The sequence below is a fragment of the Somniosus microcephalus genome, chromosome 7, assembly GCF_052327205.1.
Source record: "Somniosus microcephalus isolate GS21.2 chromosome 7, FLI_Smic_1.0, whole genome shotgun sequence".
NCBI lineage: Eukaryota > Metazoa > Chordata > Chondrichthyes > Squaliformes > Somniosidae > Somniosus > Somniosus microcephalus.
Window position 1 is genome coordinate 266,366,834 of NC_140993.1, and position 424,779 is coordinate 266,791,612.

At 47.4% G+C, this 424,779-nt stretch overlaps 3 protein-coding genes across 3 annotated transcripts; 2 read left to right on the forward strand and 1 right to left on the reverse strand.

Annotated features, from left to right (window-relative positions):
- Positions 1 to 10,071: 10,071 nt before the first annotated feature.
- On the reverse strand, positions 10,072 to 125,421 carry nudcd1 (NudC domain containing 1). The gene is made up of 10 exons (XM_085993724.1): positions 125,270 to 125,421; positions 91,848 to 92,002; positions 74,855 to 75,040; positions 64,442 to 64,622; positions 61,144 to 61,332; positions 53,949 to 54,153; positions 38,592 to 38,736; positions 37,552 to 37,677; positions 13,966 to 14,122; positions 10,072 to 11,164 (listed from the first exon to the last, which is right to left on the reverse strand). Exons 1-10 carry the CDS (start codon positions 125,382 to 125,384, stop codon positions 10,866 to 10,868), a joined length of 1,758 nt encoding a protein of 585 aa, XP_085849850.1. The 5' UTR covers positions 125,385 to 125,421; the 3' UTR covers positions 10,072 to 10,865.
- Positions 125,422 to 125,796: 375 nt separating this feature from the next.
- Positions 125,797 to 143,264, forward strand: eny2 (ENY2 transcription and export complex 2 subunit). Its single transcript, XM_085993725.1, has 5 exons — positions 125,797 to 125,903; positions 130,724 to 130,800; positions 130,895 to 130,965; positions 132,684 to 132,758; positions 142,925 to 143,264. The coding sequence occupies exons 2-5, from the start codon at positions 130,733 to 130,735 to the stop codon at positions 142,999 to 143,001; spliced, it is 291 nt and encodes a 96-aa protein (XP_085849851.1). The 5' UTR covers positions 125,797 to 125,903; positions 130,724 to 130,732; the 3' UTR covers positions 143,002 to 143,264.
- A 28,467-nt stretch (positions 143,265 to 171,731) lies between these two features.
- Positions 171,732 to 420,128, forward strand: pkhd1l1.1 (PKHD1 like 1, tandem duplicate 1). Its single transcript, XM_085993995.1, has 80 exons — positions 171,732 to 171,806; positions 173,486 to 173,583; positions 176,136 to 176,222; positions 176,309 to 176,453; positions 176,970 to 177,051; positions 177,590 to 177,647; positions 180,153 to 180,246; positions 183,416 to 183,469; positions 184,232 to 184,305; positions 184,398 to 184,440; positions 186,974 to 187,044; positions 194,420 to 194,530; positions 195,469 to 195,558; positions 203,374 to 203,630; positions 205,196 to 205,266; positions 208,528 to 208,687; positions 209,021 to 209,156; positions 217,642 to 217,785; positions 218,716 to 218,873; positions 219,676 to 219,789; positions 223,050 to 223,184; positions 224,810 to 224,931; positions 226,777 to 226,943; positions 229,515 to 229,687; positions 232,938 to 233,085; positions 234,434 to 234,588; positions 235,224 to 235,346; positions 236,584 to 236,689; positions 237,773 to 237,892; positions 238,850 to 239,014; positions 246,417 to 246,538; positions 248,730 to 248,862; positions 250,328 to 250,502; positions 253,475 to 253,617; positions 253,861 to 253,965; positions 254,742 to 254,930; positions 258,576 to 258,746; positions 262,452 to 262,681; positions 267,138 to 268,125; positions 273,168 to 273,420; positions 275,357 to 275,502; positions 277,959 to 278,133; positions 285,272 to 285,428; positions 286,227 to 286,383; positions 288,749 to 288,828; positions 289,984 to 290,113; positions 292,473 to 292,602; positions 293,566 to 293,807; positions 294,746 to 294,882; positions 298,072 to 299,101; positions 301,664 to 301,855; positions 303,568 to 303,719; positions 306,115 to 306,277; positions 307,020 to 307,158; positions 307,656 to 307,744; positions 308,465 to 308,616; positions 309,950 to 310,079; positions 310,583 to 310,701; positions 311,403 to 311,532; positions 314,463 to 314,636; positions 318,817 to 318,920; positions 320,289 to 320,415; positions 321,404 to 321,492; positions 324,894 to 324,984; positions 330,706 to 330,854; positions 334,578 to 334,700; positions 337,999 to 338,101; positions 349,672 to 349,788; positions 352,190 to 352,355; positions 366,742 to 366,974; positions 368,382 to 368,549; positions 371,403 to 371,560; positions 373,372 to 373,507; positions 386,550 to 386,918; positions 390,565 to 390,716; positions 396,055 to 396,201; positions 399,671 to 399,824; positions 406,587 to 406,796; positions 407,641 to 407,777; positions 410,721 to 420,128. The coding sequence occupies exons 2-79, from the start codon at positions 173,526 to 173,528 to the stop codon at positions 407,754 to 407,756; spliced, it is 12,666 nt and encodes a 4,221-aa protein (XP_085850121.1). The 5' UTR covers positions 171,732 to 171,806; positions 173,486 to 173,525; the 3' UTR covers positions 407,757 to 407,777; positions 410,721 to 420,128.
- The last annotated feature ends 4,651 nt before the right edge of the window (positions 420,129 to 424,779 follow it).

The window sequence follows — 424,779 nt, forward strand, 5'->3', positions numbered from 1 at the left end:
ATAGTGGCGTCGTTCAGGCGTCGGTAGTCATCGCATGGCCGCCAGCCGCCGCCCGGTTTTGGAACAATGTGGAGAGGTGAAGACCAGGGACTATTCGACCGCCGAATAATCCCCAGCCGCTCCATCGTGTCGAACTCCGCTTTCGCAGCCGCGAGCTTGCCGGGTTCAAGCCTTCTAGCCCGTGCATAAACCGGGGAGCCAGTAGTGGTGATGTGATGCTCTTTCAAAACTGAGATGAGGAGGAACTACGTCACTCAGAGGGTGGTAGGTCCATGGAATATGCTGCCCCAAAAAGCTGTAGAAGCTACATCATTACATAAATTTAAAACAGAAATAGACAGTTTCCTAGAAGTAAAGGGAATTAAGGGTTACGGGGAGCGGGCAGGAATTTGGACATGAGTCTAGGTTTGGATCGGATATGGCCCTGTGGGTAGCGGAGCGGGCCCAGGGGCCGTGTAGCCTGATCCTGCTCCTATTTCGTGTGTCTAATTCTGTTAGATTCAGGAGATGGTTCTGTGATAGTAGATTGGCGGTTAGGATCAGATCAGCCATGATCTTATTGAATGGCGGAGCAGGCTCAAGGGGCCGATTGGCCTACTCCTGCTCCTATTTCTTATGTTCTTAACACCATGCTTCGTGGCAGAGGAGGAGAAAGTGGGCCTGGTCAGCTCCGGGAACTCTCCGAGGAGCCGAGTGAAGTCATCCGGAGATGGGAACACGCAGGCGATAGAGCGCGACACGGCGGTACCGTGATGGCACGGAATCGAGTGGAAGGTGGCCGCGTTGATCAACCGGCGGTGCCGGACATCGACGAGGTGGCCGTTGGCACACAGAAAATCCGCCCCTAGGATGGCCTGCGAGACTGTGGCCGTGACGAATTCCCAATGGAAGCACTGACCGCCGAAACATACTTGGACCCGCCGCTTTCGGAAAGTTCGAATGGCTGCGCCATTAGCCGCCGCGAGGGAAAAGCCGTGGTCCCCAGCTTGCATATCGAGATTCGACGCAGGTAGGATGCTACACTGCGCCCCGGCGTCAAAAAGGAAACGTCGACCCGATAGGGAATCGGTGAGGTAAAGAAGTTTCCCCAAAGATCCGATGGCCATCGCAGCCGCGGAGCGCCCGTTAGACTCGGTCCTCCTTCGCCAGGAACGCTGCAGGAGCTTTGTTTTTTTGGGGGACGAAAAGCTGCAGGGAGAACGGCAGCGTCGTGCTTTCATGCCAAAACGGGCGTGGTAGGGGCACCAGCCCGCTGAAAGAGGAGCTGGAGCCGCGTCTGTGGGGGATGGGTGTCTCGTGGCAGCGCAGCGCTGCTGGGTTACTGTGAAAATCTTATCTGCTTCGGCAGCAAGCTCGGCACAGTCTGTGACCTCGGACCTGGCTAGGGCAGCCTGCACCTGCTCCGGCAGTTGGCAGAGGAATAGCTCCCGGAAGAGGAAGCATTCCGGTTCGGCACCGAAGAGCGTGAGCATTTGGCTCATGAGCTCGGACGGTTTGGAGTCCCCGAGGCCGGGCATAGCGAGGAGCCGGCGAGAGCGTTCTGACTTCGAGAGCCCGAAGACTTGTAGCAACCGCGCCTTTAACGTATCATACTTGCGGTCAGTAGGAGGACTACTGAGGAGGCTGATGATCCACGAGGCAGTGGCGCTATTGAGGGCGGAGACCACGTAATAATAACGGGTCTGATCCGCGACGATGTTCCTTATGGCGAACTGGGCTTCAGCCTGGATAAACCACGCAGCTGGTTGTTGCTCCCAGAACTGTGGCAGTTTCAGAGTTACGGCGTTCGTTTCCATGCTGAAGATCTTCCGTGAAAACCGTTCGCGAAAGTCGGGGTCACCAATGTAGGAACGTGGGTTCCTAACTAAAAGACTGAGTTCTACTCAGGCGATCAAACAAAACGAACTTTAATGAAACAAACAGGTTTTAACAAGAAACTGCAGGATAACATCGAATGTAGGTCTGCTCTCTTTGGAGGCTCCATGAGGACTGCCTCTGCAGTCCCGTGGCTGACGTCATGACGTCATCACGTTTTCCCGCCAGTGGGGAATCACGTGATGAACGGCGTGACGTCATCACGTTTTAGCCGCGCTGTTAAAGTAACCACGCTCTGTACAGTTAAACAGCATAAATAAAGATACAGACTCAGGCTGTAGCTAACATGTTGTTAAAGGAATTATATACAAACGATCTGAGTCCTTTGGTGGCTCCGCCCCAAGAGCTTACATTCTGGTAAATGGGGTCCACCAATATGCTCTATAATTGTAACGTCAACAGAAAGTGTTGGATATTTTCCAGTGGCTGCCTTCAGTGCATCCCCTCCCAGGTGCAGCTATGATGTCACAACTCCTTATTCAGTTTATTCTTTGTTTGCATGATGGACTGTCACTTAAATTTGCACAGCAGGGCCACAGTAATCAGTCAGGCTAGATTATGATGGTCCTATGTAGGGATCCTGAATCACTACCAGCTCTTTTGGTGCTAAGTGAGGAAAAAAAAAAACTGCAAATACTGGAAATCTGAAATACAAGCAGAAAGTTTCGGAATAATGCAGCATCTTGATCAGCTTCTGAGAAGAGAAAGGTTAGGCTAGTGTTTTGGGTAGAAACTCTGTCAAAATTTGATAAAGGTTCTCTGCCCGATACATTAACCAACGGTTTCTCTCTCCAAACGCGGATTGCTGTACCATGTATTTCCAACATTTTCGGTTACAACTGGTTCAGTGACGTCCTTTAGGGAAGGAAACCTGCCGTCCTTACCCAGTCTAGTGCTATATGTGACTTTCAGTCCTACACCAATAGGGTTGACTCTGAAATGCCCTCTGAAGTGGCCTAGCGAGCCACTCTGTTGTTTCATTTCAAAACCATTACAAAGAATATGGACTGCAACAGTTCAATATGGTCCATCATCACTGTCTCAGGGCAATAAGTGCTGGCCTTGCCAACAACAGCACGGTGGCATAGTGGTTAGCACTGTTGCTTCACAGCGCCAGGGACCCGGGTTCGAATCCGGCCTCGGGTGACCGTCTGTGTGGAGTTTGCACATTCTCCCCGTGTTTGCGTGGGTTTCCTCCCACAGTCCAAAGATGTGCGGGTTAGGTTGATTGGCCATGATAAAAAAAATTGGCCCTTAGTGTTAGGGGGGATTAAATACGTGGGGTTACGGGGATAGGGCTTGGATGGGATGGCTGTCAGTGTAGGGACCGGGTGCTAGGGTTTGGATGATCAGCCATGATCTCGTTGAATGGCGGAGCAGGCTCGAATGGCCTACTCCTAGTTTCTATCCTGAGAATAAATTAAAATAATATACACGGGGAGGAGAAAGAGTAGATAATAAATTAAAATCGAAATATGTTTTAAAGTGAGAAAGCCGGATGTCATGACTGGGATTTGTATTTACAGAAGCTGCCATAGGGTACTTGATAGGGTAGACAGAGAGAAACTATTTCCTCTGGTGGGGGGTGTCCAGAACAAGGGGGTATAACCTTAAAATTAGAGCCAGGCCGTTCAAGGGTGATGTCAGGAAGCAATTCTTCACACACAAATAGTGAAAATCTGGAACTCTCTGCCCCGGAAGGTTGTTGAGGCTGGGGAGGTCAATTGAAAATTTCAAAACTGAGATTTGTGCTGGGCAAGGGTATTAGGGGTTACGGGAAGGCGGCGGGTGGATGGAGTTAACATGCAGATCAGCCATGATCCAATAGAATGGTGGAACAGGCTCGAGGGGCTGAATGGCCTCCTCCTGTTCCTATTGGTCGCAGACTGCGACCTACATATGATGTGTGGCTGGCAGGCCCAAGGTATAGCACTGGCTGCGGGTTGTAATGAGCTCAGAAATAAGGAAGCGCGAGCGAGCATTTGCAAAGCTCTATTCCCTGGGCAGCCATTTTTTATTTAATGATCTGCGAATCAAAAGTTGGTTTATGAAGTTCCCAGAAGGTGCCACCGACTGCCTCATCATGTTTTAAGATGTGGCTTTGTTGCCAGGCTGGAATTATATACCTGGTGCAAAGTCCAAGTGATGTGAGACTGCCTACTAGAGGTGGTCTTACAACTCCTGGCTTCAGTGGGCTTGAGAGTCTGATTACTAGCCTGGATCCTAAGGTACACTGCCACTGTCATATTGGTGTGTACTCAAAACCACTTTGCATCAATCTGTGATCCAAACGCACACGGCAGTAGGAAAGGGGGAGGCCAGAAGAATTGTTTTCACATATTGGTTAAAAAGGAATTGGGCATGTTTTTGAAAAGGATACAGCAAAATGGGTTTAGAATAGATTAGAACTAACAACAGCACAGGTACAATGAGTCAAACGGTCTCCCTCTGTATTACATGGCATTTACAGCACAGTAACAGGCCATTCGGCCCAACTGGTCTATGCCGGTGTTTATGCTCCACCTGAGCTTCCACTCACCATACTTCATCTCACCCTATTAGCTTTTCCTTCTATTCCTTTCTCCCTCATGTACTTATATCACTTCCTCTTAAATGTCTCTACGCTCTTCGCCTCCCTGTGGCAGCGAGTTCCACATTCTCACCACTCTCTGGGTAAAGAAGTTTCTCCTGAACTCCTTATTGGATTTATTAGTGACTATCTTACATTTATGGCCCCTAGTTTTAAACTCCCCCCACGAGTGTGATTTATGTATCTGTACCCCTAGATCCGGAGAAGTGTGAGGTAATGCATTTGGGGAGGGCTAACAAGGCAAGGGAATACACTATAAATGGTAGGACACTGAGAAGTGCAGAGGATCAGAGGGACCTTGGAGTGCAGGTCCACAGATCCCTGAAGGTAGGACAGGTAGATAAGGTGGTTAAGAAGGCATACGGGATACTTTCCTTTATTAGCCGAGGCTTAGAATATAAAGAGCAGGGAGGTTATGCTTGAACTGTATAAAACACTAGTTAGGCCACAGCTAGAATACTGCGTGCAGTTCTGGTCACCACATTACAGGAAAGATGTGATTGCACTAGAGAGGGTACAGAGGAGATTTACAAGGATGTTGCCTGGGCTGGGGAATTTTAGCTATGAGAAAAGATTGGATAGGCTGGGGTTGTTTTCTTTGGAACAGAGGAGGCTGAGGGGAGACCTAATTGAGATGTACAAAATTATGAGGGGCCTGGATAGAGTGGATAGGAAGGACCAATTTCCATTAGCAGAGAGGTCAATAACCAGGGGACATAGATTTAAAGTAATTGGTAGGAGGATTAGAGGGGAGTTGAGGAGAAATCTCTTCACCCACAGGGTGGTGGGGGTCTGGAACTCACTGCCTGAAAGGGTGGTAGAGGCAGAAACCCTCATCACTTTTAAAAAGTACTTGGATATTCACCGAAGTGCCATAACCTACAAGGCTATAACCTACAAGGCTACAGACCAAGAGCTGGAAAGTGGGGTTAGGCTGGATAGCTCTTTGTCGGCCGGCACGGACAAGATGGGGCGAATGGCCTCCTTCTGTGCTGTAAATTTCTATGACCCCTTTGCAATTCTAGCCCATTTAGATTGTATGCCCTGTAGTATATTTGATTATCACCATATAGCAGCAGCCTGGGCCTTGTAATTTAAAAGATTGTCAGAGCTCCAGCTTTTTCAAGCAGTATCGTTCATGATTTTATCGAGTGTTTGCAAACACAGATGTAATCGAATTTGTTGTGGTGTGAAAGAATGGTAACTGAAGGAGCTGATGGATGGGTCTGAGTGACAGCGGTATTTCCATTGATTAAAAGCAGCTCACAACGTGATGAATGCAAATGAATAGCAACTTGTAAGGGACTGCTGCAAACTTTGGAGCAGCTGGACTGGAACACGAGTCAGGAGAAAGATGATGGATTGCACATCTGGCTCATCTGTGTCGAACCATTCCAATAACCTCTGGGTATTTCTGGCCCGATGGAGAGGCCCGAGAGATCTCAAACTTGGCTCTGATGTTTCACCTGGGCACGGAAGCAGCTGGCTTGCATGACTGGAGGTCAAGAAACTCTGCCTCACCGGTTTTACTTATATTCTTACTTTGGAAAATACAAGATCATGGACGCTGCCCACATTCAGGGAGGCTGCAGTGTGCAGAGAAACCTCGACGCCGCTGACAACATTCCCTATTTTGTTTTATTCATTCTGGGGATGTGGGCATCGCTGTCAAGGCTAGCATTTATTGCCCATTCCTATTTGCCCTAACTGAATGGCTTGCTGGGCCACTTCAGAGAGCAGTTAAGAGTCAACAATGTTGGCGAGGGACTGGAGTCAGGTATAGGCCCACACCAGGTAAGGATGGCAGGTTTCCTTCCCTATAGGACAGCAGTCAACCAGTTGGGTTTTTATGACAATCAACTCATTTGGCACCCACCCAGGGGTGATTCATGCTGGGATATAGTTGCACAGGTGAGATTAAGAACTAGTTAGCAATGAGTTGAAAATCCAATTAATCTGTTTTTGGGAATATTGATTGAACACAGAATATTGGCCAGGGCTCCACAGAGCTCTAAGCTGTTATTCAAATAGTGCCCTGGGATCTTTCGTGTCCATTTAAGGTACTGGAATAGGCAGATAAGACCTTGGTTTAATAGCTCATCCAAAAGGACAATACTTCCAACCATTCAGCACTGCCCCACGAGGATAAACCTAGACTATGAGCTTAAACCTTGCAACCTACAACCTTTGGCTTCGAGGTAACAATGGAGTTAATTTTGCTGAAACCAGAAATTCAATGTACGAGTAATTGAAACTCCGTCTCATCTGTGTCATAAAAGATCTAGACACTTTCACGTTGGGTTAAATTGCACTACATTCTGTTCACGTGGTATTTGCATACATAGAACATTAGAAATAGGAGCAGGAATGGGCCATTCGAGCCTGCTCCGCCATTCAATAAGATCATGGCTGTTCATCTACCGCAACTCCACCTTCCCACACTATCCCCATCTCCCTTGGTTCCCTTAGTATCCAAAAAACTATCACACAGGATTACATTGGATAGAGCACAGAAACAGGCCATTCGGCCCAACCAGTCCATGCCGGCATTTAAGCTCTACTCGAGCCTCCTCCTGTCATTCCTCATCTAACTATCGGCATAACCCTCTATTCCCTTCTCTCTCGTATGCTTATCTAGCCTTCCCTTAAAGGCATCTATATTATTTGCCTCAACCACTCCCTGTGGTAGCGAGTTCCACATTCTCACCACTCTCTGGGTAAAGAAGTTTCTTCTGAATTCCCTATTGGATTTCTTGGCGACTATATGATATTGATGGCCTCTAGTTTTGCTCTTCCCCACAAGTGGAAACACTCTCTATCTACTCTATCAAAACCTTTCATAATTTTAAAGACCTCTATTAGGTTGCCCCTCAGCCTTCTCTTTTCAAGAGAAAAGAGAGACAGCTTGTTCATCCTTTACTGATATGTATACCCTCATTTCTGCTATCATCCTTGTAAATCTATTTTTGCACCCTCTCCAGTGCCTCTATATCCTTTTTATAATATGGCGACCAGAATTGTACACCGTACTCCAAGTGTGGTCTAACCAAGGTTCGATACAAGTTTAGCATAACTTCTATACTTTTCAATTCTATCCCTCTAGAAATAAACTCTAAAAATAGCTTGGTTTGCTATTTTTATGGCCTTATTAACCTGTGTCACGACTTTGTGAATTATGCATTTGTATTCTGAGATCCCTTTACTCTTCTATCCCATTTAGATGAGTATTTTCCAAGTAATATGTGACCTCTGTATTTTTCTTACCAAAATGTAATACCTCACATTTATGTGTTGAAATTCATTTGCCAATTATATGCCCGTTCTGCAAGTTTATTAATGTCTTCTTGTAATTTGTTGCAGTCCTCCTCGATATTGACTATCCCCCCCCACCCCACACACAATTTGGTGACATCCGCAAATTTTGAAATTGTGTTTTTTATTCCAAAGTCTAAATTGTTAATATAAATTGTGAACAACATTGGTCCCAGCAGTGATCCTTCTGGAACACCACTTCCCACCTTACGCCACTCTGAATAGCTACCCTTTACACCTACTCTCTGCTTTCTGTCTTGAAGCCAGCTAGCTATCCATTCTGTTACTTGTCCCCTAACTCCGCATTCTATGACCTCATTCATTAGTCTATTATGTGGCACCTTATCGAAGGCCTTTTGGAAATCTAGATAAATTACATCTACTGCATTACCCTTGTCTACTCTCTCTGTTACCTCTTCAAAAAATTCAATGAGGTTGGTCAAGCAAGACTTTCCCCTTTGAAATCCATGCTATTCATTATATTTTTGGTTTCTAGATGTTTTTCTATTTTCTACTTTAGCAAGGATTCCATTATTTTTCCTACCACCAATGTTAAGCTGACTGGTCTATAGTTTCCTGGACCTGTTCTATCTCCCTTCTTAAATATAGGTATTACGTTAGCTATCCACCAATCCTCTGACACTACACCCTTTTCTACCGAATTATTAAATGTGTGTAGTAGTGCCTCTGTTATCTCTTCCCTAAATTATTTAAAAATGCACGGATGTAATCTGTCCAGACCAGGGATTTTGTCCTCTGAGTTTGATTAGTTTATTTAATATTTGATTTTAAATGGGGTTCTCTCATTTCTAATCTCATCATGAGGTGTCATGTCCAGCTGATCTGTCTCCCTGGTAAATACTGAAGCAAAGTAATTATTTAATATTTGTCATTTCTCTAGCGCTGTGATTTTATCCTGTCCATCCCATTGTGGCCCCAGTCCCATCCAGGCTTTTCCTTTTTTTTATTTATGTGCCTGTAAAATATTTTACTATTTTGTTTTATGTTCCTTGATAATTGCTTTTCATAGTTCCTATCTGCCTTCCTAATTACTTTTTCGATTTCTCTCCTAATCGCTTCATATTCTCCCTTGTCATGCTCTCCCCTGCTGTCCATGTACTTACTGTATGCCTCTTTCCTTACCCTCAATTTTTCCCTCATGTCTTTTTCATCCATGGTGTCTCATTAGTGTTTATCTTGTTCTGGTTTTTTAGTGGAATATATTTTTCTTGGACTCTGTTGAACGACGTTTTAAATGCTTCCTATTTCTCTTCTACATAATTGTTTGCAAGTACTGTTGTCCGTTTTATTTTCCCAGGTTCCATTCTCAGCCCCTCAAAATCAGCTTTTCTCCAATCTATTACCCTGGTCTTCGTCATACTTATGTCCTTCTCAATTATTATCTTAAAGCGTATTATATTATGGTCACTATTGCCTAGGCGGTCCCCTACTTTTACTTCTCTTATCTGCTCTGGTTTATACCCCATTACTAGATTCAGTAGTGAATCCTCCCTTGTCGGGCTTTTTACATATTGGGTTAGAAAGGAGTCCTGTACACATTGTAGGAACTCCATTCCCTTATCCACTTTACCTACCTCTTCTGGCCAATTAATATTGGGGTAGTTGAAATCCCCCATGATTATTCTTCTATTTTTTTTACTCATTTCCCTAATTTGTTTGCATATTTCTTCCTCCACTTCCCTTCCACTATTAGGTGGTCTGTAGACTACCCCTATTACTGTGATAAATCCTTTAATATCTTTTACCTCTATCCACAGAGATTCTATTTCTGTCTTACTGATAGCTGCATCACTTTTTTCTACTTCCACTGTTATCCCCAAGTAGTACAGCTCCTCCACCTCCCGTGTCGATCTGTCTGGAATGTACTCAACAGCTGAGCATCCACAGCCCTCTGGGGTAGAGAATTACATATGTAATGATGCGTTCAGTTTGTTGAGGTACAGTCCCCACCACGTAAATCATCCATGTTTAAAAGGGGCAGTCCCTTATACCGGCCAAAAAGCAATAACCATTATCCATTTGCATTAACCTCAATTTCAAAGTTGCTGGTTACAGCGTCTTAAGAGCTGTTTATTTCGGGCAGAAACAGCTACGCTTACGCATTAGTTCGCACCTCATTAAGGTGCACTGAATCAAGAACAAACATAAGTAAGTAACACCTCGTTAATGTTCAGTTACCTTTTGTGTACTTAAGGCCTTCTAATCCCCTCTCAGTGGTGTGTGGTTACAGTTTGTACTAAGCACTGACTGCAGTTTAAATAAAGCTAGTTGCATTGCATGCAGTCTTGCTTAGTTTATTTGTGATCGACAACATTATTGTTATATAGAGTACAGTCTTAACACTACCGCATTATACCGACCATCACGTATAGCGGGCAAATCATGGTTGCACGAACACCCCACTATAAATGGTGGGGAGTGTACTTGCCCATATGTAACAAGCATTCTCCGGGGGGGGAGGGGGGGGGGGCGTGATTTATTAATTAAGGCTCGGGGCAGGGTGGGGTACAGGGGGGGCAGTGAGGTAACAGCATCCTGTTTGCCACTGTCCTTCACAGAGCAAGGAATGCTGTGCTGTTCTGTCTCGTTGCTCCTAATCATCTTTTGTGCAGAATCGAGGTCCCCAGGATGTGTGTCATATGGTGAGGAGCTCCAAGGAGGAGCCTGGTAAGTCTCCAGGTCCAGATGGAGGCTGCACAGCACATGTCTAGATCGGCACCTACCCCACTGGTGCCTTACCCTTGTCTATTGGTGGGAGGAAGCTGTGCTTTAACACAGCAGGGTCGCACACAGAGTTTTGATGCACAAATTGAGACATTAAGCTTGGATTCCAAAGTGTGAAGCCATTTTTAATTATGCATCGACAAGATGTGCCATTTATGTAGCACAATCTGCCACATCTGTGCACAGAGCTGCTCAAAGAAATAAAAATTCTGGGATAACTAGAGCTATATGAACAGATATCATTGTGTTTTGTATCTCTTATGATGGGAAGCTAAACTAAACTAAAACTGTAATAAACTGCTTTACATGGCATCCTGAATCCCTCCGGAATATCGCACTGATTTTACTGAGAGTTGTCTGCATTCACTTTAATTACAAACAAGTTTTTTGTTGTTAAAACAAATAGCCTCTCATTTGTAGCTTGAAAGCCCAACACGGGATCATTGGTTTCCAGGCTGGCAACCTGCTGCTTGGCAACCTGCCCTACATGCCTTGCTTCTTTTCGGTTGTAAAGTACAGTCTGAACAGGCGTGGGTTGGCGGTAAATGAAGACTCGACGGAAGCACTCACATAGAGCAGCGTAGGAGTAGTTTGGAGCACATGTCGAAAACTTCTTCTCGCGTTTAGACGCTTGAACATAGCCTGGAACAAGAGAAGGTTTCAACTTTATTAGACAGTATACTGAAAAGACTTGCATTTATATAGCGGCTTGCACTACCTCAAGACGAAATCCAGGACCACCATTCAGTCTCCTGCTCCAACGCGTTCTTTCCCAGAACCGAGACACTGTGGAACTTCTTACCTCCCTCCTATAAACCCAAGCTTGGCATCATGTAATCGCCACTGCCAGACTTCCTTTACTCATTCCTGTGGGCCTTCGCTCTTCCCCATGGTTTCTCAACTCAAAAAATGTAAACCATGTCATTCTTGTATAAGGTTGTGGGTTCAAGTCCCACTCTAGAGACTTGAGCACATAATCCAGGCTGACACTTCAGTGCAGTGCTGTGGGAGTGCCAAAGCGCTTTACAGCTAATGAAGTACTTTTTTTTGAAGTGTTGTCACTGTTGAAACGTAGTAAACCTCGCAGCCAATTTGCACACAGCAAGCTCCCAGAAACAGCATGGAGATAAATGACCAGATAATCTGTATTTCACTAATGTTTGTTGAGGGACAAATATTGGCCAGGACACACAGAAAAATAGGAGTCGTCGTCGGCCATTCGGCCCTTCGAGCCTGCTCCGCCATTCAATATCATGGCTGATCCTCTCAATACCATAGTCCCGCTCTCTCCCCATACCCCTTGATGCCTTTTGTGTCTAGAAATCTATCTAGCTCCTTCTTAAATATATTCAGTGACTTGGCCTCCACAGCCTTCTGTGGTAGAGAATTCCACAGGTTCACCACCCTCTGAGTGAAGACATTTCTTCTCATCTCAGTCCTAAATGTCCTACCCCGTATCCTGAGACTGTGACCCCTCGTTCTAGACCCCCCAGCCAGGGGAAACATCCTCCCTACATCCAGTCTGTCTAGCCCTGTCAGAATTTTATATGTTTCAATGAGATCCCCTCTCATTCTACTAAACTCTAGTGAATACAGGCCTAGTCAACCCAATCTCTCCTCATATGACAGTCCTGCCATCCCAGGAATCAGTCTGGTGAACCTTCGTTGCACTCCCTCTATGGCAAGTATATCCTTTCTTAGGTAAGGAGACCAAAACGGCACACAGTACTCCAGGTGTGGTCTCACCGAGGCCCTGTATAACTGTAGTAAGACATCCTTGCTCCTATACTCAAATCCTCTTGCAATGAAGGCCAACATACCATTTGCCTTCCTAACTGTTTGCTGCACCTGCATGTTTTCTTTCAGTGACTGGTGTACAAGGACACCCAGGATAACTCCCCTGCTCTTCTTCAAAATAATACCATGGGATCTTTTACGTCCGCTTGAGAGTCTCAACCAAAAGATGGCACCTCTGACAGTGCAGCACTCCCTCAGTACAGCACTGAAGTGTCAGCCTAGATTATGTGCTCAAGTCTCTAGAGTAGGACTTGAACCCACAGGCTTATACAAGATTGACATGGTTTGCATTTTTTGGACGTTTTACTACGTTAAAGGCGCTAAATAAATGCAAGTTGTCGTTGTTGGATATTCGACAAGAGGCAAATATGAGATAGTGAGCACAAGAACCCGGCAGTGAGGAAACAGATACAATGCAAGAGTTAGGACCAAAGGTGTGCAAAACGTCTAAATGATTAGCTGAATTACAGGGCCAGTAAAGGGTACGAATAGGTTTGAGGTTATTCAGGAAAGCAAAGGACTAAATATCTTTGCCAGCCTGATGAGGCAAAGAAACGTACGGCCATTGTTCAAACACTGAAGCCTCCAAAGGCGGAGATTTCAGCTGAGGGCGAAGTTCAAGTTCAGATAAAAGAAACTGAAAAGTTCTAGAGAGTTGTCAAGCTTAGGGCAGTAATCGAAATAGCAGTCGAATTTGGTGAGATGAAGTAGCGAGACTTGCAGCCACAGGAAATCCAAGTCCGGTGATTCAAAGGAGTACCTATATGATGTGCCCATGTCAATCTTTCAAGTCTGAGCCTTCGACTAGCTGGAAGATAGACCTTTAAAACTGATTTTTAGGTAAGGACCGTTTTAAAAAACAAAATTTGTTCCCACCTCCAAAATGCATGGTGGGAACCAGGAGAAAGAAGAAACAAGGCAAGTAAAAGGTTAAAAACTATTTTAAGGGGGAAATTGATAGGATAGCTGGACTATGTAAAAAAAAATAAAGTAAAATTTAAAAATAGGACAGCAAATGAAAAAGGTAAAATGTTAGAAATAAAAATGGCAGGGTGAGCAGAATTTAAAAAGTGTTCAGTTCTATTTTATTTTTGCATTAAAATTGTTTAAAGTGTATATTTTAGCCCTGTAAGCTTGGTGTTATAGTAATAGCACTACCCTGACATGAAGCTGTAATTGTCGTGTTTATTTCAGTGTCAAAGTGCTCGAGTTGAAAACAAACACAAGCACTAGCCCAGGGAGTAAGAATTTTCCGTGGACTGGTTACCAATCCAAGGGTTAATGCTAAACAGATATGTTATCTAGCACAATCACCCTCCCTTTCTTTAGGCTTTCCAATAAAGTCTGACTTCTGATGTGTCACACCATTGAATTGGCTCCCTCATTGATAGCTAACCAATCTGAAATACCCCATTATACATGTTATGTGGATGGCTACCAAACACAGCCGTACTAAATTTACTACTTTTGCCCTGATGGCAACCTAGAACCTGCAAAAATAACTTAACAGAGAAACCTAAAAAAACCACAAAAAAAGCTGTTAATCACAACTTATTAAAAAGTGTGAAGCATTCATGAAACACGAGGCTGTCCAACAAACTGACCGTAAAAGGGCTCATGTAGCACGCTGACAGTTCTTGTCCTACCTAAAGCATTGAATGTCCCAATGTGCTCCCACATGTTCTCTTGTTTTGGGTGTGGTTGCCACAGAAGTGCATCAACATCATGGCGTAGACACAAGCATGGCATCTCAGCCGGATCCACCACAGCTGTGAACAGATACTGGTGACTGCCCAGGTTAACCTGAAACCAAAAATGAAAGACACGTTCAAGCATTTATACATCGTGAGTGGGAAGGGAGAGGTGGCTGCAGTAGCCAAGTGTTCCAGTGATGATGTTTACAAGATTGTATTTATTGTAAGGCATAGGAGTATCCATACCTTATGTAAATAACTGTTACCTCATTGATCTTTTTTGGGGGGGGGGGGGGCAGTGCTGATGTTTTACACTGATATCTGAATTCAGATATCCATATTGGTATTAGAATAGCCTCGACTCAACAAGCATTTGAATATATTTTTCATGGGCTTAGGAACTTACTAATTACAGCAAATTATCATGCTTTAAATGCAAGGCTCCTCCATGCAACAGCTTCCATAGCTAGCAATACAAGTGGCCCAAACAATTTTCACCAACCTATACATGCTCTCTCTCAAAATAACACTTACATCGAACACCATGGCATCTTAATTCTACAATGGCTGATGGCTCTCGCTTCACTACCGAGCAGGTCGGGACGGGAATTGGTGGAGGTTGATGGCCTTCACTCAGAGAATAAAACATATGTTAATGTTGACTAGTGTAGTAATAAGGGCCGTTTCAGCTCAGACTGCAGAAGCAAAATTTCACAATAAGAGGGACCAGTTCCCCAAGGCCTTTTGACGATTCCAACTTTTGTACATAACTAAGTTTCAGGCCCTAGATGAACAGTTGAGACTCTTCCTTTAACAACCATTCCAGTTGTTTAAAGGAAGGGTCATTGACCTGAAACGATAACTTTGTTTCTCTCTACAGATGCTGCCTGACCTGCTGAGTATTTCCAGCATTTTCTGTTTTTATTTCAGATTTCCAGCATCCGCAGCATTTTGCTTTTGTATTCCGGTTAACCAATGTTTTAAACATTCTGCTAAACATGTTCAAAGTCCTTGTTTGGAAAGAGACTGCTCTGGGCTGTATTTTCCAAATAACAATCTATTCTATTCTACATTTAGTTTAATCTAGCTGGCAGTACAACAACCAGAAGTGGAGAGTTTTGAAAAATTTCCAATTGCTAATGGGTAATGCTACTGCTGAATCTCGCAGATGATGTTAAACTAGGGGTGGCAAACAAACCTGCCAGGAACGTACAAAAGGAGTTAAATGAAATCTGCAATGAAATCAATCAACGGTAGATGAAATTCAATACCGGTTAAATGCAAGGTGCTACACACTGGCAGGAAAAACGAATGACACGAAGGGCACAGATAGACATGTGGAAGTATGGTATCGTAGCTATTACTGAAACATGGCTGAAAGGAGGGCAGGAATGGCAGCTCAACATTCCTGGTTGCAGGGTTTTCAAATGGGATAGAGGGAGGGGGGATAAAAAAAGGAGTTGGGGTCGCAATATTGGTTGAAGAAACAATTACAGCTGTGAGGAGGGATGATATGTTAGAAGGATCATCAAAAGGAGGTTGTATGGGTTGAACTGAAGAACAAAAATGGGGTAATCACACTGCTGGGAGTGTACTATAGACCCTCAAATAGTCAGAGAGAGATAGAAGAACAAATATTTAGGCAAATTTCAGAGAAGTGCAAGAACGATAGGGCAGTAATAAGAGGATTTCAACTACCCTAATATTAACTGGGGTAGAATCAGAGTAAAAGGTATAAAGGGTGCAGAGTTCTTAAAATGCATTCAGGATAACTTTTTTAGCCAGTACGTAGCAAGCCCAACAAGTGAGGGGGTGGTTCTTTACTTGGTTTTAGGGAATGAAGCTGGGCAGGTGAAAGGGGTATCAGTGGGAGAGCATTTTGGTGTTAGTGATCATAATTCAGTTAGAGTTAGCGTAGTTATGTAAAAGGACAAAAAGCTAGACCAGGAGTAAAAGTTCTCAATTGGAGAAAGGCCAATTTTACTAAGCTGAGCTGTGATTTAGTAAAAGTGGACTGGAAACAGCTACTTTAAGGTAAATCAGTGTCAGAGCAGTGGGAGCCATTCAAGGAGGAGAGTGAGGGGGTCAGAACAAATATGTTCTCACAAAGAAAATGGGTGGGACTCCCAAATCTAAAGCATCCTGGATGTCAAGGGGCATACAGGGTAGGATAAGGCAAAAAAAGGGAAGCTTATGTCAGATCCTGAGAGCTAAATACTGCAGAAAGCCTAGAGAAGTATAGAAAGTGCAGGGGTGAAATTAAAAAGGAAATTAGGAATGTAAAGAGAGGGCATAAAAAAATATTTGCAACTAAAATCAAGGAAAACGCAAAGATGTTTTATAAATACATAGAGCAAGAGGATAACTAAAGAAAGAGTGGGGCCTATTAGAGACCAAAAAGGTAGCCTGTGTGTTGAGGTGTAAGACATGGGTATGGTTCTTAATGAATACTTTGCGTCTATCTTCACAAAAGAGAGGCACGATGCATACATTGTAATTAAGGAGTAGTGTAAAATATTAGATGAGATAAACATAGCGAGAGAGGAAGTATTAAGAAGTTTAGCATCTTTGAAAGCAGATAAATCATTAGGCCCGGATGAAATGTATTTCAGGCTGTTAAGAGAAGCAAGGGTGGAAATAGCGGAGGCTCTGACCATCATTTTCCAATCCTCTCTGGCTACAGGAGGACTGCTAATGTTGTACCGTTGTTTGAAAAGGGATAGACAGAGTAATTACAGGCCAAGCAGCCTAACCTTGGTGGTGGGCAAATTATTGGAAAAAAATTGAGGGACAGGATAAATCTTCATTTAGAAAGGCACGGAATAATCAAGGACAGTCAGCATGGATTTGTTAAGGGAAGGTCGTGCCTCACTAATTTGATGGAATTTTTTGAGGAGATAACAAGGAGGGTCGATGAGGCTAGCGCGTTTGATGTAGTCTACGTGGATTTTACTAAGGCTTTTGACAAGGTTCCACATGGCAGACTGGTCAGAAAAGTAAAAGTCCATGGGAGCTAAGGGAAAGTGGCGAGTTGGATCCAAAATTGGCTTAGCGGCAGGAAGCAAAGGGTAATGGCCGACGGGTGCTTTTGTGACTGGAAAGCTGTTTCCAGTGGGGTCCCGCAGGGCTCAGTCCTCAGTCCCTTGCTTTTTGTGGTATATGTCAGTGATTTAGACTTCAATGTAGGGGGCATGATTAAGTAGTTTCCAGATGATACAAAAATTGGCCGTGTGGTTGATAGTGAGGAAGAAGGCTGTAGACTGTAGGAAGATATTAATGGACTGGTCAGGTGGGTAGAAAAGTGGCTAATGGAATTCAATTCGGTGAAGTGAGAGGTAATGCATTTGGGGAGGGCTAACAAGGCAAGGGAATACACGATAAATAGTAGGATACGGAGAAGTGTAGAGAAACAGGGGGACCCTGGAGTGCATGTCCACAGATCCCAGAAGGTAGCAGGACAGGTAGATAAATTGGTTAAGAAGGCATACGGAATATTTTCCTTTATTAGTCAAGGCATAGAATATAAGAGCAGGGAGGTTAAGCTTGAAGTGTATAAAGCACTAGTTAGGCTACAGTTAAGAGTACTGCGTACAGTTCTGGTCATCATATTACAGGAAAAATGTGATTATACTAGAGAGGGTGCAGAGGAGATTTACAAGGCTGTTGCCAGGACTGGAGAATTTTAGCTATAAGGAAAGATTGGATAGGCTGGGGTTGTTTTCTTTGGAACAGAAGAGGCTGAGGGGAGACTTAATGAAGGTGTATAAAATTATGAGGGACTAGATAGAGTAGATAGGAAGGACCTAAGCAGAGAGATTAATAACCAGGGGCAAAAATGTAACGTAATTGATAGAAGGAATAGAGGGGAGTTGAGGAGAACTTTTTTCACCCAGAGGGTGGTGGGAGTTTGGAACTCACTGCCTGAAAGGGTGGTAGAGGCAGAGACCCTCATCAGATTTAAAAAGTACTTGGATATGCACTTGTAGTGCCGTAACCTACAGGGCCACGGATCAAGAGCTGGAAGGTGGGATTAGGCTGGAGAGCTCTTTTTTGGCCGGCACAGACACAATGGGCCGAATGGCCTTCCTCTGTGCTGTAAATGTCTATGATGATATGAAGTATACTATAGATAGTGTCGGTGAAGCAGAAAGGGATCAGAAAATGCTGGAAATACTCAGCAGGTTAGGCAGCATCTGTGGAGAGAGAAACAATGGCCAGGATATTCCTTACCTTGGCAGGTCCAGTGCGGGTGAAGTTGGTGGTGGGTCGCGGACCCACTGCTGGCTCCATCCCGCTCTGGAAAATGAATTTACATTGATGGGGCTTGTTAAGCCCGCCCAGCGTGTTTCCTGGTCCAATTAGAGGAAGCGGGTCTGGTGACGTCATCAGCCGGTTTCCTTAAAGGCCACCTTATTTTGACATTTGTGCTGCCAGTATTCTACAGTATTGAAATACTGCAAACACTGACAAGCACTGCAGAGCTGCACCCAGGCTCTCCCATGACTCCCTCCATATGCATATGGAGGGAGTCAGAGCACGCAGGGGAGGTTCTCTTCCCTTCCGATGGGTGGAAGAGGCCTTTCCAGGAGAACAGAACAAAACAGCCTGGTTGCACTTTGCACAGGAGGACACAAGCAGGGATGTCGACGAGGACCAGGCTGCAGTGGTGCAATCCTTTCAATGATCTCAGTAGATTACGAAACGTTAGTACAAAGCTACACTCAACCTCTCATCACATCACATCACCATCACTCTGCCTTCCCTACCCTACTCCTGCACATCCTTACTCACACCAACTTACCTTGCACCTCCACCCATCCCTCTCTATCTACATTATCACATCCTCATCTCACTAGCCACCCCTCACACTCACCCTCATCCGAGTGCAATCATACCAACTAACATCACACAAGGGTAGCCATTTGGCTGTTTTATGCAATGTTCATGTAAAGTTTCTGTTAAGGCGCGGTCAAACATTGAAACCTTTATTTTCAACATCTTCCATTCTTGGACAGATTTATGTGCACTTTTGGAAGTGGCTTAGTGAGTTGCAGTAATGGTAAGACATAACGGTACCCTCCACAATGGTGGCGAGTGTGAAAGGAATGGCTTGGACATTGTACGGATGCTTTATAGTGTTGGTGTGGTGCCAACCTGGTGCATCATGTGGCAGCCAGTGTCAAGTGAAATAAATCTGGCCATGGTGAGGCCATCACTGGCCTACTGGGCAGCAATGTGATCGGGTGCTGATGCCCAATGTCCTGTGCAGCATCAGGTGATTGCGGAGAAGGTTGGTGGTGTTGTTGGTGCTGCTGGTGTTGGGGCTGATCGTGGTCGGATTCTGAGGACCAAGGTGAGAGAGTATAAAGGGCACCCATGTTGATGGAATTGATGGCAGGTGAAGTAGAGATGACAGAAGCATTCTGTCAATGGTGAGAGAGTTCTTCCAATGAGGTGAGAGTGGAAAGTCTGCAGAATCTGTGCTGGAAATGGGCTGAGAAATAGCTTGTGGCTGAGGAAAGTGATGATGTCAGGTGGGAGCTTTTACTGTACATTTGAAGCTGTCAAGTAATCAGCTGGAGCAATGGCCACTGAACTCCCGCCTCAGGTTCACAGACATGGTCCCCGAGCAGCGTGGACCCTGTGGGCGAGCAGTTAAAGTTAAAAGGCAAGGTTAAAAGCATTATTAAGGGTCTGTCAACAACCCAATAATTGGTTTAATTGGGTCGCCTGCCTCTGCAGGTTGGGTCAGAGATCACACACATTTCTGTGGGAAAGGCGCATTGCGGCAGGGTCAAAAAAAATCAAATTTCCTACCCGACCCGCCACCGATCCCACCCGCTGAGCCCCCAGAAAATTCCGGCCAGAGTTACCGTTTCAAGTCGATGACCTTTCGTCAAAACTGGAAAAACACATCTTCCCGTCCTCTTTCAGCATTCCGAAGGGACCGTTCCCGCCGCGACACCCTGGTCCATTCCTCAATCACCCCCAACACCCCTCCCCTTCCCATGCAAGTGCAGGAGATGCAAAACCTGCCCTTTTACCTCCCCCCTTCCCACCGTCCAAGTCTCCTTTACATTGGGGAGACCAAACGCAGATTGGTTGACCACTTTGCGTTCAGTCTGCAAGCATGAACCTGAGCTTCTGGTCGCCTGTCACTTTAATGCTCCACTTCACTTCCACTCAGGCTCCTGAGGAAGGACGTTCTTGCCATGGAGGGAGTGCAGCGAAGATTCACCAGGCTGATACCTGGGATGGCAGGAATGACGTATGAGGAGAGATTGTGTCGATTGGGCTTATACTCACTGGAGTTTAGAAGATTGAGAGGGGATCTCATCGAAACCTATACAATTCTGTCAGGTCTGGACAGACTAGATGCAGGAAGGATGTTCCCGATGGCCGGGGAGTCCAGAACCAGGGGTCACAGTCTAAGGATAAGGGGTAAGCTATTTAGGACTGAAATGAGGAGGAATTTCTTCACCCAGAGAGTGGTGAACCTGTGGAATTCTCTGCCACAGAGGGCGGTGGAGGCCAGTTCATTAAATATATTCAAGAAAGAGTTGGATATATTTCTTGAGCTAAAGGGATCAAGGGATATGGGGAGAAGGCAGGGACAGGGTACTGAATTTGGATGATCAGCCATGATCTCATTGAATGGCGGAGCAGGCTCGAAGGGCTGAATGGCCTACTCCTGCTCCTATCTTCTATGTAACATCGAGTTCAACAATTTCAGATCATAACCACTGCCCCCATTTTTTCCCCCAGACAGCAGCTATTGATGATTCTGCTGACCTCTTCTAGGCCCATCTTTTGTTTCTTTACTTGTCCCATTATCATCTCCTTTTGCTTTGTACAATCACACCTTTTGTCATTTAATCTCCTGCCTTCCACCCTATCAGATGTTCCCTTTTGTTCTTTCCTCCCCTCCCCCCTTTCCCCATCTCTGCACTTGCTTAAATCCTGTTAAATCTCGAACTTTCTGTTCTGATGAAAGGTCTGGGAGGTTGTGGAAGGGAACAATGGGGTCAGGAACAGTAGGCAGAGAAGACTAGGACTGGGAGAAGCGGTTAGATCGTGAGCATGCAGACTATGGGTTTCTTTGACAGCACCTCCCAAACCCGCGATCTCTACCAACTAGAAGGACAAGGGCAGCAGGCACATGGGAACACCACCACCTCCAAGTTCCCCTTCCAAGTCACACACCATCCCGACTTGGAAATATATCGGCTGTTCCTTCATCATCGCTGGGTCAAAATCCTGGAACTCCCTCCGTAACAGCACTGTGGGAGTACCTTCACCACACGGACTGCAGCGGTTCAAGAAGGCAGCTCAGCACCACCTTCTCAAGGGCAATTAGGGATGGGCAATAAATGCTGACCTTGCCAGTAATGCCCATATCCCGTGAATGAATTTTAAAAATGACATTGATAGCTGCACATACACATTAGGAAAATTAGCCCACAAAACATCAGTTATAGTACAGCACGGAAGGTAGATTCCCACCTTAGGCTTCTCAATCACAAACACCTATCTCAGTAAAAAACATTAATGAATGCACTCAAGATACACTTTCAGCACTACGCATTTCAGTTACTGCAAAAACAAGTATGAAAATTAAAAAGTAATTGCATGTGAATCAATTATGAAATCTGAATGAGCCAATCAACTGAAATAAATTTGCAATCAGTACAGTTGTGACAAATTTGCCTGGGATCCCTATGATAATGAAATGCCACACGAAAGTATGAAGCAGGAAAGTGTGATGGACGGGAAATGCATCACCCACAGCGCTCACGCTAAGTCGGTGTTGTTTTACAAGGACAGCAATATGCTTTGTAAAACAGTGCATTATTCTGCTGCTAGGCGTAAGTTAGTCCAGTTGCATTCCAGAGACTTAAGCACAAAATCTAAAAAGACTTGCATTTCTATAGCACCTTTCACAAACTCAGGATGTCCCAAAGCGCTTTAAAGTCAATGAAGTACTTTTGAAATGTAGTCACTGTTGTAATATAGGAAACGCGCTGGAGCTCAAAGCACTGGAGAGGTGCCACCGGCGCTGGCTCCACAAGATCCTGCCAATCTATTGGCAGGATAGGCGCACCAATGTCAGTGTTCTTACTCAGGCCAACATCCCCAGCATCAAAGCTCTGACCACGCTCAATCAGCTCCGATGGACGGGTCACATTGTCCGCATGCCCGATACAAGACTCCCAAAGCAAGCGCTCTGCTCGGAGCTCCGGCACAGCAAGAGAGCCCCAGGTGGGCAGAGGAAACGCTTCAAGGACACCCTCAAAGCCTCCTTGAAAAAGTGCAACATCCCCACCGACACCTGGGAATCCCTGGCCCAAGACCGCACAAAGTGGTGGAGAAGCATCCGGGAAGGCACCAAACAACCTAGAGTCTCTTCGCTGGGAGCAAGCGGAAGCCAAGTGCAGCCAGCGCAAGGAGCGCACGTCAACCCAAGCACCCCACCCACCCGCCCCTTCAACCACCGTCTGCCCCACCTGTGACAGAGACTGTAGGTCCCGCATTGGACTCATCAGTCACCTGCAAACTCATTTTTAATGTGGAAGCAAGTCATCCTCGGTTCCGAGGGACTGCCTAAGAAGAGATAGGAAACGCGGCAGCCAATTTTCACACAGCAAGCTCCCACAAACAGCAATGAGATAAATGATCAGATAGTCTGTTTTAGTGATGTTGTTTGAGGGATAAAGATTGGCCAGGACACCGGGAAGAACACCCCTTGTTCTTCTTCAAAATTGTGCCATGGGATCTTTTACGTCCACCTGAGGGGTTTAAAAGTCTCATCTGAATTACGGCACCTCCGACAGTGCCGCACTCCCTCAGTACTGCACTGGGACTGTCGGCATGGATTTTGTTCTCAAGTCTCTGGAGTGGGACTTGAACCATGACCTAAACCAACTTGCATCTTCCTTCTCTACTAAATATCTCTGCAACGGTTCTGAACGTCAGCAATAAGGTTCTGCTTAAACCTTCTATTGAGACACAGCCTCCTTATTATCTCTATATGTGATTCAGGAAAGCATTTATTGATGGGGCAAATAATTCACAAGCATAATAAAAGGAACTAGGTTATAAAACAAGCAATTTGGAAGAAATCCTTCCATTAAGTAATAAATGAATGAAGGATTCATGGTTTTGTACCATTAAAACCTCACATCATTTAATGTCTAGGATGAGACATATTTTCTAAACATTAGAAAGGTTTTGAGAGAATGGATGTGACTGAGTGAAGGGAAACTGAAAACAGCCAAACACACAGACCAAAGACCAGTGGTGTCTGAAGCACCACAGATCAATGTTTTAAAGATATATTTCAGTCTGAGGCCATATTAAGCATTTTCATCTTCAGAGTGACAGTTTGATTTTTTTTTAAATTTAAGACAAAATACATCAATATAGATTTTAAACATAAACGTAGCAAATCAGGATTTCTTCGACAAGGTAGAGGGCAGCACAATGTTTTGATTCTTGGCTGGTATGTTCTTTATTTGTGCTTTACCTTGGGTTTAAATGTTCTTTTTCCTCGACTGTCTAAAGTCATCCAGTGGAACCTTCAAGGTTCTGTCCTACAAGGCTGAGGATAGTGGCCAACTTTGCTGGGGGCAGGGGGTACACAGGTTAAACTCAAGCGTCTAATGCATGTGTAAGTAGGTCATAATCCATAATGAGATATTTCAGATATAAAGCAAGCAAGAGGACAAAAAGTGCCACGCGGGTGACACACCCACTGAGGGGTGTGGGGAATAGATCACCCCAACTGGAAGCAAAGCAACAGACAGACAGTCAACAACTTGCATTTATATAGCAACTTTAATGTGGAAAAACACCCCCAAATGCTTCAAATACTCAGGACAAAAAAAGAGGAACCTAATAAATAAGCTTTCTTTTTACTAGGTACTGACTCTTTATGAACAGACTACATTTTTCTTCTTTTAAAAAGCTCGAATATCATACTGGAGGCACCTTTCATTCCAAAAAGAGTGCTCGCAAATGATTCCTGAGCAGCAGCTTTACAGCACGAAACATGGGAGAGGGAAGCCACGACTAACACCAGTAACTAGATATCTCGAACGTTTTCGATTCTCCTTAATTCAGTTGTGTGGATGGAAAATTTAATGGATGGAGAATAGCCTCAGAACACTATACTTCATGTGCTATTAAAAAAAAAAGAGCATTCCATACAGGCACAATTCTTTATAGAGTTAAGTCCATTATCTGTCTTTCACAGATTAAATTATAAATTGCCCTCTGAACACGTCATCAGCAGACTGTATTTGTTGTGCCCGAATTGAACACAAAATTAAATTGGGCTTAAACTTCATTCGGCTTCCCAGCAATAGTTGACAAACTAGATATTTTTAAAATAAGACATATGGGTGCTTCCAGAAGGGAAAATCAGATGAGAGTTAACGTGACAGGTTTATTAACTCACAGGTACAAGAAATATCAATCTAACTGTGAACTTAAAAACAGAAAAAGTACTGCCATTTTTCAGAATAGTCTACATTTAATGCAATGTGCAAACTACTGAATGATCACAAAACACTAATATTTCTGTATACCCCCCAGTTCAGTTACTGGGGTAATTTTTTGTCATTAGCACTCTACATGCATAGCTTCGTGAACCAGGAGTGGCTGATTATCCATTAATATTAATGGGGTAGAAATTGGTACGCGTTCATAGAATCAGCAACCCCAGCGTCTCTAGTCTCTCTACAGAACTGAATTCCCTCATCCCATGTACATTGTACCTGCATGTTGGGTGCAAAGAATATCAATTTAACAGGGGGAGGGCCTGCGACCAATCTGTGCAGGCATTAGTCCCACTGCTGAATTTACATAGAAACATAGAAGATAGGGGCAGGAGTAGGCCATTCGGCCCCTCGAGCCTGCTCCGCCATTCAATGAGATCATGGCTGATCATCCAAACTCAGTACCCAGTCCCTGCCTTCTCCCCATATCCCTTGATCCCTTTAGCCTTAAGATATATATTTAACTCCTTCTTGAATATATTTAATGAATTGGCCTCTACTGCCTTCTGTGGTAGAGAATTCCACAGGTTCACCACTCTCTGGGTGAAGAAATTCCTCCTCATCTCAGTCCTAAATGGCTTACCCCTTATCCTTAGACTGTGAACCCTGGTTCTGGACTCCCCTGCCATCGGGAACATCCTTCCTGCATCTAGTCTGTCTAGTCCTGTTAGAATTTTATAAGTTTCAATGAGATCCCCTCTCATTCTTCTAAACTCCAGCGAATATAAGCCCAATCGACCCAATCTCTCCTCATACGTCATTCCTGCCATCCCAGGTATTTGTGGGGCCTTTTCTTCAGGCATTCTTTCAGCAGCAAATGGGCTGAGGCAAGGACGGAGATGGGCACTGTTACAGGCATCTTTGTGATGGAGAGGATATGGAGTAGGAAACTCAGCTTGGGGGTCAAATAAGACGCGAGGTTGCAACATGATCTTTGAAATTCTTCCTCATGACAATGCTGGATGACGCAACACAAGGCCTAGGTGTGGATGCAAGCTTCCAGACAGCTGGGAAGCTCTTCAACATGACTTATTGTGAGCTTCGACAAAGGATTCCAGATGAGGTCATTTGCAAGCTTTTCTTTGTAGATGTCTGTGCTCCACGGGTGAGCACTCAGAAGGATCTGCAGTTCATCACTGATGGGTTAACCACAGCAGTAAACAAGTACGAGTCCTACGACTCTTTCAGAAGACTGAAAAAAAACAGTATGTATTAGCAGCCCCAGAGAAGCATTACAATAAACCAACAATCACCAATAATAATACTAAACTGAATGCCGTCAACCAGTTCATGTATCTGGGTAGCACACTGCCAAATAATACACTCATAGATCTTCTTAGGCAGATAATGAAATGATCACTTGCATCAGAAAAGTCAGCTCTGTATTTGAAAGGCTTGAAATGTGTGTCTGGAACCAACATCAGTCCAAACTCACAACAAAACTGAAAGTGTGCAGGCACTATTGCCATTACTACTCTTCTATATGGATGCAAGTATTCACTGCATTCACTAGAGTTTAGAAGAATGAGAGGGGATCTCATTGAAACATAAAATTCTGACAGGGCTAGGCAGACTGGATGCAGGGAGGAGGTTTCCCCTGGCTGGGGGGTCTAGAACGAGGGGTCACAGTCTCAGGATACGGGCTAGGACATTTAGGACTGAGATGAGGAGAAATTTCTTCACTCAGGGTGGTGAACCTGTGGAATTCTCTACCACAGAAGGCTGCGGAGGCCAAGTCACTGAATATATTTAAGGAGATAGATAGATTTCTAGACACAAAAGGCATCAAGGGGTATGGGGAGAGAGTAGGAATATGGTATCGAGATAGAGGGTCAGCCATGATCATTTTTTGAATGGCGGAGCAGGCTTGAAGGGCCGAATGGCCTCCTCCTGCTCCTATTTTTCTACGTTACTAAGTCCCGAATGTGTGGGTGCCATTACATTCGGCAACTTGAGAAGTTTTACCTGTAGATACCAGAGGTCCGTTATGCACATAAAGTAACAGGATGGAATTACCAACCGCAAGATCCATGAGCAAAGCAAGTACACCGGCTGGCGTTGAGACCGGGCTGATGAGGGCACAGTTTACAGAATTCAGAATGCACCCGTGTAGCAACAGGAGCAGAGCAAGCCAAGCAGCATAAAAAATGCAAAGGTATGGTCAAACACGACCTCAATCTATGCAACACTAATCTCCATAGCTGGGCTAATCTTATGGCTGATTGCACGAGCTGTTTTTTTTTAAAATTCATTCACGGGATGTGGACGTCGCTGGCAAGGCCTGCATTTATTGCCCTCGAGAAGGTGGTGGTGAATCTTCTTCTGGAACGGCTGCAGTCCCACAGTGCTGTTAGGGCGTTCCAGGATTTCGACCCAGCGACGATGAAGGAACGGCCGATATATTTCCAAGTCAGGATGGTGTGTGACTTGGAGGGGAACTTGGAGGCGGCGGTGTTCCCATGTGCCCGCTGCCTTTGTCCTTCTACAACGATATGGGATGGATTAGCCAGTGCAAGCAGTGTGCAGATCTCCTGAAGGAGAAACAGCAACGGAGGAACCGTGGACAGCTGGGGCCCGTCCACCTCAGACAGGCTGTGTGGGTTTGTGAAACACGCAGGAGCGCTCGTCTCTCATGTTGGCTGTAAATAGACTCAGAGCCCTCATCAAGGCTGGGGCTCTTCCCAACAAGGGTCATCAAGTATGCAGGACTACCACTAAATGTTACTTTTTCGTTATATGCTGTCTGAACAAGAAAAATAGCAAATGCAGTTTGAAAAAATATCACCTAATTTGATAAATTAATTTTAAGGGTAGTTACTGATTCCAGCATGCACAGCTTGAAAACTAGCTGCCTGACTTGACTGGGTAGTTCTGTGCAGGGTCCTTGTTCCCACTTAGTAGTTTTACCATTCACTAGCTGTTCAGGTACATGAACAAATCAGCACAAACTGAACAGACCCTATTATTTAAAATAAACATTAAAGTGCAAGGGACAGTGTACACATTTAAGGTGTGGTGCATGCTACAGCAAAACCAAATATAAATAGTTCTGACGAAAGCTCATCGACCTGAAACGTTAACTCTGTTTCTCTCTTCACAGATGCTGCCTGACCCGAGGAGTATCTCCAGCATTTTCTGTTTTTATTTAATATAAATAGATATTGATGCATGTTTTTTTGGGGGGGAAATTACCATGAAAGCCAATCTATTGCAAAAAATAATTCAATTTAGACCCAAGAATGTTCTTCAAATGGCAATGCAGTACTAGGTTTATGGTGGACTTCATAATGCGCCTCCTGAAAACTAGTTCATTTTCAAATAGCACTTTAAGCTATTATAAAACAAAACAAAATAAATGGCACTTTAAAACTCAGATAAACAAAATGATGATGAACAGTACCACTTTAGGCAATTGATTTGTATCCAACAAGGTACAAGTATTCAGATAAACCACTTTAATTCATCAGAATTCTGAAAAGTTTCAGCTACTGCACCATTTTGATATCACATGCATTTAAAAGGTGCTTCACTGAAGTAGTGAATGTTAATGAACCGGAAAGGAAATCTAGTTGAACAACTGAATCACTACATTTCATCAACGTATAAATATTCAATTCTGCATATTCTTTTTCCTCTGCGAGACAAGGCATTAACAGTTTGGTCGCACTGCTTCCAAAAGGCACTCTTAATATGCATGATATGATCATTTTTCAATTTCTATATGGTGATATTTCTGTGAAATGTGGCTTCACTGTGCTCCATCATACGAACCCTCATAACTGGCAGCAAAAGTGATTAGCTTCCTTACAACATAATGCTACTACATGCACATATTGATTAGCTCCCAAGAACAGCTATATGCCAGGCTAATCTGAACAGGTTGATAAATAATGGCATTTGACATCGCAAGGCAAAAAGAATAAAATAAAGTTTACAGTTTTCAACCTTCATTATTTCCAGCACACTAATTTAGGTGTTCCATGGCATACTTCAGTTAACTGCATGTTGGCTACAAACTCATCTTCTCACCGGTGCAACGCATTAGGTGTAGGTTCACCCCTTTAAAGAGAAGCCACTTCAACAGTCTAAACACACAGCATTCCTGAAGGTGCTGCTTAACATGCTGGTGCCAACATTAGATCAAGTATTTCCCCGCACAAATTAGGTAGAATATATTTTTCTGCTAAATCTTGTTAGCAAAACATTTCCAATATGCTCAAGGCCATATAGGATTTTAAAACGCAATATTGGTCATTACAAACACACTTCCCTAATCCTACCGTCGGGGGATTTCAATAACATTGGCTCTGCTTAAAAAGATTCTGTCAGTTCCCAAATTACAAAAACGGTTTCAGATGGAAAATAAGCAAATCTCACAGCCTCTTCTGGCTACAGTTACACACAATGGGCTAAAAATTCAGTTAGGGGCGCCCAGCTCGCCTGGGCGCCGGAATTACCGCTGCGCGCGGAGCCACTTGCGCCATCGGGATATTCAGTTTCAGCGCCCCAAGTGGAAGCCGGCCGCTAAACAAGGGTTTCGGCGCCCCGCTTGGGGCGCTGAAACTGAATATCGGCGCGCAAAGTGCCGCAGCGCCACCCGCTGCGGCACGGCAGCCTGCGGTACTGCAGGCCTTCCTCCCACTCTTAAGGGGGAGGTGCCTGCAACAGCGCGATCCCCGCTCGCGAGTGCCGGCAAATGAGCCCGGCACCAAGGAGAAGTGCCGGGCTCTCGGGAAACAGCCGGCAATGCCGCGGGGGGGGGGGGACGTAGGAGGCCGGGGACGGAGGTGCGGGCAGGCGGCCGCCGAAAAAGCGGCCGGCCGCACCTCCACCTTAACTCGCCCCACTACCGCCACAGGTAGGCCCTTGTGTACCGGTCGCTGTTTACGGCCGGCGCGGAGGAGGCGGCAGCGACCAAATATGGCCAGCGGGGCGCTGCGCACACCGATGACGTCATCGGTGGCGGCGCAGCGCTACAGGCTAACGCCGCCATTAGCGCCCCGCTAAATATCGCGGTAGGTGTGGCCAGTGGCGCAAAAGCCCTCTTTGGGGGCAAACTGGTGGCGCAGGCCACTGAATTTCTAGGCCAATGTGTATAACAAAACTGTTAATATAACCATTATCACCACATCTGTCCTCTTTATACTGCGGGTCAGGTTCAGCACTAAAAAGTGACTGCATACGGGAGATTCCTGCATGTACAATCGGTCCAAAATTCTGAACCAACCTCAAAGCAACGATGAATGGGAAAATCACTTGCTTGTCAGGCTAGTGCAATGCCAAGCTTGCAGTATTACCAATCTGGCTGTGACTCTTGCTGATGGGCATTGCTACCTGCTTTGGGCATTGCAAGAGGTCAGCCCAGTTGCAGCTGAACTGAAAGTGGTAGACCCTGCTTAAGTGCTGTCTGTCGCAGCTGCTTAAAATTGCCTTCAGCAGGACCCGGGGTTACATAGAAACATAGAAGATAGGAGCAGGAGTAGGCCATTCGGCCCCTCAAGCCCGCTCTGCCATTTAATGAGATCATGGCTGATCATCCAAATTCAGTACCCTGTCCCTGCCTTCTCCCCATATCCCTTTAGCCTTAAGAAATATATCCAACTCCTTCTTGAATATATTTAATGAATTGGCCTCAACTGCCCTGTTAAGCAGAGAATTCCACAGGTTCACCACTCTCTGGGTGAAGAAATTCCTCCTCATCTCGGTCCTAAATGGCTTACCCCTTATCCTTAGACTGTGACCCCTGGTTCTGGACTCCCCCGCCATCGGGAACATCCTTCCTGCATCTAGTCTGTCTAGTCCTGTTAGAATTTTATAAGTTTCAATGAGATCCCCTCTCATTCTTCTAAACTCTAGCAAATAAGCCTAATCGACCCAATCTCTCCTCATACGTCATTCCTGCCATCCCAGGTATCAGTCTGGTGAATCTTCGCTGCACTCCCTCCATGGCAAGAACATCCTTCCTCAGATAAGGCGACCAAAACTGCACACAGTACTCAAGGTGCGGTCTCACCAAGGCCCTGTACAACAGCAGCAAGGCTTCCTTGCTCCTGTACTCAAATCCTCTCGCTATGAAGGCCAACATACCATTTGCCTTCTTAACCGCCTGCTGCACCTGCATGCTTACCTTCAGCGACTGGTGCAAAAGGACACCCAGGTCTCATTGCACTTCCCCTTTTCCCAATCTATTGCCGTTCAGATAATAATCTGTCTTCCTGTTTTTGCCACCAAAGTGGATAACCTCGCATTTATCCACATTTACCATACATCTGCCCAATCACCCAACCTGTCCAAATCGTACTGGAGTTTCTCTGCATCCTCCTCACAGCACACATGCCCACCCAGCTTTGTGTCGTCTGCAAACTTGGAGATATTACATCTAGTTCCCTCGTCTAGAACATTTATATATATTGTGAATAGCTGGGGTCCTAGCACCGATCCCTGCGGTACCCCACTAGTCACTGCCTGCCACTCGGAAAAAGACCCATTTATTCCAACTCTTTGCTTCCTGTCTGCCAACCAGTTCTCTATCCAAGACAGTACCTTACCCCCAATCCCATGTGCCTTAACTTTACACGCTAATCTCTTATGCGGGACCTTGTCGAAAGCCTTCTGAAAGTCCAAATACACCACATTCCCTGGTTCTCCCTTATCTATTCTACCAGTTACATCCTCAAAAAATTCCAGTAGATTAGTCAAGCATGATTTACCTTTTGTAAATCCATGTTGACTTTGTCCGATCCTGTCACTGTTTTCCAAGTGCGCTGCTATTACATCTTTTATAATGGACTATAGCATTTTCCCCACTACCGATGTCAGGCTTACCATTTTCTCTCTACCATCCTTCTTAAATAGTGGGGTTACATTAGCTATCCTCCAATCCATGGGAACTGTTCCAGATTCTATAGAATTTTGGAAGATGACCAGCAATGCATCTACTATTTCTAGGGCCACTTCCTTAAGTACCCTAGGATGTAGATTATCAGGCCCTGGGGATTTATCAGACTTCAATCCCGTCAATTTCCCTAACACCATTTCCCTACAAATACTGATTTCATTCAGTTCCTCCCTCTCATTAGACCCTATGTTCCCCGGCATCTCTGGGAGGTTATTTGTGTCATCCTTTGTGAAGACAGAACCAAAGTATGTATTTAATTGGTCTGCCATTTCTTTGTTCCCCATTATAAATTCCCCTAATTCTGACTGCAAGGGACCTACACTTGACTTCACCAATCTTTTTCTCTTCACATATCTATAGAACATTTTACAGTCAGTTTTTATGTTCCCTGCAAGCTTACTCTCAATCTATTTTCCCCCTCTTAAATTAATCATTTTGTCCTCCTTTGCTGAATCCTAAACTGCTCCCAATCCTCAGGTTTGCTGCTTTTTCTGGCCAAATTATATGTCCTCTCCTTGGATCTTATGCTATCTCTAATTTGCCTTGTTAGCCACGGTTGAGTCACCTTTTTTGTTTTATTTTTATGCCAAACAGGGATGAACAAATTCTGTAGTTCATCCATGGGATCTTTAAATGTTTGCCATTACCTATCCACCGTCAACCCTTTAAGTAACGTTCCTCACTCCATCCTAGCCAACTTGTGCCTCATACCATCGTAGTTTCCTTTATTTAAATTCAGGACCCTAGTCTCCGAGTCAACTACTTCACTCTCCATTTTAATGAAGAATTCTATCATACTTTGATCACTCCTCCCCAAGGGGCCTCGCACAACAAGATTGCTAATTAATCCTCTCATATTACATAATACCCAGTCTAAGATGGCCTGATCTCTAGTTGGTTCCTCGACATATTGGTCCAGGAAACCATCCCGTATACACTCTAGGAATTCCTCCTCCACAGTATTGTTACTAATTTGGTTAGCCCAATCTATATGTAGATTAAAGTCACCCATGATAACTGCTGTGCCCTTATTGCACCCGTCTCTAATTTCCCATTTTATGCCACCCCCAACCTCAGCATTACTGTTTGGGGGTCTGTATACAACTCCCACTAACGTTTTCTGCCCCTTGGTATTTCTCAGCTCTGCCCATGCAGATTCCACATCATCAGAGCTAATATCCTTCCTTACTATTGTGTTAATCTCCTCTTTAACCAGCAATGCTACCCCACCTCCTTTTCCTTTTTTCCTGTCCTTCCTGAATATTGAATACCCCTGGATGTTGAATTCCCAGCCTTGGTCACCCTGGAGCCATGTCTCCGTAATCCCAATTATATCATATCTGTTGGGGGTGGGTGGGAGGAAGCGGTGTGGGAGTCATTCAAACTTCTTCCAAAAAGGGACTTTGTGGGCACCTCAGATTGTATGGGCATGGTTCCGTTTACTTTGCAGGGCTGTCTCTGGCATGGCGCTTGCAGTCCGATGAAAAACATTTAAACTAAATGGGGTATGAGATCCCAAAGAATATCATCTAAACGTGCGGAAGAGCATTTTGAGTGGCAGTTAGTAGCTCCAACTCCTGGCAATGGCAGCAGTAAGAGAGGCACGACACGCTATGTTGAAATTTGCTGCCGATACAAAAGCAAAGAGGACTGTAACAAATGTGCAACAGGGATCACTTAAAGCAGAGAAGTGCACATTTTGGGAGAAACAATAAGGAATGGGAGTATACACTTAATGAAAAGACACTGAAGGGGGTGGATGAACAGAAAGACCAAATGTATAATTCGCTGAAAGTGAGTGCGCAGGCAGATAAAGCCGTTAAAAAAAAGGCCACCAGCATTTTGGGTTTTATAAAAAAGGGCAGAGTACAAGAGTAAAGAAGTGATGATAAACTTGTACAAAAAACATTGGTTAGGCCACACAGTTAGAGTACTGTGGGCAGAATTAGGCACCCAATTATAGAAAGGACATTAAAGTCATAGAGAGCGCACAGTGTAGATTCACCAGGATGATGCCAGGGATGAGAAACGATAGTTATGAGGAGAGACTTGAGATACTGGGACAACATCCACTGAAGTAAAGGAGGAGGTTTAATAAAGCTTTTTTAAACTATTAAGTGTTTTGATGAAGTGAATAAGGAAAGACCATTTCTTCTGGTTGAGGAGTCAGTGGCAATGGGTCATTAATTTAAAATGTTCAATAACAGAATATGTAGAGGTGTTAGCAGAATATTTTTTACTCAGGTGGTTATTGGAGCATGGAATGTTTTGACACAGGGAATAGTTGAGGCAGAGGCCACTGCACTATTTCTTTTAAAAGGGAAAAAAAAAGATAAAATTTGAAGCAGCGGGATTAGTTTTGGATTAGACTAGCAAAGAGCTGGCACAGACTGAATCACCTCCCTTTGTGTTGTAAACTTCTATGGTCAGTTACTGGCAAAAAAAATAATTGGAAGATTAAAATAAATCAACTTGACCGATGACGTAACAAGGTAAATGCTTGACTTGCATTTCAAAAGCCTGGAATATTTATATGTTCCATCACAATACTTCAAACAAAACCCTTTTGCAATGTTAAAATGTAGGTAATACTTCCAGCTTAGAACTATGTTGATGTGCTAGGTCGTCAGTATTTTTTTTGCTCCATCCCTGACACAAATCACATCTCCGGTTTTGTCTGTTACTTGTTATCTGGTTGCTTTGACCCAGGTAATGGGTAAGTATGTTTTCCACTGCTTCTTCAATGAGGCTCCATGATCTGCCTTCAAGTCTTCTTTCACACAGCAACAGCGTGGGTTTGAATCGACCTTTATCTATCAATTGATGTCTGAAATCACACACGCGTCTCCTCTCCCGACAAGACATTACTCACGAGCTATTGATAGCAGGTTATTGGGCTGAATTTTCTGGTCTCCTGTCCGGCGCATACAGAAACGGTAGCGCCCTGAAAATGGTGGGCAATGACCTACCGCCCTATTCCCGGGGGCTCTGTGGCTCCAGCAATGAGTCAGATGGTGGAACCATTTAAAATGCTAATTGGGGTCCTGGGATGTACATTGCACGTTCATTTCCATTTTTGGACTGAACAGGGCAGAGTGTGCGCCATGCCTGGGCTTCTTCCGGCCCACCTGATACAAGGACAGCCCAGAGTAATGTCAGCAGTGGCTCAGTGGGCAGCACTCTCGCCCGAGTCAGAATGCTGTGGGTTCAAGTCCCACTCCAGAGAATAGAGCACAAAAATCTAGGCTGACTCTCCCAATGCAGTGCTGAGGGAGTGCTACTTTTGGAGAAACAGGTGAAAGGCAAAGTTAGAACTTATGCCCGAAATGAGTTGTAAACAGGAGGAAATGGATTTCCAGGTAAGGTAGTGGGAGCAAAAGCCTGGAATCAATTAAGAAATAGTTGAATCTGTGCAGGGGGACTGTTGGTTCTTTCTGCATCAATAAGTGAGGATGGGCCAAATGGTCATCTTCTCAATATTTATATTGGTTTTGCATAGTCTCAGGTGGACGTAAACGATCCCAAGGCACTATTTCGAAGACGAGCAGGGGAGTTCTCCCCAGTGTCCTGGCCAATATTTATCCCTCAATCAACATCACTAAAACAGATGATCTCGTCATTATCACATTGCTGTTTGTGGGAGCTTGCTGTGCGCAAAATGGCTGCTGCATTTTCCCTACCTTACAAGTGACTACACTTCAAAAGGTACTTCATCAGCTGTAAAGCGCTTTGGGACGGCCTGAAGTTGTGAAAGGCGCTATATAAATGCAAGTCTTTCTTTTTTCCAGAGCTGGTTGGCTGCCTCGGGTTTTTCGATCACTGGACGCAGCCCGCCATCCCATGCTGATGTGGCCCGACCTTCATAGAAACATAGAGGATAGGAGCAGGAGTAGGCCATTCGGCCCCTCGAGCCTGCTCTGCCATTTAATGAGATCATGGCTGATCATCCAAACTCAGTACCCTGTCCCTGCTTTCTCCCCATATCCCTTGATCCCTTTAGCCTTAAGAAATATATCTAACTCCTTCTTGAATATATTTAATGAACTAACCTCAACTGCCTTCTGTGGGAATTCCACAGGTTCACCACTCTCTGGGTGAAGAAATTCCCCCTCATCTCAGTCCTAAATGGCCTACCCCTTATCCTTAGGCTGTGACCCCTGGTTCTGGACTTCGATAAAGACCAAGCCTTCCCGCCAGGAATCATCAGTCAGTCGCCCAAAATCCACTCGCCAGAAAAATCAACCAGAGGTGATTTTCTAAAGCTATAATTAGGTTGCACATCGGGAGATTACTCATCGAACTCAGCTGCAAACTTACTCCAAGTGTACTCCGGGGAACATAGCCCAGCAGGAGCCAGTGAATGTCTGGGAACAGGAACAAAGATGCTCATCTGGAGCAGAATTCTGAGAGGCTGAAAATCTGCAACATCAGTGATGAGGATTTCATCAATCACTCAAAAAAAGCAACAAGAATGACACCAAGTGTAAAAGGGATGAGCTACAGGAAGGATTAGAGAAGTTTAAGCTTCGCAGTCTCGAAAGGGACTGAGTAAGGGAGGATATCAAAGTATATAAAATATTAAACAGTACAGATAAAGTAATCTCAGATCATTACTTCAAAGCTAAGAAAGTAGGAACAGAGGACATGTAGAAATCGATTAGTTAGCTGGAATAATTCCTTTACTCAAACAGTGATAAGTGTTCGGAATAATTTGTAAGGCAGGGTATTGGAGGCAGCGACAAGGAAGTTGTTCAGGATACAGTTGGATTTTTAATATTTCTCTCATCAGTTTTTGAAGAAGGGTTTCAACCCGAAACGTCAACTCAAATTTCTCTCCACGGATGTTGCCTGACCTGCTGAATTTTTGCAGCATTCTCTGTTGTTATTTTAGAACAAAATCCCACCTGCTAAATCCTACCCCACTTTCTTTCTGTCTCCATTGTCCATTCTGGAGCTGAAGGAGAATGGCAAAGCCTTTCGGAGAAGGAGCAGGGAATGGCACTGGAGCTGGGCCTGGCACATGGTCTGAAAGGTCTCCTCCTGTTCCGAAATTTCTGACCACGATGGGTTCTGTTTTGGGTTTCATTGATATTTCATATACGACTTATAAATGACTAGCTGGGGAGCCCGGCGTTGCCGGGGCTGTTTTGGGGCAGGCGGTTTAAATCGAGTGCCAGGCTTTGGGGCCCTGTCTGTGTCTCTTTGTGAATCTGGTGCTGGGCAACATTTTAAATCGAGTGGCAGGCTTTAGGGCCCTGTGTGTGTCCCTGTATGTCTACCTTTTAAAAGGTTAAAAAATGAAAGTGAAACTACTTATGGCTTTGGGGCCCTGTCTGTGTCCCTTTGTGAATCTGGTGCTGGGCAACATTTTAAATCGAGTGGGAGGCTTAGGGCCCTGTCTGTGTCCCTGTATGTCTACCTTTTAAAAGGTTGAAAAATGAAAGTGAAAGTACTTATAAAACGTTTTTGGTAAGTCTTATGTTATTTTTAAAAGAGAAACTAACTTTGAAAGTCGTTTTAGCTGGAAGGTGAAGTCATTTGAGCTGGAAGCTGGTAGTCAAACAATTGCTGGCAGCTCCCCGAGATGAAAATGAATAGTCCCGCCCACACACACACCGATTGGCCATCAGGGGACCGTACTGTAGGATTGGTCAATCGTGACGGAACAGGATTGGTGGAACCTTGATGTCAGTCAATCAATGCTAGCAGATAACGAGTTTAATTTTGAAGGTTTTTTGCATAAGGCGCGAACAATTTTTGTCCGACCGAAAAGTAAATACGCTTAAAACCATCTCTGAAGCGTAAGCTTTCTTTGGAGGTAACGCGCGCATAGGTACGCCCTGTAACTTTCGAGTGCATACCCGTAAGGCGCACAGGAAATGACAGACAGAAGTACCGCTTTATATATATAGAGAAGATAATTCCACAGACCCCACGAAACAGATGCTTATTTGTAAAAATACTCATGGTGGGTCAACAACTGCGACAACCGATTCAGTGGTTAGTGTGAAACAAAAGCCATCAAGGCGGCTACAACACTTTCCAGTAATTCTACCGTTTGTTTAACCAAGCAGCGCCTCTTACCACGTGAGTAGCTTTCAACGTGTTGCTATCGAATCGAGTTAAACTGGCGGTGTCCTCGGGGAAGCGGTCACACTCTTCCAGCTCATTAGCATTGCAGGGGGGCTTGTCTTTTTCAGGGTCTGCGTTCTGAGAAGGGCATGGGAGAAAACAATGCAAAGCATTTTCGGCATCAGGGCCATTTTGTGCGACTACATAATCCCGTACGGTTTTTATTTTCTCCCTCCTCTCCCGATGGTGCCGACTCATGTTGGGTACAAATTCTGCAAGTAGTGCAGCCAGTCTTCATGTGTGAACCCATGCAGTGAGTATTAGTAGGCTATTCAACCATGGGAGGCAGCACAGCCCTACTATATCCTCAGCAAAGGCCCACACGCATGCACTTTCCAGCAGGGATAGCTGGACAGTGATCAGGAGCTAGAAGCACAGTCCATTTCTTTTCTCTCTAATGGCAAGAGTCGAAATTAAAGGCAGCAGAGATCTTACTTTAAAAGCACTGTTCTCAATAGCACCAGTTCAGAAGGACGCCCTTCCTCCCAGAGAGACGGGGGTCATTTTATTATATTAACTTTTTTTATTCAGTCATGGGATGTGGGCGTCACTGGCAAAGCCAGCATTTATTGCCCACCCCGAATTGCCCTCGAGAAGGTGGTGGTGAGCCACTTTATACAAGTGAGGGTCTCGCTAGGCCATTTCAGAGGGCAGTAAAGAGTCAACCATATTACTGTGGGTCTGGAGTCACATATAGGCCAGACCGGGTAAGGGCAGCAGATTTCCTTCCCTAAAGGACATGAGTAAACCAGATGGGTTTTTACGACAATCACGGTCACCATTACTGATACTAGCTTTGTATTCCAGATTTAATGAATTAACTGAATTGCAATTCCCCAGCTGTCATGGTAGAATTTGAACTCATGTACTCCAGATGATTAGTCCAGGCCTCTGGATTACCAGTTCAGTATCACCACTATGCTACTGTAACCCATAATAACTTGGCCATTCGCAGGGGAATTGCAAAAACCTTTTTGCAGAGTTATACTTACCAGTTCTTCAGAGGTTAAGTTTAGCAAACGTTCATTTATTTGAGAAGCCTGATCGGGGTTCATGATGAATTCACCTCTTCTGTCACCAATGACGAGTTCTGGCCACATCGCTCCTTTATCCTTCTTTAACAAGAAAATCTCCAAGCTAGCGGGATTAAATAAATATATAACAATTCTAATATACCCTTTCTGAATTGAAATAAAGTCATTAATCAGAACAGAGTGAGCACCAGCATATGAGACCAAAATTAATTATAAAATGCACAATGTATGTTTGAACTTCCTGGTGACAGCAAAATAAATGAAGTATACGGTTCACAGTATATCAGGAATAGTGATTAGCAAGCGAAATCAAAACAAGTATGTACAAGCCAAATGCAAAATAAATTTACAGACGATAAAACTTTGAACTAAAAGCCTAATCACTGACAAGCAAAGTAATAAATTATGTAAAAGATATTGTTCACAAATCACTACACAGCCTATAAATGGAAAGTTATCTATTTATAATTGAGAGCAGGCAAGGTAATAAGGTGCAGTGCCGAATAAATCAAAGTTTTTTTTTGCGGTCATCTTAGTTTCTCCGATTTAAGCTTACTCCAGAGGGAAAGGCCCAAGATTTTCAAACATTTCATATCTGTACGCTAATAAGTAGTGACCATTGCTCACTGCAAAAACCTTAAAATTGAAATGAATTCTCTGCAGAAACTTGCTCCAATTTGGCTACGGCAGTGAGCACTTCCACTTCTGCCTTTTAAGTGATCAGCAGCTCCACTCGCCCAAACGGCTACTGTTTTGCTACCATTCTTGAAGGTATTAGCTAAAATGTGTACTGGAGATGTATTTTTGTTTTAAATATTGTACTACAGGAAACTCGCTTTTTTACCGGCACCTAAATAACCGGAAATCTCTCTTAACTGGCAAAATTCAGGAGTAGGTTCAGGTAAGTTTTACTTCATATTAGTGGCTGTGTAACTGGGGTTCCTGCACCTGTTGCCATGCAACAGGGACGCCTGGATCTGTGGCCGTGTACGGGGCTCTCGTACCTTAGTAAGTATACCTCTCTGTAATCCGGACTTTTTGATCAACCGGCAGCACGCCGGTCCCGGATAAAAAAAGTTTCCTGTACTAGTTTTTTTTTTACTGCTCCTGTGTATTATCTTACTTGTAAGTAAATCTAACTGTGTTTCAGACTAAACACAATTGCCTGACAATGAGGTACTTAACGCAGTTAAAGACAGGAGAACTTGGTGGACATCTCAATCTCTGGCTTGTTATAATTGCCCTGTTCCTGGGACTAGGGACAGAGTCACTGGCAAGGCTTGGAAGCTAAGCAGAGCCAGGCCTGGTTAGTACCTGGAGGGGTGACCATCAGGGAAGACCAGGTGCAGAAGGTCACGGAAGGAGCCCCAAGGAGGGGTGGTTGGTGAGAAGGTCACGGAAGGAGGAGCGGCTGGTGAGCAGGCCCGGGTGTTGGGCTGAAGATTGTCGGACAGGAGGAATGGTGGAAATAGAATGGCGGCGCGCACCGACGCAGCGGCTTTGCTTCTCCCAGTCATGGGAGCTGCAAGATCACATTTCGTTGTTCATGTACTTGTGCAATGACAATAAAGTTGAATTATTATTAATTATTGTTAGTCCTGTGGCATGCTATCCCACTCACACGTGTGTTAAAGATAGAGGTTTTGGATTGCTTGTGGAAAATGTAAGCACAAGTTGGAAAGTGATGCCAGAAAGCCCGAACTAACTATAACACTGCGTGATAAACGTGAAAAGACTTTTTTCTGTTAAGAAAAGGCCCTTCAATTTATCAAAACCATTGCTTGCCCTAATCACAGACAATCTGCACTATAATGGACTCCTGCCAACTTATTGAACCTCAGGGAGGAAACGAACCACCGGCAGAACTTCCAACAAAATTTCTGCTTGATCTACCTCCAGCAAGCTAATGCAACTCCAGATCATCAATCTAACATCACAATCTAGATCATTCAAGCCAGATCAGTTACATGTCCCATCAGTGCATCAACCATCACATTCCATTAAGTGTTTGATCATCCTTACAACCCTCCTTCACCTTAAACTAAATATTCTCTTATGTACTACTTTGTAGAAAAGAATATTGTTTAATCTCACCCAAGACATTTTTTTTTACTTCATATTCTCTGGTTCTCAAATCATAAGTTTAAGTTCAATAATCTGCATTGAAATGCAGAAAGGCACAAAGACCAAAAATGTCAGCACCCAATTGTGTTTAGTAAACAAAAATAAATTTGGATCTAGTTGCATGTTTGATTTGTTTCTCCCTTTGCAGAAGGCTCATGTTTAAGATCTCCACGCACACACTTGGTAAGTCAGAGATGATAACCATCAGCAAGTGGCTCGAATGGAAAACCCCCGAAACTGGTGCCAGGTCTTGACCAGCTGTCAAAATCCAGTACTGGTCCAGTACACAAGAGTACCCCAGCCAGCAGAATCAACACGCAGCACCAGTGCTAATCTAAGCGATATAGGGTGAAACGGTTTGCTTGCGGTTCCAACCACTTTGGGCACTGAATCACCCCCCCCAAGCTATACGGAATGACCTGGGCTACAGGGTCGCTGGGAGAAGAACAGGAAGATACAATCAACCTTACAAATAGATTCCTTTATAATTGTGTACTTCTCTCAATAGTTAGCTTCACTTGCAACAGCTAGTTAACTCTCTCAAATGTCAGTGCTCTTAATTTAGCTCGAACTTCATATTTTGAGAGTTACATTCCAGTTTTGTACCATATATAGTTTTGGTGCTAGAAACTGAAATATTACAGAATGAATATTTTAATGTGTTACATGTGCAGTGACTTAGAGGACTGTTTTTAGTAGCTGAGCCCAAAATAATCTATGAAGTTAGTTGTTCATAATGGTTTATATTCTCTGTGCATTATTAATGTGCATTTTATGGTTATAATCCTCCTTTAAAATCTGGGGCTCTACTGTGTACATACGGACAAATGTTATACAAGTCCAACATGGCTCTGGGATATGCTCCAGTATAAAATGCAACAGAATTCATACGTAAAGGCAACTCCTCGTGGGAGTAAACAAAAACTCATAGCTGCTGGGATTAAATTGGCCAAGCGTTGATAGCCATATGCCAAGACACGAAAACTATTGCTTTTCTCACCAGAATTCACTGAAATTACATTCAGCTGTTGAAACAGAAAAGGAACAGGAAATAACTTTTATTAAAGCTGTCAGAGATTTCAGCAAGGACATAAAGATTTGATCAGATGATCAATTTATACAAAACTTGCCAAAAGGTTCAGATGGTTTATGTTGTCATGAAGGATTTGAAAGTGGAAATGTGCTGGAAAAAAAATAAATCTATGGAACAATTGAATAGAAGCGTTTGAATGACAAGAGTTCATCCTTTCAAACATTATTTCATAATTTAATTCATCTTTTCATGAAACATGAAGTTATCCCAAAGCCAAAACACAGCAAAATTCTTCAGCAATGAATGTCATCGGGTAACTAACATCACGAGCTGCTGCTAAATCAGGACATCACATGTTGTACATCACACCAAATATTTGTATTTATAACTGCATATTTTACCGAGTAAAGGGTGATACTACATTTTAAATATTATCAAGAGCCAACATAATTCATAATTTAAAAAGGACAGGATCCTTTTTGGCTAAATAATGAAGATGTTTATAATTCCCTCCTTAAACCACTCCGACTCTCTCTCCTCCTTTAAGATGCACCTGAAAGCCTACCTCCCTGTCCTAATATCTCCTTATATGGCTCGGTCAAATTTTGTTCGATAACGTTCCTGTGAAGCGTTTTACTACGTTAAAGGTGCTATATAAATGTAAGTTGTTGGTATACAATAAAATAAAATTGATCTAAAACAAACACTCTCTTTGTCTCAACATAATTAGATATTAATTTACATAACATATGGTTAGGAAAAGCTGTCACAGGCCACAATCTTTAATTTTTGATACAAGAGTCTGTGGCTCATTGTACAAAAACTGTGCACTAAACAGGTAACTGCTTTAGATGTTCTTAAAATGCAGATTAAGGAAAACAAATTCGGGCGTAATTAAGTGGGAACAGAGGGTGCTGGACCCTTGACAGAAGAACCATTCGTATATAATCCCCCCATCCGTGTTAGGGGGATTAAATACGTGGGGATAGGGTGGGACATGTGTTGGTGTAGGGGTTACGGGGATCGGGTGGGATATGTGTAATTAAGTGGGAACAGAGGATGCTGGACCCTTGACAGAAGAACCATTCGTATATAATCCCCCCATCCGTGTTAGGGGGATTAAATACGTGGGGATAGGGTGGGACATGTGTTGGTGTGGGGGTTACGGGGATCGGGTGGGATATGTGTCGGTGCAGGCTCGATGGGCCGAAATGGCCTCTATCTGCACTGTGGGGTTTCTGTGATTTCTGTGATAATACCACTGGTTTGCTTAGAACCGAACAATTTATTGCAAACATTTTTTAAAAAGCACTTCAATATAAAATGTGATATTGCTGCTGAATACTGATTGATTGCTTTCCACACTTGCCCAGTACGCTGTCTGACGATCTGTTTCTGGCCTCCTTGGATTGTTGACTCCCAACATCAAGTAAATCAAAGCAATAAATTTACCCATTGTCAGATTCAGAGTGCGTGCACTTTGAAGCCCTATCTCTGAAGTTTCAATCTCCTGCAAGGCTTTAAAGACAGCCTTCCTTTGAACAGAATCATGTACTCAACAACAGAATATTCTCAGATTGGAGATGATATTCCACAAATTTTGAAAGAGGCTGCAATCCGTAGAAGGTATTTTTAGTAGCTGTATGTGTGACGTTGGGGCTCGAAAAAACTGATTAAATTTTCCAAAGTCTTGCTTGGGAAAACAACCTACAGATGTTTGGGATGTTGGTGAGCTAACAGTTTAAAAGACAATTTTTAGATGATATAAAACGTCAGCCTCTGATTTCGCCCCACACCAAATCACATCCATTCAGGAAAGTCTCACGCTGCATGATCAAGAACTGAATCGAGATGGCAAAAACTCATTTAAATTGAATTCTTAGCATCCTCAACAACGTGCATTTATACAGCACCTTTAACGCAGTCAAATGGCCCAAGGCGCTTCACAGGAGTGTTACCAAACAAAATATAACACCAAATCACATGGAGAGATTTGGACAGCTAATCAAAAGCTTGGTCAAAGAGGTCGGTTTTAAGGAGCATCTTAAAAGAAGAGAGAGATGGAGAGACGGAGAGGTTTTAGGAGGAAATTCCAGAGCTTAGGGCCTTGGCAGCTGAAGGCATGGCCGTCAATGGCGGGGCATTGAAAATCGAGGATGTGCAAGAGGCCAGAATTGAAGGAACGCAGAGATCTTGGAGGGTTGTAGGGCTGGAGAAAATTACAGAGATAGGGAGGGGGGGCGAGGCCATGAAGGGATTTGAACACGGATGAAAATTTTAAAAATCGAGGCGTTGCCAGACTGGGAGCCAATATAGGTCAGCAAGCACAGGGGTGATGGGCGAACGGGACTTGCCGCAAGTTAGGACACAGGCAGCAGAGTTTTGGATCAGCTGACCTATTAACAGAGACAATTACTGTTAAACTGAACAAAAGGGGTTGTGACCGATATTAACAAACATAATTCCCTTGCAGACCGTTAGGTGGGCTTTCTCTGAACCTGGATTTCAGAGGCTTCAAAACAGTATACTGAGGCACATCTGCCTCATCCAGATCCCAGTCACCAATGGTGACGCTTTTTACAAAACTGATTACCTCTATTTACAGAATTTGTTTTACTTAAGGATGCTTATGCTCTTATTTAAGATTATATCATGTTAACCAAACTGCAAACCTGCAGATTTTAGTAACGTACAGTATAATTCCTGTATTTAAATGTACTACCATTCAGTCACTTTGCATTACGTAAACAGCTTTGGGCTTAGAAGCCTTTCACAACCATACCTCAATTTTAATTTTCTGGGCAAGTTTTTACATTTCTCTGCCAATGTAATTTTCCAATAGACTTTAAAAATCTAATTATATATTAGTTCTACTGATTTATTGGAGATATCAACTGGTGCCAGCTAGTGGTAATTAAAATGTGACCAAATGTTTGCTTTTGTTAACACTGAAAGGAAACAGTGCTTGACTCTTGATGCAAGAGCATTTGATAATAGTTTAAACTTACCAAAAAAAGTTTTAAAAATTTGTTCTCCATTTGGAAAGACACTAGAACACAGAAATCCTGTTACACAAGGAGGAAACAGCCCTGCACTTTGGGCCGAGAGAATCCTACTGACAGGTGCTGGAAAACTGTGCTCATTATTCATCTCCCTTCAGCCGATAGCTACGGGAAAATATGAACTTCACCCCGAGGCTCTTGGCAGAAATGGATGCCTTTGAGTAAAACATAAACTTAATGAAGGTAATCAAAGGCACACAAGAATTTTATGAGAGTTTAATCGTGTTGTGAAATACGTAGTTTAAAAATGTTTTTGTGTTACAAAGAGCCCTTAGTTTACAGGCTAAGGGGGAAAATATTGGCTGAAAAATTGCAAGTATTTTCAGTGATTTGTCTGAATACGTCTGTTCTTATTGGTAGACTTTGCAAATTCATGATTGATTTGCTCTTGCATAAAATGCTTAGTTCATAATTGGCTCACTTAGTTCTGATTTTTGATTGGTTAGTTGCAAAGCTATTGAATCATGATTTACTAAATGGGAAAATAAGTGCAGTGTGACAAGGTAGTGTGATGCCTGAAGTGTGACAGAGGAAATGCAGTGCGACAGGCAGGATGTAGGTGCTAAAATATGATTATATTTTGCGGTATTAATAGATTCAGAGTTCAAGCATTAAAATATGTAAAAGCAGAATAGCTTGAAAATGCACAAAGTTAATCACATTTTAATAGAGAGTGCAAAATGTTCTACGTGTGACACGAAGAAGAATGGGCTAGAGCCAGGGCTGCCTTCACCTCTGAAACCATACGCCAGGAGGAACTAGCACTCTCAGAAGAGGCGGGGGTGTGAAGAGGCACAACAGCTAATCTGACAGGAGCTGTCAAACAATTCTTTTTCTTTTACAGTTGTGTCAAACAAAGCTTCAAAACATTTCAATACAGAATCACAATCTAAAGGATTCGAGTTAAAATGCATTCAGAAAAGGTTAATATTTTCTTTTTGTTTGTATCGATTTGTCCAACCCTCACTTAAAAAAAAAACCAAAACACTTCTTAGCAATAAAATGTTGGAGAAAATGGAGGCGTGCACTCGTACGCAGATTGCAGGCATTTGGCTCCCACGAGATGACGCCTGTATTCAGACTGCACGTCCCCTGGTAGAGTGGGGAGGAAAGAATGAATGATCAGGTGCAGAGATAAAGTTCATGACTTCCCTTCAGCACATCGTCAACCCAAGTGTGATTCATGCCAAGGAAATGTGTGACAGAAGCCAAGGAAATGACATAATGGGAGATCTCCCGGCAACCATTATAAGATGCAGAGTAACACACCTCAACTACGGCAACTGAGCTCAGTCGAGTAATTTTATCGTGCATTAACATTCAATTTCTTAGTTAACAGATTTTTTTTTTTTTAATTACTAATTAAAGAACAGTATAATGATTTACAACCCCATCCTAATGTGTTAGCTTGTTTGCTATCTTCTGCCAAGTGATCTTGTGAGCAAACTAGAGAGCCATTATCATTTAGAACTAATGTTTTCTGGATATATTTATAAATAGATGCCTAATGCAACAAAAAACATTGAACCAGGGTGATAAACTAATGAGAAAATCCACCAAAAGATAAATGTCTTAATATCTGAAATGGGATTTTGTTATTTCTTTCTTAAATTTATTCCATATGCTTAGTTGGCTTCATGACCTATTCATCCGAAACTAAAAATTAAAGTTCAAGATGTTTTAAAAGAAATTTATCTGCATTCATTCCCCCCCCCCCTCAATTGTATGGAGAATGTTCAACTGGATACAGCAAAATCAGGAGTTAAAACTCCAAATTAATCTTAAATGCCTTGGAGCTGTGAAATTACTTTGTTTAGTGCACTGTGAAATATATGGCTAAGGAAAACCCATTATCTGGCATCTATCTCCTTGTCACAACTCATAAAAGTGATATTTTCTACGTAAGTTTTTCCCTTTTTTTTAGATGTACTAGTCCATCTCCCGTGGCAGTGTGCACATAAAGGGAATACAAATTTTAGTCTTGGTGGATTGGGGGTTGAGGGCAGGGGATATTAGTGCGAGGTGTGCAGACCCAAGATTTTTAATAAGATATAAAGGTATTAGATAATTACTTCCCCTTTCTGGTGTTGCATTACATTGCCTATTTTAAATAATTACCTCACTGCTTTGAGCCCAGTATAGATTATTAGACAATTATCATACCTCTTTGACCCAGTAGTGAATTGCACTCTACCCTATATTATGATTACCTCAGCTCTCTAACCCAAGTAATGAAGTGCTATCAATATGTTAGAGAATCACCTCAGGTCTAAGTCCAGTAATGAATTCCATTCCATGCATTACAAATTGCCCCATTTTTCTGGTGCTCACGATTCCAAGATCCACGATTTTAAGATTTCACAATCTTGGAGAAACAGGCCATCCAACGACTAAGAGGTCAGGAAGGGTGGGGTGGGGTGGGGAGTAGTCATGGCTAAGGATGGGCATGGGAATGGGAAAGACAGACCATCGAGCAACTAATAGCCCACGGTGAGGGGTATTCGGGACTGAGAATTGGACACCAAAGTTGCTCTAGACATTGGGGGGGGAGAAAGAGGGATGTCTAGCCGTGGAAAGGCTAATCAGAGAGCTGGGATTAACAGCGGCAGCCAGGAAATAGGCCGCTGAAGTGCCAACTAGCGAAGGAAGTGGCCGAGAACAAGAATTGAACTTTAAAAAAAATTTTAAACACTAATCTTCAAAATGCTGAATAAAATTAAAATGAAACATTAAGTGGTGCCTGTCTCAAGGCGTGGGGGCTGAATGTGGGAGGCTAGCTGGAGGCACTACTCAGAAGGCCTGAGAATAATATTTATTTTGGGGTGGGGGGGGGATGAAGAGAAATATTAAATGGAGGGGAAAATGGCAAACGCTTTTCAGTTAAAAATACAAATAGTTAAAATTTAACAAAACTAAAAATCTCACCCGTTTACTCATCTCCAATGGCAGGAATCCAAAATGGCAGAAACTTGGAACCAACTCCAGTACTTCACAGTGTGGCCCAGCGGCCAGAACATGGAACTAAAGCAGTTCTTAAAGTAATCGGACGTCATAGTCCATCACATTAATGGGGGAAAACCGTGTTAAAAATGTGACGGGAAGAGGCGAACCCAGAAGTGGACACAATTAAAATGGAAAAAGCTATAGGATTTCTCACTCAAGAGCAGGAACACAGATCTGTTCCTGGGAAAGGAAGAGCCTGATCTGAGGCTTCCTACCATCCAAGGAGTTGGTATTTCAGGTGGGAAATGAGAGGCTAGGCTTTTGGGAGGAACTTCTTTGATGGGGCTGCATCTGAGGCAGGTTGAGGATGTTGGCCAGTGTTGATCCATTTTGAGATTCCTAACCATCAACTGCATCGACAGGGCATTTATAGTATTATCTGTGTTTTAACTGTATTAAAATGATGTAGTGAAGGTTTTACTGATTTAATTTTCAAAAATATATTCTCTTCAACAGTTTATATCTACATATTAAAAAATAAAATTTCCTTCAAAAATGGCTTTTTCCATATTAATTATGTCCACTCCTGCCTGTTCCTGTCATTAGAAAACAGCGAATCCTTCAGCTTATTGTGAGCAAAGCTACTAGAAATCTTGATTCCCATTGTTAATAAATAGTGACAGGGCTTTATTCATATTTCCACTTTCTACTGTCAAGCCAATCTCCAACCCAACTTTCCAATCTGTCCTATGTATAAAACTTGAATTTTGATCTGAATGCTTTAACATTTAAACCCAATTGCAGAAAGCACCAAGAAGAAAATTGTGCACATAATGTCTGGTCTGGTCAGGTTTCTAAGTTGAATGTGTATCGTATCACACTGAACCAGTGGGGTAATCCCATTTATACAGGAGAATGCAGGTATTGCAACAGCATTTTCACAATTCAATATATGTGGTATGTGAATAGAATAGACAGATACGTCACGCTAAGCAAGCTGGTAACCAGGTTAAGTAAATAATTAGGTGTGAAGTGGCTATGAGAGGTCAGAGTCATAACGGCACAGAAGGAGGCCATTAGGCCCATCGAGTCCATGCCGGCTCTCTATAGAGCAAACCAGTCAGTCCCATTTCCCCGCTCTATCCCCGTAGCCCTGCAAGTTTATTTCCCTCAAGTGCATATCCAGTCTCCCCTTGAAAACACTGAGTGTCTCCGCTTCCACCACTTCCGTCGGCAGCGAGTTCCATGTCATCACCACTCGCTGCGTAAAAAAGTTTTTCCTCACGTCCCCCCCGTATCTCTTGCCAAAACGTTAAATCTGTGCCCCCTAGTCCTTGTACCATCAACTAGTGGGAACAGCCTTTCCCCGTCTAGCCTATCCAAACCCGTCATTAGCTTGTACACCTCTATCAAATCACCCCTCAACCTCCTTTGCTCTAATAAAAACAAGTCCAGCTTCTCCAACCTGTCCTTGTAGCTAAGATCCCCCATCCCCAGAACCATTCTGGTAAATCTCCTCTGCACCCTCTCAATGGCCTTCACATCACATCCTTCATAAAGTGTGGTCACCAGGACTGGACACAATACTACAGTTGTGGCCTAACCAGTGCTTTATAAAGGTTCAGCATATCTTCTCTACTTTTGTACTCAATACCTCTATTTATGAAACCCAAGATCCCATATGCTTTGTTAACCACTCTCTCAATACTTTATGTTCTGCCACCTTCAGGGACCTATGCACATTAGCTCTCAGGTCTCTCTGTCCCTGCACACTCTTTAAAACTGTGCCATTAAGTGTATATTACCTCTCCCTGTTCCTTCTGCCAAAATGCATCACCTCACACTTCTCTGTATTAAATTCCATCTGCCACTTGTCTGCCCATTCTGCTAGCCTTTCTATGTCCTGTTGTCTGCCCATTCTGCTAGCCTTTCTATGTCCTGTTGCAGTCGATTGGTATCACCATCACTGTTTGCCACACCCCCAAGTTTGAGGTCATCGGCAAATTTAGCTTGCTTCTACTTTTTCCACTTCTACCGATATTTTGTCAGCATCCACCTCCTTAGTAAACACCGATACAAAGTACTCATTGTATTCTAGCCTTGCCCTGCGCCTCTAAGCATATATCCCCTTCTTTGTCTCCAATAGGGCCCACCCCGCCTCTTACTACCCGCTTACTGTTTACATGCCAGATGATTATTTTTGGGTTCCTTTTTGTTAACCGCCATTCTACTCTCATATTCTCTCTTTACCAATCTTATTTTCATCTTCTCATCCCCTCTCAACTTACTGTATTTGGTCTGGTTCTCCCTTGAAGAATTCACCTGACATGCATCATACACCCTCTTTTTTTGTTTCATCATCGTCTCTATCTCCCTCGTCATCCAAGGAGCCCTTGCTTTGGTTCCCTTACCCTTCCCTCTTGTTGGAATGTACCTAGCCTGTACTTGGAACATCTCCTCCTTAAAGATCACCCATTGTTCCATTACAGTTTTTCCCATCAGTTTTTTGGTTCCATTTTACCCTGGTTAGATCCTTTCGCATCCCATTGAAGTTAGCCCTATTCCAATTTAGAAGTTCCACTCTAGATTGTTCCTTGCTCCTCTCCATTGCGAATCTAAATCTTATGATACGATGATCACTCGTACCCAAGTGTTCTCCCATAGACACTTGGTCGACCTGGCCCACCTCATTCCCCAGCACCAGATCCAGCAATGCCTCCTTCCTAGTTGGGCCAAGAACATACTGGTCAAGGAAATTCTCCTGAACACATTTCAGAAATTCCTCCCCTCCTTTCCCTTTACCCTAGCATTATCCCAATCGATATTTGGGTAATTAAAGTCCCCCAGTATCACCACTCTATAGTTCTTGCAGATCTCTGCGATTTCCCTGCAGATTTGCTCTTCTACTTCCCTCTCGCTATTTAGAGGCCTATAGAATACCCCCAATAGCGTGATCATACCCTTTGTGCTCCTCAGCTCTAACCAAATGGATTCTGTCCTTGTCCCCTCAAGAACATCCTCCCTTTCCAACATTACAATGTGTGGGAAGTAAAAAGAGGGGGAAATGAATTCAGAAGCAGAAGATTTAGAGTCAAAGTTAGAAGAGGAAGGACAGGCAGAAAATACAAAAGATTTTTTAAAACTTGAAATAAACAAAAAAAAAGTGTAACTACCAATTAACACAAAAGAATGAACACTTCTCTGACTAAAATTAAGATCAAGAATAAATGCTATGCAGTAGTCAGACACAGAAGGAATTCATGGGACACCTGAAATCTCAAGACAGCACCTCTTGGATAAAAAACATGATATTGGCTCAGAAGATCAAGATGTAGAATCAGTTTGGGTAGAGATAAGAAATAATAAGGGAAAGAAGTCACTGGTGGGAATAGTCTATAAGCCCCCTAACAGTAGCTACACTGTAGGACAGAGTATAAATCAAGAAATAATGGAGGCTTGTAAGAAAGGTACTGCAATAATCATGGGCGATTTTAATCTTCATATAGATTGGACAAATCAAATTGGCAAAAGTAGCCTTGAGGAAGCGTTCATAAGAGTGTATTTGGGATGATTTCTTAGAACAATACATTGTGGAACCAACCAGGGAGCAGGTTATTTTAGATCTGGTAATGTGTAATGAGATAGGATTAATTAATGATCTCATAGTAAAGGATCCTCTAGGGAAGAGTGATCATAGCATGTTGGAATTTCAAATTCAGTTTGCAGGTGAGAAACTTGGGTCTGAAACTAGTGTCCTAAACTTAAATAAAGACAATTACAAGGGTATGAAGACAGAGTTGGCTAAAGTGGACTGGGAAAATAGATTAAAGGGTAAGACAGTAGATAAGCAGTGGCAGACATTTAAGGAGATATTTCATAACTCTCAGCAAAGATATATTCCAGTGAGAAAGAAAGACTCCAGGAGAAGAATGAACCATCCGTGGCTAACTAAGGAAGTTAAGGATGGTATCAAATTGAAAAGAAAGGCATACTATGATGCAAAGATTCGTGGTAGGCCAGAGGATTGGGAAATTTTTAGAAACCTGCAAAGGACGGCTAAAAAAAAAGATAGATTATGAGAGTAAACGAGCAAGAAATATAAAAACAGGCAGTAAGAGCTTCTACAAGTATATAAAAAGGAGAGTAACTAAAGTAAACGTTGGTCCCTTAGAGGGTGAGACTGGGGAATTAGTTAATGGGAAACAGGGAAATGGCAGAGACTTTGAACAAATATTTTGTATCGGTCTTCACGGTAGAAGACACTAAAAGCATCCCAATAATAATAATAATCAAGGGGCTATAGGAAGGGGGGAACTTAAAACAATCACAAGAGAAAAAGTACTAGGCAAACTTATGGGACTAAAAGGTGGACAAGTCCCCTGGACCTGATGGGCTGCATCCTAGGGTCTTAAAAGAAGTGGCTGCAGAGATAGGGGATGCATTGGTTGTAATCTACCAAAATTCCCTAGACTCTGGAAATGTCCCATGGTCTACATAGGTGTATTCTATGGAGCTCAAGGCCATAATATAAAATTTACAACCATGTCCCCAATAACTTGCATAGACCTTGAGTTGCTGATATCAATAGATCCTGAATCATGATGCTCTGATCAAGAAATAGCAGAGCTGAAACAGCTCTCTCCAAACCTTCATGCCCACAACATTCCAGCAGACCAGCAAATAGGAGAGAGAGAGAGTTCAAGGCTTTGGACTGGGGTCACAACTTGGGAAATCCTGCTCTAGTGCATCAAAACTCCTTTCATCACTGGGAACATATGTCAAAACGACACACAGATATATCTACAAGAGCGAGCAGAATGTCCAATTGCTAGCCTGAAAATGTGTTTGGGGCACCTCTATTGGGTATCTCTGTATGTAATGGTATCTGTGCAATTCTACTGCCCAACCCATCAGGTACAACCTTTAGAGTTTTACTTCATACTTGCAGATAATATTTTGTGCCCTTGGTTCCTTCTGTGGAGGCATGTGGTGCATGGGAAGCGACCTGTAATCACATACTATAAAAGATGTCCTGTGAAATACTCTGCTCCAATCAGATAATTGGACTTTTGTTTCTTATTGCTTGATAGCTAAACATAAAATTACACAACTAAATATAATCATACAGCACAGAAAGAGGCCATTCAGCTCATCGTGCCTGTGCCAGCTCTCTGAAAGAGCTATGCAATTAGTCCCACTCCCCCACTCTTTCCCCATTCCCCAGTACAAAGAAGGTTCACTCGGTTAATCCCGGGGATGAGGGGATGGACATATGAGAGGTTGAGTAGATTGGGACTCTACTCATTGGAGTTCAGAAGAATGAGAGGCGATCTTATTGAAACATGTAAGATTGTGAAGGGGTTGGATCGGGTGGATGCGGGGAGGATGTTCCCGATGATGGGTGAAACTAGAACTAGGGGGGCATAGTCTTAGAATAAGGGGCTGCTCTTTCAAAACTGAGATGAGGAGGAACTACGTCACTCAGAGGGTGGTAGGTCCATGGAATATGCTGCCCCAAAAAGCTGTAGAAGCTACATCATTACATAAATTTAAAACAGAAATAGACAGTTTCCTAGAAGTAAAGGGAATTAAGGGTTACGGGGAGCGGGCAGGAATTTGGACATGAGTCTAGGTTCGGATCGGACATGGCCCTGTGGGTAGTAGAGCGGGCCCAGGGGCCATGTAGCCTGATCCTGCTCCTATTTCGTGTGTCTAATTCTGTTAGATTCAGGAGATGGTTCAGTGATAGTAGATTGGCGGTTAGGATCAGATCAGCCATGATCTTATTGAATGGCGGAGCAGGCTCGAGGGGCCGATTGGCCTACTCCTGCTCCTATTTCTTATGTTATGTTCTTTGCCCTGCAATTTTTTTTCTTTTCAAGTATTTATCCAATTCCCTTTTGAAAGTTACGATTGGATCTGCTTCCGCCCTTTCAGGCAGCGCATTCCAGATCACAACAACTTGCTGCATAAAAAACAAAATTCTCCTCATCTCGCCCGTCTATTTTGTCAATTATCTTAAATCTGTGACCTCTTGGTTAGCGGAAACATTTTCTCGGAGCTATTCTATGAAAACCCCTCTCGGTCCACTTGTTACGGTTTCTGTCCCATTATGTTGTAAGTATGAAGAACGAGAGTGGGGAAAGTACTTGCCTATTGTCATTCATTGTCCAAGTGCCAAGGCCATGGTCAACTGAAGAGTACAACTGGCCGTCTACGAAAGCGGCTTGTCCTTTCACTCCAACTCGCAAGTGATCCGGCGACAACTGGAAGTCTATGCTCTGTTTTGTTGTGTTATCTGGTAGTTGCACGTTTACAGTTAGATCTTCATCCGTCTGCTGCCAATAATATACTGGTTCTGTGAAATTAAAATCCAATTTCTCACCATTACTGAACAAGACAAAGCATCACCAGCTATCCCACTAACCTCCCCTACCCTGCCAATTTTGTTAAATTTTATTTCCTAGACCACTATTGGGGAAAAATAAAAAGTAGCAAGTGCTTCGTGAATGCACTATTGCAAAATATCAGAGTGCCAGTCTGCTGTGCAGTGCTCCATCCGAAGGCTCCTGAACACTGCACACACAGATTACATGCATTTGCTCAGAGCTTTTCTCCAATTATACAGGATACTCGAGGGGAAGTTGCTGAATTTTGAATTTATACGAGTTGTGTCGGCCCAAATTATGACTGAAATAAATGAGATAATACTTTTTTTATATGTTAAGATTACGAACTACAAATAGATTCACTAGTACCTGTTAAGAATGCCCTGCGCAAGCTGGGCCCGTGCCCGAGTATTTATACTTTCCCTGGACAGCGCCACCCGCAGGCCGCTCAGTATTATTTCATAAGTCTTTCATGAATGACTGATTCATGTCAGATGGTATGAATGGCTCCAGCACGCCTGAGTTAAAGGGTTAAGGAGAGGGAAATAGTCAGCGATCTCATTCGAATCACTATTCAGCAACCCCCGCTGTAATGGTATCCTTGTCGTCCAGGTAGCATTTGACCAGAGTATGGTACCAAGGAGCCCCAATAAAACTGAGGTCAATGGGGGTGGGGGGGGGCACTCTCCACTAGCTGCAGTCATACCTAGCACAAAAGAAGATGGTTGTGGTTGTTGGAGGCCAATCATCTCAGCCCCAGGACATCGCTGCAGGAGTTCCTCAGGGCAGCGTTGCGCTACACAAGTGCCAGTCAATGACCATCTCCAACAAGAGAGAGTCTAAACATCTCCCCATGACATTCAATGGCATTACTATCACCAAATCCCCCATCCTGGGTGGCACCATTGATCAGAAACTCAACTGGACCAGCCTCATAAATGCTGTAGCTACTAGAGCAGGTCAAGATTTTTTTTTTAATTCATTCTTGGGATATGGGCATCGCTAACGAGACTGGCATTTATTGCCCATCCCTAGTTGCCCTGAGAAGTCCTTGAAGTCTTGAACTGCTGCAGTCTGTGTGGTGAAAGTGCTCCCACAGTGCTGTTATGCAGGGAGTTCCGGGATTTTGATCCAGCGACAAGGAAGGAACGGCGATATATTTGTCCAAGTCAGGATGGCGTGTGACTTGGAGGTGGTGGTGTTCCCATGCGCCTGTTGCCCTTGTCCTTCTAGATGGTGGAGGTTGCGGGTTTGGGAGGTGCTGCCGAAGAAGCCTTGGCGAGTTGCTGCAGTGCAATTGACCACCATCCAGTGACTGACTGACTGAAAAGTACATGCGGGATGTCGGATGGATACAATTGGGCTAAGTTTCGATGTTCTTCACACACACCCCCTCAGTTGAATACCCTGTCAACATAGACGCTTTGTATAACCTCGGCAATCTGAAAAATGGTTACTTGGGCAAGTGTATGGAAACCGTTCCATGGCATGAGTCAGTAGCTTCCGGAGAAAGGGGCAAAATGCATTGCTACAAGCGCTAGCTGCTTGACGTACATTTCATGGACTGAAACTTACTGGTCCGAGGTCCACGACCTGCTGCTTTGCACCTGGGCCTACAGCAAAGTGTCAGAGGTATAGGGATCTCTCTCTCTCTCTAGTTCAGGATACGAAAGCTCAAGGATCAAGCGAGATACTGTAGTTATTTTCTAACACTGAAGAATTTTATTTGACACTCAGACACAACAGTTTTTAAACCAGAAAGTATAGCTTCTGCTACAACCTTTCTAGCGAGCGCAACTTGAGAACAGAGGAATAATTAAGTCCCTTCTCTTGGGAGATAAGAAGGTTCCTCTCCTACGCCGTCTTGTTCTAACGTTGCATGTGTTTCTCCTAACAACCTTTGCAGAATGGCTGTTTTTAGATCTTTCTCTCCTTCAGGTTTCCTAATGCTATATTTGCGTACGTTTTCCATTCCAACAGTCCAAGAACTTGCTGCTGTGCAGAACAGGCTGGTGCTTACGACTGTTTCTCACAGATCAGCAAAGCGGCTGCCCTTTATTATTCTCCGCTAATCAGTCCCTTGTCCTTGCCTACAGGCAAAACAGGACAAGTCTTTCCCCAAGGCATCATGGATAATAAGCAAAGATCATCATGCACTCTGATTTTAGCCAAGCTGACAGTTGTGTGTTCTTTCCTTTACTGTTAACCAATTTCTGTTCCCTTAGAATCATAGAATAGTACAGCACAGAAGGAGGCCATTTGGCCCATCGAGTCTGCGCCGGTTCTTTCGAAGAGCAATCCAGTTAGTCCCACTCCCTCGCTCTTTCCCCATTTTTTTTTCCTTCAGGTATTTATTCAATTCCCTTTTGTAGACTACTACTGAATCTGTATCTACCACCCTATCTGGCAGTGCATTCCAAATCCTAACCACTCGCTGCGTAAAAAAGTTTTTCCTCACGTCACCTCTGGTTCTTACCAAGTCCATTTTTTTCTTTCTTAAAGCAGGCACTGAAAGTCCATATCGAAAACTCCAAAATCCTTTAGAGGAAAGCTATATGATGCAGATCAACGGCAGAAATAATTACAACTGCATCTGAACTTATTGGCTTTAGCACATGCTCTCCAAAACTTCAATTTCTTTTTAGGATTTCTGGCATTGATGTATGGCTGCCTTCAAGCCAACCATTAGTGGTTTCTCCTGCAGCTCGGTCTCGCAGTTTAGCCACTAATAACTATTTCTCCATCTTTTTTGAAATGCCTTGGTAACCTAGGATACTGATGGACGGGTTTGTTTTTTCTTAAATCGCAGGATGCACTCATTCTGCAGATGAAGGCACAGGAGATGAAAAAAAGAGCAAATTAACACGCACTGCTTTCAGTGAACTTGGAAGCCTATTTTTCTTTTTAAGCTCCATTTGAACCCTGCAGAAATCTTTCATGGGGTAACATGATTTTTAAAAATCACTCTCGGGATGCGAGCATTGCTGGCAAAGCCGGCATTTATTGCCCATCCCTAGTTGCCCTCGAGAAGGTGATGTTGGGCCGCCTTCTTGAACCGCTGCAGTCTGTGCGGTGAAGGTGCTCCCACAGTGCTGTTAGGTGAGGAGTTTCAGAATTTTGACCCAGCGACGATGAAGTAACAGTGATATTTGTCCAAGTCAGGACGGTGTGCGACTTGGAGGTGATGGTTTTCCCACGCGCCTGCTGCCCTTGTCCTTCTAGGTGGTACAGGTCGCGGGTTTGGGAGGTGTTGTCGAAGAAGCCTTGGTGAGTTTCTGCGGTGTATCCTGTTGGTAGTGCACACTGCAGCCATGGTGCTCCGGTGGTGGAGGGAGTGGATGTTTAAGGTGGTGGATGGGGTGCCAATCAAGCAGACAATTGAGGAGAGTCAACTAAACCGACATGTCTGACCGATGCTCACTGAAGTTTCCTTCAGTCAAAGTGAAATTTGAAATTGAACATAAATATGTAGAAAACTGATTAGAAAACAAAACAAAAAAAACATATACTTGTACTGAAGAAAAACTTCTGTTATGACACAGTAACAATATAAACTGGTGATTGAAAGAGGAAAAGTAACAGAATCACTGCACTATGCTGCTTCAATATAGCAAAGGAATTAAGTGCGAATACAGGAAACTCTTTGGTATCCGGCACCGACGGGACCGGCGTGTTGCCGGTTGATTAAAAATTCCAGATGACGGAGAGGGTTATCTACCGAGGCTATTTTTAACAAACAAAATTTTTTTTTTTTTTTTTTAAATCAAGAAATGTGCAGTATACAGTAATTGGGTACTCACCAAAGATGGAGAGACACACAGAAAAATGGCGGATCAGAAGAGACTCCCGGGAGCGCGGGAGAGTCAGACTCCTGTTGTTGAGGTGTTCCGACTTCCGACAGCGCCAAGAAGCCGAGTAGTGGCAGTTTGGAGAACTACCCCCACTGACTAACTCGGCCACCGCGGGAGACTCGGACTCGGCAACATTTCCGGTTATTGAGGTGTTGTTTTCGGAGTGAGAATTTCGGATATTTAGGTGCCGTTTAAACGAGAGTTTCCTGTAGTTTAATTTTGAAAGGCTTGTAAAAGGGATAGACTGCCTGGATCTTAGGTAACTTTTTTTTTTTTAAAAGACATATGGAAGTTAGGTGATTTATTTATTTTTAAGTGTGCTGGTAGGACTCCTTCCATCTTTTCCTCCTCTCTGGCCATATACTTTCTGTAGTCAAGGCCGGTGGGGCCCTGCTGTCAGTTGTCCAATGACATTTAGATCAGTGCAGGAGAAGCTGCACAGAGCAGTCTGGCAGTGACCCTCCCTTTGATTTTCATTCCATTCCTTCTGCTGTAAAGCACCTGAGCCTATACTCGACATTTCTACATAACAGAGTAGCTGAGATCAACAAGTCAGTGAAAAGAGAACCACTGACACAGAGATTGGGAATCAACCACTTTGAACTGAGCACATTTATATTGTTAATTTGTTAAGTGAGCACAGAGTTAGTTTTCAATAGCTGAGACAGCAAAAATATTGGCAGATGGTACATGCAGAACACTGCCAAACAGTTCTTCTACTCTGGGGCAAACAGACTATTAATGTATACGAGTCAAACCACAATCAGACTGCAATTTTAAAGATTTTTTCTGAAATGGTTGATTGAGAAAACTGCACAGAACTTGATGTTTAACCATTAATTTAGACAGCCAGTAGACACATCCCTGTACCTGTTCAAATTCAGTTTCACAACATTAAATGGTTGGTATCCAGACATTTCACAAGTGTATCATTTATCTGCCAGAAAGGTACTTTGCACAAGCTACAGTATTTATCATTCAGTACCCCATGTCGTATGGTTCAGCTGAAATTGCAAATCCTAGAGTAGAATCATATCCTGCTGATGATACAAAAAGTTTGAAATTTAGTCTTAAGTGTTCTTTCAACATACAAAAGAAAGAACACTCCATTCTTGCTGTCAATGATTCCCATTATCTTGTACTGCACATGTTTCGTGCTGAGGTTAGTGCAGGAACAACAGCAGCGGTAAGCCCGAGAAGCTCATGGGAATTAGAACAGCCATTAATAATCATTTGGGGAACCAGAAAAAAAAACATAACAGGCTGTTGGTGCTGGTTTATTGATTATAGCAAATGCATTCAAGGATCAGGAACGCTATGTGTTAAATTACTGACCTTGCAAAGTCTGCATTCTCCACCCACCGTGAAGTTAGGCTCAGGTACACTACAGGGAGAATTACATTATACAGCACGAGCATTTAAGGCAAGGTGGAGGTCTGCTGCCACCCACTGATGCATGTTCCTCGCTGGAATATAGTCCCACAGGTTCCTGAACTGGCCATTCTTCCTGTGTGAGCTTAGACAATGAGCTGGTGCTCTGAAGTGTGAAATTCCAATCTGATGTTTTTGTGCCCAGGGCACATACATCTCTGGTATTTCATAAAAAAATGATTCCTCCCATCAACATTACTTTATACTTCTTAGCCTTCAGCCTCATGAAATACAGAGGGATGCAACACAATTCATGGGGATGTATCTTTGCAAGGAAACTAATTTCATGCAACAGAAATCCATTATGAGATTTCACTGCAAAACTACTTCCTTGACTCAGTCTCGGTAAACACTCCTCACTAAACTGTTCACTGAAGCAGCCCTGATCATGGCAATCTCTGTTTAGAAGTACTTTCTGGCGGTCCCATTTGCCAGAGGTTGTTTGATTCACATTGGCAGTGCCCAAAATAATTAAAAGTCTAATGGGATCTGAGCGTCTTTGGAAACATTTTAAAAGTGCAAACTTAAAAAGAAAAAACTGCAAATCTAGAGGCCATAAATATAAGATAGCCACCAAAAAATCCAATGGGGAATTCAAGAGAAACTTCAAATACCCAGAGTGGCAAGAATGTGGAACTTGCTACCACAGGGAGTGGTTGAGGCGAATCGTATAGATGCATTTAAGGGGAGGCTAGATAATCACATGAGGGAGAAAGGAATAGAAGGATATGCGGATGGGGTAAGATGACGAGGGATGGGAGGTGGCTCGTGAACAGTATTAACGCCGGCATAGACCAGTTGGGTCAAAGAGCCTGTTTCTGTGCTGTAAATACGATGTAATTCTCTGCTATAAATCATAAATTGGGGGGGGAAAAAAAAATCAGAAACTGCTGGGAACAAACACATGACAGGTCAGTCAGCATCTGTAAAGTGAAAGGACAGGAACGGTCAACAATCAGATAGCAAAATACTGCGGATGCTGGAAATCCGAAACAACAACAGAAAACGCTGGAAAAACTCAGCAGGCCAGGCAACATCCGTGGAGAGAGAAACAGAGTTAACGTTTCAGGTTGAAACCCTTCTTCAGAACTGAGAAAAAAAGCAGGAAATGAAACAGATTAAAAGGCCAGTTTGTGGGCTGGGAAAAGTTTCTCTCTCTACGGATGTTGCCTGGCCTGCTGAGTTTTTCCAGCGTTTTCTGTTGTTATTTTGGATTTCCAGCATCCACAGTATTTTGCTATCGTATTAGTGCTTGGTTCACTGCCACACCTCTTCTAGGAATGCCCACCTTGAAGAAGTTCTGCTCTTCTCTTCGACGGGATCTCTGTTTGGCTCTTCAACCTTGTTACCGCTCAGACCTTCCCTTTTGTTCTTTCATCCCCTCCCCCATTTCCCAGCCCCACAAACTGGCCTTTTAATCTGTTTCATGCCCTGCTTTTTTTCCTCAGTTCTGAAGAAGGGTCCCAGACCTGAAACGTTAACTCGGTTTCTCTCTCCATGGATGTTGCCTGGCCTGCTGAGTTTTTCCAGCGTTTTCTGTTGTTATGTCAACAATCTGTCTCCTCTCTTCGCAAACACTGACTGACCTTGCTGTGCATTTCCAGCATTTCATGTTTTGATTTTTTTTTTTATGTAACTGGCCTCAAACAGCAAGAGGGAAAATAAAGGAAATCTGACCTTTTTTCTCGCCGGTGTCCATTTTCTCCACCTTCGGCTCCTCCACAGGTGTCCCGTCATTCTGTACAAACTTGAAAGGCTTGTCAGAAGCGATCATCAGGCCGGTGCCATCCTGCTCTACAGCTGCATAGTGCGGAGCTAGCCTTCCATGCAGAGTTCTGTGCCTTGAAATTTCATATTTGTTGCTGTCTGCAAGCGCACAAAAAAATAAGAGTTTCACTTTTTGGTTTTTACAGGGCCCACGCGAGCAGTTCCATCATCCCCTGTACACCCAAAGGAATTTCCCCATCTTTCTCCTCCACACAATAACTCATGCAGGCATTGGTTTCCTCTGGCTCCTTACCCAAGGGATCATTCTTCACTTGTAATCCCAGAAAATTAGCACTGGCAAGCATTGGGAGCGCCACAGCCAACTCCAATTTTATCCTCATTTAATAATATTCGCATATGTTCAGGGGTCACTTTACTTCAGTCAGAAGAGGGGGGGTGCCCACTCCATTGCTTCCCCTCCCTAATCCTGGGACACAGGAACCAGCTGTAGCAACTCCACTGAGGCCCAGTTTGAGACCAGCTACTCGGCACAAGCTAGGGTTGGTTCGGTTCGGTTCGGCCATGCGCCCTGCGGGCCAATTACCTGCTCAGCTATCGGGGACGTTTTGCTCAAAGTGCACTATCGTGACCATTTCAATGAAGTATTCATCACTCAACATGTCCCTCTTTACAAAGTTACACGATTAAAGCACAAAACCATTTGTTATCTAGATTTAATATGTCTGACAGCAAGACTTAGTCAAAGCATGCAGGTTGCTCGATATAGTTATTTTAGAGCAGATTGAACGCAGAAGAATCCTTCGCATATTTCCCCATGAAGTTGCTGCAGCACAAGCAAAATGAGCAGCGTCATTCCCAGGAGTTCACAAACAGCAGCATAAATAAATTATTTCTCTTCCCTTTACCTCCTTTCCCTCCCCCCAGTATTCTTTACTTACTCCGCGCCCAAAGACAACAACTCATGCCTACTTCCACCTCCGTAACATCACCCATCTGCTGCTGAAACGCTCATTGAAGCGGACGTAAGAAAACTACTGAGCACTTGGTTGGAGTATAAAACAAGGCTTTAATCAACTGTTTCACAACCATGAGATTCTAGTTACATCACTAGTTCCTGGTTACAAAAACGTCCTGAGCAAGCTGGGCCCACGCCCGAGTATTTATACTTTCCTTGGACGGCGCCACCAGCTGGCCGCCCAGTGTTATCTCATGAGTCATTTCTACATGAATGGTAAGATTCATGACAGAAGCTTTTATTACCTCTAGACTCTACTAACCCAATGGTCTCCTGGCCGACCACCCATCTTCCACCCGTTATAAACATAAACTCAAACTCATTCCAAACTCTGCTGCCCGTAGCCTAACGCGCACCAGTCCCGTTCACTGATCAACCTGTGCTCGCTGACCTACATTGGCTCCCAGTCCAGCAAAATCTCAATTTTAAAATTCCCATCCTCGTTTTCAAATCCCTCCATGGCCTCGCCCCTTCCTAGCTTTGTAACCTCCACCAGCCCTACAACCCGGAGAACTCTACGTTCCTCCAACTGGCCTCTTCCACATCTCCTACTCCCTTCGCTATTTATCAGGAATTTATATTAAATGAAGGTTAAGGAATAAGATTGCATTACTGTTAGCGAACCAGCCACTACCCTACTGATAATGTTTTGGAATACTCTATTGCAACCAGTCACTGAAAATTCTATGTGCAAGTTATTCCCTGGTGATACTGCCACAATGCATCACAAAGATTAATATTTAATATACAGTTTACTCTTAATTTAGACGTAACTTTATTCAAATTGTTTGTTAATTTAAATTGAAATCATGCAATAATGCTTCCCATTGAAAGTCCAGTGCTTTATTCATACCTCTTAATTTGAATTATTGTGCAATTTCAAATTCCCATCACAAATGAGTCCCAACCATTAAAATCCACCGCTTCATTCAAATTCAACCCCTTGGTCAACATCAGGTGCCTAGGTAGGACAGCCCTCCCCTACCTGAGTGCATTGGCAAGTGGAGACCTACTCCTGCTCCTATCTTCTATGTTTCTATGACAGGATACTGAATTTGGATGATCAGCCATGATCTCATTAAATGGCAGAACAGGCTCGAGGGGCCGAATGGCCTACTCCTGCTCCTATCTTCCATGTTTCTATGAGACCGGGCAGTACCAGAACATACCAGGAGTGCAAGGCCCCTTGTCACCAAGGGAAAAAGACACCATCAAATGTGTGAAGGTGCGCCTTGGAAAATGAAGAAAGTTGTGCCACAGAAAGTTAACATCCCTCCCACTAACCTTTCTATTTTTCCCCGTAGTGCTTTGGCGAGCTGCTGCATTCAAATTCTTCAGCGCACACTACTGGCTAATTTGAATTTTTTTGAAGCGTGAAAATGACTTTGAATTAACAGGAGTAGATGGCATACTGGCCGCATAGTTTCCTAGAAACCAGCTGCAAACTATTGCTCGACCTTGTACAATTGTTGGTCCTTCGGCTTGAATGTCATTAAGCACGCTGACACTTAACATCTGTACCAACAGATGCTGGTGGCGTATAAACATCTGAAAACTAAATAAATCCAACCCATAAAGTCTCTATGTTTAGTACCCTGGAGTCACTTCAAGATACTGATCTAATCATAGGATTTAGACGATTGCTGTAAATCACTCATGTTTTGGTCTTGGATCTTAAGACATCTGCACACTAATACTAGTCTGCTGACCTGAAATCAATTGCAGATATCTATTATTCTCAATAAACCCTTTTGTGAATCACAAATAATGAGAGACTAAACTCGGCCAACAATAGCAAGAAGCAGAAATTCCAATTTCTAAAATTCAGTACGAACTGTATATGGAAATATGAATAAATAATGTATACATCATCATAAATGTGCAGAATTGTATTATTTGACCCTTGGGCATTTTGCTAGGAACAGTATTAAACGAGTCATTTTTTCACACTAGTGGCAAAGAGTTTCTAGACATGAATTCATAATATTGTAGCATTGCTCACAGTACTTTCCATATGTCCTGTCACTCCAGACATTGAATTGTTTTTAATTTGTATTTAGTGGCATCTTCCAAGGTGATCTCCACAATCATGATCAGTAAGTTTACAGGTTACAACTTAAAATACAAACAGAAAATGCTGGAAATACTCAGCAGGTGAGGCAGCATCTGTGGAGAGAGAAAAACCAGAGTTAACCTTTCAGGTCGATGACCTGTCATCGGGTTATAAATTACCATTGTTCGCATTCGTGATGGTCAGCCAGTCTACGGCCGAGTGGAACCCACTTCCTCTGATGTTGGATTCATCCTTCTCTGCCTTCAGTAAAACGACATCTATTGAGTGAGCACTTTCTTTTAGATAAGAATGGCTATGGATTATCACAAAGGGCTCTCCTAGCTCTTGTTGGAACATTATCTGCAAGAGGGAAGAAAATGGTCTGAATATTAGATTTGAGCATTCTCAGGAATTAAAAAGGTGCATCATCAAATGTACAAAATTCCTGATTTGGAGTTTAAAACTGGGTTGTCCCATAGCAGCTTACAGATTTTTTTTTTTTTTTTTTTTTTTTAAATTGACTTTATTTCAGTCCTCCATTTTGATTTGAAAATGGCAAATTTTTCATAGTAAAATATGAGAATAATCTAGTATAAAAGTGGCTCCAATGTAAAAGTGTCACAATGTTTACACTGAATATAAAGCATCAAAATATCACCTGCAATAGAACACAAGACATAGCCCCAGATTTGCAATACACCAAAAATTGCATGAAGGTGGAATTTATACAGATTTTACTGCACCTTTTAATCAATCGGCAATAATTTCACATTTTACCCACAAAGTAAAATCAATCATTCATAAAAGGGTCCAGTAATTTTTAATTGCACAAATCCTAAAAAGTTTTTTTTCTTAAAGGCAAAATCTCAAAGGATCTTTCAAGCACTGACCTGTGACCCTTTCAGAAGGGCTAAAATACACCAACATAGCTCACCAAGAAGCCACGTTACCCCTGAAGAATGAAATGTGTGCCTCTGTAGGATTTTCGGGAGCTACACTGTGCAATACAAGAGAACACTTTAACGAATACCATGCTAACTCGTGGAATGCTGGGCACTGGCACCTTACAGTGCAAGCCTTAAAAATTCAGATTGCAGGAGGCAGTTCCTGGCATTAATGCCGTGATATGCTCGAGTGCAGCATAAACACTGCCATAGACTGGTTGGGCTGAATGGCCTGTTTCTGTGCCGTATATCCTATGTAATTCGATGCCATTTCTGTAGATTGGCAGCAATTTGACATTTTGTGTACAAAACAACAAGTTTTCAAAGCTAAGATTGTAAAAAAAAAAAACACCAAAAAAGGCATCAACTGAACTGCATAATTTTTAATAAAAAGGACCAAATAAGGGTCAGCAAGGTAGAGCAAAACAAATAACAGAAAACGCTGGAAAAACTCAGCAGGCCAGGCAGCATCTGTGAAGAGAGAAACAGTCAACGTTTCAGGTCGAAGGCCTTTTGTCAGAACTGGAAAAAAGCAGGAAAAGGAACAGATTTTAAAGCAAGTTTAGGGGCTGGGAAATGGGGGAGGGGATGAAAGAACAAAAGGGAAGGTCTGTGATAGGATAGAAGGCAGAAGAAAAGAGGCATTAAGAGACATTCAAGGCGAGAGGAGATGGTAATGGGACAGGTTAATAAAGGATGGCTCTAGATGAAGTGTAAATTGCGCTGGCAGAATGAAAGATAGCTGCCCTTTGGGAGGGAAGAACAGAAGGCACAAGGGGGCAGAGGTTATGATCTGAAATTGTTGAGTCCATAGGGCTGAAAAGTGCCCAATCGAAAGATGAGTTGCTGTTCCTCGAGCTTACACTGAGCTTCCGTGGAACAATGCAAGAGGCCGAGGACGGTGAGGTCCGAGTGGGAATGGAGCGGTGAATTAAAGTGACAGGCCACCGGAAGCTCGGGGTCCCCCTTACAGACTGAATGGAGGTGTTCCGCAAAGCGGTCACCCAATCTGCATTTGGTCTCCCCAATGTAGAGGAGACCGCATCGTGAGCAGCGAATACAGTATACTAAATTGCAAGTAGTACAAGTAAATCGCTGATTCACCTGTAAGGGGTGTTTGGGGCCCTGGACATTGGGAAGGGGGGTGGTATAAGGACATGTGTTGCATCTCCTGCGCTTGCACAGGAAGGTGCCGGGCGAAGGGGAAGGGGTGTTGGGGGTGATAGAGGAGTGGGCTAGGGTGTCACGGAGGGAGCAGTCCGTACGGAATGCTGAAAGGGGAGGTGAGGGGAAGATGCATTTGGTGGTGGGATCACGCTGATGGTGGCGGAAATGGCGGAGGATGATCCATTGAATGTGGAGGCTGGTGGGGTGAAAGGTGAGGACAAGGGGAACTCTGTCGTGGTTCCGGGAGGGAGGGGCAAGGGTGAGGGCAGAAGTGCAGGAGATAGAACGGACACGGTCGAGGGCCATATCAACCACAGTAGAAGGGAATCCCCAGTTGAGGAAAAAGGAAGACATGTCGGAAGCACTGGTATGGAAGGTGGCATCATCAGAGCAGATGCGGCGGAGACAGAGAAACTGGGAGAATGGAATAGAGTCCTTACAGGAGGCGGGGTGGGAGGAAGTGTAGTCCAGGTAGCTGTGGGAGTCAGTGGGCTTGTAGTGAATGTTAGTCAATAACCTATCCCCAGAGATGGAGACGGAGAAGTCGAGGAAGGGGAGGGAAGAGTCGGAGATGGACCATGTGAAGGTGAGGGAAGGGTGAAAATTGGAAGCAAAGTGAATGAAATTGTTTAGTTCAGAGCGAGAGCAGGAAACGGCACCGATACAGTCATCAATGTACCGGAAAAAGAGGTGAGGGAGGGGACCCGAGTAGGACTGGAACAAAGAGTGTTCCACATATCCCACGAAAAGGCAGGCACAGAGCAAAACAAACATCCTGCAACAGAATGTAATCCAAAATTAAAAATTATGAAGGGTTTTGATGGAAAAGACTATTCACTCTCGGGAAGTAAATATCATGGGGTCATCCATTTAAAATTGTCACTAAGCGAGTGAGAAGACTACCATGCACAGTTCTGGTCACCATATTATAAAAAGGATATAAAGGCACTGGAGAAGGTGCAAAAAAGATTTACACAGATACCAGAACTGAGAGGTTATAACAAATCAGGAAAGACTGAACAGGCTGGGGCTTTTCTCTAGAAGAGAGAGAAGTCTAAGGGGTGACCTGATAGAGATCTTTAAAATTATGAAGGGGTTTGATAGGGTAGATGTGGAGAAGGTGTTTCCACTTGTGGGGGAATTGAAGACTAGGGACCATAAATGTAAGATAGTCACCAATACATCCAATAGAGAATTCAGGAGAAACCCCTTTACCCAAAGAGTGGCAAGAATGGGGAACTCTCTCCCACATAATAATAATAATAATAATCCACTTTATTGTCATTGTTAGTGCACAAGTGCAGTACAACGAAATGTAGGCTTGCGGCTCCTGAGAGTGTACATTTAGATTAAGACATTTAAACATTCAACATTCATTTGGCTTGTAATACATTAACATAAACATAACCATAATAAAGTGCATTGGCAGATGTGCAGGCTTTAGAGTTTCAGTAGGATGACAGCCCTGGGAAAGAAGCTGTTCCTAAATCTGGTCGTACGGGTGCGAATGCATCTGTAGCGTCTCCCAGATGGCAGGAGGGCGAACAGACTGTGGCTGGGGTGGGTAGGGTCTTTGATGATGGTCCGTGACCTCCGTAAACAGCGTTTCTGGTATATGTGCTCTATGGTCGGTAGCCGGGTGCCGGTAATGCGTTGGGCAGTTTTTTGACTACCCGCTGCAGGGCTTTCCGGTCACAGTAGCTACAGCTGCCATACCATACTGTGATACAGTTCGTCAGGATGCTCTCTATTGTGCAGCGGTAAAAGTTAGAGAGGATCAGGGGTGACAGGTTACATCCCTTCAGCCTCCTTAGGAAATATAGGCGCTGCTGGGCCTTCTTCACCAGAGAGGAGGTATTGAGGGACCAGGAGAGGTCTTCCGTGATGTGGACTCCGAGGAACTTAAAGCTGTCCACCCTTTCCACTACAGCCCCATTGATGTGGATGGGGGGTGTGACTTCCACCTTTAGTTGAGGCGAATAGCATTGATGCATTTAAGGGGAAGCTAGAAAAGTACATGAGGGAGAAAGGAATAGGAGGATATTGTAGTGTATGTAACTGTTCTACCTTTAAGAGAACTATTGTATGTAACCGTCCACCTTTAAGAGAACTATTTTAGGTGTGGCACTACTTTATCCTGGCTGCTGTATACTGTAATACCGACGGTGACCACACCGGTATATAAGTGCTGTGGCAGAATTTATTGGGCAGATTCGCCCTGACCTTCGAATAGTAAAGTCCTGTTTAAGTTACTCTTGTAGTCTGTGTATTACTTCGCTATACAACCCACAGACTTTACAGTGGCGACGAGTTCAATCTTACCCTGCGGCAACAATACTTCTGAAGAAGTAAACGAGCGTCGAGAAGAGGCACCCGCCCTCGTCGTTTTGCTGAGAGAAAACTCGAGTCTGCAGACCAAGAAAGGAGGAAGATTTCAAACACGAAGTCTTCCATCAGCAACAGGCACAGATTGTCCCTTCTGCCACGGTGGTGAGTGAGCCGATCAACACGAGAAGCAAGTCGGCCACGGTGACTGTGAGTAAAGGGAAAATAGAAACAAATAAACGGAGGATAAGGGCGGTGCACTCGACCACGGTCGAGGGGGAAAGGAGCCGGACAGAAGTCGGGCCCAGAGGCGCTGAGACTGGGGCAGCGTGGAGCAGAAGCCGCGGTACAAGCGGGCTGGGGAGTGTCGTGAGACGACTAGACCGCGACGGCGAAAAAGGCCGGACAAATACCGCGACCACGAGGCGCTGCGACCGGGATCGTAAGGCGCGGGAAGATATAAACATAAATAAGCCACGGAGAACTCAGCCACAGCCAGGGAGGAAAGCACCGGACTGCGAGAAGCTGGGAGGCGCGATTGGGGTGAAAAAGGCCAGACAGTGACGGAGGCCACGAAGCGCTGCGACCGGATCGTAAGGCGCGGGAAGAGATAAAAATAAATAAACCGCGGAGAACGCAGCCGCAGCCGGGGAGGAAGCACCGGACTGCGAGAGGCTGGGAGGAGCGATTGGGTGAAAAAGGTCGGACAGTGACCGAGGCCACGAAGCGCTGCGACCGGGAAGAGATAAAATAAATAAATCGCGGAGAACTCAGCCGCAGCCGGGGAGGGAAGCACCGGACTGCGAGAGGGCTGGGAGGCGCGATTGAGAGCCGCGCGAGCGGGAGAGACAGAGCCCGAGCGAGAGCCGCGCGAACGGGAGAGACAGAGCCCGAGAGAGAGCGAGCGAGAGCCGCGCGAGCGGGAGAGACAGAGCCCGAGGAAGACTGAGCGAGATCCAGCCAGCGGCTGAGACCGTTCGCCGTCAACGGGTTGTACCCAGAGCCGGTTGCCCGGCCGAGAGAAGGGAACGCGCTGAAGCCGAAGCGCAGGCTGCGAACCCCGAAAGCCAGCGGCCGTCGCCCAAGGGAAAAGCTTACCCCTCCCGCCAGGGGAAGAAAAGCGGGAACCGCCATCTTGAAAGTGGGCGGGGAAAGAAGAGAAGCGCGGGAAACCGCGGGAAGCCGCCAGTAGGCGGAGAAAAAGACAGAAGCGGGAACCGCCATTTTGAAAGGGGCGGGGAAAGAAGATAAGCGCGGGGAAACCGCCATCTTGAAAAAAAATTTTTAAAAAGAGTTAAAGAAATATTTCGTTGTTGTTTATCAGGGAGGTGAAGATGCCTAAGCGTGGTAACATCAACGATTTCGATTCCGAGGTAGAAGATTGGGCCACATATGTAGAACGCATTGAGATATATTGTGAGGCCAATAAAATAGAGGATGACGATAAAGCTATAACCTTGCTAAACTCGATGGGGGCGAAGACATACGGGCTATTGAAGCATCTTCTAGCACCAGTTAAACCGGCGGATCAAACCTTCGATAATATTGTTGCTGTTCTGAAGGATCACTTGAACCCCACACCGCTGATGTTGGCGGAACGATTCAAATTTTATGCGAGAACGCAACGGAAAGAGGAAAGCAACGCGGAATACTTGGTCGAACTGCGTAGGCTAGCAAAATACTGCCAGTTTGGAGGAAATCTGACAGAGGCATTGCGAGGCAAGTTCGTGTGCGGGTTGTCGAAGGAAGGAACGCAAAAGCGACTGCTCGAAGAGAACGACCTTACACTGGATAGGGCTGTCCTTATTGCAGCATCACACGAAGCCGCAGCGAAAGGAACTGCGGAAATGCAGCTGAAGGCAGCAGTCCTCAGTGTGGATCAAATTACTTCGGGTGCAACGAAATGTTATCGTTGTGGGAAGACAACACACGACCAGAACCAATGCTGGTTTAAAAACCAGGACTGTAGGAAATGTGGCAAACTGGGTCACATAGCCAAAGTATGCCGGTCAGGGAAGAAGACCAACAACCAAAAAAAAAAGCCATCACAGGAAAAGTACAACAAAGTACACAAGGTGGTTGAGAAGAGTTCAGATGAACAGAATTCGGATTCAGACCCAAGCGGCCAGGAACTGGGTAGTCTGAGAATTCATAATGTGAGTAAGGAAGCTGACCTACAAACTATCTGGGTCATGCTAAAAATAGCCGGAGTCCAAGTGAGAATGGAATTGGACACTGGATCAGCCCTATCAGTCATAAATCGAAGGGATTACAACCGGCTATTCTCACATATACCCTTGAGAGATACCAAGTTCGTATTGCAGACATACACGGGGCATAAAGTATACCCCATGGGAAAGATAAGAGTCAAGGTGAGAGACAGGGGCAAAGAACACCCCGGAATGGACTTATACGTACTACCTGAAGGAGGACCACCACTTCTAGGACGGGAGTGGATCAAGAAAATAGACATGGAATGGCACTACCTAAAAGCAATAACGAGTGAGGACTCGGGGCAGACAATCAGCTCAGACTCTGAAACGGATGACGATAAGACCAGCCCAAGCATGAAAGACAAGTCTAAAATGAACTTGCTGACTAAGGTTGGTAGAACGAATGTGGGCATAAAGGCTTATGCTCCAGAGGAGAACAAAGCTTCAGAACAGGATTCCTCTGAACAACAACATAGCTTGACAGAGAATTCTGAGTCTGTTCAAGTTACAGACATATATATTACTGAGGAACATCGAGCTCGAACGCAAACTTATTTCAGATTACGACAGCAATTAGAACAATTGAATTGCCGTCTCGAGCAAGAGATGAAAGCAATGAAAAAGTTCTATGATACCGAATGGGAGAATCTGGAAAGACAACAGAAGCAGCTGGGGAAGAAAAGGGAGCAGGAGCACACAAACCGTCTGCACGAGGAGGTCAAACGAATCAAAGCTGATTCGGCTTCTGAAGGGGCGTGCTCCAATCCGGTGGAACAAGATGTGCCGCAACTGAAGGCGCTGGTTAGCAGGTTGCAGGCAGAAAAAGCTGAGTTGGTCGACATGACTTCCGAGCTCCTACTGAAGTTGGGTGCAGCATCACCGGACGATTCATTTGTGGAAATTCGAATGATGGGGGCTGCGGATGATGGCGAAGTAGAAGCAGCAAAGGAGCCCCAGGACAAGGTTCTAAACAGCCCTGCAGCTAATGGAAAAGGGATGAGGACAGAAGAGTTAACAGTCAGCCAACTCCTCCAGGGCAAGGTTATAAACAGCCCTGTAGTTAATGGAAAAGGGATGATGGCAGAAGAGTTAACAGTCAGCCAACTCATTCATATGCTGAGGGATAAAACTCTAAAATGGGAAAAACTTAAATACGAGCCTCAATCTTCAAAGGGAAGGGAGCTCTCAAAAGTCATTGGAAGAGCTGAGGTGGCAACCCAGACTGAGAAGTCTGCAGCAGAACAGCCCTTGGATGCCAAAAGTACGCTGACGCACGGCAATGTAGAACAACAGAATACTGAAACAGCTACTTCAGTAGAGGGATTGAATAGTCCGATCAATCAATCTCCGAATGAAGTTGAAGTATTGAAATCACAAATGAGGTCATTAGTAAAAGATTTGCAGGAAGCCCAGAAAAAGCAGGATGAATCTGAACGCATGATGAAGTCTCTTCAGGACAGATGTCGGGATTTGGAACAAAAGTCGGCTAACATCCAGCTGGGTAAGGAGGAAATAGAAGACCCTCTCGCTGGCCTAGCTCAGGACGACACCGAATATTACCATGATCTGTTGAGTGACACTGAATATTACGAGGACCTGGTCTGCCCAGCTTGTGCCGAGAACTCCCAAAGTGCCGAAATCAGGATGAATCACTTAAAGTCTAAGGAACATAGGGAGATGGTGGCGTTACAGCTGGCAGCTGACAATGGAGCCCCGAGAGTCTCCAAGAAGCAAAAAAGGAAAAGACGAAGCAGAAGATGATAACCATCTGAACCATTATTACCTCTACCCGATCACACACGTGGTCCCCCGAACGGAGCCAAATCAGTTGGAAAGTAGGAAAATTTCCCAAGGCAATCCAACTGTTTTTTGTGTGTAAAAAAAGTCAGCAATGCTGGTTCAGAAGTGATGGAAGTAAAGCTGTTAAGTCTAGGGAAGGACTATGGGATGAGTCCCTCTAGCAAGGTGACCCGACTACACCACGGAGGCGTGGTCCGGACCGAGTCAAGAAGATCAGAGACTGAATCTGTGAACTGTTTCCCGCAGAGACTGAATCTGTGAATTGTTTCCGCAGAGACTACCTCTGTGAACTGTTGTAACATGAAGTTGGATATGTTATGATGTTATGTTAATGGGGAATAAGTATGTTGTAAGCTAAAAAGGGAGGATTGTAGTGTATGTAACTGTTCTACCTTTAAGAGAACTATTGTATGTAACCGTCCACCTTTAAGAGAACTATTTTAGGTGTGGCACTACTTTATCCTGGCTGCTGTATACTGTAATACCGACGGTGACCACACCGGTATACAAGTGCTGTGGCAGAATTTATTGGGCAGATTCGCCCTGACCTTCGAATAGTAAAGTCCTGTTTAAGTTACTCTTGTAGTCTGTGTATTACTTCGCTATACAACCCACAGACTTTACAGATATGTTATGTTGTTAGGGGGAAGATGGCTCGTGTGAAGCATAAACACCAGCATGAAACACTTGGGCTAATGGCCAGTTCATGTGCTGCACATTCTATGTAAGAGAGTTTGGGGAATCTTCTCTACACAGAGTCATTGGAGTATGGAATGCTTTGCCACAGGAGATTAACTGAGGCGGAGTCCATTGCATCTTTTAAAAGAGTCGAAAAACATTTGAAGCAGAGAAAGATACAGGATTAAGGGATGAGAGAGAGGCAGTGGGATTAGTTTAAGAACTGGTACTGAAACAATGGATCAAATGGCTCCCGTCTGTCCTGAAAACTTTTAGCATTCTATAGTTTTTATAAAAAAGATTTGAAAGTTAAAAATAAAACATTGTTGTTAAATTGATTTTTTTTCCATGAGAAAAGATTTGAGCATGGATGAGGCATGGAGGGAATATCTGCTGTGGATTGGGGAGAACAGTGAGGCAGTAGCAATCAAGACGAGACAGCTGGAATATCTGTTTACAAGTCACAACAGCAGCAGCTCATACCATTGTGCAGTGATGAGCTGTTCTATAAAGTTTTGCATACACAAAGGAATCTTGTTATTGGCCAACACAATGGAGATACATAATCCCCACCACCACAGTGCACATCCAACTTCAATAAACTACCAGGGAATAAACTACAGGAAACTTTTTTTTATCCGGCACGGACGGGACCGACGTGGTGCCGGTTCATCAAAAATTCCGGATAACTGAAGGCTATAGTAAAAGATATGGAGCTGAGAGCTCCGTATAAAGCAACAGACCCAGTTCTTCAGAACAATGGGCACAAGTTGCAAACATCTCTGTAGCTTAGCAATAGCTGCAGCCACACCCTTGCACAGCAATAAATGGAGTAAAAAAAATAAAAGTTACCTGAACCTACTCCTGAATTTTGCCGGTTAACCGAGATTTCCGGTTATTTAGGTGCTGGTAAATCGAAAGTTTCCTGTACTGGGAGGACAGGGCCAAGAGAAAAGACTATGCTCTTTATTCTTTAGCTTTCCTATTAAGGACTGCATCAAGTAGGAGGCCCCCACCCCCACCGCACCAAAGTAATTTTTAGCCAGTTAATGAAGGTTAGAATTCCCACAGGGGTTTTCCCAATCTCCACCGTAACTTTGGTGTAAAATCAGTGGGAAACCCTGGCGAAATGGCGTAAACGGGGTTTCAACTGATCTTCCACCCTAGTTATAATAGGAGATCAGGGGAACCGCCACAGAATTTCTACCTCAAGGTATTTGAAGAGGTTTTCTTTTGTACGTTTTTTGTTCGAATTAATTCAGTGCATAGATTCTTCTTAAAAAGTGCAAGTGTGACGATTTGCACAAACCCTACCATACTGTTGATGCTATTTTTCTCTCCGTTCTCCCGCAACAGCTGCAAGAGATTGCTATGCTCCCCCTAGAAACAAAACCCAAACCGTGATGCAAAATGACAAAAGTGCATAAACATTCATACCTCGCCGGATTGAATAAAATGAACTCACCTCCCACTTTTCAATGTTACTTGTTCCACGCTTGCTCGTTCTGAGGAGGTACAGCTTTCCTGTTCCATCGGACAAGGCTGCCCATGTAGGCGACGTAAAATGCATAGAAGCGCAGACCAAGGTGTCACAAGATTTAATCTCTGCCGACAGCCGGAACACCTCCCTGGGTTTGCTTATTGCAGTATCCTTTCAAGGCAAATACGCATTTTTAAAAGTCAAGTGATCAGTGACGATTTAGTCAATCAAAAATTAACATTTTTAGAAAAAAATTTGCTTAGAAAGTGTATCTACTTGGAAAAGGCACATTAAGTTCCTGTGTCGCATTTATGCCCTAAACAGGCATTAGGAACAGTCGCTGTAAGATAAACAGATGGGCAACAACTCTAGCGAGCAATTTAACAACGGAATTGACAAGCAGCATCAAATCATCACACAGGAACATAGGAATTGCAGGACGAAAAAAGACCAACGTCCATCTAGTTCGCCTTCTACCAGCCTGGTAGTCAAATGAGGCAACAATGGCGTTATTGACTAATCATAGCAATCAATCTCTATCAATTAGCCTACAACAGACTCAGACATGAAGCGAGGAAACCCCCCCAGTGGTGGAGACTACTTACAAGTAGAATTTGATACATTAGGATTGCCCACCCGCCCAGAGTCTCCAGGAATTAAAGATTAATCTCCCAGATACGCATAGAAGAAAAATTATAGGGTCATTTCTTCTCGTTTCCCTCCAGCCAGACTCAACAACAAACAGCAAGGCCGCAACATGCCCAGGATGGAAAGTAACCCTGGCGCATGCGCACTCCGGTAAAACCACGCAATGGATAGAGATGCTTCTCAAGCGCAGAGGATTATGGGTATCATAGCTGCTATTAATAACTGATTATCGAGCATCCAATGGTGGGGCGTGGGAGTGAGTGGTTGGAGGTGCCACAAGTAGGCTGCTTGTGCAGATACTGGCTAGTTGCATTGCAAAAGCCTTGGACAAGTGGGTCATCCACTTTTTCAGTTGGGAAGTTATGTGGGAAAGTGGAGAATATAAAAAGGGGAAACTCAAAATGAGCCATCTCAGTTATGTTTGTCAATGACTATTACAAAGTTTGATGATTGAAATAATGCAAGTACAAGGTGTGTGTACGATGCAATATTGGGGTTTTGCAGTTAGTTATTCTTAGTTATAACAATACAGGAAACTTTAATATCCGGCACTGACGGGACCGAGCTGGTGCCGTACCATCAAAAGTGCCGGACATACCAGCGTTAATGTTGAAAGATACGGAACTGAAAAGCTCCGTGTGAATCAACAAACCCTGTTGCTTAGCAACAGCTTCAAAACGGTCGGCTGCAGCTGCAAGCGTCTCTAGCTGAAACTGTTGCTATAGCTACAGACCTTGCAGTGCCTGACTGGGGAAAAAAAAAAGCAACGAGAACTAAAAAAAACTTATAGAAAACGGCTCCTGATTTTTGCCGTTAGATCGAGTATTCCGGACATATAACCTCCGGATAAACCAAAGTTTCCTATATTACTACCTCAAAGGGGTCAACAAGAGAAAGAGGATGTGGCCCACCTTCAAACTTTATTTGGACACTGTTCACACAGTGCAGTGTGCACAGGATAACATTTAGTTTTTTTTTTGCATGGTTATATGGACATGGATCTACATAACCTGCACAGGGCACAAAATTATGAAGAAGTGGCACAGCACAACATCCTGCACGATGAAACACTGGGACATGGGTTTCCACGTTCTGAGCTCGTGATCTTGTGTGTGCTGCTGTGGGGAAGCCCTGAGTGGAATGGCAGGTGGGCCTGGACTTTGCAGTCAGCAGTGAAGTGACGCTGCTCACCGCTGACCTCCAAGAAAGCTGCCCACAAACTCTGTGGCATGGATTTCACATTTCCTGAAGTTAATTTCATTCTGCCACTATCTATAGGGGATCTCTGGTGTCCAGCAACAGTAATCTCATCAAGCAGGCTAAGCCACCAAACAAATTGGGAGAATTTTCACAGATAGCAAACCAGGAAGTAACAAGCAGGTTTTATGATTCACTTTTTATAATTTTACAGAAAGCAAAAATAAAGATATGGACATACACATAGAATTAAGGTAGAAGCTGAAGTACTGTATCATAAACAAACTTAAAAAAAAATTAATATTTTAAAAATCTATGGAATTATCATGGGATGGAGATGTGGTAAACCACTGTTATAGTTATCACTGTATATTGTTCTCACTGTTCTCACTGTCACATCACTACACGAGGTCGCCTCTTGTCGCACTGTTATACCTGGGCTGACCACCTCCGACTCCGCCCATTACCTGCCCAGGTATAAAGGTAGCTGACTGGCTAGTATTCCTCCCTGTTGGATCGGATCACCCACGAGGGTGGGCTCTGTTATTTAGCCAATAAAAACCTTCAGTTACGTTCTTAACTCGTCGCCTTTTATTGGACTAATTGATAGGCATATCAATTTTATTGGCTAAATTTTAAAGATGTCTGATAATGAACAGCAACAGCAAGGAGCTCACCCAGCAGCACAGCAACAGCAGCCTCCAGACAACGGGCCACACCAGCCGGCTTGGCTGCAAGCCTTGAAACCACCATACCTGGATCTAAACCCACAGGCACCAAACGCAGCCCTCAACTTCAAACACTGGCTGGACTGCTTCGAATCCTACCTGGAAGAATCCGGCGCCCCGCAGAGATCCAAACTAAGACTTCTGAACGCCCAAGCGAGCCCGAGAGTATACGCACTCATACAGGACACGACTACGTACGAGGCCGCTATCAACCTACTGAAACAGCAGTACCGCAGCCCGGTAAATTACATGTACACCAGGCACCTCCTAAGATCCCGCCCGCAACAGCCAGGAGAGTCTGTAGCTGAATTTTTACGGGCGCTAAGAGCACTCGGCAGGAACTGTGACTTTAAAGCGGTGACGGCTGTTGAAAATACGGAAGATAATATCCGCGATGCCTTTGTGAAAGGCCTACGGTCCGACTACTCACGGCAAAGACTGCTTGAAGCTAAAGACCTCGACCTGGACAAAGCTGAAGCCCTCGCTCTCTCCCTGGAGGTGGCCCATCAGGACCAGGAGGCGTTTTCCAGGTACTGCTCGCGACCCTGGGACTCGGGCCCGACCCCTACCGCAATACCCTTCGCAGCGCCGCCCCCGGGACCTACCTCAGCGTCGGCGTCCCGGACCCGACCGGGCCCGCCACCCCCGGTACCGGCTCCGACATCGGGCACCCGCGATCGGGCCGCCGGCTGCTTCTTTTGCGGCCAGGAGAAGCACCCGAGGTCGCGCTGCCCAGCCAGGAACTCTACCTGCACAACCTGCAGGAAGAAAGGCCACTTCTCTAAGGCCTGCAGGAGCGGATCTTCAGAGGCCAGCAGTGCCTCATGCGAACTGTGGGGGCGGCCATCTTCTTTCACGGCAACTGAGGCCAGTATCCCCACACGTGAGTCATGGGGGCGGCCATCTTTGATCAAGGCAACCGACCCCAATAGTGCCTCATGTGAGTTATGGGGGCAGCCATCTTCTCCGCCATTTTGTCCTACCTCGTGGGAGACGCCATTTTACACACCACGCCCGACTGCCACCGGGCCCCCGGACCCGACGACCGCCTCGCCCGCAGACGACAACGACTCGCTTACCTACACGCTAGCCTCCGTCACTCTGGATCAAGCCCGCCCACACCACCTGTCCAAGTCGATGATGGACATCAAAGTAAACGGCCACGCCACGACCTGCCTGTTCGACAGCGGAAGCACGGAGAGCTTCATCCACCCAGACACGGTGAGCCACTACTCCCTCCCTGTCCTGCCAACGCGCAACCGAATCTCGATGGCATCGAGGTCCCACGCCACGGACATTAGCGGCTACTGTGCTGTGACCTTGTCGGTTAAGGGTACAGAGTATAAAAACTTTAAACTCCTCGTCCTCCCCCAGCTCTGCGCTGCCGTCCTACTAGGGCTGGACTTCCAATCCCACCTCCAAAGTGTAACCCTAGCATACGGTGGACCCCTCCCCCCACTCACAGTCGACAACCAGCGAAGGTTAAACCGCCCACCGCGTAACACCTGCAGCCTATCCACCCTCAAGGTGCCGCCACCTTCCCTGTTCGCTAACCTCACCCCCGACTGCAAACCCGTCGCTACCAAGAGCAGGCGGTACAGCGCTGGGGACAGAGCTTTCATTAGCTCTGAGGTGCAGCGTCTCCTGAAGGAGGGCATCATCGAGGGGAGCAACAGCCCCTGGCGTGCCCAGGTCGTGGTCGTTAAGACCGGCGATAAAAATCGCCTGGTCATCGACTACAGCCAGACCATAAACAGATACACCCAGCTGGACGCATACCCCCTTCCCCGCATATCTGACATGGTCAATCAGATTGCACAATACCGCGTATTCTCGACCATCGACCCTAAGTCGGCCTACCACCAACTCCCTATCCACCCCGAGGACCGCCAGTACACCGCCTTCGAGGCGAATGGGCGCCTATACCACTTCCTTAGGGTCCCCTTCGGTGTCACCAACGGGGTCTCGGTCTTCCAAAGGGAGATGGACCGGATGGTTGACCAGAACGGACTGCAGGCCACATTCCCCTACCTAGATAACGTCACCATCTGCGGCCGCGACCGGCAGGACCACGACGTGAATCTGGAGAAATTCCTCCGTACGGCCCAACGGCTGAACCTCACCTACAATAAGGAGAAATGCGTGTTTAACACAGCGCGCCTTGCCATCCTTGGCTGTGTAGTAGAGAACGGAGTCATCGGCCCCGACCCCGAAAGAATGCGCCCCCTCATGGAGCTACCCCTCCCCCACTGTCCAAAAGCACTTAGGAGAACCCTGGGGCTTTTCGCCTACTATGCCCAATGGGTACCCAATTATGCGGACAAAGCCAGACCCCTCCTGAAAACCACATCCTTCCCCCTCACGGAAGAGGCGTGCGCGGCCTTCTCCCTCATCAAGGGAGACATAGCCAAGGCCACAATGCACGCAGTGGATGAGTCAATCCCCTTCCAAGTGGAGAGCGATGCATCCGACTTCGCCCTAGCCGCTACCCTTAACCAGGAGGGTAGGCCGGTAGCCTTCTTCTCAAGGACCCTACAGGGCCCCGAGACCCGACACTCGTCGGTCGAGAAGGAAGCCCAGGCAATTGTGGAGGCAGTACGGCGCTGGAGGCACTACTTGGCAGGCAAACGATTTACCCTCCTCACCGACCAACGCTCGGTTGCCTTCATGTTTAATAACAAGCTGAGGGGCAAGATCAAGAACGACAAAATCTTGAGGTGGAGAATCGAGCTTTCCACCTATGATTATGAGATCTTGTACCGGCCCGGTAAACTGAACGACCCCCCTGATGCTCTTTCACGCATTACATGCGCCAGCGCGCAAAGTGATAGACTTCAGACCCTCCACAATGACCTCTGCCACCCCGGAGTCACCAGACTCTACCATTTCATTAAGGCCCGCAACCTGCCATACTCCATCGAGGAGGTCAGGACCATGACCAGGAACTGCCAGATCTGTGCTGAGTGCAAACCGCACTTCTATAAGCCGGACAGAGCAAGCCTGATCAAGGCCACCCGCCCCTTCGAGCGTCTGAGCATCGACTTCAAGGGGCCCCTACCGTCATCCGACCGTAATGTGTACTTCCTCAACATCGTTGATGAGTACTCCCGTTTCCCCTTTGCCTTCCCCTGCCCAGACATGACCAGTAACACGGTCATTAAATGCCTGAACAAACTCTTCGCCTTGTTCGGGTTCCCGAACTATATACATAGTGACCGGGGCGCCTCCTTCATGAGCGAGGAACTCCGTCAGTTCCTATTGGAGAGGGGTATTGCAGCAAGCAGGACCACCAGCTACAACCCCCGAGGGAACGGCCAGGTGGAAAGAGAGAACGCGACGGTATGGAAGGCCACCCTCTTAGCCTTAAAGTCTAAGGGCCTCCCAACCTCCCGCTGGCAAGAGGTCCTCCCGATTGCGCTGCACTCCATCCGGTCACTACTTTGCACTGCCATTAACACCACCCCCCATGCCCGAATGTTTGTCTTCCCCAGGAAGTCGACTACGGGAACCACCCTACCAACCTGGCTGACCTCTCCGGGACCCGTCTTGCTGCGAAAGCACGTGAGGGCCCATAAAACGGACCCCCTGGTCGAGAAGGTGAACCTCCTGCACGCCAACCCCCAGTACGCCTATGTGGCTTACCCAGACGGACGGGAGGACACTGTCTCCTTACGAGACCTCGCACCCTCACCCCCCCCTCCCAACCCCCCGAGTCCAGCCGAGGTAGACGGCATGCCGGAACCCCACGAGCCTTTGCCGACTACGCAGACACCAGCTTTAACACCGGATAATGTAACACCGCCGCTGCGACGATCGGAGAGGCTAACGAAGCCTCCGGACAGACTGACATACCAGAGCTGGTAATACACTTCACCCCGCCGGACTCTAATCTAAACAAGGGGTGAATGTGGTAAACCACTGTTATAGTTATCACTGTATATTGTTCTCACTGTTCTCACTGTCACATCACTACACGAGGTCGCCTCTTGTCGCACTGTTATACCTGGGCTGACCACCTCCGACTCCGCCCATTACCTGCCCAGGTATAAAGGTAGCTGACTGGCTAGTATTCCTCCCTGTTGGATCGGATCACCCACGAGGGTGGGCTCTGTTATTTAGCCAATAAAAACCTTCAGTTACGTTCTTAACTCGTCGCCTTTTATTGGACTAATTGATAGGCATATCAGGAGAAATTTGACATTCCACAAATATAAAATTAGTTTTTCAGGGCCAGAGAGGTTGTTCAGCAGTAATTATGACTTAGTACGCCATTTAAAGCCCAGCTACACCTCATCCAACAAGGCTTAACTTTTTCAAAGGTTTTTACAATGAGAATAGAGTACAAAAAGTGGAAGTTCACATCAATTCAGTGATTTCTAGTTGATTTCTGTCTGCGAGCGCACCCTGTGGAGAAGCAGGGTATCAGTGACAGCAACTTCGGGATTTCCGCGTTTAACTGCGCACGTGCGGACTCCAGAAGTTGCTGTCAGTTTTAGTAATGATGGCAATGCTGACAGTTTCATCATTACAACCACAAATTCCGGGCCATAGAATCCTGCGCACGTGTTCAAGTACACAGAGCTCTTCCACTCTCCTCTCAACAGTAGTCTAAGTTGACAATTTAATTGCATATTCCCCATCTGCACTATGCAAACAATGCCAGTATTGTATTGGCACTACCTTTATAACAACTGCAAAACTTCCAGCTAAAGACCTCCGAGCCCAGCTCAGCTGATGTATTCAACTATCAGTATGGATGGATTGTAGTCGCATCATCCTTAGACCTAGTAAAGCAGAGCAGTTGCTGCTTAGGGCTTTGCGTTGCTTGCACTTCAATTCTAGTTACTGGTTTGTTGTTCCCAGAACAGAAATGCACCAAAAACATCTCAAGCAAAACAAATTGAGTAGCTGCTCCCTACTCTCAGGGAAAAAAAAAATCAATAGTGGCAGTACAGCATTGCCAAATCCCTCAAGGGAGTCTGATGAAACAACAAGCAGTCAGCAAAAGAAGTTATGAAAGAATAATTACAGAACATTGTGGACGTTTAAAAAAAAAACCAAAAACAGTCGTGTTGGCTGTGCATGTCGACTTAGTGTAATTTATGTGACAGCAGTGAATATCTGAACAGCAAATTATTTCTCCATCGAACTACCCTATCGAGCCATGATGCTCTGGCTCAAGCTAGTATATGAAAGTCCAGTCTACCACATACATTGACCCAGATTTTACGGTCAGCGGCAAAGGAACGATGCTCGCCATTCACCTTGGTGACAGGTGCCCACAACGTTTTTGCGGGCTTTAGAGCGCAGACTTGCGCTGATCAGGTGTCTGATCCAGCACAGCGCCCTCTACAGGGGATCTGTGGTGTCTGAGAGCAGGGAAAGAACCAGCGAGACTCTTCAACCAATCAGATTGTAGAATCCTCACAGGGCTCGATTTTCATTGGGCCATGGAGGCGGGATTGGAGACGTGTGGGGGTTAAAATCGCGAAATCGGGGGGGGGGGGGGGGCACGAACCCATCCTGCCCCCAACCCGCCTCCATGCCAGTTTCAAAGGAAGCGGATACCCGACCTGTGCTGGGACCCGCCTCCCCGAGGCGGGAAGGGGATTAGTGCCAATTAACTGCCTGTTAACAGGTAGTTAACAGGCAGCTTTTAGCCTAATCCCTATTTTTATCCCTGAAGTGTGGGATTCCCGACGGCTCCAAACCACGCCAAGTTAGCGAGGTGGACCGTCGGGCTGAAGGGTTCGAGATGTCCGGTGTTCAGGTGAGTGATGTGTGCATGAGTGCAGAGGTAAGTGTGTTTGGTGTGTGTAAAGTATTTAAATAAGTTTTACTTACCTTTACTGCCTTCCTTCCTTCAGGTCTCGGGAGTCCCTCATCTCACCGGCACAGAAAGCAGAATGGCTGCGAGCTGTCAAAAGTTGCAGCATTCAGCTTTCTGTTCTGGAGAGATCTCTAAGTCAGCCTGAGAGGAAGGAATTAACTTAGTGTACAGATTGTCAGTGTTTAACAGCTTCAAAGAGCTGTCAAACACTGATATTTCATCTGTCAAAAGCTCTTGACAGAGGAAATGTCAATCTGTGACGTCACCTGTTGCCAGTTGGCCTGCTGAGCCCACTGGGCGGGCTCAACAAGGTCAATCAAGTGAAAATCGCGTGGGTTGGCTACAACTCGATGGAGGCGGGACTACAACCCCAAAAGTTGTAGTCCCGCCTCCTAAATGAAAATCCAGCCCGCAGAGTCTAAACCAGGAAGTATAAATTAGCTTTAAATCATGTACAGAAAGCGGAATAAAGAGTGGGAAAAAGTGATGGGTTTATGAGAGAGATAAAAGAGACAGAAAAAGTACATTCTCCAACACTAATTAACCTGAAAGAATGAGACTCCACACTTGTAAAATTAAATTTTCAGAGCCAGAGAGGTTGTTTGATAGTAATTATTACTTATCATGCCATTAAAAATTCACTTACTCCTAAATGCATTAGCCCTAACTTTTTCTGGTGTCTTTAGTGGGTAAATAGTGAGAAAGTACCGCAGCTTCACGTCGTTGCATGTATTTCAATGCCGAGTCTTTCAGCGAGCTTGTTATACCACAGCCGGTGGAGGAGCAGGGTAACTGACAGCAGCTTCCGGATTTCCGCGTTTAACTGCACATGTGCATACTCCGGAACTTGCTGTCCGATTTACTCCATAATAGCGGCGAGCGCCATTAGCCTCACCGTTATTCTGAACGCAAAATCCAGGCCATTATCTCTGAGCCCCTCCACTCAATTGCCTTTCCCTAGGTAATTTGCTCTTTCTTGCAACAGCTTTCTCAATGTCTTTCTTCTTTTTCATAACCCCAACTCAACTTCTCCTTTCATCCCATTAAACTCAGTTCCCCTTTGATCCTGCTCAACATGAAAAAAGGCAAAATACAGAGTATTACTTTCAATAGCTCTTGCCTGCTACCTTCAAATACTGAAGGTAATTCTCCCTCTTTAAAGCCTACAGTTTTCCTCCGCTGCCAACAGTAAAAGTGACATTGAATGCAGAACCACTTCCAGATTATCAGGCTGGAATTAATCTGCTCTTACCTTCCTTCGCCTCAATATATTTTCTATAACCACTGGAAATAAGTTCAGATTTTATAAATTTCAAAAAAAGACCTCAAGCTACATTATACAATCACAGAAAGCAGCTTTTAACCAATAAAGTCAACCTGCAGGGATAGCTGCCATTATCTTACTGTCTAAGGCAGTTCAACATTATTCACGGGCTTATTCGGTGGTGAACCACAGCCTAGCATTTATCCTCAAAATAAACAGCGATTAACACGCAAACTCAGTGCAAGTATTCAATAAGCCTTGCATCTAATCCTATATTGTAGCAACAGCCAGTAATGTCATGCTTCAGTGCTCCGCATATGCCAAAGCATGTGGGGAATGTCAAAGCAGATATTGGATGAGAAATAATTATTGTAACAAGCAAGCCAAAAAAGCAAGAGGGTAACACAGCACAGGAATGTTTTTGCAATTGCAATTGATAGCTACAACAATGGCTTATATCTTTTAGTAAATTTGATGCGCATTTTCTTAAATCGAACTGTTCAAGGATTTAGCTTTGGTACTGACAATGTTTTCACCTCCTAATACTGAGTCTGAAACAAGACATAGTAATGCAACACAAAATGGCAAGCAACTTTCAAAAGAAAAACTGGAACATCAGTTGCCATTTTATAGTGATAAAAAGATGGTGACTTCACTAAAATTGGCAGCAGTAAAACCTACCATCAGTGGCAGTGCGAGAAGCCCGTTTCCCTGGAGTTCTATGCAACAACTTGCAATTATTTAGCACCTTTAACATAGTAAAACGTCCCAAGACGCTTCGCGGAAGCGATTATCAAACAAAATTTGACACTTAGCCACATAAGGGGATATTAGGACAGGTGGCCAAAAGCTTACTCAACGAGGTAGGTTTTAAGGAGCATCTTAAAGGAGAGAGAGGTAGAGAGGCGGAGAGGTTTAGGGAGGGAATTCCAGAGCTTAGGGCCTAGGCAGCTGAAGGCACGGCCACCAATGGTGGGGCGATGGAAATCGGGAGATGCGCAAGAGGCCAGTATTGGAGGAGCGCCGAGATCTCGGAGGGTTGTAGCACTGGAAGAGGTTAGAGAGAGATAGGGAGGGGCAAGGCCATGGAGGGATTTGAAAACAAGCATTCAAAAGTGTGTGCATCAGAAGCCAGTTAAGGATTGCCTTTATATATTATTGTGTCATTTGACTCTAGCATTTGACATTTTATCCTTCATTTTAAAGACTCCTGATGCTACCCGTTTAGCATCAGTGCTACAAATTAATTTCAGAGAATTCGGCAATTGCATTTACCCTGTACATTCAAGAACAAGGAGACAAACTTAACAAAAATTCTAGACAGATGGAATTCAATTAGCCTTTTCTCACAAATACAGAAGTTAATCTAAAACGGCTAATTTAATTTTTTCCTAGCATATATCGCAGACAGTCTATTAACATATTATTCAAACCAATATTACCTTCAAACTGCATCATGTCACAATTATTTCACCATTAACACTTTGATATTCACAGCACCACTCAACTCTAATACCTTTTACACCTGCTCATACATTCTTATTATTAATCCTTAATGCTTGTAGCATCGACACTTGCCGCAGCTTCCTCACAGACTTGCTTTTCCATAGCGTTTGACTCTGAGGTGCAGTGACTTCTGTAGGGAAATGTGGCAACCATTTTCTGCACAGCAAGATCCCACAAACAGCAAGGCAAAGAATGGCCAGCTAGCTTATTTTCTCGTGGTATTGGTTGAGGGAGGAATGTTGGCCAGGCTCTACTTTAAAAAGTGCCACGGGATTTTTAACATCCAACTGAATGAGATGCAACAGGCAGATGAGTTCCGGTTTAATGCGTCATCTCAAACTTTCATTATCAACCAAGTTTCATAATATTCAATAGTCAAATGCTACAAAATTTATTTGAAAGTGAACATTTCTTTTTCCGAGTGGCAGGCAGTGACTAGTGGGGTACCGCAGGGATCGGTCCTTGGACCCCAGCTATTCACAATATATATTAATGATCTAGACGAGGGAACTACATGTAATATCTCCAAGTTTGCAGACAACACAAAGCTAGGTGGGCATGTGTGCTGTGCGGAGGATGCCGAGAAACTCCAGGATGATTTGGACAGGTTGGGTGATTGCATCTGCCATGCTTCTGCCCAATATAACGTGGATAAATGCGAGGTTATCCACTCTGGTGTCAAAAACAGGAAGGCAGATTATTATCTGAATGACAATAGATTGGGAGAAGGGGAAATGCAATGAGACCTGGGCGTCCTTGTGCACCAGTCGCTGAAGGCAAGCATGCAGGTGCAGCAGGCGGTTAAGGCGGCAAATGGTATGTTGGCCTTCGTAGCAAGAGGGTTCGAGTACAGGAACAAGGATGTCTTGCTGCAGTTGTACAGGGCCTTGGCGAGACCACACCTTGAGTAGTGTGTGCAGTTTTGTTCGCCTTATCTGAGGAAGGATGTTCTTGCCATGGAGGGAGTGCAACGAAGATTCACCAGGCTGATACCTGGGATGGCAGGAATGACATATGAGGAGAGATTGGGTCGATTGGGCTTATACTCGCTGGAGTTTAGAAGAATGAGAGGGGATCTCATTGAAACTTATAAAATTCTGACAGGACTAGACAGACTAGATGCAGGAAGGATGTTCCCGATGGTCGGGGAGTCCAGAACCAGGGGTCACAGTCTAAGGATAAGGGGTAAGCCATTTAGGACAGAGATGGAGGAGGAATTTCTTCACCCAGAGAGTGGTGAACCTGTGGAATTCACTACCACAGAAGGCAGTAGAGGCCAATTCATTAAATATATTCAAGAAGGAGTTGGATATATTTCTTAAGGCTAAAGGGATTAAGGGATATGGAGAGAAGGAAGGGACAGGGTACTGAATTTGGATGATCAGCCATGATCTCATTGAATGGCGGAGCAGGCTCGAGGGGCCGAATGGCCTACTCCTGCTCCTATCTTCTATGTTTCTATTTCCTGATTTATAGCATTAAATGAATATTTTCTGTAGGTATTTACCAGGAGAGGAAAATAATAAAACCATCCAAGTTTTGTATTGCACTCAATATCCTAGAAGATGCCGAAGGTCAGTGTGAGGGAGGTACTTGATAAATTAAAAGGAACTTAAAATTTAACAAATCTCCCAGGGCATTCTAGGATGTTGAAGGAGATTAGGGAGGAAATTTGTGGGGTAAGTGGGTATTGTCGTGAGGAATGAATGGGCACAGGACAGGTTTCACAGGACTGGAAGCAGGCATATGTAGTGCCTTTACTTAAAAAAAAATGGCAACTAATATGTGATCTTGTAGGAATGTCTAGTTCCTATCCAAAAGACTGAGGTCCACTCAGGCAATCAAATAAACGAGGTTTAATGAAAACTAACAGAGTTTAACAGATAACTACAGGAGAACATCGAATATAGGCCCAGTCAGTTCGGAGGCTCCACGAGGACTGCTTGGGCGGTCCCGTGGCTGACGTCATGACGTCATCACGTTTTTCCCGCCGGTGGGGGATCACGTGATGAACGGCGTGACGTCATCACGTTTACCTGCGCTATTAAAGTGATCGCGCTCTGTACATGTAAACAGTGAAAACAAAGCTACAGGCTCAGGCTGCAGCTGACATATTATTAAAGGGAATTATATACAACTGATTGGAGTCCCTTAGTGGCTCCGCCACAATCTAGTCAAATACAGGCCCGTTATCCCAATACAAGTACATTAATGGAATCTATTATGGGATCTTGCTATGCGTAAAATGGTTGCCACATTTAAGAGGTCGGAGGAGCACCTACATAGCAAGAATTTGAAACAGCCTGCACAGATTTAGAAGGGGAAGATCTTGTCCGACAAACGACTGACATACAGGAAATGTAGCCCCGCTGTTCAAGAAAGGAGGGAGAGAGAAAACAGGGAACTACAGGCCAGTTAGACTGCCATCAGTTGTCAGGAAATTGCTGGAATCTATTATTAAGGAAGTGGTAACAGGGCTCAGAAAATCATAATATGATTAGGTAGAATCAACATAGTTTTATGAAATGGAAATTGTGTTTGACAAATGTATTAGAGTTTTTTGAGGATGTAACTAGCAGGGTAGATAAAGGGGAACCAGTGGCTGTAGTACATTTGGATTTCCAAAAGGCATTTGGTAAGGTGCCACATAAAAGGCTGTTACGCAAGATAAGGGCTCATGGGGTTGGGGGTAGTATATTAGCATGGATAGAGGATTGGTTAACGGACAGAAAACAGACAGTACGGATAAACGGGTCATTTTCAGGTTGGCAGGCTGTAACTAGTGGGGTGCCGCAAGTGCTTGGGCCTCAGCTATTTACAATCTATATTAATGACCTAGATGAAGGGACCGAGTGTAATGTATCCAAGTTTGCTGATGATACAAAGCTAGGTGGGAAAGTAAGCTGTGAGGAGGACACAAAGAGCCTACAAAGGGATATAGACAGGCCAAGAGGGAGGGCAATGAGGTGGCAGATGGAGCATAATGTGGGGAAATGTGAGGTTATTCACTTTGGTAGGAAGAGTAGAAAAACAGAAAGGAAGGAGAGAAAAACAGAATATTTTTTAAATGGAGAGAAACTATTAAATGTTGGTGTTCAGAGAGATTTAGGTGTCCTCGTATAGGAATCACAGGAAGTTTGCATGCAGGTACAGGAAGCAATTAGGAAGGCAAATGACATGTTGGCCTTTGTTGCAAGGGGGTTGGAGTACAAGGGTAAGGAAGTTTTGCTACAATTGTACAGGGCTTTGGTGAAACCACACCTGGAGTACTGTGCACAGTTTTGGTCTCCTTATCTGAGGAAGGACATACTGGTCTTAGAGGCGGTGCAACAGAGGTTCACTAGATTGATTCCTGGGATGGGAGGGTTGGCCGATGAGGAGAGAATGAGTAGATTGGGCCTATACTCTGTGGAGTTTAGAAGAATGAGAGGTGATCTCATTGAAACATAAAAGATTCTGAGGGGAACTGACACAGTAGGTGCTGAGAGGTTGTTTCCCCTGGCTGGAGAGTCTAGAACTAGGGGTCATAGTCTCGGGATAAGGAATTTCTTCACTCAGAGGGTTATGAATCTTTGGAATTCTCTACTCCAAAGGGCTGTGGATGTTGAATCGTTGAGTATATACAAGGCTGAGATCGATAGATTTTTGGACTCTAAGGAAATCAAGGGATATGGGGATCAGGTGGGAAATCGGAGTTGAGGTCGATGATCAGCCATGATCTTATTGAATGGCGGAGCAGGCTCGAGGAGCTGTATGACCTACACCTGCTCCTAATTCTTATGCCTCCTTTGAGGATGTTACAGATAAACTAGATTGTGAAACTTCCCATGATACAGTTTATTCGGATTTTCAGAATGCATTAGACAGAAGGTGCACATGAAAGAATCTAGCTAAGCTAAAGCCACACATATCCACAGTGGAACATGGGCTGAGGGAGAGATTGTGCTGAATGTAGCAATGAAACGAGGAATGCTTGGGCCCATGTCATACTTGCCCATGTTAGTTGTAACAGAGAATGGAGGGGGAGAATATATCCAGTCACTAGCATAATTAGTACAGCTATATTACTGTGGCATTTTATTTTTAAACCTTAGTGCTGTAGTTTTTCCTCTTAGACCAACAGTAATTGGTCCAACATGAGTCTAGGTTCGGATCGGTCATGGCCCTGTGGGTAGCGGAGCGGGCCCAGGGGCCGTGTAGCCTGATCCTGCTCCTATTTCGTGTGTCTAATTCTGTTAGATTCAGGAGATGGTTCTGTGATAGTGGATTGGCGGTTAGGATCAGATCAGCCATATCTTATTGAATGGCGGAGCAGGCTCGAGGGGCCGATTGGCCTACTCCTGCTCCTATTTCTTATGTTCTTATGTTCTTATGTAAAGACCTGCTTCAGTGTGTGTACAGGTGCAACAGATTCACAGCTCCTTAACGAAGAAATCAAAGTACAGGAAACTTTCTGGTATCCGGCACCGAGCTGGTGCCATTAGATCAAAACTGCCGTAGAAACCAGCACTAATGTTAAAACATACGGAGCTCAGAGCTCCGTGTGAAGCAACAAACCCTGTTGCTTAACAGCTTCAAAACAGTCGGCGCAGCTTGCAAGCGTCTAGCTGAAGCTGTTGCTTAGCTACAGAGACGTTTGCAGAGCCAGGACTGGAGAAAAGAAGCAACGAAAAGAAAAAAAATGATCTGAACCGACTCCTGAATTTTGCTGGTAGATAGAGGTTTCCCAACATTTAACCTCCGGCTAAACGAAAGTTTCCTGTAGATTTTTAAGATGGAAAATTACTAAAGTTTTAGATTAGATCTGTTGCAACAATTCAGTATCAAGTCAAATTCAACTCTTTCCAGGCTGCTCTTCCCACAGAAAGTGCAGTTATTTGAACTGAGTTTCCTTTATGAAGACAAAGCTTTAGGGCTAGATTTTGTCAATGGTGACGTGATGGAGGTGGGACTCCCACTTTTTGGGTTGTAGTCCCGCCTCCATCGATTTGTGGCCAACCCACGCTATTTTCCCTTGATTGACCTTGTTAAGCCCGCCCAGCGGGCTCAGCAGGCCAATTAAGGAACACCCGGTTACAGGTGACATCACAGATTGACATTTCATCTGTCAAGAGCTTTTGACAGATGAAATATCAGCGTTTGACAACTCTGTGAAGTTGTCAAACACTGACAGTCTGACTTCTAACTTGAGTCCTTCTCCACAGACTCAGTTAGAGAGCTCTCCAGAACAGAAAGCAGAATGCTGCAGCTTTTGACAGCTCGCGGCCATTCTGCTTTCTGTGCCGGTGAGATGAGGGACTCCAGAGACCTGAAGGAAGGAAGGCTGCATTAGTAAGTAAAGTAAAACTTATTTAAACACTTTACAAACACACTTACCTCTGCACTCATGCACCCATCACTCACTCACCTGAGCACCGGACATCTCCAACCCTCCAAGCCCTTCAGCCCGACGGTCCGCCTCGCTAACTTGGCGTGGTTTGGAGCCGTCGGGCAGCCCGCACATCAGGGCTAAAAATAGGGATTAGGCCAAAAACTACCTGTTAACAGGCAGTTAATTGGCACTAATCCCCTTCCTGCCTCAGGGAGATGGCTCCCAGCACATGTTGGGTACCCGCCTCCTGGGAAACGGGCATGGAGGCGGGTTGGGGGCAGGAAGGGTTCGTGCCCCCCGATTCTGCAATTTTCCCCCCCACTCCCGCCGCCAAAGGGCTTGGAAATTCGAGCCCTTAATCTCTCAATCCTTCACAATTTTCCAGCATATATAATTTCAAGAAGTTAAATGCAGATAAAAAAAGACAAACTTACCAAAGTGATAGCCAGGTGCATTATTCTCTCATGCTGATCGATATAATAGACACTGTCTTGATACCACCTATCACAGTGCAGATAATTGTACATGCCAAAGACACACATATGGTCCAGAGTGTACTGATCCTCTCGAAGTTTAACTTCAGCTACAGCTAAAAAATAAATCAGAAGCATGATCAGAATAACCAATGACAACTCAAATACAAATTTCTTCCTGCACTTGTGATTTTGGGGGAAAAATTGGGTCGCTTCCCCTTTGGGGCGCTAACTTCGCCGGGGCGTTACTTATAGCGCCCTGAAAAAATTAGCGCCTCGCGCACCCGAAATTCACTGGTAGCGCCCCAAGAGGGAGGCAGGGCGCTACTGGAAGCACCCCGCCTACTTCTTGGGGCGCTGCCAGTGAGTATCACGGCGCTACGTGCCGCAGTGCAGCCTTCCTCCCCTTAAAGGGGAGGGGCCTAGCTCAGCATGACCCAGCTGGGCCACCAGGGATCGGAGTGCCAGCAAAGGAGCCCAGCACTCAAAGCGCAGCCGGCGCCCCATGTGGGGGCTGCACAGAAGGCCGGCGACAGCAACGGGTGCAGGTGCTGGCAGGCGGCCAGCAACAAAAATGGTCACCCGGCACTTCCCTTTTAATTTGCGCCGCCCCGGCCGCAGGTAGGCCCCATTGACCCTGTCGGACATAGCGTCCGGCGGTAAGTCAGGGGGCGCTACCGAAGATCGCAGCCGGGGCACTGCGCACGGCGATGACATCATCGCCGGAGGTGCAGCGCCATGGGGCGCTAATGGTTACCGCCGCCGCTAACCTCACGCTGAATTTCACGGAAGGCGTTGGCGGTGCCGCACCCAGGCGCTAGTTGCTTTGCGCCCCGTTAGCGCCCTCTTAGGGAGCTAAAGGGAGGTGCAAATCAACCGAATTTTTCCCCATTCATTTCTAGCTGGCTGCTAAACTGAATTCTTGCAAGGTCTGAATCAGAATCAATCAGTTCAACAAAATGCAGTGACACTTTAAAAAAAAAAATCAACACCTATCAGACATAATAAAAATCACTACAATTACTCTACTCTTACAGTCTATCTCCAACTAAAACTGTAACTACAGTATTGTGTGCGAGGTTTCTTAACTCGTTTCAATACCAGGCCCTATATTACTACAGGGTACCACTATTTTTGTTAGTTATTTTACAAATTTAAAATCTAGAGTCTGTCATGTTACATATTATATATACATATCCTGCAAATCCATCGGCAGGATAGGCGCACCAACATCAGTGTTCTCGCTCAGGCCAACATCGAAGCTCTGACCACGCTCAATCAGCTCCGATGGACGGGTCACATCGTCCACATGCCCGATACGAAACTCCCAGAACAAGCGCTCTACTCAGAGCTCCGACACGGCATGAGAGCCCCAGGTGGGCAGAGGAAACGCTTCAAGGACACCCTCAAAGCCTCCTTGAAAAAGTGCAACATCCCCACTGACACCTGGGAATCCCTGGCCCAAGACCGCACAAAGTGGAGGAGAAGCATCCGGGAAGGCGCCGAACACCGAGTCTCTTCGCCGGGAGCAAGCGGAAGCCAAGCGCAGGCAGCGCACGTCAACCTAAGCACCCCACCCACCTGCCCCTTCAACCACCGTCTGCCCCACCTGTGACAAGACTGTAGGTCCCGCATTGGACTCATCAGTCACCTGAGAACTCATTTTTAATGTGGAAGCAAGTCATCCTCGGTTCCGAGGGACTGCCTAAGAGAAGGAATACATACATATACACACACACATCAGTCCGCAGCAACAGAAATAATCATGCTAGTATCTTAGAAAATGAAGAAAAACAGAAATCAATGACAGCCGCAATCTAGTGACCTTACAGATCCTCTTGCGTAGTGTCTAGGGTATGGGGTCACCACTGTGAAAATGGATGGTTAACCATGTTTGAATTTAACACGTAGAAACTAATTCAATCTGATGGAACCCCCGTTTCTCCCCCAAAAAATATCAAACCATTTATAAGTTTTTTTTTAAATAAAAGAGATTTTAGTAATCCCGACATGTGGGAGTTCACATTTTAACAAAGAGGCTCTGAGAATAGAGTTCTTTCACACCAAACCATTTCAGAAAAGTGCTACCCAACGTCTGTGAACTTTAAGCAGGATTTAATTAGACCCACAAAAGATTCCTTGATGAGTCAATAGGTTCAACATTTGTACTGACTTTTAGTCACCATTGGCTCTGCCACCTCCTAACTAAAATACAATGCAGACCATCTACCCATCTTAGGTCTCAAACAGTCCCCAAACATCTTTCTAGGGTCTGTGAATTTTTTTTTATTTTTATAAAAGATGTCACCTCAAGTCCACGAATGGACTCTTGAAATGCCACACTATAATAACCAAAGGGTTGACACCATAATCCCGAATAGATATGCTAGCTCTCAAACCATCTGGTTTTAAATCAATACAGCACATGATTGTGGATGGCTTATAGCATGCATTAGTGTTTGCTGTGTTTACGCAGCAGGGTTTACGCAAACAACTAGAAGTTGGCTTCTAAAGTCAAAGCTCATTGCCAGCACACGGTGTTGAAATTAAGAAAGGTGAGAGAGGGACACCAGGAAATTATAGACCAGTTAGCCTAACATCTGTTGTCAGGAAATTACATGAGTCTACAATTAAGGATAGAGTGACTAAACACCTTGAAAATTTTCAGCTGATCAGAGAGAGCCAGCATGGATTTGTAAAGGGTAGGTCATGCCTGACAAACCTGATTGAATTTTTTGAAGAAGTGACTAAAGTAGTGGACAGGGGAATGTCTATGGATGTTATTTATATGGACTTCTCGAAGGCTTTTGATAAAGTTCTGCATAAGAGACTGTTAGCTAAAGTTGAAGCTCATGGAATTGAAGGCAAATTATTGACCTGGTTAGGAAGTTGGCTGAGCGGCAGGAGACAGAGAGTAGGGATAATGGGCAGGTACTCTAATTGGCAGGATGTGATTAGTGCCCCACAAGGATGTGTTGGGGCCTCAACTGTTCACTGTATTTATTAACTTAGATGATGGGATAGAAAGCCACATATCCAAGTTTGCTGATGACACAAAGATAGGCGGCATTGTAAACCGTGTAGATGGAAGCATAAAATTACAAAGAGATATTAATAAATTAAGCGAATGGGCAAAGCTGCGGCAAATGTGAGGTCATCCACTTTGGACCTAGAGGACAGAACAAAGTACTTTCTAAATGGTGAAAAGATAGAAACAGTGGAGGTCCATGTACATAGATTGTTATTTGCTGTACCTGTCCATGACATTTTAATCAAAAAGGCTAATGGAATGCTGGCTTTTATATCCAGAGAACCAGAGTACAAGGGGGTAGAAGTTATGCTGCAGCTATACAAAGCCCTGGTTAGACCACACCTGGAGCACTGGGAGCAGTTCTGGGCACCACACCGTAGGAAGGATAGATTGCCCTTGGAGGGAGTGTAGCGTAGGTTTACCAGAATGATACCCGGATTTCAAGTTAAATTAGGAGGAGCGATTACACAAACTAGGGTTGTATCCCCTGGAATTTAGAAGGTTAATGGGTGGTTTGAAGATATTAAAGCCAGAGCTTTAAGGAGTGAAGTTAGGAAACACTTCCACACGCAAAAGGTGGTCGAAGTTTGGCACTCTCTTCAACAAACAGCAACTGATGCTGGGTCAATTGTTAATTTTAACTCTGAGATTGATAGATTTCTGTTAGCCAAAGGTATTAAGGGATGTGGGACAAAGGCGGGTATATGGAGTTAAGTCACAGATCAGCCATGGTCTGATATTTTCTCTCTCTCTCTGTTCCAAGTGTGTATATTATATATACTATCTCAAATTATGCCCATAGCAAAGAAACTTTTATGTATTTAAATATAAAGTTACTGACTTCCAAGAAACTCAAAGTTAATATTAAATTGATTTTTGCAACAATTTACCACTTTGCATGATTTCCCCCATAGGAGAGGTTTTTAATTTAACAGCAAGGCTCTTATTTCCACAGGAGCACAGGCACATGTAGACATTAGCTCAAGTCCTCTCAAGCTTCATTTAAAAGATGCTACATGCTTCCACTTGTGTAGAAGAGTGGAGTCAGATGCATTAGCCTCGACCTTAAAGCCTAGGTCAGACTGTATTCCATTTCCAGCACCAGCTCACTTTCACAGGGCTTTTCTTTGGTGCCAATTTTCTTCCCTTCCTCTCCCCTGAAGGCGTTGACGCATGTTTCTGTACAGTTTTATAGACGCCACTAGCTTTCTGCGACCTCACCCAGGCAGTCATTCTTCACACGCGAATGGGGACAGTGAAGGCAGGCGATTTGACCGTGAAGAACAGCTTAGCCATGTGCGATCATGTACTCGCCCAATGTCCATACACATGCTTTTCTGCAGAAGATACTGGATGGCGATTAGAGAATGCCGGCAGATTTTGCTCCCTCTCTAGTCCAGGAATTGAACCTGGGATTTACTGGGCTGCACGGCTTGGCAATGTAGAAGATTGGGTGGTGCCTTTATTCACTAAGCCATCAAGAAAACTTCAATCTATTTTAATTCATGTTTAATGTTCTTCATAATGTCTTAGCCAATTGATTTTTTTTTAAATGACCAAGAGGCAGCCATCATGTCACAAAAGACAAGATTTGGCAAATGAAAATAATAAATTTACACTCCTTATCCGTGTACAGTATCTACAAGAAAGAAAGAAGGACTTGCATTTCTGTAGCGCCTTTCACAGCACCAGTACATCCAAAAGCACTTTACAGCCAATGAGGTGCTTTTGAAGTGTAGTCACTGTTGTAATGTAGAAACATGGCAGCCAAATTGCACACAGCAAGCTCCCACAAACAGCAATGATATAATGACCTAATAATTTGTTTTATTAGTGATGTTGATTGAGGGATAAATGTTGGCCAGGACACCAGGAAGAACTCCCCTGCTCGTCTTCAAAATAGTGCCATGGGATCTTTTACGTCCACCCGAGAGGGCAGACAGGGCTTCGGTTTAACGTCTCATCCGAAAGGCGGCACAGCGCTCCCTCAGTACAGCACTGGAACGTCAGCCTGGATTATGGGCTCAAGTCACTGGAGTGGGGTTTGAACCCACAAGCTTCTGACAGAGGCGACAGTGCCACCCACTAAACCACAGCCGGCAAGTATTAAATGGTTAATACCAAAAATGCTGTGTTAGAACTGTGGCTGCACATATGGTTTTAAACTGATCAAGTCTAAATAGATTACATTGACCTCATACTATCCCTTTAACTTTAAATACACTTCTTAACTGAAGTGGGTTTTGCTCTCTTTAAAGTCAATCACATACTGGTTCCTTTTGTACTTCTAGGTAACCTCTCGAGCTACTGTTTCAGTAGAATCCACATAACTTTCCAAGACTGTAACGCCAAGTTTAAAAAAAACAGCAACTGTGCCACTTGAAAAAGAGAGCCTTGAGAATTCAAAAGGTCATAGAGTCATATCGGCACAGGAGGCCGCCATTAGGCCCATCGAGTCCGTGCCGGCTCTGCAGAGCAATCCAGTCAGTCCCATTCCCCCGCTCTATCCCCGTAGCCCTGCAAGTTTATTTCCCTCAAGTGCCTATCCAGTCTCCCCTTGAAAACACTGAGTGTCTCTGCTTCCACCACTTCCGACAGCAGCGAATTCCATGTCATCACCATTCGCTGCGTAAAAAAGTTTTTCCTCATGTCCCCCCGTATCTCTTGCCAAAACGTTAAATCTGTGCCCCCTAGTCCTTGTACCATCAACTAGTGGGAACAGCCTTTCCTTGTCTAGCCTATCCAAACCTGTCAGGTGTTCGGAGAATTCAAGGTCTGCCCTCTCTATCCCTATCCCTCTCCCCCCTCCCCCACCAAAAAAACGTTTTAGAACTTTTCATTCATTTTGGATCAACATTTAGGCAAAACTCCTCAGGCTCCATTTCAAATTGATCTTTACTGCATCCAGCATGCTGATAAGTAATAAGTACAGTGCTACAGTAATAGTCACTAATCAGCATAAAGCTATAACTTAAAAGCTGTATTAATGAAATGCCTAAAGCTTCATGTTACAAAGTGTCTACTGCAAAGATATCTAGGCATTTACAACTAATTTTCACTCAGTAACCTTTTCAAAATTAAAACTAAAAGGATCTAAAGGTGGTGAAGCAATCTCCGTGAAGGTGGCAAATCCCTTTCATGAGATATCAGGCTTTGAAAGTATGTTAAATATAGAAAGACTTGCATTTATATAGCGCTTTTCACGACCTCAGGACATCCCAAAGCGCTTTACATCCAATAAAGTGTAGTCACTGTTGTAATATAGGAAATGCAGTCAATTTGCGCACAGCAAGCTCCCACAAACAGGAACGTGATGACCAGATAATCTGTTTTAGTGATGTTGGTTGAGGGATAAATATTGGCCAGGACACCGGGGATTAATCCCCTGCTCTTTTGAAATAGTCACATAGGATCTTTTACATCCACCTGAGAAGGGAGACAGGGCATAAAGCTAGCATTGGGCAAAGGCTTTGACAACCAATGCCAGCCGCGTAGGGAGAAAGGAGGCGAGGTCGGGGAAGCTCAGGAACGCCTTGCGGGGCCTGGGGTGGGGAAGAGGAGAAACTACTCCTGCTCTTCCTGACTCACAAGGATTTTGCACAGAAGTAATTTTTCAAAACTTACTTTGGCCTCTTCCAGCCATTCGCGCCTCCCCTTTCGGGTTTGACACCAGGCAGGTCTCCCCCGACTCATCGTGAAAATCACGTCGTGGCACTGAATACGTCAGCGGGCCATGTCTTTTGAATATAAATGAGGCCCTTGCTTGCCTGCAGCGGGAGCCTTGGCCGACTTCAAAGTCGGCGCAGATATGATGGCGTCACACAGGAACAGAGCAACCTCGGGCTGGTAAATGGATTCGGCCCGATCTTAAGCCCCCTCCCCATGCACCATGCTCGCAGGGCGAGAGGGGGGTTAAAAATCAAGCCCATAGTGTTGTGGGGTTGGAGACAGAATTCATTAGGGTGCAGAAGACTGTTGTGGGGAGGGAAGGAAAGAAAGGAAGAACTCCTGTGGGCTAGACATCCTGGATTACCTGGAAGAGAAGGGATGATTGATGTCAGCATTTAGCGACCCACGTTAAAAACAAAGTCCTACAAATCACTGCGTGAATACCATGGAGATCCAATAATATAACATTCATAGTCTAAACTGCCATTATACAGGATACACCATCACATCCATTTTGTACAGCAGACCGGCGGCGGCATTCCGGAGCCACGTCATGATTCAAAAAGTGACGCGGGCAAGAGGCAGCAGCTGATTGGGTGAGTACGGCCAGGTGAGTATTTATAATACTCTATATTTTGACAGTTAAGATTAATAGTTTATAAAATTTAGACGCTCTAAATTTTTTGTGGTTGTGGTTTCTAAGGTCTCTGTTGTGTATCGGGGAGTGCTAGTAACCAAGGGCCCTTGAGTAGATCATTTAATTGTAGTGTATTTAGTGGTATTGATTTGATTTGATTTAATTTAAATTAATTAATGGGTAAGTCATGGCAGGACAGCTCGGCCCTGTGGCATGCTCCTCCTGCGCTATGTGGGAAATCAGGGACACTTCCTGTGTCCCCGACGACCATGTGTGCGGGAAGTGTATCCAGCTGCAGCTACTGACAGACCGCATTGCAGCGCTGGAGCTGCGAATGGATACATACTGGAGCATTCGCGATGCTGAGGACATCGTGGATATCACGTTTAGGGCGTTGGTCACACTGCAGATAAAGGCTGCACAGGCAGGAAGGGAATGGGTGCCCACCAGGCAGAGTAGTAGGCGCAGGCATATAGTGCCAGGGTCTCCTGTGGCCAGCCCCCTCTCAAACAGATATACCACTTTGGATATTGTTGAGGGAGATGGCTTATCGGGGGAAGGCAGCAGCAGCCAACTTCCTGGCACCATGGGTGGTTCTGCTGCACAGGACGGGAGGAAAAAGAGTGGGAGAGCTATAGTGATAGGGGATTCTATTGTAAGGGGAATAGATAGGCATTTCTGCGGCCGCAAACGAGACTCCAGGATGGTATGTTGCCTCCCTGGTGCAAGGGTCAAGGATGTCTCGGGACGGCTGCAGGGCATTCTGGAGGGGGAGGGTGAACAACCAGTTGTCATGGTGCATATAGGTACCAACGATATAGGTAAAAAACAGGATGAGGTCCTAAAAGCTGAATATAGGGAGTTAGGAGGTAAATTAAAAAATAGGACCTCAAAAGGTAGTAATCTCAGGATTGCTACCAGTGCCACGTGCTAGTCAGAGTAGAAATAGAAGGATATTTCAGATGAATACGTGGCTAGAGGAGGGGGAGGGATTCAAATTACTGAGATATCGGAACCGGTTCTGGGGGAGTTGGGACCAGTGCAAACTGGACGGTTTGCACCTGGGCAGGACTGGGACCGATGTCCTAGGGGGGAGTGTTTGCTAGTGCTGTTGGGGAGGGTTTAAACTAAAATGGCAGGGGGTTGGGAACCTGTGCAGGGAGACAGAGGAAAGGGAAGCAAGGATAGAAACAAAAAAGACAGGAAGGAGAAAAGCAAAGGTGGAAGGCAGAGAAATCAAGGGTGTAAATCAAACAGAGTTACAGTAAATAATAATTCTAAAAGGACTAAGAGTGTTAAAAAAACAAGCCTGAAGGCTTGGTGTCTTTATGCGAGGAGCATTCGTAATAAGGTGGATGAATTAGCTGCGCAAATAGATGTAAACAGATATGATGTAATTGGAATCACGGAGACATGGCTCCAGGGTGACCAGGGCTGGGAACTCAACATCCAGGGGTATTCAATGTTCAGGAAGGACAGGCAAAAAGGAAAAGGAGGTGGGGTAGCATTGCTGGTTAAACAGGGGATTGACACAATAGTAAGGAAGGATAGTAGCTCTGATGATGTGGAATCTGTATGGGTAGAGCGGAGAAATACCATGGGGCACAAAACGTTAGTGGGAGTTGTATACAGACCCCCAAACAGTAATGCGGAGATTGGGGATGGCATTAAATGGGAAATTAGAGACGCGTGCAATATGGGCACAGCAGTTATCATGAGTGACTTTAATCTACATATAGATTGGGCTAACCAAATTAGTAACAATACTGTGGAGGAGGAATACCTAGAGTGTATACGGGATGGTTTCCTGGACCAATATGTCGAGGAACCAACTAGAGATCAGGCCATCTTAGACTGGGTATTATGTAATAAGAAAGGATCAATTAGCAATGTTGTTGTGCGAGGCCCCTTGAGGAGGAGCGATCATAATATGATCGAATTCTTCATTAAGATGGAGAGTGAAGTAGTTGACTCAGAGACTAAGGTCCTGAATTTAAATAAAGGAAACTACAATGGTATGAGGCGCGACTTGGCTAGGATGGATTGGGGAACGTTACTTAAAGGGCTGATGGTGGATAGGAAATGGCAAACATTTAAAGATCCCATGAACTACAGAATTTGTTCATCCCTGTTTGGCATAAAAATAAAACAAAGGTGACTCAACCGTGGCTAACAAGGGAAATTAGGGATAGCATAAGATCCAAGGAGAGGACATATAAATTGGCCTAAAAAGCAGCAAACCTGAGGATTGGGAGCAGTTTAGGATTCAGCAAAGGAGGACAAAGGGATTAATTAAGAGGGGGAAAATAGAATATGAGTGTAAGTTTGCAGGGAACATAAAAACTGACTGTAAAATGTTCCATAGATATGTGAAGAGAAAAAGATTGGTGAAGTGAAGCGTAGGTCCCTTGCAGTCTGAATCAGGGGAATTTATAATGGGGAACAAAGAAATGGCAGACCAATTAAATACATACTTTGGTTCTGTCTTCACAAAGAAGGACACAAATAACCTTCCACAGATATCGGGGAACATAGGGTCTAATGAGAGGGGGGAATTGAATGAAATCAGTATTTGTAGGAAAATGGTGTTAGGGAAATTGACGGGATTGAAGGCCGATAAATCCCCAGGGCCTGATAATCTACATCCTAGGGTACTTAAGCAAGTAGCCCTAGAAATAGTAGATGCATTGCTGGTCATCTTCCAAAATTCTATAGACTCTGGAATAGTTCCCATGGATTGGAGGGTAGCTAATGTAACCCGACTATTTAAAAAAGGTGGTAGAGAGAAAACGGGGAATTATAGACTGGGGAAAATGCTGGAGTCCATTATAAAAGATTTAATAGCAGAGCACTTGGAAAGCAGTGACAAGATCGGACAAAGTCAACATGGATTTACAAAAGGTAAATCATGCTTGACTAATCTAGAATTTTTTGAGGATGTAACTGGCAGAATAGATAAGGGAGAACTAGTGAATTTGGACTTTCAGAAGGCTTTCGATAAGGTCCCGCATAAGAGATTGGCGTGCAAAGTTAAAGCACATGGGATTGGGGGTAAGGTTGGATAGAGAACTGGTTGGCAGACAGGAAGCAGAGTGGGAATAAACGGGTCTTTTTCCGAGTGGCAGGCAGTGACTAGTGGGGTACCGCAGGGATCGGTGCTAGGGCCCCAGCTATCACAATAATATATTAATGATCTAGACGAGGGAACTAGATGTCATATCTCCAAGTTTGCAGACGACACAAAGCTGGGTGGGCGTGTGTGCTGTGAGGAGGATGCAGAGAAACTCCAGTATGATTTGGACAGGTTGGGTGATTGGGCAGATGCATGGCAAATGTGGATAAATGCGAGGTTATCCACTTTGGTGGCAAAAACAGGAAGACAGATTATCTGAATGGTAATAGATTGGGAAAAGGGGAAGTGCAACGAGACCTGGGTGTCCTTTTGCACCAGTCGCTGAAGGTAAGTATGCAGGTGCAGCAGGCGGTTAAGGCGGCAAATGGTATGTTGGCCTTCATTGCGAGAGGATTTGAGTACAGGAGCAAGGAAGTCTTGCTGCCGTTGTACAGGGCCTTGGTGAGACCACACCTTGAGTATTGTGTGCAGTTTTGGTCGCCTTATCTGAGGAAGGATGTTCTTGCCATGGAGGGAGTGCAGCGAAGATTCACCAGACTGATACCTGGGATGGCAGGAATGACGTATGAGGAGAGATTGGGTCGATTAGGCTTATATTCGCTAGAGTTTAGAAGAATGAGAGGGGATCTCATTGAAACTTATAAAATTCTAACAGGACTAGACAGACTAGATGCAGGAAGGATGTTCCCGATGGCAGGGGGAGTCCAGAACCAGGGGTCACAGTCTAAGGATAAGGGGTAAGCCATTTAGGACTGAGGTGAGGAGGAATTTCTTCACCCAGAAAGTGGTGAACCTGTGGAATTCTCTACCACACAAGGCAGTTGAGGCCAACTTATTAAATATATTCAAGAAGGAGTTAGATATATTTCTTAAGGCTAAAGGGAATCAAGGGATATGGGGAGAAAGCAGGGACAGGGTACTGAATTTGGATGATCAGCCATGATCTCATTAAATGGCAGAACAGGCTCGAGGGGCCAAATGGCCTACTCCTGCTCCTATCTTCTATGTTTCACAGAACTTGAAACTGACATTTAAAGACATTCCTTATTGATGTAGGACATTAGCGCACAAAACATGAATTGCATTGATTGGTAAGTTTCATTTTTTATAATAAATGGGAGGCTGGGGTGGCGTATTTTAAGAACTTTTCTTGAAGACAATCACCTTTATCGGGTGGGCTTCAAACACTGCAAAGAGTGAAAACATTTTTTTTTTTTTTTTTTTTTAAACGCAGACTGCAACTTTCATTTATTGGGCACTACTATTTCAGAGTTTACGCCATTATGCTTTAGCAATTCTGTTGTGAACTGTTTTATTTGGGTGTCCTTAGGTAACTTGATAGTTGGAGTTATTTAGGGTTTGGATGAGTCTTTAGGGGAAAGACTGGTCATTGCCAGCTCTGAGCAGTTTGTTGCCGGTCACATTTGCCCTTCTGGCTGAACAAAGCCTACTGCAATCTCAGCGACACAGATTGAATTACTAGAGGGATAACAATTCTACTGGGTACGACACACAGAACACTTCACTGTTTCTTGCAGCTTGTAGAGAATCTGCTCCCCTCCAAAAAGCACAGACAAGAGAAACGGCCATTTCATCAAGAGAGGGTGCCGAGAATCTATGCCCCTCTATGTATCGAGCACAGATTGTGCATAGAAACATAGAAGATAGGAGCAGGAGTAGGTCATTCGGCCCCTCGAGCCTGCTCCGCCATTCAATGCGATCATGGCTGATCATCCAAATTCAGTACCTGGTCCCTGCCTTCTCCCCATATCCCTTGATCCCTTTAGCCTCAAGAAATATAAGCCTGCACATCTGCCAATGCACTTTATTATGGTTATGTTTATGTTAATGTATTACAAGCCAAAAGTATGTTGAATGTTTAAATGTCTTAATCTAAATGTACACTCTCGGGAGCCGCAAGCCTACATTTCGTTGTACTGCACTTGTGCACTAACAATGACAATAAAAGTTGATTTGATTTGAAAAAAATATCCAACTCCTTCTTGAATATATTTAAGGTATTGGCCTCTACTGCCTTCTGTGGTAGAGAATTCCACAGGTTCACCACTATCTGGGTGAAGAAATTCCTCCTCATTTTTGTCCTAAATGGCTTACCCCTTATCCTTAGACTGTGACCCCTGGTTCTGGACTCCCCCGCCATCGGGAACAACCTTCCTGCATCTAGTCTGTCCAGTCCTGTCAGAATTTTATAGGTTTCAATGAGATCCCCTCTCATTCTTCTAAACTCCAGCGAGTATAAGCCCAATCGACCCAATCTCTCCTCATACGTCATTCCTGCCATCCCAGGTATCAGTCTGGTCAATCTTCACTGAACTCCTTCCATGGCAAGAACATCCTTCCTCAGATAAGGCGACCAAAACTGCACACAATACTCAAGGTGTGGTCTCACCAAGGCCCTGTACAACTGCAGCAGGACATCCTTGTTCCTGTACTCAAACCCTCTCGCTACGAAGGCCAACATACCATTTGCCTTAGCCTGCTGCACCTGCATGCTTACCTTCAACGACTGGTGCACAAGGACACCCAGGTCTCATTGCACTTCCCCTTCTCCCAATCTATTGCCATTCAGATAATAATCTGCCCTCCTGTTTTTGCCACCAAAGTGGATAACCTCGCATTTATCCACGTTATATTGCATCTGCCATGCTTTTGCCCAATCACCCAACTTGTCCAAATCATCCTGGAGTTTCTCGGCATCCTCCTCACAGCACACACGCCCACCTAGCTTTGTGTCGTCTGCAAATTTGGAGATATTACATCTAGTTCCCTTGTCTAGATCATTAATATATATTGTGAATAGCTGGGGCCCAAGGACCGATCCCTGCGGTACCCCATCACACTAGACATTATGGGGGGAATTTGAACCTAAAGAAACGGGTGGGTTGTGTGGGAAGTTGAAATGTTAAAAATCTGAATCCAGACCAGAACCCGCCTCCAACCCACCCACTTCCGGATTTGAGAGAGGCAGGTTGTCTATTTAAATATTATAATGAGGCTGGAAGCCTCTGCTTTAACCTCCATTTTGAATTTTACTTTAGCTGGTCAGGTTTTACAGGCCTCATGAAGCCCACCAGCTAAAGCAAGGCAAGGACTGCTGGATCCAGCGTCCCTACCTAACCCACCCCCCGTGATCAGAGACTCCATCCAGAACCCCCCCCACCCCCAGGTCTCCGATCACCTCCATGCTCCTCTGGCCCTCAATCTGCTACTCCGGTCACCGATCAGTCCCTACCCACCCCCCTCCTCCGGCCACCAATTGCCCCTCCCCCTTCTCCGGCCCCCCCAATCCTTAACGGCCCCACCATCTGCTTCTCCAGCCCCCGACCTTCACCCGACCCCCCCCCTCCAGCCCTCCCAGTGCTCCTCCGGCCACACCCCACCCCCAGGCGATCCCTCCCTCCCTCCCCTCTGCAGCCCGATACCACAGGCCTATCCGTCTGGAGCAAATCTGACTGGCTGCAGGTGGGAAACAGAGGTGACCCATGCAAATTAGGCCCTGTTGTTAAATTTGCCAGGGCCTGCAGAAAACCCGTTCTCCTGACCGCTTTGGAACTACCATCCGCCCCCCACTCCCCCACCTCCACCCCCCACCCCCGCCAACGCGCTCCCAACCCCTCCTTCCCTATTAAATTTCAGCCCAATATGAGTTAATTTTTCACATTTACACTTGATTGGCTCAAATTTCATATTCATATAACAGCAACAAATCAGTACGTATCAATGAACAAGTAGTAATAACATTAATCACCAAATAAAACCAAAACTACTAATCAAAATGGGCAATGAGCAGCAAGTAGCGGAACAGGAACTAATGAAATCACCCCAATGTCCCTAAACACATCTTCCATCAGAGGTGTGTCCCTCTTTGAGAAGACAGAGAACTTGAAGTGGGCTTTGGAAGGAGGGAGGGAGTGAAGTTGATCAGAGCACTTAGGATGAGCATATAAAGGAGGGAAGGAACAGAACTGCAGTTCTCAGGTCGGGTCTGTGAGGGAGGGACCGAAGTGAATCTGAGCTCTAGGGTGCACCTGCATGGGAGGAGGAGGAGTGGAGTCAAGCCACCTGGGACAAACCTGTGAAGGAGGAACCAGACCCAAGCTGGAGAGCTCAGATTGACCTACGAGGAAGGGAGCAGAGTGCAGCAAAGTAGAGCTGGAACCAAAGCACTCAAAGCAAGTACGGAAAGAGGGAGGGAGCAAAACTAGAGCCCTCGGGTTGGGCAGATGGAGAGGATAGAGCCAGTACTGGAACATGAAAGAGCAGGAAAATCTGGGTCAAACTAGAGTGGTGTACTTGGGTTTTTGATCCTCTGCTCACGTGGGGCCCTCACCTGGGCCAGAGCATGGAGTATGAGGCATGGGTTTACCTGCTCCTGTCCGCTCACTAAGAGCATACCCAGGCTTGAGGCTGTTGGTGAAGCCCGGCGCAATCATCAGCAGCCAGTCATGGAAAGAGAAAGGGTAGTTGTTGGGAGCGATTAGAAGATGGGAAAGTTTGCGGCTTTGTTCTAAATTGTTGAACTTATGTCCATTATGCTGTTTTTTTTTTATAAAGAGTTTGTATAAAGAACTGTCACGGTGGCTGAATATTGGAAATTTTATGTGCATTGAAATGGAGAATGTTTTGTTGCAATCTTCCTTTGAGTGAATTTTTGGGGGGCGAGGGAGGAAGAAAGATTTTGAGAGAGAGAAAATAAAAAGTAACCTATTAAAAAAAGAGAAAAACAAAAAGCAATACAAATTTAACCAATGGGGAGGCAGAAAATTGACACTGTCACAACAGAACATGCAATAATACAGCTTTAAAACAGATAAGGTTTGCAGCAATCAAATAACCCCCTGTATCAAGTTGAAAAAAGCACTTTGAAACAAATTAAAATTCATTTTAGCTACACTACATTTCATAGAAACATAGAAACATAGAGATAGGAACAGGAGTAGGCCATTCGGCCCTTCGAGCCTGCTCCGCCATTCAATGAGATCATGGCTGATCTTCGTCTGAGATCATAGCTGATCTTACCAGTTCAGTACCCCGTCCCTGCCTTTTCTCCGTAACCCTTAATCCCCTTAGCCTTCAGAAATATATCCAATTCTCTCTTGAAAATATTTATTGAATTAGCCTTCACAGCCCTCTGTGGCAGGGAATTCCACAGGCTCACCACTCTTTGAGTGAAGAAATTCTTCCTCATCTCTGTTTTAAATGATTTGCCCGCTATTTTTAGACTGTGGCCCCTGGTTCTGTGCTCCCCTGCCATTGGAAACATTCTCTCTGAATTCAGCCTGTCCAGGCCTGCCATAATTTTATATGTTTCGATGAGATCCCCTCTCAATCTTCTAAACTCCAGTGAGTACAAGCCCAAACTATTCAATCTCTCCTCGTAGGTCATTCCCGCCATTCCAGGTATCAGCCTGGTGAATCGCCGCTGCACTCTTTCCATGGCAAGAACATCCTTCCGCAGATGGGGCGACCAAAACTGTACACAATACTCCAGATGCGGTCTCACCAGCACCTTGTACAGCTGTAGTAAGGTATCCCTATTCCTATACTCGAACCCCCTTGATATGAAGGCCAACATACCATTTGCCTTCTTAATCGCCTGTTGCACCTGCATGCTTTCCTTCAGTGACTGGTGCACAAGAACACCCAGGTCCCTCTGCACTTCCCCATCTCCCAATCTATTGCCATTTAGATAATAATCCACCCTCCTGTTTTTACCCCCAAAGTGGATAACCTCGCATTTATCCACATTATAGTGCATCTGCCACGTATCCGCCCATTCCCCCAACCTGTCCAAATCGCACTGTAGCCTCCTGACATCCTCATCAGAGCCCACCCCTCCTCCTAGTTTAGTGTCGTCAGCGAATTTGGAAATATTGCATCCAATTCCCTGATCCAGATCATTTATATATATTGTGAACAGCTGGGGTCCCAGGACAGATCCTTGCGGCACCCCGCTGGTCACTGCCTGCCACTCCGAAAACGAGCCGTTTATTCCAACTCTCTGTTTTCTATCCGCCAGCCAGTTCTCTATCCACGTTAATACTTTGCCCCCAATCCCATGAGCCTTAATTTTGCATGATAATCTTTTGTGTGGAACCTTATCGAAGGCTTTCTGGAAGTCAAGGTACACCACACCCACTGGCTCTCCCCCATCTATTTTACCAGTTACTTCCTCAAAAAATTCCAGCAGATTAGTCAAACATGATTTACCCTTTGTAAATCCATGTTGACTCTGTCCGATCCTTTCCCCATTTGTCAAGTGCTCCGCTATTTTATCCTTAATAATGGACTCTAGCATTTTGCCCACAACCGATGTAAGGCTTACTGGTCTATAATTCCCTGCTTTCTCTCTACCCCCCTTTTTAAATATTGGGGTAACATTAGCTACCCTCCAATCCACGGATACTGTTCCCGAGTCAATGGAGTTCCGGAAGATGATCCTTAGAGCATCTGCTATCTCCAGGGCCACCTCCTTAAGTACCCTAGGATGTAGTTTATCAGGCCCCGGGGATTTGTCAGCCTTCAGTCCCCTCAACTTACCCAACACCATATCCCTAGAGATACTAATTTCTGTCAGCTCCTCCCTCTCATTAGTCCCTATGTTTGTCGATATTCCTGGGAGGTTATTTCAATAGAACCTGTCCTAGTAACAGGTTTGGCTATAGCTTCAACAGGAGGGGGAAAAGCTATTACAATCTTTACTGTGCCTCTGTGCATAATGAAAATGTCTATCAGAAGGCCCTTTCATATTATGGCTCCTGAGAGAGCGCGAGAGAAACAGATCATTTCCCTGCGCCACTTCCCCAGTTTTAGATTTGAGGTCTGCTGCTGGTCTCCTCCAGGTCCACGAGAGGTTGATTGAGTGCAGAAAACAGCTCTTCTATGCCCCTAAATCGTTTAATGGCTTGCTTCCAATCAGCTATTACCTGTTTGGATGCCAGCTCAGTACATTTACTAGCCAGGGTTCCGATAGCACATGGCAGGACTGGAAAGAGTCAGTTTCTTCTGCAGCCAAAATAAGGTAGGTTGGATCACTTATACTTCGGGAGTGCTGTCAAGTGAGCGAGACTTGACTCGATGGTATTCTAGCAGTGCAAACACACAGAGACATAGGAAGGTCATTTTTTCTGCCCTTCTCGTCTGGTGAACAGTTTCTTAGACACCAACAGCCCTCCTAAGTGGATTTTTTTCATGAGAACTGGCAGGCTATTCGACTGTGGGAGCATACCAAGCCTCATGACCTCCTTTCCGGACAGCAACACATGTGCAAGTTCCAGAAGAATCACTGAAGAGCAATCAAGCAATGGGAACCCTGGCTGATTTTCCCTCCCTTGTCCAAGGATAACAGGAAACATAGAAGATAGGAGCAGGAGTAGGCCATTCGGCCCCTCGAGCCTGCTCTACCATTCAATGCGATCATGGCTGATCATCCAAATTCAGTACCCTGCCCCTGCTTTCTCCCCATATCCCTTGATCCCTTTAGCCTTAAGAAATATATCCAACTCCTTCTTGAATATATTTAATGAATTGGCCTCTACTGCCTTCTGTGGTAGAGAATTCCACAGGCTCACCACTCTGGGTGAAGAAATTCCTCCTCATCTCAGTCCTAAATGGCTTACCCCTTATCCCTAGACTGTGACCCCTGGTTCTGGACTCCCCGACCATCGGGAACATCTTTCCTGCATCTAGTCTGTCCAGTCCTGTCCTGTCAGAATTTTATAAGTTTCAATGAGATCCCCTGTCATGAGAGGGGATCTCATGGGGAGGCTAAAACTTTCTATACATTGGATACAAGGATCTCAACTCTACCCGTTTCCCTTCACTTCCTTTCGGCAATGATTAGAAGTTTGTTTCTCCTCAATAATACTTCAACTGCCAGAGGACACAGATTTAAGATAATTGGCAAAAGAATCTGAGGGAAGATGAGGAGAATTCTTTTTACGCAGCGAGTTTTGATGATCTGGAATGCGCTGCCTGAAAGGGTGGTGGAAGCAGGTTAAATAATAACTTCCAAAAGGGAATTGGATAAATACTTGAAAAGGAAAAAAATTGCAGGGCTATGGGGAAAGAGCAGGGAGGGGGGGGGGGGGGGGGGGGGGGGGGGAGTGGGACTAATTGGATAGCATGATGGGCCAAATGGCCTCTTTCTGTGCTGTATGATCCTATGATTCTATAACTAGGCAGGATCACAACCTTGAACCTCAAACTGTCCTACTCTGAAGAACGAATAGTGGAGGAAAGAAGTCATAAAAGTACAGGAAAGAATTTTTAAGAAATACCAACATGGAATAAACTGAGTAAGGAGGAGACAGAAGTAAAATAAAAAAAAGGTTAAAAAAAAAATTCTTTGCAAAGAAAAAAATCTCAAAACTTGAAGAACTGTGATCCTTCAACACTTCACACTTCCAGCATTTCAATCCGATGTGAGATCTAGCTGTCCCAGCGGAGTGTAAATCACCTCGAGTCTTTTAATCTGCTGTACTGTCACCCTGTCTCGAAGGACACAAAACTGTTAGCAGTTGATGGCCCAAACGCCACCTGGCAGATTCCTGCGTGATTGATTTCACACCTCGGCCAGTACGAAACCGATTGTTTTAGTGGTGCCCTCGCCTCGTAAACATGTCGGTAACCGACGGTTATTTTGTGGCAATGAGGGAACCCAATGCCATTTTATTCGTTCGAACGAAACAGAGAAGTGTAAATAGGATCGGTGTGCAGCTGAATAGCAAGGATTTCGTACTAAGTACTGTAGCTCATTAACAATTCCCGCAGCCCCTGCTGCCAAGGGATTGATTAGGCAGCTTGCTGACAAACACAACAGGATGAAGCAACTAATCAAACCTAAGTGGAGTGCTTGCAAATCAGCATCCTGCTAAAACAGTGCATCAGTCTGTAAAAAAAATGTATTGCAGGAAATCGCTCCCCAGTGGGCTGTCAAACCAAAACAGACATCCCACTTATTCATCTCAATTCAGTGGCTGGTTATATATTAATAATCAGAATCAGGAAAGAAAGCCTTGTGTGATCAAAATGTCAAGTCAAACTGCACTGCAGTATCTGGTCACAGGAGCAATCCCGTTACTGATTGTGGCCAGTACACTCTCACACACCCCCCAGACCTTCCCCAGATCAGCATATAAAGACCAAGCTTAAGATGGGAAATGTTTGGGGCTAAAAGCGTGTGTGCGCGTTTGCGTGTCTGTGCGCTTGTGTGGGCGCACCCGTGAATGAGTGTGTGCGCGTATGTGAATGTGTGCCTGTGCGCGAGAGTGTGCACCTGAGCATGTATGCCTGTGCGAGTATGTGAGCGTGTGCCTGTGCGAGCGTGTACATACGTGTGCCTGCGCATGCGAGTGTATGCGCTAGCGTGAGTGAGTGAGTGAGTGTTATATACAGGTAATATTTATTCTACGGTGCTATAAATTTTAAATCAATTGTGTTTTTTGACCAGCCAGGTGCTTGACACAGACAGAAATCAGACACCGTGATGAAGAGTCTCTGAAACAAGCGACCGAGAAATCCACTCAGAGCTTTTGTTTGCCCAAAATAGAATGTACATTCTCTCCTTGTGCAGACCTAAACCCAGAGATTTCATACAGAGGTTGGGAACAGCTGGGGGCGAGAGATAGTGCTCGAGTTTAACCAGCAATGGAGCCAGGACTGAAGTTGGGAGAAAGAAATGCCATTTTACTATTCACAACACTGGAGGAATCTTTGATCCTACTGCTAATCTAAAACTTTCTTCTTTCCTGCTGGGCTGTCTCCAATTTTAAATTCAACATCAGGAGCCTGGAGGGAAAAAAAAAGAGTTCCTATTTAATAATCACGGCACTAAAAGGAGCAGAGCACCTTCCTTGTAGCTGTTGCTCCGATTTGGAAACACTCCCTCCCATCAACAGCCCAGGCTTCCACTGCCGAGTTTAAATCAGGTGCAAAGAGCTCGTGCCGACTGCCACTGGTCTGTCCCGTGCAAGGGATCTTGGCGGCTGCTTGGTCTATTTAAAAGTAACAGGACTTCAGAGCTTTGATTGCAGATTTACAACGTTTCGGTTAAAACTATGCTGGACTCAACATGCTTGCTACGTGCCTAAGCCATATACAGTTATGACAATACTGCTCTCAAAAAAAATGAAAGTTTTATTCTGAAGTGGATGGGGGGGGTGCACAGAAAGTTGATGAATAAAGTGCCTTAATAATTAGCATAAGCAGGCAACTTAGATTATCCTGTGATAAGTTAGGCAGTAATAATTGAACTGCAGGAGTTTAATTTACTGCTCCAATGTGAATTTTTTATTGTGCCTCTTCTCTCAACATCTAGAAGTACTACACCAATTGTTTAAGAGGAGTAATTTGATGTTGCACTGAAATGTTGGGCGGCCTTATTGCATCAGTGTCCAAGCTTTGTGTCTTCATAGGCCACTTAAGTGCGTACTATGGAGACCCACTACAGGAAACTCTTTCTTATCCGGCACCGATGGGACCGGCGTGGTGCCGGTTTATCAAAAAGTCTGGATTAGAGAGGTATAGTTAAAAGGTACGAGAGCTCTGTACACAGCAACAAATCCAGGCTTCCCTGTTGCTTAGCAACAGATGCAGGAACCCCGGCCACAGACCAAGCGTCCCTGTTGCTTAGCAACAAGTGCACGAACCCCAGTTACACAGCCACAGATCCAGGAACGGCCACTAATATGAAGTAAAACTTACCTGAACCTACTGCTGAATTTTGCCGGTTATTTAGGTGCCAGTAAATCGAGAGTTTCCTGTAATGTGTATATATATCTCAGACTGCTGAAGCCAACAGATCTTGGTGTTCTGTTTTAGGATTTATCCACCAACAAGGCAACAATACTAATACCAACAGGTTCTTTCCAAATCTCCAAGACCACAAATCTCAAACAGGACCAGTAACAAGCAAGAAATGTAAGCAGAAAGAGACAACCACAGGCCATAGTTTGGACACCCCAGCCTTGCCAGAAATACATTTGGGAACCATGGTTAAAATTTTGTTCGGCAAGGCAAGTTAAAGAGACAACACTTACAGGAAAGGAGGAAAATAGCAAAGAAAAATTGTCAAGAATGAGAAAATACACATTAAATTAGGTACGGAATCAGTCCCCTAATAAATCCATTTGCATCTCAGATTCAGCTGCAAGAAGTCACGATTGGTGCTCAGTAACTATCGACGCACTATCAGGCAACAAGGTCAGTCTCAGCTGACCCACATTTTTGATAAAAATCATAGAATCGTACAGCACAGGAGGCCATTCGGCCCATCGTGCCTGTGCCGGCTCTTTGAAGAGCGATCCAATTAGTCCCACTCCCCTGCCTGTCTCCGTCGCCCTGTAAATGTTTCCCTTTCAAGTATATATATCTTATTCCCTTTTAAAAGTTTTTTTTATTAAATCTGCTTCCACCAACCTTTCTGACAGTGCATTCCAGATCATCATAACTCGCTGAGTAAAAAAAGAAAATTCTCATCTCGCTTCTGGTTCTTTTTCCAATTATCTTAAATCTGTCTCCTCTGGTAAGGAAGCAGAGAAATGCTACTGCGACTTTTAAAAAGGAAAATTATATTCTATATAACAAGATTACTGGTTGCAATATCACATCATTAGCAACTCTATATCAGGTACAATTCCAGTGAAGACACACTGCTCCTCTCATATGGTGCTCTCTTATTTCAAGATCACGCACACCACACTGTGTTCATTCATGGTACTGTAATCTCAGGTACGATAGCAAAATACTGCAGGTGCTGGAAATCCAAAACAACAGCAGAAAATGCTGGAAAAACTCAGCAGGCCAGGCAACATCCGTGGAGAGAAAATAGAGTCGACGTTTCGGGTCAAAACCCTTTATCAAGACTAAAGAGGCACAGGGAATGAAATAGATTAAGAGGTCGGGCTGGGAGAGAACAAAAGAGAGACATTAAGAGGTATTCAAAACGAGACGAGATGGTGATAGGACTGGTGGAGACAAAAGACGGCTCTAGATTAGGTGTGAAATGCGCTGGCAGAATGGGAGACAGCTGCCATGTGGGAGAGAGAAAAAAAAGGGGGGGGGGAGAAAGGGAAAAACCAAAACAAAGGGGTGGATAAAAAATATAAGTAAAAATGTAATAGGGGCCGAGGTTATGAACTCGATATTGAGTCCGGAAGGCTGTAAAGTGCCTAATCGGAAGATGAGGTGCTGTTCCTCGAGTTTACGTTGAGCTTCTGTGAAACAATGCAAGAGGCCAAGGACGGTGAGGTCCGAGTGGGAATGGAGCGGTGAATTAAAGTGACAGGCGACCGGAAGCTCGGGGTCACCCTTACGGACTGAACGGAGGTGTTCCGCAAAGCGGTCACCCAATCTGCGTTTGGTCTCCCCAATGTAGAGGAGACCACATCATGAGCAGCGAATACAGTATACTAGATTGCAAGAAGTACAAGTAAATCGCTGTTTCACCTGGAAGGGGTGTTTGGGGCCCTGGACAGTGGGAAGGGGGGGGGGGGGGGGGGGGGAGGTATAAGGGCAGGTGTTACATCTCCTGCACTTGCACGGGAAGGTGCCAGGCGAAGGGGAAGGGGTGCTGGGGGTGATAGAGGAGTGGACTAGGGTGTCTCGGAGGGAGCGGTCCCTACGGAATGCTGAAAGGGGAGGGGAGGGGAAGATGCATTTGGTGGTGGGATCACTTTGGAGGTGGCGGAAATGGCGGAGGATGATCCGTTGAATGTGGAGGCCGGTGGGGTGAAAGGTGAGGACAAGGGGAACTCTATCGTTGTTCCGGGAGGGAGGGGCAGGGGCGAGGGCAGAAGTGCGGGAGATAGAATGGACACGGTTGAGGGCCGTGTCAATCTCAGGGTCTGGTAACAAAGCTACACTTCTATGTCTTGACAACTGCCGGCACGTTAAAAGACTTGCATTTATAGAACGCCTTTCATGGCCTTACAGCCAATTAAGTACTTTTGAAGTCACTGTTGGTTGAGGGATAAATATTGGCCAGAACACCAGGGGTACCTCCCCTGCTCCTCTTCGAAATAGTGCCATGGGCTCTTTTATGTCCGCTTAAGAGTGCAGACAGGGCCTCGGTTTAACGTCTCATCTGAAAGACGACAACTTCAAAGTGCAGCACTCCTTCAGTACTGCACTACGAGTATCAGCCTAGACTATATGCTCAAGGAGTGGGACTTGAACCCTCGAGCTTCTAACTCAGAGGCGAGAGTGCTACCCACTGAGCCACGGCTGGTACTTTCCTCACATCACTACTGATGATCATAATGAGGAAAACAGCTTTCATCTCAATAAATACATAGCAGCCTTCAATTTTAAAAAGGAAAATAACTTAATGCATGGTATATAAAACCAAACAGAACATTTAAGTAACTACAACAAACCTAAGTGATCAGCTGACATTGCAAACTAACCAGCTGAGCCCCCTGCAACAGAACAGGATCACTACAATTTAAAAAATTCCCTCCATGCTGTAAATTTGAGTCTTCCTCTCCCAATTTCACTCTGTCTTTCGGTCTGTCAGTCTGTCTCTCTCTCTTTCTGTCCACGCATCCCCCTCGATCCATCCATCTCTCTCTCTCTCGCATTTTCTCTCTGCCCAGCTCCCCCTCCGCCACCCCCCCCCCCCCCAATCCATCCGTCCCTCTCTCGGTACGTCTGTCTGTCTCTCAGCCCATTCATCGGTCTCTCTCTCTGTTGCTCTGCCCATCTGTCTGTCTCTCACTCTGCCTGTCTGTCTGTCTCTCTCCCCGCCTGTCTCTCTCTCTCTCTCTCCCCGCCTGTCTGTCTGTCTCAAGCTCTTTCAGAGTTTCAGTCTTGGCAGTGTTAGCACACTCACCGCTAAGTTAAGGTTATGAGATCAATGTGTCAGGAGAAGTATGTGCAAAAATCATGTAATATCAAGGGGGGAAAAAAATCAGTTGTGCCACAAACCCAAGATGGGACACTTTTGAAAATAAATCACTCTAAATGAAGTAAAGGGGCAATATGGTTGTTTAAAATCAAACATTTAAATTTTATTTAGTCAACAGCACTGCACGGATGTGCAGGTTAGCTCTTGAATACTGAAGTAAAATTGGAAGCATGAGAGTTAATTGTGTTGCTGACATTTGCTGAAAACGAGTCAAACAAGAATGACAGATGAGAAGGTCCGTGAACCAGCACAAGAAAAGAAAGAGGTGAAGTGGCTGATTTCAATGAGAAAATTAAATGCTGTGGCCACGGTTGTTAGAGAGTGACAAGGAAAATTGCTTGGATTGTTACCATCTGGGATAGTTAACATAGTATAAAAATTGCAAATCTCACAGCACCTAGGACTTAAATAGGCAAAAAAAAGATTGCCCAGTTATGCAAAATACAATACTGCCTCTTTAAATTTGCAATTGTTTCCCAGACTCACTGGCACTTTCATGTTTAATCAGCAGCTAATGTGAAGTGCCTGAGCATGCAAGAAGTTACCAACTGGTCTTAAGCCAGCATGCATACCGTTCACCTCAGCAGCACTTAGAGTCTACAGCACAAACAGGCCATTCGGCCCCACTGGTCTAAGCTGGCGTTTATACTTCACACGAGCCACCTCCCACCTTACTTCATCTAACCCTATCAGCATATCCTGCTATTCCTTTTTCCCCTCGTGCTTATCTAGCTTCCCCTTAAATACGTCTATGCTAGTCACCTCAACCAGCCCTGGTGGTAGCGACTTCCACATTCTCACCACTCCCTATCTCTGTAATCTCCTCCAGCCCTACAATCCTCCGAGATCTCTGCGCTCTTCTAATTCTGGCCATTTGAGTATCCCCGATTTGAATCGCTCCGCCATTGGCGGCCATGCCTTCAGCTGCCAAAGCCCTAAAGCTCTGGAATTCCCTCCCTAAACCTCACCATCTCTCTAGCTCGCTTTACTCCTTTAAAGATGCTCCTTAAAACCTCCCTCTTTGACCAAGCATCTGCCCTAAAATCTCCTTATGTGGCTCGGTGTCAAATTTTGTTTTATAACACTCCTGTGAAGTGCCTTGGGACGTTTTACTACATGAAAGGCACTATATAAATACAAGTTGTCGTCGTTATTGTAGTAAAGAAGTTTCTCCTGAATTCCCTATTGGATTTGTTAATGACTATTATGGCTGCTAGTTTTGATCTCCTCCACAAGTGGAAACATCTTCTCTATGTCTACCCTATCAAACCCCTTCCTAATTTTAAAGACCTCGATCAGGGCTCCCCTCAGTCTTCTCTCTTCTAGAGTAAGGAGCCCCAGCCTGTTCAGCCTTTCCTGATAAGTATATTCTCTCAGTTCTGGTATCAACCTTGTGAATGTTTTTTGCACCTTCTCCAGTGCCTCTATATCCTTTTTCGAATGAGACGACCAGAACTGTGCACAGTACTCCAAGTGTGGTCTAACCAAGGTTCGATACAAGTTTAACATAGCTTCCCTGGTTTTCAGTTCTATCCCTCTAGAAATGAACCAGTGTTTGGTTTGCTTTTTTTTTTTTTAAATGGCCTCATTAACCTGCATTGCTACTTTTACTGATTTGTGTATCTGTATCCCTAGATCCCTTTGCTCCTCTACCCCATTTAGACTCTTATTACCGAAGCTGTATGTGGCCTCCTTACTCTTCCTAACAAAATGTAACACCTCACACTTACCTATATTGAAATTCATTTGACAATTTCATGCACATCCTGCAAGTTTATTAATGTCTTCCTATATTCTGTCACAGTCCTCCTCTGTATTAACTACACCCCCCCAATTTGGTGTTGTTTGCAAATTTTGAAATTATACTTCCGATTCCAGACTCCAAATCGTTTATGTAAATGGTGAACAACAGTGGTCCCAGCACCGATCCCTTTGGAACACCACTTATCACCTTTTGCCAGTCTGAGTAGCTATCCTTAACCCCTACTCTCTGTTTTCTGGTATGTAGCCAACTTGCTATCCATTCTGCTACTTGTCCCGATTCCATATGCTCTGACCATAGTCAGGAGTCTATAATGCAGTACCTTATTGAAGAACTTTTGAGAATCCAAATATATTACATCTACTACATTACCCTTGTCTGCTCTTTCTATTACTTCTTCAAAGAAGCATGACCTTCCCTTTTGAATTGATCCAGCCTTTAATAAGAATGGAAAGCAGACTACGTAAAACCAACAATACATACTTTCAAAGACATAATTTTTAGTGTTAAAAGTTAATGGCTTTGCATGGGATCATGGCTCAGTTATACACAATTTTAAAAGACAAATTTAAATCTAGAGATATGGATTTCGAGTCCATTACATCCCCTAGTAGTTTACATCAATCACTCTGAGTAAAGAAATTTTCACCAACATAAATTTAAATTGTTGAAAGACAAGATTTAAAATGTATGTCCTTTGTTCTACAGGCTTGATCTACCTTGAAGTTAATGTTCTGAGTTAATTGTATCTATGCCATTCAATACTTCATGTACCTCAGTGAAGCCTTCTTTCTGGACTCTTTTGCTTAACGTTAATATTTCCTTGTACAGGAAACTCTTTTTTAACCGTCACCTAAATATCCGGAAATCTCTCTTAACCGGCAAAATTCAGGAGTAGATTCAGGTAAGTTTTACTATGTATTAGTGGTCGTGTAACCGGAGTTCCTGGATCTGTGGCCGTGCAACAGGGACTCCTGGATCTGTGGCCGTGTAACCGGGACTCCTGCACCTGTGGCCGTGTAACCGGGACTCTCGTACCTTGGTAAGTATACCTCTCTGTAATCCGGACTTTTTGATCAACCGGCACCACGCCGGTCCCGTCGGTGCCGGATAAAAAAAAAGTTTCCTGTAGTTCATTCCCTTTACATTTGCAATCATTCTTGTTGCTCCTCCCTGCACTCTTCAATCCACCCGCCCCGTCACTACTCCACTCTTCTGGCTAAGTATCCAACCGCTTGTTCTTTTTAATTCACAAAATTGAGAAGTGACGAGTCTACTTTTACTCCCAGGTCCCTGTTCACTCTTCATTCTTTCTCCCAATATATGACACTTTCCACTTGTCTTCATTAACTTTTTTGTCTACCCAGTTACACAACTAATCTAAATCCTTCAGCGAAACATTACTGCATTATCCATTCCAACTGCTCTTAAGATTACACTTGTGCTAATTACACAGCAAGACAGAACATTAACTTTTATTTGCCAAAAACCACTTACAAGGTCCTTCAGACTTTTCATGGCAAAAAATAGCAGCAACAAGGTAGACATCTTACAATACGTCGGTAACCAGAGGACACAGATTTAAGATAATTGCCAAAAGAACCAGGGGGAGATGAGGAGATTTTTTTTTTTTTTTTTTTTTTTTTTAAAAACACGAGTTATGATGATCTGGAATACACAATTTCAAAGGGTGGTAGAAACAGATCTGAGTAACTTTCAAAAGGGAATTGGATAAATACTTGAAAAGGAAAAATTTGCAGGGCGATGGGGAAAGAGCAGGGGGCTAGTGGAACTAATTGGAGAGCTCTTTCAAAGAGCCAGCACAGACACGATGGGCTGACTTGCTTCCTTCTGTGCTGCATCATTCTACAATACAGACCAGAGGGTATGCCGCAATGGCTGACAAAATTCATGCCACCATTATCCTACTATGGGCCAGCATATGCCAACCAATATTCCCTCTAATTTTTATTTTTGGTGCGTGGTCCCTTTAAATTTCCTGCGCATTCACAGTATCTTTTCCAGCAGAACAGCTGGTGAGCAGCCTGCACAGGATCTCCTGATCGATGCACAGCCACGAGCCCGCACAGCTTAAAAGGGAACACTGATGCCAACGTGTCTTATTAATATGCAATGAACACAAGAGGTGTCCTCCCTTTTCTCATACAAGGCCTGTGGTGAAAAAAAGGTGGTAGCTGTAGAATGTACTCAAATTATTAGAGACACCACATTTTGCAGCATGGGCCCCATCACTCCTGTGCTGGCTTTCTGATTCCCCATTCCCTTATCCTTTCCCCATATCCTTCGAATACTTTTCTATCTCAAACTTTTACCCACTTCCCTTTCAAAAGCTATTATGGATTCTGCTTCAATCACAGTGTCTCAGAGGGCTATCCATGTCCTAATAATCCTCATCAAAAAAATCTCCTAGTATCTTTCATTCTTTTGGTAATTACCTTAAATGTATGGCCCTTAGTTACTGATTCACCAACCTATGGAAACAGCTTTCCCCCCCCCCCCCCCCCGATCTACCTCATGAAAACCCCCTCAATTTTGAACACCTCTATCAGATTACCTCTTAAACTTCATGGTTCCAATGAAAAGCGCTCCAATTTCTCAATTCTCTCCGAATAACTAAAGCCGCTCATCCTTGATATCATCTCAGTGAATCCCTTCTGTACCCTTGACATGGTCTTGATTCCTATTTAAAGTAAGGTCCCCAACAGTAGACACAGTATTCTAAGTGCAACCTAACCATCAGGTTAATTCTTTCAAATTCCTTCCAGTGATACGGAGAGGGAGGGGGGACAGGGGAAAAAGGAGGAAGAGGCTACAGATCAGACACCACTGGTGGTTGGGGGCGCTCCCAGATCTGGTTTTGAGTTTCTAAAAGATCACCGCCAGCATTAAATTCAGTGTTTTATGATTGGTTCTTGGGACATCTGTATCACGGTCTTCTCACAGCTGTCGTGAATACGAATACTTACATTTTCTAACCATCAACAAAACATAGCACTGGACTAGAGATACTGCGACTAGTACCACAGAAGCACAAGATCACAGATCACAGAAACCCCACAGTGCAGATAGAGGCCATTTTGGCCCATCGAGCCTGCACCAACACATATCCCACCCGATCACCGTAACCACTACACCAACACATATCCCACCCTATCCCCGTAACCCCACATATTTAATCCCCCTAACACTAAGGGTCAATTTATCATAGCCAATCATCCTAACCCACACATCTTTGGACTGTGGGAGGAAACCGGAGCACCCGGAGGAAACCCACGCAAACACGGGGAGAATGTGCAAACTCCACACAGACAGACAGTCACCCGAGGCCGGAAGAGGAGTGACATAAATCAGTCATTCATGAAAGAAAGACTTATGAAATAATACTGAGTGGCCTGCAGGTGGCACTGTCCAGGGAGAGTATAAATACTCGGGCACGGGCCCAGCTTGCGCAGGACATTCTTAACAGGAACTAGTGAAGGACACGACTAGACCTCCATGTTGTAAAACAGTTGATTAAAGCTTTGTTTAACGCTTAGACCAAGTGTCTAGTAGTTTTCTTACGTTAAGGAGATTTAAGATAGGTTTTAAATTATGAAGAGTTTTAATGAGGCAAATAGGGAAAGGCTATTTCCTCTGGTTGCGAGTCAATGACAAGGGGTTAATTTAAAATTGTCCGGGGAAGGAGGGCTAGGATAAATGTCTTTATGCAGAGAGTTGTTCGAGCTTGAAAAGTTATTGCCATAAGTAGTTGAGGCAAAGCACACTCCATTTTTAATGGGAAGAACAGATGAAGCAGAGAGAGGCACAGGGTATGGGAGAGACCAGTGGGATTAATTTTGGATTTCTGCAGCAGAGTACAGCACAGACCAGGAATCGAGCCTGGCACTTTCCTGGTCTGTATGGCTAATTCCCCACTGGACAGTAAATTTACCAACTCAAACAGAAATAAAATAAATAACTTTTAAAGTAATATTATGAACTTGCATTTATATAGCAACTTATTATCACATCCCAAAGCGCTTCCCAATCAATTACTTTTGAAGTGCAGTCGTTGTTGTCAAGTAGGCAAACACTGCAGCCAATTTAGGCACAGCAAGATCCCACCAACAATACAGGAAACTTTGCGATATCCGGCACCGACGGGACCGAGCTGCTACCGATCTATCAAAACTTCCGGACAGACCAGCGCTAATGCTGAAGGATACGGAGGTTTTCATCTCCATATCTGACAACAAACACTGTTGCTTAGCAACAGCTTGTAAACACTCGGCCCGTACCTTGGAAGCGTCTCTGAAGCTGTTGCTAAGCTACAGAGACGCTTTCCAGAGCCTGACTGTTAAAAAAAAAAAAAAAAAAAAAATGCTAGAAGAAAAAAAAACCTAACCAAAACGGCTGCTGATTTCTGCCGTTAGATCGAGGTTTCCGGACATACAACCTCCGGATAAACCAAAGTTTCCTGTATTAGAATTGCCAGTTAAACAGTTTTGGTGGCACTGGTCAAGGAAGTAATGTTAGGCAGAACTCCAGGAGAACTCCACTACTCTTCGTGAAATAGTGCCGTGAGGTATTTTAAACCCACCAGATTAGGTGGACAGGCCCTCGGTTTAACACTGTGAACACCTCTCACGATGCAGCCCACCCTTAACACACTTAAGTGTCAGCCTAGATTATGTGCTGAAATCCTGCAACGGGGGCTTGAACCCACAACCTTCTGCATCAAGAGGTGAGAGTGCTACCATCTGAGCCAAACTGACATTTCCATCTTTATAGCATTACCAACTGGGCATGACAATGAGGCCACGCAGTGCATTGAACCTTAGTGTGTGATGCGTTTTAGGATCATTTTTCTGAAAGGGTGTTAGAAGTCCCTGTGGAAAAAATAGCAACGTTTGTCCCCAGCTAAACCCAGCAGAAAGGTTGGAAAGTTGAGCTGTGCAGGTGTCAGCCGTGGCTCAGTCGGTATCACTTTCACCTCGGAGTCGGAAGGCTGTCAGTTCAGCTCCCACTCCAGAGACTTGAGCCCATAGTCCAGGCTGACACTCCAGTGCAGCACTGAAGGAGTGCTGCATGGTCGGAGATGCCATCTTTCGGATGAGATGTTAAACGGAGATCCCGACTGCCCCCTCAGATTCCACAGGCACTATTCCAAAAAGAGCAGGGGTGTTCTCCCCAGTGTCCTGGCCAATATTAATCCCTGAACCAATAGATGATCCGGTCATTAGAAAGACTTGCATTTATATAGCACCTTTCATGACCTCAGGGCATCCCAAAGCACTTTACATCCAATGAAGTACTTCTGAAGTGCAGTCACTGTTGTAATGTAGGAAACGCAGCAGCCAATTAGCGCACAGCAAGCTCCCACAAACAGTAATGTGATAATGACTAGATCATGTTTTTCAGTGATGATCGTTGAGGGATAAATATTGGCCAGGACACCTGAGATAACTCCCAGCTCTTCTTCAAATTGTGCCGTTGGATCCTTTACATCCACCCGAGAGGGCAGGCGGGCCTCAGTTTTACGTCTCGTCCAAAAGACAGCACCTCCGACAGTGCAGCACTGCACTGGGAGTGCCAGCCTAGGTTCTGTGCTCAAGTCTCTGGAGTGGGACTTGAAGCCACAGCTGACACATTATCACATTGCTGTTTGTGGGGTCTTGCAGTGCACAATTTGGCTGCTGTGTTTCCTGCATTACAACAGTGACTGAATTTCAAAAAAAAAGTACTTTGCTGGCTGTAAGACACTTGGGGAATGTCCTGAGGTGGTGAAAGGCACTATATAAATGCAAGAGCTAGATAATGAGGATGCTGGAAATCTGAAATAAAAACAGAAAATGCTGGAAATACTCAGGTCAGGCAGCATCTGTAGAGAGAGAAACAGAGTTAACGTTTCAGGTCGATGACCCTTTGTCAGAACTGGAAAAGTTGGAGATGGAACAGGTTTTTAAGCAAGTGCAGGGGCCGGGAAAGGGGGAGGGGAGGAAAGAACAAAAGGGAAGGTCTGTGATAGGGTGGAAGGCAGGAGAGATTAAAAGACAAAAGGGATAATGGGGTGAGGCAAAAGGAGATGGTAATGGGGCAAGTTAAGAAACAAAAGATGACTTGATGATGTGTAAATGGCGATGGCAGAATGATTGACAGCTGCCATGTGAGAGAGAAAAAAAAATGGAAAAAAAAGACAGGGGCCGAGGTTATGATCTGAAATTGTTGAACTCGATGTTGAGTCCAGAAGACGGTAAAGTGCCTAATCGAAAGGTGAGGTGCTGTTCCTCGAGCTTACGTTGAGCTTCATTGGAACAGTGTAGGAGGCCGAGGACAGAGAGGTCTGAGTGGGAGTGGAGCGGAGAATTAAGTGAAGCTCGGGGGTCACGCTTGCGGACTGAACGGAGGTGTTCCGCAAAGCTGTCACCCAATCTGCGTTTGGTCTTCCCCAATGTAGAGGAGATCGCACGGTGAGCAGCGAATACAGTATACTAAATTGCAAGATGATATAAATGCAAGTCTTTCTGTGCATCACTCAGTGGTGGAGGGGAGGAGAGGGGGGTAAGCGAGGTGAAGTTTAGGTATACGATAGCAAAATACTGCGGATGCTGGAAATCTGAAATAACAACAGAAAATGCTGGAAATACTCAGCAGGCCAGGGCAGCATCCGTGGAGAGAGAAACAAAGTTAATGTTTCAGTTCTGGGACCCTTCCTCAGAACTGGAAAAAGCTGGTGATGGAACAGATATTAAGCAGGTGCAGAGACCGGGGGGGGGGGGGGAGGTTTAGCGGGGGTTGGAAGGAATTGAAAGAACATCCTGTACTTTTGTAGGAGGCAGGAAAGATAAAATGTTGCAAATGGGAATGGCAAAATCATACAGCATGAAAAATGGGGGCAGGGGTCATTATTTGAAATTGTTGAACTCAATGTTGAGTCCGGAAGGCTGTAAAGTGCCTAATCGAAAGACGAGGTGCTGTTCCTCCAGCTTAGGATGAGCTTCAGAAAACGTTTCAATTCCTTCCTACCCCCACCCTGTCTCTGCACCTGCTTAAGATCTGTTCCATCTCCAGCTCTGACCAAGGGCCTGAAACGTTGACTCTGTTGCTCTCTCCACGGATGCTGCCCTGGCCTGGCCTGCTGAGTATTTTCAGCATTTTTGCTGTTGTTATTTGAAGTTTAGGTATGTTTGTGCAGGGAAGGGAAGAATTGACCGGTTAACTCACCGCCGTCCAGCTCCACGGTGTAAGTGGGCAGCGTCTCCAGGGACAGCCTGTAACTGTCGAAGTTGGGGTCGATGAGGCGCCGCTCGACGGTGAGCGAGCAGTTCGCGGCCGCCATCGCGCTCCCTCGCTGCGCATGCGCCGCGCCGCGCCGCCCGGGGCATGCCGGGACTTGTAGTTCGGCCGCTCGAATTCTTTTTTTAAATTTATTAGCCACATTATCAATGGTTGCGATCTACTTATAAACTAATCAGCGTTCACTTACAAAATACATTCCGTGAATGTAACAGCGGCTTAATTTTTTTGTGCAAGGTTGATGATCTGTCGTAGTTCGGGTTAATGATGGGTGCGGGGGAAGATGAGATTGAGGGCACCGCCTTCGTTCCCGTTATAATATTTGCCGCTTTTTGAATCAAAATTTAACACAGTTCCTTTTCTTTCTTCTCACTTTCTCTTGCAAATTGTTTTTTTTGTTATTTTTTTATTCACTCCGGATAATAATGGGTTATAAAACGGTTGTTTGCGGGCCGGGGGGGAACTAGTCTGTGGGAGCGCGGTTGTCCGGGGAGGATGAGTGTTGGTGGGGCGCCGTCTCCTTGGATCCGGTCAGAAGCGCTCGGTTTGTTGTGAGGCCCAGGTGAGGAGGGGGAGGACTCGGGACCCGGTTCCATTCCCAGCCCCAGCAGCAGCATACCCGCAGGGCAGGCCTTGATGGGGGTGGGGGGTGGAAGAAGGAGACCCCCACCAATCTCTAAAGTGTCAGACTGCTTGTCCCTCTGATGCCCAGTTGTGGATGAGCAGAAATTTCTTCCAGTTAAATATTGGGGAAAACCGAAGCCATTGACGTATGAGGAGAGATTGGGTCGATTGGGCTTATACTCGTCGGGAGTTTAGAAGAATGAGAGGGGATCTCGTTGAAACTTATAAAATTCTAACAGGACTAGATGCAGGAAGGATGTTCCCGATGGCGGGGGAGTCCAGAACCTAGGGTCACAGTCTAAGGATAAGGGGTAAACCATTTAGGACAGAGATGAGGAGGAATCTCTTCACCCAGAGAGTGGTGAACCTGTGGAATTCTCTACCACAGAAGGCAGTAGAGGCCAATTCATTAAATATATTCAAGAAGGAGTTAGATATATTTCTTAAGGCTAAAGGGATCAAGGGATATGGGGAGAAGGCAGGGACAGGGTACTGAATTTGGATGATCAGCCATGATCTCATTGAATGGCGGAGCAGGCTCGAGGGGCAGAATGGCCTACTCCTGCTCCTATCTTCTATGTTTTCGGTCCCCACCACAAACGCTGTTCCCGAGCCACTGACTCCATCCCTCTCAACATCTGTCTGAGGCTGAACCACACTGTTCGCAACCTTGGTTCATATTTGACCCTGAAATGAGCTTCCGACCACATATCCACAGCATAACTAAGACCGCCTACTTCCACATCCGTAACATCGCCCGCCTCCACCCTTACCTCAGCTCATCCGCTGCTGAAACCCTCATCCATGCCTTTGTTACCTCTAGATTTGACTATTCCAACGCACTCCTGGCTGGCCTTCCACATTCCACTCTACATAAACTTGAGGTTATCCGAAACTCGGCTGCCCGTGTCCTAACTCGCACCAAGTCCCGTTTGCCCATCACCCCCTGTGCTCGCTGACCTACATTGGCTCCTGGTTAAGCAACGCCTGGATTTTAAAATTCTCATCCTTGTTTTCAAATCCCTCCATGGCCTCGCGCCCCCCTCCTTAACTCTGTAATCTCCTCCAGCCCCACAACCCCCTCAGATATGTGTTCCTCTAATTCTGCCCTCTTCATCCCTGATTATAATCACTCAATCATTGGTGGCAGTGCCTTCAGCTGCCTAGGCCCCAAGCTCTAGAATTCCCTCCCTAAACCTTTCTACCTCTCTTTCCTCCTTTAAGACGGTCCTTAAAACCGACCTCTGACCAAGCTCATCTGCCCTTCTGTGGCTCCGTGTCAAATTTCTGCCCTGTGAAGCGCCTTGGGATGTTTTACTACGTTAAAGGCACTATATGGGCAGCACAGTGGCATAGTGGTTAGCACTGTTGCCTCACAGCGCCAGGGACCCGGGTTCGAATCCGGCCTCGGGTGACTGTCTGTGTGGAGTTTGCACATTCTCCCCGTGTTTGCGTGGGTTTCCTCCGGGTGCTCCGGTTTCCTCCCACAGTCCAAAGATGTGCGGGTTAGGTTGATTGGCCATGATAAAAATTGGCCCTTAGTGTTAGGGGAGATTAAATACGTGGGATTACGGGGATAGGGCTTGGGTGTGATGGCTGTCGGTGTAGGGACCGGGTGCTAGGGTTTGGATGATCAGCCATGATCTCGTTGAATGGCGGAGCAGGCTCGAAGGGCCGAATGGCCTACTCCTGCTCCTATCTTCTATGTTTCTATATAAATACAAGTTGTTTGAAGTAGAGGGGGCAGGCCTGGGGAAAGAGAAAAGGGAGGGGGCAGGCCTGGGGAAAGAGAAAAGGGAGGGGGCAGGCCTGGGGAAAGAGAAAAGGGAGGGGGCAGGCCTGGGGAAAGAGGAAAGGGAGGGGGCAGGCCTGGGGAGGGGTTGTAAACAGACCGAGGGAAGAGGGGTGAACATGGCTGGGCAAAGTGTAGTGGGGGTTGGGGCGGGGCACATGCAGTGAACAGATGTGAGACAGAGGGATAAGCAGGAGTGTTAATGGGGAAAGAAGGTTATCCAGTTTGGTGATGGGTGGGAAATAAAGGGAGATGAGAGAGCAGGCCTTTTGGGGGGCGGGGTGGGGGGAGCGAGAGAGAGATGATTTCTCATTTTGGGATGAAGTCTTGGCTCAGTCGCTGAATCTACTCCCTTGACGACTGTTCATTGGTTTTGAGGGCCAGATTGCCAGAGCTAGTTAGCTGCAGGTTAGCACCCTGCCCTAGATATCGGCTGCAGAACTACTTTTGAACATTTCCCCCCAGTAACTGCCCATAAAGCACATGAAACAGTTGTCTGGTGACTTTACAATGGAAGGGAAAAATATAGGGTTGGTGTCATTGCTTCACTTTGAATTGTAGCTATAGACTCTTTACATCAGGATTCTCACTGATATGGAGCTTCTATTCTTTCTGCCTCTCTGCTGCCACTGTTAGCAGAGGGCTTAGTGCTATATAAAAGCAGCTGTCATCTCTCTTTGGCTTTTCCCTGCCTTTGTTCTGTTAATGATTGTCTTTTTTTTCCTAAGGATAGGGGCGGATGAGAGATGTCCTAGCCAGCAGTGTACTTTAGTTGAGTTATGGAAATCCTAATGTCAAGATGCAAGGCAGCGACATGGGGTGCCATTCAAACATTGAATCGCACTACAGCTAACCTAGCTGTAAAGGTTCCTCAGTGGCAGCCTCAATTGTAGTACTAACTCAGCACTGAGATGTTCAGACTTATGTAATGGAAAAATGTGATTTTTGGTAGTGGTGGAGGAACAATGAATATTAATTATAGGGCTGTCTCCTGGATGGTTTGCACAGTATATCTGTGGAAAGGATGGACTACAGTCCTTTCTAGGCTTTTGATAAAAGTGAAGCTCTGTTCAGTCAGTTCTTATTTACAAGTGAGGATGTGTTAGATCTCACGTTAATTGAAGTGTAACAACTACAGGTTATTGCAAAATATCCTCACAGCCACTAGGGGTCACTTACAGGAAACTCTTTGGTATCCGGCACCGACAGGACCAGGATGGTGCCGGTTGATTTAAAATTCCGGATGACGGAGAGGGTTATCTACCGAGGCTATTTTAAACCAACAATAATTTTTAAAAATCAAGAAATGTGCAGTATACAGTAATTGGGTACTCACCTACAGAATGGTGTGTTAAATGGATGCTGGAAGATGCTTGATTAAGTACAGTACTGCCAGTTGAGGGTAATCCATAACTCTTTAATTACTTAACAGTAAAACAAAACTTATACAGTAAACAGAAAAATGGCGGATCAGAAGAGACTCCCGGCAGCGCGGGAGAGTCAGACTCCTGTTATTGAGGTGTTCGGACTTCCGACAGCGCCAAGAAGCCGAATAGTGTCAGTTTGGAGAACTGCCCCCACTGACGGACTTGGACTCGTTTCCGGTTACTGAGGTGTTGTTTTCGGAGTGAGAATTTTGCCGGTTAATAGAGCATTCCGGATATTTCGGTGCCGTTTAAACGAGAGTTTCCTGTATATTACAACAGCATTCAATGAATTGAAAGTGCCTTGTTTAAAATCATACAGCTGCAACTTATATTGGTGTGAATTCAACTCCTTTTCATATACATACCGCAGTTGGAAGACAAGTATGTAATGTAGGGAAGATTAGAGACAGTTAATCAAGCCATTTACACTTAATTTCCAGAGTCATTTTTATTCGAGATGTATGTTGTAATTTGTATAGGGTGGAACTCGGGAGTAGGGTGTTGGAGATGTCGATTCTGAAGGTGGCAAGCGTGGATAAGATTTTCAGTGGCAGTCAGGGTGAGGTGGGGCAGAAGTTAGTAATGTTACAGAAGTGAAAGTAACCATCTTGGCGATTGATGAAATACGGGGTTTGAAACTCCGCTCAGGGTGGTACTGGGGATGGGGATTGTATAGCATCTGGTCTAGCCGAAGCAAGCAGCCAGCGAGGGGACTGGAGTCAGGGGAGGGGAAGGGAGGAGAGGGTGGGGGGCTATTGCTTTCTGTTTTGTATCAAAATACTTCAAAACTGCACAGCCACCAGTCAGTCACAGTTCCTCTCTTCTCTCTAAACTCCCCCTCTACTTGTTACTGTATCCCAAATACTACATGCCTGATGTAAAATGCTGGCGTGAAGTAATGAAAGAAGGCTAAAGGACAACGAGAGGCTAACAGTTACTTTTAGAGACCTTGAAACAGGTTGGAAATGGGGATTTTCCAAACGGAGAGTACTTTGCTGTTAACTCACAGCTTGTTTATCTCCTATCCCATGTACCAATCTGCTCATTCAAGACACTCATTTTTTATTTTGAACAAGAAACTGTGTAGTGTATGAAATCTGAATGTGCTGATAATCTCCAATGCGCTTATGAAAAATGGTTTCACATCAAAGAGGCCTGTGCTTTATCAATGTCACAGAAGTCCTTTGCCTTATGCACTTGGGGCTTCTCGCATTTATCCTCTGCCGTCCGCACCCTGAATGTGAACCAATTGTGAAATGCTTGAATGCGATAAAAGGTCAGCTGATAAGTTTGCTTAACAAGTGTTTGGGGAAATGCTGGCTGTAAAAACAAAAGGCCTCAGTTAGAAACATAGAAAAAAAGGAGTAGGCCGTTCGGCCCTTCGAGCCTGCTCTGCCATTCAATATGATATTAGCTGATCCTTAATCTGAATACCATATTCCTGCTCTCTCCCCATATCCCGTGATGCCTTTTGCGTCTATAGAAACATTCCTTACATATTCGTAAATGCTGATGTTTTTATGCTGTTTTGGTTACTAGGTTTTTGAAATGAATAAAGACGCGCAACTCCGAGCAACTATAAACCAGAAGTTGATAGAAACGGGCGAGCGAGAACGGTGAGACAGTTTCCATCTTAAATGTATTTTAGAATTTCTGGATAATTGGGGCATCAGTTAATTCTGGTCTGTCTTTCTTTCCCCCCCCCCACAGTCTGAAAGAGTTGCTCCGAGCAAAGCTCACTGAATGTGGATGGAAAGACCAGTTGAAAGCGCATTGTAAAGGTAAACTTACATTGGGGAAGAGGGCTGACCTCGCGTTGAAGAAGACCTTTCAACTGCAACTTGGACCAGATGAGCTGGAGAGCAATGTTCCATCTGGCACTGGGGGCAAAAGTGACTGCAGGCTGATTGACCAAAGGATGAGGATTGGGATTGTTCACTGGTTTCACGGCATTTTCTGGCCGAGGGGTTCTGATCGTCTGTGCATTAAAACACACACACTTCAACTTCAGTGTAATTTGGGTGCAGCCTAAATGATTGACCTTAAACCTAACTGGATATATAGGTGTATAGTTAGAGAGAGAGAGAGGCTAAAGAAGGTGAACTTTAATTGGCTGGTGAAGGATGAAAAATCTGATTAAATGTAGAATAATGAGGGAATCATAAAATAGTACAGCACAGAAGGAGGCCATTTGGCCCATCGAGTCTGCGCCAGCTCTTTCGTAGAGCAAATGGGGGAAACGGGTTCTTTCTGAAAGAAAAGGATGGGCCTGGGCCAAATCATTGGCGCTTTATCGCTGTGACTTGTGTGTTAAATTCGCCACAGGGATGAACATCGTCCTTTTTGTCAGTTGTCTGAAATATGCTTGGGCAGCTTCAACCCCTTCCCTCGTGGGTGTAGGTTCACTTCACATCACACATCTGCCCACGATTCAACTCTTAGTTTTGCAGTCTCTGAAAGGTGTTTTAAGAGCAGTTGGGGAAGGAATGGAGCACGGGACCAGGATACCTAGGATCACCAGGGCGTGTTGCTTCGACGGCTTGCCTTGTTTCTGAACTCCAGTGCACGCACTGGTGATCTTTATCCGCTGATTGGATTTTGAAGCCGCCTTCAACTGATGAGCATCGCAGGACATTGTTTTATCAACATTGAGGAAGAAATTGCTATATAATATTTAAATGCATTTTGAATTGCCTGGACTACCCGTGTTGTTTTAGTGGTGCCCTCCTCCCTGGAGGAGCACCTGGAAATATTTGCCCCAGTGGCACAGTCAAAGGTCAACCCCAATAAAGTGGAGCGACAGCTGTCAACCAGTTACATAAGCCCACATGTTCTGCTCGCCACAGTGACTGGGAAGTGGGGTCGATCTGAGTGAACGGAACTGATCAAATACAGCACAGAAGGGAGGCCATTCAGCCAATCGTGCCTGTGTTTGCTCTTTGAAAGAGCTATCCAATTAGGGGCAGCTAGTTTAAAAGTGAGTTACTCTAGAACAGTGGCAAGGCCCAGAACAGTGGCAAGGCCCAGATATGGAAGGACAATGTTCCAGCTCTCTGCTGTCCAGTGCCACTCCTGCACATTGTTCTCTGGTGAGTGTGGGCATGGGCTTTAATGGGTGAAGTTCTGGGGACAAGTTTGTTGAACCAATTGTAGGAATTCATTGGGGAATTTATTATTCACATGCGCTATTAAGTTCTGACATTTTGTAACCATTTAATGTATATAATCAATAATACTACAGTTTCTGTAATTTAAAGAAAATACAGAAAGGGATAATATTAGATGATTTTAGAAACTGGGGGGGAAAAAAAGAGTAAAAATGTAACGTTGCCGAGTGATGTGAAGCAATTGCCATTAACTCAACGTCAAATGTCAAAATTTGAAGTTTTTAACTGAATATTTAGCGACCTGGTTATAACTTAATTTTTGATGTAAATGTGTGGAGGTTGTTTTCTGTCCTGGTTTTGAAATTGCTTTCCACATCTCTCTCTCTCTCTAGATGTGATCAGGGAAAAAGGATTGGAACATGTTACAGTTGACGATTTGGTGGCAGAAATTACTCCAAAAGGGAGAGGTATGTACGTGTGTTAGTTTATGTGGAGTATACAATAGGGAGGCAATGTTCCGCCTCGGCACGTGGCCACGCATAAATCGAGGTGTCCCGCGCAGGCCGCTCACAAGCTGTTGCCGCTGGAAAATACCGCGCATGCGCGGCTGCGGAGCAAATTTAAAGGGACGCACGGGGGGGGGGGGGGGGAATTAGAGGGAACATTGCAGGAGGGTGGCAATAAACTTATCATCCTCAATTGAGCCAATCTACAGCACCAATTTCAGGTTTATGGATCTGCTTTGGGATTCACTCATTGGAGCAGTTCCTATGTGCAAGAAGAGACTTGAAGAGGCAAATCTCCATGGGAGGCAAAAATGAACATTATTTCCTGAATAAAAACAGAATGCCGGCAATACTCAGCAGGTCAGGCAGCATTTGCGGAGAGAGAAACAGAGTTGACGTTTCAGGTCGATGACCTTTTCGTCAGAACTGGAAAAAGTTCGAGATGTAACTGGTTTTAAGCAAGTACAGAGGCTGGGAAAGGGGGAGGGGAGGAAAGAACAAAAGGGAACATCTGATAGGGTGGAAGGCAGGAGAGATTACATGACAAAAGGGATGATGGTGCAAGGTGAATGGCGATGGTAATGGGACAAGTAAAGAAACAAAAGATGGGTCTAGAGGAGGTATAAATGGGAATATCAGAATCATAAGCAACAGCTGCCATCTGGAAAAAATGGGGGCAGTGGTTATGATCTGGAATTGTTGAATTCGATGATGAGTCCGGAGGGTGTCAAGTGCCTAATCGAAAGATGAGGTGCTGTTCCTCGAGCTTACGTTGAGCTTCATTGGAACAGTGTAGGAGGCTAAAGACAGAGGTAGGAGTGGGCGTGCAGTGGAGATTTAAAGTAACAGGCGACCGGAACCTCGGGGTCACGCTTGCGGACTGAACGGCGGTGTAACATAAGAAATAGGAGCATGAGTAGGCCATTCGGCCCTTCGAGACTGTTCCGCCATTCAATGAGATCATGGCTGATCTTCTGTCTCAACTCCATTCACCAGCCCTATCGCCATATCCCTTGATGCCTTTACTAGTCAGAAATCTATCGATCTCTGTCTTGAATATACCCAACGACTGAGCCTCCACAGCCCTCTGGGATAGAGAATTCCAAAGATTCACCAACCTCTGCATGAAGAAATGCCTCCTCATCTCAGTCCTAAATGGCCGACCCCTTATTCTGAGCCTGTGACCCCTGGTTCTAGACTCCCCAGCCAGGGGAAACATCCTCCCTGCATCTACCCTGTCAAGCCCTGTAAGAATTTTGCATGTTTCAAATGAGATCACCTCTCCTCCTTCTAAACTTCAGAGAATATAGGTCTAGTCTACTCAATCTCTCCTCATAGGACAATCCCCCCATCCCAGGAATCAGTCTGGTGAACCTTCGTTGCACTCCCTCTATGGCAAGTATATCCTTCCTTTGGTAAGGAGACCAAAACTGTACACAATACTCCAGGTGTGGTCTCACCAGGGCCCTATATAATTGCAGTAAGACGTCTTTATTCTTATACTCCAATCCTTTTGTAATAAAGGCCAACATACCATTTGCTTTCCTAATTGCTTGCTGTACCTGCGTGTTAACTTTCAGTAATTCGTGTACAAGGACACCCAGGTCCCTCTGAACACCAACATTTCCCAATCTCTCACCATTTAAAAAATACTCTGCTTTTCTATTTTTCCTACCAAAGTGGATAACTTCACATTTCTCCACATTATATTCCAATAGCCATGTTCTTGCCCACTCACTGAGCCTGTCTATATCCCCTTGAAGCCTCCTTGCATTCTCCTCACAACTTACATTCCCACCCAGCTTTGTATCATCAGCAAACTTGGATATATTACATTTGGTCCCCTCATCCAAATCATTGATACAGATTGTGAATAGCTGCAGCCCAAACACTGATCCTTGCAGTACGCCACTAGTTACAGCCTGCCAACCCGAAAATGGCCTGTTTATTCCTACTCTCTGTTTTTGTCCGTTAACCAATCTTCAATCCATGCTAGTATATTACCCCCAATCCCATGAGCCCTAATTTTGTTTAATAGCCTCTTGTGTGGCACCTTATCGAATGCCTTCTGAAAATCCAAATACACCACATCCACTGGTTCCCCCTTATCTATCCTGCTAGTTACAACCTCAAAAAACTCTAGCAGATTTGTCAAACATGATTTCCCTTTCATAAATCCGTGTTGACTCTGCCCAATCCTATTATTACTTTCTATGTGCCCTTTTACCACATCCTTAATAATAGATTCTAGCATTTTCCCAACTACTGATGTCAGGCTAACTGGTCTGTAGTTCCCCGTTTTCTCTCTCCCTCCTTTCTTAAATAGTGGGGTTACATTTGCTACCTTCCAACCTATGGAATTTTGGAAAATGACAACCAATGCATCCTTCTTCTACTTAGGCAGAACCGAGGATGACTTGCTTCCACATTAAAAATGAATTCTCAGGTGACTGATGAGTCCAATGCGGGACCTACAGTCTCTGTCACCGGTGGGGCAGACGGTGGTTGAAGGGGCGGCTGGGTGGGGTGCTTGGGTTGACGTGCGCTCCTTGCACTGCCTGCGCTTGGCTTCCGCTTGCTCCCAGCGAAGAGACTCGAGGTGTTCGGCGCCTTCCTGGATGCTTCTCCTCCACTTTGTGCGGTCTTGGGCCAGGGATTCCCAGGTGTCGGTGGGGATGTTACACTTTTTCAAGGAGGCTTTGAGGGTGTCCTTGAAGCGTTTCCTCTGCCCACCTGGGGCTCTCTTGCCATGCTGGAGCTCCGAGTAGAGCGCTTGTTTTGGGAGTCTCGTATTGGGCATGCGGACGATGTGGTCCATCCATCGCTATCTAGCGAGCCACTATCTTTATAGCCACCTCTTTTAAAACTCTAAGATGTAGACCATCAGGTCCAGGGGATTTATCGACTTTCAGTCACATAATTTCTCCAGTACTATTTCCTTATTAATACTAATTTCTTTCAGTTCCTCATTCTCACTAGACCCTTGGTTCTCCACTATTTCTGGAATGTTTTTGGCGTTTTCTTTCGTGAAGACAACACAAAGTATTTGTTTAACTTCTCTGCCATTTCCTTATTCCCCATTATAATTTCTCCTGTCTCAGGTTGTAAGGGACCCATGTTTACTTTCGCTAATCTTTTCCTTTTTACATACATATAGAAGCTTTTACAGTCTGTATTTATGTCTCGCTAGTTTACTCTCATTCTATTTTCTGTTTCTTTATCAATTTCTTGGTCCTCCTTTGCTGAATTCTAAAATCCTCCCAATTCTCAGGCTTGCTACTCTTTTTGGCAGCATTATAGGCCTCTTCCTTTAATCTAATAATATCTTTAATATCTCTTGTTAGCCACGGTTGGACCATTCTTCCCGTGGTGTTTTTATTCCTTAAGGGAATGTATATTCGTTGCGAATTATGAATTATTCTTTAAATGTTTTCCATTGCTTTTCTACTATCCTCCTCTTTTAATCTAGTTTCCCAACTTACCATGGCCACCTCGCCTCTCATACCTACGTAGTTTGCTTTGTTCAGGTTTAGCACCCTAGTTTCAGAGTTAACTAATCACTCTCAAACGCAACATAAAATTCTATCATATTATGATCATTGCTCCCCAGAGGCTCCTTTACTACAAGGTTATTAATTAACTCTGTCTCATTGCACAGTACTAGTTCAAATATAGCCAATTCCCTCGTAGGTTCCTCGACATACTGATCTAGACAACTATCTTGAATGCATTCCATGAATTCTTCCTCTGCACTATTACTGCAAATTTGGTTTGCCCAGTCTATATGAAAGTTAAAGTGCCCCATGATTACCGCATTACCTCTGTTACGTGCATCTCTAATTTTTTTTTTTTTATTTTATTTGTTTATGGGATCAGGGCGTCGCTGGCAATGCCAGCATTTATTGCCCATCCCTAGTTGCCCTTGAGAAGGTGGTGGTGAGCCACCTTCTTGAACTGCTGCAGTTCGTGTGGTGAAGGTACTCCCACAGTGCTGTTAGGGAGGGAGTTCCACGATTTTGACACAGCGACGAAGGATCAGTGATATACAGGTAGACTACCCTTTATCCGAACTTCCGAAAACCAAAACCCTCTAAAAACCAAAGGTTTTTTCGTTCGGCGTAAGTCGTGCGCACGACCACGACCCCCACCGCCGACCCCCCCACCCTTTCGGATAAGGGATAGTGTATCCTTTATCCGCACTTCCGAAAACCGAAATCCTCTGAAAACTGAAAGGTTTCGTTCAGCGTAAGTCGTGCGCACGACGCCGACCCCCTGCCGACCCCGACCCCCGCCCCTGACAAATTTCCCAGTCTTATAAAATACCTTCTGAAATCCGAAATTTTCCGAAAACCGAAACACGGCCGGTCCCGAGGTTTTCGGATAAAGGATAGTCTACCTGTACTTCCAAGTCAGGATGTTGTGTGACTTGGAGGAGAACTTGGAGGCGGTGGTGTTCCCATGCGCCTGCTGCCCTTGTCCTTCTAGGTGGAAGAGGTTGCGGGTTTGGGAGGTGCTGCCGAAGAAGCTTTGGCAAGTTGCTGCAGTACATCTTGTAGATGGTACACACTGCAGCCACGGTGCACCGGTGGTGGAGGGAGTGAATGTTTATTGTGGTAGATGGGGTGCCAATCAAGCCGGCTGCTTTGTCCTGGATGGTGTTGAGCTTCTTGTGTTGTTGGAGCTGCACTTATCCAGGCAAGTGGAGAGTATTCCATCACACTCCTGACTTGTGCCTTGTAGATGGAGAGTCAGGAGGTGAGACACTTGCCGCAGAACACCCAGCCTCTGACCTGCTCTTGTTGCCAGAGTATTTATGTGGCTGGTCCAGTTAAGTTTCTGGTTTTATTTCCTGATTTATCCTCTGCCCAACACTACAGCCACTGTTAGGGGACCTATAGACTATTCCCACTAGTGTTTTCTGCCCCTTGTTTCTTCGCTACACCCAAACTGATTCTACTTTTTATTTTTCCGAGCCAAGATCCTTTCTCTCTACTGTCTTTATCCCCTCCTTTATTATCAGGGCTATCTTCCCTGCCACCCGCCCCCCCCGGCCCCTTTTCCATTTTGCCTGTCTCTTCTAAAAGTCATATATCCTGGAATATTTAGTTCCCAACCTTGGTCACTCTGCAAACACGTCTGTGTAATGGCTATTAAATCAAACCCATTTATTTCTATCTTTACTATTAATTCATCTATTTTGTTGCGAATGCTTCGTGCATTCAGATATAGTACCTTTAGCTTTAACTTTATCTATTTTTTCCTGATGTCACTTTAGTCACTAATGCACTATTGCCTTTATTAATCTTTCTGTCCCTTCCTGACCCACTCTGCTTATCTTTACCCAGATCACTACTCTGCTCTACAACTTTGACATTTCTCTTACTGCTTTTGAATTTATCCTTTCCTGAATCATCCCACCCCCCCCTTATTAGTTTAAAGTCTTATCTACCACCCTAGTTATGCGATTCGCCAGTTCAAGTAGAGCCCGTCCCAACAGAACAGCTCCCTCTTTCCCCAGTACTGATGCCAGTGTCCCATGAATCGAAACCCTTTCCTCCCACACCACTCTGAGCCATGCATTTAACTCTGATCTGTTTGTCCCTATGCCAATTTGCACATGGCACAGTTAACAATCCAGAGATTCTTACCTTTTGAGGCTCTGCGTTTTTAATTTGGCCCCTAGCTGCTCAAACTCCCTCAGCAGAACCTCATTCCTAGTTCTACCTATGTCGTTGGTTCCTACGTGGACCCTGACCACTGGATCCTCCCCCTCCCACTCCAAGTTCCTCTCCAGCCGCGATTGAGATATCCTTAACCCTGGCACCGGGCAGGCAACAAAACCTTCGGAACTCCCGGTCGCGGCTGCAGAGAACAGTATCTATCCCCCTGACTATACTGTTCGTACCACAACTACATTCCCTTTCACTCCCCCCACTTGAATGGCCTCCTGCACCATGGTGCCATGGTCAGTTTGCTCATTTACTCTACAGTCCTTGCTCTCATCCATACAGGCAGCAAGTACCTCATACCTGTTGGTCCAAGACTAGGGCCAAGGCTCCTCCATCACTACATGCTGGATCCCCATATCTTCCTGACTCGCAGTCACACCCTCCTGTCCCTGACCATTGACGAACTCTAATGTACTACTTAACCTAAGGGCTGTGACTGCCTCCTGGAATAAAGCGTCCAGGTAACTCTCCACATCCCTGATGAATCGCCATGTCTGCACCTCGTACTCCAGCTCAACAACTCTGAGCCAAAGTCCCTCGAGCTGCAGATATGGTTGCTCGGGATCTCGCTGATCTCCACACCTCCCACATGCTGCAGTTACGGCACACCACCTGCCCTGCGTTAATTATTTTTTTAATCAATTATTTTAGTTTAATTACTTAATTGGTTTGTCTAGTTTTGGTTACTAATTTAATAAAGTAAAGCTATCAGTTTACAGTTTCTTAGTTTTTTTTAGTCTCTAAGCTAGCTAATACTCACCAACCTATCACCTACCCTGTGATGTCACTCCTTGATTTTTCTGTTTGAAGGCTCTTTATAGCGCCGCTGATCCCGCTCCACTCGCCGCTGCTCACGCTGTTCCTGTCGCTGGCGAGAAGCAGTCAACCAACCTGCGTTTGGTCTCCCCAATGTAGGAGACCGCATTGTACGCAGCGAATACAGTATACTAAAATTGAAAGATTTAACTGGAGGAGGATGAAAATAGGCAGGGTGAGGCCATGAAGGGATTTACAAGTAAATTGCTGTTTCACCTGGAAGGAGTGTTTGGGGACCTGGACAGTGGGAAGAGAGGAGGTCAAAGGGCAGATGTTGCATCTATTTCCTATAAAGCTAGAGAAATATTGGGTGGGGTAATAGAGCACGGTGACATAGTGGTTAGCACTGTTGCCTCACAGCGCCAGGGACCCGGGTTCAAATCCGGCCTCGGGTGACTGTCTGTGTGGAGTTTGCACATTCTCCCCGTGTTTGCGTGGGTTTCCTCCGGGTGCTCCGGTTTCCTCCCACAGTCCAAAGATGTGCGGGTTAGGTTGATTGGCCATGATAAAAAAAATTGGCCCTTAGTGTTAGGGGGGATTAAATACGTGGGGTTACGGGGATAGGGCTTGTGTGGGATGGCTGTCGGTGTAGGGACCGGGTGCTAGGGTTTGGATGATCAGCCATGATCTCGTTGAATGGCGGAGCAGGCTCGAGGGGCCGAATGGCCTACTCCTGCTCCTATCTTCTATGTTTCTATGTTTTATGCTCGCTATGTTGTCCCTCCGCTTCAAATAAAAATGCAAATATTTTCTTCAGCTTTGCAAATCCAATTTGAAATGAAGAATGATTACATCAGTAACAACAGCAACTTGCATTTATGTAGCACCTTTTTAACGTAGGAAAATAAGTCCCAAAGTGCTTCACAGAAGCCTAATCAGACAGAAGTGGATGCTGAGCCAAAGAACAAGATATTAGAAGGGGTGACCCAAAGCTCAATCAGAGATTATTTTTTGGAGGGCCTTAAAGGAGGAGAGAGAGAGGTGAAGAGGCAGAGTAGGTTCGGGCCTATGTGACTCCCGATCCACAGCATGTGGTTGACTCTTAACTGCCCTCTGAAATGGCCTAGCAAACCACTCAGTTGTATAAGGCGGCAGCACCTTACTCGAGGGCAATTAGGTATGGGCAATAAATGCTGGCCTTGCCAGCGACGCCCACATAAATAAAGTAAACTAGTGTAATCATGCATTATTTTTCTCCAACCATAAATCTAAACAACATTTTACATATTGGATATGTAAAAGTTATTTGGTGTGCCATTTTCTGTTCTGATGAAACTTGCCTATTCACTTTATTTGTCTTTTGAGTATCCTGTGCTCTTGGTCTTGGCCTTCAAGGCAAATGATGTTGCTGTATACTTATCTTGGATGCCCCAGCTCTATCTCCAAGGTGGGTGATGTTGTCCACAGCTCCCCCCTACCCTAGAGCTTTTAAACTTGTGCCTATGGTCTGATGCTAGACTGTTCAGAATCTACCATTTAGCGTATGCTTAATTTCGCTTTTTTTTTCTCAATATATCCAGCTTTAATATTTCTCTGCATTGAACTGCATCTGTCGCCTATCTGCCCACGCTGCTAACCTGCCTGTGACCTCCTACAGTCTTCCTTAGTTTGCCATGGCCCCATATCTGGTAGAAACCAGCAAAGTTCAGCATTGTTGCTCTTGTGCCCATGCCCAAACTATTTATATATAAATGGAATCAATAGGATCCCAGTAAATCCCTGGGGAATACCGCTGCTATGCTAATCCGTAAAACGTTCATTTATCCGCACTCTGCTTTCTGTCATAGCCATCCCTTTATCCGTGCAGCTACGAGCCCTTTAATATCACGTGTTTCACGGGCCATAATGTGCCAAGAGCTGATTTCCAGTTGTGCTCAACATGGTCATGCTGAAAGCTGTACTGGTGATCAGGGTTAGGTCAGAACTTTTAAGATGACAAATAATTTTAGAGTTAACTAAACTTTGTAAAGTACTGGTATAACAGTAATAAGGCAGTAGAAAGAAGGGTAAGAGGAACATATTTCTTGGGAATATGGTGAACACAAGCATATTTCCAGCAGGAGTAGGATTCGGAGACTGAAGAGATGTCGGAGGTAAGGCACATGTGGAAGCACACATCTTGCGACAGTATAAGGGTCAGTATGGAAGATTATGAACTTGATCTTGATCATAGTGATTGAACAGAACAATCGGACAGAGGAAGGTCTTCTGCAGCAATAGTCCAGATTAGAATTTGGGAAGGCAAACGATCCGCTTCCTCTTCAGAGAGCCTGCAGCTGAACCATCAGGAAAGGAGTATTCACCGAACTTTTGAGACAGTTTTGGCAAGGGACCTGAAGAAAGGACAACTGGAGGAGCAGGAAGATAGCAGTTAATGCTGCTTTACAAATAAAACAAGGTGCATTTAGCATCTCTAACAGTGGGCCTGCAAAGGTTAGAAGAGATCACGTTGCCTTTCAGTGTTACAAACTGATCACGTCCGATGCAATTGCGTTTTTAGGCGAGACAGCAAAATGTCAATCACAACTGAGCTAAGATTCAGTGCGAGATCTTGCAGGGGAGAGTAAATTATGAACCAGTCAAAAAGCAAATACTTCACTGTCCCTGAGAAACAAATGTGGGGGGGGTGGAGGAATACTCTCCCAAGTTCTTTCAATCACCGTTGATCTTCATTCAGCCAACACTCTTTTTTTATTTCTGATTCTTTCTACCCTCGACTACTCCTGTTGATTGATTTTTTTATTTTTCCTCCCCCTCACTACCACCCCAACACTCCTGTTATAATTTGCAAACATTTTGGCTATTCCCAGAAAGTGTCCGAGGGGGTGGGTGGCAGGAGAGAGCAAGCGAGAGAGAGAGACAGTATAAGGAATGTGGTATAACTCTGTCTTCAGCAACTGTATTTTGCCTCCAAACATAGGCTAACTCGGCACTGGACGGGTAAGTGTCACTGCAGTGCAAAAAAAAAAAAAATGCCCTCTTATTTGTCTAACTTTCCAGTTAGGTTTCAACAATTTGTCTGAATGGGGGGAAATATTTACAAGTGGCAGTGTGGGAGTAGAGCATGGTGTTTTTTATTATTGGATCTCCTTTTCCCTAAGTAATACTATGCACCTATATATTTGGATTAACCCTGCCTCGCTCACCAGCCTCCAACCCAACCTCAAAGCCAAGCCTCCATTCTGCTCTAGCCCTCCACTCCGCTCCGAAGAGATCCCCTGCTCTCGCTGTCCTCCATTCTGTGCCCAAGGCTGATTGCTCCCAGTTGCTGGGTAGGAAGAAACTGGTCCGACTCCACCCCTGTTGCAACTCTGGCCTTGCCGCCTGCTCCATTTACGCCCCAGATACTTCAGCCAATCGCTCCACTCCTTGGCCCAATGAAAAATGTAATCCACTGGGAATCTGAATTAGTGCATTCTTCCTGTGACAGATTTTAAATAATGTGGGCATTTGAAACATATGTACTTTTATAATGCAGACCACTCTGAGGTGGAATTTTAGCTTGTTCAGTACATTACGTTAAATTTGTGGTTTTTGTTTGAAAGATCCTGTTGAATCTCTTGATGTCTGCCTTTCTTTCAGCCCTAGTGCCAGACAGTGTGAAGAAGGAGCTTTTGCAGAGGATAAGGACTTTCCTTTCTCAGCATGCCAGTCTCTGAGTTTGGGATGACCAAATTACATTGCCATTTCTTTGCTGTTTCAGAACATGGATTAAGTCAGTCACCAGAGTGGCTCCCGTGCCCAGTGGAAGCTGCACATAGTTTTATTTTTGTGACAAACTTTTGTGACAATTTTTTGATACGTTTATTGTCTTATTTTTTACGTTCCTAAACGTGATTCACAAGCAGCTTTTATACTCGCCCCTTCTGTCTTTTCTTTGGTATGTTAAATCTTTGTTTCAATAAAATGATTTTGAAATGATTATTGTCTTGATCTTTTTTACTTTGTGAACTGATCCGGGGGGTGGGGGGGGTTTCCCCAAAAAAGAACAGAAGCATAGACTTGTACATGCAGTTATTAATGTTCCAGGCAGTTGTTGGGAGGATGGAAATGTTTACAGTTGTCAAGCTGCTACTGTCTGAAAGTGCATAGAAACATAGAAGATAGGAGCAGGAGTAGGCCATTCGGCCCCTTGAGCCTGCTCTGCCATTCAATGCGATCATGGCTGATCATCCAAATTCAGTACCCTGTCCCTGCTTTCTCCCCATATCCCTTGATCCCCTTAGCCTTAAGAAATATATCAAACTCCTTCTTGAATATATTTAATGAATTGGCCTCTACTGCCTTCTGTGGTAGAGAATTCCACAGGTTCACCACTCTGGGTGAAGAAATTCCTCCTCATTTCTGTCCTAAATGGCTTACCCCTTATCCTTAGACTCTGACCCGGTTCTGGACTCCCCCGCCATCGGGAACATCCTTCCTGCATCTAGTCTGTCTAGTCCTGTCAGAATTTTATAAGTTTACATTTCTTTAAGCCTGTGTGGAGCATGCCTTTTTGAACCATGAGTTTGTTTTGTTTTGGGAAACAGTCGCTGAGCTGCCAGTTTGGCTCCGTGACAAGCGCACTCTCCTCCTGATCGTCGTGGGTTAAAGCCCCACTCTTGGACATGAGCACATTAATGCAGTGCTGTTGTGTTGGGTGTCGTTCTTTTTTTAGATGAGACCTGTCTGCCCGCTCAAGTGGATGTAAAATATGCCATGGCTTCATTTGAAGAAGAGCCGGGGAGTGAGTTCTCCTGGTGTCCTGGACAGTATCCTTCAACTGCCATCAACCAGGTTAACTGGTCATTTATCTCATTGCTGCTTGTGGGATCTTGCTGTGTGCAAAATGGCTGCTGCGTTTCCTACATTATAACAGTGATTACACTTCAAATACCTCATTGGCTGTGAAGTGCATTGGAACACCCGGAGGTTATGAAAGGTGCTATAGAAATACAAGTTTGTTCTTATTTCTAGGTGTTGTTAACCTTTTAGCATCTGATTGTAATCCGTTGGCAGAAACTGCATGGAAATCTGGGGGAATTGGCAAACTTGATGCTCTGGGGAAACGTTCCTATTTTTTTTTTAAATTGTGAAATTTGAGAAAGTTCTCTTGGGCTTTTCTATAGTTTTTCTTAAATCCCATTCTAGGTTCAAGAGTCTTGCTGTCAGCAATACATGAACCATTCCTTCATGGGCTCGCTTGCTGTGCCACAAGATATTGCATTAGTTTTTGTTGCTGTGTAATGGATGGTATTTGAAGCCTGCTGGGCCCTGAGGATATCTCCCTGCTGATGGTTTGAAAAAATAATTCCACATGCCTTAAATAATACACTAGTCCTGTATCCTAGAGGGCTTTGCCTGGAAAAGTGTGGGCACCTCATTTTTATATATGAATAATAAATAGCCACAAAACTGGTAGAGCCTCTGTCGATAGTGTTTGTCTTGAATTCTGTACACAGCTAGAATACTGATCAGAGCCGTAGTGTACATTCATTTTTTTTCTTCAAAGCAGCTTTGGTGAAATAACCTTGATCTGTGGAACTGTACAAGAGTAAAGGAGTAATGATAAATCTGTACAAAACCTTGATTAGGCCACAGTTGAGTACTGTGTGAATTTTAGACAACGCATTGTGGAAAGGGCGTTTAAAGCCATGGAGAGTACAAGGTAGATTCATTAAGATGATAGTGATGGGAAGCTATAGTTGTGAGAAACTTGAGATATTGACCATCAAGGGGTGGTCATATGACATAGTGTGACACTTGTGTCATTTATAATTTAAACGTAGTGACATTTGACGTAATAAATCTCACTACGCACTTGGTTCGAGTATAAAGCAAGGCTTTAATCAACTTGTTTCAAAACATGGAGGTCTAGTTATCTTTCACTAGTTCCTGTTTACACAATGTCCTGGGAAAGCTGGGCCCACGCCAGAGTCATAGAGTTATACAGCACGGATAGAGGCCCTTCGGCCCATCGTGTCCATGCCGGCCATCAAGCCCTGTCTAATCTAATCCCATATTCCAGCATTTGGTCCGTAGCCTTGTATGTTATGGCATTTCAAGTGCTCATCCAAATGCTTCTTAAATGTTGTGAGGGTTCCCGCCTCCACAACCCTTTCAGGCAGTGAGTTCCAGACTCCAACCACCCCCTGGGTGAAAAAGTTCTTTCTCAAATCCCCTCTAAACCTCCCGCCCTTTACCTTGAATCTATGCCCCCTAGTTATTGACCCTTCTACTAAGGGAGAAAGCTCCTCAGTATCCATCCTATCTATGCCCCTCATAATTTTGTACACCTCAATCATGTCCCCCCTCCGCCTCCTCTGCTCCAAGGAAAACAAACCCAATCTACCCAGTCTTTCTTCATAGCTGAAGCGCTCCAGCCCTGGTAACATCCTGGTGAATCTCCTCTGCACCCTCTCCAAAGCGATCACATCCTTCCTGTAGTGTGGCGACCAGAACTGCACACAGTATTCCAGCTGTGGCCTAACCAGTGTTTTATACAGCTCCATCATAACCTCCTTGCTCTTATATTCTATGCCTCGGCTAATGAAGGCAAGTATCCCATATGCCTTTTTTACCACCTTATCCACCTGTTCCGCCGCCTTCAGGGATCTGTGTACTTGCACACCCAGATCCCTCTGCCCCTCCGTCTTGCCTAGGGTCTTACCATTCATTGTGTATTCCCTTGCCTTGTTAGTCCCCCCAAAGTGCATCACCTCGCACTTTTCCGGGTTAAATTCCATTTGCCACTGTACCGCCCATCTGACCAACCCATCTATATCGTCCTGCAGACTGAGGCTACCCTCCTCGCTATTTACCACCCTACCAATTTTTGTATCATCCGCGAACTTACTGATCATACCTTTTACATTCATATCCAAGTCATTAATGTAGACCACAAACAGCAAGGGACCCAGCACCGATCCCTGTGGTACCCCACTGGCCACAGGCTTCCAGTCACAAAAACAACCTTTGACCATCACCCTCTGCCTTCTGCCACTAAGCCAGTTTTGTATCCAATGTGCCAAGGCACCCTGGATTCCTTCTTGACCAGTCTCCTGTGCGGGACTTTATCGAAGGCCTTACTGAAATCCATGTATACCACATCCACTGCGTTACCCTCATCCACACACCTAGTCACCCCCTCAAAAAATTCAATCAAATTAGTCAGACATGATCTTCCCTTGACAAAGCCATGTTGACTATCCCTGATTAATCCTTGTCTCTCCAAGTGGAGACTAATTTTGTCCCTCAGAATTTTTTCCAATAATTTTCCTACCACTGATGTTAGGCTCACTGGCCTGTAGTTCCCCGGTTTTTCCCTACTTCCCTTCTTGAATAATGGTACTACATTAGCGGTTCTCCAGTCCTCTGGCACATCCCCTGTGGCCAGAGAGGTCCTGAATATATGTGTTAGAGCCCCCGCAATCTCTTCCTTTGCCTCACACAGCAGCCTGGGATACATTTCGTCCGGGCCTGGGGATTTATCCATTTTTAGGCCTGCTAAAACCGCCAATACCTCCTCCCTCTCGATGTTAATATGTTCGAGCATATCACAGTCCCCCCGCCCTATTTCTATGTCTACATCGTCCTCCTCCATAGTGAAAACAGATGCAAAAAATTCATTTAGAACCCCTCCTACATCTTCCGGCTCCACACACACATTGCCACTTTTGTCCCTAATGGGCCCTATTTTTTCCCTAGTTATCCTCTTACCCTTAATATACTTATAAAACATCTTAGGATTTTCCTTTATTTTGCTCGCCAGTGTTATTTCATGGCCCCTCCTTGATCTCCTAATTTCTTTTTTAAGTATTTATACTCCTTGGATGGCGTCACCAGCTGGCTGTCCAGTGTTATTTCATGAGTCTCTTCATGGATCATGAGATTCATAACAACATTAAATTTACAATGTTTTTTTTTTAAGTGTGTTTTAGAATCAGGCACCCGATTCAAGGCACTCCTGATTCTCTGGCCATCAATGACTGGAAAATTGGGATCAAATGAACTACAGTGACCTCAATAGCGATTCTGTGATCTGCATTGTTAGTGAGCGAGGCACTGTGTCGGGAGTGGCGTCTCAATTTCAGGGCTATAAAATACACTTGGGAGTTTTGCGCAATAATTTTATTTAGCTCTTGAGTTCATTTTTTTTCTTTGCCAGTACCTATCATAGCAGCTGGGGACAGACAGCATGCGAAGGCACTGAAGCAGTCAGGCTGATACAGGGACTGAAGGATGAACAATTCTAATGTAAACTTGGTGAGTAATCCAGAGTTGATTTTCAGGAAAACAGTCAACTTATAAAGCACATTGTTGAAAACTTATTTTACACTATTAAAAACTGACAAAAGCAGAAATCCCACAAGGCCTAACTAGCACACATTTTGACTACCTACTGATAATAGCCTTCCCCACGCCCCATCAGCTCTTTGTGGATGTATTTTAGTTTTTTGAAGTACCAGTAGTCCCCCTTGTGGTCATTGTTTTCTGCTTCAAAACAAAAAATGTAGAAAGTAAAAAAATAATTAACTGAGACAGGAGGTTGAAAAATTGTTTATTTTGGGGGGTGGGGGGTGGTCCACGCACCTCTGGACAGCTGGCAGCTGGGCGAATGAGATGCACCTGTAGTGGCGTGGGTACCACTGGCCCCGTGTAAATGAGGTGCCCTCCCACTGACTCACCATACTGTGGGTGGGTTTACACGAGTGGACACTGGCAGACATATCCTAGTGTAACTGCCGGGTTCATGGTCCCTGGAATTTTCAAGCCCATTATATATCTTTTTAAGCCATGGGATTTCTGCAGCCACTTAGTTGATTTCCTTCCTTCCTGTTGTTGAATTCTTTCCATTTTATTTTTTCAATACATTCTCTGAATTTGTCGTTGCTGACAAGGCCGGCTTTTATTGTCCACTCTAGTTGCCCTGAGAAGGTGGTGGTGGTGGGCCGCCTTGAAATATTCTTTGTAGCGATTTGCTACGTCTGAGTTTCAGTGCCTTCGCATGCTGTCTGTCCACAGCTGCTGTGATGGGTACTGGCAAAGAAAAAAATGAACTCGGAGCTAAATAAAATTATCTCACAAAACTCCAAGTGTATTATATAGCCCTGAAATTGACTCCCGACTCAGTGCCTCGCTCAGTAACAATGCAGATCACAGAATTGCTAGTGAGGTCACTGTAGTTCATTTGAGGCCACGTCAAAGGGCAGTTAAGAGTCAACCATGTTGGTGTGGCAGTGGAGTCACATATAGGCCCAGACCGGGTAAGGACGGCAGGTGTTCTTCCCTAAAGCTGGGTTTGTATGACATTCCAACAGCTTGATGGTCACTTTAACTGGTACCAGTTTTTATTTCCAGACTTTTTCATAGAATCATACAGCACAGAAGAAGGCCATTCGGCCCATCGTGCCTATGCTGGCTCTGCAAAAGAACTATCGATTTGTCCATCGTGCCTATGCTGGCTCTGCAAAAGAACTATCGAATTAGTCCCACTCCCCTGTTCTTTCCCCATAGCCCTGCTAATGTTCCTTTTTTCAAATATTTATCCCATTCCCTTTTTGAAAGTTACTAATGAATCTGCTTCCACCAGCCTTTCCGGCAGTGCACTGCAGATCACAACAACTTGCTGTATTTTACATATATATTTTTTAAATTCTACTCCGCTCCCCTCTGGTTCTTTTGCCAATTACCTTAAATCTGTGTCCTCTGGTTACCGACCCTCTTGCCAGTGGAAACAGTTTCTCATTATTTTCTCCGTTTGCTAAAACTGAATTTTAATTCTCAAACAGGCCTGGGATTTGAACCCACATTCTCTGCATTATTAGTCCAGGCCTGTAGATTACTCGCCCAGTAACATAACCACAACACTACCATACCCCCATACTGTTTTGAACAGACCCGTCTCTCTTTCATCTGGCACAGAATGTGTTTGTTCGCAATTAACGGTCTGTTCGGAGGTCACTGGCTCTTTGGTAGATTTTTCACTCTTGTCCTTGTTAATTTAATTTCTCAACCCTCTGATGGATTGTTCCTGTTTTTCACTGATCGATTCATTTTGACAGTAATTCCAAATTCTCCAATTCAATATCTCAACAAATGCTGTGTTTTTCCAAGTGGGAAAGCAGAATGATTCAGCACAGTGTGAATAAAATCTGTTCTGGACAGATTGTCTGGGGGTGAAAAAAATGACTCCTCGTGATCAACGCTGTTTACTGCAACAGGGAGCTCCCGGCTTTTCGTCACACATCTTCAAAAGTGTTGATGCAGATTCAATGTTGATTTTGTTATTTCTGACGAGTTATTCGTCTCCTTCGCCCTAACACCGGGGTTGGGGGGGGGGGGCTATTCCTTTCATGTGAATGGGAGTGCCCAACATCACGGAGTTGTCAGTTCAATGCAGACTTTCCTCGCTTTCCCATTTTGATGTTTTAAAAAAAAAATGTCGGCCAAAGTGATCTGCTTTTGAAATTCGCTCCCTAGCTCTCCTCATGGTCAAACTTCAGCAACTTGAGTTGAAAAAGCCATTGGGCCAGAATTTGCTGGAGCGGGGCATCTCATGGTTGTTCGATTTTTATTTTATTTTTTCCCCTTGTCCTTCAGCTTGAATTTTTTTGTGCTGCAAGTTGTGAGCTGATAGCAGGGGATCTGGGATCTTAAACATTCACTCCCTCCACCACCGGCGTACCGTGGCTGCAGTGTGTACCATCTACAAGATGCACTGCAGCAACTCGCCAAGGCTTCTTCAGCAGCACCTCCCAAACCCGCGCCCTCTTCCACCGAGAAGGACAAGGGCAGCAGGTGCATGGGAACACCACCACCTCCACCTTCCCCTCCAAGTCACACACCATCCTGACTTAGAAATATATTGCAGTTCCTTCATCGTCGCTGGGTCAAAATCCTGGAACTCCCTCCCTAACAGCACTGGGGGAGCACCTTCACCACACGGACTGCAGCGGTTCAAGAAGGCAGCTCACCACCACCTTCTCAAGGGCAACTCGGGATGGGCAATAAATGCTGGCCTTGCTGGCGACATCTACATCCCATGAATTAATTTTTTTTAAACGTGCAACCAACAGTCTATCTCCTTAACCAGTAAAAATTAAGGATAGGGAAAGAAACAGAGGAACGACGAAGAAGGAAGGTGAATCAGAGTCAAATCGGGTACAGAAAGAGAAATAAAAAGAGGGAAAGAAAGATTGGATTAAGAGAGCGAGGGGAAAAAAGTGACAGAAAGGAAAAGTAAGAAAAAAATAAAATTTAAAACCTCTAAGAACAGCTGTTCCCTGTAAGCTGTACAGCCGCGCTACCATGCAGCACTCTGGAGGGCCCGTGTAGGCCAGTCATCGGTTTTTGAATTGAAAAACCGCGCATGCGCAGAAATTTGAATGGGCTGGGCAGCCCAATAAAGAGGCCGCGCACCCCAAAAAAATTAAAGGGCACATTGTTTGCGATCTGCAGGAATGAGAGTCCACAGTTTCAATTGTTCCATTTCTGTGCTGGAGTGGCTGAGTGGCATTGCAGGAACATAAATCTCATAAGAACATAGAATTAGGAGCAGGAGTAGGTCACATGGCCCTCGAGCCTGCTCCGCCATTCAATAAGATCATGGCTGATCTTCGACCTCAACTCCACTTTCCCACCCGATCCCCATATCCCTTGATTTCCCCATGAGTCCAAAAATCGATCGATCCCTGCCTTGAATATACTCAATGACTCTGTAATATTTGCATATTGAATTATCATTGGCCCGCAGGCATCTGTAAGGAATACCTATTATATTCACATGTGATCACATGCTGAGTTGTCATTGGCCTGCAGGCATCTGTAAGGACTACTATTGTTTTGAAGACCCAGGCTAAGGGTCCTAATGCCAGGCTTTTCCCCACTGTGCTGCTATGAGTAAGATCAGACCTAATGCTTAATAAAAGAGTTAAACTGTAATACTCCGTTGTCCTGCAAGTTATTATTTTTGTACAAAGTGTGCAAAACAAGACATGGTGTCAGAACAGGGATTTGAAATGGACATCGTTGCAGTTCCCTTGCCTCGAATGGATTGGGAATCTTTGAACTTACATAGAGAATGGCGCAAGTTCAAGCAACGCGTGGAGTTGATGTTCTCGGGTCCGCTGAAAAGCAAAGGGGAGGAAGAAAGATGCAGTTACCTACTCCTGTGGATCGGAGAAAAAGGGAGAGACATTTTTAACACATGGTCTCTCACCGCGGATGAAGCAAAGGTACTGAAAAGTTATTTTGACCGTTTTGAATCATATGTGATGCCCAAGACAAATACGATATTCGCTAGGTACAAGTTTCAGGAGAAAGTACAAGGAGCTAGTGAGTCATTTGAACAGTTCGTGACTGAGTTAAAACTGCTGGTAAAAGACTGTGAATATGCAGATAAAGATGAGATGGTCAGAGACCGCATCATGTTTGGAATACATTCAGCTAAAGTGAGAGAGAAACTTTTGAATGTTGGGTCCGGGCTAACGCTGGACAAAGCTATGGACATAGCTAGATCGCACGAGATAGCCCAAGCACAGTTGAAAACCATAACCGGCGCCACGTGCAGCTCGCGTGAACAGACAGTGCACGCAGTTAATAGACACATACCAAAGAACACCGCCCAGAGAGCGTGTTTCAGAACAGAAAGAACAGAGAGAGTTCTAAAAATGAGCGACACAGACATAAAACACTTCAAAAACTGTGGATATTGTGGAAACAAGGTGCATGGGGAAAAGGAGCACTGCCCTGCCAAAGGAAGGCAATGTGCTAAATGTGGTAAACGGAACCACTTTGCTAAAGTTTGCAGGACTGTTTTCGGAAAGCAGTACACACAGTGAGTGACAGCCAAATACCAGATAGAGAGCCAAATGCAGAGGAACTGTTTATTGATTCTGTGTCACAGAAAAAACAGATTTCAGAGACTGAGCAAGCCTTTGCAGATATTGAGATCGGAAAACAGGGCACAGAGCTTAGGTTTAAACTAGACACTGGAGCTCAGGTTAATGTAATTCCTCTGAGTGAGTATCACAGCTTGAAGGATGAGTGTGAGCTACAGCCCACCTCACGCAGACTGACCAGCTATGGGGGTGAGCAGCTCATTGTAAAAGGCACATGCTTGATGAAATGCAAGTACAAAGAAAGCGACCTGATGTTAGACTTTTACATTGTTGACACTCAAGCACCTCCAGTGCTAGGTCTAAAGGCATATTTAGACATGGACCTCGTCAAGCTAGTGCTATCATTGACAGCACCAGTCGAGAAGCAGACAGTCATGGAGGAGTTTGCTGACGTTTTCAAAGGAATCGGACTATCCCCAGGTGAATGCACTATTCACCTTGACCCAGCAGCAACCCCTGTGGTTTGCCCACTGAGAAGGATACCCCTTGCTCTACGTAGTTGCCTGAAGGAGGAGCTGCAGAGCATGGAGAATACAGAAATCATCGTCCAGGAAACAGAACCGACAGAGTGGGTCAACGCGTTAGTAGTGGTTGAGAAACCACGTACAGACAAGCTCAGAGTCTGTCTCGACCCCAGAGATTTGAACAAGGCTATCAAACACCCTCACTACCCTCTACGAATGCTAGATGACATCACACCCAAGCTAGTGGGAGCACGTTACTTCAGTGTAATGGACGTACGATCAGGATACTGGACTATCAAGCTCACGGAAGAGTCATCTAAGCTAACAACGTTCAACACACCATTTGGACGCTACCGATTTCTGCGTTTACCATTTGGTCTTATCTCAGCTCAGGATGAATTCCAGCGGAAGATCGACGAAACCTATGAAGGCCTCGATGGAGTAGTCGCAATCGTAGACAACATCCTCATCTATGGCAGGAATAGAGAGGAACATGACAGGAACCTCCGTGCGATGCTACAAAGATCATGGGAGAAAGGTATCTGGCTCAACCCCGAGAAAAGCATAATCGGATCCACCGAGATCAGTTATTTCGGGCATCGCCTCTCAACTGATGGCATTAAGCCGGATCCAGAGAAAATCTCCGCCATCAAGAAGATGGAGCCGCCGAAGAACCGCGCAGAGCTAGAGACAGTACTAGGCATGGTTAACTACTTAGCCAAGTTTTCCCCGAGCTTCTCCGAAATCAACGCACCCATGCGTCAGTTGCTCAAACAATCCAATGAGTTCCTGTGGGACAAACAACATGACACAGCATTTCAGAAAATGAAAGACCTAATCACCAGAGAACCAGGACCAGTTCTTGCCTACTTCGACCCCAACAAAGAGCTCAGACTACAAGTGGATATGTCAAAGTACGGACTAGGCGCAGTATTACTGCAAGAAGGAAAGCCCATCGGCTACGCTTCCAGATCTCTCACAGACAGTGAAATCAACTATGCTCAAATCGAGAAAGAGCTATATGCAATTCTGTTTGGATGTAAGCGTTTCCACCAGTACGTCTATGGCTGACAAGTCATTGTGGAATCTGACCACAAGCCCCTCGAGTCAATCATGAGGAAACCACTAGCTGCAGCCCCACCAAGGCTACAGAGAATGATCCTTCAGCTACAGAAGTACGACTTCACAATCATTCACCGTCCAGGCAAAGACATTCCTGTCACAGACACGCTCTCCAGAAAGTCTCTTAGCTACCAGGACAGCAGCCTCAGTGAAGGCATGGATGTGCAGGTGTACATGGTGTACAACAGCTTACCTGTGAGTGACTCAAAACTGAAGGAGATCCGAGCAGGAACAGAGAAAGATGCACAACTCACACTGCTGAGCAAAGTCATACATGAAGGATGGCCTGAGGAAAGGAGGAAATGCCCTCAGAGCATATCTGAGTTCTGGAACCACAGAGACGAACTGTCACAAATTAACAGAATCATCTTCAAAGGGGAGAAAATCATCATTCCTACCAGTCTCAGGGAAGAGATGTTGACAAAAATTCATGCTGGACATATGGGCATGGAAAAATGCAAACAAAGAGCACGTGACATTATGTTTTGGCTCGGAATGTGCAAACACATTCAGGACATTGTCGGAAAATGTTCCATTTGTCTAGAATGCCGCCCATCAAATGTCAAAGAGCCCATGATACCTCACCGTATCCCAGACAGGCCCTGGCAGGTTGCAGCAACGGATCTGTTCACATGGAACAATGAGGACTACATAGTGACTGTTGATTACTACAGCAGATTTTTTGAACTGGACAAGCTTCACAGCACCACATCTGCAGCTGTGATCCACAAGCTAAAGGCAGCCTTTGCCAGGCATGGCATTGTAGAGACTTTAGTCTCAGACAATGGCCCCCAATACAAATCAAAAGAGTTTGAGTCGTTTGCCAAGGCATGGGATTTCACACATGTCACATCAAGCCCACATTACCCTCAAAGTAATGGCCTTGCTGAAAAAACTGTCCAGATTGCAGAAACACTCATGGACAAAGCCAAAGCAGACAAAAGAGACCCCTACATCAGTCTCCTTGAGTACAGCAACACTCCGGTTGACAACTTCAAGTCACCAGCACAGCTGTTGATGAGCCGCAGACTTCGCTCAGTCCTTCCAAGCACCAACCAGCAGCTGCAGCCAGAGATCGTCAGCTGCAAGCAAGTGCATGCAAAATGTGTACAGAGACAGCAACACCAAAAGAGATACTATGACAGGTCAGCTAGACTACTGCCGCTGCTGCACAATGTAGAATCCGTCAGAATCCAGGAGCATGACTACTGGAAGCCAGCAGTCGTCATCCAGCCAGCTGACACTGAGCGATCGTATCACGTCCGCACCCCAGAAGGACAGGTGTACCGCCGCAATCACAGGCACCTCCTGAGCACCAAGGAACAACACCGTCATTCCGACGAGAGGATCAGTTCAACAGAGTGTGATGAACAGAGCAATACACAAAACACATCATACTTACCTGAACCTAAACCTGAACCTGATTTGTTGACCGATTCAGGAGCATGCTCAGTTCCATACCACACATGGTCGGGACAAGAGGTCAAGCCTAGAGTTATTCTTGACTTGTGAACTGTCAAAGGGTGTAGGCGGATCGCTGCCCTAAAAAAAAACTGTACATCGCTATTGAAACGTTGAGATGTTTTCAGTGCTAGTTAAATGCTGAGTTTACTTATATGTTTATGCTACCAAGAACATTATGTAGAAGAAAGGTTTAAAAGTAATGCATAACATTTTTCTTTTAAAAGAAAGGGGATGTAACATTTGCATATTGAATTATCATTGGCCCGCAGGCATCTTTAAGGAATACCTATTATATTCACATGTGATCACATGCTGAGTTGTCATTGGCCTGCAGGCATCTGTAAGGACTACTATTGTTTTGAAGACCCAGGCTAGGGGTCCTAATGCCAGGCTTTTCCCCACTGTGTTGCTATGAGTAAGATCAGACCTAATGCTTAATAAAAGAGTTAAACTGTAATACTCCGTTGTCCTGCAAGTTATTATTTTTGTACAAAGTGTGCAAAACAAGACAACTCAACATCCACAGCCCGTTGGGATAGAGAATTCCAGAGATTCACAACCCTCTGAGTGAAGAAATTCCTCCTCATCTCACTCTTAAAAGGTCGACCCCTTATCCTGAGACTATGTCCCCCTAATTCTAGACTCCCCAGCCAGGGGAAACAACCTCTCGGCATCTACCCTGTCAATCCCCCTTAGAATCTTGTGTTTCAATGAGATCACCTCTCATTCTTCTAAACTCCAGAGAGTATAGGCCCATTCTACACAATCTCTCATCATAGGACAGCCCTCTCATCCCAGGAATCAATCTAGTGAATCTTCGTTACACCATCTCAGATAAGGAGACCAAAACTGTGCATAGTACTCCACGTGTGGCCTCACCAAAGCCCTGTACAATTGTAGTAAGACTTCTTTACTCTTGTACTGTAACCCCCTTGCAATAAAGGCCAACATGCCATTTGCCTTCCTTATTGCTTGCAGTACCTGCATACTAACTGTGTGTTTCCTGTACGAGGACATCCAAATCTCTCTGAACACCAACATTTAATAGTTTCTCACCATTTAAAAATTATACTGTTTTTCTATTCTTCCTACCAAAGTGACTAACCCCACATTTACTCAAATTGTACTCCTGCCACCTTATTGCCCATTCACTTGTGTCTATATCCCTTTGCAGGCTCTTTCTGTCCTCCTCACCGCATACTTTCCCACCTAGCTTTGTATCGTCAGCAAACTCGGACACATTGCACTCGGTCCCTTCATCTAGGTCATTAATATAGATTATAAATAGCTGAGGCCCCAACACTGGTCCTTGTGGCACCCCACTCATTGCAGCTTGCCAACCTGAAAAAGATCCATTTATCCCTACTCTCTCTTTTATGTCTGTTAACCAATCCTCTATCCATTAAAAGGGTCCTTGGGCTGTTAAGTACCCGCTCTCACTTTTTGCAGTGAGTATAATTTGTTTTAACAGTGCAAATGCAGCAATTTCTTAAAACTCATGGGGAGGTTGAGGGCAAGCAACCATTTTAATCAGACTAATGGCAGTTGATTCCTGAGATGAGGGGGTTGACTTATGAGGAAAGGTTGAACAGGCTGGGCCTATACTCATTGGAATTTAGAAGAATGAGAGGTGATCTTATTGAAACATATAAGATACTGAGGGGGCTCGACAAGGTAGATGCAGAGAGGATGTTTCCCCTCGTGGGGAAATCTAGAACTCGGGGGCATAGTTTCAGAATAAAGGGTCGCCCTTTTAGAACTGAGATGAGGAGGAATTTCTTCTCTCAGAGGGTTGTAAATCTGTGGAATTCTCTGCCCCAGAGAGCTGTGGAGGCTGGGTCATTGAATATATTTAAGGTGGAGATAGACAGATTTTTGCAAGATAAGGGAGTGGAGGGTTATGGGGAGTGGGCCCAAGATCAGACATGATCTTATTGAATGGCAGAGCAGGCTCGAGGGGCCAAGTGGCCTACTCCTGCTCCTATTTCTTATGTTCTTATGTGACGCAAATTGTCCAGCAATTTGCAATTCGCAACTTAGGCGATATCTCTTCCTCATTACAAATTGCTGGATTACTTACACATTAATAATGGCGAGTGCCATTAAAGTTAAAACAAATGTCTACAAGAGGTTGTGCAAAAGCAAATGGTGTGTTTCTGAGGTTGTTAATCTTTTTTCTCACAAATATATCCCCAAATCAAATACACATCTAAAATAACTTGTGTAACAATAAAAGCCCGAAACATTTTGAGAGAGACTAAACCTGTAGGTCTGAAACATTGCTGCTGTGAGTTATGCTGCTGTTGAGAAATGAATCGAGTCTGCTGCTGGTCTGGAGAGGTAATTACCCAAGAATTTCCGGCATCAGCTCATCTGCATGCCCAGTGGAGCAAATCCCCTGTAAAACAGGTGCATTAGCTGCACTGCACGGAAACTGCAGTGCAGCCTTCAAAACAACTGGGCATCAACCAGGCAAAGAAGGAAATAAAAACAGAAACTGCTGGAAGCACTCAGCAGGTCAGGCAGCATCTGTGGAGAGAGAAACAGTTAGTATTTCAATCGATGATCTTTCATCAGAGCTGGTAAGGAAGGAGCAGTACGTGGGGGGGGGGGAAATCATTGTCAATGGGATTGGGGGGTGGGTTTTGTCACCCAGAAGTCATCAGTTGATGTGATTTTCTTTCCTGAGGAGGTCCGGGGAGGGCCACATTTTGCAACGTAAAGGCATCATCTGTAACCACCAGCATATCGGCTGCTGAGTTTTTGGATCCCTTTGCCTGTTGTTATAGACAATCTGCGCATTGAGGGAGTGGAAACCCTTCCTGTTGAAGAGATTTTCTGTGGAAACCCCGTGAATCAATGTGGGCGCCATCGATTGCACCTTGGACCTTAGACCTTGGGGAAGCCAGCAAACCTGTAAAAGTGGCAGCCCTGTCTCACTGCTGCCTCGCTGTGATGCCACAGGTGATGAATTCTCCAGCTCTCCGGTGAAGGGTGTCAGTGACCTGATGAATGCATGTATGTACCCAGTCAGCCTGGCTGATATTGCAAGGATTGCCCGTGACAGCCTGAAATGACTCTGTGCCGTAAAAGTTGAGTGCAGTGGTCATCTTCATAGTTACACAGAGACCAGTGCGGGCAGATGAAAGTGGCTGTAAGGCCTCCTACAGTAGGTAGCATAGCTACCCTGAGGCCTCTTTGGTAAAGTGCTCTCTTCTGATGCCCAGCTTCTCAATATGAACTGTGCTGCCTGAATAATCTCTGGAGGGAGGGTCATATCTGACGGGTGGCATTATTTTTAAACGATGCAAGAGCCTCCTTTGTCCATCCTGTGCTGCTCCTCCTCTGTGATAACGCCATCCAAAGGTATGCCCATAGGGAATGCCAGACCTGCTCCTGGGAAACCCTCACTGGGCAAGAGGGAAGGGACAAAAATCTACCCTGTGAGAGATGGTCAGAAGCAAGTCCAAATGCCTATAGGCAGAATGGCAACAACAACAAAAAATCATGAAAGCAATAATTTCCCAGCTGCAGAAATTTGTGTTCAAAATCCTCAGATTCTTCAGGCTCAGAAATGCTCTCACTTGCTCCTTGATCAGCTGACCCTAGCAGAGGCTGCGCCTCTTAATCTCAGTCTGTGTTAACCAGAGTGCATTGTGAGTGTAAACCCAGGAGACTGGGAGTTTCAGCGACACTTTGACATATGCAAATGAGGGAACGCGGGGAGGGGGGTGGGGGGGGAAATGTTTTGATGGCGGAAACCGTTTGCAATTGGCTTATGCCTGAAAAAAAATTTCCTGCAAAGTTTATGTTGCCATAAATGCACTCAAAACGGAGCAGAAATTCACCTCTGGAGTACTAGACCTGCAAGGAGCCCTTAAGTGAAAAATGTGAAAACACATTGAACTGTGGAGTAAAATCTGCCACAAAATAAACTAGGCACAAAAGATGCTGAAAATAAGTCCTAGGACGTAATGAGGAAGAACCTCAAAAGGTTTTACTGCTCCACAAGGGGGATAAAGATTCACCCAGGTGCAGGAGTTGCTAGGACAGAGGAATTCTTTCACCTTTTTTTTAAATTAGTTTATGGGATGTGGGTGTCGCTCGCAAGGCCAGCATTTATTGCCCATTCCTAATTGCCCTTGAGAAGGTGGTGGTGAGCTGCCTTCTTGAATCACTGCAGTCCGTGTGGTGAAGGTACTCCCACAGTGCTGTTAGGAAGGGAGTTCCAGGATTTTGACCCAGCGACGATAAAGGAACGGCCAATATACTTCTAAGTCAGGATGATGTGTGACTTGGAGGGGAACTTGGAGGTGGTGGTGTCCCCATGCGCCTGCTGCCCTTGTCCTTCTAGGTGGTAGAGGTCGCGGGTTTGGGAGGTGCTGCTGAAGAAGCCTTGGCGAGTTGCTGCAGTGCATCTTGTAGATGGTACACACTGCAGCCACGGTGCACCGGTGGTGGAAGGAGTGAATGTTTAAGGTGGTGGATGGGGTGCCAATCGAGTGGGCTGCTTTGTCATGGATGGTGTTGAGCTTCTTGAGTGTTGGAGCTGCACTCATCCAGGCAAGTGGAGAGTATTCCATCACACTCCCTACTTCTGCCTTGTAGATGGTGGAAAGGCTTTGGGGAGTCAGGAGGTGAGACACTCGCTGCAGAATACCTAGCCTCTGACCTGCTCTTGTTGCCACAGTATTTATGTGGCTGGTCCAGTTAAGTTTCTGGTCAATGGTGACCCCCAGGATGTTGATGGTGGGGGATTTGGCGATGGTAATGCCGTTGAATGTCAAGGGGCGGTGGTTAGTCTCTTGCTTGTTGGAGATAATCATTGCCTGGCACTTGTGTGGCGCGAATGTTACCTGCCCTTATCAGCCCAAGCCTGAATGTCGTCCAGGCCTTGTTGCATGCGGGCATGGACTGCTTCATTATCTGAGGAGTTGTGAATGGAACTGAACACTGTGCAGTCATCAGCGAATATCCCCATTTCTGACCTTATGTTGGAGGGAAAGTCATTGATGAAGCAGCTGAAGATGGTTGGGCCTAGGACACTGCCCTGAGGAACTCCTGCAGCGATGTCCTGGGGCTGTGATGATTGACCTTTAATCACCACAACCATCTTCCTTTGTGCAAGGTATGACTCCAGCCAGTGGAGAGTTTCCCCCCCGATTCCCATTGACTTCAGTTTTACTAGGGTTCCTTGATGCCACACTCGGTCAAATGCTGCCTTGATGTCAAGGGCAGTCACTCTCACCTCAACTCTGGAATTCAGCTCCTTTGTCCATGTTTGGACCAAGGCTGTAATGAGGTCGGGAGCAGAGTGGTCTTGGTGGAACCCAAACTGGGCATCAGTGAGCAGGTTATTGGTGAGTAAGTGCTGCTTGATAGCACTGTCGATGACACCTTCCATCACTTTGCTGATGATTGAGAGTAAACTGATGGGACTGTAATTGGCCGGGTTGGATTTGTCCTGCTTTTTGTGGACAGGACATACCTGGGCAGTTTTCCACATTGTCGGATAGATGCCAGTGTTGTAGCTGTACTGGAACAGCTTGGCTAGAGGCACGGCTAGTTCTGGAGTACAAGTCTTAGAGTCATAGAGTTATACAGCACAGAAAGAGGCCCTTCAGCCCATCGTGTCTGCACAATATCCCGACAAGTTCACTTCTCAGCAATTTGCTGAATCCATTTGACCGCAAGTCTATTTCACTTATATCAGTGTATAACCCTATGAAAATAGGGAAGTGGAACATTTCAGTCATGTTTTGAAGGATTGGGCTCTTTAGAAACAGATGGCTAGCTTTGTTTTAAGGCATTCTACTTGGTGCTGCTCTATAATCAGCAGCGTCAAACTGTTCGAACAGTTTATAATGATGTAACCAGTGTAGACAATAGCATCTGTATCTGATTACCAGAAGTAAGGAAAAGGAACATGTCTAAACATGTTACCTATTGTTAATGTTTTAAATGGCAAGGATTACTGTAATGGGTAGTTCCCTTCCTGGAACTAGTTTCCAATGTTTCTGATTGCCTTTGTTTCACAACGTGTCTGTACATCCAAAAGTAAAATAGTTGACACCTCGTGTGTAACAACTTAATTCCATAATATAAACAGAAAATGCTGGAAATACTCAGCAGGTCAGGCAGCATCTGTGGAGAGAGAAATAGAGTTAACGTTTCAGGTCTGTGACCTTTCTTCAGAACTGGAAGATGTTAGAGATTGATCAGTTTTTAAGCAAGTGTAGGGGCAGGGAAAGGGGGGAAGGGAGGAAGGAACAAAAGGGAAGGTCTGTGATCGGGTGGAAGGCAGGAGAGATTAAATGACAAAGGGATGATGGTGCAAGGCGAAAGGGGGTGGTAATGGGACAAGTAAAGAAACAAAAGATGGGTTGAGAGAAGCTGTAAACAGCAACAGCAGAACCATTACCAACACCTGTTGTCGGAGAAACTGGGAGTGGTGGTTATGGTCTGAAATTGTTGAACTTAATCTTGTGTCTGGAAGCTTGTAAAGTGCCTAATCGAAAGATGAGGTGCTCAATCAAATCAAATCAAATCAAATCAAATCAAATCAACTTTTATTGTCATTGTTAGTGCACAAGTGCAGGACAACGAAATGTAGGCTTGCGGCTCCCGAGAGTGTACATTTAGATTAAGACATTTAAACATTCAACATACATTTGGCTTGTAATACATTAACATAAACATAACCATAATAAAGTGCATTGGCAGATGTGCAGGCTTTAGAGTTTATTTGTGGAGTTCAGTAGGATGACAGCCCTGGGAAAGAAGCTGTTCCTAAATCTGGTCGTACGGGTGCGAATGCATCTGTAGCGTCTCCCAGATGGCAGGAGGGCGAACAGACTGTGGCTGGGGTGGGTAGGGTCTTTGATGATGGACGGTGACCTCCGTAAACAGCGTTTCTGGTATATGTGCTCTATGGTCGGTAGCCGGGTGCCGGTAATGCGTTGGGCAGTTTTGACTACCCGCTGCAGGGCTTTCCGGTCATAGTAGCTACAGCTGCCATACCATACTGTGATACAGTTCGTCAGGATGCTCTCTATTGTGCAGCGGTAAAAGTTAGAGAGGATCAGGGGTGACAGGTGATGAGGTGCTGTTCCTTGAGCTTACGTTGAGCTTGATTGGAACAGTGTAGGAGGCTGAGGACAGAGAGGTCAGAGTGGGAGTGGAATGGTGAATTAAAATGGTCAGCGACCAGATGGTCCACCTAGTTCGCCTTCTACTACCTGGTAATCTCATGATACAACGATAATGGAGATGTTGACTAATCATACCAATCAATTGATATAAAATTCTTTTACTAAATTGTCATGAGCTTATAAGGGGTGACTAACAATTCCACTTTGTTGGTGAATGAGGCTCCAGTGAGAATCACACCAAGAGTGAAAGTGTAGTCCAAGAACCTTTCTTTAACTTTATGTAGAGCACAATATACCTCGTTCTTTCCCCAGCACTGACATCCTTCACTGTTACAATCAGCAATTCGAAACTCCCCATTATGAGAAATCCATCTAAAATATTACAGATAGCAGGTGGTGCTTCATATCTCTGAGAGTTAGCAGCAGTTGTGTGGGCTGGCATTGTATGTTACCCGTAGCTCGACCCCATCACTCTCACATTAAACCAAGATGGTCGCATCTTTTCAAAATGCAAAAAAAAAATCATTAGGATTTGATTAATAATGACTCATTCACTAATAAATTGAGTTTGCCGATGACCTGTCTTGTATGTTTGGGGGAAATATACCAGCCTGTTTGCTGTGAGTGGGTGTTGATGTGCAATGAATGGCTGCTGGCAAAGGGGCTTCTTAGAGTGAAGAACACGATAAATGTGTTCCACTTACTCATTCCAGAATCCTAATAGAAGCAGCAGTAACCAAAAGTGATGAGTATTAACAGTTTGAATGTACATAGTTAGAGATCATCTTCTTAGAATTCTTCATACTAGTCTTGTACCAATAATGGAGCTCAATGCAGGACAATAATCAGTTGGCTGACAAGTTCTGTATCATGGGAGGGACACTCTGGGTTCCATTTATATCCATTTAAAAAAGAGAGTAAATAATTAATAAGACCTAGTTCAGATACAGATTTTATTATATCCTTAACACTGATAAAATAATACAATATATTAACCATTACTGTGTCTTGTAAGATAGACAGGGGAGGTTTGCTAGCACTGTTCGGGGGGGTTTAAACTAACTTGGCAGGGGGATGGGATACAGAGTGAAGCTATAATAGGGGGTGATGTACAGCCAAATATAGAGGAAAAAACAAGTCCGACTGGAAGGCAGAGCAAATATGTAGCGGCACAAGGGAGTAGGGCAAGGCTGAATAGCATTTATTTTAATGCAAGGAGTCTTGCGAATAAGGTGGATGAACTGAAGTTGTTGATGAACACATGGGAGTTTGATATTGTTGCTATCACGGAGACATGGTTGAGGGAGGGGCAAGACTGGCAGCTCAATATTCCGGGGTATAGAATCTTCAGGCGAGACAGGAGAGGGGGCGGTAAAAGAGGAGGGGGTGTCGCAATATTAATTAAGGAGTCAATTACTGCTGTAAGGAGGGATGATATATTAACAGATTCCTCTAATGAGGCCATATGGGTTGAACTTAAAAACAAAAAGGGGGCAAGCACTTTGCTGGGAGTGTACTATAGGCCCCCAAACAGTCAGGGGGAGATAGAGGAACAGATATAGAGTTATACAGCACGGATAGAGGCCCTTCGGCCCATCGTGTCCATGCCGGCCATCAAGCCCTGTCTAATCTAATCCCATATTCCAGCATTTGGTCCGTAGCCTTGTATGTTATGGCATTTCAAGTGCTCATCCAAATGCTTCTTCAATGTTGTAGGCAAATCTCAGAGAAGTGTGCAAATAATAGGGTAATAATAGTGGGGGATTTCAACTTCCCCAATATTAACTGGGATAGTCAGAGTGTGAAAGGCTTAGAGGGTGCAGAATTCTTAAAGTGCATCCAGGAGAGCTTTTTGAGCCAGCATGTAGAAAGTCCTACAAGAGAGGAGGCGGTACTGGACCTAATTCTAGGGAATGTGGCCGGGCAAGTGGTAGATGTGTTAGTAGGTGAGCACTTTGGTGACAGTGACCATAATTCGGTGAGATTTAAGGTAGTCATGGAAAAGGACAAGGATGGACCGGAAATAAAGGTTCTAAATTGGGGGAAGGCCGATTTTAATATGATAAGGCAGGATCTGGCCAATGTGGACTGGGATCAGCTACTTGAAGGAAAATCCACATCGGAGCAATGGGAGTCTTTCAGAAAGGAAATTGAGAGAGTACAATGGCAACATGTTCCCGTAAAGGTCAAGGGTGGGACCAACAAGCCCAGGGAACCTTGGATGTCAAGGGATATACGAGAATGGATTAGGAAAAAAAGGGGGGCTTTTGGCAGATACAAAGGACTAAAGACAGAGGAAGCCCTAGAGGAGTATAAAAAGTGCAGGGGGATACTTAAAAAAGAAATTAGGAGAGCGAGGAGGGGCCATGAAATAACACTGGTGAGCAATATAAAAGAAAATCCTAAGGTGTTTTATAAGTATATTAAGGGCAAGAGGATAACTAGGGAAAGAGTAGGGCCCATTAGGGACCAAAGTGGCAAGCTGTGTGTAGAGTCAGAAGATGTAGGTGGGGTTTTAAATGAATTTTTTGCATCTGTGTTCACTATGGAGAAGGACGATGTGGACATAGAAATCGGGCAGGGGGACTGTGATATACTTGAACATATTAGCATCGAGAGGGAGGAGGTACTAACGGTTTTAGCAGGCTTAAAAGTGGATAAATCCCCAGGCCCGGACGAGATGTATCCCAGGCTACTATGTGAGGCAAAGGAGGAGATTGCAGGGGCTCTGACACAAATTTTCAGAACCTCTCTGGCCACAGGGGATGTGCCAGAGGACTGGAGAACAGCTAACGTAGTACCATTATTCAAGAAGGGTAGTAGGGATAAACCAGGGAATTACAGGCCAGTGAGCCTAACATCAGTGGTAGGGAAATTAGTGGAAAAAATTCTGAGGGACAGAATTAGTCTCCACTTGGAGAGGCAAGGATTAATTAGGGATAGCCAGCATGGCTTTGTCAAGGGAAGATCATGTCTGACCAATTTGATTGAATTTTTCGAGGGGGTGACTAGGTGTGTGGATGAGGGTAGTGCAGTGGATGTGGTTTACATGGATTTCAGTAAGGCTTTTGATAAAGTCCCGCATAGGAGACTGGTCAGGAAGATAAGAGCCCATGGGATCCAGGGTGCCTTGGCACATTGGATCCAAAACTGGCTTAGTGGCAGAAGGCAGAGGGTGATGGTGGAAGGTTGTTTTTGTGACTGGAAGCCTGTGTCCAGTGGGGTACCGCAGGGATCGGTGCTGGGTCCCTTTCTGTCTGTGGTCTACATTAATGATTTGGATGTGAATGTAAAAGGTATGATCAGTAAGTTCGCAAATGACACAAAAATTGGTGGGGTGGTAAATAGTGAGGAGGGAAGCCTCAGGCTACAGGACGATATAGATGGGTTGGTCAGATGGGCGGAACAGTGGCAAATGGAATTTAACCCTGAAAAGTGTGAGGTGATGCATTTTGGACGGACTAACAAGGCAAGGGAATACACAATGAATGGTAAGACCCTAGGAAAGACAGAGGATCAGAGGGACCTTGGTGTGCATGTACATAGATCCCTGAAGGCAGCAGAACAGGTGGATAAGGTGGTTAAAAAGGCATATGGTATACTTGCCTTCATTAGCCGAGGCATAGAATATAAGAGCAGGGAGGTTATGATGGAGCTGTACAAAACGCTGGTAAGTCCACAGCTGGAGTACTGTGTGCAGTTCTGGTCGCCACACTATAGGAAGGATGTGATTGCTTTGGAGAGGGTGCAGAGGAGATTTACCAGGATGTTACCTGGGCTGGAGCGCTTCAGCTATGAAGAGAGACTGGACAGGTTGGGGTTGTTTTCCTTGGAGCAGAGAAGGCTGAGGGGGGACCTGATTGAGGTGTACAAAATTATGAGGGGCATAGATAGGGTAGATAGAAAGGAACTTTTCCCCTTAGTAGAGGGGTCAATAACAAGGGGGCATAGATTCAAGGTAAGGGGCAGGCGGTTTAGAGGGGATTTGAGGAAAAACTTTTTCACCCAGAGGGTGGTTGGAATCTGGAACTCACTGCCTGAAAGGGTGGTAGAGGCAGGAACCCTCACAACATTCAAGAAGCATTTGTATGAGCACTTGAAATGCCATAGCATACAAGGCTACGGACCAAATGCTGGAAAATGGGATTAGATTAGACAGGGCTTGATGGCCGGCGCAGACACGATGGGCCGAAGGGCCTCTTTCTGTGCTGTATAACTCTATGACTCTATGACAGTAACAGTTAATCACTCATTCCAACTTTTGCTAAGTGTTAAAGTTTAATGTCGTACCATACCTTAAAATTCACTAAATTTATGTATTTTTTTACATAATTCAGATTCAAATTAACATAACAGAACAGTACATGACCTGACACAACTATTTATTCAACGTACTTCATTTGGTAACAGTAAGAGAATGCATAAAAAAATACAAACGTTTTATTATTTCTACCGGCTGTTATTTGTTTGAGTGCCTGATACTTGAGGTTTCAAGCAATATATTAAAATATATCACATTAATAAGCATCATAATTATAATCAATTATATTATCACCTTCTACTTACAGCATTTCATTCTCAGACTGCCAGCAAGTTTAGGAAATTCTCATCGCCTTGGCCAATCAGTTTTGTTTGTTTGCAGCTCACGCACTGTGATTGATCCTTCACAGACCTGGCACAAGCACGATGGGCCGAATGGCCTCCTTCTGTGCTGTGTCAGTCTATGATTCTATGCTGGAATGAACATTAATACTACAGCAAGAACTTGCCTTTCTATAGCACCTTCCACCACCTCGGGACATCCCAAAGCGCTTCACAGCCAATGAAGTACTTTTGAAGTGTAGTCACTGTTGTAATGTAGGAAACATGGCAGCCCATTTGTGCACAGCAAGCTCCCACAAACAGCAACGAGATAAATAATCAGATAATCTGTTTTTGCTGTTGGTTGAGGGATAAATATTAACTGGAGTTCCACTGTTCTTCTTCCAATAGTGGCCGTGGGACCTTTCACTCCCACCTGAGAGGGCAGACTGGGCCTAGGTTTAGTGTCTGGGAACTCAAGTACAATCAGTTTCACCTACCCACCTCTCACCATATCCCTTAATCTCTTCTCTCTCATCCGATTGTCTCAAGCCCGTTAATACATTGTGATTCAATGGCCTTCCCTGGTGACTTATTCCATAGCTTTTGGGGGAAAATAATGTTACGCGACTTCCTTTTTGTCAACTCTGGCCAGACACCGGTGGAGCCCGCAGAGAAACAGTGTAAATGTCTGTAGACAAGGACTCCCCACACCCACAGGATTTGTTCCGGTCTCATTTGCTGCAAATGTTGCAGGGTTAGTTGGTTTTGGGCTGAAGTGGCAGCCTAGGTTATCTCAAACTCCCAACATTATACATCAGTAACACTGAAATAATGTGTTTCTCAGCCAAATTGACAGGAGTCATTTCCAGGCTCAGTCCTCAAGGAATTGCTCTTGGCATTTAGGTTCAGTTGGGACTGGCCAGGTTCTGGTTCCACATAAGAACATAAGAAATAAGAGCAGGAGTAGGCCATAGGGCCCCTCGAGCCTGCTCCGCCATTCAATAAGATCATGGCTGAACTTCGACCTCAACTCCGCTTTCCCGCCCGATTCCCCATGAATCCAAAAATCTATCGATCTCAGTCTTGAATATACTCAACGAATGAGCATCCACAGCTCTCTGGGGTAGAGAATTCCAAAGATTCACAAACCTCTGAGTGAAGAAATTTCTCCTCATCTCAGCCCTAAATGGCCGACCCCTTATCCTGAGACTATGCCCCCTAGTTCTAGACTCTCCAGCCAGGGGAAACAACCTCTCAGCATCTACCCTGCCAATCCCCTTCAGTATCTTATATATTTCAACGATATCACCTTTCATTCTTCTAAACTCCAGAGAATATAGGCCCAATCTACTCAATCTCTCCTCATAGGGAGATTAAAGCTCATCCCCTGGGCAGTTTCTCCTAATTGCAGAGCAGTTCACAGACACAGAGCTACTGGCTCCTAAGCAACTAAGTTCACTTAGTGGAGATGTGACTGCTCTAATATTGCAAGAGGCTTCTTCATTATGGTGGCCTTTGATCCTGCCCAATGACGGAACCAATCTCCATGTACATAGATCATTAAAATGTCATGGACAGATACAGGAAATAATCAAAAAGGAAATGCTGGCCTTTATATCTAATTATTATTGAGAAAAAAACCTATCTGAAGCCTATATTTTAGGTGTGAATTTAGTATTGTGGATCGTTCAGTAACAAATAAATAAAGACTTGCATTTATACAGCACCTTTCACAACCTCAGGCTGTCCCAAAGCACTTTACAGCCAATGAAGTACTTTTTGAAGTGGAGTCACTGAGGTAATGGAGGAAACACAGCAGGCAATCTATGCAAAGCAAGGTTCCACAAACAGCAATGTGATAATGACCAGATACTCTGTTTTAGTGATTTTTGCTTACGGGATAAATGTTGGCCAGGACACCGGGGAGAACGTCCTTACTCTTCTTCGAAATAGCGCCAGGGGATCTTTTATGTCCACCTGAGAGGGCAGGCGTGGCCTCGGTTTAACATTATCCCATAGAGGTGTCCCTTTGGATTGGAAAATTGCAAATGTAACTCCATTATTTAAGAAAGGTGAGAGAGAGAAATCAAGACATTATAGATCTGTTAGTCTAACATATGTTGTGGGGAAGTTATTGGAATCTATAATTAAGGACAGAGTGACTGAGAAATTTGAGCTGATTAGAGAGAGCCAACATGGATTTGTAAAGGATAGGCCACGTCTAATGAACATAATCGAATTTTTTGAGGTAGTAACTAAAGTAGCAGATAGTGGAATGTCTCTGGATGTAGTTTATATGGACTTCCAGAAGGCATTCGATAAGGTTCAACATAAGAGACTGTTAGCTAAAATTAAAGCTCATGGAATTGAAGGCAAATTATTGACTTGGTTAGGAGATTGGTTAGGCAAAAGACAGAGTAGGGATAATGGGTATGTATTCAAATTGGAAGGAAGTGATTACTCGTGTCCCACAAGGATCTGTACTGTGGCCTCAATTATTCACTATATTTATGGATGACTTTGATAACACAATAGAGAGCCATATATCCAAGTTTGTCAATGACACAAAGATTGGCGGTATAGTAAGCGGTGTAGACGGGAGCATAAAATTACAAAGACATTGATAGATTAAGTGAGTGGGTGAAACTGTGGCAGATGGATTTCAACACAGGTAAGTGTGAGGTGGACCAAAAAAGGATAAATCCATGTACTATTAAATGGTGAAAAGCTGGGAACAGCTACTCCACGCTGCCTCACTCCCTATTCACTATTCCCAGTATCGGGATGAGCTTAAGGTGCAGGTAACAAAATCCCAGCATTGGGGGTTTAAATTAAGACTGGATAAAAATTAGGGTTAGAGAATCCCAGAGATTGCTACACGTGGATGGGATTCCATAATCCGGCGAGTTCCTTTAAGAAAAGTATATTGACTTTCCCCAGCCTTCTCGGAACTCGTTTTATTTAGTAGATTTATTGATCAGAAATTGTAGGTGGTAATGTATAGATTAGGTAAATCAGAAATTGTAGGTAATAATGTATAGATTAGGTAAATCAGAAATTGTAGGTAATAATGTATAGATTAGGTAAATCAGAAATTGTAGGTAATAATGTATAGATTAGGTAAATCAGAAATTGTAGGTAATAATGTATAGATTGGGTAAATCAGAAATTGTAGGTAGTAATGTATAGATTGGGTAAATCAGAAATTGTAGGTAATAATGTATAGATTAGGTAAATCAGAAATTGTAGGTAGTAATGTATAGATTGGGTAAATCAGAAATTGTAGGTGGTAATGTATAGATTAGGTAAATCAGAAATCGTAGGTAATAATGTATAGATTAGGTAAATCAGAAATTGTAGGTGGTAATGTATAGATTAGGTAAATAAGAAATTGTAGGTAATAATGTATAGATTAGGTAAATCAGAAATTGTAGATAATAATGTATAGATTAGGTAAATCAGAAATTGTAGGTAATAATGTATAGATTAGGTAAATCAGAAATTGTAGGTGGTAATGTATAGATTAGGTAAATCAGAAATTGTAGGTAATAATGTATAGATTAGGTAAATCAGAAATTGTAGGTGGTAATGTATAGATTAGGTAAATCAGAAATTGTAGGTAATAATGTATAGATTAGGTAAATCAGAAATTGTAGGTAATAATGTATAGATTGGGTAAATCAGAAATTGTAGGTAGTAATGTATAGATTGGGTAAATCAGAAATTGTAGGTAATAATCTATAGATTAGGTAAATCAGAAATTGTAGGTAATAATGTATAGATTGGGTAAATCAGAAATTGTAGGTAATAATGTATAGATTGGGTAAATCAGAAATTGCAGGTAATAATGTATAGATTGGGTAAATCAGAAATTGTAGGTAATAATGTATAGATTAGGTAAATCAGAAATCGTAGGTAATAATGTATAGATTAGGTAAATCAGAAATTGTAGGTAATAATGTATAGATTGGGTAAATCAGAAATTGTAGGTAATAATGTATAGATTAGGTAAATCAGAAATTGTAGATAATAATGTATAGATTAGGTAAATCAGAAATTGTAGGTAATAATGTATAGATTAGGTAAATCAGAAATTGTAGGTAATAATGTATAGATTGGGTAAATCAGAAATTGTAGGTAATAATGTATAGATTAGGTAAATCAGAAATTGTAGGTAATAATGTATAGATTAGGTAAATCAGAAATTGTAGATAATAATGTATAGATTAGGTAAATCAGTGGAAGTCCAAAGAGATTTAGGGGTCCATGTACACAGATGATATTGAATGGTGGAGCAGGCTCGAAGGGCCAAATGGCCTACTCCTGCTCTTATTTTTCTATGTGTTGTCAACCTGCAAATCATCGGGGAGGGAGGAGGAAGAATTGGATCAGGGGGCGAGTATATCATTAGCGGGAGAATGAACATAAAAGAGGGAGTTTACCGAGTGATGCATTGAAAAATCTTAGCTTTCAGAAACCAGAGTATAAACACACGAGCAGAGATAGAATGACGTTGAGCATTGGAGTAAAATTCATTTTGAAAGTACATGTATTGAAGTAGTGTCAGTGCTGTGCAATTGGTCCATTGTACACTCTACCGCTGAAAGTATGTCAGGCTCATGTGTCCTGATAAAACCCTCTTGGGCTGATGTTTACCACCAGGTTGCTAATAGTGACCACAGTGCGTGATGTGAATGTGCACAGATCCAAATAGCCATCCAACTCCACACCTCCCGCACACTGGGAATACAGACCCTGGCGGGAAGGAGCTTGTAGCTGGAGCTGGGACTGGGCAAAGGTAAGGGTGGCGCAGGGTGTCCCAGGAGATCCAACAGCTACTCCACGCTGCCTCACTCTCTATTCACTATTCCCAGTATCGGGATGAGCTTAAGGTGCAGGTAACAAAATCCCAGCATTGGGGGTTTAAATTGAGACGGGATAAAAATTAGGGTTGGAGAATCCCAGAGATTGCTACACGTGGATGGGATTCCATAATCCGGCCAGTTCCTTTAAAAGTAGATCGACTTTCCCCAGCCTTCTCTGAACTAGTTTTATTTAGTAGATTTATTGATCAGAAATTGTAGGTAATAATGTATAGATGGGACACATCAGAAATTGTAGGTAATAATGTATAGATTGGGTAAATCAGAAATAGTAGGTAATAATGTATAGATTGGGTAAATCAGAAATTGTATACGACAACACATTGCGTGAATAAGAAATCATATAGAATAACATATAGATTGAACAAATCAGGAATGGTGTACAATAACATGTATATATTGGGCCAATCACAAATTGTATACGATGACACATATATTGAGGAAATGCAGAATGGTGTGCAATAATGTATAGATTGGGTAAATCTGGATTAGTGTACAATGATGTATAGATTGGGTAAATCTGGATTAGTGTACAATGATGTACAGATTGGGTAAATCTGGATTAGTGTACAATGATGTATAGATTGGGTAAATCTGGGTTAGTGTACAATGATGTACAGATTGGGTAAATCTGGATTAGTGTACAATGATGTATAGATTGGGTAAATCTGGGTTAGTGTACAATGATGTATAGATTGGGTAAATCTGGGTTAGTGTACAATGATGTATAGATTGGGTAAATCTGGGTTAGTGTACAATGATGTATAGATTGGGTAAATCTGGATTAGTGTACAATGATGTATAGATTGGGTAAATCTGGATTAGTGTACAATGATGTATAGATTGGGTAAATCTGGGTTAGTGTACAATGATGTACAGATTGGGCCAATCAGCAACTGGGTGTAATAATATGATTTATATTCGGAGTCCTGGCCCCCTCTCTCCCGCAGTGCCGCCGGGCTCAGTATAATCCACACTGTTACTCTGATCTGACGAATCGCACTCTTGACTCTGACTGAATTGGGGACAATATTTTCACCCCAGCAAGTCACCCTGCAAATAAATCGGGTAAATGCCGAGCTGCCGCCTTTAATATCCCGTGTCCGGTGTTCCCCAGGAGGGTGAACATTTTGTGTGCTGGTTTTTTTAATCTAGTCAGAAACAACTTGACCTTATTGAGTGTTCTAAAGTTTGAAATGAACACACACGGAATTCTAGCCCATTTTAAAGCAGGAAATCAGGGCCAATTCTCAAGAAGACCCTTGAATCCTCTAATGAAAACCACTTTTTGCACAATTGAAGCCATCGGCCACTGAAATGATTTTTTTAAAAACCTGAAAATGCTGGAATTACTCAGCGGGTCAGGCAGCATCTGTGGAGAGAGAAACAGAGTTATGTTTCAGGTCAATGACCCTTCGTCAGAACTGGAAATTTAGCAGTTTATAAACAAGTACAGGTTCAGGGGAAAGGGGGGGGGGCGTTAACAAAGTGGAAGATCTGTGATAAAGTTGAGGGCAGGAGTGATTAAATGACAGTGATGTCTGTTAACTGTAAGCACACAGCCTGCTGTTGGTTAATGTATCCCTTCTCGCAGCCGGCAGATACCGAGAGGGCAACAGGAGCTGTGGGGCAGCATGTCGGTGTGCTGGAGTTTGGCGATCGCTCTCAGTCTCTGCTCACTTGCTGGCTCAGGTAAGTAAGAATCGGCTCAAAACAGCCTAGTGCTATCAACAATCTTAACCGTCTGTATATAGCAAGTGGGACACGGGTTTCCTAAATCACATTTACCGGATATCGAGCTGCATTTTAATCAGGGTGAAATAACTCCTAATACTAAACCCGAATTTACACCGGGTTATTGAACGAATGTAACTGAGAGCTATCTAGTTCAGTTTCAGTTCAAATGCTTTATTGGCATGAAAGTTTACAGAGAACCATATTGCCAAAGCTTACATAGCAAAAAGGTACAGTTTTCCAACATTCTGTAGGTGTCAATCGATTTGACATTTGTTGGGTATATACAATATTACTTTTAAACAATATTAATTTTAAACAGTCTTTCTACTTCATTTGGTACGTTCAATATTAATTTTAAACAGTCTTACTTTTAAACAGTCCTCAGGTTGTGACATGTTGTTACATATTTAGCCCCAAGGTATGGTCTGTCTCCTTCTCCTAGGACTAATCTCAATTTTGACAGATCATCCAATTCCTTGAAATCTCTCTCTATCTCGCTCTCTGTCTCTGTCTCTCACTGTCTCTCTCTGTCTCTGTCTCTCACTGTCTGTCTGTCTGTCTCTCTCTGTCTCTCTCTGCCTCTCTGTCTCCCTCTGTCTCTGTGTCTCTGTCTCTATCTCTGTCTCTTTCTGTGTCTCTCCCTGTTTCTGTCTCTCTCTGTGTCTCTGTCTCAGTTTCTGTCTCTGTTTCTCTCTCTCTGTCTCTCAGTTCCTGTCTCTCTCTGTCTCTCTCAGTTTCTCTCTCTCTGTCTCTCAGTTCCTGTCTCTCTCTGTCTCTCTCAGTTTCTCTCTCTCTGTCTCTCAGTTCCTGTCTCTCTCTGTCTCTCTCAGTTTCTCTCTCTCTGTCTCTCAGTTCCTGTCTCTCTCTGTCTCTCTCAGTTTCTCTCTCTCTGTCTCTCAGTTCCTGTCTCTCTCTGTCTCTCTCAGTTTCTCTCTCTGTCTCTCTCAGTTTCTCTCTCTGTGTCTCTCAGTTTCTATCTCTCTGTCTCTCTCAGTTTCTCTCTCTCTCTGTCTCTCTCAGTTTCTCTCTCTCTCTGTCTCTCTCAGTTTCTCTCTCTCTCTGTCTCTCAGTTTCTCTCTCTCTCTGTCTCTCTCAGTTTCTCTCTCTCTCTGTCTCTCAGTTTCTATCTCTCTCTGTCTCTCTCAGTTTCTGTCTCTCTCTGTCTCTCTCAGTTTCTATCTCTCTCTGTCTCTCAGTTTCTCTCTCTCTGTCTCTCTCAGTTTCTATCTCTCTCTGTCTCTCTCAGTTTCTATCTCTCTCAGTTTCTATCTCTCTCTGTCTCTCTCAGTTCCTGTCTCTCTCTGTCTCTCTCAGTTTCTCTCTCTGTGTCTCTCAGTTTCTGTCTCTCTCAGTTTCTCTCTCTCTCTGTCTCTCAATTTCTGTCTCTCTCTGTCTCAGTTTCTATCTCTCTGTCTCACTCAGTTTCTCTCTGTCTCTGTCTCTCAGTTTCTCTCTCTCTGTCTCTCTCAGTTTCTGTCTCTCTCAGTTTCTCTCTCTCTGTCTCTCTCAGTTTCTGTCTCTCTCTGTCTCTCAGTTTCTGTCTCTCTCTGTCTCTCAGTTTCTCTCTCTCTCTGTCTCTCTCAGTTTCTCTCTCTCTGTGTCTCAGTTTCTATCTCTCTCTGTCTCTCTCAGTTCCTGTCTCTCTCTGTCTCTCTCAGTTTCTCTCTCTGTGTCTCTCAGTTTCTGTCTCTCTCAGTTTCTCTCTCTCTCTGTCTCTCAATTTCTGTCTCTCTCTGTCTCAGTTTCTATCTCTCTGTCTCACTCAGTTTCTCTCTGTCTCTGTCTCTCAGTTTCTCTCTCTCTGTCTCTCTCAGTTTCTGTCTCTCTCAGTTTCTCTCTCTCTGTCTCTCTCAGTTTCTGTCTCTCTCTGTCTCTCAGTTTCTGTCTCTCTCTGTCTCTCAGTTTCTGTCTCTGTCTCTCTCAGTTTCTCTCTCTCTGTCTCTCTCAGTTTCTCTCTCTCTGTCTCTCTCAGTTTCTCTCTCTCTCTGTCTCTCTCAGTTTCTCTCTCTCTGTGTCTCAGTTTCTCTCTCTCTCTGTCTCTCTCAGTTTCTCTCTCTCTGTGTCTCAGTTTCTATCTCTCTCTGTCTCTCTCAGTTTCTCTCTCTCTCAGTTTCTCTCTCTCTCTGTCTCTCTCAGTTTCTCTCTCTCTGTCTCTCTCAGTTTCTCTCTCTCTCAGTTTCTCTCTCTCTCTGTCTCTCTCAGTTTCTCTCTCTCTGTCTCTCAGTTTCTCTCTCTCTGTGTCTCTCAGTTTCTGTCTCTCTGTGTCTCTCTCTGTGTCTCTCTGTCTCTCAGTTTCTGTCTCTCTCTGTCTCTCAGTTTCTATCTGTCTCTCTCAGTTTCTGTCTCTCTGTGTCTCTCTGTGTCTCTCAGTTTCTGTCTCTCTGTGTCTCTCTCTGTGTCTCTCAGTTTCTGTCTCTCAGTTTCTCTCTCTCTGTGTCTCTCAGTTTCTCTCTCTCTGTCACTCTCTCTCTCTCTATTTATTTATTATTTATTTATTTATTTTTCAGTTTCCCAAACCGTTCCCAAAATTTTTGAGATATATCCTCGATACGGCAGCAAAAATGGAGCAACCAGGCTGACGATCAAAGGGCAGGGTAAGGAAGATTCTCCTCCTCCCACAATGAACTGATTGATAATCCTTTCTCCCGCTGGTTTTAATATACTTTGGCTGCCTTCACAGGGTTTTCGGGAGAGAATCAGTTTGACTACAGAGCAGGAAATGAAAAGCTGGGCAACAATGTGCAGCTGGTATCGGAAACCAGCTCCATCCCTTGCGACGTGGAGAAAGATTCCAGCCACCAAACACAGATCATTTGCTACACCAGGTAGAGGTACATTCAGTCTCGGTGTGCTGGCTCACTCTGCAAGTGTTGGGCAACTGGGTCACTCAAGGTTATAAAAACTCACCACCTAGTTAGAAAACTTATATATAGAATCATAGAACCGCACAACACAGAAGGAGGCCGTTCGGCCCACCATGCCTGTGCCATCTCTCTAAAAGAGCTGTCCAATTAGTCCCACTCCCTTTTAGCTGATTACATTTCAGAAGAAAGCCAGACTTGGGAGGGGCCCTGACGCCACAAGGCTGTGCCAATCTGCGCCTAACCCCAATTTAAATAAACCAGGAGCCGGTGAGCTCCTTGTTGGCCGAAGAGAAACTTTACCTGTGTGGATTTTCTCAGTTATTTGATTTGAAGTCTCAGATACCCAGCTGATCAAAGCGAAGGATTTTAAAATTCTGCTTTAGTTGTTGATAGTCAGCGCTTTGCTGATGTTTCATCAAAGGTACGGTGTGTAAAAGGTGTTCCTTTGGCTGAAATGCATGTTTTCCTTTGTTTTAGACCTCTACCAATAGATACCTATCGCGTTGTCGTGAGTGTAGACGGGGATCCTATCGATGGCAGCAGCAGGATGACTTTTTATGTAAGTGTAACGTTTTTTGCACTCACATACTTACATGAGCATGTACTCCCACTCCAAGCCCTTTATGTGCTGCTTACACCATGATGCTCCTGACTGGTAAATATAATGGGAAGCATTAACCGATTAAGAAACCACACTGTGATCCTAACATTTAAAAAATAAATCAAACTTTGGGACTTTAAGGTGTAGCCACTGTTGGCTCTTCAAAGATTTTTTTCCCCATTTAGTAAGTGAAAGTATACTGCCCCCTCCCCACCCCCTCTTCAGGTCCATATTCCATTTTTTGTGGAAAGACTAAGGGGTAGATTTTCACCCTCACTGCCTGGGCTGTAATCTGAAGCAGCGGATCACTCGCCCATTAAAGAACCAGCCTGATTTTCATTCCATGCCTATGCAACTCTCCCCCATTACATTCAGAAAAAGACCAACTGTTGGGAATGGGGGGGGGGGCTACAGGAGTATGACACCCACCTTCCAACTGAAGCTCAAGACCATGATTTCACCAGTAACTCATTTATGTTTTTTTTTCTTTTAACAGTCACACAACTATTATACCCCAACCATTGATGACATTTCTCCAGTGTCCGGATTGCCAGGTCTGTGCTAAAACCATGTTCTTAGATATTTTCACAATGGGTCAGAGAAGAAAATCTCTCCAGAACACCTCACGTGCTTACTTGTATAGCTCGTCCGCCTTCCCATGGAAATAGCGTGTAAACAGAGACAAGTCTCAGCTGAGGAAAGGATACATTTTGGTACATTCATGAAACACGCAGACTGATTGATAATCTCATCGGCCCGTGTAGTTCAGGAGCTGAGTAAGAAGAGTGCAGTTCAGCTTTAGTGAGGCAGCTAACAGTTCATCCTCTTAGACAAGACTTAACATTGCATTTCCCTACCAACAGATCCTTCTCACATTAATCATTCTGTGTGCTCTCTGAGATGAGGAGGAACTACTTCACTCAGAAGGTGGTAGGTCCATGGAATATGCTGCCCCAAAAAGCTGTAGAAGCTACATCATTACATAAATTTAAAACAGAAATAGACAGTTTCCTAGAAGTAAAGGGAATTAAGGGTTACGGGGAGCGGGCAGGAATTTGGACATGAGTCTAGGTTCGGATCGGTCATGGCCCTGTGGGTAGCGGAGCGGGCCCAGGGGCCATGTAGCCTGATCCTGCTCCTATTTCGTGTGCCTAATTCTGTTAGATTCAGGAGATGGTTCTGTGATAGTGGATTGGCGGTTAGGATCAGGTCAGCCATGATCTTATTGAATGGCGGAGCAGGCTCGAGGGGCCGATTGGCCTACTCCTGCTCCTATTTCTTATGTTCTTATGTTCAAGGGGGGCACGGTGGCATAGTGGTTAGCACTGTTGCCTCACAGCGCCAGGGACCCGGGTTCAAATCCGGCCTCGGGCGACTGTCTGTGTGGAGTTTGCACATTCTCCCTGTGTCTGCGTGGGTTTCCTCCGGGTGCTCCGGTTTCCTCCCACAGTCCAAAGATGTGCGGGTTAGGTTGATTTGGCTGTGATAAAATTGACCCTTAGTGTTAGGGGATTAAATACGTGGGGTTACGGGGATAGGGTGGGATATGTGTCGGTGCAGGCTCGATGGGCCGAAATGGCCTCTATCTGCACTGTGGGGATTCTGTGGATTCTGTGGAACACTGTGTTTCAGCGTCTGGAGTTTTCCAACTATTTGAACTCCTGGGAGTTTTGGGGTCCATTCTCAGAATGTGCATTTGCTCTGAGGGTGACACTGGGGTTTCTCTTTGATACAACGTAGTGGCTTGCTCGGCCCCTTCAGAGAGCAGTTAAATGTCAACCGCGCTGCTGTGGGACCATGGAGCCACATATAGGCCACCCTTAGCTTCACACAAAGGGTAGTAGAAATCTGGTGGTACTCTCCTGAAAAAAGCTTTCGAGACTGAGGGTCAACTGAAGATTCCAAATCTGAGATTGGTAAGATTTTTGTTAGGCAAGGTTATTAAGGGATACGGAACCAAGGTGGTTAGATGGTGTTAAGACACAGATTGGCCATGATCTCATTGAATGGTGGAGCAGGCTCGAGGGGCTGAATGGCCTCCTCCTGTTCCTACGTTCCTATCGGGTAAAGACAGCAGGTTTCCTTCCCTGAAGAACATTAGTGAACCAGTTGGGTTTTTTACGACAATGCAACAGCTTCATGGTCACTTTTACTGGTGCCAGATTTTTTATTTCCAGGTTCAGTTTTTAAAAAATTAAATTCAAATTCTCAAACTGCTCTGATAAGTATTAGAGACGTTCATTAAGCCTAAAGAGGAAACGTGTCAGGACCTGCCATTGGGCCCTAGATCTCTGCCGGTTTCTGCCGACCTCCAGCTCCGATTTTGGCGGGAGATTGACGGAACGCCCGGGGAAACGGCACGAGGAGCCATCGGAACAACTTGTCTGGGGGGCTACACCGATCTCCCGCTGAAGTTACCGTGCAACGTCAGGACAGCCCTCCCCCGCCCACCCATCCCCTCGCCATAGGAATGCAGAGCCAATGACTTCAGCAGCACCACACGGCAGCTGTCTCCCCCAGTTTATATTTCTGGTCCTTGTAACCACCTTTCCACCTCATCTCCCTCCCCCCTCCAATTTGGAGCTGTTTTGTCCCTTTCATTTCTGTCTCTGAACTGTCTTACCGACCTGGTTCCTCGTCCCTTTTGTGCTTTTTATGCCCTTTGACAGTCTTGACACAGATGACCTTTTGCATATCATCCAGCAGTTTGCAGCTTTCGCAGCTTCTCTGTAACCACAGCTGGCTCATCCTCCACCCCCACATGTTTCCTTCTTCCAATAGTGCCGTGGGATCTTTTTACGTCCACCTGAGAGGGTAGACAGGGCCTTGGTTTAACATCTCATCCGAAAGACAGCACCTCCGACAGTGCAGCACTCCCTCAGTACTGCACTGAAATGTCAGCCTAGATTGATGTGCTCAAGTCTCTGGAATGGAACTTGTACTTTGAAAATAGCACCTGTGTTAATGTTATGACAAGTTATAACTTTGTATACTGTGCTTCAGTGTCAAAATTCTTTAACCGTTTCCTTTGCTATTTCTGATTTCCTTTTGGTTGCTAGGTCAAATCATTACCATCCATGGGAGAATTCTTACTGATATCTACGGCAGTGATAAATCAAAGGCTGCCAATCACAAAAACACCAGGATTTTGAGGTAAAAATATGCCTTTGAGTAAACTGTGTAGATGCAGCCCAGCCGTGCACACGATGCGGTTTGGATCCGGCTCGAGGGACTGAATGGCTTACTCCTGTTCCTACGTTGTCTGTTGTGTGAAAGCAGCTTCTCGATCAGGGCCTTGGTTTATGGTTCAGCCATAAATTATGAATTGACATAAATTATGATAATGCGCAGTTCTCTTTTTAACCTTTTTACTTTCATCGTCGCTGGGTCGCAATCCTGGAACTCACGACCTAACAGGATTGTGGAAGGCCATGGTTTGTGATAAGGAAAGGAAGTTTGGGTTGTCCTTGAGAATCCTCAAACTAAAACATCTAGTCAAAAGAACAGAGCACGACGCAGCAAGACGAAGCCTTTCAAAGAACATAACAACATCAAAAAGGAGTCGGCCATTTGGCCCTTCGAGCCTGCTCCGCCATTCAATAAGATCATGGCTGATCTTCTACCTCATCTCCACTTTCCTGCACTATCCCCATATCCCTTGATTCCCTTAATATCCAAAAATCTATCGATCTCTGTCTTGAATATACTCAACGACTGAGCCTCCACAGCCCTCTGGGGTAGAGAATTCCAAAGATTCACCACCCTCTGAGTGAAGAAATTTCTCCTCATCTCAGTCCTAAATGGCCGACCCCTTATTCTGAGACTGTGACCCCTGGTTCTAGACTCCCCAGCCAGGGGAAACATCCTCCCTGCATCTACCCTGTCAAGCCCTGTAAGAATTTTGTATGTTTCAATGAGATCACCTCTCATTCTTCTAAACTCTAGAGAATATAGGCCTAGTCTACTCAATCTCTCCTCATAGGGCAATCCCCCCATCCCAGGAACCAGTCTGGTGAACCTTTGTTGCACTCCCTCTATGGCAAGTATATCCTTCCTTAGGTAAGGAGACCAAAACTGTGCACAGTACTCCAGGTGTGGTCTCACCAGGGCCGTATATAATTGCAGTAAGACGTCTTTACTCTTATACTCAAATCCTCTTGTAATAAAGGCCAACATACCATTTGCTTTCCCAATTGCTTGCTGTACCGGCATGTTAACTTTCAGTGATTTGTGTACAAGGACACCCAGGTCCCTCTGAACACCAACATTTCCCAATCTCTCACCTTTTAAAAAATACTCTGCTTTTCTATTTTTCCTACCAAAGTGGATAACTTCACATTTCTCCACATTATATTCCATTTGCCATGTTCTTGCCCACTCACTTAGCTTGCCTATAACCCCTTGAAGCCTCTTTGCATCCTCCTCACAACTTACATTCCCACCCAGCTTTGTATCATCAGCAAACTTGGATATATTACATTTGGTCCCCTCATCCAAATCATTGATGTAGATTGTGAATAGCTGAGGCCCAAGCACTGATCCTTGCGGTACCCCACTAGTTACAGCCTTTGTAGCACATCAGAGGATGATCATTGAATCAAGCCTTTTCAAGAAGTCCCCTTTTATTCTCCTAGTAATGCACCTTACCCTATTCTCAGTATATGGGGTCTAATGGCATTTGTAGATTGGTAAAGCTCATTTACCTGTGTTTTTCAAACCTCGGGGGAGAAATTCATTATAGCCCAGGAATGGGCACTAACTTTAGAAAAGTTTGAGATTTAGCATCAGGCGCTAATGATTCAGACTGCACGCAAAATTCCGTCTCATTGCTGAAAGAAAGGATTGGAGCGCTAATGGCCGAGCTCAGTGGCGTTAAATTCAAAGCGCTGACCAATATTGGGTGCAGCCTGATCTCAAGTCATCATTGCCATACGCTTTTCCCAGTACTTAAAGGGGAGGTTCATTGATGCTGCAGCACCTCATTCTCAGCAATGCTGGCTGTGCAGCTGCCTCAGCAAGGAGAAGCACAACAAGGAGAAGGAGCCGAAGGACTGAAGCAGGTGTACTCATGGTAGATCCACCTCAGTCGGGTGGTCAGGATGATTGAATGCTTCACCAAATGCTACATACCACCATCTGTACCACAAGCTTCACACACTGCCCAAAGCACCACATCCCCAGCGCTCACCCACCAACAATCTCTACCTACCAACACTCACACCTTGCACGCAATGACAACTATTCAACTATGGCAGGCGCAAGGGTCATTAGTTGTTGGAATGATTGTGATATGTGTGATATGTTTATGCATAAATTTACTCATGGAGTTTGCAATATTTTGTGGTCTCTCTCATTTCAACTTTGCACCCAGGAGGATGCTGTGATCTGGCATGACAGAGGGGTGGGATGATGGGCATGTGGTGAGCAAAAGGGACCTGGGGTTTAAGTTATCCTGGTGTGAGGCTGGAGGTCTGTTTGGAGGAGGTGGCAGAGTTCTGTGACCACCACCTTAGTGATGCGGAGCCCTCTAATATACTGCTCCTCGCTTCATTGAAGGTAGGATTGCTGTCAGAATACTCTTGGAGGTAAGGCCTCCTGTTGAGAGCCCCGATAGCCCTCCTCCTCTCTCTGGCCACATGTTCCAGTCTTTCTCGCTGCCTCTGCTCCCTCTGCAGTAGATCCTGGAGGTCGAGGGAGACTGCCAGTACAGCCCCCATTAATGTAACCAAGTGTAGCACTTTGATATGTTGTCAGAATAAATGTAACTAATCTTTGCTATCCATAACACTCCTGAAACTAAAGAACTTTTAAATGAATGAATTAAACTGTTGCACAATGTCAAACTGACAAGGAAGCAGTGAAACGCCACTAACCTGACAGCTGCGACTCATTACTCATGATCCTTTTAAGTAGCCCCCCTGGAGCCGGCATCCGCCTGCTTGACGCCTCCTTTCCCTGTCGCTGTGAGGCAGGGGGGCGACAATGAATTTGGCAGATCGGGCACCCAGTGAGCGTTGCACGCTCACTAACGTCACAACCTGCCTGGTGTTGAAGTCCCCGGCGGTAACTGTTAGTGGCAGCACTACGAGGGTGGTGGGTGGGCAGATTTGCCGTCTGGCGCTGGATTCGCCTCGCCCGAGTACTACTGCATCAGCGCCCCGTTAGCGCCCCCGCCAGGTGCTAATGGGGGTTGCTAACCAACTGAACGTCTCCCCTTTGGTCTTTTTTTATTTAGAGTGAAAATCCTTGAAAATAAAAGTTATAAACAGAAACTGCAAATAACAGTGAGTAACTAATCACGTAACATGTTTTTCAATTCCAGAGTCTACGCTGGAGGAATGCTTTGTGACCTTCTTCATCCTGATTCCGATACGTTGTGAGTTTTGTAACACAGATTGTAAAACAGTTATGGGTTGAGGAAGTTCTATTTGGCCAGCTTTAGGGTCAGACTGGATGGATGAACTAAAGTCCTCTCACTGCAGTATCCAATTAATTGATTCAGGCTTTTCGTTTCCATATTTTATCCAATTCATTCTGTAATTTCGGAGCTGCGATTCCAGCGCCCTTTCTAGTTTAGTGTCACCTGCAAATCTGACCAATTTGGGTTTCTGCACACAAGCCATTGTTATAAATTAGAAACAGTGGTAGTCTGAACAATGCTCGCTGGGGCACTCCATTCAGTACTCTCCCCAGCCCCCACCCACCCTGCCTCCTCTAAGCAGTACCTGTTATTTTCCACTCTTCCAAGAGACATGAATTGGTATTAGGCAGCCGTGCAAAACAAGAGGTTTCGAATCGGCAGCCCGATTTCCGTTTCCGTTCAAGTTGATTCACTATTACCCGTTTTGCACTTCAGCCCTAAGTTCAATTTCACCCCCAATTTCTTATCCATACCCAAGTCTCACCTTGAGTCTTTGCAACTTTCAGCTTGACGAACAGCCTTTCAAGTGGAACTTCGTCCAGAAACTTTCTGGAAGCCTAGGTGCAAAATATTGTCAGGCTTACCACTGTCCATGAATAAAGGATTTCCTTTACAGATTCAATCCTGCCATTAAATTAACGAATTTTACAAAGCTGCATTATTGGCAATATTTATAATATTATTGAAAAAATGCAAGCTTTTATTTTACACTTGTAGGTATGGATTGAAACTTGACTATGAGTACAGTGACAAAGGCACAATGACTTGCAAAATGTCTGGAACTTATGTTGGTAAGGTTTATATTTGTTTCATTCATTCTTATATATTACATTCTAAATGCAGTAACTGGTATGACATAGCAACTTGTAAATGTTTATTTCAGGTCACCACAATGTGAGTTTCATTTTGGACAATGGCTACGGAAGGTAAGATATTTACAACAATAGGATGTGAATTTAAAGTTATACAATAGTAATTATACAGCACCAGGCACTGTGTGGAGTTGTACCATGGTTCCTATGCAATTATACAGTATTAATTGCATAGCACCAGCTACTATTTGCTTTTCACATGCTCCAAATATGTCACCACTGTGGTCAAAATATATAACTTTACTTTGAATGGGGATCTTAATTTTTCAAGAAACTTTGAAAGATATTCAATTTTTGGTACAGACCTGATTTTAGGAGGTGGTTGGGGGGGGGGCGGTGCAGGGTGGCAGCAATGGTTTGCATGTCTTACTTATCTAACTGGGAATATCATATCTCCAGGATGGTAACTACAGAGGTATGTTGATATATATGTATTCATATCATATGTGTAGCTGGAGTGCCCGGCGGTGCCGAGGATTTTTCGAGGGCATGTTGTTGTTGGAAGAGAGAGAGAGAGCGACTGGGGGGAAGAGAGAGAGCGACTGGGGGGAAGAGAGCGAGCGACTGGGGGGAAGAGGGGAGGAAGGGGGAGAAGGGGGGCAGAAGGGGGAGAAGGGGGAGATGGGGGGCGGAAGGGGGAGAAGGGGGAGGGGGGAGAGGGAGAAGGGGGAGGGAGGCGGGGGGAGCAGGGGGCAGGGGGGAGGGAGAGGGGGAGGGGAGGAGGGGGGGGAGGGGAGAGAGGAGGGGGGGAGGGGAGAGAGGAGGGGGAGGGGAGAGAGGGTGTGTGTTGTGTGAGGAGACGGAGACTCTGCGCAGCCCCGGTTGATACCATCTGAGGTGAGTCTCTGTCTCTCTGCACTTAGCTAAACGTCTGAGCTCGGGCATTGATGTCCTCCCTCCTCCTCTCCTTCTCCCTCCTCCTCTCTGCTCCCCTCCCCCTCTCTCCCCTCCCCCCCCCTCCCCCCCCCCTCCCCTCTCTCCCCCCTCCTCCCTCCCTCCCCCCCTCCCCCCCCCTTCCCCTCCTCCCCCCCTCTCTCCCTCTCCCCCCTCCCCCTCCCCCCTCCCCCCCTCTCCCCCCTCTCCCCTCCTCTCACTCACTCCCTTTCACTTTCTCCCTCCCTCCCTCTCCCACCCCTCCTCTCACTCACTCCCTTTCACTTTCTCCCTCCCTCCCTCCTCCCACCCCTCACATCCTTCCCTCCCTCCCCTCTCCCACCCACCCCTCAGTCTTTCCGGCCCTCCCCCATCCCCGGCCCTCTCCCTCCCCGGCCCTCTCCCTCCGGCGCCACTCGTGATATCGCGCTACGGACGCAACCGCCCAGGAGACTCCGTGCTCCCGGCAACGGGTACCCTCCCCCCTCTCCCTCCGGCGCCGCTCGTGATATCGCGCTGCGGGCGCAACCGCCCAGGAGACCCCTTGCTCCTGGCCTGAGTCAGTGGACGTGCGAGCAACGGGTATGGGGGCGGGGGGGGGGAGTAAAGAAAAAAAAGCTGTCGGCCAGCCTTCAGGGTGGGTGAAGAAGCCGGAGGCCATTTTGTCATGTCGGTTGGAAGCAGGCAAAATGTCTTTTTTTTAAATAAAAAACTGCAAAATTTCTTTATTTTTAAAAAAAGGAGCTACAAAGTACAACATCGGAAATTTGTATTTTTTTTAAAAGAATCCCTCCTAACTACAAAAGCCGAATTTTTTTTAAGGAAAGAAGATATAAAGTTAGAAGATATGCTGGCAAACAGATGCCCAGGCTTCAAGGCTTGAGGCCTGAGGCCTGCAGGCATCAGACCTCGAGAAAAAATTGACATACTGGACTCATTTATTACACGCAAATAATATAATGAGCTAGTTGGGCTCCTAAGTACTGAATTTGTGCTGCATAAAATCCCCTCCACATGTACAGAAAGTGGGAAAAATAAATAAACTTACGAATCAAGATGGCTGACACTCACCTCGGTTCAAAACGATTAGGCCCGCCCACACATGCACCAATTGGTCGACCGTCATGTCACCGAAGCGTAGGATTGGTCAATCGTCCTGTCACTCGACTCTAGGAGGGCCCGCCCGCACGCGCGACGAACCTGCCCCTGCCACGCAGCGATTGGTCGACTGTTGGGTCGCTCGACCGTACGATCGGTCGACCTTAATGTCACTCTATGCTAATGAGTGGATAATGAGCCGAATTTTTAACGTTTTTTGGATACCGCGGGCGCAATTTTTGTCTCGCCGAAACGTAAATACGCTTATGGCCGTTCCGGAATCGTAAGCTTTTTTTTGATGTAACGCACGTGTAGGTACGCTCTATAACTTTAGAGTGTATAGCCGGATAGACACACCAAAGGACAGACAGACAGACAGACAGATCGATCCTTTTATAGATAGATATGTATGTATATATTATATATGCATGTATTAAATATTAATTTTTCAAACAATATATTCCAAAATGCATTATCTTTATAATATTTCATAGTATTAGACATTAGATTGAAATTGTTTTAAAATTCACAATATACAGAACACTGAAGCAGTATAGACCTGACGGACATCCTGCTTTGTTTTAATTGTAAGTTGCCCCGATTTTTCCCATTGCAGGTCTTTGCCTGATCTGAAAACTTACTTTGTTTCTTCTCTCAATAAACTCAGTATGTTCCAAACCTACGCAGGTAAGGACATCGTCATTTACTTGGGTTAACTGGCTGTGATTCCTTCTCGTTGTGCAACGTCATGTTGACTGTGGAGCTGTAGGCCGCGTACCACCATCTCCATGACTCTTGGGCGTGGGCACTATCTTAAATATCAAACTTACCAACAACTTACATTTATATAGTGCCTTTAACGTAGTAAAACATCCCAGGGTGCTTCACAGGAGCGTTATCAAACAAAATTTGACACTGAGCCACATAAGGAGATATTAGGGCAGGTGACCAAAAGCTTGGTCAAAGAGGTAGGTTGTAAGGAGCGTCTTAAAGGAGGAGAGAGGTGGCGAGATTTAGGGAGGGAATTCCAGAGCTTTGGGGCCAAGGCAGCGGAAGGCATGGCTGCCAACAGTGGAGCGATTAAAATAGGGGATGCGCAAGAGGCCAGAATTGGAGGAGCGCAGAGATCTCCGAGAGTTGTAGGGCTGGAGGAGGTAAGGAGGGGCGAGGCCATGGAGGGATTGGAAAACAAGGATGAGAATGTGACCATCACTGGGAGAATTGAGTGATTTCACCCTCCTGGCGGGAGTCGTGCTTGAAGGGCGGATTGGTGCTCAGCGTTACAGCTACCTCTGAGCGTAGCTCCCTGCTCAGAGCCAGGGGATAAGTGAACTTACCTGTACAGTCCACTGAGGAGGAGATGTGTTTGGGTAGTGAAGCTTGGTGCGGCTTCCCAAGGATGTTTGAGATCTTATACAATAGCAAAATACTGCGGATGCTGAAAATCTGAAATAACAACAGAAAATGTTGGAAACGCTCAGCAGAACCAGGCAGCATCCGTGGAGAGAGAAACAGAGTTAACGTTTCAGGTGAAGGGTCCCAGACCTGAAACACTAACTCTGTCTCTCCCTCCACGGATGCTGCCTGGCCTGTTGAGTGCTTCCAGCGTTTCCTGTTGTTGTTTTATGTTTGCGATCTTTATTGGCATTCCTTTTCTTTAGCACTAAATCTCGCACTAACTTATTGCGGTTCAGGCTTAGTTTCGTAGTAATTTCGTTTAATTCTAACAACAACCCCATGGCAGTTGAAAGGGCAACATTCTTCTCTGCACTAATTGCAGATAAAAAAATGAGTAAAAACTGGTATTTCGTGTGACAAAAGTGAGTTATTTTTGTCTAGTTTTGCACAAGTCATAGAATGATACAGCACAGAAGGAGGCCATTCGGCCCATCGTGCCTGTGCCGGCTCTTTGAAAGAGCGATCCAATTCGTCCCACTCTCCCTGCTCTTTCCCTGTAGTCCTGCATTTTTTTTCCTTTTCAAGTATTTATCCAATTCCATTTTGAAAGTTACTATTGAATCTGTTTCCACCGCCCTTTCAGGAAGTGCATTCCAGATCACAACATCCCAAAAAAATTCTCCGCATCTGGTTCTTTTGCCAATTATTTGAAATCTGTGTCCTCTGGTTACCGACCCTCCCACCAGTGGAACCAGTTTCTCCTTATTTACTCTATCAAAACTCCTCTGTCCCTGCAAATCAAGTAAACTTACAGAACCAATTTAAAAAATGGCAACACTCCCAATTGCTGTAGCAAGCTTATTTTGATACAGTGCTGCAAGTTTAATTGGTTACAAGCTGGAGCTTACAATATTTCAAACTTAAGCAATGATGTGCGATTGGTTCAGTTTGTACAGGAAACTCTTTTTTTTATACGGGACCGGCGTGGTGCCGGTTTATCAAAAAGTCCAGATTACAGAGAGGTATAGTAAAAGGTATGAGAGCTCCGTACACAGCAACAAATCCAGGCTTCCCTGTTGCTTAGCAACAGGTGCAGGAACCCCGGCCACAGATCCAGGCGTCCCTGTTGCTTAGCAACAGGTGCAGGAAACCCGGTTACACGGCCACAGATCCAGGAACGGCCACTAATATGAAGTAAAACTTACCTGAACCTACTCCTGAATTTTGCCGGTTAACAGAGATTTCCGGTTATTTAGGTGCCAGTAAATCGAGAGTTTCCTGTACATGACTGATGGTTCCCTTTCAAATCTGAGTGTTGGGATGTTCCAAACCCAGAAAGTCCCAGCAACCCTTTCCCAAGATACAAAAAGAACCCGTTCTGTTCAAATCAAACAGTCAGTTTGAAAATGCTGGAAGAGAAAAAAAACATTCCAAGTAATTAATTAGGCTCCCACAGTGGCAGGAAATTCAAGGAAACCGAATATTGTAGGTGAGTTTCTCTCTGCCCTACACCCAGTAGCACCCAAAGCACACGTGATATGCAGAGGAAAAGCACCCTAATCACTTGCTCTCGTTCTGCTCCTGACTACTACTGCACCTGAACTTCCTCAATGGGCTGCACGTTAAAGAAAGAAAGACTTGCATTTATATAGCGCCTTTCACGACCTCAGGACGTCCCAAAACGCTTTACAGCCAATGAAGTACTTTTGAAGTGCAGTCACTGTTGTAATGTGGGAAACATGGCAGCCAATTTGTGCACAGCAAGCTCCCACAAACTACAATGTGATAATGACCAGATCATCTGTTTTAGTGATGTTAGAAAATAAGAACATAAGAAATAGGAGCAGGACTAGGCCACTTGGCACCTCGAGCCTGCTCCGCCATTCAATAAGATCATGGCTGATCTTGGCTCAAAGCCACTTCCCTGCCCGCTCCCCATAATCCTTCACTCCTTTATCTTGATTGAGGGATAAACATTGGCCAGGACACTGGGGAGAACTCCATTGCTCTTCTTCAAAATAGTGCCGCGGGATCTTTTACATCCACCTGAGAGAGCAGGCGGGGCTTCGGTTTAATGTCTCATCCGAAAGACGGATCTTTCATCCATATTCAGGCCATATCAGGATTGCCAATGGAAGAAAATTCTGGAGTTTAGGTGCAGGTCTGCACATCCCAGAAGATCTTCCTTTGCCCCCAGTGGGGATGGACATCTTTACCTTTACCCCGTCCCATGTCATTGACAGCGGGTGGCATGGACCACATTGACCCCTCCGACACCCGCCCCTCCAGTGGCCGCTGGTGGCGGACAATGCTTCAGGTGAAGAAGTGCCACAGGGCGGACATGCGTGTGTCTGGTGGGCTCCATCGTGGAAGACTTTCTGCAGGACAATGTATAAAGACTGTGGGGCCAACACTCCACCGTGGGCCCTGGATGGAGCATCTCCTGCTGAAAGGGCTCATTTGCGCCCACCCGGGATCTCCACGGTTGAACCCCGCCACAGTCCGTGGGGTATGGGGGAGGTCCCATCATTAGGATGGCAATGGCAGGTTCCCACAGCACCAGGGGCACATCTAGAACCACCCCCCCCCCCCCCGGAAGAGATTGGAAGGTCTGATGGACCACCCAGTGGTGGGGAGTGGGGGGCTGTTAGGGGGCCGCATTCACATTTTAATTTTTACAGATTTTGCAGTCTTTTTTAAGGGGGCTCAAACAGTGATCCTGGCCCGAACTCCCTCACCCCCCCACCCCCAACTTCCAGGCCCCACAGCTGCTGGCGGTTGTCTTTTTATACCTGGTCCCACCATGCCACTCTCTGCTGACGCTATGCTTAGTGGGACCAGGCCTAGCACTGACAGAGGGGGGGCGTCCAGCCCAGAATCATGAGCCGGAGCCTTGAAGGTGGGAGTGCTCGGGAAGGGCTGCAGATTTCCCATGCCGCCCCCCACCCCGTGTAATTTAACATACAGATTATGGGGGAGAAATTGGGTATCGCCCATTTTGGGGCACTAATATCAGCCGGTCGCAAAGTTTAGTGCCCGGCGCTAATTATCGCCTCCGACTGCAAAATTCGCCTCTATCGCCCCATGAGGTGATTTGAGCGCTAAATCAGGCGCTACACACCTCTCTTAAGGCGCTAACGTCGGGGAGCGAGGCGCTACCTCAGAACGCTACTGAAGCTCAGGCGATGTCAGTTACCATGGAAACCAGACATGGCGTCGTCCAGTTCTTAAAGGGGAGGGGCCATCTTCCTGGCCCGCCACACCCTGTTCATTGCAGCCTTGAATCTCGGCCTGGAGTGACCTCGAAAGCAATTGTGCGGAAGCACGAATGGATAGGCCCAGGGAAAGAGCTCGGCACTTAGGAACCTCAAAAGTGGTGCTGAGGGCCAAAACTCTTTAGGACAGCGTTAAAACCAAACATTTTGCTGACAAGAAAAGGCAGGAAGCGCCCGCCTTTAAATAGCGCTCCCCCAGCCCCATCCTGACTTGAATACGTTCCCCTCTACCTGTCGTTCCTAGCGGCAGGCGCTAAGGCAGGGGGCGCGACTCAATATCCGGTCCGGGGTGCTACCGGGGCGTTACACGCTTGACTGACGTCACGATCTGCGGGCGCAGGAGATCGTGGTGGTAGTGTTTAACGCCGCCGCAAAATGTCTGGTCAATTTTGTGAGCGGCGCAAACATCGCCACGCCCAGGCGCTAGTTGCTTTGCGCTAATCAACTGAATTTTTCCCCTTATATGTTTAGCAACACTTATTGGCTGGCTTTATTGTCTTCATTTGCTGTAGTTTTATTGCAAAGCTGGTTGTAAGTGCAAAAGTTTTGTTTGGTAGCTAGCATCAGGGGGCAAAAAATTCCAGGCGAAAAATAATTTGCTGTAAAAGTGTCATCTGGGTACTTGGATTGAAGCATCTACTGTGGTTAATCACATCTCTGGGCTCCAAACACAGCAATGGTTCTGCATCAATAACTGTATATAAGAAAATACAAATCTGCAAAGATTTAATTCACCCCATCATTTAAGCCCTCTCTCAGGATCCATGTACACTGCTTTATCACCCTCCTACTTTTACAGCAGTCCCCATATCCCTTGACTGCCCACTGAAACAGTAATATTGCCTGTCTCTGACTTCTATTCAATTCTGCATCTAGTGCAGCTCAGACTCGATTCTATACCGCTCTCTGTAAGAGGGAAGGCTCCTATGGAGACCGACTTGACAGTAGAGCTGGTCACAGAATTGACCCAAAAGTCTTGTATCCACAACCCATATTGCCATCCAATGGTATGTTGGCCTTCGCAGTGAGAGGGCTCGAGTACAAGAACAAGGATGTCTTGCTGCAGTTGTACAGGGCCTTGGTGAGACCGCACCTTGAGTATTGTGTGCAGTTTTGGTCACCTTATCTTAGGAAGGATGTTCTTGCCATGGAGGGAGTTCAGCGAAGATTCACCAGGCTGATACCTGGGATGGCAGGAATGACGTATGAGGAGAGATTGGGTCGATTGGGCTTATACTCGCTGGAGTTTAGAAGAATGAGAGGGGATCTCATTGAAACTTATAAAATTCTAACAGGACTAGACAGACTGGATGCAGGAAGGATGTTTCCAATCGCGGGGGAGTCCAGAACCAGGGGTCACAGTCTAAGGGTAAGGGGTAAGCCATTTAGGACTGAGATGAGGAGGAATTTCTTCACCCAGAGAGTGGTGAACCTGTGGAATTCTCTACCACAGAAGGCAGTGGAGGCCAATTCATTAAATATATTCAAGAAGGATTGGATATATTTCTTAAGGCTAAAGGGATCAAGGGATATGGGGAGAAGGCAGGGACAGGGTACTGAATTTGGATGATCAGCCATGATCTCATTGAATGGCAGAGCAGGCTCGAGGGGCCGAATGGCCTACTCCTGCTCCTATCTTCTATGTTTCTATGAGGCTCCTGGCCGTGAGCCGAGAGCCGATCCTTGCCGAAATATCCCTGGTAAACTAACACGATGTGAAGTAGTTGCTCTTCAAGCCTTGTGCTTTTTTCTTTTTCATAAAGCGGGTTAAATGCCCATGTTGTAGAATTGAATGACAGGCGATGGAAATGGTGGCTGGGGGACAGACTCGGGGCGGGCAGCTAACGGGGCACACGGTTCTTGGAGAGGAGAGCCTTGGGCCGTTTTTTTGGGGCAGGATTGTGTGCCTCAAAACCACCTGGAAAGGGCAGGCAGTTAAAATCCAGTAATGTCAACATCAAGCCTAGAAAATCTCGGGACTGTTTTCATTAGAACAGAGGAGTTGAAAGGGTGATTTGATAGAGGAGTTTAACATTATGAAGCAATGGGACCGGGTAGATAGGAACACTGTTTTCAGTGGTAGAGGGGCCTAGACTGATGGGACTTCATCAGTGGGACTGATGGGACTTGGATATAAAATTAAATGTAAGAGATTTAGGACACTGAGCAGGAGAAACTATTTTTTACACAGAAGCTGTGAGGCTGTGGAATTCACTACTGGCGTTAGTGATTGAAGCAAAGAACATGTCAACATTTAAGAGTAGTTCTGACAGGTGTCCAAATGAAAAGAGGAAGAAAGGATATGGGAACAGGGCAGGTACATGGGATTAACACTGCAGGCCATGTGGAGGATAAGCACTGCTTGGTCCGTGCGGCCTGATTCTGTGTAATTCCAAGATACAGAATAAAAGTCATTCTACTCTGTTCCAAAATTGTCCCTCAGCCCCAACCCCAAGCCTGCCCTCACCCAACTTTCACACAGAAGTTCTTGCATCAGGGGGGGTTACCAGATAGCAATCGGGGATTTGGGGGGGGTGTTCTTGGCTGATTTTTTCCTCCCAAACCCGGGAGAGAGCTGAAGCCAATTGCAGAACCCCTATCACATAGAAACATAGAAGATAGGAGCAGGAGTAGGCCATTCGGCCCCTCGAGCCTGCTCCGCCATTCAATGAGATCATGGCTGATCATCCAAATTCAGTACCCTGTCCCTGCCTTCTCCCCATATCCCTTGATCCCTTTAGCCTTAAGAAATATATCTAACTCCTTCTTGAATATATTTAATGAATTGGCCTCAACTGCCTTCTGTGGTAGAGAATTCCACAGGTTCACCACTCTCTGGGTGAAGAAATTCCTCCTCATAAATGGCTTACCCCTTATCCTTAGACTGTGACCCCTGGTTCTGGACTCCCCCCCCCCCCCCCCCAATCGGGAACATCCTTCCTGCATCTAGTCTGTCTAGTCCTGTTAGAATTTTATAATTTTTTATGAGGCCTGTATGCAAAAAGCCAGGATATGCTAGAGACACTCAGCAGGTCAGTCAGTATCTGTGGAGAGAAGTGAGGAGTTACTGTTTCAGGTGTCGACCCCTCGTCCGTTCTCTCCACGGGTGCTGACTGACTCGCGGAGTGTTTCCGGAATTTTCAGTGTCTGTTTCAGAATTTCAACATCTGCGGCATTTTGCTTTCTGGCAGTCTCGCCTGCTCGCTGGGTAAACTTGCTGATTAACTGAGAATGAAACTATCCTAACATAACATAAATATCGACGTACGGTTGGTTTAATATCAAATATCGGTTGGGGCTCTACTCTTTGGAGTAGAGACGGTTTTGAAGTGTATTGTAGTCCTGAAAACATATGGGGTTAAACACAATGTGTGTTTCTATCTTTCAAGAGGTGACTGGGATCTACCCGTCTGAAGGGAGTGTGGAAGGAGGCACCCGCCTGACTGTGACCGGGCGGTTCTTTGATGAAACAGACGCCCCAGCCAGAGTTACTGTAGGAGGTATGTAAAAAGAAAAAAAGTTGCATTTATATAGCGCCTTTCACGACCTCAGGACATCCCAAAGTGCTTTACAGCCAATGAAATACTTTTTGAAGCGTAGTCACTGTTGTAATGTTAGAAACACGGCAGCCCATTTGCGCACAGCAAGCTCCCACAAACAACAATGTGATAATGACCAGATAATCTGCTTTTGTTATGTTGATTGAGGGATAAATATTGACCAGGACACCGGGGATAACTCCCCTGCTCTTCTTCGAAATAGTGCCGTGGGATCTTTTATATCGTGGCTTATGGCCACGAGATGGCAGACGGGTCCTCGGTTTAACGTCTCATCTGAAAGACGGCACCTCCGGCAGTGCCGCACTCCCTCAGCACTGCACTGGAGTGTTAGTCTGGATTATGTGCGCCAGTATCTGGAGTGGGACACATGACCTTCTGACTCCGAGGTGAGAGTGCTACCACTGAACCACGGCGAAGATCTAGTCTGTGGAACATGCTCCATTTATTATTAAATAACTCTGGGGTAGATGGACCAACCCAGCCTGGAGCTCCGGTCAATGGGAGTTGACTCCTACCTCCGACTAATGCTTCCTCCGAGCCTGGTTTCCAGCTGGGAGTGCGGGATCAGTGAATCTATCCTTTTGTGAAATAAGTTTTTTCTTTTTACCCCTGTCCTATTTTTTAACACCACTTATAATTTGATCATTTAATACAGATACAGTTTGGACAGCGTGGCTTATGGCCTGTGATGTGAACCCATTTTTATTTGAACATATCTAAGGTCATTTGCAGTGAACCTGTCATCTATTCCACTGTGATCAGTAAAGAAAAAAGATTGCTTTCACTCAACAAACCAGACCGTATTCAGACTAGAGGTAGAACGAAACCCATTCTTCTATTTTTGGTTTCTATATTTGTTTTCTCCATGTTTTACACAGGTCAGGGCTGTGAGATTCTAACAGTCAATACAACTGAAATAATCTGCCGGATCCCAAAAGAAATCGATCTTCCCACAACAGTTTTTCCAGGTGATGTTTATTAAATTTTTAATTCATAAGTTTTCTTTGAGACTTTTAATTTAGTATCTATGTTAGACAGTTGTCAGATTGTATGTTCAGCTGATGTCAAATGATATATATGTAAAGGCCTTAGTTAATGAAAATGGATAGGACTACACATATACAGGGCAATGTGTTAGAAATTCAATGTGATGTGCGACTTGCCAGTTATTATAACTTAATTCATATGTTTGGTATCCTAAAATAGATCTATTATGCTCCAACTGTATCAGTACATTCTCTCTCCACTCCCCCCCCCCCCCCCCCATCTATTTTGGGTCAATCAGAAACACACACAGACTCGAGTGCGGCAGAATGAACCAATATTGTTTGTAACCAAAGGTTTGTACCGGCTATAGTAACAACAGAAAAAGCTGGAAATACTCAGCAGGTCAGGCAGCATCCGTGGAGAGAGAAACAGAGTTAACGTTTCAGGTCTGGGACCCTTCATCAGAACTGGAAAAAGCTGGAGATGTAACAGATATTAAGCATGTGCAGAGACAGGGGGGGGGGGAGTGGTTTAGGCGGGGAGTAAGGAATTGAAAGAACATACTGTGCTTATGTAAGAGGCAGGAAAGATATGTGCTTTCAATTCTTTCCTCCCCTCCTAACACCACACCCCCCACCCCCGTCTCTGCACCTGCTTAATATCTGTTACATCTCCAGCTTTTTCCAGTTCTGATGAAGGGTCCCAGACCTGAAACGTTAACTCTGTTTCTCTCTCCACGGATACTGCCTGGCCTGCTGAGTATTTCCAGCTTTTTCTGTTGTTATTTCAGATTTCCAGCATCTGCAGTATTTTGCTATTGTGTTAGTGCCGGCTAATTCAGGAACGGCTAACCTGTAAATAAGTTTAGCCTATAATCGAGGCAGGCCGTCTGATTTATTATTTTATGGTACGAGGAATGATAGGGAGATGATGAAATCTCGATATGAAAACTGTATTCTGTTCATTCCTGTACTCGGTGTAAAATAAATCACTTTGTTGGTTTACAATCAGCTTTATCTCATTAGGGCAATTTTTAATCTGCCTTCTGAAAAGACAGGAGTATGAAAATGGAAACACTTACCACATCACAGTATCCAGTACACACAACAAGGTGTCTGTTGTTACAATCCCCTGATCACGCTACCATTTACCGTCTCTCTCTGGTGATCTGCCCACTGCTTGCTCCAAAAAACCGGGCGGTTAAACACATTTTTTTTCTTTGTAAGGTTCAAAAGCAATTAATGACATCTAATATCAAGCGTTTTTTTCACTGCAAGAAATTGGAATCGTGACTTTCCAGAAAGAAATCTGTTGTTCACCAACCTCAACCCATGTTTTTTTCTGGAGGCTCTGGGGTTGGAGCTTCATGCTGGTCTCAAAGATGGAGGCATAGGTCTTAAACCCCTCCCTGAGTAAGTAATGAACATACGAAAATGGAGAGGAACTGACCAGCTGATCCACTGACCCCGCCCCAGACTGTGCAACTTATGTACCACCTGACCCCCAATCCATCAGCCCCTTACAATCTCCTGGGAGAGACAAAGGGGGGCGATTTTTCCCAGCCCTGTGGAGGCGGGACTTCCGGGAAAATGGCAGAATCTGGGAGCGGGTACACAACCCGCCCCCCAACCCGACTCTGTGCCATCTTCCCAGGAGGCGGGTACCTGACCCGCACCGGGTCCCGTCTCCTCGAGGCGGGAAGGGAATTAGTGCCAATTAACTGCCTGTTAACAGGTAGCTAACAGGCAGTTTTTTGGCTAATCCCTATTTTGAGCCCTAAAGTGTGGGCTTCCCGACGGCTCCGAACCTCGCCAGGGTCAGCGAGGCGAGCCGTGGGTCTGCGGGGGTCGGAGGGTCCAGAAAGTGCGCTGTGGAGGTGAGCGATGAGTGCAAGTGCGGAGAGGTAAGAGTGTGAGGTGAGTGTGGAGTGTTTTAATAAGATTACTTACCTTTGCTTCTTCCTCAAGGTTTCATCCCTTTAGGCTGCGGAGCTGCCTCATCTCCACGGCAGAGATGACAAAATGGCTGCTGCATTCTCCGATGCAACAGCCATCTGCTTTCTGCTCAGGAAAGCTTTCTAAGTGAGTCGTGAGTAAAAGACTCAACTTAGAAGACAGATTGTCAGTGTTTGACTGCTTCACAGAGCTGTCAAACGATGTGTGGAGTTTGCACATTCTCCCTGTGTCTGCGTGGGTTTCCTCCGGGTGCTCCGGTTTCCTCCCACAGTCCAAAGATGTGCGGGTTAGGTTGATTTGGCTATGATAAATTGACCCTTAGTGTTAGGGGATTAAATACGTGGGGTTACGGGGATAGGGTGGGATATGTGTCGGTGCAGGCTCGATGGGCCGAAACGGCCTCTATCTGCATTGTGGGGATTCTGTGATTCTGTGAGGCGGGACTAAAACCTGACAAGCAGCAGTCGCGCCTCCATCACGTCCCCATTGATAAAATCACCCCCCCAAAAAAAAGAACAAACCTTAGGCCAATTGATAAACCAAACCTCAAAGGCGATCGAACAAGTTCCAGGAGACCACAGTGACTGAGAGACACGCCCCCCCCCCCTAATGCTCAACCTTCTATACAAAGTCATGTTGGCCACACTCACCAACTCGCCCAGCTCCCTTTTGAATGTGCGCAGTGAATCCGCACTCACTGCACGAACCGGCAGCTTGTTCCAGAGGCCGGCGACACGCTGCGCAAAGAAATACTTCTTGAAATCTAACCCAGTTTTCTGGTTACATAACTTATACTCAGGACTCCCGGTCCTCCCTAACCTATCTAACTCAAATAGCCTATTGACATGGAGCGAATCCAATCCAACATCCATTTCTAGCCTTCTTGAATCTTCTCTGTAATATGCTATTTTCTGTAATGGAAAATATGTTGCTATTTACTCCCTGGTAAATCTTGTGGATGAACAACCTCTTCTTTGGTTAGTTTAGGTTATTAAAACAACTATTGAAAACCTAATTGGACTTGGTCAATAATAAATGATGGTGGATGTATGCAGAAAACACAAAAAGGGTAATTTTTCAAACCTGTACTCCAGATGTGGAACTTGACCACTGCAAATGTCTCTGTCTATAATGAATGGACCAGTGACTCCAGCAACACGGTAACAACTTGCATTTATAGAACACCCCGCACAGCCTCAAATGTCCCAAAGTGCTTTCCGGCCACCCTTTTGCAGTATAGTAACTGTTGTAATCGATTTTCTTCACCCCACCATTGGCGGCTGTGCCTTCAGCGGCCTAAGAAGAAGGAGGGCCTAAGCTCTGGAATTCATTCCCTTCACCTCTCTACATCTTTCTCTTCCTTTAAGATACTCCTTAAAACCTACCTGTTTGACCAAGCTTTTGGCCACTGGTCCTAATATCTCTTTATGTGGCTGGGTGTCAAATTTTTCTGATAACGGTCCTGTGAAGCGCCTTGGGACGTTTTACTATGTTAATTGTGCTATATAAATCCAAGTTGTTGTTGTTGTAATGTAGACTAACACAGCAGCCAATTTGCGCACAGCAAGGTCCCACAAACAGCAATGAATTCAATGACTGGATAATCTGCTTTGATGGTGTGATAGAGGGGTGAATGGAGAGCTCTCATAGGACCTTTCGAGTCCAACTCAATAGGCAGACGGGGCCTTGGTTTAACATCTCATCCACAATGCAGCTCTCCCTCAGCCTAGAATATGTGTTCACATCTCTGGAATGGCTCTTAAACTCATGAACCTCTGACTCAAAGGGGAAAGTTCCAACACTGAGCCAAGCTGGCACATCTGGCCAAGTGGCTGTTAGACTGATTCATTAGACCAGCCTTTAAAGTATATGTTTAATAATTTGGTTCAGAACTCTGATTAAAGACGCTCCACAACATCATCCTTTTTGATAGACTTTATTGGTAAAGAACAGAGCCAACAGTCAGACAGACCATAGAATAAAACCCAGTGAACAAACTATCTTCAATGGAATAAAAAGCACAGATCATACATTACCAATCTGGGTGACGCCGAAAAGTCTGCTAACCTGGGCCAATTCTATCTTGCATGCATGCTCCTGGGGTGGGGGAGTTTTTCCTTGGAGCTGCTCAAAATTTTTGTTTTTAAACCATAAATAAAGACGTGCATAGACTCAGCATCTTTCATGACCTCAGGATGTCCCAAAGCCTTTTACAGCCAGTGAATTACTGTTGAAGTGTAAGGTCCCAGGTGAACTTTTATTGACACATATAGCCATTAACGATTATGCGGAAAGAGTGCAAAACAATTCCATATAAGGAAAAGTTAATACACAAAGATATAGCTTATTTATAGTTCAGTTAACGAGATGAATTCCTATCCAGTGAGCAAACATACATCTTTTACGGTCCAGTTAACAAGATCTGTACAGTTCCTCATTCCTGTTATAGAAACATAGAAGATAGGAGCAGGAGTAGGCCATTCGGCCCCTTGAGCCTGTTCCGCCATTTAATGAGATCATGGCTGATCATCCAAACTCAGTACCCTGTCCCTGCTTTCTCCCCATATCCCTTGATCCCTTTAGCCTTAAGAAATATATCTAACTCCTTCTTGAATATATTTAATGAATTGGCCTCAGCTGCCCTGTGTGGTAGAGAATTCCACAGGTTCACCACTCTCTGGGTGAAGAAATTCCTCCTCATCTCAGTCCTAAATGGCTTACCCCTTATCCTTAGACAGTGACCCCTGGTTCTGGACTCCCCCGCCATCAGAAACGTCCTTCCTGCATCTAGTCTGTCTAGTCCTGTTAGAATTTTATAAGTTTCAATGAGATCACCTCTCATTCTTCTAAACTCCAGCGAATATAAAGCACTTTCTTCTTGCAGTTAATTGCTGTCCAACCAAGTGTGTCCACTGTTCACAAGTCTGTTTTTAGTTCTACATTTTAATTCATTAGTCCTGATCTAAACGAGTCAATTAGTTGCGTCATGAATGGAGCGCTCTTTTGATTCCGCCTCAACAAGCAGATGGGGCCAAGTAACAACTCCTGATCCCTGTACCATCAAGGACGCATCCTCAGTTAGGTGATTTGCTCGCACAAGCGTAACCTAATTAAGGGTTAGCTTCAGTTCAAAATTTCAGCAGCTTCCATAATATTTTCATTCAGAGTTCGGTGGACTCCATCTTGGGCACATTATTCTAGAGGAAAGAGAAGGCTGAGGGGTGATCTGCCAGAGGACTTTAAAATAATGAAAGGGTTTGATAGGGTCGAGGTAAAGAAGATGTTTCCACTTGTGGTAGAGACCAGAATTAGGGGCCGTAACTATAAGATAGTCACTAATAAATCCAATCAGAGAACCTTCTTTACCCAGAGAGTGGTGAGAATGTGGAACTCGCTGCCACAGGGAGTGGTTGAGGCAAATAGCATTGATGCATTTAAGGGGAAGCTGGATAAACACATGAGGGAGAAAGGAATAGAAGATTATGTTGATGGGATTAGATGAAATAGGGTGGGAGGAGGCTCCTGGGGAACATAAACACCAGCATGGACCAGTTGGGCCGAATGGCCTGTTTCTGTGCTGGAAATTCGATGTAATTCTAGTACAGCATTACACATTGAACAACTTCTCCTTTGACTCCACTCATTTCCTCCAAATCAAAGGTGTTGCTATGGGTATCCGCATGGGTCCTAGCTATGCCTGTCTTTTCGTGGGATATGTGGAACATTCTTTTTTCCAGTCCTACTCGGGTCCCCTCCCTCACCTCTTTTTCCGGTACATTGATGACTGTATCGGTGCCGTTTCCTGCTCTCGCCCTGAACTAGACAATTTCATTCACTTTACTTCCAATTTCCACCCTTCCCTCACCTTCACATGGTCCATCTCCGACTCTTCCCTTCCCTTCCTCGACTTCTCCATCTCCATCTCTGGGGATAGGTTATTGACAAACATTCACTACAAGCCCACTGACTCCCACAGCTACCTGGACTACACTTCCTCCCATCCCGCCTCCTGTAAGGACTCTATTCCATTCTCCCAGTTTCTCTGTCTCCGCTGCATCTGCTCTGACGATGCCACCTTCCATACCAGTGCTTCCGACATGTCTTCCTTTTTCCTCAACCGAGGATTCCCCTCTACTGTGGTTGACACGGCCCTCGACCGTGTCCATTCTATCTCCCGCACTTCTGCCCTCACCCTTGCCCCTCCCTCCCGGAACCACGACAGAGTTCCACTTGTCCTCACCTTTCACCCCACCAGCCTCCACATTCAACAGATCATCCTCCGCCATTTCCGCCACCTCCAGCGTGATCCCACCACCAAACGCATCTTCCCCTCCCCTCCCCTTTCAGCATTCCGTAGGGACTGCTCCCTCCGCAACACCCTAGTCCACTCCTCTACCACCCCCAGCACCCCTTCCCCTTCGCCCGGCACCTTCCCGTGCAAGCGCAGGAGATACAACACATGCCCTTATACCTCCCCACTTCCCACTGTCCAGGGCCCCAAACACCCCTTCCAGGTGAAATTGCGATTTACTTGTACTTCTTGCAATCTAGTATACTGTATTCGCTGCTCACGATGCGGTCTCCTCTACATTGGGGAGACCAAACGCAGATTGGGTGACCGCTTTGCAGAACACCTCCGTTCAGTCCGTAAGGGTGACCCCGAGCTCCCGGTGGCCTGTCACTTTAATTCACCGCTCCATTCCCACTCAGACCCCACCGTCCTCGGCCTCGTGCATTGTTCCACGGAAGCTCAGCGTAAGCTCGAGGAACAGCATCTCATCTTTCGATTAGGCACTCTACAGCCCTCTGGACTCAACATAGAGTTCAACAATTTCAGATCATAACCTCGGCCCCTATCACATATATATATTTTTATTTTCCCTTTTTTTTTTAATCCACACTTTCGTCTGGGCTTTTTTCTTCCCTCCCACATGGTAGCTGTCCTTCATTCTGCCAGCAACATTCACACTTCATCCAGAGCCATCCTTTGTTCCTTGACTATCTCTCAATGTCTCTCCATGTCTCTTAATCTCTCCTGCTTTCTATCCTGTCGCTGACCTTCCCTTTTGTTCTTTCATCCCCTCCCCCTTTTCCCAGCCCCTACTTGCTTTAAAATCTATCCGTTTTCATGTTTTTTTTCCCGTTCTGACAAAGGGTTTTCGGCCTGAAACGTTAACTCTGTTTCTTTCTCCACGGATGTTGCCTGGTCTGCAGAGTTTTTCCAGCATTTTCTGTTGTTAATACAGCATTATACTTGTCCAGTTACTAAAATCTCATTTGCTTACCGTGGTTAAACAGGATGCTTGCAGGTAAGGCTTATATTTTTTGATACAAAAGCCTATCTAGGTCTAAATCACGCAGGGCAAACCTGTGGACTACTCCAATGACCCTTGCAAAGCAATTTGGTGGACTTCTTTCAAAACATAGCCACATTCACTGTGTTCCAGTTCTAAGGATAAGGGGTAAGCCATTTAGGACAGAAATGAGGAGGAATTTCTTCACCCAGAGAGTGGTGAACCTGTGGAATTCTCTACCACAAAAGGCAGTAGAGGCCAATACATTAAATATATTCAAGAAGGAGTTGGATATATTTCTTAAGGTTAAAGGGATCAAGGGGTATGGGGAGAAAGCAGGGACAGGGTACTGAATTTGGATGATCAGCCATGATCGCATTGAATGGCGGAGCAGGCTCGAGGGGCCGAATGGCCTACTCCTGCTCCTATCTTCTATGTTTCTATGTAAATGCCATTTTATTAGTAGAATTATCAATGGTAGGGTACAAAACAACAAGGTCGAATTATGCTTGCACCTATTTATTGAGTCAATTTCCTGTTGGTTTAGGGGGAAGAGGCTTGAAGGTAGAAACATGGCAAAGTGGCACCCTGAATGACTTGCCAAACTACAATGAAAGTACTCCAGGGTATTCAGTGTCTTGGATTGATGAGACTTTGTATAAACCCTCCACACCGTGGCATCCATCTGTTACACGTTTAAGTGGGTTCTTTGTTGCTCCGGTGACTGACAATTACCGTTTCTATATCCGAGGCAGAGGTGCATTTGCACTTTATTTCAGCTTAACCGGGCTCCCTCAGGACAAGGTGCGTAAACAAATGCTTTAATCGTACTTTAACGTTTACTGATTCGGCCAGCCACTACCTTTTATGTGAGCTTAGCACAAGAAGGTACATACTGGCGAGTGTGCAGCTTTTATCAATGGGAACGATGACAGTGATGAGGAGTGGAACTGTGCACCTGGATACACCATCAGCTCCGAGCATGGCGACAGAGCGGGGAAATGGGGTTAGACTGGTCCAAATTTAAATTCTATGATAACGTGGCTCTTCAGCAAAGTGCTTCAACCTTTACAAGACCATTTCCGACCTAGTAAAGGATTCGGAGTGGAGTTAGCAAGGGTTTGACCTTGGGAGTCCTAATATTTATATATTATTATTTGGGAAAATAAGATTTAAGACTAAAACAATATGGGGGAGAAATTGGGTGAGTAGCGCCACCTGTTAGCGCCTAAAGAGGCAGTCAGTGGCTGTAGCGCCACTGGCTGCGTCTCCGACGATATTCAGTAGGGGCACTAATGGTGGCGTTAGGCATTTGCGCTGCGCCGCCACCGATGACATCATCGGTGTGCGCAGCGCCCCATTCGTGTGCCGTTCGCGATATTTGGTAGCGAACGGCGCAGTTGCGCCGCTCGCTACCCGCGCCCGGTTCACGGGGCCTTACTGTGCCGGCAGCGGCGCAGGTTAAGGTGGAGGTGCGGGGCGGCCGCTTTTCCGGCGGCTGCCTGCCATCACCTCTGTCCCCGGCCTCCTAACCCCCCCCCCCCCCCGCAGCATTGCCGGCTGTTTCCCGAGAGCCCGGCACTTCTCCTTGGTGCCGGGCTCGTTTGCCGGCACTCGCGATCGGGGATCGCGCTGTTGCAGGCACCTCCCCCTTAACAGTGGGAGGAAGGCCTGCAGTACCGCAGCGTGCCGTGCCGCAGCATGTGGCGCTGCGGCACGTTGCGCTGCGATAATCAGTTTCAGCGCCCTAAAAGGGAGGCGGAGCGCCTCGAGCCTCGCCCCGTGTCCCTCGAGGGGCAATGAAACTGAATATCTGGCGATCGGTATCACACCGATCGCTGCGCTAAGTCCTGCGCTCCGCCGACTTTTGCGCCACTTTGGCGCCCCAACCCAATTTCTAGGCCAATCCTTTAATCCTAAATAGGGGCTTTAATGGCCTTTGGTATTCATTGGGTTTCAATCTCCAATTGCCAAGAAAGAGCATTTCAGAGAGAGATGTTCTACAGAATGGTTCGGAGAGGTAGGGGGGTCTGCCACTGGGAGATGGTCAGGGTCTGGCATCAAGTAGTGAGGGGCTGGAGGCTGCTAACACTTGGGGGTAAAGCAGCACTTGACGGGATCCGGGATCAGGCAGCAAGATGAGATGAAGGAGGCTGGTCCTAGTTTCTCTGGAAAAGAGGGAACTTCGATTTGACCCAATAAAAGTTTCCAAAGATATGAAGTGGATCAATAAAGCTGATGCACACAAATTGTTCACTTTGATAAAGGATTCAGGAACTAGGAGACGCCAGCTACAATTAGGAATAAAGAAGGAATTCAGGCAGATCTGCTGATAATTTTACATGTTCTGTCTCTGCATCATTTCCCAGGTCAAGGTTGCCTATGGAGCCTGGCAGAGTTACCAACAGTCTGAGACACTACAGCTTCAGGAAGGGAAAGAGTAAGTGACATCGACCTGGCCAAGTCTTCGAGTTTTTTTACACTTTTACATATATAATTGCAAAGTTACATATGGAATTTACATATGCAATTGAAAATTACACTGTAATTTACATATTTAATTGCCAATTTACACATTCAATTTGCATATATAATCGAACATTGATGTGTCATTTACATATGTAATTGAACATTTACCCGTGTAATTTGTGCATGCCATTAAAAATTTACATCTGTGCATTACGTCGAATTATAAATTTACATGTGTAATTTACATGTTGAATTGAAAATTTCTGTATTAATGTAAAATTTACTTTGAAATTAAATTTGAGAAGTAGGAAATTGAAGTTCATTTGAAAATAGTGGCCCTGAAATTCTATTGAGGGCACTAAGGGACCAACACATGACTGGGTAGAGCAATTACAGATAATTCAATACAACTGATAACACTGTCAAATGGTAAAATGAATTCAATCAACAGAATATATTTGACTAGAAATTTCACCGTGCCATAAATGTACCCCACGGGTAGAGTCATGTACCCACTGTGGCTCTACCTCTGGGATAAGCACAACAGTTGGACAAAGCTCTCGCCAGTACATAGCGAGTCATGAGGCAGTTACAGGAAACTTTTTTTTATCCGGCATCGACGGGACCGACGTGGTGCCGGTTCATCAAAAATTCCGGATAACCGAAAGCTATAGTAAAAGATACAGAGCTGAGAGCTCCGTATAAAGCAACAAACCCTGTTGCTTAGCAACAGCTTCAGAACAATGGCCACAGGTTCCAAGCGTCTCTGTAGCTTAGCAACAGCTGCAGCCACACCCTTGCACAGCAACAGATAGAGGAAGGCAAGTAATAAAACTTACCTGAACCTACTCCTGAATTTTGCCGGTTAACCGAGATTTCCGGTTATTTAGGTGCCGGTAAATCGAAAGTTTCCTGTACTAAAGTCTTACTCATGAATTAATAAGAAAACAAAATGAGTGCGAATCGTTATGGTGTAGGGGCATTTTAATACAGCACTTCTCAGTAGGTTGCACGAGTGATCACTTGATACTTTCCAAAAGTGACTGTCTTCAAAATCACCCTGTCAAAGGGCGATGAATTAAATTTACAGGGACATGTCAGCCCCGAAGATCACTTTTTGGGGCATTTAACTCTTGACTTGATATAAACACAGAGGGGCTGCTTTTCACTGTCGGTGGGGGTGGATTGGCTGTCAATGGAAACCGCCCGTGCAAGAGTATAATTGGTTTCCGCCGCACTTCCGGCAAAGTTCCAGCAGCAGAACGGAACAGCTCTGAGGAAATTCACGGCCAAGGGGACATCAATTTAAGATTGCCACTAAGAGAGGGAGGAGCGGGATTAGGAGAAATGTCTTTATGCAGAGGGTTGTTGGAGCAGGGAATGCTTTCCCACAGGGAGTGGTTAAGGTAGAAACCATTGCAACTTCAGCAGCACCTCCCAAACCTGCGACCTCTATCACCTTGAAGGACAAGGGCAGCAGGCGCATGGGAACACCATCACCTCCAAGTCACAGTTTAAGGATAAGGGGTAAGCCATTTAGGACAGAGATGAGGAGGAATTTCTTCACCCAGAGAGTGGTGAACCTGTGGAATTCTCTACCACAGAAGGCAGTTGAGGCCAATTCATTAAATATATTCAAGAAGGAGTTAGATATATTTCTTAAGGCTAAAGGGATCAAGGGATATGGGGAGAAAGCAGGGACAGGGTACTGAATTTGGATGATCAGCCATGACCTCATTGAATGGCGGAGCAGGCTCGAGGGGCCGAATGGCCTACTCCTGCTCCTATCTTCTATGTTTCTATATTTCTATGTTCCCCTCCAAGTCACACACCATCCTGACTTAGAAGTATATCGCTGATCCTTCATCGTCGCTGGGTCAAAATCCTGGAACTCCCTCCCTAACAGCACTGTGGGAGCACCTTCACCACACGGACTGCAGCGGTTCAAGAAGGCGGCTCACCACCACCTTCGCAAGGGCAACTAGAGATGGGCAATAAATGCTGGCTTAGTCAGCGACACCCACATCCCATGAATGAATGAATATATAAATAAAAACCTTGTACGGGAAAATTGGATAAATATTTGAAGTGGAAGAAGCACAGGAACACGGAGCGAGACCTGGGCAACAGGGATAGTTTTGGATTGCTCTGGTAAAGAGCTGGCACAGATGCAAAGGGCCAAATGGCCTCCTCCTGTGCTGTGTTTTACTTGGAGAAGTAAATATTGGCCAGGACACTTGGAAACTCCCTGCTCCTCTTCACATAGTGCCACGGGATTTTTAAAATATTCACTTGCATAGGCAGGTGGGGCCTCGGTTTAACGTTTAATCTGAAAGACGGCACCTCCAACCATGCGGCACTCCCTCAGCACTGCACTAGAGTGTCAGCCTGGATTATGAGCCCAATGTGCAGTCCCAGTGCACAAACATCTGCTCCAGGAATGCTGAATTCAAATATGTGCCTCCACACATCTACTGTTCTGGTTCATGGAGCTGAGGCCACGGCAATAGTTTTCAATCTTGCAGTCTTGGGAGGGAATCTGGTAGACCGGATCACCCAATGAAATCAGTGGAAATGAAATATGGAGCGGTTTCTGTCACAGAGCGCGTCCGATCCACCAGATTACTGTCCACGAGGTGAGGGTGAAAATAAACCCCCCCACCCCATAACCCGGCTCGTTGAATCACCCGTGGAATACGCTCTGTTTTGTGAGGGTCTTTAGTTTCTTGAAGGGATAAAAAAGAAAAACAAAGTCTGAATGTTGAAACCTAGAAGCAGAAACGAACACTGGGAAGGGCACAGCAAGGCAATCCGGGTCTAAAGGAGTAAGTTGTGTTGAAACATCAACCATCCTTTGGATGAGACATTCAGTTCAGGCGGATTTTAAAGATTCCACAGCACTATTTCGTAGAAGAACAGGGGGAGTTCTCCCTGGTGTCCTGGGCAACGTTCCTCTCTCACTCAAACAACAACACCAAAAACAGATTAACTGGCCATCCATCTTATTGCTGCTAGTGGGATCTTGCTGTCTGCAAGATGGCTGATGTGCTTGTCTACAAAACAATAGTGTAAAGCACTTTCAGATGTCTCTGTGAGATGGGATGAAGTGCGGTTTAAACCTAAGCCTTTCAAACCTTATTCTATTGCGGAATGAGCTCCCGTACCTTTCCTGCGTGTTGTTTTTAATTCCTGAAGACTGACCACAAACCGGAATTTTTTTGTTACTCCACAGATATTACACTGAAGTGGTGCTGCAGGAAAACAGTGAGTCTTCCTTTGTTGAGCTTGGTGTGCACAGGGATAGCAGCTCCTACACGGAGCAACAGACAGCAGACTCTGTCAACGAAGTCCAGCTCATCAGCACACACTCTCAAGTTGACTACGAGAAACAGGTCAGTCCCGAATCTCGAATTCCCATTAGCGCAGTTCCCTTGCCGGCAGATAGCTGGATTGCGGGAGTTAATGGGAACAGGAAATTTGTCTGCCTAGTCTATGCAACCTGTCCTCGGAATTTAACCCTTTTAGTCCCGGTATAAATCTGGCGAATCTGCACTGCACCCCCCACACCAACCCCTCCCCCCCTCCGCATCCCACCAAGGACAATATATCCTTCCGATTCTGATGAGTTTTTCTTCATTTAATTCTATGAAAAAAAAGTCTCTGCATTTTGTACCTGACGTTTGTTGCCAGCTTCAATTTAGTGCTGTTTGATTTTGCAATTTTAGGTTCTGACCTTGGAGAACTGGACAATGGGAAGTGCAATCAGTGAGGTTCAGACAATCACCATCACCAGCCCGTGCCAGGAATCTGGTGCATGTTCGTACCATTGGTACAGGCTCATCTACAATCAGGAGCACACAGGTACAGTGGTGGCCAATGCAGCATACATATAACTAGAGGTATGGGCCAATTAACCTTCTTCTCCTCCAGCCCTACAAGCCTCCGAGAACGCCGTGCTCCTCCAATTCTAGCCCCTTGAGCATCCCCCGATTTTAATTGCTCCACCATTGGTGGCCGTGCCTTCAGTTGCCTGGGCCCTAAGCTCTGGAATTCCCTCCCTAAACCTCTCTGCCTCTCTCTCCTCCTTTAAGACGCTCCTTAAAACCTACCTCTCTGACCAAGCTTTTGGTTACCTGCCCTAATTTCTCTTTATGCAGCTTGGTATCAAATTTTGTTTGATAATCACTCCTGAAGCACCTTAGGACATTTTACTATGTTAAAGGCGCTATATAAATACAGTTTGCTTGGGGTTTTGTACAGGGGCCTGTTAAAGAACCTTACTGTCTTCTGCATGCTCTGTGTGTGAAGGAACTGCATGAAGTGACCTTGAGTAATACAGTCCAGGTAGGTCCCAAGGTGCTTTGACACTTCCTTGGGTTGTGTCAGGAGAGTGCTGTGTTTGCACGCCTCTGTGGTACCCGTCTCTGTGGTACCCGCCTCTGTGGTACCCGCCTCGGTGGTACCCGCCTCTGTGGTACCCGCCTCGGTGTTGGTCAGCCGCAGCATTTGGCCGTGCCGCTTTGAAGACTGTGCAAAGTATTGACGTCCGGAACATCTGTCAATACAGTATCAGCTCACGGCTGTGCTGACTCTGAATGCGTGTGGTAGAAATTCACCTGGGCCCTGTTTCCGGGTCTAAACTTGACGCTGTGCAGGCAGCCCATGCCTGAACCGAGAGGGCCCGAGACCGTCCCGAAATTGGGGCCCAAGCCCCGTTAAGGTTTCGTGCGCGAGCCGCTAGTGCCTGGCTCCATGAAATCAGGCAGCTTCCGTCGCCAGCAGTGGCCCAAAGGTAAGTCCTGGGTGGGGAGTGTGAGGGTGGGTGGGAAGATTGGAGCGAGCACTAGGGGGAGTGCAGGGGGTGGGGTATCGCGGTGGCTGTGGAGTTGGGGGGAACGCTCCTGCTCCTCCTAGCTTCACAGCAAGGTTTTTTGGGATCGGGCCAATTTCCAGATGTTCGGCCCCTTACATATCATAGAATCATAGAAAGTTACAGCATGGAAGGAAGCCATTTCAGCCCCTCGTGTCCGCGCCGGCCAACAAAGAGCTCTCCAGCCCAATCCCACTTCCCAGCTCTTGGTCCGTAGCCCTGCAGGTTACAGCATCCCAAGTGCACATCCAAGCACTTTTTAAATGTGGTTAGGGTTTCTGCCTCTACCACCCTTTCAGGCAGTGATTCCAGACCCCCACAACCCTCTGGGTGAAGACATTTCCTCTCAAATCCCCTCTAAACCTCCTACCAATTACTTTAAATCTGTGCCCCCTGGTTTTTGACCCCTCTGCTAAGGGAAATAGGTTAAACAAGGTGCCCAACGCCTGTTTTGGGCCCCCTGGCAGAGATTGGATATCCCAGGAGCCTGGGTTTGCTCCGCTCCAGGTACTTCAGCTGAAAGGTAAGATTGTTCAAAAAAAAAAGTTCCTTCTGGAGCCAGGTGGAACTGGAAACTCAACAGTATCCCAATCGTCCACCGCCCTTTCTTTCAGTTTTTAATACAGGCACCAGGCTGTGAGATACCTCACGATGCGCAGAGCTTTCAGTTTCAGTCTGGTATGTGCAAGGTGCCTTTTTCACTTGCTACTCAATGTAAACTATGTACAGGAAACTCTCGATTTACCGGCACCTAAATAACCGGAAATCTCTGTTAACCGGCAAAATTCAGGAGTAGGTTCAGGTAAGTTTTACTTCATATAATCATATTTATTGTCATTGTTAGTGCACAAGTGCAGTACAACAAAACGTAGGCTTGCGGCTCCCGAGAGTGTACATTTGGAGACATTTAAACATTCAACATTCATTTGGCTTGTAATACATTAACATTAACATAAACATAATAAAGTGCATTGGCAGATGTGCAGGCTTTAGAGTTTATTTGTGGAGTTCAGTAGGATGACAGCCCTGGGAAAGAAGCTGTTCCTAAATCTGGTCGTTCGGGTGCGAATGCATCTGTAGCGTCTCCCAGATGGCAGGAGGGCGAACAGACTGTGGCTGGGGTGGGTAGGGACTTTGATGATGGACCGTGACCTCCGTAAACAGCGTTTCTGGTATATGTGCTCTATGGTCGGTAGCCGGGTGCCGGTAATGCGTTGGGCAGTTTTGACTACCCGCTGCACGGCTTTCCGGTCATAGTAGCTACAGCTGCCATACCATACTGTGATACAGTTCATCAGGATGCTCTCTATTGTGCAGCGGTAAAAGTTAGAGAGGATCAGGGGTGACAGGTTACATCCCTTCAGCCTCCTTAGGAAATATAGGCGCTGCTGGGCCTTCTTCAGTTCCTGGATCTGTGGCTGTGCAATCGGGGTTCCTGCACTTGTTGCTAAGCAACAGGGACGCTTGGTCTGTGGCGGGAGTTCCTGCACATGTTGCTAAGCAACAGGGAAGCCTGGATTTGTTGCTGTGTATGGCGCTATCGTACCTTTTAACTATACCTCTCTGTAATCCGGACTTTTTGATAAACCGGCACCACGCCGGTCCCGTCGGTGCCGGATAATAGTTTCCTGTAAATGCATAATGTTTCACTGAATTAACACGCCTTAAAATGCTTGAAGTTTTTCAGTTCCCAACGTTCTAACACACAATAACAGTTCATAAACGCATCACACTTTAAAAAATATATAAACACATAAAATTACTTTGTATAGACATTGAAGATATTGGTACCGTAAATCTGGTTGACTGACAAAACTTTAATAGTGAAATCAATGAAATATTTTCATTCACTTTGCAATTTGTGTTCAAAATTATCTGGGGTTTTGATGGATTAGATAGGGAGAAACTGTTTCCACCGGCAGGCGGGTCGGTAACCAGAGGACACAGATTTAAGATAATTGGCAAAAGAACCAGAGGGGAGATGAGGAGAATTTTCTTTACGCCGCGAGTTGTTGTGATCTGGAACGCACTGCCTGAAAGGGCGGTGGAAGCAGCTTCAATAACTTTCAGAAGGGAATTGGATAACTACTTGAAAAGGAATAAAAATTGCAAGCTATGGGGAAAGAGCAGGGGAGTGGGACTAATTCATCGAATCATAGAACAGTACAGCACAGAAGGAGGCCATTCGGCCCATCGAGTCTGTGCCGGCTCTTTCAAAGAGCTCTCCCAGTTAGTCCCACTCCCCCGCTCTTTCCCAATAACCCTGCAATCTTTTTCTCCTTCGAGCATTTATCCAATTCCCTTTTGAAGACTACTATTGAATCTGTATCCATCGCCCTATCAGGCAGTGCATTCCAAATCCTAACCATTGGGTCGCTCTTTCAAAGAGCCAGCACAGGCAGGATGGGCAGAATGGCCTCCTTCTGTGCTATATGATTCCATGATTCTAATTTTTAACATAATCCATTTTGGAGCTGATTACCTGGACGGAAGCAGTACAGCCATTATCTACTGATGGAGCTAGTGTTGGGATCTTTATAAATTGGTACTTTGTGTTCCTGCCAAGTTTTTAACCTTCATTCTGGTGTTCAGTTGCTCCCGCTGGAGTACGCTGACTGGAAAATGCTCTGGTGAGCTCTTTATAGCACTCTAAGATCAAGGCCCACTTACATCCAGACTAAATGCCCATCAGTTGTTAATACTGGAATATTGAACATTGCCTGTAACCACTAATTCCACTGTTCGAGTCCTAATTAGCTTAATTGGATCTTAATAACTTTACCGATAAGCATTACCATCAAGCAGAGACTCCAAACTGCTGGGAATTAGGGCACATGTACATTTACTACAACAATATATCTTTCAATGAATGCTAAATATACCCAATTGTTCATGTCATTAGACAGACTCATCCCTAAATAATTGTGGAATTATTGGAAGCAAATTACGTATAATTTAGACACTGAATTATTTATTGATTAGCTAACTTCTGGTCTTGCTATGGCAGGGAATCAAATTACAAGTTTGTGACCCATCTAGATCTCTGTCTTTATAAGTTGGTCTTAATAGAACATGTTAAAGGGCTCTTGTTAGTGTTGAGCTGTGCTCCGCATGCTTGTTTCTGAGTTAGAATGTTGTGGGTGCATGTATTCTAGGCTGGCACATAACTTACTGCTGTCTTTTGAATGAGATGTTAAATCAAGACCCAGCATGTCTGTTCAAGTAGATGTAAAAGGTCTCATTTGAAGAAGAGCAGGGAGTTCTTTCTGGTATCCTGGTCAATATTCTCCCTGACGAATGCATGGAATGTATACAAGATAGTTTTCTAGATCAGTATTTTGAGGAACCAACTAGGGAACAAGCTATTTTAGATCTATTATTGTGTAATGAGAAAGGGTTAATTAATAACCTCGTAGTTAAGGGACCTTTAGGGAAGAGTGACCACAATATGTAGAATTTTATATTGAGTTTGAAAGTGATTTAGTTAAATCCAAAACTAGGGTCTTAAATCTGAACAAAGCAAACTATGTAGGTATGAGGGGCGAGTTGGCTAAGGTAGATTGGGAAACTACATTAAAAGGTATGACGGTAGACAAGCAATGGCTAGCATTTCAAGAATTAATACATAATTTACAACAAATATACATTCCTTTAAGGCACAAAAAGCCCACAGGAAAAGTGGTCCAACCATGGCTAACAAGAGAAGTTAAAGATAGTATTAGATCAAAAGAAGAGGTTTAAAATGTTGCCGAAAAGAGCAGTAAACCTGAGGATTAGGAGGATTTTAGAATTCAGCAAAGGAGGACCAAGAAATTGATATGGAAAGAGAAAAAAGAATATGAGAGTAAATTAGCAAGAGACATAAAAACAGATTGTAAATGTTAGTACAGGTAGACTATCCTTTATCCGAAAACCTTGGGACCAGCTGTGTTTCGGTTTTTGGAATTTTTCGGATTTCAGAAGGTTTTCATCTCGGTATCTGACAACAAACACTGTTGCTTAGCAACAGCTTGTAAACACTCGGGCCCTGCCTTGGAAGCGTCTCTGAAGCTGTTGCTAAGCTACAGAGACTCTTTCCACTGCCTGACTGTTTAAAAAAACTGCTAGGGGAAGAATAAAAAACTGCTAGGGGAAGAAAAAAAAACTAACAAAACGGCTGCTGATTTCTGCCGTTAGATCAAGGTTTCTGGCTCCCCCTGCTCCGTATCGGAATTCCTTGACTTAGCAGGGGTCTGGGGCTCGACTGCCGCCGCCAGTTGTGGGAAAGCCGGATATCGGCTGACTCTTACACTAAGCTGGCCCGCAAATCAGGTCGGGGGGTGGGGGGAGAAAAGACTATCGGACGGGCCGCTGCAGCTATCGGACGGGCCGCTGTATTGTTGGGTTCACTCTCCCGGTATCTCCTTCACACTGCCCGGCTCGGCCTGCAATCTCCTACCCAGGAGGGAATTCTGTGACCCTCTGCCCTGCTCACAGGGAAAGGCAGAGCTCCCGGACCACTCCTGTCATGTTTGGCGCCACTCGGGTCATGTCGTGCGCACGACTTACGCTCCACGAAAAACTTTCGGTTTTCAGAGGTTTTCGGTTTTCGGAAGTGCGGATAAAGGATAGTCTACCTGTATAGGTATGTAAATAGGAAGAGATTAGTGAAAGTAAAGGTGGGCCCATTAGAGGTGGAGACAGAAGAATAGGCAACAAGGAAATGGCAGAGACATTAAAAAAATACTTTGTATCTGTCTTCATGGTAGAAGACACAAAAAACATTCCGGAAATAATGGGGAACCAAGGGTCTAGAGAGAATGAGGCACTTAAAGAAATCAATATAAGCAAAGACATAGTACTGGAGAAATTAATGGGACTAAGTGGCGACAAATCCCCTGGACCTGACGACCTGCATCTAGGGTTTTAAAAGAGGTAGCTGCAGAGACAGTGGATGCACTGGTATTAATCTTCCAGAATTCTCTAGATTCTAGAACAGTCCCCAAGGATTGGAAGGTAGTTTAGAGGGTGCGGAATTCTTAAAGTGCATCCAGGAGAGCTTTTTGAGCCAGCATATAGAAAGTCCTACAAGAGAGGGGGCGGTACTGGCCCTAATTCTAGGGAATGTAGCCGGGCAAGTGGTAGAAGTGTCAGTAGGAGAGCATTTTGGTGACAGTGACCATAATTTGGTGAGATTTAAGGTAGTCATGGAAAAGGACAAAGATGGACCGGAAATAAAGGTTCTAAATTGGGGGAAGGCTGATTTTAATATGATAAGGCAGGACCTGGCCAAAGTGGACTAGGATCAGCTACTTGTAGGAAAATCCAGATCAGAGCAGTGGGAGTCTTTCAGAAAGGAAATAGAGAGAGTACAACGCCCACATGTTCCCGTAAAGGTCAAGGGTGGGACCAACAAGCCCAGGGAACCCTGGATGTCAAGGGATATACAAGAATGGATTAGGAAAAAAAGGGAGGCTTTTGGCAGATACAAAGAACTAAAAACAGTGGAAGCCCTAGAGGAGTATAGAAAGTGCAGGGGGGCACTTAAAAAAGAAATTAGGAGAGTGAAGAGGGGGCATGAAAAAACACTGGCAGGCAAAATAAAGGAAAATCCCAAGGTGTTTTATAAGTATATTCCTTCTTCTTCTTAGGCAGTCCCTCGGAACCGAGGATGACTTGCTTCCACATTAAAAATGAGTTCGCAGGTGACCGATGAGTCCGATGCGGGACCCACAGTCCCCGTCACAGGTGGGGCAGACGGTGGTTGAAGGGGCGGGTGGGTGGGGTGCCTGGGTTGACGTGCGCTCCTTGCGCTGCCTGCGCTTGGCTTCTGCTAGCTCCCGGCGAAGAAACTCGAGGGAAGGGAGCTAGCACAAGAAAGGGAAATCGTGTTTGACAAATCTGTTAGAATTTTTTGAAGATGTAACTAGTAGGATGGATAAGGGGGAACCAGTGGATGTAGTGTATTTGGAATTTCAAAAAGCATTCGATAAGGTACCACCGAAGAGGTTATTTCACAAAATTAGGACTCATGGGATTGGGAGTAATATATTAGCATGGATTGAGGATTGGTTAACGGACAGAAAACAGAGAGTAGGAATAAACGGGACTAATTCAGGTTGGCAGGCTGTAACTGGTGGGGTACCGCAAGGATCAGTGCTTGGGCCTCAGCTATTTACAATCAGTGTCAATGACTTAGTTGAGGGGAGTGAGTGTAACATATCCAAGTTTGCTGATGGTACAAAGTTAGGTGGGAAAGTAAGCTATGAGGAGGACGCAAAGAGGCTGCAGAGAGATATAGACAGGTGGACTGGGTGGGCAAGAACATGGCAAACGGAATACAATGTGGGGAAGTGTGAAGTTATCCACTTTAGTAGGAAAAACAACAAAGCAGAATATTTTTTGAATGGTGAGAGACTGGGAAATATTTGCACTCAGAGGGACCTGGGTGTCCTTGTACATGAATCACAGGAAGTTAACCTGCAGGTACAGCAAGCAATTAGGAAAGCAAATGGTGTGTTAGCCTTTTGTTACCAAGGGATTAGAGTATAAGAGTTATACAGGACATTGGTGAGGCCATACCAGGAGTACTGTGTACAGTTTTGGTCTCCTTACTTAAGGAAGGATATACTTGCCTTAGAGGGAGTGCAGCGAAGGTTCACCAGACTGGTTCTTGGGATGGGGGGATTGTCCTATGGGGAGAGGTTGAGTAGACTAGGCCTATATTCTCTGGAGTTTAGAAGAATGAGAGGTGATCTAATTGAAACATATAAAATTCTTACAGGGCTTGACAGGGTTAATGCTGGGAAAATGTTTCCCCTGGCTGGGGAGTCTAGAACCAGAGGTCACAGTCACAGAATAAGGGGTCGGCCATTTAGGACTGAGATGAGGAGAAATTTCTTCACTCAGAGGGTTGTGAACCTGGAATTCTCTACCCTAGAGAGCTATGGATGCTCAGTTGTTGAGTATATTCAAGACAGAGGTTGATAATGTTTTGGGGAATGAAGGGAATCAGGGATATGGGGATCAGGCGGGAAAGTGGAGATGAGGTAGAAGATCAGCCATGATCTTGTTGAATGGCGGAGCAGGCTCGAGGGGCCAAATGGCCGACTCCTGCTCCTATTTCTTATGTTATGTTCTTATGTCCTGGTCAATATTCTCCCTGGTGTCCTGGTCAATATTTCTCCTTCAATCAATGCCACCGAAACAGATTATCTGGTCACATATCTTATTTACTGTTTGTGGGACCGTGCTGTGGAAATTGGCTGCCTACTAAACAACACTTAAAAAGTCATTCTCTGGGGGTGAAGCACGTTGTGATGTCCCGAGGATGTGAAAGGCGCTGTATGAATGCAAGTTCTTTTCCTTTATATATCCAGGGTGTAATAATACTCTCCCTTTTCTAAGATTCAGGCCGATAGACAATTGCTCCAGGAGATCACTTTGTTTATTTTGAGGTGTTGATTCTGGACTATATTTTTTCCTCCCTCTCCTCAGGTGTTCTGCCTGTGGATGCTTCAGCCAATCAGATTCAGCAAGCATTAAATGATCTGTGGTCAATTAGACCGGATGAGGTTAAAGTGTTGAGCACGGCAATCGGCCAAGGCTTTACCTACACAGTGACCTTCATCTCCACAAGAGGTAATGTACATCTCATCCCAGTCAGTTTCTCTGAATGTTTCTTCACAGGAGTGACTGAAATGCATGGCTCAGTGACCTAGTGCAGCTTGGATTTATTCTCCAGGGCTTAGTGTTTCATTCTTTGTTCGGACTTGACTGTGGAGGCATCCTGGAAACATCCTTTCTAATTACTTCCCCGCCTCCCCCCCAACTCTTGTTTTCTCCTCCCGCCTTCTAAAGTTGGTGACTCTTGCTGGTCGATGGGCGCTCTGCTACCTTATGTTGGAAGAGTGACCGCTCTTCATATCAACCTACGAAAATGATGGGCAGGAAAAGACCAGCTGGCCCGTCGAGCCTGCCCCGCACCCCAATGGCTGGACTTTCGTGACTAAACGTTTCTTCCCATAACACCCCGCAGCCGTGTAATCTCCTGGGAGGGGCAGAAAACCAGAGAAAGAACCCAGGGCCGATAAGGGAATAAAAATACGCTGGAAAATTCCTTAACCGGCATAACAAAAACAGATTATCTGATCATTACCACATTGCTGTTTGTGGGAGCTTGCTGTGCGCAAATTGGCTGCTGCGTTTCCCACATTACAACAGCGACTCCACTTCAAAAGTACTTCATTGGCTGTAAAGCACTTTGAGACGTCCGGTGGTCGTGGAAGGCGCTATATAAATGCAAGTCTTTCTTTTTCCGACCCCTTCAGCCATTTCGAAACCAGTCGCACCGACTGAGTGTGCGAACATGCATGAATCAAGAGAATAAGTGTCACCAGAGCACGCAACTGTGTGGGGGGGGGGAATCATAGCTGAGCCAATACCCATCCTCACCCAATATCCACAGTTACAATCACAAGATAAACAAACATGGGGGGAAAAAATCTAATGGAATCAAAAAAAGCCCCTTTCTTGCATTTTTAACATTTATTTCCAATTGTTCCTGTACAGGGGACTTCGATTTACTTCAGTATGAGGTTCTGGGAGGAATTAATGTCACCATCGAAGTGGTGGAACAAACCAAAGGGAAGCCCAGCATGGAATCTTTTACACTGGCCCTGGATGGGGTCAATTCCAGACCCCTTTCACATACCGCAACTGTTAATGAGGTGCGTGCCACCTGGTTATGTGCATCGGTCTCCTGAGTTTGTCTGTAATATAGTTCACGATTGCACCATGCCTATTGCAGTTAGTGGCCATTGTGCCCCGGTGAACAGCGACGGTGCAATGACTTGGAATGGTCCGCTAGGTGGCGCAGTGGAGGCAAAAATTCTGGAGCCGGAGACGGTTCGATGCCCCGAACTTTCTGCGGCGAGTTTAACAGGTATTCACGGCGCAAATGCTTGAAACTCACGGGGAGGTTGAGGGCGAGCTGCCATAATTGCGAGGCTGACGGCGGAGCGTCCACCAACTTGTGGCGAATCACAGCTCATGGGTAATCTCTTCCCGCTCCACATGTTGCTGGACGATTTACACGTAAATCACGGCGAGCGCCATTAAACTCACCGTGATTTTGGTAGCGAAATCTGGGCCAATTTCTGTATTTGTAAGAAACCGAATCATGTTTTTTTTGGAAATAACCTTACCATAACCGTGTTGTAATATCACTTGGGGGCCTAAATTCCTATCCTTAGAAACAGATTCAGCCAGCAAAGTTCAAATCCACTTTTCATTCTTTCAGACAGAGCTCCCGGATCATTACCCCTCGCTGATGAATGGTTTTATGTGCATAAGACGTGTGTCATTTGATGTGAATTTGCTATTGCCTGTTTGGTGATTTGCCTAATACAAATTTCTGGTGCAGCTAGTGAGAGGAAAGGGCTAAAAGGTGGCGAGAAGCTGAGGCTGGCTTGGCCAGCACGAGTAAGTAAGGATCTTCAGAATTATGCTCATTAAAATCTTTCATTGCAGGTCAAAGCTGCTTTAGAAGAATTAGTGGGTGTAAAATGTCCAGACTACATAATTGGCTACAAAAAGGGATTTGCAGTCAAATACTTCAACGATTTTGAAAACGGCTTATCCAAGGTATGTGTCCAAAATAAAAATCGACAAAGGATCAAATCTCACTTTCAATATATTACACACTGTCCTGAAAACATGGCTTCGTATTGACCACTCGCCTCAGAGTCTGAAGGCTGTGGGTTCAAGCCCCACTCCAGTGACCTGAGCATATAATCCAGGCTGACACACCCAGTGCAGTACTGAGGGACCGCTGCACTGTCGGGGGGCAGTACTGAGGGAGCGCTGCACTGTCGGAGGGGCAGTACTGAGGGAGCGCTGCACTGTCGGAGGGGCAGTACTGAGGGAGCGCTGCACTGTCAGAGGGTCAGTCCTGAGGGAGCGCTGCACTGTCGGAGGGTCAGTCCTGAGGGAGTGCTGCACTGTCGGAGGGGCAGTACTGAGGGAGCGCCGCACTGTCGGAGGGGCAGTGCTGAGGGAGCGCTGCACTGTCGGAGGGGCAGTACTGAGGGAGCACCGCACTGTCAGAGGGGCAGTACTGAGGGAGCGCTGCACTGTCGGAGGGGCAGTACTGAGGGAGCGCTGCACTGTCAGAGGGGCAGTACTGAGGGGGCGCTGCACTGTCGGAGGGGCAGTACTGAGGGAGCACCGCACTGTCAGAGGGGCAGTACTGAGGGAGCACCGCACTGTGGGAGAGCCAGTACTGAGGGAGCGCCGCACTGTCAGAGGGGCAGTACTGAGGGAGCACCGCACTGTCAGAGGGGCAGTACTGAGGGAGTACCGCACTGTGGGAGAGCCAGTACTGAGGGAGCGCTGCACTGTCGGAGGGGCAGTACTGAGGGAGCACCGCACTGTCGGAGGGGCAGTCCTGAGGGAGCACCGCACTGTCAGAGGGGCAGTACTGAGGGAGCACTGCACTGTGGGAGAGCCAGTACTGAGGGAGCGCTGCACTGTCGGAGGGGCAGTACTGAGGGAGCACCGCACTGTCGGAGGGGCAGTACTGAGGGAGCGCCGCACTGTCAGAGGGCCAGTACTGAGGGAGCACCGCACTGTGGGAGAGCCAGTACTGAGGGAGCGCCGCACTGTCGGAGGGGCAGTACTGAGGGAGCACCGCACTGTCAGAGGGGCAGTACTGAGGGAGCACCGCACTGTCAGAGGGGCAGTACTGAGGGAGCGCCGCACTGTCAGAGGGGCAGTACTGAGGGAGCGGCGCACTGTCAGAGGGGCAGTACTGAGGGAGCGCCGCACTGTCAGAGGGGCAGTACTGAGGGAGCACCGCACTGTCGGAGGGGCAGTACTGAGGGAGCGCCGCACTGTCGGAGGGGCAGTACTGAGGGAGCGCCGCACTGTCGGAGGGGCAGTACTGAGGGAGCGCCGCACTGTCGGAGGGGCAGTACTGAGGGAGCGCCGCGCTGTCGGAGGGGCAGTACTGAGGGAGTGCCGCGCTGTCGGAGGGGCAGTACTGAGGGAGCGCTGCACTGTCGGAGGGGCAGTACTGAGGGAGGGCTGCACTGTCAGAGGGGCAGTACTGAGGTAGCGCTGCAGTGTCAGAGGGGCAGTACTGAGGTAGCGCTGCATTGTCAGAGGGGCAGTACTGAGGGAGCGCTGCACTGTCGGAGGGGCAGTACTGAGGGAGCGCTGCACTGTCGGAGGGGCTGTCCTGAGGGAGCGCTGCACTGTCAGAGGTGCCATCTTTTGATTAAAACATTAAACAAAGCCCAGCCTGCCTGTTCAGATGGATGCTAAAAATCTCCTAACAGTATTTCAAAGAAGAGTTCTCCTGGTGCCCTGGCCAGCATACCTCCCGTAACGAACATCACCATAAACAGATTGACTGGTCATTTATTTCATTTCTGTTTGTGGGACCTTGCTGTGCTCAAATCGGCTGACATATTTCCCTACGCTTCCAAAGTACTTCATTGGCTACATAAATGCAAGTTCTTTCTTGGTGGCTTTTTAGCTTCAGTAGGATAGAATGACGCTGCAGGAAATTATTTTACCGTTCACATTTTGTCAGAGTTTCTATTTTATTTGTTATCAATGTGGAAAATTGGCAATATCGGATAGGTCACCCGTTATACACCCCGCCCGTTATACACCCGCCCGTTATACACCCCGCCCGCCCGTTATACACCCCATCCGTTATACACCCCGCCCATTATACACCCGCCCGTTATACACCCCGTCCGTTATACACCCCGCCCGTTATACACCCGCCCGTTATACACCCGCCCGTTATACACCCGCCCGTTATACACCCGCCCGTTATACACCCGCCCGTTATACACCCGCCCGTTATACACCCCGCCCGTTATACACCCCGCCCGTTATACACCCGCCCGTTATACACCCGCCCGTTATACACCCGCCCGTTATACACCCCGCCCGTTATACACCCCGTCCGTTATACACCCGCCCGTTATACACCCCGCCCGTTATACACCCGCCCGTTATACACCCCGCCCGTTATACACCCCGCCCGTTATACACCCGCCCGTTATACACCCGCCCGTTATACACCCCGCCCGTTATACACCCGCCCGTTATACACCCGCCCGTTATACACCCCGCCCGTTATACACCCCGCCCGTTATACACCCGCCCGTTATACACCCCGCCCGTTATACACCCGCCCGTTATACACCCCGCCCGTTATACACCCCGCCCGTTATACACCCGCCCGTTATACACCCGCCCGTTATACACCCCGTCCGTTATACACCCCGCCCGTTATACACCCCGCCCGTTATACACCCGCCCGTTATACACCCGCCCGTTATACACCCCCCAGTTATACACCCGCCCGTTATACACCCGCCCATCAAATAGTGCTGATAAAATGAGACCATTCAATAAAATGGATTTCCGTGCTGCTTGAATGATGAATATTCAATTGAGCCTAATATTAAAATTGTAATTTTAAAATTAATTTTCGGGATGTGGGCGTCGCTGGCAAGGCTGGCATTTATTGCCCATCCCTAGTTACCATTGAGACAGTGGAGATACAACTGAGTGTCTCGCTGGGCCACGTCAGAGGGCAGTTAAGAGTCAACCACGCTGGAGTGGGACTGGAGTCACATATAGGCCCAGACAGGGTAAGGACGGCAGGTTCCCTTCCCTAAAGAACATTAATGAACCAGTTGGCTTTTTACGACAATCCGACGGCTTCACGGTCACTTTTACTGAGCTTTTTATTTCCAAATTTTTATAAACTGAATTCAAATTCTCCAACTGCCCACGGTGGGATTTGAACTCACGTTCTCTGGATTATTAGTCCCGAGGCCATCAATAGAATGTCGTTTCTCGTTTCCCTCCTTACCTTGTAGGACACCGACTATGAAGGTGGCCAGGTGACAGTCGAAACCGATGCTTTCTGTGGGCGATACGCTGTAAAAAACCCCAGGTCTTTGTTTGGCTTCACACAATATCGTCATCCAGTTTCGTTAACCGTGTACAAACAGGTGAGACCTAAGCTGCCTGGAGACAAATGAAAACAGTTCTTGAAGTACGTTGTCATCCGATACAAGCTGCATTTGTAGTGGTTTCCTTATACTGTTACTCTGAAAAGAATGGCAGATATTGGAGACTGGTGCTTATTCCTGTTACCGATCGACTGGTTTCTAGCTACAAACTCATGTCCATCTCCATTTGACCCATAGAGCTCATGACACTGCTCCTTGAAATGTTCATGGCAGGTCTATAAATAAGAACATAAGAAATAGGAGCAGGAGTCGGCCATTCGGCCCCTCGAGCCTGCTCCGCCATTCAGTAAGATCATGGCTGATCTTCTGCCTCATCGCCACTTTCCTGCACTATCCCCATATCCCTTGGTTCCCTTAGTGTACAAAATCTATCGACCTCATCCTTGAATATACTCAACGACTGAGCCTCCACAGCCCTCTGGGGTAGAGAATTCCAAAGATTCACAACCCTCCGAGTGAAGAAATTCCTTCTCATCTCAGTCCTAAATGGCCGACCCCTTATCCTGAGACTGTGACCCCTGGTTACAACATTACAACAGTGACTACACTCCAAAAGTACTTCATTGGCTGTAAAGCGCTTTCAGACATCCAGTGGTCGTGAAAGGTGCTATAGAAATGCAAGTCTTTCTTTTAGTTCTAGACTCTCCAGCCAGGGGGAACATCCTCTCAGCATCTACCCTGTCAAGCCCACTAAGAATTTTATACGTTTCAATGAGATCACCTCTCATTCTTCTAAAATATAGGCCCACTTTTTTTATATATATATATAAACTCGTTTCCTTAATGGCTCTGTAGCTATGGGGACTACCTGCTATGGTACTGAACCATACAGGCGACGAAGCTCCCAGCTTCCATCCCTGCTTGATCTTCGACGCTGTATTTGGCCCCAGTGTCCAGCTACCCAACAATCGCTGCTGGGAACAGGCTCATCCGTGATGCTCCCCTGGATCAATAGCCTGCTGACATTTGCCGCCTAGGCTCACAGCTGAAGAAATGAGGCTTGAGTAAGGTAGGAGGGGGCTGCTGTTGGCACCCTCAGGAGGAATGGGGAGGAGGGTAGGGGAATTCTCAAACAACTTTGGCTTTTGCAAAGTTGCAGAATTGCCAGCTGCAAAGTTGATGGTTCAATGAGTTGAAGCATAAATTTTCATTCTTAAAGAAGAACTATGCAGTGTGGGTTGGACGCTTTCCTTGGCCCCTGATTTGTTTACTCTGATTTACACCCAGTTAAAGACAGGGCGTATTCTAATGAGATTGGGAGGGTACTTGGACGTAACTTCACTTTGGCAGAGCGGGCGCGTGTTGGACGTATTTCCGGGTCTAACTCCAGGTTGTGGCCAAGGAGGAAATTCCAAACCCCTGTAGTTAGATCATTACAAACTTCATTTCCTTTGCGTGATTTTAAAAATAGTTAATATAAATCTTGATTGACTTAGACTCTTGTGACTGTTTGCCGTACATTTATTCTGCTTGATGCAATGATCAATGCTATAGAATCTGTACAATGATGTCTTTCTACACAGTTTTTAAGTAAGTGGCTATTAGATATGAAATACTAATAATAAAGAACAGTGCGGCTAATGTGACTTTAACTGTGTGTTCAGATTTGTTTTGCATATAAAGGTGCTTTGAGAAATTATTTTCATCTGTCGTTCAATTACAATAATGAAGGTACAAGAATTCAAATGAATACTCAGTTCCAATACAATTTTGCTCAAGAGAATCAGTAAGTATTGATGCTTAAATATTATTTAATTTGGGTTTTATTTTACACTCTCCAAATATTGCTGTATCTGCCAGATTTACCCATTCGATAAATGGCACGGTCTAAATGCTATTTGCCGGCAAGATAAAAGTAACTAATAATTGTCTTCAGAAACGAGAAGCGATAGATTAGAAGGTAAGCTCCACTCTCGGCATGAAGGCTCGCTCGATGGGAGCGCTGATAGAACGAGACGCGGCATTGGAGCTGCGCCTCAGTAAAATGGCCCTTTAAAGTTTAGTTTTTAACTTATGTCCTTTATCATTGGGAGAGTGAGGAAAGTCTAAAGCACTGCATTTTATAATATTTGCAGCAAAACAGAACTATCGGTTAGAAAGAAAGGAGAAAGAACTTGTATTTATATAACGCCTTTCATGACCGTCTCAAAACACAAGAACATTGTGGGTTCAAAGCCCCACTCCAGAGACTTGAGCCCATAATCCAGGCGGACACTCCCAGTGCCAGTACTGAGGGAGTGCTGCACTGTCAGAGTTGCCGTCTTTCGGATGAGACGATAAACCGAGGCCCCGTCTGCTCTCCCAGGTGGATGTTAACGATCCCATGGCACTATTTCAAAGGAAATTAAGGGGCTTGACAGGGTAGATGCTGGGTTGATGTTTCCCCTGGCTGAGGAGTCTAGAACTGGGGGAAATAGTCTCAGAATAAGGGGCCGGCCATTTCGGACTGAGATGAGGAGAAGTTTCTTCGCTCCGAGGGTGGTGAATCTTTGGAATTCTCTACCCCAGAGGGCTGTGGAGCCTCAGTCATTGAGTATATTCAAGACAGAGATTGATAGATTTTTGGATATTAAGGGAATCGAGGGATATGGGGATAGTGCAGGAAAGTGGAGTTGAGGTAGAAGATCAGCCAAGATCTTACTGAATGGCGGAGCAGGCTCGAGGGGCCGAATGGCCGACTCCTGCTCCTATTTCTTGTGTTCTTATGTAAGCAGAAAGTTCTCCTGGTTTCCGGGCCGATATTTATCCCTCAATCAATATCACTAAAACAGATTATCTGGTCATTTATCTCATTGCTGTTTGTGGAACTTTACTGTGCGCAAAATTGACTGCCACATTTCCCAGATTACAACAGTGACTGCATTTCAAAAAGTGCTTTATTGGCTGCAAAGCGCTTTGGGACGTCCTGAGGTGGTGAAAGGCAAAGTGACTGCATAGTTGTTCTACTGTACATGAGAGAAGCTCGATCCTAAATAACCCCTCACACTCCCCGCTCCCCCCCACCAAAAGGAGAGAATTCCCCCCCAATTAATGATCTGAGAAAACTTGTTAGATTGGTCAGAAGTGAACGGAAACCCTTTAGGACACTGGGTGTCCAACCTCTGCCTCAGAAACCCTTATACTTATTTGCTGCTTTGCTCCATATACATTTTGTGGGCCAGGAGGTTTGGAAAAGGATGTTATTTCCTTGGTGGATCAATCCTAAATCAGACCCCAGCCACTTGAGGTTCTATGGGTATTGATGGGAACATGGAGTGACACCAAGCCTCCATCTGTACCTATGTAGCCCACAGATGTAAAAGTCTGGATACCTCTGCTTTCAGAGGCACCTTCACGGGAGAGACCTTGGGGTAGATATTCAACTTCCCACCTGGGGGTAAAACTGGTGTTCAGGTTGTAGAAACAGTCTGAATTTCAACTCCATTAAAATCAGTTTGACAAGTTGAAAATCCCCCCCCCAACCACACCTTTATCTGTATGTTTCTGGTTATTTAACTTGAGAGAGATTAGATGTTGAGGCTTTGATATGCTGGGCTACACAGAACCTTAACTGAGTGCCTCTTGGTTCTAGATGGTCCTACACCTGCATCAACTTGCTTAACCTTGTGCAGTCCAGGTTTCCTAGAGGAAGCAACTTCTTGTTCAATGCGCTCTATCTGTACAAAGACACATCAGGCCAGGATTTCTTTGTGGACACTGTTTACATTGGACAGCAGGCTACAACGAACAATCCAGCCGGTATTTCTATTTTGTATTTCAAACCCGAGTGGAGGTCTGATCAGAATTCCGTTACTGTAGTAATGATAAAGAAGTAATGTAATAGAGAATTCCTGTAAATTATACAATAGCAAAATACTGCGGATGCTGGAAATCTTGTTAAAATGTTGTTATTCCTGTAAATTATAATCAGGTTTGCATAGGTCAGCAATGCCTAAGCCAACACTGGCCATAAGAAACACAGACAAGCACAAAGTAAGAAAACGTGCATCAAATAACGATAACCAGAGGGCTCAGATTTAAGGTGATTGGCAAAAGTACCAGAGGCGACATGAGGAAAAGCTTCTTTACGCAACGAGTGGTTAGGATTTGGAATGCACTGTCTGAGAGCCAAGCTGTTCCAGTGCAGCTACAACACTGGCATCTGCCCGACAGTGTGGAAAACTGCCCAGGTATGTCCTGTCCACAAAAAGCAGGACAAATCCAATCCGGCCAATTACTGCCCCATCAGTTTACTCTCAATCATCAGCAAAGTGATGGAAGGTGTCATCGACAGTGCTATCAAGCAGCACTTACTCACCAATAACCTGCTCACTGATGCCCAGTTTGGGTTCTGCCAAGACCACTCGGCTCCCGACCTCATTACAGCCTTGGTCCAAACATGGACAAAGGAGCTGAATTCCAGAGGTGAGGTGAGAGTGACTGCCCTTGACATCAAGGCAGCATTTGACCGAGTGTGGCATCAAGGAGTCCTAGTAAAACTGAAGTCAATGGGAATCGTGGGGGAAACTCTCCACTGGCTGGAGTCATACCTTGCACAAAGGAAGATGGTTGTGGTGGTTGAAGGTCAGTCATCACAGCCCCAGGACATTGCTGCAGGCGTTCCTCAGGGCAGTGTCCTAGGCCCAACCATCTTCAGCTGCTTCATCAATGACCTTCCCTCCAACATAAGGTCAGAAATGGGGATGTTCGCTGATGACTGCACAGTGTTCAGTGCCATTCACAACTCCTCAGATAATGAAGCAGTCCATGCCCGCCTGCAACAAGACCTGGACGACATTCAGGCTTGGGCTGATAAGTGGCAGGTAACATTCGCGCCACACAAGTGCCAGGCAATGACTATCTCCAACAAGCGAGAGTCTACCCACCGCCCCTTGACATTCAGCGGCATTACCATCACCGAATCCCCCACCATCAACATCCTGGGGGTCACCATTGACCAGAAACTTAACTCGACCAGCCACATAAATCCTGTGGCAACAAGAGCAAGTCAGAGACTCGGTATTCTGTAGTGAGTGTCTCACCTCCTGACTCCCCAAAGCCTTTCCACCATCTACAAATCACAAGTCAGGAGTGTGATGGAATACTCTCCACTTGCCTGGATGAGTGCAGTTCCAACAACACTCAAGAAGCTCGACACCATCCAAGACAAAGCAGCCCGCTTGATTGTCACCCCATCCACCACCTTAAACATTCACTCCCTCCACCACCGGCGCACCGTGGTTGCAGTGTGTACCATCTACAAGATGCACTGCAGCAACTCACCAAGGCTTCTTCGGCAGCACCTCCCAAACCTACGACCTCTACCACCAAGAAGGACAAGGGCAGCAGGCGCAGGGGAAGACCACCACCTCCAAGTTCCCCTCCAAGTCACACACCATCCTGACTTGGAAGTATATCGCCGATCCTTCATCGTCACTGTGTCAAAATCCTGGAACTCCCTCCCTAACAGCACTGTGGGAGTACCTTCATCACACGGACTGCAGCGGTTCAAGAAGGTGGCTCACCACCACCTTCTCAAGGGCAATTAGGGATGGGCAATAAACATTGGCCTTGCCAAGACACCCACATCCCATGAACAATTTTTAAAAAACGAGGGCGGTGGAAGCAAATTTAATAGTAACTTTCAAAAGGGAATTGGATAAATACTTGAAGGAGAAAAAAATGCATGGCGATGGGGAAGAGCGGGGGTGTGAGACTAACTGGATTGCACTTTGAAAGGGCCAGCGCAGACTCGATGGGCTGAATGGCTTCCTTCTGTGCTGTACTATTCTACGATTCTATGAAATCCATGGGGACCTGTTGACTTTTGTGATGTGTACAGCTCTGCACCAAGAGCAGGAACCCTGAATCCATAAAATCTATCGTACCGTATCTGAACATCGTAAAGGATGAGGAAAATGGCACGGTTTTGTTAGGTAAGGTCATTCAGGGATATGGAACTAAGATGGGTAAATGGAGTTGAGGTACAGAGCAGCCATGATCTAATAGAATGGCGGAACAGGCTCGAGGGGCTGAATGACTTACTCTTGTTCTTATGCTTACACCCCCGCGGAGAAGCATGAATTGTGTTTATATGTGGCTTCTATCTGTACCTGGAGCTGAGACTGTAGTATGAGGAGCTGGCACAGGGTTCTTCTTGGGCAATCTCGTCCAGATCTTCCTTATCTACCCTACAAGGGTGGTCTGAGGTGACAACGCCTTGCTCAAAGAGTTTGAAGTATATTTCGGAGAGCTACTAGAGGTTGCGTACTATTAACTGTTTGTAATATTTTGCTTTTACGTTCAGTGAATGGCATCTTTCATTTGCAGATGTACCAATGCGAGCTCGCCCACCATTGTTTGACAAAGGAATTATTATCGAGCAGTTCATAGTTACCCAGAGAGAAATTGAAAATGCCACAGTGTATAATCAGTATGAAGTCACCATGATTCCCTTCAACTGCAGCTACAACATTCCACTGCTAGAGGTTGGCTTTGCTCAGGTCAGTATTCTTATGTTCATTAATAAATAGACATTCTTATTATGAACACAGCTAGCTTTTGCTAGACACTTTTATTGAGCACATGTGGACTAGGTACAGTATCTGTAGAGGCTTCCATCTTGACTGCTGCCTTGTGGGTAGCCTAGTGCCTTATGGGTAATGTAGTCTTAATATACATACAGCTGGGTAGTGTAGTCTTATACATACAGCTATATACAGCTCTACGGCTCCACCTAGTGTCCACTATAGAATGACATGTTATTGATCATTACAAGTATGACATGATATTTGGGTAGAAACTGAAAAAGGATCACCTTTTAGTGACTGAGGGACTATTTCACGAATCTGCATAACTCTCAGAGAGACGCCCCCCTCTCCCCCATCAAAGTGTATTGTTCTGGTGTCCAGCAAGTGTGACGTCATCCAGTTCGAACCTAAGAAAGATAAATCAGTGTCTTCTTCTTGGGCAGTCCCTCGGAACCGAGGATGACTTGCTTCCACATTAAAAATGAGTTCGCAGGTGACTGATGAGTCCAATGCGGGACCGACAGTCTCTGTCACAGGCGGGGCAGACGGCGGTTGAAGGGGCGGGTGGGTGGGGTGCTTGGGTTGACGTGCGCTCCTTCCGCTGTTTGCGCTTGGCTTCCGCTTGCTCCCGGCGAAGAGACTCAAGGTATTCGGCGCCTTCTCGGAGGCTTCTCCTCCAGTTTGTGCGGCCTTGGGCCAGGGATTCCCAGGTGTCGGTGGGGATGTTGCACTTTTTCAAGGAGGCTTTGAGGGTGTCCTTGAAGCGTTTCCTCTGCCCGCCTGGGGCTCTCTAGCCGTGTCGGAGATCCGAGTAGAGCGCTTGTTTTGGGAGTTTCGTATCGGGCATGTGGACGATGTGACCTGTCCATCGGAGCTGATCAAGCGTGGTCAAAGCTTCGATACTGGGGATGTTGGCCTAAATGGTGAGAGATTAGGAACTGTAGAGGAGTCCCAAGTACACAAATTATTTAAAGCTGGTACAGTAGATAGGTACAAAAAACAATCAAAAATGCTAATGGGATGTTGGTCTTTATCTCAAGGGGGGCTGGAATACAAAGGGGATGAAGTGTTGCTTCAGTTGTACAAAGCCTTGGTCAGGCCCTATCTGGAGTACTGCACTCAGTCCCAGGCACCGCCTCTCAGGAAGGAGCTATAGGCCCACATTAAGCTCCACTTGTCATAGTTTTGCCCACTCACTTAATCTGTTTTTGTCCCTTTGCACCTTCCTGCTCACATCTGGACTACTTACAGTCCCTCCCACCTACGTTTCTGGAACTAATACCCCGTCTCCTGTTTCCTAACCCAAATCTATCCCATCCTTTTTGTAGCACCCTCGCCTCTGAGTCAGAAGGGATGTAAAAGATCCCACGGCACTATTTCGAAGAAGAGCAGGGGAGTTCTCCCCGGTGTCCTGGACAATATTTATCCCTCAATCAACATCACTAAAACAGATTATCTGGTCATTATCACATTGCTGTTTGTGGGAGCTTGCTGTGTGTAAATTGGCTGGCACCTTCCCTACATTACAACAGTGACTACATTTCCAAAAGTAATTCATTGGCTGTAAAGCACTTTGGGACGTCCAGTGGTCGTGAAAGGCGCTATATAAATGCATGTCTTTATTTTTTATTTTTTAAACCCTACCATGGATTTCTGTTCCCCAACCCATGCTGGTAATCTGCTCCATGATTCTATCCCCTTCTTACTAAAAATAGTTGTTACATTTCCTATTTTCTATGACACCCTTAACTTTGAACTCCTGGTCCTCCAATCCACAGTCCGACAGAAGAGTTTTCTTGGATCCAAATTCCCCATTCATTAAATCTTTAAATCCCTCGATCAAGATTTCTCCCCCCACCCCACAACCCCCACACTCCTCCTCTCCCTTCTCCAGAGAGTAATGTCCCAGAGTGAACAACCTTTCCCCATAAACCAGCCCTCTTAAGTTCAGGAATCTTCCTGGGGTGGGGGGCTCCTCGGAACTCTCTCTGATCATTCTACATCCTTCCCGTAATATGGAGACAAACACTGAGCACAGTATTCCAGCAGGGCCAAATGCAACCAACACCACCGCATAAATCACCCCGAGCTGTACATCCATCTTTTCATTTTCTTCCTTTACTACCTGGCAGCACCAAACTCTTCTGTTTGTAGAAGATAGGGTTTTTTTTGTGCAATTGGGAAGCAATTTTCTGCTGCAGACCGCTGGGAATTAGACTGGGACCTCGGCAAAGTGGGATCAATTTTAAAACGCTGCTTTAGAATAAGATTACAATATAAAAATGTCTGGTTCTTGACTGGTGGCTGAGTGTATGCTCTTCTCTTGTGTTTGGAAGGGTCCAGTTGGCAGTCTCCTCTACATTGGGGAGACCAAACGCAGATTGGGTGACCGCTTTGCGGAACACCTCCGTTCAGTCCGTAAGGGTGACCCCGAGCTTCCGGTCGCCTGTCATTTCAATTCACCGCTCCATTCCCACTCGGACCTCACCGTCCTTGGCCTCTTGTACTGTTCCATGGAAGCTCAACGTAAACTCGAGGAACAGCACCTCATCCTCCGATTGGGCAGTCTGCAGCCTTCCGGTCTCAATATCGAGTTCAACAATTTCAGATCATAACCTCGGCCCCTATTTCATTTTCACTTATATTTTTCCACTCCTTTCCTTTCCCCCCCCCCCCCCTTTCCTTTTGTTTCTCTCTCACACCTGGCAGCTATCTTTTGCCCTGCCAGTACACTTTACACCTAATCACAGCCTATTACCATCTCGTCTAGCTTCTAATCTCTTTTACTTCTTTTGGTTCTTTTATTCTTTTGTCCGATCGCAGCCCTGCCTTCGATCTAGTTCCTTTTCTCTCCAGTTTTGAAGAAGGGTCAAACCCGAAACGTCAACTCAAATTTCTCTCCACGGATGTTGCCTGACTTGCTGAGTTTTTCCAGCATTTTCTGTTGTTATTTCAGTTGGTGGTAAGTTGGGTCTAACTGTGTTCCCAATGTTTTGGACAGTCTACGAGTTAGAATTCCCATGGTGCTCCCCCAATCTCCCACTACATCTTCAGTGGATCCGCAGAACAGTGAGAGGACTGGTGTAAACAGCCGGGTTTCTCTGAGGCTTTCTCGCCAATGTCCCGTCGAGGTTACAACGGGAGATTGGGAGAAACCCCTGCAGAAATGGTAGGAAAATGTCTCTGCTTGGAAGTGTAACGCTTGCGATGAATGTTTGTCCAGGCTGTGTCCAATGGTACAAAGGATGAGCTGGCTCACAGGGGAAGCACATGGCCCGAAGGGTCCGTTTTAAGAGTCCGGAGAACGGAAGCAGCATCTCCTCCAGTCACTGGCACCCTGGATATTGAGGTCTTTGGGAGATCTTTGAAAGGTAAGCAGTGAATGCTGAAACTGTGTCTTTTTTTGGAAACCTTCTCTCAATCTGTTTGTCTTCAGAAAACCCTCTTCAGACCAAGGTAAATCTCGGGAGGTTCTGCTTTGTGCAGAGTCTCACTCGACAGGAATGTTCTAGATTTTTCCAGCCGTAACGATTAATCTCTGGAAAATCGGGTACATTGGCCTACGTACCAGATTCTCTGATCCACAGTGGGGGATGTGTCCTGTAATATGTAGCCTACTGTATTTGTGTTCTGGGGCTGTGCACAATGTCAAATTTCAGTTTATTAAAGTGCCAACAAAGCCAGATAACTTTGACCATAATCTTGATTTCATAGCAGTTAACAGGACAAAAACACATCAGTTAGCCTCCGACAGCTCACTTCATTGTAACTTCACGTCTGTGTCTCCTTCTCACCGACTCGTCTTCCACATACCTGTGTCTCAGGGGGAAACAGTCTCGCCTGACAGAAGGTCGTGGGTTCAAGTCCCGCTCCAGAGACTTGAGCACATGATCCAGGAAATGGGAACACCCAGTATAGCGAGCCCCTGGCACAACCCTCCCCCCCCCCCCCCACAACCCGGAGCGACCCCGATACCACCTACCTTCAATGGGGACCAGCAAGGGAGCCGCACCAACCCTCCCCCAACCCCACACAAGGGGGAATCATTGGCAGCCACATTCCCCACTGTTCCCAGACTTCCGCCACCCAGCCACCCACCCACCCGCTCCAACGGCCACCCCCCACCCCCCCGCCCCCCCAGAGTTACAGCACTAGTCTGGTGGAATCCCGAGAGAGAATTCAGTCTCTAGAATCCTTAAATGGAAAAGTGCTCCATCAAGAGCAAAAATTTAAGACGCTGCATATTATTTCATCATGGGATTGTTCTCCTTAGAGCAGAGAAGGTCAAGAAGAGATTTAATAGACTCGTTCAAAATTATGAGGGGTTTTGATTGAGTAAGTAAGGAGACACAGTTTCCACTGGCAGGAGGGTCAGTAACCAGAGGACAGAGATTAAAGGTGATTGGCAAAAGAGCCCGAGGGAAGACGAGGAAATCTTTTTACCCAGCGAGTTATGATGATCTGGAATGTACTGCCTGAAAGGGCGGTGGAAGCAGATTCAATGGTAATTTTCAAAAGAGAATTGGATAAATACGAATAAAGGAAAAATTTGCTGGGCTAAGGGGAAGTGAGCGGGGGAGTGGGACTATTTGGATCGCTCTTTCAAAGAGCTGGCACAGGCACGATGGGCCAAATGGCCTCCTTCTGTGCTGCAAGATTCTAGGATTCTATCATCCCCATTTTGATGTTCTCTGTGATTTTTTATTTTTATTTTTGAAGATTTGCCAGTTGATTCTACGGCCTCAGAAATGCAATACGCCTTACAAACCATTCCTGAGATTGGGACGGTTTCCGTGACGAGATCAGGCAGCTGTTCCGGCCACCGTTGGAGAGTGCAATGGTTGAGCAAGGCCGGCAACCAGCCCACCTTACAGGTGAGACGCAGACTCTGGTGAAATAAAACAACCGCCTTGATGAAAATCCCAACACCGTCCAGCCTCGCTGTTGAGCTTGTTGGCCTGAGCAGATGCATTGGAAGTGACAGAAGGAGCACAAGTTGGAATAGGGTGTTTTGCTGGTTGTTCTTCAACAGCCGAGATTTAATTCTGTCTCTCTTGAACCCCATATTTCTTAGTCGTTTAAATGAGTTGCTTCGGCTGCACCTGGATGGACGATGGCAGCAGGCGCATGGGAACACCACCACCTCCAAGTTCCCCTCCAAGTCACACACCATCCTGACTTGGAAATATATCGGCCGTTCCTTCATCGTCGCTGGGTCAAAATCCTGGAACTCCCTCCCTAACAGCACCGTGGAAGCACCTTCACCACACGGGCTGCAGCGGTTCAAGGAGGCGGCTCACCACCACCTTCTCAAGGGGCAACTAGGGATGGGCAATAAATGCTGGCCTTGCCAGCGTTGCCCACATCCCGGGAATGAATTTTAAAAAAGAGTAGCAGCAACTAGTAATTGCTTGTGAGACATAGGGAATGAAATTAAGTACACGGCAATATGACTGTGGAATTGAAAAATGTTAAGTGTTAAAATGTATGTTGATTCTGTGTTGAGCAGATTAATGATTCGAATGTCAGTGGAGTCAATGCGAGGATAATTGTTTACAACCAGAGGCATGGCGGGCTATTTAGTCAACATCTGACTGGAGATCTGTTCCGTACACCACACGCACAGCCCCAGGTACGTACATACACGCTCCGTCTTGATCCTGTCAGCAACTCGCACATACTTGCACACAGAGGAACAGGAGTTGGCCATTCAGCCCCTTGAGCCTGCTCCGCCGTTCAGTCAGATCATGGCTGATCTGTACCCCAACTCCATTTACCCACCTTTGCTCCATATCTCACAATAAGATTCACCAGACTGATACCTGGGATGGCAGGAATAACGTATGAGGAGAGATTGGGTCGATTAGGCTTATATTCGCTAGAGTTTAGAAGAATAAGAGAGGATCTCATTGAAACTTATAAAATTCTAACAGGACTGGACAGATTAGATGCAGGAAGGATGTTCCCGATGGCGGGGGAGTCCAGAACCAGGGGTCACAGTCTAAGGATAAGGGGTAAGCCATTTAGGACAGAGATGAGGAGGAATTTCTTCACCCAGAGAGTGGTGAACCTGTGGCATTCTCTACCACAGAAGGCAGTTGAGGCCAATTCATTAAATATATTCAAGAAGGGGTTAGATATATTTCTTAAGGCTAAAGGGATCAAGGGGTATGGGGAGAAAGCAGGGACAGGGTGCTGAATTTGGATGATCAGCCATGATCTCATTAAATGGCGGAGCAGGCTCGAGGGGCCGAATGGCCTACTCCTGCTCCTATCTTCTATGTTAATACCCTTACCCAATAAAAATCTAGCGCTCTCAGTCTTGGATGCTCCAATTAACCCCCAGCACCGGGGGGAGAGAGTTCCAGATTTCCACTTCCCGTTGTGTGAAGGCATCACCTCTAAACGGCCTAGCTCCTAATTTTAGATTTACCCAATCTGTTCCCGCCTCAGTCTGGCCGACTGCGATTTTAACTTGCAGGCGACTAGGTCCCTCGTCCCAAGCCAGCGGGGTGTCCTCTTTAAATATGCAGATCGGGTTCCAATGATGTCATTGGGCCTGCCGATGATTTTTGCCTGAGCGGGGGGAGCAGCGGCGGATTCTTTGAACCCCCCCCCCCCCCGGGAGTTCCAGCTGCCCGATCTGTTTCGAGGTCCCTTTACCTCAGCCAGGACGAGATCAGCTTCCACTTTGACCCTTCCAACTTCAGCATCAACCCTACGATGTATTATTGTAGTAGCTCCATAAATGTCAGTGCATGTAGAGCTTCACACCAGCAATGAATGTAAAAAAAACAGATCTGCCATGAACGGGTTCCATACGAGCCAAGCCATTCTGCAGCAACGTGAGCCCTTTTCTTCCCCACCAGGTGGAGGTTTTCATCAATGGTATCCTCAGTAGCTGTTCCGGTAATTGTGGATATAAGTGGAATTCTGAAAAAACCCCAGTCATTTCAGGCATCAGCCCAACAACAGGTAAGTACAGGAAACTCTTTATTATCCGGCACCGACGGGGCCGGCGTGGTGCCGGTTTATCAAAAAGCCCGGATTACAGAGGGGTATAGTTAAAAGGTATGAGAGCGCCGTACACAGCAACAAATCCAGGCTTCCCTGTTGCTTAGCAACAGCTGCAGGAACTCCGGCCACAGACCAAGCATCCCTGTTGCTTAGCAACAAGTGCAGACCCCCAGTTACACAGCCACAGATCCAGGAACGGCCACTAATATGAAGTAAAACTTACCTGAACCTACTCCTGAATTTTGCCGGTTAACAGAGATTTCCGGTTAAAAGAGAGTTTCCTGTACTGGAAATCCAGACGGGCCTACAAGCCATGTTATCCGTTTAAATCCTATGAACCTCTGAAGGTGTGGGCCGGAAATCTGGATCCAACGATGTATGTGGAGCCCCATTCCCAAAAGAGACACGGTTTATGAAGAACCAATTAACAGTCTGAAAGCAAGCAAGAAGCTTTGGTAGGCATAAACATATGTGGTGAGCAAGAAAGAAGAAAATTGATTAAAATAACATTTTCATGCACGTTTTACAACTGAAACAGGTACAGGGTACATTGTAAATTTTAATTTCAGTTCTTTTTAAAACAAAATGCAGTCTTAAAACAAATGAGAGGAATCTTATTGACACTTTAGGACTGAACAAGACGGAGCGCGAGTGCTCCCTCGGGCTCCACAGAACAAGCCTGGGCCACGGGCACTCCTGGTTCCACCCCCCCCCACACTCTCCGCTCCCCCTCCCCCTCCACCCCTCCATCCTGAGATGGCCCCCCCCCCACACAAACACACACACACCTACCTTCTTCTGGTCCGGAGGCGGACTGGCTACCTGGGTAGGGGTGGGGGGGGGGGGGGCGTTGGGGGCTTGTTTTCCACCTGCTGTCTGAATGCTAATGGGGCCCAGCCCTCAAATAGGACTGGGCCTCCCCATCAGGTGGCCCGCTGACTCACACCACCGGCCATCCCCCTCCCCCCCAAAGTCCGCGCGGGCGGCAGAGTCTAGCCCCTTGATCACCCACTGAGAACAAACAGTCCTTTACTCTTCCAGGTTCCAGTGCCAGTGGGACGGTCCTGACCATATCGGGCTCCATGTTTGCCAAAAGCTCGAGGACTGACACCACCTGGGTTTCGGTCGGAGGTGCCAGGTGTCCAATCACAGGATTAACCGGTGAGCATATGTTTGAAGCAAGTGAAGAAGAGCCAGTACTGAATAGCGTCAGTGGGAGGGAGAAAGAGTGCGTACTTATCACGGGGACCACCGTTACTGCATGTACAATTGATGGAAGTGCTTGTGGGGTCTTTCGTTTGAGAGTGCGAATACCTGTGCAGGACTTCCTCTCCCTTGCCCTGGGCATCATTGGAGCAGTACGAACTCAAGTAAAGTGACCAAATGTCGAGGTAAATGCCCCTCCCCCGGACCGCACCCTCCATCCCTCTCCGCGAATGCAGACCTACCCGCCCGCAGACAGCCGGCCTCTCAATCTGGCTGGCTGCGGGCGGGAATCCAAGGCCTCAGATTCAAATCAGGCCCTGCCGTTAAAGTCAGCAGGACCTGCGGGTAACCTGGCCTCCTGGGTTTCCCACCTGTCTCAGAGGCCCCTGCCCCCAACCCAGCCTTCCTGGAGAAAATTCCGCCCAAAAGCTTCGGTCTTCCCAATATTTAGTTGGAGGAAATTTCTGCTCATCCAGTACTGGATGTCGGACAAACAGTCTGACAATTCAGAGACAGTGGAGTGTTGGCAGATAAAATGTAGCACCGAGCGACACAGGGAGATATTAGGACAGGGCTTGATCAAAGAGATAGGTTCTAAAGAGTGTCTTAAAGGAGGAGAGAGAGTTAGAGAGGCGGAGAGGTTTAGGGAGGGAATTCCAGAGCTTAGGGCCTACACAGCTGGAGGCACAGCCACCAATGGTGCAGTGATGGAAATCAGGGGTGCACAAGAGGCTAGAATTGGAAGAACGCAGAGATCTCGGAGGGTTGTAGGGCTGGAGAAGGTTACAGAGATAGATATATATCTCATCAGGCATATACAAGTCTTTGGAGGGTTATATTAAAGGAAATGTGTCCCCTTTTCTATTGCTGGTTGGTTTTAATAATCTGCATTCTTTGTTATTTTGTCTTCAGATACCGAAATGACCTGTATGATTGGGAATGCCAGTACTACATCATCTCCTCTCACTGTCTATATCGCTGAGCTCGGCCTTGCAAAGCACTCTGGCAACCAGACATTCACTTTCACATATCAGCTGGAGGTTACAAGCATATCTCCTTCCATGGGCAGTACTGAAGGTAGTGATTGGAGGATAAATGAGTGGGCGCTTAAATCACGTTAAAACATTAATGTGTCCTCTTTCAATTACAGCACCCCCCACCCCCCCAACTTAAAACATCCACATTTAAAATGGGCAGTCGCTGCCATCAGCCAAAAAGCGATAAGCTTTTGCATTCATGTCAGTTTAAGTGCTCTGTTTCTTTCGGACAGAAACAGCTGTCTCCGCTCACAGTCTCACTGAATTTAATCAAGGAGCCGCTGGCACTCTTTAATCAAGTATAATCTTTTGGAACAAAAAAAGCTTTTGATTTTCATCCCATTGAAATTATGGCCTATAGAATTTTGAACTGATGACGGCCACAAATATTGCTCAAAGCTCAAGGCATCGAAAGCGACTGTGAATCATTGCAGCGGGTACAAAACAGTGCTGGGTAATCGTGCCAAGACTGAGCTAAAGCTTGCATGAAACTACTGCCCCATATTAAGGGTTGATCAATTGGTTATTCTTGCATTAAATCTTCTACAGGAAACACTTCACTGATCATTTATCATTCAGAACAGGTCTCGATCAGTTAATGTTATTTCATCTGATTTTCTGCCCACCTATGCTGATAGATTTACATAGAAAAATAGGAGCAGGAGTCGGCCATTCGGCCCTTCGAGCCTGCTCCGCCATTCAATATGATCATGGCTGATCCTCTATCTCAATACAGGTACCATATTCTCGCTCTCTCTCCATACCCCTTGATGCCTTTTGTGTCTAGAAATCTATCTATCTCCTTCTTAAATATATTCAGTGACTTGGCCTCCACAGCCTTCTGTGGTAGAGAATTCCACAGGTTCACCACCCTCTGAGTGAAGACATTTCTCCTCATCTCAGTCCTAAATGTCCTACTCCGTATCCTGAGACTGTGACCCCTCATTCTAGACCCCCCAAGCCAGGGGAAACATCCTCCCTGCATCCAGTCTGTCTAGCCCTGTCAGAATTTTATACATTTCCACAAGATCCCCTCTCATTCTTCTAAACTCTAGTGAATACAGGCCTAGTCGACCCAATCTCTCCTCGTACGACAGTCCTGCCATCCCAGGAATCAGTCTGGTGAACCTTCGCTGCACTCCCTCTATGGCGAGTATATCCTTTCTTGGGTAAATTTAGATGAGGAAAGACGGGAGGAGGCTCAAGTGAAGCATAAACGCCAGCATGGACTGGTTGGGCCGAATGGCCTGTTTCTGTGCCGTATATCCTGTGTAATCCTGAGTCAGGGTTCTACCTGAAGCCAGACTGGAATGGAGGAAGGAATCCCACTCTCGCTGTGCTTTTGGAGTCAGTTTGAGCATTCCCAGCCAGATTACAGCACGCAGGTTTAGTATCGGAGTGAAACCACTTCGCCCTCGCACTAAACCTGTCAGCGAATACATCTTTGAGGGGGTTATGCTTTCACCAGCGGCAGTGGCTATGAACTGGCGGTAGCGGATTGGCCCACCCGTTAGACGGGCTACCGGATTTCCCAAGTTGTATAACGAGCGGCTGATCCTCTACCGTCCGTTTACAGCCACTGCCGAAAGTGGTAATCTACTCCTTGGTGTCTATACGCCCAAAGTAATGGGATGGGGGGTGGGGGGGAAATGTTCCAATCATGAAGAAAAGAAAGACAGACTTGCATTTTTGTAGCACCTTTCACGTCTTCGGGAAGTCCCGAAGCGCTTTACAACCAATGAAGTACTTTTGGAGTCCAGTCACTGTTGTAGTGTAGGAGGCTCAACATGCTCGCACTGTGTTCCTCTGTGTGTTATTTTTGCACAGGCATCAGCCCAGTAATTTGAAATGGGTGAACAGGTGCATAAAATATAGCGCACTGAGCAAGAGTGTCACTCCCCCAAAAAGGCTGTGAATGTTGGGGCGCAATTGGAGGCCTAATCTTAAAATTAGAGCCAGTCAGGTCAGGAGTGAATTCAGGAAACTCTGCTTCACACAAAGGGTAGTGGAAATCTGGAACTCGCTCCCCTCAAAAAGTCTGTGGATGCTGAGGTCAATTGGACCTTTCAAGGCTGAGCTGGATGGATTTTTGCTGGGTCAGGGTATCGAGGGGTAAGGAGCAAAGCCTGGTAAATGGAGTTGAGGTACAGATCAGCCCTGATCTAATTGAATGGTGGAAGAGGCTCGTGGAGCTGAATGGCCTCCTCCTGTTCCTAACGTCCCTTTGCTTGTACATGAGTTTCACTGATTGGAAATTATACCCCATTTAGCTTTATGTCTTTTGGCCGTAAATTTTATACCACATCAAGCTCGCGGCTGGCTGGTCAGAGACAAGGGCAATCCACCTCCCCTCCGCAACCCCAACACTCCTGCCCAGCACTCATATAATGAGAGCCATGCCGCCACCAGGAACATCATCGAGCAGACCATCAGGGTGCTCAAGCAACGGTTCCGCTGCCTTGACCGCTCGGGAGGAGCCCTCCAGTACTCGGCTGAGCGGGTGTCCCTTTTCGTCGTTGTGGTCTGCTGCATGCTGCACAACTTGGCCATCATGAGGGCCCAGCCATTGCCACCAGGCATAGCCGCACCACCTCAGGTGGAGGAAGAGGGAGAGGAGGAGGTGGAGGAACAGCAGCGAGGGAGGAGGCAGCCACTCAATCGGCCTTCTGAAAGTGCGGTCCGTGACCGCCTCATCAGACTGCGGTTCCAATAAATTCGACCCCACATGCTCACCACATCCCCATCATTCCATCCATTTCGCATGCCACATCACAGCGCAAAGCTGAAATGAGAGACAGCACAACTTCTGCAAAATTCCATGAATAAATTTATCAACATTCAGTCAACACATATATACAGCAACAATATTAACTAATCACCCTTGTGAAAACCCTTACTTCCTCTCTTTACAATCCCTTTTCCTAAACTACTGCTCCTACGTAGTCTGTGCCCAGTGGCTGCAGCAGGGCTGGTGGAAGGCTGCTGAGTGTCGGTGCCAGAGACTTCAGATGGCCTTGCAGGACGCCCTCGACCAGCTCTGGGCCTGGAATGCCCGGCCGTACACTGCACCACCTCAGCCTGGGCGGCAGCAGTCTGGCCTGGCTGGATGACAAGCAGCGACAAGGGCAATAGCGGAGTGGCAGTGGTGGGAACAGGAATGCTGTCATCCTGAGAGAGGACAGCAGGTTCCTGCTCGACTGACACACTGCCACTCCCCCGGGGCAGCACCTCAGTATCCCTACCAATCTGTTGGAGCACAGATTGCTGGCCTACTATGACACCGTGAGATACCTGGCGGACTGTGGTGGACCCAGTGACGATGGCAGCAGTCAGAGCTTGCATAGCATCCAGCTGAGACTGCATCAGAGCAGTCTGAGACTCAATGGCATCAACCATTGACTGCATTACAGCACTAAGACATTGCGTGGCTTCCGCCTGTGCTGCAATGACTGCTGTGACATCGTCCATGACACAAGGCATGAGGTCTGGGTCTGCACGCTCTCTCTGGGAGTCCACCATCCTCTGCAGAGTGGAAATGAGGGGCTCCATGGTGTGCGCAGAGCTTGTGCAATGTTGGAGGCGGACTCCTCCATGCTCCTTACCATTTCCGACAGTCTCTCGGGCACCCTTGCCATTGCACCTATCAGCTCGGAGTGCATGGCCATCACCCTTCTTGTGAACGCCTCCCCATCGAGGTCCTCATCTGAGTCCTGTGCAGCAGAACTCGCGGGCGAACTCACCCTCCGGGGAGCTGGCTCCCGAGCTATCCTTTCCCCCTGGCCTTGCTGCAGCCCGTTCGTTCCTGGTGAATCGCTCAGTGCCGACCCCTCTACTAAACCTGCCTCTAAAGATCGCGTAGTGCCAGTATCTGAGGTGGTGCCTGCGGGAGAGACATGCAGTGACGCAGTGCTTTCTTCCTCCTCTTCTTCTCCCGCCTCACTCTCACTGGGAGGCTCAGGGACAGGCTGGTCAGCTGGTTGCTGATTACCTGAAAGCATAAAGGCACGAGACTCGCGTTAAGGTGAGGGCAGGGGGGCAGGAAAGGGGCAAAGAATGCAGACAGTGAGTGAGTGCACAGCTGTGTGTTTGGGAGATGTGCCTGCCATAGTTGAATAGCTGTGATTGTAGGCAAGGCGTGAGATGTGGATGTGAGTTTGAGTAGGTGGAGATGCTTGGTGGGTGAGTGGTGGGGGTGTGATGGTTTGTGCAGTGTGTACAGACTGAGGTTCAGATGCTGGTATGTAGGAGCTGTTGAAACATTTACTCACCCTGACCACCCGAGTGAGGTCGTTAAATTTTTTAAGGCACTGTGTGAGGGTCCTGAGGACCACACTGCTGGCCAAGACATCCTGGGCCACTTCGCTCCACATTGCGCTGAAGACATGGGGCAATGGCCTCCAGCCAGTGGCCGGGAACAGCGCTGCCCTCTTTCGACTGCCGCGACCAATGCCTCCTATGCCTTGTAAGATCTCAATGATCTCTCAGAGTTCTTGGACAAGACACCAATAGGCAGCAACCAGTATGTTTGAACAATAGATCAAGATTTAGTAAGCTTACAGCGTAATATACTTAACAACAGGCGATAGTTTAACGAGTAGCTCGCAGCCCTTGCTCTCTGGAACCTCTCGGACACAGGTGACGTCGTCTTCAGTCTGTTCCTTTGTTCTTGCAGTAGGTCTGTGTGAATTTACTTTAAGTATCGCGGTTTTAGCCCTTTTCTTATCAAAAGTTCGTTTGGCCAGTGTCCATATATGGTCTTTAACAAAATTACCTCTTTTAATTGGTTCTAATAGTCAAAATACCATTGTCACTCAGACTAAGGGTAGCATCCTGACTCCTCCCGGCTCAGTAATTTTCCAACAACTCTACCCTGTTTCATTGTTATGTTGTTTATACGTTCTTCACCTTATTGGAATTCACCTTATCGCTCTTATTTCTAGCTTCAAGCAGTACAAGGCCTTTGGATTGTATATTTGGATTTCCAAAAGGCATTGGATAAGGTGCCACATAAAAGGTTATTACACAAGATTAGGGCTCATGGGATTGGGGGTAATATAGTAGCAATGATAGAGGATTGGTTAACGGACAGAAAACAGAGAGTAGGGATAAACGGATCTTTTTCAGGTTGGCAGGCTGTAACTAGTGGGGTGCCACAAGGATCAGTGTTGGGGCCTCAGCTATTTACAATCTATATTAATGACCTAGATGAAGGGACCGAGTGTAATGTATCCAAGTTTGCTGATGATACAAAGCTAGGTGGGACAGTAAGCTGCGAGGAGAACACAGAGTCTGCAAAGGGATATAGAGAGACTGAGTGAGTGGTCAGTAAGGTGGCAGATGGAGTATAACGTAGGGAAATGTGAGGTTATTCACTTTGTAGGAAGAATAGAAAAACAGAATATTTTTTAAATGGTGAGAAACTTTAAAATGTTGGTGTTCAGAGAGATTTGGGTGTCCTCGTGCAAGAAACACAGAGAGTTAGCATGCAGGTACAGCAAGCAATAAGGAAGGCAAATGGCATGTTGGCCTTTATTGTGAGGGGGTTGGAGTATAAGAGTAAGGAAGTCTTGCTACAATTGTACAGGGCCTTGGTGAGACCACACCTGGAGTACTGTGCACAGTTCTGGTCTCCTTATCTAAGGAAGGATATACTTGCCTTGGAGGCGGTGCAACGAAGGTTCACTAGATTGATTCCTGGGATGAGAGGGCTGTCCTATGATGAGAGATTGTGTAGAATGGGCCGATACTCTCTGGGGTTTAGAAGAATGAGAGGTGATCTCATTGAAACATACAAGATTCTGAGGGAGATTGACAGGGTAGATGCTGAGAGGTTGTTTCCCCTGGCTGGAGTGTCTAGAACTAGGGGGCACAGTCTCAGGATAAGGGGTCGGCCATTTAAGACTGAGATGAGGAGGAATTTCTTCACTGAGGGCTACGAATCTTTGGAATTCTCTGCCCCAGAGGGCTGTGGATGCTCAGTCTTTGAGTATATTCAAGGCTGAGATCGATAGATTTTTGGACTCTAGGGGAATCACGGGATATGGGGATCGGGCGAGAAAGTGGAGTTGAGGTCGATGATCAGCCATGATCTTATTGAATGGCGGAGCAGGCTCGAGGGGCCCTATGGCCGACTCCTGCTCTTATTTCTCATGTTCTTTCTATACCAAGGGCCCAGCCCATGTCAGCGCTGTTTCACTAGTCTTGACGGTGTCCAGACTATCTCACTTCAATCTACCAGATGCATACCTTAACTCTCATTTTATGTCCTTATGCTAATTATCTTTTAAATATCTTTGCAATTAGTTTTGTTAAGCGAACTCTAATTCCTACTTAGCATTATAATATGTTATTTAACAATTTGACCTTCACTCACAGTCTGTGGCTGTTTGTTATCAGAGCTTAGTCAAAACTGCTTTTAACTGTCCTTGCGGCTACACTCGAACAGTCTTTAACATTGCCATACCCACAGGGAATTATGGGTAAGATTAGTTGGTCAATGCCTACATTTGAATTTATACATATATGATTCCCATCTACTATATGGTCTCCAAATACCAGTCTTTTGTACAGCCTGATCGCTGAAACGGCGAGCTCTCTCCCTGGGACTGGGATCAGCCATGAGGATAAGAGGTGTCGCTGTTGAGTTGCTTGGAGGTCGCCATCCGAGCCAGCAGTGTTGAGAATGAGGTTGTGCAGAATGAATGAACCTCCCCTTTAAGAACTGGAAGGAGCCACTGTGAATGATGAGTCCCGATTGGAGTGTACCTGAAATTGGTTATCGCTCTGTGTGTAGCGCCCCGCTTTCTGTGTGTAGCGCCCCGCTCTCTCTGTGTGTAGCGCCCCGCTCTCTCTGTGTGTAGCGCCCCGCTCTCTCTGTGTGTAGCGCCCCGCTCTCTCTGTGTGTAGCGCCCCGCTCTCTGTGTGTAGCGCCCCGCTCTCTCTGTGTGTAGAGCCCCGCTCTCTGTGTGTAGCGCCCCGTTCTCTGTGTGTAGCGCCCCGCTCTCTGTGTGTAGCGCCCCGTTCTCTGTGTGTAGCGCCCCGCTCTCTCTGTGTGTAGCGCCCCGCTCTCTGTGTGTAACGCCCCGCTCTCTGTGTGTAGCGCCCCGCTCTCTGCGTTTAGCACCCCGCTCTCTGCGTTTAGCGCCCCGCTCTCTGCGTGTAGCACCCCGCTCTCTGCGTTTAGCGCCCCACTCTCTGCGGGTAGCGCCCCGCTCTCTGCGGGTAGCACCCCACACTCTGTGTTTAACGCCCCGCTCTCTGTGTTTAGCGCTCTAAGTTAGATGATTAGCTCTTGATTTAGTGCTCCAGCTCTTTCTAGGAGTGCCAACAATCAATGTAGCGGGAGGTCAGCAAGATTAGCAACTTTTTCAAATGTAGCGCCCCAACCGGGCCGTACCCAATTTCTAGCCCCTACTTATTTACCTTTTAATTCCATTGTTCAGGAGGGACCATTCTGACAATATCTGGCTACAGCTTCACTGACAATTCAACGGTTTTAATCGGAGGAAAGACCTGCCACCTCCTTACAGAGAGTCCTGTCGAGATGAAATGCAGCACTCCAGCGGTGAGTGGGTTTTGGAGAATCTAGTTTTGGGGTGTCTAATCGTGGGGTGTCTAGTCTTGGGGTGTCTAGTCTTGAGGTGTCTAGTCCTGGGGTGTCTAATCTTGGGGTGTCTAATCTTGGGGTGTCTAATCTTGGGGTGTCTAGTCTTGGGGTGTCTAATCTTGGGGTGTCTAGTCTTGGGGTGTCTAGTCTTGGGGTGTCTAGTTTGGGCGTGTCTAGTCTTGGGGTGTCTAGTCTTGGGGTGTCTAGTTTGGGGGTGTCTAGTCTTGGGGTGTCTAGTCTTGGGGTGTCTAGTTTTGGGGTGTCTTTGGGGTGTCTAGTCTTGGGGTGTCTAGTCTTGGGGTGTCTAGTCTTGGGGTGTCTAGTCTTCAGGTGTCTAGTTTTGGGATGTCTTTGGGGTGTCTAGTCTTGGGGTGTCTAGTCTTCGGGTGTCTAGTCTTCGGGTGTCTAGTTTTGTTATATCTTTGGGGTGTCTAGTCTTGGGGTGTCTAGTCTTGGGGTGTCTAGTCTTGGGGTGTCTAGTCTTGGGATGTCTTTGGGGTGTCGAGTTCTATTGGTGCCAGATCTTCTAAATTGTGCACCGAGGAGAAAATACCCTAGGATTAGCTGAAATGCTTCAGTTCAGGTGACAAGTGACAATAACCCACCATCCACAACTGCAGCGCCTAATCATTCGACCAACTATAGGTTGGCTGGACTGCATCAGGTATCACGATGGTGCAACACCACCTGTCCTCTTCCTGACCAAACAACACAATCTCAAGCTAGAAACCTAAAACCAGAATGAATCCTAATGTTGTTGCTCCTGCCCCTAGTGTGACTCTGTAAGACATGGAATGCATGCAAGCTTTGAGCACAAACTCTCCACCCCTCTTCCAATACACATACCTAAGCCTTCATGCCTTTAGTTCACGTCTATTGTTTTAAGGTCAAGTTCTTCTGTTCGAATTTGGGTCTAACTCCACGTGCAGCTCCAGATCCATCTCGATCTCTCTTTCTCTCCATCTCTTCTCTCTCTCTTTCTCCTCTCCTATTTTGCTGCACAAAGAAATCTTAAGCTCTGAAATTTTTAGCTGGACAGAAGCCCGGTCATATTCGTCTCTGATCACTGGATATCTGTATTGAGTTAATGGGAAGCCACCATACTTTTCACTCTTTGGAGCCCTTCCGCCAGTTTAATTGAACCAACAAGGGGTAGTTTTACAAATTCACGCTCCCACCGACAGCACATATTGGGAATTTGGGTGCACGAACCCCACAATTCTTTACCCATTCACCTGCGGAGTGTGAATACCCAATTTACCTGTACGGTTTGCTGATGTCAGAATCTACATTCTGATATACAATATAGAAGTCTTGAAATTAGCTGGTGAGAATTAGCTTCTGGCTATTTACCTCCTTGATATAGAGTCGCGGCTATCATAACGGAGAAATTAACCCATTTATTTTATTTTAAAAGGATTCTCATCTCCTTTCAGGTGGAGGATTATGGAATTTCATACTGTTTGGAGATTGATAGTCACCGAGTGTAATTTCAGGGCTATAGTGTCTCGGGATTTTTTTTTTTGCTTGTTAATTACAGAGTTCCATCATAACAGAATGATTTGATCATGTGGATAATTAACTTTGTAAAGACCGCTTTCTGCTTTCAGCCATCAGCCCCTGGCTCCCTGCTCTACAGAAAGTGGCTGGAAATGGATCCGGAAATGTGATAATGATGTCAATGGAGGATGAATGTTGGCAGAGTAAAGGAGAGCTCAGAGGGTGAATTCATTCTGTTAGAAAGCAAACAGGGTCTCGAGCTATCCGTTGGCCATTAGCTTTACTTCAACGCATAAACCATAAAACATGTAACATTGCTTCGAATAGACACATAATATTTATAATGAGTGAATCAAAGAATTTGCTTGAGGCAGACAAATCTTTTATAAAGCTGCATAAATTAAGAATTAGCAAACAGGTTGAGTGATGCTTGCAGTACTGGTTGTGAATTAGAAGCCTGTGCTAATCCTGGGGGCACTTTCCCTGCACTTTATAGTTTCCATGCTACCCTTCAGAGCGTTAGTTGAAGTTATTCAGGGTTTTATTGAGGCTCATCTGACAATCCATTTGATTACATCTTGATTGCGTTATAAAAGGACTTGCGAGAAATCATTAATTCCCTTTCCCTCCTTGGTATCTCTTACTACAGGCAGCTGTAGGAGTGTCCAATATCTCGGTGATCGCTACTGGAATATCCAGCACAGTGCCGTTCTTTTTCACTTACATTGACGTTAAGACTCCAGTAATCTCGCAAGTAACTCCAACAATAAGCAGTGTGGCAGGTAAGTCACTTCTGTTTGTCATGCAGGCACCTGATGTTTGCTGTTTTTTGTCACCAGTACTTGTTCCAGAAACATAATGGGGGAGAAATTCGGTATCGTCCCGTTTGGGGCGCGATTATCGGCTGGGCGCAAAGTTTAGCGCCTGGCGCTAATTATCGCCTCCGACTGCAAACTTGGCTTCTATCACCCCTGGAGGTGATTGGAGCGCTAAATCAGGCGCTACACACCACTCTTAAGGCGCTAACGCCGAGGAGCGAGGCGCTACCTCACAGCACTGGCGAAGCTCATGTGATGTCAGCCAGCAATGGAACAGAGACATACTGGCGCCGGCCAGTTCTTAAAGGGGAGGGTTGATCTTGCTCTCCATCCACACCCTGCTCATTGCAGCCTTGAATCTCGGCCTGGAGAGACCTGTACATCAAATCTGCTGGAAAGAACAATGGAGAGGCCCAGGGAAAGAGCTCAGAGTGCAGCTCCCACAGTCTCTTCTAAATCGATGCAAGGAAGGTCAAATCAAAATGAACCTGCAAAGTGCTGCTCAGTACCCAAAACTCCTTCACACAGCGTTGAATCGCTCCAGAAGTCTCTCTCTCTCTCAGAATGCGTGGTGCAAAAATGTCGCCGACAAAAAAAGGCAGGAAGCGGTCGCCTTTAATGTTTCCGATTGTGGGGAGACCAAAACTAGGGGCCATAAATATAAGATAGTCACTAATCAATCAAATAGGGAATTCAGGAGAAACTTCTTTACCCAGAGAGCGGTGAGAATGTGGAACTCGCTACCACAGGGAGTGGTTGAGGTGAACAGCACAGATGCATTTAAGGGGAAGCTGGATAAACACATGAGGGAGAAAGAAATAGAAGGATGTGCTGAGATGAAAAGGGGTGGGCGGAGGCTCGTGTGGAGCATAAACACCAGCATAGACCAGGTGGGCCGAATGGCCTGTTTCTGTGCTGTAAAATCTATATATCACACAGAAACCCCACAGTGCAGATAGAGGCCATTTCAGCCCATCGAGCCTGCACCAACACATATCCCACCCGATCCCCGTAACCCCTACACCAACACATATCCCACCCTATCCCCATGTATTTAATCCCCCTAACACTAAGGGTCAATTTTATCATAGCCAATCAACCTAACCCGCACATCTTTGGACTGTGGGAGGAAACCGGAGCACCCGGAGAAAACCCACGCAAACACGGGGAGAATGTGCAAACTCCACACAGACAGTCGCCCGAGGCCGGATTCGAACCCGGGTCCCTGGCGCTGTGAGGCAACAGTGCTAACCACTATGCCACCGTGCTTGCCTTATATAATTCTATGTTTCCTATGTTAAAGGCGCTATATAAATGCAAGCTGTCCATGACTGTACTGATCTAAAATGGCATGTTGATTGATTGATTGATACTCTTTTTCATACCAACTGAACAGGGCATTTTAACTATTTTGACATTTGTTTTGTAGGTGGTTCCAATCTGACAATCTATGGATCGGATTTTGGCAACAGGTCTGAAGACAGCTTTGTATTTATTGGGAGCTCTGAGTGCCCGATCCTTGGCTGGTCAACCAGTTACATCACCTGCCGTCTGCCCAGCCTCCCTCCGGGGAATTACAGCATCTACACAAAAGCCCGTGTTAGGTATAAAGGCCCGGGGTTTCCGCTCGGTGGCGCTGGTTTTTTTTTCTCCGCAATTCGCCCGATATCGGCGTTACCAGCACAAAGGAATTTTGAACGCAAAATCGCGTTCGCCGCAACTCGAGTTTCCGCGATCTTTGGCGCTGGTTTAAAAAAAAAAATCGCGCTAGAAGCCAGCCCCGCCCACATGACTGACCTCGCCCCCCCCACCGCCGCCCCAGTGTGAATTAATCACCATTGGGAGCTTCCGCTAATTGTGCTCGTTTGTGAGCCTTCAAGGAGGCTCGAAACATTAAGTTGGTTCTTTTGGGTGCAATGATACTCATAGGAACGTTTTAAAAGCTTTTAAATATGATTATTTTTTTTAATTTACCAAGAAACTGACTACTGTAACCCCAATATAACTAGCAAATGGTTCTGTATAGTATTTTAAAAGTCATTTTCAGTCATTTAAAATCGGGTTATTCACAGGTGTTAGACTGAGACTGAATAAAAACGTTTATTGTTTGTGATAAACCCATTTGCAGCCGTATTAATCAAACTGTGCCAAGTTACCACTCTTAAATATATCGAGCAATATTTTTCAAAGCAAATTTTTTATTTTAAATTACATTTTAAAACGCTGCCCGATTGCGCTGGTTCAAGGCAGATTTTGCCTATATGTTCCCCTACTTTTACTTCTCTTATCTGCTCTGGTTCATTCCCCATTACTAGATCCAATAGCAAATCCTCCCTTGTTGGGCTTTTTACATATTGGGTTAGAAAGGAGTCCTGTACACATTGTAGGAACTCCGTTCCCTTATCCCCTTTACCTACCTCTTCTGTCCAATTAATATCGGGGTAATTGAAGTCCCCCATGATTATTATTCTATCGTTTTTACTCATTTCCCTAATTTGTCTGCATATTTCTTCCTCCACCTCCCTTCCACTATTAGGTGGTCTGTAGACTACGCCTATCAGTGTGATTGATCCTTTATTATCTTTTATCTCTATCCATATGGATTCTATTTTTGTCTTGCTGATATCTGCGTCACTTTTTTCTACTGCCATTGTTATCCCTAATAAGTACAGCTACTCCACCTCCCCTTTTTCCCTCCCTTTCTTTTCAAAATATGCTATACCCTGCAATGTTTAATTCCCAGTTCTGATTTTTCTGTAGCCATGTCTCAGTAATCCCTACTATGTCTGGTTCCTCGCAACGCATGATTGCCTCCAGCTCCCCTGTTTTATTACGGACACTGTGTGCATTGCTGTACAGACAGTTGAACTCATTTTTAATAGGATTTCCTTTCACTTTATGTTTAACCATCTTTTTAGACTCCTGTTCTATAACTCTATTTATTCCCTTGCCATCAATGTCTTCCCATACTTTATTCTTTCCTATGCTCTCTTTTCCTGTTTTGTTTATATTTACCTATGTTGTTTGTTCCAACATGGACCACTACAACTGGATTTACTCCCTCCCTTTCCAAGTTCCTCTCCAGCCACCGTGAGATATTCCTTACCCTGGCACTGGGTAGGCAACACACCCTTCAGGATTCTCGTTCATGGCTGCAGAGGACGCTATCTATCCCCCTTATTATAGAGTCACCTATCAATACCACATTTCTATTCTGCTCTTCCCCACCTTGGACAGCCTTCTGAGCCACAGTGCCTTGGTCTGCATTGTGGCTGTCCTCCCCGCAGCCTTTCTCCTTGTCCTCACAGGTAGCGAGTACATCGTACCTGTTGGACAGGACCAGTGTCTGCAGGACCTCCTTCGCAACCTCTCCTAAATCCCCATTACCCATCTCCATAACAATCACACCCTCCCTTTCCTGAACCTGTGCTTTCCTCAGGGGTGTGACTGTATTTTGGATAAAACTGTCCAGAGATTCCTCCCCCTCCCTTGTGCATCGGAGTGTCTCCAACTCACACTCCAGCTCAGTGACTCTGAGCCGGAGCGTTTCGAGATGCAGACATCTCCTGCAGACGTGTTTGCTCGGGACAGTCTCGCTGTCCACAAACTCCCACATACTGCAGTCCAGACACACAACCTGCCTTGCCATATCTTAGTCTAGCCTTATTTTATGTTCCTTCATCGTCGCTGGGTCACAATCCTGGAACTCCCTCCCTAACTTCACCACACGGACTGCAGCGGTTCAAGAAGGCGACTCACCACCACCTTCTCAGGGGCAATTAGGGATGGGCGATAAACACCGTCCTAGCCAACAACGCCCACACCCCGTAAATGAATTTTTAAAAATTGTATATCTCAAGAATCAGCCCCTGTGATATTAAAAAGTTATATTCAGTAAAGCTGTGGGCTCCAGTAAGTTTAATTATTCTTGTTTATATGATCAGTGTCAGAAGTTTTTGTTTTACTTTGTTTAAAGTCTGGGTCCTAAGCTGGTAAATATTTCCTGATTCACGTGCTAAAGTTTCTGCATTTAATTATCAAAGAAGTGGTTCCAGAGAGCTGGACTTTATCAGTAATGTGTCAGGTGTCAGCCCTGATCGGGGTGGGATGTGCAGACTTTCTATATCGGAGGAGCCCAAAGTCCTTTTGCTGAGCTCCGCATCAGATATTAATGTCATAATCTTACAACACAGAAGGAGGCCATTCGGCCCATCGCGCCTGTGCCGGCTCTTTGAAAGAGCTCTCCAATTAGTCCCACTCCCCCTGCTCTTTCCCCATGGACATGCAAATTTCTTCCTTTCAAGTATTTATCCAATTCCCTTTTGAATGTTACTATTAAATCTGCTTCCACCGCCCTCTCAGGCGGCGCACTGCAGGTCACAACAACTCGCTGCATCCCACACATGCCCCCTTTCTAAGAAACAGTACTTCTACATAGAGCTCAAGTTCAAAGTGCATTTTATGATCGGATGGTAATGTTTCCTGTCCGATTTCATCTGTACTTTTTGTTTCTTTTTTCAGTAGCATTTAATGATTTGTTAAAGTGTGGATTCTTTGCCTCTTTCTTCCACTGCAGCGGTTCTGTGAATGCTTCAATTGAATATGTCTTGCGTGTAACAGAAATGAGCCCTCGTCAGGGATCGTTGTATGGGGGCACGAAAATCACCCTCTCCGGGTCTGGTTTCAGTCCTGTCCCTGAGGACAACATTGTCCAATTTGGTAAGTTTAAGATAACCTTCAATACCTTTCATTGAAAGTTTCTACTGGCTTGTACTTTTAACCATTTACTCAATATTCAGATTATTACTCTGTAAATACATGGTGGGAGTAACTTAATATTTCACGTTAACCATTTTGGAAAAAAAAAACATAATCTGATGGAGCTGAATTACAACAGGAATTTATAACAAGCAATTGACCTTTTTTTCTGTTCTGGAATACTGCGATATACAACGTTTACAGGTTCTGTTCCGTGTCACGTAACCTTCGCGTCCCCAAACATGCTGGAGTGTGTTCTTGAACCAACTGGAAGAAGCTTCACCATCACCAACAATGGCAGCCATCAAAGTACGTGGCTTCCTTTTGAAGATTTTTGTTCAAACTGTGCTGTAGCGTGCCCCAGCTCTCTATGTGGTAAATAGGATGATCGGAACAGGAGGAGGCCATTCAGCCCCTCGAGCCTGTTCCGCCATTCAATTAGATTATGGCGGATCCGTATGTTAACTCCATCCACCCGCCTTGGTTCCATAACCCTTGCTACCCTTAACCAACAAAAATCTATCAATCTCACTTTTGACAATTGACCCCCAGCCTCAACAGCTTTTTGGGGGAGAGAGTTCCAGATTTCATAGAAACATAGAAAAATAGGAGCAGGAGTCGGCCATTCGGCCCTTCGAGCCTGCTCCGCCATTCAATATGATCATGGCTGATCCTCTATCTCAATACCATATTCACGCTCTCTCCCCATACCCCTTGATGCCTTTTGCATCTAGAAATCTATCTATCCACTATTCTTTGTGTGAGGAAGTGCTTCCTGACATCACCCCTGAACGGCCTGGCTCTAATTTTAACATTATGCCCCCGTGTTCCGGACTCCCCAAATCTTGAAGCCTGGGGGGGGCGACTGGAAAATAGCTGAAAAATCTGTTTAACATGATACATACTCAGTGAAAAGTACCGAGCTCACGCATTGAGAAGCTGAAATATTTTCTCCTGAATCGGGGCCATCAGTGACTGCAAGTTAAAATCATGTAAATCCCTGCTAACTCACCTCTTTATAGCGACTGATGTTTTATTTCTCGAATATACTTTCCGTCCCCATTGCTCACTATTTTTCCTGACAGCACTTGGAGCGGGGTACAGCTGGAATCCCTCGACCCTGGATATCTTTGTAGGGGACACGGTGCGATGGCGTTGGGAGGCCCCGCCGCTAGTTCAAGGCTTGAGGTACAGAGTCTTCACCGTCTCCAGGCCCAGTGGTGTGACCTACAAAGGCAACGGGTTTATTAGTGGAGTTACCGGCACTGCATCAGGCAAGTTCTCCACCGCCACGTTTCATTTCACAGGAAGATCACTGACATGAATCAGTCATTCATGAAAGAAAGACTTATGAAATAATACTGAGCGGCCTACGGGTGGCGCTGTCCAGGGAGAGTATAAATACTCGGGCACAGGCCCAGCTTGCGCAGGACATTCTTAACAGGAACTAGTGAAGGATACAACTAGACCTCCATGTTGTAAAACAGTTGATTAAAGCTTTGTTTAACGCTTAGACCAAGTTTTCTTACGTCAATCACCACTTGTTGTAAAATTCCACTGATGTACGGCAGGACCTTGTGAATTAGCTCATTCATCCGTGTGGTTGCCTAAAAGCTTAGCCTGGTCTATTTTCAGATTTGACAGCATTCTTACTTGCTGTTGCAAATTATCCAGGTGTATCATTCATACTGTGGGGAAAAAAAGCATTCCAAAGAGGGAAAGCTTGCTTTGTGTGTTTTTAACATTGACTACTTTCAGGGTCAATCGGGCTCATGTGTGAAAGATAAAAAAGACTTGCATTTATATAGCGCCTTTCACGACCTCTGGACGTCCCAAAGCGTTTTACAGCCAAGGAAGTACCTTTGAAGTGTAGCCACTGTCGTAATATAGGAAATGCAGCAGCCAATATGCACACAGCAAGTTCCCACACACATTAATGAGATAAATGGCCAGATAATCTGTTTTAGTGATGTTGGTTGAGGGATAAATATTGGCCCAGGACACCGGGAGAACTCCCCTTCCAATAGTGCCATCGGATCTTTTACGTCCATCTGAGAGGGCAGACGGGGCCTCGGTTTAACGCCTCATCCGAAAGACGACACCTCCGAGAGTGCAGCACTCCCTCAGCACTGCTCCTCCGACAGTGCAGCTCTCCCTCAGTACTGCCCTTCCAACAGTGCGGCGCTCCCTCAGCACTGACCCTCCAACAGTGCAGTGCTCCCTCAGTACTGCCCCTCCAACAGTGCAGCGCTCCCTCAGTACTGCCCCTCCAACAGTGCGGCGCTCCCTCAGCACTGACCCTCCAACAGTGCAGTGCTCCCTCAGTACTGCCCCTCCAACAGTGCAGCGCTCCCTCAGTACAGCCCCTCTGACAGTGCGCGCTCCCTCAGTGCTGCCCCTCCGACATTGCAGCGCTCCCTCAGCGCTGCCCCTCCAACAGTGCAGTGCTCCCTCAGCACTGCCCCTCCGACAGTGCAGCGCTCCCTCAGTACTGCCACTCCGACAGTGCAGCGCTCCCTCAGTACTGCCCCTCCGACAGTGCAGCGCTCCCTCAGTACTGCCCCTCCGGCAGTGCAGCGCTCCCTCAGTACTGCCCCTCCAACTGTGCAGCGCTCCCTCAGTACTGCCCCTCCGACAGTGCAGCACTCCCTCAGTACTGCCCCTCCGACAGTGCAGCACTCCCTCAGCACTGCCCCTCCGACAGTGCAGCGCTCCCTCAGCACTGCCCCTCCAACAGTGCAGCGCTCCCTCAGCACTGCCCCTCTGACAGTACAGCGCTCCCTCAGCACTGCCCCTCCAACAGTGCAGTGCTCCCTCAGCACTGCCCCTCTGACAGTACAGCGCTCCCTCAGCACTGCCCCTCCAACAGTGCAGCGCTCCCTCAGCACTGCCCCCCCGACAGTGCGGCACTCCCTCAGCACTGCCCCTCCAACAGTGCAGCGCTCCCTCAGCACTGCCCCTCCGACAGTGCAGCGCTCCCTCAGTACTGCCCCTCTGACAGTGCAGCGCTCCCTCAGCACTGCCCCTCCGACAGTACGGCACTCCCTCAGCACTGCCCCTCCGACAGTGCAGCGCTCCCTCAGCACTGCCCCTCCGACAGTGCAGCGCTCCCTCAGTACTGTCCCTCCGACAGTGCAGCGCTCCCTCAGTACTGCCCCTCCGACAGTGCAGTGCTCCCTCAGCACTGCCCCTCCGACAGTGCAGCGCTCCCTCAGCACTGCCCCTCCGACAGTGCAGCGCTCCCTCAGTACTGTCCCTCCGACAGTGCAGCGCTCCCTCAGCACTGCCCCTCCGACAGTGCAGCGCTCCCTCAGTACTGCCCCTCCGACAGTGCAGTGCTCCCTCAGTACTGCCCCTCCGACAATGCAGCGCTCCCTCAGCACTGCCCCTCCGACAGTGCGGCGCTCCCTCAGCACTGCCCCTCCGACAGTGCAGCACTCCCTCAGTACTGCCCCTCCGACAGTGCAGCGCTCCCTCAGCACTGCCCCTCCGACAGTGCAGCGCTCCCTCAGCACTGCCCCTCCGACAATGCAGCGCTCCCTCAGCACTGCCCCTCCAACAGTGCAGCGCTCCCTCAGCACTGCCCCTCCGACAGTGCAGCACTCCCTCAGTACTGCCCCTCCGACAGTGCAGCGCTCCCTCAGCACTGCCCCTCCGACAGTGCAGCGCTCCCTCAGTACTGGCACTGATGGGGGAAGTCATTTTATTTTGTGACATGGATTGAAATTAACAGCTCGCTGTAGATTTTCTTATACAAAACGTGCAATTTTTGAATAGCGATTGGAGCTAGGGACCACACAGAAGCTCTTTTGTGTTGGAATAAAATTCTCAGCGTTTTCTATGCTCTGATGGCGTCCTGGCAGTGTTGGATCACATGTGACACTTGGCAGTGTCCAATCAGATCAGGGCAGACGCACAGAGTGTGTGGAGCCCTGCTAAATGTTTACTGTCTTCCCGGCAGCACTATTGTTTTTTTTCTTGTGTTAAACACCATTCCATATCCTCCTGAAGACAATATGCAGTAAGATATTACAGCTTTAGGTTACAGTACACTGAACCTATGTGATATAATATTTAAGAAGAGAAAAGAACTTGCATTTATATAGCGCCTTTCATGACCTCAGGACGTCTCAAAGCGCTTTACAGCCAACAAAGTATTTTTGGAGTGTCGTCGCTGTTGTGATGTATGAAACGCGGCAGCCAATGTACGCACAGCAAGCTCCCACAAAGAGCAATGCAACAATGACCAGATCATCAGCCATTCGGCCCATCGTGCCTGTGCCGGCTCTTTGAAAGAGCGATCCAATTAGTCCCACGCCTCCTGCCCATCCCCATAGCCCTGCAAATTTCTCCTTTTCAAATATATATCCAATTCTCTTTTGAAATTTACTATTAAATCTGCTCCCCCCACCCTTTCAGGCAGACCATTCCAGATCACAACAACTCGCTGCGTAAAACAATGTCTCCTCATCTCCCCTCTGTTTTCTTTTGCCCATTACCTTAAACCTGTGTCCTCTGGTTACCGACCCACCCGCCATTGGAAACAGTTTCTCCTTATTTTACTTTATCAAAACCCTTCATAATTTTGAACACCTCTATTAAATCTCCCCTTAACCTTTTCTTGCTCAAAGGAGAGCAATCCCAGCTTCCCTAGTCTCTCCACCTAGATGATCTAACCATGAATTTTACTAAAAGCCCTCTAAGGAAATTAAATTAAACTTTTCGTTACAATAGTGACTACACTTCAGAAGTATTTTATTGGCTGTAAAGCGCTTTGGGACCTCCTGAGGTCGTGAAAGACGTTGTGTAAATGAAAGTCTTTCTTTTTTTCTTTGATTGCTGCTCATTGTGTTCGGGGTATAAATTAAGCCAATTTGATGATCTCTCTTCCCCTCACGTCTGATGCTCTTTACGTGTAGGTTCCTTCTCCTACCGCTTCACCTCCCCCGGGTCCTTTTTCTACAGCAGTGGTTACGTGGACCAGAAGGAAAGAATCTTCCTGCAAGGAATGGTGAACGTGAGACCAGCTGAGGAAAGCACCAGAGAACTGCATGTTTATTTAGCAGGGATCGAAGCAGAATATGTACCAGGTGAGAGGTCCATCCTCTTTATAGTTCAGAAGGTTTACAGGCCGGTGTGTTGGTGTCAGGCACTTCCTCAATGAGTTTAATTATAGAGCAGCACTGGCAGACACTGGGACTCATTAACCCCCCCATTCTCCTGACTAGCTTATTGTTTGGTGCTGGAGACCTATTAAATGCAGTGACGAGTCACCGTTTACATCAGTGTTGTCCAATAGAAATCGCTGACTAGTCACAGGTGTGGCTATGGCAACACTGTTTTAGCCACAAACACTAATTTCAGTAGAAAACACCTCACCACACGATACAGGTAAATGTACTCCACATGTGGATAGTTACTGAACAAACATCTACCACCATTCAGTAACCAAGGAAGTAAAGCCATCACAATGATCAGAGAACATTCGTACACTCTGTTTTTCTTCTCTCCATTTAACCAGCAAACACACAAAAAAGGTTAAAGCTCACATGCACATGCCGTGCGAATATGAGTATTGAGATCACGCGCTCAACAACGGTGTCCATTACTCATCAGAAATGTAATTACTAATCAGAAATCCAATCCTCCACATCTGGATTCCCAATTTTCCACATGAAAGAAAGACTTGCATTTCTATAGCGCCTTTCACGACCACCGAATGTCTCAAAGCGCTTTACAACCAATGAAGTACTTTTTGAAGTGTGGTCACTGTTGTAATGTGGGAAACGCGGCAGCCAATTTGCGCACAGCAAGCTCCCACAAACAGCAATGTGATAATGACCAGATAATCTGTTTTTGTTATGTTGGTTGAGGGATAAATATTGGCCCAGGACACCGGGGATAACGCCCCTATTTTTCTTCAAAATAGTACCATGGGATATTTTACGTCCAACTGAGAGAGCAGACGGGGGCCTCGGTTTAACGTCTCATCCAAAAGACAGCACCTCTGACAGTGCAGCACTGCACTGGAGTGTCAGCCTAGATTTATGTGCTGACGTTCCTGGAGTGGGACTTGAACCCACAACCTTCTGACCCAGAAGGCGAGTGTGCTACCACACTGAGCCACAGCTTACACTAACACATGTGACTAATGTATTGGACAACACTGGTTTACGTGAACGCACTTTAAATATCAGTATTGCCCTGTAGATGGTAGACATGTCTGGTCACATTGGGGTAGATTTTCAACTTCCCCCCCATGTTATTGCGAATCAGCCGCTCCTTATACAAACCACCCAGTTTTCATTCCCACTGACTTCAATAGAAATTAAATCGGGAGGTTTCCAGAACGGGCGGGTGATTCACAATCTACCCCCGTTGACTCTTCACCCACCCAAGATGCTGCTAAGATTTGGATCTGGTATTTCCTATCACTAGGGTCCTGATAAAGGTGCAACAGAAACTTGGAGCCACTCCAAGAGCTAACAGTAAAGTTAACAGCACTGAAGCCTTTTACTTAGAAAAGTCTCGCACCAAGTGTGGGTCCATCACACTTGTCAAAAGCATAAAAAGAAAGACAATGCAAACCAGTCATTTCCTGCTGGTTTTCCTGGCCTTGGGAACATGGCCTCTCCCCAAGGGTAGAAGGAACAATTTACAAGCAGCTGCCAACCTACTGACCCTTCCCTCCACAAATAGCCGTTAAACAACGCGACCGTGCTCCAGGCCCCTGGTAGCCTGTGAGCAATGGCACAGGAGAGCAGCTAGTAGAGATATCAAAGAAGACTGGGCAAAGTAAACTTCGATAGTTAATGAGTTCAAGTGGGTCATTGGGAAAAGGAGTTGGAGTCGAGTGGCCCCAGAGTGTCCAATTCTTGTCCAATTGTGCTTGGCCAGCAAGAGTAGATTTCACCAGAGGGAAGCTGATCTACTTAGCAACTTACCCAAATGTCTGACGTCCTTTTGGCTTTGAATGCGAAGGTTTCCCTCGAGAATGGACTTCTTTCTTTTCATTTCATTTTCTATCCAGTAAGAACTTGCATTTATGGACCACCTTTTGCATCCTCAGGAGATCTCAACGTGATTCATAGCCAATGAAGAACTTTTGAAGTGTAGTCACTGTTGTAATCTGGGCAAACGCAGCAGGCAATGTGAGCACAGCAAGATCCCATAAATTGCAATGCGGTTGCTCCTGAGACAATCTGTTTTTGGAGGTGTTGGTGGAGGGATAAATGTTGCCCAGGACAGCAGGAGAATACCCTTGCTCTTCTTCGAATAGTACCATGGGATCTTCAGATCCACCCGAGAGGGCAGAGAGGGTCCCGGTTCAACATCACATCCAATAGATGGCACCTCCAACAGTGCAGCACTCCCTCAGTACTAAGAACATAAGAAATAGGAGCAGGAGTCGGCCATTTGGCCCTTCGAGCCTGCTCCGCCATTCAATGAGATCATGGCTGATCTTCTACCTCATCTCCACTTTCCTGCACTATCCCCATATCCTTTGATATTCGAAAATCTATCGCTCTCTATCTTGAATATACTCAACGACTGAGCCTGCACAGTCCTCTGGGGTAGAGATTTTTCAAAGATTTCACCACCCTCCTGCACTGGGAGTGTCAACCTAGATTATGGGCTCAAGTCTCTTGGAGTGGGGCTTGAACCGACAACCTTCAGACTCAGAGGCGAGAGAGTGCCACCCACTGAGCCACAGCTGACACCTAAAAAAATGAGACTGTAAGCTGGTGTCAAAAATAACAGTAACCAGTAAAAACGTCAAACAAATTTTCCTGTGGCTTATTTTTTCCTTTATAAATTGGAGTACAAAAAAGGCCCCCCCCCCACTAGATTTTCTCCCCCTTTAAGCATCTTGTAGCCTGACGGACACATCTCCTGTGCAAAATAGCACCACGTAAAGTGCCAATTTTAAGAGTGATTTGTACTTTGAAATACATTATCCTTCAGGTCAAGTGATATTCTGCAACACAATGCAACAACTGAATAGACGCATTCTTGAGATTTTTAGTTGACTAACACAAAGTTTATGGAGGGAATTAGCCGAGGCAGCTGAAGGCACGGCCGCCAATGGTGGGACGAAGGAAATCAGGGAGGCGCAAGAGGCCAGAATTGGAGCAGCGCAGAGATCTCGGAGGGTTGCGGGGCTGGAGGAGATTAGAGATAGAGGGAGGAGCGAGGCCATAGAAGGATTTGAAAACAAGGATGAGAATTTTAAATTCTAGATGTTGCTGGACCGGGAGCCAATGTAGGTCAGCGAGCAAATTATTGGGGAAAAAAAAACCAAATTAGACAAAGTACAGGAAACTCTCTTTTTTATCCGGCGTGTTGCCGGTTGATCAAAATGTCCGGATTACAGAGAGGTATACTTACCAAGGTACGAGAGCCCCGTACACGGCCACAGGTGCAGGAGCCCTGGTTACACGGCACTTGTGCAGGAGTCCCGGTTACACGGCCACAGGTGCAGGAACCACGGTTACACGGCCACAGATCCAGGAGTCCCGGTTACACGGCCACAGATCCAGGAGTTCCTGTTGCACGGCCACAGGTGCAGGAACCCCGGTTACACGGCCACTAATATATAGTAAAACTTACCTGAACCTACTCCTGAATTTTGCCGGTTAAGAGAGATTTCCGGATAAGAATAATTTGCTGAAAATCTCTATATTTTTTTTGAACTTCTCTCTATAAAACTGACTGTACCGAGCTCTTTCTAGATGTGTTGGTTTCCTTTCAGCCCCATTCCCTGGGTTAACAGCAGGTTGCTTGTTTGTTTAAAGGACAATCTATGGAGCTGGATTCCCAACAGGAGCCTGATGGTAACTGTGCAGCATGGAACCCCGACTGTGACCCGGCATCACACAATGCTACAGATGTGGGAGGATTCACGTTTCTCCTTTCTCCCTGCTATTCCCCTACCATTAACAGCATCACACCTTCTAATGGGACGACGTATGACAGACTAACCATTACCGGCACTGGATTCAGTAACATCAGCTGTGCTAATGAGGTAATCCAAAATGTTCGAACGCTAGCGACGTAAGTTTGAATTTTTGAATTTACCCAGCCCCGAGGAGGCGGGTTTGGAGGCGGGACTGCTGGGAAACAGAAACTGGGAGTGGGTACCGACCCCGCTCCCAACCCTTCTCCATGCCATCTTCCCGGGAGGCGGGTCCCCAAGTCGCGCAGAGATCCGTCTCCTCGAGGTGGGAAGGGGACTAGAGCCAATTAATTGCCTGTTATCAGGTAGTTAACGGGCAGTTTTGAGGCTTTTCCCTATTTTGAGCCTTCTGCTGCGGGCTTCCCGACGGCTGTGAACCTCGCCAGGTTCAGCGAGATGAGCAGTGGGTCTGCGGGGGTGAGAGGGGTCGAAATGTCAGCTGTAGAGGTGAGTGATGGGTGCAAGTGTGGACAGGTAAGTATGAGAGATGAGTGTAAAGTGTTAGAAAAAGTTTCCTTACCTTTGCTTCTTCCTGCAGGCTTCAACCGTTGAGGATCCGGAGGTGCCTCATCTCAATGGCAGAGATGACAGAATGGCTGCTACATTCTCAGATGCTGCAGCCATCTGCTTTCTGCTGAAGAGAGGTTTTGGTGAGCCTCTGTGCAAGGGCTCACCTTAGAACAGAGATTGTCAGTGTTTGACAGCTTCTCAAAGCTGTCAAACGCTGACAATTCATTTGTCAAAAAATTTTCGACAGATGAAGTGTCATATGTTGACGTCATCTGTCACCGGCTTTCCCTTAATTGGCCAGCTAAGCCCGCAGGCCGGGCTTAACAAGGCCAATCAAGGGAAAATAGCGTGCGTTCGTCAGATGTCGCTGGGGGCGGGACTAGAACCCAGAAGGCAGCAGTCCCGCCCCCCAACTCGTCTCAGATGGCAAAATCCAGCCCTAAATGTTAACAATGTAATTATCTGTGTTACCTCTGTTTCTATCTTGTACTAAAAGAAAGAAAAAACTTGCATTTATATAGCACCTTTCACGGCCTCTGGACATCCCAAAGCGCTTCACAGCCAATGAAGTACTTTTAAAGGGTAGTCACTGTTGTAATGTAGGAAATGCGGCAGTCCACAATTTGCGCACAGCAAGCTCCCACAAACAGCAATGTGATAATGACCAGATAATCTGTTTTAGTGATGTTGGTTGAGGGATAAATATTGGCCAGGAACACCGGGGATAACTCCCCTGTTCTCAGTGTCATAGAATCAGAACAGCACAGAAGGAGGCCATTCGACCCATCAAGTCCGTGCCGGCTCAATGTAGAGCAATCCAGTCAGTCCCATTCCCCCGCTCTATTCCCGTAGCCCTGCAAGTTTATTTCCCTCAAGTGCCTATCCAGTCTCCCCTTGAAAACATTGAGTGTCTCCGCTTCCACCACTTCCGTCGGCAGCGAGTTCCAGGTCCTCACCACTCGCTGCGTAAAAAAGTTTTTCCTCATACCCCCCCTCTATCTCTTGCCCAAAACCTTAAATCTGTGTCCCCTAGTCCTTGTACCATCAACTAGTGGGAACAGCCTTTCCCCGTCTAGCCTATCCAAACCCGTCATAATCTTGTACACCTCGATCAAATCACCCCTCAACCTCCTTACCTCTAATGAAAACAAATCCAGCTTCTCCAACCTGTCCTTGTAGCTAAGATCCCCCATCCCTGGAATTCAAAATTGTGTCATGGGATCTTTTACATCCACCTGAGAGGGTCTTGGTTTAACATCTCATCCAAAAGACTGCACCTCCAACACTCCCTCAGTACTGCACTGGAGTGACAGCCGAGATTGACGTGCGTCAAGTCTCTGGAGTGGAACTTGAACCCGTGACCTTCTGACGCAGAGGCGAGAGTGCTACCACTGAGCCACGACTGACACCTTGGAAAGCTATGTACAACACCATAGGGCTTTCCACAGTCCACTTGGGTTGTCACTTCCTCAAAGAGGTCGAGGAGGTTGGTGGGGTGGGACCTTACCCATCTCAATCCATGCTGACTGCACAAGACCCTCAAGGGTACAGCTGATGATCAACTGCATTATTTTACATGGAACTGAAGTCAGGCTAATGGGTCTGTTGCCTGTGTCTGCTTTTTTCCCCCTCTTTGAAGATGGGCGCCATGGTAACCTACCCCCACCTGGAACCTCCCCACTATCCGCTGACTCCTCATCATGGTTATCACTGCCTCACAAAGCTCCTCCCTCGTGTCGTTTAACACTCTGAGATAAATACCTCCTATCCACGAGGATTTATTTGTTTTCAACCCATTTAGCCTGTTTTTGGACTTCCATCCCATCGGTCATTGGTTTCACTTGGGAAATCTTTGCTTGGGAGGGCGTGTTACCACGTCTTCCCTTGTGAATTGTGCACATCCTCAGTTTCGAGCCTTGTGATGTTTTTCTACGTTAAAGACGCTACAGAAATGCAAATTGCTGTTTGTATCTTTTATGGTTTTCACCTCTCTCCTCATGTTGTGGTACTGAAGTATTTTTATGCTTCATGTTCAGCCTCTGCTGGTATCTTTTTTTTTCTATGTCTCCCTCTGCTATTTTTTTTTAAACTTGTTTCTCCTCTCTGGATTGCAATCTTTGCAAATTACAAATACTACAGTTACGTTCAGTCCGACACGGGGGTTGGCAATTATTTTGGCTGGAGAGCCACTTAACAAGTTGTGGTGAGCTGTTGAGGGCCGCCTACCAACCTTCCCCCTAACATGCGCAGCCGCGCGGTTGCGCACCAATCGCGAGGTCCCGCGCAGGAAGAGATACTTCGCAGCTGCAGGCGCGCAGCAGATTTAAAGGGACCACGCATGAAAAAATAATAGAGGGAACATTGCCGCACACATAAAATTAATTGTGTTAACAGCTACCATTAAAATTTGTTATGTCATTTATTGTATAAAGAGCCCTTCATGTCGTTTCCATACTTAATCAAAAATAACAACACTTTTTAACATGCTAACGAACACGATACAGGTGTACGAGTCACATTGAAAGGTGCTCAGTCTGTTTATTCCAAATGATCTAAATTAATTCTTGTAGTGGAGAATGAGAGATCGATTCTGCTTCCACTGGCCATTCTAAACAAGGTATAAGACACAATCAAGAATAAAATCATTTATACAATCTTTAACAATTGCACATGAAAGTGCTACTTCGATGCTTTTGAAACCTCGCTAAGAAATAATGAGGTGACTCGGAGAATGATTTATATCACAAATTGCGCCCCAGGTCAGCCCTCAGATTGGGCTTGTTCACTGTCAACGTGTGGTCACTCCTGAGAAAAGCCAAGACGCCTTAGAGTTTGCGGACTTTCACTTGAGAATGGGCACAAGCAACGAACCATTATAATGCACAGTTCACCCCCGAGTGCTATTTATTACTGGGACTGGCCAACGATATAAATCTCTACAACCCTCTTCTAGCCATGACAATAAACTTAAATTGTTCATGGTATGGGGGAAAAGAGCTTAACTTAAAATCAGTGAATGCAATCTCCATTATACCCGAGTCCGTTTAGTTCTGCCTCCACTATGCTAATTAAGTGGGATAATATTAAAACGAGTGAACAATTGTGCAAGAATTAATAACCCCACTAACAGTCATTGGTGAGAGCAAAGTGTTAAATTAGTAAATGTGAAACAGGCCAACTCATAGTGTTGATAATCACTCGCACTTCTACCCTCCCAATAATTTCTAAACATAAATTCAGATAGTCGACAAAACGTAGTGTAAAATAGTAAAATCTTCCGTTACTAAATGAATGAAATGATTGATCGATCGATTATATGTGGTACTGAAAGTCTATGTGGCTGCTTGGCGGAGTGGCTGGAGTCAGCGGGGCCTCCGACGCGAGAGGTGTTCTCTTTGTACGGGAGCTGAGTACGAGAGCCCGAGGCCTCGCAAGGCCCGAGCTACAATCGCATGCCATTACCTGGAGTCCATGTGCTCCGGGATCCACTCCCGTGTCTAAGACGGCGATGAGAACCCCCCCCCCCACCTCCCCTGCCATCGTACTCTGGGTACCGGGAGAGGGAAGACGCGGCGCCGGTCTCTTTCCTCGGTAAAAGAATCATCGAGATGAGCAGCCGTGACTCGACTCTAAAATGGACAGGGCATGTTTGAGTACGCAGTGCATTCTGGGTGTGGACATCCGCCATTGGGGTTCAGAATCGCGGAACGGATCCTTTTAAGATCGGGCCGGGGAGAATCGCTTTTGCGAATTGATGAATTAAGTATTACTGTGTGTTCCCTGGCTGCAGTTTGGGTCCATCTCTGACCCACAAGAAGTGAAAGTAGATAGGCTAATGTGCAGCTCGGGTTCTGGCTCCTGTTCTATTTCTGTCCCGTCCAGCAGGCTGGATAAAATGACTTGGTTGGACAGATACGGCCCACGGGCCTTATTTTGCCCACCACTGGTCTAAAAGTATCGAATTGGTTGACTGCTAGGAAGCAGAAGTTCTCATTTTGCTGTGTTGCCGTTTCAGGTGAGGGTCGAAGCACATCCGTGCATCATTGAAAACAGCACTGAGAATGAACTCTTGTGTCGGCTGGATCCGGAAGGAGTGATGGAGGTCGGCATTGCAGCCCTGGTGACTGTGACGGTCCATAACCTTGGCACTGCTGTCAACACTTTAGCCGATGAATTCAGCCGTCGCTTCGTGCTGCTCCCTCATGTTGACAATATTAGCCCCGATGTTGGGTCCACAACGGGAAAGACCAGGGTGACCATCACTGGGTCAGGCTTTGGCGCTGACACCAACACTGTCACGGTCCTGTTGGCCAACGTGCCTTGCTCGCTCGTTGCTGTGAACTACACACAAGTCACCTGTGACTCTTCACCTTCCATTGCCTCCCAGGGGACTGTCAAGCTTTCCATCCGTGGCCTCCCGGCTGTGTGTAGCGGCCCCTGCAACTATTCCTACGCTGAGAGCGCCGCACCAATTGTGCTGAATATCTTTCCAAATCTCCTGAGCACAGTCTACACGGAGCTTACCATAACCGGGAGTGGATTTGGAACCCTTGTCGATATGGCTTTCGTTCTTGTAGGCGAGGCCCGTTTTGTGCCGTGGGATGTTTCAGACACCAGCATGAATTGTACGGTCGGACCCGTGCCTGTTGGCCAGCACTGGCTCAGGGTTTTAATATTGAACAAAGGTTTATCTCCCGGAGGTATTTCAGTCACCAGCGCTGCAAAGGCCTCCCTTTCGCCAGTGTCAGGAGGCGTTAACGGCGGCAGCACGTTGTCAATAACGGGTAATGGCTTTGTCCAGGGTGGAACCACAGTGACGGTTCACGGTGCTCCGTGCCACCTTCTTTCAGTCACACCAGGTGAAATCCAGTGCGTCACCCCAGCTTGTCCCCCGGGCACTGTCGATGTAAATGTTGCTGTTCATTCCACAGCGTATCCACTCCTTAAATTTACATGCAACCAGACAGAGACTCCTGATATTCTAGCTGTGTCTCCAATGACAGGTAAGCGATTGTCAGGGCTTGATCTTCTAGCATGTTTCTGTAATGTAACCCTAATCTTAACAGTAACCCCACGCCCATCCCTGTCCTCAACCCCATCCCTGAAGGGATAATTACAAGTCCTAGCCCTTTTGGGCTATCCCAGATCAGGCGTATTCCTCAGACGTTCACCCTCAACTTAAGTTAGAGATAGCCGAATTCCATAAGACGCTTAAATGGGTCTAAAGGTTCAGGCTATCTCTCCCTAAAGGAAAGGAACGACTGAAGATGTTACTGTCTTCCAGATAGTACTTTTAATAAGTTGAACTAGACTGTAACCTTCCAGATATTATGAGGGTCCGGAATACTCCCCCAGAAATCTGCAACTCCTTACAAAAGAGTGTACAGAATTTGGGTTTGCGAGTTTATACAGAATTACTCTTTGAGACAATTCTAAAAATATACGGCTGAAAATTCAGTAGCCTTAGCGCCTCATTTGAGGCGCTAGAGGGCCTTGCGCCGGAGTTATGGCCAGTAGTGAAATTCCCTGGGGCCCTAAATCGGCGTTGCTCCGGTAGCGCTGCGCTGGCACCGATGACGTCATCAGTGTGCGCAGCGTCCCGGTTGCCGTGGTAACCCGCCCGAACTCCGAAATTGAGTTGCGGCCGCCTCGCCCGTGGCAGCCGCAACCAGCGTTTTGTCAGAGGTGCCTTACTGCAGTTAGCGCCGGTGCATTAAAGGCCCCGCGGTGGCCGGCCGCTTTCCCGCCGGCCGCCTGCCCGCAGCTCCCTCCCCGGACTTCTCTCCCCCCCCCCCCCGGAACAGATGCAAGCCCGGCACTTGTCCGAGATGCCGGGCTCATTTTTAAGCAGATTTGCGCGGGCCGCGGCCGGGTGCAGGCAGCTCCTCCTTAACAGAAGGAGGAGGCCTGCACTTCCCCAGCCTGCCGCACCGCATCGGGTGCCGCAGCGCCGGAATTGCGGCGCGAAACGGCAGTTAGCGCCCTTTTCCAGGCGCTAAGACCCTTCAGTAGCGCCGGCAGCCGTTTGGGCACGACGCCACTGAATTTTTGGCGCGTGCAGGGGACTTAGCGCCGGCACTAACTTCCGGCGCTAAAGCCCTGGCTAAGCCAAAACCCAATTTCTAGGCCATATAGTTTTATTTAAGAGCCGACATTCAGTTAACATCTGTTAAATCAGTCGCAACATTAACAATTCAAAAGACAGATAGCTTACATTTCTTATTTCTCAGAGACCCTTATTCTCACATCTTTACATTTCTTACTTATTTCTAAATCCAGAACATCCACCCAAATCAATTACTTTGACTCCCCGAGACTCATAGTTAAAGACTTACAGAGATGCCTCTGAAGAGTTGAGAAACGCTTTGCCCATTCAGCGAGTTATGCCTTTCTGTTGAAAAGGTCTATGTTTTATACTCTTTTGGCAGTGGTTTCTTCTAATAATAATTCAACTTTATTGTCATTGTACAATGCACAAGTACATGAACAATGAAATGTGATCTTGCAAGCTCCCATGAGTCCAGTACAAATAACATTAACATTAAACGTAAATAGCACCATCCTGGGAGAAGCAAAGCTGCTGCGTCTGTGCACGCCGCCATTCCATTTCCACCATTCCTCCTGTCTGACAATCTTCAGCCCAACGCCCGGGCCTGCTCACCAGCCGCCCCTCCCGGGGCTCCTTCCGTGACCTTCTCATCAACCGCCCCTCCTCGGGGCTCCTTCCAGTGACCTTCTGCACCTGGTCTTCCCCCCTCCAGGTACTAACCAGGCCTGGCTCTGCTTAGCTTCCAAGCCTTGCCAGTGACCCTGTCCCTAGTCCCAGGAACAGGGCTTTGGTGTTCTTTGCTGTTGTCAGCTAATTGTCTTTATTGAGACCTCTGTTTGAATGCTTTCTATCTTACTATCAATTCAACTATTGCATGCATAATTATTTCTCTACATTTAGGTGTTCCAAAAACCATCATAAAAACAATATGACAGCAATCTTTATTTGATGTCATTCTTACAAAATGCTTTCATTCAATTCTTAATATTGGTTTTATTGGTTTTAAGCAGACATTGTGACTCTCCTTACTGCTCCAAGTTCAATACAAACACAATGTAATTGCTTGGTGTATCTATTGAAGTCTTATCTTCAAAGTGTCCTTGTTGGTATGGTTTTTACTATATATAAATAAAAACCACTTTAACTGAATGTTTCATGCATTTCTAGCTATCTCAATTAGTTGCATATTTAATCATGTTTCCTGTCTTCCAAGTTTAACATAAAAACTATTTGACCAGCAGGTGTTTCTTTACTTGATGTCATCTTTTCAAAGGCACATGCCTCTTTTAATGTTTGTGTTTCTCTTTTACGTGTTAGTTCTTAACACTTTAAACTGGGCATTTTCATTGTGTTGGTTGCAAACCGTAGACCTTTCGGAAGCACAAATGGTTTGTTTCAATCTTTCATTGTTTTAGTATTTTTAACTAATTCCCATTTCAAAGCTTGTTTACAACTTTGTTATCAACTGATCTTTATCTCAGAAGTCTGTATTCTGTTTACAGCCTGTGTCTCCGAGGCTTTCGATTTTTAAACCCAGTATATCATGTATTAATAATATCAGTATTCTGTTCATATTATGGTGTATCTTTATGAAATAAGGCGTATTCCCCCAACCCCCCAACCCCCAACCTCCAACCCCAACAGCTTTGTGTCTGCACCAATCCTTATTTTTGCGGCTATTTTACATGTTTTTTAATGTGTGCAGATAAATATTGCACTTGGAGATGATTGCTGCACTTCTCAGATCTTTGCATTAGTTGTTGTCAGCCGTAGCTCAGCGGTGGCTCTCTTGCCCCACTCCAGAGACATGAGCCATAATCCAGGCCGACACTCCCAGTGCTGTACCGAGGGAGTGCTGCCCTGTTGGGAGGTGCCGTCTCTCGGATGAGACGTTAAACCAAGAGATCCCACGGCACTATTTCGAAGAAGAGCAGAGGAGTTCTCCCCGATGTCCTGGCCAATAGTTATCCCTCAATTAACATCAGTTTATTTTTTTAAAAAGCAGATTTGGTCATTTATTTATTTGCTGTTGGTGGGATCTTGCTGTGTGCAATTTGGCTGCCGTGTTTTCTACATTACAACAGTGACTGCACTTCGGAAGTATTTCATTGGCTGTAAAGCACTTTGGGATGTCCTGAGTTCATGAAAGTATAAAGTGTCGAAATGCAAGTTCTTCTTTCTTAGTTGACTGCTATCAGGCGCCCTACACCCTTGTGACTTTACAACAATCTTAAACGGTGCGGTGTAGAAATCCACCGCCCCATGCAATCTGCCAAGTGGCACCAAGTGAACATAACCTAGAAACAGACTCCCCATTAGCCTCATTGGTAGCTGTCCGTACATCGTTCTTTCTGGAGGGGCCTCCTGGCCCCTGTGAGTCGAGGACCTCTCTTGCAGTGTTGACCCCCCCTTGCACAAAGCTGGGAGTGCTGCGTGCCAGACCCTGGGTGCCCCCTTCCCTGGCTTGCTGAGCCGTGTGTGTGTTAGTGCTGAGGCACTCTTCCCATTTTTTGAGGTTCAGAAGGGAATTCAGCTTTAAGAGCATGAAGACTCCCGTTTGGGACTTCTTTTTCATGTTAATTTTTTTTCAGAAGGTAGTTGAGCTGTAAGAGCTAAAAGCTGCCTATTTGTACATCATCTTCATTTTTTTTCCATTTCAGAAGGCGTTGCCCTTTTAAGAAAATGTCTGTGCAGTGCCCTTCTCAATAACCCCACAATGCTTTGTGAAATCACAGCCTCGCTTTCAGAGGCCATTGGAGCAGTAACGCCACTTGGGCTCCCACATTGGAGCCTGCTGCCAGGACCACACCGCCAGGGCGGCGTTACACTGTGAGTTTAGCACTGGGCTAATGATCATTAGTTCCCAGCGCCAATTTTGATCCTGCTAGCGCCACCATTTTCGGCAGCCGCTAGTGGCATCGGGAGCTTTTGTAGCGGCCACGAATTTCTAGGCCACAGACTCTCCAAAGCAACACAGTTGAGATAGGGAACTTAGGGAAAAGCCCACACTTCAACAACAACTTGCATTTATATAGCACCTTTAATGTAGCAAAACATCCCAAGGCGCTTCACAGGAGCAATTATCAATCAAAATTTGACACCGAGCCACATAAGGGGAAATTAGGGCAGGTGACCAAACGCTTGGTCAAAGAGGTAGGTTTTAAGGAGCGTCTTAGAAACATAGAAGATAGGAGCAGGAGTAGGACATTCGGCCCCTCGAGCCTGCTCTGCCATTTAATGAGATCATGGCTGATCATCCAAATTCAGTACCCTGTCCCTGCCTTCTCCCCATATCCCTTGATCCCTTTAGCCTTAAGAAATATATTTAACTCCTTCTTGAATATTTAATGAATTGGCCTCAACTGCCCTGTGTGGTAGAGAATTCCACAGGTTCACCACTCTCTGGGTGAAGAAATTCCTCCTCATCTCTGTCCTAAATGGCTTACCCCTTATCCTTAGACTGTGACCCCTGGTTCTGGACTCCCTCGCCATCGGGAACATCCTTCCTGCATCTAGTCTGTCCAGTCCTGTTAGAATTTTATAAGTTTCAATGAGATCCCCTCTTATTCTTCTAAACTCCAATGAATATAAGCCCAATCGACCCAATCTCTCCTCTTAAAGGAGGGGAGAGAGGTGGAGAGATTTAGGGAGGGAATTCCAGAGCTAAGGGCCCTGGCAGCTGAAGGCACGGCCTTCACTGGTGGAGCAAAGGAAGTCGAGGATGCGCAAGGGGCCAGAATTGGAGGAGCGCAGAGATCTCGAAGGGTTGTAGGGCTAGTTAGAATTACATAGAATTTACAGCACAGAAACAGGCCATTCGGCCCAACTGCTCCATGCCAGTGTTTATGCTCTACACAAGCCTCCTCCCACCCCTCTTCATCTCACCCTATCAGCATATCCTTCTATTTATTTCTCCCTCATGTAATTATCTAGCTTCCCTTTAAAAGCATCAAAGATTTAAAGATTCTCACAACTCTTTCCCGCTCCTTGTTTTAGGTATAAGCGGAACAACAATCACCATCGTTGGGTCGAGTTTTGGATCTGTTGCCTCCGATATCGCAGTCTCAATAGACAACGTTTTGTGCAATGTGACCATTGCTAATGACAGCCATGTTGAGTGCGTTGTGGGACATCACGCTGGTGGCACTTTTCCAATCGTTCTGAAACATGCGAGGAGGGGATACGCAGAGCCTGGGCTGTCATTTCAGTATGAACTAAATATAACCAGTATCATTCCGACTGAAGGCAAGTACAGAGTCACAATTCTTTTAATATTTCTATTTATCACAAATAGAGATAAATGGGTTTGGTCTAATAGCCAGTAGAGAGACATGGTGGCAAGGTGGCCAAGGTTGGGAACTAAATGTTCCAGGGTACTTCACATTTTGAAAAGACAGGCAGAATGGAAAATGAGGGGGAGTAGCCCTGATAATAAAGGATGACATAAGGGCAGAAGCGAGAAAGGATCTAGGCTCGGAAGATCAGGAAGTAGATCAGTTTCGGGGATAGAGCGGGGGAATGGGACTGACTGGATTACTCTACAGAGAGCCGACATGGACTCAATGGGCTGAATGGCCTCCTTCTGTGCCGTTATGACTCTATGGGGGAAAAATTCGGTTGCTTTGCGCCTCCCGTTAGAGAGGAGAGCGCTAACGGGGCGCAAAGCAACTAGCGCCCGAGCACAGCACCGCCAACACCTCCCGAGAAATTCAGTGGAGGGTTAGTGGCGGCGCAGCACCCCGCTCACGCCCCGGCCGCGATCTTCGGTAGCGCCCCCTGACTGACCGCTGGACACTATGTCCGATGGGGTCAGGGGGGCCTACCTGCAGCCGGGGCAGTGCTATTTAAAGGCAAGGTGCCGGGCGGCCATTTTTTTTGCTTGCCGTCTGCCAGCACCTACCTCCGCTCCCGCCCCCCCCCCCCACCGCAGAGTGCCGGCTGCGCTCCATAAGCCAGGCATTTCTTTTGAGTGCCGGGCTCTTTTGCCGGCACTCCTGATCCCCGGGGGCCCAGCTGAGCCCCAGGTCACGCTGCGCACGGCTCCTCCCCTTTAAGAAGGGGAGGAAGGCCTGCAATACTGCAGCACGTAGCGGCGCAATATTCCCTCGCAGCGCCCCAAGCGGGAGGCTGGGTACTTCCAGTAGTGCCCCGCTTCCCTCTTGGGGCACTACGACTCAATTTCCGGTGCGGGGTGCTAATTTTTCCGGGGCGCTAAAAGTAGCTCCCCCGCGAACTTAGCGCCCCAAAGGGGGCACGACCCAATTTTTCGCCCTATGACTATTATTACCTTTGACGAGACAAAAAAGAAATTGGATTAAAATTATTAATCGTGGAAGCAAGGGTACAGTAGTGTCGTGGTTATGCTCCTGGACTAATAATCCAGGAGAACGTGAGCAATCCCACCGCTGGCAGTTTAAGAATTTAATTTCAGTTTTTAAAATCTGTTAATAAAATGCTGGCGTCAGTAAAAGTGACCTGGAAGTTGTTGGATTGTTGCAAAAACCCAACTGGTTCACTGATGTCCTTTAGGGAAGGAAACCTGCTGTCTTTACCCGGTCTGGGCCTATACGTGACTCCAGTCCCTCACCAACGTGGTTAACCCTTAACTGCCCTCTGATACGGCCCAGCGAACCACTCAGTTGTACCACCACCTTCTAAGGGCAACCAGCGATGGGCAATAAAGTGCCGGCCTTGCCAGCGACGCCCACATCCCGAGAATGAAAAAAATAGCGAGGCCCTTTAATGTAAATTAACTCACCTGTGCGGTACTGAGGCACACACACACCAGCGAGGGTGTAGTTTCGATTCCTGGTTTGCGGACTCACGTGGGACGGAGCGCTACACCTGGCCTGCATTTCCCTGGGCTGGGGAGAGAAACCTTGCTTCCTGCCCACTCCCCCGTGGGCCCCAGTAAACCAGAGGGTGGATGCTGTGTAAGGACAGGATCGGCTCCCACCGCTGGATATACTGTTGACGTTAGTCGTCTAGACTTCTGAAGGTAGGCCACTCGGACCAGTCACCGGATCTCCACCATTAAACGAAGAACTATGTCCCATTCTAAGTCACTGTCATTGTTTGATTCCAATAAAATGCCATTAAAAGACTCTCGGGATCGCAAATTCACACACACACACACACACACCAATTGTAATTGTGTTTTAATTTTTTTCCCGGTATGTAGGCAGTTTTGGTGGCGGTGCGATACTGACCTTGAAAGGTGCTGGATTCGACCAACAGAAATCCCAAGTGTTTGTGTGTGACAGTGAATGCAGAGTGGAGCCATCAGCCTCCACCTCCAGCACGCTGCGCTGTCAAGCGCCACCGAATAACGGTAAGGGTCAGCCAGTAAGCCCACAGAGTACCGTTTACAGGGGCCCTGCTGCATTTGTGTGCTTATTTTGAAGTGAGGAGACAGGCCGCTAGAAACAGGCTTCAGCACTGGTGGCGGGTCGCTGCGTCTCGCTTCAGTGGGAGGCCTGGTTCCTTCAGCCCCTTTTAAGTCCCTCGCCCAATCTTCTGGTGCTGCAGCAGTGTCCCCGTGAGGGTCGCCAACTCTGGTTCGGCGTATTCCTGGCGGCTTCATCACATGACTGCCTGCCTCCAAATGCTCCGCCCTCCACACTTTCTGCCATTGCTTGTTGAACTTGCCGCTCCTCACGGTGCCCCGCCTTCCCACAGCCCGTTGGCTCTTCGCTACCCAATTGCTTGATTCTTGACTCTCAGTCAAACAGCCCTTGCCCCCACCCCACAAACTCCACTATTTTTATAACTACTAAATGAAAGTGCTCAAACAAAATGAAAAAAATTTAAAATATCTTTTAATGTTTTTCTCCTGGGATGCCCCGCAGCAGTGTCCTGGAGATTTAATCTTTCACTCCTGGGCAATCCGGGAGGGTTGGCAACCCCAGCCCCCACTGCAACCCCCCCGAGAGTCTCCTAGTCGGCACTGGTGGGCTCCCTCTGGATGACGAGAATAACATCCGGCAGCCTGCACTGCCTCTCGAATGAGTCCTGACCCAAGAGAATGGGTTGGGGCTGGGGGCAGTCATTGGGCGGGGGCGGTGGGGGGGGGGCAAGCGGAAGCCCATCCAGCTCAGAAACTCTGCCCCGAAGAGGAGAATCCAGGCCCAACTCTTAAGTATGGGATCGGCTTCCATACGTAGGCTGACGACCCAGTTTTATGTGTCCAACACCAGCCTCTGCTCCATGGCTGTTGTGCTGTCCAACTGCCTGTCCAGGATGAGCCAAAACTTTGTCCAAACAAACATCAGAAACACTGAAGCCAGCTGGTTCACATCTTCCCAGAAACTCCATGTCCTTGCCACAGCTTCCGTCTTCATAACCGGCTCCTCATTCAGGTTAAGGTTAAATTATGAGGACAGGTTGCATCAACTTGGCTTGAGTTTAGAAGGTTGAGAGATTATCTGATGATGAAAGGATTTGATAGGGTAAGATCGAGAGACGCTAATTCCTCTGGTGGGGGAGGGGGGGGGTCCATAACAAGGGGACATCCCAGCATTCAGAGCCAGGGTTCCAGTCTCCACTCACCGGGACTGTCTGGAGTGGGGTTTGAATCTTGCACCGTCTGACTCCAAGGCTGGGCATGCGACCGCTCGGCCTCACGTAACAAGTTGCGCTGCCACTTCTGCTTCAACGCTTAGCCAAGGCCACTTTACCTGGGAGCAAGAGTAGAAGTGTGAATGAAGAAGGAAGGACTTGTTGTATGAGCCTTATCCTGGTATCTGTATGGGAGACACGAGGATGCCCTGTTAATGGAAGCTATTGATGTTCAGGTAAGGCCAGCTACAATCCAAGAAAACTTTTACAGAATCTTCGTACCTATGAATAAATGGCATTCGTCACAACTCAACCCAACTACACCAGCGCCGCCAATATCATTTATTTCCTACATTACAATGGTGACTACACTTCAAAAAAGTACTTCGTTGGTTGTGAAAGGCACAATATAAATGCAAGTCCTCTCTGTTTTACACTGGTATTCGGTGAAGTATCGACCTCTTCCCTGCACAGCTGGGAAGAATGTGAGCAAATGCCATTTAGCCCCTCGAAGCCCATCCTTCTTATTAGTGATGGCGCAAACTTTATATTTTAGGCTTATATTCGCTAGAGTTTAGAAGAATGAGAGGGGATCTCATTGAAACTTATAAAATTCTAACAGGACTGGACAGACTAGATGCAGGAAGGATGTTCCTGATGACGGGGGAGTCCAGAACCAGGGGTCACAGTCTAAGGATAAGGGGTAAGCCATTTAGGACTGAGATGAGGAGGAATTTCTTCACCCAGAGAGTGATGAACCTGTGGAATTCTCTACCGCAGAAGACAGTTGAGGTCAATTCATTAAATATATTCAAGAAGGAGTTAGATATATTTCTTAAGGCTAAGGGGATCAAGGGGTATGGGGAGAAGGCAGGGACAGGGTACTGAGTTTGGATGATCAGCCATGATCTCATTAAATGGCGAAGCAGGCTCGAGGGGCTGAATGGCCTACTCCTGCTCCTATCTTCTGTGTTTCTATGTTTCTGTGACTGAGCTCTTCCTCTCCCGACACAAGCCTTCACATAACGGGAGCACACGTTCGAATTTGAGCCTCTCGATTTCCCATCCATTTTATGGCCTCTGGCCCCAAATACCCAACAAGTACTGCCATTTTAATGTGGAGATCGAAGGGCTACTTTTATTTTTTTTTAAAAGGTGCATTTTAAAAACTACCCGCAGTTACGTCCTCACGTAGGTGTGAATTTATCCTTTCAAACTTCCCTTGCCCAGGTGCCGAACCCCAGCAGATCTGTGACGTGTTTGTCGTAAATGGTAAAGATTCGAGCCAACTTGCCAACGGTTTCACCTACACCTCAGCCTTGACCCCTGTAATTACCGCCATTGACCCCAGCCGAGGAGGGACTGCAGGAGGCACCAAGCTGACCATCACAGGAGCAGGCTTCAGGTGAGTGAAGGCCCCAAGTTAAATCAAACGTCATATTCAGAGTAACTTTTATATTCTTAGAACTTAAGAACATAAGAAATAGGAGCAGGAGTCGGCCATTTGGCCCCTCGAGCCCATTCAATACCTTCTTCCTCATCACCACTTTCCTGCACTATCCCCATATCCGTTGATTCCCTTAATATCCAAAAATCTATCGATTTCTGTCTTGAATATACTCAACGACTGAGCCTCCACAGCCCTCTGGGGTAGAGAATTCCAAAGATTCACCACCCTCTGAGTGAAGAAATTTCTCCTCATCTCAGTCCTAAATGGCCGACCCCTTATTCTGAGATTGTGATCCCTGGTTCCAGACTCCCCAGCCAGGGGAAACATCCTCCCTGCATCTACCCTGTCAAGCCCTGTAAGAATTTTGTATGTTTAAATGAAATCCCCTCTCATTCTTCTAAACTCTAAGGAATATAGGCCTAGTCTACTCAATCTCTCCTCATAGGACAATCCCCCCATCCCAGGAACCAGTCTGGTGAACCTTCGTTGCACTCCCTCTATGGCAAGTATATCCTTCCTTAGGTAAGGAGACCAAAACTGCACATAGTACTCCAAGTGTGGTCTCACCAGGGCCCCATATAATTGCAGTAAGACGTCTTTACTCTTATACTCAAATCCTCTTGTAATAAAGGACAACATAACATTTACTTTCCTAATTGCTTGCTGTACCTGCATGTTAACTTTCAGTGATTCGTGTACAAGGACACCCAGGTCCCTCTGAACACCAACATTTCCCAATCTCTCACCATTTAATAAATACTCTGCTTTTCTATTTTTCCTACCAAAGTGGATAACTTCACATTTCTCCACATTATCTTCCATTTGCCATGTTCTTGCCCACTCACTTTGCTTGTCTATATCTCCTTGAAGCCTCTTTGCATCCTCCTCACAACTTACACTCCCACCCAGCTTTGTATCATCTGTTCTTCTAATATTTTCACACTCCATTTTTATTTGTTACAATCAGTTGAGTTGTTATTTTGTATTAAACGTTCGCAGCACAATTATTATTCTAATAAGTATATTTTAATGCAAAGTACACTAAAGCCAGTTTAAAATTATGATGCATATTTTACTAAATAGGCTTCTCATTTTTAACCTGTTCTTGCCAGTTGTCTCCTCTCCCCTCCTTCCAGAAACCGATGACTCCTTACTGAGGTGCGTTTCCACCTTGCTGCCTGGTACCTCAGTGTGAGTGTTGTCAGACTATCCATTCACATGTGGCATCGCAGCAAGCTCCTTGTTCAATAGGCTCCTTGCCATGGAGGGAGTGCAGCGAAGATTCACCAGACTGATACCTGGGATGGCAGGAATGACATATGAAGAGAGATTGGGTCGATTGGGCTTATACTCGCTGGAGTTTAGAAGAATGAGAGGGGATCTCATTGAAACTTATAAAATTCTAACAGGGCTAGACAGTCTAGATGCAGGAAGGATGTTCCCGAAGGTGGAGGAGTCCAGAACCAGAGGTCACAGTCTAAGGATAAGGGGTAAGCCATTTAGGACTGAGATGAGGAGGAATTTCTTCACCCAGAGAGTGGTGAACCTGTGGAATTCTCTATCACAGAAGGCAGTTGAGGCCAATTCATTAAATATATTCAAGACGGAGTTAGATATATTTCTTAAGGCTAAAGGGATCAAGGGATATGGGGAGAAAGCAGGGACAGGGTACTGAATTTGGATGATCAGCCATGATCTCATTAAATGGCGGAACAGGCTCGAGGGGCCGAATGGCCTACTCCTGCTCCTATCTTCTATGTTAATATCCCAGTTTGGCATGATGCGACGCTAGCAGGGCAGAGTTATACTGCCAGCTCTGCGTCACTCTCCAAACAATGGAACAAGAAAGTCCACCATCTGCCAGTTTAAGCTTCAATGGTGTTGAGAAGCCAATGGAAGGTTACAAATTAAGTTTACAAAGCTTTTCTATATACAGTATATGAGCAAATTAAGGCATGACGTGTGGTGAGTGTAGGGTGCTCACGAGGAACAGGTGACTTTGGACCTATGATGTCAGCCGTGGCTCTGAGTCAGGACATCGTGGGTTCAAGTCCTACTCCAGAGATTGTGCACAAAATCTAGGCTGACACTCCAGTGCAGTGCTGAGGGAGTGCTGCACTGTCGGAGGTGCCGTCTTTTGGATGAGATGTTAAACCGAGGCCCCGTCTGCTCTCTCAGGTGGACGTAAAAGATCCCATGGCACTATTTTGAAGAAGAGCAGGGGGAGTTCTCCTCGGTGTCCTGGGCCAATATTTATCCCTCAATCAACATCACTAAAACAGATTATCTGGCCATTTTCACGCTGCTGTTTGTGGGAGCTTGCTGTGCGCAAATTGGCTTCCATGCTTCCCAACAGTGACTACACTTCAAAAATACTTCACTGGCTGTAAAGCTCTTTGGGATGTCTGGTGGCCGTGAAAGGCCCTATATAAATAATGGTAGCATAGTGGTTATGTCACTGGACTAGTAATCCAGAGGCCAGGACTAATGATCCAGAGACATAAGTTCATAATCCCACCACGGCAGCTGTGGAACTTAAATTCAGTTAATTAAATAAATCTGGAATAAAAAGCTAGTATCAGTAATGGTGACCATGAAACTATCGGATTGTCGTAAAAACCCATCTGGTTCACTAATGTCCTTTAGGGAAGGAAATCTGCCGCCCTTGCCTGGTCTGGCCGATATGTGACTCCAGACCCACAGCAATGTGGTTGACTCTTAACTGCCCTCTGAAATGGCCCAGCAAGCCACTCAGTTGTAACTAACTGCTACAAAACACAATAATAAGAATAAAACCGGATGGACCATCGACCTCGGCACCGGCTACGGACACGGCAATGGCACTCCCAGCCGAGTCGACCCTGTAAAGTCCTCCTCATCAACATCTGGGGACTTGTGCCAATATTGGGAGAGCTGTCCCACAGACTAGCCAAGCAACAGCCTGACATAGTCATACTCACAGAATCATACCCTTCAGCCAATGTCCCAGACCCCTCCATCACCATCCCTGGGTATGTCCTGTCCCACCGGCAAGACAGACCCACCAGGGGCGGTGGCACAGTGGTATACAGTCAGGAAGGAGTGACCCTGGAAGTCCTCAATGTTGATTCCGGACCCCATGAAGTCTCACGGCTTCAGGTCAAGCATGGGCAAGGAAACCTCCTGCTGATTACCACCTACCGCCCTCCCTCAGCTGATGAATCAGTACTCCTCCATGTTGAACACAACTTGGAAGAAGCACTGAGAGTAGCATGGGCACAGAATGTACTCTGGGTTGGGGACTTCAATGTCCATCACCAAGAGTGGCTTGGCAGCACCACTAATGACTGAGCTGGCCGAGTCCTGAAGGACATAGCTGCCAGACTGGGCCTGCGACATGTGGTGAGAGAACCAACACGAGGAAAAAACCTACTTGACCTCGTCCTCACCAATCTACCTGTCGCAGATGCATCTGTCCATGACAGGATTGGTAGCAGTGACCACCGCACAGTCGCTGTGGAGACGAAGTCCCGTCTTCACACTGAGGACACCCTCCATCGTGTTGTGTGGCACTACCACCATACTAAATGGGATAGGGTGTGCGCAGACGCAAGTGTCGTCTGCATACTGTAATTCAATGACAGAGGATGGGATGACCTTGGATCTGGACTGGAGGCAACGGAGGTTGAACAGTTTCCCGTTTGTTCTGTAGATTAGCTCCACTCCAGCATGGAGCTTACTGAGGGTGAGATGGAGCATTGCAGCCAGGAAGATCGAGAAGAGCATTGGTGCGATGACACAGCCTTGCTTGACCCTGGTCCGTACATGAATTGGGTCTGTGGTGGAACCTTTGGTCAGGATCACGGCTTGCATATCGTCGTGAAGCAGACAAACTTTTGAGGGCAGCCGAATTTGAGGAGGACACTCCATAATCCCTCATGGTTGACAGTGTCGAAGGCCTTTGTGAGGTTAAAGAAGGCCATGTGCAGCAGTTGGCGCTGTTCCCTGCAATTCTCTTGTAGTTGACACGCGGTGATGATCATGTCCATTGTGCCCCTTAGTGGACGGAATCCGCATTGCGACTCTGGGAGGAGCTCTTCAGCCACTGGGAGAAGGCGATTGAGGAGGATTCTTGCGGTGACTTTCCCTGTGGCAGACAGCAGGGAGACTCCTCTGTAATTACCGCAATTGGACTTGTCACCTTTCTTGAAGATGGTCACGATTACGGCCCTTCAACCACCGTCTGCCCCACCTGTGACAGAGACTGTAGTTCCCGCATTGGTCTCATCAGTCACCTGAGAACTCATTTTTAGTGTGGAAGCAAGTCATCCTCGGTTCCGAGGGACTGTCTAATAATAAGAAGAAATGGGATAGATTCAGAACAGATCTAGCAGCTCAAAACTGGGCATCCATGAGGTGCTGTGGGCCATCGGCAACAGCAGAATTGTATTCCACCACAATCTGTAACCTCATGGCCCGGCATATCCCTCACTCTACCATTACCATCAAGCCAGGGGACCAACCCTGGTTCAATAAGGAGTGTAGAAGAGTGTGACAGAAGCAGCACCAGTCGTACCTAAAAATGAGATGCCAGCCTGGGGAAGTTGCAACACAGGACTACATGCATACTAAAAAGCTGAAGCAGCATGCTATAGACAGGGCTAAGCGATCCCACAATCAACGGATCAGATTAAAGCTCTACAGTCCTGCCACAACCAGTCGTGAATGGTGGTGGACCATTAAACAACTAACGGGAGGGGGATGCTCCAGGAATATCCCCATCCTCAATGATGGTGGAGCCCAGCACGTGCGTGCAAAGGACAAGGCTGAAACATTTGCAACCATTTTCAGCCAGAAGTGCCGAGTGGATGAAGCATATCGGCCTCCTTCTGAGGTCCCCACCATCACAGAAGCCAGTCTTCAGTCAATTCGATTCACTCCATGTGATATCAAGAAACGGCTGAGCGCACTGGATACAGCAAAGGCTATGGGCCCCGACTACATCCCAGCTGTCATGCTGAAGACTTGTGCTCCAGAACTAGCCGCGCCTCTAGCCATGCTGTTCCAGTGCAGCTACAACAATGGTATCTATCCAACAAACTGGAAAACTGCCCAGGTATGTCCTGTCCACAAAAAGCAGGACAAATCCAATCTGGTCAATTACCATCCCATCAGTCTTCTCTCAATCATCAGCATAGTGATGGAATGTGTCATCGACAGTGCTATCAAGCAGCACTTACTCACCAATAACCTGCTCACTGATGCCCAGTTTGGGTTCCGCCAGGACCACTCGGCTCCAGACCTCATTACAGCCTTGGTCCAAAAGTGGACAAAGGAGCTGAATTCCAGAGGTGAGGTGAGAGTGACTGCCCTTGACATCAAGGCAGCATTTGACCAAGTGCGGCATCAAGGAGCCCTAGTAAAACTGAAGTCAATGGGAATCGGGGGAAACTCTCCACTGGTTAGAGTCATACCTAGTACAAAGGAAGATGGTTGTGATGGTTGGAAGTCAATCATCACAGCCTCAGGACATCGCTGCAGGAGTTCCTCAGGGCAGTGTCCTAGGCCCAACCATTTTCAGCTGCTTCATCAATGACCTTCCCTCCAACATAAGGTCAGAAATGGGGATGTTCGCTGATGACTGCACTGTGTTCAGTGCCATTCACAACTCCTCAGATAATGAAGCAGTCCATGCCTGCATACAACACGACCTGGACGACATTCAGGCTTGGACTGATAAGTGGCAGGTAACATTCGCCACACAAGTGCCAGGCAGTGACTATCTCCAACAAGCGAGAGTCTAACTACCGCCCCTTGACATTCAACGGCATTACCATCACCGAATCCCCCACCATCAACATCCTGGGGGTCACCATTGACCAGAAACTTAACTGGACCAGCCACATAAATACTGTGGCAACAAGAGCAGGTCAGAGGCTAGGTATTCTGCGGCGAGTGTCTCGCCTCCTGCCTCCCCAAAGCCTTTCCACCATCTACAAGGCACAAGTAAGGAGTGTGATGGAATACTCTCCACTTGCCTGGATGAGTGCAGCTCCAAGAACACCCAAGAAGCTCGACACCCTCCAGGACAAAGCAGCCCGCTTGATTGGCACCCCATCTACCACTTTAGACATTCACTCCCTCCACCACCGGCGTACCGTGGCTGCAGTGTGTACCATCTACAAGATGCACTGCAGCAACTCACCAAGGCTTCTTCGGCAGCAGCTCCCCAAACCCGTGACCTCTTCCACCTAGAAGGACAAGGGCAGCAGGCGCATGGGAACACCGCCACCTCCAAGTTCCCCTCCAAGTCACACACCATCCTGACTTGGAAATATATCGGCCGATCCTTCATCGTCGCTGGGTCAAAATCCTGGAACTCTCTCCCTAACAGCACAGTGGGAGTACCCTCACCACACGGACTGCAGCGGTTCAAGAAGGCGGCTCACCACCACCTTCTCGAGGGCAATTAGGGATGGGCAATAAATGCTGGCCTTGCCAGCGACGCCCATATCCCACGAACAAATTTTTTTAAAAGTGTTTTCTTTTGGTTCCCAAAGCTCTCCACCACTGGAGATTTTCCTCACCTTATGTCTGGATCCATTGTAGACTAAACTATAGAGATCGAGTGCCATGATTAGTCAGCAACTCCATTATCGTTGTATTATGCAACTACCAGGATGGTAGAAGTTGAATGAGATGGATCTTGGTCTTTTTTCATCTTGTAATCCCTATGTTCCTATGTTTACACAGGTGGTTTGGACCCAAAGCAAAACCATTTCACATCAATGCAAATATATGCGGTACTCCTGGCTTATTAGTCCTTCTTTTTCTCTATGTGATCCAGACTGACTTACTGAATATGGTTGTTTAGCAGCATCCCACGAAATATTGGAAAAATCTTAAATGAAATTAAATTATATACATTCAAAAGTACATCTAAAATGGAACGATATTTCTTAATGAATAGAAACACAATGGAAAAGGATGGAGAACCGTTTTAACCTGTGTTTGTGTGCAATGTCAAGGACCTGATGTCAGCATAAGCCTAGTTCAGAAGTGTCACTCGCCAGTAATGTCTTATTCTCTAACAACGTCCTGTTTCCACTCTTAGTTCCAACATAAACGAGACTGTTGTCACCATAGCTGAGGCTCCCTGTGAGATCCAGTTTGTGAATGAAACCAACATTGTGTGTGTCACCAGTGCACAGTCTCCCTCCCAACAAACTAAAGTCAAAGTCAACGTAAAGGGAAATGGCATCGCCAAGCTGGTAAGAGAACTCGTGAGTCTTCCCAAGAGACCAAGGGCCTGAAATTTGGTGGGGGAAAGGGGTGGGGTTCTTGGTGCAAAGGTGGTTTAGTTCTGGTGCAGGAGATTGGAACTTGGGGCATCAGTTAGATACACGAGTGTAATACCCCTTCTAAAATACAGGCTCAATTCCGGTAGACTTGGCTGTTGGCAGAAGATGACCTCGCCCCCAGACTGGTGCACATATTAGGGGTTGCCAACCCTCCAGGGTTGTCCTGGAGTCTCCAGGAAGTAATGATTAATCTCCAGGACGCTGCTAGGAGCAACACCCGGGAGAACAATCACCGGGCCGTTAAAAATAATTGAGGTTTTTAAAAAAATATTTTTGTTTGTTTAGTTATTAAAAAATACTGGAGATGGGGGATAAAAAGGCTGTTTGCGCAGGCAGGGCGGTTAGAAGGTGGGAGGTCCTGTGATTAAACCTCCAGGACTGTGTCCAGCCAGAGTTGGTAACCCTACCTTTATGGAAATGAGATGGTGATGGTGAGGACCAAAGGAGCAGGCCCAGAGATTCCTCCATTTACACCGGAATTGCACCTGACTTAAGTTAAGCCTATCAAGAAGAGGGGGCAAAGTGACCTGCAGGACTTTTCAAAGTGGTTTTGAGTTCACTTTGAATGTCTACAAACTTGGGACAATCAGATTTGACTGAAGCGATTTAGAACAAAATCTGCGTATATTTTCGGGAAGAGCTAAAGACCGGTGACCAAGACTGTTGTAGATCGGAATATATCATTATCTACTCTTTATTTTGCCCTAGGAATATGCAGATTTCTACTACATTGATGTCTGGTCCTCCCGTTACACATGGGGAGGTGAGTCGCCACCTGAGAGAGGCTCACTTGTCGTTATCACCAAAGGGCAGACAATACTGCTGGATCAGAGCACCCCCATATTGAAGATGCTCCTCATTCAAGGTAATTGAACTAAAAGCCTCATTGACTGAAGAATCAGCCCAGGACACGAGTCCAATACCGAGGGAAAAAATGGGTTATACAGCGAGTTGGCTGAGGCCTCTTGCCTCTGTATCCTGAGTTCATAGTATGATACAGCACAGAAAGAGGCCATTCGGCCCACCGTCATAGTTCAGACCGGTTGGATTAAAGTCTCCACTGTCTTCTGGGTGCAAAGGTCCTTCATGAAAGGAGTGTTGGACAGTCCGAACCCAGTCCCCAAAACCCGCAGACACCCAGGACAAAGCTGCTGACAATTCAGCAACAATTGGAATCACAAGGCTGGCTTGGTATAGAGCAGAGATATTGGGGGAACAATTCGGTTGGTTAGCGCCTCCCGTTAGCGCCTCTGGGGGGCGCTAATGGGGCACTAGGAACTTGGCTCCCGAGCGCGGCGATTTTATCACCGCTCGCGAAATTGACCAGTCGTTTTGTGGCTGCGCTACACACTACCGCCACGATCCCTTGCACCCGCAGATCGTGACGTCAGTCAAGCGTGCAACGCCTCGGTAGCGCCCCAGACCGGATATTGAGTCATGCCCCCTGCCTTCGTGCCTGCCACTAGGAACGACAGATAGGGAGGAACGTTTTCAAGTTGGGAAGGGGCTGGGGGAGCACTATTCAAAGGCAGGCGCTTCCTGCCTTTTCTTGTTGGCAATATGTTTGGTTTTAACGCTGTCCTGAGGAGTTTTGGCCCTCAGCACCACTTTTGAGGTTCCTAAGTGCCGAGCTCTTTCCCTGGGCCTATCCATTCGTGCTTCCAACACAGTTTCTTTCGAGGTCTCTCCAGGCCGAGATTCAAGGCTGCAATGAGCAGGGTGTGGCGGGCCAGGAAGATGGCCCCTCCCCTTTAAGAACTGGATGGTTTCCATGGTAACTGACATCGCCTGAGCTTCGGTAGCGTTCTGAGGTAGCGCCTCGCTCCCCGACGTTAGCACCTTAAGAGAGGGGTGTAGCGCCTGATTTAGCGCTCCAATCACCTCCAGGGGCGATAGAAGCGAATTTTGCAGTTGGAGACGATAATTAGCACCGGGCGCTAAACTTTGCGCCCGGCCAATATTAGCGCCCCAAAATGGCCGATACCCAATTTTTACCCACATTGTATTGTAAATGAGTGTTTTATTTCTAATGACCTTTGAATATTCTCTATAAAGTACCGAGCTCTACAAGGTGGAAATGTTGTATGGCTCCACACTACAGTGGGGGCGGGGTGGCTACGGAATTCGTTTAGGCAAGTTTTTGGGCCTGAAATGGGCCCAAAGCCCACCCAAACCTGGGCCTCAGGTAGATTATTCGGGTGAGTTGCTGGCACCTGTGGCGCCTCCACAGGCAGCTGGCCCGTTTTATAAAGGTCAATGTCGGACCATTTGCCTCACCGGCAGCAGCCTGAAGGGAACTCTGAGGGAGTGAACCGATCGAAAGTAGTGCGGAGTCAGGGGGAGCGTTCCTGCTCATCATGGCTCCACAGGAATAATGACTTGCCTTATGTTGGCGGTCACTGTAGACTGGGTAACAGAGCAGGCCGAGCTCCTGCCACACCGTCCACTTTTGGCAAGTGGTCTTTAAAAACAGGCGCTAGACCCTTTATTTCCATGTGTATTTCGGCCCCCAGGAGTGGCTGCAGTGAGGCTTGCTGTACAGAACTGAAGCTGGGTTCTCCATGTGTGGCCCCAGTGAAGCACAGAGCTCAAAATTACATAGAATGCACAGCACAGAAACAGGCCATTCACCCCAACTGGTCTGTGCTGGTGTTCATGCTCCACACGAGCCTCCTCCCACCCCTCTTCATCTGACCCTGTCGGCTTATCCTTCTATTCCTTTCTCCCTCATGTGTTTATCTAGCTTCCCCTTAAATGTATCGATACTATTCGCCTCAACTACTCCCTGTGGTAGCAAGTTCCACATTCTAACCACTCTCTGGGTAAAGAAGTTTCTCCTGAATTCCCTATTGGATTTATTAGTGACTATCTTATATTTATGGCCTCTAGTTCTGGACTCTTCCACAAGTGGAAACACCCTATCGAACCCTTTCATAATCTTCAAGACCTCTATTAGGACACTCCTCAGTAAAAGAGCCACAGCCTGTTCAGATTTCCTAATAGGAATAACATCTCGGTTCTGGTATCATCCTTGCAAATCTTTTTTTTGCACCTTCTCCAGTGCCTCAGGCTCAACAGCAAAAATGCTTTGGCTTAACCTACTTAATCACAGTCACAGATAGACACCAAGCAGTGACCGGGGGGCAGAGTGGTACATCACTGCTCACTGGTGCTGGTGGGCTATGGAGCAGGTGAATAGGATCACGTCCCTGAACCTCTTGTGTGTGCAGGTGGAACACTCATGTTCGATGAAGCAGACATTGAGCTCCAGGCAGAGAACATTCTCATCACAGACGGAGGACATCTCCAGGTAAACACCATATGGAATCAACGCTAATTGATCAGAGTTTAGGGGGCGTGCCTCCACTGTTTGTGGGTGGACGTGATGTGGGATAATTCTGGATCCGCAACGACTTCCAGATAAACTTATTTATACATTATTTGCAAGGAAATTGCACGTGTATTTGGAAAAAGAAAATAGTAGGGTGTGAAGAAAGAGGATAGAGCAGACAGATTAATACTGGCTCAGGCCCCATGGCCTTCCCCTGTGCTGCAAATCCCATCAATCCGCATTGGCCCAAGAAGGTTGTGCACCGCGAGGATGGACGTGTCGGGCGACCAATGGCGGGAGTGCGGGGGGGGGTGGTGGTGGGGCGGTTGGCGGTAGGAGGTCATGTGATGAAGCCTCCAGGAATACATCCAATGAAAGTTGGCGACCCTACAAACTCTGGAGAGGCCAGCGCTGGAGGGCACAGGCGGGCAGGATCCCAGAGCAACCACCAGAATCCTGCCCCCTCCCCCCCTCACCGATTCATCCAATGAATGGGCCTGACTCTGTACCTTTACAAGCATTGCAGTTGCAAGAGGCACTAGGGGGTTTGGGCCTGTCAATCTGATCTGTGGCACCTCCGCTGGGTTCCTGGCTAGTCTAAAGTCACCCAATATTTCAGACTAGTAGGCAAGCGTCTGTGCTGAAGTACGAGATTAACTAAGGCGATGCGAGGTGCCCACTGTGGTCGTAGAGGCAAAAGAGATGTCCGTGGGGCAGAATCCAGATCTGCTCAGCTACAGATTCGTTAAAACTGCGACCACAATTTTTTTTAAAGTTTCTCTTTCTTTCCGCACTTTTATTTGGCCACAGGCAGAAAGATATCGTGGCCCGCATCCCCGATCAGTCGCTCCCAGGAACAGACCCGTGCTTTGTGGAAGATCGAGGCCTGCTCCTGATTTCCCGTCTGTTTTCAATTATTGGATGGAAAATCAGAGGGATTGAGAGCTGTGAATCCTCGATCAGCAGCCCCTGCGAGTGTCACTCCCCGCCCCTTCACCCCGATTGGGAATTCGGCCATAGAATAAAGATTAACAATGGGTTGGACACGGAGGGTTGCAATTCTGGTTTAAGGGGATGAATGCTGAGGGGTTACTTGCCAATAAAACTACTTTTGAACCCTTTTCTTGCGGCCAGATTGGAACCGAGAATGCTCCATTCAGACACAAGGCGATAATCACGTTGCACGGTCACCTCCGCGCTAGGGAACTCCCCCTGTACGGATCCAAGACACTCGCTGTTCGAGAGGGAACCCTGGACCTCCACGGTAAGCCTCTGAGTGCTGAATGAATGCTGAAGTTTCCAAAATATACTCAGCCTATCAAATAGTAACAACAACTTGCATTAATACAGCACCTTTAACATAGTAAAACATCCCAAGGCGCTTCACAGGAACGTTATCAGACAAAATCTCACAGCGAGCCACACGAGATATTAGGACAGGTGAGCAAACGTTTGGTCAACATAAGACGTAGGAGCAGGAGTAGGTCATTCAGCCCCTCGAACCTGCTCTGCCATTTACTAAGATCATGGCTGATCTGATCTTGGCCTCAACTCCGCTTCCCTGCCTGCTCCCCATATCCCTTGACTCTTGTCAAAGAGGTAGGTTTTAAGGAGCACCTTAAAGGAGGAGAGAGAGAGGTGAAGAGATTTATTCATAAACACTTTCTATAGACTTCCAAATCTAACTACTACACACAGCAGGAGGAGAGTAATCTGGATCTATTTTAAACCCTGCAAGCCATGTTATTTTGTTATAAAGATTTGTATGTCGATGAGACACTCGTTAAGAGCTGAATCGCCTGTCTCCTTTACAATGTGTAACTGCAGGTGTGAGCTGTAAGCCATCGAGCATTCTGTTCATCCGCTGTAGCCAATCACTTGTGGGTCAATAAACTAAACTACACAACTGACTAAGAGACTTACTGTCACTTGGCGAAAATGAATGCTTGTTGGGTGTTCATTCAGAATTTCTTTGGTGTAGAGAAGTCTTCTTCTTAGGCAGTCCATCGGAACCGAGGATGACTTACTTCCACATTAAAAATGAGTTCTCAGGTGACTGATGAGTCCAATGCGGGACCTACAGTCTCTGTCACAGGTGGGGCAGACGGTGGTTGAAGGGGCGGGTGGGTGGGGTGCTGGGGTTGACGTGCGCTCCTTGCGCTGCCTGCGCTTGGCTTCCGCTTGCTCCCGGCGAAGTAATGCAATGTTTGTATGAAATAGGGTTTAAAGGCATTTTTCATTTTATTATACCAACTAGTTCAGCTATGTAATTAATTTTTAAACAATTCTATATACGTGGGTGGCACAGTTGAAGGATTAGCACACAATGCCTCTTGCAATCAGTGCCACCTCGAAGATACCAAGCAGAGGATTGCCCTGCTGTGCAGAGAGGGCGGGAAAATCAGGACAGCCACACCCAAGGAGTGAAATAGGGGGAGTTTACCCGTTAAAAATAAATGGAACAATAATGGCCCAGAAATTCGGGTCGGGGGCTTCCCGCGGGTGCAAGCCCCCGACCTGCACTTACCAACCGCGCCTGCCGTTGAGCTGTGGGTCCGCATGGGATTCCGATCCTAGGCCTCCTCCAACTGCCGGCGCGCAGTGCTTGCGTATCCCAGGGGCGCAGTTAGTTCGATGCATCCCCTGGGATCACGTGGGCCATGGGGAGCCAATGGTAGCAGGGAAATGCTTCATTCATAAGTTTGACAGGAAGAGCTGTCAAAACTATAAATACTATAAGCCCCAAAACATCACTAAAACTTCAAATAAATTTTTTTTTAAATCACATTTTAAAAATAAACTATAAATTACATGAAATAACTATTTTAAACAATAATTTAAATTTTTGAAAAATTAATTACATTTTCTAACGGGGCTACAAATAAACTTACCTTTCTTTAAAGTATTTAAAAATAATAAACCTGTGGAAAAAATGTTTTAATTTTAATTAATTCACCACTTACCTTGTTAAAAGCAGGCCTTGCGACTGCTTTTTAAAAGTGTAACTCCTGGAGACTTACCCTCCCGGAGAAACCTGCAAAAAAAAGTAAGTTCGATGCGCACGCGCTGCCTCTCCGGCGCACGCGTTCCACCTGTGAACCCCTTCTTTCAGGGGAACGGAAGTGCCGGTTTCCCGCGCATGCGCAGTGCATGCACGAAACCGGCTCTTTCGTTGGGCCTACGTGTGAGTACCCTGTGTGTACTCACCCGTGGAGACCGGAATTTCTGGGCCATTATATTATAATGCAATGGGCTCAACTCAGTTGCATTTTATTGTGTATATTAATCTGACTATATCCACTAAAAAACAGATTATCTGGCCATTATCTCATTGCTGTTTGTGGGAGCTTGCTGTGCACAAATTGGCCACCGCTGTTCCTATATTACAACAGTGACTACACTTCAAAAGTACTTCATTGGCTGTAAAACGTGTTGGGATGTCCTGAGGTCGTGAAAGGCGCTATATATAAAATGCCAGTTCATTTCTGATTTTCTTTGAATTGAAAGATTGCAACAAGCGCAAGCATTTAAAGGAATGGTTTTGTTGTGAATGTAGTCAATTTTAGTTTTGTTTTGACAAGGAGGTTGGAATCGGAATGAGATTGTCATTCTCTCCTGCTCAGGTCTTCCTGTTCCTGTAACCTGGACTCATTTAGCTCAGACTGCGGATGCAGGCACCTCCACTCTAACTTTACAAAAAGCCGTGACTTGGAGACCAGGGGATGAGATCGTCATTGCGTCAACTGGTGGCAGGTACATCTGGGACATTGAGGCACAAGTAGTGTGTGGCCTGGAGTCTCCTAAGATTGAGTCACTCCCTAGAAACTCATCTGGTCTGTATCGCTAGTGTCGGCCGTGGCTCAGTGGGTGTCCCTCTCACCTCTCGGTCAGAGGGTTCGAGCCCCAATTCAGAGACTTGAGCACATGACCTAGGCTGACACTCCCAGTGCAGTACTGAGGGAGTGCTGCACTGTCGGAGGTGCCGTCTTTTGGATAAGACGTTAAATCGAGGTCCCGTCCTCCCTCTCGGGTGGATGTTAAAGGTCTCCTGGCATTATTGGAAGAAGAGTTCTCCCCGGTGTCCTGGCCAACATTTATCACTCAATCAATACCTAAAACAGATGATCTGGCTACTTATTTCATTGCAGTTTGGCTGCCGCGTTTCCTACATTGCAACAGTGACTACACATCAAAAGTATTTAATTGGCTGTAAAATGCCTTGGGAAGTCCCGAGGCTGTGAAAGATGCTGCAGAAATGCAAGTCTTCTTTCACTGACTCTCCATGGAGTCACCTCCTAGTCTCTGAGTAATCAGGCAGAGGTATGAGGACAGAGAAGTGGTGCACAGGTGAAGCGTGGTGGATTTAAAAACATTTATACATGGGATGTGGGCGTCGCTGGCAAAGCCAGCATTTATTGCCCATCCCTAATTGCCCTTGAGAAGGTTGTGGTGAGCCACCTTCTTGAACCACTGCAGTCCGTTATGTTATAGTATGGTATATTATGTTATAGTATGGTATGTTATGTTATAGTATGGTATGTTATGTTATAGTATGGTATATTATGTTCTGTTGTGTTCCAATTGTGCAGGGAAATGTAACCGATTCGATTCCATGTGAACAATTACAGTATGAGTTTATCATTCTGCGTTTCTGAGACATCTTTTTGTTATTTGGGCTCTGCTTCAGCCTCTAAGGCTTTTTCTTTAAATTTGCAGACACAGCCAGAGAGAAAATGAGAAGAGGACGATAGAAGCCGTATCAGCCAATGGAAAGACCCTCAACCTCACCGAGCCGCTGAACTATGCGCACCTGGGGGTGTCTGTCACACTGCCTGATGGGATTGTGTTTGAAGGGAGAGCTGAAGTGGGTCTACTGACCCGCAATATCATTGTCAGAGGGTCAAATAACGTTGAGTGGAATGATAAAATCGAAGCCTGCCCTGACGGGTTTGACACTGGTATGTCTACTAGTTCATTAACCATCTCGATATACAACATTTCTAAAGCTGTTTGAATGAACGTTGACACAAGGGCCTAGAAATTGGACCGCATGGAGCCTGTTTTTCAGGCCCAATGTGGCGAGCAGGAGTGGCTCGTCTGGTCTCCACATTAAAACCACGGGCTGCTGATGGCCACCGGTCTCCTCTCCCCCGAACCCCCCCCCCCCCGCCCCCAAACTCTGATCACCCCTCTCCCTTTCTCACGATCACCCCTCTCCCCTTTTTCCGTACCCCCTCCCCATTATCCTGATCTCCTCCCCCGATCGCCCCTCCTCCGATCTCCTCTCCCAATCACCCCTCCCTCTTTTCCCGATCGCCTATCCCGATCGCGATCACCGCTGCCAACAATGTGGGAGCACCCTCACCACACCGACTGCAGCGGTTCAAGAAGAAGGCGGCTCATCACCACCTTCTCGGGGCAGCTAGAGATGGACGATAACTGCCAACCTTACCAGTGATGCCCATATCCCGAGAATTAATTTTAAAAAATAATGTACAAATGAAACCAACTGCAGTTACAGGAAACTTTTTTTTATCCGGCACGGATGGGACCGACGTGGTGCCGGTTCATCAAAAATTCCGGATAACCGAACGCTATAGTGAAAGATAGGGAGAGCTGACGGCTCCGTATAAAGCAACAAACCCTGTTGCAACAACTGTAGAACAATGGCCTCAAGTTTCAAGCGTCTCTGTAGCTTAGCAACAGCTGCAGCCACACCCTTGCACAGCACAGTTGGAAGAAGGCAAAAAAATATGAAGTAAAACGTACTCCTGAATTTTACCGGTTAACCGAGATTTCCGGTTATTTAGGTGCCGGTAAATCGAAAGTTTCCTGTATCATGTAAATATGAACAGGCTTACAATTGTGCCTTTTAATTTCTTCGCTCTGTCTTCAGGTGAGTTTGCCACGCAGACCTGTTTCCAGGGACGCTTTGGTGAAGAAATCGGAAGCGACCAGTACGGGGGCTGCATAATGTTCCACGCGCCACGGCCCAGCGCCGGCCTGGCGGTGGGGAGAATCGAATACGTCGAGGTACGTCTTCTCCCCGACCCCTTGGCATAGCTGCTCGATTCCGAAGACCTTTCTGCGGAGCAGCTTTTGAACGCAGGGGGAGCCCGTAAGGGGAGAGGGAGATACCTGCACGCATAGAGCAGGCGATAGAGAGTTACTAGAATGACCTTAGAGAATACATAATAGGGGGAAGGAGGAAGAGAGAGAGAGAGAGAGAGAAAATGACTGGTGACCAGTTGAAACACTTGCTGCCATGATCATAGAATCATAGAAACCTACGGCACAGAAGGTAGCCATTCGTCCCATCGTGCCTGTGTCGGGTGAAAATGATGTCAATTACAAGATAATCCCTCAGCCAGACTTACAGAATCTCCAACATTTTCTTTTCATGAAATGCTTGTTTTACATTGGCCCAGAACTTGGTGTCGGGGGCTTGCCGCGCGTGCAAGCCCCCTGATCTGCACTCACCCTGCGCGCTGACATCTGAAGCCCGGGCCTGCTTGCATTTCCTCTCACAGGCCCGGTTCAGATGTCGGCGCGCAGTGCTTACCTGATCCAGCGGCGTAGTTAGTGCGATGTGCCGGCTGGGATCAGGTGAGCACTGTACAGCCAATCAGGGGAGGGGAAGGTTCATTCATGAGTTTGAGAGTAAGAACTGTCAAACTCATGAAAACTACGGGGGCCCAAAACACTATTTAAACTTTAAATAAAAATTTAAAAAAACACCCCAATCATTAAATTAAGTATAAATAAGTTTAAAAAAATAATTTAAACAATAATTTTTTTTTGAAAAAAATAAATTTTTAATAAAAAGGGTCTAAAACTAAACTTACCTTATTGTAGATTCTTTAAAATAATAAACCTGTGGAAAACAAATTCTAACTTGCACTAAAACACCACTTACCTGTAAAAATAAATACTTACGTGTACTTTTTACAAGCATAAAGACCGGAGGCCTTTACACATGCGCAAATCCCCCAAAACAGAGGAAATCCAAGACGCACGCGCTGCCCCCTACAGCGCACGCGCTAGCCTCTTCACCTCTTGGGTTAGAGGAGAGGAAATGCCGGTTTTCAGCGCATGCGCTGTGCATGCTGAAAACCGGCATTTCCTCCGGCCAGACGCGTGAGTACCCCTTCCGTACTCACGTGTTTGGGGAGGAATTACTGCCCCAATCTGTTTTCAGTGAACGGCAATTTCCATCTGTACCTCATTAATGTATCCTTTGACGGTGAAAATTGCAGTTTGCCGGTATTTGTACAATTTAGGGGCAGATCATGATTTACAAGGTTTCCGGTTAGCTGGCAGTAACTAGAGGCATTGCAAGTATTTCTATGTAACAAAGTTTGCTTTCCATTTGTAGGTTGAATAAAGTAATAATGAGTTCAATAATTCATCGGTACATAGCAGAGTGTAGGGCCAGAAAGAATGTGGTGTTTGTGTTTTGTTATTGGCCGCCTCTAGGTCTTTCTAAATCCCAGAAGAGGTTTTGTAAACAATTCTCAGTTCAGTCTCACTCCCCAACACTCTCTCTACATCTGTGCTTTGTATACATTGTCAACGTGTTTGACAAATCTATTATAGAATCATAGAAAGTTACAGCACGGAAGGAGGCCATTTCAGCCCATTGTGTCCGCGCCGGCCAACAAAGAGCTCTCCGGCCTAATCCCACTTCCCAGCTCTTGGTCCGTAGCCCTGCAGGTTACAGCATCCCAAGTGCACATCCAAGTACTTTTTAAATGTGGTCAGGGTTCCTGCCTCTACCACCCTTTCAGGCAGTGAGTTCCAGACCCCCACAACCCTCTGGGTGAAGAAATTTCCCCTCAAATCCCCTCTAAACCTTCCACTAATTACTTTAAATCTGTGCCCCCTGGTTTTTGACCCCTCTGCTAAGGGAAATAGGTCCTTTCTATCCACTTTATCTAGGCCCCTCATAGTTTTATACACCTCAATAAGGTCTCCCCTCAGCCTCCTCTGTTCCAAGGAAAACAGACCCAGCCTATCCAGTCTTTCCTCATAGCTAAGATTCTCTACTCCCAGCAACATCCTTGTAACTCTCCTCTGTACCCTCTCGAGTGCAATCACATCTTTCCTGTAATGTGGTGACCAGAACTGCACGCAGTACTCTAGCTGAGGCCTAACTAGTATTTTATACAGTTGAAGCATAACCCCCCTGCTCTTGTATTCTATGCCACGGCTAATAAAGGCAAGCATCCCGTATGCCTTCTTAACCACCTTATCTACTTGGCCTGTTACCTTCAGGGATCTGTGGACATGCACTCCAAGGTCCCTTTGTTCCTCTACACTACTCAGTGTCCTACCATTTGTTGTGTATTCCCTTTCCTTGTTGGCCCTCCCCAAATGCATTACCTCACACTTCTCCGGATTGAATGCCATTTGCCACTGTTCTGCTCACCTGACCAATTTATTGATATCTTCCTGCAGTCTACAGCTTCCTTCTTCAGTATCAACCACACAGCCGATTTTAGTATCATCTGCAAACTTCTTAATCATACCCCCTATATTCAAGTCAAGATCGTTGATATATACCACAAAAAGCAAGGGACCCAGTACTGAGCCCTGCGGAACCCCACTGGAAACAGCCTTCCAGTCACAAAAACACCCATCAACCATTACCCTCTGCTTCCTGTCTCCGAGCCAGTTTTGAATCCAACTTGACACTTTGCCCTGGATCCCATGGGTTTTTAACTCCGTGACCAGTCTGTCATGTGGAACCTTATCAAAAGCCTTGCTAAAGTCCATATACACTACATCAAACGCACTACCCTCATCTACCCTCCTTGTTACCTCCTCAAAAAATTCAGTCAAGTTTGTCAGACACGACCTTCCCTTAACAAATCCGTGCTGACTATCCTTGATTAATCCGCCTCTCTACCTCTCTCCTCCTTTAAGACGCTCCTTAAAACCTTCTTCTCTGACCAAGCTTTTGGTCACCTGTCCTGATATCTCCTCATGTGGCTCAGTGTTGAATTTTGTTTGATAAATCGCTCCAGTGAAGCACCTTGGGACGTTTTACTACGTTGAAGGAGCTATATAAATGCAAGTTGTTGTTGTTTATAAAAGGAAAGAAAGACTTGCATTTCTATAGCGCCTTTCACGACCTCAGGATGTCCCAGATCTTTTCACATCCGCTATAGAAATGCAAGGGTTTCTTTTCTTTTTTTAATTCAGCTGCTCTCTCTTTCCCAGATATATCATGCAGGGCAAGCCTTCCGCCTGGGGCGGTACCCAATACACTGGCACCTGATGGGAAACCTGAGTTACCAGTCATACGTGCGAGGCTGTGCAATACACCGGACGTTTAACAGGGCCGTGACCATCCACGGCACACACAGCCTCCTGGTGGAGCGCAATGTGGTTTACGACATCAGAGGGGGAGCATTCTTCATCGAGGACGGCATCGAGCGTGGCAACATCCTGCAGTACAACCTGGCGGTCATGGTCCGCCAGAGCACCAGCCTCCTGAACGACGATCTCACCCCCGCGGCCTTCTGGTTGACCAACCCCCAGAACACCGTCCGCCACAACGCTGCCGCAGGGGGGACGCACTTCGGCTTCTGGTACCGGCTGCTCGAGCACCCCGCCGGACCCTCCCACACTCCCTTCGTCTGCCCGCGCAACGTGCCCCTGGGCCAGTTCCTCAACAACACCGTGCACTCCTATGGCCGGTTCGGGCTGTGGATTTTCGAAGCGTACCACCCGACAAAAGGGGGGCGGTGCGGCTCCGGGTCGCCGGAAGCCGCCAGCTTCGAGTCGCTGACCTCGTGGAACTGCGAGAAAGGGGCGGAGTGGGTGGACGGCGGCGCTCTCCAATTCCACAACTTCCTGATGGTCAATAATGAGCAGGCCGGCATAGAAATGAAACGCCTCATGCGCCGCTACGTGGCGGAGTGGGGCGAGGCCAGCGGCGCGCTGATTAAGAACGCGACGATTGTGGGTCACGTGAAGGAACTCGGTCTCGGCTACGGCTATTGCACCACAACAGGCATCGTCTTACCCTTTGGTGAAGGGCTGACCGTATCGTCCGTACGGTTCGTGAACTTTGACCAAGCGCGCTGTGCTGCCCTGGCGCTGACCAACAACCATGGGGTTTGCACGGACCGGTGCGGAGGCTGGAGTGTGAGATTCAGCGGGGTTCAGTACTTTCACGCCGTGAACAAGGCTGCCTTCCGCTGGGAGCACGAATTGGTCCTGCACGATCTTGACGGGTCTCTTACAGGTAAGGCCGACGGATTCGGGGGCAGGTGCTGATTTGGCGGGGGGGGGGGGGGTGGTGTTTAATTTGTTTTTATGGGATGTGAGTATCGCTGGCAAGGCCAGCATTTATTGCCCATCCCTAGTTACCCTTGAGAAGGTGGTGGTGAGCCGCCTTCTTGAACCGCTGCAGTCCGTGTGGTGAAGGTTCTCCCACAGTGCTGTTAGGGAGGGAGTTCCAGGATTTTGACCCAGCGACGATGAAGGAATGGCCGATATACTTCCAAGTCAGGATGGTATGTGACTTGGAGGGGAACTTGGAGGTGGTGGTGTTCCCATGCTCCTGTGGCCCTTGTCCTTATTGGTGGAAGAGGTCGCTGGGAGGGTTTGGGAGGTGCTGCCGAAGAAGCCTTGGCGAGTTGCTGCAGTGCATCTTGTAGATGGTACACCCTGCAGCCACGGTGCGCCGGTGGTGGAGGGAGTGAATGTTTAAGGTGGTGGATGGGGTGCCAATCAAGCCGGCTGCTTTGTCTTGGATGGTGTCGAGCTTCTTGAGTGACCTGGTTATGTCAAGTCTGCGCCTCATTGGTGCTGCACCGGGATTGGTGGGGGTGGGGGGGGCGTTCCCCAAGAACTCTGGGGTGACACGCTTCGACATTCATAACCTTTGTTGGTGATGTTGGAAAGAGGCGGAACCGGTGGAAAATACATAGATTTACAGCACAGAATCAGCCCATTCAGCCCAACTGGTCCGTGCCAGTGTTTGTGCTCCACACGAGCCTCCTTCATCTCACCCCTATCAACAGATCCTTCCATGTGTTTGCCTGACTTCCATTTAAATGCATCTATGCTATTCACCTCAGCCAACGGTCCCTGTAAAGTGTGCGGTCGTGCACCTCTCTGCCGCTCCCCGGGCTGCGCGGGACCAGCTTTTTCAATGTAAGGTTTTGCACTGAAACTGTGAATGGGCCACGCAGCCTCTTAAAGGGGTCGCGCACCCAAACAAAAATAAGAGGGGGCATTGGTCTCAACTACTCCTTGTAGCGAGTTCCACATTCTCACCGCTCTCTGGGTAAAGAAGTTTCTCCTGAATTCCCTATTGGATTTATTAGTGACTATCATATATTTATGGCCCTTAGTACTGGTCTCACCCGCAAGTGAAAACATCTTCTCTATGTCTTTCATTCTGCCAGCGCAATTTACACTTCATCGAGAGCCATCCTTTGTTTCTTAACCTGTCCCATTACCATCTCCTCTCGCCTTGAATATCTCTTAATGTCTCTCAATCTCTTCCGCCTTCCAGCCTATCTCCGGCCTTCCCTTTTGTTCTTTGATCCCCTCCCCCCATTTCCCAGCCCCTAAACTTGCTTAAAAATCTGTTCCATTTCCTGCTTTTTTCCAGTTCTGACGAAGGGTCATCGACCTGAAACGTTAACTCTGTTTCTCTCTTCACTGATGCTGCCTGACCTGCTGAGTATCTCCAGCATTCTCTGTTTTTATTTCAGATTTCCAGCATCTTTTTGTATTTTGTGTTCTCTATGTCTACCCTATCAGACCCCTTCATCATTTTAAAGACTCCTCAGTCTTCTCTTTTTCTAGAGAAAGGAGCGCAAGCCTGTTCAGTCTTTCCTGGTGGGTATAACCGCTCAGTTCTGGGATGGTCATCTGCCAGAATTCCCCGCCCTTTCCACCTCTGTTACCCACAGCCTATTGAACGACTGTAGCAGGGCGGGGCTCAGGACTCCCCAGGTCTGCATCCTGCTTCCACTGAGGCCTGTGGCGTGAGGCAAGGCCAGCTCCCTGTGTCAGGGAGGAGCCCTGGAACAGGGCAAAACCACCCAGACCTTCCGGTGCTGCTCCTCCACCGTGAATATCCTTCCTCCCGACGTTTTCACCTTGTTCCCTGAAGAGAAACCGGATTCTTCCCTCCCAAGGCAGTTGATCAGCTGTGCCATCAAACGTCTTTGCTGGCAAACATTCATGGGCGGGGGGGGGGGGGCGGCCAAGTGCCAAATCCATGCCTGCTCGGAGCGGCCATGAGATCTACTGGGCCTCCAAGATTGGTTACCTGAGGGAAGGAAGGGGAGGGGCGGTGGTGGGGGAAATCCCAGGGGAGAAAGGAAAAAAAAAGACTTGCATTTATATAGCACTTTCCCCGACCTCAGGATGTCCCAAAGCGCTTTACAGCCAATGAAGTACCTTTGAAGTGGAGTCACTGTTGTAATGCGGGAAACGCGGCAGACAATTTGCGCACAGCAAGCTCCCACAAACAGCAATGTGATAATGATCAGATAATCTGCTTTTAGTGCTGTTGGTTGCGGGATGAATATCGGCCAGGACACCGGGGGGAAAACTGCCCTGCGTTTCTTCATTCTAGTGGTCGTGGGATCTTTTGCGGCCACCTGCGGAATGTGCCTGTTGGCTGATGATTTTGACGGTGGCCGTGGAGAATTCTGCGGCCCGGATTGCGTTGGCCTTCCGCTACAAGGAGGAACGCAGAGAGAAGCATACTGTTGCAGGACGTCTAATCAGGCGGGACTGTACCTGACCGACGCGTGCTACAAACTGGCCTTTTTGTTTTTTGCAGGTAATTCCGATTATAAGGTGGTTCCGCAGAGCTCGCTCTTGGACCCCGCTCGGTGTCACTGGTCAGCGGAGTGGAGCCGAGGGTACCCCGGTGTTGTGTGTGATTCCACAGTCACCTTCCATCGCTTGGCTTTCAGTCTGCTTTCACCGTCATCTCTGCAAAAAAGAAGTGTCATCCTGTCGAATTCTCACGGTGCGTTCCATTTCCACTCTCTACATCTTCGGGTAGAAGTTCCTATGCCATCCTGCCTTGTTGCAGCTGCCCTTCAAAATTACCCCAGTTGACACCGAGCCACATAAGGAGATATTAGGCGATTTAAGGTGACCAAACGCTTAGTCAAAGAGGTAGGTTTTAAGGGGGGATCTTAAAAGAGGAGAGAGAGGCGGAGAGGTTTAGGGAGGGAATTCCAGAGCTTAGGGCCTCGGCAGCGGAAGGCACGGCCGCCAATGGTGGAGTGATTAAAATCGAGGATGCTCAAGGGGCCAGAATTGGGGGAAGTGCAGAGATCACGGAGGTTTGTAAAGGCTCTCTTAAGCAGTCCCTCGGAACCGAGGATGACTTGCTTCCACATTAAAAATGAGTTCTCAGGTGACTGATGGGACCGATGCGGGACCTACAGTCTGTCACAGGTGGGGCAGACGGTGGTTGAAGGGGCGGGTGGGCGGGGTGCTTGGGTTGACGTGCGCTCCTTGTGCTGCCTGCGCTTGGCTTCCGCTTGCTCCCGGCGAAGAGACTCGAGGTGTTCGGCGCCTTCCCGGATGCTTCGCCTCCACTTTGTGCGGTCTTGGGCCAGGGATTCCCAGGTGTCGATGGAGATGTTACATTTTTTCAAGGAGGCTTTGAGGGTGTCCTTGAAGCGTTTCCTCTGCCCACCTGGGGCTCTCTTATGGAGATAGGGAGGGGCGAGGCCACGGAGGGATTTCAACACAAAGGATGAGAATTTTAGCTAGTCCTGTTCCCTGCACTAGTTAACATTGTTCAGCGTACAGTTTAGTCCTGTTCCCTCACAGAAGAAAGGATGTGCCTTCGACCATTTAAGTCCTGCTGAGGCATCGATTGCACGCTGGGAAATGCTGCAAACTGCACAGGTGTAGTTGGAAGCTCTGTGCAACTTTTCCGAGGTAAACGTATTCAGTTGAAACCCGTGCTTTTTAAGACGGGCTGGAGGCCTTAAGTAAAAACTTTAAGGAAGGTATTAAAAAACACAAAAAAAAAATTAATTGGGTAAATTTAATGATATTGAGTAATGTGTATCTTTCTAAATGTTTTATTTGTTTAAAGCCTTATTTTGAACATTATAAATTTCAGTTACTGTTTTCTCTTCCCCCAAAAAAAACAGTTAAAGTGATTTGATTGGTTCATCAACAGACCGTGACAAGCAACAGTTTACATTGCAAATGCCCATTATAAAACTTTTCGTAGGCAGGCACTGTCTCAAATGTTACCAGAAATTGTGATCCCACCAAGTGAGGTTTATAAACAGGAAGTTCAAGATTTTTAATAATTTATATATACACATAGATAGCAAGGAAATATTCCAGATTGTTTCGTCATTTTTTTTTATTCGTTCCTGGGATGTGGGCGTCGCTGGCAAGGCCAGCATTTATTGCCCATCCCTAGTTGCCCCTTGAGAAGGTGGTGGTGAGCCGCCACCTTGAACCGCTGCAGTCCGTGTGGTGAAGGTGCTCCCACAGTGCTGTTAGGGAGGGAGTTCCAGGATTTTGACACAGCGACAATGAAGGATTGGTGATATATTTCCAAGTCAGGATAGTGTGTGACTTGGAGAGGAACTTGGAGGTGGTGGTGATAACCTGTTCCTTTCTGAAGGATTAAATGTAGAACCCTGTTATATGTTTTATTAAAATGAGCTGATGCAGTTTCCATTTTCTGGTGTGTTGATGCAGGGTTCAGCATTATCCCATTCCTGGAAGTTCGTCTCACACACAGACCCGGATGGATGGCTCTCATTCCCAACAACGAGACCTTTAATTGGTATTTCAAAGATGCGGAACATATCACCAACATCTCCTACAGAGCCACATTTTATCACTTAAAGGTACTTTATTAAAAGGAGAGTGCAATGTCAGCAGATTAAGCACTGTGCATGTTCCTTACTCATAGCCCTCTCTCATGCATTTTGTGTTCTGCCTGAGAATCCTATTTCAATGCAAGGTGTCAGCCATTGCTCAGTGGATGGCACTCTTGCCTCTGAGTCCGAAGGTTGAGGGCTCATGGTCCCGCTCCAGAGACTTCCCTGGTTACCTTGTCAGGGCCAGAACCATAGGGTCATTGGGCTCAGTCAAGACCCCGTGTATCAGTAGAGGACTGTGTCCCCAGTGAAGCAAGAGGTACGGACTTCCACAACGTGGGCCCTCACCATTGGGGTCCCGGCCATGCAATCCCACCGCAGAGAAGGATTTTATTTTTTTTCAAACAGATTGACCTCCTTTCCAAGGGGTCAGAAGGGACAATGGCTGGGATCAGGGGTCGGGGGGTCCTAGGCAACCAGCCACCAAGGGCAGGCAGGTGCCAAAAATGTGCCTACTCATCCCCTGGAAATGAGGAGTCCTCCCACTGACCCTGTAAACATTGACAGGGGTCGTTGGTGGGGGTCTAACCTCCCGTATCACAAGCTGTAGATTTTCAGCCCCGTAGTCTCTTCCACTTGTTTGTTAGGGGGGAGGAGGCAATGAGGGAAGAAGGGAGATCTAGAATGGTCCCACTTTGGTACCACCCAATTATACTTTGGGCGTAACTAAAGTTACCTCATTGCATGTTTTTAAACAAACACGTTATCATGAATTTGGATTATCACATTGAAATGTGAAGGTGAAAAGCTGAAGCCCTTCATACAGAACACCAACTAAACCGGAGAGTGTTAAAGAGGCGAGGGGAGGGGTGGAGAGAGAGGGAAGGGGAGGAGGGACGGAGAGGGAAGAAGGGGAGAAGAAAGGAGGGGAGGAGAGGAGAGGAGGGGAGGGAAGGGGGAGGGGATGAGGGGGCAGCGTTGGGGGGAGAGGAGAAGAGGGGGATGGGAGGGGAGAGGAGAGAAGGGTGAGGAAAGATGGAGGAGGGGTGGAGGGGGAGGGGAGTAGAGGAGAGAAGAGACGAGGAGAGGAGAGAGCAGTTAGAATAGAATCATAGAATGGTTACAGCACGGAAGAAGGCCATTTGGCCCGTCGAGCCCGTGCTGGCTCTCAGCAAGTCCCACTCTCCCGCCCTTTCCCCGTAGCCCTGCAAATTTTTTTCCTTCAGATACTTATCCAACTCCCTTTTTGAAAGCCGTGATTGAGTCTGCCTCCACCACCCTTTCAGGCAGTGCATTCCAGATCCTAACCACTCGCTGCGTAAAAAAGTTTTTTCTTACGTCGCCTTTGGTTCTTTTGTCAATCACCTTAAACCTGTGTCCTCTGGTTCTCGACCCTTCCGCCAATGGGAACAGTTTCTCGCTATCTACTCTGTCCAGGCCACTCATGATTTTGAACATCTCTATCAAATCTCCTCTCAATCTTCTCTGCTCCAAGGAGAACAAGCCCAGCTTCTCCAGTCTATCAATGTAACTGAAGTCCCACATTCCTGGGAATCATTCTCATAAATCTTTTCTGCACCCTCGCTAAGGCCTTCACATCTTTCCTAAAGTGTGGTGCCCAGAATTGGACAAGTACTCGAGTTGGGGCCGAACCAGTGTTTTATACAGGTTCATCATAATTTCCATGCTTTTGTACTCTGTACCTCTATTTATGAAGCCCAGGATCCCGTAAGCCTTTTTAACCGCTTTCTCAACCTGCCCTGCCACCTTCAATGATTTGTGCACACATACCCCCAGGTCTCTCTCTTCGTGCACCACCTTCAGGATTGTACCCTTTAGCTTATACAAGAAACTTTCAATTTACCGGCACCTAAATAACCAGAAATCTCGGTTAACCGGCAAAATTCAGGAGTAGGTTCAGGTAAGTTTTATCACTTTTTTTACTCCATTTGTTGCTGTGCAAGGGTGTGGCTGCAGCTGTTGCTAAGCTACAGAGACGCTTGCAACTTGTGCCCATTGTTCTGAAGCACAGGGTTTGTTGCATTATACGGAGCTCTCCGCTCCGTAGCTTTTACTATAGCGTTCGGTTATCCGGAATTTTTGATGAACCGGCACCACGTCGGTCCCGTCCGTGCCGGATTAAAAAATGTTTCCTGTATGTCCTCTCCTCATTCTTTCTACCAAAATGTATCACTTCGCACTTTTGTGTTAAATTTCAGTTGCCACATGTCCGCCCAATCCACCAGCCTGTCTGTGTCTTCCTGAAGTCTATCACTATCCTCCTCACTGTTCACTATACTTCCAAGTTTTGTGTCACCTGCAAATTTTTGAAATTCTACCATTTTGAAGTCCTGTGAAAAAAGAATGTTCAAGTTCTGGTTTGAGGCGATTGGTGATGGTTCAATTTTTGTTTGACTTGCAGGAGAACGACCATGTTGTAATATCCCATAATCTCACTGATCGCCCAGATCATTTTGAGATCATGGACCCGGGACGCAATGGCTCACTCCAGCCTCTCAGCTGGGCAAACAACGTGAATGGTGACTGGTACTTTGACCAGGGAAATATGACCTTGTATTACCTGGGTAAGATTGGGTAGTGGGCTCGTCAGCATAACAATGACTGCGCTGCGGAAGAAAGTCCATTGGATGTGAAGAACTTTAGGACTCGAGAACACACACAACGGATCGGACACTCCACAGCAGAAAGGGCGCACATAGCACTGGGAGCCCGGATTCTGCGGGGGGGGGGGGGCGGAGGTTGAGTCCGGATTCCTGGTGGGGCTCCGAGTGGATTAGGTTCCAACACCAGGAGTGCAGACTTGGAAAATGACCCTTTATAATCTGTTCAGGGCAGACTATCCCAAACGCGAAATATTGTGGCTGCTGGGAATCTGAAATTAAAAACAGAAAGTGCTGGAAATACTCAGCAGGTCAGGCAGCATCTGTCAAGAGAGAAACAGAGTTAACGTTTCAGGTCAACGACGAAAGGTAACGCTCTTCCCTCGTCCTTCACTCTGGAATGGTGTCTGTTGTCTGGAATCCTTGGAGTCTGGCATCTTGCTGCTCAGCTGTGTGTTAGCCGGTGGCTCACAAGCACCACCTGGGGAGCATCAGTGGTTTTGCAGCTGTCCAAATAGGCATTCAATTTAAAATAAACAGAGAGGTAACAGCCATGGATTAATGTTTCAAAAGTTATATTTTGATAGTCACAAAGAATGACATTTGTTTTGTCTTTCTGTATGCCTTTTATTTCCTTCATATTGCTGTAAGGCCTCGTTGATGCTAAAATGTCCACAGCTCCTGAGATAATGAAATGACATTCCAGTTACAGGAAAGCACGATTCACAATTGGCCAGCCTCGACCCAACAATGATTGACGTAGATGTTCATTTTCGTGTCTTCCGCTGCTTTTTCCGAAACTGTGCAGCGGTGCCCTCGATGATCAGTGCACCTGCTGAACACAAGTAAGACATTACATTGAGTAAAGACCGGCGAGGACAGGGAGGGGATGGTTAATATTCAAACAGAAAACTAGTTGTTGCAACAGATTCATAGAATCTTACAGCACAGGAGGAGGCCATTCGGCCCATCGTGCCTGTGCCGGCTCTTTGAATGAGCTCTCCAATTAGTCCCACTCCCCCCTGCTCTTTCCCGATAGCCCTGCAAAACTTTCCCTTTTCAAATATTTACCCAATTCCCTTTTGAAAGTTACGATTGAATTTGCCTCCGCCACCCTTTCAGGCGGCGCATTCCAGGTCACAACAACTCGCTGCATAAAAAAAATTCGTCATCTCCCCCTGGCTTTTTTGCCAATTATCTTAAACCTGTGTGCTGTGGTTACCGACCCTCCCAACAGTATATTTATATCTATTTTCAATATTTTTGCACTTGCAGTAATTGACATTTACCTCTCAAATAGAATAAGGAGTGATACCCATTCTCCAAAATGTTTCCTTTCCAGTATGTGGTCGAACTCTTCGTTCTGGAAATCCTCGCCGGAAAACAACTACACGGTTCCTGGTGATGGTGACAGCGTGGTGATCCTGCCAGGTACAGAGTGATGACTAAACCAACCAACTTCCCTAACACAAAAGTGCATTCACTATTTCACTATCGACTTCTTCATATCTTAAGGAGGTCCCTAAGGGATGTTGTTTAAGGGATAAATATTGGGCAGGACAGTAGGGAGAACATACCTGTTCTTCCTCACATTGAATCTGTTATTTTGACCTGAGGGAGCAGGCGGGACCTCGGTTTAACATCCGAAACACGGCACCTCCGACAGCGCAGCGCTCCCTCGGTACTGCACTGGGAGTGTCGGCCTGGATTATGGGCTCAAGTCTCTGGAATGGGACTATGAACCTACGACCTTCTGACCAAGAGACGAGTGTGCTCCCCATGGAGCCACAGCTGACACCTGAAGACTTCAGGACTTGGATGCCAGAGGGCCCACCAGTGAATGAGCAACAACCCCACTACCTGGTGAAGCCTCTTGATATTCAGCCAGACTGACCATCTCCTCCTGCCAACGGAGTGTCACGGTGCCATTCCAAAATCATGGCAGCTCCGCGGGGAGGGTACCCTCGTCGTACCAACAACTGGCACGGTCACCCACCTCAGATGTGTCTGTGACACCGTCACCGGGATTTGGGGTGGGGTCAAGGTGGCGAGAGACAGGTCTGTGCTTTTGGGGGGGGGGGGGTTTCCAATAAGCAAAAGGTTGGTGAATGAAAAGCTAATTGTTCATGTTTAAACAAATTATTCCTGCAGAAGTATGGCTGGTGGTGGACGTCCCAATTCCTTCACTGTATAATCTTACCATCTATGGCATTTTGGAAATTAAGGACGAGAATTTGACGTCGGGCAATCATTCATCGTCCTACGTGAACATTGTCCTGAATGCAACATACATTTCAATTCAGGTAAAGTTCCATTGCATCCCTATCTCTGAGAAATGTAAGGGAGGATTGAGAATTGAGGGCTACTTTCGCCAGGTGAGGAGGTTAAGGGTTAACCTGATGGCGGTCGCCAAGATTGTGTTGGGTTACGCTGAGTTAAATAATGATCGACTGTTTCCATTGGTCGGTAACAAGAGGGTAGGAATTTAAAATAATCACAAAAATTGAAGGGGAGGTTACAAAAAAAATCTTTAGACAAAGGGTGGTTAGAATATGTATTCTGCGCCACAAACTGTTGTTGAAGTAGAATCCATCAATAAAAAGGATTAGAATGTTTATTGAAAAAGAGGAATGTTAAAGGATGTGGGGAGTGAGGTGGCGAGTGGGATTAGAGTGGGTGGGATATTAAAGGGTGTGGGGAGTGAGCAGGAGAGTGGGATTAGAGTGGGTGGGATATTAAAGGGTGTGGGGAGTGAGCAGGAGAGTGGGATTAGAGTGGGTGGGATATTAAAGGGTGTGGGGAGTGAGCAGGAGAGTGGGATTAGACTGGGTGGGATATTGAAGGGTGCGGGGAGTGAGCAGGAGAGTGGGATTAGACTGGGTGGGATATTGAAGGGTGTGGGGAGTGAGGGGGAGAGTGGGATTAGACTGGGTGGGATATTAAAGGGTGTGGGGAGTGAGGGGAGAGTGGGATTAGACTGGGTGGGATATTAAAGGGTGCGGGGAGTGAGGGGGAGAGTGGGATTAGACTGGGTGGGATATTAAAGGGTGCAGGGAGTGAGAGGGAGAGTGGGATTAGACTGGGTGGGATATTAAAGGGTGCGGGGAGTGAGGGGGAGAGTGGGATTAGACTGGGTGGGATATTAAATGGAGCGGGGAGTGAGGGGGAGAGTGGGATTAGACTGGGTGGGATATTAAAGGGTGTGGGGAGTGAGGGGGAGAGTGGGATTAGACTGGGTGGGATGTTAAAGGGTGCAGGGAGTGAGAGGGAGAGTGGGATTAGACTGGGTGGGATATTAAAGGGTACGGGAAGTGAGGGGGAGAGTGGGATTAGACTGGGTGGGATATTAAAGGGTATGGGGAGTGAGCAGGAGAGTGGGATTCGACTGGGTGTGATATTGAAGGGTATGGGGAGTGAGCAGGAGAGTGGGATTCGACTGGGTGGGATATTAAAGGGTATGGGGAGTGAGGGGAAAGTGGGATTAGACTGGGTGGGATATTAAAGGGTATGGGGAGTGAGGGGAAAGTGGGATTAGACTGAAGTCTGCCAGTGCTGCTGCCTCCTCTGTCACTGTGCTTGCCCCCAGGGCTGGTACGTTTAACTTCACCTGTAATACTGTCGGTGCTTTTTTTGCAGGGAGGAAAGCTTATCGCAGGCACGCAGGAGCAACCTTTCCGAGGAGAGCTGCAGATTGTTTTGAGAGGAAACCATTTGACTCCAGATTGGCCTTTACCAAATGGACCGAATCAGGGGTCAAAGGTGTTGGGTGAGTCACTGCAGAGGGCCTTTGCAGATTCATTATTGATGAAATATCTTTTGAAAAACTTGTTAACTGCAGGTTACAAAGCAAGAAAACGGAGGAAATAATCTTTCCCCACTCACTCTACGAGAATCCTTCACCATTTAAAAAAAAACCTGTTGCATCTCCTCTTCGTCTTCTCCGCACTCGTGGAAGGAGTTCCACTCTCTCAGGCCATTATCGTAGTTTCCCATCCCTGACATTCACCTTATGATTCTGATCACTTTGATACAAAGGATTGGTGATGTGATGGCAGCGTTTTGGGGGAGAGAGAGTCCCAGATTTCCACTACTCTTTTGTGTGAAGAAGCGCTTCCTGATTTCACTCCTTGTCCCACTGCACTCTCGGTGTAACGACTTGTTTTAGGTGCAGTATTCAGGGCTGTTTTTGGAGTTGTCAATTAATTGTTTCTGAAGTTTTCGCTCGTGCCAGGGGTTGCCATGCCTGTGTTCTTCTTTCTCGTTCTGTAGGTGTGTTTGGAGGACTGGAACTTCATGGTCTTCCTCATCTGGTCTACAAGACCAAACTTGCTTTAACAGCGCCGGCTGGTTCCACCAACATAACGCTGGCAGAAGCTGTTGATTGGCAGGTAAGAGCTGATCCCTGTGTATGGCCTTGCGCTGATGATTTTGGATGGCTTCTTTCGGGGTGTATCTCTGCCCACTTCTACAAGGGTAGGGGGGAGTGAGACCAGGCATTTGGGACTCTACTAAGTTGGGAGTTCCTGCACTCGGGGCCATCAGCTGGGTCCCTGGTCTCATCTAAAGGAGTGGAAGTGGGACCCTCCTCTGGGGGACGAGGTCAGGATCCGAGCCTGTACCCCCAAAGATGAGTGCTTTTTTCTTGGGGGGGGGGGCATGGGTCGAAGCAACCCCCTTTGTAAACATGGCCGCTCTGGGCATCCAGATTCTTCTGGGGGTGGAGGGGGAACTAACACCCTGCCCCCTCCCACCCCACCTTCCCTCCGCAGGCTGGCCAGCTACTACCTGCGTTTCTGGGGTCTTCTGTGGGAGGGAGCTGGGGGTCTCCCCCACATGCCTATGGCTCCTTGACCCTCCTCCCCACACCCACCACCCCCAAACCCATCAGAGGCGGAGTTCTGCGAAGGGTGCGATTTCCCCAGCCCTGCCCCGGGGGCCAATGATTGAATCTATCGCGTGTTCTGACTGACTCCTGGAAAACCAATCCACTTAAACCAGTCTAAAGGGGAATTTGTAAACGAGATCTAGTTTATCTGATGGTTCAGCTCTTTCTGGATGAAGCCAGCTAACTGATACTCATTTTGAGCAGGAAGGTGATGAGATCTTAGTGACGACAACCAGCTACAATTCTGAGCAGACGGAAACCAGGACAATCCGCTCCGTCTCCTTTGACAGAAGGACGCTGGTTCTGAACGAGTCACTTTCATACACACACATCGGTAGGTGCCAGCTGATTGGATGTTCCAGCAGGTCCCTTGGTACTGTCATAATCGAGACCTGGACACCCCCCCTGTTGCAGAATAACCTCGAGGGGTGGGGGCGGGGGGTGAAGGGAGGGAATTACACAGAATTTACAGTACAGAAACAGGCCATTGGGTCCAACCAGTCTGTGCCGGTGTTTATGCTCCACTCGAGCCTCTTCCCATCCTTCCTCATCTAACTCTATCAGCATAACCCTCTATTCCCTTCTCCCTCATAGGCTTGTCTAGCCTCCCCTTAAATGCATCTATTCTGTAAGCCTCAACCACTCCCTGTGGTAGCGAGTTCCACATTCTCACCGCTCTCCGGGTAAAGATGTTGCTTCTGAATTCCCTATTTGATATTTTGGTGACTATCTCATATTGATGGCCTCTAGATTTGCTCTTCCCCACAAGCGCAAACACTCTCTCTGTATCCACTCTATCAAAATCTTTCATAATTATAAAGACCTCTATTAGGTCACCCTCTATTAGGTCACCCTTCAGTCTTCTCTTTTCAAGAGAAAAGAGTCCCGGCCTGCTCACCCTTTCCTGGTGGGTATAACCTCGCAGTTCTGCTTTCATCCTTGTAGATCTTCTCTGCACCCTCTCCAGTGCCTCTATATCCTTTTTATAATATGGTGACCAGAACTGTTCACAGTACTCCAAGTGTGGTCTAACTAAGGTTCGATACAGGTTTAACATAAGTGTCTGGGGAGGGAAGTGAGTGATCTGGTGGATGGGGTGCTTGCCTGTAACCTTACAGAGGTAAGTCGTCCCTGGTTTGGAACTAATGGCCAATCTTGGCTCGAGGCAGCTCATTAGTAATCCTCAGAAAAACCACAAGGGCTCAAAATCCACGGGGGACGGTGACTTATCTCGGTGTGAATGCCGGGCTGTGTCCACCCCAAGGCCTCCGCCATTGACCCTGCCACGGTTCACGGGTTTAAGGGGGAGGTCCCTTCATTTGCTTGGTCTAAGTGGGTATCCTCACCGCTAGGGGGCATCTCGGGTGCCAACTCCCCTCCCCCCCAGTCCCTGGAGGATGCTTCTCACAGGGAGAGAAAATCAGAGGGAGGGAGGGTCATTGACAGACCCCTCATGCACTTCATGAGAAGGTTAGATGAAGGCCCAAGAATAGGTCAGTGACCCACCATGTCTGGGGGCATAGGTCAGTGACCCACCATGTATGGGGGCATAGGTCAGTGACCCACTATGTCTGGGGGCATAGGTCAGTGACCCACCATGTCTGGGGGCATAGGTCAGTGACCCACCATGTCTGGGGGCATAGGTCAGTGACCCACCATGTCTGGGGGCATAGGTCAGTGACCCACCATGTCTGGGGGCATAGGTCAGTGGCCCACCAGGTCTGGGGGCATAGGTCAGTGACCCGTCATGTCTGGGGGCATAGGTCAGTGACCCGCCATGTCTGAGGGCATAGGTCAGTGACCCACCATGTCTGGGGGCATAGGTCAGTGACCCGCCATGTCTGGGGGCATAGGTCAGTGACCCACCATATAGCCTCAACAACAACAACTTGCCTTTAATGTAGTAAAAACATCCCAAGTCACTTCAAAGGAATGAAATCCGACTGGAGAGGGGGAGGAACCAAAAATGCATTTTCAAAAATATTATTATTGCATTGTACTAACAAAAGTAAATGAATGCAAGTTATGAAGGGCATAGATAGGGTAGATAGAAAGGAACTTTTCACCTTAGTAGAGGGGTCAATAACCAAGGGGCATAGTTTCAAGGTAAGGGGCAGGAGGTTTAGAGGGGATTTGATGAAAAACCTTTTCACCCAGAGGGTGGTTGGAATCTGGAACTCACTGCCTGAAAGGATGGTAGAGGCAGGAACCCTCACAACATTCAAGAAGCATTTAGATGAGCAGTTGAAACGCCATAGCATACAAGACTACGGACCAAGTGCTGGAAAATGGGATTAGAATAGACAGGGCTTGATGGCCAGCGTGGACACGATGGGCCGAAGGGCCTCTTTCTGTGCTGTATAACTCTATGACTCTCTATGACTCTATGGCCTAGAAATTGGGTTGGGGCACCAAAGTGGCGCAAAAGTCGCCTGAGCGCAGGATTTAGCGCAGCGATCGGTGTGATACCGATCGCCAGAAATTCAGTTTCAGTGCCCCTCGAGGGAGACGGGGCGAGGCTCGAGGCGCTCCACGTCCCTCTTAGGGCGCTGAAACTGATTATTGCAGCGCAACGTGCCGCAGTGCCACACGCTGCGGCACAGCACGCTGCGGTACTGCAGGCCTTCCTCCCACTGTTAAGGGGGAGGTGCCTGCAACAGCGCGATCCCCGCTCGCGAGTGCCGGCAAATGAGCCCGGCACCAAGGAGAAGTGCCGGGCTCTTGGGAAACAGCCGGCAATGCCGCGGTGGGGGGGTGGTTAGGAGGCCGGGACGGAGGTGATGGCAGGCGGCCGCCGAAAAAGCGGCCACCCTGCACCTCCACCTTAACTTGCGCCGCTGCCGGCACAGTAAGGCCCCGTGAACCGGGCGCGGGTAGCGAGCGGCGCAACTGCGGCGTTTGCTACCAAATATCGCGAACGGGGCGCGAATGGGGCGCTGCGCACACCGATGATGTCATCGGTGGCGGCGCAGCGCAAATACCTAACGCCACCATTAGCGCCCCTACTGAATATCGCCGGAGACGCAGCCAGTTGCGCTACAGCCACTGACTGCCTCTTTAGGCACTAACAGGTGACGCTACTCACCCAATTTCTCTCCCATGAGTCCGTAATGCAAGAGTCCAATCATTTTTGCCACCAAATTTGTTACTCTAATAAGTCAATTCAATCCAGATTGGTGTGATCCATTCTTTGTTGAGTGAGATGTTTATCAAAAGCTGTCTCCACGGATCAATGTGAACGGAGGTTTGTTGTTTTAATTCAAGCGGAAACTCACGAAGTGAAAGAAAGCGGGCAGAGCTACACCTTGGCAGCAGATATTGGCCTCCTCAGTAGAAACATCAAGATCACGGGTCAGGATTATCCTGGCTGGGTGGACGAATCATTCGGCGCACGTGTCTTGATCAGTTCCTTCACTTATAATGACCTGGAGTTCAAAGGTATCTCTTACTTTTATTGTTTTTTTTCTCATTATATCTCTGTTTTAAAAAAAAACTATACAAATGTAATCTACAAGATCTTCTGTGACATTGCTCCTGGCGAGTGTGAAGTTCATAAGGGCGGGAGGATGACGTGAGGTAGTATCACCAGGGATATTGGCTTATCAGCTGGCCCTTGGGATCTGTCAGCACTGGGCTAAGGGCGGCGAGTCCAGGAGTTCTTTGAGGCGAGGTCCCAGGGTTCCGAGACCACTGGAGAGGAAGGTACTAGGAAAACCGGGGCTTGTCCCACGATACGGGACTACTGTGAGGAATCCTGGACCAGGGGGCATTGGAAAAGATTAGGGGACACGAGGAACGTGGGCTAGGGGGTGTGAAGACTGAGGCGGATCGTGGGATCTTTACGTTCTTGCAGTTACGTATTTAAGCATAAAGTTCCTGCTGATTGCAATGAATGCTCTGAAAAATCACAGGCTGGGGGTGTGTGATTTCCTGGTGTACACTCCCAGAGCGTGCAAAGTGTGCACTGTTAATGCGATACCAACTCATAGGCCTAGAAATTCGGTGGGGTTAGCGCCCAATTAGAGGCGTTAGAGGGCCTTGCGCCGAAATTATAGCCGCGATCGAAATTGCGTTGGGCCCTACCATCGGCGTTAGCCGGTAGCGCTGCGCCGGCACCGATGACGTCATCGGTGTGCGCAGCGTCCCGGTTGCCGTGGTAACGCGGCCGGACGCCCAAATTCAGTTGCGGCCGCCTTGCCCGTGGCAGCCGCAACCAACGATTGTTCAACGGGATGTTGCAGCACGTAGCGCCGGCGCATTAAGGTGGAGCGGCGGCCGGCCGCTTTCCCGGTGGCCGCCTGCCCGCACCTCCCTCCCCGGACTCCTCCACCACCCCCCCGCGGCACTGATGTGTGTGGCCCGCGAGCCCGGCACTTCTCCGAGGTGCCGGGCTCATTTGTCGGGCGAATCGACCGGTCAGCGGTCGGCTGCAGGCAGCTCCTCCTTAACAGAAGGAGGAGGCCTGCAGTACCCCAGCCTGCCGCACCGCATCGGGTGCCGCAGCGGGGGATTAGCGCCGCAAACCTGCATTCAGCGCCCATAGCGAGGCGCTGAAACCCTCCATTAGCGCCCGCAGCCGTCTGGGCGCGGGGCAGCTGAATTTTTGGCGGGCGCAGCGGCAATTATCGCGGGCGCAAAATTTCGGGCGCAAAAGCCCTGGCGGAGGCAAACCTAATTTCTAGGCCATACAGTCTTCAATAAATTTCCATAATCAAAACATTACCTCATAAAACACTCAAAAGTTCAGATTTGATGCATTTTCCAAATCTTTATATTACAAAATTATTAATCCTCAACAATGGGTCAGGAAAGATTTTTTAACTGAATATAATAGGCCTAGAATAACCACCAGTTACCGCCAGATTCGGGGGGGAAAATGGCGGCCGCCACCCTTCCATCCGCTGCCAGCGGTATCTACAGCGACCGCCATTTTCGGATGACTGGCAACACTGCCGATGGTGGCCCTCGCCAAAATTATGGAGATTATGCAGATCGTGACATCAGTGAGAGTGCAACGCTCACTTGACACCCGATCTGCAAGTTTCGACTTCGCCGCTCCACTTACCGACCGGCATGCCGTAACTGCGACCAGCTGACCAAGCGTTGACAGGCAGGAAGCAGGCTCCAGCAGTGATATGGAAAGGAATCATCAGCATCAACTTGCAGCTGACATGTTTCTTCAGTTTGACTGGCTCTGTGGAACTCCTTGCAACTCTAGCAGCTTTAGAAACTTCTTTCAAGGTCCTAAGGTAACAGGGAGTGTTGGGGCAAATGGAGAACGCCTTCAATCTTATTTAAAGGCTTCTGCTCACAACACTTGCTGACAGTCATTGGGGCTCTACTGGCAGTCCCCCTCGCACTCGAGTATCTTAGGGTGAGGGAGCGGAGGCAGCGAAGAAGTTGAGAAGATGTGCATGGAGGGAGGAGGAAGGGGGCCAGGAGGGCTCTCAACAGAAGGTCTTACCTACCTAGGGTCTTCAGAGAGCGCTTCTCGTATCTCCACTTAAGCGAGGAGCAGTATATTAGGAGGCTGCACTTCACCAAGGAGGTGGTCACAGAACTCTGCCACATCCTGCAACCAGACCTGCAGCCTGAGAGCAGGATGACCACTGCTCTCCCAGTGGCCCTCAAGGTCACCGTGGCCCTCAGTTTCTTCGCCAGCAGATCCTTCCAATCTGCAGCAGGAGACGTAGCGAACATCTCCCAGTTTGCCGTCCATCGCTGCATCCGTGAGGTCACAGAGGCTCTCTACACCTGGGTGTCAGGTGGAGGGAGGCGTGTACCAGCTGGGGGTCAGGTGGAGGGGGGCGTGTACCAGCTGGGGGTCAGGTGGAGAGGGGCGTGTACCAGCTGGGGGTCAGGTGGAGGGGGGCGTGTACCAGCTGGGGGTCAGGTGGAGGGGGGTGTGTACCAGCTGGGGGTCAGGTGGAGGGGGGCGTGTACCAGCTGGGGGTCAGGTCACGAGGGGGGTGTGCACCAGCTGGGGGTCAGGTCGCGAGGGGGGCGTGTACCAGCTGGGGGTCAGGTGGAGAGGGGCGTGTACCAGCTGGGGGTCAGGTGGAGGGGGGCGTGTACCAGCTGGGGGTCAGGTGGAGGGGGGCGTGTACCAGCTGGGGGTCAGGTCGAGAGGGGGCGTGTACCAGCTGGGGGTCAGGTCACGAGGGGGGCGTGTACCAGCTGGGGGTCAGGTGGAGGGGGGCGTGTACCAGCTGGGGGTCAGGTCGAGAGGGGCGTGTGTACCAGCTGGGGGTCAGGTGGAGGGGGGCGTGTACCAGCTGGGGGTCAGGTCGAGAGGGGGCGTGTACCAGCTGGGGGTCAGGTCGAGAGGGGGGCGTGTACCAGCTGGGGGTCAGGTGGAGGGGCATGTACCAGCTGGGGGTCAGGTGGAGGGGCATGTACCAGCTGGGGGTCAGGTGGAGGGGGCGTGTACCAGCTGGGGGTCAGGTGGAGGGGGGCGTGTGTACCAGCTGGGGGTCAGGTGGAGGGGGGCGTGTACCAGCTGGGGGTCAGGTCGAGAGAGGGGCGTGTACCAGCTGGGGGTCAGGTCGAGAGGGGGGCGTGTACCAGCTGGGGGTCAGGTGGAGGGGGGCGTGTACCAGCTGGGGGTCAGGTGGAGGGGGGCGTGTGTACCAGCTGGGGGTCAGGTGGAGGGGGGCGTGTACCAGCTGGGGGTCAGGTCGAGAGAGGGGCGTGTACCAGCTGGGGGTCAGGTCGAGAGGGGGGCGTGTACCAGCTGGGGGTCAGGTGGAGGGGGGCGTGTACCAGCTGGGGGTCAGGTCGAGAGGGGGGCGTGTACCAGTTGGGGGTCAGGTCGCGAGGGGCGTGTGTACCAGCTGGGGGTCAGGTGGAGGGGCGCGTGTACCAGCTGGGGGTCAGGTGGAGGGGGGCGTGTACCAGCTGGGGGTCAGGTGGAGGGGGGCGTGTACCAGCTGGGGGTCAGGTCGAGAGGGGGGCGTGTACCAGCTGGGGGTCAGGTGGAGGGGCGCGTGTACCAGCTGGGGGTCAGGTGGAGGGGGCGTGTACCAGCTGGAGTCAGGTGGAGGGGGGCGTGTACCAGCTGGAGTCAGGTGGAGGGGGGCGTGTACCAGCTGGGGGTCAGGTCGAGAGGGGGGCGTGTACCAGCTGGGGGTCAGGTGGAGGGGCGCATGTAACCATGTTCCATTTTTGGAGCGTTAAGTTTGATCCTCATCAATAAATCGTCCACATACATTCTCAGTCCACAAGGGAGAAATGAAACTTCTGTCTGAAGCAGTCCGAGGAGTGACCAGGCGTCCCGTCCTGTAAACCCCACAAACGCTTCCGTGTTGAGATCGGGCACGGTGATCTTAGTAACAAACGTGTTGACACATTGATCAGAAATTCCTCTGCTGTCTTCATTGAGGCGAAAGGTGAAAGAATTTCACTTTAACCTCTCTTGACGTTAAAGCAGGGAAGGGTAACTTTTGATTTGAATTACGCTTAGACTGAAATGTGCCACCAGCTCCCCCCCCCCCCCCCCCCCCCAGTGACCTTCACGGGTCATTACTCTGACTGACCATCATCGACTCTTCAAAAGCCTTTTAATTTTGCAGCATTTGAAGAAGATTTAATTTTTTTGTTGCCTTCGTTTGTTCTGTAGGTTACGCCAGAATCCAGGATGTTGAATTCTATCACAGCGGGCAGAAAGGTTACCTGGATTACTACGACCCGCGATACTCTCTGGCTTTTCTCAATCTTGGACGGGTTTGTAGAAGTATTTTTTCAGCAGTTTGTGTGTGGGGTTTTTTTTTCTTTGCGGAGATTCATTTTCCGCATTGGCGTCCCGGTGAGGAGTGGGCGGGTGTGAATACCGGGAACTCGGGCACAGTGTTCCCCGTCTGCGGCCGTGACCCAGCCGCATCGACCTTTGAAGAAAGAAAGAAAGACTTGCATTTCTATAGCGCCTTTCACGACCACCGGACGTCTCAAAACGCTTTACAGCCAATGAAGTACTTTTTTGGAGTGTAGTCACTGTTGTAACGTGGGAAAGGCGGTAGCCAATTTGCGCACAGCAAGCTCCCACAAACAGCAATGTGATAATGGCCAGATAATCTGTTTGTTTTAGTGATGTTGATTGAGGGATAAACATTGGCCAGGACACCGGGGAGAACTCCCCTTGCTCTTCTTCAAAATAGTGCCGTGAGATCTTTTACGTCCACCTGAGAGAGCAGACGGGGCCTCGGTTTAACGTCTCATCCAAAAGACGGCACCTCTAACAGTGCAGCACTCCCTCAGCACTACACTGGGATTGTCAGCCTAGATTTTTGTGCTCAAGTCCCTGGAGTGGGACTTGAACCCACAACCTCCTGACTCAGAGGCGAGTGTGCTACCCACTGAGCCACAGCTGACAGTCCATATTTCCCGATAACCATCCTGTCACTCGAAGCTCTGCAGCGGAAACGCTCATTGTAAAATTCACTGCACTGTCGTTGTTCTGGTATCCTCGCACTCTTCCCTTGGAGAACAGTGTGAAGCAGCGGAAGGATTTCCAAGCTGATCAACAGTCTGACAGGCTGCGACATAAACGCTCCTTCCATGGGCCGTAACCATCTTTCTCTCAGCCGATGGGGGGGGCGAGGGGGGCGGGTCAGTCCTATACGGCGGGAGAGTTTTATGGGCTCCCACAACCCATGTGATGAGGGCGTCACCCACACCCACCGGACACGAGGGTCCCGTTGGATGTCAACCCGGGATTGTCTGAAGTGGGCTTCGAACCCCCCACCTTCTGACTCGTTGTGGGGGGGGGGCCGGGGGCGGGGCGGGGCGAGGCGAAGGGGGGCGAGGGGGGCCGGGGGGTGGGGGGCTGGGGGGACTGGCTACCACTGAGCCAAAGACTTGTTCCACTCCATAGTTTATAAGCTGTAATTATCACACTTTTTAATTTTGGATAAAAAGAAAGAGTTTGAGGGGTAATTTTCAACAATGGCGGGGGTGCAAACCAGAATGGAATAGCGGGGGGTACAACAGATGATCAACCTGCTACCTCCAGAGTTGCAAATTGACCCCCTTTTGTGTAATGATGGATGTATCAGGACCTCATTACTGAGATTTACTGTAAATAATTCTTTCCAGATCGCAGGAAACGATTCTTATGTTCGGGGATGTGCTTTTCGCCATGGATTTGCTCCCACAATAGGAGTGTTTGGAACGGACGGCCTTAATGTTGACGATAATGTCATATACAGCACTCTCGGAGAAGGTAATCAGCAGGTGCAGCAAGCCATTCGGAAGGCAAATGGTATGCTGGCCTTCATTACACGAGGATTTGAGTACAGGAGTAAAGAAGTCTTACTCCAATTATATAGGGCCTTGGTGAGACCACACCTGGAGTACTGTGTACAATTTTGGTCTCCTTACCTAAGGAAGGATATACTTGCCATAGAGGGAGTGCAACGAAGGTTCACGAGATTGATTCCTGGGATGGCGGGACTGTCGTATGAGAAGGGATTGAGTAAACTAGGCCTGTATTCACTTGAATTCAGAAGAATGAGAGGGGATCTCATTGAAGCATACAAAATTATTACAGGGCTGGGAGAATGTTTCCCTTGGCTGGGGAGTCTAGAACCAGGGGCCACAGCCTCAGGATAAAGGGTCGGCCATTCAGGACTGAGATGAGAAGAAATTTCTTCACTCAGAGGGTGGTGAGTCCTTGGAATTCTCTACCCCAGAGGCCTGTGGAGGCTCAGTCATTGGGTATATTCAAAACAGAAGTCGATAGATTTCTGACTAGTAAGGGCATCAAGGGGTATGGCGATAGGGCCGGTGAATGGAGTTGAGGTCGATGATCAGCCATGATCTCATTGAATGGCGGAGCAGGCTCGAGGGGCCGAATGGCCGACTCCTGCTCCTATTTCTTCTGTTCTTATCCCTGTTACTAAACACAAGGGGGTAGATCTTGAATTTTGTGCAATAGTGTAAAACGAGCGATAGCGAGACAGCAGCCTGTTATACATCTCTCCCCGATTGAAGTTAACGGAAATAATAATTCAGGAGAGATGTAAAACGTGCTGCCCACTCGCTATCGCCCGTCATCCACCCTTACACAAAGTCAAGGTTCACCCCGAAGAATTTCTCATCGGAATGTTGGTGTACGGTATTTGTACCTTTAGCAGAGAAGTCATTCATAAAATGAGTTCAAATGATGGTTTTAGACATGTACATTGAGAGACTTTTCTCACCTTTACTAGGTATCATATTATGGGGCAGCGGGAACCGAGCGAGGGGGAACCTCGTGGCGCTCGGCGAACTTCATGACACTTGGACTGCGGCGATTGAGGTTAAATTCATTCCATTGAAACATATAAGATCCCGAGGGGGTCTGGACAGGGGGGATGTGGAGAGGATGTTTCCTCTTGTGGGTGAATCTAGAACTAGGGGACACTGTTTAAAAGTAAGGGGTCGCCCATTTAAGACAGAGATGAGGAGAATTTTTTTCTCACAGAGGGTCGTGAGTCTTTGGAACTCTCTTCCTCAGAGGGCGGTGGAAGCAGAGTCTTTGAATATTTTTAAGGCAGAGGTAGATAGATTCTTGGTAAGCAAGGGGGTGAAAGGTTATCGTGGGTAGGCGGGAATGTGGAGTAATCGGATCAGCCATGATCTTATTGAATGGCGGAGCAGGCTCGAGGGGCCGAGTGGCCTACTTCTGCTCCTATGTTTCTATGATGAAAGGGGGGGAAGCACGTTCAGCCAAGTTTACTCTTGACCCCTGGGAGTTAAGTTCCGCCTTCGCTCCACGGGTGGTAATCAGCTGCCATTGTCGAACCCGCCCGAATCCCAACCCATTGAAGCCAGAATGAAAGTCGGGCGGGTTAAATGATGGGTTGGCGGGCGGGTAAATGGCTTCACTTGATTACCTGCCATGGGTCCACACACACAGCGCCGCCGTGCAGCCCAGGATAGAAAGTTCTTATCCTCCAGCTTTCCTTCCCTTCGCATTCCTCTATCCTCTTCATATCAATGGATTATGGCGACGTGTTCAATTTGGGCAGCAATGAGGACTCGTCCAGTTCAAGACCATCAAATGTATAGCTCTGTGGGCGTGGTGTGGCTCCACGTTCCTCTCCTGTGCTGTTTACAATTCTTTTAGTTTGGGGTGGGTGGAAGAGAGAACATCAGGAGTGTTAAATGACCTGTAGGTGAATGGAACTTGCCTGCCCCCCATCACCCTCCCCTGCCCCCATCACCCTGCCCCCCATCGCCCTGCCCCCCATCACCCTGCCCCATCACCCTCCCCCCATCACCCTGCCCCCCATCACCCTGCCCCCATCACCCTGCCCCCATCACCCTGCCCCCATCACCCTGCCCCCATCACCCTGCCCCCCATCACCCTGCCCCCCATCACCCTGCCCCCCATCACCCTGCCCCCATCACCCTGCCCCCCATCACCCTGCCCCCATCACCCTGCCCCCATCACCCTGCCCCTCCCCCCATCGCCCTGCCCCCATCACCCTGCCCCCCATCACCCTGCCCCATCACCCTGCCCCCATCACCCTGCCCCCATCACCCTGCCCCTCCCCCCATCACCCTCCCCCATCACCCTGCCCCCCATCACCCTGCCCCTCCCCCCATCGCCCTGCCCCCCATCACCCTGCCCCCCATCACCCTGCCCCCATCACCCTGCCCCATCACCCTGCCCCATCACCCTGCCCCCATCACCCTCCCCCCATCACCCTGCCCCTCCCCATCACCCTCCCCTCCCCCCATCACCCTCCCCCCATCACCCTGCCCCCCATCACCCTGCCCCCATCACCCTGCCCCTCCCCCCATCGCCCTGCCCCCATCACCCTGCCCCCCATCACCCTGCCCCCATCACCCTGCTCCCATCACCCTGCCCCCATCACCCTGCCCCCATCACCCTCCCCCATCACCCTGCCCCTCCCCCATCACCCTCCCCTCCCCCCATCACCCTCTCCTCCCCATCACCCTCCCCCCCATCACCCTCCCCCCATCACCCTGCCCCCATCACCCTGCCCCCATCACCCTGCCCCCATCACCCTGCCCCCCATCACCCTCCCCCCATCACCCTCCCCCCCATCACCCTCCCCCCCATCACCCTGCCCCCATCACCCTGCCCCCCATCACCCTCCCCCCATCACCCTCCCCCCCATCACCCTGCCCCCATCACCCTGCCCCCCATCACCCTCCCCCCATCACCCTCCCCCCATCACCCTGCCCCCATCACCCTGCCCCCATCACCCTGCCCCCCATCACCCTCCCCCCATCACCCTCCCCCCCATCACCCTGCCCCCATCACCCTGCCCCCATCACCCTCCCCCCATCACCCTGCCCCCCATCACCCTCCCATCACCCTGCCCCTCCCCCCCATCACCCTCCCCCCATCACCCTGCCCCTCCCCCCCATCACCCTGCCCCCCATCACCCTGCCCCCATCACCCTGCCCCCATCACCCTGCCCCCATCACCCTGCCCCCATCACCCTCCCCCCATCACCCTGCCCCTCCCCATCACCCTCCCCTCCCCCATCACCCTCCCCCCATCACCCTGCCCCCATCACCCTGCCCCCCATCACCCTGCCCCCCATCACCCTGCCCCCATCACCCTGCCCCCATCACCCTGCCCCCCATCACCCTGCCCCCCATCACCCTCCCCCCATCACCCTGCCCCCCATCACCCTGCCCCCCATCACCCTGCCCCATCACCCTCCCCCCATCACCCTGCCCCTCCCCCCATCACCCTGGCCCCCATCACCCTGCCCCCATCACCCTCCCCCCATCACCCTGCCCCTCCCCCCATCACCCTGCCCCTCCCCCCATCACCCTGCCCCCATCACCCTGCCCCTCCCCCCATCACCCTGCCCCCCATCACCCTCCCCCCATCACCCTGCCCCTCCCCCCATCACCCTGTCCCCATCACCCTGCCCCCCATCACCCTGCCCCTCCCCTCCCCTCCCCTGCCCCTCCCCTCCCCTCACCTCCCCTCTCTCCTCCCCTCTCCTCCCCCTCCCCTTCCCCTCCCCTCCCCCTCTCCTCCACCCTCCCTTCCCCACCCTTCCCTCCCCTCCCCACCCCCCTCTCCTCCACCCACCTACCCCTCTCCTCTCTTCCACCCTCCCCTCTCCTCTCTTCTCCCATCTCCCCCTCCCTCCCCTCCCCTCCCCTCTCTTCTCCTGCCTCCCCCTCCCTCCTCCCCTCCTCTCCTCCCCTCCCCCCTCTCCTCTCCTCTCCCTCCCTCCCCCCTCTCCTCTCCCTCTCCTCTCCTTCCTTCCCCTCTCCTCTCCTCCACTCACCCCTCCCCTCCCCTCTCCTCTCCTCTCCTTCACCCACCCTTCCCCTCCCATCTCCTTCACCCACCCTCTCCTCCACCCCTCTCTTCCCCTTCCCCTCTCCTTCACCCACCCTCCCTCTTGCCGACTGTCCAATCAGACCTTCCATTGATGACCCTATATTCCGGCCCTCTTTAGGGACAGTTTTTCCATTGCCGTAGGTGGAAATCCTATTTGTTGTATTTTTAGATATTTAAGACACAATATCAGATATTGGAAAGAGTAGGAGTGTAGGTAACGAGTGGCTGGGTTTGACACTGACTGGTTGGGCTGAATGGCCTGTGCCCTTGTTGTAACTTCGGTGTAGGTACTTACATTCTAAATTATTCAGGAAAAGTACCTTATTCTTTGCAGGATGCTGCGAAGTTTATAATTGGATGTGTTTTTATGCTTAAAGGTAAATAAAGGCTCCAATATTGTTCTGCAAGAGAACGTTGTTGTAGGATTTGGGAAGATTGGCTATCGCATTAATGGGGAACCATGTCCAGGTGAGTCTCAACCTTATAAACGTCCTCACTCACCTGTGTCCCTGATTGGGTGAGGTTAACATTGTTACGCTAGGCCCATGTGAACCAGGTACACTGGTGCATTGGTCATAGGCCTGGACTAGGAACCCAGAAGTTGAGAATTCAAATCTTGGAGGGGGCGCAGCGTAGATTCACCCGAATGATAAAGAGTTGTATTATAAGGACAGGTTGCATAAACTTAATTTGTATTCCCTTGAGTTTAGACGGTTGAGGGGGAGATCCGATCGAGGTGTTTAAAATGATAAACAGACACGGCGAAACTATTTTCTCTGGTGGGGGAATCCAGAACAAGGGGACATAATCTTAAAATTAGAGCCAGACCATTCAAGAGGGAAATCACTTTTTGACACTGTGGGCTAGAAATTGGCCTCCTTTGCACCTCCCGTTATCGCCTCCAGGGGGCAATAATGGGGCGCTAATGACTTACCGACCGGGCGCAGCGAAAGTAGCGGCTCCCGTGAAACTCAATGGAGGGGTAGCGCCGGCGGTAAAATGGGGCACTGGCACCAGTGCTGGGGAAAGAGGGAGCTGTTCTGTTGGGACAGGCTTCACTTGAACCGTATTGGGACCAGTGACCTGGTGAATCGAATAACTAGGGCTATAGATAGGGCTTTAAACTAAATACAGGAAACTCTTTTTTTATCGGCACCAACGGGACCGGCGTGGTGCCAGTTTATCAAAAAGTCCGGATTACAGAGAGGTATAGTGAAAGGTACGAGAGCCCCGTACACAGCAACAAATCCAGGCGTCCGTGTTGCTTAGCAACAGGTGCAGGAACCCCAGTTACACAGCCACAGATCCAGGAACGGCCACTAATATGAAGTAAAACTTACCTGAACTTACTCCTGAATTTTGCCGGTTAACAGAGATTTCCGGTTATTTAGGTGCCGGTAAATCGAGAGTTTCCTGTAGTTGGGGGGGAGGGTTCAGGTGAGGGGAAACTTAGAAAGTTAAAGAGACAGGACAAGGTAATAGTGCAGGGTAGCAATAGGAGTAATGATAACCAGAGTGTGACAGGAAGGGACAGAGCATACAAGCATAAGAGTGCACCAGCAAATAGTCAGAGTACGGAAAAATGGTAAAAAGACAAAATTAAAGGCTCTTTATCTGAATGCACGCAGCATTCGTAACAAGATAGATAAATTGACGGCACAAAATAGAAATAAATGGTTATGATCTGATAGCCATTACAGAGACGTGGCTGCAAGGTGACCAAGGCTGGGAACTGAATATTCAAGGGTATTTGACATTTTGGAATGATAGGCTGAAAGGAAAAGGAGGTGGGGTAGCTCTGTTAATAAAGGATGAAATCAGTACAGTGGTGAGAAATGACTTTGGCTCGGAAGATCAAGATGTAGAATCAGTTTGGGTGGAATTAAAAAATAATAAGGGAAAGAATTCACTGGTGGGAGTAGTCTATAGGCCCCCTAACAGTAGCTACACTGTGGGACAGAGTATAAATCAAGAAATAATAGGGGCTTGTAAGAAAAGGTACTGCAATAATCGTGGGTGATTTTAATCTTCATATAGATTAGACAAATCAAATTGGCAAAGGTAGCCTTTAGGACGAGTTCATAGAGTGTATCCAGGACAGTTTCTTAGAACAATACATTGTGGACCCAACCAGGGAACAGGCTATTTTAGATCTGGTAATGTGTAATGAGACAGGATTAATTAATGATCTCGCAGTAAAGGATCCTCTAGGGAAGAGTGATCATAACATGATAGAATTTCACATTCAGTTTGAGGGTGAGAATCTTGTGTCTGAAACTAGTGTCTTAAACTTAAATAAAGGCAATTACAAGGGTATGAAGACAGAGTTGGCTAAAGTGGACTGGAAAAACAGATTAAAAGGTAAGACGTTAGATAAGCGGTGGCAGACTTTTAAGGAGATATTTCATAACTCTCAACAAAGATATATTCCAGTGAGAAAGAAAGACTACGAGAAGGATGAACCATCTGTGGCTAACTAAGGAAGTTAAGGGGGGTATCAAATTGAAAGAAAAGCATACAATGTTGTGAAGATTAGTGGTAGGCAAGAAAATTGGGAAAGTTTTAGAAATTGCAAAGGATGACTAAAAAAAAATAAAGAGGGAGAAAATAGATTGAGAGTAAATTAGCAAGAAATATAAAAACAGACAGTAGGAGCTTTTACAAGTATATAAAAAGGAAGAGAGTAGCTAAAGTAAACACTGGTCCCTTAGAGGATAAGACTAGGGAATTAATAATGGGAAACAAGGAGATGGCAGAGACTTTGAACAAATATTTTGTATCTGTCATCATGGTAGAAGACACTAAAAACATCTTGATAATAATGGAATATCAAGGGGCAAAAGGGAGGGAGGAACTTAAAACAATCACTATCACTAGAGAAAAAGTACTAGGCAAACTAATGGGACTAAAGGTGGACAAGTCCCCTGGACCTGATGGACTGCATACTAGGGTTTTAAAAAAATGTGGTTGCAGAGATAGTGGATGCATTGGTTGTAATCTTCCAAAATTCCCTAGACTCTGGAAAGGTCCCAGCGGATTGGAAAACCGCAAATGTAACTCCCATATTCAAGAAAGGAACGAGACAGAAAGCAACAAACTATAGGCCAGTTAGCCTAGCATCTGTCATTGGGAAAATGCTGGAGTCCATTATTGAGGAAGTAATAGCAGAACATTTAGAAAATCATAATACAATCAAGCAGAGTCAACATGGTTTTATGAAATTGTGTTTGACAAATTTATTAAAGTTATTTGAGGATGTAACAAGCTGGGTGGATAAAGGGGAACCAGTAGATGTGGTGTATTTGGATTTCCAAAAAGCATTCGATAAGGTGCCACATAAAAGGTTACTGCACAAGATAAGAGCTCATGGTGTTGGGGGTAATATATTAGATTGGATAGAGGATTGGCTAACTAACAGAAAACAGAAAGTCGGGATAAATGGGTCATTTTCAGGTTGGCAAACTGTAACTAGTGGGGTGCCACAGGGATCAGTGCTGGGGCCTCAACTATTTACAATCTATATTAATGACTTGGATGAAGGGACCGAGTGTAATGTAGCCAAATTTGCTGATGGTACAAAGATAGGTGGGAAAGCAAGTTGTGAAGAGGGCACAAAGAATCTGCAATGGGATATAGATAGGCTAAGTGAGTGGGCAAAAATTTGGCAGATGGAGTATAATGTGGGTAAATGTGAGGTTATCCACTTTGGTAGGAAGAATAGAAAAGCAAAATATTATTTAAATAGAGAGAGATTACAGAATGCTGCGGTACAGAGGGATCTGGGTGTCCTCGTACATGAAACACAAAAAGTTAGCAGCAGGTACAGCAAGTAATTAGGAAGGCAAATGGAATGTTGGCCTTTATTACAAGGGGGATGGAGTATAAAAGTAGGGAAGTCTTGGGTTGTCTTATGAGGAAACGTTGAGCAGATTGGGTCTATACTTATTGGAGTTTAGTAGAATGAGAGGTGATCTTATTGAAACATATAAGATTCTGAGGGGCTTGACAGGGTGGATGCTGAGAGGATGTTTCCCCACGTGGGGGAATCTAGAACTCGGGGGCATAGTTTCAGAATAAGGAGTCGCCCATTTAAGACGGAGATGAGGAGGAATTTCTTCTCTCAGAGGGTCGTAAATCTTTGGAATTCTCTACCCCAGAGAGCTGTGGAGGCTGAGTCACTGAATATATTCAAGGCTGGGTCATTGAATATATTCAAGGCTGGGTCATTGAATATATTCAAGGCTGGGTCATTGAATATATTCAAGGCTGGGTCATTGAATATATTCAAGGCTGAGATAGACAGATTTTTGAACTACTGGAGAGTCGAGGATTATGGGCAACAGGCAGAAAAGTGGAGTTCAGGCCAAGACCAGATCAGCCATGATCTCATTGAATAGCGGAGCAGGCTTGAGAGGCCGAATGGCCCGCTCCTGCTCCTATTTCTTATGTTCTTTAAAGTTACCGCCTCAATCTCCTGCGCCCTGGAGATCGTGACACCATCCGGTGCACGTCGCCCCGTTACCGCCTCGGATCCTAAATTCGCTTCCGCCCCCTGCCGCTTCGCCAGGCGTCAGCAACGGCAGCTGCAGGAGGCGAGTGACCTCGGCCGGCCGCTGGGGAGCGGGAATTAAAGGGATTGGTGGCCAGGTAGGCCCCCCAAAAAATTCTCACCCCTTTTGTGCTGTTTTTAAAATATTTTCATTGCCGCGATTGATCAGCCTTGCACTCTCTGAGAGAGCTTGGGGCTGGTCCTCGTGGACCGAAGGCGCCATCACCGACCCATCCCCAGCCTTACCTTTAACTGCTGTGAGCATTGGCCCTTCCCTTTCAGGGAGGGAAGGAGCCGGTGAATCCGGCGGCGCTGCACGGGACATTGCTCAGCGGTCGGCCTCACCCATCCCCTCGCCCTCTCTTTAGCGCTGTAGGGGATGCGGTAGCGCTTGATTCAACGCTTCACCTCCCTCTTGGAGCGCGACAACTGAATTTCACGGGAGCCCCTCATCATTAGCGCCTGCAGATAATTTTTCCGCTTCCGAAGTTTTAGCGCCCCAAACGGGGCTGTCATGAATTTCTCCCCAAAGGGTAGTGGAAATCTGGAACTCTCTCCCCCAAAAGTCTGTGGATGCTGGGGGCCAATGGAAATTTTCAAGACCGAGAAGGATAGATTTTTGTTGGGTAAGGGTATCAAAGGAGATGGAACAAAGGCGGGTAAATGGAGTTGAGATCCAGATCAGCCACAATCTAATTGAATGGCATAACAGGCTCGAGGGGCTGAATGGCCTCCTCCTTTTGGGTGGGAAATCCAGGGTGTAAGGGCCGAGACAGCTGAAGACATGGCCACCAATGGTGGGGCAAAGGGAGTGGGGGATGCACAAGAGGCAAGAGTTGGAAGAACGCAGAGATCTCAAAGGGTTGGAGGAAGTTACGGAGATAGGGAGGGGCGAGGCCATGGAGGGATTTGAACACAAGGGTGAGAGTTTTAAATTCTGGGTGTTACTGGCCCGGGAGCCAATTTAGGTCACAAAGGGTGATGGGTGAACGGGACTGGGTGTGAGTTAGGATACGGGCAGCAGAGTGTTGGATGAGCTAAAGCTTATGGAGCACAGAAAGGATAACAACAACAATAACTTGTATTTATATAGCACCTTTAACGTAGTATAACATCCCAAGGCACTTCACAGCAGCGATTATCAAACTAAATCTGACACCAAGCCACATAAGGAGATATTCAGGCAAAAGACCAAAAGCTTGGTCAATGAGGCAGGTTTTAAGGAGCGTCTTAAAGGAGGAAAGAGAGGTGGAGAGGCGGAGAGATTTAGGGAGGGAATTCCAGAGCTTAGGGCCTGCTCTCCTGTGCTTTCAGCTGCCAATGGTGGAGTGATGGAAATCGGGGATGTCCAAGAGGCCAGAGTTGGAGGAGCGCAGAGATCTCGCAGGTTTTAGGGCTGGAGGAGGTTACAGAGACAGGGAGGGAGCGAGGCCATGGAGGGATTTGAGAACAAGGATGAGAATTTTAAAATCGAGGCGCTGCTTAACCAGGGAGCCAATGTAGGTCAGCGAGCACAGGGGGTGATGGGTGAACGAGACTTGGTGCGAGTTAGAATACGGGCAGCAGAGTGTTTGATGAGCTGAAGTTTATGGAGCATAAAAAGGATCCATCATATGTAATTATCACCTCAATGCCTGCAGGACAGTCAAATCCCACGGAGGCTTGGTCGAATAATGAGGTCCATGGAGGAATGTATGGTGTTTACATGAACAAAGATGGCCTCCGCAATTGCTCCCTTATCCAAGGATTCACAATCTGGAAATGCTGGGACTATGGAATATACTTCCAGGTAAAAGTACCCTTTTATTTTTAGATCCATCTCACTCCGCGATCATCTGAAAAAATAAATGTTTATTCAGCGCAGTTTGATCCAATAAATGGTATTTATGAAACTAAATAGAAAATTGCTACCTAGTGCTGAATACTTGGTGACTTTGGATCTTTTGAACGCTAAGCCAGGTAACATCTGGCGATTTACACTTATTTATAACACCGCACGTAACATTGAAAGTATAACAGTGTTTATTCTAAAATAGATCTAGAGGGAGCATGTGTGAGGAGTGCTTCTGGACACCAGTGTCATGGCAGTGATGTCACCTTTTAGTTCAGAGCAATTTTTCAGATAAAAGTATTATGTTAGAGGACAAAAGGAAGGAAGTTATGCTAAACCTTTATAAATCACTGGGTTAGGCCTCAGCTGGAGTATTGGGGGCGATTTTAACCCTATTCGCTCAGCAGAAACCTGGCGGGTGGGCAGTTAAAATCGCCCTGGCTCTTACCTGTCTGAAAGCCGCCATGATGGCAACGTCTGCAATTTTAACCTGCTCTCCTGAGCCAGGCAGCAAGGACACACGCCCGGAGCCAACAGAGGGGTCCTTCTTTACATATGCACGTTGTGACCCAATGATCTCATTGAGACCCGACTGTAATTTTAATTCAGGCCTGAGCAGGGAATCCACCTGGAGTTAAAATCCGATTCTGGGCACCACACTTTAGGAAGGATGTCAAGGCCTTGGAGAAGGTGCGGAGAAGATTTACTGGAACGGTCGCTGGGATGAAAGGCTTCAGTTATGTGGAGAGACTGGAGAAGCCTGGGGTTATTGTCCTTGGAGCAGAGATGGTTAAGGGAATCTATTTCATTTCCTGTGCTTTTCGAGTCTTGACAAAGGGTTTGCCCCAAAACGTTGACTCTATTTTCTCTCCACGGATGTTGCCTGGCCTGCTGAGTTTTTCCAGCATTTTCTGTTGTTATTATGGTTAAGGGAAGATTTGATAGAGGCGTTCAAAATCATGAAGGGTTTTGATAGAGTAAATAAGGAGAAACTGTTCCCACTGGCAGGAGGATCGGTAACCAGAGGACGTAGTTTTAAGACCATTGCCAAAAGATCCAGAGGGGAGGTGAGGAAAAAACATTTACGCAGTGAAGTGTTGTGATCTGGAATGCGCTGCCTGAAAGGGTGGTGGAAACTCTTTGGAACCGGCACAGGCAGAGTGGGCAGAATGGCCTCCTTCTGTGCTGGGTCATTGTATGAACAGCGTTGTGTTTGTCCGCATCCCTAACAGAGGATGCTGTTTCTATGACAATGTTTCCATAGCAACAGATCACCTGGAAGTTCCGCACGGCTCTCTTGTGTTTCCTTGTTCCTAGCTCACTGTCCAGTTGTGAGGTGACCACTGGTATCGCTCGATCCCGAACAATCCGCACTGGAGAAGGGAATGAAGTGGATAGCCCATTTCATCAGGTGTTATACCCGAGACCCCCTGGCGCCCTGCGATTGGGCAGCTGCAGAAATCATCGCACAGTCTAGCGGGCTCAAAGCTTCTCCTTACCACTGTATTTCACTTTGGCAGTCATCCCCATCGTAACTGTATTGGAACCACTGCAATATCTGATGTCATGGCCCCTATCAGTGGCACCAATCTCCTATGATATCCAGCTCCTTAATCCCCATGTATTTCTCCAGCGTGTGTAGCGTGCAGAGGGTGAATTGGAGCAGGACTTTGCCAATCCATTGATCTCAACTCCCTTAACCAGCTGGGCTGGAGTCCAATTTCACAGGTTATTGTGTAAAATGTGAAATGTTTGGGGACATTTAGGGCAGGATTTTCATTGTGCCGTGGATTCGGGATTGGAGGCATGCGGGGGGTTAAAATCCCGAAATCGGGGGTCCCGCCCCCAACCCGCCTCCATGCCAGTTTCAAAGGAGGCGGGTACCCGCCCCACACAGGTAGTTAAGCAGCAGTTTTTTAGCCTAATCCCTATTTTGAAGGTTGAAGTGTGGGATTCCCGATGGCTCCAAACCACGCCAAGTTAGAGGAGTCGGGCCGTCGGGTTGAAGGGCTTGGAGGAGTCGAGGTGCCGGTGTTCAGGTGAGTGATGTGTGCATGAGTGCAAAGGTAAGTGTGTTTGGTGTGTCTAAAGTGATTAAAGAAGTGTAAATTACCTTTTCTTACCTTTACAGCCTTCCTTCCTCTAGGTCCCGGGAGTCCGTCATCTCACCGGCACAGAAAGCAGAATGGCTGCGATCTATCAAAAGTGACAGCCTGCAGCTTTCTGTGCAGGAGAGATTTCTAACTGAGTCTGTGGAGAAGGACTCAGGTTAGAAGTAAGACTCTGAGTATTTGACAGCTTCAAACAGCTGTGAAACGCTGATATTTCATCTGTCAAAATCTCTTGACAGATGAAATTTCAGTCTGTGATGTCGCCTGTTGCCGGGTGGCCCTTAATTGGCTTGCTGAGCCCGCTGGGCGGGCTCAACAAGGTCAATCAAGTTAAAATCGCGTGGATTGGCCGCATCTCGATGGAGGCGGGACTACAACCCCGAAAGTTGTAGTCCCGCCTCCAACCCGACTCCTCAATGAAAATCCAGCCCTTAGTGTGTACAGACCTCTAGCTGGCTTTATAGCAGATCGGCAACCTTAACTCGCAGTCTTGGTGCTGCAGGATCCAATCACCGTTATCCTCCATTGTTTGATCTGTGGATCAATGGGAAATGGAGGATTGGATTCAGAGCTCATGGTATTAGTAGACCAGATACCGAACACCCAGCTGCCGTCAACATCCAGCTGTCTCACAAAAATCTTCAAAGTTTTTGGGGTCTTTTTTGAGCGGTCTCCAACGGTCCCTTTAAGAACTCCTGGTTAGGCTGCTCAAGACCCGGGAATGCCACATGGAGATCGCGCATCGCTCCAAGGGAGCTTTCTGTGCAGGAGAGATTTCTAACTGAGTCTGTGGAGAAGGACTCAGGTTAGAAGTAAGACTGTCAGTATTTGACAGCTTCAAACAACCCCAAAGAGTTCAACAGATGGGGACCAGCTACATCCAGCTGTCCCGCTGTACACCCACCAAGTTTGTGGGCATTTCTTGGGGCCAGTGATGGTAAAGCAGTGGAAAATAACCGGGATTGGATCCTGCAGCACCAAAACTGCGAGTTAAGGTTGCCGATCTGCTCTGAAGCCAGCAGTGATTAGTTTCAAAGTCGCGTTGCTGGAGGTCTGTATACACCAATGGTCCTCCATGCCAGGGATACTACACGTTACATGGAGATACAGTTGGGGTGGTATAGTAAAACAAAACTTACAACAATGGAACGCCAAGACTTCAGAGAAGAAAAACATCTTTAACGTTTGAGAAGACAAGAGCAAATCCGTTGGACACCTTTATGTTTTTAGTCTTAGTTGGAGACACATCGCAGTGGACCAGCAGAGGACAGACCCAATGATGTTTTCCACACAGCAGGAGGCCGAGGTGTCTGCCAGCTCCTTGCCAGCAGTGCAGATTCACCAGAATGATACCGGGGCATAAAGAGTAACATAATGAGGACAGGTTGCAGAAGCTTATTTTTGTATTCCCTTGAGCTTATAAGGTTGAGGGGTGATCTAATCGAGGTGTTTAAAATGTTAAACAGATTCGACAGGGTAGATACAGTGAAACTATTTCCTCACCCAGAACAAGGGGGCACAATCTTAATCCTCCAGATTGAAACATAACCCGTCTTTATTTTTATTACAGACAGAAGAGTCAGTGCAGATCTCCAAGGTGACTCTGGTGGACAACGGAATGGGTATTTTCCCAATGATTTACAAACCACCAGCGACCTCTCACCAGATATCCAACAAAACCATTCTCATCAATGTATGTCGTTTTGCTGTGCTGCACTGTGCTGTTAAGTGTCCAACTGTTCACGTTTATGCCGTTGATTTGAACGATATTGCAGAAATTGCAGAATGGGTAGAATTGAGAAATACTAAGGGGAAGAAAACGTTAGTGGGAGTGGTATATAGACCTCCAAACAGTAAGGCAGAGGTTGGGGATGGCATTAAAAGGGAAATTAAAGAAGCGTGCAGTAAGGGCACAGCAGTCATCATGGGTGACTTTAAATCTACATATAGATTGGGCCAACCAAATTAGTAACAATACTGTGGAGGAGGAATTCCTGGAGTGTTTACGGGATGGTTTCCTGGACCAATATGTCGAGGAACCAACCAGAGATCAGGCCATCTTAGACTGGGTATTATGTAATGAGAAAGGATTAATTAGCAATCTTGTTGTACGAGGCCCCCTGGGTCAGAGCGATCATAATATGATCGAATTCTTCATTAAGATGGAGAATGAAGTAGTTGACTCAGAGACTAGGGTCCTGAATTTAAATAAAGGAAACTACGATGGTCTGAGGAGCGAGTTGGGTAGGATTGATTGGGGAATGTCACTCAAAGGGTTGACGGTGGATAGGCAATGGCAAACATTCAAAGGCCGAATGGATGAACTACAGAATTTGTTCATCCCAGTTTGGCATAAAAATAAAACAAAAAAGGTGACTCAACCGTGGCTAACAAGGGAAATTAGGGATAGCATAAGATCCAAGGAGAGGACATATAAATTGGCCAGAAAAAGCAATAATCCTGAGGATTGGGAGCAGTTTAGGATTCAACAAACGAGGACAAAGGGATTAATTAAGAAAGGGAAAATAGAATATGAGAGTAAGCTTGCAGGGAACATAAAAACTGACTGTAAAAGCTTTTATAGATATGTGAAGAGAAAAAGATTGGTGAAGTCAAGCGTAGGTCCCTTGCAGTCAGAATCAGGGGAATTTATAATGGGGAACAAAGAAATGGCAGACCAACAAAATACATATTTTGGTTCTGTCTTCACAAAGGAGGACACAAATAACCTCCCAGAGATACCGGGGAACATAGGGTCTGATGAAAGGGTGGAACTGAAAGAAATCAGTATTTGTAGGGAAATGGTGTTAGGAAAATTGATGGGACTGAAGGCCGATAAATCCCCAGGGCCTGATAATCTACATCCCAGGGTACTAAAGGAAGTGGCCCTAGAAATAGTAGATGCATTGCTGGTCATCTTCCAGAACTCGATAGACTCTGGAACAGTACCCATGGATTGGAGGGTAGCTAATGTTACCCCACTATTCAAAAAAGGTGGCAGAGAAAAAGCGGGGAATTATAGACCGGTAAGCCTGACATCGGTAGTGGGGAAAATGCTAGAGTACATTATTTAAAAGATGTAATAGCAGAGCACTTGGAAAGCAGTGACAGGATCGGACAAAGTCAACATGGATTTACAAAAGGTAAATCATGCTTGACTAATCTACTGGAATTTTTTGAGGATGTAACTCGTAAAATAGATAAAGGAGAACCAGTGGATGTGGTGTATTTGGACTTTCAGAAGGCTTTCGATAAGGTTCCGCATAAGAGATTAGCGTGCAAAATTAAGGCACATGGGATTGGGGGCAAGGTATTGATTTGGATAGAGAACTGGTTGGCGGACAGAAAGCAAAGAGTTGGAATAAACGGGTCATTTTCCGAGTGGCAGGCAGTGACTAGTGGGGTACCGCAAGGATCGGTCCTAGGACCCCAGCTGTTCACAATATATATTAATGATCTGGACGAGGGAATTGGATGTAATATCTCCAAATTTGCAGACGACACAAAGCTGGGTGGGAGGGTATGCTGTGAGGAGGATGTCATGAAACTCCAGTACGATTTGGACAGGTTGGGTGATTGGGCAGAAACATGGCAAATGCACTATAATGTGGATAAATGTGAGGTTATCCACTTTGGTGGCAAAAACAGGAAGGCAGATTATTATTTGAATGGCAATAGATTGGGAGAAGGGGAAGTGCAAAGAGACCTGGGTGTTCTTGTGCACCAGTCGCTGAAGGTAAGCATGCAGGTGCAACAGGCGGTTAAGAAGGCAAATGGTATGTTGGCCTTCATAGCAAGAGGGTTCGAGTACAGGAACAAGGATGTCTTGCTACAGTTGTACAGGGCCTTGGTGAGACCGCACCTTGAGTATTGTGTGCAGTTTTGGTCGCCTTATCTGAGGAAGGACGTTCTTGCCATGGAAGGAGTGCAGCGAAGATTCACCAGGCTGATACCTGGGATGGCAGGAATGACATATGAGGAGAGATTGTGTCGATTGGGCTTATACTCACTGGAGTTTAGAAGATTGAGAGGGGATCTCATCGAAACCTATAAAATTCTGTCAGGCCTGGACAGACTAGATGCAGGAAGGATGTTTCTGATGGCTGGGGAGTCCAGAACCAGGGTCACAGTCTAAGGATAAGGGGTAAGCCATTTAGGACTGAAATGAGGAGGAATTTCTTCACCCAGAGAGTGGTGAACCTGTGGAATTCTCTGCCACAGAGGGCGGTGGAGGCCAGGTCATTAAATATATTCAAGAAGGAGTTGGATATATTTCTTAAGGCTAAAGGGATCAAGGGCTATGGGGAGAAGGCAGGGACCGGGTACTGAATTTGGATGATCAGCCATGATCTCATTGAATGGCGGAGCAGGCTCGAAGGGCCGAATGGCCTACTGCTGCTCCTATCTTCTATGTTTCTATGTAAATGAAGCTTGCTCATTTTTCAGTAAATGTAGTCAACAGTGGATAACATTTAGATATCATGAGGTCCTGTCAGTGATTTTTTAAAATATATATAATGTGTAGCCCAAGCTTTTTAATAAATATGAAGGGGGGTAAATTCAAAATGAATCTGCGAAAATAATATTTCAGTGAGCGAGCAGTCAATCTATGGAACAGGCTCCCTCGGGAGTCGGTGGAAGCAGATTTTATTGATTAGTTCATTTGCAAATTCGATAGGTTTGTTTCAGAAAATAACATTTTGTGCTCCAGTATATGAGTAATGTGAGACATGAGGTGTGGTGAGTGCAGCGTGCTCGGGAGGAACAGGTGACTCTGGACCGATGGTTCCCAAAGCTCTCCACCACTGGGGGTTTTCCTCACCTCATGTCTGGGTCTGTTGTAGACTCATTGATAGAGATTGATCGCTGCGATTAGTCAACAACTCCATTATCGTTGTATCATGCGACTACCAGGATGGTGCAACATGAACTAGATGAACCTTGGTCTTTTTCACCCAGCAATTCCTGTGTTCCTGTGTGTTTTTCCAAAGAATGCCTTGGTGGTAGGAATTAGCCCCAACTTCAACTGCTCGTCTATATTGCGTGACGATTCTATTCTGAAACGTAAGACTCGGAATCCCAGCCAACCTTCAGGTAAGGACAACCTGTTTCAAACAAAGAACAAATGCAAGTGTGATTTGTCCAAGTAGAATCAGAGAATCATCAAGTGATACAGCGCAGAAGGAGGCCATTCGGCCCATCGAGTCTGCGCCGGCTCTTTCGAAGAGCAATCCAGTTAGTCCCACTCCCCCACTCTTTCCCCAAATCCCTGCAATTTTTTCTCTTTCAAGTATTTATCCAATTCCCTTTTGAAGGCTACTATTGAATCTGTATCCACCACCCTATCAGGCAGTGCATTCCAAATCCTAACCACTCGTGTAAAAAAGTTTTCCCCTCATGTCACCTCTGGTTCGTTTGCCAATCACCTTAAATCTGTGCCCTCTGCTTAACGACCCTTCAGCCACTGGAAACAGTTTCTCTTTATTTACTCTATTAAAACCCTTCATGATTTTAAACACCTCTACCAAATCTCCTCTTGTCCTTCTCTGCTCCAAGGAGAACAACCCCAGCTTCTCCAGCCTATCCACGTAACTGTAATCCCTCATCCCTGGAACCATTCTAGTAAATATCTCTGCACCCTCTCCAAAATCTTCATGTCCTTCCTAAAGTGTGGCACCCAGAATTGGACACAATGGGCTGGATTTTATCAATGGGGACGCGTTGGGGGTGGGACTGCTGCTTCTCGGGTTCTAGTCCCGCCCCCAACGACGTCCAGCCAACCCACACTATTTTCCCTTGATTGACCTTGTTACGCCCGCCCTGCGGGCTTAGCCGGCCAATTAAGGGAAAGCCGGTGACAGAGGACGTCAGCGTATGACGTTTCATCTGTCAAGATTTTTTGACAGATGAACTGTCATCGTTTGACAGCTTTGAGAAGCTGTCAAACACCGACAATCTCTGTTCTAAGGTGAGCCCTTGTACTGAAGGCTCACCAAGACCTCTCTCCTCAGCAGAAATCAGATGGCTCCTGCATCTGAGAATGCAGCAGCCATTCTGTCATCTCTGCCATGGAGATGAGGCACCTCCGGATCCCCAAGGGTTGAAGCCTGCAGAAAGAAACAAAGGTAAGTTAATTTTTTCTAACACTTTGCACTCACCTCTCACTTACCTGTCCACACTTGCACCCATCACTCACCTCCACAGCGCACTTTTCGACCCCTCTCACCCCCGCAGACCCACTGCTCGCCTCACTGACCCTGGCGAGGCTCACAGCCGTCGGGAAGGCCGCACTTGTATGGGTAAAATGGGGATAAGCCTCAAAATTGCCTGTTAACAGGCAGTTAATTGGCTCTAATCCCCTTCCCGCCTCGAGGAGATGGATCCCTGTGCGAGTCGGGGATCTTCCTCCCGGGAAGATGGGACGGAGGCGGGTTGGGAGCGGGGTCGGTACCCTATCCCAGTTTCTGCCATTTTCCCGGCAGTCCCGCTTCCATACCCACCTCCCCAGGGCTGGCAAAATTCCCCCCAATACTCCAGCTGGGGCCGAACTAGGTTTAGCATAACCTCCTGGCTTTTGTACTCTCTGCCTCTGTTTATAAAGCCCAGGATCTCATAAGCTCTATTAACTGCTTTGGAACAGAGGATCATAGGAACAGGAGTCGGCCATTTAACCCCTCGAGCCTGTTCCGCCATTCAATGAGATCATGGCTGATCTGTGACCTAACTCCATGTACCCGCCTTTGCCCCATATCCCTTAATACCCCTGGTTAAGCAGAAATCTATCAACCTCAGATTTAATATTAACAACCCAGCATCAACTGCTGTTTGCGGAAGAGAGTTCCAAACTTCTACCACCCTTTGTGTGTAGAAGTGTTTCCTAACTTCACTCCTGAAAGGTCTGGCTCTAATTTTTAGGCTACGTCCCCAAGTCCTCGACTCCCCAACCAGCAGAAATAGTTTCTCTCTACTCTATCAGTTCCCCTTAATATCTTGAAAACTTCGCTCAAATCGCCCCTTAACCTTCCAAATTCCAGGGAATACAACCCTAGTTTGTATTACCTCTCCTCGTAATTTAACCCTTGGAGTCCAGGTATCATTCTGGTAAACCTGCGCTGCACTCCCTCCAAGGCCAATATATCCTTCCTAAGGTGTGGTGCCCAGAACTGCTCACAGTGCTCCAGGTGTGGTCTAACCAGGGCTTTGTACAGCTGCAGCATAACTTCTACCCCCTTGTATTCTGGTCCTCTAGATATAAAGACCAGCATTCCATTAGCCTTTTTGATTATTTTCTGTACCTGTCCATGACATTTTAGTGATCTATGCACCTGGACCCCCAAGTCTCTTTGGACCTCCACTGTTTCTAGCTTTTCACCATTTAGAAAGTACTTTGTTCTATCCGTTTTAGATCCAAAGTGGATAATATCACACTTGCCTATATTGAAATCCATTTGCCACAGTTTTGCCCATTCACTTAATCTATTAATATCTCTTTGTAATTTTATGCTTCAATCTACACGGCTTACAATGCCGCCTATCTTTGCGTCCTCGGCAAACTTGGATATGTGACTTTCTATCTCATCATCTAAGTTGTTAATAAATACAGTGAATAGTTGAGGCTCCAACACAGGTCCCTGCGGGACACCACTAGTCAAATCCTGCCAATTTGAGCACCTGCCCATTATCCCTACTCTCTGTCTCCTGCCGCCCAGCCAATTTCCTAACCAGGTCAATATCTGTCCTCAATTCCATGGGCTTCAACCTTAGTTAACAGTCTCTTATGAGGAACTTTATCAAATGCCTTCTGGAAGTCCATATAAATAACATCCATCGACATTCTCCTGTCCACTACTTTAGTCACCTCTTCAAAAAATTCAATCAGGTTCGTCAGGCATGACCTGCCTTTCACAAATCCATGCTGGCTCTCTCTGATCAGCTGAAAATTTTTGAGGCGTTCAGTCACCCTATCCTTAATTATAGACTCCAGCAATTTCCTGACAACAGATGTTAGGCTAACTGGTCTATAATTCCCTGATTTCCCTCTCTCACCCTTCTTAAATAGCGGAGTGACATGCAATATTCCCGCAATTGTTTTTGGGGCTGCGCGGCCCATTCAAAAGTCCCATTGCAAGTAAAATTAAGGAAAAGGTGTTTTATAAATGCATAAAGAGCAAGAGGATAACTAAGGAAAGAGTGGGGCATATTAGAGACCAAAAAGGTAACTTGTGTGTGGAGGCTGAAGACATGGGCACGGTTCTTAATGAATACTTTGCGCCTGACTTCACAGAAGAGAGGGAAGAAGCAGACTTTGTAGTTAAGGAAGAGGAATGTGAAGCATTAGATGAGATAAACATAGTGAGAGCGGAAGTATTAAGGGGATTAGCACCTTTGAAAGTAGATAAATCTCTAGGCCCGGATGAAATGTATCGCAGGCTGTTAAGAGAAGCAAGGAAGGAAATAGCAGAGGCTCTGACCATCATTTTCCAATCCTCTCGGGCTGGGGGCGTGGTGCCGGAGGACTGGAGGACTCCGAATGTTGTAGCGTTGTTTTAAAAGGGAGAAAGGGATAGACCGAGTAATTACAGGCCAGTCAGCCTAACCTTGGTGGTGGGAAAATTATTGGAAAAATTCTGAGCAACAGTATTAATCATCATTTAGAAAGGCACAGATTAATCAAGGACAGTCAGCATGGATTTGTTAAGGGAAGGTCGTGTCTGACTAACTTGATTTGCATGGGAGGTTGTTAGTGCTGTTGGGGAAGATTTAAGATAATTTGGCTGTGGATAGGCACCAGGATGTAGCATTAGAAAGGAGAAACAAGGTGCACAAAGGATTTGGAGAGACACATAGCACGAGAGTAAGAAATAGTATTAGGTCGGGTCAGACCAAGAGAGAATACAAGAAGGTCTAAGGTAGGTTTACAGTGCATGTATGAAAACACACGAAGCATGGTAAATAAAGTTGGTGAGCTGCAGGCGCAAATAGCCACATAGGAATATGATGTCGTGGTGATAACAGAGACCTGGCTCAAAAAAGGGCAGGATTGGGTACTAAATATTCCTGTATATAAGGGGGGGGAAATTCAATTGGTCAGCGCCTCCAGGGGGCGCTAACGGGGCGCTAGGAAATTAGCATCCAAGCGCGGCGATTTTAACGCCGCTCGCGAAATTGACCAGTCGTTTTGCGGCGGCACTACACACTACCGCCACGATCTCCTGCAGATTGTGACATCAGTCGAGCGTGCAACGCCCCGGTAGCACCCCGGACCGGATATTGAATCGCGCCCCCTGCCTTAGCGCCTGCCGCTAGGAATGACAGGTAGAGGGGAACGTTTTCAGGTCAGGAAGGGGTTGGGGGAGCGCTATTTAAAGGCGGGCGCTTCCTGCCTTTTCTTGTCGGCAACATTTTTGGTACACGCAGGTTGAGAGGGAGAGAGATGTCTGGAGAGATTTAACGCTGTCCTGAGGAGCTTTGGCCCTCAGCACCACTTTTGAGGTTCCTAAGTGCTGAGCTCTTTCCCTGGGCCTATCCATTAGTGCTTCCAACACAATTGCTTTTGAGGTCTCTCCAGGCTGAGATTCAAGGCTGCAATGAGCAGGGTGTAATAAAAACAGAAAATACTGGAGAAACTCAGCAGGTCAGTCAGCATCTGTGAAGAGAGAAACAGAGTTAACGTTTCAGGTCGATGACCCTTCGTCAGAACTGGAAAAAAGCAGGAAATGGAACAGATTTTTAAGCAAGTTTAGGGGCTGGGAAAGGGGGGAGGGGATGAAAGAACAAAAGGTTGGAACGCGGGAGAGATTAAGAGACATTAAGAGATATTCAAGGCGAGCGGAGATGGTAATGGGGCAAGTTAAGAAACAAAGGATGGCTCTAGATGAAGTGTAAACTGCACTGGCAGAATGAGAGACAGCTGCCGTGTGGGAGGGAGGAAAAGACACAAACAAAAGGTGTGGATAAAATATATATATGTGATAGGGGCCGAGGTTGTGATCTGAAATTGTTGAACTCGATGTTGAGTCCGGAAGGCTGTAAAGTGCCTAATTGAAAGATGAGGTTCTGTTCCTCGAGCTTACGCTGAGCTTCCGTGGAACAATGCAAGAGGCCGAGGACGGTGAGGTCTGAGTGGGAGTGGGGCGGTGAATTAAAGTGACAGGCCACCGGGAGCTTGGGGCCCCCCTTACGGACTGAACGGAGGTGTTCCGCAAAGCGGTCACCCAATCTGCGTTTGGTCTCTCCAATGTAGAGGAGACCGCATCGTGAGCAGTGAATACAGTATACTAGATTACAAGAAGTACAAGTAAATCGCTGTTTCACCTGGAAGGGGTGTTTGTGGCCCTGGACAGTGGGAAGGGGGGAGGTATAAGGGCATGTGTTGCATCTCCTGCGCTTGCACGGGAAGGTGCCGGGTGAAGGGGAAGGGGTGTTGGGGGGTGATAGTGGAGTGGACAAGGGTGTCGCGGAGGGAGCAGTCCCTACGGAATGCTGAAAGGGAAGGTGAGGGGAAGATGCATTTGGTGGTGGGATCACGCTGGAGGTGGCGGAAATGGCGGAGGATGATCCGTTGAATGTGGAGGCTGGTGGGGTGAAAGGTGAGGACAAGGGGAACTCTGACATGGTTCCAGGAGGGAGGGGCAGGGGTGAGGGCAGAAGTGCGGGAGATAGAACGGACACAGTCAAGGGCCATGTCAACCACTGCAACAACTCTTGGACACCAACGCCCCTCCGGAACCTTCTTCCCCTTCACTTTCCTCTGACCCCATCCCTTCTCCCAATCTCACCCCCTGCCAGGTTTTCACTATCCCCTCTGATCTTCCCCTCTCTGACCCCAAACGATCAGTCCTTAGCAAAGGCCTGAGCTTCATCCCCTTACGCCCCCGCCTCAATGAATTTCGAGCTCGGCACGATGTTGAGCTCTTTTTCCGTCGCCTTCGTCTCCGTGCCCACTTCTTTGGCCAGGAGTCTTCCCCCCGCATGGCTGACCCTTTCTCCCGCTTTCAGAATTCCCGTTCTACCTGGACCCCTCCCTTTGGCCTCTTACCCTCTCTAGATCTTTTCATTGCAAACTGCTGGCGTGACATTGGCCGTCTCCATTTCTCTGTTCCTCTCACTCACTCCAACCTACCTCCCTCTGAACTTGCAGCACTCCATTCTCTCAGATCCAACCCCGACATTGTCATTAAACCTGCTGACAAGGGTGGTGCTGTTGTTGTTTGGCGAACCGACCTCTACCTAGCGGAAGCTGAACGCCAACTCTCCGACACCTCCTCCTACCTCCACCTGGACCATGCCCCCACCACCGAACATCAAGCCACTGTTTCCAAGATTGTCACTGACCTCATCTCCTCTGGAGATCTTCCCCCCATGGCCGCCAACCTCATAGTTCCCCAACCCCGCACAGCCCGCTTCTACCTCCTTCCCAAGATCCACAAACAGGACTGCCCTGATAGATCCATCGTTTCAGCCTGTTCTTGCCCCACGGAACTTATCTCTTCCTATCTCAACTCTATTTTTTTTCCCCTTGTCCAGTCTCTTCCCACCTACATCCGCGACTCTTCCGACGCCCTCCGCCACTTTAACAGTTTCCAGTTTCCTGGCCCCAACCACCTCATTTTCACTATGGACGTACAATCCCTGTACACCTCCATCCCCCACCAGGATGGCCTGAGGGCACTCCGCTTCTTCCTTGAACAGAAGCCCAACCAGTCCCCATCCACCACCACTCTCCTCTGCCTGGCTGAACTTGTTCTCACATTGAACAACTTCTCCTTTGACTCCACTCACTTCCTCCAAATCAAAGGTGTTGCTATGGGAACCCGCATGGGTCCTAGCTATGCCTGACTTTTCGTGGGATATGTGGAACACTCTTTGTTCCAGTCCTACTCAGGTCCCCTCCCTCACCTCTTTTTCTGATACACTGATAACTGTATCGATGCCGTTTCCTGCTCTCGCCCTGAACTAGATCATTTCATTCACTTTGCTTCCAATTTCCGCCCTTTCCTCACCTTCACATGGTCCATCTCCGACTCTTCCCTTCCCTTCCTCGACTTTTCCGTCTCCATCTCTGGGGATAGGTTATTGACAAACATTCACTACAAGCCCACTGACTCCCACAGCTACCTGGATTACACTTCCTCCCACCTCGCCTCCTGTAAGGACTCTATTCCATTCTCCCAGTTTCTCCGTCTCTGCCGCATCTGCTCTGATGATGCCACCTTCCATACCAGTGTTTCCGACATGTCTTCCTTTTCCTCAACCGAGGATTCCCCTCTACAGTGGTTGACAGTCCTTGACCCTCATCTACACACCTAGTCACCCCCTCGAAAAATTCAATCAAATTGGTTAGACATGATCTCCCCCTGACAAAGCTATGCTGACTATCCTTGATTAATCCTTGCCTCTCCAAGTGGAGACTAATTCTGTCCCTCAGAATTTTTTCCAGTAATTTCCCTACCACTGATTTTAGGCTCGCTGGCCTGTAATTCCCTGGTTTATCCCTACTACCCTTCTTGAGCAATGGTACTACGTCAGCTGTCCTCCAGTCCTCTGACACCTCCCCTGTGGCCAGAGAGGTTCTGAAAATTTGTGTCAGAGCCCCTGCAATCTCCTCCCTTGCCTGTCTGTCTGGCTTCCATGGTAACTGACATCGCCTGAGCTTCGGTGGCGTTCTGAGGTAGCGCCTCGCTCCCCGATGTTAGCGCCTTAAGAGGGGTGTGTAGCACCTGATTTAACGCTCAAATCAACTCCAGGGGCGATAGAGGTGAATTTTGTAGTCAGAGGCGATAGTTAGCGCCGGGCGCTAAACTTTGTGCCCAGCCAATATTAGCACCCCAAAATGGGCGATACCCAATTTTTCCCCCAAGGTGTTCAGGAAAGATAGGGAAGGAAAGAAAGGAGGCGGGGTGGCAGTATTGATTAAGGAGAATATTACATGTCTGAAGAGAAATGATGTCCTGCAGGGGTCAAGGACAGAATCTATTTGGTTAGAGTTGAGAAACAATAGAGGTGCCATTACACTACCGGGTGTATTCTATAGGCCACCAACTAGTGGGAAAGTTATAGAGGAGCAAATTGCAGGAAAATTACAAAGTGGTGCAAGAACTATAGTTCTTGCATCACTGAAATGAGCTTCCGACCACATATCCGCAGCATAACAAAGACAGCTTACTTCCACCTCTGTAACATCGCCCATCTCCGCCCTTGCCTCAGTTCATCCGCTGCTGAAACCCTCATCCATGCCTTTGTTACCTCTGGACTTGACTATTCCAACGCACCCCTGGCTGGCCTCCCACATTCCACCCTACATAAATTTGAGGCCATCCAAAACTCGGCTGCCCGTGTCCTAACTCGCACCAAGTCCCGTTCACCCATCACCCCTGTGCTCGCTGACCTACATTGGCTTCCAGTTAAGCAGCGCCTCGATTTCAAAATTCTCATCCTTGTTTTCAAATCCCTCCATGGCCTCGCCCCTCCCTATCTCTGTAATCTCCTTCAGCCCCACAACCCCCCGAGATATCTGCGCTCCTCTAATTCTGCCCTCTTGAGCATCCCTGATTATAATTGCTCAACCTTCGGTGGCCGTACCTTCTGTTGCCGAGGCCCTAAGCTCTGGAATTCCCTGCCTATACCTCTCCGCCTCGCTACCTCTCTCTCCTCCTTTAAGACGCTCCTTAAAACCTACATCTTTGACCAAGCTTTTGGTCACCTGCCCTAATTTCTCCTTATGTGGCTCGGTGTCAAATTTTTTGTCTTACAATACTCCTGTGAAGCGCCTTGGGACGTTTTACTAAATTAAAGGCGCTATATAAATACAAGTTGTTGTTGTTGTATGATAATGGGGGACTTCAACTATCCAAATATAGACAGGGATAGTAATATTGTAGTGTAAACTGCAGAGAGGGGGAAGAATTTCTGAAGTGTGTTCAGGAGAACTTTCTTGTTCAGTACGTTTTCAGCCCAACGAGAAAGGAGGCATTGCTGGATCTTGTTCTGGGGAATGAGGTGGGTCAAGTGGAGCAAGTGTCAGTAAGGGAACATTTAGGGAACAGTGATCAGAGTATCATAAGGTTTAGATTAGCTATGGAAAAGGGCAGGGAGCAATCTAGAGTAAAAATACTTAATTGGAGGAAGGCCAATTTCAGTGGGTTGAGAATGGACCTGGCCTGGGTAAATTGGAATCAAAGATTGGCAGTCAAAACTGTAATCGAACAATGGGCTGCCTTAAAGAGGAGATGGTTCGGGTACAGTCGAGGTACATTCCCACGAGGAGGAAAGGTAGGGCAACCAAAGCCAGAGCTCCCTGGATGATGAAAGAGATAGAGAGTAAGATGAAGCAGAAAAAGGGGGCATATGACAGATGTCAGGTTGAGAATACAAGTGAGAACCAGGCTGAATATAGAAAGTTCAGAGGGGAAGTGAAAAAGGAAAAATGAGGGGCAGAGAGAGAGAGTATGAGAATAGAATGACAGCTAAGATAAAAAGGAATCCAAAAGTCTTCTATAGGCAAATAAATAGTAAACGGGTAGTAAGAGAACGGGTGGGTCCGATTAGGGACCAAAAAGGAGACCAACGCATGAAGGCAGAGGGCATGGCGGAGGTACTAAATGAGTCCTTTGCATCTGTCTTTACCAAGGAAGAAGATGCTGCCAAAGTCACAGTGAAAGGGAGGTAGTTGAGATACGGGATGGGATAAAATTGATAAAGAGGAGGTACTAGAATGGCTGGCTGTACTTAAAGTAGATAAGTCACCAGGACCAGATGGGATGCATCCTAGGATGCTGAGGGAAGTAAAGGTAGAAATTGTGGAGGTACTGGCGATAATCTTCCAATCCTCCTTGAATACGGGGCTGGTGCCAGAGGACTGGAGAATTGCAAATGTTACACCCTTGTTCAAAAAAGGGTGTAAAGATAAACCCAGCAACTACAGGCCAGTCAGCTTAAGCTCGGTAGTGGGGAAGCTTTTAGAAACGATAATCCGGGACAAAATTAACAGTTACTTGGACAAGTGTGGATTAATTAAGGAAAGCCAGCACAGATTTGTTAAAGGCAAATCGTGTTTAACTAACTTGATTGAATTTTTTGATGAGGCAACAGAGAGGGTTGATGAGGGCAATGTGGCTGATGTGGTGTACATGGACTTCCAAAAGGCGTTTGATAAAGTGCCACATAATAGGCTTGCCAGCAAAGTTGAAGTCCATGGAATAAAAGGGACAGTGGCAGCATGGATATGAAATTGGCTACGTGACAGGAAACAGAGAGTAGTGGTGAACGGTTGTTTTTCGGACTGGAGGAAGGTATACAGTGGTGTTCCCCAGGGGTCAGTTCTAGGACCACTGCTTTTCTTGATATATATTAATGACTTGGATGTGGGTGTACAGGGAACAATTTCAAAATTTGCTGTTGACACAAAACTTGGAAGGATAGTGATGGACTTCAAGAGGACATAGACAGGCTGGTGGAATGGGTGAACATGTAGCAGATGAAATTTAATGCAGAAAAGTGCGAAGTGATACATTTTGGTAGGAAGAATGAGGAGAGGCAATATAAGCTAAAGGGTACAATTCTAAAGGGGGTGCATGAGAGAGCTGGGGGTATATGTGCACAAATTGTTGAAGGTGATAAGGCAGGTTGAGGAAGTGCTTAAAAAAGCGTACGGAATCCTGGGCTTCATAAATAGAGACACAGAGTACAAAAGCAAGGAAGTTATGATGAACCTTTATACAACACTGCTTCGGCCCCAACTGAAGTATTGTGTCCAATTCTGGGCACCGCACTTTAGGAAGGATGTGAAGGCCTTAGAGAGGGTGCAGAAAAGATTTACAAGAATGGTTCTAAGGATGAGGGACTTCAGTTATGTGGATAGACTGGAGAAGCTGGGGTTGTTCTCCTTAGAGCAGAGAAATAAAGAAATATTTCATAATTCTCAACAAAAATACATTCCATTGAGAAACAAAAACTCCATGGGAAAAGTGATCCAACCGTGACTAACTAAAGAAGTTAGGGATAGCATTAGATTGAAAGAAGAAGCTTATAAAGAATAATAGTAAGCCTGAGGATTGGGAGAATTTCAGAAACCAGCAAAGGTTGACCAAAAATTTAATAAAAAGGGAAAAAATAGAATATGAGAGAAAACTAGCAAGAAATATAAAAGCAGACTAAGAGTTTCTACAAGTATGTAAAAAGGAAAAGAGTAGCAAAAGTAAACGTTGGTCCGTTAGAGGCTGAGACAGGAGAAATTATTATGGGGAATGAGGAAATGGTAGAAACATTAAAGCTTCCCCACCACCGATGTTAAACTGACGGGCCTGTAATTGCCAGGTTTATCCTTCTCCCATTTTTGAACAAGGGTGTAACATTTACAATCCTCCAGTCCTTTGGCACCACCCCAGTATCTAAGGAGGATTGGAAGATTGAGGCCAGCACCTCCACAGTTTCTACCCTTACCTCCCTCAGCAACCTTGGATGCTTCCCATCTGGACCAGGTGACTCATCCACTTTAAGTACTGCCAGCCTTTCTACTACCTCCTCTTTATCGATTTTTATCTCATCCAGTATCACGGCAACCTCCTCGTTCACCATAGCTTCGGCAAAGTCCTCTTCCTTTGTAAACACTGATGCAATGTACCTGTGTAGCCTGTGATTAATCCATGTTCTGTTTCATTGACCAGAGGGTAGGAGTGGAATATGCTGGCCAACCTTCGCCTCTGGTATGAACTCGGCGCCATTGCATTCGCACGCTGGTTTGAAGAATTACCCTGCAATTAGTGGACTAATGACCGTGCAGAGTAAGTGAATAAATAACCCTGACTTGGTGTGAATTTAGCTGTGGATATAATTGACCAAATTATAAATGATAAAATTATGCCTCTGAGCACAGGACAGAAATGCCTCAAAGTCATTACACCTCAAACAGTTTATGAAACACTTTGAATTGTTCCTGTGTGGAAGGTATACGAATGGAAGGATTATTATAAGTGGATGGGGTCCAGGGCTTTAATCCTCACATTACATCACGCACAACAAGAATCAAAAAAAAAAACGCTCAAAAAGACAGAGTAAGATCCCACTCCTAGTACAGCACACGCAGGCTGCTGATAGAGCCGTGTACTCGAGTGTGAATTATGAGCCAAGTTGTGCCTGACAATTATGTGCATCTGAGAAAAAGATCTTTGCACGTTGGGACTAGTCACAGATAGTGTTGTGGTTCTGTTGCTGGACTAGAGCTGGATGGTCGCCTGAGGAAGAGACTGTTTGAAGACCAGGACCTCAAACCCGGCACCAAGCTCATGGTCTACAGAGCAGCAGTGATACCCGCCCTGCTGTATGCCTCAGAGACATGGACCATGTACAGCAGGCACCTCAAAGCACTGGAGAGGTACCACCAACGCTGCCTCCGCAAGATCCTGCAAATCCATTGGCAGGATAGGCGCACCAACGTCAGTGTTCTCGCTCAGGCCAACATCCCCAGCATCGAAGCTTTGACCACGCTCAATCAGCTCCGATGGACGGGTCACATCGTCCACATACCCGATACGAGACTCCCAAAACAAGCGCTCTACTCGGAGCTCCGGCACGGCAAGAGAGCCCCAGGTGGGCAGAGGAAACGCTTCAAGGACACCCTCAAAGCCTCCTTGGAAAAAGTGCAACATCCCCACTGACACCTGGGAATCCCTGGCCCAAGACCGCACAAAGTGGAGGAGGAGCATCCGGGAAGGCGCCGAACACCTTGAGTCTCTTCGCTGGGAGCAAGCGGAAGCCAAGCGCAAGCAGCGCAAGGAGCGCATGTCAACCCAAGCAACCCACCCACCCACCCCTTCAACCACCGTCTGCCCCACCTGTGACAGAGACTGTAGGTCCCGCATTGGACTCATCAGTCGCCTGAGAACTCATTTTAATGTGGAAGCAAGTCATCCTCGGTTCCGAGGGACTGCCTAAGAAGAAGAAGGACTAGTAATCCAGTAAAACGTGAGTTCAAATCCCACCATAGGCAGTTTGAGAAATTGAATTCATTTTTATAAACCAGTTAATAAAAAGCAGGTACCAGTGAAAGTGACCATGAGGCTGTCGGATTGTCGTAAAAACCCAACTGGTTCACTAAAGTCCTTTAGTGAAGGGAAGCTGCCATCCTTACCCGGTCTGGGCCTATATGTGACTCCAGCCCCACACCCAATTGTGCCCCTCTGAAGTGGCCCAGCGAGAGCCCCTCAGTTGTGGGCAACTAGTGATGGGCAATAAATGCCAGCCTTGCCGGTGGTGCCTGCATAAGAATTTAAATAACTAATGCCAACTGATCCTGCGTTTTGAAGGGGTGAGCTACTGAGACACAGAGCAGTGGAAGATGAACTTGTGATCCTCATAAGCCTGGGAAAATAGTTTCTTGCACAAGGGGTCAGCAAACTTGCTCATGAAGAATCTCCCTGGAATTCAGTGCGGCACGTGTCTGCGTTCTCCAATTACAAAATGCCTCGGCACATTTAGCTTTTTGTCTTCTTTCCGAGTACAACATGCATTTGGTGAGTTTGTGCCTCTTTCCCTTTGAGAGACTCCACTGAATTGATGATTTTTTATTAAAGTGCCCACTGCTTTTCTAACGTTCCGTAAGTTACATACAGGTGCTTCTCCGCAATGGTTGGGCGAGGTGATTTGAATGATGCAGTGTTTGCAGCAAGAATACGTTTGCCAAGAAGATTATCAGTAGCACAACATCCAGTGAACCAGTGCGTCCAGTGAGCCAGTGCACCCAGTGAGCCAGTGCACCCAGTGAGCCAGTGCACCCAGTGAGCCAGTGCGTCCAGTGAGCCAATGCATCCAGTGAGCCAGTGCGTCCAGTGAGCCAGTGCGTCCAGTGAGCCAGTGCACCCAGTGAGCCAGTGCACCCAGTGAGCCAGTGCACCCAGTGAGCCAGTACATCCAGTGAGCCAGTGCGTCCAGTGAGCCAGAGCGTCCAGTGAGCCAGTGCGTCCAGTGAGCCAGTGCGTCCATCCAGTGAGCCAGTGCGTCCATCCAGTGAGCCAGTGCATCCAGTCAGCCAGTGCATCCAGTGAGACTTCTATACCAGCTTGAAGGAGACAGAACTAGGATGCTGAAAAGACACGTGTCACCTTTGTGTCTTTTAAATATTTGAAACTGAAACATTTGTCGTTTGATAATTCAGCGTGACCTAATTATTGACTTCTTTAATTGTAGATACAACATTTGTTGGATTCAAGGGTATGTGTTCCAGTGAGATGAATGTCATGTTTATCAGTAATCCTGAGAATGAAGATCTGCAGCACCCCATCATAGTGAAGGGAATCACCATTGTAGACAGTGAGGAGCGAGGGAAAGTCTTCATACACAGACCCGACGTAACGTGAGTTATTGTACAATCACTTTGTGAAACTGAGGTCAATCTTAAACTTCAGAATTCATTCACAAAGCTAAGTGAGCTTGTGAGCTAAGTCTAGGCCACACATTGTATCATCCTGCTGTTTTTGAAGAGTTGCAAATGTTGGTCTCTTGATTTGTACTATTGCATTGTTACCTGCAGCCCCACTTTCTAGCTACTCCATGGTCTTGAGCACTGCTTAAAAAGCCGGTCTTTGGAGCATGACTTCATCGCCTACCCAACCTGTGCAGTAGCCTCCAGCCTTATCGGTTTAAAAGAAGTGACTCAAACCTCTTCAACACAGGCACTCTCGCCTCTGATCAGAAGGTTGTGGGTTCAAGTCCCGCTCCAGTGACTTGAGCACAAACTCTAGGCCAACACTTCAGGGCCGTACTGAGGGAGCGCCGCACTGTCGGAGGGGCAGTACTGAGGGAGCGCCGCACTGTCGGAGGGGCAGTACTGAGGGAGCACCGAACTGTCGGAGGGGCAGTACTGAGGGAGTGCTGCACTGTCGGGGGGCAGTACTGAGGGAGCGCTGCACTGTCGGGGGGCAGTACTGAGGGAGTGCTGCACTGTCGGAGGGGCAGTACTGAGGGAGTGCCGCACTGTCGGAGGGGCGGTACTGAGGGAGCGCTGCACTGTCGGAGGGGCAGTACTGAGGGAGCGCTGCACTGTCGGAGGACCAGTACTGAGGGAGCGCTGCACTGTCGGAGGAGCAGTACTGAGGGAGCGCCGCACTGTCGGAGGGGCAGTACTGAAGGAGCGCTGCACTGTCGGAGGGGCAGTACTGAGGGAGCACTGCACTGTCGGAGGGGCAGTACTGAGGGAGCACTGCACTGTCGGAGGGGCAGTACTGAGGGAGCGCTGCACTGTCGGAGGGGCAATACTGAGGGAGCGCTGCACTGTCGGAGGGGCAGTACTGAGGGAGCGGCAGTACTGAGGGGGTGCCGCACTGTCGGAGGGGCAGTACTGAGGGAGCGCCGCACTGTTGAAGGGGCAGTACTGAGGGAGTGCTGCACTGTTGAAGGGGCAGTACTGTCGGAGGGGCAGTACTGAGGGAGAGCTGCACTGTCGGAGGGGCAGTACTGAGGGAGAGCTGCACTGTCGGAGGGCCTGTACTGAGGGAGAGCTGCACTGTTGGAGGGGCCGTACTGAGGGAGCTCTGCACTGTTGAAGGGGCAGTACTGAGGGAGCACTGCACTGTTGAAGGGGCAGTACTGATGGAGCACTGCACTGTTCAAGGGGCAGTACTAAGGGAGCGCAATACTGAGGGAGCGCTGCACTGTTGAAGGGGCCGTTCTGAGGGAGCGCTGCACTGTTCAAGGGGCAGTACTGAGGGAGCGCTGCACTGTTGAAGGGGCAGTACTGAGGGAGCGCGGCACTGTTGGAACGGCCGTACTGAAGGAGTGCTGCACTGTCGAAGGGGCAGTACTGAGGGAGCGCTGCACCGTCGAAGGGGCAATACTGAGGGAGAGCTGTACTGTCGAAGGGGCAATACTGAGGGAGCGCTGCACTGTTGGAGGGGCCGTACTGAAGGAGTGCTGCACTGTCGAATGGGCATGACTGAGGGAGTGCTGCACTGTCGGACGTGCCGTCTTTCGGGTGAGACGTTAAACCATCTGCTCTCTCGGGTGGATATAAAAGATCCCACGGCACTATTTCAAGGAAGAGCAGGGGAGTTCTCCCTGGTGTCCTGGGGCCAATATTTATCCCTCAACCAACATCACTAAAGCAGATTATCTGGTCATTATCACATTGTGGGACCTTGTACGAGTGTGTGTGTGTGTGTACGAGTGTGTGTGTGTACACGAGTGTGAGTGTGTGTATACGAGTGTGAGTGTGTGTGTGTGTACGAGTGTGAGTGTGTGTGTGTACGAGTGTGAGTGTGTGTGTGTACGAGTGTGTGTGTACGAGTGTGTGTTTGTGTACGAGTGTGTGTGTGTACGAGTGTGTGTGTACGCGTGCGCATGTGTGTACGTGTGTGTGTACGAGTGTGTGTGTGTACGAGTGTGTGTGTGTGCGTACGAGTGTGTGTGTGTACGAGTGTGTGTGTGTACTAGTGTGAGTGTGTGTGTGTGTATACGAGTGTGTGTGTGTGTATACGAGTGTGAGTGTGTGTGTGTGAGTGTGTGTGTGTGTGTATGAGTGTGTGTATGTACGAGAGTGAGTGTGTGTGTACGAGTGTGAGTACGAGTGTGTGTGTGTACGAGTGTGTGTGTGTGTGTGTATACGAGTGTGTGTGTGTGTATACGAGTGTGAGTGTGTGTATACGAGTGTGAGTGTGTGTGTGTACGAGTGTGAGTGTGTGTGTGTGTACAAGTGTGTGTGTGTACGAGTGTGTGTGTGCGTACGAGTGTGTGTGTGTACGAGTGTGTGTATGTGTGTGTACGAGTGTGTATGTACGAGAGTGAGTGTGTGTGAGTGTACGAGTGTGAGTGTACGAGTGTGTGTGTACGAGTGTGAGTGTGTGTGTGTACGAGTGTGACTGTGTGTGTGTGTGTACGAGTGTGTTTGTGTACGAGTGTGTTTGTGTATGAGTGTGTTTGTGTACGAGTGTGTCAGTGTGTGTGTGTATGAGTGTCTGTGTGTATGAGTGTGTGTGTACGAGTGTGTGTGTGTATGAGTGTGTCAGTGTGTCTGTGTACGAGTGTGTCTGTGTGTATGAGTGTGTGTGTCAGTGTGTGTGTGTACGAGTGTGTGCATGTACTAGTATGTGTGTGTATGAATGTGTCAGTGTGTGTGTACGAGTGTGTGTGTACGAGTGTGTGTGTGTGCGAGGTTGCATGTGTGTATGAGTGTGTGTGTACGAGTGTGTCTGTGTGTGCGAGTGTGTCTGTGTGTGCGAGTGTGCATGAGTGTGTGTTTGTGTGTATGAGTGTGTGTGTGCGTGTGTACGAGTGTGTTTGTGTGTATGAGTGTGTTTGTGTGTACGAGTGTATGTGTGTACGAGTGTGTGTGTGTGTGCGAGCGAGTGTGTATGAGTGTGTGTGTGTGTGTACGTGTGTGCACGTGTACGAGTGTGTGTGTGTGTACGAGTGAGTGTGTGTGTACGAGTGTGTGTTTGTACAAGAGTGTGTGTGTGTGCGAGTGTGTGTGTGCGAGTGTGTGTGTGTACGAGTGTGTGTGTGTGTACGAGTGTGTGTACGTACAAGTGTGTGTGTGTGTGTGTGTACGAGTGAGTGTGTGTGTACGAGTGTGTGTTTGTACAAGAGTGTGTGTGTGTGTGCGAGTGTGTGTGTGTGTATGAGTGTGTGTGTGTGCGAGTGTGTGTGTGCGAGTGTGTGTGTGTACGAGTGTGTGTGTGTGTATACAAGTGTGTGTACGTACAAGTGTGTGTGTGTGTACGAGTGTGTGTGTACGAGTGTGTGTGTGTGTACGAGTGTGTGTGTGTGTGTACGAGTGTGTGTGTATGAGTGTGTGTGTATGTGTACGAGTGTGTGTGTGTATGTGTGTGTGTACGAGTGTGTGTGTGCATACGAGTGTGTGTGTGTGTACGAGTGTGTGCGTACGAGTGTGTCTGTGTGTGCGTACATTGTGTGTGTGTGTGTGTGTACGTGTGTGTGTGTGTGTGTACGAGTGTGTGTACGTGTGTGTGTAAGAGTTTGTGTGTGTGTACGAGTGTGTGTGTGTACGAGTGTGTGTGTGTACGAGTGTGTGTGTACGAGTGTGTGTGTGTGTGTAGGAGTGTGTGTGTGTACGTGTGTGTGTGTGTTTGAGTGTGTGTGTGTATGAGTGTGTGTGTGTACGAGTGTGTGTGTGTGTGTGTACGAGTGTGTGTGTACGAGTGTGTGTGTGTGTGTGTATGAGTGTGTGTGTGTACGAGTGTGTGTGTGTGCTTGCGGCCCCCTCCCCCTTCCCTTTGTTCTGTAACGATTTAAACGCAGTTTATCTGTAATTTCTTCCAGTTCTGACCCCCCCCCCAATCACCAGCTCCTCTGCACTCCCACAGCCTGACCCGCTGAGCGTTTCCGACGTTTTCTGTTTCTGTTTCCGATTTCCAGCACCTGCCATTTATTTTGCTTTCTCTGTTTCCACAGTTTACTGGTGGGCCCTGGGGCCGAGAGCACAGTTTACTGGTGGGCCCTGGGGCCGAGAGCACAGTTTACTGGTGGGCCCTGGGGCCGAGAGCACAGTTTACTGGTGGGCCCTGGGGCCGAGAGCACAGTTTACTGGTGGGCCCTGGGGCCGAGAGCACAGTTTACTGGTGGGCCTTGGGGCCGAGAGCACAGTTTACTGGAGGGCCCTGGGGCTGAGAGTACAGTTTACTGGTGGGCCTTGGGGCCGAGAGCACAGTTTACTGGTGGGCCCTGGGGCCGAGAGCACAGTTTACTGGTGGGCCCTGGGGCCGAGAGCACAGTTTACTGCTGGGCCCTGGGGCCGAGAGCACAGTTTACTGGTGGGCCCTGGGGCCGAGAGCACAGTTTACTGGTGGGCCTTGGGGCCGAGAGCACAGTTTACTGGAGGGCCCTGGGGCCGAGAGCACAGTTTACTGGTGGGCCTTGGGGCCGAGAGCACAGTTTACTGGTGGGCCTTGGGGCCGAGAGCACAGTTTACTGGAGGGCCCTGGGGCCGAGAGCACAGTTTACTGGTGGGCCTTGGGGCCGAGAGCACAGTTTACTGGTGGGCCTTGGGGCCGAGAGCACAGTTTACTGGAGGGCCCTGGGGACGAGAGCACAGTTTACTGGTGGGCCTTGGGGCCGAGAGCACAGTTTACTGGTGGGCCCTGGGGCTGAGAGCACAGTTTACTGGTGGGCCTTGGGGCCGAGAGCACAGTTTACTGGTGGGCCCTGGGGCCGAGAGCACAGTTTACTGCTGGGCCCTGGGGCCGAGAGCACAGTTTACTGGTGGGCCCTGGGGCCGAGAGCACAGTTTACTGGTGGGCCCTGCGGCAGAGAGCACAGTTTACTGGAGGGCCCTGGGGCCGAGAGCACAGTTTACTGGTGGGCCCTGGGGCCGAGAGCACAGTTTACTGGTGGGCCCTGGGGCCGAGAGCACAGTTTACTGGTGGGCCCTGGGGCCGAGAGCACAGTTTACTGGTGGGCCCTGGGGCCGAGAGCACAGTTTACTGGTGGGCCCTGGGGCCGAGAGCACAGTTTACTGGAGGGCCCTGGGGCTGAGAGCACAGTTTACTGGTGGGCCCTGGGGCCGAGAGCACAGTTTACTGGTGGGCCCTGGGGCCGAGAGCACAGTTTACTGGTGGGCCCTGGGGCCGAGAGCACAGTTTACTGGTGGGCCCTGGGGCCGAGAGCACAGTTTACTGGTGGGCCCTGGGGCCGAGAGCACAGTTTACTGGTGGGCCCTGGGGCCGAGAGCACAGTTTACTGGTGGACCCTGTGGCCGAGAGCACAGTTTACTGGTGGGCCCTGCGGCCGAGAGCACAGTTTACTGGTGGGCCCTGGGGCCGAGAGCACAGTTTACTGCTGGACCCTGTGGCCGAGAGCACAGTTTACTGGTGGGCCCTGCAGCCGAGAGCACAGTTTACTGGTGGGCCCTGGGGCCGAGAGCACAGTTTACTGGTGGGCCCTGGGGCCGAGAGCACAGTTTACTGGTGGGCCCTGGGGCCGAGAGCACAGTTTACTGGTGGGCCCTGGGGCCGAGAGCACAGTTTACTGGTGGGCCCTGGGGCCGAGAGCACAGTTTACTGGTGGGCCCTGGGGCCGAGAGCACAGTTTACTGGTGGGCCCTGGGGCCGAGAGCACAGTTTACTGGTGGGCCCTGGGGCCGAGAGCACAGTTTACTGGTGGGCCCTGGGGCCGAGAGCACAGTTTACTGGTGGGCCCTGGGGCCGAGAGCACAGTTTACTGGTGGGCCCTGGGGCCGAGAGCACAGTTTACTGCTGGGCCCTGGGGCCGAGAGCACAGTTTACTGGTGGGCCCTGCGGCCGAGAGCACAGTTTACTGCTGGACCCTGGGGCCGAGAGCACAGTTTACTGGAGGACCCTGGGGCTGAGAGCACAGTTTACTGGTGGGCCCTGGGGCCGAGAGCACAGTTTACTGGTGGGCCCTGGGGCCGAGAGCACAGTTTACTGGAGGACCCTGGGGCTGAGAGCACAGTTTACTGGTGGGCCCTGGGGCTGAGAGCACAGTTTACTGGTGGGCCCTGGGGCCGAGAGCACAGTTTACTGCTGGACACTGTGGCCGAGAGCACAGTTTACTGGTGGGCCCTGCGGCCGAGAGCACAGTTTACTGCTGGACCCTGTGGCCGAGAGCACAGTTTACTGGTGGGCCTTGGGGCCGAGAGCACAGTTTACTGGTGGGCCCTGGGGCCGAGAGCACAGTTTACTGGTGGGCCCTGGGGCTGAGAGCACAGTTTACTGGTGGGCCCTGCGGCAGAGAGCACAGTTTACTGGAGGGCCCTGGGGCCGAGAGCACAGTTTACTGGTGGGCCCTGGCGCCGAGAGCACAGTTTACTGGTGGGCCCTGGGGCCGAGAGCACAGTTTACTGGTGGGCCCTGGGGCCGAGAGCACAGTTTACTGGTGGGCCCTGGGGCCGAGAGCACAGTTTACTGGTGGGCCCTGGGGCCGAGAGCACAGTTTACTGGAGGGCCCTGGGGCCGAGAGCACAGTTTACTGGTGGGCCCTGGGGCCGAGAGCACAGTTTACTGGTGGGCCCTGGGGCCGAGAGCACAGTTTACTGGTGGGCCCTGGGGCCGAGAGCACAGTTTACTGGTGGGCCCTGGGGCCGAGAGCACAGTTTACTGGTGGGCCCTGGGGCCGAGAGCACAGTTTACTGGTGGGCCCTGGGGCCGAGAGCACAGTTTACTGGTGGGCCCTGGGGCCGAGAGCACAGTTTACTGGTGGGCCCTGGGGCCGAGAGCACAGTTTACTGGTGGGCCCTGGGGCCGAGAGCACAGTTTACTGGTGGGCCCTGGGGCCGAGAGCACAGTTTACTGGTGGGCCCTGGCGCCGAGAGCACAGTTTACTGGTGGGCCCTGGGGCCGAGAGCACAGTTTACTGGTGGGCCCTGGGGCCGAGAGCACAGTTTACTGGTGGGCCCTGGGGCCGAGAGCACAGTTTACTGGTGGGCCCTGGGGCCGAGAGCACAGTTTACTGGAGGGCCCTGGGGCCGAGAGCACAGTTTACTGGTGGGCCCTGGGGCCGAGAGCACAGTTTACTGGTGGGCCCTGGGGCCGAGAGCACAGTTTACTGGTGGGCCCTGGGGCCGAGAGCACAGTTTACTGGTGGGCCCTGGGGCCGAGAGCACAGTTTACTGGTGGGCCCTGGGGCCGAGAGCACAGTTTACTGGTGGGCCCTGGGGCCGAGAGCACAGTTTACTGGTGGGCCCTGGGGCCGAGAGCACAGTTTACTGGTGGGCCCTGGGGCCGAGAGCACAGTTTACTGGTGGGCCCTGGGGCCGAGAGCACAGTTTACTGGTGGGCCCTGGGGCCGAGAGCACAGTTTACTGGTGGGCCCTGGGGCCGAGAGCACAGTTTACTGGTGGACCCTGTGGCCGAGAGCACAGTTTACTGGTGGGCCCTGCGGCCGAGAGCACAGTTTACTGGTGGGCCCTGGGGCCGAGAGCACAGTTTACTGCTGGACCCTGTGGCCGAGAGCACAGTTTACTGGTGGGCCCTGCAGCCGAGAGCACAGTTTACTGGTGGGCCCTGGGGCCGAGAGCACAGTTTACTGGTGGGCCCTGGGGCCGAGAGCACAGTTTACTGGTGGGCCCTGGGGCCGAGAGCACAGTTTACTGGTGGGCCCTGGGGCCGAGAGCACAGTTTACTGCTGGGCCCTGGGGCCGAGAGCACAGTTTACTGGTGGGCCCTGGGGCCGAGAGCACAGTTTACTGGTGGGCCCTGGGGCCGAGAGCACAGTTTACTGGTGGGCCCTGGGGCCGAGAGCACAGTTTACTGGTGGGCCCTGGGGCCGAGAGCACAGTTTACTGGTGGGCCCTGGGGCCGAGAGCACAGTTTACTGGTGGGCCCTGGGGCTGAGAGCACAGTTTACTGGTGGGCCCTGGGGCCGAGAGCACAGTTTACTGGTGGGCCCTGGGGCTGAGAGCACAGTTTACTGCTTGGCCCTGTGGCCGAGAGCACAGTTTACTGGTGGGCCCTGTGGCTGAGAGCACAGTTTACTGCTGGGCCCTGGGGCCGAGAGCACAGTTTACTGGTGGGCCCTGTGGCTGAGAGCACAGTTTACTGGTGGGCCCTGGGGCTGAGAGCACAGTTTACTGGTGGGCCCTGGGGCCGAGAGCACAGTTTACTGCTGGACACTGTAGCCGAGAGCACAGTTTACTGGTGGGCCCTGCGGCCGAGAGCACAGTTTACTGCTGGACCCTGTGGCCGAGAGCACAGTTTACTGGTGGGCCTTGGGGCCGAGAGCACAGTTTACTGGTGGGCCCTGGGGCCGAGAGCACAGTTTACTGGTGGGCCCTGGGGCTGAGAGCACAGTTTACTGGTGGGCCCTGGGGCCGAGAGCACAGTTTACTGGAGGACCCTGGGGCTGAGAGCACAGTTTACTGGTGGGCCCTGGGGCCGAGAGCACAGTTTACTGGTGGGCCCTGGGGCCGAGAGCACAGTTTACTGGTGGGCCCTGGGGCCGAGAGCACAGTTTACTGGTGGGCCCTGGGGCCGAGAGCACAGTTTACTGGTGGGCCCTGGGGCCGAGAGCACAGTTTACTGGTGGACCCTGGGGCTGAGAGCACAGTTTACTGGTGGGCCCTGGGGCCGAGAGCAAAGTTTACTGGTGGGCCCTGGGGCTGAGAGCACAGTTTACTGGTGGGCCCTGGGGCCGAGAGCACAGTTTACTGCTGGGCCCTGTGGCCGAGAGCACAGTTTACTGGTGGGCCCTGGGGCCGAGAGCACAGTTTACTTCTGGGCCTTGGGGCCGAGAGCACAGTTTACTGGTGGGCCCTGGGGCCGAGAGCACAGTTTACTGGTGGGCCCTGTGGCTGAGAGCACAGTTTACTGCTGGACCCTGTGGCCGAGAGCACAGTTTACTGGTGGGCCTTGGGGCCGAGAGCACAGTTTACTGCTGGACCCTGTGGCCGAGAGCACAGTTTACTGGTGGGCCTTGGGGCCGAGAGCACAGTTTACTGGTGGGCCCTGTGGCCGAGAGCACAGTTTACTGGTGGGCCCTGGGGCCGAGAGCACAGTTTACTGCTGGACCCTGTGGCCGAGAGCACAGTTTACTGGTGGGCCTTGGGGCCGAGAGCACAGTTTACTGGTGGGCCCTGGGGCCGAGAGCACAGTTTACTGGTGGGCCCTGTGGCTGAGAGCACAGTTTACTGCTGGACCCTGTGGCCGAGAGCACAGTTTACTGGTGGGCCTTGGGGCCGAGAGCACAGTTTACTGGTGGGCCCTGGGGCCGAGAGCACAGTTTACTGCTGGGCCCTGGGGCCGAGAGCACAGTTTACTGGTGGGCCTTGGGGCCGAGAGCACAGTTTACTGGTGGGCCCTGGGGCTGAGAGCACAGTTTACTGGTGGGCCCTGGGGCTGAGAGCACAGTTTACTGGTGGGCCCTGGGGCCGAGAGCACAGTTTACTGCTGGGCCTTGGGGCCGAGAGCACAGTTTACTGGTGGGCCCTGGGGCCGAGAGCACAGTTTACTGGTGGGCCCTGGGGCCGAGAGCACAGTTTACTGCTGGGCCCTGGGGCCGAGAGCACAGTTTACTGGTGGGCCCTGGGGCTGAGAGCACAGTTTACTGCTGGGCCCTGGAGCCGAGAGCACAGTTTACTGGTGGGCCTTGGGGCCGAGAGCACAGTTTACTGGTGGGTCCTGCAGCCGAGAGCACAGTTTACTGCTGGACCCTGTGGCCGAGAGCACTGTTTACTGGTGGGCCCTGGGGCCGAGAGCACAGTTTACTGGTGGGCCTTGGGGCCGAGAGCACAGTTTACTGGTGGGCCTTGGGGCCGAGAGCACAGTTTACTGGTGGGCCTTGGGGCCGAGAGCACAGTTTACTGGTGGGCCCTGGGGCCGAGAGCACAGTTTACTGCTGGGCCCTGCAGCCGAGAGCACAGTTTACTGGTGGGCCTTGGGGCCGAGAGCACAGTTTACTGGTGGGCCCTGCGGCCGAGAGCACAGTTTACTGGTGGGCCCTGGGGCCGAGAGCACAGTTTACTGGTGGGTCCTGCGGCCGAGAGCACAGTTTACTGGTGGGCCTTGGGGCCGAGAGCACAGTTTACTGGTGGGCCCTGGGGCCGAGAGCACAGTTTACTGGTGGGCCCTGGGGCCGAGAGCACAGTTTACTGCTGGGCCCTGGGGCCGAGAGCACAGTTTACTGGTGGGCCCTGGGGCCGAGAGCACAGTTTACTGGTGGGCCCTGGGGCCGAGAGCACAGTTTACTGGTGGGCCCTGGGGCCGAGAGCACAGTTTACTGGTGGGCCCTGGGGCCGAGAGCACAGTTTACTGGTGGGCCCTGGGGCCGAGAGCACAGTTTACTGGTGGGCCCTGGGGCTGAGAGCACAGTTTACTGGTGGGCCCTGGGGCCGAGAGCACAGTTTACTGGTGGGCCCTGGGGCTGAGAGCACAGTTTACTGCTTGGCCCTGTGGCCGAGAGCACAGTTTACTGGTGGGCCCTGTGGCTGAGAGCACAGTTTACTGCTGGGCCCTGGGGCCGAGAGCACAGTTTACTGGTGGGCCCTGTGGCCGAGAGCACAGTTTACTGGTGGGCCTTGGGGCCGAGAGCACAGTTTACTGCTGGGCCCTGGGGCTGAGAGCACAGTTTACTGGTGGGCCCTGGGGCCGAGAGCACAGTTTACTGGAGGACCCTGGGGCTGAGAGCACAGTTTACTGGTGGGCCCTGGGGCTGAGAGCACAGTTTACTGGTGGGCCCTGGGGCCGAGAGCACAGTTTACTGCTGGACACTGTGGCCGAGAGCACAGTTTACTGGTGGGCCCTGCGGCCGAGAGCACAGTTTACTGCTGGACCCTGTGGCCGAGAGCACAGTTTACTGGTGGGCCTTGGGGCCGAGAGCACAGTTTACTGGTGGGCCCTGGGGCCGAGAGCACAGTTTACTGGTGGGCCCTGGGGCTGAGAGCACAGTTTACTGGTGGGCCCTGGGGCCGAGAGCACAGTTTACTGGAGGACCCTGGGGCTGAGAGCACAGTTTACTGGTGGGCCCTGGGGCCGAGAGCACAGTTTACTGGTGGGCCCTGGGGCCGAGAGCACAGTTTACTGGTGGGCCCTGGGGCCGAGAGCACAGTTTACTGGTGGGCCCTGGGGCCGAGAGCACAGTTTACTGGTGGGCCCTGGGGCCGAGAGCACAGTTTACTGGTGGACCCTGGGGCTGAGAGCACAGTTTACTGGTGGGCCCTGGGGCCGAGAGCACAGTTTACTGGTGGGCCCTGGGGCTGAGAGCACAGTTTACTGGTGGGCCCTGGGGCCGAGAGCACAGTTTACTGCTGGGCCCTGTGGCCGAGAGCACAGTTTACTGGTGGGCCCTGGGGCCGAGAGCACAGTTTACTTCTGGGCCTTGGGGCCGAGAGCACAGTTTACTGGTGGGCCCTGGGGCCGAGAGCGCAGTTTACTGGTGGGCCCTGTGGCTGAGAGCACAGTTTACTGCTGGACCCTGTGGCCGAGAGCACAGTTTACTGGTGGGCCTTGGGGCCGAGAGCACAGTTTACTGCTGGACCCTGTGGCCGAGAGCACAGTTTACTGGTGGGCCTTGGGGCCGAGAGCACAGTTTACTGGTGGGCCCTGTGGCCGAGAGCACAGTTTACTGGTGGGCCCTGGGGCCGAGAGCACAGTTTACTGCTGGACCCTGTGGCCGAGAGCACAGTTTACTGGTGGGCCTTGGGGCCGAGAGCACAGTTTACTGGTGGGCCCTGGGGCCGAGAGCACAGTTTACTGGTGGGCCCTGTGGCTGAGAGCACAGTTTACTGCTGGACCCTGTGGCCGAGAGCACAGTTTACTGGTGGGCCTTGGGGCCGAGAGCACAGTTTACTGGTGGGCCCTGGGGCCGAGAGCACAGTTTACTGCTGGGCCCTGGGGCCGAGAGCACAGTTTACTGGTGGGCCTTGGGGCCGAGAGCACAGTTTACTGGTGGGCCCTGGGGCTGAGAGCACAGTTTACTGGTGGGCCCTGGGGCTGAGAGCACAGTTTACTGGTGGGCCCTGGGGCCGAGAGCACAGTTTACTGCTGGGCCTTGGGGCCGAGAGCACAGTTTACTGGTGGGCCCTGGGGCCGAGAGCACAGTTTACTGGTGGGCCCTGGGGCCGAGAGCACAGTTTACTGCTGGGCCCTGGGGCCGAGAGCACAGTTTACTGGTGGGCCCTGGGGCTGAGAGCACAGTTTACTGCTGGGCCCTGGAGCCGAGAGCACAGTTTACTGGTGGGCCTTGGGGCCGAGAGCACAGTTTACTGGTGGGTCCTGCAGCCGAGAGCACAGTTTACTGCTGGACCCTGTGGCCGAGAGCACTGTTTACTGGTGGGCCCTGGGGCCGAGAGCACAGTTTACTGGTGGGCCTTGGGGCCGAGAGCACAGTTTACTGGTGGGCCTTGGGGCCGAGAGCACAGTTTACTGGTGGGCCTTGGGGCCGAGAGCACAGTTTACTGGTGGGCCCTGGGGCCGAGAGCACAGTTTACTGCTGGGCCCTGCAGCCGAGAGCACAGTTTACTGGTGGGCCTTGGGGCCGAGAGCACAGTTTACTGGTGGGCCCTGCGGCCGAGAGCACAGTTTACTGGTGGGCCCTGGGGCCGAGAGCACAGTTTACTGGTGGGTCCTGCGGCCGAGAGCACAGTTTACTGGTGGGCCTTGGGGCCGAGAGCACAGTTTACTGGTGGGCCCTGGGGCCGAGAGCACAGTTTACTGGTGGGCCTTGGGGCCGAGAGCACAGTTTACTGGTGGGCCCTGGGGCCGAGAGCACAGTTTACTGCTGGGCCCTGGGGCCGAGAGCACAGTTTACTGCTGGGCCCTGGGGCCGAGAGCACAGTTTACTGCTGGGCCCTGGGGCCGAGAGCACAGTTTACTGGTGGGCCCTGGGGCCGAGAGCACAGTTTACTGCTGGGCCCTGGGGCCGAGAGCACAGTTTACTGCTGGGCCCTGGGGCCGAGAGCACAGTTTACTGGTGGGCCCTGGGGCCGAGAGCACAGTTTACTGCTGGGCCCTGGGGCCGAGAGCACAGTTTACTGGTGGGCCTTGGGGCCGAGAGCACAGTTTACTGGTGGGCCTTGGGGCCGAGAGCACAGTTTACTGCTGGGCCCTGCGGCCGAGAGCACAGTTTACTGGTGGGTCCTGTGGCCGAGAGCACGGTTTACTGGTGGGCCTTGGGGCCGAGAGCACAGTTTACTGGTGGGCCTTGGGGCCGAGAGCACAGTTTACTGGTGGGTCCTGCGGCCGAGAGCACAGTTTACTGGTGGGCCCTGGGGCCGAGAGCACAGTTTACTGGAGGGCCCTGGGGCCGAGAGCACAGTTTACTGGTGGGTCCTGCGGCCGAGAGCACAGTTTACTGGTGGACCCTGGGGCCGAGAGCACAGTTTACTGGTGGGCCTTGGGGCCGAGAGCACAGTTTACTGGTGGGCCTTGGGGCCGAGAGCACAGTTTACTGGTGGGTCCTGCGGCCGAGAGCACAGTTTACTGGTGGACCCTGGGGCCGAGAGCACAGTTTACTGGTGGGCCCTGGGGCCGAGAGCACAGTTTACTGCTGGGCCCTGCAGCCGAGAGCACAGTTTACTGGTGGGTCCTGTGGCCGAGAGCACGGTTTACTGGTGGGTCCTGTGGCCGAGAGCACAGTTTACTGGTGGGCCTCACTGTTACATTGTTATATAGTATCACATCGTTAAATGGAACTACTTTTGTATGGAACTACTTTGTTATGGAACTACTTTGGTATGGTGTAGTTATATTGCTATGTGGCACACTGTGCACGGGCAGTGCACAGTGCAGCGTCGGACATCTTGTATCACTCCGCACCGTGCGGCAGCACAGAAACAAAGCAAGAATACAGCTAAGTAAAAGCAGTAACTAAAATGAGCTAAAAGTGTCTGTATTATTTATAGTATAAGAACACAAGGAGACACAACACTCACTGCCCAGAGCACAGTTTACTGGTGGGCCCTGCAGCCGAGAGCACAGTTTACTGGTGGGCCTCGCTACCGAGAGCACAGTTTACTGGTGGGCCCTGCAGCCGAGAGCACAGTTTACTGGTGGGCCCTGTGGCCGAGAGCACAGTTTACTGGTGGGCCTCGCTGCCGAGAGCACAGTTTACTGGTGGGCCCTGTGGCCGAGAGCACGGTTTACTGGTGGGCCCTGCGGCCGAGAGCACAGTTTACTGGTGGGCCCTGTGGCCGAGAGCACGGTTTACTGGTGGGCCCTGCGGCCGAGAGCACAGTTTACTGGTGGGCCCTGCGGCCGAGAGCACAGTTTACTGGTGGGCCCTGCGGCCGAGAGTTGCCAACCCTCACCCAGTTGTTTTTTGTTGTTGATATTTGGCAGCAAGGTGAATCCTGCGGACTGTGTGGACATGGACTGTGATGCCAAGAAGAAGACGCTCCTGAAAGATCTGGACGGCTCGTTTCTGGGAGGAGTGGGGGCCGTCGTCCCTCAGTCAGAATATGAATGGGATGGCGACAGGCGCCATGGGATCGGCGATTATCGAATTCCAAAACCTTTGCTGACTTATTTAAATGGCAGTCGCATCCCTGTCTCCCAGATTGCACCACACAAAGGTTTGCAAGTGAACCTTTTTACCGCAGATATGCCCTGCGTGATTTGGCATTTAAGTCATACTTTGGTGCATTAATGGAGAGTGGGCAGGAGTTGAGTGATGAACGATTGGGGCAGGAATGAAGAGGGAGGAGAGAGAAACAGAGAGTTAACATTTCACGTCGATGAGCTTTCATCAGAACAGTTCTGACAAAGGGTCATCGACCTGAAACGTGAACTCTGTTTCTCTCTCCACAGACGCTGCCTGACCTGCTGAGTTTCTCCAGCATTTTCTGTTTTTATTTCAGATTTGCAGCAGCCGCAGTATTTTGCTTTTGTAAGAGGGAGGAGAGTTGGGGTGTGTCGGAAAGTTTGGGACAGCAAGTGTGGATCACGGATGAGGTTGCTGGGATAAGAACATAAGAAATAGGAGCAGGAATAGGCCACTAGGCCCCTCGAGCCCGCTCCGCCATTCAATAAGATCATGGCTGATCTTGGGCTCAAAGCCACTTCCCCGCCCACTCCCCATAACCCTTCACTCCCTGGGGGATGGGAGTGCGGGAAGGCAGAGTTCTCTTATAATGAAGAACATAATGGGGTATAAATTGGTGTTGGGCGGGAGTGCAAAACGGACAGTAGCGAATCGGCAGGCTGTTTCACACCCTGCCCAGATTTCTCTTCCATTGGAGTCAATAGTCTAATCTGAGTCACGGCATCTCTCCAGCAGCAGTACGGCAGGATAGACGTTCGCTCTGACCCAGGGGGTCAGCCGACAGCATCACAGGAGATAATATAATATCCAGGGAATCAGAGTGGGGGCATTTAGAGAGAGCCAAACTAAGCTGAACTAAGGAGAGACTGGAGAAGCTGGGGCTGTTCTCCCTGGAGCAGAGAAGAGGAGATTTAATTGAGGTGTTCAAAAATCATGAGGTGTTTTGATAGAGTAAATAAGGAGAAACTGTTTCCAGTGGCAGGAGGGTCGGTAACCAGAGGACACAGATTTAAGGTCATTGGCAAAAGAACCAGAGGGGAGATGAGGAGAATTCTTTTTATGCAGCGAGTTGTTGTGATCTGGAACGCGCTGCCTGAAAGGGCGGTGGAAGCAGATTCAATAGTAACTTTCAAAAGGGAATCGGGTAAACACTTGAAGGGGAAAAATTTGCAGGGTTATGGGAAAGAGCGGGGGAGTGGGACTGATTGGATCGCTCTTTCAAAGAGCCGGCACAGGCACGTGGGGCCGAATGGCCTCCTTCTGTGCTGTAAGATTCTATGATCTCTGTGTGAAGGGGACAAACTGCTGCGGCTGTGTTCAGGTTGAAGAATGAATGCTGTTTAAAGGATGAGACCGGCTGATTCTGTCTCGAACACAACGTTCCTTCAGGGTGACTGCCTTTAACAGTATTACATCACCACTGATTTTTCTCCCACAGGGATTATCCGGGATTCCACCTGTGCCTACATGTCCAACTGGCAAAGCTACAAATGCTTTGGGCTAAACTACGAAATGCTGGTTATTGAGAGCCTTGACCCTGATACAGAGACCAGGAGGTTGTCCCCGGTGGCTCTCCTCGCTGAGGGTTATATCGACCTTATTAACGGTATGTGCCACTTTCAGATTTGCCTAATTTATATTTCACAAAGCGACAGAATATCTGGACTGACGTAGCAAAGAAAGATTGGCAGTGAGTTGGAGCCAATTTATGAATGGGAATTTGTAACAAAACAGTGCTACCTTATCACAGACCTTCTGTCCTTTAATCTCTCCTGCCCTCCACCCTATCACAGACCTTCCCTTTTGTTCTTTCCTTCCCTCCCCACCTTTCCCTGCCGCTGAACTTGCTTAAAACCTGTTACATCTCGAACTATCTTCCAGTTCTGACAAAAGGTCATCAGCCTGAAAGATTGGGGGCGATTTTGCCAACTCTGGGGAGGCGGGACTGCCGGGAAAATGGCAGAATCTGGGGGCCGGTACCCATCCCGCCCCCAACCTACCTCTGTGCCATCTTCCCAGGAGGCGGGTACCCGACCCGCGCTGGAAGCCGCCTCCCCGAGGCGGGAAGGGGATTAGTGCCAATTAACTGCCTGTTAACAGGTAGCTAACAGGCAGTTTTTTGGAGAATCCCTATTTTCAGCCCTGAAGTGTGGGCTTCCCGACGGCTCTGAACCTCGCCAGGATCAGCGAGGTGGGCCGTCGGTCTGCGGGGGTCGGAGGGGCTGAGATGTCCGTTGTGCAGGTGAGTAATGGGTGCATGTGTGCAGAGGTAAGTGTGTGAGGTAAGTGTAAAGTGTTTTAATAAGTTTTACTTACCTTTACTTTCTTCTGCAGGCTTCCTCCCTTCAGTTCTTGGGAGTCCCTCAGCTCACCGGCACAGAAAGCAGAATGGCCGCTGAACTGTCAAAAGCTGCCGCCTCTGCTTTCTGGTCTGGAGAGATCTCTAACTGAGCCTGAGTAGAAGGACTCAAGTTAGAAGACAGATTGTCAGCGTTTGACATCTTCACAGAGCCGTCAAACGCTGACATTTCATCTGTCAAAAGCTCTTGACAGATGAAACGGCACTCGCTGACGCCACCTGTAACCGGCTTTCCCTTAATTGGCCTGCTGAGTCCGCTGGGCGGGCTTAACAAGGTCAATCAAGGGAAAGTAGCGTGGATTGGCCACAAGCCGATGGAGGCAGGACTAAAACCCGACAAGTGGGAGTCCCGCCTCCAAAAGCTCCCCATTGAGAAAATCCAGCCCATTAACTCTGTTTCTCTCTCCACAGATGCTGCCTGACCTGCTGAGTATTTCCAGCATTCTCTGTTTTTATTTCAGATTTCCAGCATCTGCAATATTTTGCTTTTGTTTGAGTGCCAGCCTATCTATGTCCATACGTTTTTCCTGTTGCTGTCAATCATTAACACCCACTGAGCTGTTTAAAGCGGCTTCATGTAGAATTCCTAGCCAGTAGGGAAGACAACACATTCAAACAGAGCTTCAACGGGCAGCCTGTCTAGTCTTACGGGAGATGACATCAGACTAGCGATACTGTTGCAACCTTCATTGTACATATCGCTCTAAAAAGCTTTCAGCGAGGAGTGATTATATAACAGCATCATTACAAAGATCTCATTTCGAAAACTGTTTCAAACAGTGTTTTAATAGATGCTGCAGTCAACTTGATCAATCTGATACTCGTTCTCATTATTATGTTTTCCCTTCACATTCCTAGAGAAAGACTGATACCTGGGATGGCAGGAATGACGTATGAGGAGAGATTGGGTCGATTAGGTTTGCTAGAGTTCAGAAGAATGAGAGGGGATCTCATTGAAACTTATGAAATTCTAACAGGAACAGACAGACTAGATGCAGGAAGAATGTTCCCGATGGCGGGGGAGTCCAGAACCAGGGGTCACAGTCTAAGGATAAGGGGTAAGCCATTTAGGACTGAGATGAGGTGGAATTTCTTCACCCAGAGAGTGGTGAGCCTGTGGAATTCTCTACCACAGAAGGCAGTTGAGGCCAATTCATTAAATATATTCAAGAAGGAGTTGGATATATTTCTTAAGGCTAAAGGGATCAAGGGATATGGGGAGAAAGCAGGGACATGTTTCTATGACACCCCCCCCAGCAGTGCTATTTAAAGGGATGAGCAAAATCCCATGGATACGGGCCCTTTAAGCTTTTGATTGTAGGGTCTACACTAAATTAGTTTGGGTTATGGCAACCCTGCTATTCCCAGAGGGCATTACATAAGAACATAAGAACATAAGAAGTAGGAGCAGGAGTAGGCCATACGGCCCCTCGGGCCTGCTCCGCCATTCAATAGGATCATGGCTGATCTGAATCTAGACTCACGTCCACTTCCCCGCCCTCTCCCCGTAACCCTTAATTCCCTTATCTGCTAGGAAACTGTCTATCTCCATTTTAAATTTATTTAATGTTGCAGCTTCCGCAGCTCTCTGGGGTAGCAAATTCCATAGATTTACTACCCTCTGAGTGAAGAAGTTTCTCCTCATTTCAGTTTTGAAAGGGCAGCCCCTTATTCTTAGATTATGCCCCCTAGTTCCACAGGGACAATACTGGCCAAATTGGGCACAGATTGAGTTTGGGAATCCCACTCCGAGTGATCCTAGTTCTGGTCGGTGCCTCACTAATGCAGTTGTGGGTGGTATTCGGCCCATTATTGGGGCAGGGTGCAAGGCCCTTCGCTCTGTGTTGCACTTGACCTGAGTTGTCTTGATCCTGAAACTCTGCCCAAAGTGGAGAAATGTTCCGCTCTCATCTTGATCAACATAAATTGAAATAAAATCGAAATGTGGGATTTAACGAACGATTCATTCTAAGTACTGGGGGTTCAAACTCTGCTCTTAACCAAAGAGGATGCGTCAGTGCGGTTAAATGGAGTCAGGTGCTCGCTTTAAATTGTGTAGCTTGGCACTTGGAAATACTTACCTTATTGTTACCGTTCCAGGCCCACAGGATCACGGCTGGTGTTCCGGGTATACATGTCAGAAAAGAATCTCGCTGTTCTATGGAATTGTGGCAACGAATAAGTCCTACGATCTATACTTCACCAGCACCAGCTCTCAGAGCCTGCGGCTAATGCTTCTCAACACTGATGACAGTAGAGTAAGGCGCTGGCACCACCTCAGCTGGTCCTTTATACATCCTGTTTCTGGGGCGTCTTGCTACGGTTATATTCTTTTCCTTCTCTTTGCTTGACTCATTTCAGTATTTGTACTTGTACCAGTGGCTTGTCCTCGCGCCTGTTGGGCGCAGGTAGCTGGAGGCAGCACTTAGTTGGCTATGATGGGAGTGGTAGCAGCTATTGGGTGTGAGGCAAAGGAACTCGGGAGGTGGGGGGTGTAGGAGGGGAGGGGGAGGACCTGAGGACATCAGAAATAGAAAGCACCAAAGAGTTGAGGCACATGGGTGGGGGGGACTTTAACCTCACCCAGCGGTCAGGAAGCTGACGGGATCTGGAGCAACGCTGGCTTTTCACCCCATCCGGTCTTACTCTCCATTGAAGCCAATATTGGGCAGGGTGTAAAACCGGCGTTCCACCCAATTTCGTGGGATTCCTGCCCCGGGAGGTAGGTTAAAATGACCCCCAATGAAGTGCGAAGAGGGTGATGAGAGAAACAAGGGGCAAAAGAGTGAGGAAGGCTGGGGGAACAAGGGTCCAAGACATGGATGGAGAGGGAACAATACTGGAGCAAACCTTGGGTGGGATTATCCAACTTTACAGAGCGGGAGATGGATTTACTTACCAAAACCAGTGAGTGGGTAACACACGAACACACCAAAACATGATCGCCATAAACAAACACACGAATTGCAAGCTCCCTGTGCACAGGGAATCTGTGCTTTATTTACATTTTGCTTTGCTCTCCTTGGCCTCGCCTGGTGCTTGTCACTCGCTCCCCTCTGCCCTTCACTGTGTCTGCTCCAAGTGCCGTTCTCTCTGTCACCCACTGACGTACACACCACTATCCAGGGCTCCACTGCCAGCTTTGCAACCTGTGATGAAATATTCCATTCATCACTGCCTGTGACTGTGGTCGGTTTCAGTGTCATTTCCCTTCCCCCAGTCCTCATTGTATTGTTTATTGGAATGTGCTGGAATGTGCTGTGTGTAGGGCTCCGCCCATACCTGGCCCCTTTTGTAAGCTAGCTCAGTCTGGCCTCAGTCTCCAGAAGGAAGATACCTCTCTCTCTTACGTGTTACTTTCTAAGTTAATAAAAGCCTTGTTTTGTTTCGCTAACATCGAGTCTCGGAATTATTGAGGCACATCACAACCCAGGACACTTCAAACATCCCAGGCCTGGGAGGGTTTGTAAAACTTGCTTCCTGATTGGGTCTAAGATTAACTCGGCTGCCCCGTGTCCTAACTCGCACCAAGTCCTGTTCACCCATCACCCCGGTGCTCGCTGACCTACATTGGCTCCTGGTTAAGCAACAGCTCGATTTCAAAATGCTCATCCTTGTTTTCAAATCCCTCCATAGCCTTGTCCCCTCCCTATCTCTGTAACCTCCTCCAGCCCTACAACCCTCCGAGATCTCTGCACTCCTCCAATTCTGGCCTCTTGAGCATCCCTGATTTTAATCACTCAACCATTGGCGGCTGTGCCTTCAGCTGCCTAGGCCCTAAACTCTGGAATTCCCTCCCTAAACCTCCCCGCCTCTCTACCTCTCTTTCCTCCTTTAAGATGCTCCTTAAAACTTTTGACTAAGCTTTTGGTCATCTGCCCTAATATCTGCTTATGTGGATTGGTTTTATCACACTCCTGTGAAGCGCCTTGGGACGTTTTACTACGTTAAAGGCGCTATATAAATGCAAGTTGTTGTTGTCAAATGTTTCAGGGTTATGGGTTTGAAAGATGCCAGGGATTTGAAGGGCAAAACTCTGAAGCTAATATTCCTTTCTTTTCTGAAAAAGGCTGTACGTTTGGCAATATATTATTCAACACCACAGCGTCTAGAAGTCTACGTCAACAATGCATTCGTCCCTCCTACTAATGCAGAGTGGAATGCCGCGGGCACTGACTTCCAACTAAAGGGCCCAACCTACACAGGTAGAGCAATGGCAAAACCTTTCCCTGTATCGTTCTTCTTGGACGCTTTAAAATAATAAGTGCACCAGACTCCTAGCAAATGAGAAAAGAGAAAATGAGTTGGCTGGACTTAATACTTGTGTGCTACATAGAATTACATAGAATGTGCAGCACAGAAACAAGCCATTCGGCCCAACTGATCCACACGAGCCTCCTCCCACCACCTCTTCATCTCACCCTATAAGCATGTCCTTCTATTCCTTAATAACAACAGAAAATGCTGGAAATACTCAGCAGGCCAGGCAGCATCCGTGGAGAGAGAAACAGAGTTAACGTTTCAGGTCTGGGAAATGTAACAGATATTAAGCAGGTGCAGAGACAGTGGGGGGGGTGGAGGGGGGGGGGCGGGTTTAGGAGGGGAGGAAGGAGTTGAAAGAACATGCTGTGAAAATGTTGCATATGTGAATGGCAAAATCATACTGCATGAAAAATGGGGGCAGGGATAATTATCTGAAATTGTTGAACTCAATGTTGAGTCCAGCAGGCTGCGAAGTGCCCAATCGAAAGGTGAGGTGCTGTTCCTCGAGCTTACGTTGAGCTACATTGGAACAATGTAATAGGCCGAGGACAGAGAGGTCAGAGTGGGAGTGAAGCGGTGAATTAAAGTGACAGGCGACCGGAAGCTCAGGGTCACCCTTACGGATTGAACGGAGGTGTTCCGCAAAGCGGTCGCCCAATCTGCGTTTGGTCTCCCCAATGTAGAGGAGACCGCATCGTGAGCAGTGAATACAGTATATTAAATTGCAAGAAGTACAAGTAAATCGCTGTTTCACCTGGAAAGGGTGTTTGGGGCCCTGGACAGTGGGAAGGGAGGAGGTAAAAGGGCATGTGTTGCATCTCCTGCGTTTGCACGGGAAGGTGCCAGGTGAAGGAGCAGGGCTGTTGGGGGTGATTGAGGAGTGGACCAGGGTGTCTCGGAGGGAGCGGTCCCTTCGGAATGCTGAAAGGGGAGGTGAGGGGAAGATGTGTTTGGTGGTGGGATCACGTTGGAGGTGGCGGAAATGGCGGAGGATGATCCGTTGAATGTGGATCTTGTCCTTGTCCTCACCTTTCACCCCACCAGCCTCCACTCTCGTTCCCCAAGAAGTGCCACCCCAGTGGCTGCAGCAGGACTGGTGGAAGGCTGCTGACTTTCAATGTAGGAGATGGCAGATGGCCTTGCAGGACGACCTTGAGCAACTCTGGGCCTAGAAGGCCCGGCTGTAGACTGCACCACCTTGGCATGGGCGGCAGCAGTCTGGGCTGGCTGGCTGACAGGCAGCAGCAAGGACAATGGCGGAGCGGCAGTGGTGGGATTAGAATGCTGTCATCCTAAGAGAAGACAGCAGGTTCTTGCTCCATGGAGCCACTGCCACTCCCCTGGGGCGGCACCTCACCATTCCTAGCAATCTGTTGGACCACAGATTGCTGGCCTGCTGCGACACCCTGCAAGCCCCTTTCGAGAGTTGTAAACCCAGCCACGATGGCAGCAGTCTGCGCTTCCACTGAGACGTTAGGTCGCTTCCGCCTCTGCTGCAACGTAAGCTGCGACATCGTCCGTCACACCCAGCACCATGGTTGGGTCTACAAGGTCTCTCCTGGAGTTGTCCATCATTTCCATCCTGAAAATCCCGATCTCCAAGCTCTGTGAAAAGCCCTGTGCAATGTTGGAGCTAGACTCCTCCATGCTCCTTGACACTGACAAGAGGCTCTTCGGCAGGCCTGCCATTGCACCCAGCATTTCCGTGTGCATGCCCATCACCCTTCTTCTGAAGGCTGCCACATCGAGGTCATCATCTGAGTCCAGTGGAGCAGAACTCGTGCGCGAACTCGCCCTCCGGGGAGTTGGCACCCGAGCTACCCTCTCCCCCTGGCCTGACTGCAGCCCACTCGTGCCCGGTGACTCACCACGTGCAGATCCCGCCTCTATACTACCCTCTAAAGTCCGTGCAGTGCCTTTTTCTGAGCTGGTGCTTGCGAGTGTCAGATGCAGTGCCGATGTATCTTCTCCTCCATCAGTCTCTTCCTCAAGTCCAGGGATAGGCTGGCCAGGTTGCAATTCTTGGGTATCTGAAAGCAGAAAGGCGCAAGGGTCGGGTTGTGGTGAGAGGAGTGGAGGGAAAGCAAGCTATCCATGCAAACACCATCAGCAGCTTGTAAGTGAGAAGAGATTGTGGGATGAGGGGGAAGTGGGATGTGAGAAGAAGGATTAGGTGTGAGCATACCGTCATCATCAGCGATGCTTTCCACTTCTCCGCTTGTCACGGACTCTGTCACTGCCCTTCCAATTATGTCGAACACTGCTTCCTCCAGGTCAGTTAGGTTGTTATCCCTTGCCTGGCCACCTCCCATCTGCTGTTACTCTCTGCTCTTTTCCTGCAAGAGAAAGAAACGTGTGTCAGTGAGTGTGGTGCAATGTGTTTGGGTGAAGTGTGTCAGTGAGTGTGGTGCAATGTGTTTGGGTGAAGTGTGTCAGTGAGTGTGGTGCAATGTGTTTGGGTGAAGTGTGTCAGTGAGTGTGGTGCAATGTGTTTGGGTGATGTGTGTCAGTGAGTGTGGTGCAATGTGTTTGGGTGAAGTGTGTCAGTGAGTGTGGTGCAGTGTGTTTGGGTGAAGTGTGTCAGTGAGTGTGGTGCAGTGTGTTTGGGTGAAGTGTGTCAGTGAGTGTGGTGCAGTGTGTTTGGGTGAAGTGTGTCAGTGAGTGTGGCACAGTGTGTTTGGGTGAAGTGTGTCAGTGAGTGTGGTGCAATGTGTTTGGGTGAAGTGTGTCAGTGAGTGTGGTGCAATGTGTTTGGGTGAAGTGTGTCAGTGAGTGTGGTGCAATGTGTTTGGGTGAAGTGTGTCAGTGAGTGTGGTGCAATGTGTTTGGGTGATGTGTGTCAGTGAGTGTGGTGCAATGTGTTTGGGTGAAGTGTGTCAGTGAGTGTGGTGCAATGTGTTTGGGTGAAGTGTGTCAGTGAGTGTGGTGCAATGTGTTTGGGTGAAGTGTGTCAGTGAGTGTGGTGCAATGTGTTTGGGTGAAGTGTGTCAGTGAGTGTGGTGCAGTGTGTTTGGGTGATTTGTGTCAGTGAGTGTGGTGCAATGTGTTTGGGTGAAGTGTGTCAGTGAGTGTGGTGCAATGTGTTTGGGTGAAGTGTGTCAGTGAGTGTGGTGCAATGTGTTTGGGTGATGTGTGTCAGTGAGTGTGGTGCAATGTGTTTGGGTGAAGTGTGTCAGTGAGTGTGGTGCAATGTGTTTGGGTGAAGTGTGTCAGTGAGTGTGGTGCAATGTGTTTGGGTGAAGTGTGTCAGTGAGTGTGGTGCAATGTGTTTGGGTGAAGTGTGTCAGTGAGTGTGGTGCAATGTGTTTGGGTGAAGTGTGTCAGTGAGTGTGGTGCAATGTGTTTGGGTGAAGTGTGTCAGTGAGTGTGGTGCAATGTGTTTGGGTGATGTGTGTCAGTGAGTGTGGTGCAATGTGTTTGGGTGAAGTGTGTCAGTGAGTGTGGTGCAATTTGTTTGGGTGAAGTGTGTCAGTGAGTGTGGTGCAATGTGTTTGGGTGATGTGTGTCAGTGAGTGTGGTGCAATGTGTTTGGGTGAAGTGTGTCAGTGAGTGTGGTGCAATGTGTTTGGGTGGTGTGTCAGTGAGTGTGGTGCAATGTGTTTGGGTGATGTGTGTCAGTGAGTGTGGTGCAATGTGTTTGGGTGATGTGTGTCAGTGAGTGTGGTGCAGTGTGTTTGGGTGAAGTGTGTCAGTGATTGTGGTGCAATGTGTTTGGGTGAAGTGTGTCAGTGAGTGTGGTGCAATGTGTTTGGGTGAAGTGTGTCAGTGAGTGTGGTGCAATGTGTTTGGGTGAAGTGTGTCAGTGAGTGTGGTGCAGTGTGTTTGGGTGATTTGTGTCAGTGAGTGTGGTGCAATGTGTTTGGGTGAAGTGTGTCAGTGAGTGTGGTGCAATGTGTTTGGGTGAAGTGTGTCAGTGAGTGTGGTGCAATGTGTTTGGGTGAAGTGTGTCAGTGAGTGTGGTGCAATGTGTTTGGGTGAAGTGTGTCAGTGAGTGTGGTGCAATGTGTTTGGGTGAAGTGTGTCAGTGAGTGTGGTGCAATGTGTTTGGGTGAAGTGTGTCAGTGAGTGTGGTGCAATGTGTTTGGGTGATGTGTGTCAGTGAGTGTGGTGCAATGTGTTTGGGTGAAGTGTGTCAGTGAGTGTGGTGCAATTTGTTTGGGTGAAGTGTGTCAGTGAGTGTGGTGCAATGTGTTTGGGTGATGTGTGTCAGTGAGTGTGGTGCAATGTGTTTGGGTGAAGTGTGTCAGTGAGTGTGGTGCAATGTGTTTGGGTGGTGTGTCAGTGAGTGTGGTGCAATGTGTTTGGGTGATGTGTGTCAGTGAGTGTGGTGCAATGTGTTTGGGTGATGTGTGTCAGTGAGTGTGGTGCAGTGTGTTTGGGTGAAGTGTGTCAGTGAGTGTGGTGCAATGTGTTTGGGTGAAGTGTGTCAGTGAGTGTGGTGCAATGTGTTTGGGTGAAGTGTGTCAGTGAGTGTGGTGCAATGTGTTTGGGTGAAGTGTGTCAGTGAGTGTGGTGCAGTGTGTTTGGGTGATTTGTGTCAGTGAGTGTGGTGCAATGTGTTTGGGTGAAGTGTGTCAGTGAGTGTGGTGCAATGTGTTTGGGTGAAGTGTGTCAGTGAGTGTGGTGCAATGTGTTTGGGTGATGTGTGTCAGTGAGTGTGGTGCAATGTGTTTGGGTGAAGTGTGTCAGTGAGTGTGGTGCAATGTGTTTGGGTGAAGTGTGTCAGTGAGTGTGGTGCAATGTGTTTGGGTGAAGTGTGTCAGTGAGTGTGGTGCAATGTGTTTGGGTGAAGTGTGTCAGTGAGTGTGGTGCAATGTGTTTGGGTGAAGTGTGTCAGTGAGTGTGGTGCAATGTGTTTGGGTGAAGTGTGTCAGTGAGTGTGGTGCAATGTGTTTGGGTGAAGTGTGTCAGTGAGTGTGGTGCAATGTGTTTGGGTGATGTGTGTCAGTGAGTGTGGTGCAATGTGTTTGGGTGAAGTGTGTCAGTGAGTGTGGTGCAATGTGTTTGGGTGGTGTGTCAGTGAGTGTGGTGCAATGTGTTTGGGTGATGTGTGTCAGTGAGTGTGGTGCAATGTGTTTGGGTGATGTGTGTCAGTGAGTGTGGTGCAGTGTGTTTGGGTGAAGTGTGTCAGTGAGTGTGGTGCAATGTGTTTGGGTGAAGTGTGTCAGTGAGTGTGGTGCAATGTGTTTGGGTTATGTGTGTCAGTGAGTGTGGTGCAGTGTGTTTGGGTGATGTGTGTCAGTGAGTGTTATTACGTCCGTGAATGATTGAGACACGGACAGCAGGAGTTGAACAAAATAAGTCTTTACTGATGGAAGTCAATAGTGAAACTGAAACAACAGAGGCTCACTAGCGCCTTTTATACAGGGGTGGTCACTGCCGGTACTGCAGTCTGAGACCAGTTATTCTCTTAAAGGTACATACACAACAATTCCTCCCCTTTTAGATAAACAGTACATAACATTCATTTAACAACTAAATGATAACTAATTACAATCACAATTATGGTTGCTAGATACATTGGTTAAGTTTAAGCAATTATAAGTTCAGTCTTTGAGGAGGCTTCCTGATTCTGTCTGGATAACGCCTCTTTGGGGTATCAGGTTCTTCTGGCAATGTTGAGTCGGGATCACTGTCGTTGTTTGGTTCATCTGCTTCCAATATTACCGGTTCTGCAGTAGCTGCAATTGGAACGTCGATTTCATTACCAGGTGTATCAGATCGTGGTGTGGAGTTGACGTTTTCCAGTGACTCTAGAATCTGGTCAGCATGGCGTCTTACAATGCTCTCCCCAACGTCCACGGTATACATGAGAGGTCCTTGTCGTGTACAAATCGTTCCTGGCTGCCATTTCTCAGTGCGGTAGTCCCGGGCCAAAACTGGTTGACCTATCTTAAAACTCCTGGTCGGCCTTTCATTCATATTCTGAAACTGCCTGTTCTCCACATCTCTTCGGACGTTTGGCTTAACCAAATCCAAGCGGCATCGTAGTCTTCGATTGAAGAACATCATGGCTGGAGTTTGGTTGGTAACCGCATGTGTCGCATTCCGGTAGGCAAACAAGAAGTTGTCCACCTTGTGTTGTAGGGGTATATCTTCATTACACATTGCCTTGATAGCCTTCTTGAATGTTTGGACAAACCTCTCGGCCAATCCATTAGTGGCTGGATGATATGGGGCAGATGTGTAATGCTTAACACCATTGTTCTTTAAGAACCTCCGGAACTCTTCAGACACAAACTGTGGTCCATTGTCAGAGCAAATCTGTTCAGGTAGCCCATTCCTGGCGAATATGGTTCGTAAAACTGTGATAGTTTTTTCCGTGGTGGTTGAGGACATTTTTATTACCTCTGGCCACTTTGACTGTGCATCCACCGCAATTAAAAACATCGAGTCCATGAAGGGACCAGCAAAATCAATGTGCACCCTTTGCCATGGAGATGAGGGCCACTCCCATGGATGCAGAGGAGCTTGTGGTGGGGCGTTTTGGACCTTCTGGCATCCTGCACAGCTCTTGGTCATCTCTTCGATTTCTCTATCGATTCCCGGCCACCACACAAACGCTCTGGCTAAGTTCTTCATTTTTACCCCACCCAGATGACCCTCATGAAGCTCATTGAGCACTCTATCTGTCAACTTAGGTGGAATTACTACTCTGGATCCACACATCAAGGTTCCTCTGCACACTGACAGCTGTTCTCTTCTCGGCGAGAATGCTGGCAGCAGTGGTTCGCCATGTGCTGGCCATCCCTTCACCGTTAAATCATAGACCCGTGATAGTGTCGGGTCATTCTGTGTTTCCTTTTCTATGTTTGCATTCGTCACAGGGAGACATTCGACTATGGTCGAGTGGAATAATTCCATTGGATCCACTGCAAGGTCTTCTTCTTCCACCGTCGGCAACGGTAGACGTGACAATCCATCAGCATTTCCATGCTGTTTAGTTCCTTTGTACTCGATGTCATATTGGTGTGCCCCTAGGAAAAGGGACCATCTCTGCAGCCGTTGTGCTGTCATTTATCGGTACGCCCTTCTGAGGGTTGAAAATGGAGACAAGAGGTTGATGATCGGTTAGTAGAGTAAATTTTTGACCGTGCAGGTAGTGATTGAACTTCTTCACCCCCCACACTAGGCTGAGGGCCTCTCTGTCAATCTGGGCATAGTTACGCTCGGCAGAAGTTAACGAGCGTGACGCAAAAGCTATCGGCCTCTCCAAACCATCAAGGAATTTATGTGACACTACCGCCCCAGTGCCGTAGGGAGACGCATCACACGCCAGTCTGATCGGCAGTGCTGGGTTGTAGTGAGCCAATACTTCCCTTGAAGTGATTAAGTCCTTACTCTTCTGAAAGGCCCGCTTACAATCATCGCTCCATTTCCATGCTACCCCCGTTCGTAGCAGGGCGTTCAGTGGGTGCAGAATTGTCGACAAATTCGGCAAAAACTTATGGTAGTAATTCACCAATCCGAGGAATGACCTCAGTTGCGACACATTTTCAGGCGCTGGGGCCTTAACAACTGCTTCAATTTTGTCAGGGGACTTATGTAACCCCTCTTCATCAATCACGTGGCCACAATACGATATCTGTTTCTTAAAAAATTCGCACTTGGGGCGGTTGGCTTGCAGCCCATGTTCCCGTAGTCTAGTGAGCACCTGTTCTAGGTTGTTAAGGTGTTCACTGTCATCTTCACCTGTCACAAGGATGTCGTCCAAGTAACACTGAGTCCCCGGAATCCCTTGCAGGACTTGTTCCATCGCTCTTTGCCATATCGCCGGAGCCGATGCTACTCCGAATACCAATCGATGATACTGGTAAAGACCTTTGTGAGTGTTTATCGTGAGATACTTCCTAGAGGACTCTTCAACCTCCATCTGCAAATATGCTTGTGCTAGGTCAATTTTTGTAAAATGCTTCCCTCCAGACAGTGAGGCGAAGATGTCTTCTATCCTTGGAAGAGGATATTGTACTGTGTGAAGGACTAGGTTCACCGTCACCTTGAAATCCCCACAGATGCGAATCTTCCTTGGCTCCCCGGACTTATTGCTTAACGTTTTCTTCATGACAGGAACGATGGGTGTCGCCCACTCGCTCCAGTCGACCTTAGACAACACGCCTGCCTTCTCCAGATTCTCCAGCTCTGCCTCGACAGCTGGGCGAATTGCATATGGTACCGGTCTTGCTTTGAAAAACTTGGGAACTGCATTCTCTTCTATTTTTATCGAGGCGGTTACGCCTTTAAGCGTGCCCAGTTCTTGTTGAAATACCTCTTTGGCGTTAGCTAAGATTGTTGACAATCGTCCAGGAGTGACGTCTTCATCTGTTTTACCGTCCACCGTCATTGCATGAATGGAGTGCCAATCTAAGTTTATCTTCCTGATCCATTCCCGTCCCAATAACGGTGGTCCACCATTTGGCAGTATGTAGAGATACAATTTCCGTATTTTCTTGCCGTTGTATTCGACAGGCACCCTTATTTTTCCTCTGGGGTATACTTTTTGCCCTGTATACGTCGTCAAGATGATGGATGTCTCTCTCAAGGGTATGTGTGAAAATAGCCGCTCGTAGTCTCGTCGATTCATGACGGTTAGCGCTGATCCTGTATCCAATTCCATTTTAACTTGGGACCCTGCTATTGTGAGGGTGACCCAAATGGTTCGGTCATCCTCTTTTGCGATTACATTGTGAAATTTGAGACAGCTTAGTCTCCTGTTCCCGGATTCACTATCGCTCATCTGGTCTTCGGAACTACTGTCCGTCATCTTTTGTACTTTCTTGTACGGTTCCTTAGTAGCCTTTTTGTTGTTGCTGGTCTTCTTCCCAGACCTGCAAACTCGTGCAATGTGTCCCATCTTCCCGCATTGCCTGCATATTTTGTCTTTGGACCAGCAGTCCTTCTGGTCATGGTTAGTTCTGCCGCAGCGATAACATTTTGCAAATCCCCGTGTCATTTCGTGGGTGCCGTATTCCTGTGGTTTTTGTTGAATTTCTGCAACTCCCCTGGCTGCTGCTTCATACGATACTGCCACGCTGAAAGCCTTATCTAGCGTCAGCTCTTTCTCTGAGAGTAACTTCTTCTGTGTTCCTTCACTCAGGAGTCCACAGACAAATTTGTCCCGTAGGGTATCTGCCAGTCCTGCTCTGAACTGGCAGTGCTTTGATAGCTTGCGTAGTTCCGTAAGATACTCAGCATTGCTCTCATCTTTGTGCTGAGTTCTCCTGTGGAATTTAAATCTTTCTGCTATCAACAGCGGTGCAAGGTTTAAGTGCTCCTGTAGGACAGCAACAATTTCGTTAAAACTCTTCGCCTTCGGTTTGGCTGGAGTAATCAGGTCCCGCAATAGGCCGTACGTTCTAGCGCCCATTAAGTTTAACAATATCGATGCCTTTTTCTCCTCAGCTATTTCGTTTGCCTCGAAATATACCTCGACTCTTTCCACATACGTGGTCCAGTCCTCTATTGTATTATCAAAAGCAGTGATACAGCCAGTCTTTGGCATCTTGCAAATCTAAAATGGCGCCTCCCGCGCTTTGCCTTCTTCCCCGATTTAACAAAATGGCGCCTCCCGCGCTTTGCCTTCTTCCCCGCTGATTAAGATGGCGCCTCCCGCGCTTTGCCTTCTTCCCCGCTGTTGTTAGCGCTGCTTTCCACGGTTTCTTGCGCGTTTAACATTTCTTTTTTTATTATTTTCCCGTCGTGGAACAACCCTGTGGGATTCTTGCCTCCCTCTTCGCGGGTCTATACGCAGCCCGGCTTCATAGCACCGGCCGCGCCCTGTGTGCTCCACCCTCTCTCTCTCTTCTTCCCGACAACGCTGCTCGGCCCCGTTGCAAACCACCCGCTCGAGTTCACGACCGCCGCAGCCCAGGAAGGATCAGTGCACTACCTGCCACCAGCCCGATTAGCTGAAGCACCGTCGACAGGAACCAGGCCCCGCTTCCGACAGCTTCTCCAGCAATCTTCAACTCCGCAACACAGGGGTGGATGCCCACGGTCGATGCCCGTTTCTACTGCCTCTTACTTTCTATTCTTTCTGGCCTCGACCTCTGCTCACTTCGCTGTAGGAATGGACCCCAGGAGGTGGTGCAGACTGCAGGTAGGTTCGTATCTGCTCGTTGCCAGTATTACGTCCGTGAATGATTGAGACACGGACAGCAGGAGTTGAACAAAATAAGTCTTTACTGATGGAAGTCAATAGTGAAACTGAAACAAGAGAGGCTCACTAGCGCCTTTTATACAGGGGTGGTCACTGCCGGTACTGCAGCCTGAGACCAGTTATTCTCTTAAAGGTACATACACAACAAGTGTGGTGCAATGTGTTTGGGTGATGTGTGTCAGTGAGTGTGGTGCAATGTGTTTGGGTGATGTGTGTCAGTGAGTGTGGTGCAGTGTGTTTGGGTGAAGTGTGTCAGTGAGTGTGGTGCAATGTGTTTGGGTGAAGTGTGTCAGTGAGTGTGGTGCAGTGTGTTTGGGTGATGTGTGTCAGTGAGTGTGGTGCAGTGTGTTTGGGTGATGTGTGTCAGTGAGTGTGGTGCAGTGTGTTTGGGTGAAGTGTGTCAGTGAGTGTGGTGCAATGTGTTTGGGTGAAGTGTGTCAGTGAGTGTGGTGCAGTGTGTTTGGGTGATGTGTGTCAGTGAGTGTGGTGCAGTGTGTTTGGGTGATGTGTGTCAGTGAGTGTGGTGCAGTGTGTTTGGGTGAAGTGTGTCAGTGAGTGTGGTGCAATGTGTTTGGGTGAAGTGTGTCAGTGAGTGTGGTGCAGTGTGTTTGGGTGATGTGTGTCAGTGAGTGTGGTGCAGTGTGTTTGGGTGATGTGTGTCAGTGAGTGTGGTGCAGTGTGTTTGGGTGATGTGTGTCAGTGAGTGTGGTGCAATGTGTTTGGGTGAAGTGTGTCAGTGAGTGTGGTGCAATGTGTTTGGGTGAAGTGTGTCAGTGAGTGTGGTGCAATGTGTTTGGGTGATGTGTGTGTCAGTGAGTATGTTGCAATGTGTTTGGGTGATGTGCCTGCCATAGTTGAATAGCTGTCAGTGTGTGCAAGGTCTGAGATGTGGGTGGGAGTGTTGCAGCAGTGGTAAGTGTATGAGGGTGAAGTGAAGCTATGATTGTGAGGTCTGAGTGGTGATGGCTAGAAGTTTGTTGGTAGGTGAGTGATGGGGGTGTGGTGGATTGAGCAGTGTGTGAGGCTTGTGGTGCAAATAGTGGGATACGGCATTTACTGAAGCCTTCGCTCACCTTGACCAGCCGTGTGAGGTCATTAAACACTGGATCCAGGTCCTGGGGACAACACTCATCACAGTGACTGAGCAATCTCCTCCCAGATCCTTCTGCTGTTCAACCTTGAGGGTCTCTTGCCCCAATGCGGCTATAGGACGTCCCATCATTGGACCCCCCAGGACCAAGGCCTCCAGTGCCGCATCAGAGAAATGTTTTGCCCTTTCTCTCGGGCGTTGTGCCATGCCTTGCTTTCACCTGACAATGAGGTGCTTCTGCAACAAAGCACCTCCCCTTTAAGTAGAGGAGAGAGCCTAACCCAAACTTTATTGGCCAATAGACTGCAAACGATATTAGGCCCCCAGCCTCCCACCCCCCGTTGAGTACTAAGCCAATCAGCAGCGTGTTTAGTGCTGAGATCAGCACTCCAATCATGTAAATGAACAAGCAGCACAAACTTTGTGTGCTGCCCGCACCACTGAGAACCGACACAGGCAAATAGCGCTGGGCGGTGCCCCCGACCGCTTTTGGGCCTTATCCAATTTCTAGGCCCTATTTTTGGTCTCCACCACAAGTGGAAACATCTCTACATCTACCTTGTGTAACCCCTTCATAATTGTAAAGACCTCTGGAGGATCGGGTGGACCCAGGAGATCCAGGCCGTCGAGGGACCGAGGGTGGGGGAGGGAGGCAAGAGATCGGGGCTGTCGAGGGTCCGGGGCTGGAGAGGGAAGAGGTCAGGGCTGTCGAGGGACTGGGGGTGGGGAGGGAAGAGATCGGGGGCTGTCGAGGGTCCGGGGGTGGGGAGGGAAGAGATCGGGGGCTGTCGAGGGTCCGGGGGGTGGGGGGAGGGAAGAGATCAGGGCTGTCGAGGGTCCGGGGGAGGGAGGAAATCGGGGCTGTTGAGGGTCCGGGGGAGGGAGGAGATCGGGGTTGTCGAGGGTCCAGGGGTGGGGAGGGAAGAGGTCAGGACTGTCGAGGGTCCGGGGGGTGGGGGAGGGAAGAGATCGGGGCTGTCAAGGGTCCGAGGGATGGGGTGGGAAGAGATCGGGGCTGTCGAGGGTCCGGGGGTGGGGGAGGGGGGAAGAGATCGGGGGCTGTCGAGGGTCCGGGGGACTGTCGGGGGTCCGGGGCTGTCGAGGGTCCGGGGGGTGGGGGAGGGGAGAGATCGGGGCTGTCGAGGGTCCAGGGGTGGGGGTGGGGAGGGAGGAGATCGGGGGCTGTCGAGGGTCCGGGGGTGGAGGAGTGAAGAGATCGGGGTTTGTCGAGGGTCCGGGGCTGTCGAGGGTCCGGGGGGTGGGGAGGGAAGAGATCGGGGGCTGTCGAGGGTCCGGGGCTGTCGAGGGTCCGGGGGTGGGGAGGGAAGAGGTCAGGGCCGGCCACCAGAGGACCAGGCCAGCCCCAGGATCATCGTGGGGGCATTTCCGGGAAGGCGATCGGAGGCCTAGTGAGGGGGCCTCTGGTCATGGGAGGTGTGTTAGGTAGGGAGCCTGGATCCAGGATTATCTGTAAAGGCACTTAGCTCCTGGATGCAGCAGTCTCCGCCTTGCAGTAACTGCTGGGTTTTATGAAGTGTGTAAAACCTGTCCAGATGCAGTTAAAAACAAAATGGAGGTTAAAGAAGAGGTTCCGGCCTCATTATAATATTGAAATCCAAGGTAGATGGAGACCAGATCTGTGCACAATACTCCAAGTGTGGTCTAACCAAGGTTCTGTACAAATTTAACATCATTTTTTTTTTACATTTTCTTGACACATTTCATTATATCTACACAGGAGAATTCGTTCCCAAGTTGGACTCCCCTGTCCCTGGAGCAAACTACTTTGACAGAAATTACCAGATGCTCAACGTTCTAGTGAGAGGCTCGACCCCGATTGAGATCCACACGTCGGCCATGCTTTTTATCTCCTTTAATTTACCCGCAATGACAGTCGATGAATTCTACGGCCCCGACTTAGCACAGCATCTCGCCCTGTTCCTGAATGTGCCTCCAAGTAAAATCCGCATCACGAAGATTGTACGGGAGGCGGGGCGTCGCAGGAAGCGCGCTACAGGGATTACGGTCGAAGTGGAAATTGGAGACCCTCCATCTGAACAGTTCTCGGCAAGCAGTAGCAACTCTACCAATACTACCTCGACCGAAGGTGAGTAGAGGCTTTGTTGCTTTACTTTTGAACATTGCACAGGTCATCATTAGGATATAACTTTGCATAGACCTGAAGAATGAAGACTGCGCCTGGTACGGTAGCGTAATTGGTTCTGGTCCTGGGCTAGCAACCCAAACATCCTGAGTTCAAATCCCACCAGGGCAAGCTGTGAAATTGAATTGAGTAAATCTGTTCATTTCTGGATTAGCACCAGGAAAATGACCATGGAAAGCTGTTGGATTGTCTCTGTTACTGCCGAATTGGAGCCTGAACGGACCCAGTGATATACAGGGTCGACGTATACCCAACTTCGACTTATGGAGCAATAAACTCAGACTACTGCGGACTTTGCTGGAATGTGCGAGTACACTTTTATTTACAGAGCGCTCTGGGAGAAGTGCTATACACCCCCTTGGTGCAATCGCCAGCTTCTCAGCTTTACAATAGCAGCCGCGCTCCTTTTATACAATTTAAAAACAGGAAAGATACCATATTACATTAATTCCTTGGCCAATCTGGTACTTTAGCATCCTTTAACTTTGGCCAATCCGATACCTTAGCAACCCTTAATCACATTCTGTCAAAAACAAGTTGATTATATTATTATACCGTTAGCAAACAACTTAATTATATTACTGTTCTGTACAAGTGACATCACACGTTTGGTGTAAGCAGATCAAGTCAGCTGTCTGTTATGCCAGTGTCTGCAAAATGCCAATGAATGTCAAGTATTTCAGCAGGCACTACGGTGCCATTTTAAAATTTCCTCCAACATCTCAATCACTGGAAACAATCTGATTCTATCTACATAATCATGATGATCTGCAGGCGCCTCCATCGCCAGCTTGCCCAACTTTTTATATATTTTTTAATTTATTTGTTCCTGCGATGTGGGCGTCACTGGCAAGGCCAGCATTTATTGCCCATCCCTAACTGCCCTTGAGAAGGTGGTGGTGAGCCGCCTCTTAAACTGCTGCAGTCTGTGTGGTGAAGGTGCTCCCACAGTGCTGCTAGGGAGGGAGTTCCAGGATTTTGACCCAAGGAACGGCCGATATATTTCCAAGTCAGGATGGTGGTGTGTGACTTGGAGGGGAACTCGGAGATGCTCCATCGATCTCGGTGTTAAAAGTTCCAATTGACCCCCAGTATCCACAGCCTTTTGGGGGAGAGAGTTCCAGATTTCCACCACCCTTTGTGTGAAGAAGTGTTTCCTGACATCACCCCTGAACGGCCTGGCTCTAATTTTAAGATTATGCCCCCCTCCCCACCCCCACCCCTTGTTCTGGATTCCCTCACCAGAGGAATTCATTTCTCTCTACCCTATCAAAACCTTCTAACATTTTAAACACCTCGATCAGATCACCCCTCAACCTTCTTAAACTCGAGGGAATACAAGCCCATTTTATGCAACCTGTCCTCATACATTTAATCCTCTAAGTCCCAGTATCGTTCTGCTAGGTCCACTAAGGGCAGGATTTTCATTGGGCCGTGGTGGAGGCGTGCGGGGGGTTAAAATCTCGAAATCGGGGGGGCACGAACCTATCCCGCCCCCAACCTGCTTCCATGCCAGTTTCAAAGGAGGCGGGTACCCGACCCGCGCTGGGATCCGCCTCCCCGAGGCAGGAAGGGGATTAGTGCCAATTAACTGCCTGTTAACAGGTAATTAACAGGCAGTTTTTAGCCTAATCCCTATTTTCATTCCTGACGTGTGGGATTCCCAACTGCTCCAAACCACAGCAAGTTAGCGAGGCGGGCCGTCGGGCTGAAGGGCTTGGAGGGTTCTAGATGTCCGGTGCTCAGGTGAGTGATGGGTGCATGAGTGCAGAGGTAAGTGTGTTTGGTGTGTTTAAAGTGTTTAAAGAAGTTTTACTTACCTTTACTTACCTTTACAGCCTTCCTTCCTTCAGGTCTCGGGAGTCCCTCATCTCACCGGCACAGAAAGCAGAATGGCCGCGATCTGTCAAAAGTTGCAGCATTCAGCTTTCTGTTCCGGAGAGATCTCTAAATCATCCTGAGAGGAAGGAATTAACTTAGAGTACAGATTGTCAGTATTTGACAGCTTCAAAGAGCTGTGAAACACTGATATTTCATCTGTCAAAAGGTCTTGGCAGATTAAATATCAATCTGTGACGTCACCTGTTCCTGGGTGGCCCTTAATTGGCCTGCTGAGCCCGCTGGGCGGGCTCAACAAGGTCAATCGAATCTAAATCGCATGGGTTGGCTACAACTCGATGGAGGCGGGACTACAACCCCGAAAGCTTTAGTCCCGCCTCCTCAATGAAAATCCAGCCCTAAGTGTTCAAATGTGCCAGATAATTGTGTATTTTTCATGCTGATGCATCTGTTTTGTGTAGAACCCTTCCACTTTGACATTTCTGAGGGTGACTGTGACTATAGCGGGTGTAGCACTACACTCCTCGAGTTCTCTGTGCATTTACTGGATCAGAAGGTTTCCCACGACATGACCACGCAATTGAGATATGAAGTGAAGTCATTCGCCTGGAATTCTGCAGGTGTTCTTCCGATATCCCGCCATAACTTCGGCAAAGACCTGGAAAATATGAACAGGAGGAGGCCATTCAGCCCCTCGAGCCTGTTCATCCATTCAATCTGATCACGTCTGATCTGTACCTCATCTTTATTTACCCGCCTTTGCTCCATATCCCTTGATTGACTCTTACCCAACAAAAATCAATCGATCTCAGTCTTGACAATTGACCCCCAGCGTCCACGGCCTTTTGGTGGAGAGATATCCAGCCTTCCGCTACCCGTTGTGTGAAAAAGCCATTTACACTACAGGAAACTCTCGATTTACCGGCACCCAAACCAACCGGACATCTCGGATAACCGGCAAAATTCAGGAGTAGGTTCAGTTAAGTTTTTCTTCATATTAGTGGCCGTTTCTTGATTTTTGACTGTGTAATCGGGGGTTCCTGCACTTGTTGCTAAGCAACAGGGAAGCCTGGATTTGTTGCTGTGTACGGGGCTCTCGTACCTTTTAACTATTGATGTGCCTCAATGAATCCGAGACTCGACGTTAACGGAGCAAAGCAAGGCTTTTATTAACTCAGAAAGTAATACACATTGGAGAAGTGTCTCTCATCCAGAGATCTGCTGTACTGCTGTGAGACACGCTGGGGCTTGCTTAAGTAGGGGCCAGGTATGGGTGGAGCCCTACACACAATACAATACAGGTAAGGAAATGAAACTGAAACTAAACTAAACACAGGGAATACAGTGCCTGATGAATGGCATATTTCATCACAACTATAACTCTCTGTAATCCGGACTTTTTGATAAACCGGCACCACGCCGGTCCCGTCGGTGCCGGATAAAAAAGAGTTTCCTGTATTTCTACACCATTTAAGCTGATCTTCCAGCAAAGTTACGGCAGTTTTTCGGGAAAACTCTGCAGAAATCCCCCCCCCTCCCCCCGGTGTGAATAACTTGCCACATAGTAAAGGACGAGGTGACTGGCTGTAAATGCTGTTTTATTGTAGCTGTCTATAGCCCGACCAGCCCACCTATGTCTTATCTACGACGCTTCAAATGGTGTACCGAATCAACCGTGCAAAATGTTCGGAGGCTTATGGTAATGTTGGGCGGCTGAACTGACGATTTGTGTTGACTTCACACTGTGCAGGCAAGCTGCAGTTCTCCGATCTGAAGGAAATTGCCAGCGGTCTCGGTGAGGCCATGCTGACAGGAAACCTGAGTGCGTCCCTGGGCTTCAAAATCTCTGCAATGGATATCTCCAGTCCAGTCCCACCGCCAGGTGACCCACAGTGGGCCCAGGTAACATCTTTTATGTCTGCTTTTCATCCTTATGTCTGCGTTCAGCACTCTATTCAATTCAATTCAATTCAATTTTATTTGTCATATATGCAGCAGACGTGTGTACTGCACAATGAAATGTTGATTTTTACTAGTCCTACCCTCCCCCAGTGCAAAAACAGGCACAGCAGTGAATACAGTTGGCTACATAAATGCAAGTTGTTGTTGATTTACATAGAATTACACAGAACGTACAGCACAGAAACAAGCCATTCGGCCCAACTAGTCTGAGCAGGTGTTTATACTCCACACGAGACTCCTCCCATTCCACCTGCCTCACCGCAGCCTTTCTGCATATCTTTCTAGTCCCTTTTCTCTCGTGTACTCGTCTAGTTTCCTTTTGAAAGCATCGAAGCCATTTACATCAATATATTCCTTCCAGAGCAAAAGCGAAACACTGCGGATGCTGGAAATCTGAAATAAAAAAAGAAATTGCCGGAAACACTCAGCAGGTCAGGCAGCATCAGAAGAGAAACAGGAGAGTTAACGTTTCAGGTCGCTGACCTTTCATTCCTTCCAGACGCTGAACAGAGGAACATTCACATTTAAATATTATCCCAATAGCCTTCAGGCACAGCCCTAAACTGTAATCAGCCATTCCGACCGTGCCAGGACAAGATAAGCAATTCCCAGTCATTGGAGTTTGTGCTTTTTTTTCCGTTAAAGGGAGAGTCTCTGAATTTGGCTACTGAAGACATAGATACATAGAAACATAGAAGATAGGAGCAGGAGTAGGCCATTCGGCCCCTCGAGCCTGCTCCGCCATTCAATGAGACCATGGCTGATCATCCAAATTCAGTACCCTGTTCCTGCCTTCTCCCCATATCACTTGATCCCTTTAGCCTTAAGAAATATATCTAACTCCTTCTTGAATATATTTAATTAATTGGCCTCAACTGCCTTCTGTGGTAGAGAATTCCATAGGTTCACCACTCTCTGGGTGAAGAAATTCCTCCTCATCTCTGTCCTAAATGGCTTACCCCTTATCCTTAGACTGTGACCCCTGGTTCTGGACTCCCCCGCCATCGGGAACATCCTTCCTGCATCTAGTCTGTCTAGTCCTGTTAGAATTTTATAAATTTCAATGAGATCCCCTCTCATTCTTCTAAACTCCAGCGAGTATAAGCCCAATCGACCCAATCTCTCCTCATACGTCATTCCTGCCATCCCAGGTATCAGCCTGGTGAATCTTCGCTGCACTCCCTCCATGGCAAGAACATCCTTCCTCAGATAAGGTGACCAAAACTGCACACAATAATATGTACACGGAAATTTCTCGGGAGGATTGGTTTCTAAAGATTAGGACGAGTGGGGAAAGGTGGCACTGGCTTGAGAGAGTCTCGCCCTCCTGGTGGGAAACTGAGGGGATGGGATTAGCCACCCGTTTTACACTGCACTGAGCCCCAGGCGGGTTAGATTAGAATGACCCCCCTCGTCTTCCAGTAACTGGGAATAAACAAACTATGCTCCAATTTGTGGGGGTATACTTCAAATATGACCACTCCCCTTATTGAAGGTGTGCTCATCTGTAGTTTCACTGGCACTAGCCCTAAGTTGTGACACTAAGGCCCCGATTTTCTGGCCGCCGTCGGGCGGCTTTTCATGCGGCCGGGGGCCGAAAATCAGCGAAAAAGCAGGTCAGGACCCCCCCGCCCCCCGCCTGATTCCACGCCTGGGCAGCAGCAGAACCAGGAACAGCATGATGAGCACCAGGCTGCTGCTCACTCACCTGAAGCTGCACAGGCCAGAAGGGGCCAGCGCTTGGAAGTGGTTTGAGAGCACCCTGCTGCGCTTTAGGGGGCCATGGGGACCCGTTTCTGCACTGGCAGTCCTACTCAGAAGGACTTCCATGAAGATCTGGTTTCTCTGTTCAACTGATGGCCAACGCTCCTCAAGAGATATCATTCTCTTTTGAGCACTCACCATGTTTTCCGTACCCTGGCGAGTTATCTCCTCCATGGAGGTTGCCAACCTTTCCATGGTGATGCGTTCATGTGCCAATGACTCCACAAAGGCTCTGCTCATGGTCGCTATGGACTCCTCCATTCGCTCCACACTTGCAGCGACCCTGGAGACAAAACCTGCCAGAGACTCCTGCATCTGTGCATGGAGATCCATCACTTCTTCTCTTGCAGATGGACCCAGAGGCAAAGGGTCGACATGCAGCGCAGCTGAGCTGAGCTGGCAGAGTCCTGCACCCTCCGACGAGGACTCTCCACTGCTGTCCCTGTCTCCAGAATCTGCTGAGGCTCACTTGTGAGCTGTGAAACACCAGGTGACAACACTACTCTATGTCCCGAAGGTCCCCCCGAGGTGTGAGTGTCTGCGCTGGTGCTGGGTGCGCTTACTTCTGCTGACGCTGCGCCCTCAGAGGTTGGAGCTTCCTCTGAGGAGTCTGGCTGCACAGCCTCTTCCTCCTCCACAGTGAGGACGGGGGCTCTGGATGGTACTGTAGGGGAGTTAAGGAAGGAGTTAGAGATGTAATGCCAAGGTTCTTCTGGTGACTCCCAGCGAGTTGGCATCTGCTGACACCTGCATCCATGCAGCATTGATCTCAGTGGGAGGCCTCTTCCTCCCTGACCTAGGGAAGAGGACCTCCCTGTGGGCCCTAACCTCATCCAATAATGCCTGCAGTGAAGCCTCGTCGAATTTGAAGGCAGCTCGGGGTCTGGCACTGGCCACAGCTGCTTCAGGCTCCTCTGCCATCCTGTATGGTTCATTTGGAAGCCTTCAGAGGATGCAGTGCTTGCTATGGACCTTGAAAGCACCACGAATGATGACATCATACTGTGGGGATTTCTGACTCGAATTGGACAATTAGCAAGGCTTCCCACATGCTGGGAATTAATTGGCCAATTGATGGAAAATTGCGTGGAGCTGGCTGACACTTTTTTATGTGTGTCAGAAACCCCACATTCGGGGAAATCCGACCATTCCCCACACAAGCCGAAAATCGGGGCCAAAATGTTTGATGTTCCTTACTTTGCAAATTTTGGTGAAAAAGTAGTAGTGGTCCCTACCCTAAATTCATGTCTATCTTCTCACCAAATAGGAGGAAATACACCCTTTAATGTTGGGTGAGCATGGAGATTGAGATTAACCAGGCCGGTGTGGGTATGGATAGAGCTTTGGCTCTCTCCTGTCACTGGTAATTTTATGTATGTGTAGTTGAAGAGAAGCAATACAGTCAGATTACTCTTTATTTAATAGAAAGTGTAATCTCCAGGAGATTTGATAGGATGGGGGAATCTCTTGCTTGTTGGAGATGTGGATAGGCGAGATTATTCAAGGGTCAGTTGCCAATTTGGAAACTGAACATGGACCTATCTGCTCCAAAGTGGTCAACGTGCGCAGTTGGTTGCCCAGCAACTGCACGGCCTGTGGCAAGTTTCATTTCTCTAGAGAGGAGGTTTCCTACCAACTGTTCCTTTCACATCAGAAACTTCTGTGCCAGGTTAGAAAATCGCGAACTGAAACCAGTTATGGAGATGATTTTGGAGGACGTGAATCTCGGTCGGGTGTCTCAGTCAGTTGAAAAGCTGTGGCCTGCTTTTCAAACCTCTATCTGAATTTCTCAAACTGAAAACAAGACTTCTCCAAATATCACTGGTAAAATGAGCCTTTGCAACAGACGTAACTGTGCCCCGGAATTCCTTCAACGTGAAGGTTGTAAACCAACAACCTGCACCTTTGCTAGGAATCCAGGTTGTGGCTTGCACATTGAGTAACTGCTGAAGAATGTCCTCGCCTACTTCCCATAACTTAGTGGAGATGACTTCGCTGAAGAAGTGAGCAACACTTAACTTGATGAGTATATTCAAGATTGTGATTGATAGATTTTTGGGCACGAAGAGAATCAAGGGATATAGGAATCGGGCGGGAAAGTGGAGTTGAGGTAGAAGCCGGGGAGTCCAGAACCAGGGGTCATAGTCTTAGGATAAGGGGTAAGCCATTTAGGACTGAAATGAGGAGGAATTTCTTCACCCAGAGAGTGGTGAACCTGTGGAATTCTCTGCCACGGAGGGCGGTGGAGGCCAGTTCATTAAATATATTCAAAAAGGAGTTGGATATATTTCTTTAGGCTAAAGGGATCAAGGGATATGGGGAGAAGGCAGGGACAGGGTACTGAATTTGAAAGATCAGCCATGATCTCATTGAATGGCGGAGCAGGCTCGAGGGGCTGTATGGCCGACTCCTGCCCCTATTTCTTACGTTCTTATGAGTCACCCACCGCAAGGAACAGCCCAGGCCTCTGTGAAGTTCACCGTTCCACTTTCCTGTGTCCATAAAGGAAGCAACAGAAACTGTGCCTGTTCACTCCGAGATTGACGAAGGCATTTGGTGCCCGTCAAGAACCAATGGTCTTGAACAGGAAGTAACTTAACTCAGGAAGTCAGGTTTAATCACCTGTCTTGTGTCCCAACCACTGACTTTTGAATGGCCAGTTCTTGCTGTGAAGTGAGTGTTACTCTCTTAATAATTATCGTTTTCCTTCACACGTATCCAACAATAGCCGTGCTCCACACACATCAGCAGTGATGGACAAATACGTTCCAACAGTGACTTTGTTCCAATAACAACTGTTTCTTTCACATCAGAAACTTCTGTGCCAGGTTAGAAAATCGCGAACTGAAACCAGTTATGGAGATGTTTTTGGTGGACCTGAATCTCGGGTGTCTCAGTCAGTTGAAAAGCTGTGGCCTGCTTTTCAAACCTCTATCTGAATTTCTCAGACTGAAAACAAGACTTCTCCAAATATTGGTTTTCTTGGTAAACTCGATTGGCAGCTGCTTTTCTGCCCCTGCCTCAGCTCATCTGCTGCTGAAACCCTCATCCATGCTTTTGTTCCCTCTAGACTCGACTATTCCAACGCACTCCTGGCTGGTCTCCCATCTTCCATCCTCTGTAAACTTGAGTCCATCCAAAACTCTGCTGCCCGTGTCCTAACTCGCACCAAGTCCCCTGTGCTTGCTGATCTACATTGGCTCCCGGTCCGGAAACACCTTGAGGGGGGGGGAAAATTGGGATGCGTTGCGCTTCCCGCTAACGGGGCGCAAAGCACCTAGCGCCCGGGCGCGTGCCGCTAACGTCTCCCGCTAAATTCAGTGGTAGGTTAGAGGAGGTGGCAGCCGGTAATGCCCGTTGGCGCCGCGCCTCCGGCAATGACATCATCGCCGTGCGCAGCGCCCCCGGCCGCAAACTTGGCTCGCGCCCCCTGACCTACCGCCGGACGCTATGTCCGACAGGGTCGGGGTTGTAAAGTGCCTGATCGAAATGCAAGCTGTTGTTGTTGTTGTAGATGGCCTCGAAGCCGGTGCTGAGCAAAGCAGTGAGTAACAACCGTGTGGCCGTCGTGGCAGCTCTCGTTGTGGTCAAGGAACCAATCGCTGGATATCCCGGGCAACTGCTGAGGCAACAGCCCAGCATCATGGCTGTGGATGATGATGTAAGTTAGGTTCCAGTCGCAAGGTTTAAGTTGCATTGCCTGAAAACAACCACCATTGTTTTTTTTTAATGTATATATTTGTTATTGGGATGTGGTCAACACTGGCAAGCCAGCATTTATTGCCTGAAATAAATCCGATAATATCTGTGACCCACGGTCCACGGCAAGAAAAGAACCTCCAAATAATTAGCTCTTGGAACCATGGACTAGTACAGCACAGAAGGAGGCCATTCGGCCCATCGAGTCTGTGCTGGCTCTTTCAAAGATCAGTCCAGTTAGTCCCACTCCCCCGCTCTTTCCCCATAACCCTGCCATTTGTTCTCCTTCAAGTATAAATACTTATATAACCTTAAAGAGCGAAGTTTGGGTCTCTCGTACTTCTGCTTTTCTAACTGTTTAGAAATCAGTAAGATTTAATGTAAAAATGCCACAGAATTTTTTTTAAAAAAAACAGTACCTAAAAGTAGCCAACACCAACTCCTGCTGCTGTTTTTCAATGACACAGGTGTCCGGTGCGCTGGCGCGTTGACTTCTCAACCTTGCCTCCGCCCACCCTTGCTTTAAATATATTGATGTCAGCTGTGAGTTTGATGGCCAAACAAGGGAAAGGTTTTAATCAGAATATTTGTTACACATTCGGTGTCGTTTTACGAATTCGCTGATGGATGGGAAGTCGCAGCGAGACTGAATTCCCGACGGCTGGAGCTGGCCGGCTGGAGGGCGGAATTTCCAAAGCACCCATTTTGTGTTCGAGAGTCAAACTGCCGGTAATAGGCTTTTAGTTAAAAGCCGCACCAGATGTTGCGCCATGGTGGAGAAGCATCGGAGATTGGGGGGCAGCGGAAAAGGGGCGGAAGAAGAGAAAATCAGCGGGCGCATCACCACTTTCACACCCCTCCCGGAACCTGCCTCAGGTGTGGTGCTGGGAGGTTCGAGAGCAGGTTATCCCTCAGCCACAGTCAGGAGACGGTCCCAAGAGCTTTAAAAAGGAAAAATAAGTTCTAAAAAGTACTCTTCACGATACTCCATCCCAGGATGGCTTGCTAAAAGCACTTATAAGGATGAATACGCAGCATAACGTTACAGCACAGGGCATTACAGTGTAGGGCGTTATAGCATAGGACATTACAGTGTAGGGCGTCACAGCACAGGGCATTACAGTGTAGGGCGTTATAGCATAGGGCATTACAGTGTAGGGCGTCACAGCACAGGGCATTACAGTGTAGGGCATTCCAGCACAGGGCATTACAGTGTAGGGTATTACAGCACAGGGCATTACAGCACAGGGCATTACAGTGTAGGGTATTACAGCACAGGGCATTACAGTGTAGGGCGTTACAGCACAGGGCATTACAGCACAGGGCATTACAGCACAGGGCATTACAGTGTAGGGTATTACAGCACAGGGCATTACAGTGTAGGGTATTACAGCACAGGGCATTACAGCACAGGGCATTACAGTGTAGGGTATTACAGCACAGGGCATTACAGTGTAGGGTATTACAGCACAGGGCATTACAGCACAGGGCATTACAGCACAGGGCATTACAGTGTAGGGTATTACAGCACAGGGCATTACAGTGTAGGGCATTACAGCACAGGGCATTACAGTGTAGGGCGTTACAGCACAGGGTATTACAGCACAGGGCATTACAGTGTAGGGTATTACAGCACAGGGCATTACAGTGTAGGGTATTACAGTGAAGGGCGTTACAGCACAGGGCATTACAGTGTAGGGCGTTACAGCACAGGGCATTACAGTGTAGGGCGTTACAGCACAGGGCATTACAGTGTAGGGCGTTACAGCACAGGGCATTACAGTGTAGGGCATTACAGCACAGGGCATTACAGTGTAGGGCGTTACAGCACAGGGTATTACAGCACAGGGCATTACAGTGTAGGGTATTACAGCACAGGGCATTACAGTGTAGGGTATTACAGTGAAGGGCGTTACAGCACAGGGCATTACAGTGTAGGCGTTACAGCACAGGGCATTACAGTGTAGGGCGTTACAGCACAGGGCATTACAGTGTAGGGCGTTACAGCACAGGGCATTACAGTGTAGGTGTTACAGCACAGGGCATTACAGTGTAGGGCTTTACAGCACAGGGCATTACAGTGTAGGGTGTTACAGCACAGGGCATTACAGTGTAGGGCGTTACAGCACAGGGCATTACAGTGTACGGAGTTACAGCGCAGGGCATTACAGCACAGGGCATTACAGTGTAGAGCGTTACAGCACAGGGCATTACAGTGTAGGGCGTTACAGCACAGGGCATTACAGTGTAGGGCATTACAGCACAGGGCATTACAGCGTAGGGCATTACAGCACAGGGCATTACAGTGTAGGGAGTTACAGCACAAGGCGTTACAGCACAGGGCATTACAGTGTAGAGCGTTACAGCACAGGGCATTACAGTGTAGGGTGTTACAGCACAGGGCATTACAGTGTAGGGTGTTACAGCACAGAGCATTACAGTGTAGGTGTTACAGCACAGGGCATTACAGTGTAGGGCATTACAGCACGGCATTACAGTGTAGAGCGTTACAGCACAGGGCATTACAGTGTAGGGTGTTACAGCACAGGGTATTACAGTGTAGGGCATTACAGCACAGGGTATTACAGTGTAGGGCGTTACAGCACAGGGCATAACAGTGTAGGGTGTTACAGCACAGGGCATTACAGTGTAGGGTGTTACAACACAGGGTATTACAGTGTAGGGCGTTACAGCACAGGGCATTACAGTGTAGGGCATTACAGCACAGGGCATTACAGTGTAGGGTGTTACAGCACAGGGCATTACAGTGTAGGGCTTTACAGCACAGGGTATTACAGTGTAGGGCGTTACAGCACAGGGCATTACAGTGTAGGGTGTTACAGCACAGGGCATTACAGTGTAGGGCGTTACAGCACAGGGCATTACAGTGTAGGGAGTTACACCACAGGGCATTACAGTGTAGAGCGTTACACCACAGGGCATTACAGTGTAGGGCGTTACAGCACAGGGCATTACAATGTACGGAGTTACAGTGCAGGGCATTACAGTGTAGAGCATTACAGCACAGGGCATTACAGTGTAGGGCGTTACAGCACAGGGCATTACAGTGTAGGGTGTTACAGCACAGGGCATTACAGTGTAGGGCGTTACAGCACAGGGCATTACAGTGTAGGGCGTTACAGCACAGGGCATTACAGTGTAGGGTGTTACAGCACAGGGCATTACAGTGTAGGGCGTTACAGCACAGGGCATTACAGTGTAGGGCGTTACAGCACAGGGCATTACAGTGTAGGGCATTACAGTGTAGAGCGTTGCAGCACAGAGTATTACGGTGTTGGGCATTAGGTTATGGGATTTTACGGTGTGCGGTGTTACGGTGTCGGTCATTACAATGTAGGGCGTTCCGGTCCAGAGCGTTCCAGTACCAAACATTACTCAGTGTAACCTGATTGCCATATTTTGTGTTCCAGGGTAACTGTGTGTCGGTGGGTGTCACCTCATGGGAGCTGGATACCGTCCTTATAGATTCTGAGAATGTGATTGTTTCAGGACTGAATGGGACGGCGAGTATCTTGTTCACGGGCTGCTGGGCCAATTACACCGATCTCTCCATCAGTCCAAATGGTAACAGAAGTCAATGGCTCGGGCCATATCCTCTGTCATAAATTAAGTTATACACAGAGTATTTCTGACTCTGTGAGAGGCTTTTCTTGGGTGACACTGATATTGCTTGTAGGGCCATTTATATCACTTCTCTGGGTTTGTAAGATTTATGACTAGGAGACAATCAAATAATGGAAAAGTGAGGCTGGGAGCAGCTCGCTACTGTCTGAATAAGGACAGAATCATTCTCACGGGTTTGGGGGGTCCTCGAGAGCACCCAGCATGCAGTCATTGTAGTAAAGTGTGACACCGTACAGAGACAGACACCTGACCCTGTGCCCAATCAGATTGTGAACCTTACATTAGCAACAGCCTCGCCTCCATTCAACTCCGGGTCCCAGGGTGGGACGGGGAACGGGTCGAGTAGACAATCCCACATCCCCGCTCTGTGGGAGGCTGGAGAGGTTTGATCTCCGGGGCCCCATTTCCATGTCAGAAGTCCAATTCTAAGCAGGATTTTGGGCGGTAAGAGGTCGCTGCCTGGATCCCCGGCATAAGGTCGGGGGATGGGGATTGGGAAGCCCCGGGAGAGTGTCGAGTGAGGGGGGCACGGTCGGGGGAGGGGAGGGGGTTGGCGGTCAGGGGAGGGGGATCATGGTCGGGGGAGGGGAGGGGGTTGGGGGTCGGTGGAGGGGGGTCGGAGGAGAGGGGGGTCATGGTCGGGGGAGGGGGGTCACGGTCGGAGGAGGGGGGGTCACGGTCGGGGAAGGGGGGTCACGGTTGGGGGAGAGGGGGTCACGGTCGGGGGAGGGGTCACAGTCGGGGGAGAGGGGGGTCACGGTCGGGGAGAGGGGGGTCACGGTCGGGGAGGGGGGTCACGGTCGGGGGAGAGGGATCATGGTCAGGGGAGGGGGGTCGGGGGAGAGGGGGGTCACGGTCGGGGGAGAGGGGGGTCACGGTCAGGGGAGGGGGGTCATGGTCGGGGAGGGGTCACAGTCGGGGGAGGGGAGGGGGTTGGGGGTCGGTGGAGGGGAGTCGGAGGAGAGGGGGGTCACGGTCGGGGGAGAGGGGGGTCACGGTCAGGGGAGAGGGGGGTCACGGTCGGGGGAGAGGGGGGACGGGGGGAGGGGGGTCACGGTCGGGGGAGAGGGGTCATGGTCGGGGGAGGGGGGTCGGGGGAGAGGGGGGTCACGGTCGGGGGAGAGGGGGGTCACGGTCGGGGGAGGGATCACAGTCGGGGGAGAGGGGGGTCACGGTCGGGGGAGGGGGTCACAGTCGGGGGAGAGGGGGGTCACGGTCGGGGGAGGGGTCATGGTCGGGGGAGAGAGGGGCCACGGTCGGGGGAGAGGGGGGTCACGGTCGGGGGAGAGGGGTCATGGTCGGGGGAGGGGGGGAGGGGGAGAGGGGGGTCACGGTCAGGGGAGAGGGGTCATGGTCGGGGGAGGGGGGTCAGGGGAGAGGGGGGTCACGGTCGGGGGAGAGGGGGGTCGGGGAGAGGGGGGTCATGGTCGGGGGAGGGGTGTCACGGTCGGGGGAGAGGGGTCATGGTTGGGGGAGGGGAGGGGGTTGGGGTCGGTGGAGGGGGGTCGGGGGAGAGGGGGGTCACAGTCGGAGGAGAGGGGGGTCACGGTCGGGGGAGGGGTCACGGTCGGGGGAGAGGGGGGTCACGGTCGGGGGAGGGGTCACGGTCGGGGGAGAGGGGGGTCACGGTCGGGGGAGGGGGTCACGGTCGGGGGAGAGGGGGGGTCACGGTCGGGGGAGAGGGGGGTCACGGTCGGGAGAGGGGGGTCACGGTCGGGGGAGGGGGGTCATGGTCGGGGGAGGGGTCACGGTCGGGGGAGGGGAGGGGGTTGGGGGTCGGTGGAGGGGAGTCGGAGGAGAGGGGGGGTCACGGTCGGGGGAGGGGGATCACGGTCGGGGGAGAGGTCACGGTCGGGGGAGAGGGGGGTCACGGTCACGGTCGAGCGAGGGGTCGGGGGAGGGAGGGGGTCGGGTAACCCGGCCTCGCTCCTGGTTGCTGCCAGGGTTTTGGACACTCTGTGTTAAAATGGCAGCCGGGTCTGAATTGCGCCACAGGTCTGCGAATTTTACATATTGACGAGGGCCCTCTGACTGTCTTTGTACGGTACCTCCCAAACCGGCAGTGGGCCGGAGCATGTCGGGAATGGAGAGGGAAGTGCCCCATCTCTATTTAAAACCGCTCCTCTATTTAAAACCCCTCCTCTCCGGCCTGTTCCCGCCTGCTGCACAGGGTTACATTCAGGCCTTCTGTGTGTCTCGAAGGCTTACCCCTCCATTCCCCCAATATCCGGAGTATTGACACCACTGCGTCAGCCAATGAGGCGGGGCCGGACTTACTGCCAAACGGTAAACAGAATCTATTTCAAAAGAATATCGACGGACTGCAACAAACAGAGCTCATGTGCATAAAATCAGTCCCGCTTAACTTCCAGCTGTGATTGACACGGGAATTACCCAAACACCTCCATTCTGGCAGCTCCCAAAATCCTCCCCAAATAACAGAAGGAAGGAACTGCACACTCGCCAAAAAAAATAAAACCAGACAGAGAGAGGAGACTCTTCACTGGACCGGGCAGGAGTTTTAAGACACATAGTGAGCCCTCTATTCCCCTGCCGTCAGAATCCAGATACAGTCAAGCCAGCTGAAGATTGCGTAAGAGACAAGCAGCATTATCAATTTAATACTCTCAGCCCGTCTCTAGCATTCATATCACTGGAGTGGAATCCTTTGATGACCCATCAGAGGGACATCTATACACAGCGTCTCTGAGCCTGCTTATCACGAGCCGCCTTAAAGGCCAGGACAGCGCTGGGACAAAGAGCAGCTAAGATACGGAGATCATTCTGCAGATAACATTCTTTGTAAATTGGACCATAGGACAGTGGGATGAGGTCACCCGGCTCGGCAGATTTTATACCCACGATCGCTTGCGTTCGTTAAGACTCATCTTCATCTGCCACCAAGTATTTGATGATCCTTGGCTCGCATTCCTGAGCAGATATTCCTGCAGATTTTAAAATTCACGCAGCAACAAATTCCAAGGGGGTAGAGTTTCCGATTCTGGCGCAAATCGCGGCCAAAAAAAGTGTGCGCTAGTTTTCAGAAGTGGGTTTTTTTCCCCTCGAGTTTCCGCTCAAACTCATTGGCATATCGCCGAACGTAAAATCTGCCGTGAACCAGCGCAATCGGGCAGCGTTTTTGAAGGTAATTTTTTTTTAAAATTTTGCTTTAAAAAATATTGTTCGATTATATTTAGCGGTGGTAACCTGGCGCAGTTTGATGAATAAAGCTGCAAATGGGTTTATCACAAAAAATAATGGCCCAGAACTTGGTGTCGGGGGCTTGCCGCGCGTGCAAGCCCCCGATCTGCACTCACCCTGCGCGCTTACATCTGAAGCCCGGGCCTGCTTGCATTTCCTGTCACAGGCCCGGTTCAGATGTCAGCGCGCAGTGTTTACCTGATCCAGCGGCGTAGTTAGTGCGATGTGCCGGCTGGGATCAGGTGAGCACTGTACAACCAATCAGGGGAGGGGAAGGTTCATTCATGAGTTTGAGAGTAAGAACTGTCAAACTCATGGAAACTACGGGGGCCCAAAACACTATTTAAACTTTAAATAAAAATTTAAAAAACATCCCAATCATTAAATTAAGTATAAATAAGTTTAAAAAAATAATTTAAACAATAATTTTTTTTTTTGAAAAAAATAAATTTTTAATAAAAAGGGTCTAAAACTAAACTTACCTTATTGTAGATTCTTTAAAATAATAAACCTGTGGAAAAAAAAATTCTAAACTGCAATAAAACACCACTTACCTGTAAAAATAAATACTTACGTGTGCTTTTTACAAGCGTAAAGACCGGAGACCTTTACACATGCGCAAATCCCCCAAAACAGAGGAAATCCAAGACGCACGCGCTGCCCCCTACAGCGCACGTGCTAGCCTCTTCACCTCTTGGGTTAGAGGAGAGGAAATGCCGGTTTTCAGCGCATGCGCCAGACGCGTGAGTACCCCTTCCGTACTCACATGTTTGGGGAGGAATTTCTGCCCCAATCTGTTTTATTCACAGGCTCACCTGTGAGTAACCTAATGTTAAATTACTGAAAATGACTTTTAAAAACCTATACAGAAACATTTGCTAGTTATATTGGGGGTACAGTAGTCAGTTTTTTAGTAAACATCCGTAAGACAAAGGCCCTCTACCAACCTGCCTCCACCACACAGTACTGCCCCCCGATTATCAAAATCCACAACAAGGCCTTGGACAACGTGGACCACTTTCCATACCTCGGGAGCCTACTGTCAACAAGGGCAGACGTCGATGACGAAGTCCAACACCGCCTTCAGTGTACCAGCGCAGCCTTCAGTCGCCTGAGGAAGAGAGTGTTTGAAGACCAGGACTTCAAACCCAGCACCAAGCTCATGGTCTACAGAGCAGCAGTGATACCCACCCTCCTGTATGCTTCAGAGACATGGACCATGTACAGCAGGAACCTCAAAGCACTGGAGAGGTACCACCAACGCTGCCTCCGCAAGATCCTGCAAATCCATTGGCAGGATAGGTGCGCCAACGTCAGTGTTCTCACTCAGGCCAACATCCCCAGCATTGAAGCTTTGACCACACTCGATCAGCTCCGATGGATGGGCCACATCGTCCACATACCTGATACGAGACTCCCAAAACAAGCACTCTACTCGGAGCACCGACACGGCAAGAGAGCCCCAGGTGGACAGAGGAAATGCTTCAAGGACACCCTCAAAGCCTCCTTGAAAAAGTGCAACATCCCCACCGACGCCTAGGAATCCCTGGCCCAAGACCACACAAAGTGGAGGAGAAGCATCCGGGAAGGCGCCGAACACCTCGAGTCTCTTCGCTGGGAGCAAGCGGAAGCCAAGTGCAAACAGCGGAAAGAGCGCACGTCAACCCAAGCACTCCACCCACCCGCCCCTTCAACCATCGTCTGCCCCACCTGTGACAGAGACTGTAGGTCCCGCATTGGACTCATCAGTCACCTGAGAACTCATTCACGGGTGAGAACATGATGCAGATGGGAAGACGGATCATGTTCTCCCCCCTTTGTTAGACGTAGATCACGTTCTTTTATGTTATCAGAGTGATTATTTCCACAAACAAATTTGAGTCATTCTGCGCAAGCACACTGTATGGGGGTCGGAGTCTAAAGACCATCCTGCCACCCACCGGAGTCCCGCATGCATACCCGTTGTTCCAACCACGCATGCGGCTACAATTTCTGTAGGCCCAGCACATTACCCAGAGCCCGTTCGCCGGCTGTAGGCCCAGCGCAAAGCCCAGGTTCCATTCACCGGCTGTAGGCCCAGCTCGGGTGGGGGCGCGGTGGGGGGGGAGGTGGAGGTCAGGAACTCAGCGGGGGAGAAGGTCCTAACCCGGGAAGGTGAGCCCTGTCTGTTCTCTGAAAGCAGTAGTTGCTGCCTCAGTCTGGCTGTCACAACTAATGGATCAAATTGCACATTGCAAAGATCTTGCTTACTCCAGCAGACAGGATTTAATTACACATTCCAGGCAAACTGTTGGGTATGTCTAGTCCTCCAAGGGGACCAAACCGAAATCTGATGTTGCAAATAGTTACAGCCTTTTTTAAACTAGCACAAAAGATCGCGGAAACTCGAGTTGCACTGAACGCAATTTGTGCTTAAAATTCAGCAATCTTTTGCACCGCTTACACCGATTTTGAGCAAATTCCACCAAAAGAATCAACGCAACCAAGCCGAAACTCCAGGCCCAAGGATTTATTGTGCAGGAAACTCTCGATTTACCGGCACCTAAATAACCGGAAATCTCTGTTAACCGGCAAAATTCAGGAGTAGGTTCAGGTAAATTTTACTTCATATTAGTGGCCGTTCCTGGATCTGTGGCTGTGCAATCGGGGTTCCTGCACATGTTGCTAAGCAACAGGTACGCTTGGTCTGTGGCCGGGGTTCCTGCACATGTTGCTAAGCAACAGGGACGCTTGGTCTGTGGCCGGGGTTCCTGCACATGTTGCTAAGCAACAGGGAAGCCTGGATTTGTTGCTGTGTACGGGGCTCTCGTACCTTTTACTATACCTCTCTGTAATCTGGACTTTTTGATAAACCGGCACCACGCCGGTCCCGTCTGTGCCGGATAAAAAAGAGTTTCCTGTACTGTAGGGAAAAAAAAATAATTGGTCTCACTTGATGTTTAAAATCTTTCAAGTCTTGAATTTGTGCTGTGTAAAAATTGCAGCTGCTTCCCTTTCCTACCGTCCTGCCCCTTCATTTCATTAATTGTCTCTTAACTCAACTCCCTGCCTCCCTCCCCACATCTTTAGTGTCAACTGCACATTGTTTCACTCCACCACCTCACTGTGTGTCCAAAAAATAGACATCAGGCTTAAATCTGTCCTATCACCACCACCCATTGGAAGGTTAGGGCCACATCACCTCTGTAATCACCAGTGATATTCAACATACTGTTCTTTACCCAGAGAGTGGTGAGAATGTGGAACTCGCTACCACAGGGAGTGGTTGAGGCGAATAGCAAAGATGCATTTAAGGGGAAGCGAGATAAACACATGAGGGGGAAAGGAATGAAAGGGTATGTTCATAGGGAGGAAGGAGCCCTGTGTGGGACATGAACGGAGCAGTGGGCCAAATGGCCTGTTTCTGTGCTGTACATTCAATATAATTCTATGTCAGTGAAGTGTTGGCTTCAAAACAGTTTGTCTAATTTTTTTTTTCCCTGTGGGGTTATTGTGTCCCAGGTACCGGCTACAAACTTGAGTTCCAACTGAAGTCGATTCAAACCCGTTCTGGCACCTTCTCTGTGGGGCAAACAAACAACACGCTGGGCAAACCCTCACTCGCACCCCCCGCCTCGTGGCATGGTAACACAGGAGGTATCATCGCTGGGTCAGTTGTGGGCGGCCTCCTGCTCACCATCATTATTGCCGTCGTAATCTGGAAGATAACAGGTGGGGACAGGAAACATCTGCCATTGTTGAGATCCTCACTTGTTCCTTTACATTTGGTCTGTTGACACCAGCTTGCTGTCATTTAAAGGTCTGTGACGTATTTAGGATAGAGCAGTGACCTATTATACAGATGCTCATTCATTCTCGGGATGTGGGCGTCGCTGGCAAGGCCGGCATTTATTGCCCATCCCTAGTTGCCCTTGAGAAGGTGGTGGTGAGCCACCTTCTTGAACCGCTGCAGTCCGTGTGGTGAAGGTACGCCCACAGTGCTGTTAGGGTGGGAGTTCCAGGATTTTGACCCAGCGACGATGAAGGAATGGTGATATACTTCCACGTCAAGATGATGTGTGACCTGGAGGGGTAACTTGGAGGTGATGGTGTTCCAATGCGCCTGCTGCCCTTGTCCTTCTAGGTGGTAGAGGTTGCGGGTTTGGGAGGGGCTGTCGAAGAAGCCTTCGCGAGTTTCTACAGTGCATCTTGTAGATGGTACACATTGCAGCCACAGTACGCCGGTGGGGGAGGGAGTGAAAGTTTGAGGTGGGGGAGTGGAGGTTTTGAGTTGGGGGAGGGAGTGAATGTTTAACATGGGGGAGGGAGTTTACTTTGATATTTTTGAAAGGGCACTGCCAGACTCCTGCGTAATCCGTGAATAAATTGACCCATACTGAGCAGGCACCTCGCAGGTGAGAATTCGTCCCCCTAAATGTCTACTTACAGAGCAGCTTTGGCAGAGGTTCGCTGGAGGAAGGTGACTTCAGCCAGGGATTTAGAGAAAGCTTCAGGAAATGGTCGCTCGCCGTCTCCTGGCTGTGGGTTTTCACACTGTTGTCGTGTTTATCTGCAGTTGTCAATGTCAATAAGGTTCAGATTTTCACTGATCCAAAGACACGGGCAGAGATGCAAGGCGGCACGTCAGCGCGAGACAATCCAGCCCACGCTCTCCCATCTGTGGACAACTGATGGCAAGCTGCTCCAAACATGGTAAACAAAAATCTTCTCCATTGTGCTACTTACAGACTTTTAAGTTAAATAAAGAATGCAGTCTGTCGCAGAGGGTGTGGGAGTGTGGGGGGGGGGGGGGGGGTGGGGGGTTTAATTCGTTCATGGGATGTGGACATCACTGGCAAGGCCGGCATTTATTGCCCATCACTAATTACCCTCGAGAAGGTGGTGGTGAGCCGTCTTCTTGAACCGCTGCAGTCCGTGTGGTGAAGGTACTCCCACAATGCTGTTAGGTAGGGAGTTCCAGCATTTTGACCCAGCGATGATGACGGATCGGCGATATATTTCTAACTCAGGATGGTGTGTGACTTGGAGGGGAACTTGGAGGTGGTGGTGTTCCCATGTACCTGCTGCCCTTGTCCTGTTTGATGATGATACAAAGCTAGGTGGGACAGTAAGCTGTGAGGAGAACACAAAGGGCTGGATTTTATCAATGGAGGTGAGTAGGAGGCGGGACTTCCACTTTCGGGGTTGTAGTCCCGCCTCCATCGAGTTGTGGCCAACCCACTCGATTTTCCCCTGATTGACCTTGTTGAGCCCGCCCAGTGGGCTCAGCAGGCCAATTAAGGGCCACCCGGCAACAGGTGATGTCACAGATTGACATTTCATCTGTCAAGAGCTTTTGACAGATGAAATATCAGCGTTTGACAGCTCTTTGAAGCTGTCCAACACTGACAATCTGTACACTAAGTTAATTCCTTCCTCTCAGGCTGATTTAGAGATCTCTCCAGAACAGAAAGCTGAATGCTGCAACTTTTGACAGATCGCGGCCATTTTGCTTTCTGTGCCGGTGAGATGAGGGACTCCCGAGACCTGAAGGAAGGAAGCCTGCATTAGTAAGTAAAGGTAAGCAAAACTTATTTAAACACTTTACACACACCAAACACACTTACCTTTGCACTCATGCACCCATCACTCACCTGAACACCGAACATCTCGAACCCTCCAAGCCCTTCAGCCCGACGGTCCGCCTCGCTAACTTGCCATGGTTTGGAGCCGTCGTGAATCCCACACTTCAGGGATAAAAATAGGGATTAGGCTAAAAACTGCCTGTTAACTACCTGTTAACAGGCAGTTAATTGACACTAATCCCCTTCCCGTCTTGGGGAGGCGGCACCCAGCACAGGTCGGGTACCCACCTCCTGTGAAACTGGCATGGAGGCGAGTTGGGGGCGGGATGAGTTTGTGCCCCCGATTTTGCGATTTTAACCCCCCACACGCCTCCACGGCCCGATGAAATTCGAGCCCAAAGAGTCTGCAAAGGGGGTGGGGTGGTGGGGATGGGATGTGGGGGTGGGGATGGGTGGAGATGGTGAGGTGGGTGGGGGTGGGATGGGTGGAGATGGTGGGGTGGGTGGTGGTGGGGATGGGTGGAGATGGTGGGGTGGGTGGTGGTGGGGATGGGTGGAGATGGTGGGGTGGGTGGTGGTGGGGATGGGTGGAGATGGTGGGGGTGGGGATGGGTGGAGATGGTGGGGGTGGGGATGGGTGGAGATGGTGGGGTGGGTGGGGGTGGGATGGGTGGAGATGGTGGGGTGGGTGGTGGTGGGATGGGTGGAGATGGTGGGGTGGGTGGTGGTGGGGTGGGTGGAGATGGTGGGGTGGGTGGTGGTGGGGTGGGTGGAGATGGTGGGGTGGGATGTGTGGGGATGGGGTGTGGGGGTGGGGATGGGTGGGATGTGTGGGGATGGGGTGTGGGGGTGGGGATGGGGTGTGGGGGTGGGGATGGGGTGTGGGGGTGGGGATGGGGTGTGGGGGTGGGGATGGGGTGTGGGGATGGGGGTGGATGTGATGGGAGGGGGTTGGGGTGGGGATGGGGTGTGTGGGGATGGGATGTGGGTGGGGACGGGGTGGGGTGTGGGGTTGGGGATGGGGTGTGGGGAGGGGGGGTGGATGTGATGTGGGGATGGGGTGTGAGGGCGGGGGTGGGGTGGGGGGGTGGATGGGATGTGGGTGGGGTGGGGATGGGTGTGGGGGGGTGGGGTGAGGGGGGGGGTGTGGGGATGGGGTGTGGGGTGTGGGGAGGGGGGGTGGATGTGATGTGGGGTTGGGGTGTGAGGGCGGGGGTGGGGCTGTGGATGGGATGTGAGTGGGGTGGGGATGGGTGTGGGGGTGAGGGGGTGTGGGGTGAGGGGGTGTGTGTGGGGATGGGGTGTAGGGTGTGGGGAGGGGGGGTGGATGTGATGGGATGGGGTGTGAGGGCGGGGGTGGGGTGGGGGGGTGGATGGGATGTGGGTGGGGTGGGGATGGGTGTGGGGGTGAGGGGGTGTGTGTGGGGATGGGGTGTGGGGAGGGGGGGTGGATGTGATGTGGGGATGGGGTGTGAGGGCGGGGGTGGGGTGGGGGGGTGGATGGGATGTGGGTGGGGATGGGTGTGGGGGTGAGGGGGTGTGGGGTGAGGGGGTGTGTGTGGGGATGGGGTGTGGGGTGTGGGGAGGGGGGGTGGATGTGATGTGGGGAGGGGGTTGGGGTGGGGAGGGGGGATACTATTGATTATCACCTCACCGATGACCTCTTTTCCTGCTGGCCACCATCCATGCTAAATGCAGTGCTGCTAGTTTCACTCCCATCCTCATCAGCTTCCGCTGACTTTCTATGTCCCAGAGAATCAATTTTAAGAGTCTTGTCCGCAGTCTTTCCCCTCCCGACCGCAGTGATCTCCTGCAGCCCCATTCTCTCCGCTCCACCATTGACAGCCGCTCCCTTCAGCTCCAGGCAGGTCCTCAGGCTGATTACAATTAGCCGCTAAATATTATTGATGTTCATATATTGAAGGTTTTTTTTTTAGAACGATGTTTTCGCCCATTCTTCACGTGACATTTTAAGGTCCAGCATTTTTGTGACCCACAAATTTAATTTTTTAAGTATTTTCTTTGATATCGTTTAACATTGAATAAACTAAAATAACCATTTGTTTTGCAGGGCAAGGTAATCCTGATTGCCGAGGACCAAGCAACAAATGAAATCGGAAGATTTTCAATTTTTGGAATAAATCAAATCATTGTTTCATGTAATTGGACAGCGGGTGTATCGAGTAAGATGGTTTGCCGAAGGTTTTAATATGTGTTTCTCCTTTGAAACTAAATCTTGAACAGATCATTTTTGTTCCTTTTTGTTTCACCAGACCTTGTTCTATATATTCATTAATATACGATGACTAATTATCGGTGCTTTTGATTTAACGGCACTTTTCACGTGATGTTAATGCAGGGGATATCCCACCCAGTCTAATCTCTCTCCCCTCACTCCCTGTACCGTTTAATATCCCACCCAGTCTAATCTCACTCTCCTGCTCGTTCCCCATACCATTCAATATCCCACCCAGTCTAATCCCACTTTCCCCTCACTCCCCGCACCCTTTAATATCCCACCCAGTCTAATCCCACTCTCCCCCTCACTCCCCGCACCGTTTAATATCCCACCCAGTTTAATCTCCCCTCACTCCCCGTACCCTTTAATATCCCACCCAGTCTAATCCCACTCTCCCCCTCACTCCCCGTACCCTTTAATATCCCACCCAGTCTAATCCCACTCTCCCCCTCACTCCCCATACCCTTTAATATCCCACCCAGTTTAATCCCACTCTCCTCCTCACTCCCCATACCCTTTAATGTCCCACCCAGTCTAATCCCACTCTCCTCCTCCCCATTCCCTCTAATATCCCACCCAGTCTAATCCCACTCTCCCCCTCACTCCCTGCACCCTTTAATATCCCACCCAGTCTAATCCCACTCTCCTGCTCACTCCCCGCACCCTGTAATATCCCACACAGTCTAATCCCACTCTCCCCCTCACTCCCCATACCCTTTAATATCCCACCCAGTCTAATCACACTCGCCCCTTCACTCCCTGTACCCTTTAATATCCCACCCAGTCTAATCCCACTCTCTCCCTCACTCCCCGCACCCTTTAATATCCCACCCAGTCGAATCCCACTCTCCCCCTCGCTCGCCACACGCTTCAATATCCCACCCAGTTTAATCCCACTCTCCTGCTCACTCCCTATATCATTTAATAGCCCACCCAGTCTAATCCCACTCTCCCCTCACTCCCCACACCCTTTAATATCCCACCCAGTCTAATCCCACTCTCCCCCTCACTCCCACACCCTTTAATATCCCACCCAGTCTAATCCCACTCTCCCTTCACTCCCCATACCCTTTACTATCCCACCCAGTCTAATCCCACTCTCCCCCTCACTCCCTGCACCCTTTAATATCCCACCCAGTCTAATCCCACTCTCCCCCTCACTCTCCATATCGTTTAATATCCCACCCAGTTTAATCCCACTCTCCCCCTCACTCCCCGTAGACTTTAATATCCCACCCAGTCTAATCCCGCTCTCCCCCTTCTCCCGTACCCTTTAATATCCCACCCAGTCTAATCCCACTCTCCATACCCTTTAATATCCCACCCAGTCTAATCCCACTCTCCCCTCACTCCCCATACCCTTTAATATCCCACCCAGCCCAATCCCACTCTCCCCCTCACTCGCCACACGCTTTAATATCCCACCCAGTCTAATCCCACTCTCCCCCTCACTCCCCATACCCTTTAATATTCCACCCAGTCTAATCGCACTCTCCCCTCACTCCCCACACCCTTTAATATCCCACCCAGTCTAATCCCACTCTCCTGCTCACTCCCCGTACCCTTTAATATCCCACCCAGTCTAAACCCACTCTCCCCCTCAACTCCCCGTACCCTTTAATATCCCGGCCAGTCTAATCCCACTCTCCGCTCACTCCCCGCACCCTGTAATATCCCACCCAGTCTAATCCCACTCTCCTGCTCACTCCCCGTACCCTTTAATATCCCACCCAGTCTAATCCCACTCTCCCCCTCACTCGCCACACGCTTTAATATCCCACCCAGTCTAATCTCACTCTCCCCCTCACTCCCCATACCCTTTAATATTCCACCCAGTCTAATCCCACTCTCCCGTCACTCCCCACACCCTTTAATATCCCACCCAGTCTAATCCCACTCTCCTGCTCACTCCCCGTACCCTTTAATATCCCACCCAGTCTAATCCCACTCTCCCCCTCAACTCCCCGTACCCTTTAATATCCCGGCCAGTCTAATCCCACTCTCCGCTCACTCCCCGCACCCTGTAATATCCCACCCAGTCTAATCCCACTCTCCTGCTCACTCCCCGTACCCTTTAATATCCCACCCAGTCTAATCCCACTCTCCTCCTCACTCCCCATACCCTTTAATATCCCACCCAGTCTAATCCCACTCTCCTCCTCACTCCCCATACCCTTTAATATCCCACCCAGTCTAATCCCACTCTCCCCCTCACTCCCGTACCCTTTAATATCCCACCCAGTCGAATCCCACTCTCCCTTCACTCCCCATACCCTTTACTATCCCACCCAGTCTAATCCCACTCTCCCCCTCACTCCCTGCACGCTTTAATATCCCACCCAGTCTAATCCCACTCTCCCCCTCACTCCCCATACCGTTTAATATCCCACCCAGTCTAATCCCACTCTCCCCCTCACTCCCCGTAGACTTTAATATCCCACCCAGTCTAATCCCGCTCTCCCCCTTCTCCCATACCCTTTAATACCCCACCCAGTCTAATCCCACTCTCCTGCTCACTCCCAATACACCTTTCATATCCCACCCAGTCTAATCCCACTCTCCTGCTCACTCCCCGTACCCTTTAATAACCCACCCAGTCTAATCCCACTCTCCCCTCACTCCCCACATCCTTTATTATCCCACCCAGTCTAATCCCACTCTCCTGCTCACTCCCCGTACACTTTAATATCCCACCCAGTCTAATCCCACTCTCGCTTCACTCCCCGTACCATTTAATATCCCACCCACTCTAATCACACTCTCCCCTCACTCCCCGCACCCTTTAATATCCCACTCTCCCCCTCACTCCCTGTACCCTTTAATATCCCACCCAGTCTAATCCCACTCTCCGCTCACTCCCCATACCTTTTAATATCCCACCCAGTCTAATCCCACTCTCCCCTCACTCTCCATACCCTTTAATATCCCACCCACTCACCGTACCCTTTCCACCCAGTCTAATCACACTCTCCCCCTCACTCCCCATACCCTTTAATATCCCACCCAGTCTAATCCCACTCTCCTCCCCATACCCTTTAATATCCCACCCAGTCTAATCCCACTCTCCCCTCACTTCCCGCAACCTTTAATATCCCACCCAGTCTAATCCCACTCTCCCCCTCACTCCCTGCACCCTTTAATATCCCACCCAGTCTAATCCCACTCTCCCCCTCACTCCCCACACCCTTTAATATCCCACCCAGTCTAATCCCACTCTCTCCCTCACTCCCCGTACCCTTTAATATCCCACCCAGTCTAATCCCACTCTCCCCCTCACTCCCCACACCCTTTACTATCCCATCCAGTCTAATCCCACTCTCCCCCTCACTCCCGTACCCTTTAATATCCCACCCAGTCTAATCCCACTCTCCCTTCACTCCCCATACCCTTTACTATCCCACCCAGTCTAATCCCACTCTCCCCCTCACTCCCTGCACGCTTTAATATCCCACCCAGTCTAATCCCACTCTCCCCCTCACTCCCCATACCGTTTAATATCCCACCCAGTCTAATCCCACTCTCCCCCTCACTCCCCGTAGACTTTAATATCCCACCCAGTCTAATCCCGCTCTCCCCCTTCTCCCATACCCTTTAATATCCCACCCAGTCTAATCCCACTCTCCATACCCTTTAATATCCCACCCAGTCTAATCCCACTCTCCCTTCACTCCCCATACCCTTTACTATCCCACCCAGTCTAATCCCACTCTCCCCCTCACTCCCTGCACGCTTTAATATCCCACCCAGTCTAATCCCACTCTCCCCCTCACTCCCCATACCGTTTAATATCCCACCCAGTCTAATCCCACTCTCCCCCTCACTCCCCGTAGACTTTAATATCCCACCCAGTCTAATCCCGCTCTCCCCCTTCTCCCATACCCTTTAATATCCCACCCAGTCTAATCCCACTCTCCATACCCTTTAATATCCCACCCAGTCTAATCCCACTCTCCCCTCACTCCCCATACCCTTTAATATCCCACCCAGTCTAATCCCACTCTCCTCTTCACTCCCCATACCCTTTAATATCCCACCCAGTCTAATCCCACTCTCCCCTCACTCCCCACATCCTTTAATATCCCACCCAGTCTAATCCCACTCTCCTGCTCACTCCCCGTACCCTTTAATATCCCACCCAGTCTAATCCCACTCTCCTGCTCACTCCCCATACCCTTTAATATCCCACCCAGTCTAATCCCACTCTCCTGCTCACTCCCCGTACCTTTTAATATCCCACCCAGTCTAATCCCACTCTCGCCTCACTCCCTGTACCCTTTAATATCCCACCCAGTCTAATCCCACTCTCCGCTCACTCCCCATACCTTTTAATATCCCACCCAGTCTAATCCCACTCTCCCCTCACTCTCCATACCCTTTAATATCCCACCCAGTCTAATCCCACTCTCCTCCTCACTTCCCGCACCCTTTAATATCCCACCCAGTCTAATCCCACTCTCCTGCTCACTCCCCATACCCTTTAATATCCCACCCAGTCTAATCACACTCTCCCCCTCACTCCACGCACCCTTTAAAATCCCACCCAGTCTAATCCCACTCTCCCCCTCACTCCCCGCACCCTTTAATATCCCACCCAGTCTAATCCCACTCTCCCCCTCGCTCGCCACACGCTTTAATATCCCACCCAGTCTAATCCCACTCTCCCCCTCACTCCCACACCCTTTAATATCCCACCCAGTCTAATCCCACTCTCCTGCTCACTCCCCATACCCTTTAATATCCCACCCAGTCTAATCCCACTCTCCTGCTCACTCCCCGTACCTTTTAATATCCCACCCAGTCTAATCCCACTCTCCCCTCACTCTCCATACCCTTTAATATCCCACCCACTCCCCGTACCCTTTCCACCCAGTCTAATCCCACTCTCCTCCTCACTCCCCATACCCTTTAATATCCCACCCAGTCTAATCCCACTCTCCTCCTCACTTCCCGCACCCTTTAATATCCCACCCAGTCTAATCCCACTCTCCCCCTCACTCCCCATACCCTTTAATATCCCACCCAGTCTAATCACACTCTCCCCCTCACTCCCCGCACCCTTTAACATCCCACCCAGTCTAATCCCACTCTCCCCCTCACTCCCCGCACCCTTTAATATCCCACCCAGTCTAATCCCACTCTCCCCCTCGCTCGCCACACGCTTTAATATCCCACCCAGTCTAATCCCACTCTCCCCCTCACTCCCACACCCTTTAATATCCCACCCAGTCTAATCCCACTCTCCCCCTCCCCGCACCATTTAATATCCCACCCAGTCTAATCCCACTCTCCCCCTCCCCTTACCCTTTGATATCCCACCCAGTCTAATCCCACTTGCCCCCTCACTCCCTGCCCCCTTTAATATTCCACCCAGTCTAATCTCACTCTCCCCTCACTCCCCGTACCATTTAATATCCCACCCAGTCCAATCCCACTCTCGCCTCACTCCCCGCACCCTTTAATATCCTACCCAGTCTAATCCCACTCTCCCCTCACCCCCCGTACCCTTTAATATCCCACCCAGTCTAATCCCACTCTCCCCCTCACTCCCCATACCGTTTAATATCCCACCCAGTCTAATCCCACTCTCCCCCTCACTCCCCACACCCTTTAATATCCCACCCAGTCTAATCCCACTCTCCTGCTCACTCCCCGCACCCTTTAATATCCCACCCAGTCTAACCCCACTCTCCTCCTCCCCATACCCTTTAATATCCCACCCAGTCTAATCCCTCTCCCCTCACTCCCCACACCCTTTAATATCCCACCCAGTCTAATCCCACTCTCCTGCTCACTCCCCATACCCTTTAATATCCCACCCAGTCTAATCACACTCTCCCCCTCACTCCCCATACCCTTTAATATCCCACCCAGTCTAATCCCACTTTCCCGCTCACTCCCCGTGCCCTTTAATATCCCAACCAGTCTAATCCCACTCTCCCCCTCACTCCCCACACCCTTTAATATCCCACCCAGTCTAATCCCACTCTCCCCTCACTCTCCATACCCTTTAATATCCCACCCACTCCCCGTACCCTTTCCACCCAGTCTAATCCCACTCTCCTCCTCACTCCCCATACCCTTTAATATCCCACCCAGTCTAATCCCACTCTCCTCCTCACTTCCCGCACCCTTTAATATCCCACCCAGTCTAATCCCACTCTCCTGCTCACTCCCCATACCCTTTAATATCCCACCCAGTCTAATCACACTCTCCCCCTCACTCCCCGCACCCTTTAAAATCCCACCCAGTCTAATCCCACTCTCCCCCTCACTCCCCGCACCCTTTAATATCCCACCCAGTCTAATCCCACTCTCCCCCTCGCTCGCCACACGCTTTAATATCCCACCCAGTCTAATCCCACTCTCCCCCTCACTCCCACACCCTTTAATATCCCACCCAGTCTAATCCCACTCTCCTGCTCACTCCCCATACCCTTTAATATCCCACCCAGTCTAATCCCACTCTCCTGCTCACTCCCCGTACCTTTTAATATCCCACCCAGTCTAATCCCACTCTCCCCTCACTCTCCATACCCTTTAATATCCCACCCACTCCCCGTACCCTTTCCACCCAGTCTAATCCCACTCTCCTCCTCACTCCCCATACCCTTTAATATCCCACCCAGTCTAATCCCACTCTCCTCCTCACTTCCCGCACCCTTTAATATCCCACCCAGTCTAATCCCACTCTCCCCCTCACTCCCCATACCCTTTAATATCCCACCCAGTCTAATCACACTCTCCCCCTCACTCCCCGCACCCTTTAACATCCCACCCAGTCTAATCCCACTCTCCCCCTCACTCCCCGCACCCTTTAATATCCCACCCAGTCTAATCCCACTCTCCCCCTCGCTCGCCACACGCTTTAATATCCCACCCAGTCTAATCCCACTCTCCCCCTCACTCCCACACCCTTTAATATCCCACCCAGTCTAATCCCACTCTCCCCCTCCCCGCACCATTTAATATCCCACCCAGTCTAATCCCACTCTCCCCCTCCCCTTACCCTTTGATATCCCACCCAGTCTAATCCCACTTGCCCCCTCACTCCCTGCCCCCTTTAATATTCCACCCAGTCTAATCTCACTCTCCCCTCACTCCCCGTACCATTTAATATCCCACCCAGTCCAATCCCACTCTCGCCTCACTCCCCGCACCCTTTAATATCCTACCCAGTCTAATCCCACTCTCCCCTCACCCCCCGTACCCTTTAATATCCCACCCAGTCTAATCCCACTCTCCCCCTCACTCCCCATACCGTTTAATATCCCACCCAGTCTAATCCCACTCTCCCCCTCACTCCCCACACCCTTTAATATCCCACCCAGTCTAATCCCACTCTCCTGCTCACTCCCCGCACCCTTTAATATCCCACCCAGTCTAACCCCACTCTCCTCCTCCCCATACCCTTTAATATCCCACCCAGTCTAATCCCTCTCCCCTCACTCCCCACACCCTTTAATATCCCACCCAGTCTAATCCCACTCTCCTGCTCACTCCCCATACCCTTTAATATCCCACCCAGTCTAATCACACTCTCCCCCTCACTCCCCATACCCTTTAATATCCCACCCAGTCTAATCCCACTTTCCCGCTCACTCCCCGTGCCCTTTAATATCCCACCCAGTCTAATCCCACTCTCCCCCTCACTCCCCACACCCTTTAATATCCCACCCAGTCTAATCCCACTCTCCCCCTCACTCCCCATACCCTTTAATATCACACCCAGTCTAATCCCACTCTCCTGCTCACTCCCCATACCCTTTAATATCCCACCCAGTCTAATCACACTCTCCCCCTCACTCCCCATACCCTTTAATATCCCACCCAGTCTAATCCCACTCTCCCCCTCACTCCCCGTGCCCTTTAATATCACACCCAGTCTAATCCCACTCTCCCCCTCACTCCCCACACCCTTTAATATCCCACCCAGTCTAATCCCACTCTCCCCTCACTCCCCATACCCTTTAATATCCCACCCAGTCTAATCCCACTCTCCCCCTCACTCCCCATACCCTTTAATATCACACCCAGTCTAATCCCACTCTCCCTCTCACTCCCTATAACCTTTAATATCCCACAGTCTAATCACACTCTCCCCCTCACTCCCCATACCCTTTAATATTCCACCCAGTCTAATCCCACTCTCCCGCTCACTTCCCACACCCTTTAACATTCCTCTTTTTTAAGGAATGGTCTAATTCCTTTTTATTGATGGATTCTGCTTCATAACAGTTTGTGGCACAGAATTCACATTCTAACCATCCTTTGTGCAAACATATTTTTTCTAACCTCTCCTTCAATTCTCTTTATGATTATCTTAAATTCCTGCCCTCTCGTTACCGACCAATGGAAGCAGTCGATCATTATTTAACTCCGCGTAATCCAACACAATCTTGGCGACCTCCATTAGCTTAACCCTTAACCTCCTCACCTGGCGAAAGTAGCCCTCACTTCTCACTTCTCACCCTGGTAACATCCCAGTCACTCTACTCCGAAGCTTTTGCTTTTGTTTTATATCCGTGTTGTCCAATAGAAACCGCTGACTTGTCACAAGTGTTGCTATGGAGACAGTTTTACCCACATGCACTAATTTTAGTAGGAAATGCCTGACACACAATCCAGGTAAATGTACTTTACATGTTTATAATTACTGAACGAACATCTCCCATCATTCACTGACCAAGGAAGTAAAACACTCACACTCTGCTTTTCATTTTACTAGCCAACACAGAAAAAGGTTAATGTTCACACATATGGTGTGTAATTATTGAGATCAACAACTACATAAGACCAATGACGGCGTGTATGATTCATTTTATGTTTACTAGTTAGACATTTTGATTCCCAATTGGCTAGTGGTCTATGTATTTGACAGCCCTGGTTTATATCTTTCCTATGCCCAAAACTGTACCCAATACTTGACCTGCAGCCAAACTAAGGTCCTGTAGAAATTCAACATTACCTCGCACTTGCATTCTGTGTCCCTAAACACAATAGCAAGGATTCTGTTTGCCTTTTCATGGTTTTATCCACCTGCCCTGCCACCTATGTACCTGCGCATGAAGGGCTCTCTGCTCTGTGAGAGATCTTATCATTTGTAGTACTGTTAACTGTTCTAACTTGCAAAATGCATTACTTCACATTTCCTGTGTTGAGCTGCAACTATAATTAAATCAATGGGAATTTTTAAGAATGATTTTGATTAGATGTAAAATAAAGACTTTCAATGACATTAAATTGCTCAGGTGTTGAATAAAAATTTATTTTAGAAAAAAAAAAATTGGTATGGCTCAGTTCACAAGATTAGTTATAAAGTTTTGGGAATATAAATTCCAGTACCCATTTTCCTAGTGTTGATGATCAATTGCGTTGAGGCAGTAATCACTCGCAAATAATCTGTCTGCTCTTGCTTACCTGTAATCGGGGCTCCCGTTAAAGAAAGTTGTCCCAATGGATGTGGAACCAGTGCACTTGTGATCAGACTTTAAACAAACCCCCTCTCTCCCCCCTCCCCCAGCAGAAGGTAGGGCGGGCGCCCCACGACACCCCAACCTTTCCGCTGGCCGGTCGTGAGCGGAAAACCTGGTAAATGAAGGTGAATGATGTTTCTCGCCACTTGCGCTGCAAGATCAAAAGCACAAGTGCGGGGCCCTGTAGCGGTCCGAGCAGACGGAAGGGAACCTCAACGCACTTTCTGAATCTCAAAAGGTGTCAGCTGTGGCGCAGTGGGTAGCACTCTTGTCTCTGAGTCAGAGGGTTGTGTGTTCACAGTCCCACTCCAGGGACTTGAGCACAAAATCTAGGCTGGCACTCCCAGTGCAGTGCTGAGGGAGTGCAGCACTGTCGGAGGTGCCCCATCATTCAGATGAAACTTTAAACCTGCCCTCTTAGGTTGATGGAAAAGATCCCATGACACTATTTCGAAGAAGAGCAGGGGAGCTCTCCCCAGTGTCCTGGGCCAATATTTATCCCTCAACCAACATCACTAAAACAGATCATCTGGTCATTATCACATTGCTGTTTGTGGGAGCTTGCTGTGCGCAAATTGGCTCCCACGATTCTTACATTACAACAGTGACTACACTTAAAAAGTACTTAATTGGCTGTAAAGCGCTCCGAGATGGCCTGAGGTTGTGAAAGGGAGTTCTCTTTATCTGGACAGGTCTCTGGTCGACAGCCAAGGGGCAGTGAACCACTCCTTCCCAGAGAATCTCCGTACTCTGCTACCTCTAAACTTTTGTGTGTGTGGTTACACAGGTCACAGCATCACTCGAGAGCTGTATCATGATCATTACTTCTGTAACTCCACCTACCCACTCTGTTTTCTAAAAGAAAACTAGGTAACAAACTGAATTTACAGAACAGGAAGCAGATAAAATTTACTGAACCAGAAATACTCGACACCTGCAGCTTGGGTGCAAACATTGTCAGGCGTTAAACCAAACTGTGGTGTGTGCAAGCACCTACGTCACTGAGGTTAGGAAGCAAAACAGTAAGATATGTAGCAATGATCTGTTCTCTGTCCCAACATACAGCAGATGGCTGAGCGTAGCTGTCTGTGTTTGCACTAACTAAATGGTCAACAATTTGATCCAGCTTTTCACCAACCAAACTACTTACAGTTAGTGACCGTGAATATTCATCAGCTTTGAACTTCAGAAAAATGTGATGTGCAGCCTGGGTTCACTGGAGAATAGTACTGTAATACTAATAAAATTGTTGTAGGAAAGCATTACGAGACAGCTAAGAGTCTACATTGCATGTTTGCAGAAAGTCCCACAGACCAAAGTTTACCACAGCACACAGGATGTTCAACAGGTCTCTGTCCTTGGTAGCTTCCTTTTTCATGTTACATTATTGCTCCTCGTCTTGGCTTTGAAAGTAGAGTGTGGTCAGCAAGGTTAGGAGAGAACATAAGTACGCGACCTTGTGTCCTATACATCAACGCATCTGTCCAAAGTGGTTTTGCTGTGAAAATCTGGAGTTGGGCGCTGGAGGAGGGAGTCTCCCTCTGCTTTGCACCGCTCCAGCTCAAGTTTCGCACCTGAACTTCTTGGTGTTAATACAAACCAAAACAAAACCTCTTCATGCGATATATAGAAACATAGAAGATAGGAGCAGGAGTAGGCCATTCAGCCCCTCGAGCCTGTTCCGCCATTTAATGAGATCATAGCTGATCATCCAAATTCAGTGTCCTGTCCCTGCTTTCTCCCCATATCCCTATAGTGTTAATGCAGTTTTACTCTCCAATTATTCACCACTTACAGAAGCACCTTTCATTATTTGTTCTGTTGACACTGGCAAGCCAGTGTTTATTGCCCATCCCGTGTTACCCCACGGGCATTACGAGTCCATCTCGTGTGGGACTGGAGTCATGTGTAGCACAGACGGGAAGGGATGCAGAACCCTCCCTGAAAGGCACGCGTGAACCAGTTGGGTTTTACAACAATCTCTCGTGGTCATTTTTCCCAGTGCTGGCCCAGAAATTATCAGTATTTATTGAATTCAATTCACACTTTCCATGGTGCGAGTTGAACTCACGAGCTCAGTACCCTGTATTGTCGAGTCCAGTCCCAGAACCATCAGCCTACCGTATCCAGCTAAGAAGGGAAATTCACCCTTATAATAGGTCGATAATAGGGCCAATCTCTCATTCTATTACTCTTTAGTACAATAGATTCTTCTCCTCCCCTTCCTGACTTTCCTATTTTACCTTCCACTGAATCCTCTCACTATCCACTGCCCTGTAAAGTACAGGAATGACACCAGAACTGAGAGGTTATAACTATCAGGAAAGACTGAACTCTTTTCCCTTGAAAAGAGAAGGCTGAGGGGTGACCTGGTAGAGATCTTTAAAGGAAATTATGAAAGGGTTCGATAGGGTAGACATAGAGATGTTTCCACTTGCAGGGGAAACTGAAACTAAAGGCCATAAATATAAGATAGTCACTCGTAAATTCAATAGGGAATTCAGGAGAAACTTCTCCACTCAGTGGTGAGAATGTGGAACTCACTACCACAGGGAGTGGTTGAGGCGAACAGCATCGATGCATTTAAGGGGAAGCTAGATAAACACATGAGGGAGAAAGGAATAGAAGAATAGGCTGATAGGGTGAGATGAAGAGGGGTGGGAGGAGGCTCGTGTGGCGCATAAACACCGGCACGGACCTGTTGGGCCGACTGGCCTGTTTCTGCGCTGTAAATTCTTTTTAATTCTATGTAATTGTTGCTCCCAACACAACACATCACACAGTTGTTACAAAGTTTTTTTTGGTAAATTAACGTGACAATGAGGTTTGTTTCAAGTACATACTTGAGCACTGGAAGCCATATTGGGTTTGTGACGGTTGACATACAAGTAGTTTTAACAAAATATGTACTGTACAATTCCATCGCACGTCAATATAACGATAGCAAAATACTGCAGATGCTGGAAATCCAAAATAACAACAGAGAATGCTGGAAAAACTCAGCAGGTCAGGCAACATCCGTGGAGAGAAATTTGAGTTGACATTTCGGGTTGAAACTCTTCTTCAATATAATCTTATAGGAACAGTAGACCATTCAGCTCCTCGAGCCTGTTCCACCATGCAATTAATCCTTAATAACCTTGACTAACAAAAAATCGATCAATCTGTTTAGAAATTTTCAATTGACCCCTAGCCTCTACAGCTTTTTAGAGGAGTGTTCCAGATTCAAGATCTAGTTCAAGAACATTTCAAAAAAATGACCAGATCTGTACGGCAGGATTTCAAGAGAGAAACTTGACTGAAACTAGAGGCCAGATCGATATCATCGAAGCTTCCACTAACTCATTTGTTACTCTGCTGCACAACACACAAGGCCGACTATACCAGGCTTTATGGAGTCTATGCTACACATTTTACTGTATTTCCTCACTGCTGCAGTCATGAATTACTCACACATCTGAGAAACAATTGTATCTGAGTCACTTAATAAAGCAGTGGAGAAAACACTAAATCGGGAACAATTATAGATGCATATGTTAGAGTCACGTGGAATAATATAAATCAGGGCTTCAAGAACAATATTCTAATAAAATTTAATAATTATATGCCCCAGAATAGCTATTAATATTTCTCAGAACTATAGCAAACACGTGCAGAGATTAAAGGACATAATTAATAGTAATACTTTAATATTGATGCTAATTTTGGTGTTTAAACTAATTGTTATAATGACTGCATGCTCCAACGAACAGTGCAGTCCTTCACTAGCATTCAATATTCTAAAATATATTGCATAGGTTCTGTAATGATCATAAAACTTTGCTGCCATTATTAGCTTCAAGCAAAGCTGGCTTGTTTTTCCGGTCTCGGGTCATCTGTTTTCTCCATGTGTGTACGTTGGTGGGGGAGGGGGTTTTCTGCTTTATCAGTAGAGAGAGAGAGAGAGACAGACAGGAAATGCTGAATTAAGGCAGGAACCAGACACAAAGTCTGCCTATTTTGTTGTGTTGCTCACTGCTGCCATTTCAATCCTCTAGAAAAAAAGTTCATTGTTTGTTTTCAAGTTTAACAAAGGAATTCTTCATGCAGTGCAGAATGAAACAGAGCTCAGTGCAACCTGGTGCAGCAAGTGAGAAATCATTTAAAATTGATGTCAAAATTTAAACATGACAATTTGAAAGGAGACCATCATGTAAAAGTTAACAGTAGAAAACAGACAAAAAAAAGTGGACAGGTAATATTTTAATTGTTACTGTTAATAATTAGTCAATCACACTTCTCTGCTGCCTGCTATATTGCACCACTATCCGGAAACAGTGCAGGCACAAAATCTTGACAGGGTGTAGTGATGGGCAACAGAAATGAGGCCAAATATCTCTCAAAATTGATCCAGGTTCTTGCCAAGAGGAAGAAAGTAC

Coding starts and splice junctions, on each gene's coding strand:
- nudcd1 (XM_085993724.1), bottom strand. CDS start 125,384: ATGGCGGCCGCGAACTGCTCGCTCACCGTCGAGCGGCGCCTCATCGAC. Junction 75,041..91,847: donor TGCACCTGGCTATCACTTTG/GTAAGTTTGTCT, acceptor TTGCCTTGAAAG/GATACTGCAATAAGCAAACC. Junction 11,165..13,965: donor TGGGACATTCAATGCTTTAG/GTAGGACAAGAA, acceptor CTCTTGTTCCAG/GCTATGTTCAAGCGTCTAAA.
- eny2 (XM_085993725.1), top strand. CDS start 130,733: ATGAATAAAGACGCGCAACTCCGAGCAACTATAAACCAGAAGTTGATA. Junction 130,801..130,894: donor GAAACGGGCGAGCGAGAACG/GTGAGACAGTTT, acceptor CCCCCCCCACAG/TCTGAAAGAGTTGCTCCGAG. Junction 132,759..142,924: donor AATTACTCCAAAAGGGAGAG/GTATGTACGTGT, acceptor CCTTTCTTTCAG/CCCTAGTGCCAGACAGTGTG.
- pkhd1l1.1 (XM_085993995.1), top strand. CDS start 173,526: ATGTCGGTGTGCTGGAGTTTGGCGATCGCTCTCAGTCTCTGCTCACTT. Junction 177,052..177,589: donor GCAGCAGGATGACTTTTTAT/GTAAGTGTAACG, acceptor TTCTTTTAACAG/TCACACAACTATTATACCCC. Junction 253,966..254,741: donor CAACAATGGCAGCCATCAAA/GTACGTGGCTTC, acceptor TTTTCCTGACAG/CACTTGGAGCGGGGTACAGC.